This window comes from Balaenoptera musculus, chromosome 7, assembly GCF_009873245.2.
Source record: "Balaenoptera musculus isolate JJ_BM4_2016_0621 chromosome 7, mBalMus1.pri.v3, whole genome shotgun sequence".
NCBI classification, from domain to species: Eukaryota; Metazoa; Chordata; class Mammalia; order Artiodactyla; family Balaenopteridae; genus Balaenoptera; species Balaenoptera musculus.
This window is the reverse complement of record NC_045791.1, coordinates 74,098,420-74,618,354: the sequence shown is the minus strand read 5'-3', so window position 1 is coordinate 74,618,354 and position 519,935 is coordinate 74,098,420. Positions and strand designations below refer to the sequence as shown.

General features: G+C 38.8%; 2 protein-coding genes and 1 long non-coding RNA gene across 6 annotated transcripts; all 3 read left to right on the top strand.

Moving 5' to 3' along the window:
- The first annotated feature begins 42,302 nt into the window (after positions 1-42,302).
- HECW2 (HECT, C2 and WW domain containing E3 ubiquitin protein ligase 2) lies at positions 42,303-457,558 on the top strand. 3 transcript variants are annotated; one of them, XM_036857486.1, is made up of 29 exons: positions 42,303-42,421; positions 210,840-211,166; positions 290,221-290,328; positions 299,241-299,335; positions 304,397-304,472; positions 308,580-308,749; positions 312,715-312,857; positions 317,651-317,751; positions 318,189-319,538; positions 320,842-320,937; positions 329,830-329,980; positions 330,675-330,778; positions 331,662-331,786; positions 343,873-344,058; positions 361,184-361,318; positions 364,663-364,765; positions 366,703-366,799; positions 387,852-387,935; positions 393,989-394,098; positions 403,383-403,503; positions 404,990-405,103; positions 421,288-421,440; positions 423,211-423,309; positions 426,693-426,822; positions 427,859-428,005; positions 428,696-428,810; positions 431,964-432,049; positions 433,072-433,184; positions 451,008-457,558. In XM_036857486.1, exons 2-29 carry the CDS (start codon positions 210,875-210,877, stop codon positions 451,117-451,119), a joined length of 4,716 nt encoding a protein of 1,571 aa, XP_036713381.1. In that variant the 5' UTR covers positions 42,303-42,421; positions 210,840-210,874; the 3' UTR covers positions 451,120-457,558. The 3 variants fall into 3 exon arrangements, with proteins under 3 accessions (XP_036713381.1, XP_036713379.1, XP_036713380.1); XM_036857484.1 differs by lacking the exon at positions 451,008-457,558 and adding an exon at positions 440,379-440,784; XM_036857485.1 differs by lacking the exons at positions 320,842-320,937; positions 451,008-457,558 and adding an exon at positions 440,379-440,784.
- Positions 264,115-267,283, top strand: LOC118897908. Its single transcript, XR_005020570.1, has 3 exons — positions 264,115-264,249; positions 266,959-266,962; positions 267,272-267,283. It is a non-coding gene; the product is annotated as an uncharacterized LOC118897908 (long non-coding RNA).
- Positions 457,559-483,039: 25,481 nt separating the features above from the next.
- On the top strand, positions 483,040-515,307 carry STK17B (serine/threonine kinase 17b). 2 transcript variants are annotated; one of them, XR_005020631.1, is made up of 10 exons: positions 483,040-483,320; positions 483,415-484,007; positions 493,360-493,525; positions 498,752-498,964; positions 506,010-506,154; positions 507,287-507,413; positions 508,881-508,929; positions 510,124-510,303; positions 511,893-512,583; positions 514,478-515,307. XR_005020631.1 is itself a non-coding variant. In XM_036858191.1 (9 exons), the coding sequence occupies exons 3-9, from the start codon at positions 493,404-493,406 to the stop codon at positions 512,173-512,175; spliced, it is 1,119 nt and encodes a 372-aa protein (XP_036714086.1). In that variant the 5' UTR covers positions 483,040-483,320; positions 483,415-484,007; positions 493,360-493,403; the 3' UTR covers positions 512,176-515,307. The 2 variants fall into 2 exon arrangements, 1 of the variants encoding a protein (XP_036714086.1); XM_036858191.1 differs by having other exon boundaries at positions 511,893-515,307.
- Positions 515,308-519,935: the final 4,628 nt, after the last annotated feature.

Below are 519,935 nucleotides of genomic sequence, written 5' to 3'. Positions count from 1 at the left end.
TTGAGGAAAAGGGAACTAATGCAAACATGCTGATCCTTATGCTGTTTGCTGTGTCCTGAGTAACAAAGTCCTTTGTCTCTTACCCAGGAGTCTCGTGTCTCTGTCAGCATCCATGGAACTGTGACAGGATAACTTGTTAGCTTGAAAGTAGGGTAAAATCTGAGACCCTTTACAGTTTTTGGCACATATGACAGTCTTGGAGTCTGGAATGTAGAAAATGTTCAACAAATATTAATATTTATCACCATCAGCATTATTTAGCATCAAAAATACTAAGATTTGACCTAGCAATTATACTTCTGGGAATTTGTCAGGCTGAAAGTTGTGAGGTATGTGTAAAGTGCTAGATATTAATTGTAAATTTTTAATAAAAATTGGAATAAACATAAATGACCATCCTATAAAAATGCTATCACCACAGTAATACCATCAAACACAGCCATTCTAAAACTCAGTGTCATAAAGCCAAGCATTTATTTTCACACTCGTGATGTCTACAAGTTGGCTGGGAAAACTCTGCTCCATGTGTCCCCTTCTGGGGCCCAGGCAAAAGGGGGCAGTGACTAGCTGGGGCATACTCTTCTTGGGAATGATGGAAGAACAAGAGGGCAAGCCCAATTGCACAAGCACATTTCAAGCCTCTGCTTGTGTCACATCTGATAATATCCTAATGGTCAAAGCAAGTAACACAGCCAGGCCCGAAGTCAAGACATGGGAAATTATACCAAGACCACCAGAAAGCCATGGTAAGGATGTTCAATGTACTATAGAAGAGTGAAGAATTGGAATCCACAATTTACTCTACCATAATCAATAGGAAAGTGGTTAACTAAATACAGTGTATTCATACTAAACAGCCATCAGAAAGAATGAGTGAATTTGAATGTTCTAAAATGGAAAATGTACACAATACATTACTGAATGAAAAGGACAAATTGTGAGATATGCATACGATCCTATTTTCATTTAAAAGAAAAACCTTTGAATACATGTATTTATTTTATATGGACAATAAAGAGCTTGAATAGATACACAAACCGTTAGTATTTTTTTTTAATTAATTAATTAATTTATTTACTTTTGGCTGTGTTGGGTCTTCGTTTCTGTGCGAGGGCTTTCTCTAGTTGTGGGGAGCGGGGGCCACTCTTCATCGCGGTGCGCGGGCTTCTCACTATCGCGGCCTCTCTTGTTGCGGAGCACAGGCTCCAGACGGCGCAGGCTCAGTAGTTGTGGCTCACGGGCCTAGTTGCTCCGCGGCATGTGGGATCTTCCCAGACCGGGGCTCGAACCCGTGTCCCCTGCATTAGCAGGCAGATTCTCAACCACTACGCCACCAGGGAAGCCCAAACCGTTAGTATTTATCTTCAGGATTGGAATTGGGAGATGAGCGATAAATTCCTTCCACTTTATGCTTTATGTACTTTTGTATTATTACAAAAAATTATTTATAAATATGTATTTCTTTTGTAATAAAAAACCTGATAAAGATAAGACAAAAAATACTAAAAGAAAATGACAAAAATGTTTCTATCTTCCAGGTATTTTTTAGTTGATGACTCATTTTCCATTCCCTTTCCCCAGTATACATAAGAATAAAATAATTCTAATACCTAGAAGATTTAGGTCTTAGATCCTGCCCCTACAAAACTTCATTCTGCTTCAGAAATATGATTTCTTTCATTCCACATAATCACCCTTAGAATTACGTGATACATTTTGATCCTGTAGGGTCTCTCGGTAGAGCAGAGAATTCCTTATTTAAGGATTTTCTGAGTTTCTTGACATTTATTTCAGATATGTAGCTTTTATGTTTTAAAATTCCCATTTGGTTCTTTTTTATTATTACTATAGTTTCTATTTCTTAGTTGAGAAGATCTCTATCTTTTCATCCATTTCAAGTGTTTACCTTTACCTCATGGCGTATTGTTAAAATTACTTTAGAATCTTTGATGTTTCCACCATCTGTATCAAGAGCCAGCAAGCTAAAGCCTGTAAACCAAATCCAACCTACTGTCTGGTATTGTTTGGTTCATGAGCAAAGAATTGTTTTCACACTACAGTTTTAACCAAAGCTAAACTTTTAAATGGTTGGGGAAAAAATCAAAAAAAGGCTAATATTTTGTGATGTGAAAATTACATGAAATTAAAATTTCACTTTCCATTAATACAAATTTATTGGAACACAGCCATGCTTATTCATCTACATATTGTATGTGACTGCTTTTGTACTACAATGACAGAGCTGAGTTGTTGTGACACAGACCATATGGCCCAAATAACCGAAAATATTCCTTCCATTTGGCTGTTTACATAAAAAGTTTGCACCTGATCTGGGTTATCTCAGGCTTTGCATCTGTTGAGTGTCTTTTCCGTTAAGAATTGGCCACATGTTCCTAGGTTTTTGTATGTTGAGCAATTTTGGATTGTATTCTGGACATTTTGAATAATATATAGTGAGACTCTGGGACCTGTTAAAGTCCTCTGGACTTTAGAATGTTGATTACTTTTTGATTTAACAGAAATCAACCTAGTTAGGTTCACACTTTAAGCTCTGTCTCAACTTCTGTGGGAGTGGCTCCAATAGCATTTCAATTTTCAAAGGCTTTTCTATGCTACTTTACATCTATTCTGTGTGTGTACAGCTCGGTGGTGAGCTCGTGACTTATGTTGGTTCATACACAGAACCAAAGGATCTCCTTTAGCTCTCTCCTCTCTGATATTTCCATCATTTTCTCCAACTTTTTAGGGCCCCTTTTCCCAGTCTTCTGGCTAGAAAGATGGTATTTCTCTCAGAGTTATATAGTTGCCCATGGTACTGCACAGTTACACACAACTGGAGTTTTCCTTAGGTTAACACCAGCAGATAAAAGAGAAAAAGAAAAAAAGAAAAAAAAAGAGAAATTAACCCCTGCACAGGCCATTCTTCAAGTTTTGAGTCCTCTCCATGGTCCACCTGTTATTTTTCTCCCTGAAGTCCCCAGGTAGTTGCCATTCATGTACTGTCCATGGTTTATATTTGTATAAGGTTTTAGCTCCTGCATGGAATTAAGGGGTTGAGATTTCCAGGGCATAAACACATCCTAAGCAATATCTTAATAATCCATATAGCACTATTTGGTAATAATTTTGCTCTAAAATTTTGGACTTCTTGGGATTCAGAATATGCAAAAGGCAATATCATGTTTGATTTACCCAAGACCATCAATCCTCATGAATCCTGAGAATTTATACTAGAATGTAACAGGTGAATGAATTCCTATGATGAATCCTCATTGACCTGGGTGAAGAGGTTTACAGACCATGATAAATCCAAGTGGACTCAAACTATTTATTCTGTAAGATTTAATATGAGGAGTTTGTGGTCAGTCAGTGAGGTCAGGACTCTTATTTGCAAGTTACAAGAGGAAGAGAAGAAGAAAATAATTTTTTACAAGTCCAGGGGGGATTTAGTGTGGTAGAAAGACCAATGGCCCCCCAAAGATGTCCACATCCTAATCCCCAGCACCTGTGGGTGTTACCTTGCATGGCAAAATGGACTTCACAGATGAAGATCTTGTCATGGAGAGATTCTCCTGGATTTTCTGCGTCCAAGTAATCACAAGGGACTTTATAAGGGAAGGAGGAAGGCAGGAATGTCAGAATTATAGAAGAAGATGACCTAATGGAAGCAGGGGTCAGAGAGAGCGAGAGAGCTTTGAAGATGGAGGAAAGAGCCATGAGCCAAAGCATTCAGGTAGCCTCTAAAATCTGGAAAAAACAAGGAACCAGATTCTCCTCTAGAGTCTCCAGAAGGAATAAGTCCTGTCAATAACTTGACTTTAGCCCAGTGAGACTGATTTTGGATTTCTGCCCTCCAGAACTGTAAGGTAATAAATTATATTGTTTTAAGCCACTAAATTTGTAGCAATTTGTTATGGCAGCAATAGGAAACTAATACAGTTAGCTCAGCCAGAAAATGGATCCATTGACTTAAATTATTATTAGCAAGGCTAGGGCCCAACTCCTCCCTCTCTCTCCCTCCCTCCCCCCCAACTTCCACCAACTTACTCTTCCTTCTGTTTATCTCTACTTGACCTTATTTCTATTGCAGATACAGGCTTTTCCCACATGGTAAGGAACATGGCTGTAAGCAGCACCAATTTCACCTCTTCCTAGCCCTGTGTCTTCGGAGTCAAATGGGACTTTATGCCCTAGAGCCATTTAGAACGATCTCAGAGGAGGACTTTAATTGGCTTGGCTAGGGTCAGGCACCCAACCATTGAAACAATTATCCCAATAAATAGAAGAGGGAATAATGATAAGCCAGAACTGCCTGAGTCACCTGCAGACCCCTCCCCCGCAACTATGTGGAAGGTAATGAAATGGCAGTCCCACTAGAAGCACGTGGAAAAAGTAACAAATTCTCTGAAGGAGAAAGGGGTGTATTCAGGCAAAGTGAACAAATGTCCACGACAACTAGTCATTTTACTAGCTAGACCCAGCACAGCCACAGCAAGGATAATGTCAATACATAAACCTGAATTTCCATTGAGATTACCAACTAAGACCACAATCCATCTCCTTTTCTATCAACGTGGCTGCACTCACTTGCTCACATCCCCAGATGCTCAGTTAATATTAGATTTTGCATTAAGTGACAGTAAACTGAAAATAACAGTGGCGGGCTTCCCTGGTGGCGCAGTGGTTGAGAATCTGCCTGCCAATGCAGGGGACACGGGTTCGAGCCCTGGTCTGGGAAGATCCCACATGCCACGGAGCAACTGGGCCCGTGAGCCACAATTACTGAGCCTGCGCGTCTGGAGCCTGTGCTCCGCAACAAGAGAGGCCGCGATGGTGAGAGGCCCGCGCACCGCGATGAAGAGTGGTCCCCACTTGCCGCAACTAGAGAAAGCCCTCACACAGAAACGAAGACTCAACACAGTCATAAATAAATAAATAAAAGAACGTGAATTTCTTTAAAAAAAAAAAAAAAATAACAGTGGCTTAAATAAGATGGTGTTGGGGGAGGGATTGTTTCTCTGTCATGTAAATGAAATCAGGAGGTGGACAGTTCAGGGCTGGCAGATGCTCCTTGGTGCCAGGGTTCTAGACATTTCTTGTCTACCATCCTTAAAAGGGACTTCCACTTTATGGTTCCAGATGGCTCCTCAGGCTCTAGCCATCATTTTTGTACCGCAGAAGGCAGAAAAGAATAAATAAAGAGGAGCACCTCTCCTTCCTAAAGATATTCCCTGGAAGTTAAACACATCCAGTTGATCAAAATATAGTCACATAGCCTGGTTCTCAAGACACAGGCTTATTTCCTGAAAGCTACTGGAAAATATTTTTTTTAACATCGTTATTGGAGTATAATTGCTTTACAATATTGTGTTAGTTTCTGCTGTATAACAAAGTGAATCAGTTACATGCATACATATATCCCCATATCCCCTCCCTCTGCGTCTCCCTCCCACCCTCCCTATCCCACCCATCTAGGTGGTCAAAAAGCAAGGAGCTGATCTCCCTGTGCTATGCAGCTGCTTCCCACTAACTATTTTACATTTGGTAGTGTATATACATCAATGCTAATCTTTCACTTCGTCCCAGCTTACCCTTCCTCCTCCCCGTGTCCTCAAGTCCATTCTCTATGTCTGTCTTTATTCCTGTCCTGCCCCTAGGTTCATCAGAACCTTTTTTTTTTTTTTTTTTTCCATATATATGTGTTAGCACACGGTATCTGTTTTTTTTTTTTAAACGACTTTATTGGAGTACAATTGCCCCAAAATGGTGCATTAGTTTCTGCTTTATAACAAAGTGAATCATCTATACCTATACATGTATCCCCATATCTCCTCCCTCTTGCATCTCCCTCCCATTGTTTTTCTGTTTCTGACTTACTTTACTCTGTATGACAGACTCTAGGTCCATCCACCTCACTACAAATAACTCAATTTCGTTTCTTTTTATGGCTGAGTAGTATTCCATTGTATATATGTGCCACATCTTCTTTATGCATTCATCTGTTGTTGGACATTTAGGTTGATTCCATGTCCTGGCTATTGTAAATAGTGCTGCAATGAACATTGTGGTACATGTCTCTCTTTTTTTTTAAAAAAACATCTTTATTGGAGTATAATTGCTTACCATGTTGTGTTAGTTTCTGCTGTACAACAAAGTGAATCAGCTATATGCATACATATATCCCCATATCCCCTCCCTCTTGTGTCTCCCTCCCACCCTCCTCATCCCACCCCTCTAGGTGGTCGCAAAGCACCGAGCTGATCTCCCTGTTCTATGCAGCTGCTTCCCACTACCTATCTATTTTACAGTTGGTAGTGTATATATGTCAATGCCACTCTCTCACTTCGGGTCAGCTTACCCTTCCCCCTCCCTGTATCCTCAAGTCCATTCTCTAGTAGGTCTGTGTGTTTATTCCCGTCTTGCCCCTAGGTTCTTCATGACCTTTTTTTTTTTTTTTAGATTCCATATGTATGTGTTAGCATACGGTATTTGATTTTCTCTTTCTGACTTACTTCACTCTGTATGACAGACTCTAACTCCATCCACCTCACTACAAATAACTCCATTTCATTTCTTTTTATGGCAGAGTAATATTCCATTGTATATATGTGCCACATCTTCTTTATCCATTCATCTGTTGATGGACACTTAGGTTGCTTCCATGTCCTGGCTATTGTAAATAGAGCTGCAATGAACATTGTAGTACATGACTCTTTTTGAATTATGGTTTTCTCAGGGTATTTGCCCAGTAGTGGGATTGCTGGGTCATATGGTAATTCTATTTTTAGTTTTTTAAGGAACCTCCATACTGTTCTCCATAGTGGCTGTATCAATTTACATTCCCACCAACAGTGCAAGAGGGTTCCCTTTTCTCCACACCCTCTCCAGCATTTATTGTTTGTAGATTTTTTGATGATGGCCATTCTGACTGTTGTGAGGTGATACCTCATTGTAGTTTTGATTTGCATTTCTCTAATGATTAGTGATGTTGAGCATCTTTTCATGTGTTTATTGTCCATCTGTATATCTTCTTTGGAGAAATGTCTCTTTAGGTCTTCTGCCCATTTTTGGATTGGGTTGTTTGTTTTTTTGATATTGAGCTGCATGAGCTGCTTGTATATTTTATTTTGGTTAATCCTTTGTCAGTTGCTTCGTTTGCAAATATTTTCTCCTATTCTGAGGGTGGTCTTTTCATCGTGTTTAAGGTTTCCTTTGCTGTGCAAAAGCTTTTAAGTTTCATTAGGTCCCATTTGTTTATTTTTGTTTTTATTTCCATTTCTCTAAGAGGTGGGTCAAAAAGGATCTTGCTCTGATTTATGTCATAGAGTGTTCTGCCTATGTTTTTCTCTAAGAGTTTGATAGTGTCTGGCCTTACATTTAGGTCTTTAATCCATTTTGAGTTTATTTTTGTGTATGGTGTTAGGGAGTGTTCTAATTTCATTCTTTTACATGTAGCTGTCCAGTTTTCCCAGCACCACTTATTGAAGAGGCTGTCTTTTATCCATTGTATATTCTTGCCTCTTTTATCAAAAATAAGGTGACCATATGTGCGTGGGTTTATTTCTGGGCTTTCTATCCTGTTCCATTGATCTATATTTCTGTTTTTGTGCCAGTACCATAGTGTCTTGATTACTGTAGCTTTGTAGTATAGTCTGAAATCCAGGAGCCTGATTCCTCCAACTCCATTTTTCTTTCTCAAGATTGCTTGGCTGTTCGAGTCTTTGTGTTTCCATATAAATTGTGAAATTTTTTGTTCTAGTTCTGTGAAAAATGCCATTGGTAGTTTGATAGGGATTGCATTGAATGTGTAGATTGCTTTGGGTGGTATAGTCATTTTCACAATGTTGATTCTTCCAATCCAAGAACATGGTATATCTCTCCATCTGTTTGTATCATCCTTAATTTCTTTCATCAGTATCTTATAGTTTTCTGCATACAGGTCTTTTGTCCCCTTAGGTAGGTTCATTCCTAGATATTTTATTCTTTTTGTTGCAGTGATAAATGGGAGTGTTTCCTTAATTTCTCTTCCATATTTTTCGTTGTTAGTGTTTAGGAATGCTAGAGATTTCTGTGCATTAATTTTGTATCCTGCTACTTTACCAAGTTCATTGATTAGCTCTAGTAGTTTTCTGGTAGCATCTTTAGGATTCTCTATATGTAGTATCATGTCATCTGCAAACAGTGACAGTTTTACTTCTTCTTTTCTGATTTGGATTACTTTTATTTCTTTTTCTTCTCTGATTGCTGTGGCTAAAACTTCCAAAGCTATGTTGAATAATAGTGGTAAGCGTGGGCAACCTTGTCTTGTTCCTGATCTTAGTGGAAATGGTTTCAGTTTTTCACCATTGAGGACGATGTTGGCTGTGGGTTTGTCATATATGGCCTTTATTATGTTGAGGCAAGTTCCCTCTATGCCCATTTTCTGGAGGGTTTTTATCATAAATGGGTGTTGAATTTTGTCAAAAGCTTTTTCTGCATCTATTGAGATGATCATATGGTTTTTCTCCTTCAGTTTGTTAATATGTTTTATACATTGCTTGATTTGTGTATATTGAAGAATCCTTTCATTCCTGAGATAAAGCCCACTTGACCATGGTGTATGATCCTTTTAATGTGCTGTTGGATTCTGTTTGCTAGTATTTTGTTGAGGATTTTTCATCTATGTTCATCAGTGATTTTGGCCTGTAGTTTTCTTTTTTTGTGACATCTTTGTCTGGTTTTGGTATCAGGGTGATGGTGGCCTCATAGAATGAGTTTGGGAGTGTTCCTCCCTCTGCTGTATTTTGGAAGAGTTTGAGAAAGATAGGTGTTAGCTCTTCTCTTGCCTTGCCGGAGCACCAAGACCCTGACAGCCACATGGCTCAGAAGAAAAGGAGGGGGCTTCTTAGTGTGTAGAAACTTTTCCCTCTTCACAGCTCCCTCCCAGAGGTATGGGTCCCATCCCTATTCTTTTGTCTCTGATTTTCTTTTTTCTTTTGCCCTACCCAAGTACATGGGGATTTTCTTGCCTTTTGGGAAGTCTGAGGTCTTCTGCCAGCGTTCAGTAGGTGTTCTATAGGAGTTGTTCCAAAAGGAGATGTATTTTTGATGTATTTACGAAGAGGAAGGTGATCTCCATGACTTACTCCTCCGCCATCTTGAAGGTCTCCAGCTGGAAAATAATTGAACTTGAGGGAGAAAAACTTTCTAGATTTGTAACTTTGGGAAGTCATAATCTAAGACTCAGTTTGAATTTGAGGGTGTGACAGTTAAAATCATTTTTAACTAAAAAAACACATTATTTCTCTTAGTTTGTAATGGAAAGAATGTTCTGAACTGATTGTTTTCCGTTTCTCTTATCTCTCTTTAGATATTGTAATTGGGTGACTAGCTTCAATACTTTCCTGTAATGGCCATTTGAAATGGCACTGTTGACCTCCATTTTGCAGAATCCCAATGGCTTTTATTTGCCTCCATTCCTCCTGACCTCTCTGCAGATATGACCCCATTATCACCCTTATCCTTTTGGACATACTCTCTTCACTTGAATTTTAGAATACAGCACTCCAAATCAAGCACAAACTTAAATCCTCAAAGCTGAGCTTGAAGCTAGACTGTATGCTGTAAAAAAAACTTGACTGAAGTCTCAGAGGATATGGAAGGGAAACCCAGTACAGACTACTGGCTACCTGGTGTGGCTGTTTTTGTAACCCTGGTTCATCCATACAGCTTCTCTTCTGCCTAGTTACCACATTGCTTCTGTGGCAGAGGCTGGTTTCCTTCACCTCTTATGAATAGCTTCATGTACTTGGAACCCATGCCTGGAGAAGGGGGGAAAATTCCCTTCTCACCCTATTTAAGGTCTTTATCTTCCTAAGATGATTGACAGTGACAATAATCACACCCTTCATAATAGCTCGAATACCTTCCCTGACATGACAGCACAGTATCTGGTATCAGTACGGGAGATGCACTCCCAGCAGCAGAGAAATTGCAACCTTAAATTCCCCACTTCCAAATAGCAGAGAGACAGATTTTTAAAAACATTTCTCAACCCTGTGTTATTATATTTTAAATAATATATGTGGGACAGCAGTAATTCAGTCTGAGATGAGCTTTGTCAAACCCAGTCTAGTTCCTTTTATGACCTCTTCTCCAGATGAGATGAAAATGTATGTACATGCTTCCTGCCATTCTTAGGATTACGGGGTCTTATCTGTGATAACCACTCAAGTGAGAACACAACCATCTCATCAGAACCCAGCAACATTCTACAGGCACAGTGCAGTTTAAATCTACTCACAGTAAACTTTTCTCCAAAGAGGACACAGATTGCAGAGATTCAGTTCTGGCTCAAGCAAAGAGACAAATCCATGATCACAAATTCAGTTCAGCTTCTTAGAACACACAGAGCAGACACTTGGGTGCCCCATGTCATATCCCGTTAGCTCATGTGATTCCAGCACAGAGGTGGTGGACAATTCCAAGCACAGTGCCAGTGTCTAGTCTCAATGTGGGCAGTGAAATCTCTCCACCTTTCTAGCTCAAGGTTTTCTCTGAAGCCACAGAAGGCCACTCAGAACAAGCAGGCTCAGCTGGAAATTTGGGCGACGGGATAGTTAACAGCCCTGCGGGCAACCATCAACCAATGGTGGAGGGAGGTCAGAGAATAACCAGCCCCCCTCCAGTTCTTTACTAAAATGATTCTGGAGCACATTCTACATGGTTCTTCAGAGGGTTCCCAGGGGGAATCAAACCCCAATTTCCCACAGGTCAATGAGGCACTCTTTGTTGGCTCTTCTCCTTTCTCTATTTCATTCTTTCCACCCTTTTATTTCAGCTTCCTGGGATCACCTCCTAAATAAACAACGTGCACCCAAGTCCTGATTCTGTTTCAGGTATTGGGAAAACCCAAACTAAAAATCACAGAACTCCAATTCTACACCGTTTTATGTGGGCTCCAGTTTTCTTTTGTCTATTTAAATGTTCTATTTGGGTGGCTTTTTTTTCAAATTAAAAATAATTCGTATCAAAGCTGCATTCTATTCTCTATATCGTCCAATACCCAAAGACTGATTGTAGCTCTGAGATGATATTTTGCCCTATCCCCAGATTTCTACTATTTCCATCAGTGCCTCAAAGATCTTAGAAGTGTGTTGAGCCAAGACTGAAGCTTAAAGAACCATGTTCAATCCCCCACCAGCTCTCTCTGCAAAGATGAAGTGCCTGTGAAACACATGCCTTAGAAATGGGAACTTAGCCTTGAGCTGAGGGCAGAGGAAAGGCTACTTTTCTCTTTCACATCTTGCTCCAAGAGTCAATACCTTCTCACTGTGTAGTTAACTACATTCTCTGCCAACTTCCATGTATCTTAAAGTGCAAGCTTATTGATTCATTAATTAAACAACCATTTATGGCTTGGGTCAGACACAATGCTAACTACAGGGGGAACAGAAATTAATAAGACAAGAATCCAGAAGACAAGGGGATCACTATCTCATAAAAGAGACTGAAATGCAAACAACCCATCTGCTGTGATCAAGCCTAATAAGGCCCAGAGAGCACATAGGAAAGGCATCTCAGAAGGACATCTCACATGGATCCAGGTAGTGAGGTCTGAGAAAATTTTCTGGAGGAAATAATGCCAAGATTAAGTAAAAAGAGATGAGTAGGAGTTGTCCTGTTGACTTAAGGACAGAAAGGGAACTCCAGGATGGAAGAACAGTCTGTGCAAGTGTGTTTGTGGTGAAAAGTAAGATGTATATGGGAACTGAAAGTGCAGTGTGAGTAGAGCAGAAATGGTGAGAAATGAAACTAGACAAGGGTAGTTGGATCAAAGTTATGCTAAGGAATTTTGTCAGTAAATATGAACTTATTTGCCTAGGGAGTGAAATGGTTAGATTTACACTTTAGAAAGATAGATTTGTAGTTCTATGAGAACAGATTGGAAACAGGAAAAGATAGATATAGAGAAACTGATTAAAAGGCTATAGCAATATCCAGGCAAATGATTCTGAAGATCTGAATTTATGTATGTCATACTTGATATACCACTGATAAATTTTTGTGTATGCAGTATCTACTTACAGTCCGTGGAACAGAGTTTTGGAATTGTTAAATTAAGAAGCTATTCAGGAGGCAGAAATGGTGGCCCACAGAGACTGGTTGAATGTAGAGGTGAAGAGGGAAGAATTCAGGATGGCTTGGTCAACAGTGTAGAATATATAGCCATAAGGAGACAGAGAAAAGTGGAAATGGGTGAGATTCTGGGGTATATTAGTTATCGCTGCTGTGTAACAAATTTCCACAAACTTAGTAGCTTAAAACAATACATTATCTCACAGTTTCTGTGAGCCAGAAATCTGGGCATGACTTAGTTGGGCACTCTGCTTAATGTCTCACAATGCTGTAGTCAAGGTATTGGCCAAGTTTGCATTCTCATCTGGAGGCTCAACTGGGAAAGTATATGCTTCTAAGCTCACTCAGATTGTTGGCAAAATTCATGTCCTGTGATTGTAGGACTGAGGGCCCCAGCTTATTGATGATGACAGCTGGAGGCTGCCCTCAGCTCCTTGAGGCCACTTGCAGTTTCTAGAGACTGGCCACAGATCCTCACCACTTGGACTGTCCCAACATGACTACTATGTTTAGCCAACAAGGAGTCCCTAGAGGAAGTCTGCTAGCAAGACAGAGTCTAGTATAACTTAACGCCACAGGAGTGCCATCCCGCCAACTTTGCCGTATTCTACTGGTTAGAAGCAAGTCTCAGGCCCCACCCACTGTCAGGGGGAAAGGGTTACACAAACGTGTGAACACTATGAGGCTGGAATCAAGGGCCACAGAGGGGAAAGATGAGTTCAGTTTGGGCATGTTGAGTTTCATGTAACATCTAAGAAAAGATGACCAGTGGGATATGTGAGTCTAGAACCAAAAGAGAAGCTTAGGGCTGGAACTCTAAACCCACAATCCATGTTGAATATAAATGGCAGGTGAAATGATGGAAGTAGATGATGTCCAGGAAGAGTGTATATGTAAGGGTCTGTGGAGATGGAGATGAACTAATATCCTCTCTGTAAACTTGAGGACAGCCAAGTTGTTCCTCAGCCTTCTTCTTTTCAGAGTGAAACAATGCCAAACACCCATTTCTAATTTCTCCATACCTACTCATTTTTATAATCCTTTATTTCCTTTGTTCCCCTCTGGACATTCACTTGTTTTTGTACGTTATGCTTAAATGAAGGAACTAAAATAAGAGGCGGTGCATTAATAAAGGTTATGATTAATCCCCAACAAAGCAGAACTACCTCCAGGGAATTTCAAGATCTTTTTTGTTTGTCCCCGTTAATATAATTCAAAGCTTTTAAATAATTTATCGTATCCTAAAAGGTATTTCACTTACCAAAGACAATGCTGAAAGAAGCAAAAAATAATTGAAGTCTCCTCAAAGTAATTAAAAACCTCAGAGCATATCTAATAGTAATTTAAAGAGTGAGAAGGAACATATAGTTATTGACAGGTTTGATGAATTAATTTGGGCATCTGTGTTGAAGGGTAATAAATAAGGGAAGAATGTTAACAATGTTTCCAGTACATTCAATAGGTTACTATAATATATCTGGTCTAGTTCTTTAGATTTCTGGAGTCAGAATTTACAGGAAAATTGTAGATTGTGTAAGTTAGGGAGTTGCATAAATTAGATAACAATATTACTTTTTGCAGTGTTATAGCAAGTGACCAAAGAGTTGAAAAAGAGAAAGTATTGGGGTGATGGCTAAGGGGTGTGGACTTTCTATTTGGGATAATGAAAATGTTCTAAAACTGGTTGTGATGATGGATACACAACTCTATGAATATACAAAAATAATTGAATTGCACAATTTTAATGGGTGAATTGTATAGTATTTGTATTATATCTCAAAGTTTTTTGTTTGTTTGTTTGTTTTGTTTTGTTTTGAAGATGGGGCAGTGGTGCTTATTTGCTAACAGCATTTTTTTCAGATGCTATGTCTCTATTCTCCACTAGGGCAAGGTGAAGGGTGGAACCCGTAGTGATTCTGAAGATACTCAGTTGACAGGAAATAAGAAATTTCTGTGCTCTTGCTGCTTCTCTAAGCCATCATAGAGGAAAAATAAATCTACCCCTTTCTTCAACAAACTCTGGAATCAACCAACCTCTCTGTGTCCCACCCCCCCCACCCCCCCTCATCCTCCCTCTCTTCCTCCCCTCCACCTCAACCTCTTTTTCTCTTCTTTCTTTTTTTTGATTATCAAATGCATATTGATGAATAACTGTAGTGCTCAGAGATAAAACTTGTAGTTTAATAACTTGGTTTTTTAACTTATGGTTGAAGGAAGCAGTTTGTATATCATTTTAAAATTAGATTTATGTACTTTATGATAGTCTTTATGTTAACTTTTAAAATACAGAACCATTGTGTTATCTGTTTGACTTTCCAGATCCCATTTTCACCCTTCTATTCCCTGTTCTGTGCCACAGGAAACTGACCTTTATGGAGAGCACCAGACAAGCTATCTTGGCTTTTAGTTGGTTGTGGCCAATGGAAGGCACAGGCAAGCGATCAGAGGAGGGAAGAAAGAGAGACTGGTATTGATTTTCTCTAGAAGGCCTTGGTTTAGGCAACAACTGAGATCCTCTAATTCCTCTACTGCAGGTCAAAGCCCCATCAGACCCCTGTCCCAAACTGCAGCTCACACCAGGTTCTGGAAACATGACTCCCTTCCCTGGCCCTTTCAAATGCACAGGTGGTCGGGACTTCCCACCGTTGCTACTTCCTGGCTGCTTCACCACGTCTTGCTTTTCTTTAAAACTGCCCATCCCTCCGTGAACAGTCCCTTTTTACCCTCTGTAACCTCTCTCTGATTACTCCTTTGAGTGTGCCATCACCTTCTTGCTGGGATCCTAACTGATTTAACCAGGGCATATCTTATTTCTGGACATATACACAGGGAGAAAAATGTTGCCAACCCCCCCAAAACAAAACAGAATGGGAATGATGTACATCAGCTTCAGGGTAGTGGTTATTTTTGAGGAAGAGAGGAAAGGAGGAAAGTGAGAGTTAGGGGTTTTATTTGTTTGTTTTTGTTTGTTTTTAAGCTATTTCTAAACTGTCTTAGTTCTGAAACTAATACTTAATAACAACAAAAAAGTAAAATAAATATGGCAATTAATTAATGCTTGTTTAATCTCAGTCATGGACACATGGATGTCTTTTTTCTGTATTTTTGAAAAGTAAGAAATGAAATAAAATTTACCTTATTTTAAATTTAACCTGTTTGTAAAAGAATCTACTCTGTATGACAGGTTGGATGTACATACGAATGCAGATTTGTGTACATGGACTAAGGAAAGGGAAAACCATGCCTGAACATTTAAGGTCCTAGACTGGTTGCATTGCACACAAAAAATTAGCTGAATCTATACACATAGTAACAAAGATAAGTTCCTATTTTTCCCAGGAGAAGTGATGACATTACCCATCTTAGAGTTCTCATGGAAACAGTATCTCAGGGCCACATAATCTCTTGAAAAATGTATATACAGATAAACTTGGAGCAGATTTAACTTTGAGACTACTGCAAAGAGAAATCTTTACTGGCCCTGGCAGCTTCTGGTTTGGGGAGGAAAAGAGTCCATGAACAATTGTATAAGCAGAATGGAAGACTGTGAGGATGGCCGGGGACTAGGAATTAAAGGTGTTTGCTTTAAATCCTCACTTTCTAACCTAGAAACATTTTTTGCTAATTATTATATGGCTCAAATTCTTCTTCTAGGGCCTTGGAGAAGTCTCTGATGAAATTGGTGGGCTGACACACTAAGTCTTCTAGACTGCCTCTGAATACTCATTGTCTCTATAACATACACCCTCCCTTGTTCTCAGCCATATTGTATGTGGGGGATGGACCCCACTCCCAGCCATAAGGGCAGGTCCTGATTGGTGTAAACCAATTCAATCAGATTATCCCAACCCTCAGTCCCCACAGCGACTGGCTCAGGAATATGCACATAATCTAAACAGAAGTAATGAGGCCTAATAAGACCTTGAAGGGACTTCAAGAACAGAGAGGCTTTCACTCTTCCTCTGGGTTTAGGGAATTAAGGATATGAGGAAGATGGGATTGCTGCAGCCATTGTGCCATCAGGAGAGGAACCAGAATGATGATGAAGCCCTGAGGAGGCAAAGCCAACATGGGTCCTAGGGTTCTAGTTTGGCCTGAAGTCAGGCTGTGCCTGGTGCCAGCCCTAACTGAAGTTATGGGGGCTGACACATTTTTCTTTCCTTCCCTTCCCTGCCCTTTCTTCCCTCCCTCCCTCCCTCCCTTCTTTCCTTCCTTCCCCCTCTTTCTTTCCTTCTTTCTTTCTTTCTTTCTTTCTGTTTCTTCCTTTCTTTCTCTTTCTTTCTTTCTGTTTCTTCCTTTCTTTCTCTTTCTTTCTTTCTGTTTCTTTCTTCCTTCCTTTCCTTCCTTCTTTCTTTCTCTTTCTTTCTTTCTGTTTTCTTTCTTTCTTTCTCTTTCTTTCTTTCTTTCTTGTTTTCTTTCTTTTCTTTTCTTTCTTTCTCTTTCTTTCTTTTTTCTTTCTTTCTTTTCTTTTCTTTCTTTCTTTCTCTTTCTTTCTTTCTCTTTTTCTTTCTTTCCTTTCTTTTCTTTCTTTCTTTCTCTTTCTTTCTTTTTTCTTTCTTTCTTTTCTTTTCTTTCTTTCTTTCTTTCTTTCTTTCTTTCTCTTTCTTTCTTTCTTTTTTTCTTTCTTTCTTTTCTTTTCTTTCTTTCTTTCTTCTACATTTAGTTTGAAAGCCCTACTAATGTAGAGGCACATAGTGCAGTGTGACTCTTAACAAATACCCTCTGATCAACTGAAAAGGTAGATTTGCTGAATTATACAGGGAGTCAAGTCAGGCAAGAATTGTATTTGGATGATAGTAACAGACACAAATAGTGACTTGTGTACCCAAGAGTTTATTATCTCATGGACAGTAAGTCCAGAGTTTGGCATTTCAGGATGGTACAGTGACCCTGCAAAGGCTCAGGCTTATTCTACCTTTTTTGCTTCACTGCCCTAGTCATGGATTCCACTTCCAGTGTTAACCTTGGAGTCCATAGAAGCTGCTGAACTCCAGCCAACATATCTGTATTTGAGGCAGAAGATAGGAAGAAAAGAGGAAGAACAAAAGGAAGGGTACACCTTCCAGTTAAATCAACTTCCTTTAACCGTTCTTTCTGGAAGGCCCACTTATTACATTTCATTGGCCAAATTTTAATCTTATAATTGTATCTGGAAAAGAAGCTGGTAAGTATAATATTTTATCTGGAGCTATAGCTTCCCATGGTAGACTGAATCATGGCCCCCTTAATCCCTCAAATCTGTGAACATGTTACCTTACAAGGCAAAAGTTACTCTGCTGATATGACTAAGTTAAGGATCTTGAGACAGGAGATTATCCTGAATTTTCCAGGTGGGTCTAATGTATTCACAAGGATCCTTATAAGAGGGAGGCAAGAGGGTTCAGGGTAGAAGAAGGAGATGGGACAATGGAAGGAGAGGTTGGAGTGATGAGCCTTGAAGATGGACGAGGGAGTCACAAAACAGGGAGTACAGGCAGCCTCTAGAAGCTGGAAAAGGCAAGGACATAGATTTTTCCCGAGAGCCTCCAGAAGGTAGGCCTGATGATACCTTGACTTTTTGTCCAGTGAGACTGATTCCAGACTTCTGACCTCCAGAACTGCAAAATAATACATTTGTATTTTTTAAGGCACTAAATTTGTGGTGATTTGTCATAGCAATGATAAGAAACTAATACACTACTCCAGATGAAGTCAGTGTTCTGTTACCAAGGAAATGTGCTCTATCAGTTTCTGCCGGAGTGGGAGGTAATATACGTGTGGAGGGTTGTGCATCCCCAAACATGTCGCTGCTTGGGTACAGCCAGTTTACAAGACAATTACCATTACATTCTTCTAATCGTAAAAGCAGGCTCATCTAAAGAGAGTGTCTTAGTCGATGTACTTTAATTTGGAACCATAGTTAGCTGAAAAGAAGTCCCCACATTGTCATTTCATCAGGTCTTTAGTTCGTAAAAGGTAAGGGTTTTTTTTGTTTGGTTTTGGTTTTGCTTTTTGTGGTGGGACGGGGGGTGGGGGATTAATAGCACCTATATTTGCCACAGCTTTAGTTAGCCAAAGGAAAAAGAGCATATTTGCAACTGGATTTTTTTTTTTTTTTTTTTTTTTTGGAAATAGATTTCTGTTTACTACATGGGGCATTCCTATTTTTTTTTAAATTTTATTTATTTATTTATTTATTCATGGCTGTGTTGGGTCTTCGTTTCTGTGCGAGGGCTTTCTCTAGTTGCGGCAAGCGGGGGCCACTCTTCATCGCGGTGCGTGGGCCTCTCACTATCGCGGCCTCTCCTGTTGCGGAGCACAGGCTCCAGACGCGCAGGCTCAGCAATTGTGGCTCACAGGCCCAGCCGCTCCGCGGCATGTGGGATCTTCCCAGACCAGGGCTCGAACCCGTGTCTCCTGCATTGGCAGGCAGATTCTCAACCACTGCGCCACCAGGGAAGCCCGAACCAGGGGCTTCTTACGAAGGCCATGAAGGTATCCTGTTTCTTTTGACAGCTAGGTGGGTGAGATAAATCTTGTTATAAACAAACTAAACCAAAATAATAATCAAATGCCTAAAGTAATAAACTATTATTATTAGAAACTATTATATGACAGTGCTCAAAGAAAAATGATATTTTCTTTAGAGGAGTCAAGGCAAAATGGAATGAAATTCTTTATTGCGGGGTTTCTTTAATGCTCATGAGTGACATTTCTGAATGCTGTTTAAACAAAGTCCCTCTGGCATGGCAACTGTTGCCAGGTAGGGCTTAGCTTCCTGAGGAGTTCAATGAGATAAGAGGCTGCTTTTAATCAACAAGCCAGAGGAACCATAGGTAGTCTGTAGTACATAATGCTTGCTCCCACTGGTCAACATCCAGATCAAATAAGCAAGAACAAAAATGGCACTGTACAAATCTCTATCTACATGCAAGGCTGTGGGTCACTCTGGCCTTCAAGTAGGGGGCTGCTGGTGCCATTAGATGGCCCTTGAGTTTGATTTTATTATCTTCCTCCAATAGTGTGGACCCTTAGTTTGTTTTGGCATAAAATAAGTTAAATAAGCCTCCAGGAGAGTGTTTTTATTTGTGTGGTAAAATATATGTAACATAAAATTTACCATATTAACCATTTTTGAGTGTACAGTTTAGTGGCATTCAATGCATTCACAGTGTTGTGCAACCATCACCACCATTCATCTCCAGAACTTTTTCATCTTCCCAGACAAACTCTGTACCCATTAAACACTAACTGTCCATCCACTTCTCCCTAGTTCCTGGAAATCACCATTCCACTTTCTGTTTCTATGAATTTGACTACTCTAAGTACCTCATATAAGTGGAATGATACAAAATTTGTCCTTTGGTGTCTGACTTAGCATAATGTCTTCAAGATTCATCCATGTTGTAACATGTGTCAGAATTTCATTCTTTTTTAAGTCTGAATAATATTTCATGGCATGTATATACCAGATTTTGTTTATCCAATCACCTGGTCACAGAAATTTGTTGTTTCTGCCTTTTGGCTATTGTGAATAATGTAGCTATGAATAATGATGTAGCCAATATCTGTTCAAATAAGAGAGTGGTTTTTAAATAGAGAAGTGCATCTGATTCATCCAGGACACATTTTCAAAATACATATGACAAGAAAGTGGGAGACTATAGAGGCTTTGATTCAACAGGTGTGGGATGAGATTCCAAGGCATACATCTGATTACAAATCACTGCTCTGGTGTATCAAGAAGGCACATAAAAATTGAGATTAAAGTTTTAAAAGAGGTCGATGGAACTCTCTCCAGAAATAGCCTAGTCTAAGATATTATTTCCAAGAATTTTTTGTGACTAGAACCAAAGAGTTATCATTATGTTTCACCTGGAAGACATCCAGAAAGTATGAGGTGCTAATGTAAAATAGTTGTGATGTTAGACATTATTATTTGAGATAATGTCATGATAGAAGCTTTAGTACTGACAATGACTACCCCATCAGAAAAGCAAAATTGGTGGTAGTTGGTCAGTGGATCTACAGTACTGTCCAATAGAGGGCAAGCTCCGTTTCTAGGAGTGGTACTGATAATTTTGAAAAACTTTATTGAAGTATAATATAAATACAAAAAGGTGCACCCCTATTATAAATGTATAACTTGATAAATTTTCACAAACTGATCCCCTTGTGTCACTAGCACCCAGATTAAAAAAGAGAACATCGGGCTTCCCTGGTGGCACAGTGGTTGAGAATCTGCCTGCCAATGCAGGGGAAACGGGTTCGAGCCCTGGTCTGGGAAGATCCCACATGCCGTGGAGCAACTGGGCCCGTGAGCCACAACTACTGAGCCTGCGCGTCTGGAGCATGTGCTCCGCAACAGGAGAGGCCGCGAAAGTGAGAGGCCCGCGCACCGCGATGAAGAGTGGCCCCCACTCGCCGCAACTAGAGAAAACCCTCGCACAGAAACGAAGACCCAACACAGCCAAAATAAATAAATAAATAAATAGCGTTCCCTTAAAAAAAAAAAAATCTCCTGTATTTAAAAAAAAAAAAAAGAGAACATCACCAGCTTCCCAGAATCCCCCTCGAGGCTCTCTTCCTGTCATAACCTCCCACCCCACCCCAAGGTAACCACTGTCCTGACTTCTAAATGGCATTAATTAATGTATTATACAATCTATGCTCTTTTGTGTCTGCCTTCTTTCACTCAACTTCATGTTTGTGAGAGTCACCCATATCGTTATTTGGTTGTAACTTGTTCATTCTCATTACTTTATAGTATTCCATGTGAATGCTGTTTGTTTTTTGTTGTGTTCGTGTAGGCAAATGCCTGAAATGTATAAGAGCAATTCACTGTGTTGATGTAAATACATGGGAAAAGACCTTAAAAATATCTAATGCCTCTAATTCTAACTCTGTGCTCACCATGATGCAAACCTCTGATTCGTAATTTGAGACTCTACATGATATTATCCACCTAAAAGGGGAACCCTGAGCTGATGGTCTAACAGTTCTGGTGCCAGAGATTCTCTTCAGAAGTCTAGAAATAGAACTCTGTGTCCTATGAGTTTATTTGGCATGAACAGATTCCCTATGGTTCTGTCATCTCTAGGTGAGTTGATAAAATTGAAGTTTTTGAACCTTCAAAACTGAGATATAAACTCTCAATGAATATAGGTCTGAAATAACCTGATGGCAGGACTTCTCTGGTGGCGCAGTGGTTAAGAATCTGCCTGCCAATTCAGGGGACACCTGTTCGATCCCTGGTCCAGGAAGATCCTACATGCTGCGGAGCAACTAAACCCGTGAGCCACAACTACTGAGCCCGCGTGCCACAACTACTGAAGCCCGTGTGCCTAGAGCCCGTGCTCCGCGACAAGAGAAGCCACCGCAATGAGAAGCACGTGAACCGCAATGAAGAGTAGCCCCCGCTCGCTGCAACTAGAGAAAGCGTACACCCAGCAACAAAGACACAACACAACCAAAAATAAATAAATAAAATAATTTTTTTTTAAAATTGAAAAAAAAAGTTCCTTATGAAATTACCTGATGGCAGTTTATCTGAGCTCTATTGACCTGAACCCTATTGATCTGAACTGTAAAGACCATCTACTTTAAATGTACTTCTAACCATGTCTAAATCTATCATTTCTCAAAGTATAAATATCCTGGAAAAGGATGCCAGTTGAGAGCCTGGCAGAAAATAGAATGCATGCTGAGTTGGACTGTAGTACAGAATGTCACAAAAACTCTGTTCACAGAGGCTTTGGCAGAGTTAAGAAACCTAGCAGGAATGTTGAGGCAGCTAGGGACCAGCAACAGTGGGAAGCTGCTCTTATCCATAGGCAGAAAGGGCAACGATGTCCGGTAGTCCAGTGAGGGCTGGAGGAGTAGAAAGGGGACTACCTAATGGGGGACTCTGGAACTGCATCACCAAGTCCAGGAGGGAGCTGGGGAGAAAACACTCCAATCCCTCTGCTGTCCTACCATCCAATCTCCTCCAATGCCAGGGAGCAAGGGAGCCTGTTGTGCAGTCCGTATGGGTCAGTCTTCCAGGACACAAAGCGGGGTGGAGAAGGGTGGAACATGGGTCTCCAGAGGAAGTGGCTTGGCATACAAAGAAAACCAGTATAAATGGATAAGCTGTATGTGGTATATCACTGACTCCAGGACATGGGGAAAGAATAACACTAAAAAAAGACACTATAATCAAACTTTTTATAAAATTTATATTATTTTTCTAGGACCTCACCCTTGATTTTAATTTCACAATGTATTTTCTATGCTTCTGTTTCACTTTAAGTCTTCTTTGATTAATTGCTGCATCACCTGCTACCTCTGCATGACCTTGAACTAAATCACATAAACTCCTTGGCACAAGTTTCAATAATGTTACAGCTTCTGGGAAAGATATATTTTCTTTGGCCAAAAGCTACAGCATCACTCATAGTCTTCTATCCCAAAAGAATCATGTTTTGGGTTGGAATTTTGAGCCAAGTGGAAATGCTGGGTTTATCCGAGATAAATATTTGTTCATCAACAAGAGAAATATGCCAACTATAGTATACATTTTGGATTTTTAAAGCATTCATCACATTTCTTACATAATCAAAATATTATCCTTCTGGGGGATAGATCTCTTTCTGTATCTTTAAGTTCATTTTGGCCTCTCATCTCAAGAAATTGTGAAGATATATTCATTCAGAAAGCAAACTGGGGCTCTTCCTATATGAATATTATTAAAAATGCTATAAGGAGTGGTGGTATTAAGGAAGATGCTGAAAAGATGAAAACAATAAGAAAGTAAGAAACAAGGAAGGAGAAGTAAAAGAAAAATGTCTCTTCCAGTGCCAGCAGGTCATAGGAAAAGAAGGCAGACAGAGATAGGAGCAACCCAGATGTGTCTCTCAAAATATATGCCCTCTTCAGTCTCTGGCCTCAAGGGGGTGAATATGTTAGGGCAGGGACTCTTGCTTTGATTTATTTTATTTATTCATTTATTTGTATATTTATTTTATTGGGGTAAAAGACACATAGCATAAAATTTACCATCTTAACCATTTTATGTATTAAATACATTCACATTGTTGTACAACCATCACCAACACCCATGCCTATAATTCTTTTCACCCTGTAAACTGAAATTCTATAATCATTAAACAATAACTCCTCATTCTCCTCTCCCTTCAGCCCCTGGCAACCACCATTCTCCTTTCTGTCTTTATGATTTTGACTACTCTAAGTACCTCAAGTAAGTGAAATCATATAATATTTGCCTTTTTGTGACTAGCTTATTTCACTTAGCATAATGTCCTCTAGGTTCATCCATGTTGTAGCATATTGTAGAATTTCCTTCCCTTTTAAGGCTGAATAATATTTCATTGTATGTATATAGCACATGCTTTGAGACACAACTTTTAATTCTTTTGGGTATATATTCAGAAGTGGAATTACTGGATCATATGGGAATTCTATTTTTAACTTTTTGAGGAACCACCATACTGTTCCACAGTGGCTGTATCATTTTAGATTCCCACCAACAGAGCACAGGGGTTCCAATATCTCCACCTCCTCATCAATAGTTGTTGTTTTCTGTTTTTTTAAATAGTCGCCATCCTAATGGGTGTGAGGTATCTCATTATAGTTTTTATTTGCATCTCCCTAATGTTTAGTGATGCTGAGCATCTTTTCATGTGCTGATTGGCCATTCAAATATCTTCTTTGGAGAAATGTCTCTCCAAGTCCTTTGCCCATTTGTGAATTAGGTTGTTTGTTTTTTCTGTTGTTGTTGTTGTTGAGTTTTAGGAGTTCTGTCTATATTCTGGGTATTGATCCCTTATCATAGATATGACTTGCAAATATTTCCTCCCATTCTGTGTGTTGCCTTTTTACTCTCTTCATAGGGTATTTTGATGCACAAAAATTTAAAACTTTAATAACATAACAAAAACTCTGCTCCTTTACAGTTCTATTCCCACCACATTAGGTTGTTGATGTCATAGAATTACATCTTTATACACTGTGTGCTCCAAAACATAAACTGATAGTTCTTTTAAATGCATTAGTCTCTTAAATTATATAGAAAACAAAGTTACAGTAACACTAGCTGTTACATTAATTTTTTTCTTTAAATGTGTTAGTCTCTTAAATCAAGTAGAAAACAAAAAGTGCAGTGTCAAACAATTGTTACAATAATACTAGCTTTTATAATTACTCATGTATTTACCTTTATTGAGATCTTATTTCTCCGTATGGCTTCAAGTTACTATTGAGTGTCCTTTCATTTCACTTGCAGGACAGGTCTAGTGGTCACAGACTCCCTCAACTTTTGTTTATCTGAGAATGTCTTAATTTCTCCCTCACTTTTGAAGGACAGTTTTGCTAGATATAGAATTCTTAGCTGGCAGGTTTTTTTTTTTTTCTTTTAGCATCTTGAATATATTAGTCCACTCTCTACTGGTCTCCAAAATTTCTGGTGAGGAATCTGCTGATAATCTTAGGATTAATCTGAGAATACCTGGTATGTGATGATTTGCTTCTCTCTTGCTGCTTTCAAGATTTTCTCTTTGATTTTTGATAGTTTGATTATAATGTATCTTGGTGTAGGTCTCTGAGTTGATCTTGCTTGGACTTTGGTGGGCTTCTTGGATGTTTATATTCATGTATTTCATCTTACTTGGGAGTTTTCAGCCATTATTTCTTCAGATATTTTCTCTGCCCCCTTTTCTCCCTCTTCTTCTTCTGGGACTCCCACGATGCATATGTTGGTTTGTTTGATGGTATCCTACTGATTCCTTAGGCTCTGTTCATGTTTCTTCAATCTTTTTTCTTTCTATTCCTCAGACTCAATAATTTCCATTGTCATATTTTCAAGTTTGCTAATTCTTTCTTCTGCCTGCTCCGATCTCCTTTGAATCCCTCTAGCCAATTTTTCATTTTAGCTATTGTACTTTTCAGCTCCAGGATTTCTTTTTTTCCCCAGGTTTTCTATCTCTTTATTGATATTGATATTTCCATTTTGTTCACAAATCATTTTCTTGACTTTCTCTACATCTTCCTTTAGTTCTTTGAGCATCTTTAAGACAGTTGTTTTGAAAACTTTGTTTAGTATATTTGCCATTAGATCTTTTAAAGGAACAGTTTCTGTTGATTTATTTTTTCTTTTGAGTGGGCTATACATTCCTGTTTCTTTGTATGCCTCGTGATTTTTAGTTTAACCTTGAACATTTGAATCTAATAATGCAGTAATTCTAGAAATCAGATTCTCTCCCTTTCCAGGGTTTGTTGTATTTACATTTATATTTATATTTATATTTATATTGTTGCAGGCTGTCTCTGTGCCAAGGATCAGACCGAGATGCAACTTAAGGTCTTTGCAGGTCTTTTCTGGGCCTTTCCCTGGGAATGCACAGTCAGCTTCTAATTTTCTCCATAAAGGCAGTAATTTTTGAATGCCCTAGTTTTTAATGTCTGCCTCCTAAAAGGGAAAAAAATGAAAAATGAAGGGGGAAAATGGTACCAGCTCTTTAAATCCCCTGGAAATCACTTCAGCTGGATAGGGAGGGGCTTGCATCAAGGAGAGGGTAGGTACAGCAACAATGGCTCCCCACCTCTTTGTCTGCACCTCTGTGATCAGAAGCAGCAATCAGTGATCAGAGTACAGATCCCTGATATTTGGAGGACATAGTCTTTTTTGACCACCCTGTTTCCTGTAAGCTGTGTGCAAGCTGCTCTAAGAACATGTATATAGCTGCCAGACACATGGCTGGGTGTGGGAGTTGGGTAGCTGCTACTGTGCTAAGAGCTAAAATTGGCCAAAATTAACCACAATTTGCCATCCAAGTCTCCCCTGGAGGTTTCAAGCCTTCAACAGACTCCAGTGCTCTAAAATAGTTACATCAGACAGATTCTGATAGTGCAACCATTGTCTAGGTGGGGAGACAGATTCCTGGTGCTTCCTACTCCACTATCTTCCCAGAATCTTCTTCAATTTATATTTAAGCTTTAGTAAGGAGATTGCCTCACAGGTTGCTCTGGCACCAACCTGAGGGCAGCTGCATCAAAGTAAGTTCAGGGGTACAGTGTAGTTAGACAGAGGGAAACCCTGAGTTTAACCTTACTGAGTCTACCTCAGTTTCCTTGTTGTGTATAGGCCTCAGAACTAACCACATGCTGATGAGGAACATGAAAGCAGCTGCACTGAGAATAGAGTGACTGTCATAGGGCCAGCAGTGATGAAAGATGAGGTGATTCCATGGTAGAGCCCAAGGGAGGCATAGCCTAGGCCATGGAGTAGATAGCACATATGACAGACATTTAGAAGTGTCTATAGCAGCAGCAGCAACTGGGAGGAGGCCCAATCAGCCAGGGAGCAATGCTGGGCCTACCAGAACCTGAGAGGTCAGATGATGAGTCACAGTAGCCACAGGCTTCAGCAGACTCCATCAGCTGAATACCCAGAGGTGGGACCAGTTGGCTTTCCACAACCCAGGCAGTCCAGATGGCCACTCCCCATGAGAGGCCAGCATAGATCCAGAGGATGCCATGGATCCAGCTCCCCAGCTGCTGCCACATGATCACATAAGCCTCCACTGCCACCTCTTTTCACGGGCACTATCCTGGGTGTGGGGGGAAGAATCTGGGAAACTGAGCTTTTTTAAGTTAAAAAGACAGAATTAATCTAAAGAGACTCTTTAAACTTATCAGACTAATTTTACCAGGTAGGCTTTCTTTCTTAAATCCAAAACAAGATTTTTGTTACCAAGAAGAAAAGATCAAATCAAGGACAAAATAAAGAAATATAGAAGTATTAATGACAATAATATCTTTGCAATGGAATCACAAATTTACTCACATTTTACACTCACATTTTATATTAGTCCCTGAAACACTTAATTCTTTTTGAATGAATAAATGAATGAAGCTCATAAAAATAATATATTAAACAAAATAATTTTGGGATGGGGAAACACTACTGTAAAATATCTTAAAAACAAGGTGATTATCAACATAGCCTCTGATACAGTAAGATACTATTTATCCATCTCCTATTTCAGCACCTCTATACTTACTGTTCCTTCTTCCTGGAATGTTCTTCTCCCAAATGCCTGAGTGGCTGAGCCTTTACTCTATCAGATCCTTATTTAAGTCATTTTCTCAGGGAGGCTGTCTTCCTCCCCTATATAATATGCCACCCCCTTCAATCCTTCCATACAAATAACTCCCAAATATGAGTGCCTTAACATGAGAAGTGTTTATTTCTTACTCCTGTCCTGGTCTGGGCATAGGTGCTATTCTCCTGGGTGGCTTGTCTCCAAGCACTGCTCAGAAAGCCAGACTTCTTTTATGTTGTAATGCTGCCATCTTTCAACATGTAGCCTTCATGGTCTAGGGAAGGGAGAAGAGGAGATAAGGAAGGTACATTGTATAATTAATCATCTCAGTCTAGAAATGACCAACATTAGTTCTGCTCACATTTCATTGGATAGAACTAGTCACATGGCCACTTAATCATGAGGCAGCCTGGAAAATATAGAAGCACATAGTGATTGGTAAAAACCAATATATTTGCCTTCTGGTCACCAAATATCTATTTGTTCCCCTTTTCCCTGTGGCAGACAATGAGCTAAGTCCCCTTGTAAAATATCTTTCCTTGAGTGTGGATGAGATCCGTGACTTGCTTCTAACCAATAGAATATAGCAAAGATGATAGAATGTTACTCCATTGATTAAGGTATACTGTATAAGACTCTGTCTTAGAAGACTGGAAAGGTAGATTCTCCCGCTAGCTTTGAAGAAACAAGATGCCATTAGTTCTAGAGCCATAAGGAAATGAATTTTGCCACACATTGAGTGAGTAGACTTTTGCACAGTCAAGCCTTCAGATGAGAATGTAACCCAGCAGACACCTTGTGAGACCATGAGCAGACATCCCAATTAAGCTTTGCCCAGATTTTCAACCCACAGAAACTGTCAGGTAATAACCGTGTGCTGTGTTAAGCCACTAAGTTTGTGGTAATTTGTTATACAACAATAAAAAACCAATACATTCCTATATTTAAAAATAACATTCATTTTTTCACTAAGGAAGAAAATACAGTCATTTTCCCTAGATCTTTGGGTGATGTGCAGTTCTCTCCATCAAGTCCAGATGTGGTGACTCCTGGTATAGCAACTTAGGGTATATAGCAACCCATGGTCAAAAGGACAAGAGATCTGCCTCCTCTGAAATCCAATAGATAATGGACACCCACAATAGATACTCACATTTGGGAAAAAAAAGAATGGAAGACACACAGCAGTCTCTTGTCCAGAGTAATTCTGAAACCCCATGAGTAGGCACTGTGATATATCCCCACCTGCCCTGGCAGTTTGGGAAGTTTCATGAATAAATTCTGGTTCTGCCCTCAGGGAGGACCTCCCTTGTACATTGTTCCCTCTACCTCCATCCTTTCCTTTTTCTCCTCTGTGAGGTTCTTTCTTTCCCATTACTCTCCCTGGCCACATATAAAATGAGGGATCTCCTTGGTGGGGTGTGTATAGCATTCAAAACCTGCTTCCTCACATGGAAAATTGCTCTGAAACTTAAACTGATAAATAACTTTTTAGTCTGGGTGGGCTAATAGTTTCTCTGGTAATATAATTTCTTCTAAAATAAATAGGTTTCTGTCTCGACCTTCAAGATGGCAGAGGAGTAAGACATGGAGATCACCTTCGTCCCCACAAATACATCAGAAATTCATCTACATGTGGAACAACTCCTACAGAACACCTACTGAACGCTGGCAAAAGACCTCAGACTTCCCAAAAGGCAAGAAACTCCCCCACGTACCTGGGTAGGGCAAAAGAAAGAAGAAAAAACAGAGACAAAAGAATAGGGACGGGACCTGCACTTCTGGGAGGGAACTGTGGAGGAGGAAAAGTTTCCACACACTAGGAAACCCCTTCACTGGCAGTGACGGGGGGTGGGCGGCGGGGGGAAGCTTTGGAGCCACGGAGGAGAGTGCAGCAACAGGGGTGCAGAGGGCAAGGCAGAGAGATTCCCGCACAGAGGATCCGAGCTGACCAGCACTCACCAGCCCAAGAGGCTTGTCTGCTCACCTGCCATGGCGGGTGGGGGCTGGGAGCTAAGGCTCTGGCTTCAAAGGTCAGATCACAGGGAGAGGACTGGGGCTGGCTGCGTGAACACAGACTGAAGGGGGCTAGTGCACCACAGCTAGCCAGGAGGGAGTCCAGGAAAAAGTCTGGACATGCCTAAGAGGCAAGAGACCATTGTTTCGGGGTGTGCTAGGAGAGGGGATTCAGAGGACCGCCTAAATGAGCTCCAGAGATGGGCACGGGCCACGGCTATCAGCACGGACACCAGAGACACGCACGAAATGCTAAGGCTGCTGCTGCAGCCACCAAGAAGCCTGTGTGCAAGCACAGGTCACTATCCACACTTCCCCTCCTGGGAGATTGTGCAGCCCGCCACTGCCAGGGTCCCATGATCCAGGGACAACTTCCCCGGGAGAACACACGGCGTGCCTCAGGCTGTTGCAATGTCATGCCGGCCTCTGCTGCCACGGGCTCCCCCCGCACCCCATACCCTTCCCTCCCCGTGGCCTGAGTGAGCCAGAGCCCCCTAATCAGCTGCTACTTTAACTCCATCCTGTCTGAGCGAAGAACAGATGCCCTCAGGCGACCTACATGCAGAGGCGGGGCCAAATCCAAAGCTGAACCCCAGGAGCTGTGTGAACAAAGAAGAGAAAGGGAAATATCTCCCAGCAGCCTCCGGAACAGCGGATTAAATCTCCAGAATCAACTTGATGTACCCTGCAACTGTGGAATACCTGACTAGACAACACATCATCCCAAAATTGAGGCGGTGGACTTTGGGAGCAACTGTAGACTTGGGGTTTGCTTTCTGCATCTAATTTGTTTCTGGTTTTATGTTTATCTTAGTTTAGTATTTAGAGTTTATTATCACTGGTAGATATGTTTATTGATTTGGTTGCTCTCTTCCTTTTTTTAAAAAAATATATTTTATTTCCTTTTTTCTTTTTGTGAGTGTGTATGTGTATACTTCTTTGTGTGATTTTGTCTGTATAGCTTTGCTTTTACCATTTGTCCTAGGGTTATGTATGTCCGTTTTTGGTTTTTTTTTTAGTATAGTTTTTATCGTTTATTATCATTGGTGGATTTGTTTTTTGGTTTGGTTACCTCTTCTTTCTTTCTTTTTTTCTTCTTTTTTTATTACTTTTTAATTTTTAAATTTTTAATAATTTAAAAATTTTTTTATTTTAATAACTTTCTTCTTTCTTTCTTCCTTCCTTCATTACTTCCTTCCTCCCTCCCTTTTCGTCTGTGCTGTGTGGCTGACAGGGTCTTCGTGCTCCGGCCGGGTGTCAGGCCTCTACCTCTGAGGTGGGAGAGCCAAGGTCAGGACACTGCTCCACCAGAGACCTCCTGGCTCCACGTAATATCAAACAGCGAAAGCTCTCCCAGAGATCTCCATCTCAAAGATAAGACCCAGCACCACTCAACGACCAGCAAGCTACAGTGCTGGACACCCTATGCCAAACAACTAGCAAGACAGGAACACAACCCCACCCATTAACAGAGAGGCTGCCAAAAATCATAATAAGGTCACAGACACCCCCAAAACACACCACGGGACATGCTCCTGCCCACCAGAAAGACAAAATCCAGCCTCATCTACCAGAACACAGGCACTAGTCTCCTCCACCAGCCTACACAACACACTGAAGCAACCTAAGCCACTGGGGGCAGACACCAAAAACAATGGGAACTATGAACATGCAGCACTGGAAAAGAAGACCTAAACACAGTAAGTGAAGCAAAATGAGAAGACAGAGAAACACACAGCAGATGAAGGAGCAAGGTAAAAACCCACCAGACCAAACAAATGAAGAAGTAATAGGCAGTCTACCTGAAAAAGAATTCAGAATAATGATAGTAAAGATGACCCAAAATCTTGGAAATAGAATGAAGAAAATACAAGAAACATTTAAGAAGGACCTAGAAGAACTAAAGAGAAAACAAACAGTGATGAACAACACAATAAATGAAATTAAACATTCTCTAGAAGGAATCAATAGCAGAATAACTGAGGCAGAAGAATGGTTAAGTGACCTGGAAGATAAAATAGTGGAAATAACTACTGCAGAGCAGAATAAAGAAAAAAGAATGAAAAGAATTGAGGACAGTCTCAGAGATCTCTGGGACAGCATTAAACGCACCAACATTTGAATTATAGGGGTTCCAGAAGAAAAAGAGAAAAAGAAAGGGACTGAGAAAATATTTGAAGAGATTATAGTTGAAAACTTCCCTAATATGGGAAAGGAAATAGTCAATCAACTCCAAGAAACGCAGAGAATCCCATACAGGATAAATCCAAGGAGAAACACATGAAGACACATATTAATCAAACTATCAAAAATTAAATACAAAGAAAAAATATTAAAAGCAGCAAGGGAAAAACAACAAATAAAGTACAAGGGAAATCCCCATAAGGTTAACAGCTGATCTTTCAGTAGAAACTCTGCAAGCCAGAAGGGAGTGGCAGGACATATTTAAACATATGAAAGGGAAAAACCTACAACCAAGATTACCCTAACCAGCAAAGATCTCATTCAGATTCGACAGAGAAATTAAAACCTTTACAGACAAGCAAAAGCTAAGAGAATTCAGCACCACCAAACCAGCTTTGCAACAAATGCTAAAGGAATTTCTCTAGGCAGAAAACACAAGAGAAGGAAAAGACCTACAATAACAAACCCCAAACAATTAAGAAAATGGTAATAGGAACGTACATATCGATAATTACCTTAAGTGTAAATGGATTAAATGCTCCAACCAAAAGACATAGACTGGCTGAATGAATACAAAAACAAGACCCATATATATGCTGTCTACAAGAGACCCACTTCAGACCTAGGGACACATACAGACTGAAAGGGAGGGGATGGAAAAAGATATTCCATGCAAATGGAAATCAAAAGAAAGCTGGAATAGCAATTCTCATATCAGACAACATAGACTTTAAAATGAAGACTATTACAAGAGACAAAGAAGGACACTACATAATGATCAAGAGATCAATCCAAGAGAAGATATAACGACTGTAAATATTTATGCACCCAACATAGGAGCACCTCAATGCATAAGGCAAATGCTAACAGCCATAAAAGGGGAAATCGACAGCAACACAATCACAGTAGGGGACTTTAACACCCCACTTTCACCAATGGACAGATCATCCAAAATGAAAATAAATAAGGAAACACAAGCTTCAAATGATACATTAAACAAGATGGACTTAACTGATATTTACAGGACATTCCATCCAGAAACAACAGAATAGACTTTCTTCTCAAGTGCTCATGGAACATTCTCAGAATAGATCATATCATGGGTATGAAAAGATATCAAGTATCTTTTCTGACCACAACGCTAAAAGACTAGATATCAATTACAGGAAAAATTCTGTAAGAAATACAAATACATGGAGGCTAAACAATACACAACTAAATAACCAAGAGATCATTGAAGAAATCAAAGAGGAAATCAAAAAATACCTAGAAATAAATGACAAAAAACGACGACCCAAAATCTATGGAATGCAGCAAAAGCAGTTCTAAGAGTGAAGTTTATAGCAATACAATCCTACCTCAAGAAACAAGAAACATCTCAAATAAACAACCTAACTTCACACCTAAAGCAATTAAGAAGGAAGAACAAAATAACCCCAAAGTTAGCAGAAGGAAAGAAATCATAAAGATCAGATCAGAAATAAATGAAAAAGAAATGAAGGAAACAATAGCAAAGATCAGTAAAACTAAAAGCTGGTTTTTTGAGAAGATCAACAAAATTGATAAACCATTAGCCAGACTCATCAAGAAAAAAAGGGAGAAGACTCAAATCAATAGAATTAGAAGTGAAAAAGGAGAAGTAACAACTGACACGGCAGAAATACAAAGGATCATGAGAGATTACTACAAGCAACTCTATGCCAATAAAATGGACAACCTGGAAGAAATGGACAAATTCTTAGAAAACCACAACCTTCTGAGACTGAACCAGGAAGAAATAGAAAATATAAACAGACTAATCACAAGCACTGAAATTGAGACTGTGATTAAAAATCTTCCAACAAACAAAAGCCCAGGACCAGATGGCTTCACAGGCGAATTCTGTCAAACATTTAGAGAAGAGCTAACACCTATCCTTCTCAAACTCTTCCAAAACACAGCAGAGGGAGGAACACTCCCAAACTCATTCTACGAGGCCACCATCACCCTGATCCCAAAACCAGACAAAGATGTCACAAAGAAAGAAAACTACAGGTCAATATCACTGATGAACATAGATGCAAAAATCCTCAACAAAATACTAACAAACAGAATCCAACACCACATTAAAAGGATCATACACCATGAACAAGTGGGATTTATCCCTGGAATGCAAGGATTCTTCAATATATGCAAATCAATCAATGTGATACACCATATTAACAAATTGAAGGAGTAAAACCATATGACCATCTCAATAGATGCAGAGAAAGCTTTCGACAAAATTCAACACCCATTTATGATAAAAACCCTCCAGAAACTAGGCATAGAGGGACCTTTCCTCAACATAATAAATGCCATATATGACAAACCCACAGCCAACATCGTTCTCAATGGTGAAAAACTGAAACCATTTCCACTAAGATCAGGAACAAGACAAGGTTGTCCACTCTCACCACTATTATTCAACATAGTTTTGGAAGTTTTAGCCACAGCAATCAGAGAAGAGAAAGAAATAAAAGGAATCCAAATAGGAAATGAAGAAGTTGTCACTGTTTGCAGATGACATTGATACTACATATAGAGAATCCTAAAGATGCTTCCAGTAAACTACTAGAGCTAATCAACAAATTGGTAAAGTAGCAGGATACAAAATTAATGCACAGAAATCTCTTGCATTCGTATACACTAATGACGAAAAATTTGAAAGAAAAATTAAGGAAACACTCCCGTTTACCACTGCAACAAAAAGAATAAAATACCTAGGAAGAAACCTACCTAAGGAGACGAAAGAATTGTATGCAGAAAACTATAAGACACTGATGAAAGAAATTAAAGGGTATACAAACAGATGGAGAGCTATACCATGTTGTTGGATTGGAAGGATCAACATTGTGAAAATGACTATGCTACCCAAAGCAATCTACAGATTCGATGCAATCCCTATCAAACCACCAATGGCATTTTTCACAGAACCAAAGCAAAAAATTTCACAGTTTGTATGGAAACACAAAAGACCCCGAATAACCAAAGCAATGTTGAGAAAGATAAACGGAGCTGGAGGAATCAGGCTCCCGGATTTCAGACTGTACTATAAAGCTACAGTAATGAAGACACTATGGTACTGGCACAAAAACAGAAATATAGATCATGGAACAGGATAGAAACCCCAGAGATAAACCCACACACATACGGTCACCTTATTTTTGATAAGGGAGGCAAGAATATACAATGGAGAAAAGATAGCCTCTTCAATAAGTGGTGCTGGGAAAATTGGACAGCTACATGTAAAAAAATGAAATTAGCATACTCCCTAACACCATACACAAAAATAAACTCAAAATGGGTTAAAGACCTAAATGTAAGGCCAGACACTATCAAACTCTTAGAGGAAAACACAGGCAGAACACTCTATGATATAAATCAGAGCAAGATCCTTTTGACCCACCTCCTAGAGGAATGGAAATAAAAACAAAAATAAACAAATGGGACCTAATGAAACTTAAAAGCTTTTGTATAGCAAAGAAAACCATAAACAAGATGAAAAGACAACCCTCAGAATGGGAGAAAATATTTGCAAACGAAGCAACTGACAAAGGATTAACCTCCAAAATTTACAAGCAACTCATGCAACTCAATATCAAATAAACAAACAACCCAATCCAAAAATGGGCAGAAGGCCTAAATAGACATTTCTCCAAAGAAGATATACAGATTGCCAACAAACATATGAAAGAATGCTCAACATCACTAATCATTAGAGAGATGCAAATCAAAACTACAATGAGGTTTCACCTCACACCAATCAGAATGGCCATCATCAAAAAAATCTACCAACAATAAATGCTGGAGAGGGTGTGGAGAAAAGGGAACCCTCTTGCACTGTTGGTGGGAATGTAAATTGATACAGCCACTATGGAGAACAGTATGGAGGTTCCTTAAAAAACTATAAATAGGACTTCCCTAGTGGCGCAGTGGTTGAGAATCTGCCTGCCAATGCAGGGGACACGGGTTCGAGCCCTGGTCTGGGAAGATCCCGCATGCTGTGGAGCGACTAGGCCCGTGAGCCAGAATTGCTGAGCCTGCGCGTCTGGAGCTTGTGCTCCACAACAAGAGAGGCCGCGATAGTGAGAGGCCCGCGCACCGCGATGGAGAGTGGCTCCCACTTGCTGCAACTAGAGGAAGCCCTCGCACAGAAGCTAAGACCCAACACAGCCATAAATAAATAAATAAATAAGTTAAAAAAAAAAAAAAGACTTGCAGGTAAATTAAAAAAAAAAAAAACAACTATAAATAGAACTACCGTACGACCCAGCAATCCCACAACTGGGCATATACCCTGAGAAAACCATAATTCAAAAAGAGTCATGTACCACAATGTTCATTGCAGCTCTATTTACAATAGCCAGGACATGGAAGCAACCTAAGTGTCCATCGACAGATGAATGGATAAAGAAGATGTGGCACATATATACAATGGAATATTACTCAGCCATAAAAAGAAACGAAATTGAGTTATTTGTAGTGAGGTGTATGGACCTAGAGTCTGTCATACAGAGTTAAGTAAGTCAGAAAGAGAAAAACAAATACCATATGCTAACACATATATATGGAATCTAAAAAAAATGGTTCTGAAAAACCTAGGGGCAGGACAGGAATAAAGACGCAGACTTAGAGAATGGACTTGAAGATACGGGGAGGGGGAAGGGTAAACTGGGACGAAGTGAGAGAGTGGCATGGACGTATATACACTACCAAATGTAAAATAGATAGCTAGTGGGAAGCAGCCGCATAGCACAGGGAGATCAGTTCTGTGCTTTGTGACCACCTAGAGGGGTGGGATAGGAGAGTGGGAGGGAGATGCGAGAGGGAGGAGATATGGGGATATATGTACATGTATAGCTGATTCAGTTTGTTATAAAGCAGAAACGAACGCAGCATTGGAAAGCAATTATACTCCAATAAAGGTGTTAAAAAATAAATAAATAAAATCATAATAACATTAAAAAATAAAAAAACTAATAAAATAAATAGGTTTCTGATCTTTTTCTTCCAGTCAGTTACGTGTGCCAGTAACTATACCCAGTGTTTTTGTAAATATTAGATTAAACCTTCCTCAACTTAATGGTAACCTTGAACCTATCTAACCACACCCTTAAATATTATCTTTTCCCTGGCTGAATTTTACTGGGGCTTTGTCAAAGCTTTTATAAATCCCATCTTTTACTGTTTGGAATATAAAAGCAGTCAGGTTTTCCACCTCTGTGAAGACTGAAATTTCTAGACTTTCTGTAATCTCTCATTTATTTTTGAAAACTGGTTACTTCTTTCCTCAACTCGTATCTTTTTTGTGATAGTTTGCCATATGCAACCAGTAGTCTCTATCACTTACTAATTGATTCTTTCCAATCACTTATCTTACTGCTGCTGACTCAGTGGCTCAAGATGTTATGTGGTAACGGTAACATTTTACTAATTGTTTTGCCACTGCATACTATTATCACCATCTTTCTAGCTTCCAGTGTTAGTTTTTTGCTACTTGCTACTGAACTCCTAAGTAAATGCCACATATTTTAGGTTTTAATTATAGCAATACCCTATTTCAAGGTATTAATTTCCATTATAGTCAGGATCATCTATTTATTTATTTATTTATTTTTGGCTGCGTCGGGTCTTAGTTGTGGCACGCGGGATCTTCGTTGAGGTGTGCAGGATCTTTCCCTGCGGTGCATGGGCTTCTCTCTAGTTGTGGTGTGCGGGTTTTCTCTTTAGCTGAGGAGCGCGAGCTCAGTAGCTGTGGAGTGTGGGCTTAGCTGCCCCACGACATGTGGGAACCTAGCTCCCTGACCAGGGATCGAACCCACGTCCCCTGCATTGGAAGGCAGATTCTTTTCCACTGGACCACCAGGGAAGTCCCTAGTCAGGATCATTAATACTGGCTGCTGTAACAAATAAGCAGCTTAACACTTTATTTCTTGCTCTCATCACAGTCTTATATCAGTTAGCTTTCCTCCAAGTGATGGCTCAGGGATGCAGGCTCCTTCCATCTTGGGATGACACCATTTCAACAGGTGGCCTCTGTGGTATCCAGTGAAGGTGAAGAGAAGGAAAGAAGTCACACTGGATTTTTAACTCCACTGCTAGAAGTGATACCCATCATTGCTGCTTAGATTCTATTTGCCAGAAGTAGTCACACAGCTATCCTAAATGCAAAGGAGACTGGAAAACATATAGGAACATATGGATATTGTAAACACTAACATTTTCTGCCACAACTTATTATTTGACCTCTCCTTCCCTATTCCATCAGAATATAAGCTTCACAAGGGCAGGGATTTTTTTTCTGTTCCCTTTACTTCTGTATCCTTAACACTTAGAAGAATGCCTGGCTCATAGTAAATGGTTATTAAATATTTACTTAGAGAATATGTGAAAAGGAGAATCCAGGGCTTCTTACCATTACTAGTGAGTGAGAAATTGGAAGAAAATAAGAAAGGATTCCAAGCAACCACAACAGATACCATGAAATGTATGCACTAAAGCTCAGGCATATTATTCACTGAACCTCTTCCCTCCCACAAGGCATTTTAAACAGAGTTCTAATGAGAATGTTTACATAGTTTATCAATTCCATACCAGACCATAAACAAGAACTTAAAGTGAGACAAGAAAGATTATGAAGAAAAGAAAAGGTTATAGGAAAAATATGGGGCTCAAAGGAAAAAGTTACTTTTAAAGTACAACAGCAACAATGAAAACTATAGGAGCCTGAGGCCATTTAGTGTAGAGGCAAAAACATTTATGCCTAGATAGGTCCTAAGGGTATCACTGAATCATAGCATAGTAAATAAATTACAGCCACTATGAAAATGATGAATCAATTAGGTTTGGTATACTTTCTTTCAAAAGACAGAAAAGTTGTAATACATTTAAGAAATTTTCTTTTTTTGTGTGTTCAAATGGACATTCTTCAGTCGTGCCCTAAATTCCCTAGTTGTAACTAGTCATTCATTGCTCTATGATGGTTGATAGATGAACCAGGACAGTAATGGATGTCTCAACTATTATTGTGCTTAGTTATTTCTTCCATTGGAAGCTCCTACTCCCTGAATGCTACACTGATTAGACTACATTCAGAGTATCAGTTTCAATAGGGGATAGATCCACATTTTGTGGAGTCTGAAGATTACACAATACAGAGGCTTCTTTAAGAAAAAAACCCACAAGTATAAAAGAAGGTACAAAAAGTATTTATTTAGAATAAAAATCACAACCAATTACAAATTAAAAAATTCACAAGAACCAGACATCACCAAATTCAGAAAAATATCTTGATGTTTTAAATTAATTAACTGCCTAGTATACCTTTAACAATACTTTTTCCTACATCTTTTGACTGCATACTCTTTGATTTCTTCTTCATATGAAAATGATTTTTTTTACATTTTGTTCTATAGAGTTAATAGATAGTTCAGTCTTTCCACTAGCGGAGTTGATTGAAATTTATTTTTATTATTGGTAGTTTAGAAGAGTTTCTTTCCAGTCTACAACTCATTATTGGGAAAGTTACATACATTTTTTAAGATAGTGGTCAAATTTGGGAAAATCTGTACCAAATTTCTTTTACATATACAGAATAAGACGTGGGAGGATTTTCCAATTCTAGTTCTGGATCCATACATTTCAAACATTACCCCGTTGCCTACAGGCTTCTGTGCTGGGTCCCAAAGCATTCATTTGCTGATTGGTCTCTGGCCATCCACCTTCGTGTCACAATACCAAGTGACCCAGGTGACGGTAGGCCTTCAAGCAGTCAGAATAGATGCTACTGTTCCAATGGGCTGATGCCCATGAACCACATGAATTTTTTCCATTTAACTAACTCAGCTTCCCCTTAGCCAGATCCCCAAAATGCCAGCAATCACTTCAGTGCTTCTGGACACAAGGAAAATTATGACTGAAGGGAAGTTAGAGTACACAGAGACAGCAATCTTTTAAGATGAAAATATTTTACTTCCAAAACTTTTACAGAAACGTAATACCACATGAATATACTTCTAGGACCCTTCTTGTGGTGCTGGAAGAGGCTTGAATTTTAAGTTTCCTGGAATCTGCCTTTGGGTTTAGCTTTGAATGCTGTGCTTCAGGAGGAGTGCTCAAAGGTGGACACGTTCACAGAAAGGAGGTAATGGAGGATGATGAAGGGTCAGGACTCTCTGCCTTATGATAAACAGCTAAGGGCCATGCAGAGATCTTGGAAGAGAAAATTCAAGGGGTTCCCAAGTCTGTCTTTAGTCCTTGTAGTCCTGTGAGGTGAAAGAAGTATTTCAACTCAATATAAGGAATCACTATCTAATGTTAGGCCAGTTTCAATGTAGAATTGACCAGCTTATGAAATACTGAGTTTTCTTCACAGCAACAGCTCAGGAAGAGGCTAAATGAGGACCAGTCAGGGATCCTGTGAAGGGGAGGCCCCAGTTTGGGGAGTGGTAGTGACAGGGATGGGGAGTGTGGTATGAAAGAACCTAACCTTTACACACTTTTGCAAGTCTGAGATTTTAAGATGACTTTGCTAATTAACCTTATTTGAAGCCTCAGCCTCATGTTTAATGCCTGCACATAGAGAGTTTTAAAGATAGATGGGACTGCTTTTAAGGTGAGGGAAAAAGGTTTTGTTTTTGTTTTTTTAAACCTAAGGGCAGCAAGAATGATCCATTTTAGCTCTATTTATTTTTATGCTTTTTTGTTTAAAGCCAGATTGTAAGACAGCGCTTAATCAACACAGGAGGTTAAGGGTTGCAGTTGTGGGGCTGCTGAGCCTACAGCAAGTTGTAGAAAGAGAACATCATGTGGGATCTTTCGGGATCCCTACTCTTCCAGCAAGTACAAGAATAGGACCATTTTTTTTCTTTTGTGTGTGTGTGGTGGTGGGGGGGGGGCGTGGGGGGTTGTTCATCAATTCATTGGAGTAGCCTAGCAATGATGCCTGGGATGGAAAGATCCAGAGGAATAATGAGTCAGGGCTTTTTGTGACATGTGACAGAACACAACTGAAACTGCCTTGAGGAAAGGAGGGGGATTTTTGCCTTCGGGGGTAGAGTTCACTTCAGATATGTTTGCCTCCTAAGTCTCAAAAGATATCATCCCCTCTCCCACAGTTTTCCTTCTCTTTAAGTTGACTTGACTTCATTTACAGGCATTGGTGGTACTTATCACTGGCTTATATCCTTCTAAATAAGTTATTCTAGTTTGAAGGGCTTCTTTTTCTGAACTGATTCAGCAAAAGCCCCAGATTGAGTTCCTGAACCAATATGCCCATCCCAGAACCAATCACTGTGGTCTGCAATATGAAGACTGGCCAGTTCTGGGGAGTGAGGGCGGGAGGTGTCAGTATCCCGGAACCGCAAAGACTCGTGGGCAAGGGGGAAGGGGTAGTTCCCAAAGGAAAAATGAATAGCTGTTATCAGAGAAATGGATAATACTTAAAGTACATACTCAAAAAACCGTAAATAAGGATATCCATTATTTGTGGAAAAAATGTTTTGGGACTTTCTTCCTATGGTTGTAGTTAAACTGTAAAATCAAGTAAATCTTTCCCTTATCCAGATAGATACCACGCATAGGGGGTAATCGTCTTATATGTCAGCGTTTTTACTCTTTCCCCTAAGTGGGACTGAGTCAATGAAGATGCTACAAAAGAAGTAAACAGAAAGCTGAAAGTATTAATACGGTAATTTTTAATTTGAGTGCCCTCTTTAGGCAAAGTAGCTGGGAGGGCTTTCAATAATCCATTTTTAATCGTGACCACACCCCGTGTAGGTGACCTGAGTATTACCGTCTTGCCCTTGCAGTTGGGGAAACCGAGGCATGACACTCCTCCATTCAGCCTTCCGGGGGGATTTAGGAAGACTCCAGCCTGCCTGACCTCAGAGGGTCTTCTTCCTCCGCGGCGCCTCTCGGAACCCTCATGTCCTTCGGCGTCGCAGAAGGAGAGCAGCTCGGGCTCCGCCGCAGCCTCGGCATTCGTCCTTCGCCCAGCTGCATCCGCCCCGCTCTTCCACACCTTCCCCGGGAAGGTCCAGCTGGCCAAGGTCTGGCAGTCCCTCCCGTCCTCTCCCCTCACCCCTCCCGCCTCCCCCACTCTGGTCCCTGACGTGCAGGAAGCCCCCAGCCCAGCGCCCCGCAGGGAGGTGCGGGCAGATGCCGCCCGGGCGTCCAGCGGGAGGGGCGCCGACGCCGCGGGAGGTGAGCGGCCCGCACCCTTCGCCCCCCGAGGGCCAGGGCGGGCACCGGGCACGCTGGGCCCGAGGAAGGTGGCAGCGCGAGGGAGGCCGGGCGAGCCCGCGGGGAGCGGCGAGAGAGGGCGACGCAGGCGGGCCGGCGCGCGGCTCGCGGGCGACGCCTGGAGAGCGAGCGGCGGGGAGCCAGGCGCTGCGGGGCCGCTCGGGGACGCGCCGCGCCCGGGCCGCCGAGCTCGCCCGTAAACCCACTCCGGACGCCCAGACCCCTGGCGCCCTCCCGAGCGCGGGCGGGAGATATGGCTTCGCGCGTCCCCGCCGCTGCCGCCGCCGCCGCCGCTGCTGCTGACTCGACAGAATCGGCGGGCCGCGCGGGGGGCGCGGCGTAACCCGGGGGTGGGCGGCGGCGGCGCGGAGCCGCCCGGGGAGCTCCGGGCGTCGTTGGGAGCGAAGGAGGATGCCAGCACAAAGGCGAGCCGAGACCCAGCCCGCTGCGGAAGGCGGCGGGAAGAGCCGCTGAGGGGCGCGCCGGGCGCGCTCGGCTCCGCGCTGCGTCTCTCGTCGCTGCCTCGGAGTCGCCGGGTCGGAGACGGCCGCGCAGGGTCCCTTGGTCCCGTGGCAGCGGCCGCCGCAGCCGGGAGCTGCATGCTACGCGCGGCGGCGCCCCCGGTCGCCTGCTTTCCCCGCGGCGCGCGCGGGCCGGCCGGAGGGCGCCGGGGCCGCGGGTTCGGGCGACTGCGGGGGCGCCCTGCCGCCCGGCGGCCCCGTCCCCACCCGCAGTCGGCAGCAGCGGGCGCCGAGCCCCAGGTGAGTACGCGGCCCTGGCCCGGCCCTCGCGCCGCAGGTACCGGACAGCGGGAGGCGGCTTTGTTTTCCTCCCTCTCGGCCCGGCGCGGTCATTCATTTGACATTTCGGCTTCCGCTGCCCAGAGACGCGGGTGAGAGGCACTGGGACGTGTTTCAAGGTTTGGTTCTCCCGGGGAGCTGAGACTCTTGGGTCCATCTGAGCGTCACTTGAGGGAGCGGAGGCTTCATTTCCTTTTTGGTTTGGAACGTGTTGTGAACATCCTCTGCGGGGGCTTGGGGCCTGGAGGAAACTGGGGCCGCAGATTTAGACGTAGACGTTTCCGAGGACGTGCAACTGCAGAGGTCTGGCTCTTCCATGCCTCGTGCTTTCCGCTGTTAGCAGAGCTCAGGTGTTTTTCCTTGATTATTATTATTAATTTAGGAACATCTTTACAGGTACATTTATTTCTTTTAGAGTTGGAAGTCTTTGGAGACAATACAGAGAGCTCACAGAGTTACAGGGGATCAATCGATATTAAACTTGGAGAAGGCAAGCATCAGCAATCCTCGTAGGTAGAGGTGAACGGTAGGCAAACTTCCCCGGGGGCCTTTAGCCTTCCCAGTACGGTTTCTGCTTTCACTGTCCTAGAGTCAAGCAAACTCTGAATTCTTATTGTACGTATGCCTTTGTCAAAGTGTGAAACTTGTCTTTTTTTGAATAGTTTTCTAGTTTGTCATTTGGAAGAAAAAGATTTTAATGTAATTATTAGAGTCCTCTATTAGACCTGGTGAAATTTCATGTTTTCATTTGTCTCATAAGTATGATTTTCATTTTACTATTTCTCCTGTTCCCTCAAGGGCTCATTTCTTCTGTTGCCTAGAGAGAGCTCCACCCGCCCCCCCCCCCCCCCAACAGATGGCTGTGTGTTCTGAGAGGTTATCTTTAAAATGACACTCACATTACCTGTAAACAAAAAGGGTCAGTTATTAGGCTTATCTTTGGAGTTACTAAAGCAAGAAGCCTAATCTGGATGGGGATATTATTAATGGTGTGAAAATCTGGAGTTTGCTAATCTGTTTGGGCATCAGAAGATTCCTGCAGGGATTGTTTATATAGTGTGGGAGACAGATGGCATCCCTAGCAGACAAGAGAAGCCTAGCATAAAGGGTCATTGTATTCTTCCGAAATTATCCACTTCACTGTTGGGAGATGGGGTCAGGTGGGGAAGACATATAATTTTCATCTCCCACAGGAGGCTTTATAACCTTATCATCCAGCAGCCTAACCAGTTAGTTTCTTCTTTCTTTGAACATTTAAAAAGTCATTATTGAGCTGTTTGTTTTGATTATTCCTTCGGCCCATTTTGGCCTCAATTGTGGTTATGTGAAGCAGTTTAAACAGTTATATTAAGAAAAATGTCTTTGAATTTAAGATTATCGTACCACTGGGAAAACAGCAGTTCTTGTATACATATGGCCCCTTGGCCTCATAGTGTCTCCTAGCTGGAAGGACTTTAGTCCCATCTGCATGAATTCAAAAGGAGTTTCTTCTACCATCTCCATGACAGGTGGTTCCCTGGCTCCCAGCATTTGTCATGAGACTCTCAGCTATGGGTAGTACTCTACTTTTATAAGGCTTAACAGCCTAAGACATTTGCTTTATCAGTGCCTCCATCACAGCATTGAACAGCCTTGGGCAGTGAATCTTTTTGAATGACTGTGGAGTCCGTGAAGAAATCAGTCATTCTGAACATTTGAGATAAGCCAGCTGGAGCTTTTCTGCTCCTACCACCATTATAGATTCTTTATGTGCTGTAGATTCCAACTAGATTGCAAAATTGGTCTCCCCTCTGGATGCATGTGAGGGAAAATATTCCAGTAAATTAATAGTCACTAACCACAGGACTAAATTTAATGAAGAACATGAGCAATGTTTGGCCCCCCTGAACAGGAAGTAGGGGGTAAAAGTAAGCATTGGCTCTGTTTAACGTGGGAACTGTGATCTTGAGGGGAAAAAAAACATATTTTCTTACTTTTTTCACATCCTTCTGCACCACTGATCTCAGCAAAAGGCAAAGAAACCAAGGTTGTTACCTGTAGCTGAGGACAGGTGCCATAGCCATTTCTTCTGGATGAATGTGTGCTGCTGGAGAGGTGGCTTTCGGGCTCTGCCCAGTTTCAGCGTGTGCCTTGGCATCAACAAAAGGGTCTAACATTCAAATTCAGATTGTTAAATCTGCGGTTGGTATCTGTGTACCTTCTCACCAGGTTGCTTCCTTTCTTGTGAAGTATTCCTTTATGAGAAACCCGAGGCACCAGGCCTGGGCTTACTGGGCACCTGGCCTGCATCCACATTCTAGTGTGTTGCTGCTTGCTTTCTTGAGTAAAAATGGAACCAGTTTTGCACGAATAGGGAATGGCAGGGTGGAGTGAAAACATTTCCAGCTCCATTGTGGAAAGCCAGGCCTGGCCTGAAAGAGAGAGGACTATATTTGAAGTTCGGTTGATGTAGCAGAGGCAGAATTGCTTCTTTACACACAGGATGCCTTTTGTGTGGGAAAATGTATGAGGGATTAGAAGGGTGACTACCTACTCTGGTTAGCCTGCCGTAGTCCTGGTTTTTTCCTGTTGACCTATCTGAATTATCAAATGCATCCCCTTTCACATTTAAAAGTGCCCTGGTTTGGATGATAAATTATGTGGTCACCCTAGATATTAAGGAATCTTCATTATTTTCTTCACCACCCTCTCCTGACTTCAAATTTTGAGTCTGGCTTTGTTTCAGTCTTTAATTTGTTAAATGCAAAGGTAAGAAAGGTAAAAAAAAAAACCCAAAAAATGCATAAGGAAAAAAGAAATAGCAAGGAAGACAAAAGACTGACGTAATTGGTTGTTGTCATCTAATTATACATATAAGAAATAAAATAGTTTTTTCCTTGACGTATTAAGTGTCTTCTCTGGCTCTGAGCCCAGGTTATTATTGTCTTCGAGCACAATAAGAATGAATACCTGTTTACCTAGGGCTGGCATGAATTGGGACAACTCCTATGATCTGGGAGAGCAGCTTCAACAAAATTCTGTTTGCAGACTTGATGGGTGCATGGCTTTTGCAGATATGAATGAAAGTTTCAAGATCTAGTGTTTGGTCAAGTTCTTGGAATTTACTGAGAGACCAAAACACATGTGTCGTTGTGAAGACTTGACTCCACATTCTCCTAGTTTCCAAGCCCTCTGGGCCACGAGGATAATAGAAGAGCCTTTGTTTTCTGCCCTCTCTTTTGACTAGAGTCTTGGGTTTGGGTCTCAGTTTTTCAGACAAAGGGCTTGCAGAGAAGAATGTGCTGTGCCCACTCATCACGTGAACATTCTCATAGGGGCTGGAGATTGTGCAGGTGACCTGGTGGGGATTTGAGTTCTAAAGCTAGATATATGAAGCTTGTGGCATGTACTTCAACAATGGCTGTGCTCCTTGGCTAAAGAATTGCCTGTTTGAAAGAGTTCATTTGCAGTGCTGGCCAGTAGGTGTTACAATTAATTATGGCTGTCACTTTTTCCACACCCACTCCACTAAAATCCTCAAAAGCTTGGTCGGCATGCTTGAATAAGAAGAAATGTATGTATCTTCTTTATGAGTAGGATAACCATGTAGTTATTTTTGCTCAGATAAGGACACTTTTGAGAGTAAAAGGGGATACTAACTGCAAGGGGCACCAGATCAAACAGTATAAACTGGGCTATCCCAGGAAAATTACGATGGATGGTTGTCTTAACTATTACCTAAGTCATTAGCTTTTATATGAGGAGTACCCATATGATGGAAAAATGTCCTTAGCTGCTTCTAGATTTGTTCAACATATGTCTAATGTGTGCATGCATATATGTGTATGTGTATATATACAAATCATATATCTATAGATATGTGTATTGCGGGGTTGAAATTAACTACTTACGAAGACCTAGTCATTTGGAAAATTGTGACTTTCATCATTTTTTTCATGGGTTGACTTTTAAACTAAAAAAAAAGCCCAGCCTTTCCAAACTTTAAATCATCTTCTGACCTTGTGTAGTTCTCTTGCTTAAATCATTTGATAGTTCTCCATTTTCTGTTTAATTCTCAAAGTAAGATCCACAGACAGATTGGTGGTTAAAAAGGAAAAGCAGTGAAAAAATTTCACTTATTCATTCATTCATTCAACTACTATTTATTAAGCACCTTCCATGAATCTAGGTGCTGAATGAATAAAACTGCCCTTGTGAAGTTTTCATTCAGTTGGGAGTGGAGGGGTAGGAGTGGGAGATGCACAATAAACCAAATGAATAAGTAAATTATATAGCATGGTAGAAGGGGATAAGTGCTTTGGAAGAAAGAAAGTAGAACAGGATAAATGTAGTTGAGTAGCCCTCATGAAGAAAGAGACCTTAAGCAAAGACTTAAAGGAAGTGACAGAAGTTACTCATACAGATACCTGAGGGGGAGCGGTCCAGGCAGAGGGAACAGCCGGTGCGAAGGCCTGAAGGTGAGAATGTGTTTGGATGTGTTCAAAGTTTAGCAAGAAGACCAACACAAGGGGGTGGGGTGATGGGGGGGACTTCGAAATGTGAATCAGAAAGATGGTGTAGGAGTGGCAGAGCATGTAGGACCCTGAGATGTGAGAGTAATTATAATTTCAGCAGAGATCCCATTATGTTCTTAAAAGTTATTATCGTATGAAAAATTGTGTTCATGCTATGAAGACTGCACTGGTCAATATAGCTTACATTTCATAAGCACTTCATCATGGTGCACTTCATTTTGGTTAATATACTTTTTATGTCATTTGCTTATTGTTTATTTGTTAAAGTAGCATAGTTTGTTGTTGCTGGTCTTAAATTGTATCTCCATTTCACAAAAATAGATCAGTGGCTCAAAAGTGGTTCATTGCAGTGTGAAAATAGTGATGAAAATAGTAATGTAAATACTGCAGTTCAGAATGTCATAAACATACTTACAGAACCGAATCCCATTCCAAATATAAAATGTGTATCTGTATGTGTAAAAACAAGGACGTTTGTGAGAGTGATGTTTTCAAAACAGTAGCTGAAATGGAAAAGTGCATATGGAAGTATGATGATGACTATCTCAAAACTGCTTTTTATTGGGCTTGCCATCCATTCGCTCCTAGTCCCCAGTCATTGCCTGTTATGAAACTTTGTCTGTGAAGCCATGGATGTCTTGGTGTCATTTTCAAACAAAGCACAGTGGCTTCCTTGTTATACTATGGAAGTTTCACAGGGCAAGTACCCAATAATGTTTTCTGTTACAAAATTAATGTATTATACTGCTAACGGTAGGTAAGAGATTAAAACTCTAGTAGCTTCATTAAAGGATCCTTATAACAAAAGTAAGTATAAGTCATTTTATTGAAGAGACACCTGGAAAATCAGCTGGAAAATTAAAGACAAACATTATCCTTAGAGAGAATCCAGAAGTTATTGACAGAATTCCTTTGTCAAATGACACGGTTGGCTGTTGCATAGTATCAGTGGAATAGGGAAGAGCGATTACTATCAAGTGCGCGCTGGCAGATATTTCACTTTATGGTTGGATGAAACCACCGATGTCATGCAGAGAATGAATCAGCTTTTGGCATTTGTTCAGGGAGGAGCACTTGGTGATGCTTTGTTCATTTATCACTGAAAACTCGTGCTATAGGGGAAGAGATTTTTCTTTTGGTTAACCATTATATATGAGACTGGAAAAGTCCTCAGGAGGCAGGACTGACAGAGCATAAGTTTCATGTACAGATAAGAAGGTGATGGGTTCATGAAGAAAAGAAGTTGTACCTCGAAGCCAATCCACGTGCTCTTCCATTCACCGCGAAGATGTAGCACCTTCTGATCTTGAGGAAGTAACTAAAAGAAAGTGAAAACTGGGTACAGCCAAATTGCGGCCCCTGAGTATCTGCATGTGCTGTGCAAAGTGATGGGCCGGGAGTATAAGGCTGCTTCTCTGTGCTGATGTACCCTGGCTGTTGAGGGGAAAGGTGCTCATATGGTATTTTATCTGTGGTGTAAGATATCTGTGGAGCAAGAAAAATATTTCTTCATGACACGGATTAGAAATGATTTCTCTTGTATCAAGTGGCATGCCTCAGTACTATACTCTGCCCACAGGGAACCATGTCAAGGACAGGGAGGGAAGGAAGAATTGTTAACAAATAAAACAATCTGCCACAGTCATAGGACTGAGACATTTTTTTCATTAGAGAGAGTCGGAGGTCCACATTGACCATAAAGAGTAGAGGAGGCTAAAAAAAAAAAGAGTTGAGGAGGTAATATTTTCAGTAATGGACAGTCCTTTAAATCAGAAGCATAATACCTCTCAGTGACCTATTGGAAGAATAAGAGCACAAAGGAATAGAACTTAGATCCAATAAAGTTGATGCAGAGAGAGTACAAGTGTATACTTAATATTTGAGAGCATGTAGAGAACCACAGTGGGAGGAACCCAGACTTTTAGGATTTTGTGTTAAGATACTGGCTGGCCAGGAGTATAGGTAAAAGGAGGTGGAGAAGTCTGACAATTGGACATGACTTTTCTTATACTTTTTCCTTAGGCTTGGCTTCATTTCAGACAAATGGACTTGATACTCGAGGGTTTTCAGAACATGATCTGTATTGCCTCCAACCTAACCTAGAAAAAATATAAATGTTCTCTAGTGGTCTAGGATTCTTTGCATAGGACTCCTCTCCTTCCTTCCCTCCTCTCTCCCTCTCTCTTCCCTTCCCTCCCTTCTTCTCTCCTTCTTTTCTCCCCTCCCTGCCTCCCTCTCTTCTTTTGTTCTTTCCCTCTTTAAGCTATTGAGTCGGCATCTTTAAACTAGAAGATACTTTGAGAGCTCATCTCCTCTCTGTCCATGTCTTTTAGCAGATATATGTGCTCTCCAGGGCAAGAGGGATAAGGACCTCTAGGGAAGTTCTGTTCCTTGTTCAGCTAACCCACTCTAATGTGGAATATCCAGTTATAGCACACATTTAAATTTTAACCCTCATCCTTCAATAAAGGTCCATTTCTTGGGGAGTTCCCTGGTGGCCTAGTGGTTAGGATTCTGGGCTTTCACTGCTGTGGCCCGGGTTCAATCCCTGGTTGGGGAACTGAGATCCCACAAGCGTCAGGTGAGGCCAAAAAAAAAAAAAAAAAGAAAAAAAAAAGATCCATTTCTCTCTTTTTTTTTGGACTTTAATAAAGATGGAGTCATTGTCTTTTGTCTAATAACTCTTCTGTAGTGATGGCCATTATTTCATACTAGGACAGAAGTCATTCATTCATTATTCATTGAACAAACATTGAGAGTCTTATATGTGCCAGGCTCTGTGCTGAGTGATAGGTATAAAAGAGGTCAGTATTCAGACATGGGCCTAACCAGATAAAACAGAAAATTGAATTAGGATATAGGCAATGGCAATAAAAATATGAATAAACAGGTAAATATGTAATTGCAAAGCAAATGTGGCAGAAATGTAAATGTAAACATTTTTACATTAGGGTGGTGGTATTTTGGCTACTTTTATATTAACTTCTGAACTGTATGATCTTCTGAATGTAATTTTGAAATATTTTGTGAGTAAAAAGTGAAGAAAACATAGTTGGAAGTGTGATAAGTGCTTTGTAGAGGAGGACCTTGATAGAGAAGGAAGTATAACTGAGACTTCCTTTACATGGGGTGGTCAGGGAAGACCTGGAGTGTAAGTCATCACTTGCCTATGTGAGAGGGATGAGGATAATTTGGACAGGGCTCAGAGAAGAGTCGCAAAGATGATTGACGACAGAGTTGAAAATAAGACCTTCGAGAGCCGTCTCAAAGAACCGGGGGTGTAGAGCAGCCATGGAATTTAACCCGATGCAATGACTTAGGCTCTCTTTTTCTTCCGTTTATACACATCCACTTCTACATGTTCACATTCTCTTCACTCATTTCTCATGGTCAACATCAGGCAAGGCACGAGATTCAGGTTAGAATTCCGTGTTAGAGGAAAATTGAAATTTTGTTCTGCAGTTGAGGAAAAATTGGAAAGGACCTGAGAGGCAAACTAGTTCAGCCTTTGTATGAAGAAATATCTTTTTTTTTTTTTTTTTTTTTTATAGAAAGATTTGTAATTTTTTTTTTTTTTTAATTTTATAGCTACTTTTTATTTTTATTTATTTATTTATTTTTGGCTATGCTGGGTCTTCGGTTCGTGCGAGGGCTTTCTCTAGTTGCGGCAAGTGGGGGCCACTCTTCATCGCGGTGCGGGGACCGCTCTTCATCGCGGTGCGCGGGCCTTTCACTATCGCGGCCCCTCCCGTTGCGGGGCACAGGCTCCAGACGCGCAGGCTCAGTAGTTGTGGCTCACGGGCCTAGTTGCTCCGCGGCATGTGGGATCTTCCCAGACCAGGGCTCGAACCCGTGTCCCCTGCATTGGCAGGCAGATTCTCAACCACTGCGCCACCAGGGAAGCCCAAGAAATATCTTTTTAAGGTTGTTAACGGTGGTCATCCAGTTCTTGGGAGATCGTTTCCGTGCTTCCTCCACCTAGAACGGGGCGGTGGTAAGTGGAGCTCTCTGGTTTACTTCCAGTAGGCAGGTCCTCTTTCCATTCATTCCATAAATACCCCAGACTCATCTCCACCTCAGCACTTTTACCACAGGAACACTTCCCACCTGGAATGCCCAACCATTCTACCTGCTTTTCTGTGTGTCATTTAAAAGTGGTGCTTTTCATCATTTTCCCCCCATCTTACTCTTATGAAGAATATGGCATTTCTAGAACTAAATGTAGCTTCCTTTGTCATGATTGGCAATAAGATTGGGGGTAGAGTGAGTATCCTAATCTGGGAGGGGATTGAGAGCAGTGTGTTTAGTTTGATACCTTCCCCCCACATGCTAATATGCCCCACTGTTGGGAATCCCTATCTTATAGCAATTAAGATCTTAATCATCTGCTGCTTTAGGTGGTGCACTACTTATTTTGTTTGCTATTAGTCTTTTTGCCAACTAGACTTTAAGTACTCTGAAGATATGGAAACTTGGCTGATACCTCTGTATAATGCCCAGTATTGATCATGAAGTGAATACATATACAATGATCAATGCCTCATGGCTGAAGGAACCACGTGTTTCTTTTTCATGGACCATTATGAAAGGCTATTATTTTTATAAATCAGATATTAAGTTGGCACAGATGCTAAAAGATTAATATTTTTGAAGTTTTAAAATGGCAGAAAGTCAAGTCTTGGAGGTCTGGTTCATTGAGATAATTCCCATATCAGAAACCTCCTTCTTCCTTTGTAAGCCTGTTAACTCCTTGCTATTCAAAGTGTAGTCTACAGACCAGTGGCATCAGCATCACCCGGAAGCCAGACCTACTGAGTCAGAATCTGCATTTTAACAAGATCCTCAGGTATGTTCTATACACAGTAAAGTTTGAGAAGCATTTTATTTTTAACACGAAATTCAGAAATTTAGGAGGAGCATTTATCTTCAAAGAGAAGTGAGTCTGGAAATGAAGATTTCATTGGTCTGTGGATGAGATCCTCAGTGCTTTCTGTCGTGTTGGCCTGGAATTAACACTGCTTCTTGCCAGACCAGAATTATGTAGGAGTGCCCCAGGGTAATTTAAGTAAGTGAGTGGTACAGATGTTAGACGTGATGGTGATTACAGGAAGTTGAAGCAGTTTGGAGTGAGAAACTAGGAGAGCTTGGCAAAGGTAGAGGAACGTGGCCATGCAACCTGAAACCAAATATAAGGGAAAAGGTCTTCCCTTTATGATTAGAAACAACTTCTCACTCTCTGGATTTGGACTCGGTTCTCATACTCCAACCCCTCCACAGCCAGCGGGACACAAGTGAAACTGGCTTAAAGTGCTGTGCATGCAAACCTTGTGGAGTGGTGAGGATCGTGGAGAGGCATTCTTCATCAGAGGGGAAGGAGGTGTCACCACTCAGGTCACCCAGTTGTTGCCACATGGGAATTTGGGTTCAGCATGGCCAAATCGTCAGATTTTTCAAATGAAGCTAAAAATATAAGTTTGTACATAAAACATCTCTTGGGTATAGTATGTTGGTAATTACAATGTTTTTAGAATGGCTCAGGCCAAACAAAATTCATATGCTGCCTGCATCTGTTTTGTAACCCCTGTTCTGGAACAACAAAACATATGTGGTGGTGTGAATACCTGGCTTTTTTAGTGCAGGGCACCAAACACAGGGAGAGGCCTTTTGGTCCTGGTAAGGACCATTTTGGATCTTTACTAAGTAAAAGAAATAAAAAGACATAAAAGAAGGGAGCTGCACTTGCTTTGATGACCTGATTTAAAATATGTCTGAAGAACCTCAGTAACTAATGGTGTTTGAAGGAAAGAGTTAGATGCCTAAAGGCATAAAATTTTGGCCCTGTAAAATCTGAAGGGGAAGTAAGCATGGAGTTGGGTCCAGGGTGAGGAAATGAGGTCATGGAAATTTCTTGGCACTCCCAAGCTAGGATCACACAGTGCAACAGAGCTGGGAGGCTGGACCACAGCTTGGAACTTACTGTGCTTGGAGAGAAGTGTGACGGGAGATAGAATTCGAGTTAATTTACCTTTAGCATCTGGTTGTTGAATTTAGGTGGTGGCTAATATTTATTTATTTAAAAAAATTTTAAACATACTTTAAAAAAAATTATTTATTTATTTATGGCTGCGTTGGGTCTTCGTTGCTGCGTGCGGGCTTTCCCTAGTTGCGGCGAGTGAGGGCTACTCTTCCTTGCAGTGCGCGGGCTTCTCATTGCGGTGGCTTCTTTTGTTGCAGAGCACGGGCTCTAGGCGCGCGGGCTTCAGTAGTTGTGGCACGTGGCCTCAGTAGTTGTGGCTCACAGGCTCTAGAGTGCAGCCTCAGTTGTTGTGGTGCATGGGCTTAGTTGCTCTGCAGCATGTGGAATCTTCCCGGACCAGGGATCAAACCCATGTCCCCTGCATTGGCAGGTGGATTCTTAACCACTGCACCACCAGGGAAGTCCTGGCTAATATTTAAAGTTTGCTGGAATTGAGTTTTCTATTAAAGTTTGTCATGGTAAAATTAGCATTTTATATATTTTGAGAGTGAAAACTAGGTGAAGGAATCAAAATTCTTTCCAAAGATTTATTATTGATTATACTTCTTGTTAAAAATTAAATTCCTTAAAGATTAGCGCTGTTTATTATTTATCTTTACATTATTATCATCTTTACATCCACCACAGTCTGGGTCAGTGATCTGTACTGATTATAAGACAGAATATAGTTTATTTTCTATCTTGGTGAGTCATTCTGTAGGTATTCATTTTCCTCACTGATTTAAAAAAATAATGGCTTTGTTGAGATATAATTCACATACCATAAAATCCATCATCTTAAAGTGCACAATGTAGTGGGTTTTAGTATATTTACAAAGTTGTGCAACCATCACCACCCTGTAATTTCAGAACCTTTTTATCACCCTCAAAAGAAGTCCAGTGCCCTTAGCAGTCACTCATCTCCCCTGCCTACAGCCCCTGGCAACCATCACTCTAGTTTCTGTCGCTATAGATTTGCCTCTTGTAGACATTTCATAAAAGTGGAATTATATAATATGTAGCCTTTTGTGACTAGCATCTTTCACTTAGCATAATGTTTGCAAAGTTTATCCATATTGTAGCATGCATTAGCATGCCATTCTTTTGTATAGCCAAATAAAATTTTATTGTAAATATACCACATTTTGTTTATCCATTCATCAGTTGATGGACATTTGAGATGTTCTCAGTTTTTGGCTATTATGAATAATTCTGCAATGAGCATTTGTGTAAAAGTTTTTGTGTAGATATATGTTTTCAGTCCTCTTGAGTATACACCTAGGAGTGGAATTGCTGGGTCATATGGTAACTCTATGTTTATCATTTTGAGGCTCTGCCAAACAGTTTTCCAAAGTGAGTGCACCATTTTACATTTTACTCAGCAATGTCTGAGGGTTCCAATTTCTCCATATCCTTACCTACACTTGTTATTGCTTTTCTTTTTGATTTAACCATTCTGGTGGGTATGAATTGGTATTTCATTGTGGTCTTGATTTGCTTCTCTGTAATGATTCATGATGTTGAGCATCTTTTTGTGTGGTTATTGGCCATTTGTGTATATTTTTTGGAGGCGTGTCTCTTCAAATCCTTTGCTAATTTTAAAATAAGTTTATTTATTTAAAAATTTTTGTGTTGTACAGTTTTTTTTTTGTAACTTTCTGGATTCTAGACACTTATGAGACATATGACTTGAAAATATTTCTTCTGTTTTTTGGATTGTCTTTTCACTCTCTTGACGGTGTCATTTGAAGCACAAAAGTTTGTAATTTTGATAAAGCCCAAGTATCTTTTTTTCTCTTTCTTGTGCTTTTGGTGCATATCTATCCTTATTGATCTCCTAATTGTTCAATCCAATATGGAAAATGGAGCATTGACATCTTTGACTATTGTTGTTAAATTGTCTTTTTCTCCCTTCAACTCTGTCAGTTTCTACTCATGTATTTTGCAGCCCCTTGTAACGTATATGTTTGTAATCATTATGTCTTCCTTTTGAATTGACCCATTTATCTTTATAAAATATTCTTTCTCCCAAGTTACCATTTTTGCCTTAAAGTCTATTTTGTCTGTTGTTGGCATTGTCACTCCATTTCTTTTTTTAGAGGTGTTCCCATGATGTATCTTTTTCCATCCTTTTACTTTTATCCATTTGTGTCTCTGAATCTAAATTGTCTCTTTTAGACAGCATGTAGTTGAATCACTTAAAAATATATTCTGCCAATCTCTGCCTTTTGGTGAGTGTTTAACTAGAATGTTTGACTGGAGTGTTTAATTTATTTACATTTAATGTAATTACTGTTTATCAGATGGATATATATCTGCCTTGTTTGCTATTGGTTTTCTGTGTGTCTTATGCTTTTTTTGTTCCTCAGTTCCTCCATTACTTGTCTTGCATTAAATATATATGTTTCCTAGTGTGCCATTTAAATTTTCTTGTTGTTGCTTTTCTGGAAAAGATAATTTTCATAGGCCTTTATTCTGTCATTCCTGATAATATTGTTATGATTATTTTTGAGTTATTTTCTTAGTTGTTGCCTGGTTATTGACAGTGAAATTCTTAATTTAAAACAATCTAGTTCAGATCAATTTCAACATCATTTCAAAAGTATACAAAAACTTTACTTCAATATGGCTTAATTCCTTGCTTTATACATTGTAAGCCCATCATTAACACTTTTATAGTTATTGTCTTACGTAGTTGTTTTTAAATAGAAAAGGGTTGTAAACAAAAATACATTTATACTGTACTTTGCATTTAACTATGTTGTTAGCTTTTCCAATTCTCTTTATTTCTTCATGTGGATTTGAGTTAATATTTAGTGATTTTCATTTCAGCCTCAAGAACGCCCGTTAGTATTTCTTGTAGGACAGATTTGATAGTGACGGATTCTCTCAGGTTTTGCTTGGCTGGGAATGTCTTAATTTCTTCTTCATTTTTTTTTTTTTAAATTATTTATTTATTTATTTATTTATTTATTTTTGCTGTGTTGGGTCTTCGTTGCTGTGCGAGGGCTTTCTCTAGTTGCGGCAAGTGGGGGCCACTCTTCATCGCGGTGCGCGGGCCTCTCACTATCGCGGCCTCTCTGGCTGCGGAGCACAGGCTCCAGATGCGCAGGCTCAGTAGTTGTGGCTCACGGGCCTAGCCGCTCCGCGGCATGTGGGATCTTCCCAGACCAGGGCTCGAACCCATGTCCCCTGCACTGGCAGGCAGATTCTCAACCACTGCGCCACCTGGGAAGCCCCCTCTTCTTCATTTTTGAAGGATAATTTTGCTGGCTATAGAAGTCTTGGTTAACTTTTTAAAATTTCACTGATTTGAATGTGTTATTCCAATGCCCTCTGGCCTTCATATTGTCTGATGAGAAATCAACTGTTAATCTTATTGAGAATCCTTTGCTTGTGATGAGACTTTTTCTTGCTGTGTTCAGGTTTCTGTCTTTTGACATTTTGACTATGATGTGTCTTGGTGTGGATTCTTTTTAGTTATCCTACTTTGAGTTTATTGAACTCCTTGGATGTATAGATTAATGTTTTCATCAAATTTGGGAAGTTTTTGGCCATTATTTCTTCAAATAATGTTTCTTTCCTTTCCTTCTGGAATTCCCAGCGTGCATGGCATGATACAATATCTGTAGTTTCACAGGTCTCTGAGGCTCTGTTAATTTTTCTTCATTCTTTTTCTGTTCCTAAGCCTGAATAATCTTAATCCACATATCTTCAAGTTCACTGATTCTTTCTTCTGCCTATTAAAATCTGCTGTTGAACCCCTCTAGTGAATTTTCCATTTCAGGTATTGTACTTTTCAACACCAGAATTTTAATCTGGTTCTTTTTAAAAATAATTTTTATCTCTATATTGATATTCTTTTTTTTAAAATCTTTATTGAATTTATTACAACCTTGCTTCTGTTTTATGTTTTGGTTTTTTGGCCATGAGGCATGTGGGATCTTAGCTCCCTGACCAGGGATCGAACCTGCACCCCCTGCATTGGAAAGTGAAGTCTTAACCACTGGACCGCCAGGGAAATCCCTATATTGATATTCTTTGTTTGGTGAAATAATGTTTTTAAATTCTCCTTTAATTCTTTAGACATGGTTTCCTTTAGTTATTTGAACATAGTTTTAGTATTTTTAAATCTTTGTCTAGTATGCCCCAAATCTGGGCTTCTCAGGGACATATTTTGTTTAACTACTTTATTTCATGTGTGTGGGCCATACTTTCCTGTTTATTTGTGTATGTTTTAAGTTTTTATTGAAAAATGGGCATTTCAAATAATATCATATGGCAACTCTGAAAATCAAATTTTCCTACCTCCCCAAGGTTTGGTGTGTTTGCTCTTTGTTGCTGTTTTTTGTTTATTTACTGACTTTACTGAATAAATTCTGGAAAGTCTACATTCTTGTCACATGTGGCTACTGAATTTTTGCTTGGTTCCCTTAGTGGTCAGTTAATGATTAGACAGAGATTTCCTTAAATGTCTGAAATCAATAAGTATCTCAGTCTTTGCTGAGAGACTGTATGTGCATGTTGGGGCATGCCTTCAACAAGTAGCCAGGCAGTTGACAACTGCGCTGTAGCCGTCATTTCCTGCATGCACAGAGCCTCAAGATCAGCCAGAGCTGAAAGAATGGGGTCTCCTGAGAGATTTCTTAGGTATGTGCATAGTGCTGCACGTGAATGTGGTCTTTTCAATCATAAGGAATATGTCAGAGCCTTTCAAATCCTTCTATGGACATTTCGTTCTCCAGATCTCTCTTTTAAGTTTTTAAGCCAGCCTCTTCTTTGCTCCAGTTGGTATTGCTGCCGTAGACATCTGTATTGTTAAACAATTGCAGCTGAGTGTTTTCAACAAATGCTTTGGGGCTAGAACTTTTTCCATTGAGTGATCTCTGAGTTAGGTCCAATAAACACAAGCCCTGGGAGTAGGGCTTTTCCAAGTAACTGCCAGGTCAAATAGTGACAATTCACTGGGATAGAGCCATTTTGTGGAACTCTAAACCCATTTTGCTCTCTCCATTGCCTGCTAGAGTACGGGTTTTTTCAGTCACTGTGTCTGTAATGATGCTGATTTTTAAGGGTATTGTGATGCTGGGGAGAGAGTGATTGGAAATAGGGAAAATGAAAATGCCACTAAGCTCACTGTTCTTATTGTGACACAACCATTTTTTGTGCCTTAATCATTCTCATAATGTAGTAAGCCTTCGTTCATTTTCAAAATTGTGAAAAAGTTGATTTTGACAATTTTTGCCAGTGTTCTCATTGCTTTTATGGAGGATCAGATTTTTTGGGGTCCTTACTTGGCCATTCTGGAAGTGCTTCTCCCTCCTACTGAATTTTACAACTGCCTACTACTCTTGTGATGTTACATTTGATTAGCTTCTTGCTTGCTTGCTTGCTTTCAAGATTTTGAAACGTAATTTTTATTATCTTTTTTCATCTTTGTTATCTCTGTTTTGTTCACCCCTCCCATAGGTACATGCTTTTTTAAAAAAATCCATGCATAGATTGAAGAAGTTAATTGAGGTAAAATACACATAACATAAAAATTTTCCACCTTAAATAACCATTCTTAAATGTAAAACTGAGTAATGTTAAGTACATTGACATTGTTATGCAAACAATCTCCAGAACTCTTTTCATTTTGGAAAACTGAAAGTCTATACCCATTAAACAAAGCTTCCCATTTCTCCCTCCCCCACCCACCATCCCCTGACAAACACCATTCTATTTTCTGTCTATATGAATTTGACTATTCCAGGTATCTCATATAAGTGGAGTCATATAGTATTTGTCTTTTTGTGACTGGCTTATTTCATCTAGCATAATGTCTTCAAGGTTCATCCATGTTGTAGCATGTGTCAGAATTTCCTTACTTTCTAAGGCTGAATAATATTCTGTTGCATGGATATATCATATTTTGTTTGTACATTCATCCATCAATAAACACTTGGGTTGTTTCCACCTTTTTGCTATTGAATTGCTATTGAATTCATTGCTGTGAATGTAGGTGTACAAGTATCTCTTTGAGACCTGGCTTCAATTCTTTTGAGTATATAATTATTTTTTTTCTTTTGAATGGAAGTATCTATAGAAATATCCAACTTGATAGTTTCTTTTAACTGACTGTCTCAAATTTTGCTATATAATACATTTTCATTAGGCACAACTAAGTATTCTTTCCTGATTCTGCTCAGACATAGACATTATCTCACTTGTTCTCCCGTTTTTAAGCTGCTTAAGTTTAAAAATTTTTAAATGACTTGAAGCCATGTCAGGGGTTAGGAAATGAGTAAATTACAAACTTAAATGGAATCCAACTTCTCATTCTAGTTGAAACCTAAAATTTCTGTGTTTTATTATTTGTTATGTGCCTAAAGAAAAAGGAGAATGTAGGGATAAGAATCATTATAGTTCTTCTGAATAAGCAACCAACACAGCATCATGGTCTAAATTTCACTGATAAATAAGTAGGCTATTGGGAAAATATATTTAGGGATAGAAAGTAGCAGGCATTTCTTGGATAAATTTTGGTGTTTATCAAGAAGATGACATTTGAGACAAAGTTTTATTTCTATAATTTTTCTTAGTTTTTTGACTAGTGCTTTTTTAGGCTCTTTCTTTTACTTAATTTTATTCATACATCTGGTCTCCATTTTGTAGTAGGTGGGGGTGGGTGAAGGTACTGTGAGTCTTTAAATTGATAGCACTTTTAGGAACCAAAGTTTCATATAATAACTAACATAACACTGAATTTTTATTTACATATATATTTGAGGATTATGACTTCCCAGTTTTTTAAAGAAACATACAACTTGACCTTGAATGAAATTCTAACCAATCCTTAGCTAAATTTGGAAATGAAAAGATAATAAGAGAGAGAGAGAGAGAGAACAAGTGAAGCAAAATATACAAAATCTCCAATTAAAATAATTAAACATTTCTAAAGGAAGTGTGTTTGAAATAATATATCTTACTAATTGTTGTATTTTTAGATGTGTGTAATATTAAAGTGAAACAAAAGATTTACTGGATAACTGTTGTATATAAGATTAAAAATTTGTTTCCCTCTAAGAAATTTTTGGGGAAATAAAATATTCCATTTCTCAGTTTCCAAAATGTGAGAAGGTTTTATTTAGTGCTTTCTGTTCAATTCTCATTGAGGGAAGGATGAAACTAATTTAGAAATAGACTTACTAAGGCATCTTAACACTGATATTTTCATTGTATAAGGTAAGAAAGTCTTAGACTTTTGCTAAAGAATGTATGCAATTAGTTCCAGGAGTTCTTTGTGGCAATAGCCCCATCAATGTTACACAGTTAATTCTGGTTGAATACCTGGAAATTACAGAAATATCCCATTCCTGCACTTTCCATCTACTTTTCTTAGAGCAGTAGGTTCTATAGGCATGTTGTTCAGCTGCCTTACAGGTTGTCTCAGGTGACAGATTCACCAACTACTTTACGGTGACAAACAAGGGTCACTAGTTTATAACCTTTTCCAGTTAGCAATAACTTCTTTCTTGTTACCTAGCACCCAATTGCTAAGCCAGTGTCTCCTATTTTATATTTATATAATATCAGCACCCCATTTCTGTTACCAATTTCTAAGATTCTCTGAGTATGAGCTAAGCTGGTATAATCGACACTTCCCCAAAACAGTGGCTCTAAAGATAGAAGCTCATTGCTTGTTAACGTTTTCTCTAATATTTCTCTTGTTTTTACCTGAAAGAGTGTTTTGGAAAAGCTTCATTCCTTCCCCCCTGTGTGTCTCCTTTTCTTTCACACAGAACACTTCTGATGCCTCTAGTTGCCAAATGCTTGGAGGTTTTCCCCCAACAAGCAATCCTCTGGGACACCACCTGGGTGTCCTACAGTTTGAGTCAGTTCTAGTACTATCTACCTGGAGATAGCATCAGATCCCACAGGTTAAGGGCTCAGTTCCATGACTCTGCCCCCCCAGTTCACATGCCAAGGGCAAGAAGTAGGTCCCCAGGTTACCTACAACTTCTGTCCAACTTGGCTACAAATCAGAGGTTCTTATGACCTCCTCCCACCTTGGATCAGATTAATTTGCTAGGGCAGCTCACAGAACTCAGGGAAACATTTACTTTTGTTTACCAGCTCATTAAAAGATATGATAAAAGATACAGATGAACAGTCAGATGAAGAGAAATATGAAGGACCCTCTCAGGTCTGGGAGGGTCCTGAGTGCAGGAGCTTCTTTCCGTGTGGGTTGGGGTGCATCATGCTCCCAGTACGTGGATGTGTGCACCCACCTGGAAGCTCTCTGAACCCCATATAATTGGGATTTTTATGGAGGCTTTATCATATAGGCATGACAGATCATTAACTCCATTTTCAGCCCTTCTCCGTTCTCAAGAGAATGGGAGGCGGGGCTGAAAAGTCCAAGCTTCTAATCATGGCTTGTTCTTTCTGGTGACCAGCCCTTATCCAGGAGCTCACCCAGAGTCACCTCATTAGACCAGGAGATGCTCCTTTCACCTGGAAATTATAAGGGTTTCAGGAGCTCTGTGTCAGGAACCAGGACCAGAGACTACGGTGTGTATATTTTCCATTATTTCACAGGTGGACGGTAGTCCAGCATGGATAGGCACTTTGAGCACTGCTTATTTCTTTTATTTTGGTTCTCTGCCATTCCTTAGGGCGCTGTCATCATCTGCATGGTTGAAGTTGCCTCAGTTCTACATTTGTGTTCCACTGTGAGAAGGGAGAGAAGCACATGACATGGAAGGTGCATATATCACCTCCACTCACGAGGGAACTTAGTTCACCAGTGAGAACCATTGGTGAGAACTTGGTGCATGACCACAACGAACTGAATGGGGGCTGGATGGCCGTGTGCCCAGCTATACCTCTGTTACTAGGAAAGGAGAGATTAGATTTTGGGCAGCGCTTAGTGATCTGCCACAGTTACTTCTCTGAATTTTACTTTTCTCATCTCTAAAATGATGATAGTAATCGTATCTACCTTAGAGGGTTGTCTTAAGGGTTAGGTAAGGTAATACATATAAATTATGTATTCAGTTTCTGGCATATGAAACATGCTCAGTAAATGTTAACTATGAAGATATTTTTCAAATAACAAGAGTAAATATCGCTTTCTTGTTTTTCAGTGCCTACAGAACTCTTAAGCAATGCTTATTTTACTTCAGGAAATTATACTGTTTTATTTGAAATAATAAAAGATACTGGGCTAAATAGATGAAGACCACAGGTATTATAGAAATATAACGTCTAGGCTTTTTGTTTTAGCTTATTTTTAAAAAAATATTATTTGTGGAACAGTATTTCATGGTATTTCTCATAATGGCTTTAATGTAGATAACACATAAGTAGGTTTTGAGGTAAGTAGTCCATTAGAGTCCATTTAATTTCAGTTGCACAAATTTTAGTTAGATTTTTCTTTTGAAATAGGTCATCGCTAGAAGCAGTTCATTTATTTGGCAAGATATTCTTAGTGTATGGATTTGCTGCAGAAGTGAGAATTCTAAAATGCATCTGTAATTTTAAAACTTGTTTTCCTGATATTTGCTGGGGGGAATAAACTATAAAACCTCTTACTAATTTAAAGAAAAACAAAACTTCTTTATTGTTGATATTTTGAAACACATACAAAAATAGTTTTTAAACTGTCTGATTTTGGAAGTAGGGAATGTAATCCCTATATTTCATAGTATAATAGTGTTGTGACTGTTGGAATGTACTATATATTATTTGCCCTTTGTAGCTCAAAAGAAACATTCAAATCTATAACAAATTATTATCTTTAATTGTTCACAGCCAATTGTTATTATTTTGGAATATAGAAAGTTAACTTTATTTTGGATTTTGGTTTCCTTACTTATTTACTTTATCCTGTCAATTGTTAAGGATCATTCATTAACGTGTTTGAAGCAGTTCTTAGCGAAAACCAGCTTTTGGTCAGAAAATGAAAATGAAATGTGACAAGCCTATTATTCAGGGATTTTCATTAGTTTTGTGAAATCATATGTTAATTTGGTTAAAGCATCATCTCTGTCCATTGGAAATGTGTTTCAAAGTTGAGAAAGCTGACTTTTAAATCGATTTGCTCATTAATCCCCTACTTTCTTTGATGATAAGGACATAAGAAATAAAAAAGCAAAGAACATGTTAAGTTTTGTTTCGTTTTGTTTTTGAGTTAGTACCTCTAAAATATGTTCATTTGTTGCATAAGAATTCCTTCTTGGTTTGCTATTTCTTGGGCAGAGTGCCGGAAGAGAAATATGTGTGCCATCTGCTTTGTCATCATCAATTTTGGATTCAATTCCCCCAATTTAGGTTGAGTTCTCACTGATTTAACCTGCAGCTTTTGGTACTTTTTTTTTCTTGATCTTTGGACTCGCTGGTTTGTCTTGTGGGTGAGCTTAAGATGATCTTTACACGTAGTAAGACGTGTGGGGTTACGCAGCTATCAGTCTTGTAAGGTTGAACTTTGTTGTTAACTTGGTGGGACGTATTGGGCTAAAGGCAGCTTTGAATTTTACCACAGGGTTTCTCTAACTTTCTGTGAAGAAATAGTCGAAGTGCTTGCCTTGAAAAAAAATTGAAAGCACAGAAACAGAAATTAGCACTCAGCTTTTAACGTATTATCTACTGGACGACGCTGTTCGTTGAACTTTTGATGCTTTATTTTATTTTTAAATATACCTTTTTTTTTTTTAAAACATCTTTATTGGAGTACAATTGCTTTACAATGGTGTGTTAGATTCTGCTTTATAACAAAGTGAATCAGTTATACATATACATATGTTCCCATATCTCCACCCTCTTGCATCTGCCTCCCACCCTCCCTATCCCACCCCTCTAGGTGGTCACAAAGCACCGAGCCTATCTCCCTGTGCTATGTGGCTGCTTCCCACTAGCTATCTATTTTACATTTGGTAGTGTATATATGTCCATGCCACTCTCTCACCCTGTCACATCTTACCCCTCCCCCTCCCCATATCCTCAAGTCCATTCTCTAGTAGGTCTGTGTCTTTATTCCCATCTTGCCACTAGGTTCTTCATGACCTTTTTTCCCCCTTAGATTCCATATATATGTGTTAGCATACTGTATTTGTTTTTCTCTTTCTGACTTACTTCACTCTGTATGACAGACTCTAACTCCATCCACCTCACTACAAATACCTCCATTTATTTTTAAATATACCTTTTATTATGATCTGTATACATTTGGAATACTGACTGCATAGTTCAGAGATAACTGTAATTACTACCAGTCTCCAAAGAGACGTTTGTACTGGAAATTTCTGCAGTAAGGGGCATGAAGAGGTTGAGGAACATAAGCTTTTATGGAGAAAATAAGACTTAGGGGGAATAAAAAAAATTAATGAATGTTTAAATTAAAAAAAATTTGTCTTTTTCCCTCAACCTTTAACTTTTCAAAAATTACTAACTGTAAAAAGTTGAAATAAAAAGCAAGACACTCGTATACTCTTTGTTTTCCATTATCTTTTTAAAAAACTTTTTATTTTATATTGGAGTAGAGTTGATTAACAATGTTGTGTTAGGTTCAGGTGTACAGCAAAGTGATTCAGTTATACGTATACATGTATCTATTCTTTTTCAAATTCTTTTCCCATTTAGGTTGTTGCATAATTTTGAGCAGAGACACTCATATACTCTTTATCATAAATTGTTAACATCCTATCACATTCTATTCTCTCTCTACATTTGTATATATTTTTCTGAAATTAAAAAACAGAAGTTGCAGGTAACATTACACAGCACCCCGAATACTTTCATGTTTCCTAAGAATACATACATTGTCCTACCACCTCTAATATTATTATTATTATCATTGTTTTACCTAAGAAAATTAACCATAATCCAGTAATATCATTTTATATACATTTAATGTTGAAGTTACCCCACAACTTTAAAAAAATCCAGGATACAGTAAAGTTTCATGCATTACATTTGATTGTCATGTCCCTTTCTTTCTTCTTTTTTTTTTTTTTAACATCTTTATTGGAGTATAATTGCTTTACAATGTTGTGTTAGTTTCTGCTGTATAACAAAGTGAATCAGCTATATGTATACATATGTCCCCATATCCCCTGCCTCTTGCCTCTCCCTCCCACCCTCCCTATCCCACCCCTCTAGGTGGTCACAAAGCACAGAGCTGATCTCCCTGGGCTATGCGGCTGCTTCCCACTAGCTATCTATTTTACATTTGGTAGTGTATATATGTCAGTGCTACTCTCTCCCTTCGTCCCAGCTTACCCTTCCCCCTCCCCGTGTCCTCAAGTCCATTCTCTACGTCTGCATCTTTATTCCTGTCCTGCGCCTAGGTTCATTAGAACCATTTTAAAAAAAATGTTTTTTTAGATTCCAAATATATGTGTTAGCATACGGTATTGATTTTTCTCTTTCTGACTTACCTCACTCTGTATGACAGACTCTAGGTCCATCCACCTCACTACAAATATCTCAATTTCGTTTCTTTTTATGGCTGAGTAATATTCCATTGTATATATGTGCCACATCTTCTTTATCCATTCATCTGTTGATGGACACTTAGGTTGCTTCCATGTCCTGGCTATTCTAAATAGTGCTGCATTGAACACTGTGGTACATGACTCGTTTTGAACTATGGTTTTCTCAGGGTATATGCCCAGTAGTGGGATTGCTGGGTCATATGGTAGTTTTCTTTTTAGTTTTTTAAAGAACTTCCATACTGTTCTCCATAGTGGCTGTATCAATTTACATTCCCACCAACAGTGCAGGAGGGTTCCCTTTTCTCCATACCCTCTCCAGCATTGATTGTTTGTAGATTTTTTGATGATGGCCATTCTGACTGGTGTGAGGTGATACCTGGTGTGAGGTGTGTGTGGGTTTATCTCTGGGCTTTCTATCCTGCTCCATTGATCTATATTTCTGTTTATGTGCTAGTACCATACTGTCTTGATTATTGTAGCTTTGTGGTATAGTCTGAAGTCCAGGCACTTGATTCCTCCAGCTCCGTTTTTCTCACTGTAGTTTTGATTTGCATTTCTCTAATGATTAGTGATGTTGAGCATCTTTTCATGTGTCTGTTGGCCGTCTGTATATCTTCCTTGGAGAAATGTCTATTTAGGTCTTCTGTACAGTTTTGGATTGGATTTTTTGGATATTGAGCTGCATGAGCTGCTTGTAAATTTTGGAGATTAATCCTTTGTCAGCTGCTTCATTTGCAGATATTTTCTCCCATTCTGAGGGTTGTCTTTTCGTCTTGTTTATGGTTTCCTTTGCTATGCAAAAGCTTTTAAGTTTCATTAGGTCCCATTTGTTTATTTTTGTTTTTATTTCCATTTCTGTAGGAGGTGGGTCAAAAAGGATCTTGCTGTGATTTATGTCATAGAATGTTCTGCCTATGTTTTCCTCTAAGAGTTTGATAGTGTCTGGCCTTACATTTAGGTCTTTAATCCATTTTGAGTTTATTTTTGTGTATGGTGTTAGGGAGTGTTCTAATTTCATACTTTTACATGTAGCTGTCCAGTTTACCCAGCACCAGTTATTGAAGAGGCTATCATTTCTCCATTGATTATTCTTGCCTCCTTTATCGAAGATAAGGTGACCATATGTGTGTGGGTTTATCTCTGGGCTTTCTATCCTGCTCCATTGATCTATATTTCTGTTTATGTGCTAGTACCATACTGTCTTGATTATTGTAGCTTTGTGGTATAGTCTGAAGTCCAGGCACTTGATTCCTCCAGCTCCGTTTTTCTTTCTCAAGATTGCTTTGGCTATTGGGGGTCTTTTGTATTTCTATACAAATTGTGAAATTTTTTGTTCTAGTTCTGTGAAAAATGCCATTGGTAGTTTGATAGGGATTGCATTGAATCTGTAGATTGCTTTGGGTAGTATAGTCATTTTCACAATGTTGATTCTTCCAATCCAAAAACATGGTATATCTCTCCATCTGTTTGTATCATCTTTAATTTCTTTCATCAGTGTCTTATAGTTTTCTGCATACAGGTATTTTGTCTCCTTAGGTAGGTTTCTTCCTAGATATTTTATTCTTTTTGTTGCAATGGTAAATGGGAGTGTTTCCTTAATTTCTCTTTCAGACTTTTCATCATTAGTGTATAAGAATGCAAGAGATTTCTGTGCATTAACTTTGTATCCTGCTACTTTACCAAATTCATTGATTAGCTCTAGGAGTTTTCTGGTGGCATCTTTAGGATTCTCTATGTATAGTATCATGTCATCTGCAAACAGTGACAGCTTTACTTCTTTATTTCCGATTTGGATTCCTTTTATTTCTTTTTCTTCTCTGATTGCTGTGGCTAAAACTTCCAAAACTATGTTGAATAATAGTGGTGAGAGTGGACAACCTAGTCTTGTTCCTGATCTTAGTGGCAATGGTTTCAGTTTTTCACCATTGAGGACGATGTTGGCTGTGGGTTTGTCATATATGGCATTTATTATGTTGAGGTAAGTTCCCTCTCTGCCTACTTTCTGGATGGTTTTTATCATAAATGGGTGTTGAATTTTGTCGAAAGCTTTTTCTGCATCTATTGAGATGATCATATGCTTTTTCTTCTTCAGTTTGTTAATATGTTTTATCACATTGATTGATTTGCGTAAATTGAAGAATCCTTGCATTCCTGGTATAAACCCCACTTGATCATGGTGTATGATCCTTTTAATGTGTTGTTGGACTCTGTTGGCTAGTAATTTGTTGAGGGTTTTTGCATCTATGTTCATCAGTGATATTGGCCTGTAATTTTCTTTCTTTGTGACATCTTTGTCTGGTTTTGGTATCAGGGTGATGGTGGCCTCGCAGAATGAGTTTGGGAGTGTTCCTCCCTCTGCTAGATTTTGGAAGAGTTTCTGAAGGATAGGTGTTAGCTCTTCTCTCAATGTTTGATAGAATTCGCCTGTGAAGCCATCTTGTCCTGTGCTTTTGTTTGTTGGAAGATTCTTAATCACAGTCTGAATTTCAGTGCTTGTGATTGGTCTATTTACATTTTCTATTTCTTCCTGGTTCAGTCTTGGAAGGTTGTGCATTTCCAAGAATTTGTCCATTTCTTCCAGGTTGTCCATTTTAGTGGCATATAGTTGCTTGTAGTAATCTCTCATGATCCTTTGTATTTCTGCCGTGTCAGTTGTTACTTCTCTTTTTTCATTTCTAATTCTATTGATTTGAGTCTTCTCCCTTTTTTTCTTGATGAGTCTGGCTAATGGTTTACCAATTTTGTTTATCTTCTCAAAGAACTAGCTTTTGGTTTTATTGATCTTTGCTATCATTTCCTTCATTTCTTTTTCATTTATTTCTGATCTGATCTTTATGATTTCTTTCCTTCTGCTAACTTTGGGGTTATTTTGTTCTTCCTTCTCTAATTGCTTTAGGTGTAAGGTCAGGTTGTTTATTTGAGATGTTTCTTGTTTCTTGAGGTAGGATTGTATTGCTATAAATTTCAGTCTTAGAACTGCTTTTGTTGCATCCCATAGATTTTGGGTCGTCGTTTTTTGTCATTTGTTTCTAGGTATTTTTTGATTTCCTCTTTGATTTCTTTAGTGAACTCTTGGTTATTTAGTTTTGTATTGTTTAGCCTCCATGTATTTGTATTTCTTACTGATTTTTTCCTGTAATTGATATCTAGTCTTATAGCGTTGTGGTCAGAAAAGATACTTGATATGATTTCAGTTTTCTTAAGTTTACCAGTGCTTGATTTGTGAGCCAAGATATGGTCTATTCTGAGAATGTTCCATGAGCATTTGAGAAGAAAGTGTATTCTGTTGTTTTTGGATGGAATGTCCTGTAATATCACTTAAGTCCATCTTGTTTAATGTATCATTTGAAGCTTGTGTTTCCTTATTTATTTTCATTTTGGATGATCTGTCCATTGGTGAAAGTAGGGTGTTAAAGTCCCCTACTGTGATTGTGTTGCTGTCGATTTCCCCTTTTATGGCTGTTAGCATTTGCCTTATGTATTGAGGTGCTCCTATGTTGGGTGCATAAATATTTACAATTGTTATATCTTCTTCTTAGATTGATCCCTTGATCATTATGTAGTGTCCTTCTTTGTCTCTTGTAACATTCTTTATTTTAAAGTCTATTTTATCTGATATGAGAATTGCTACTCCAGCTTTCTTCTGATTTCCATTTGCATGGAATATCTTTTTCCATCCCCTCCCTTTCAGTCTGTATGTGTCCCTAGGTCTGAAGTGGGTCTCTTGTAGACAGCATATATATGGGTCTTGTTTTTGTATTCATTCAGGCAGTCTATGTCTTTTGGTTGGAGCATTTAACCCATTTACACTTAAGGTAATTATCGATATGTATGTTCCTATTACCATTTTCTTAATTGTTTTGAGTTTGTTATTGTTGGTCTTTTCCTTCTCTTGTGTTTCCTGCCTAGAGAAATTCCTTTAGCATTTGTTGCAAAGCTGGTTTGGTGGTGCTGAATTCTCTTAGCTTTTGATTCTCTGTAAAGGTTTTAATTTCTCTGTCAAATCTGCATGAGATCCTTGCTGGGTAGGGTAATCTTGGTTGTAGGTTTTTCCCTTTCAACAGTTTAAATATGTCCTGCCACTCCCTTCTGGCTTGCATAGTTTCTGCTGGAAGATCAGCTGTTAACCTTATTGGCATTCCCTTGTGTGTTATTTGTTATTTTTCCCTTGCTGCTTTTAATATTTTTTCTTTGTATTTAATCTTTGATAGTTTGATTAATATGTGTCTTGGCGTGTGTCTCCTTGGATTTTTCCTGTACGGGACTCTCTGTGTTTCCTGGGCTTGATTAACTATTTCCTTTTCCATATTAGGGAAATTTTCAACTATAATCTCTTCAAATATTTTCTCAGTCCCTTTCTTTTTCTCTTCCTCTTCTGGGACCCCTATAATTCGAATGTTGGTGTGTTTAATGTTGTCCCAGAAGTCTCTGAGACTATCCTCATTTCTTTTCATTCTTTTTTCTTTATTCTGCTCTGCAGTAGTTATTTCCACTATTTTATCTTCCAGGGCACTTATCCGTTTTTCTGCCTCAGTTATTCTGCTATTGATCCCTTCTAGAGAATTTTTAATTTCATTTATTGTGTTGTTCATCATTGGTTGTTTGCTCTGTAGTTCTTCTAGGTCCCTGGTAAACGTTTCTTGTATTTTCTCCATTCTATTTTCAAGATTTTGGATCATCTTTACTATCATTAATCTGAATTCTTTTTCAGGTAGATTGCGTATTTCCTCTTCATTTGTTTGGTCTGGTGGATTTTTACCTTGCTCCTTCATCTGCTGTGTGTTTCTCTGTCTTCTCTTTTTGCTTAACTTACCGTGTTTGGGGTCTCCTTTTCGCAGGCTGCAGGTCCGTAGTTCCTGTTGTTTTCGGTGTCTGCCCCCCATGGCTAAGGTTGGTTCAGTGGGTTGTGTAGGCTTCCTGGTGGAGGGGACTGGTGCCTGTGTTCTGGTGGATGAGGCTGGATGTTGTCTTTCTGGTGGGCAGGACCATGTCCTGTGGTGTGTTTTGGGGTGTCTGTGACCTAATTATGATTTTAGGCAGCCTCTCTGCTAATGGGTGGGGTTGTGTTCCTGTCTTGCTAGTTGTTTGGCATAGGGTGTCCAGCACTGTAGCTTGCTGGTCGTTGAGTGGTGCTGGGTCTTAGCGTTGAGATGGAGATCTCTGGGATAGCTTTCGCCGTTTGATATTATGTGCAGCCGGGAGGTCTCTGGTGGACCAGTGTCCTGAACTTGGCTCTCCCACCTCAGAGGCACAGGCCTCACACCTGGCCAGAGCACCAAGACCCTGTCAGCCACACGGCTCAGAAGAAAAGGGAGAAAAAAAGAAAGAAAAAAATAAAAATAAAATAAAATAGTTATTAAAAAATTATTAAAAGTAAAAAAATTAAAAGTAAGAAATAAAGAAAAAAAAAGAAAGAAAGAAGAGAGCAACCAAACCAAAAAACAAATCCACCAATGATAACGAGTGCTAAAAACTATACTAATAAAAAACCAAAAAGAGACAGACTGAACCCTAGGACAAATGGTAAAAGCAAAGCTGTAGAGATAAAATCACACAAAGCAGCATACACATACACACTCACAAAAAGAGAAAAAGGAAAATAATATATATATATATATATATATATAAAAAAAGGAAGAGATCAACCAAATCAATAATAAATCTACCTATGTTAATAAACTCTAAATACTAAACTAAGATAAACATAAAATCAGAGACAAATTAGATGCAGAAACAAACCCCACGTCTACAGTTGCTCCCAAAGTCCACTGTCTCAATTTTGGGATGATTTGTTGTCTCTTCAGGTATTCCACAGATGCAGGTACATCAAGTTGATTGTGAAGATTTAATCCGCTGCTCCTGAGGCTCTCGGAGAGATTTCCCTTTCTCTTCTTTGTTCACACAGCTCCTGGGGTTCAGCTTTGGATTTGCCCCCGCCTCTGCGTGTAGGTCGCCTGAGGGCATCTGTTCCCCGCTCAGAGAGGGCGGGGTTAAAGGAGCAGCTGATTCGGGGGCTCTGGCTAACTCAGGCCGGGGGGAGGGAGGGGTACGGATGCGGGGCAAGCCTGCGTTGGCAGAGGCCGGCGTGACGTTGCAACAGCCTGAGGCATGCCATGTGTTCTCCCGGGGACATTGTCCCTGGATCACGGGACCCAGGCAGTGGCGGGCTGCACAGGCTCCCTGGAGGGGAGTTGTGGAGAGTGACCTGTGCTTGCACACAGGCTTCTTGGTGGCGGCAGCAGCAGCCTTAGCTTCCCATGCCCGTCTCTGGGGTCCGCGCTGATAGCCGCGGCTCGCGCCCATCTCTGGAGCTCTGAATCCCCTCTTCTCGCGCACACCCTGAAACAGTGGTCTCTTGCCTATTAGGCAGGTCCAGACTTTTCCCAGACTCCCTCCCGGCTAGCTGTGGCACACTAGCCCCCTTCAGGCTGTGTTCACGCGTCCAACCCCAGTCCTTTCCCTGGGATCTGACCTCCGAAGCCCAAGCCTCAGCTCCCAGCCCCGCCCGTGCTGGCGGTTGCGCAGACAAGCCTCTCGGGCTGGTGAGTGCTGGTCGGCACTGACCCTCTGTGTGTGAATCTCTCCGCTTTGCCCTCCGCACCCCCGTTGCTGCGCTCTCCTCCGTGGCTCCAAAGCTCCCCCTCCGCCACCCGCAGTCTCCGCCCGCGAAGGGGCTTCCTAGTGTGTGGAAACCTTTCCTCCTTCACAGCTCCCTCCCAGAGGTGCAGGTCCTGTCCCTATTCTTTTGTCTCTGTTTTTTCTTTTTTCTTTTGCCTTACCCAGGTACGTGGGGAGTTTCTTGCCTTTTGGGAGGTCTGAGGTCTTCTACCAATGTTCAGTAGATGTTCTGTAGGTGTTGTTCCACATGTAGATGTATTTCTGATGTATTTGTGGAGAGGAAGGTGATCTCCACGTCTTACTCGTCTGCCATTTTGAAGGTCTGTCCCCTAGACATTTTAAACAGTTAATTTCCTTCTATCATAAGTTGGTTGATGGAAGGTTCTCCTTTCTTGTAGTTTAGTGGTGTGTGCATAGCTTTGATTTACTCAAGATTATAAGGATAGCAAGAAGGAAGTTTTTGGTGTGCTTCGCAAAGCTGGTCCTTTTCTGATTGATGATTCAGAATAAAAACTCCTGAGTGCTACCTCCTGAGACCCTTTGTTGTCCTGTAGATGCAAAATCATGTGGATACTTAAGGTGGGACAGCAGATATCTGCTCTTTCACACTCCCCCCCTCCCCTGTACACTTTGGAAATACAGTATTTGCTGTTGCCCATTTTCCATTATCTTTCCCAAGTTTTAATTGGAAAAATCTCTACTGCTTCTGTGGCATCCCCTTTACCTCCTTTTTCTATTTCCAACCTCTGTTTACTCGTGACCACTGAAATTGCCATTGCAAACAGTTGACATAAATAACTCATACAGGGAAAATGCCATTAAATTTTAAGTACTGGGGCTTTATCAAGGGTGGTTACTTCAAAGTATAGCGAAATTGAATCCTTCTTTTGTAAAGTTCTGATACTAGTGACTTTACTTCTGTCTACATTTAAAGTACATGTAAGAATTTCAGTTTCAGTACATGTCACTTGTGATATTGTTTCTAATTTGGTTGGAAGTTGGGAGGGATTGGAGGGGAGAAGGGAAGGAGCTGTGAAGGGATCACTTACTGGGCTGCCATTATGCCATCAATCCATTGTCTGCATGTTCTGTTTAAGCACCTGTGAATCTATGCAGCGCATTATTATTTAGGCTGCATTTCCTCTTCTTGGCCACAAACTGTTTTAAGAGACTGAAATACCTTGCTGAAATCCAGGTAGTCTGTCTAAAGCATTGTCATAGCCCCCATTCTTAGAAAGCCTGTCAAAAAGGAAAGTGTTTGGTGTAACTTATTCTTAGCAAAACCATCCTGTTTTCTAGTGAATGCCTCGTTTTATTGCCCTTAATTTCTCACAGATCACTTATTCAGTAATCCACTTCAGAGGTTTGCAGGGAGGGAAGTCAATCTCTGACTTTCAGAATTACCCTTCCTCCCAACCTTTGTCTGTTCCCAGATGGCAGTCCTTTTTCTGCAGCTGGATTCTGGCTGTGCTGCTGAGTAGGGTAAAGCTCTGATGAAGAAGACATTGCATGGACCTCTTTTATGGAAAATTATTCTTGAGGACCCACCAAGAAGATGTCTCTATACTCCGTGTTGAGAAAAACTGACTTAAGAAAACTAATTTTCTCGAAATACCTGTTAATTATTTCCTCAAAAGAGAAGGCTTGGCATTGGATGAGTAAAATATATTTTTTTTAGGTTATACAGAATATGAACCCACAATAAAGAATTTCTGTAAAGCTCAGTTCCCTGGGGCAGTGGTGGGAAGCACAGGCATATGGGGATCTCAGTGAAGAAACTGTGGCTGAGGCGTGTGCTACTACACAGTGGTCCTACACATCAGCACTACCTGGATGCTTGGTAGAATTGCAGAACTTTAGGCTCTGTTCTGGTCCTGTTGACTCAGAATCTGCATTCGGACACTATCTTCAAGTGGTTCGTAAATAAATTAGCTTTGGGAAGCACTGGAAATCATTTTTTTTTCTTAAAGATTTATTTATTGATTGATTGATTGATTGATTGCTATGTTGGGTCTTCTTTTCTGTGCTAGGGCTTTCTCTAGTTGCGGCAAGCGGGGGCCACTCTTCGTTGCGGTGCGCGGGCCTCTCACTATCGTGGCCTCTCTTGTTGCGGAGCACAGGCTCCAGACGCGCAGGCTCAGTAGTTGTGGCTCACGGGCCCAGTTGCTCCGCGGCATGTGGGATCTTCCCAAAACAGGACTCAAACCCGTGTCCCCTGCATTAGCAGGCAGATTCTCAACCACTGCACCACCAGGGAAACCCCTGGAAATCATTTTTGTTAGACTGTCCTCTGCATGTTAACTGGTTGGGTGATAAAGACTCATCAGGTTGTGAAGTACTTGCAGATACTAAATAGCATATTTAGGCAAATCCTCTTAGAGTGAAAGCATTTCGGATATTTATTGTAAACTCTTGGGTCAATACAGTTGTTAGATATTAACCTTCCCCACACTGTTCCTTCCGGGAAGACTGAAAGAGATGTTTCCCGAAGACCAAGAAAATTATTATTATTATTTTTTAAAAAATTATTATATATTTATTTATTTATTTTTGGCTGTGTTGGGTCTTTGTTTCTGTGCGAGGGCTTCCTCTAGCTGCGGCAAGTGGGGGCCACTCTTCATCGTGGTGCGCAGGCCTCACTATCGTGGCCTTTCGTTGCAGAGCACAGGCTCAGTAGTTGTGGCTCACGGGCCTAGTTGCTCTGCGGCATGTGGGATATTCCCAGACGAGGGCTCGAACCCGTGTCCCCTGCATTGGCAGGCAGATTCTCAACCACTGCGCCACCAGGGAAGGCCAAGAAAATTATTTTTAAAAAGTGATTGTTTTTTGTCATTTTCTTAGTCATAGGCTGGAGTGCTCAAATACTTTCCACCCTTTTCCTGCTTCGTATATTCTTTGTACTGTGATACTAGGTGGTTACGTTTTTGAAGTCAAGCTTCAACGTGAAGGGAATGCTCTACGAAGAAAAGCTTTAGGATGCTTCAACGTGAAGGGAAAGCTCTACGAAGAAAAGCTTTAGGATGCCTCGGTTGTTTGCATCCTAACTCTGCCGGGGCTCCCTAAGCACAGTAGCATGGCCTGTTTGTTCCATGACGCTGGAGGCTTGGGGCAGAGGGGCCCACTTACTGCATAACCCCGTGAGAAGTAATCAGCTGAACTCTAGGTGTGGATAATTCACTTTAGCCCAGCGTTAGCTTTAGTGATGTTCACGACAGCTTGATATAAATATTTCCATATACATTTCTTAGCTTTCCAGATGTTTACTATATCTGGGATGACAGTGAAGGAATTGACCCTCTTCCACTCATATGAGACTCCCACACATCCCTAGATATTTCTGAGGGATGGACGAGTCAGATGTGACTTTGATAGACTAATATATGTGCTGTTGAAGCAAATACCTTAAGCCAATGGCAGACTGCAGGTACATCTTACTGGCTCCCTCTGGTGGGAGATCCACTGAGAACTGCTAGATGGAGGGTGGCAATATGGTGCAGTGAAAAGAGCATTGGATTTGGAATTAGGTGGATGTGGATTTGAATCCCAGCTCTCCTGCTTATTAGTTTTGTGACCAGTTATTTAATCTCTGATTTTTGAGTTCCATAATTGTAAAAGTAGGGTTGATTCATACCTCCCAAGGTTGTTGTGAGGCCCTAATGAGATAATATATTAAGAGCCTAATACTGTGCCTGGTGTAGAGTAGGTGCCCATCGAATGGTAAGTATGCATTACTGTATACATTTGGTATAGTAAATAATTGCGTACCAGTTTTTTTCATGCGTGCCTCAGCTAAGCTGAGTAGCTTCTGGTATTTTTGTCCATCATATATATTTCCAAGTGATTCTTTGCTGGGGGAGCGTCATCTTTTGTTATTACCACCATGGCAGATGTTGGCCTTCAAAGGCACAGTGTCTTCAACCTGGCAGGTTTATCAGCTGCATCATAGCTTGCAGTGACTAAACGTCCAGAAAGCTGAGAATCTTCCATCTTACACAGAGGATATGCCAGCATGTAGTCAGAGTCAGGAAAAAGAGAGGATATGTGTAACGTTGACTTGTGGTGAAAAGGGCTTTGGTGAATTAATCATGTTCGAGTGGTTGCAGTATATGGAGTTCTTTTTCATGAGGAACGCTATGAAATGAGACACTGGTTTCTAAAATATGCTCATGTAATCCCCTGGAAAGGAAGATTTTCTTTACAGTTCAGAAAGGGTATAGGGTTCAGTATAAAGTTCTATAGCTGAATTCAGAACTCTGCTTACGTTGGGAAACTAGCAAGTGTGGCACAAAATCCCTAATTTATCTGTGTTCTCACTGCGGCTGATTATAGCCTCTTTCTTCTCTCCCTTCTCTCTCCCTGAATCTGAGCCCATGGCCAAGTCTCAGCTTGGAGTCTCTGATTTTAATATAGATATAGTGCCTTTATTGTTTTCAAGTGGTTGCTGTTTGGAAAATGTTAGTTTTCTTAATCAGATGTAAGACAATTAGCAAATGAAGAATTGTCTCGTTTAAATTACATTTATTCTTCTGTAAAATGGGGATAAGAATGGTGTCTACTTCATAAGATTACTACCTTCCGCATAGGATAAATGAGGTAATATATATAAAGTGCTTAGAATAGTAGTTGGCACATGGTAAGCATATTTTCTAGTAGTGTTAGTTATTATTAATTTTTGTTATTAGGTTTTCTCTGATTACAGAGCAGAAATGTTCACTGTGGAAAATGTAAAATAAAACAAAATGAAAGTCACCGTAATTCTCCACCTAACGATAACTGATGTTGACATTTTAGTATATCTTCCCAATCTTCTTTCTTTTTCCCTATATACATGTTTTACATAAGGAAACCAAAATTACATTGGTTTTAAACCCACCTTTTTAAAACAAAATTATTTTACTGAAGTATAGTTGATTTACAATGTTGTGTTAATTTCTACTGGACAGCAAAGTGATTCAGTTATACATATATATACATTCTTTTCACATTCTTTTCCATAATGGTTTTCACAGGATATTGAATATAATTCCCTGTGCTATATAGTAGGACTTTGTTTAAAACCCACCTTTTTTACTTATTACATTAGTAATATTTTCGAATGTTATTGAATATTCTTCTATTACATGATTTCATTGGCATTTTATGTCCTAAAATTTGTTTCTTCTATTGTTTTCAGTTTTTCATTTTTTAAGACAATTATTTTAGAGCAGTTTTTAGCTACAATAGAATTGAGAGGAAAGTACAGAGATTTCTCATATAGCCCCTGCTCTCACATGTACTCAGCCTTCTCCATTATCAACATCACTCTTGGTGTTGTACTTGCAGTGTGTTTGGACAAATGTATAATGACGTATATCCATCATTATAATATCACTACCCTAAAAATCCTCTGTGCCCCACCTGTTCATCTGCCCCCTTCCCCAACCATTGATCTTTTTGTCTCCATAGTTGTGCCTTTTCCAGCATGTCATACAGTTGGAATCATTCAGCACATGGTTTTCTTAGACTGGTTTCTTTCATGTAGTAATATGCATTTAAGGTTCCTCCATGACTTTTCATGGCTTGCTAGCTCATTTCTTTTTAGCACTAAATAATATTCCATTGTCTGGATGTGTCACAATTTATCCATTCACCTATTGAAGGACATCTTGGTTGCTTCCAAGTTTGGGCAATCATGAATAAAGCTGCCATAAACATCTGTGTGCAGGTTTTTGTGTAGACACAAGTTCCCAGCTCCTTTGAATAAATACCAAGGAACATGATTGCGCAGTCATATGTTAAGAGCTGTTTAGTTTTGTAAGAAACCACCAAACTGTTTCTAAAGTGACTGTACCATTTTACATTTCCACCAGCAGTGAATGAGAGTTTTTGTTGCCCCACATCCTCACAGCATTCAGTATTGTCAGTGTTCTGGATTTTGGCCATTCTAATAGATGTGTAGTGGTATCTCATTATTGTAGTCTTTCATTATTTATAAATAATTCTCTAGTGATTTTTTTTTCCCCTTGGGCTAAGTCCTTGGAAGAGGAATTGCTACATCAAAGGCTATATTCACTTTTGTACCTATTACAAAACTGACCTCCAGGGAAGTTCTACAAATCTTATATTCCCACTTAGAATATATGAAATTTGGTTTTCATGTCTTCTAACAGTGAAAATTGTAATTTTAAAAAATTGTCAATTTGGTAGATAAAAAATCATTTTTGCATAAAATTAAAAAAATTTTTCTTTTGGTACTGAATTTCTTTATGTTTAGAAACTATTATTCTGAGACTGCTTCTCTGTGTCCTTTGCACATTTTGGGGGGGGTTATTGATTTGTAAAAAGCTTTTTGTTTCTTAAGGCTATCAACTTTTAATCAGTGGTACTGCAAATATTTTCTCCAGTTTTAAATTTGACTGTTAAGTTTGTTCAAAATGTTTTTGATAGAGATTTTCTTTTTTTTTTGTTAGTCAAATTGATCAGTTTTTTTCTTTATGGTTTCTGCCTCTGTGTTATGCTCAGGATGTCTGTCTCCACCTCAAGACTATATGATCTTCCATGTTTTAGTTCAAGTCTTCATTCACATTAATTTCACAGATCTTTACTGAGTGCCTCTTACATGGTGGTGCTAAGTCAATTGTGTGAAAAAAAGGAATAATCCTTACCATTTTGGAGTTTCAGTCTAGTGGAAAGTAGACCTTAATTTATGAAGGAGAGGTAAGTGGTAATATAGAAATGCAGGTAACTGACCTGCTCAGGGAGACCCAGGATAGCTTTTCTCGGGAAGTGACCTTGAGATATACTCTGAAGTAAGATCATCGTTAAATCACAGCAAAGAGGTAGTGGACGAGGGCATTTCAGGCCCTGGCAGAGACCATTGTTGCTGAAGCACAGACATCAAGATGAAGTGTGATTGTGTCAAGTTTGTGGCTGGAGAGGAATTTTGAAGCCAGACCATGTATGGACTTCTAGGTCCTGTTGTAGATTTTGGTCTTTTATAGGAAGAGCAATGGAAAGCCACTAATGCAATTTAAACAGACTGTTTAAAGCAGATGACATGATGATTTCTTTTTAAAAAAAAATTAACTCTTGGATCCTTTTGCAGTTTACAGGCATACCTTGGAGATACTGCATATTAGCTTACAGAACACCAGAGTAAATCCAAAAATGCAATAAAGCAAGTCACATGAATTTTTTGGTTTCCCAGTGCATATGAAAGTTATGTTTGCGCCATACTGTAGTCTACTAAGTGTGCAATAGCATTATGTCTAAAAGAATAATGTACATACCTTAATAAAAAACTCTTTATTGCTAAAGATGCTAACCATCATCTGAGCCTTCAGCAGGCCGTAATCCTTTTGCTGGTGGAGGGTCTTGCCTCGATGTTGATGGCTGCTGACTGATCACGGTGGTGGTCGCTGAAGGCTGGGGGTGGCTGTGGCGATTTCTTAAAATAAGACAGTAATGAAGTCTGCCACATTGACTGACTTTTCCTTTCACAAACAATTTCTCGGTAGCATGCAATGCTGTCTGACAGCGTTTTACCCACAGTAGAACTTCTTTCAGAATTGGAGTCAATCCTCTCAAACCCTGCTGCTGCTTTATCAACTAAGTTTTTGTAATGTTCTAAATCTTTTGTTGCCATTTCAACAATCTTCATAGCATCTTCACCAGGAGTAGAACCCATCTCAAGAAACTACTCTCTTTCCTCATCCATAAGAAACAACTCCTCATTCATTCAAGTTGTTTCATGAGATTGTAGCAATTCAATCACATCTTGGAGCTCCACTTCTAATTCTAGTTCTCTTGCTGTTTCCACTGTATCTGTAGTTACTTCCTCCCCTGAAGTCTTGAACCCCTCAAAGTCATCCATAAGGGTTGAAATCAACTTCCAAACTCCTGTTAATGTTTATATTTTGTCCTCTTCCCATGAATCACACATGTTTTTAATGGCACCTGGAATGGTGAATCCATTCTAGAGGTTTTACATTTACTTTGCCTTGACTTAGAGTAATAGCACTATCTGTGGCAGCTATAGCCTTATGAAATGTATTTCTTAAGCAGAAATAAGACTTGAAAGTCAAAATTACTCCTTGATCCATCAGCTGCAGAATGGATGTTGCATTAGCAGGCATGAAAACAACATTTAATTTCACAGTACATATCCATCAGAGCTCTTGGGTGACCAGGTTCATTGTCAATAAGCAGTAATATTTTGAAAGGAATCTTTTTTTTTCTTCTGAGTAGTAGGTCTCAACAGTGGGTTTAAAATATTCAGTAAACCATGTTGTGAAGAGATATACTGTCATCTAGACTGTTTTGTTTCATTTTTAGAGCACAGGCAGAGTAGATTTAGCATAATTCTTAAGGACCCTAGGATTTTCAGAATGGTAAATGAGCATTGGCTTCAACTTAAAGTCACCAGCTGCGTTAGCCCCTAACAAGAGTCAGCCTGTCCACTGAAGCTTTGAAGCCAGTCATTGACTTCTCCTCTCTAGCTATGAAAGTCCTAGATGGCGTCTTCTTCCAATGTAAGGCTGTTTTGTCTACATTGAAAATCTGTTGTTTATTGTAGCCACTTTCATTCATAATCTTAGCTAGATCTTCTGGATAACTTGCTGCAACTACTACACTTGCTGCTTCACCTTGCACTTTTATGTTATGGAGAGAGCTTCATGCCTTAAACCTCATGAACCAAACTCTGCTAGCTTCAACTCTTCTAATGCACGTTCCTCACCTCTGTTAGCCTTCATAGTATTGAAGAGAGCTAGGCCCTTGCTCTGGATTAGGCTTTGGCTTAAGGGAATGTTGTGGCTGGTTTGATCTTCTATCTAGACCACTAAAACTTTCTCTATATCAGCAATAAGGTTGTTTCACTTTCTTATCGTTTGTGTGTTCAGTGGAGTAGCACTTGTAATCTCCTTCAAGAACTTTTCCTTTACATTCATTCACAGCATGGCTGACTGTTTGGCACAAGAAGCCTAGCTTTTGGCCTGTCTCAGCTTTCGACACACCTTCCTCACTAAGTTTAATCATTTCTAGTTTTTGATTTAAAATTAGAGACACCCAGCTCTTACGCTCACTTGAACACTTAGAGACCATTGAAGGGTTGTTAACTGGTCTAATTTCAATATTATTGTGTCTCAGGGAAGAGGGAGGCCTGAGGAGAGGGAGTGAGACAGAGGAATGGCTGGTCAGTGGAGCAGTCAGAACACACACACATTTATTGATTAAGTTCACCGTCTTATATGGGTGCATTTTGTGGCTCCCCCAAACAATTTTAATAGTAATATCAAAGATCACTGATCACAGATCACTGTAACAAATATAATAATAATGAAAAAGTTTGAAAAATTGTGAGAATTACTAAAATGTTGCCACTAACCTTCATTGTGTTAAAAACGCAGTATCTGCTAAGTGCCATAAAGCGAGGTATGCCTGTATTTTTATGGGGCCTATGAATTTTCTTTCCAAGTAGTTAGGCATAGTCTCTGTGCTTTTTATTATTATTATTGCTGTTGTTATTTTATTATCCAATTCTTCCTTTTCCCATAGATCTGAAGTGCATTCTGTCCTCTAATAAAATTTTGTATATAACTTGTGCCTTTTATGAAGTGAGATGTTTTGATAGGACCTATATTGATTTTTCTTCCTTACTTAGTCTTACATGAGGAGAAATCTGTTCATTCTTGACGTAGGCCATATTTATCGTTATTCTTGGTGTCCTTATTCTGGGTTTACCTTTTAGGTTTTATAATCTCCTTTTGGCCTTTAAGCTAGAGGGCTGAGTGCTGTGTACTGTGTTACTGTGGTCTTTATTATTTGTGGATCTGTTGTCTAAAGCAGGGATTTTCTGATATCTTTTCTTTGTTATCTTTTTATAAGGGTGAGAATTTATTCTTGGATGATCTGAAAACACTGCAAGTAATTTCCAAGCCAGCAGTGTTGTACACCACAGAGCCTACCGCTTATTGTTCTTCTAGGCTGAACTTATCCAATGACTGACTTCATTTTTGTGGATCAGAGTACCTCTCAGCCCCACTGCCTGCTGGGAAGTGTGGTTTGTGGGCATTAAAGTAGAATTAGTACAAGAAAAGTATTGGCGCAGGAGAGTAGCTCCCAGCTGCTTTAGAAAGCAGTATGAGGGAGTAGTTTGCTTCCCTTTGTGTGCAAAGCCCAGACTGGGGTTGGGGGGCACACATATTTTGGGATGAAATTCTGATTACCTCTCTCCTTCTTCGATTTAGATCTCAGATGAAATGGGGTTAGTTAGGAGATGTTTCTCCAGTTTTTTGATAAGCCATTGAGCCATTTATGGAGCTTCCAGGACCATGAAAATGTCACTGAGAAGACAATGAGCCAAGGAGGGTAAAGCAGGAGTTGCTTATTTTCTGCCATTGTAATTAAGAAATCTTTTAAATAAAGAAGCTTCCCACCTCCCTCTGAGATGTCTGTGAGGTACCTTTCCTGGTGAACAGCTCCGTGGCTTCTGTCCACTTGGGTTGGGTCATTTGAGTGAGATGCTGAGGTTACTGACTGAAGAGACTTTATTGGTTATGTGAAAATGACAACTGTCATGTAAATGTGTTCTGAGACTTGTGTGGGTTGGATATTGTTGATGGCTCAAGTTAATGGTGCCTTTGGTTAAACACTCATGTAGTATGTGGGGCATCAATTTGAATATTAAGCTGTGTAAGAGTCCCCTTTGGTCCAGTGAGTCATCAGCCTGTAGACCTCTCCAGACTGTTGTTTTACAAATCAGAGTTAAATGCAGATGTCTTCTAGACCAACAGTTTGGAGCAATTTTCTACTGTGTTTTCTTGATCATTGCTTCATCCTGCTAAGGAGCCTGATGGCAACTGGGTAGTGCCTGGGAGTATAATATTGTTGCAGCCTGTAATGCAAACATCTGTTACCATTTGTAATGCTCTACTTACTTGTTTACTTGTTTTTTAATCCATCTCCTCAATAGTCTTTAAGCAGTGGACGTATCTGTTTTATTCTCCATTGTGTGCCCAGAGCCTAGTGTAGTTATCAGACATGAGACAGAGGCTTCATACATATTTGCTGAACGATTGAAGAACTTGAAAGAGTCCCAGTACTTTCAGCTTATAGGGGAGTTATAAACTTAACGTTTCTGATTTTCGTTGGCTAACCCACAACTTTAATTAACTGGGTTTCAAAACTCTTTCAGGTATAGTAGGATTACCGCGTGTAATCCATACTGTTGAGCAGGATTTGAACAAAAGGGTGTTTCTGGAGAAGAACCATTATTGGCATGTGAAATACATTTTTTAATGTCTTGCAAAAACAGTTGTTAGCTTCTAGCTTATCTAAATTTGGTTCCTAGAAAGCAACTGTAGTAAAACCTAAGAGCCCATGAGAAAGGACGGGATTTTCCTCCCGTTGGACCCCACTACTCTCAGCCTTCCTGGGGCTTGGTGCACAGCCGTCTCCCTTCTGGGGACTTGACCAAGCTAGGTTAACGGGAACAGTTTTGGTAAGGTGGGATGGAAATCTGGAGGTGTTTCAGGGTCTAGGGTTATGTTGAGAGGGTCCCAGAGACTTAGACTTCAGTCTCAGGCTGGATCTGGAAATTCCTTTTTCTTGATTCTCTGAAGTGGAAAGATCCTCCCCTTCACTGCCTTCTGGCCTCCAGCCCTCTTCCACTGAAGGAGAATCCAGTGGAATCGAATGGTGGAGACTCTGGGCCGGCGGCAGAGGAAGGTGAGAGGGAGCCTAGGGCTCTGGCCAGGGAGCGAAGACACTTAAGGAACCACAGGGAAGCAGAAGACAGGAAGGACTTCTCTGTGCCTCTCAAAGGGGTCATGTGTGGAAATGGTGATTTAGGAAACAATAAAATAACTCCCGGTACCATTCTCTGTACTCGGTGCTTCTTCTTTTAACAGTAAGATTATTCTGCTAATGGGCTGTATTTCTGTTTTCTCTGAAGTTGAAGGTTAGATTGTCTTCTGTGAGTGAGACAGATAGAGGCTGTCTGGAAATTTTGAGGAGAGTGAAGAAAATAAGAAATAGTTGTCATGGAAGTGGACCAGAGAGCTGCGTAGGGAAAACTTAAAAGGATTTCCAGGCAGCTGAGGGCCTGAGGTATTCCAATAATAATATTTGAATTAACTGAGATAAGGAAGAGAAGTGTACGAAGTGATTCAGGATGGTGTTTGGTTATGAAAGCTGGAGAGAAATGCCAAATGACAAAAATAATACAGTTTAGTAATGAGCTTGATGTCCTTTATTCAAGAGAAATAATCCATGGATTGGGGGAGTTCAGTGCCCCACAGGCAGTGGAGCGCTCTTCCTGAGGGATTTGGGGCAAGAGGGAGTTTCATAGAGAGTTAGAAGAGGCAGCAGGGAAGGAAGGCGTGATTGGCTAGGAGGTTGGGGACCTCCTGGCTAGCAGATCCTATTTTCTAAGGTAAGGGAGGCTGGTTAAAGCTAAGTTGGAGGACTGTGATTGATGTATGTTAGGATTCCTTGACAGATGTTTCCCATAAGTGCAGGCTGTTTTAGGTTTAGATTTGTGAGGTGGTCTGGACCACTGGGGTGGTCCCTATTTTGTGGGTCCCATTATACGAATTAATTTTATTAGTAGAGAATGTCAAGAAAGAGTGATAGTCAACAGTTAGAAATGCTAGGAAAAGAAATTCAAGAATGAGAAGTATTGCTGATAAAATGAAAGAGGTCACCGATGACCATGGAGAGGAGAGTTTCAGGCAAGATTTGAATCCTGAAGTCAGATTGCAGAAGTTTATGAAAGGAATGCATGGCTATATTAAATTATATTTCCTCAGAATTTAGTGTAATTTTCAATTCATATTTATTCTCTTCCAAATCAGGGAGTAATTATTACACATCTAAGTTTAAAAGAAATTTATAATCGTGTTTACCATTTAAACAAAATTACTGGATATTATATTTAGATGACTTGAAGCCATATAGTACTGCAGAGATGTAAATCTTTATGTAGTGTGGGGAAAATTTGCACATATATAAAGAAGCATATTGAATTCAAGCATTTGTATATTCTGATTCATCATCTGGAATTGAGTTTGAGCAACAAATAGAAGCCAACTTCTGTTATGTGGTGTCTACAAATATTAGTCTTTCCACTTCCTAGAGTGGAATGATTCAAAATAGTTGTGTTTTCTATAGTCTCTCACTTTTTTTTTTTTTTTTAAAGATTTATTTATTGATTGATTGATTGCTATGTTGGGTCTTCGTTTCTGTGCTAGGGCTTTCTCCAGTTGTGGCAAGCGGGGGCCACTCCTCATCGCGGTGCGCGGGCCTCTCACTATCGTGGCCTCTCCTGTTGCGGAGCACAGGCTCCAGACGCGCAGGCTCAGTAGTTGTGGCTCACGGGCCCAGTCGCTCCGCGGCACGTGGGATCCTCCCAGACCAGGGCGCGAACCCGTGTCCCCTACATTAGCAGGCAGACTCTCAACCACTGCGCCACCGGGGAAGCCCTATAGTCTGTCACTTTTTAACAATAGCTTGAAATTTTTTGATCTTTTAAGATCTCATATAAATGTTTGTGAAAAATAGCATCTACTTACTGTTTCTTTTCACTTAAATCCCTGCCCCTGTCTTTGTCTATAAGAGTTATATTGTGTTTCTTCCTAATAAAATGAAGTGGGTGTATCTCTTGGTTGTTTTCACTGTGAGATTTAGTTTTTTGGTCCCTATGGTATTGCATTTCTTTGGCTCTTTCTTAACTTATTCAGCAGATAGAGCTGTTTACCTGGCTTGCTGTGATGGAGATGAGAAGAGCATTTGGATTTTATTGAATTTCCTAGTTGCCCTTGCAGACTATGGACTTTTTACTGGGCAAAACGACAAATACTTAGATTTTATCCTAATTGGAAGTTTGAATGTTTAGCAGTGTCTTGCTTACGTGCAAGAAATAAGGCATGAAAGATTTAAAATCTTTATTGATTTCATTAGAAATTCTTTCTAGTCGTTAATCTTCTTGGGTGTAAATAAGGTTCCTTTAGCATCGTTATATTGACTGTATTTGTAATAAAACTGATGGGGCTTCCCTGGTGGCGCAGTGGTTGAGAATCTGCCTGCCAATGCAGGGGACACGGGTTCGAGCCCTGGTCTGGGAGGATCCCACATGCTGCGGAGCGACTGGGCCCGTGAGCCACAACTACTGAGCCTGCGCGTCTGGAGCCTGTGCTCCGCAACGAGAGAGGCCGCGATGGTGAGAGGCCCGTGCACCGCGATGAGGAGTGGCCCCCACTTGCCACAACTGGAGAAAGCCCTCGCACAGAAACGAAGACCCAACACAGCCATCCATACATACATCCATACATCCATACATACATACATACATACATAAATAAATAAATAAAATTATTAAAAATAAATAAATAAATAAATAAATAAATAAAATTATTAAAAATAAATAAATAAATAAATAAATAAATTAAAACAAACAAACAAAAAAACTGATGATCAGGACCAGGAAATGAAGTGTGGATGGAGACTACTAAGCAAGAATTAGGATCTAAGCCGGTCTGTCTACCTCTGCATGGCCAGGGCACTCACTAACCAGTAGATGAGTTAATCAGACTAGTGTCAGATTCCAGCCTGAGATTACAGACGGAGATACAGTTCAGAAGGGTAAGCAGGGAGCCAGGGTCAGAGTACTGCATGTCTCAAATAGAACTGACAAAGAAACAAATCTTCTCTGACCGTTGAAAACCCAAGAATTGGGCAAGCCTCAGAGGTCAGTGTAGCCCAGCAGGTTACATTGTCGTCTTTCCTTTAAGGTCCTTTGCTCATCAGTGAAGCCTGTCAACTAGACCCTGACAAATGACTGTCCCCTCGAACCGCTGAATCATGCCCTCTCTTGCCTTTACCTGGTGGTTCACACACCTCGTTCAACTGGGCCAGTTCAACCTAGAATATTATAGCATTGCCTGAAACAAGGTAGGTCGTTTGGTAAATATACTTAGCTTACCATTTCTTGTAGGTTTTTCTGGGAAAATGTCTGTAGAAGCAACACTTAGGAAAATTGCTTGTGTTATAATCTGCCTGCATAGATAGAAACCTTAACCAAAAAGTGTTTTTTGTTTTTTTTTTTGGTAGGAACTGTGGTTTTTATCTACCGGGGCAAAGGGCCGGAGAGACCTAGACTCAAAACCAGGGTTCTGCACGCTGCCGTGGGCAAGTCAGGTTCGAACACTTGCAAAATAAAGAGCCCGCCTGAAAGCTGATCTGGCCCTCAATTCCCTTGCCTGTGAAATGGGTACAGTGTTGTGGAGAGAACAAGGTTGCCCCGGGCCTAGATGAGGCAGGGTGCATGGAACGCACTGCTGAGTAAGAAGCAGGACAAAGACCTGGCGGGACGCAGCGACCCTGGGAAGCAGGCACCCTGTTCCATCTGCCCATAAAACTGACCATAGAGCACATGTTGAGCAGAGCAGCGCCCCTGTCCTCGGCTGACTTCAGGGACCAGTCGTAGAGAGTGGGCACGTGGCGGGCCTGCACCCTCTGGGTGCGAACCACTTGACTTTTGTTGTCTTACTAGATCTTTCCAACAGCAGTGAGGGGTCAGTGTCATAGATGGGGAGACTGCTGAGGGCACACAGCCTGGAGTGAAGGAGCCAGGGTTGGACCCAGGTGTCAACCTGCTCAACCTGCAGGCCCTCCCCCAGGTGGCTCCTGCACCCTGAGGGGGCCTGTGCAGCACCTCCAGAAGGGACTCTGCCCTCCTCTGTGAGACCCACCTGTCACTCGTGTCCCCTCTATTTCCATCATCAGCACCAGTGTCTGGAAGACCTTAACAGGCCCATGGTCTTCTGGGAGCATAATTAGGTTGCTGGAACCACCGGCGCAGAGTTGCGTTTCTCAGTACCCGGAGGGGCCTGCCCCTGAGCTCACTAGGCATGGCCACGTCAGGATCCTTTTCCCCGAGAACCAGAGCCACTCACTCACTGCCCCGTTAGGATGTCTGGTCCTCAAGAGGAGGGGCTCTCTGACACATGAGGTCATCACAACAGCTCCTGCCTCACTTTATTTTTTAATAGACGTAAAAAAAAAAAGTTTCAGATTCACTGAAAAGTTATGAGTACGGAGTGCCCTTATTACACTCCCCCCCGCCCCACATACACACATACGCACACGATTTCCTTTATTATTATTATTATTTTTTTTTCATTTTTATTTTTTAACATCTTTCTTGGAGTATAATTGCTTTACAATGGTGTGTTAGTTTCTGCTTTATAACAAAGTGAATCAGTTATACATATGCATATGTTCCCATATCTCTTCCCTCTTGCGTCTCCCTCCCTCCAACCCTCCCTATCCCACCCCTCTAGGTGGTCACAAAGCACCGAGCTGATCTCCCTGTGCTATGCGGCTGCTTCCCACTAGCTATCTGTTTTACGTTTGGTAGTGTATATATGTCCATGCCACTCTCTCACTTTGTCACAGCTTACCCTTCCCCCTCCCCATATCCTCAAGTCCATTCTCTAATAGGTCTGTGTCTTTATTCCCATCTTGCCCCTAGGTTCTTCATGACCTTTTTTATTTTTTCTTATATTCCATATATATGTGTTAGCATACGGTATTTGTTTTTCTCTTTCTGACTTACTTCACTCTTTATGAGAGATTCTAGGTCCATCCACCTCACTACAAATAACTCCATTTCATTTCTTTTTATGGCTGAGTAATATTCCATTGTATATATGTGCCACATCTTCTTTATCCATTCATCTGTCAGTGGACACTTAGGTTGCTTCCATGTCCTGGCTGTTGTAAATAGAGCTGCAATGAACATTTTGGTACATGACTCTTTTTGAATTATGGTTTTCTCAGGGTATATGCCCAGTAGTGGGATTGCTGGGTCGTATGGTAGTTCTATTTTTAGTTTTTTAAGGAACCTCCATACTGTTCTCCATAGTGGCTGTATCAATTTACATTCCCACCAACAGTGCAAGAGGGTTCCCTTTTCTCCACACCCTCTCCAGCATTTATTGTTTGTAGATTTTTTGATGATGGCCATTCTGACCAGCGTGAGATGATACGTCATTGTAGTTTTGATTTGCATCTCTCTAATGATTAATGATGTTGAGCATACTTTCATGTGTTTGTTGGCAATCTGTGTATCTTCTTTGGAGAAATGTCTATTTAGGTCTTCTGCCCATTTTTGGATTGGGTTGTTTGTTTTTTTGATACTGAGCTGCATGAGCTGCTTGTAAATTTTGGAGATTAATCCTTTGTCAGTTGCTTCATTTGCAAATATTTTCTCCCATTCTGAGGGTTGTCTTTTCATCTTGTTTATGGTTTCCTTTGCTGTGCAAAAGCTTTTAAGTTTCATTAGGTCCCATTTGTTTATTTTTGTTTTTATTTCCATTTCTGTAGGAGGTGGGTCAAAAAGGATCTTGCTGTGATTTATGTCATAGAGTGTTCTGCCTATGTTTTTCTCTAAGAGTTTGATAGTGTCTGGCCTTACATTTAGGTCTTTAATCCATTTTGAGTTTATTTTTGTGTATGGTGTTAGGGAGTGTTCTAATTTCATACTTTTACCTGTGCCTGTCCACTTTTCACAGCACCACTTATTGAAGAGGCTGTCTTTTCTCCACTGTATATTCTTGCCTCCTTTATCAAAGATAAGGTGACCATTTGTGCGTGGGTTTATCTCTGGGCTTTCTATCCTGTTCCGTTGATCTATATTTCTGTTTTTGTGCCAGTACCATAGTGTCTTGATTACTGTAGCTTTGTAGTATAGTCTGAAGTCCAGGAGCCTGTTTCCTCCAGCTCTGTTTTTCTTTCTCAAGATTGCTTTGGCTATTCGGGGTCTTTTGTGTTTCCATACAAATTGTGAAATTTTTTGTTCTAGTTCTGTGAAAATGCCAGTGGTAGTTTGATAGGGATTGCATTGAATCTATAGATTGCTTTGGGTAGGAGAGTCATTTTCACAGTGTTGATTCTTCCAATCCAAGAACATGGTCTATCTCTCCATCTATTTGTATCATCTTTAATTTCTTTCATCAGTGTCTTATAATTTTCTGCATACAGGTTTTTTGTCTCCTTAGGTAGGTTTATTCCTAGATATTTTATTCTTCTTGTTGCATTGGTAAATGGGAGTGTTTCCTTAAGTTCACTTTCAGATTTTTCATCATTAGTGTATAGGAATGCTAGAGATTTCTGTGCATTAATTTTGTATCCTGCTACTTTACCAAATTCATTGATTAGCTCTAGTAGTTTTCTGGTAGCATCTTTAGGATTCTCTATGTATAGTATCATGTCATCTGCAAACAGTGATAGCTTTACTTCTTCTTTTCCGATTTGCATTCCTTTTATTTCTTTTTCTTCTCTGATCGCTGTGGCTAAAACTTCCAAAACTATGTTGAATAATAGTGGTGAGAGTGGACAACCTTGTCTTGTTCCTGATCTTAGTGGCAATGGTTTCAGTTTTTCACCTTTGAGGACGATGTTGGCTGTGGGTTTGTCATATATGGCCTTTATTATGTTGAGGAAAGTTCCCTCTATGCCTACTTTCTGGAGGGTTTTTATCATAAATGGGTGTTGAATTTTGTCGAAAGCTTTCTCTGCATCTATTGAGATGATCATATGGTTTTTCTCCTTCAATTTGTTAATATGGTGTATCACATTGATTGATTTGCGTATATTGAAGAATCCTTGCATTCCTGGAATAAATCCCACTTGTTCCTGGTGTATGATATTTTTAATGTTCTGTTGGATCCTGTTTGCTAGTATTTTGTTGAGGATTTTTGCATCTATGTTCATCAGCGATATTGGCCTGTAGTTTTCTTTCTTTGTGACATCTTTGTCTGGTTTTGGTATCAGGGTGATGGTGGCCTCGTAGAATGAGTTTGGGAGTGTTCCTCCCTCTGCTATATTTTGGAAGAGTTTCTGAAGGATAGGTGTTAGCTCTTCTCTCAATGTTTGATAGAATTCACCTGTGAATCCATCAGGTCCTGGGCTTTTGTTTGTTGGAAGATTTTTAATCACAGTTTCAATTTCAGTGCTTGTGATTGGACTTTTCATATTTTCTATTTCTTCCTAGTTCAGTCTCGGAAGGTTGTGCTTTTCCAAGAGTTTGTCATTTCTTCCGGGTTGTCCATTTTAGTGGCATAGAGTTGCTTGTAGTAATCTCTCATGATCCTTTGTATTTCTGCAGTGTCAGTTGTTACTTCTCCTTTTTCATTTCTAATTCTATTGATTTGCGTCTTCTCCCTTTTTTTCTTGATGAGTCTGGCTAATGGTTTATCAATTTTGTTTATCTTCTCAAAGAACCAACTTTTAGTTGTAGTGATCTTTGCTATCATTTCCTTCATTTCTTTTTCATTTATTTCTGATCTGATCTTTATTATTTCTTTCCTTCTGCTATCTTTGGGTTTTTTTTGTTCTTCCTTCTCTAATTGCTTTAAGTATAAGGTTAGGTTGTTTATTTGAGATGTTTCTTGTTTTTTAAGGTAAGATTGTATTGCTATAAACTTCCCTCTTAGAACTGCTTTTGCTGCATCCAATACGTTTTGGGTCATCGTGTTTTCATTGTCAGTTGTTTCTAGGTATTTTTTGATTTCCTCTTTGATTCCTTCAGTGTTCTCCTGGTTATTAAGTAGTGTGTTTTTTAGCCTCCTTGTGTTTGTATTTTTTACAATTTTTTTCCTGTAATTGATATCTAATCTCATAGCATTGTGGTCGGAAAAGATACTTGATGTGATTTCAATTTTCTAAAATTTACCAAGGCTTAATTCCTGACCCAAGATATGATCTATCCTGGAGAATGTTCCATGAGCACTTGAGAAGAATGTGTATTCTGTTGTTTTTGGATGGAATGTCCTATAAATATCACTTAAGTCCATCTTGTTTAATGTATCATTTAAAGCTTGTGTTTCCTTATTTATTTTCATTTTGGATGATCTGCCCATTGGTGAAAGTGGGGTGTTAAAGTCCCCTACTATTATTGTGTTACTGTCGATTTCCCCTTTTATGGCTGTTAGTATTTGCCTTATGTATTGAGGTGCTCCTATGTTGGGTGCATAAATATTTACAATTGTTATATCTTCTTCTTGGATTGATCCCTTGATCATTATGTAGTGTCCTTCTTTGTCTCCTGTAGTAGTCTTTATTTTAAAGTCTATTTTGTCTGATATGAGAATTGCTATTCCAGCTTTGTTTTGGTTTCCATTTGCATGGAATATCTTTTTCCATCCCCTCATTTTCAGTCTGTATGTGTCCCTAGGTCTGAAGTGGGGTCTCTTGTAGACAGCACATATACGGGTCTTGTTTTTGTATCCATTCAGCCAGTCTGTGTCTTTTGGTTGGAGCATTTAATCCATTTACATTTAAGGTAATTATCGATATGTATGTTCCTATTACCATTTTTTAAATTGTTCTGAGTTTGTTATTGTTGGTCTTTTCCTTCTCTTGTGTTTCCTGCCTAGAGAAGTTCCTTTCGCATTTGTTGTAAAGCTGGTTTGGTGGTGCTGAGTTCTCTTAGCTTTTGCTTGTCTGTAAAGGTTTTAATTTCTCTGTCAAATCTGAATGAGATCATTGCGGGATAGAGTAACCTTGGTTGTAGGTTTTTCTTCTTCATCACTTTAAATATGTCCTGCCACTCCCTTCTGGCTTTTAGAGTTTCTGCTGGAAGATCAGCTGTTAACCTTATGGGCATTTCCTTGTGTGTTATTTGTTGTTTTTCCCTTGCTGCTTTTAATATTTTTTCTTTGTATTTAATTTTTGATAGTTTGATTAATATGTGTCTTCGCATGTTTCTCCTTGGATTTTTCCTGTATGGGACTCTCTGTGCTTCCTGGACTTGATTAACTATTTCCTTTCCCATATTAGGGAAATTTTCAACTATAATCTCTTCAAATATTTTCTTAGTCCCTTTCTTTTTCTCTTCTTCTTCTGGGACCCCTATAATTCGAATGTTGGTGTGTTTAATGTTGTCCCCGAGGTCTCTGAGACTGTTCTCAGTTCTTTTCTTTCTTTTTTCTTTATTCTGCTCTGCAGTAGTTATTTCCACTATTTTATCTTCCAGGGCACTTATCCGTTTTTCTGCCTCAGTTATTCTGCTATTGATCCCTTCTACAGAATTTGTAATTTCTTTTATTGTGTTGTTCATCTCTGTTTGTTTGCTCTTTAGTTCTTCTAGGTGCTTGTTAAACGTTTCTTGTATTTTCTCCATTCTATTTCCAAGATTTTGGATCATCTTTACTGTCATTATTCTGAACTCTTTTTCTGGTAGGCTGCCTATTTCTTCTTCATTTGTTAGGTCTGTAGGGTTTTTGCCTTGCTTCTTCATCTGGTATGTGTTTCTCTGTCTTCTCATTTTGCTTAACTTACTGTGTTTGGGCTCTCCTTTTCGCAGGCTGCAGGTTCGTAGTTTCCATTGTTTTTGTTGTCTGTCCCCAGTGGCTAAGGTTGGTTCAGTGGGTTGTGTAGGCTTCCTGGTGGAGGGGACTAGTGCCTGTGTTCTGGTGGATGAGGCTGGATCTTCTCTTTCTGGTGGGCAGGTCCACATCTGGTGGTGTGTTTTGGGGTGTCTGTGGCCTTATTATGATTTTAGGCAGCCTCTCTGCTAATGGATGGGGTTTTGTTCCTATCTTGCTAGTTGTTTGGTATAGGGTGTCCAGCACTGTAGCTTGCTGGTCGTTGAGTGAAGCTGGGTCTTGGCGTTGAGATGGAGACCTCTGGGAGATTTTCGCCGTTTGATATTACGTGGAGCTGGGAGGTCTCCTGTGGACCAGTGTCCTGAAGTTGGTTCTCCCACCTCAGAGGCACAGTCCTGACACCTGGCTGGAGCACCAAGAGCCTTTCATCCACATGGCTCAGAATAAAAGGCAGAAAAAGAAAGAAAGAAAGAAGATTAAAAAAAATAAAGTAAAATAAATAAAGTTATTAAAATAAAAAATAAAAAATAATTATTACGAAAAAATTTTAAAAAAGTAATTAAAACACCCCCCAAAAATGGACAGACAGAACCCTAGGACAAATGGTAAAAGCAAAGCTATAAAGACACAATCACACACAGAAGCATACACATACATACTCACAAAAACAGAAAAATGGGAAAAAATATATATATCGTTGCTCCCAAAGTCCACCTCCTCAATTTGGGATGATTCTTTGTCTATTCAGGTATTCCACAGATGCAGGTTTATCAAGTTGTTTGTGGAGCTTTAATCCGCTGCTTCTGAGGCTGCTGGGAGAGATTTCCCTTTCTGTTCTTTGTTTGCACAGCTCCTGGGGTTCAGCTTTGGATTTGGCCCCACCTCTGCGTGTAGGTCCCCTAAGGGCATCTATTCTTCACTCGGGGAGGGAGGGGTACGGAGTGCGGGGCGAGCCTGCGGCGGCAGAGGCCGGCGTGACGTTGCAGTAGCCTGAGGCGCGCCGTGCGTTCTCCCCGGGGAAGTTATCCTTGGATCACGGGACCCTGGCAGTGGTGGGCTGCACAGGCTCCTGGGTGGGGCGGTGTGGATAGTGGCCTGTGCTCGCACACAGGCTTCTTGGTGGCGGCAGCAGCAGCCTTAGCGTCCCATGCCCGTCTCTGGGGTCCGCGCTGATAGCCGCAGCTTGCGCCCGTCTCTGGAGCTCCTTTAAGTGGTGCTCTTAATCCCCTCTCCTCGTGCACCAGGAAACAAAGAGGTAAGAAAAAGTCTCTTGCCTCTTCGGCAGTTCCACACTTTTTCCCGGACTCCCTCCCAGCTAGCCGTGGTGCACTAGCCCCCTTCAGGCTGTGTTCAAGCAGCCAACCCCAGTCCTCTCCCTGCAATCCGACCGAAGCCCGAGCCTCAGCTCCCAGCCCCCACCCGCCCCGTCGGGTGAGCAGACAAGCCTCTCGGGCTGGTGAGTGCTGCTCGGCACTGATCCTCTGTGCGGGAATCTCTCCGCTTTGCCCTCCGCACCCCTGTTGCTGCGCTCTCCTCCGTGGCTCCGAAGCTCCCCCCCTCCGCCCCCCCGCAGTCTCCTTCGCGAAGGGGCTTCCTAGTGTGTGGAAACCTTTCCTCCTTCACAGCTCCCTCCCACTGGTGCAGGTCCCGTCCCTATTGTTTGTCTCTGTTTTTTCTTTTTTTTTGCCCTACCCATGTACGTGGGGAGTTCCTTGCCTTTTGGGATGTCCGAGGTCTCCTGCCAGCTTTCAGTAGGTGTTCTGTAGAGTTGTTCCACGTGTAGATGTATTTCTGATGTATTTGTGGAGAGGAAGGTGATGTCCGCGTCTTACTCTTCCGCCATCTTGAAGCTCCTTTATTATTAACATCTTACATTAGTGGTACATTTGCAACAATTGATAATACGGTATTGATACATTATTGTTAACTAGAGTCCATAGTTTGTTCAGATTTTCTTAGTTTTTCCCCAGTGTGTTTCTTCTGTTTCAGTATCCCATCAAGGATACTACATAACATGTAATTGTCTACCTCACTTTTTTTCATTCTGAAGGTACGGTATTGAGAGGGGAGGTTAAAGAAGCACATAATTGCTTAACTTGTCCTTGGCTTTAAGTCTGAGCAAAAGGGAGGGGGCTGCTTCCGGGGGCTGCGTTTTGGTGTTGTGTCTGATGGGTGACAGCCGAGTGGGGTGCTGGGTCCTGGGGAAAGGCAGGGCCCTGAGGAGGGGCTTCCCTCCAGAGCAAGCCTTTTCAGAGCGGCCTGTTGGGTTAGGGTGATGGGAAATTATTGTGTAGAGGATAGAAAATTTCTGTCTGGGGTGATGAAAACATTCTTGTCATGGATAGTGGTGATGGTTGCACAGATTTACTTAATGCCACTGATTGTACACATAAAAATGGTTAAAATGTTTAAGATGTATGTATATTTTACCACAATGCTTTTTAAAGCTGAAGAAATAAAGATGTGATTTAATTAATTTATTTTTGGCTGCGTTGGGTCTTCGTTGCTGCACGTGGGCTTTCTCTAGTTGTGGCGAGCGTGGGCTACTCTTCCTTGCGGTGTGTGGGCATCTCCTCGCGGTGGCTTCTCTTGCTGTGGAGCACGGGCTCTAGGCGCACAAACTTCAGTAGTTGTGGCATGCGGGCTCAGTAGTTGTGGCACATGAGCTCTAGAGCGCAGGCTCAGTCGTTGTGGCACACGGGCTTCATTAGTTGCTCCGCGGCATGTGGGATCTTCCCGGACCAGGGATTGAACCGGAGTCCCCTGCATTGGCAGGCAGATTCTTAACCACTCTGCCATCAGGGAAGTCCCCTATAGATATGATTTTGATGTAGACATTGAAGGATATGCAGATGTTAAAAGTGAGTGAGAATGGTAAAAATCGGAGAAAATATAGTTTTGACTGGCAAAATTGGATTTAGGTTAATGAAGTATTCTTTGGAACCATTAAAATGTAAATATATGGGTAAATCTTACAAACATGTTAAGGGATAGAAGATTCCAAATAATAGGTTACAACATAATTCCACTCAGATGCAGTTCAAAAACGGGTAAAACGAAACTATACTCATTTGGTATGTATTCAGAAGTGTAAAACTATGAAGGAAAGAGGAAGTCATTTTCCTAAAAGTAACGATAGTGATACCTCCTAGAGGAAGGAAGGATTTGTGATCGAGAAGGGGCTCCTGGCTACTGACAGTGTTCTGTTTTTGACCCAAATGGAAATTACGCAGGTGCTTGCTTTATAATTATTTGTTACACTGCATATTTACGTCTTATGCATTTTCTTTATCTGTTATATTTTCCAATAAAAAACCTTTAAAAAGGATATAATGACTACTGTAGTAAAGTATGGTTTCAGATTTAAAGGGCTTCTAAGTTTGTGTTATGGGTTGAATCATGTCCCCCCCCTTAAATGCGTATATTGAAGTCCTAATCCCCCAGTACCTCGGAATGTGACCTTATTTGCAAATAGTGTCTTCACAGAGGTAATCAAGTTAAAATGAGATGATTAAGGTGGACCGTAATCCAGTTTGGATGGTGTCCTTGTAAGAATAGGAAATTTCAACACAGAGACACACTTGGAGGGAAGATGTTGTGAAGAGACATAAGAGGAACATGGCCGACTACAGTACAGGCCAAGGAGAGAGGCCGGGAACAGATTCTCCCTCACGGCCCTCAGAAGGCACTGTTCCGGCCAACCCCTTACCTTGACTGTGGATTTTTGGCCTCCGGCACTGTGAGACATTATATTTCTGTGGCTTAAGACACCCAGTTTGTGGTATGTATTACAGCAGTCCTAACAAATACAAATACAGTTTGGAAAACTAATAAGGGCTTTATGTTTTAATCGGAGGCTTTACTTATCGCAACGTCCTGTTTTGGGGCCTTTCAAAGTAGAGCAGGGACAGCTACTTTTCCCAAGTGACTCAGAATCTCTAATTAAAGTGATTGAAGAAGGCTGGGGACAGACGTGTTTTAGTCTTAGGTCATCCAGCTTTTGTTTAATATAACAGTTATCTAATTATCTGTCAGAGCATTGACCATTTTTTTGCCTTTTCTCTTTTTGTAAACATCTGTCTGTTTTCTGCAATGACTTCATAGTGGATTTGTTATTGGTGTTATTTAAGCAATGAGTTGAATTCCTGTGTTAAAGTCATCCCTGCCATGAAGAACAGACCTCACTCAAGTTCCGTCAGGTGATGGGAGATGCACAGGGAAGGAGACCCCCAAATGATGTACAACATGATGTACGGCAGTATAATTCCACTCGGTTGCCCCTCAGTTGCTGGTGTAGAGATGAGTTTCTTTGCTGCCCTTGAAGCTAGGCATGCTCATGTGACAGAGTCTGGCCGATGGGGTAAGGATGTGCCCTCCATTTCTTTTTCTCCTCCTTGCTGACTGGGATATGCTGAGACTTGAACTCGCCATCTGGAATTAGAAGTGGACGCTATTCCTGCCTGGCCTGGTTACCTCTGGGCTGTTAAATGTGAAGACACGAATATGTCTCTTGTTGAAGCCGCTTTTCTTTTCAGTTTCGGTATAATAGCACCTGACTCTATACCCCCAACTAATATACTCCAGTAGTTAGAGGTAGGTGAGGGCTATAGGTCTCCCACCGGTGGCCCCGCTCCCAGATATGAAAGCAAATGTTAATTTGTGAGAAGGCATAAAAATACATCTACAGCCTATTTTGTAGCTTTAATAAGGTCTATGTCTCTGCCTTTTTTGGTGTCCCTCCCTTTGCTTAAGAGGTTCACTTGAGGAAAACATGATAATATTGTAGAGGCAGGATTCAGTTAAACTTAGAGTTAGCATTGGGCAACCACAGTCTTCCAAGTAAACGTGCCTCAGTGCAGAATCCAGCCGGGGCCAGGTTTCTGAGTCCAGCCTTGTCAATGTTCTAGGTTATACCCCTTCATGGAATTGTGGGGGTGCCCCTGAAGTATTTCTAGCCAGTTCACAAGTCTTGAACATCTTAAATTTCAACAACAAAAACCGATTTCTAATGTCTATTTTGATAGCAGACAACCTCAGCTCTTGAGTGGAGGTAAAGATGGTTGGAAAACTTACAGTAGCTGTCTTTTAATGTGGCCTTTTGATTAATTGGGTCTTCCAACTATATTGTAAAGGAAATTTCAGACCACAAAATAGTAGCGGTAGTACTTTCCTGATACTTAGCTTCTTGCTGTGTTGTCTTCTTCTCTCTTTCTCTTCAGTCCTAGGTACTTCCTTCTCCCTAGAGTCCTCAGAGCTTTTGATTATTCCTGGCTTTTCCTGTTTTAGAGTTTGTTTTTATTTTCTCTAGATTTTTTTTTTTTTTTGGTGTGTGTGTACGTGTGTGCCTTTCTATTATATGACAACTTTCTCTGTACAAGTTGCATTCAAATACCCTGAGAAAGGATCTTATTGAGTTGCTCGATCACTGTTCAGTACATGTTATCCCTCCTGGGGTTGAGCTTTCATGGCTGGCCACCTTGTAGGCCAGTGGCCTTTCTCATGTCTGGTCTGGAGCTGACATCTTTAGGTCAGGCACCAAACCGTGGTCCAGATAGTTGTAGCCAGGGTTGCAGGATAAATTTTACAAAGGTTGAATGCTTGTGCACAAGAAACTGTATCTGGACCCTGTTCTTGAAGGGAGGGCAGACACCAAGCTTCTAAGACTCCTCTCCAATACTTGCCTTGATGCTTGAAACTGAATAGTGACATAAAGGTCACAAACCAGATATTCTGGTAAAAATCTGACAAGTGTAAAGTCCACTCAACTAATGTTTATAGAGCATCTGCTAGACACAGTGCTAGACTGGTCGTGAAGTCATCCAAAGAGCTGAGTTTAGTGGGGGAGACATGTAAACAAACGATGACAACAGCTTGAGGAGAAAACAACTGTTTGCTTCTCTCTAAGGCATTGGTTAATTAGGACAAGGAACTGGGAAGTGGCACTAAGGGGAGGCCCTCAAAGAATCTAACCACAGACAGGATTTGTGTCTGAGTGGAGGAAGTAATACACTGCAGCCTTTATTTGCATAAAAATAGCTATAATAGGAGCTAAACTTACAAAGATACACACTTCTGTCTTGTCCTGTGAACTTCTTATAGAATTAAGCATAAACAACTCCTTGTAATTAAAACAATGTGGATTTAAAGAACCCACCTTAATCAAAGTGTAAGACTATGTGTTCACCTTAATTGAAAATATCACTGATGTATCCTGATAGTTGGAAACCGTTGACTATGTAATTTTGCTACAGTAAATGGTATTTTGATGCTAGAATTCACTGGAAGGAATCCATACCACTTAACCTGGAGGATTTATGAGTTCTCTTGGGTGCCATAGAAGTTAACAATCTATTAAGTGGTTTTCTGTTACTCTTAGTTCTTGGGATCCAGTGATGCGTCACCTTAAGGACTTGGGAACTAGGGATATATGATTGCCCTCTGAGAGTTAAATGGAGCAGAGACAGAATGACTGCAGACCTGCCAGGTGGATTAGCCATATGAGCATGGTTTAAAAGAGAATGTGTCAGTGCAAGTGAGGTTAGTCAGGTGTCAAAGGACAGACGGATGACCAGGATGAGGCCTGGCCTGCCCTGGTGTAGACACAGATGCATTAAACTACTTTAAATGAATGCTGATTGAATATTCAAGTCATATTATAAACTCTCCTTAGTCCAATTCCATTTTCTCTGTCAAAACTCTTATGTATTAATCAGGACTTCTTGCTGTTTGTGAGAGATAGAAATCCACCTCAAAGTGGCTCAAGCAAAGGAGGGAATTCACTGTTTCCAATAAATGAAAAGTTCAAGGAGGATCCTGGTTGACTCTGATGTTTAACGATACTGTCAGGCAATGTCTCTTTCCATCTCTTTGTTTGGCTCACCTGTTGGGTTCATCTTCAGTCAGTGCTCTCTCCTTGAGGTCGCTCTCTGCATCTCCCAGCTCATATCCTCATGGTTTAGCAAACCTAACAATTGCTGGGGCAGTTTCAGCCCCATGACTGGCCAGACCTGGGACACGTGCCCACCCAGCCATCTAAACCATAGATTTAATGGAGGGTGAGTCATTCTCAGAAGTAAAATTTTCAGAGTAAAGAGTAATGGATTTGGATAGGCAGAGATGGCAGTTTTCCTCTGTTGTTCTACTATTTGATTTCCATGTGATTTGCCTGTAGGAAGAAAACGCACTTGCCTCCATGTTAATTGTTTCCGGACACCTTGACAGAGTTTTCCCTGTAAATTAATACACTGGCATTCTCTGTGGGTATGTGTTTACACACATACACCCACGCACACACACATGTGGATCTTATGAGTTACAATAAGGTGAATTTGCCCCTGAGAGAAGGGTCTGCTCTGAATGTGGCAACCAAGAAATCAGCCTCCAAAGCCTTCCAGACTGAGATGCAAAGTCTGGACTTGGGCAAAGACTGTGAGACCAGTGTGAGACCCCGTGGAGGTCTCCTTTCCCTTGCTGTTTTCCCTTGCTTTTTCCTTTTGAATCCTCACACCATTTACCACATTGTGTGTGTGGCATGCCAATTTTAAAAAAGGGCACGGCAACAGGAAGACTGGAATTGCCACACCAGATCAGACCTGTCATCCAGCCAGCTTTGCATGTAATATAAATACTCTCTAGAGACCTCTGCTTTGACTTGCTCTTTGAGAAGTAGCACTATTATTTTTCCTGCTCCTACTGCATGCTCTGCAAATATGACTCTGGATGGAAATCATTTCCAGAAATGGTACCTGTGGAATCGTGAGGTAATTTTGCAATGGTGGGCTGAGACTTTCTGGGGGTTTGTTAGCTGGAGTTGTCGAGGCTGAGGGGGAGTTGGTGTGTAAGCCGGGAGAGAAGGGGGCAGTGGCTGTTCAGGCCTAGCATCTCCCTGTTTCTCCCCTTCCTGTCCCTGTAACAGCGAAGAACTCCTGTTCCTCAGCTCGGGGACAAATGGAACTTCACTAACCACTCTTGCCGGCCCCAGATGGTAAACATTTTCATCTGGTTTTTCAAGGTCCCATGAGGCTCCGGAGGGTGGCCAACTCTGGTTGGGTAATTCGTCCTTCTGGGGACGGGGCTGGAGGCCTCGCCTATGTTAGGGCTTGGGTAAGGAGCAAGGCTGTTCTTTTGGTCTTGCTTTGATGGAGCTGTGCCAGTTCTTTTGGGGAAAATCAGTCTCTTTCCTTTCAGGCTGGCTGCAGTGTCTCTGGTGCCTGCTTTGAGAGCTGTTGGAGGTGGTTGCTTTGCCCCCTTCATCTTTGGCTCTCCTTCGCCTAGCAGAGTCCTGAAATCTGGGGGCACGGGGCTGCCTGGGTGGTAGATGGATCGAATGCCATGGTAAGGTCTGCCTAAGGCTTTCCAGATATTTTGTTACCAATTCACCTGTCTTTCTGAAGAAGCATTACTAACAGTGTCTTAGAGTATGAAGGGCAGCGCACAAAGGTGAATTAAATACTGAGGAAGAGAGCAACATAAAAGTTCAATTTCTGTCGTCACCTGTGCTGTCAACAATAATATGAATAGTTCACCTTTGTGCAGAGCATTTTATGTTGGGTATATAACTTCCTTTTATGCACATTTATACATACATGAAAAATATATTACACCATTTCTAGACTTATCTTTTTGTGTTGATTATTAAAATGTACCTTAAATTTAAATTCTGGGAAGTTATGTGCATCTTAATTTGTAACACTCTTCACTTGTAAATTTGTATCTAACTATTAATGTCTAAAATAGTTTCTGACTATAGCAATATTTGATTACTAGAATTTGGAAAATATGGAAAGGTACAAAGAAAAAATAAAAATCACTGAAATGCCACCTTCCAGTATATTGCAGTTCCTCACAGGCTTTCTTGGATAAGCTGCGCCCACAGTGATTCCTCCATGCTTTCCTGTTCCAGTTTCTTCACTGGAGAAAGTACTTAGAGACTCTTGTGAAGCAGTCTGAGTGAGGAATTCTAGAATTTTAAGATTTCCCCCAATCCTCTGCTCATTCTTAATTTGACAGAAATATTTTTAGTTACTTGCCTTTACCAAATCTTTCTAAAGCATTTAACTTGGTTTCCATAGATACAATCAGTCTTTCTTTTTGGTCTTGAATTTCTGTGGTTTATGTAATATTTAATTAAATTATATAGTTATAATGACAAGTAGAACTGGCATAAACGGGTAGGGAACAAACACACTTGGCTTTTGGGGGCGCACAACTCAACTGGTCAGAACAGAGGCGCACAGGCCCCCCCGGAGGGCAGCCCCCCAGGAGGTCCAAGGGCATCCATCACTCAGTATGTTTTACGGAGGAAATGAGGAGCATTGGCTGTTTGAGGTGCTTGGTTAAGTGAAGGCTGGGTTAGAGGAGGTTGCTAAGAGAGTTTTAATATAAAGATACTGAGGGATGGAAGGGCACAGATGAGCTGAAGATAATTTTATATAGTTTCTTGCTACAATGCTAAATTTCCAAGTTTTTTTTTTTTTTTCTTTCTGGTTCCTGATACCCTCTGTCACGTGACTAGGGTGACCAGTCGTTTCTTTGTGTGATCATTCCATGGAGAAAGTGTAATGATTAAAAACATTGTACTTCCTCATATTTATTTTTATTCTTTGTTTCAGGAAAATGTATGATAGAAGAAGATGGTATTTGAGATTAGGTACCTTAGGCACAAATCTTCCTCCTCTCCTATACTTGATTACTATGTACTGAGCAATTTCATTGACGCTTACACATTAGCATTGTAACTTAAAGATTAATGAGTAGAGCAAATAGTTAATGGATAAAGCAAATAGTTGCTTTTTCGATTTTTAAAAGTCTTGAATAACCATCATGGTGATAAAAATATGTTAAAAATATTTGTTTGTTGACTAACACTTTACAGACAGCTCTTGTGTGTTTTCTGTCATTCAAGCCACACCACTTCCTATGTGGAGGGATGGCAGGGAATGTTACCCTCACTTCACATGTTTGTAGAATGACCCTCAGAGGTTAAGTGATTCACCCAAGGTCCTACAGTGGTTGAGCTCCTCAGACAAGAACTTAGGAGTGTTCAGAGTTTTTCTAACAATCCATTTAGTCTCAGCTTGAGACTCTAGGGTACTTCTTGGACTTCTGCCAGTATTCATGCCATTTGGGCAATAGTTCCTCGCTTTCAGGGCTAATAAAATTGAATAGGGTCTTCCTTTTCAGACTACTACTTCTCACTGTGGGAAGGACTTGGTTTCTTTGTTCAGAGATATTTTTCTCACTTTCAAAGAGTATTTCAGCTCCAAGGAAACTGCCGTGGCAGTGGGCTGACTTGGTATAGAGGCAACAGCTGGTACCCAGGCAAGTTACTAAGCTTTTCCTTCTGGTAAGCTTTGATGAGAGGCTTGGCAAGCTGGCCTCTGTTCTCTCTCATATTACCAGGGTTGTTCTTCATCTAAAAACGAAGGGACCTGGGAGTAAAACTCACACAGGTTACAACAAAAGTGTCAGAACATGTTAGCTCATGATACCTTTTTATAGTTTTACAAACTCAAAGTTTTCAGAAACTTTTTTTTTTTTTAATTGCTCAAGGTTGAGGGTGGAGGGGCACTGACTAATTCTGTGATTAACTGAGCTATGAGGTGATTGCCTAATAGAGGACTGATCCAAGTTGGAGCCATAGCTCTCCCCTAAAGGTAAGGTGGGCCGTTTTGTAGAGCTTTGCAGTAATCTTTCCAAGGATTGTTGAGTGTGTGGGTACCTTTTACGTTGCCGGAATGAATGTGAGGCTGCTCTGCTGTTTTTTTATTGCCTGTAACTAGAACTGCTTAGAAGTGCCTGTATCAGAGTCTCTTGGGGGTGGGGCCTGGGATTCTTAATTTTTAACAAGCTCCCCCAGTATTCATAGATATTCTAAAATTTGACAGCCACTCTCTCCTTTCTCATCTCCCTTGTTTGTCGTTCTCATGAGCAGTTGAGATACACTCAGACAGGTCACTTTGTGGAAGGGGGTGGGAAGGATGCCAGGAAAGGATCTCTATAAGGCAGAGGAATAACTGGAGCTCTTGACCGTCTCTGTCAGTCTTGTCAGTCTTTCTACTGAGTGCTGTTCAGCCACATCTCAGCCTGGTTCTCCGCCCTGGTTCAGGCTGTCCCTGGTTTTATGAGAAGCTTTTTCATAATTACAGTCATCTGTGTCCTGCCTGGTCTGCTTGGTAGGCCAAGAACTCTGCCACCTCCTGATCCCAGCTTCAGTCGAATTTTAAATCTTTGGGTTGAGCTAGCTGTCTCTAGGTTGGATGTTTGAATTTCTCTTGAATCTATTGCCTTCCACCCACAGCCTTTCAATATTCCCACCTCTAAACCTGTCCCCATAAATACACAGCACATTCTTACATTCCCAACAGCTTTTCCCAGTATCCTTCTTTGTTTTTTGTTTTTGTTTATGTCTAGGAGCACATTTTCCTGGAAATTCTATTATAGTGTTAAGGTGTTCAGGTTGTTCCACTGAAGCGGATTCATGTTATATGGTAACTGAATTGTCATTTCCTAGGAGCAGGAGGCCTATGCTATTGAGGGAGGAATAGTTTTCTTGCTTCTTTCTTGATTGGAATGACTTTAGGCAAAATTAAATAGGAGTTGGTTTTTGTCCTCTCCTTTCTTTTCACTAGTTCTACCTTTCTTGGCTTCTGTGTTTGGAGTTGGGTGATGGAGCTATGAGATGGGTGATGTCCGTCCCACACGCATGAGATGGGTGATGTGTGGGGAGCTCTGGGCCTGTTCATTTACGGCTGCTGCTGTCTTCCGCCCACACCAGCACTGATGCAGCCGTCAAAGACCCAGTGAGTTGCAGTGGCTTCTGACTTGATTGGATCAATGCTCAGTTTATTCATGTAGCACAGTGGCCACTCGGCAGACTGGAGGTGACTGGTTTGTCGCTCTCAGCTGCTAGTCCAGAAATTGGATTTTGTGCCTCCTGAAAATCATTTGCCATTTAACTTTTCAAGGTGTATAATCTCCTTTTCCCCTTCAAGCTGGAGATAGATGAGTCCTGGGTGGGAGTGTAGGCATCAAATGGCAAACTCTAATGGTTATCAAGAAATTATTTTTTCTCATTGCTCCTCTTCTTGCTTATCAAGAGAAGAATTCTGGAAATCGATGGGGGGCATAGATGCATAGGTAGTAGGGGTTTTGTGAGGCTGAGCACGCCAGCTTTTAAAATTCATGAGTTTAGACACATTCTCCGGAAAGCAAGTGGCCAGTGACGTTTCTGATCTTTCTAGTCTAGCTCTCTCATGTGGTCCTGTGACCCCAACAGTAGCCCCTTATTCAGAAAGCTGCCACGGCTGTCACAGTTCAGAGTGGCAAACCATGCAGCTAGGTGAACCAAGAAAACTAATGAGTTCAGAATTGGACAAAGCCAGAGACTTCGCATACATTTTATAGGAGCATCAAAGTGGTCTCAGATCAGGTTACTCTTCCACGAGATCTGTTAATCGCTGACTTATTTAATGTGTCCTCTGTATCCAACCTTGGCCACTTAGAAAAATAGAGCTTGAGCTTTTAGGATGTCATATAATTCCTAAGGGCTCACTTTACCTTTCCAAATTGTCCTAAAGTGCTTCCAAATTATGAAGCCTCATTCATCCATTTTTTTCCCTCTGAAACTGTTCTCTGATAGGTGTTAGAGTGGAAAGCAATCTGATTAAATTCTTCATAGTTTAGTGATTCCCCTGAAGGTAGTTGGATTTTTGTTTTTAACAAGCAGTGCTTGTTAACTCAAATCTCTCACTGATGACATCTGAGGCAGTGTATCATAATAAAATGAGCAATTTCAGACATTCTGGACAAACGTGAAACGACAACATAAAATAATTTATGGCAGTTTGTCCTTAAGATCTATTCTTCCAAGCTGTTTCTGCTTTCTTGAATTTTTCTTCTGCTACTTTTGAACTTATGCCATCTCTGCATTTCCAAAGTGACTACTAATTAAGGATAGGTGAGGTTGGGGAGGGGAAGAATAGCCACATTTAGGGTTGACTTTGCCACAGACATTCGACCTGGAAAGGTATGTGGTAAGGGGATGTGCAGTGTTCTCACATATAAGCTGTAAGTGCTGTGTGCTTGAGACTTTAATGAAATTGCCCTATAATTTGCCTTTAGCCAGTTTCTTTATCTGGCATTACATGGCATTACACCATGTCACACATGGCATTACACCAAACTCAGCTAACCTCTCCGAGAGGCAGGTAAATTTCATGTCAAACAGTATAAAATTTGTAAACATTGGTATGTTTGAAATCTCGTCCTTTCCTATGCATCATGTTGGAAGCAGCACTTAGAAAGTAACAAAACCAGCGTGGTAAACAGTCTGTTTCTCACAGTGGTGGTAAGGACCAACCCGCATTTATTTTAGTACTGATCCTGATTTCGTGTTTCTTCAATTGGAGTCCTTACCAGCATTCTGAAAGCCGCCCTGATTTTTACAAACTGGGACGTCTATTTTCCCCGTTATGGGAGTGCTGCAAAAAATGAAGCCTAAAATGTGGCTTTTTAGAGGCTACCTCGTTTAGCAGTTGAATAAGAGTGTTTTTTAGTTATATTGACAATTCATTTTCTGTTAGTCATTTCGTTGTACAAATCCCTACAGACTGAAGGAGACTACATTCCTCGGGGAGTTAGCGGCTTTGTTAATTCAGGGTTTGCCATTTCAGAAGTTTCCCTGTTTAAATGTGAGGAACTTTGTGGCAGTTGAAATAGAATTTGATTTTGGTATCTCAGGTTTGTAGCAAGATGGTTTTCCCCTAACATGATTTGAGGCAAGAAATGCACAAGAAGTGACCTGTTCATCCTAGTTAAACCTACCCAGCCAGGTGGAGCCACTGGAGGAAGCTAAATGAGTACCATCTTGTTTCAAAGTAGAGACTGACGATGGAAGTGCTGTCTGAGGCTGAGGCAGGGGTTTGTGTTAGCAGGCTCTTGGGAGCTACTTTTAGCTCTTTGAAAAATTTATGTCTCTGAGCCCCTAATCTCCCTCCCGCGTCACAGCAGCTGGCCTACATTCCCCAGAATATGCAGCCTCTCTTCTGATGTGTATGGGAGGTGGAGTGAGGCATAAGAGAATAGAAGAGAATTTAGCCATCATTTCAACACTGCTTCTTACTTCTAAGGCTGAAAAGATTCTTCCATGGTCCTTAAGTGTACTCTTTAAAGAGGAGAAAAGTAACAAATTCCCTCTTGATGTTTCACACTCACTGAATTGAGATCTCAGAACTTGTTGCCACTAATCATTTATTCCTGTTTATTAATGCTGACATATGAGCGGTTTAGTGTGTGTGGCAGGGAAGAACTGAATAATTTAAGAACAAAGCAGAGTAAAGATTTTTTACGGCACAAGGACAGGGGGCCCTGACACATACTGAAGACGCATTTATAGCCAGACTGAACCTTTCCTGTGGTCCGGAAATACATCTGGGAAGTAGGACAATAAATAGCTGGATATTAAAATTTATACATATTACTTTCCGATTGATCTTATTTTGTGTAGGACACAGAGTTGGGACTTTTTTAGCAGATGCATGTTATCAGTGAAAGCAAATGAAATCAGAATTCTGGGAATAGTGTGCAACAGTAAATCAACAGTAAAAAAAAAATCCCCAGCCCAGCTGATAGCTCATGAATAATATCAAAATAACAGATGCACTGGGTTAGATAGTTCACGGGAATGAGGATATAAATTATGTACAATAATCATTTTCCACAAGGCTAGTATTATATTTTAGCCTCAGAGCAAAATTTGATTTCTTGTTCTTGACGCAAAGCAAGAATAGAAGAGATTGTAAAGCTTTCATCGTAGGCATTTCATTAAATTCTGGAATCTAGTATTGGTCTCATACTGTTTTATAGTAAGGTAAGTTGAGCCAGAAACAAGGCAGCCTAGTTTAAGGTGACAGTAACAGAGCTATGTGCCTAATTAAACACATTACTAATGGAAAATCAAGAAGGAAATTACATCTATATATTCCTTTTCCGGTGTCATGGCAAGGATACATATGATTTTGCTGAGAGTAGGGAATAAGAGCCTTTCTGTCTCATAACCTGCAAATTGAAGGGGAGGCCAAGAGGGTGGAAAGGGAAGTGAGATACAAGGTAAGCCAAAAAAAAAAGAGACATATTGTCTCTTGGCTGCTGTGATTCGAAGTAATTTAAAAGCTAAGGTTCACCTGTGGTGATTGAGGCTGCTTCATATTATGGAAGGGCTGTGTCAATGATAGACATTAGTGTGCTAGAAACATAGCATTTTGGAAGTAAATAGAGGTCATTGATTGCTAATTCCCAACCAGTGTAGGGATCTTTCTCGGTTTCTCTGCGTGGGATAAGGTGACCTCAGGTGACATTTCCATAACATTATAGTTATTTGTTTACCAAAAGATTGATAAGCCTCCCGATTCCTGGTTTCCAGGAAGAATTAAAACATACTAGGAAAGCATCATGTCTTAGTCTTCAAACTAACGTGGGTAAGACGCAACTGAAGTTCTATCCAAGGTAAAAAGATAGTAAGAGGGCACCCAGTTGGTTTCCACACAGGATAAATTAAATGCTATGGGCCTGAAAAAAATCATAGCTAAAGAAAATACAAGTTATCTAACTTTTTTCAACCTCCACGTATTTTGAATGTATTTTTTAAACAAGTTGTTTTGGGGACTAGCCTAGTCAGGAGGGTTCACAAAGCCATGCCAAATTTGCCAAACTATTCTCTCCTTCTTCCTCCCTCTCCTCCTTTGTTCTTCCCTTTTTTCCTCCTCCTCCCCTTTCTTCTCTTTGTTAGTGTTACTGTAAGTAAAATAAAGTATGGAGATATGTCTAGATTATAGCAAGATAATTGACAAGATCTCTCCAGATGGCATTGTGGTCAAGATGGAGCGATGTGCCCTGGATCATGATGTTAGGTGCCAGACACAGTACTAGGTGCTGCCAGTGCAGCGGTGAACACATCAGAAGTGGGCCCTCCACAAGGAGCATATAGCGCATCTAAGGAAACAGACTATTACAAAACGAAGGGCAGTAAATAAGAAGTAATGATAAGAGGGCTGCAGGGTCTTCTGTTGGATCTAATGGACCCATAGGTTAGGGAGTATTTCTCCAGAAAAGATGATCTTTAAGCTGCTATCTGGAGACTAATAGTTAGCTTGGTTAACATTAGGAGTTGGTAGAGTATTCCAGGTATAAGGAGTAGCATGTGTAAAGACTCAGAAGTGAGAGAGAACGTGTTCCTTTCATAGACCTGAAAAACATTAAATATGGTAAGTGCATTTTTAAGGTACAAGCTAAGCTGCTGTAACAAAGCCACCCCAAATTATGGTAGCTCAAACAAGGCAGAAACTTAATTTCTCCCATGAAATTGTCTGGAATTGGTCAACAAGCCAGGGTGAATAAGCAGCTCTGCTCTGAAAGGTCATTCTGGAACTCAGGTTCTTTTTTCTTGATCACTCACTTCATCAATGAAAAACTGTTTCTAGTGTCCCTTCTACTAATTAGTGAACCACTGTGCATAAAGTTTCTGAAAGTGAGAAAGAAGTCTGCTTTTGGAATACATGTCAAGGGGAATGGAAGCTGGTCTTAAGGTTAGGGATATTCTGAAAGGAAGTGAGAACTGAGGTAGAAGTTGGCCAGATGAAGGTTAGAAGGTGGGAAAGTTCCAGGCAGAGGGAAGAACATGTGCAAAGAACTCATGGGAAGAGGGAATGTGGTATACTTAAGGAACTGAAAAACACTGGTTATAGTGTTAGTTAGCGTTATAATTTCAGGTGCTGAAATAAAGAGGCCACAAATTATAATAACTCAAGCAAGGTTGAAGTTTATATCCCTCCCATAGAACAGTCAGGATTTGGTACAGCAGCTTCTGGAGGAGGGTGGAAACCTGAATAGGGTCTTGGCAATGCTAAGAGGAGTGAATTCTTGATTTAGAGAACTTGAGCCATTAACTGTATATTTCACCATCTCACTATATTTTAAAGTAAATTACAGGACAGCTCCACAAACTATGTTAATAAGCAGTTTAGGATTTAACCAAAAGTAATTGTGAAACCACTGGAAAGAAAGGAATTAAGTTTGCAATTTAAAAAGGTGGTTCTGGTTTTAATGCTCTGAATGAATGCGTGGGCAAGATGGAAGGCTGGGAGGCCAGTAGGCTATTGCTATAATCCAAGTGAGAAAGGATGTGGTGATATGGACTCTGTAGGGATGGATATCTATTAGACATAATATAGTTAATAGGCAGGACACCATGGAGCAGAGTTTGGCAGGAATTAACTGTTTTAATCTGTTGCTATCCAGGCCTGAAATTCATAATATTATATGAATCCCAAGAATTTTAAATGTCCACAAGTTTATTTAATGAGGGGTTGCAAAGTCAAATATTTATTAGGGCTTGAGAATAGGAAAACTAACTAAATGAAGCAGCCCTGTTATAATGGCGGGAGGTAATGGGGAATTGGATAGCACATGCCCTCTCTGAAGGGGACAGGTCTATTCAGTTCCAAGTGTTGCCATTTGTAAATAAAAATTCATTGTTGCCAGATCTTCTGATTTTTTTCCCTTTTTCTTTATAAAGACTTTTGGATTGTTATATGAAATCGTCTGATTTTTAAATGTTGATTTCTAAGTAAAAATCAAACAAACATACAAACAAAGTACAGTATAGACGAACATTGTAAGGGCCAAGCAAAACAGGTCTGTAAGCAGGATTTGGTTTGCACAGATTCATTTTTGTGCTTAGGTCTTAATAATTGTATTAGTTAGGGTAGGCTGCTGTAACAAAGAAATCCAATAATATAGTGGCCAAAAGAGCAGAGATGTTTGTTTCTCATTTGCCAGTTCCAGTGTGAAAGGACAGGTGGCCGGACATCATTGCTCTTCATGGTCATTCAGGTTCTTCCCAAATTGTTGTTCCAGCATCCCCAAGTGTAGTGTTGTTCATCTGCATGGTTAAAGTTAGGTCATCACGTCTGGATTCCAGTCCTCATAAAGAGAGAAAGAGAGCATGGATGAGGCATGCTCATTGTCTTAAGGCTCTGGCTATGTATTCGTAACAACGCTTAGTATTTACATGTTTTTTCCCAGCATACTTCCCTATTAATTGTTTAAATCCTTTTAGCCTTTTGAGCCTGGCATGATGGGTTATTATTTTTATTTGACAGATATAAAAATGAGGTTCAAGTAGGTTATGACTTGCCCAATATCATAAAGAGAATTAGTGGCAGGACTAGAGTGTATCTTGGCTCAGTTTTAGTAATAATAAAATGCCTTTAAATGTATTTATAATAAATATTTAAAATAAAACTCAACTTATTTGAGTTCCTGTTACCAAACAAAATTTAGTCGCTTATCAAAGTGTGATGAGAGGTAGCAACATGTATTTTTCCTCCTGGATGTGTTATCCTATTTCCTTTCCGAATTATCATTCTTGATCACTCCTGGCATCAGATGAGGGGAATCCACAAAAGCCAACAGCCCTTTGAGTGCTTAGTAGGATGGTTTTGCTTTGGCAGTATCAGAAAATTCTTTTGTCTTAAATGTTGGAGTTTAATTATGTGCGGGAACATTGATTCCTTGTGGTGTGGTTTCTGCCTGTGGTTATAACCTTCACCCTCATTCAATATCTATTTCTGATAGCTATCATCAAAAAATCTACAAACAATAAATGCTGGAGAGGGTGTGGAGAAAAGGGAACCCTCTTGCACTGTTGGTGGGAATGTAAATTGATACAGCCACTATGGAGAACAGTATGGAGGTTCCTTAAAAAACTAAAAATAGAACTACCATACGACCCAGCAATCCCACTACTGGGCATATACCCTGAGAAAACCGTAATTCAAAAGGAGTCAGGTACCACAATGTTCACTGCAGCACTATTTACAATAGCCAGAACATGGAAGCAACCTAAGTGTCCATCGACAGATGAATGGATAAAGAAGATGTGGCTCATATATACAATGGAATATTAGTCAGCCATAAAAAGAAAGAAATTGAGTTATTTGTAGTGAGTGGATGGACCTAGAGTCTGTCATACAGAGTGAAGTAAGTCAGAAAGAGAAAAACAAATACCGTATGCTAACACATATATATGGAATCTAAAAAAAAAGGTTCTGAAGAACCTAGGGGCAGGACAGGAATAAAGACACAGACGTAGAGAATGGACTTGAGGACATGGGGAGGGGGAAGGGTAAGCTGGGACGAAGTGAGAGAGTGGCATTGACATATATACACTATCAAATGTAAAATCGATAGCTAGTGGGAAGCAGCCGCATAGCACAGGGAGATCAGCTCGGTGCTTTGTGTCCACCTTGAGGGGTGGGATAGGGAGGGTGGGAGGGAGATGCAAGAGGGAGGAGATATGGGGATATATGTATATGTATAGCTGATTCACTTTGTTATAAAGCAGAAACTAACACACCATTGTAAAGCAATTATACTCCAATAAAGATGTTAAAAAAAAATTTCTATTTCTGAGAAAACCCTTAGAGAGTGTCTTGGCTAGAATTGCTCTCGTTAGTCAAATCAGTCTTCTAGTTCTGGGTAACCATAACTCCCTGCACAGATAAGTGAAATCTCATTTCACAGTATTTGGGGCATTTCACTAATACAGATCAGAGAAAACAACAGAGTTTCCAGATACTTGACTGCCGTCTTTCATTTTTACTCAAGTCATTGAATGAAACATTTAAATAGTGAATTTGGAGTTCTAGAGAATGAAAAATTGTAGGGATGTGGAATTCTCTCTCCTCTGGCTTTTATTAGAGTTAGGAAAAGAACCAGGCCTGACCACATAATTGTGACTGCTCTGATGAAGAATGGGCAGAACAATGAAGCAGTGATGTGTTGACAATGCCTTGGATGTGCACAATAGAACAGGCTTCTTTTTTGTTTTGTTTTGTTTTGCTTTTTTAAGAGCATCATGTTCTGGTTGGTGGAGCCCGGGATTATAATGCCAGGATACCAGGGTTCTAGTCCTGGTGTTTCTGCCTCTGACTCTCAGCATTGACTTTGGAAATCTGTTAGCTTTTGGTTGCTTCAGGCAACAAATTTTTTTTTTTAATATAAATTTATTTATTTATTCATTTATTTAATTTTTGGCTGCGTTGGGTCTTCGCTGCTGCACGCGGGCTTTCTCTAGTTGCAGTGAGCGGGGACTACTCTTTGTTGCGGGGCGCAGGCTTCTCATTGTGGTGGCTTCTCTTGTTGCAGAGCACAGGCTCTAGGCGCACGGGCTTCAGTAGTTGTGGCACATGGGCTTCAGTAGTTGTGGCTCGTGGGCTCTAGAGCACAGGCTCAGTAGTTGTGGCACACGGGCTTAGTTGCTCCGCGGCATGTGGGATCTTCCCGGACCAGGGCTCGAACCCATGTCCCCTGCATTGGCAGGCGGATTCTTAAACACTGTGCCACCAGGGAAGCCCAACAAATTGTTTTTAAATGGGGGAGGCTGAGTGTGTTCTACCTCCCATATAGAGGATAGGATGGTGGTAATGTTGCTTTTAATGTAATTTAAAAAATTATGTTTGACTTTGTTTTCTATTAATTAGTCAATTTCCGGTCTTGTAGGCACCGATGTTACCTTAATATTTAATTAATTGCTTGGTAATGCATTGGATAATTTAAAGATATTTAAAAGTCTATGTCATATTTATTGAGGGAAGAATTTGGCATATTAAGTAACGGCTTAAATGATCTCCTGGAGATGCAGGTGAACATTAATCAAAGCTACCATCATCAATACAATCACCATCACTTTCATCATCAACATCTATTGAGCCCTTGCTTGTGGGACTCATTTTCTAGAAGAGGAAAATGAAGCTTTGAGAGGAAAGTAACTCACTCAACCTTTATGATCTCTGTAAACAAAAATTTAAGGAATCTTTATCATTATATTTTTTAAATGTTGAAATACTGAAAAATGGAAGCCTGAGAGTCTTCATGTCCATGAGCTTTCTTTAAGCATTAATTTACATGACTGCTTGTGAAATTTTAACCAGGACGTAAAAATCATTTAATGTTTCTTAAAAATTTTCACTTAAATACTTCTAGGAGAACTGTAAACCCCCAGGGGCTTGATGTACAGTTCAAAGTGTTGTGCTGCAAGTTTGAAGTTTCTCTGAAATGCAATGTTTTTAATATCCATGCAGATGTAGCATTCTATTTTATACATACCTCTTGTTTTAACATAAAAATACTGTTTTAAATTATTCCACATTAGGTAAACTTTGATACTCCGAGAAGGTTTTCCTGGCATTTGCAGTGCTTTTAGCATTGCCTCAGACCCTAACTGTGAGCTTCCAAGTTTGGCAGGTACAGCTTCATGTTGTGGATGGTGCCTGGGTTAAAATGATTTACTAATATTCATATATAAGTTTCTGAAACATTATTGTGAAGAGAATATTTTATAATTATGTTAGACGTTTTCTATATAAAAGCAGTTGTCAGTTGGCCGCTAATGGTAGGTTTTTTTTTGGTGCTCACTTTTCACAGTAGTGGTCACATAAAAGGGAGACTGCAGGACTGGAGAAATTGCTTAGAAGTGACAGGCTTGGGTCTCATTCTGGGCCCACAACTTGGGCCAGTTAATACTTTACCTACAAGAGGAGGTCGAGTCTTCACATGTAAAATGGAATGTAGTATCTACTTACATTAGATTGTTGGGAATGTGAAATGAAATCATGCTTTTCTCCTTGTCCTTACCCTTTCCGGTGTGTTCATATGCTCCACAGCCATTGGGTTTTGGCAGGGATACGAGCGATGTTAAGGAATGGATGGGAAACTTGCTTTGTTTGCATACTCGCTTCTGTAGATCCTAAAGCCACACTGTTCTATGTTTTAGCTAGCTTTCTGCTGTTCACAGTGTATTTTTTTCTGACCTTATAAATAATTTTTTCTTATTTCTGGTGAATTACTCATGTATCTCCTCCTATGAGAGCTGATTGAATTCCCTCAGACCTGCCTTGTCTCCTTGTCTCTATTTTGCTTACTCATGGGACATTCATCCACATCCACCATTAAAAGCTACAGTTGAAAAACTGTTTTGAGTATTGTATTACAAACCAATCTAAGCCATTCTGGTTATGTACAACTATTAGGCTTATTTGTTTTGGTAAACATCACTAACCTCCAGTACTTAGGAGTAGCTTTCTTACTGGGTAATAATGAAAGCAAGTTTCGGACTTCATTTCATTGCACATAAAAATGTTTATTAGCAAGAAAGTACAAAAGACTCATACAACCTGTTCTGTAAGCTCTATGAATTCCCAGCAATCTGTCCTTTTTGGTGCTTTTTAGTTGTACATTGCATGATAGGTTTTCCTGGGGCAATTGCAATAGTGTTATAGCAGGAATACTTTGTTAGCTACCTAGTGTTGGGTGGACAGGAGTGCATTGGAACGGAGACTATCCAGAGGGCTTTGAAGAATCAGACCTAAGATGCTAGTCTTTTTTTTTAATAAATTTATTTATTTTATTTATTTATTTTTGGTTGCTTTGGGCCTTCGTTGCTGTGCGTGGGCTTTCTCTAGTTGCGGCAAGCAAGGGTTACTCTTCGTTGAGGTGTGCGAGTTTCTCATTTCAGTGGCTTCTCTTGTTGCGGAGCACGGTCTCTAGGCATGCGGGCTTCAGCAGTTGTGGCTCGCGGGCTGCAGTACTTGTGGCACGCGGGCTGCAGTACTTGTGGCTCGCGGGCTCTAGAGTGCAGGCTCAGTAGTTGTGGCACACTGGCTTAGTCACTCCACGGCATGTGGGATCTTCCCGGACCAGGGATCGAACCCGTGTCCCCTGCATTGGCAGGTGGATTCTTAACCACTGTGCCACCAGGGAAGTCCCTAAGGTGCTATTCTTAATGTCATGGTCTGCACGCTTATAGATTTTTATTTTTTGATAATAATTTGACATTTACAGGAAAATTGCAAAGGTAATACAGAGTTTCCATATTCCTCTTATCCAATTTCCCCTTTTGTTAACCTTCCACATTACCATGGTCTGTCTATCAAAACTGAGAAATAAACACTGGCACATTAATGTTAACTAAACTCCAGACTTTTTCCCACTGATATTCTTTTTCAATTCTAAAATCCAGTCCAGAATACCACATTGCATTTAATCATTAGATTTTTGTACCAGGTTAATGAAAGAGATCAGTTCCCACATCTTCAATGCCACTGAAATTTGACCAGTGAAAACTTGTCTCTAACATCTACAAGACCTATGATCAAAACCACCAGTGTTGATTGGAGAGAAAGGTAGAGTGGTTCTTTTGAGTCAGTGTCAGTTGACTGCCTTTGGAGTGTACAGTCCCAATTAGGATGGAGATTAAAACTAATACGTGCATATATTTCATATTGCTCTGCTGTAGTATTTTAAGGTAGATTCCAGGTAATATAACACTTAGCTTATGTTCAAGTTCAGTTTAGGTTAATATGTGCTATAGATTATTGGTGAGAGGAAATCTTTAGTTCTTTTTAAAAATTATAACATTTTCCACCCTAATTGTAAAAAGTAGTACTTTTGTTCACTTGTAAGACATATAGAAAACATAGATAAGCATAAAAAAGTAAATATGCCTAATTCACATAGTTCTCATCATTCTGATTTTCTTGGCTTAAACTTTAAATTTTCCCTTAAATCTAATTACCCCTGTGACCCCTAGAAACAAGGAAAATGTCAGAAATACGTGCAGTCTGAATCTGCATCCATCTTTCGCTAAGTGTTTCAGGGAAGCTTTTGCCTTTTTGCCATCAGGAATGGACTGGACTGATCTCAAAAACTGAGAGGCAATGAGACAAAATGCTTCTTAGCATACAGTATTACTTTTGTTTAAGCAAAGTTTATTATGGGACTTTGCACTTACGTGTTTTCAAGAAATAAGAAAGTGTGCAAATGTTCCTCAGAACACATACTGATTAAGGTGCTGATGTCACAGCTCAGGCAAGCTGCCAATGCTCTTCTCTGTTTATTTTCTGTTTATTTTGATCTTTTTCGGGGGTACAGTTGTTGAGTTACTGATGTGTTGCTGTGGGAGAGATTGTTGACAGTGGTTCTGCTGTACTGGTGAACCTGTGAAAGTGAAACTGGGTGGCAGAGGAAAGCCAGTTTCACATGAGGCGGGAGTTTCAATCCTGACTCCACCACCTTCTAAGGGTTTGAGATTGGACAGGGCTGTGCTACGTAGCCTCTCCCCACCTTGTTTCCTCACCTGTAGCACAGGGATAATGATAAGTACCTCAGAGGGCTGAAGGCTACGTTAACTGAGATGATGTATGGAAAGCACCTATGTAAGTGGTAGCTATTATTAATATTAAATATGTTTTCTGTTTCTTTTTCTTGGTTGTAAATTGAATCAGTTCCAGTCCCAAGGCAGACATCTGTTGGGCTCCCTCTGTGTGCCTAAGATCTGGATATGGCGCTAGGGACACAGAGAAATGACATGTCCTGGTTCTCAAGGCGCTGCATGGGGTAGTGGAGACATATGCCAACACCATGGGACACTGTGGGACAGGCATGGTGGGAAGACTGGTAAGGAGCCAGAGAGGCCTGCCTGGGAGAGGCAGAGATACAGAGAGGACATCCACGTGGACAAGAAGGCAGCAGACACCAAGCTAAGGCTGGGTTTGACATTATTGGCATTACTGGCCTGCCAGAGTACTGGCATTCAGAGTATGATTCTATTGTACCTACTTGCTAATAAACATTTTTATGTGCAGTGGAGTGCCCAGTAAATGTCATTACTGTGAATGCATGGCACAGAGGAGTTAAGGATCCTACCGAGCCTCCGAATGGGAACTCTCTAAGGGAGTTCTCTGAGGTGATGTGCAGAAGCCTTTTGTAAAGTGAACTGTCACCATGTAGGTCTTATAAATTTGGTTTTGTGTCCCATTTCCCATCACATTAGGCTCAGATGCCTCTGCATATTTTTTTCATTATATTTTACTTTTTCTTAACACATTCTTGGTTTATAAGAGACCTATAACAACATTATAGAAAACTTGGAAAAATATATAAAGACAGGAGAAGGAGAAGAAAACAAACAAACAAACAAAAAACGGTCCACAGTTCCATAGCTATGTTACTGCAGTGCATTTCTGTCTTTCTTCATCTTATCCCAGTTGTGTACAAAAATTCTCTTCCCCCCCTTCCTATTTTATACTGCTAAAATTTGATTAACACAAACATTAGAGAAGCCGAATTGTAAGCCATACGTTCTCTGTGGGGTGTTGAAGGAAAAAGGGTTGCAATAAGGATGGATTATCCCATGGGATTTGCCTGAGTGATGCTTGATGTAGAATTATGGGAAATTAATGAGCTCCAGACCTTTTTAACAATAGTTTCCCTCCCCAGTCACTGGTGAGCTGCTGTGTCCTAAAAGTGTGGGGAAGTGGGATTGTGGGTGGTTGGGCGTGTCCATAACTTAGGACGGAACAGTTTTCACAGATTTTCACCTGATGTGTCTCTACTATTGATTACCTAGTATTTTCTATTTACTCACTTTTAACTTAAGGAAATTTATTTTAAAAGGTAGCTCATATATCATTATTACATGATCAAGAGAAGGTAACTGTAGTAATTACAATAAAAACAAAACAATGTAATTAACTTTTAGTCTGATACTGATACTTGCCAAAGGCTCTAAGCCAAATTTCTGCTCTGTTAAAATGGGAGGTTAGCAAGTGTTGAAGATTTATTCACAGCACCCTATCATCAAAGAGAGACTTTATTTCAGTAGAATTACTGGAATAAAATCCATGTATTGTATGCGTGTCAATTTAGTCCAAAAGTGCCTCAGAATAAATGCCGTGATCCCTGCCTAATTTTCTTCTTAGAGGCTATTATTTCAGGTACCCTCATAAGGAATGAACACCTCAGTGCTGGATATTTAGAACTTCAAGTATTGTTATAGAAATCTATACCAGAGGATTTCATTACCTTAAGGAATGTTAGGAATAATTTTTCATCCATGAACTCGATGCCATTGGTATGAATGAGCTGTGGGAAGTCCGGGAGTCACTACTGGGGCAGGGTCCCGGGACAGTGGCTTGTCCTGCCGTCAAGACACCCTTGTGTTTTTCTCAGAGTGTCTTTTGTCTAAGTCCCAGAGGAAGTACCAGAGGAAGAAAGTGGGACGTCCTTGAGTTACAAAACAGGTTTGATGCCTGCTTAACAGTAAGTGTACCTTTGGCTGAATTTAGTCTGTGACTTAACATACTCCCCAGCAGCAAGCTCGTGAGGAGTGGGATATATAGCTTGTACCTACCTTAACCGATTAAAAGACCCAGACCTTTTCCGAAAAGGTCAGCTTGCAGAAACTTTCTTACTCTCTAATTCAATGTGATTTAATGCCTAGCCTATTACCAAGCAGCACATCCTGAATTTTGGAAAAGATAGCCCTTGGGAAAGCTGTGTTTGCATAACTCTGGCTTGTTTTCTAGCAGTCTGGGGCTAGATCAGTATTTCTCAAATTATCTTTGGAGAAGGGCCAGATTTTCTTTTTTAAGATTTTAATTTTCAATACGTTATGGGCTGATACTGTGAGTTACTAGAAAAATAAGACAGAAACCATACATATAAAATACAAGCCCAAACTTTTTATTATTAGATTCAACCAACAAAATGACATTCCAGTAAACAATAGCAAACATAACATAGGAAAAAAAGAAGAAATTGCAGAACTTATAGGGCTGATGACCTGCTACTCACAAGGCATAATGTCTACCTAAAATGTTTCAGGTTTTAATTTGATAACACTCATAGTAGACAAATCATTCTTGCAGAGTATGTTGACAGGAAGGGAAGAATAGATTTTTAAAGCAATCTCAGCAAACTCAGGATATTCATTTAAAACTTTTATACAAAGTGAAGCAGGAACTTCCCTGGTGGTCCAGTGGTTAAGACTCTGCGCTTCCACTGTAGGGCATGAGGGTTCGATCCCTGGTCAGGGAACTAAGATCCTGCATGCCACGCAGTGTGGCCAAAAACAAACAAATAAATAAATAAAATGAAAATAAAATATAAAAACATGGAGAAGTTTTTTTTAAAACATCTTTATTGGAGTATAAATGCTTTACAATGGTGTGTTAGTTTCTGCTTTATAACAAAGTGAATCAGCTATACATATACATATATCCCCATATCTCCTCCCTCTTGCATCTCCCTCCCACCCTCCCTATCCCACCCCTCTAGGTGGTCACAAAGCACTGAGCTGATCTCCCTGTGCTATGTGACTACTGCCCACTAGCTATCTATTTCACGTTTGGTAGTGTATATATGTCAATGCTACTCTCTCACTTCATCCCAGCTTACCCTTCCCCCTCCCCGTGTCCTCAAGTCCATTCTCTACGTCTGCATCTTTATTCCTGTGCTGCCCCTAGGTTCTTCAGAACCTTTTTTTTTTTTTAGATTCCATATATATGTGTTAGCATATGGTATTTGTTTTTCTCTTTCTGACTTCATTCTGTATGACAGACTCTAGGTCCATCCACCTCACTACAGATAACTCAATTTCATTTCTTTTTATGGCTGAGTAATATTCCATTGCATATATGTGCCACATCTTCTTTATCCATTCATCTGTCGATGGACACTTAGGTTGCTTCCATGTCCTGGCTATTGTAAATAGAGCTGCAGTGAACATTGTGGTACATGACTCCTTTTGAATTACGGTTTTCTCAGGGTATATGCCCAGTAGTGGGATTGCTGGGTCGTATGGTAGTTCTATTTTTAGTTTTTTAAGGAACCTCCATACTGTTCTCCATAGTGGCTGTATCAATTTACATTCCCACCAACAGTGCAGGAGGGTTCCCTTTTCTCCACACCCTCTCCAGCATTTATTGTTTGTAGATTTTTTGATGATGGCCATTCTGACTGGTGTGAGATGATACCTCATTGTAGTTTTGATTTGCATTTCTCAAATGATTAGTGATGGTGAGCATTCTTTCATGTGTTTGTTGGCAATCTATATATCTTCTTTGGAGAAATGTCTGTTTAGGTCTTTTGCCCATTTTTGGATTGGGTTGTTTGTTTTTTGGATATTCAGCTGAATGAGCTGCTTGTAAATTTTGGAGATTAATCCTTTGTCAGTCGCTTCATTTGCAAATATTTTCTCCCATTCTGAGGGTTGTCTTTTCACCTTGTTTATGGTTTCCTTTGCTGTGCAAAAGCTTTTAAGTTTCATTAGGTCCCATTTGTTTATTTTTGTTTTTATTTCCATTTCTCTAGGAGGTGGGTCAAAAAGGATCTTGCTGTGATGTATGTCATAGAGTGTTCTGCCTATGTTTTCCTCTAAGAGTTTGATAGTGTCTGGCCTTACATTTAGGTCTTTAATCCATTTTGAGTTTATTTTTGTGTATGGTGTTAGGTAGTGTTCTAATTTCATTTTTTTACATGTAGCTCTCCAGTTTTGCCAGCACCACTTATTGAAGAGGCTGTCTTTTCTCCATTGTATATTCCTGCCTCCTTTATCACAAATAAGGTGACCATATGTGCATGGGTTTATCTCTGGGCTTTCTATCCTGTTCCATTGATCTGTATTTCTGTTTTTGTGCTAGTACCATACTGTCTTGATTACTGTAGCTTTGTAGTATAGTCTGAAGTCTGGGAGCCTGATTCCTCCAGCTCTGTTTATCTTTCTCAAGATTGCTTTGGTTATTCGGGGTCTTTTTTGTTTCCATACAAATTGTGAAATTTTTTGTTCTAGTTCTGTGAAAAATGCCATTGGTAGTTTGATAGGGATTGCATTGAATGTGTAGATTGCTTTGGGTAGTATAGTCATTTTCACAATATTGATTCTTCCAATCCAAGCACATGGTATATCTCTCCATCTGTTTGTATCCTCTTTAATTTCTTTCATCAGTGTCTTATAGTTTTCTGCATACAGGTCTTTTGTCTCCTTAGGTAGGTTTATTTGTAGGTACTTTATTCTTTTTGTTGCAGTGGTAAATGGGAGTGTTTCCTTAATTTCTGTTTCAGATTTTTCATAATTAGTGTATAGAAATGCTAGAGATTTCTGTGCATTAATTTTGTATCCTGCTACTTTACCAAATTCATTGATTAGAGAAGTTTTAAAATAAAAAAAACTCAAAATGAAACAAGTAATGCTATTATTTTCAAATTAATCTTCCATCCTTTATCAGTAACCAGTTTCAACAGTTTTATGGTAAATAACTTGCCTGTTGAAGAAAGAAATGATTTCTGGCTTTTATACACTGTTGGGTTATAGTTGACAACGTATGTGAAAGTGTTATATGTTGTGACATGGACCTAATGTACATTCCTGGCGTGCAGCTTGCGCCACACGTGTCCCACCCCATGAGTTTGATAGTACCCTAACTGGCCTATGACTTGTTCAATGAGCAAAGTCCACTGACTACAAGCTTGGATGTCAGAGCAGTGTCAAAATGCTAGAAAAGTTTCTAGCTGCTTAACTTTCCATTTCTGTACTTATTTCATGGACCAGTACCAAACCATGGGCCAATGGGCACAGGTCTGCAGACCATTCTTTGAGTAGCACCAGTGCAGATGATCCTTTTTACTTACTCTATCTCTCTACGTATGATTTATTTTTTTCTCTTCTTCTATGCCTATCCAAATCTTCCTCGGTTAAACTAGCTTCTCAGAATCTCTTTTTGTGACTTCTTACTATGTTCATTTGTTCTGTACATTTAGATTTAATTATATACTGATTTTTCATTGTTTTCTAATTGTTTTTGTGACTGTTTTCTCACCAACAATATTACAAGCTCTCTGAGGATGAGGATTTAGCATGGTGCTGAAAGTGCTTATTGAATACTCTTTAGGTGGATTGTATAACAGGTAAAACAACAACCACCATTGTGGTAGATTTACATTTAAAGACAGCAAAGTTTACATATAAAGTATAGAATATTATGGAATGTGCTGTTATATCTTCAATGTTATCTATGCTTAAACTATGTATGGATTGTTTAGGTTTAAAGAATAAAGGTAAAATGGGTGAAAGGGAACAAAAGGTTACAGTTGTAAAATAAGTCCTGGGGATATAATGTACAGCATGGTGACTCTAGTTAATAATACTGTAGTGTGTGTTTGGAAGTTGCTAAGAGAGTAGACCTGAAAAGTTCTCATTACAAGAAAAAAAGTGTAACTGTGTATGGTGATGGATGTTAACTCGACTTACTGTGATCATTTTGCAGTATACACAAATCTTGAATCATTATGTTGTACACCTGAAACTAATATAATGTTATATGTCAATTATACCTCAATGAAAAAAAAATAAAGGACAATAATAGAGGAATGGATTGTCTTATAGATTTTGGTTCTTTTTTCTTGGTCAGAGATATTGTGTTAGTGGTAGATTCAAAAGTAAAACTAGTTGAAGATTTAGGAAAAGTCTTTTGTATCCAAAGTAAGTGATGTAAAATGTTGCAGGAAGGTTGCAAAATGGTGGCCCTCAAACTTGCTTTATTTGGCCCATATTGCTTTTTTAAAAAATTGGAATATGTCACATGAAAAAAATCCCGATTTCTAGCATCTCTTTAAAAAACTCTAATGTTTGGCTCCATGGATAAAAGTGGCAATTGCTCCCTGCCTGTTTTCCAGGTCCCCACCTGTGTCCCCATAGTCCCCATCTTTCACACGGGGTGTGTTTATAGCTGGCTTTGTTAATTTTCCTTACCTGCCTGGCCCCCAGGGGCATTGGAGTTTGTGACCCTTGGTACGGAGTAATGCGTCAAAATCCCTCTTGGATCACAGAATGTCCAGTGAGCAGGCTGTGGTGAGGGACACCCACTGAAAGAGAATCTGTCAGATTGCCCTGCTAGTGATGTCATAACTCCTGTTACCCTGATTCTCAGGGCCTGCTCAGAATAGTTGCTGTTCTCTTTACCCCACCTTCCACCCTCCTCTGTCCCTACTCTCCTACTGGCCTTTCTAGAAACCTTCATGCATCATCCTCTGCTCGCCTCTTACAGCTTTCTCCTTTGAATTACACAGTTTTCTCATGCAGTGCTAACCTTACAATGCTAACCTTACAATACTTTGTCTTCCTCGTTCTGGCCTGTTTGTTTCTTTAATCACACCTATCATACTTTGTAATCATATACTTATTTATGTGCCTACTTATTTAATACCAAGTTGTAAGCTCTATGACGGGCCCTCTCTGCTTGTTCATCACTGAACTCTCAACCCCTGCTATTGTGTGTGGCATACATCAGGCACTCACATATTTGTTGGATGAATGAAACGATGGTATTGGCACAGTAGGCTTGAAGGTGGGTTGTGGAATTAATTTGCACCTCTGCAGTGTGGCAGTCAGTCCTGATTTAAAGCCCATTTCTATTTGAATTATCTCAGAAAATGAATGGAAATATTGATTGATGTTTTGATAAGTTTATTAATTATAATTCTGGTGCTTGTGGTTTCACATTTGGGAATGTAGTACTTTAAAATTCTAAAAATAATTTATTTATTGTACCTGTATTATCACAGATTGCAAAGTCTAATTTTTAGAGATTTACCAGAGGGTAGGGGAGAAGTCCTTACTACTAATTGCTTGTGATTACAATTCTGAGGGGAAAAATAAGTCACCATTAAATTAGTTTCATACTAATTAAAACTTCAGTGCTACATAATAACTAGAACCGCTTGTCCATAAGCTCTTTGGGGTTTTTGATCATAGCATTAAAAAAATAGATGCCTAAGCAAAAAAAAAAAAAAAAAAAAAATCCCCATATTTGTGGAAAATACTACTAAAATCCCACTTAAAAAAATCTTTGAAAGTCTTTAGTGTTGATGGCTGGAAGGTTTGTTGTTTGTTTGTTTTAAATATTATGAAGTATCACAAAGGGAATCTTTTTAAATAAAATATTACGATTCTATTAGACCCTTTAAATTTTTCTACATTCGAGCCAGAAGCTTACTTAAACATTTAATAATTTACTTTTGTCCTGCTTTTGGTAGAAATATTTTTTTTTTACAGAGTAATAATTTTGGTTATTTGAAACCTTAAGATGAAAATATTCATAAAAAGAAATCCTGTAGGAAATCACGGGGTTCTCTTCAGGGATGGAGAAAATGGAGGAGAAATGAAAGAAACAAGAGTGCTCAGTCCGTGATAAGATGTCTTTGGGGGATGAGGGGGATGGAGGGCAAAGAGGAAGAAGGAGGAAAGCTGGAGAAGTGCATTCTGGGGTAATTTGCATATCCTCAGCAATACCAGTGGGAGGCTGGGGTGAAGGAATTAAATCTGCTAAAGAACCAAAATACTGTTCTTTCTTATTATACCCCCACCTACTCAACCTACACATAACCCTGCACACATATTGATGCTTTTTATAATCCATGAATTTTGAAAGTCAAGACTTCAAGCTCATCAGCTGCAGTGAGAATCCAGTAGCTTTCTTTTGCAGGCCATTCAATTGTGATCTTGCAGAAAATCTTTACTGGTTTAGTTTTATAATTTGTATTTTAGCTGCACCACAGGGAAGGGTGGAAATATTTAGCTTGTGTGTCTTGAACATCCCGAGAGACTGGTGGATGCAAGCTTCTATATTTGACACAGGTGGCTTCTTAACTGTTCTTTTCTCCCCTCTGCCCTTGTAGTAAAAGAATTGAAAGCAGGTTAGAAAAAGCAGGTCAGGAGATTTAACAGAAGAAGAGTAAAGTAATATGTTTATGTCTCCTTCCATTTTTCAGAAAGCAGTACTCTTTCAGAGACAGTTGCAGAGGGATAAAAATACCTTCTTGTTTAAAGTAGTCCATTTTTTTCTCTGTAATACATAAATTGTATAAATGGTATAAGCAAACAGTATTTAAACAACACTAGCCTATTATAAAATCTCCCAGGACAGTTTAAAATGATGGACCCAGGTTTGCAGAGCATGTTGGAGTCAAAGAGGAATGTTAATGTCACAGGAGAAAAGTAGCTGGACAAACATTTTGGTTGACTGCTCTTAAACCATCTGACCCTGCCCTGGTGGTGGAAAGAATGCGTTAACTTTTCTCACTTGTAGTTCCACCGGGGGAAGAAGACTCCGCGTGGAGTGAGCTGTCCTTTCTCTTAATTGTGACTCTTCAGTTATGTATCATGTTTAGGTAAGTTTTAGAGTTGGTTATTTGGAATTCAAAATGTATTTTTCCATAGAAATAATGTTTTAATTCAGTGATAGAAATGCAGTGGAAAGAGTCCTGGACCTGCAGTCAGATTTTGGAGTTAGATGAAGTCAGGGTTTCTCAACCTCACCACTGTTGACATTTATGGCTGGTTAATTATTTTTGTCCTGGGGATTGTCCTGTGTGTTCATTGTTGAAGGTTTAACAGCATCCCTGGCCTCACCCACTGGATGTCAGTATCAGCTCCCCCAGTCACGACAATCAAAAATGTTCCCAGACATCGCCAAATGTTCTCCGGAGGGAAAAATCATCCCTGGTTGAAAACCACTGCTCTAAATATATGAGCTAGAGCTTGGTCAGATTATATAACACCCCTTAGCCTGTTTTTCTCTCAAAGTTGGGTATGACTTATTTCAAGAGAGATAGGGAGTGGTTTTGAATGTGCTTTGTAGTCTACCCACACGTGTCTCTCTATGTGTGTATATACGTACATATATTAAATTTAGTGTATGCACACCTAAATAGATTTCCCAGTGTTGAGCCATTCTTTTATTTCTGGAATAAAACTTATTGATCATGATTGTTCTTTAAAAGCATTTCTGTATTAGATTTTCTAATATTATATTTAAAATGTTTTATACCAAGAGTCATAAGAGAGTTTGGCCTGTAGCAGTGTTTCTCAAAATATGGTCCATGTGCCAGCACCAAGTACTGACAGAATGTGACCTACTCTTCAGTAGTGTGTGGATGAATATTTTAAAAATTGTAATAGGCATACAATTGTTTTAATTAGTTTTGACAGATGCTACTGATTTTCTATTTATGATAGATATTTCTATTATGATAGTGGTAGAAATTTATCTTTTAGAGTAGCCAATCAGTTTAAATGAACATGAAATAATATTTAAATGTACTATAGGTGATATCTGGATCTGTTAAAAATTGTGAAGATGTACCGGAGTGATTGAGGTTTGGGAAACATTGGCCTATAAAGTAGTGTGTGTGTATGTACGTGTATGTATGCGTGTGTGTGCGTGTGTGTGGGTGGGGAGGAAAGCTCTATATGTATCCTTGTCGGCTCTGTTTTGCAGGTTCTGTGAGCCTCTTAAATGTTCAGAAGCTTTCCATATAGGGGTTATCAGTTCTTCAAAGGCTTGATGGAGTTCACTTATAAAGCCATCTGGGTGCCCCTTATTTTAGAAGTAGTGTTTTTTTTAAATGACTTTTCTTATGCCTCCCAGAGTTATCGGTCTGTGCAGTATTTTCACCTCTTCTGGGTCCTTTTTGACCTAGAATGCTTCTTTTAAAGTGACATCAGATCATGTTACCTCTTTGTTCTCCTCACAGAACTGGAATAAGTCAAGTAGTTCCAGTTTTTTTCGCTTTTGGCTCTGTCCTTCCTTGACCACTTCATTAAAAGATGAACCCCTTTCCTTGTATCTCCCCACTAACCATCTTTATTTTTCTTTGTGGTACTTATCACCACATGACATGCTACATATTTATTTCTCTCTATCCCTCAACACCCCCGCTCCCTCTGCCCCAGGGAAGCTCTACAGTGGGAGGGACTTCGTCTGTTTTGTTGACTGTGATAGACCTCATGCTTGGCATATAGAAGGTCCTCCGTAAATGTTTGTTGAATGATTAGTATATTTATATTTTCTTAGAAAATTACCCACTTGGTTAGAGTTTCAAATTTATTGGTGTAAATCTGAAGTATTCTCTAAATACTGAATTAGCAGTTGTGTCCTCTTTCTCATTTTTAGTGTTGCTTATTTCTGTTTTTCTTCTTTTTAAAAATCAGGCTAACCTGTGATTTGTGTGCTCTATCGGTCTTTTCAAAGTATCATCTTTTGCTTTATTAATCAAGTTAGTTTCTTTGTTTTTTTCTTTCACTAATTGCTGTTTTGTCCTTATTCTTTCTTTCTGCTCTCTTGGTGTTTAAAAATTATTTTTAAAGTTCTTTTTAAACTATAAAATCTTGTTAATATAATATTTTATTCTTGTTATTGTGGCTCAGCCTTTAACAGGCTATTTAAGGCACAGTGTAGCCCAACACCCATACGTAAGACTCTAAAGTCTGCAGCCACGCATCACGCAGGAAACTAACACAGTGGAAGCAGAGTAACTGGACTTTCACAGGTACAGGTAGAACTCTGCTGTGTTCACACTTATTCTAGCTTTGTCGTCTTGAGCAACTTGCTTAATCTCTCTGACTTCAGTGGATAAAACTGTGGATAGTAATAATGGTTGTGAAATTTTGTGAAGAGTAAGTGAGAAAATATATGTAAGAAGCATGGTTCCTAAATGTAGAAGGCATGTTCAAAACCTCCTTCTCCAGTATTTGAGTGCATGATACATAGGGTTTGATCATATGCTCCATCCCGAAGAACTCACAAATAAACAAATACGTCAAGTAGAAGAGATATGTCAGGGAAAAAGGGAGTGAACTTGAATTCTCATGAGGGTGAGGGCTGGTGTGGAGGAAGAAGGGGAGAATTGTGCTCTAGATGGAAGGGTAAGATAATACAGAAAGTAACATGATGTAGAGGTTTGTGGACCCGTGGGCTGGCATGGATCTCTAAGCATCCCCCTGAAGCCCATGCCATTTGCCTGGTGGGTAGACAGAGGAAGAGGAAGGAGAGTTAACTGCTGTGGTGATCATATGAGACAGCCTTGCTACCAGGTGTCTCTGGCTTGGAGGGGCTGAGTGGAGAATTAGTCAGTAGAAGCATTCAGCAGGTGAGCCCAGGAGAGTATGGACTGCATCTCTGTGATTGGGGGTTGGCTGTACCAGAGTCCAGGCACCAATTCTTAGCCAGGCATTGCATGGCCTCTGCCCTTTTTGAATCAAGCAAGCATGGGCTACTCCCAGATTAGAAGCACCTGGGGTTGATTTGACAGCGGGAGTCATTGGGTTGGCTCTGCTGTGGAAGACTCATGAAGAGCAGAGCAAAGCCTGTGGTGGGTAAGGTAGTTTAATTAAGTTTTTGGGTATAATTTAATAAACAACATATTAGACACTGCTTACGGTGTAAATTTTTGTGTTTGTGTTTCTGTCCCTGTGAGAGGGCAGAACTGGCCTTGAGCAGAGGCTTGGTAAATATCAGTTCCCTTTCACCTACCTTCTTGTTTCCTTTTTCTCCACCCAATTCTTCTGGGCTGTGCCCTCAACTCTGCTGTGACAGGGAGGCACCCTTCTGCAGTAGCAGAGTACTGGCCCTCTCCTTTCCCCTTCCCCTTCCTTCTACTGCTCTTGGCCGTCTGGGTGGAGGAGCGCGATGGTGGGGGGTGGTGGGATCACTTGGTGGCATCAGGATAGTAGGTTTCTTCCTTGGCCCCTGACTCCTCTGCTCCCCTTTCTCTCTTGCTGCTCTTAAATGGTACTGAAGACTGACACTGAACAATCTAATCTCCTGCCTCTGTACTTCAAGAGTACGCTTGTGCCCTTAGAACTGGACAAGAGGCCCTTCCTCCCCACGGGGCTAGGCGTCCACAGGGCCAAGCGATGTATCCACCTGGAGCCTGTGCCTAGATTCGCCCTGCCTTCTGGAACACCCTCCAGGCCCTCTGTGTACTGGATTTCCCTGCCCCAAAGCCCCAAGCCTGCTTCTAGGGCCTTCTTGGCCTCTTCATGGGAGTTCCTATTAAGGATAGACAGGGAAGCCAGTGTGCACACTCTCAGGCCCAAGGGGTGTCTAGAAGGCAGTTGTGTGTAGAAGGTGTGAATAGGGCTTGAGGAGCTGGCTCAGTGTCCACAAGTATGCACGCAGGAGGCCCTTTGTCTTGGACAGAGCTGTGAGTAGAAAGAGAAGGGTACCTGGCCCCTTTGGCAAGTCACATTCCAGTTAGAATTCTCAATTCAGACCTGGACTTTCAAGCCATTATGAGGGTCAAGGTAGGAGAATAGAACATATTTGTTAGGTTAATTTATAGCCTTTCGGTATTTAGACATATGGGAGGCGGTGAGCCTCCAATTGTACTTTTGCCCTGAACCTTCTGTTGGTAGCAGTGGACCTGCATAAGAGCATAGCTCCAGCTCCTGTTGGTCTTGGAAGGATCAAGGCTGGGTAAAGACCACGCTCCCTCCACCCAGTGTAAGCTCCATCGGGCAGGGACCATCGCCGCTCCAGCTCTCCATTGTTTCTTAGAACAAAGCCTGGCACATACTTGTTAAATGAAAGAAGGAATAGTCATGAGATCTGAGCAGCAGTGGAAGGGAGGGAATTATTCACCAGTGGAGGGGAAGAGAAGGGAAGTTCCCTTCATCACTGGGGTGAGATTATGTGTAACAGTCGAAGAGTCAGCTGTTCCAGGATGCTCTCCAGTATCCATCTTCCTCTTGGATCATGCACAGTTTGAAAAGTTATGTAACATTTAGGGACAGTTATGTGAATTTGTTAATGTATTGTTGTTTGACTTTGTACCTGTAGCATGTTTTCTCTCTGAGGGAAGGAAACTTCACAATAATGTCCTGATTCACATTTTCACCAGAAATATCCATTACAGGATGGTATGTAGTTCAACTAAGTTGAAAGGAAGGAAGGAAGGAAGGAAAGAAGAAGCAAAACAAACATAAACAACCCCCCCCCCAGACTACCAGAGTTGGTTAAATGAAGACAAATAAATAGGAGATATGTTATAAAACTGCTGTGTTTGTTTTTGATCATTGAGACTAAATTTTAAAGCAAAATGGGAATGTTATATTTGATGACTGTCTTTTCATGTAAGTCCTAGCACTAGTTTGAAAGCATTTTCAAAATAAATAAAACTATCTATGGGAGTTAGATTCAAGGAAAGTCAAGGTTTTCATAGTGAAGAATGCTTAGCTCAAGGTGACTTGAGTGATTAAGTTCACTTGTAATCTAAATCATTTGTGGGGACCGGGGGTGGGGGAGTGCAGAAGAGAACGTGAAGTGGGATTCCTCCTGTGTAATGGTCCTTTTTTGAGGAACGTACAGGAACTGAAACTTAGTAAAATAGAGTATACTGATCTGTTTCTGGCTTCAGAAAATTATGCAACAACTCTTTCTGTCTAACGCTCAAGAGAAGTGTAAGCATTCATATTTCCAAACCAGAAGATATCATTTTCCTTTTATATTTAATTAGAAGTAAGCCTAAGTCACTTAATGTTTTGATCTATGATCATACTTATGGGTTTAGATATTGAGAATCTTTTACATTTTAAAGGAACATTTAAAAAATCTAAAGCAGGAGAAACTCTGCTCTCATGAATGTAAATGCAAAACACATGGAGGACTTAGACTACTAGTGCTAATTTGAGAATTGGTAGTTAGTTCCTAAAAAACTTATTATTTTTTCTGTAATTGTGGCATCCCTTCCAACTATCTCTTTAACACCACGCAAAAATTGAGAGTTTCACAGTAAAGAAAACATAAAAAAAATTTGTCACCTTTTATAACATAATTTTAAAAAGTTATTCTGATATGTTAGGGTTTTCTTAAAAGAGATAAAGAAAATGTTTCTGCTGCTGCTAGATTATTTTTTATCACATGAAAATTCTGTGTATTATTACTTTAATTACCACTTTCTGAACAAGGATCTCAAAATAAGTAGGTGGTTTCATTATGTTGTTATTTGCACTCACTTTATCTTTCCTCCTTATCCTTATCTACATTTATATTTCAAAGAGAAAAATCTTTACTTTTGGAAATGGTTTAACCCAGCCAATTAGGGCAGGAAAATTAAGGATGTCCTTGCTATTGGAAATTTGTCCTCCGTCTGTGGGCATTGTGTCCCTCAAGCCAAGTCTGCCTTGACCTTGGTTTCTGAAGTGTTGAGTCCGGGATAGGTGACTGCCTTGTTGACAGAGAAAGGGTGGAGGACAAAAAGAAATAGCGGCAGGGAATGTGGGTAAGAAATGGAGATGTGGAGGGGGCAGTGGTTGTCCTTCAGTTAAGTACAGTCTAGGTAAGTGATTCCCAATGCTGTTCTGAGACAACATTTTTGTGGGTTTAAAAAAACATGGACAATGTACTGAGCTTTTTATTAAAACTGAGGTTATTTAACTTGAGGAATTAAATGGTAAAGTGGTAAAATGGTGTTAGTTGTGCTAGTTTTTTTTTCTCTTAAATATCTTTGTTTGACAAAATATAAAGCTACTGTATGTCAGTCTGCAGAATGTTTTTGGAATTTTATTGTTCTGTGAAACCCAAAGTCTACCGTTCATTCTTTTAGTGGCAGCAACAATTACTTTGTTAGCATTTGGTCTTTTTTCCTAGCAGTGGGAATTGTTTCTATGAAAATTATTTGAAATGCTCACATCTTTTAATTAATTTTAGAATATCATGTGTGTATATATGTTTGTATGTATGTGTTTTATGTATCTGTGTATTAAGGAGATCAACCTACTGCTAATGCCTATGTTGTCTTTAGGTCAGGGGATGGGGAATTGGGCTTTCAGTTTGCTTTATCTTGAGTTATATCAAGTTATATGCTGTGCTTTCTTTTTTCTAAAAGTTGATAATTTAAAGTGCTGGGTCTTAGTGAAAAAGCTTGAGGAAGGGAAGTTTTATAGTTCTTTAGCGTGTTTTCACATGTACTATCTCATTTAATTCTCACTGCTTGGAGTCATAGAGATAGCATTATTCATTGGAGAATTTCAATTATGAGCAAGGAGTTTATTGTATCTTTTTTTGTTTTGTTTTTGAGGAGGGACATTTTTAAGGATGCTCAAGGTTAGAACAAAATATGTACTAGAACTCGAAATGAAATGGAATCTCAGACTCATTATCCCATCTCTTGTCATATGCTTATAGAAAAGAGTAGAAATGTAATACACAGGTGAACTTTGTTGTAACAACATCAGGTCTGTCTAAAAGGGCATGCAATTTAATCCTTAACTCAGAATAATTAAGAATAATGTAGTTAAAAGAAATGAAACCTTTGAGGAAAAGAACTTTCTGGAATTCTTTGAGTTCTTTAGAGAGGTGTTGGGCATTTTGTTAACATTGATGTTTAGTGTATATTAAGTACTTTTTAAAATTTAATTTTTGTCCGTTTAAAAGAATGCATGGGGAATTCCCTGGTGGTCCAGTGGTTTGGACTATGAGCTTACACTGCACAGGGCACAGGTTTGATCCCTGGCCGGGGAACTAAGATCCCGCATGCCACATGACAAGGCCAAAAAAAAAAAAGTCAAAACAATAATAATAACAAAATAAAGTAAAATAAAAGAATGCATGCATTTTAATATGTTGTTGAGTCCAAGAGTGAGAAGCAAGGCCTAGGATTCAATGTAATATGAAAAGTTGCAGAGTGAAGGACTCTAAATTTGACTTTGAGAAGGTTACCAGTAAAGATAAAAGATGTCTGAAACTGTTTGTGGATTCTAATAATAAATCCAGCATCATTTTCCAAGTTAAGCCCCTATCTAAATAGCTTATTTTCTTCTGCATTCCCAAGTCTTTTCAGGGTCTCTTGCTTTGAAACTGTTAAATGCAAATAGCATTATTTTCATTTATTTGTGTAATGTGTTTAAGTTAGCAAACTAGCATTGATTTAAAAAATTAAGAATGCTTAATGCTGGCAAAGGTCCAGTGAAATTAGTACTTCTATATCCTGCAGTCAGAATGAATTTAAGCTTTTTTTGAAAGCAGTTTGTCAGTACAGCATAAGAACTTTAAATGTGACCTTTTAATTCTACTTCTGGGTTCCTATTCTAAAAAATAATCAGAAATACATACAAGCTTTATGCACAAAGATGTTCACCGTAATATTATTCATAAAAATGAACAAAAAAAGGACCTTTGGGCTATTTCCAATAAGTGGGAATAGTTAGAAAAATTATATAGTCAAGCAATAATGTATTTATATAGCTTCTAAACTGATACATGCTGAAAAGTTTGAATTAAATGAGAAAAGAAAACACTTATGCTAGAATGTTAAGAGGAGAAAAAAACAGGATGTAAGATTTATACAACTTCCAGTTATTAGGGAGTGACAGCAGCTCTTGACGTTCCAGTGTGCCTTTACCTTCCTGACGAATTGATGTACTATCATTGCTGAATAGTGGCTTTGTGATTCACTCAGTCAAGTCAGCAACCACTCATTTCCCATTCACTCTGCCACATATTAAGCTGGGCCCTGAGGTACAAACATGAAGAGCCTAAAGTCTCTAGTATCTGAATGCAAACCTGATGTTCACTCATAAGTGTTTACTAGTATGGAGTTCTAGTTAAATCTCACCGCCTGGATTTCTTTCCCGGGTGGAAGGCTTTGTTTGCTTTAGGAATCAAGGTGGGACAAACGAAAGCACAGCCTAAAAGTGGCCAGGAAATCCAACTTACCTTAGGAAATCTTAAGGGGGCCATTTGGTCTGAACAATTTCAGAATGCATATTTTGGGGGGAATCTATAGATCCTAGAATTAAGATTTGGGAGTAAGATTCGATATGCTTTTTAATGTCGTGTCCACATTCCTCCCTCCTTTGGGCTCCTGAAGACCTTCATCCAGTCTGGTTTGCACTAATCTGTGCTGTCAAGCTGGGATGGGTCTGTCTTCCCCACTTAACGGAGAATCCCTGAAGGGCAGGTACCAAGACTTACCTTTTAGTCTACTTCCCTTCAGCCTTTCATAATGTCTGGCAAATGGTAGGTACTGAATAAATGCTTGGAAAAAAATGAATTACTGATTTCCGTACAGTTAGTAACCAGTGTGATACAGAATAGATGGATGAAGAAAAACCAGGTTAACATTTGAGTGACATACAAAACACATGGCCTCCTCAGTGCCATCACTCTTCAGGGGTGAACTTGTTGGAAGAAAATCTAGTCTGTTTTACAGGCCAGTGAGGTTATATAGTGTTTCATACCTACTATTGATATCTCATCAGAACTTAATAAATTTGAAACTATTTATAAAGCAACATAAGCTCCTTGGAAGAAAAGTGCTATGCATATCTGAATTGGAAATTTGATTATTTTTAACTCCAGTGGGAGTTCAGTGGCAAATGAAGAGTGAAAAAGGGCTTAAGATTTGGAGGAAAACATGCCGTAAAAAGAATATGAGTGTGCTAATTATAAAAAACACTTGAGATTAGTCATACTGATAGAATATAAACATATGAGAATTACTATATAGGTACATTTATAAATATATGTATGTATATATGTATGTATATATATATATGTATGTATATATGGAAAAAGTTCATCATTGTTTCTCATATCAACACCAGTATATTGCAGTTGTGATTGATAAAAACAAAAATTGTTGAAAACATCAATAAATATTCTCTGAGTCTTACGTTTCAAAACTGTACTAGTAATGCAAGAGATTTCTGTGTGTTAATTTGGTATCCTGCTACTTTACCAAATTCATTGATTAGCTCTAGTAGTTTTCTGGTAGCATCTTTAGGATTCTCTATGTATAGTATCATGTCATCTGCAAACAGTGACAGTTTTACTTCTTTTCCGATTTGGATTACTTTTATTTCTTTTTCTTCTCTGATTGCAACCTTGTCTTGTTCCTGATATTAGAGGAAATGGTTTCAGTTTTTCACCACTGAGAACAATGTTGGCTGTGGGTTTGTCATATATGGCCTTTATTATGTTGAGGTAGGTTCCGTTTCTGCCCACTTTTTGGAGAGTTTTTATCATTAATGGATGTTGAATTTTGTCAAAAGCTTTTTCTGCATCTATTGAGATGATCATATGGTTTTTATCCTTCAGTTTGTTAATATGGTGTTATCACGTTGATTGATTTGTGAATATTGAAGAATCCTTACATTCCTGGGATAAACCCCACTTGATCATGGTGTATGATCCTTTTAATATGCTGTTAGATTCTGTTTGCTAGTATTTTGTTGAGGATTTTTACATCTATGTTCATCAGTGGCATTAGCCTGTAGTTTTCTTTCTTTGTGACATCTTTGTCTGGTTTTGGTATCAGGGTGATGGTGGCCTCGTAGAATGAGTTTGGGAGTGTTCTTCCCTCTGCTATATTTTGGAAGAGTTTGAGAAGGATAGGTGTTAGCTCTTCTCTAAATGTTTGATAGAATTTGCCTGTGAAGCCATCTGGTCCTGGGCTTTTGTTTGTTGGAAGATTTTTAATCACAGTTTCCATTTCAGTACTTGTGATTGGTCTGTTTATATTTTCTGTTTCTTCCAGGTTCAGTCTCAGAAGGTTGTGCTTTTCTAAGAATTTGTCCATTTCTTCCGGGTTGTCCATTTAATTGGCATATAGTTGCTTGCAGTAGTCTCTCATGATCCTTTGTATTTCTTCAGTGTCAGTTGTTACTTCTCCTTTTTCATTTCCAATTCTGTTGATTTGAGTCTTCTCCCTTTTTTTCTTGATGAGTCTGGCTAATGGTTTATCAATTTTGTTTATCTTCTCAAAGAACCAGCTTTTAGTTTTATTGATCTTTGCTATTGTTTCCTTCATTTCTTTTTCATTTATTTCTGATCTGATCTTTATGATTTCTTTCCTTCTTCTAACTTGGTTTTTTTTTTTTTTTGTTCTTCTTTTCTCTAATTGCTTTACGTGTACGGTTAGGTTGTTTATTTGAGATTTTTGTTTCTTGAGGTAGGATTGTATTGCTATAAACTTCTCTCTTAGAACTGCTTTTGGGTTTTGGGTCATAGGTTTCGGGTCATCATGTTTTCATTGTCATGTGTTTCCTCTTTGATTTCTTCAGTGATCTCTTGGTTATAATAGTAGCGTATCGTGTAGCCTCCATGTGTTTGTATTTTTTACAGATTTTTTTCCCTGTAATTGACATCTAGTCTCATAGTGTTGTGGCTGGAAAAGATACTTGATATGATTTCAATTTCCTTAAATTTACCGAGGCTTGATTCATGACCCAAGATATGATCTATCCTGGAGAATGTTCCAAGAGCACTCGAGAACAAAGTGTATTCTGTTGTTTCTGGATGGAATGTCCTATAAATATCAATTAAGTCTATCTGGTCTAATGTGTCTTTTAAAGCTTGTGTTTCCTTATTTATTTTCATTTTGGATGATCTGTCCATTGGTGAAAGTGGGGTGTTAAAGTCCCCTACTATTATTGTGTTACTGTCGATTTCCCCTTTTATGGCTGTTAGCATTTGCCTTATGTATTGAGGTGCTCCTATGTTGGGTGTGTAAATATTTACAATTGTTTTATCTTCTTCTTGGATTGATCCCTTGATCATTAGGTTGTGTCCTTCTTTGTCTCTTGTAATAGTCTTTATTTTAAAGTCTATATTATCTGATATGAGAATTGCTACTCCAGCTTTCTTTTGATTTCCATTTGCATGGAGTATCTTTTTCCATCCCCTCACTTTCAGTCTGTATGTGTCCCTAGGTCTGAAGTGGGTCTCTTGTAGACAGCATATATATGGGTCTTGTTTTTCTATCCATTCAGCCAGTCTGTGTCTTTTGGTGGGAGCATTTAATCCATTTACATTTAAGGTAATTATCGATATGTATGTTCCTATTACCATTTTCTTAATTGTTTTGAGTTTGTTATTGTAGGTCTTTTCCTTCTCTTGTGTTTCCTGCCTAGAGAAGTTCCTTTCGCATTTGTTGTAAAGCTGGTTTGGTGGTGCTGAGTTCTCTTAGCTTTTGCTTGTCTGTAAAGGTTTTAATTTCTCTGTCAAATCTGAACGAGATCGTTGCTGGGTAGAGTAATCTTGGTTGTAGATTTTCCCCTTTCATCCCTTTAAATATGTCCTGCCACTTCCTTCTGGCTTGCAGAGTTTCTGCTAAAAGATCAGCTGTTAACCTTATGGGGTTTCCCATGTATGTTATTTGTTGCTGTTCCCTTGCTGCTTTTACTACTTTTTCTTTGAATTTAATTTTTGATAGTTTGATTAATATGTGTCTTGGCATTTTTCTCCTTAGATTTATCCTGTATGGGACTCTCTGTGCTTCCTGGACTTGATTGACTATTTCCTTTCCCATGTTAGGGAAGTTTTCAACTTTAATCTCTTCAAATATTTTCTCAGACCTTTTCTTTTTCTCTTCTTCTTCTGGGACCCCTATAATTCGAATGTTGGTGCGTTTAATGTCCCAGAGGTCTCTGAGACTGTCCTCAACTCTTTTCATTCTTTTTTCTTTATTCTGCTCTGCAGCAGTTATTTCCACTATTTTATCTTCCAGGTCACTTATCCATTCTTCTGCCTGAGTTATTCTGCTATTGATTCCTTCTAGGGTATTTTTAACTTCATTTATTGTGTTGTTCATCACTGTTTGTTTGCCCTTTAGTTCTTCTAGGTGCTTTTTAAATGTTTCTTGTATTTTTCTCCATTCTATGTCCAAGATTTTGGATCATGTTTACTATCATTACTCTGAATTGTTTTTCAGGTAGACTGCCTATTTCCTCTTCATTTGTTTGGTCTGGTGGGTTTTTACCTTGCTCCTTCACCTGCATATTTCTCTTTTTTCTTGTTTTGTTTAACTTTCTGTGTTTGGGGTCTCCTTGTCACAGGCTGCAGGTTCGTAGTTCCTGTTATTTTTAGTGTCTGTTCCCCGTGGGTGAGGTTGGTTCAGTGGCTTGTGTAGGCTTCCTGGTGGATGGGAGTGGTGCCTGTTTTCTGGTGGGTGGGGCTGTATCTTGTCCTTCTGGTGGGCAGGGCCACGTCTGGTGGTGTGTTTTGGAGTGTCTGTAAACTTGGTATGACTTTAGGCAGTCTCTCTGTTAGTGGGTGGGGTTGTGTTCCTGTCTTGCTAGTTGTTTGGCATGGGGCATCCAGCACCGGAGCTTGCTGGCTGTTGGGTGGAGCTGGGTCTTAGTGTTGAGATGACGATCTCTGGGAGAGCTCTCGCTGATTGATATTACGTGGGACCTGGGGGTTTCTGGTGGTCCAGTGTCCTGGACTTGGCCCTCCCACCTCGGAGGCTCAGGACCAACACCCGGCTGGAGCACCAAGACCCTGTCAGCCACACGGCTCAGGAGAAAAGGAAGAGAGAAACCCGCCCCCCACAAAAACAAAAAAACAAAGACAAACAAACGAACAGACAGAACCCTAGGACAAATGGTAAAAGCAAACCTATACAGGCAAAAATCACACAAATTATCGTACATATACAGACTCACAAAAAGAGAAAAAGGAAAAAAAAATATATAAAAAGGAAGAGAGCAACCAAACCAATAAGCAAGTCCACCAATGATAATAAGCACTAAATACTATACTAAGATAAACATAAAACCAAAACAAATTAGATGCAGAAGGCAAACCTCAAGCCTACAGTTGCTCCCAACGTCTGCTGCCTCAATTTCGGGAACATTTGTTGTCTATTCAGGTATTCTTCAGGTGCAGGGTTTATCAAGTTGATTGTGGGGATCTAATCTGCTACTCCTGAGGCTGCACTGAGAAATTCCCCTTTCTCTTCTTCGTTCGCACAACTCCTGGGGTTCAGTTTTGGTTTTGGCCCCGCCTCTGCATGTAGGTCAACCTCAGACGTCTGTTCCCTGCCCAGACAGGAGGGGGTTAAAGCAGCAGCTGATTAGGGCTCTCTTGCTCATTCAGGCCAGGAGGAGGGAGGGATACAGTAGTCATAATTGGAATGTGGGGCGAGCCTGCAGCGGCAGAGGCCAGCGTGATGTTGCAACAGGGTGAGGTGCACTGTGTGTTCTCCTGGGGAAATTGTCCCTGGATCTCAGGACCCTGGCAGTGGCATGCTGCAGAGGCTCCTGGGGGGGTGTGGACAGTGACCTGTGCTTGCACACAGGATTTTTGGTGCCAGCGGCCACAGCATTAGCATTTCATGCCCGTCCCTGGGGGTGCGAGCTGATAGCCATGGCTCATGCCTGTCTCTGGAGCTCACTTAGGCGGTGCTCTGCCTTCTGTGGGCATGTGGGGAAGGAATCCCCTCTCCTTGCGCACCCTGAAACAAAGGTCTCTTGCCTCTCTGGCAGGTCCAGACTTTTTCCTGGACTCTGTCCCAGCTAACTGTGGCGCACTAGCCCCCTTCAGGCTGTGTTCACGCAGCCAACCCCAGTCCTCTCCCTGGGATCTGACCTCCGAAGCCCGAGCCTCAGCTCCCAGCCCCCACCTGCCCTGGCGGGTGAGCAGACAAGCCTCTCAGGCTGGTGAGTGTTGGTTGGCACCGATCCTATGTGTGGGAATCTCTCCGCTTTGCCCTCTGCACCCCTGTTGCTGCGCTCTCCTCTGTAGCCCCAAAGCTTCCCCCCAGCCCATCCTCCGTCTCCGCCAGTGAAGGTGCTTCCTAGTGTGTGGAAACTTTTCCTCCTTCACAGCTCCCTCCCACTGGTGCAGGTTCCATCCCTATTCTTTTGTCTCTGTTTTTTTTCTTTTTCTTTTGCCCTACCCAGGAAAGTGGGGATTTTCTTGCCTTTTGGGAGGCCTGAGGTCTTCTGCCAGCGTTCAGTAGGTGTTCTGTAGTAGTTCCACATGTAGATGTATTTTTTTTTTTGATGTATTTTTGATGTATTTATGGGAAGCAAGGTGATCTCCACGTCTTACTTCTCCGCCATCTTGAAGGTCCAACCACACTGTATTATTATGATACACATCTCATCTTCCCACCAGCTCGCAAGCTTTCAGAGTATAAAGAATGATATATGTTATGTTCTACCAACTTTTATTGATCATCTAGTGTTCCTGGTATCATGCTGTGCCTTTCCATGTGCTAACCTTATTTAAATCATCTGCATTTTACAGAAGATCAAAGTGAGCAAGTACTGGAGATTGCAGAACAGGTGCAAAGCGAATATTTGAAATCTGTCTTGATTTTGAATCTAGAGCTATTTCTTTCATGAGCAGAAGCCTCATGGAATCCTCAGTGGAGGGCCTTGCATCTAGGAAACACGCAATAGAGTCTATGGAATGAATAAACATGAATCACCTTAACTGTCACCTAAGGAGAGTTTTTGCATGTAAAAAATATACTGGGAAGTTGTAGTAGTCTTAAACTTTTGGATTTCATATATTCAGTTCTGTACTGGACAATCTTGAGTGTCCAAGACTATCTTGGATTCACTCCTACCCACTTCTCAACTGGCATGCTCTTCCCTCGTGCACTGCTTTTGTAAATGGCAGCACCATCTACCCAGTTGGCCCAAGACATCTGGGAATGTTCCTAAACTGTCCCTTCTGTAACTGCCCTCCTTCTCTTCCCCATCTAATGGAATATTGAATTCTAGAAATTCTACCTTTTAATTATCTCTTGAATCTGTACCATCCTCCCTGTCATTTGGCGTCATTATGATTGCCTTCAGGTTTTCGTCTCTCAATGCCATCCTCCACAGTTCTACTAGAACTTGATTTCTAACATGGAAATCTGATCATCTCACCAGTGGAAAATTCCTTTTAGGTAGCCCCCTGCTGCCGACTTGTCAACATGGCATATGTGTCTTTTTATGATCTGAATTCCAATTCTCTGTCCAGTGTCGGCTTCCACCTCCACCCTCTTGGCAACACAGGTCATTTTCCAGGACAAGTCCTGTTCACAGATGTTTGTGACTTTGGGCTTGGAATGCCTCTCCCTACCTGGTGAGTTCCTAAACATCCTTAAGGACTGAACTCAAAAGCCATGACTTCTGTGAGACGTCGCTGAAGCCCTGGGGCGGGGAGGGGGTGACAGAGCAGGGGTGGTGGTGGTTAGTCACACCCTCCTCTGTTTGCAGCTCAGTTCTTACTTAGAGTTGAATTGTAATATATTTGCTTATGCGTCTCTTTCCTCTCTTAGATTATGAGCAAACTTGTCTTTGTAGTCTAGGGCCAGGCGTGTAACCACTGAACTGTCATAAATGCTTATAGAGTGAAACCAATTCTGAATAATAAATAAATAGGCTTTTCCTCTGCCCTTCCCGCATGTAGGAGCTAATGTTGACTATTGTATAAATCTGCTTGTAATCTCACTAACTTGTAACCCCAAATTTGCTCTTTGAAAAGCATTCAGAACACCTGGGAAATACTCTTCCTCCAATCTTTAGTCTGAATTATGGCCAGTTAGACCTTTGACAGACAAAAGAAACATAACATTTTTAAAAAAGGGATGGACAATACCTAATACGCTGACTTCCCTAATTTACTCTTTGAAAGATAATTGGATTGAGAATTCAGATACTCAGAGACTCAATGTTAAGAAAAAGAAAAGTATTTGCATTAGTAGCAAAGACATAACTGAATTTGTTTATTATCCTGTCTAATTCTGATCTTATTAGAAACATTCAGGCAGATTTTTCTGAAATATCCTGAATGTGCTTATTTTAATCAGCGGTCTCTATTCTGTTTCCCCCTCTACTTTACAGCAGAGTTTGTCTTTTTTTTGAAGAGTCAAGATCTTTAAGGTTACACCTCTGTTTTCTATCATTACAAATTTGAAAAGCCTTTGTTGTTTTTGTCAATAAAATATATCTGCTGAGTTTTTTTTTTTTTTTTTTTAGAAATTCACGTTCTTTTATTTATTTATTTATGACTGTGTTGAGTCTTCGTTTCTGTGCGAGGGCTTTCTCTAGTTGCGGCAAGTGGGGACCACTCTTCATCGCGGTGCGCGGGCCTCTCACCATCGTGGCCTCTCTTGTTGCGGAGCACAGGCTCCAGACGCGCAGGCTCAGTAATTGTGGCTCACGGGCCCAGTTGCTCCGTGGCATGTGGGATCTTCCCAGACCAGGGCTTGAACCCGTGTCCCCTGCGTTGGCAGGCAGATTCTCAACCACTGCGCCACCAGGGAAGCCCATCTGCTGAGTTTTTTAACTGAAATTTTTCTTCAGGAAGGGCAGTTTCTTTGGCAGCTTCAAAAGTAAGCAATGCAAGATGAAAGATAATGCGGACATAAAAGGTATGGCAGCACTTAATTGCTGCTACTGATGTTAATCACTTTTGAATGCATTTTTCCACCCAAATTTTCTTTCAAATTTCAGGAAAGAGAATACTTTGGTGATAATAGTGGTGCCCTTGAATTAGCACCTCAGCAAGAAAAATGTATTTTATCTGAGTTCCCCCCGCGCCCTCACCCCCAACCCTTTACCCTCAATCCTTTGTCTTCTGACTGAGCATGAATTTGCTGGAGAGTTTAATAATTTCAGTTTGATAATCTAGTCTTTAACAGGCTTGACACCTTATGGACTATGTAATTTTATTTTCTATTCTGTCTTCTGTAAACTGCTTGCAGGTTTGGCTATGGCACTGGACATCGTTCCCACTGGTTTGTGGGAGTAACTTACTTACACTGGAGGTTTTTAGTGAGAGGTAGGAAAGTTGCCATAATTCTGTCTAGTGGCCTGGCATCATGCAAACAGGTAGTCTGGGAAGATGCCAGCCTATATGATGCCTGTCAGGTAACAAAGGGACACTGGCTTTCTGACCAGTGTGTACCTGTTGTTTCTGGAACATTCTGTGCTAATCTGCACATTTTATACTGAGTGTTACTCTCAAGCATAAGCATTTGTTTTTCTCTATTTACTTTGCAACCTTTTTGACTATGTTAGTTTTCCTTAAGAGATTGTATGTTTTTATTTTAAGCATTAAATGGTAGTGTATATTATTTTAAAATCAGGATTTTATTTTAGGCTTGAAAGTTAAAATTTCTACCCAGATTCAGAGATTTAACCCACCTATTTGAAAAAAATTCATGAAATTGTCTCTCAGTTCTGTTAGTATTATATTAACTTTAAGTGAAATCTTAGAAGAGCTAATCTGGAATCATAGTGCATTTATTCCTTGTAATTATTATCTTTACCTTAGAAGCCAGTTGTACACTTGGGATAAGTTTGTTTTAATTATTATACCAATATATGGACAGTTCAAATACTGAAGAGTTTGGTATTGAGACCATTTGCAAATGATATTTAGATGATTTACTATTTTAAGTTACATCAACTATCTGATAACATCTTGAAAACTAGTTTTGATTGATTGTGGTTGGTTTTCTTGCATCATAGACACAGAGTTCGTGGTTAATAAACAAATCAGTCAGAAGGCTGAAGCTTCTCTTTTTTTTTTTTGGCCGTGTGGCGCGGCTTGTGGTATATCAGCTCCTCAGCCAGAGATAGAACCCAGGCCCACAGCAGTGAAAGCGCCGAATCTTAACCACTGGACCCCCAGGAAATTCCCTAAAGCTTCTCTGTTTTTTATTTTAAATGTTAACATTACATTGTATTTTAAATTCATTAAGTATAGGGGCTATGTCACAGCACTTAGCTAGACTCGGAGTGCAGTAGAAGCGGAATAATCCTTGTTTTTTTGGTAGTCTATGCACTGTGCACTTCTTTTCTTACAACTTTTTTGAGGTATAGTTTATCATAAAACTCAGTCATTTTATCTGTATAATTCAACAGCTTTGAGTTAATTTACAGAGTTTTACAGGCATCACCACATCCAGTTTTAGAGTATTTCCATCACCATAAAATTCCTCATGCCCGTTTATAGTTAATCCTTTTCCCGACCTTCAGCCCCAGGCAATGACTAATCTACTTTCTGTATTTCTAGATTTGCTTTTTCTATTTCATTTAAATGGAATCATACAATATGTGTTGCTTTGGTTTTGGCTTTTTTCCCTTAGCATATTTTTGAGGTTCATTCATGTTGCAGCATGAATCCATACTTTATTTCCTTATATTGCTGGATTGTAATCAGCAATATCTTATATTGTTTAGTCATTCACCAGTTGATGGACATTTGAGTTGTTTTCCACTTTTTGGCTATTATGAATAATGCTGCTATGAACATTCATGTACAAGCTTTTATGTGGACATATATTTTAATTTCTGTTGGGTAGACAGCTAGGTGTACGATTGCTGGGTTGTATGGTAAATGTATGTTTTATTTTTAAGAAAATGTCTGTTTGTCAAAGTAGGTGCACCATTTCTCATTCCCGCCAGCAGCATCTGAACGTTCTTGTTGGAATAAATCTTTTTCAAGTGCTATGAAGGCATTCTCTGTGTTGAATGAGAGCAGATTTGTGAATGAATTTAGTTTGTGGGCAAGTATATCACCTGTCATTGCCGGGCAACAGATGGGGGAGTGTGAAATAGGAAAGGAAGAGCAAATAAGGGGAAAGAGGGGTGTCCCCATCCTCCAGTCTTTGAACAACCACTGTTTAATTTTTTTGTTTGTTTTATTTGGTTTTGGCTGTAGTTTTTTTAGTGCTTATCAAGAGTAGTTAAATCAAATGCTTTCCAAGGAGTGCTTAGCCCAGAGAGTGAATGGGATGTCCCAGGCAATTGGACACCTCTGTCTTTTGTGTGTGTATGCTTGTCTTTTTTTCTTCCAGTTTTATTGAGATATAATAGATATACAGCACTGTATAAGTTTAAGATGTGTAGCATAATAATTTGACTTACATCCATCATGAAATGATTATCACAGTAAGTTCAGTAAGTTTAGTGAATATCCATCATCTCATATAGATACAAAATAAAAGAAAAAGAAAAAAAATTTTTTTCCTTGTGATGAGAACTCTTAGGATTTATTCTCTTAACAACTTTCATGTATAACATACAGTAGTGTTAATTACATTAATCATGTTGGACATTACATCCCTGCTACTTATTTATCTTATAGCTGGAAGTTTATACCTTTCGACCACCTTCATCCACCTGTTTTTCTTTTTTGTTTGTTTTTTTCCCGGCATCTCCCTCAGTGGGCTGAGTGTGGGAAAGTAGGGCTGCCAGTAACTCCTCTTGCTCTGCCGTGGTTGTAGTGGAGAGTGGAGTGGACGGTATGGGAGAAAGAGGTCCCCTGTAGAGTCAGCCTTGGCTGTGAAATGTGTCCTTGCCCTTACCACGTAAGTCCTTTGGCTCTCCTGATTTTCAGCTACCTCATTCCCTTGGACTGCCTAGCTCTCCCCTCTTTGTAGTCTTCTCTGCAGATGAGCCTCAGTTATAATAATGGGGGTTAAAGTATCATCCAATGAATAGAAGAAAGTAAGGGACAGTGCATCTCTATTCTTTACCTTTTGCTGTGCCATCTCGCCAGTGTTTCTTTGGGTTATTTCCTAGTTAACAAGACCCACTTCCCAAGGCTGGGGGCCAAGTGGATGGGCCCTCCTGGATTGCTAAAATGGCAGTGGCAAACTTGAGTGTGTGAGGAGTTAGCCTTTGACGCCGTCCTTGTGGTCTCCTCCTTCACATCCCAAGGCTGTTTCCTTTTGGAATTTTTTAGTTTAATGGTTTGAAAGAAAGGATATGGATTGAGGATGCTGATTCTATGGCTTTTATTACCTTGTGATTCCATGAAGTGTATTCTTTTGACCTCTCTCCTGGTCACTCATTAGTCCCTATTGAATTTAGCTGTATCCCTCCAACACCACTGAATTATAACAGTGTCTTTGAGAATAAATAGCTTTGAGGACCATAGAAGAAAAGCAGTGTTTTGTTATGGAAAATGATAGCTTTGTGTATGATAGGGTGGTTCTATTTCCCTCTTTGAGCCCTTGAAAAACCTTCTCACAGCCTATAGCAAAGCATAAAAACAAAGCACCATTTTGAAAAGTATGTTCAGTATACCCTTCTATGAGCCTACTAATTTATGATATTATACTGTCTTCTGATTAACAAAGCAAAACAATACCAGGGACTCACTGTCTCTGTAAATTTCATGTTTCTTGAAAACATCTCACTGTATAAGTACACTTTAAGGAAAAGGAACTTAAATAAGATTACAAGAATAGAAGATATGAACTTTATTTGTATTACTCAAAAATTTCTTAAATTTATTTTAGTCAATATATAGTTTTAAATACAATGTAATCTGTGTAGGTAATATCTTACCCTTTGCTTTTTAATAAACTTTTGTATGAATGCATTTTTATGCAGTGAATTTTTAAAATAATATTTATTGAATGCTTAACTATGTGTAGTCACTGAGTTTTGTGCTATACTCAAGAATAGTCTCATTTAATTTCCACAACATCCAGAAGAGGTTAGATGCTATTTTTATAAATGTCATGGTCATTGTAGAAAAATAGGAAAATCCTGAAAAGTAAAGAGAAAAAAATTCATTAGCAGCCGAATCGTTTAGGGATAACATTTTGGAGAAGTTAACTTTACTCCTTTCCCCGCCTGGGTTTATATGGTTGCAGGTGTGTTTTATGTGGTGTGTGTATGTGTGTGTATTCTTTGTGATAAACTTAGGATCTTAATGTATAATATGTATTGTTTTGAAATGTGCTTTTTATTATTTTAACAATGTATAGTGGGATGAACATTTCCCCATGCCATTACATATTCTTCTATAATATCATTTTAATAATTTCCTCTGCTTACTGTAAAAGGAATAAAGCTCATTGTCATTCAGTCCATCAATTCAGAATTATAAAGAAGAAATACAATCACTGTTTTGTGTCTATGCTTTGAGACTTTTTTTCTATTCTTGATCTTCTTTAAAAGAGCTATTTCCATGTTGGTGGAAATACTTGTCAGGATTATGATCTGACATGCCTTAACTCTTCCTGGTGTTTATGCTAAGAGTGAAATTGGGTATTTTGTTGTTTTGAATGTAAGAAAGCATTTGATCCTGTTCCTTATAATACGCCCTTCAGAAATGGGATAGTAGGAGATTCCTTGGAGAATATGAGCAAACTTACTTTCGTGCATGTACCTCTGTTGCTCAACGTGGTAACAGTAGTCTTATTGAATATTTCCCAATCATAGAATGTGTATGTGCACTTTCCCAGTTTAAAAGCAAAAGTATAGTAAATGGGGTTTCACAAACATCATGGTGTTTGAAACGATCCCATTTGTTAGTTTGTAGTTCTAGAACTATACCTTTTTTAAAAAAAACAAAAACAAAAACTAAGGCTTGTTCACATTTTTCTAGGCAGCTAGTATAACAATATGAGTGTCCTGAAAGACCCAAGGACTTCTGTTAAAGCTGGTGCATTTTGGATAGATGTCATTGATACTGTACCCTTGGAATACCACCTAGTAAATGCACTGATCTAATAGATTTGTAGTAGTATGTGAAAATTTTACCTTATATAACAATATCAAAATATTTAAGCCATACATTTATGGTTATAGTACAGTTTTGAGATGATTAAATTCATCCAGTATTTGGCCCCTGCCTTAGAAGAAGACATCTATGTCAGAGTCAAATTCTGTGACATTTGACTTGGCGTGGGATTGTAATTTAAGGCAGTTACCTGGAGACCCCTTTTGCAGGTGCTGTGATGGAACAGGCCAAGTTTTTTCCCTGGAGAGTGGCATGCAGTTCTACTTCAGAGCTAAGGTCTCAACCTCAGCATATAGGAACATTAATAAGCAAAATCTGGATAGCGTTACAATTTTCCAGGAATAAACAGGGGGCCTTTCTTCATGAGCTAGCCTGAGCGTTATTACCAGAGATCGGTGATGTAATGGTACTTACCCATCTTTCATGGCACCCCTTTGGCAATAATAGCAGTTTCTTTAAATCCTCTGTTTGAGGATTTAATATTAGCCCTGCTTTTCTAGTGAGGAAATGAGTAGAGGTGAAGCTGCTTAATTTCTCTGAACTTATATTTGAAATCACATAGATAAGGGGTGGACACTAGCATTTCTATTCTTGTTTAATAGTTACCTTGGATGCTGGGTCCCAGTCTTTGTTACCAGGTTAAAATATCATTCCATTCATTAAGCCTTGCTAAAAAATCGGGCAGAGTGTACCCTAATAATTAAGGGTGCTTCATCCTATGTGTCTTCTTCCCACTTCTGTCCCTTCTGGGGGAAGGCTGCCACCCACACCCTGGGCCCTGAGAGGATGCTCAGTGTTGCTGCTGATTTTATTTTTCTGTTAGGAACACTCATGTGTGTAATGCTGGCAGAGTGCATGGGCTTGTGGCTTTTCCAAAATCATAGTTTTTCTCTGAGCCCAGGGGGATTGCATCTGCAGCATATGACGGTGTGAAGCTTGGCCACCCTCCCTGTACTGTGACATAATGAGAAGCTGTGTCTGACTGCTTGGTCCCACTGGCTAGCATTAAAGTGGGGAAACAGGCAAGCAGCTCAGCTGGAGGCTCTGGAGAGCTATGAAAATACCATTTAGTTTGCATACAGAAATGTGTGACCTCATGTGAGGTCTCTGGTAGAGCTTCGAGAGCATTTTCTCACTTTCTGAATTTCTCTTTGCCCTTCTTTTGTTTCTTTCTCTTTCTTTCTTTCTCTCCTTCTTTCTCTCTTTCCTTCCTCCCTCCCTCCCTCCTCTTTCTTTTTTCCTTCTCTTTTTCTCTTTCTCCCTTCCTTCCTTCCTTTCTCTCTCTCTTTCTTTCTTCCTTCCCTTTCTTTCCTTCCTTTCCTTTCTTCCCTGTTTCTCTCCCCCCCGTGCCCCTGGCCCTTACAGAATAACAAAAGGCTGCAGTAACTGAGGTCTGGCTTGGATTCTGCCCCCCAAAGAAGTCAACCATCACAAGGACTGTGGTGCCAGAATCTGGATCTGGGATACCATCACACCTTCTATAAAATTTTCAAGAATTGCCATGTGATATAGGTGGGGAAATTATAGATGCTGTGTTTGGTATTGGTACGCGATAGGACGGAGTGGTATGATAGAAGACAGCTAGTTCTGACGTGATTCAGGGATTTGTCTTCCTATGTTTTGAGAGTTTCTACTTTGTACTCCTTTTACTAGCCTTTTACTTTCTCCTTTATTTTTCGAAATATCTTCCTCTGTCACATTTTTGATCACTTTTTTCTTCTTAAAACTCCTTTTTTCATTTTTTAGTTGGTTTTTATAAACCTCGGCTCTTATTGTGGTAAGCCGTCTCCTTCCTTTCCTTATTATCATCTCTCTGGCCACTTCGCTTCCCAGTCTCTTTCCCCGACGCATCATCCTCATTCTCCCATTTTGTGCTCACGTTCTCTGCTCTCTGTCCTTGGCCTCATCTCTTTTCTCTAAGCCACCCTTTCTGGAGCCCTCCCCTTCGATGCTTCACAGGCACCGCTCACTCCACATGTCCCCAGTGGAACTCAACATTTTTTCTTTTTCAATTGCTTTTACTTTTGTGATCCTGCTTTTCAGAAAACTGGAATTTGTCTGGACTCTTCCTCCTCCAGGTAACCACACCCAGTTACTCACCACACCCTAATGGCTCTTCCTCCTTAATAACTGATAACTGACCTCCGTCCTCTTCTACCCTCTCCACACCCCGTGCTGGCTTGAGTTAGACCCGCGTCACTTTTGACTTAGAATCCTGCAGTAGAACCCCTTACAGCTTCCAGTCTTGTCGCCCACCCAAAGAATAGCCAGAGGACTGTGTACCACATTGAATATATAACTTTCGTGCTTGAATCCCTCAGTCACTCCCATCGTTTTCACGATGAAGTTGAAACTCTTGAGGGTACGTTCAAAGCCCTCTATGTTTTGCCTTCCTTATGCCTTATCAGCTTCCTGAGTTGCTGTTCCGCTATACACTTCTCCAGTCTGCGGAACACGTTCACACGTGCACACACATATGTGCACACACGGAGATGCACAAATACACACTCTCACTGTACCTTCCCTTGCAGATGAACTCTGCCATTCCCTGAACATGCCATTGTCTTCTTCCTTTCTTTTTGTTTGTTGATTTGGTTTTGGCGACACATTGCTCCTCCTGATTGCTCTTGCTTTGCTTCTTCACCTGCCCGTCTTCTTGTGGTCCTCCTTTAAGGCTCACAGTAGGCACCATCTCCTTTGGAGGAAGTGACCTAACATTTTGAGTGTTATTCTGTGCTTTGGTGCTCCCATCACAGCTCTGTTGTAACATTTATCATTCTGTCCTGTAGTGATTTTTGTACTTGTTTGCTTCTTAACTGGACTAACTCTAAATTAATTGAGGTCACACATCTCTTCATTCGTTCATTCATTCAACAAGTATTTGAGTGCCTTCTATGTGTGAGGCATGGGTCTAGATGCTGCTTTATTTGTAGTTCTAGGCCAGGTAACCAAAGTGTAGTGAATGGAAAATAGTAGGATATCAGTAAATATCAGATTACAATCTGGAAAAAGATTTTCATTTTCAGAAAAGAAAATGTTCTGGATAAATGCACCAAACTGTTAGCAATGCTTACCTTTGTGGGATTACTGGTTATTTACACTTTTTTTCTTTACCTTTCTCATTTGCATTGAGCATGTGTTACTTTCACAGTCAGGGCAAAAGCCTTTAAAATGATAAAAAAAGAATTAAAATTACAAGGGAAAGTCATCATCAGTTATCTATTTTAAATGACAGAAGCAGATTACAAAATAATATATACAGGAAGAACACAGTTTTGCTTTATGTATGTTGAAAAAGAGGGCCTTAGTAATAAACCCTCGAGTGTATAGTCAAGTGATCTTCAACAAGGGTGCCAAGGCTACACAGTAGGGAAAGGACAGTCCTTATTTTTACAAATCGTGTTGGGAAAACTAGATATCCACATGCAAAAGAATAAGGTTGGACCCTCACCTTACACCATATATCAAAATTAACTCAAAATGGATTAACAACTTAAATGTAAAGTCCTAAAACTATAAACCTCCTAGAAGAAAACATAGAGGAAGAGCTTCATGACATTGGATTTGGCAATGGTTTTTTGGATATGACCCCAAAAGCACAGATGACAAAAACAAAAATAGACAAGTGGGACTACACCAAACTTGGAAAGCGCTGTACAGCAAAGAAAACAACAGAGTGAAAAGGCAGTCTATAGAATGGGATAAAATGGCCTGATCTTTTTTCCAGAATTTTCTTGTCTGCTTCTCTTGTTTCTCCTTACACATGTGGTTCTCAGTCTTCACTGTGTATTGGAACCATCTGGGAAACTTTAAAACAAAACAAAACATTACAGATGCGCAGACCCCATCCCAGAGGCTCAGTTTTAATTGGCCTGAGGAAAGCCTGGGATCATCTGTTCCTAAATCACCCCAGCTGATTTTTATTTGCAGCCAGGATGAGAACCACTGCCTTACATCCTGTGCTTTGTACAAGAAGGAATGTCTCATACTTCTTTGGACTCATTGATCCTAGCACAGAACCTAACAAATGTCAAATAATTACCACTTCAAAATTTGGAGATTAGTGACTAAAACTGTTAGGGAAACGCAAAGGCTCCAAATGCCATTTCAGAGTTGTAATGTGATTGGCCTTCTTGCTGGAATCCCTGTGATATTTTAATCCAGAAGGAGTGTGGGTTTGTTACTAAGAAATAGCTTAACAGTGATATCCATAATTCTTCATAATCATTACCCAGTTCAGGATCTGTGCTTTCCACAACTGCATAGACTACCAGATGCAAACAGTTGGTCTCCGCTGTTCAATTTATAAGGAGAGATTTACAAAATTAATGAATAATAGCTACATCCAGCAAGTGCTTCCTGTGTATTGTTTAAAACCATTACATGAAGCACCTTACACTCACTATCTCATTTAATCCCCACAAAACCCTATGAGTTAGATGCTATTACCTCATTTTACAGATGCGAGGCTGAGTGCCAAGCCCTCACAAACAGGTGTCTGCAATCTAATGTAGGATGATGGTGATAGGACACTGTAGAGTCAAAAAATGGAATGGTAGGGTTTTTGAAAGTTAGAATTTGCATACATTCTTTGGAAAACTAGGTTATCAAGAACAATAGGCCTAATATCTCATTTTTGCTTCAAAGAAAAAGTTATCTTTTGAGGCTAAAATTAGCTTAAAAAAAAATCTTCTAGTTAAGTACTTAACTGATTTTAGAAGAGTAATTAGTAGCATTCTGCCATTTTGTCCCCTAACAGGTAATGAAGGGGTTTGTAACTGAAGGGCTTTTTGTAATGAACTCTTGATTTGCATACAAGGCCTGTTTTGTGAAGAAGAGCATCTGGCTGACTGCTGAACTGGCATGAAACTTTAAAAATGTCAAGAACATCTAGGGACTTCCCTGGTGGTCCAGTGGTTAAGACTCTGTGCTTCCAATTCAGGGGGCATGGGTTCTGACTGCTGTGCAGCCAAGGAAGAAAAAAAGGAAAGAACATCTATTTAGCATTTACTAACTGGCATGTACTGTGCTTAAGTACTTCACATGTGTTGTTTTATTTCATCCTTACAAAGACCCAATGGTTGTGGGTACGGTTACCACTATCTGGCCAGTGAAAAAGCTGAGGTCCAGAGAGGTTGAGGGCTTTGCCTAGAGCCACATAGCTCATAAATTGCAGAGCTGGGACTCAAACCAGGGCTGCCAGTCTTCAAAACACATGTTTTAAACCACTATATTAGATTGTAATTCAACATATATTCATATGTTAAGAAGGCCTTGAGTTTGGGAATGGAGAACAAATTTGTAAACTCATTGGGTCTCTTCCTTTGTGAAGGCAGTGGTTAATTTTTATACTGTGAAAGGTGGAAATAATCTATTATTAAAAGAAGGCTTTGACCCTTTGACTAAGATAGCTTTGAAGATCTTTTTAATAGCTAGGATTTTATGAAAATTGAGACCTAGTGAATATACAAGATTATTATTTGCACAATGATAAGAGAATTTGGGCAGATTATTTTCTTTAAAAGTACCTCACTTACCCTGAGGCCAAGTATCTGACAACATACCTGTGACAAGCAGCATGCCTGGGTTTATACCCTGGAAGTATAATACCTCCACTAGCTGTAAAATGGGGGTTCTTTTACTTACCCCCTAGGGCTGTTGTGAGGATTTAGGGGTTAGTACTTGCAGAACACTAGGGCAGTGCTGGGCACACAGTTCACCCTCAGCACACTTAGCTTTTAGAGAATGTGGAGGACAAAGAAGGCCTTTGTGAAGCCAAAGTATATGTCCCAGAGTTCATGCGTTAAAATAAAAGCACATAAGAGTGTGAGGGCCATAGATGTGACATTAGACTCGATCGATTGGCACCTCTAAGTTTGGAACAGTGAGGACATATGTAATTATCTAGTTTCTCACTGAAAAGCAAAATCAGCACACTAGAAAAGGAAGTGGCTGGTTGGCTGTCTGAAAATAGGCTCAGAGGCAGCAGACACAGAAAAATAAAAAGTGCAGGAATTCCAGAAGCAAAATAGTTTGAGGTTATCTAATGTACGGACAAGCAATTCTGAGTAGGCCTCTTAGAAGAGACAGGTGTTTACACATGCTGCAGTTGAAGGACCACATTTTAGGTAGAGTGGTTCTGGACCATTAACTTGGGAAATGCTAGGTAAAAGAGGAATTGGTTTGTCTAATTTCCTTGTAATGTTGTCAGGTGTACAGGAAAGGAAAAGAAAAAAAGCCTTGTCTTCTATCTTATTAAAATAGTAATATTTCCTTCTGATTGCAGATTAATTATTAGTTATAGAAAAGCACAAGAGGATAATAAATTAACCTACCATTCTACCACTTGTCTGGTATGTATCCAGACAGTCCTTTTTTAAGGAATACACACATACATATACGTACACACACACACGTATAATATATGTGTATGTATATAAAATATACATTTAAAAGGATATATGTATATTATACGTATATAGATATATATTATGCATATTAAAATATATTTAATATATAAAATATATTTTAGGAATATATAAACATAATATATTTATGTATATAAAATATACATTAAATATATATACACATACATATGTAAACATATGTATATAAAATATATATTATATAATATGTATTTGGGAATATATATGTACATTTTATATGTACGTATATAAAAAACACATTTTCAGAAATATATACATATATACATATATTATGTTTAAAATATATATTATATGATATATAAAATATATATTTAAGGAACATATATGTACATTTTACATGTATGTATATAAAATATACATTTTAAAAGAAATATATATACATATGTGTGTACATATAGTAGTTACTGGAGGTTATGTCAAAGCACCCATAAAAAATCCTTTCAATCAATCATAAAAGGGAGTGTCGAAGATTTTTTGTGTGTTACATGGGAAGAACTTTTTATGCACATTAAAGTTGGAGAATACTGAGCTAGATGAAAGAAGATATGTATCTGCCATGGCATTTGGTTCCTCTTGGGTTTAAGGTAACTCCAGATCAAGGTGGAGAATTCTAAAATGTTCTAGTTGACCTCCAGGATTTACTCATTTTTGTTTTAATATCAAGCTTCTATTACTTTTGTATATTTCAATAGATTTATTGTGTGTAATTTCATCTTAAGAAAGGTTGAATTCTAAAATCAGGACATAAATAACAGGCATACCCAAAATAAATGCGGTATAGTTGAAAACTGTGGGGTCATGGTGTAATACTGTTTTGGACACTTTAAAAATTTTAAATTTAATTATAGTTTAAACATTTCCCATATCTATAAATATTTTTAGTAGGAACTTAGTATTCTGTCTTTTAAATGTGCCATAATTTCTTTAACCTTTGAGTGTTAAGGTTGTTTCCAGATTTTGATGTTATGTATCATGTTAATGAGTATAAGCGCACTCACCTTTTTATGCATATCTTTGGGGAAAATTCTTAGTCATGGAATTATAGGTCAAAAATATGTAATTTTTAAGGTGAATAATTTGACATATATTACTAAATTCTTCTTCAGAAATGGTGTACTGTTTTCCTTCCCTTCATTCCTGCTGTTACTGATATTTTAAAAGTAATTAAATCATTGTTCTCATGGAGTTAATTTAAGTTCTGGCTTGAAATAATTAGTTTTTTCCCTTCTGACCCTACAATTAATACAATTCATGGTCCAAAATGGAGGAATCAAAGGAATGAAGAAAATCAAGACTATGGATTGCAGGTCTGGGAGGGTGATCGTTAGCTCTCTAACATGATTTTTATGATCTGGGCAGCTTGGTAATGTGGTGATTACTGAAATGACTGTCCCTGGATCCTGGAAATCTATACTTGGTAAAAGATAGTTGCAGGACCAAGTGGTTAGGAGAGGGAAATAACACAATCTTACAGTAGATTTAAAGTATGGAAAGCCTGCCTGGATTGATTTAAATTGTACTTGTTCAGTGCTGTTCAACGGCATTATTGTTGAAGGCAGGTGAGCTTCTGGGTGGGCACCTGGGAACCTGTGGGCTTTGTGACTGGAATGAAGGCTGCCCATTCTGTGTGCTGTACGGAAGCTCTAGGATCTAGTCATGGAAAGTAGCTCATTCCTTCCCCTTTACCTCTCCTTTCATTCCTGTTTCCTCTTTCTTTCAATATGGTTGCATGATTTATCAGTTATAGTCCGTGGTTCATTAGATTTGATGCTTATTAATTTTCTGTCCTTAAATGACTACATATGTGTAACTAACACATGAAAGATACTGATGAAAAATTAAGTGCTGTCAAGATGGATGAAGCATCGATGTTGTTCAGGTCTGGTTTGTATAACCCCTAGCCTAGAGCCTGGCACAGAGTAGGTATGTGTTATGGGCTGAATTGTGCCCCCTTCAAAATTCACATGTTGAAGTCCTAACCCCCATTACCTTAGAGTGGACTGTATTTGGAGATAGGGTTTTTAAAGAGATAATTTTGTTAAAATGAGGTCATTAAGGCGGGCCTTGACCCATATGACTACTATCCTTATAATAAGAGGAGATTAGGACACAGTCACACACAAAGGAAAGACCAAGTGAAGACGAAGGAGAAGGTGGCCATCTACAAGCCAAGGAAATTGGCCTGGAAAGAGTGAACGCTGCTGCACCTTGATCTCAGATTTCTATCCTCCAAAATTGTGAGAAAATAAATTTCTGTTGTTTAAGCCACCTAGTCTGTGGTACTTTGTTGTGGCAGCCTAGCAAACTAATACAGTATGTCACAAACATTTGTTGAATTAATGATTGTCTTTTGAATTCCTCTGCTGACTTTTAAAAATTATAATGGTTGCTGAATGACTTTAACTGGGTTGTGACATTTTCTTGATAAAACTTTTCGATATGGTGAGACAGTGACCTTGCTTATTCTAGAAAAGTATAAATATACCTTCCAAGTGGGGATCTAATTAGGAAGCGGTAGATAAACAGATGCTGTCTCACTGAAGGCCCTTAACATAGGCTTTAGGTTGCTGAACTTTGTGTTTCAAAGACCCTCCCCTGTGTTCAAGTTTAATACACATTTCATTGATATGTTTGTACTTTTTTTCCTCCCTGAATTTTTTCTGGCTACTAGCCTGCTTTTATTTAAGAATCGTTTTTCCTAAGGTCAGTGGCTTCAACTTGGAAACCTTAAATTGAAGTGTAATGAGAATTAATTTTATTCCTAAAGGCATTGCCTTACGTCTTAGGTCATTTAAAATACACATTAATGCAACTGTGAAATAGGTACCTAGACAAAGGAAATGACAGGCATTTAAAATAATATGTGAAAGCACTGATTTCTTTTCCTGACTTTGCTTATGAATTTGTTATATCTCTTAATTTCTTGAAAAATGAGAGTGATGTGAGGGTGATGTCCTCAGGTTTCCGGTGTGTTCTGAATGTCTTTCCAGTTGGTGTTGGCCCCTGAGACTGTGCTGTCCTCCTCTGCTCCAGGGAGCATCTCCATGTTAGGTACTTACCTATTGTGCTCATGCAGCTGATACACTGGCCTGTGGGCTCCTTGATGGTGAGGATATTGTCCTATTGGAATTGCAGATCTCCCTTGACTCTAGCAAGTGCCTTCCATGGAGTAGGTGCTTGCTGTGCACTTGAATGAGTGAATGAGGCACTTGGCAGATGTGAAAATACTGTTGGGTCACCTAAGTGAGTCACTTCGTAAATTGCTTCTTAAAGATTCTATACAGTAGCCAAGTTGCCTGACAGAGTTTAGAAGTGTTATACAATTACAGATGCTCTGAATAATTTTAGGTTAAGATAAAAATGAGATTCTTTAAACTTGGAAGGTGAGGCAACCAACCTAAAGACACCTTGCAGACTTAACCTGGATTGAGATTTGTGAAGAACATGCAAGGTAATGCTATACTTACAATGAAATATTTTAAAAATGAAACAAATGTAGCTCAGTGCTCATAGGATGATCTTTCATACTCTCTAATAGCAGCCATACTTGCTGTCAAAATAATATGAAAACAGAGTGTGAGTCAAAAATGATGCCATTGTTGTAATATATAAATTGCTTATTTACTGATACATTTTGCTCTGGCCAAGTCTTAAAAGACAATAATAAACAAACAAAAAAAAGACAATAATAAAACCTCCTTTTTTTTTTTTTTTTTTAAAGGAATTCCTTTATTTTTATTTATTTATTTATTTATTTATTTATTTATTTATGGCTGTGTTGGGTCTTCGTTTCTGTGCTAGGGCTTTCTCTAGTTGCGGCAAGCGGGGGCCACTCTTCATCGCGGTGCGCGGGCCTCTCATTATCGCGGCCTCTCTTGTTGCGGAGCACAGGCTCCAGATGCGCAGGCTCAGTAATTGTGGCTCACGGGCCTAGTTGCTCCGCGGCATGTGGAATCTTCCCAGACCAGGGCTCGAACCCGTGTCCCCTGCATTGGCAGGCAGATTCTCAACCACCGCGCCACCAGGGAAGCCCTAAAACCTTCTTCTTTAATCAGCTGATATAACTGATAATCAGATATCCCTCGTGTTCTCATTATATCCTCAACTTACGTATCGGGGATCTAATATATATACCATATAAGGTATTGCTAGGGGGTAAGACACCACAATTTTGTAAAAATATTGCCATACTTATGGGACATCATTCATAAATATTAAATTTACAACTCTAGAATGAAGGCAGAGTGAATATTATCTTTAGAGATGGGGAAATTGATGCCCACTGAGATGATGATATGCTTGAATACATTGGCTAGTACCTGACAAAACTGGAATCTGAACTCCCATTTCCATTTTTAGTTCCATGGTCTTTCCACTAGTTCCACCTTTCTAAAATAAATGGCATATTTATAAGGAAAATGGTTCCTAGGTTTAATCTGAGTGGAGTTATAAATACATGTAATCTCTGCATTAATATTAGTGTTTGGCGCTATAACTAACACCAATAGTTCCTACATTTTCAAGATAGGATTTAACTTAGAGAAAATAAGAACTTGTATAATAATGAGATTTTAATTTATTTTATATTAAAATAAATGTACTTTAAAATGTCTTGTGCAAGAGGATCTACCAACCTATGAAAACCTGTGCACTTCTTAAATACTGCCATGTAACCTGGATGCTTAATAACAAAAAAGCTTAGTTCACACAGTTCTCCTTTATTAGACCTGAAAACTGAACTAATGAAAGCCACCAGGGACTTCCCTGGTGGTCCAGTGGTTAAAGACTTCGCCTTCCAATGCATGGAGTGTGGGTTCGATCCCTGGTTGGGGAGCTAAGATCCCACATGCCTTGTGGCCAAAAAACCAAAACATAAAACAGAAGCAATATTGTAACAAATTCAATAAAGACTTTAAAAATGGTCCACATTAAAAAAAATAATTAAAAAAATTAAAAGAAAAAGAAAAGCCACCAAAAAAAGTTTTCTGTCTTGGCACAACTTTCCAGAATCCTCTCCCAGTGGAGTCACGAAAGTTGCACTTAATTCCTCTAGCAGCATGTGGCAACACATGTGAAATGTTGTCTACCAGGAAAGCCCATTAGGGACTCATTGCCCAGGGTTTTTATCAGGGCTGGTCATGTCAGCATCCTCTGCTTAGCACGCACTGAAATACCAGACTCCCAGGAGGAAGGCAGGTTGTCAGCATAAACAGTATTGTTTGCATAAATAATTTTGACAAAGTGAGCCACTGTAATCAGGAAATGATGGGAACCTCCTGAAATCCAAGTTTCAATGTACCAGCCAAGGGCCAACCTTGTAAACTCACCTTTCAAAGGACAGCACTCTCAGGACTGGGAGGCTGACTCTTTCTTCACCCAAGATATATTTCAGCACAGGGAAGAAAAATAGCTTTCATTTCCATTAGACATATAGCTGGAGGAATGTGAGCCTGGAACTGTAGGCAACCCATATTGCCTTCACTAAAAAGTGTATCATCTTGGGATTGACACAACAGAAGAAAAAAAAGAGAGATGGAAAAAGAGAAACCACATTCTGCTGAGCCCCTAGATACAGCCATACCTGCAGCTCAAAGCTTCCCTGGATGCTTGTTTTGTGAGTAAATAAATTCCTTTGTTTTATCTAGAAAAAAAAGTTTTTTGTTCTAAAGTTTGTGGAAATGCCAGATGGAAGATGTTTGTTATTATTATTATTTTTATTTATTTATTTATGTTTTTAATTTTTGGCTGTGTTGGGTCTTTGTTGCTGCGCGTGGGCTTTCTCTAGTTGCGGTGAACAAGGGCTAGTCTTTGGTGCGGTGCGCAGGCTTCTCATTGCGGTGGCTTCTCTTGTTGCAGAGCACAGGCTCTAGGCGTGCGGACTTCAGTAGTTGTAGCATACAGGCTCAGTTGTTGCGGCTCGCAGGCTCTAGAGTGCAGGCTCAGTAGTTGTGGCGCATGGGCTTAGCTGCTCCGTGGCATGTGGGATCTTCCGGGACCAGGGCTTGAACCCATGTCCCCTGCATTGGCAGGCGGATTCTTAACCACTGTGCCAACAGGGAAGTCCCTGTTTGTCATTATTTAAACATTTGAGCTTATAACTCCTTAGAAGTGGTCTTTACCTTGAAGGAGCTTGTGGCATAAAAGGGAAGATAAAAAAAGCACATGAATGCCTTTTACTATAATGACATTTAGTATAAATGAATGATATGGTGGGTAAAGGGGAGATATGGAATGAAATGTTCGTTATCATTTTAAAGTCTTTGTGGAGGATGTATGTCTTGGGCTGAGTTGTAGAAAAACCTTATGGTAAAAGTGAGATGGTTTAGGGTAGTGGTTAAGGGTAGGTGCTCTGGAGTCTGATATCTTGGATTTAAATCCTGGCTCTACCCCTTACTAGCTATGTGACCTTAGATGAGTTACTTAAATCCTTTGGGCCTCAGTTTTGCCATCTATAAAATGGGACAATCAGTGGTACCACTCATGGGGCTGCAAAGATTTAAGGCATCAATACATACAAAAAATGTAGAATAGTGATTGGTGCATAGTAGGTGCTCAGAGAGTGGTCGTTACATGCGACCACTGGGGATAGAATTGTGGTGTGGAAGAGAAATTTGGGAAGCCAACAGCAGCTCCATGTTATCAGGTGGTGGTGACAATAACTCAGTTCCCAGGAAGACTGCTGACTTGTTGCAAGTCTTATAGAATATTGGAGAGAGTCAGACCAACCTGGGTTCATACCTTGTCCTGCCATTTACCTGACCTTCAGTTTCCTTGTGGGTTATTGTGAGACCTCAAATAAGATAACCTGTATTCAGCTCAGCAGATATATATTGAGTGTCTGCTGTGTACAGCCAGTTTTTTAGGAGCTGAGGTTATAAAGAGAATCTCACTTTCTGTCCTGGAGGAGTGTACAGTCTAGTGGTATCAAGTCAGTATCACTGCTTAGGCAAAAAGTAGGTAAAAAGCTAGTGTGGTACCCAGCATGTAGGAGACCCTCAGTGAATGTTATCCTTCCTTCAGTACTCCCTTTATCCAAAGGATCTTTGGAAGAACAGATTAGTGCTAGGCTTGCCATGCATCCATTTAGGGCAGGGGTCAGCAGACTTCTGTAAAGGGCTAGATAGTAAATATTTTAGGCTTTGTTGGCCATATTGTGTCTTTTGCAATTAATTAACTCTGCTGTTGTAGTGAGAAAGCGGCCGTAAACGGTATGTATACGAATGCATGCAGCTGTGTATCAGTGAAGCTTCATTTACAAAAGCAGGTGGCTAGGAGATAACTGAGGTAACCTGACTCTCTCAAGACTGGATTGAAAGTGGACAGGCCTGTGGGGAATCTGGATATTGACTATTGTCCTTGACACGCTTTATTTATAGTGTGTCAGCTCATGAAAACATGCCTGAAGAAGGAAGGAGTTCTGGTTTTGAAAGAAGTCAGATGTGTTAACATGCCTGAAACAGGATAAAACTGGGATATTTGGGAAGTGAGAGTGGGGCATGGTTGGGCCCCACAGAGGGGTGGTGTAGAGTCTACTGTAAACGTGTTGGCATTTCAACCGCATTATAGAGGTTGAAGTGAAGGTAAAAGAGGAAGGTTTTTTTTCTATGTATGATGGGTGAAATGGGTTGAAATGACAACCCAGATATTTGAATAAATGTCATTGATTCATAGATGTTGAATTCCAAATGGACCTTAGAGATTGGGTGGTCCAGTCTTGTTTCAGTGATGAAGAAATTGAGGCCCAGAGAGGGGCAGTGACTTGATCAACTTTGATCCTCCTTTTAGTGCTTGGCTGGCTCTTGAACCCAAGTGTCTAGATCTCCTTTCCTCTGTGTGTTCAGCAGCACAATGCTTAGAACTTTAGGAAAGACTGAAACGATGATTTGATCCCCATCACTAAAATGCTACTTCTCTAAGTTACAGCTGTCTCCTTCTTTCTAATATAGTGTTTCCATAGCCAGTGAAGTGGGCTGATGTCATGATTAGGTTGATTTTCTTTTGAGACCACCCTTTTGCCTGTAATACAGTTGGGGCAGCTTTTTGCTAGGGCACCTAACAAACACTTGTCTTTATGTACCGTGGCCATTAGATTCATTGTAATGGAGTTTCCAGGACAGGTAAAAATGTAGGCCCCAAACAGGTTCCAGCTTGCAGGGTGCTGAGCTGAAGTCCTACTTTCGTGCAAGCTGTGAGTCTGTGATTTTATTTACAAACATTTATGTCAGTCTTTTTCAGTTTCCTGGAAACATTTCTGTCTCTAGATGTATTTTTATAGCCTTGGCTGCATTCCAAGATGGTCGTTTAAGGTGGGTCAGCCTTGAACAAAAGTGGTTGATAACTCAATTTTATACCTAAATTCCAGAGAACAAAGGGGAGCAAGGAAAAGGAACTGAAGAATTATTCTAGCTCAGCCAGGGCAATCTCACTTTAGCATGATGCAGTCTCTAAAGCCTGAACAAAGCATCATCTAGGGCAGAATTCCTAATTAAATGAATGAACTCAGTAGATATTGGACTGGTTACCATGTAGCATTTGAAAATATGCTGGACTCTGTGCCAATAAGTTATTAATATTAACATTATGTCTTATTTCACAAGATGTTAGACTAATACCGTATGACTTGTACATGCAATTTAAGGCAACTGATACATATTATACTATTATTAAATTTATAATGGTATTAGCAGTCATTTTAGTATTCAGTTTAGTAGTCATGAGGCATTTTTGGTTAATGGTTATTGTGAAAATAGTGTCAGTGACTATGGGTTCACCTGCTTTAGACACAGGATGGATATCTGCATCTGGGAGTTTTATTTCTAATGTTTAAAATCATACCTTTAGAGCTGGAGGAGTTTTCAGAGATCCTATAATCCAGCATCCTCATGTTACAGATGAAGAAGCTGGGGACCTAGAGAGGTTAAATCATCTACCTGGAATCCTGTACATCTAATTAGTAGCAGAACTATGACAGACAGCCCAGGTCTATTCTTAAGAAGGCAGGAATAATTAGAATTTTTTTTTTTTCATTTTGGGATGGGAGAAGATTTTAAGAATGCTATCACTTTCTCTACACTAGTTTCCCGAAGTCAGTCTTTGTATACTGTTTTCTCCAGATTCTGACATGTAAACCAGCTTTACTCCTTGCTTCTAAGTATTATAAAAAAATCAGGAGGGATTTTTGTGGTACCTACATGTGCAAAGCACCAAGTAAGTAGCCTTGGAGGAATCAGTAAGGCAGCCCTGATCTTAAGGATTTACAAGGAACCTTGCCCTTCTCTACCCTGAAGTGGAGAAAAGGTCAAGATGGCAGCAGACGGTGAAAAATTTCAGACTCGGAACGTGGTTCTGTAGCCTGAAGGCAGTGAGAAGCAGCAAACAGTGAAATTGTTTGTTGGATCCCAGGACATACAACACAAGCCTGGAGAGGAAGAAGAAGCATGGGTTTGCCATGGCCAGGATTGGGAGGGCAGGGCCTGGATCCTGCTGGGGCGAATTAGGGCGTGAATGTATGAATTGAAAAAGGTTTACTCAAAGAGATTCAGCCGACGAGATGAACCAGCACCCTTTTTAGGAGGATCCTTGATTCTTGAGACTATACTTTTCAAGTCCATGGGGCAGTAAAGGAAAGGAATCGGGATCTGTGAATTTGGCAGCTGGGAGCAGAGGAACAGAATAGGGAGGATGGTGGATGTGAATGGTGAGCTCCCATCAGGTGATGTCCTGCAGGCATCTGGTTGGGCAAAAGGAGTAATCTAGTCCAGAGGAACTGAGCTGAGTGCCGTCAATAGCAAGGTGTTAAAAAGGTTCCTCATCACCTCAGTAGTAATAAAAATGGAACAGATGATTACTGTGAACCAGGCAGTGTATTAAATGCTTCTTCATGGTATTGTTACATCTCATAATCCTCCAACAACTTAATGAAACAACTGCCATTATTATTTCCCGTGTTAGAGATGAGGACATGCAGCCATTGGATGTTACTCAAAGGTTTGTTGCCCAGTCTCAGAAAAGATGTCTGAAACCAGGAAATACGATCCCAACGCTTGGACCCTTAACCATTATGCTTTTATGCCTCTTTAAATGTAACTACAATGCTATGATCACACCTAGAAAATGAACAGATCCTTAATTTCATTAAATATCTTGGTCTCATAAATGTTATAATATCTTTCCCTCATAAGGATTCAAAAACTTCCACACAAGGCCCACGTATTGCAGTTGGTGGATATGTTCCTTTAAGTCCCTTTTAATCTAATGAGTGCTCTTCCACCTATTTTTTTAAAAAATAAATAAGTTTATTTATTTATTTATTTATAGCTGCATTGGGTCTTTGCTGCTGTGCGCGGTGTTTCTCTAGTTGGGGCGAGCGGGGGCCACTTTTCGTTGCGGTACATGGGCTTCTCACTGCGGTGGCTTCTCTTGTTGCGGAGCACAGCCTCTAGGCGCGTGAGCTTCAGTAGTTGTGGCACGCGGGCTCAGTAGTTGTGGCGCACGGGCTTAGTTGCTCCGCGGCATGCAGGATCTTCCCGGACCAGGACTCGAACCTGTGTCCTCTGTGTTAGCAAGTGGATTCTCAGCCACTGCACCACCAGGGAAGCCCTCTTCCACCTATTTTTTTCTTGTAGTTTAATTTTGGAAGGAATCGAGATATTTGTCCTATTAGAGTTTCTCACAGTCTGGATTTTGCTGACTGCATTCCTCATGGTTAGTTTAATATGGCCCTCTGTCCCCCGTATCTCTTGTAAATTGGTAGTTGGTTCTGGAGGCTTGAATAGATCTAGGTTGATTTTTTTTTTTTTTGCAAGACTACTTGGTACTTCAGAGGAGGTGGTATGTTCTCATATGATAGATTCTGAAAGTCTGTAGGAAAAGGAACGTGTAACTCCAAGGTGCTGTCAGTTTTCTTGGGGAAAATGTTCCCACTGCTTGATGGAAAAGGTCTGGAAAACCTTTACCCCACCCCACTAGGCTGGGTTGAATGCTCTTCCTTTGTGCTTCCATGGCAAATGGTTCCATAGCACTTATCAAACTAAATTTTCCATTTCTGTGTCTGTCTTCCCCGTTTCAGTGCACACTCTTCAGGGGACTGTGTAATTCTTAAATTTTGTAACATAGAGCATAACGCCTGGCATGTAGGCAGATAAGATTTGTTAAATCCGTTGAATAAATAAATGAATGGAGATAAATGCGTCCTTGAGGCAGGTTTCAGCCTGTGGTTATTGCTATGCTTGGTCAACTGTCGATGTTGTCAGTGTTTGGGTAGTAGGGCTTGGAAATGAGGAAAATAGGAATGCTTCTTTTAGTTTGATTATGAAATCAATACACATTGTGGAAGTTGCTTAGCCTTTAGAATCCCAGTCTAAAAATAATTGGTTAATTAAAGAGGAACCTTTATTTTCTTGAGGTAAGTTATCAAGTTATAGCTATAGGCAAAACGGGACTGTTGCTTGTTGAAGCTGTGGCATACCCAGTGACATTTAGAAGAAAACAAAAAGCAAGAGAAGCAGGCTGGCTTTATGGGTGTACGGCTAGTTCAGTCACACAAGGGGGGTCCCACGAGAAGGGCTCCATCCTTGGGGTGAAGTGCTCTGTAGTTGCTCTCTTGAAATTCTTGATAATTTTACCTTTGAATTTGTAGTTTATGAAGGTGAAGTCCGATGGGACAGTGGAGCATGTCCAGGAGCATGGAGCCCAGCCTCCCTGGGACAGATACTTGGCAGTCTGCTCCCTCACCTCCTGTACCCTTGTCCGGCCTGGCCTGCTCCTGTCTCGACCATCAGACAACCACTATCCGGCCTGGGAGTCTGGGTGCAGGGAGCGTCAGGGTCCAATAAATACACCCTGTGGTGTCTTGGTACGAGGCACGGTGGTGGTCATTCCCACCCTGGGCTGACAGCACCACAGTGCTTTCAGCAGATCACTCAGTGGGGTGAGCCCCTCGCCCACTCCTAATTCAGGTACTGAGTGTGCCCCGACTTGGGGGTTGCAGATCTTTGGGATGCCCTGTCCACTGTGGGTTGGGCACATGCCACATTGCAAGGGGAGATGCCTGCTTGACTTCACTGCCCCTGCCCCAGACCCTGTCAGTCCAGCCAGGGAGGGAGCTGGTGGCAGAGGGAACCTGCTAGCTGGTGGGTTGCACACTTATGCCAAGTTACGGGACAGGGCCCTTGGGTGCCTGTGAGGGTCTGTTCTGGCCCAGTGAGTATCTCTGTACTCAAGGGAGTGGATATTAAGTGCCAAATTAAAAAACACCACGACAGGTCGGGGGGGATGCGGGGGGAGAGAGAGAGAAGAAAGAGAAAGGGTGGAAGAAAGGAAAAATTTTATATTTTAGAATCTTAATGGCACTTTTATCCCACTTTTTGAACAAGGAGCTTCACATTTTTATTTTGGATTGAGCCCTGCAAATTATGGAGCTGGCCCTGAAGAAGAGGTAGTTAGAAGGCATATGGAATGAGGGGGAGCTCGGTCATGGTGCAGCTAGCTCTCTCCATGGGGAGGGAGTGTGGCCAATTGACTTGGATTCTTATAGGAATGATGTTTCCTTAGCTGTTTTGTCTGAGGTACATTTTGTAAGGACATCTAAGTCCCCTTTTCTTTGATTTCAGTACTCACCAAAGCAATCTTAGGATTATGATTTGTCTCCCATGAACTTAGCTATGGGAGAGAATAGAGTGATCAGGTGAACTTTAGATTTTTTAATACCTAATACTCATAGTTTTCTAATACCTAATAAAGATAGTTACCTTTTATTGTAAACCAAACTAATTGGCTCGTGATTTTCTATATTGGTCCATAAGCTTGTTTTCTGAAAGTCCACCTTTGAAGATGGATCCAGGTTGGTGGAGTGCCACATGTAGGTTTTTGAGTTTGCAAGCCTGAGGGCTGAAACTTGAAACTGAGGGTCAGTTAGTTAATAATCCTGGAGAGGAGCAAGACCCTGGGATGTCTGTTAGGAGATGGTCTCCTGATTTCCACTGCAGGTAAGTCCACAACATCCCAATGTGGCTGGGCACACATGTGCTTATTTTTCCAAAGCATTTATGTTTGGGCACAAATAAAAACAACCGTGAAGCTTACTTAGGCCTTGAAGAGAACCAGCACAACTGCACCTCTTTTGGCAGCACCTGATAAGCTTGTGGCTTCTCAATAGGATGAAATTAATATATTATTGAAAGTGTCAGGGAAGCCAAGCTAAAATTGTAGTATTCTACGTAATTTTAGAGTGAGAAACCAGTTTGTGGTCTTGAAAAGACCTTTTAAAAAACATTTGCTGCCAAACACCTGCTTTACCATATGCCACTAGTGCTTAAGTAATCCTGAAAGCAGGGATGGGTTTCTACAGAAGAGTTTGATTATGAATGCAAAACCTTCCTGAAACTTGTTAATGAAAGCTTTTCAGCGTCTACTGACTACAGGTGGTAAGGTGATGAATGGAGAGACTGCAAAGAGCTAAAATTAAATCCTTATTTCCTTCTAATTAAAGTATTTACTTTCAAATCCATATAGAAAACACTTCTTGAGTAAAAGTATTGAATTAGTACAATGCACGTTTGTCGTTGTACAAATGTGTAATATACAGGGACCTGGATGAGCTAAGCATGGAGGGGAAATGTGACTAAGGGTCAGACATTTTGCTTACATAGCCAACAGACAGTAGAAAGGATATTTTAGGTAGAATTTATGGTTGTGAGGGACCTCAAGAAAAGAATATTTTTTACTTATGTAACTGAAAACTTCAGGGATAGGACTAGGCATTGCGTGGTGTGGTGCAGGTGTCAGATAATGTCTCTCACCTTTCAGTTCTGTCCCATCCAGCTTTCCATCCTCCCTCTTCAGTGCTTTCCCCCTTTCCCGAAGAAAAGCCGGGGGCCGGATTCTGACTGAGCACTGTTGCCTAGACTTGTATAATGTGCACAGCCCGGAACCCCTCACTGTGGCTGGCAGATGGGATGTGCTGACGGCCCGAGCCTGGAATCCTCTGCTCCACCCTTGGGACCTTGGAGGAGGCCTCATCCAGTTCTAATGGATTGAGACAGTGGGTCCCCAAACGGAAATCAGGCTTTTATCACCTGTGCAATAATCCAAATACAACATTTTTTTTTTCTCACTACAGTGGTTGAGTACAAGAATAAGTATATTAGGATAGTAAAATACAAAGTATTGTGTGGGGGAGGGAGGATGGAAGGAGAAGGAAATCTTATGTTGGGGTAGTTGGAAACGCTTTGTGAGCAGGACCTCCAAACTGATTTGGCTAGAAATGTGGAAAGACATTTCAGGCAGAGCCATCTCTTTCATTGGGAGAAACAGGGAAAGCATATGGCTGAGGTGGGAAGTGAGTTGGGAAGGAATACACAGATTGGAGAATAGGTATTTTGGGGGGAGTAATGGTTGGTATGTCAGGAAAAACCTTTGGGGTCATGTTATGAATGGTCTCAATGCTGGGTCAAGGTATTTAGTTTAGTAGGCAGTAGGGAGTCCTTGAAATATTTCTAAGCATGAGTGATGTACAAATAGAGCTGGGATTAAGACAGACTAGGAGGAGATCGGGTTGCACTGGAGCAGGGAGATGAGTTGAGTGAATACATTAGTCCTTCAGGAAAGAGGATGATCGCCGGGACGGAAAGGCAGGGCAAGATCGAGAAGAAAATATGGACTGGGAGGAAGAGTCAAAGGTAACTCAGAGCTCTGGAGGCAGTTTCTGTTTACAGAAATAAGGTCATCTGGAGAGGGAGCTGGTGGAGGAAGAGGAGAGAGATCCTGAGTTTGCTCTTGGAAATATTGAGTGCTGCGTTAATACAGTGTAACGTACTTGGTTAAGCATTGGATGGAGGCTCAGGCAATGGAACAGTGTGAGTAGCTGTGGCTCAGTAACCAAGTGACTCTTTTTTTTTTTTTTTTTTTTTTTTAAGAATGACCACGGTTAAAGATTTGATGAAAGTTCATAATAATGCAGTTGACAAGAAAATTAGTTATTTCTGAGATATACATTTTAAAGTAATAACTAGGATTATTACTTATAACATTATACCAGAACATATAAGATTTTTAGAAATTTCATGTAATGTCTGAAACATGTATATTAACATATTTCCATACATATTTCCATACACCAAGTGACTCTTAATCAGAGGTAGTGTGGGAAGTGTGTTGGGGCAATTTTGATTTTGGTTGTGCTACTGACACTCGAGACATCCTGCACAAGGAAGAGCTGTTCCACCCAGATGTCAGTTGCATTTCCTGTTCAGAAGATTGAGAACTTACTGACAGTTGCAGTCAAAGAGCATGCAGTCCTGTTGGCAAGCATCAGTTCTTTCTCCTTATGTTTTTCTGTCTGTAATGGAGTGGTGAATAGTATGCCAAGGGCTTCGGTTACTTTGGGGATTTTACTCCCAATTTCCCTTTTTTTTTTTTTTTTTTTTAAATGGGTACGAAACACATGGATACAAAGGGCTGACTGTATCCGTTGTATTGTATAATTTTTTAAAAATTTATTTTTATATTTATTTTTGGCTGTGTTGGGTCTTCGTTTCTGTGCGAGGGCTTTCTCTAGTTACGGCAAGCGGGGGCCCCTCTTCATCGCGGTGCGCAGGCCTCTCACTATCGCGGCCTCTCTTGTTGCGGAGCACAGGCTCCAGATGCGCAGGCTCAGTAGTTGTGACTCACGGGCCCAGTTGCTCCGCGGCATGTGGGATCCTCCCAGACCAGGGCTCGAACCTGTGTCCCCTGCATTGGCAGGCAGATTCTCAACCACTGCGCCACCAGGGAAGCCCCCAATTTCCTTTTGAGAGAGACGAGGAAGACATATGGCTGAGATGGAGCTGGAAGTGATATGAAAGGCCCTGGGTTCACTTCCTTATTCTACCACCAATTTGTATGTGCTCACAGTGGTCAATTTTCTGCACTGTTGCTTCTTTATTCATTACATAAGAAAAGGAGAGGGTGGCTTTGCACTTGAGTAATAATATTCTAGTGGAATACGTTTATGCTGTACTATATTGTGGCCAATTCTCAATTATTTGAGGCTGAATTTTGTACCCTTCTTTTTGGCCCAGACATTGTGTTGCTTCTTACCAAATGGGGTTCCAACAGGTGCTCTAAGGTGGGGTGTTGCCTGACCCCACCTTTCTCTTGGAATGAAATCCAGTAACCATCAAGTTTGTTATAAGATGGCCCCTCTTCTATATACTACAGTTGAGAGGTCATCTTTGCCCTAGCTTTGGCTGCTACCTATTCTTACGGGATCCTGTAAATGAGTTTCTATTTGACAATACAAATCAGTACAGAATTTCCCAAGAACTGAGAATGTGGCAGTGAAGGCAACTTTCTAGTATCTTAGACTGCCCTGTTCTCATCGCAGGGCTGGGTTGCTTCTTTTGGTATGAATTGGGATCTCCTCTGGTACTTCTGGCATAATTTTTTTCTGATACAATTCTTTATGAAGATGTTTATGGGGATTAGGTAAAAAGCAACTGTTGAGAGTAAAGTTAAAATGAATAGTGATAATAACAACAACAATAATTATTTCCCCTCGATATACCTTTTTTACCCATTCTGGTTATTGGGTATAAGCAACAGAATGTTCAGTCTTACTTTAAAGAACTTTACAGTCATACCACAGTGACTGCAAAGCTACTGGGCCATATGTGATCTTTGTACATTACTGAACAGTCGGAAACATGATGACATTATATACCGCCAGCCAGGAGACGTGTCTTTGGAAATGTGTCCATTTTCACAGGAGCCATTGTGAGTTGCACAGGGATTGTAGTGGGATGTTTTATCCTCCCCATTCAGCCTGTCTAAATCTAACTACTCTTCAGAGCCTAGGTCATGTCTCCCCTTTGTCTGGAACCACTTCCGTCACCAAGGAAACTCTGACGTCTCTCTTTAAATTTCTTTATGTTTCTCACAGACCAGTGTCTGAATCACTGGAGACTTGTTTCATGAGTGGAACTTGTGTACTCTGTGAAGTGCTCAGCTCCTGCAAGAGAGGGGTGGTCCCAGCCCTCCCTCCCTTCCAAACTACCAGGCTTGCGGTGGGAGCTTAGCATCTTCCTGTCAGTTTTATTCAGATTTCACTTTACAGGAATATGAAACATTCATTCAGATTTTTTGGCAACAAGCATTTGAAAAGAATTAAAGGAAAATCAATTAATAACATACATAGACTTTGTTTTCAATTATGGCACTGTTGAAAATGAAATCCCCTAGGATATTTGCGGGGATTTTTGAGGATAAATATATTCTTCATCCCATTTAGAATTTTCCTCCTGAAACACTTGAAAGCTGAGAAAGCAGAGAAGGGTTCTCTTTGTTTTAAAAGGCATACAAGATTTCCTATAAATGGTCTATTAATTTTTAACTTGAATAAGGAAATTTGGATTCAGTTTGATTTTTTTCAATGGTAGGAATTTGATGAGTTGAATAGACTAAAATGCTATTAGAGAACTGCTGGAAAAATATTCATTACAACTTTCTTCCACACATTAAAAATGGACTATTTTCTCCTTTTCATATATCCATTTAGCTTTTGCTTTTAATGAGCTGAGGACATGATATTATTTCTAACGAGATTTTTTATATTTCCTTCAGGGGGAAAAAACTCAGTCTTTTTCAATTCAGAATTCCAGTTTCCTAAGCACTCAAATTTTAAGCATGCTTCCTTCTTTTCTGAGTTTATCAGTAACCAAATTAGATAATATGAAACCAGTGAGAGCTTTGGATAAAATGTAAACTAATTATTGTATTTTTAGATTTTTAGGTGTTTATAGTGTCTTGTGGATTAAAAACAGATCTACTTGATAGTTGTTAACTGAATTTTTTCATAAAGGCTCTGCAAGAAGGATTAGAAAATAATACCCAGTTTGGTATGAGGATGCAGTGAAACACACCCATTCATACATTGATGGTGAGAAGAAAATTTAGGAAATATGATCTTAGAAAGCACTCTTCAGATATGCCCCCTGCTTATCTTATATGTGTCCTTAAGTGATATCTTTTTATAAACTGCATTTATAAGATGTCTCAAATATAAGCAGAAATGAGGCAATGTTAGTGAAATGTTAACCAATCATTGAATATTAACACCTAACATTTTTTGAGAGATAACTTTATGCCAGGAGCTGTTTTGCCTGTATCATCTTACTTATTTTTCCCAAACAAATAAATGATAGATGTGCTATTGTCTCCTGCCTTTTTTCTGATGAGGAAACTGAGGCACAGAGAGATTGTGCAACTTGCTAAAGTGATAGAGCCAGAATTGGAAGCCAGGTTGCTTGACTGTAGAGTCACTATACCACACGGGTTTTCCTGTGTCAGGAAAACGTGTTGAGAGGTCCTATGCTAGACAGACATGGTGAAGGACAAAGGTTCCTAGGTTGGGAAAATGTGAGACAGGATATGAAGCCAAGGGCAGAATGACGAGGGTCCTGAGATCAGCCGTGGGTTTACCTAAATGCTCTTCTTCTGTAGCAGCACCTGGGTTTGCTTTCTGAAACTGCCCTTCCTCCAGGATGCTGGGGTGGGCGTATGACCCAGGCTGGGCCAATCACGGAAGTCCTTGCACCTCTCAGACCACAGTGACTGGCTCAGAGATGGGCAGATAACCTACCTGAGGCCAATTAGAACTGATGAGTGTTCATTCTGGAAATTTTATCGGCACTGTTTAGAAAGAGTAAGGCTTGAAAGATGTAAGCCTGGAGCCGGCAGACATTAAGGTAAGACCCTACTAGAAAATGAGGATCATTGAAAAGCAGAGGTGAGAAATGGAGAAAAAGAGATCAAGCTCTGATGCTGTCTTCTGGATCCAGCTGTGTCTGAAGATATGCCATAAGAACCATCCACCCCTAGAGTTTTCAGTTATGTGAGCCTCCTTTTTTCCCCTTCCCTCTCATCTCCCCTCTCCTTTCCTCTTCCTTCTCTTCTCCTCCCCTACCCTCCCATTATTTACTGCTGAGAGAGTTCCAGCACAAAAGGTAAATAGATTTAAGCACTCCCAAACCTGGACAGCCCCTCATTTTTGCCACTGGTTTGAAGGAGGAACTGTTCAACTGCATCAACGGTACCAAACTAGGTGGATAGAGGCTGTGTTGCCTGGGGTCTTCTGAGCCTCTCAGAGAAAACCATTGAGAAGAGACTTTGGTCTTTGAGGCTCTCTGGGAGGCAGAGCCACGGGACCATGGACCCACGGTGGACTGCTGTGCATCAGAGAACTTTGTTAAGCCATGGAGACCCATCAATGATAAGTCTGCTCTCCCTAGGCCTAGGGGATTGAGGCTAGGGGGTGGGAGCATGATACAGACCATGTTTTCTATATTGAACGTACTCTAATAAAAGGGCCTCTGCTTTGAAAGCCTGGATATTAGAGTGAATGCTTTGCTTTGTCTCATGGACTTGAGGGAAGAAATTAGAAATCCTGGCAAATGCTTTCATCAAAGACTTACCTATCCTGGGGTGACCTATTTCATTCTGTAATGTACCTTGTAGGAATCAATTCTAAACAAGTAGTCAGCAGTGGAGACAGGGTGGCAATTGTTTGATAAATCCTTCCATTCTCAGATATGAAATGAGAGATAGCTTCTTATACAAGCTTTGTACCTTTTAAAGAGATGTGTAGCTCCTTTACAAGTCACAAAATAGATGTCTGTGTAGGTTGGTACTACTAAAGGCCTCTCACCTTTAGTGAGATTTTCCAAGTTCGTATCCAAATAAATGATTTTGAAGGATATTTTGAGACAGCTTTCTTTGGCTTAGTATGAGAACAGTATTATTAGAGTAAAATGCACACTAATCCTAGTAAATATATTAATTTCCCTCAATTTATGTCTTAATGATATTTTTAGTATCCATCCACCTCTATTTCTCCTTTTGCCCAAAGGCAAGCCTTTTTTTTTTTTTTTTTAAATTTTATTTATTTATTTATTTATTTATTTATGGCTGTGTTGGGTCTTCGTTTCTGTGCGAGGGCTTTCTCTAGTTGCGGCAAGTGGGGGCCACTCTTCATCGCGGTGCGCGGGCCTCTCACTATCGCGGCCTCTCTTGTTGCGGAGCACAGGCTCCAGACGCGCAGGCTCAGTAGTTGTGGCTCACGGGCCCAGTTGCTCCGCGGCATGTGGGATCTTCCCAGACCAGGGCTCGAACCCGTGTCCCCTGCATTGGCAGGCAGATTCTCAACCACTGCACCACCAGGGAAGCCCCAAAGGCAAGCCTTTATGGTAGCTGGCTGATGTGCCCGTTCTCACATTTGTCTGCTCATTGTTAAATTGATAAATGATACATATAAATAAATAGTCATCTCATTTTCATTAAGAGGTATATGTAGATTATTATACATTGAGTGAAACTATATCCTTTTAATTATGAATTCAGTCGGCAATAACCAAGATCAGTAGCTTAAAGGCCAAGAAGTTTATTTTAAAATGCATCTTCTTTGAATGGCTATTTATAGTAAGATGATACGACTCAATTTTTTTTTTATTAGTTTATTTTATATTTGGCTGCATCGGGTCTTCGTTGCTGTGCGTGGGCTTTCTCTAGTTGCGGTGATTGGGGGCTACTCTACACTGTGGTGCACAAGCTTCTTGTTACAGTGGCTTCTCTTGTTGTGCAGCACGGCCTCTAGGTGTGCAGGCTTCGGTAGCTGTGGCGCACGGGCTTAGCTGCTCTGCGGCATGTGGGATCCTCCCGGACCAGGGCTCGAACCCATGTCCCCTGAATTGGCAGGCGGATTCTTAACCACTGTGCCACCAGGGAAGTCCTGATACTACTCAATTTTATATAGTTTATTTTGTAGGAGGATTACACTCCAATATAAAGGGTTTATGCAACAAATTTTCTTCTCTGGCTCCTGAAGTTGGTTCTGGAAAGATTCTGGCTGCATTGTAGTAGGCAAAATTGCACACCCTCACCCACACTTTCTGGTGATGTGCCATTTTCTAAATATGTCCTGCCTGTTCCACAATGAATATCAAGAGCTGGAAGCAGTTGGAGAATGTTAATTTAGCTCTTGTGTTAACAAGGGGCACTCAGTTTCCTAGGTTGTGTCCTATTCCTGTGTGGGTTTTCCAAATGATTTCTATTCTTTCTTTTTCTTTTCCCTTCTTTTTTTTTAACACAGTATTCAACACTAATGTATCCAGACCCGATGCTGCACTGGTTGGCATTGATATCAACCTTTATCTTGAAGCCTGATATAAAATTTGATGTGTAGAAAGTTGGCAGACGTGGTCAGTTCTCAGGCTGCAGTTTTAATCATCTGGTTCAAGATATTTTTCACTAATAAATTCTTTGTTAAAAATCTAGTCCTCTTCCAAAATTTCTATGTTTAACCTTCAGGGTTTGGGTATAGATTACTTGGGTGGGTCGTTTTTAAAGTCAATTGTCAAAAAGACACATGCACCCCAATGTTCATTGCAGCACTATTTACAGAAGCCAGGACATGGAAGCAACCTAAATGTTCATCAACAGAGGAATGGATAAAGAAGATGTGGTATATATATACAATGGAATATTACTCAGCCATAAAAAGGAACGAAATTGGGTCATTTGTAGGGATGTGGTTGGAACTAGAGACTGTCATACAGAGTGAAGTAAGTCAGAAAGAGAAAAACAAATATCGTATATTAACGCATATTTGTGGAGTCTAGAAAAGTGTTACAGATGATCTTATTTGCAAAGCAGAAATAGAGACACAGATGTAGAGAACAAATGTATGGACACCAAGGGGGGAAAGGGGGGCGTGGGATGAATTGGGAGATTGGGATTGACATATATACACTATTGATATTATGTATAAAGTAGATAACTAATGAGCAACTACTGCATAGCATAGGGAACTCTACTCAGTGCTCTGTGGTGACCTAAATGGGAAGGAAATCCAAAAAAGAGGGGATATATGTATACGTATAGGTGATTCACTTTGCTGTACAGTAGAAACTAATACAACATTGTAAAGCAACTATACTCCAATAAAAATTAATTAAAAAAAAAACAACCAAATAAAGTCAATGGTCATCTTAAACAGTGGTTTCTGAACTGTTTTGATTTTACACCCTGATCAGTAAAAATTTTATAAATGGCATACACTTACCACTGTGCAAGCACATATTATATAAATTAATTTATGCTTGTTTCTATTTTGTATATTATGTAACAGACAAAAGCTAGAATTCAGAAGGATTTTTTTAAAGAAATATAAGTTCTATTATTTTCTTCTTGAGCCCAATGTACCCCCCACTTTGGAGACCACTGATTTAGAAAGCAGAAGATTATTCAGTGCACCCACATGGCTCCTTTTGAGCCATAGTACTAATCTCAGTATGATATTTTTGAAGGATGTGATTTTTAGTAAACTTCAGAATGAGTGTAACTTGAATACAACTTCTGGTTACAGTCGATTGCTATCAATTCTCTTTTAAGGGAATATGGTTACCAGTTTATGAAGACAAGATCTTAAAATTTTATTATAGAATATGTAAGACATACAAAAAGTATAACATATAATATGACCAAGGCCCATATTTTTATCGAGTACCTTGAAAAATAAAACATTACCTTCTTCCTGCAGAGGGATCCACTGTTTTGAATTTATTGTTTCTTATTCCCATGCAACTGTAGACCTATGTTTGGGTTCCAAACAATGAGTTATTGTTTTGCATGTTTTAAATTTTATGCAGTACATACTTATAATATGTAACATGTATTTCTCTACAACTCCCCCCATACATGTTGATTGTGGGTAACCAGTTCATTCATTCCCACAGCTGTATAATATTTTAAAGTTTGAAAATGCCACAGTTTATCTATTCTTCTATAAATGACATTTAGTTTGTTTCCTTTTTTTTTCCCTATTACAAGTAATCCTGGTAGGGATTTTTTAAATGAAAATCTATTAGGATTTTCCTAGGATGTACCTAGGCGTGGAATTGCTATGTTGCAGGATATGCACCTCTTCATATTTATGATACTCCCCACCAGAGTATATGGGAATTCCCTTTGTTCCTCATCCTTATTAACACTTAGTATTATTAGACTATTTAATTTGCCAGTTTGATGGATGTGAAATAATATTTATCTTTTCACAATATGTTTATTGGCTATTTAGGTTTTATTTTTGTAAATTGTTTTACTTCATACATTTTGTCCAGTTTTCTATTTTTTTTCTTACCGAGTTTTCTCTGCTGGTCTCACATTTATACACACACACACACACACACACACACACACACACACAGAGTCATTCAGTGACCTTCAGTAGAAAATAAAAGTTCTTTGTTTTTCCTCTCACATCTGGCCCTGGTTTGGTATCAAATCAGACCCCTCCCCTTTAAAAGAGTCATTGCTTCTTCTATATGGTAACATTACAGTGCAAGTAAGCTGTCATTAGCTTGCTAAAAGACATTTTATTTTATTTATTAAAAAAATTTTTATTGGAGTATAGTTGATTTACAATGTTGTGTTAGTTTCAGGTGTACAGCAAAGTGAATCAGTTATACATATATATATATATATATATATATATATATATATATATACACACATATATATATATATATATATACACACACTCTTTTGTAGATTCTTTTCCCATATAGGCCATTACAGAGTATTGAGTAGAGTTCCCTGTGCTATACAGTAGGTCCTTATTAATTATCTATTTTATATATAGTAGTGTGTATATGTCAATCCCAATCTCCCAATTTATCCCTCCCCCCCTTACCCCCTGGAAACCGTAAGTTTGTTTTCTACATCTGTGACTCTATTTCTGTTTTGCAGATAAGTTCACTTGTACCCTTTTTTTAGATTCCACATATAAGCGATATCATATATTTGTAAAAGACATTTTAGACAACCTAAAGACTGTCTAGGGAGACGAGGCAGATAAATTTAGGAAAACTCAACAATCCAGGCTTTCTGTGATTCTCTTTTGAACACCTGCAGGCTTGGTTTAGACATGTGTGTATTGATTTGTGCATATCATCCTGCCCCTTGTTTCTTTCCTCCCCAAGTCCAGTTCCCAGTGTTACAGATCTTGCCTTCCTGAGAGTTATTTTGAAAAAAGACCTTACATCTTCATACATTTTGCAAGTCTGTAGCCGTAGAAGTGGAGGCCTTCAGAACAAGCAGTGAAGAAGTGGAATAGCTTCAAGCAGTACTACGCTAAGTGTGGTCTGCAGCTGGGCAGCTTCTCCATCACTTGGTGGTTTATTAGAAATGCAGGTTCTGGCTCCACTCAGGTCCTATTGAATCAGACGCTGCGTTTTGACAAGTGAAGTTTGAGAAGTTTTGCTTGCAAAAACAGAGTCCTGGTCAAGGTTGACCTGCCTGAGAAGGGACCCCTCCTCCCCCAGTCTTTCTTCAAAGTAACTGAAGCCTGGGGGTGGATAGGTGTTGACAAAGCCGTACATACGCTGTACAACTTGAGGCCCTGCCAGTGAGGTTCATTTTAGTTCATTTACTTAATCCAAACATACTTCTTTAAAGAAACAACTAGGAGAATGAAGGGGTTACTAGTCATTTGAATGTTGATAATTATTAGACTTTGTTGCTATCTGCTACTTTATAAGGAAATGGAAGTTTTTTAGCAAGAGAAGAGAAGGGGATAGGCTAGGCCTGGATTGGAGGGGACTGTGAGGGGAAGTCTAGGGAAGCATGAAATGTATTTAGTAAGAAGAGGAAATAGGAGGTGGGATAAAGGGAGCATCAAGGATTTTGCTCAGAAGTGGGAATGACCTTACCCTTTCTTGCTTCTATGTTGCAATAATTTGTATTGCCAAGACCCAGCATTATTATTTTTAATTTTTCAGGTTTAACCCAGAAGGTTAATTACCATTTCTGACATTGTTTCTACTCATCAATTTTCTATTGAGAAGCCTTATTGGCATACAGCAGACTGGAGTTATACACACACAGCAGCCATTCCTGCACTTAGAGCCCATAGCACCTAGGAAGAGAGTCAGATTTTGAAAACAAAATTATAACAAGCATAGGAAGTGCAGTAATACAAGTATTGAACTGAGCCTCAGTATCTTCCTATCTCACAGGATTACTGTGAGTATTTAATGGGATCTGCAAAAAGGCACAGAGGAAGGTCTCAATAAATAGTAGCTCCTCCCCTTCTCTCCCCGCCACATCCCACATCCCTCCTTCCCTTTCATCTCATCCCAGGCAGTTTGAGTCCAGAGTCTATAGAGGTTAGTACTAAGGATAGTAGTTGTGGTAGGAGTATAACAGGGTGCAGAAATAAGGAAGAGGTGATTTTTGACGGGAAGAGACATTTGGGGCTCCAAGTGAATGGCTTAAAGAATACTTATGCATAGTTTTTCTAAATGTTGAAGATGAGAATCACCTTCATTTAAATTCCAATAATTTGCAACTAGCTGAAGACAAAGGCTAAGGTGAAATTTATCCTAAACCATTTCCTTGGGAACCCCTGATGTGAGCTTTATGAGGCCAAGCGGGCTTTATGAGGGCAAGCTGGCATCAGCTGTTATTTGTTGTGTCCCAGCAGGAGGCTCAGGGTTACCAGCTGACACACTAGCGTGCTATGCTCAGTACCAGTATGAGTGCTAGTCTAACCAGTCTGAAAACCAAGAGATTTGGGGTTATCAGAGATCAGAAAGAAGTTAAAGGTCAGAAAAACAAGAAGTTCAGCAAAATTGGAAAGAATATTCCTAAAATACATCTTTATCACTCTCTTCGCAGAACTTCACTTAGCTCCCCCTGCCTCTAGCTTTCCAGGTCTCCGTATGCAGCCCCACAGTCCATTTCTAGCTCACCTTACTCTTTTACCTCTCTTCCTCTGTCCATTCAGTAATCCCACCAGGGATGACTGTTTCCACTCCCTCCAGCTAACCAAAATCATAACCATCAATTACGTTCTGCTTCAAATCCCACTTTCCTTTCCTCTCTGAGCTCTTCCTGACCGTTTCAAATGATTTGGATACCTGTTCATCCCTCTTGCCAGCTTCAGAAGTATTTTGTGCACCTGCTTCTCCCTGCATTGCCTGTGGCTTGTCCTTCTGAATCCTCAGGTTCCCTGAGGGCTGAGAATCTTATAACTTTCTGTTTTTACCAGTTCTTTGTTTCTTACAAGTGATGGTTTCTTAATGTAAAAGGTAATAACCCTTGCTAGCTAAACTCCTACCATCTGAACCCAGGAGCAAAATAGTTTTGGGTAACTTTTTGGAGAGGGGAATATTTGGAGGAAAATCACAGGGGTGTAAATATTTTCCTCTCAGTTATCCCAGGCTGCCAACTTGAGGTCTCTGGAGGTTGGGAAGAGATGCACGCAGTCAGCTCCCGAGCCAGCGAGAACCAGCTCCATCCAGCACACGACTTAAATCCCCGACTTCCCAACTCATTATCCAAATATTAGCAGATTTGAATAACATGCTTTCTCTCACGGTTCAACTTATGGATGGGGTGGGGGAGTCATTTGTTCTTGTTCACTGGATTCTTCTAGTATGTAGGTGTGGTGAAGAGAATTCTTAGCCTTTAGACTAATTTTCTAGTTTCTAAAAAATATTTTTACAGGCTTCTATGTTAGAGAGCCAATTGAGAGGTTATGGGATTGGATCTGAGCAAAATTTATAGCTGTTTATTTGGACAGCCTGTGAAAGCAATTCTTTGAAGAACTATGTGCATAGCAGATGTTCAATAAATATTGGCCAGATGATTGATCTAAGGAAGGAGCCAAAGAAAGAGGAATAATTCCTTTGTCTATCCAGTGGGATTGCACAAGGCTAAAATAATATAAAGCAAGAAATTGCAAAGCTTCATTTTTATTTAATGTCCTCTTGGACCAGTGGTCAACCAAGGATTGCCTGACACAGGAAACATGAGTTTGTTTGAGCTTAATGTAAGTATAGGTATTTGTAGAGAAAGTGTTCTAATCTTTACCATGGACAAAGTAAAAGATAAGGCAGGTTCTCTAAAGTAAAATTAGGTTTAAAAGCAGAAGAAGAAATAGTGAATTTAAGAGCACCTTAAAAATCATGGTATAGATTGGACCCATGTTGTCCTGGGCACATGGTTGTTTTTTAATCTCTCCTTATTTTGGAAGAATAAAGGCACCAAATCCAGCATTATTTTGATTGTGTGAATTTGAATTTGAATTCCTAATTAAAGCGAATTACTGCTTCACAGATAACCTAGATAAGAAAGTTAAAGCTTGTTGCCTTTAATAAATACTGCTGAATTTGGAAGAAGACTAGATTAGCCAAAATCTTATTTTATAACTTGAGATTCTAAAAGGCAATAGAAAATCAGCCCCTTAGCATTTCCCAAAATATTCCAATCCATCTGCTTAAAAAAAATTACTGCCAAATACTTTAATTTGTTAGTAAGAAATAAAACATGTTCACCCTTAAAGCTGTGAACTCTTTCACTCTCCACTGAGGTGTATATAGAACCACCTCTGCAGGAGGGTGTTAGGATTACAGGCAAATACGTGCATTACCATTCCCTCCTTTAAGCAAAGTTTTAGAAATGTGTAATCTTATTTGGAGGTTTCTCATCCTCTTGCCTATCTTGCACATAAACAATTGTCATGGCACTAATCTTTTGCCCTCCTAGAATTGTTATGGGTTTGAACATGGCCAATGAGATTATTACAGACTGTTTGTCTCTTGTTTGTAAAATCTTGGGAATAATACTTCAGGTTTTCCTTTGACTTTTCCTCTTTCTTTATTGTTTGGTAGTCTTGTAATGGGAAGAGGATTGCATATCTGAGCGTAGTCGTCAATAAGCTGTCATTTGATATCTCGAAAGGAAATAGGGTCTGCTTTAGTTTTGGCGGAGCCTTCATGGTTAGTTAAACCAAACACAACACACCAAAAACACTGATGATACTTAGTTAGTAATTCTAACTCCCAACAATACTATTTTGCCCTGGATCTACACTAAAATTTTTTTCCCTCCTACATAACGTATGCAGCTTTTCAGTTGGGAGTTCTGAAGTATGTTTAAAAGCCTTAAAATGAGAGTTAAAAATGAGGCAATAACAGCTGGTGATAACGTGGCAGCATATGCTTTCTTGGGTGCCATTTTCTTAATGTTTCATGTTGAAAGATCCAAAATGAAATTGGAAGCAACAGAGATGATAAGGGCCCCTAAAGTGGGTGACAATTTTAATGTATCCCTCTCCTGAAGTAGTGGTAAAAGAGCTTCTGAAAAGAAAAGAAAAGAAAAAAAGAAAAAGGAAGCCAGGGAGGAAGGAAGGGAGGAAGGGGGAAGGAAGGAAGGGAGGGAGGGAGGAAGGAAGAGGGGGAAGGAGGGAGGAAGGAAGGAAGGAAGGGAAGGAAGGAGATTTCAAGATAAAATAAAAGGACCTGACTTCTCATAGGTAGAGGAGGGAGGTTGGGGAAGTAGCTTAAAATAGTACTTACTCTCAGTTCCTTTACATGAAACTTCCAGCACAGTTTGATTTTATTTCTTGGGTCAAAATGAAGTGCAGGTAATGAATGTTGCTAGTTGGTTCAATTGCCTCTGTGGATTTTCAGGGGAGGAGGGTCACTGGACAAGTACTACTTCCTGGTTGTAGTAGTGAAAAATGTACCTCTCATGGTGAGGAGGACTGTTGCAAAGAACCGTTTTGTCTAATAGAATTCAAAGAACAAAGAGATCAGGTAGTTCAGTTAAGTCACCTTGGAAATGGTTTCACTTTATAATATAAAATAGAACCTTATATAAGCAGGTTTAAAACAATGGTAAACAACATTAGCTATTTCTCTACAATTATTACTGTTATAGTCATAATGTAGGCTGATGCCAGTCTATATTAGTATTCTGGAGAAGCCCAGCCTCATAGTTTTGAACTTTCATTTCTATTAAAATTCCTACTTTGCAGTTGCAATTTCTTTTTTTTTGGCAGGCTGGTGGTGGGGGAGGGGTGTACTGCCTGACTTGCATGACGAATCTACTTTGGATTCATTTCAGTCTATTCCCAAACATTCCAGGCACTAACATCGCTCTTATTTTTCAGAGAACTCATCTCTCACTCAGTAAGCCATGCTAACAATTACAGTTGATAGAACACATACCTTTTACAATAATCACTGCTGCTTTTCTTATGTTCCAATCTCACAAAAGAGGTGAGACACCCCTTCTGCACCCACAGGGCTATTGGTGCTATCGCTGGTGATCACCAGGGAAGACAGAATTGGGTTATTACACACCCCCATGACTAATTGCTACTTTGTGACTATAGAACTTCCAAGTTAAACTTCTACCAGGACTCAGAAGCCTTGGCATTAGTACAACTGGGGAATGGGAGAATTTGCAGTTTCTTCCCTGCTGGTGTGAATGGGGGACCTCTCTCTTTTGTTTGGAAGTCTCCCTGGAACAGGGGATAGAGAGCAGGTGAGGGCTGCTTTCCCTGATCTGCCGCTCAAACCCGTTTGTTTCATCTGCTTGGGTCACTCCCTTAAGGCTTTCCCTTACATTTTATTTCCTGGTCTTTCCATTCGTTCACCCATGGGTCTTCTTAGATTGTACATTTCTAATGCTGTTGAGATAAAGAGTATAGTAGTTTGACCTGACTTATTTTCAGTAATGCTCAGGATTGTTAAGCATGATGAAAGACCATTTCATTTTGTTCAGTGCCTTTTTTTGTGTGTGTGTGGTGGTGGTGGAGATGTATAAGTTTATCACTTAATAAAAAATTTAGTACCATTTATTTTATAAATAAATAGCCTTAAAGGAAGACCTATTTATAAAAAAGAAACCTGTTTTGGGTGTATTTCTGGGACGTAGTGATTATCTTAAGTTTTAAGATTCTATTCAGCTAAGACCTGATGAAAGCATAACCAGGAATTGGCCATCTGGAAAGCACTATTAATGGATCCAGAAATGTTACTGTCATTTTGAATCATATAATAGAAATTGCACTGAAGAAAAATATGGTGGGTTGAGTAGAATGCAAAGTTCATGAAAAAGTCTGGTCTTCCTAATTCTGTTCTTTCTTTGGGCCAATTTATTTTTCATGTCATTTCTAATTATCAGTTCCTCTGTCACTTATGTGCAGAATTTATCATTTAATTTCTGTAGTCCTGTGCTGTTTATTGTTTATTTAATGTTGTCTCCCCAGCTGGATTATAAGCTTCTAGAGAATATGAACCAAGTCTTTTTTTTTTTTTTTTTTTCTGTATATTCTATAGTGCCTAACATGGTATTCTGGACATAAAATAAACGCTCAGTGAACACCTAGTACTTAGTCATCTGGATATGTGTTTGTTAGGTCAACGTGTTTACATTCTTGTCCTCTTCATCATCTGGTTTCATAATTTTCACTCTGGAGCTTTAAAAGTCTTCTATTATTTATTTCAGTACCTAGCAATATAAGTCACAGATTTTCATCCATTGGTAGTGGGGTGAAGTATAACGGATATTCCTAGCATTAAAAGACCTTTTTTACTGCAGAGGTTGGGTAACTCAGGTATATAATATAAGAGAACTGATAGAGGGCATAAAAAAGGGAAACAGTTCCTAGTATGCCAAGGCTTTAAATAATTGTGGGTACTATCCCTTTTGATTCTTTGGGTCAAATACCATATGCTTTATTGATAAACACTTTGGCATATTCTGGCATGTTTCTTAAGTATAGACTGCTTCTATACTTGGCCTTTGCAGGTTTTTTGGTAGTAGTGCTTATTAAAAGTTTGTTGTGAGGGAAAGGAAAACAGAAGTGGGAGACATGGTTATTCTGATTTATAAATGAGTCACGGACATAAATTTATAGAGTTAGGAGATGTCTTGGAAATTATATAGTCCCCTTCTTTCATTTTTATAGGTGAATAAAATCAAGGACCAGTGTGATTAAGTGACTTAGATAAGGTTACGGTTAGTAGAAGTCAGCATAAGACAGAGTAGGTTGAGATAATCAATTTATATTATTTCTGATTCTCCAACCCTGTTGATAGAGTATTATTCTGGAGATAGATATCTGAGAAACTCACATATTCTTAAAAAGTATAATTTTTTTAAAAAAAGAAAGTTTCAAAAGATCTTTTCATATGCTAATATATTGAACTGCTCTGCAAGGGACCTCAAAATAGAACATAGTTGAGAGGTGGAAATACCATGCATTGGGGCATGTAGTTGAGAAATCTGGGTCCTAATCCAGGTCTATTAATTACAAGCTGTATGACCTTAGAACAAAAATCATACAGCACTCAGAGAATCTGTTGGTGTTATTTAAAAATGAAAGAATTAGGTGAGGTTCTGAGAGCCCTTTTAGTTCTAAAATTCTGTGTAAAAATGAAGCAATGGTAAACACTTGGAACTTGACGTGATCAAAGCTTTATGAAATGAGAGTAGAGACTGACATATCTAGTGTCTGACCAAACGTGTCAGCAGCAGAAAGTCCAAACGTGGACTTTATTTCCTTTTTTTAAAAAATAGATCTTTATTTGGGTATAATTGCTTCACAATACCGTGTTAGTTTCTGTTGCACAGCAAAGCGAATCAGCCATAGGCATACACATGTCCCCATATCCCCTCCCTCTTGAGCCTCCCTCCCACCCACCCTATCCCACCCCTCTAGGTCATCGCAAAGCACTGAGCCGATCTTCCTGTGCTATGCGGCTGCTTCCCATCAGCCAACTATTTTACATTTGGTAGTGTATATATGTTGATGCTACTCTCACTTCGCCCCAGCTTCCCCCTCCCACCCCAAGTCCTCAAGTCCATTCTCTATGTCAACCTCTTTATTCCTGCCCTGCAACTAGGTTCATCAGTACGATTGAAGCTTTTCAGATGATTCCTATTTCTTAGGCTTAATTTGGATCTCTCTTCTTGCTTGGAGCTTGTTACAGGAATAGGAATACTGCGAATAGATACAAATGAACCAATAAACTTATTATTTAGAAATCTTTTGGCTCTTCCAAATGAATAGTCCATATACGTGGTAGGTGTGTTGTTGTGTTAAAGAATAAAGAAAACTTAGGTTGTTTAAATTTGAAGCATCTTTTATTGAAAAGCACTGTAACTGATCCATGGGCTTAGTTTTGTTGAATTAGTGTATTTTGCCTGATAAACTTTCCTTATTTTACGTTCTGTGGAAAAGTAAATCCAGTGTTTCTTAGCTATGCTCACTCTTATTCAAGGATAGTGTCCCAGGAGGGTAAATAGGAAGGTCGTCTGGTCATACTTAAGTGTCATTTTACCTTGTCCTGTACCCTGGGATATGATTACTCTTACTTGCTGATTGTCGTGATCTCGAGTAATCAATCTTTCACCAGTCCAGGCTCCAAGTATGTCTGCAGTGCCTGCGGCCCTGATATTTCCTCATCTTTCCTCACAGGACAGCTGGTCAGTCATGACTCCCAAAGAACCATTTGCAATCTGGTTACAGGGTGCTTTGGAAAGACTCTGTGCCAAAGGCAATGTGAAGCCAGTGGGGTGGCAGTATTTTCCTTGTTGGGTAAAGGAGATAATGACTATAGTATAAGCTCATAGCATAGGGTCTGGCACATTTTAAGTGCTCAGTAAATATGTTTTTATTCTGTTTCATAATCGTGCTTCTAGGTTTGTAGCTCTCAGGCAATCAGCAGGCAGGCCTGTATATTTTGTTAAGACCTGGGGAAAATCCTCCAGAGTATTTGATTTAGTAGAATTTTAGTACAGTGGCTCTTCTATTGCTTAACTTAAGAAAAGGAAGCTAACATGTTCTGTAACTTTAGTATCCCTAAACTGGGGATTAGCAATTAGAGGCTTAATTTGTACTGAAGACTTTGATATCTAGAAATAATTCAGGCTCCTTCTCAAAATGTGGGAGTATGTGTGAATTGCGAGAAATGGAGTCTTTCTTTTGAAAGTTATATTCTGTTTTAGGATGAAAAAACAGTAGGAGTCAAAAATACTAGGTCCAAATGCAGCTGTTTAAAATTAAAGGGCTCAAGATTTTTGGTTACAAATGGTGGTTTAAAATTTTTTCTGTTATTTATATAATATATTTCTTTAACAAAAAAATAATGGATGTGGGGTCATTGGGCAAACTACATTATTGTCTTTTGAATTTCCTTTGCTTCTATAATTTGAGTAATATAACAGTTTTTTATTTTATACTTCATATTTCTAGTGTTAAATGTTACTATGGTCTTTGTTAAAGGTGTATTCAAATTTAGTTAATAAAGATATTTTTAAATATCAAAGAAGATTTTTTCCCCCCAAAAATGCCACAATTAAATGCCACAATTTAGAAACAATGCAGAATTTATATTTAAAGGATATTTTATAAGCTCCTGTATTTAAAAAGTTGTCTGTATCATCACTTTTTTATAATTTTGAATTTTGGAATACTTTAAAAATGCTTTTGTTACCATAAAGTCATGAATGATATAAGGTTTTATACACACACACACACACACACACACACACACACATATAACCACAACTCTTATTTAACTTTGCTTTAGAACTTCTAACCAAAGCAATTATTCCAGAAAAATAAAACAGGAAGATAACAGAAATCACCTTACTTGTAAATGATGTGATTGACTACTTAAGAAAAAGAGGCCAAGAAAGTGAAAATAGTTTATTTAAGTTAGATAAAAGGGTCTATGTTTAATCCCAGCAAGAATCAAATAAATGCAAATTAAACAAAAATGAGCTTTGTTTTTATTTTCAGATGGGCACTACTAATAGAATGAGTGAATATTGAGTCCTTATTGTGTGTCAGGTGTTGTAGTAACTCATTTAATCCTTAAAAATAACGCTTTATGTAGGTATAATGATACAATCTCTGTTTCACAGAAATCTGCGGAAACGTTGAGTAACTTTCCAGAGGTCATAGAGCTAGTCCATGGCAAAGCTAGGATTTGAACCCAGCTATAGAATTCTACTTCTGGAACCCATTCCCTTACTCACTGAACTGCCTGCAAAGGTTAACAACATTCAGTGTTGGTGCAGGTATTGGGAAGAAAATAGCCATCTCACCTGCATTGCAGGTGTGAGGAACGTTTATTGCGCATTCTTTTGAAAAGGCATTCTGGTAGCACTCTTCAACACCTTAGGATCCAAAAATTCTACTTTTAAGAATATATCCTAAGGGAATAATCAGTTGAGTGTGCATTAATGAATGTGAGAGGGTGTGCTTAAAACATGGTTTATAGCAATAATGGAAACGACCATCTCTAGGGAGTTGTTTTGGAACATCATATGATAGAATGTTATATTGCTATTAAAAAGGATGATATAGTGCTATGTTTATTAATATGAATGTCCACATTGCAGTTTACATGAAAAGAGCAGGTTACAAAACAGCTTGTACTCTGTTGTATGATCTCATCTATACGTTTAAATAGCTGTGCATGTATTTATAGACCAAAATGCAGTGGGCTGGCATCTCTGGGTGCTGGCATTTTGGATGATATTTATCTTCTTCTTTATCTTTTGTCATCTTTTTTGAAATTTTATAGTGGGCATGTGTTATTTTTATAACTGGAAAAAAGTCCTAAAAAGTATTTCTTTTCCTTATTCCCTCAACTCTTATTTTTTTGTGATAAAATTAGGTTGGCAGGTTTTTCTTTGGTGTCATGCTTTCTGAATGTGAGGCAGTATTTTATGTGAGCTTTTCACGAAGCTCCATGTCAGTTTTTTAAAATTTTTTATTTTTTTAAACATCTTTATTGGAGTATAACTGCTTTACAGTGTTGTGTTAGTTTCTGCTGTAAAGAGGGAGGGGATATGGAGATATATGTATACATATAGCTGATTCACTTTGTTATACAATTTTGTTTTTGAAGTTTCAACTTCCACGGTTGTTTATTCCTTAGCCTAAAGCTGCTCCAGAGGTCTAGATGTGCTGTCATTAGGTGGGGCTAATGAGCTCTGGATGTGCTCTAAACTGAAGAGCCCACCTAGTTGGCTTGAGCTTCCAGATTTAAACATGACTTTTCCATAACATAATTTATACAAAGATAGAACTCTGTTAAAATAACTAGATACAAGCTATCACTGAACATTAAAGCAGATGATATCTTAAAGCTGCATTTAAAGTCAACAAATGTCATTAATAATCAGGAATCTTTTTTCAAACAGTCAAAATTTTTCTTTAATGATCATGTATGCAGAGCCTGATTAGAATGTTCTTTTCTTCTTAAATCTTACTTTGATGTAAAAACATCCCAAAGATTGTGTTCCACTGCATACCCCACACTGGGTTTGGACTCGGCTAGTAGTGCTCTGCTTTGGGGCAGTTTATTTTTTACTTAGACTTTGGGTATATGTGCTTAAAACTAATTTAGTTGGCTGTCCTCTTTCAAAGTCTTCTTTCGAAGTAATTCATTGGCCAAGAGATTTTAGCATCACCCCAGCTGTATACCCTACAATTTTATGATGTAATAGAAAAAAGAATTCATAACTAGTTTCTTGCAGGGGGTCCCAAACCCTTGGTGATTAGGGGTTTTCAATCATGAGAGTCTCTTTTCTTAAAGAGGAACAGAGTCCACCCTCTCCTCTCTTGTGTGAGTGGATTCATTTGTTTACATGGTTTCTGTAGGCAGAGGGAATACGTATAAAGGTCTTGCTGACTTCCCTAAGCGTGCTGCTTAGAGTAAAACTAATTACTGTTAAAAGCAAATTTAGCAGAAAATAAGCTCGTTTTCATTGGACGACACAATTTCATCATGGATTCTCACTGGTCTTTGTGGATGGGGCTTAGTTTTGTTTTTATATTTCCCGTCCTGGAATTGATTTACTGAAATCATAGGATTACATCATTGGATTGTGGCCCACTGGTTAGCCCTGTTCTGAAAATATACCAGGACGTGTTTATTGGCCCATGTTTTTTCCTTAGAGCTTTGGGGTCATCATTCATTTGGTCATACATAGACGAGAATTATTTTCTGAGGAAGATCTTGCCCAGAAGTGATCTCTCCACCAATCTCCATGCAGGAGAGGACTTCCCTGGTGATGCAGTGGTTAAGAATCCACCTGCCAATGCAGGGGACACGAATTCGAGCCCTGGTCCAGGAAGATCCCACATGCTGCAAAGCAACTAAGCCCATGCACCACAACTACTGAGCCTGCGCTCTAGAGCCCGCGAGCCACGACTACTGAGCCTGCGTGCCGCAACTACTGAAGCCTGTGTCCCTAGAGCCCAAGCTCCGCAACAAGAGAAGCCACCGCAATGAGAAGCCTGTGCACCGCAACGAAGAGTAACCCCCGCTTGTCGCAACTAGAGAAAGCCCTTGCACAGCAACAAAGACCCAATGCAGCCAAAAACAAACAAACAAACAAATAAATTAATTAATTTTAAAAAACTCCATGCAGGAGGGGAGTGGCCTTTTATGCAGGTACACGTACTGGTCAGCTTCCTTCATGTTCACAGAAGGATGAGATCCTTCCCAGTGGTTTTGCCCTTAGTCACTTGTGTCAAATATTCAAGGTCAGATTTCTGTTAGTGGACTTTATCTTGAACTTCCTGTTGCCAAATTCTTAAGAGAAACTTATTTATGAGAAGTTATATTCACAAAGAATTGCTTAAAAAATAAGAAGTCCAGCCATTGCTTTAAGATCTAAGATTTAAGTCTAAATTTGACCCTTGAGTTAAGCAGGAGTGTAGCTGCTAGACCAGCACTGTTCCAGTAGAAATATAATGTGTGCCACACATTCATTTTTTAGTAGCCACATTGAAAAAGGTAAAAAGAACAGGTGAGGTTAATTTTAATAATCTATGTTATTTAACCCAATGTATCTAAAACTTTATCATTTTAATGTGTAATCAATATAAAACTTGAGATATTTCCCTTTTTTGGTACTAAGTCTTTAAAATCTGGTGTATTTTATGCTTAGAGCGTATCTCAATTTGGACCAGCCACATTTCAGATGCCCAGTAGCCACATGTGGCTTATAGCTTGTAGCGGACAGCGCATTGCAGACCACTATAGAGCTATGTACAAATGTGCCCGAATTGGCACTATTTGTATTAAGCCAATAAGATGTCAAAAAAAAGGTAATACAATTACAAATGTCATACTTGATGTAGATATAAGAATACAGATTAATAGTTCCTATATCATAAAGACTAATAAACAGAAATTTCTTATTTTACTTAAAGTCATATAATTTTACTTAAAGGCAGGGCTTATCACCAGGAAACCATTTGTGTTTATCTTATAGACATGTGGATTAGGCCTGTGATCCCTGTGAGTCTTTGGTTGGGATGCTAGGAAGTTCAGAGACAAATCAATGGCCTATTTCTAGTATCTGAGCAGTGCTGAATGGCGAGAATTCTGGGCATAAACTTGACCCCTGGCTTGCTTCCCCTGGCTTTTCTTCACTGACTTCTTTCAGCTTGTTGAGTGTCATACTGCAATATAACATGAAAAATTTTTTGGAATAAGAATGGGGATGAATAAATAAGATTTTGTGTTATTTAAGTTTTTATTGTTTAAGTAATTGTTGCTATAAATTTTATGGGAAATAGAATTAAATTTTAGAAAGACCAAAGTCAGTTGACTTTTGGTTCTTTTAAAATTAATAAAATAAATATTAAAATATTTAATATTTAAATATTTAATAATAAAATAAAATTTAATAAACTTGGATATACTTGGGGAGAGAGCATCTAAGTTATTATTTGGTCTAACTTGGGACTCTGTAGGGATTAGTTGGTTATTTCTTACATCAGTAAGCTTTCAAATTTCAGCATTCTTCAACATAAACTGGGGAACACGTTTACAATCTGATGCCTGGGCCGTGTCCCATGGGAGGGTTAAGATCAGTAGATTTGGGTTGGGGTCTAGAATATGGTAGTTTAACACATCCTGTGGTTGTCATATTCCTGGTAGCTACTTCTCCCATCTTCCTTCTTCGTCACTAATCCCCCAGAAAAAAATGCTCCCCATACTTAATCCCCACAGTCTTTTCCTTTTGGTTCCCCCCTCACCAGCCCCAGCTTTATTGAGACATAATTGACATACAACATTGTATAAGTTCAAGGTGTACAACATGTTGATTTGGTACATTTATATATTGAAAAATGATTACTGTCATAGTTAGCTAACACTTCCATCATGTGATATAATTACCATTTCTTTTTTGTGGTGATAACATTTAAGATCTACTCTCTTACCAAGTTTCAAGTATGTAATACAGTGTTATTAACCATAATCACTATGCTGTACATTAGATTTCCAGAAATCCTTGTTTATGTTATAGCTGGAAATTTGTATATACATCTCCCCTCCCACCACCACATCATTTTCTTGTCTTTCTTTCCCTGCCCCTCTCTGGCAAAGCACAGTGTTTTATAGGTCAACTCAGATTCTTTGGATTTTTCCGTTTTTCCCTCCCTGCTTCCCCCATTACCTAGGTTTTGTAACTAAACAGTTACAAAACTGTTTAATGTATTATCTAGGATTCTTTAAGTCTGTGACAGAAGCCCATCCCAACTTGCCTAACCAAAAAGAGAAAAGTGTCAGTAGAGACTAGGGATGGGCCTTGTGTCAGACACGCTGGATTGAGGCGAGAGCCATACACAGCTGTCTCTCTGGTTCTCAGCCCGGCTGACCAGCAAGGTCTCCTTACTTCCAGAAGGCAGGCAGGAGAACACTTTCCTCTTCGAGGAGGAGAGGGAGAGAGGAGAAGTGCCAATACTTGTGATTCAAAATCTCTTCTTTATCCCAGTTACTCATGCGTCATGACAGAAGGACTGACCATGGCAGAGAGTGGGTTTTTGGTTTACACTGGGATCTTTCTTTTAAAAAAAGAGTTGGATTAATAAGGTAATGGATAAATGCATAGTGTTTTGAGATTTTTCGCTCAATTACAACCAGTTATAATTGATATACGTTTTAACAAGATTTTAATTTGTTTGAAACTATTAAGGCCATGGTATTTTTCTAAATTTAATGGTGTAGCATTCTAAGCAAAAGTAAATATTTATAAACTGAGTAGATTTCCTTCTTTGAATAGATTTTTATCTATTAATTAAAATGCAGCTTCTTGTAGTATATTGAATTTGAAGAAGAAATCCAATTTCTTTTTTTAATTAATTGATTAATTAATTATTTTTTGGCTGCTTTGGGTCTTTGCTGCTGCGTACGGGCTACCTCTAGTTGCAGCGAGCAGGGGCTACTCTTTGTTGCAGTGCGTGGGCTTCTCATTGCAGTGGCTTCTCTTGCTGCGGAGCACAGGCTCTAGGCGTGTGGGCTTCAGTAGTTGTGGCACACGGGCTCAGTAGTTGTGGCTCGCGGGCTCTAGAGCAAGGGCTCAGTAGTTGTGGCGCACGGGCTTAGCTGCTCTGCAGCATGTGGGATCTTCCTGGACCAGGGCTCGAACCTGTGTGCCCTGCATTGGCAGGCGGATTCTTAACCACTGCGCCACCAGGGAAGTCCCTCCAATTTCTATAAATTTAATGTTAGAATAATTTGACTCATTGAAACTAAAGAATTTTTTCAGCATCTTTAGAAAGAAATTGGTAATTTTACCTAAAGTTATAGAACTTTATCTGATATATAACCCAATTAAAATGGTTCTATCATTATTTTGTAAGAATTGTCTGTTCTGCAGAAATCATTCCACCAACTTCAATCTTGTTTCATTCCATATTTTTTCCACTTTCAGTGAATCGTTTCCATGTCACTGTTACTGCACTAGACATCTTGGTGAAACTAGTGGGAAGGGAAGAAGGTGGAGAAGACCAAGTTGCTTTGTCAGGGACTTATGACATGTCATTCTGAAGTCGGCTGGAGAGCTGTTAGCGTCCCTGAGAATTAGTTGTAGGCATCAGTGCATTTGGGCAGGAGGAAGCTGGTAGTTTAGACAGGCAAGCTTCCCAGAGTTGACATCATAAATTTCCTCCCTCCTCCCAGTATCTTTAGGTTAAGAGGCCAACACTGTCTTCCTTTAAACACATACTCAAATGTCATGAAATCCAGCCCCAGTATTGATGTGGGAGGCAGAACTTTACTTCTCTGCTTACTGCAGCAGTTCTGTGTACAAACTTTCATGTGCTTGCTCAAGGAACCCTCCTACTACATATTCATCATCCTTTTCAAAAATGGGTGGGTGAGAGGAGACGGGCGAAAAGGATGTGATTGTTATGAGTCCTATTCTGGAATGGCCCCCATCGGCAAAGCCGCTCCTCGGGGCCTCTTTATTGTGCCTTCACATTACAAAGTTGTCAGCGTCCGTTTTGAGAGACTGTTTTGAGAGAGGGAACTTGCTGCTTCTCAACAATACTGTGGGCTTATAAAGTTGACTTATAATAGATCTGTGGCTCATAACAAATAAAGAAATAATGACTTTCTATGTCTGCAAAGCTTACAGTAGGTGGACCAAAAATGAGAGTGAGAAGGCAGGGAGGACGCATGGCAGGTCAGCTCAGGAGCTTGGCTTTGGCAGCAGGAGGCTGCTTGGCACCTGCATGGAAGGCACTGATTTTAAATCCTGTGAACAGATGATTTCACCCGCCCCCCCACCACGCAATTTTGTGGGTAACTGTAGGTACCCCATGATGTGGGCTTGGTATAGTTGCCACAAGGAACGGTGACAAATGGGAAGAGAAGTAGGCTTTAGAGACCTAAGTGGGGGTCTCAGCTGTGCCGCCCACTAGTGTGGTGCTCTCACCTGGAAATGGCAATCTAGAATTTACAGCTCCATCATAAGGTGTTTGTGAGATACCATGGGGTGAGTGTGAGGGCAGGGCATAGACAAGAGATGCCAGAAAAGCAGCCTTCTTAAAGCGCATCCATTTACACTGGGAAGCCGGATTTCATAGTGATTAGAGGAAAAAAGAGTTGGATCTCGACAAACAAAAGTCCAAATTATGGAAATCAGTTTAATCTTATTTATAATCACAAATACGGCCTAATTATTAGAGTGAAAAAAGAACAAATGAAGAGTTGACATTTTTAGAGGATTGGGGGAGTTAATCTTTTCAAAACATTGTATAATAGCATAATATGATATTTGTCTTTCTACCCCAGTCTTGAAAGTCATATGACAAAAGCTGTGCCAGGCCACTGTCAGCCTTCCCATGTGACATTCTTTTTAATCCTGTGACATTCAAATTGCACTTAATATTTTTCCTCCTTCAGTTGTCAACTATTCTAACTTTGCCGGACCCTTATTAATCAGTGGTTTAGCATGTGGGTCAAGTAGTTCTTCAAAATCACTTTCATTGACTTTTATGAAATCCTGAGTCTTTTATTAGTTCATGCATTTTCTCTTTGCATCAGTTTATTGTTGGAACATCTGAAATTTAGTGAGTGACTGACTAAAAGACAGAGATGTGAGTGGTAGGGATCAGCTCTGTCATTGCATGGGAAGAATGGTTGAATGAAGACTCATGTAAAAAGTCTTCAGTTCATTGTTTTGTGTATTTTTTGCTTTCCTCAGTTCCTTAATAGAGTGCAGCTGGATAAAGAATAACTAGGTTAGAAGGATTTTTTCCTTTGTCAGAAAATTTTGAAAACTATGTGTGCTATGAAAATGTAGGCAGTCCATTTGGGAAAGGTTTCAAAACATTTTTTATCCTAATACTTGAATCAAGATTAAACTTGGTATCAATAAGCAGGGTCATGATACTGAACAGAGCTGTTTGCTTATCCACATGCTGCATATTGATATTCATTTAACTTTTTGGTTCTTCCAGATCATTCTATATACCATGGAAATCCTGGGTATTGGTGATTTATTAATTATTATTTTATTTTTTAATTGAAGTATAGATGACTTACAATATTATATTAGTTGCAGGTGTGTAACATAGTGCTTCAATATTTTTATAGATTATACTCCATTTAGAGTTATTACAATATAATGGCTATATTTCCCTGTGCTGTACAGTATATCCTTGTAGCTTATTTATTTTATACATAGTAGTTTGTATCTCTGAATCCCCTACCCCTGTCTTGCCCCTTACCCCTCCCTCACTCCACTGATAACAACTAGTTTGTTCTCTGTATCTGTGAGTCTGTTTCTGTTTTGTTAAAATCATCATTTGTTTCATTTTTTAGATTCCACCTATAAGTGATATCATACAGTATTTGTCTTTTTCTGTCTGACTTATTTCACTAACCATAATACCATCAAGGTTCATCCATGTTGTTGCAAATGGCAAAATTTCATTCTTTTTTATGGCTGAGTAATATTCCATATATATATATACACAGACACACACACATACATATATATATATATACACACACACACACACATATTTATGTATATATATCACATTTCCTTTATCCATTCATCTGTTGATGGACACTTAGATTGCTTCCATATCTTGGCTATTCTAAATAATGTTGGTGTGAACATTGGGGTGCATGTATCTTTTTGAATTAGTGTTTTCTTTTTCTTTGGATATATACTCAGCAGTGGAATTGCTGGATCGTATGGTAGTTCTGTTTTTAGTTTTCTGAGGAACCTCCATACTATTTTCCATAGTGGGGGCACCGATTTGCATTCCCACCCACAGTGTACAAGGGTTCCGTTTTCTTCACATCCTTGCCAACATTTGTTTTTTGTGGTGTTTTTGGTGATAGACGTTCTGACAGGTGTGAGGTGATATCTCATTGTGGTTTTGATTTGTGTTTCCCTGATGATGAGCAGTATTGAGCATCTTTTCATGTGCCTCTGTATGTCTTATTTGGAAAATGTCTATTCAGGTCTTCTGCCTGAAGAGCTTCTTTGGCAGAGGAAACAGCAGATGCAAAGGCTCCTGTGGTAGTGTGGCTGGTGCCTTTGAGGAGCAGCAGTGGGACTAGGGTCATGTGAGCATGGGTCGCCGTAGTGATAGATGAGGTCAGGGAGCACCAGACACCAGATTATGTGGGGCCTTACAGACTATCGAAAGGGTTTTGACTTTCACTCTGACTGAAATGGGGGCCACTGTAGGGTTTTGGGCAGAGAGCAACATGTTCTGACTTACATTTGAAGAGAATCACTCTGGTTGCTATGTTGAGAATAGACAGTAAGAAATGAAGGATGGAAGCAGGGATGGAGGTGATTATTTATTCAGATGACATATGACAGTGGCTTGGACCAGAGTGAAGGTAGTGGAAGCTAATTCCTATCTTTCCTTACTTTTTTTTTTCTCTCTATTTTCCTTACTTTTTAATCACATTCTTTCTTTGGCCTAAAATTCATGCTGTATTTCAAAGGCCTCCTCATATCTTTCAAGGTCCAGCTCAGTTTTTCTCATTAGGCTTTTCTTAAACACTCCAGCCCCTGCTGATCATTCCCGGCAGTGAGCTCTTTGCACTTAAGGTGTAAGTGACTTTTGCACTTACACCTTATAGTATAGAAGGCAATTGTTCTCTATTTCTTTCTTGCAGGTTGATTTATATTTCTTTCTATACTATAACAAGGGACTTGTGCTTTTCAGCACAAAGTAAGTACTTTACTCAGTAAATCTTTTTGGATGGCTAATGTGGCTAATTCTAAAGAAAATGCAACATGTATTCATACTGTAGATTTAGTCCTTTTACATTCTTATTTTCTGATTAGTAGGAGTCAACCCCATCCATTCATTTATTTGAAAAATATTTACCAAAAACTTACTATTTTATGGAGAATATAACATATAAGAGAAACAGTAATTTTCTCAAAGAGTTTATAGTCTGGCAAGAGAAGACACGAATCTTTATAATTAGACTGTATAAAGCATTGTGAATTACACATGATATGAATGATATCAAAAAGGTCACTGGAATTCAGTCATGGGAATGTTGCCTCTGGCTGGCTGTTCTTCAAGAAGAGAGTGGTCGTTAGACCTTGAAGGTGGAGTAGGTGCAGGAAGCAGAGAGGATGGCATGAGCAATGCTGGGCGTGCTAAGCATTTTCATGGGGAGCAGATAGATAACCTTCTACTGAGAAAGTTTGTATAGAACTTTGGGTTTGTTTAAGGAAGTGTAAAGAAATACACTAAAAAACCACCCTGACCCCCAGAGCCACCATGCAAATCCATGCCATCTTCACCTTTCACCTGGACTATGCAACTGCCTGCTAACTTCAGGTCTCAGCTTAATCAATTTATATGTCACTACCTGTGAGTGGCCTGCCTGCTCACCCTGCCTAAACCAGGTCCCACCCCTGCCCCTTTGTTCACTACCATCGTGGCCCTTTAATTATGTATTTTACTTGATTGGGAGTGTTGTCATTGAAAAAGTGCTATAGGGAGAGGGTAGATGGGTTGTCTGGGGGAAAACAGAAGGATCAGAGAGGACTTTTAAGAAGTGATGGCCTGGGGCTTCCTTGGTGGCGCAGTGGTTGAGAGTCTGCCTGCTAATGCGGGGGACGCGGGTTCGGGCCCTGGTCTGGGAAGATCCCACATGCCACGGAGCAGCTGGGCCCGTGAGCCACAACTGCTGAGCCTGCGCGTCTGGAGCCTGTGCCCCGCAACGGGGCCGCGATAGTGAAAGGCCCGCGCACCGCGATGAAGAGCGGTCCCCGCACCGCGATGAAGAGTGGCCCCCGCTTGCCGCAACTAGAGAAAGCCCTCGCACGAACCGAAGACCCAACACAGCCAAAAATAAATAATTAATAAATAAATAAAGTAGCTATAAAATTAAAAAAAAAAAAAAAAAAAAAGAAGTGATGGCCTGGGACTTCCCTGGTGGTCCAGTGGTTAAGACTCCATGCTCCCAGTGCACAGGGTCCGGGTTCGATCCCTGGTCAGGGAACTAGATCCCGCATGCTGCAACTAAAAGATCCTGTATGCTGCAACTTAAAAAAAGATCCTGCACGCTGCAACTAAAGATCCCTCAGGCCGCAACAAAGATGCTATGTGCCACAGCTAAGACCCGGTGCAGCCAAATAAATAAATAAATGAATAAATAAATAAAAATAATAAAGAAGTGATGGCCTAGATACGATATGACGTGGATTTGACTTAGCGCCGTTGTGGCAACGGGAATGGAAAAGAGGGGAGTGTTCTGTGGGGTGTAGAGTACATGCCACTATTAGTAGTGTTTGTAGTTACAACCTCTGGTGTTTTATGGAATAAGCAATTGTATATAAATACAGTTAGTCATCTTTTCTAGCAGCTTTTGACAATCCACAGCTAGAAGCTTATGCGGTTTGCTTTGCAAGAAAGACTTTTCCAGCCACCTCAAAGTAATGCAGAGTTCTTAAATATCCGAATTCCATTTACCAACAATTGGTAATTATCTGCAGCTTTAGCGGAAATTAATGTCTTGAGATGTGTTCCACACAAGAGAAAAAAGACATCTTTTCCCCTAAGGCTGAATAGGGAGTAAAAGTTGAATATCTTTCAAAAGAGATGACTCTAGAATGAATCGATTCTACTTCTCCCGCACAAACCATCACTATTTGTTGCTAGGCAAGGAAACCACCAAGGGTGCTCGATATAAAAAGAGTTATAAAAGAGTTTTTCGTTTCTTTTTATCAATCCTTGGACAGATCATGGAACTTCATGTGTATTTACTGAAAAATATGTTGGAATTTTAAACAGGTATTGAAAATATACGAAGTTTTGATTTCCATATCTGGCATAATGTTTAAAAATGATTCTTGAAATGGTTTTGCTGTTCTTAATTTAATAGCATTTTAAAAGTGTAGATCAATTTTTAAAAAAATTGGTATCTATGCCAATGAATATCATTCCAGTGAGGGCCCATTACAATCTCTCCTTGACTGTTGAGATAAAGATGTTGTCTTGATTCTTCCCACACTCTCTATCCTAAATTCTTCTCTAATTACATATATAAGGGTCTGCCATTTTTTCTTTTCCCTTTATTTTTGTCCAGCATTCATTTCCTCTTCTTCTAGTAACAACTCACTTGTTTTGAGGACTCACTTGTCCCCCACTGCCTTCAGTTTTGGTCTAGATGCCTTTTCTTCTCCAAGGGCATGCCCAGCGAGCTTTGCAAAACCATCCTGTCAGCAGCATGAGTTTCTGTCTCACTGCACCTTCACTTCTGAGTACTGTTATTTTTCAAAGTTGATATTTTAGTGCATAAAAAATTATATCTAATTTTTGTTTGAATTTTTAACATATAATTATTAGTGATTTAAATTATTCCTTTTGTGAATTATCTATTCACATCTGCAAAAGAAAAGTTTAATTAAGTAATTGAATTAAAAGCCTTATCACGTTTAAAGAATTCAGAAGAGTTAAACCAAATCTTAATTATTTTCTCATATTTGTCTGGCTGCATATTCAGTCAAATATGATTCAAGCTAATCAACAGCTTGAAAGCTTTGTTGGACTCTCTTTAAAATTAACTACTTTTGGAACTTAAAATTCTTTCTATTTGTGTCCATCCCTTTTCCAAATTTACAGGTGGGCTATTATTATGTTGTGGATCATAACATATCATTTGAGAAAATTGTGGGGAGAAGAGCCTTTTCCTAAAGGGCAGCAGGCTGGAGGGAAAATTGCATTTTCTGATACTTTTCCACCTGGAAAGAGGAAGTGAGGGGCAGCTTCAGTCACTGCAGGCTCTCTGTTGAATGCCCTGAAATCATTTATTGGTAGGTCGAATAGGAGGGATTTTTCTGATCTTAATCATTTTACTAGCACACTCTTGCCGAGTAAGCTAAGCATTGGGTTATGATTATGTATGACAAACAGTGACTAATGAGTATGCTTTCTCTTAGCAAGAAGGCACAGTGAAAAGCCACTGGGAAGGGGTCTTAGTTGAGAATTTGGTGATAACTTTATTCATCTCAGGTGACAGCTGGCTTGCGGGGTCTGATGGCTCGCTGCTTTCTCTTCCCAGAGGTCTCACATCTCTGCTTATTGCAGACATATTATGTTTTCTTTAGTGTCTCTAGACAGAAATATAATCCTGCCTTTGTTTTCCTCATTTATATAGTAAAACACAAATGGAGTTTGAAGTACAGTGTAGTTGAACAGGTGTGAGCATGTGTGTGTATGCATGTGGTGTGTTTTTGGGAATTTGAAGGGTTAAACAAGGATGTTAGTTATTATTATTGGTTTTATTTTTCAATGTCCAGTCTAGGAAATTAAAATATGAGGGTGCATTTCCAGTCTGTAAAAATCTTTTCATAATGAATGTTTTCAGTACTTGCCCTTCAGGTGAGGTTTCACCTCCAGATTCTTTAGCAAAAATATTTTAAATAAAAACACTTGTTTAATGTATTTGTCATCTGCTTCTGTCTGTATCTTCTAAACAAAATCTGCTGCTTTTGGAAATGAAATTGTATACTAAAGCATTTTGCAATTTGCTTAGTAATTATATCTCTCTTGACCTCTGGAGGAAAAGTGATTTTGTTTTTGGTTGTCATTTAAGCAGATGTCTGTTACCTGAGAGAGCAGGTTAGTACCGACCTAATCATAATTAGAAGTGGGAGGGTTTTTTTTTTTTTTAAAGGAGTGCTACATCGTGATAAATTGTGTCCTTTGGGGATGGGACATATAGCCTCAGCAGAGGCTCACCGTGGGTGGATTGTCTAAGGAGCTTTAAAGGACTAGCTTTCTTTTTAATAAATTTGATGAGTATTAATCAGTTTCCCTTACCATCAGCTTTGTCTACTAAAGCTTTTCAGAAGAACATAGATACTACTCTGAAGAAAAGTTGCCTTTCTTATTGCAGAAGGCATAGATATGAAACCAGGACACCAGGGAAGAATTCTTAGATATCAGTAGAAAATGTGAAGCAGTCGTTTCCTGTTGTTGGAGTAGCCCTCATTTTCCCATGTGAGAACATTGCATTGAATAAGGTAGTTATAAACTCAAACTTTAGCTGAAGATAGAGTGGCTTGATTGCTAACGTTTTTATGCAACTTTGCAAATTCATTTTTGCATGGGGTTTGATCTTATTTATTACAGAAACATGAGCTCTTAAAAAATACATTACTTATATTGTAAGGGAAAAATGAAGTTTTCCAAAGCAGGTTTGGAAATAGTCTCTCATTGTAATCTCAGCATAATAGTCTCTCATTGTAATCTCAGCATTCTGATTTTACTTCTTTTCCACTGATCTAAGTTATGTAAAGTAAAACATCTGAGTGAGGTTTTTCAACACTGAGTTGAGCCTTTTAGAGTTACATTGGCATAGTCAATTTTAACTAATAAATTCTAAGCCCATTAGTAAGCAGAAACTTGCATTTGAGTATTTGTTTTATCCCTGGCCTCATAATAACCAGCAATTGGGGCCCACCTTCACGAGAGTCTTTGGGATATAGTTACTTGGATACATTGCATTTATTTTAAACTCACCCAAAGTAGTATTGATTTTCTCAGCCTTATTAATGTTTCTGGGATTCTGTTGTCACTTAGATTGAAAATCCAGAATTGAGTCTTAATTTCTTCCTCACTTTTATCCCCTGTATTCAATATGCCACCAAGTCTTCGGGTTCTTTCTTTGAAATATTCCTGATTGATATACTTCCTTCCTGTGTTACTGAATCCGCTCTTCAGCACTCAGTGCCGGATGTCTTAACTAATCAGTTAGCTTCTAACTGGTTCCCCCACCTCTGTTTTCTCGTCTTACAATCAGCCCCACATGAGCTTTCAGATTAAGTTTCCCATGCTTAAATTTCATATTTTGACTCTTCTGCTCAAGAGCCTGGAATGGCTCCCTGCTCATTGGTGAGGTTCCAAGTGAATTACTTCACATTCTGTGCCCAAGTTTCTTCTGTAATCTGCTCTTCTCTCTCTAGTCTCACATCTCACTACATGCAGTGACCGGCTTGTGAGTGGTAGGCTCTAAAAGTTCCTTTAAAGTGGGTGGTTTGGAAGTTGGAATTAATTTTTTTTTATGTGGAAACAATTCTTTAAGAGCTGTGGATGAGTTCCTAAGCTATAACTCGAAGGCCTGTGTATCCTAATGTAGCTGATTTCTGGGCTCTGGGAGCCAGGAGCCATGTTGAATAGGAAGGTAGGGGAGCATGAACTGTTTTCCCTTTCTTTCCTAAGTATGGGGTCACCCAACACTAGGCAGAGTTCACAGTGAGTTTTCATGTGTAAAGATGATCTTTAGCAGTTGATTTCTGTTAACTGTCTTCTAAGTCTTAGTTTCTCTCCCCAGACTCTTAGGCCTGGAGAGCTACCCCAGGCATTAATTGCATTAATTAATTCAGAACTATATTATTTGTTTATTAAAATAACAGTAGTTACTTTAAAAAATAACAAAATAACTTTCACTTATGATTTTCCTAATCCTTGCAAATGGTCTTGCGTGGTACATTAAAGTTACCTCCATTTAATAGCTGAATATATTGAGACAGGGTGAAGTTTAAGTATATGCAGTTATTTAGGTAAACACAGAAGACTTACAAGTAACCTGTATATATTTGTAAATCACTTAGAAAGAGTAAGTGCCATGTGAGTGTTTGCTAAAGAAATATACAGATAACCTGATCACTTCCCCACTTCATCTCTTCCCCTGTTATACGTAAGCTCCACTGGAGCACTGTTCCCGCTTTTGAAGACTGTAGAGTTTCAAGGTTGAAGAAAAGAAGCTAAAAGATACCAAAAGACTTTCTGGGACTTGTTACCCTCCCCATCCTCAAGTCTATCCCCAGAAAATTCTCTACCCTAGACTGGGTGTCTTCATATAACAAGTAGAGATTTGGCTCAAAAAGCATCTTCATGAAAAAGACAAATATTATATGATATCACTTATATGTGGAATCTAAAAAATAGTACAAATGGACTTATTTACAAAACAGAAACAGACTTACAGGCATAGAAAACAAATTTATGGTTACCTAAGGGGAAGGAAGTGGAGGGATAAATTGGGAGTATGGGATTAACAGATGAATACTACCATATATAAAATAAACAACAATGATTTACTGTATAGCACAGGGAACTATATTCAATATCTTGTAACAAACTATAATGGAAAAAAAGCATCTTCATGCTAAAATGCATGGAAAGAACCCTTGGGAAGGATTAAGGAATTCTTGGTTATTCACACATTATTGTCAGCTAGTTAATGATGTTTTCCTCTTAGCTACATTGAGGGCCTTTCTGGTGGGATAAAGCTGAAAAGGAAGCAGATTGTCTTGGAAGCTGGGAGCACTCCCGTGGTTTAGATCTGTACTGTCCAGACCAGGAGCCACCTGCCACATGAAGCTCTCAAGCTCTTGAGATGTGGTTAGTTTGAACTGAAATGTGCTTTAAGTATAAAATATGTGTTGGCTTTAAACACCTTAGTACCAAAAAAAAAAAAAAAAGAATGCAAAATATCTCATTAATAATTATTTATATTAACGTTGAAATAATAGTTTGGATATATTGAGTTAAATGAAATATGTTATGATTAAAATGTTCACATTTTAAAATGTTTTTTAATGTGGCTCCTAGAAAGTTTAAAATTACATAAGTGGGTTGCATCATATTCCTATTGGGCAGTGCTGGTTTAGACTAATCCTCTTCCTGTCCTGTGTATTCCAGCTTTTGTTCCTCCTCAGTCATCTTGCTCCATCATGTATCTCCTCTCTTTCCTACATCTTCAGCCTCTCCTCTTCCCTGGCTCTTTCTATCAATTTTCATTTATTCATTCATTCAACAGATATTTCCTGAGCTTTTAGTGACTGTGCTAGTATTATAAACATGCAACAGTCTCTCTCAGGCTGAAAAACAAAAAGCAAACACACCCAACCCTGTCTCAGTACACATCACCCTCTACCACGTACTCTCCTTCCCTTTACAGTCCAGCCTTTTGAAGAAGAGTCTGTACTCTTTACCTCCATTTACCTTTCCAGCCTCCTTCCTCAAACCTCAACAGTCTGGCTTTTACCACTTTTACCACTCCATGTAAAAGGTTTTCCTAAGGCCAAGGATGTCCTCCTAGTTTTCAGATGCTATGGTAACTTTTCAGTCGTTAGTTGCAACATTTGAAGCTCTCCTTCAGAATCTCTCTTTGACTTTCAAGACATGTTTCTCTCCCTCTCCCTCCCTTTCTCCCCTCCCCACCTTCTCCCCCCTTCCCTTCCCTCTTCCCCCTTCCTGTCTCTCGCTCTCTCTCTCTCTCTCTCTCTCTCTCTCTCGTGTGTCTGTGTGTTTCTCTCTCTCCTATTTTACCTTGATTTTTACCCTTGTCACTTAACAGCTCTGCGACCTTGGGTGGGTTTAACCTCATGGGGCATCAGTATGTTTTGAGTCAGGTCCAGGCTCACCATATGTCATCAGTGGCAGTATTAAGACCCGCCTCTCTCCCTGGGTTTCTGCTTGGTTCCTTTGGAGGATTCCCATCATTTTCCCAGGGTTCTGCAGAGCCTCTGTTTTCTATTTTGTTTCTTCCCTCTCATATTCTCATCCTTGGTTGCTTCTCCATATCCATCCTTCCAATTAGAATGCATTCATTTCTTCATATATTTCTTCTTTTCCTCTAATCCTTTTAAGACTTACCTCAAATATATAACCACTTCCAAAGTGTTTTTATCTCCTTCAGCTAACCTTTTGCCTCACAGATCCTCAGTTTTCTCACCTGAAAACAGAGATGATGGCATCTCTCAAATTTACTTCATAATATTCTGGGTCTCACTTGAGATGATAGAAGTGAAAATGCTTTGAAAAATGTAAAACACTTTATAAATCTTATATTACTATCACTTCCTGATGCCTCATGAGCATTTATTATCTCCATCACATACTTGTGGGGACAAATTGTACACATACATGAAGTGTCATTAGTACAGGATTGAATTCTTTCATATGTGTATTTGTCTTTTCCCCCCAGAGTCAAAGTTCCTATAGAGTAAATTACATGCCTTAGGGAAAGAAAAGAAAGAATTTGAAAGAAAACCTTACTCTCTTTTCTGTTTAGTATACTTTGTAGCTTTATGCCAGACGTGTACTAATAGATGCTCCATATGTTTTTTTTTGCAGGGTTCAGTTAAACTAGCAAATTCGCACATTTCTGTCTTATTTTTTGACCTGTCTGTTGCGTGTCTCCCTTTCACCAGGGAGGTACTCGATAAAATTTTGTTGAATGCATGTGTGAATGAATGAACCCAATAATGGTGAGAAAGTCAAATTCCAACCCTTACCTCTGGCTAGAGGACCAGAGAATGGCCCTTGTCAGGCCACTGTTATGGCGTTAAGGCTTGGGCTTCAGGATAGCTCTTCCTCAGTGCCTACCAGGCTCTTTCTTTCTTTTTTTTTTTTTCTGTTTTTGGGATTGTGCTTTGAATAATGGCAGATACTGATAGCCTACTATCCCAATAAGTGGGGGGATCAAGGGGATTAAAACCAGTTCTACTTTATATAATTAAAGTAGAATGTAGTCACATAATAATATTAATAGCTAAACATGATTGAGCACTTATTATATGCCAAGCACTGTTCTAAATGCTGTACCTATACTGATTCATTTAGTTCTCTCCAAAATTCTACGAACCAGGTGTTATTATTCTCTACTTTACAAATGGGAAGATGAAGGCACACAGAGTTAAAATAAATTGTCCAAGATCACAGAGCAACTTAATAGTAGAAATATGACTGAAACCCAGAAATCAGACTTTGGAGCTTATTCCCTTATCCACTGTGTTTACCTATCTCTCTGATTAAATAGAGGTCATTAAAAAATAAAACAGTTTTGGTGTGCATCCCTGTTTTTCCCCTTTTTTCTAGAGCAGAGTAATTTTCAGTTGTTCTTTTGTTGTGGCTTAAAGCTATAAAGATTCTGGCCTATTTCTTTCTTTCAGGGAAGTAGCTTAGTTATGTCCAGCCTGCGTTTTCTATTTGACTACAACATGTTAGGAGTTAATTATTTACAGTGCTTGCTGAAGCTGATGTGGTGCTGGGCTCACTCTGGGTTTATAGACAAAGAACGGCCTGTAGAAATCCACTAAAATGAAAATTTCATGAAACCCTGAGATAAGAGGTTGACCTGAATTTTAGGCTTCATGGATTTGAGGTTGTTTAACAGTTATGGGTTATATGATGTCAGAGTTACCATATACCACATAAGGAAGCAAGTGCTAAATTTAGGAAGAGTATTAGTTTCTCTGTTCATTTTATTTCTGTCCTTTTTACACAGGACATCTTGCCCACCAATCCCAGTCATTTTTTAATTCAAGGGATAGTGCTAAAAATATGAGATCAACTTTATGACAGAAATTAATTGGATACATTTGCAAGTACTATGACCTTAGCAATGGTAGAATGTCCCCTTCACCCAAGTGTTTGTGAAATGGATGAGGGGATGGGAGAAATTAGGGAACCCTCCTCTTTTCTTGCCTCCGACTTGGTATCCAAGATTATTAGTTATAACGTAAATATTAAGCCCAAGATTAGTTTTGGGTTTTTTTTCATGAAAGTTCATGCTGACATTCTAGGACACCTTGCAGGAGTGGCCTTTTGAAAAGATGTAGTATATTAAAGAGGCCAGCACATACTAGGGATGCAGAGTAAATGTTAAATCCATAAATCTATTAGTGAATGATGTAGTCCTGAAAGGGGTAGTGAGAGGAGAGCCAGATTCATTCTGTGTAGAGCCTGTGGGGTCTGGGTGAGGGAGTGTGAATCCATGGACAGACAGGAAAGGCACTGGCGATGGAACCTCAAATGTGCTAGAGTAAAGTACAGAGGTCTTAGAAAGAATCTCTGTCAGAGTCTGGCAATGGAGAAGGAAATGGATATCTTAGGACTAGACTCATAGTGAACCAACAGGGGACTGGATCTAAGTTCGAACAGGAAAAGCTTTGTTCCTTTAGATGGAGGCCAAGTGGGAGCCAAAGGAAATAGCTTACTATGGGTCTAGATGGTAGAAATAGGTTTGGCAAAGGGCGGGCCCAGCAAAGGGACTCAAGGTGTGAGTCATGAGTATCTAGGAGATAGTAAGGAGTATCTCCTAGGAGCTTAAGGAGTATCTAGCAGAAGGATGCTCACTGTTCACTGATCTTTTCATTCAACATTTATCGACACCTACTGTGTACCAGCCACTGTTGGAAACACTGGGGATAAAATAGTGAACAAAACAGATGCATTTGTGAAGCTTACATTCTTTTTTTTTTTTTAGTTTCAGCTTTATTGAGGTATAATTGATACTATTGTAAGATATTTAAAATTTATATTGTGGTGATTTGGTGTACATATACGTTGTGCAAGGATTCCCACCATCTAGTTAATGAACACATCTATCACCTCACTTTTTTTTTGATGAGAACATTTAAATTCTACTCTTTTAGCAAATTTCAATTATATAATATGGTGTTATCAACTGTAGTCATTTATGTTTTACATTAGTTCCTCAGACCTTATTCATCTGAAAATTTAGAGTTTGTAGCCTTTCACCAACCTACCCATTACCCCCCATCCCACAGCCCCTGGCAACCACTCTTCTACTCTCTGTTTCTAAGAATTTGACTTTTTTCTTAGATTCCACATGTGAGATAACACAGTATGTGTCTTTCTCTGACTTATTTCACTTAGCATGATGCTTCAGTGTTCATCTATGTTGTTGCAAAGAGCAGGATTTCCTTCATTCTCATGGCTGGAAAATACTCCATCGTATGTATATATATTGCATCTTCTTTATCCATTTATTCATTGATGGACACTTAGGTTGTTTACATATTTTGGCTATTGTGAAAAATGCGGCAATGAACATGGGAGTGTAGATACCTCTTTGATATCCTGTTCTCATTTCTTTTGGATATATACCCAGAAGCGGAATTGCTGTATCATATGGTGGTTGGTTCTATTTTTAGTTTTTTAAGGAACCTCCATACTGTTTTCCATAGTGGCTGTACCGATTTACATTCCCACCAACAGTGCAGGAGGGTTTCCTTTTCTCCACATCCTTGCCAGCATTTGATACCTGTTTTCTTTTTGATAAAAGCCATTCTGACAGGTGTGAGGCAATATCTCATTGTGGTTTTGATTTGCATTTCCCCAATGATTAGTGATGTTGAGCATTTTTTCATGTGCCTGTTGGTCATCTGTATGTTTTGTTTGGAAAAATGTCTGTATTAGGTCTTCTGCCCATATTTTAATTGGGTTGTTTGGTTTTTCTTGATACTGAGTTGTATGAGCTGTTTATATATTTTGGATATTAACCCCTTATCAGTCATATCACTTACAAATATTTTCTTCCATTCAGTAGGTTGTCTTTTTGTTTCATCAGTGATTTCCTTTGCTGTGCAAAAGCTTTTAAGTTTAGTTAGATCCCATTTGTTTATTTTTGCTTTTGTTTCCTTTGCCTTAGGAGACAGAACCAAAAAAATATTGCTACGATTTATGTCAAAGAATTTTTGGTTTGTGTTTTCTTCTCGGAGCTTTATTTCAAGTTTTTAAGCCATTTTCAGTTGATTTTTGTGTATGGTGTAAGACAGTGGTCCAGTTTCATTCTTTTGCACATGGTTGCCCAATTTTTCCAATCACCTTTTATTGAAGAGTGTTCTTTCCCCAAGCTTACATTCTTGTGGGGGAATGTACACAGTAACCAAATAAATAAGAGCATGGTACTATGTGGTGGTACATCAGATCAGAGTAATTGCTTTTGAGAAAAGTAAAGCCAGGAAGGAGGGATGAGAAATGCTTGGCTGTTGCAGTTTTAAATAGGATGGCCAACTCTATTTAAGTGAGGAGGTAACATTTGAGCAAGCTCCTGAAAAAGGGTTTAGTGAGTTTCATTCCTATGGGAAGGAAATAGAACTTGTCCTCAGTAGTATATTTCAACTCTGTGGAACATGTCTCAAAATTTTCTGTCTTGCTATTTTAAAATTTAATTGCATCAGCTAATGAATATGTGAGTGTGGTGAAGGAGAGGAGGATGCCATTTCTGAAGGAGAAAGAATAGCCGTACAAGGGATGGTAGGGAAGTCCCCTTCTTAATTGCTCTGAGGAAGCTGTGCCCAGTGAAACTGAGGGCCACAGGTGTTTGATGACCTTTGCCGTCTTGTGACCTCAGTCTATAGAAGTTGTTTCTGACAATCATCAGTTGACAGTAGAATAATAGGTTTTATTTTGACAGCAGAAGATTATTGCATGGTTAGGCTTTAACAAACACTCATAAAGTGTTTTTATCTGGGAAGCTTAAACTTCATTCCTTGCATTGTAGCACTCATGCTTTGTGCTTGTTTGTCTCCCCCAGCTTTGTAGAAAGCCAACCTCAGAGAGGCAGACGGGATGGCTAGCTCAGCCCGGGAGCACCTGCTTTTTGTGAGGCGTCGAAATCCCCAGATGCGGTACACACTGAGTCCAGAGAACCTCCAGAGCCTGGCCGCCCAGAGCTCCATGCCCGAGAATATGACTCTACAGCGGGCCAACAGCGACACCGATCTGGTGACTTCTGAGAGCCGCTCCAGCCTGACTGCCAGCATGTATGAGTACACGCTGGGGCAAGCCCAGAACCTCATTATCTTCTGGGACATTAAAGAGGAGGTGGACCCCAGTGACTGGATTGGACTTTATCACATAGGTGAGTCAGATGAACTGGACTTGCTTGTGACTTGAGCGTACATTTCACTCTGACCTTATACTATTCTGTGTTTTCTCCTGGGAAGAAATTCACACACATAATTTAAAGCAGCCAGATTCTAGGAACTTTTTCTTCTTCTTTGGGGCGGTGGGGGGGGGGGGGCAGTCAACAATGATAAATACCTTTGCTGATATGAATACTGTGGTTCTATCTCTACCTTAATTGAATGTCAGAACCTGCAGTATTTTCTTTTTAAAACTTCACTTTGCCCTTGATCAATAACCGCATTTTGGAAACAGGTGGCTGTTAACATTTACTAGTATTTTTAAACCGATGAAAAGGATGTTTAGATTTAGATAACTGTTATGAAAAAATGTGCTGTTTCAGAAGGTTGAATTACATTAAGAACAACTTGTAGTCTAAAGTATCTTTTTATTTCAAAATTCCTTGATGTGTCCTAGATCAATTAGGTAAAGAAAGTGTCATATTCTCCTAACAAATGACTTAGAAATAGGTTGCTATTTGTTTTAATAAAAGTGTCCTAGCTCTGTTTAGCTGATTTGCATCTGTTATTCATAGGTGAGTGCATGATGAATAGCACATCTCAGAAAATATAAGTATCTACTTTAATTGAAAGCAAAAATCAAAACCTACTAACCAATCATAAAGAAAATCTAAATCAACTCTGATAATAAAATCTAACATTCCCCAAAGCTGGAGAACATTTTCACTGAATGAAGGGAATTCTTTTAAAAATTTAACAACAACAGATATTTTATCAGAAAGACATTGTTGCTTTCAATGTATACTATAAGTCAGGCAACTTTCTTTCTTTCTTTCTTTCTTTTTTTTTTTTTAGTGACTAGATTGGTTGCCGGGGGAAGACTGGTTTATGCAGTGCTTCTCCGCCAGGGGAGATTTTGCCCACTTCCTCTAGAGCAGCGGTCCCCAACCTTTTTGGCACCAGGGACCGGTTTCGTGGAAGACAAGTTTTCCATGGATGGGGGTGAGGGGGGTGGTGTGTGCGGGGGGTTGGGGGAGTGGATCCAGCAGTAATACGAGCTATGGGGGGGATGGTTCAGGCTGTAATGCAAACGATGAGGAGCGGCAGATGAAGCTTTGCTCGCTTGCCCACTGGTCACCTTCTGCTCTGTGGCCTGGTTCCTAACAGGCCGTGGACCAGCACCGGTCCATGGCACGGGGGTTGGGGACCCCTGCTCTATGGGACATTTGGCAATGTCTGGTGACATTTTTGGTTGGCACAAGTGGGTAGGGGAATGGGAGATCAGTGATGCAGCTATATATACTGCAATGCACAGGACAGCCTCTCCCAACAAAGAATTATCTATCCCCACATGTCAGCAGTGCCACCGTTGAGAAACCCTGGTTGAGGCAAAGTAATATCCTGGCTGAAATTTTATTAAAATGTTAAACCCGTTGCACTTTATGTTTCTCTGGACAGAGAATTTTATATTGACTAAAATAAAATTGATTTGTATTTACTTACATAATTTTTAATGTTTAATCATGCTAGGTAGAGAGAAATGGAAACACAAAAATTCAATGAATTTTTATCTTTCTATTTCCTCTTATCACAAAAGGAGGAAAAGTCTTCACAGTTCATCATTTTCCTCAGGTGTGTTTAAATGTACATTCAAAGTGAGGAAGACTCATGATTTTAAAATTACATTTTTATATCTGATCTCTATTATGTTCACAAAAGAATCTTACAGTTTTGATGTGACTTTAGAAGTAACTCTTGGTTTTGATGTAATTTCACCCTTTTGGATTTCATAAAACTTTTTTCTTTTCTCATAATTTTTTGCCTTTTTTCTCATTTGAGATTTTGTACTGCTTAATACAAGGCTACAAATAGAATATTGTGTTTTCTTAAATGATTCTTATGTGATATTTCTTTAGGACATAATCAATTTTATTTTCTCACATAAGATGGTTTCTTTTTTGTGTGTGAATAACTTAATCTGTAAGATGCTAGAATCACTTAAGACAATGACTCCTATTACTTCATACTTTTTTACCTAATTTTCTGTCTGTTTCTTTATCTCACTTGTTTTATTTCCCTGTCTGTATTTAATTGTGAAGGAACTAAGTGATCCAAAACCAAGTTTATCTTATTCTCAAGTGACCAAATTCACAAAATCTTGGTGTTCTTATATTTCACTTTCTAGAGAATAGGCCAGAGTTCTAAATCTGGAATTAGTCCAAAGATATAGCTAGGAAAATAGAATTAGGAAATAAATCTCTTTTGAAAAGTGCTATTCTTCTTTAGTTTATTTCAAGCTGTTTCTGTACCTTTCTTAGGTATTCTCATTGTATTTTTGCTTCCCTATATGAAATGTGTTTCTTTTTTTCCCTTTTGGCTACTTTCAACATTTTTTTCTTTATCTTGGTTTTCAGCAGTTTGTCTATTGTGTACCTAGGTGTGATTTTCTTTTTATTTATCCTGGTTGGGATTCTTTGAGTTTTTTAAGTAAATGTTTTTAATGAAAACTGTGAAAATTTTGGCCATTATATTTTCAGATATTTTTTTCTATTTTCACTTTCTTCTTGTTTTTCTGAGACTTCAGTTACACATTCATTATATCATTTCATATTGTTCTACAAGATCCTGAGGCTCTGGTTAATTGTTCTTTAATCTCTTTGGTATTCAAATTCAACCATTTCTACTTACCTATCTTAAAGTTCACTAACTTTTTCTTTTTTTATCTTCATTCTCCATGTCAGGCCCATCCAATGGATTTTAAATTTTCAGTTATTTGACTTTTCATTGATAGAATATGGATTTCTCTTTTTATAGTTTTAATTACTCTTATGAGAGTCCCTATATCTTAAGTCTGTCAGACCATATCTTTGTTCAGGTCTTTGAATTGATCTGAATACAGCTGCTTTAAATTCTCTGCTAAATCCAGTATCTGTGGGGGTCATCTAAGGGTCCGTTTTTATTGTCTGTTTTTCTCTTGACCATGAGTCCCATTTTCCTGTTTCTTTGTATATCTAGCAATTTTTTACTTTACACTGGACATTGAGGATTCTGTATTGTAGAAATCCTGAGTTCTGTGGCATACTTTTTATTTTAATGTTATTTTTTATTCTAGTTGGCAGATTTATTTCCTTGAGCTTACTACGTATGATTTAACACGTGGTTAGAATGGATCTATGGAAAGCCCAGTGTAGTTATGCAGCACTTCTAGCTTGATGGCGTTCAGCCTTCAAGTTTGGTCTCCTCTATGGACTTTGTTAGGGCTTGGTTTGGGGCTTTGTTAGAGTAGGTCTACTAGGCTTTACTCTAGGACTTTGTGCTTATTCCTAAGTAGTGGCATTTCTGATGTCTTAGCTGCATGCCTGGAATGTTAACCATTCTCTCTGGCTCAGCTGTAACTCCAGTGTTCTCCAGCACTGCTTGACTTCTTTAACTCCACTACACTCTCAGCCCTGTAGCAGCTGCTCTCTGGAAAGAAGCCTTGGTAGTCTTGCCCTGCACATGTGCAGCCCAGACCTTAGCCAAAGGCTTATGGGGGATCCCCATGTGGACTTCTGGCCTTCATCCCCCCCATAGCTCTTTCCTTTCTAGTGCCTTGCCTGGAGACTCTAGCCACTTCAGTTGACCCAAACTCTGATTGCTGCCTCCTTAGCTCATCAGAGCTTCCAGGAAATTGTCCCCCAGCTGAGATCTGGGTGGTCATGGAGTCAACTTATAAGTTTCCCTTCTCTTTGGGATTTTAATCTATTGTGCAATGTCAGAAAACCACTGCCTTCTAGTTTTACGGTTGCTTCATTAGGAAGGCAAGTCTGGAACTAATTACTGCAATATGGTCTGAAGCAGAGATTTCTCCCCTGCTTTTGATTTAGGGTAGACAGTAAGAGGTTCCACTTAATTTCCGCATCCAGCCATTTCCAGAGAACTCTGAATAAATAATAAATGATAGTTTGAGTCCCATATGTTTGTCTCCTTCTTAGTGTATTTTCTAATAGTTTTAGATCCCTAGCATGGAAAAGGTGTGAGGAATTGGCACCCTCAGACCTCTTAAGGGGATGGGATGAACACAGAGACTAGAATTCAGGAATAAAAGTATCATGTAGGTGGAATGAGGTATGTGGTATTTTCAGGCATGCTGTTGGTTTTAACAGGTCTTCCACAGTTAATGGCTTTAAAAGGCACAGGTCCTAACATCTAGAACATTAAAGATAGCTCATTTAGGTAGTTGCAGAACCACAGCTGTGTTTAAAAGAAAGATTGGCTTATCTGGGACCTCAAAGTGAGTGGCAGAGACCTTGGTTTAAGCAAAGATATCCATTTCTTCCCTGGGGCTAGCATGGACTGTTCTGACCTCTGGACTGGAGACAGCCTCACTTCTGTGGGGACTTTGCCGTCCCACGTAGTGAGGGACTGGTGACAGCACTGTGGTCTTTAGCTGGCAGCCATCTCCTGATCCCATCTTCCTTATGGGGTCAGGGGCTGGGCAGCAAGCCCTTGATCTCAGGGCAGGCAGGCCCTCTCCAGACTCAGGAAGGGTCTAAACTGATGTGGTTGTCCAACTAGTGAGTAGTCAAGGAGTACACATGTGACCCAGTTCTGGCCAGTGATATGTAAGGGAAAGACTTTGGGGAAACTTCCTTTTCTAGTGAAAAACCAGAGCCTCATGAAGAGAGTCTTTAAACCTCCCTTTCTCTCGTACTTGGGACTCTGGTGAAAGGATGTGATATCTTGCGTTGTGGCATCCATGTAGCAACCATAAGTTATCAATCAAGAAAATTAAGAGCCAAGAATTACAGAGAGGAAAGAAAGAGCTTGGACTGGAACTCCAAAGTTCTTGCTATATATGAAAAAAAAAATCTTCACCTCTGTTTAAGTCATCATTAGTGAGGCTTTCTTGTACCAGCAGTTATTCCTAACTGAGTCACTGGGGTGGCTGTTATGATGAGAAAGGGGAAAGGAGGAACACAACTGCTTTTAAAGGCAGGATGAAGAGTGAGTGGGCTACTTCCATAGTTACTGCTTCAGGGTGAGGGCTTGGGCTGCTTTAATATAGGTAAAAACCACTCAGTTGTTTTTAAAAGAAGTAACAAAAAATTGACATAAAAATTTTGAAAACTGTAACTCCATGCCATGCAGAAATTTTCAAGAGCTTAATAGAATCAATGACATGATGGGAAGAATCTTTCAAATGAGTACTTTGTAATTTGAAAACATACAAAACAATTTTCTTGGGCCCTATGAAGGGAAGATAGGTGAGATGATGCATTTGGAGAAGATCTGAAAGAAAAGAGGAAATGCAGGGCTAAGGTGGGGAAAAGAATGTTGGGGTCCAAGTTTTGTCCTAAATTTAAGGCTGTTATGACTGAAGAGGAATATGCATAATAAGTTCTCTCAGGCTCTGTGAAATAGGTTTCATAAAAGCACATATAGTGGGAATAGCTTCAGGTTTCTATACCTCTTAGTAGGAAGCAGCCACTCCTCTTCAGCTGTGTCCTGAGAAGCTGGACTGTTTCCTAGCCATGTCTAGTTTTATTTGTGGAACTGAGAGATGGTCTCTATAGAAATAAGTCCCAAAGGGGAAGGATTTGGGTGGAACATAGGCCTGGCGAGGTGTGGCTTATTGGCACACCCTGCATTTTGATCATATTTCTCTTGGCTTACATTTTCTTCCTACCTAGAAGTGTGATTTGTTTTTGTTTAGCTAATTGCTAATAACATTTTGCACTGTACAGCTTGTTCCAGATGACTTTTAGCTCTACTAATCTGGAGGGAAAACATATCCTTCTGGATCAGAAACATAAATCTTTCTTTAGGCAGTTTAGGCAATGTAGAGATCCTATTGGGAATATAAAGCAAAAAAGTTGAAAATATCAAAACACCATTTGGGGGAACTTTGAGTGTGAACATGGTTCTTAAAGCAGAAGCTAATTATATTTTCTCCTTCCAGAAAGTCTCATATACACCCTGAGATTTCCAGAGATGATCACAATGTACCTGTAGTGCCAAATCTCCAAATTACAACAATTAATGCCTTGCAGATGGTTTCCAGAAATCACTAGGTTTATGATTTAGTGTTGGTATCCAAAATTAGAATCGACCCCTCACAAATTTAATAGTGCTACCCATTGCTTCCTCCTAAGCTCTCTAAATAAAAAGAACCAAATGCTTATCTTGTGCAAGAACACTTAGGGTACTCAACACAAACAGCTTTCCATGAAAAATCAAATGGACACTTTTTAAAGTGGAGGCAGAAAATATTAAATTTGTTTCAGGCTCACTATCTAATTCCCCTTAACCTTTAATCTTGTGCTTATTTTTCTGGCTGTTCAAAAGAGAAACACTTCAAGAAGCTTAATTTGCCGTTTCTTATGTGCAGGCAGCTTCAGGTACCTGAACAGAACTGGGAAAATGCACATTATGAAAATTAGAAGTTTACACTGTGCTGTACACCTGTGCTTCTCACAGTGTTGGTCTCTGAACTGTTCGTTACTGATCTGTAACTCGATAAGAAACATTCTCCAGAATGTAAATCAGTGTAGCAGCTTCCTTCACTGAGAAAATCTTGCTATTAAAAAAATCATCTAAACTAATTAAAGTGCTTATTGATGTAGGTATTTCATATTCTGGATCAAGGTTCTTATCTTGTCATCGACCAGTAACAGATAAATAATTTACCAGCATTGTGTGGACCATCCTTTGAGTATACCTCTCAGTTCTGTGCGTTGATTGTATCTTCAAAGATAGATGGCAGAACAATTTGACCCTGTCTTTAAAAAATCCTGGCTTATGTATTATGACATTTTTCATATTTCTTTGCATTTGGATGGTAAAATAAAGTTGCAGTAGTTATCCAAGGCATTGGGATCATGTATTTTTGAGCTCCAAATTTAAGCTGATGTTTTATAGATAAAAAACTAAGGTCCAGAGTGGTGATACCATACAGCTACTTGGAGGCAGTCAAGGCTGGGACTTAAGAGCCCTGTGTCCCAGTCTTCATGTTTTCCCCTCTGTGTTGAAAAATATAGTCCAGTGTTTTTCAACCTTTAGTTATTTTCTCAGCACTTTCTTGGTTTTTGCAATATTGGGATTATCACTTGTGCTATTAATCTTTTTCTTTAAACCATCTGATTAAAAGAAAGCAAACTGGTTATGTACCCTGACCTTGTTCTAAGCAGTAAGGTCTGGGAAAGGCTTGCTGTGTTAGCTATGTTTCTTCCTAACATACATTAACAGTCAGTAATAACTGTGTCTGTGGGCCACCCAGGATTGTCACACGCAGCACACTTTGAGAAATTCTGAGGTTATCAGTGATTAAGAGCACAGGCTCTAGAGTCAGGCAGAGTAGTAAATTCAGATCTACTTACTAGCTTGGGAGAATTATGTAATCTTTTTAAACCTCAGGTTTCTCATCTTAAAAAAAAAAAAAAAGACTAAGGAAAGTGCCAGTATCATGAGAATTAAATGAGATAATACATGCAGTGCTCTTAGCAAGGTACCTGGGCTCATCATAAGGGCCTGCTGATTGTAAACTATTATCGTTATGTTGGCTACTATTAATAATGAAATCATCTCCTTGGTAGTCTAAAGCAGCAGCATGAATTTACCCACTGAGTGAGTCCATAAGAAGGATTTCCAGATTAAAGTGACATACTGGCTTACTTCTGCCTACAGAAAACAAAATCCATTCTTTTGAAATTGAGCTCTAGGAATTATACAAAGCACTTAAAATATGAATGCTAAATAATGCAGTGTTTTAAGTTGAGTACTATGTAGGTTCTAAACCAGCGTGCTTTCCAAGGTGATAGGAAAGCTGCAGTTTAATCTGAAATTCAGTCAAATGGAACAAATAATTTATGTATTAGGTATTTAGTTCTAGAACAGTTGTCAAAAACAGTTAAGAGTATTTGTTCTTAAACTCTTTTTTGGGGTATTTTTACATGATTACTGCCAAAGAAGTGTTGTTTTAGGTCATGTCTTTAAATTAAAAAAAAAAAATTCTCTTAGAAAATAATGGTTTTGGAAATGAAATTATTTTTTGGAACAACTTAACTCTAAATTACTTTTTGTTACCTTGTTGTATTATGATAGGTCAGATTATGCTGCAGTAATTAACTACTCCTGAATCCTTAGTGGCTTAACAGACAAAAGGTGATTTATTACTAATGCTATGTATCCAACATGGGGGCTTGCTTTGTACTGTCTTTTAGGGACTCAGGCTTACCACCTCTTGATTTTTGCCATTCTGGATTATTAAAGTCTCAACCATCTTGTCATTACACCATCTGGAACATAGGGCCTCTTTGGGCAGGTGTCAAGGGAAGAGAGAGCTGGAGACTTTTATACCAGCTCTTAAATACTTTGTCCCCAAAGTGACACATTTCATTTCTGCTCAGAGTTCGTCGTTAGCACTAGTCTCATGATCTGCCTAACTGCATGGAGACTGGGAAATGGGGAGAAGCCCTTGGCTATTTGGTGAGCAGTCAGTATCTCTGCCATAGTAGATGTGTCTGGTCTTCCATAGTCACTGCAAGAATGGATGCTGGAGGTTAGAAAGTGTCATACTTTGGGATATACTTTGCAAGGTGTTCAGAAGACTGAATGAGAGGACACATCTAGGGCAGGACCAAGGATAATACCCAACATTATGGATGCACAATAGCAGTTACTGGAATCTGAACTCACAGCATTGCATTGGTGTCTCAGATGATCGTGGATCTTCCTTTATTATGCATGTTGAAGATTTGGTTCACAGAGAAGTCCGTGAGTTCAAAATGGTAATGTAACACTTCCCTGGACATGACGTAGGTTTCAAAAAATTGTATTGCTCTGTGTACTGAAGACACTTTAGTATATTTAATCCCCTAACATACTGGTTGAAAGCAGTACTTGAAATAGGTATTCTTCTCTCCATATAGTGACATGGTTTTTATTTTCTATCCAGTTATTCTCTAAATACTACTTGATTTTTTCCCCCATGCTGATTTGTGTCACTTTTCCCTAAAGGAGGCTTATGTAGGTGCCATAATTATTAAATGTTAAATAATTGTAAATATTTTGTGAAAATACCATTGGCCTGAGGTTTACAAATGTTTCATTCTGATATAACCCACTACTAAATACAAAATAATCCTTACCACACATGCTCATTTTGTAATGTTTGTTTTAATTGGCTTTTCATACTTTCCTAAGGACTAAATAGTGGGCACATCAATAAAGAAAGAACATTTATAATGCCATCTTTTTATCCTCATATCTCTCTTAAAATCAGTTTGTCCGTTATCAGTTGCCCTATCAGCTTCCTTTTGGTTAGTTTTTGCTTGATGTATGTTTTCCCACCAATTTACTTTCAGCCATTCTTTGACTGCTTCAGCTATATCTGCTGTAAATCATCTATAGCTTTATGATTTTTATCCAATCTGTGTGACCATCTTTTAAAATTGGTGCATTTAGTGTTTTTACATTTGGTGTTATTTCTTCATATATTTGGATTTATTTCCACATCTTGTTTTCTATATATTGCCTGCTTTTTCATAGGTATTTTTTTCCTTCTACTTTTATGCCTTCAGTTGAAATGATGAGTTTTCTTAACTCATCCCTACCTCCCACTTTCTTCTTCAATCTGTTTGCTTGGCAGTTGAACATTCTAGTTCTAGTCTGTTAGTGGTCATCCTTAAAATATAGTCATGTATAATTAACAAAGGTTTTAATGAATCAATGTGTTTAAGCACCTCTCAAACTGTACAAGTATCTTAGGAGAGATTCACTACAATCACTTCCCTCCCCATCTTCTTTTTTATTGTTGACATTTAATTCCATCCTGTTTTAAACCCTTTCTTCCATATTGTCATTATTATTATTGTGTTTTTTTCATAGACAGGAATTGTTCTGGTTATATATTTTGCATAACAAACCACCACAAAACTTAGTGGCTTAAAGCAACAATTTATTGAGTGAGTAAATAATTTAAGGATGAAAAGAAAAGACATCTGAATCAGCAACACTAGAGTACATGGGGTTTGACTTTCCTGCAAAACACACACACACACACATACACATACACACACACACCACCCCCCGAAGTTGCATTCTAAAATAAATGGAAGCAAGTAGGGGGAGTTTAAATTTTAACTTCAAACCCTTGTTGATTTACCAAATCAAATAATTCTTTTTTCTGGTTAATGTAGGTAATGATAAAAGATGTCAGGTATGTCTGAAATCTTCTCTTCATTTTCTCCAGTGAGTTTTCCCCTTTATGGGCTCTCACACGATCTCTATTTCATTTTGTACCATTTGTTTGTATCTTTAGTTTAAACCAGCCTTATGCTGGCAGTCTTTGAGGTATAGTAAGCTGTGATAACTATCAGAGTCATTATATTAATTTTCGTCAGTTGTTTCCTACAATCTGAATGACATTGTTGGATTTTTGAATAACTACAGAATCACTTCACTTCATATGGACTTCAGAGAAACTGTATAGAACAACTCAGGTCTTCAGTCTGTTTTAAGTTGTGAGTGCCAGAGTGTTGTAACACAGTTCTAATGGTGACATTAAGGAATTCTTCCTCTAAGTTCTTGTAGTTCTACCTTCTGTGTGTATTTTTTATTTCAATTGTGAATTGCAAACTCTCAATGTATGCATGCTCATTGAGAAAAACTGATTTGTATTTTTTATTTCAGTTATGACTTGCAAACTCCTAGTGTATATCTACTCATTGAGAAAACCTGATTTTTTCTTTTCTTACATCAAAATTTATAAAACAACAAGTAAATACGATAGATGGTCATATTTGCTCAATTTACTGTAGTTCATAAAATCATTATGAGAACCACACTAATGCCTTAATTACAAACAAACTTGAACTGGGTCAGGTCTCGTGGATCCATCAACTCAGCATCAGGAATAGTGTGGATAAGAGGATGGTTTTGGAATTGGTGTGTGAGACAGACATGGATTTAGATTCTGACTCTGTCACTTAGTTGGTGCTTGGGAGTTTTTTAACCATTCTGAGACTCCGTTTCTTCATATATGAAGTGGGAACAATACCAACTTTACACAATTGCAAGGAAGATGAAACAAGATAACACTTGTGATATGTATACAAGGGTAATTGTTTCGTGGGAGGTAGCTGCCACACCAACTTCAAACATTTGTTGAGAGCCTCCTATTTGTCTGCCACTGGGCAATAGGATACAAACATGGATCAGCTCGGAGTTTAGTGGGGTGCGTGATGCAGCGTGTTCAGAACAACGTTACAGAGGCCATGAGAGCATGGAGGGGGAACAGTTTAATGCTTGAGATGGATTCGGGGATGGGAAGGGTATAGAACGGGCTTCACCAAGAAGGTAAAAGTCGTTCTAGGAGGCGGGAATTGCACATGCAGATGCAGTCTTTCCCATGAAGGGCTTCATGTGCTATGTTAGAAGGTTGCGCCTCTGTCCCCATCCCCTTTCTTCCTGGCTGACTTCTGTGTATCCTTTTAGACAGGATTCAGAAGCCACCCACTCTGTCGTGCACCCCCCCATCTCTTTCAAGCAATCAGTCCGTTTTCCTGCTCCCTCAGAAACTTTTTCGCATCACTGTTTCAGTGCTGATTGCACTGTGTTGTAATTTATCTTCTTCCACGTTTGTCTCTTCAGTTGCACTCTTAACTCTTTAACTGTGTCCTGTTCATGTTGTGTCCTGAGCAGCTTTCAGTGCCTCATTATTCATGCAGATCAATTAATTTCATTAAAGAATAGGCTTTAGGCTAGAGCACTTATGACACAAAAGTAAATACTTTTTTATTGAAGATTATTTCATGTTATGTTTTTTCTTTTTTTATTGAAGTGTAGTTGATGTTAATATTATATGTTACAGTTGTACAATATAGTGATTCACAATTTTTAAAGCTTATACTCCATTTATAGTTATTATAAAATATTGGCTATAATTCCTGAGCTGTACAATATATCCTTGTAGCTTACTTTATGCATAATAGTTTGTACCTCTTAATTCTCTATCCCTATGTTGCCCCTCCCCCCTTCCCTCTCCCCACTGGTAACCACTAATTTGTTCTCTATATGTGTGAGTCTGCTTCTTTTTTGTTATATTCACTAGTTTGTTGTATTTTTTGGACTCTACATATAAGTGCTATCATACAGTATTTTTCTTTCTCTGTCTGACTTATTTCACTTAGCATAATATCCTCCAAGTCCATTGATTTTGTTGCAAATGGCAAAATTTCATTCTTTTTTATGGCTGAGTAGTATTCCATTGTGTGTGTGTGTGTGCACGCACACACACAAACACACATCTTCTTTATCCATTCATCTGTTGATGGACACTTAGGTTGCTTCCATATCTTGGCAATTGTAAATAATGCTGCTATGAACATTAGGGTGCATGTATCTTTTCGAATTAGTGTTTATATACCCAGGAGTGGGACTGCTGGATCATAGGTTAGTTCTATTTTTAGTTTTTTGAGGACCCTCCATACTGTTTTCCATGGTGGCTGCACCAGTTTACATTCCTACCAACAGTGTAGGAGGGTTCCCTTTTCTCTACATCCTCACCAGCATTTGTTATTGTGTTTTTTTTTTTATGTCCATATTTTTTTTTAATTGGGGTATAGTTGTTTTACAATGTTGCGTTAGTTTCTACTGTACAGCGAAGTGAAGTAGAGTTCCCTGTGCTATACAGCAGGTTCTTATTAGTTATCTATTTTATACGTATTAGTGTATATATGTCAATCCCAATCTCCCAATTCATCCCATTCCCCCACCCCACATTGTGTTCTTTTTGATGATAGCCATTCTAACAAATGTGAGGTGTGTGAAGTGATATCTCATTATGGTTTTGATTTGCATTTCTCTGATGACAGTGATGTTGAGCATCTTTTCATGTGCCTGTTGGCCATCTATGTAGTTTTCTCTTAATGATTTTATTCAAAAGATGATTTTTGGTATTCATTCATTCATTTGTTCATTCAACAATATTAGGAGTTTACCCTGTACCAGGCATCTGAAAGAATTTTAAAAATATCTATATTTAATAAAGTGTTGTCACTCTAGGGTTTTTCCCAATTATTATACAATATGTTGGCCTTTAGATTCCTGTTTCCTTAAGCCATGGATTCTATCTTTAATATAGAAAGCATTAGACTTCCTTGGTGGCGCAGTGGTTAAGAATCCACCTGCCAATGCAGGGGACACAGGTTCGAGCCCTGGTCCAGGAAGATCCCACATGCCATAGAGCAACTAAGCCCGTGCGCCACAACTACTGAGCCTGTGTTCTAGAGCCTAAGTGCCGCAGCTACTGAGCTCATGAGCCACAACTACTGAACCCGTGTGCCACAACTACTGAAGCCCACGCACCTAGAGCCTGTGCTCCGCAACAAGAGAAGCCACTGCAATGAGAAGCCCGCACACCGCAACCAAGAGTAGCTCCCGCTCGCCGCGCGCAGCAACGAAGACCCAACACAGCCAAATTAAAAAAAAGAAAAAAATATATAGAAAGCACTGTATGTTTAAATAGAAATAAATTTACTCCCTGAACTCACTGTTACTGCTTTAAATGCTCACTTTTTTGGCCTTTCTTGGTCTCTTGTTTTCAAAAGTATGCATCTGCTACTCTAAGCACTCTTGGATGTCTTCCTGAAGGCTGTGAGTTTGACATGGAGAATATCTGTCATGTTTTTGTCATTCAGAAATATATAACTATTATACTTCTAGTATGAACAAGTGCTATTATGTGATTATTGATGGATCAAGGAGTGATCATCCTTTTACTCTACAAAAATAAGAACAGTTTTTTAGACTATAGTTATAGCATTAAGGTGTAATATAGAAGCAAATATGTTACTGAAAGACTAACCTAAAAAAATCTTGAAATTTCCAACTGCGAATTTACATTACTAATAGGATTCTAAATATTTAGTGCGTATCTTTTTAAAGCATCCAAATAGATTTTTTTCTTTAAGTGTAAGTCTGTGGCATATTTTTGACATGATAAAACATTTCATGTGAAAAGGGGAGCCTTAAGAATTCGGTGAACATCTGGAGGAGGTTAAATTCTTAGTTTGGGGCTGTGTAACAGCCATTTTTTTCTCTGTTCACCTTAACTGCCAAAACCTGTCATTCCTGAGCCATTTCAAAGGGATAAACAAGGTGAACTGTGCTTTGCACATGACCCACTGTAACTGCTGATTTAAGCAAGGTTATATAGGTCAGCATATGTCAGCTAACTTAGAGTTGTGTGGCCCATCATGTGATTCATTTGCCTGAATGGAGTGCTACGAAACTAACAAAATTTCTTTTAGAAATTATTATTATTACTTGTTAGTCTTTCTAACTACGGCAATATTGCTAAGTTAAGCAGCCACGGTTATCATCTTCACATTGTGTGGATGCTAATGACAGAACCCCAGAATTCCTCATTCTAAATAAGTTTCACTCAAATGTAAGGAAACCTTGTTACTTATTTAAGGAAATTGAATGCTTGTAGTGAAGTACTGTGGTTTTTTTTTTTTTTTTTGTCGTTTGGAATCATTAAAATATATTATTCATCTATTGAAGTTTATTTTGAAAGATAGTGTCATAGGGTTTTAGATTTAGAAAAGAAATTAGTGATCATTTACTTCACTGACCTCATTTTACAAACGAGAGGCTGAGGGCCCAGATGGATTAAGTAATGTACCCATGGTTACTCAGTGCAATAGTCAGAAAAAATAGTGTCTACAGGAATTTCCTCCACAGTGGAGTTGCTTTTTAAAGGAAGTTAGGTGCTAAAGTCAATTCCTGCTGGTGATTTTTGAGTGTAGTCGAAATTACCCTTGAAAAACCCCGTAGGAAGGCAATGCAACCTAACAATGAGTTGAGTGCAGCTAGCTTTTCTTCCAGTATTGGAACAGACTCCTGTCTTAGCTTGAGTGCCAGAGAAGAAGTTGGCTTGTGTTTAGGGGCTGTTTTTATATTAAAAAACCTATCATTTTAAACTAAAATTCCACTCAGCCTGGTGGGATGCTTGGAAGAGCTGCACATTTCATGCTCCCCCAGGGGCGTGCGCTCAGGGTCTGGAATGGTTCCCACTATTCTTAGATTGTTCTCTTTCTCAGTCTTTCTGCTTGTCCCGAGTGAGCCTTTCGGTTCCACTGGAATTTGTTAAATGGGTATTTGCTGTGCCTCCTTTGAACATCAATTCATCTTTGAAGATTCTGTAGTGTATGCTGAATTAGTTCCTTTAAAGTAAGCTCATAGAGATTTATTTTATAAATAATTTTTTACTAGTTTTTATAGCACTGTCTAAAATACCCCCCCAACCCAATACTTACTGTCACTTTGAGCAATACTTCAGTGAAAGAGTGCCATTTATTTATTTATTTATTTGCATTTCCCCCAATATTTTTATTAGAAAAATAGCAAAAATACAGAAAATTTTGAAAGAATTGTACAGTGAACACACACATATACACATTACCTATATTATACAATGAACATCTTGTTCTATTTATTTTATCACATATCTATCCATTGATCAATCTATCTTATTTTTGGTTGCATTTCAAAGTAAATTGCAAACATCAGTATACTTCACCCCTAAACACTACAGTATGCATTTTTACCTAGAGTTTAACATTTGTTTATGGCTCTTGTGATGGTTCCATTTAAACCATCACATTTTTTCTGGTGACTTCTCTTATCAGATACACAGAGATATATATTGTTCTGTTACTTCTCGTGCTTCCTTTGCAGTGGAGCACCCCATTCCTTGGGATTTTAAATCCACAGGGCCGAGTGTGCCTACAAGCTCTGGGCATAAGAAAGGCTGAGAGGATCTAATATGATTGCTTGGATCCTATTAAATGCCTTTGCCATAAAATATCAAACCTACTCATCTATCTCTAAACCGTAACTGACGTAATTTATTGTTTTCTAAAGGCAGGTGTGACCAGCACCCAAAAGTGTCCATGAGCTGAAATATTTCAACAAAATTTCTTTAATATCTCTATTAAGAAAAGGATAGGAAGAAAAAATGACATACATAGAGAATTATTTATAAGAGGTTACAATAGAGTCTCTCTCCCCCTACAATTTACCAAAACTGTGCACTTCAAGTCAACAATACTCTTAAAAGACCTTTTTTGGGTCTGCACCCTCTGCCTTACGTGCTGTCTACTGCCCCCAGTTTTTGAGGCTGTTTCTTCATTGGATGTGACACTGTCCCAACTTCCCCAGTTTTCTGGCCATTCATTCTTTTCCTCTTTGCTGAAACTCCCCCCTTTTCACCCGTATCCTCTAAGTATTCTTCAGGCTTTATTATGAATTCTCTTCTTTTTAACCTCTCGCCTTGAACAATTTCATTCACTGCCAGTGTAAGCAGAAAGCTTCATTTTCATCAAGGGTGACTGGAGCCATCTCTTCCTGGCTCATGAGAGCCAATTCTGCACGTCTCTTCCCAATTCCTCATGTAAGTAGCATGAAGGCAGCTGTGTGATGAGAGCATTTATACCACAAAAAGGGGCAAACATTACAAATCAGGGCTTCCTCCCACTCACCCAGAGCTAGTTTACCAGCACACCACTAACTAGTCCCAACCTCTGCTGAAAGCTCCCGAGATCATGTCTCTCTGAATATCCTACTCATTCCTCAAACTCAGCCTGTTCAAAACAAATTGACTGACATGCCACACCAGTTCTTCTTCATTTCCCTGTTTTCGTTAATGGAAATGCTTTTTTTATTTTTAGTTTCTCAGACTTGACAACCTTGCCCAAGGTGTTGACTTCTACCCCCTCCCTCAACCTGCACATCTAATCTGCTACTCAGCGATGTAAGTTTTAAGTTAGCAATGATTCCTGGCACTGTCACCTCTTGATTCTCATTTTGTTTAGGTCTTTTTTATTAGCTACAGAAGTAATCTCCTCAGTCTAACATGCTCTAGTCCGGTCCATGTTCCACATTATTGCCAAACATTTAATAAATGTAAGTTTATTTTTGCCAGGCATTAAACTAAGTGCTTTACACATCTTACCTCATTTAATTCTTAAGACAACCTTATGGAGTAGGGTATCAGTTAGGATTTGTCAGTGACTAAAAAGAACCAAACAAACCTAACCTTTCCCTGGACCAGTAACTGTGGCCCGGAGAATGGCATATGCAAATTATCCTCCAAACCAACCAGGTTCTGCCTGGAGGTAGGGGTGGGGTGGTGCTGTACAAGCTACACTGTTGAGAATGAGGAGAGAGATGGATGCTGTGTAGTGCAACAAATGTCTAATTTAGGCAGTTATTAGTATCCTCATTTTATAGCCAAAGTAATAGACCAAGAATTTAATTCAAGGTGTTTTCAATTAGCATAAGGAGGAGTTGAAATTTTCCTGACTTTGTAGCTTATGCTCTGTCTATTATCCTTTGTCATAAACCTCCCAACTCACGTAACAGAGGCTAGAGATCAAGTGTTTAGGCTACGAAGTTGGGTAGACATGTATTTAAATCTCTGCTTTGCCACTTGCTTCCTGTGTGATGTTGAGCAGGTTACTTACCCTCTCTGATAACAGTAGCAATCTCATAGGAAATAATAAAATCCCCAGTAGGATTTTTCTGCATACATGTAAAGTGCTGGGCACAGGACTTGGTTTAATAAGCGTATAGGAGGTATCGACTATGATGATGATGATGATGATGATTAAACTGCATATCTGAGCCAGGCAAAGAGCATTTTCTGTTTCCATTTGCTGTACTGCCGAGTACAGCCCATTACTTTTGGATAAAGTATTTGTTGAGCTAAAAGATAAAACTAAACACTGTATGTAGGAAATATGATGATGGCAATTGTACTTCAGTTGATGAATAGCATCATTAGTGTTCAAGGATGTTAATATGGAAATCGTTCTGGATCAGTGTCAGCTGAGGCCCCCAGGTGAAAGATGACAACCACGTCTACATTTCAAAGTGAGATGCTTGATCACCCAAGCAGCACTTGGGAAGGAGGTGGTCCAGAATCACTCTCATGACCCTTTCCTGGCCACCCAGGTGCCCAGAGTTGTTGATTTGATGGAGGGTTTCTTTGGGGGCATCGTCCATGTGCTGGGAAGCCTGTTCTTTCTGTCACACACATACTTGTCAGAGAGATGTAAGGTGCTTCCCTTCACCTCAAATCAAGTGAGAGGGATGTCAGGGGAACTGCTCTGAGAGGCTCACAAGTGTCCTCTGCAGTGTGAGGGACACGGTAGCCTGGTCACAGTCTGACCCTCTCCTGGGGGCTCTAGAGGTAATAAGCTTTGGCTGGACCTCCGAGTGAGGAGGGCTTACTGGCAGTGGCCTGCACGGCCTGAGTTGTTGGCACAAGAATGCATGTTTCTTGTGGACCAGGGGTGGGGTCTGCCCACGACAGAGCTGGTGTGGGGTCATTGTCACACCTGCTCAAGGGACTACCTGGAGAGGCTGCTGTCTCCCAGGGGCCACCCAAAGGGGCGGGACAGAAGACCTTGGCAGAAAGAGGCCGAGTGCGCTCCCAGAGTCCCAGCATCTCTGGTGGGTAGAGGGCTGTAAGTGACCACGTCAAGGAAATTGCAGGTGAGAATCCCCAGAATGGGGTATGTCTCCAGAACCCAGGAAGGTCCCCTGGAGAGAGAGATACTCCAAGCTTGCAGAGTACAGGCGCCAGATTGTGGCCATGCCAGCTCAGTCAGACCTTCTCTCCCTCCTGATCTCTCTTCCTTCCACCCTACTGTTACCCTGAGAGAGTCAGAAACTGGTGGGAAATAATCCATGTGGTGGAATCCAGCCACGTCTCCTTTCCTCTCGGAAGGCTTTCTGCAGACCTACACGAAGACAGAAGAGAAGATGTCATTGTAACCGAAGCTTGAAGTTTTGTCTCTGACACAGAACCAGACATTTTATTTGCAGAAGTGAACTTTTTTGTGACTTGATGTGACCAAAGGACTTTTCATTATCTCAGAATGACCAGAAAACTGAAGGGCCCTGCTCTCATTCCATCCAATGGTGGGCGAAGAACTAGTCCCCCAGAGCAGATTAGGACAAGCAGCAGGGTTGTAGGATAGGGTTAAGTCGTACTCAATGAGTCCTGCTTGCTCAATGTAATAGTTCACTGAATACCCAGTTATTAAATTTATATTGAAAAATATGGGCTTAAACAGGGTCTTTGGAATTTGAGGTGGAGGAGACAGTTGAGATTTGTTTTGCTTGATTTTCAAGTTGCAAATTGTGATGTTACAAGACTGGAGGTTACAGGGATGTTACAGGGATGGTTTTAGTCTTAGAGGTGAAATTGAGCTGACTGGGACCAGGCAAAGTGGGATGGAAAACTGTACTGTTGGGGAAAATGCCTTTCTCTGATCTCTTGCTTCTAAGTCAGGCTGACTGACAGCTGTGCTCCAGTCCCCCGGAGAGAACCACTTTTGAAGAAATACGCATGTGGCATCAGGCTCTGAACTATTTGTGGAAAAGCAAAGCATTTCACTCAAGAGCAGCGAAAGAAGAGAAAATCAGGGGACCGTGTTCTCTGTGCTTTTGATGACATTGGTGGGATACAGCTGGATGCGGAGGTGAAGTGCAGAGCAATGATCATCGCCAACGACAACAAACAAAAAGCTGAGGCGGGTCTGCCTCAGTCCTTGAGGCATAAAGTGCAGGGTGACTGAAATGAGGCCACCTGTCTCTCCGAACAGCCTCTGTGTTCCTATAGGGACCAGCACGAACTGACAGGCCAAGAGAAGCGAGAGATGGTGTGGGCGGTCAGTGTAGCGATGGTAAACCTCAAAGGATACCATCTCCCTCAAAGGGAGAGCTCCAAATCAGAGAGTGAAAAAGAAGGCAAGATTAAGGTTGTAAGGTTTCAGTCTTCCCTCCAATTTATCCATGATACTGTGTTTACAGTACTTTTATATTTAGAGAGTTCTTTCAGGAACATTTCATGTAATTGTTATAGCAACCAACCACCTTATTAACTATGCCACCTGTTGGTGGAAACTAGATGAGGAAACTCGACAGGTTAAGTTGCTTACCCAAGGTTAGATAGACGGTAACAAAATTTGATCAAAGTTGTCTTGCAATTTCCTAATTCGGAGGGCTCTCTCCCATGTACCAGCCTTTACTGCTGTGTTAACAACTGCGGTGAGAGGATTTCAGATGATTTTTGGACAGTTTTAAAAAATTTAATAGTGATGTGTTTATTTTTAAGTTTGCCTTCTATTTTTGGCAAAGATACTGGTTTTCCATTAATGGACTAGGATAAACTTGTTTAAGTGAAAGAGTAGAAATTAAAAAGCACCAAGTAAATAGTGCTACCGAGATGTGGCAGTAATTGTGATGGGGGCCAGTGCACATGTATGTTTAGGAACTACCAGCCTAAAGACTTTTGCCCAAAACACAGAGCTTATAATTCAATTACATCCTCTGAATGTTATTCTGGAATTGTCTCATGTGGCTCAGTCCCAACTTCACAATTAGATTATAATCTCTTTTTGGACAAGGACTGTGTCTTTTACTGTGTCTTTTATAATATAGATGTTATGGGTTGAATTATGTCCCCCTACAATTTGTATGCGGAGGTCCTAACCGTAGTACTTTAGAATGTGACCTTATTTAGAGAGAGGGTCTTTATAGAGATAATCAAGTTAAAAATGAGGTCATTAGGATAGACCTTAATCCAATATAACTGTTGTCCTTATGAAAAGGAGAAATTTGGATAAAGACGTGCCATTCAGGGAGAATGCCATATAAATATGAAGACAGCCATCTACAAGCCAAGGAGAGAGGCCCGGAGCAGATCCTTCCCTCACAGTGCTCAGAAGGAAATAGTTCTGTCAACACCTTGATTTCGGACTTCTAGCCTCCAAACTCTGAGACAATAAACTTCAGTTTAAAATACCCAATTTGTGGTACTTTGTTATGGCAACCCTAGGAAACGAATACAGTAGGTATTTGCTTAAATACTGAGAATGTAACTAAATAAGAATTCTTAAACTGAAAAACATGATCTTCTTCCAGTGCAATTCTGATCAAACTCATGAGTTTTGAATTAAAAATGCCTGTTCGGGAGCCTTAAGGCCTTCTCAGGCTGCCCCTTCTCTCTCTTTCCACTTCAACAGTGTCCCCCCGACCCCAGTCCTGCCACAGCACCGCCATATCCTGAGCTTGGGCACCCTCTGGTGTGTCTCCTTTTATGTGAGGTCCCCTAGATGTCTGGACTCTGCCACCCTGCGTCAGGTAAAGGGCTGTCCTCCTTTCCACAAACCTTAGTACTGAACCTGGATTGCTTTTTTTAAACTTCCAGTGCTTTGTAGTTTTTTTTTTTTTACTTCCTCTGGCCAGAAAAAAAATTGTTATCCTTAGAAGTGGTAGCACCCACTAAAAAGAGCACTATTTGAATTCACCACAGAGCCTGGCCCTTAATTCAAAGATGCTGCTGCCTCCAGCTGAGCTGTTGCCTTGTATGGCATTTGAAGCTCCAGAGTCTGTACTAATCTGGATGGGCTGCTGTTACCATAGCTCTCAGCATCCTGTATCTTTACCATTTGTGGGTGTGTGTCTTCTGCTGTAGTCTGTGACTTTGCAGACTGGCCATGTCTTAATCATGTTTGGATCCCCAGTTCCTAGTACCAAATTCAAATTCAGTATGAGTTTGTTGAATCAATGAGCATTTTAAAAGGAAAACTGAGGTTCAGTGTCCTATAGGTTGTATTTTAATTTGCCATACAATTGAATTCAATGATACGTTGCACCTGAAATGTTCTTCTAGTCTTTATTTTATTTTATTTTTTTTAATAAGTTTATTTTATTCATTTTATTTTTGGCTGCGTTGTGTCTTCGTTGCTGCATGCAGGCTTTCTCTAGTTGCAGCGAGCAGGGGCTACTCTTCATTGCAGTGCGAGGGCTTCTCATTGCGGTGGCTTCTCTTGTTGCGGAGCACAGGCTCTAGGCACGTGGGCTTCAGTAGTTGTGGCACGTGGGCTCAGTAGTTGTGGCTCGCGGGCTCTAGAGCGCAGGCTCAGTTGTTGTGGCGCAGGCTCTAGGGCGCGCGGGCTTCAGTAGTTGTGGCTTGCAGGCTCTAGAGTGGCGGCTCAGTAGTTGTGGCACACAGATTTAGTTGCTCCGTGGCATGTAGGATCTTCCCGGGCCAGGGCTCGAACCCATGTCCCCTGAATTGGCAGGCGGATTCTTAACCACTGCGCCACCAGGGAGGCCCTCTTCTAGTCTTTAGATTCAGAATATTGTTGATTTAGAGAATGTTTTTAGTTCTGGACTGGATTCCCAAGATATTTTGGCTCCTGTATTTCTAGGGAGCTTTAGGAAATGTTTTCAATGGTTTAGGTAGCTATCTGGACCTAAACACAGCAGATGGACTTAAATAATTCCTTGCCTTCTTCCATAATCTCTTAAAAATCTATTTCTATGATTTAGATTGGATATATATGATCATTTTCTAGAATCTGTTCTAAGCTTAAACCACTCTATTTTTAAGTTCTGTTCTCTGTGACTGAATGTTAAAAAAAATATATGGCTGTCAGCACACTGACAAATTGGTCCTCTTGGATGATATTATATTTCTCATCACTTTTAGGATTATGTCCAGATTGTACTGTTGCTATTTACCAATTAAATATTTCCCCCCAAATGTGATATATGCATTTTTATTTTGAAGAGCAAGGCAATGGAATGATGATGATATTTACAAATCCTTGCATCCAGAAATGAGAACACTTGGAAGCACAACAAGGGTATTTATATCTTTTCATGATCAAATCATGCATGATGACACTGCCATCCTATATTGTGGGATAAATCTGTGCTGACTTGTCAGAGGGAGCAGCTGTTTTGAGGAGTCCTTTGCTGCTCTGGGAGAAACATTTAACTAAATGTTATTTGTTGCCCATACACCAGCCTCAGGCTGATGAACCTCAAATTCTACCAAACAAGGGAATTCACTGTAGCAGATCTTCCATGGTTCTTGTGCAAACCCATGGTTTCGTGGGTAATACACAGTCTCTGCCTTTAAGGGACTTACTGTATGTTGAGCTTGGGATGGTGGCTCAGGTTTGAGGAAGAAGGTCTGGTATTAGGACATGTGCTTCTTCTACATCTTATTCTGGCAGCATGGCACTTTCATTTCTGCCCTCATGCCAGAGGGCTCCTTATGGAACTTCACCACAGCGACAGGATATAGAAGGAGCACATGCTTGGAAAAATGGCCAGGAATCCTCTCTGAGCCTTTAGCCTAAGTCTGAAGGAAACCCTTGAATCAGCTGGAGGCTTTCTGGAACTTTTTTTTGGATGCAGCTCAATAATTAAGAGATCCTGGGAACTTCAGAACTCTGGCCAGGTTTGAACATGGTTGATTGGCCAAATGCATCAGACTGAAGTAGTGCTCTCACAACAAAGGGAAGATTGATCAACGTCCTGGTGCTACCCAGGTTTTGTTTCATGTAGCATTTCCTGTAAGAAGACCTCAGGAGTCGGGGTAAGTATGACCCAGACAGAAAACCACAAAATCCTAAATTTTAGGTTCTAAACGGACCTTTGTTTCACTTCTCTTACATTTTAGTCAGCAAACCATAGGTTCATAGACTTGCTACAGTTTTCATGGCCAGTGAGTGGGTATATAGGGCTAGAATTCAGATCTTCTCTCTGTTCTCTGTTGGTCTTGCATCGTCTGTTTTTCCCAGTGTTTCTAGCCAAGCACCGTGTTCAATAGTGTGTTGATTAACTGGCTCTCTTTTTTTTTTTTTTTTTTTTTTTGAGGTTTTGAAAATATTTATTTGAAAAATGATTTTATTTCCTCATGTAAATAACTTCTCAGTTCTGATGATACTCATCACTGTTAATACTCTGATTTGGTTCATATATTTTACAGTCTGGTTTTCTTTTTTTTTTTCTTTAAACATCTTTATTGAAGTATAATTGCCTTACAATAGTGTGTTAGCTTCTGCTTTATAACAAAGTGAATCAGTTATACATATACAATAGGTTCCCATTTCTCTTCCCTCTTGCATCTCCCTCCCTCCCACCCTCCCCATCCCACCCCTCTAGGTGGTCACAAAGCACCGAACTGATCTCCCTGTGCTATGCGGCTGCTTCCCACTAGCTATCTATTTTACATTTGGTAGTGTATATATGTAACTGGCTCTCTTTTAAAAGTACCCCCTGATTTGTAGTGTTCATAGATTTCCATCGTATAAAGACTTCCACCATGGCCAATTTCAAGCGTCCTAACAATCAGCTTTTCAAGTTTCAGAAACTGTTAACAACCAGCTCCAGCACACCACCAGTTGTATTCTTCTGCCTGTTCTTTTTGGCATTGTTGATGGCATATCAGTGACCGTTGTCTTGTGAGATATGTAGGCCCCTTGAGCTGATGGGAGATAAAACAGTGTGACTAAGACAAGGGCCTATTTTATTGATCAGGTCAGTTAAAATGAGTCCAGAATTCCCTGGATTTTAATCTCTTCATAAGACTTTGTTGTCTTTTTGAGTTAAAGTATGATAATAAATACTGGGTGTGAAGAGGGGATGTTTCTTTTGGTTCTACAGCATTTTGAGATAGTCATGTTGTGGGACTTAGACTTTGCTATTCATAAAGATTCTGCATCTCAAGAGAAAGTCCAGTTGAGGGGTGCAGAACATCTCTCATTCACCTAGTCAGTTATTTATTTATTTATTTATATTTGACTATTACCGCTGCATCCAAATCTAATTATGGCACTCCTCCATCTAGATATTTTGAGTTTAGAGACTGGGGTGAGGGATAAGATACTGGGGGCAATGTCATGATAATCAGGACTGCTTACAGAATAACAGATTCTAGAACCAGAAGGACCCTAAAGATAATCGAAAATTCTTAAACTATAGATGAGAAAACTGAGAGACTGATGGAAACCTGCACGTAAATAGCCACATAGCTATTGAGAGTCATTGTTTGGGATCATAATCTGTGATTCTTTTTTTTTTTTTTTTTTTTTATTTTTATTTATTAATTTATTTTTGGCTGTGTTGGGTCTTCGTTTCTGTGCGAGGGCTTTCTCCAGTTGCGGCAAGTGGGGGCCACTCTTCATCACGGTGCGCGGGCCTCTCACTATCGCGGCCTCTCTTGTTGCGGAGCATGGGCTCCAGACGCGCAGGTTCAGCAATTGTGGCTCATGGGCCTAGCTGCTCCGCAGCATGTGGGATCTTCCCAGACCAGGGCTCGAACCCGTGTCCCCTGCATTGGCAGGCAGATTCTCAACCACTGCGCCACCAGGGAAGCCCCATAATCTGTGATTCTTGATACCCCATTCAGTGTTTCTCCTATTACACCATTTTGACTATTTGTTTTTTTCTCACATTCAGAGCATGGACAAACATATAGCCTATGTCATTAGCCTCTGACTTCAGATCGAATAAATCTTAGGTTTTCTAACATGCCCTTTGTTCCCATTAAGAAGTGGAAAGTGAATTGGAGTACTGATTTGGAGGAATGCCTAGGACTCATTTAACCTCCTACAACTTGTGGCACATGAGTTGTCAGTGAAAGAACTCAGAAGGTGCTGGATGACTTGAAACGTGAGGCTTTTCAAAAGAATCATTAAAAGGTTTTTATGTATTCAGAGTGAAATCTTCAGTATTGAGATAGAGAATAACCCATCTGTTTTGCACTGAGAGCAACGCTTGGCTCTGATGCGAGTATTCAGCTAAATTCAACAAACATTTAAATGCCTACCATGTGCCAGGCAGTGTGCTAGGCACTGGGAATACAGATGATGAATAAAACATGAGCTTTGTTTTGTAGGAGCCTATAGCCAGTGGGAGAAGAGACATGTGAACAAATAACTTAAGTATAATCTTTAAGTGCAACATATGCACAGAGCACATGATGGCAGAAAGGTCCAGTTCAGTACATGCTTTCATTTGTTAACTTAGGCTTAGTAGGAAGAGCACTGAGCAAGGAGTCCAGCAATTAGGGTTTAGTCCCAGCACTGCACTGCCTGACTGTGTGACCTGGTATAAATCAGTTAGCCTCTTCTCTCTGTGTTAGGGAAAGGAAGAATCATGGTGAACTTCTAAAAGGTTATTGGGAAGATTAAACAAATGACTATGAAAGTGTTTTGAAGCTACTGTCTGCCACATAAATGCAAGTATAAACATTTTGGAAGCATAACTTTTTTTGAACCATAAAGCTCATATTCTTTGACCAAGCTCTCCATATAAGTATTCATTATCAAGTATTTATTGTACACCTACTTGGTGCTAGACATCCTTCTCCATCTTGGGATACAGCAGTGAATAAAACAGAGTGGATCTCTTTTTGTGGAGCTTATATTTTAGAGGGGAAAGACAGAAAATAAACAAATAAGCAATAAAATATCAGGATTGTCAAGTAAGTACAATGCAGATAATAAAAACAGGGTAATCTGATAGGAATGATTGGGTAGACTTTATACTGGGGGTCAGGAAAGGCCTCTCTGAAAAGTGACATTTCAGCTGAATGACGAGAAGGAAAAAGCCATTCCAATGATAGGAGTTTTCTGGGCAGAGGGAATAGTTCTAGCATAATTCCTAGGCAGGAATGAGCTTATTAGTAGGTTTCAAGAACGGAAAGAGGGCCAGTGTGGCTAGAGCAGAGTGGATAAGGGGGAAATGAGACATGATGGGGGTCAGAGAAACAGACAGAGGTTGGATCACAGAGCACTTTGTAAGCCAGCATAAGGAGTTTGGGTTTTATTCTAAGTATAAGGGAGACCAGTGAAGGGTTTTAAGAAGCAGAGTAACAGGTTTGAGTTTTTAGGAGATCACTTTGGCAGCTGGTGGAGAATGAATCATAGGCCGCAGTCTTGTGGCAGTGAAGGTGAGAGAGAATATGGGCTTATAGCAGAGAAGTTGATAGAAGTTGAATATATGTAGGGCATTATTGAAGATGATATCCACAGAATCCTCATGGCTCAGATAAGGGGTGCTGTGGGAAAGAGAAGAATCACGGATGGCACCTTGAATTTTGACCAGAGTAGTTCAATTGACTGAGGGAGGTATTAACTGGGGGGAACGGGGAGGAGGGGAAGAGGCAGTTAAGAATTGCTTCGGCCATGTCAATTTTGACGTGCCTATTAGACATCCAGGTAGAGATGACAAGAAGAAGGTGGGGTCCATGAATCCGGAGTCTAGGAATCATTGACAGATGGAGCTGGAGGGAGTTGCCTTGAGAGAGTGTGTACATAGAGAAGAGAAGGAGACCTAGGGTGGAGGCTGAGCAGAGCAGGGGAGGCACAGAAGCCTGAGAAAGAGTGGTCAGGAAAGAAAGCCAAGAGAGTGATGTGTCCTGGAAGCTATAAGAAGAAAGCAGCATATGATCAAGTAGAGGGAGTAATCAACAGTTAGAGCTGAGAAGTCAAGTACTATTAAGAGTCAAGAATTGACCCCTGGGCTTGGCAACGTGGTAAGGGAGATCACTGCTGTCTTGACAAGATCAATGGGGATAGAAGTTGGAATGAAGTGAGCTGGGGAGAGAATGTAAGGCGAGGAAGTGGCTATTTTGGCTGCAGAGCATTCCCTCGAGGAACTTGCTGTGAAGAAGGCTAACGCGATGGGGTAGTGCCTGGTGGGGCATTCAAAATAAAGTGAAGGCATTTTAGCATTTTGTGTTAAAAATGGATATGATCCAGTAGACATTGTCCAGATGACATTGATGTTTCAGGAGAGAGGATAAGTGCAGGAGATAAATATTTGAGAAGGTGAGAGCACAGGTCAGGAGCTCAGACTTCAACAGGAGCAGAAGCACTTCATCCAGAAGGGTAGAAGGCAATGGAGAGAAGATGTGTCTAGAAGCAGGCCAGCAGTAGATCTGCCAATGAAGATATGAGTCTGTTCATGTCTATTTTTTATGCATTTGAATGTTTTTTATGCATGTGGTAGGGAGGTGGAGGAGAGAGGTAAACATGTGACATAGTCACCTAGGGAAATAACAGAATACATGTGTTTGAGCAGTGTAGCAAGGTTGCATGGCAGTGTTGAGTCCCATGCAAGATTTGTGGTCAAAAGACTGGTGAGCATCCTTGTGTTTGGTTTTGTTTTATTTTTCTAGCAGCTGAGCTGCAGGTGAGGTCTAAGTAGGTTGCTAGGTTTAACTACTGTTGAGCTTTGCCATGGGGCACAGCAGAAGGGGAAAAGGAAGATGGATTCAGAGGGTGATTAAAAGAATAGATCAAGGAATCTAGCAGGATGAGGAGCATATTGATTTCTTGGGGGTGATTGACAGAGAAAATGAATTGAAAGGCTTGAGACAGAGGATTTCTGGAGTGGGAGCATTGAAGCTGGTGAGCTAGAAGATCAGAGGTCCTTGGGTACAGAAATATGCCCAAAAGACAGGAAACCGTTTCCAAGATAATAAAATGTCTCAGGAGTGAAAATCCCTTTGGGATTTAATGCCAGTTTTTTGAGGGTTTCTCCACAATTAAAAGAAAAGTGTCATTACATTCTCAAGTTATGAACTTTTGACTAGGAGAGGCATTAGAAGACCCTCCAAACCTTCCTGACTGGTTGGACCAGGTTTACTGGGTGTTGGGAAGTGAGAACATCATTTTCTTCTACTGAAAGATGTAGGGAGAGACTTTGAAGACTCTCTATTCCTACATTATCCTAGCAGATATGGCAGAAAACAGCATGACTAATGCTTTGGGCAACTAAATAAACATTCATGAGGCGAGTCATAAGGAGAATTATGCTTTTTGACTCTTAAAGTTCGTAGAATGGGCCTCATAGCCAGTCTCCAACTCCAGTACCATGTACCTCCTCAACTATCAACAGTGATTTAAAAAATGAAGTTTATCCAATGTGGATACTGCAAGTTGCTACAGACCCTCCAATTGTAAGAAAGCTGTTTATTGTATGGATGCAAACAGAAAACTTTCCCTTAGAACTTAATTGAATAGAGTAAAAACCTAATATAACATGGCTAGCCAGCCACAGCCAATGAGTGGTTCCATTGTATATTATCAAAGTCACATGGCACCTAAAACTTTGATCTTAGGTGAATATGAGGCCTAAACCATATTCATGTAACATAATTTTAAAAGAAAGACTGGGTGCTATAGAAAATATTGACAGTGTGGTGCTGAAGTAGGACAATGTGCTTGATATACAACCTGTGAAAACATGAAAAAGCGTCTGGCTTACTATCTGGCTACATATATTAAGATGGGAGATGGACCCGTTCCTGCTTTTTTAATTTCCTTCAGAAGATCTGAGGTCCTATCACATTTTGTCATTCTTCTTCCCTGTTAACTTCCTTACACCTCCTGGTCTTATAGCTGTTGTTATCTTCTCTGCAAAGAAAGAATTTTCCAGAATGTTTTGGTTCATTTTCTTGAGAGCTTTTAAGCGTTAGGATTTTTTCACTGACAAGAGATAGCTGTAAAACTTTAGGGAAATGACTCAGTCTCCTAAAATAAATCACGTAAGTTGCTGAGGACTTGGTAATCAAGTCACATTTTGCAGAAATGAGCTGCACAGTATAAATGTCTTTTGGAAAGGACGTTTAGAAAATTATGGCATCTTGAAGATCTGAGGGTTTGCACTTACAGAATCTCTTTCATTTGATGAGATGAATTTTTAATGACAGAGTCTACCTTTCCTTAGACGTCTTTTTAATAGTTTATATGTAATCTCAAGTGTGTGTGTAAAACAGAAACATTTAGTGATCTGTTGCTTCATTAGTATGATAATGTTCCACAAAGCATATCTATTTAACACTTTCTTACACATTACATTAACCATCAAAGAAAGAATCAAAATGCATTTAGTTAAGTGTCATTTTGGTAGCCTATGGCTATTTTGTACTTACTAGCTGTCTCTTTGCCTGTGGTTCTACCCTATCTGGCACAGTTAAAGCTGGTTATTAGTTGGGGAGAGCCGCAAAAGAATAAAAAACCCCAAGGCAAAGAGATTTATTTGTTGGTTAATTCTTACTTTATTTGCTTTACAAATGTTTAAGTTTCCTTCATAAATACTCATTTGGTCTCCCAAATTAAATTGTCAGGCATAGAAATTGTGTTTGCTCTCCTACGGTTTGCTCTTTTTAGAGGGGTTCCAGGAGACTGTCAAAGGTCTGCTGCGGTAATTTGTATTAGGTACCATGAAAAACATATCATTCAATATGCTACATTATTCACTCTGAAAAAAGCCATTAAATGAATGACAGAGGAACATTATGGAGCATAATATCTCTCAGGGGGACTGAACAATGAAAGCAGAAGTAGCCGAAGTAACCTATGCTGTGCAGGTGCTCTGTGCACAGCATTTATGGCTAAAAGTCTCTCACTTGTATTCTCATGTCAGACAACAGTTCCAAAGTTTCCTTTTGACTAAGAATAAAAAATATACTGCTTGCAAACCATCCCCCCCCAAACCAAATCCAAGGTCTGTTAAATTGTAAAGTACTATATAATGGCTTAATTATTGAATTTCTGACACAAGCTTGCTCTTTCTTTCTTGCTTGCTTGCTTGCTTTCTATCTTTTTTTTTTTTTTTGTAACTTAAGGTTTCTGTGGCAAGTTTCTCTCCTTGGGATGCCTAATTGTAGCTAGCTAGTACTCTCTCCATTTGATGATCCTATAAATGGTCACCATCCTTTGATTCAATGTTTTAACTTATCTGGGGAATTTTGTTTTCCATTGGAAATCATATTGATGAATAAAGTATTGCCATTAACAAAGCTTTTTTTTGGTAAGATTGTGAATGAAGCTCTCTAAACGTTCATTTCATTGAAAAGTATCTGTGAATGTAGATTCACATCTGTGTATATAAAACGTCTTTGAAAGGTATATTGTTATCTGATATGATACTTTGAAATATTTGGGAAGAGGAGGGGATGATTCATGTTTTTAAAGAAAAATTTTATTTAAAAATTGCTACAAGAATATTGTATTCTTTTGTAAAAATTTCAAATAATACAAATTGTTTCCCTTTCTCCACCAAAGGTAAGGAGTATTAATGATGGATTATGTAATAATACACGTGAACACATATACATGTAAAAATAAACTTTTAAACAAAAAAATGTATCATGCTAGACATATCCTTTTGTAAATTGCTTTTGTTTTCACTTCGCAATGCATCTTGGACATCCACCAATCTTGATATTCATTGTTTTTAACTTCCTTGTAATATTCCCTAATGTGCTTCTACCGTAATTCATTTAATCATTACCCTGTTGAGGGCTATTTAGGTTGGTGCCAAAATTTGGTAGTATAAATAGTGCTGCAAGAAAAGTTCTTACACTTACATTTTTGAGCATTTGTGTCATTATTTCTAAAAAATTAATTTCTAGGCATGGAATTGCTGAGGCAAAGAATGTGCACATTTAATTTGAGGGATAGTGCAAAATATCCCTCCAGAAACATCATATCAATTTACTAAAGCCTGTTATTAACTGTGAAATTAAATTAGAAATTGCTCAAATGATGGCGGGTACAAGTCTGCTGAATGATTAAGGCATACATCACAGATGAAGTTGTATACCTTTTTAGGTTTCATGGAAATTTTAAAATTGTATTTTAAGTAGACACAAGTTGAATATAAAAATAGGAAATTATTTTAAACTTTGTATTTTGCATTTCCTGAGAATGCAGGTTAGTGGCTTAGAGAGAGGGCAAAAGAGTCACCATTCAGTCTTGGAAAAAGAGGTGAGGAAGGGGCATCTGCCAGGAAGATGTTATCTGGAACAAGGTGGCATTTAGTCAGATTTTCATGATTTTTAAGTAAACCAACTGTGGCTGGGATTGAGTCCAAGAAGGTCTTTGTGCTAGGACAATACAGATCTTTAAGCTATGGAATAGAATAACAGAATTTCCTGTGCATATTTGGTTTATAAAAATAGCCTCTTTGAAAGTCCATTTTCAAGTTTCAAATATCCCGTGCTTCTGAACTATTTCTAGGCTATCCTGTTTCAGTCAAAGGGCTTGATTTTAATACAATGCATAAGCTTATCTTTTCACTCAACAGCAAAAATGCTATATCTTTTCCAGAGGTATGCAGGCATTAGTCATATACCCTACCCTCCTTCCCCCCAACACGAAAATCCTTCCTCTGTCTGTCCCATTTCCTTGCTGATGTATGTAACAGGAGTGATGCAGTTTCTCTGCAATGTTGGCAGTTAAAATTAGGCTGTCCCTTTTGGAAAGGCCTCAAGAATCCCACAGTGAAGGTTACAAAGACACCAAACACTATTTACTATGATTAGAAAGACTGTTGATAATTTGAGATTTGGTTCTTACATTTATGAAAAAGTTCCTGAGAAATTGGCCTGAGGGAGAGAGCCAATTAATTTCTTATAAGACAAATTCTCCATACTTCTAGATTCTAGCATTTTTTTATTATTCTAAGAGGTTCTTGTAATTCAATTATTGATAATGTAATATTGAGTACCTACTGTATTAGGACCTTCTCCAGGAGTTTATTTAAATCCAGAGAAGCTTTTGTTGTACTGAAAACTTGGCAGCATCTAGTGAGACTATTCTCTTGCCTTGAAAATGTCAGTAGATACGGCAATGAAAGGCTACTGAACCATTTGTTCAAAGATGTGTTAACATTTGCTTATAATTTGAAGTAGCCTTTTGAGAAGAGTTAGGCCTGCAAGTCCAAGCATCTTTCAGTCCTACGTAGGAGACTCTGTGGTTAGAACATCAGCATTGATGTTCAGTAGGCCTAGGTTTGAATCCCATCTTTGTCACTAATAGCGGCTTGGACTTAGGCAAATTATGTGAATTACAGTTTTCATCGTCTGTCAGGTGGGCACCATAACTCTTATGGGACTGGAGAAAGAAATTAATAAATGTTCGTAAAGTGCATAGCACCATACTTGACTTGGAGGAAGAGCTCGATCATGAGTTGCTATTCTTTTTTTTAATTTAATTTAATTTTTTACTGAAGTATAGTTGATTTACAATGTTGTGCCTATCTCTGCTGTACAGCAAAGTGACTCAGTTATATGCATATAGACATTCTTTTTATTTATATTCTTTTCCATTACGGTTTATCCCAGGATATTGAATACAGTTCCCTGTGCTATACAGTAGGACCTTGTTGTTTATCCATACTATATGTAATAGTTTACACCTGCTAATCCCAAACTCCCAGTCCTTCCCTCCCCCAGCCCCTCCCCCTTGACAACCACAAGTCTGTTCTCTATGTCCATGAGTCAGTTTCTGTTTTGTAGATAGGTTCATTTGTGCCATATTTTAGATTCCACATATAAGTGATATCATACGGTATTTGTCTTTCTCTTTCTGACTTACTTCACTTAGTATGGTAATCTCTAGTTGCATCCATGTTGCTGCAAATGGCATTATTTCATTCTTTTTTTGTGACTGAGTAGTATTCCACTGTATATGTGTACCACATCTTCTTTATCCATTCATCTCTTGATGGACATTTAGATTATTTCCATGTTTTGGCCATTGTGAATAGTACTGCTATGAACATAGGGGTGCATGTTATCTTTTTGAATTATAGTTTTGTCCAGGTATATGCCCAGGAATAGGATTGTTGGATCATATGGTAATTCTATTTTTAGTTTTCTGAGGAACCTCCACGCTGTTTTCCATAGTGGCTGCACCAGTGAGTTGCTATTCTTACAGTTGGCACTTCATTCTCTGTTTTGTGGAAACTTAAAATAGTGCTTCCCAGAGTTTTTCACCAGAGAATTCTTATTGCAGATAGCAGAGGTTAAGTAACATTGGCCTCTGAAAGTATAGCTCGAAGTGGTCTGCTACTGGGATGGAATTATTTGAAGTCTTGTTTTCATATAGAAATGTATGTTTTCATATAGAATTGCTTTTTAAAAATTACTAATTAGATTACTTTATGTTACTTAGCCCTCCCCGTTCTTCTTCAAATCTTTGAATAAAATTATGCTCCACATTTGTAATAGGACTGGGGGGGTCCCCGGCATACCCGTGCATTCTTCTGGAGCATGCATGCTCAAGTTAAGAACCATCGCCTGAGAGGAACTCTAGAACTATTGAGGCCTGAATGCAGTTGTCATTTTGAGATTAAGAATGGATTTTTGGGCCAATATGTCATTACTGATTGAAACAAAATAATAACATTGGATTGTAAGCATATGTTGGTTTGCTAGCCATACTTCTATCTCCATTTTTAAAATTTACTTCTTCTTGGAGTTATTGGGCACCTGAATCTATAGAATACCATAAACCCTTTACTCTCACTGGGGAGACAAGATATGGAGTACAAGCTATCAAAAGATTCATATCTGCATACAGGGGCGTATGATTAGATGAGAAATGAGTGGTGTGGATAGTAAATTACACGTTTAAGAGAGGTTCTACTTTGGACTGGAAGCCAGAGGTGGTTTCATAGAGGTTCATAGAGGATTTGAGTAGAGTTTGAAGAATAGGTGGGATTTGATTCGTTGGAAAAAGGACACCTTAGGGGTATTTCTTCTTTTCCCTTCTCATATCCAAGCTGTTTCTAAACCTTAACTGCTATGTCTTTTACCTTATCCAGAAACACCCAATTTATTAAATTATAGTAATTATATATCTCTTTTACAACTACCTATGTTAATTATATAACATATTCCCCTCCTTGAAGTTGTTAAACATGTTTATTTAACTGGCTACATTTTGCTAGATGTCTGTTTCTCTGCACGCATAATCAAAATGGTGTTTTCCCCAAGGACTTGGCCATATTGTTATGTCTTCAAAACCCTTAACTTCACCATTAGTCTTCGTGGTCAAATTCAAAGTCCTCATCTAGCCAGGGTTCCTTCCAGGACAGTGTGTCCTCCCTCATTACTCACAGGGGTACATACTGACTTCCCAGGCCATTTTATCCTCTTCTCTCCCTGCTGCTCACTCCCACCATCTCCACTTTTTCCCCCTTTTATGTCTCCTTCTCCCCTTTGATTGCCTGAAAACACCTACACCTTCTTAAGAAAACCCCACTTCCCGCTGATGTACCTTAGGAAGGGCATGCTTTCTGCAGGATTGTCAGAGCTTTGTGGAAACGAAGACTTGTTCTTATTCTTACAGCCCTTCCGTGAACATCTTTGGGTGCAGGTGAGGAAGATGAGGCAAGTGAGGCAGTGGTGTGGAGGCATTCTGTTGAGTTTTAAAGGACTCTACATTGGAAGCATTTGAAAAATTTGGTGTGTATGGAAGGAAATGGTAGCTAAGCAAGTCAGTGGAGACGCATAACCTAAAGAATTTAACTACTTCCAAGGGAAAACAGATTTTGGCAGCTGAACACCTTAATAAAATGGGAAAGGGGCCTTGAGTGTTCACAACTAATGATGCTCTCTGCTATTTGGTGGGAGATGAAGGGGGTTCTGTCATTATTATTACCTGTGAAGTTGTGCAGAGAGCTAGCAAACCTGTTAAGCATAAACAGAATATGTTTTTAAAAAAAAAATAATAGAAAGAAGCCACAAAACCCAAACGCACTCCTGTCCTCGCAGTTCACTGCTTTCCCCATTAAAAGAATTTAAGAATTGACAAATCCAGGTCCTTATTTGTGTGTGTAGATGCAGGTCATCGAGTTGGTATGAAGTGGGGTAGGTACACAATGGTTCCAGGAAGTGAATGTCAGTAAGCTCTTGGGGAAGGGAGTGGAAGGCCTACTTTCAGAAGTGAGATTTCTCTGGTACCTGAGTCATATTAAGCACTGCCTTACTTTCATTTGTTCTTCTGGAGTAGAAGGCACAATATAATGTCTTTCCTCTGTCACGTCAAACTGTAAATAGCTCTCATTCTTCCATATGTAGAAGGCTCCACAAAGGCAGTTTTTGCTTTTTGAATTGGAATATGTGAAAACCTAACCCTATATATTATCTACAAGACAGTAATTTGCTGGAACCTTCAGGGACATTGCCACAGTCCTAACCAGGCCACTTTTACTCATGCTTGTTTCCTTCTTACCTCTGTAAACATTCAGCTTGGTTACCACTAAAAAATTGCCTGTAGGCAAGAATCTAAGTATCTAAGGGTATTAATTTGGGGTATATTTCTCAAAAAGGAGAAAGCAATAGGGATACTTTTATAGCTTATGTTGAACACTTAAGAATTATTCCTTAGAAGATCGAAACAGTCTTATACATTGCAACAAGAAATGTATAAGAATGCCTGTTTTTACATGTTTATTTTTATTTCCTTTACTAGATATTCAGTAAATCTTTAAAAATGGCATTTCAGAACTCTTCTCCATGTGATAATTTACTACCTATTTTTAGTCCTGGGTAGTTTTTCTTTAATCACTATGTAAAGAGACCCTGAGAATTGACCCATATGTGTTTATCTAAAAACGATTTCTGTAGTTTGAATTATAAACTTCTCAATTACTTCTACCTATTGATTATCTTTGTATATTTTTTGTTTTATTTAGACATGCAAACTGCCCACCCCCCAGTCCCTGGGAACCACCATTCTACTTTCTGTCTCTATAAAGTTGACCACTCTAGGTACCTCATATAAGTGGAATCTACAAAATGTGTCCTTTTGCTACTGGCTTATTTCACTTAGCGTAATGTCTTCAAGATCAAACCATGTTGTAGCATGTGTCAGAATTTCTTTCCTTTTTAAGGCTGAATAATATCCCATTATGTGTGCCAGATTCTGTTTATCCATTCATCCGTTGATGGACACTGGGCTACTTCTACCTTTTGGCTATTGTGAATAATGTTGTTATGAACATGGATGCATAAATAGCTGTTCGGGTCTCTTTTCAGTCCCTTTGGGTACATACCCAGAAGTGGAATTGCTGGATCATGTGGTAATTCTCTGTTTGATTTTTTGAGGAATTGCCATATTGTTTTCCACAGTGGCTGTATCAATTTTCATTTACACTAGCAATGCATATGAGTTCTTCTTTCTGTTTTGTTTTGTTTTGATGCTAGATATCCTAATGCGTGTGAAGTGGTATCTCATTGTGGTTTTGATTTGCGTTTCTCTAATGATTAGTGATGTTGAGCACCTTTTTTCGTGCTTATTGCATTTATGTATCTTTGTTAGAGAAATGTATATTCAAGTCCTTTGCACATTTTTTAAAACCAGTTTGTTTGTTTTTTTGTTGTTGAGTTGTAAGAGTTCTTTAAATATCCTGGATATCAAACCCTTAACATTGCAAATATTTTTTCCCATTCTGTGGGTTGCCTTTTCACTCTGTTGATAGCGTCCTTTGATACACGAAAGTTTTTAGTTTTGATGAAATCCAACTTATCTATTTTTTCTTTTGTTGCCTGTGTTTTTGACATCATAGTCAAGAAATTGTTGCCAAATCCAATGTCATGAAGCTTTCCCCCTTTGTTTTCTTCTAAGAGTTGTACAGTTTTAGCTCTTATGCTTATGTCTTTGATCCATTTTGAGTTAATTTTTGTATATGATGTAAGGTAATAGTCCAACTTCATTCTTCCATATGGGGATATCCAGTTTTCCCAGCACCATTTGTTCAAAAGACTGTTTTTTCCCCTTTGAGTGGCAAACATTTTAAAAAAGAGTATTTGCAAATTCATTTTTTTTTTTCTCTCAGAGAGGCATTGTGGTATACAGTATTGGGTTTTGGAATCATACAAACCTGAGTTTAGATATAGCTCTGTTGCTAACTAACTATATGATCTGGGGCGAGTTAATTGGCCTTTCTGGGCCAGGATATTGGATGAATCATCCATCTGTCTGGCTCCTGTATCTACTTCTAGATGGTCTGAACTTTGTCATGAACTAGTGGGGTAGTGCTTATTGACTCACTGAAGTTGCAAAACCAGCCCCAGGTTTAGGCAAATGATGGAGGAAAGTATATTATTCTCAGCCAAGGTACAGCAGAATTTAGTTTCCCTTTAATTAATTTGTCTTATACCTTAGGTAATGAGAGAAATAGAAAACAAATTCTTATTTGTTACTCTTATTATCTGTAATATTTTTTTTCTGGGATAGTTTTCTAGGTGTATAAAAGTTTTGCATGCAAAGAGTGATATTTTCATGTCTTCCTTTTCTCTATTTATTTATTGCTGTTTCAGTGTTGATTTCTATTGTTTTTGTATTTCTTTCATGTTTTCCAGCAATATTTCTGAAACATTTGGGTGGCATTTGGCATTTTTGTATTTTATTTCTTAAGGGGAATGAGTCATACTTTTCCGTTAACTGTGCCTACTTCCTAGATTTATAAACCATTATTCTGACGTTTTAGAAGATGGAATATGTTGTGTTCCCTTTCTGACTAAAAAGTAACAAACAAATCTTCTCTCCTAAGTTCTTGACTTGAACATTTACTATTAAAAGAATAAATTTCTTTTATATAACACAGTTCCTTAAGCTTTTGTACATAGCATTTTAATTAATGAGTTTAAAGCTTAAAATCAAAGAACCAGAAGGATTCTTAAAGACCACATAGCGCTGACACAGAAAATAGGTTTTATCTTACATGCCTACCTAAATTGCATAGTAGAAGCTACACAGAGTACTATGTTTAGTAAGATTGACGCTTCATTCTGGAAAGAGTTGTGTAAGTAATTAGCATGACTAGGAGATGGAGAACAATATTATTCCATTTTTTTCTATTCTATTACCAATCTTAATATGATCTATTTTACAGATTAGAAAACTGAATCTAAAAAGAAAAACTATTTGGACAAATTTATTGTACATAGCATATCTGTAGTGGATTGAATAGCGTCCTCCCAAAATTTGTGTCTACCTGAAACCTCAGACTATGACCTTATTAGATCTTAGCAAATATAATTAAGATAAAGTTGTATTGGATTAAGGTGGGTCTTAAACCCAATGACTGTTGTCCTTGAAAGGAGAGGACAAAACAAAGACACAGAGAAGTCCAGGTGAAAACAGAGGAAGAAATTAGAATGGTGCACCAAGGATTTCCAGGAACCATCATAAGCTAGGAAGAGGCAAGGGAGCATGATCTTGTCAACAAATTGATTTTAGACTTTTTGCCTATAGAACACTGAGAGAACAAATTTCTGTTGTCTTAAGCCACTTAGTTTATGATACCTTGTTATGGCAGTCCTAGGAAACTGATATAATATCTGGGGCTAGAAAACGTACTTCCTTATTCTGGTCCCAAGGAGTTAAGTGCAGTGTGAGAGAGAAAGCATAGAAGACCTAAACTTCAAAAAATGGAAGCTCTATAGGATTACACTTGATAAACCTTTGGGTTCTAATTGTGAGATCCTACAATCTAAAACATACATGAAATATTATAATAAGAACAATATTAATTCAGTACAAAAATGGCACAAGAATGTTCTTGTTTGAGTGCTGTATCAGTCAGGGTCCATGCAGAATGCAGATGGCCATCTCAGTTTAGGTAATTTGAGGAGCCTTTAATACAGGGACTATTTACAAGGGTATGAGCAGGGCAAAGGGAAATCACAAGGGGTGACACATGGCTAGTATCAGCAGAGTGGATACCATTACCACTCCTAGGCCTGAAGATGCAAGAAGAGGGGACTGTTATTAGAACCTGGATGACAGAGAGAGCCAGGTGGAGAGGGTCACCTGGCAGGAGCTATATAACCTGCAAGAGAGCTATATGTTTAGGACTGGGGGTTTAATATCCCAACTTTCCTCTTCTCCCTCCTTTCTGTCTTGCTGGTACTACCTGTTGGCTAAATCCAGTTGCAATCTTGAAAGAAAAGGAGCTCAATGATGCAGTCAATACAAGTCAGTGTCCCAGGGCAGAGAGCAGAGTGGAAAGAGGCGCAGAGGGGGTAGGGGTAGGGGTGGGGCAAATGGAAGATAATCCAGCACCAATGCCAATGTGTATAAGGATATCACCCTGTAGAATTTCCTAGACAACATACAAAATTCAAATCAGAAAATTCCTTGTCTAAATACTTGGCCCATTCATCACAAATAAAAACAACGTTCTTGCCTGTTGTGAAGTCTTAATCTACTTATCTCGGAGTATCTTGTTTCTTACTGTAACTGGTTTTATAGCAATGTGTATTTGTTTCCAGGACAGTGAATGCATTGGCCCCAACGGGCATTAAGTAGGAGAGTGTTGTATTAATAAAAAACAACAAGGTTTTAGATGGCATTATTTCCCCCAGGAGGCTGAAAATGCATTTGCAGGAAAATGCATTCCCTGCCAGGTTATGAACTAATGGAAGTGTAATTTCTGTTTTATAGATGAGAAAATCAAGGCACAGAAGAGACTAGTACCCTTCTCATGGTCACTTCTAGTGTGTTTAGTATTCCATGCAGTGACTTCTCTTGCTCAGTTTGAGAGGTGATCAGTGGCTGCTGGGAAGTCATGATATGGGATAGTTTGGGGGAGTACAAGGAGTTCTGGCAAGAGTGTAAAAATAATTCCCTCTGAGAATTAAACTATCAAGTTGACATATTGATCATGCCAAGTCATCTTAAAGAACTCGCAAAGTTCTCAAGTCTTTAAATCATTGAAGTAGCTAGTGAAGAGCATAGATTCCAAAAACTGGTGGCCTGGATTTAAATTTAGGCTTGGTCACTTTTTCTCTGTGATGTTGGGTAAGCTACATAACTTCTTTGAGTCTCAGGTACCTCATGAAAAAATGTGTGCCATGGTAGGGTCTACCTCACGGAGTTGTAAGGAAAATGATAAGAGCTAATGAATAAAATGTACTTCATAAAACATCTGACATCAAGGAAGTACTGAGTATATAAGTATTATTATCCCAAGCCCTGGCTATAACATACCCAAGGTTTGGAAAAATCCCAAAGAGATTATGAAAAATCAGAAGGAGTCTCAGAAGCTTAGAGCGAGCAGTGTAGTCCTTGGCAGTGTCCATCCAATCACTGCCCAGGGAGAGGATGTGCTGGCCCAAGGATGAAGTCTGTGTGGTCCCAAGGGCCAGAGATGCATGTGTCCGATGACATTAGCCAGAGACCTTTAAACATCTGAAGTTGTTCCCCTACTTCTGATTCCTTGATACCCAGCAAACTTGTAATTTGGCTTTCTGTGGAGTTTTCCTAGAAGGCCAGAGGATGCAAGAATTAGACCCCCATCAAGTGACCTTTCTTTGTCAACTTAATCTGCATTTCTGATTCTGAGTAACTCCTAGGAGCCTGACAAGATCAAACCTCTTGCAGAACCAGGAGAAAGATCCGGAATAGTGGGGATTTCACCAAGTCACAGTCTCTCAAACTACAGTCCCCAGCTGTTTGTAGGTATATGTGATAAAGGGTCCCCTGATCAAGTCAGTTTAAGCCACCATGGATGTCAGAAGGCTTCTGGGAACCTTTGTACTTGCTAATTCATGTTGTGAACCTCTAAGGGACGGTGTAGAGCCCATCACACTCTACTCTTATTTGACCAGCGGCCGCCTTTCCTAGTAACTTCTTAAAGCACTGAGGTTTCTCAAAATGCACTTTACAAAATGCTGCACTAAGGAAATATCTCTCCGTAAGGCTTCTTGGTAGAACATCCATTTTCCAGCAATAGACAGTTTCGCAATACGGTAGTTAATTTCATGCATGGAATATTCTTCAGTTAATGGCATGAAGTCACTGTGCCGTATGGAGAGAGAACCAGTCACAGGTGAAAAATTTGTCCCAAATGGTCCATAAAGTGACTAATTCATAACAGATTGCACTTCAATCACAATTTATTATGTACCAATCTGTGCTTCAAATTCTAGGAACTGTTGCTTTCCTGTTGCCTGTAAAGGTTATCCCGTAGAGAGGTTTATACTTCTGCTGAACTTTTCACAGAGGCGCTGTTCATTGTGGCAGTAGCCACGTCCCCAGTGCTAGTCTAGCTTGCCAACAAAAGCAAACGTACATAATAATCAAAAGGCAGCTCTGTAGATAGTGACTCGAGTCTGAGAAGTAAACACATCCAGTAACCCTAATGGTTTCACTTCTGCAAAACTGCCACAATATTTTGCTTTTGATACCCAGAAAAATTCAATCCTCATTACCTTTTTCTAGGTTTCTTATATATTGAACATCATACATATGATTAGATGCTATAAATACATTAAGGAAAAAGAAAATAGGTGTATGTTTAAGGCCCACAAGTAAATATAAGATAGCATAGCATGGTAGTGAAACTCATGTACTCTGAAGCCAGGCATCTGGATTGAATCATGGCCCTGTTGCTAATCAGTTTTGTGCCTATGGACATGTTATATAGTCCCTCTGTGCCTCCGTTTTCACCCTCATAATATGGGAATAATAATAGCATCTAAGTCATAGGTTTGCTGTTAGGATTAAATTAATTTATATTTATAAAATATCCTGAACAATGGATGACAGGTAGTACACATTATATAAAGCGTTAAATCCATATACCTAAAGAAAGTCATGAAAAAGCAAAAAATCAGTCTTTAGAAAATGACCTTTTTGTACAATAAGAATAATAAAATTGTATTTTAAGGAATGGTTCTTAATCACTCAGTGTTCATAAACCCTGTTTAAGAGGAACGAGGGCTTCAAATTGGATACAAATTATCTACCGCTGCTACTCTTCAGTGAAATAAGGAAGTTGCCAAATGATATCCCCCAAGTCACAGCAAAGAAGGCAAATGCTCTAATCTGGCCTGTTATTCTCTTTCCTGTGTCGCACACCACACACACCTCAGTGGTCTCTTCTCTACTATTGGCTGAAATACGGCCACAAGATCCCGATCCCTGGACACATGTAAGCGTATTCTCAGGGGTGTATTTTTTACAAGGAATTTTAAGTTTTGTGTTTTTGTTCCAGGGATCATCCCTCCAAAGTATTTAAACATATTCTGACTCATTGAGATCATCAGTTTATAACATTTGTGCTTAAATGTTGCTGTCACCATGAGAAAGATAAAAGGTAAGTTTAATATGTCGATGATGTACTTGTGCCAAGAAAGGGCCCAAAACAAAGATTTCACAGTAGCTTTAATAAAGAAAAATGAGAACTGAGTCATCACCCAGCATCGTGCATTATTTTCATGATGAACTCAAACTAACTTCCGCTATTAGTAGTCAGTGTTAGGGGCTCATTATAGTTCCAGCAAACACCATCATCAGTAACAGTAAATGAGAATTTTATTTGTTTTCTAGTTTTGCTTGTATTTAATGCCTGTTTTTTGTTTTATAAATTTGTTTGGCACTATTGGCATTTAGTTATACATTTGTATATATTTAATATTATAACAAAAATAACGTATCTATGCTAGGAAACATGCCAGAATTTTTTTTCTTTTTATATAAGGAATCTGTTCATTAGTCATATTTGAAAAACACTGCCTAGGAAGGAGATTGTCTTGGCCCTGAGGTCTTCATTTTGCTTGAAAAGAGATTCAGAACACAGAGGGTAAAGGAGATTTTTCCTGCCTTTTTCCCAACTTGCAATGCTGGGGTGCCCAGCTTACCACCTGAGAGAAATCAACACCATACACAATGACTATAGGAAAAGCCAATTCAGACAGTTGGTCTCTTTCTTTACATTGCTCTTAATTTCTCTGTTCCTTTTCTTCTTTTTTTTAAATTGAAGTATAGTTGGTTTACAATGTTGTGTTAGTTTCAGGTATACAGCAAAGTGATTCAGTTATATATATATTCAGTTATAATATATACATATATACACACATATATATATTCTTTTTCAGATTCTTTTCCTTTATAGGTTATTGCAAAATATTCAATATAGTTCCCTGTACTATACAGTAGGTCCTTGTTGGTTATCTATTTTGTATATAGTAGTGTGTATGTGTTAATCCCAAACTCCTAACTTATCCCTTCCCTCCCTTTCCCCTTTGGTAACCGTAAGTTTGTTTTCTATGTCCGTGGGTCTATTTCTGTTTTGTGTATCTCTGTTCCTTTTAAATCTTCAAAATTTTCCTTTTATCTGCTTGCTGCTCCTCAAGCATTTTCTGGCAAGCTTCTGCATTAGGGCCTTTGCACATTCATTCTCTGTGCTCATAACACAGAGACCAACTCAACAACCTTACCCAATTCTTTGCTCCAATGTCACCTTCTGAATGGAGTCTACCCTGCTTTCCTCCTCTGCAGCCTCTAACCTGTTCTGTTTCCCCAAAACACTTACACCTTCCAATACCCTCTCTAACTTGCCTTATGTTTTTTCTTTATTGTCTATCTCTCCCTTCCATCTCCTGCTAGAATGTAAATTCCATGAGGACAAGAGTTTTTTTATTTGTTTAGTTCACTCATGTATCCCAAGGGCTTAGAATTGTTCCTGGCACAAAGTAGGCACTCAGTAAATAATTGTTGAATGAATTTTGTCATTCTACTTTCTCCTTAGTCCAATTCTTCATAAGGGTATAACCTGTGTTTCTTCTTTCCAAAAAGTTTTGAGGATGGGGGTGGAGGTGGCACATTTGTATATATTAGTGGGAAGAAGTTCAGGATACACAGCTCTACATTGTCCTGACATTTTCCACATTAAGTGAGGTATTTTATATTAAATGAAGCATATTTAATAGATATTTAGAGATAGGCTTCCAATCAGGTTAGTTTCCTTTGGACTAATTTGAAATAAGTAATTAAGAAAACAAAACTCATCTACTAAAGCTGGTATTTTAATGCAGGTGAGTTACATTTCAGTAAAATACTTCACATTAGTATTGCACTTGACAATTTGAAAAGCACTTGGGTAAAAACTTTCTTGTATTTTTTTTGACAACCTTGACTAACTGAACAGGTGTTTTCAGTCCTCCTTCACTGAAGTTCCAGAGAAATTAAAGAACTAGCCCCAGATCACAAAAATGATCTTCTAAGACCTGCAGCCTAAGTCTTTGGAGTCCTACCCAGGTGAATACAGTACTCTTTTGCTAGCAGGTTATAGTATCAGCTTATAGGCTATTAGGGGAGAGGGGTGACTAACGATACAGGATCTCAGGAAGGTGTTTTACGGGATGAAACATTCATTTCTCTCTACTGAGATCATATTAAAAGATTTGCTTTAATCCCATTTTCAGTGGTTTATTGAATACTCTTCATTAAGTAACTATAGCTTTTATATTCTGATTAAGTAAATGAGCTGTTATTTCTAAGGCAGAGAAGGCTTTTACATCTTAATGAGATTACATGTGATTTATTGCATATGGGGTACAGAAAAGAAACCAGCCAACAGGTGACTCAGGAGACTTATTGTTAACGTCAGGAAGTTATTAAGAAATACAGAGAAGAATAAAACAGATTAAACACAGGTATTTAGAACAACTGATTAATATTTTATAAAGCATGAAAAAGAAATTAATCAACTGGCAGTTTAGCATTGTGGTTTTTTTTAATCTTAGCTCAGGACATTGTAATGAAGGACTGTAAGAAGTACTAAAGCAGGGTATTTCAAGTGTTGTTTTCACCATTTCACTGTGTAAATACTTATAAATTTGTATTCTCTTGTTGCTTCTTCACAACCCTTAAAAGTAACCCTTATAATAACTCTTCTGTAATTTTACTTGCCAACTTGTGATTTTTTTTTAACACAAAGAAATATATATTAATGATTTTTTTTCAATGTAGCCATTGCCTCCTCTGGCCTGTGAGAGTTGGGACCAAACCTTAATCATTTTTGTCCTGGGATCCAGCACGTATTTGGCCCATGGAAGAGGCTCAACGAATGTTCATCGTCCAGTGAATGAGAAAGCTTCATGAGTAGTCCTGAATGAGATTGTTATTTTTAAATAATCAGAACTTCAGTTGGGGAGATCCAGATTTAATTTCTTTTTGGTTTTGTACAGATAGAAGAGTTAGGAAATATAACATCTGAATCTTGAGTGAGCAGACGCTAAGCCAGTTACTTTGCGTGAGTTACCTCATCTGATCCTCAACAATGTCTTGAAATTGTACAGTTCCCATCCCCATTTTACCAATGAGGATTTTGGAGCACAAAGGTGTAAAATTGTTTGTCCAAAGTCACACAAGCAGTAAGTGATAGAAACAGGACTTGAACACAGGGAATATATTTAACCATTGTACTAAACTGTTTAACCTTTGGCCATCAGATAAAAAGAGAATATAGTTTCCAGTCTCACTTATTAAAGATTTTAAATGAATGGCGTATATACAGTGTGAATGATTAGGTTTGAATGGTTGGAATACTCACCTTCCATTTCACTCCACAACCCACACCAGTCTAGCTCCCAAGTCCAACACAACTGTTTCTGCTCCCACTAAACTCACTGGGGACCTTGTTATTGCCAAATGCAATGACATTTTTCAGGCTTTATCCTTTAATCTTTGCAGGATTTGATGATGTTGATCTTACATTTTCTTTCTTGAAAATAAGTTCATTCTTTCCTAGTTACCTGCCTACATTTATTTCTACTTTTTCCTTTACTGTTTCTTTCACCTTAGATCCTGGTGTTCTCCTAGCCTTTATCCTGTCCCATTTTCTTCTAATTTTGCTCTTGGAACTCTGAGCAATTTCATCCATTCTTATGGCTTCAACTAACGTCCATGCACCTAATTCGCCAATCCTCCTCCTGGTTCTGAGTGCCTTTGCTGTATTTCCAGTGTTGACTTGACATCTTTGCCGGAATGGGTCCAGACTCCTCAAACTCACTAATCTCAAACTGAACTTGCCTCCATCCTTGGTCCTGCAAGCAGCCCACCTCTTCTTTTCTCTAATACTGCTGGTGGCCGTTACTCAACTCGGAAATTTAAGACTTATTCTTAAATTTTTCTTCATTACTTTATCCAGTTAACCTGGTCCTTTCACCTCTTCATCTTACCTATCTCTACCCCGACTGCCTCTCCTTTTATATAGATCCTTGTCATCTTTCCCCGTACTTTCCAGCACTCTGACTGAGGTTCCTGCTGCCAATCTCTTCCTGCTACAGTTCCTCCTCCATACTGCCTCTAGAGTTATCTGTCTTATAAAAATATATAGTTTTATCCCTGATCGTTAAGGTTAAGCTCAGTGAAAAACGTGGAAAATACAGGAAATATAAAGAATAAAGTAAAAATTACTTATAGGCCCGCTACCATCTACAATATAATTCTTTAATATTGAAGCCAGTTACATATTTAAAATACAGCAGGATCATGTCAACTACCCTGGTTTAGGACTGTGGTTGTGAAGCAAGGTGGAAGCGCAGTTTCCCTATGAGTCCACGGTTATAGGTCTCTTTTTAAAGCCAGATTATTTATAAATGAAGGCAAAGCATCTCTTGCTACCAGGCGGAGAACACAGTGCCCCATCACGTGGACAGACTCTCGTTCCATCCTTTAGGGCTTCATCAACTCTCTCTTGACTACAGTGATTTGTAAAATTTGAAAATATCTCTAGTTTCTAATTTTATTTAAAATAGTTGTGTTAAAATATCTTATCATAGAGTCTTTGGCCATATTTGAATAACCATGTAGCAGACACCTTTTTTGAACTAAGTGATTTAGTCACATGGCTCAAAAGTTTCTTTAAATGCAAAGGAAAAAGTCTCCCTTTAACCTCTTCTGCATTTCCAGATTTCTCCTTTCCTCCCAACAGGTAACAATGCTTATTAGTTTCAGGTTTATCCTTTCAGAGTTTCCATATACTGTATATGGGTGGCTATATATTCTAGTGCATGTGTGTATACATATGTATACACATATACATACATACATATATACAGCCAAATGCAAACACATATTTAAAAAACTTTCCCCCTCTTGTGCTATAAAAAGTAGCAAAATAACACCCTTCTACACCTAGATTGTTTTCACTTAATGTATTTTTCTGATTTTCCATGTCAATACATAGAGTCCCATTCTTACATATTTACATACTATTATTGTTGTTGAGATGTAACAATTTATTAACAGGTACACCTGATGGAGATTAAATTTTCTCCAGTTTTCTCCTATTACAAATAAATAATGCTGTGTTGAATACATATATAATGTATAAAATTATATATATGTATATAATTAATGCAATTACTCATTTTTTTCAATTAAGGGAAAATTCACATAGCATAAATTAACCAAAGTGTATAGTAGTTCAGTGGCATTTAGTTATTTATAATTTTATGCAACCACCACATATATCAAGCTCCAAAACATTTTCATCACCCTAAGAGAAAACTCCGCAGCCACTAAGCTGTCATTTCCCAATACCCCTACTCCCAGCTCAGCAACTACCAGTTTGCTTTCTGTCTCTATGGATTAATCTATTCTGGATATTTTATATAAATGGAATCATACAATATATGGCCTTTTAAAAGTGGCTTCATTCACTTAGGATAATGTTTTTGAGTTTCCTTCATGTGGTAGCATCTATCAGTACTTCATTTCTTTTCATGAATGAATAATATTCCATTATATTTTCTGTATATACCACATTATTCATTCACTTGTTGATGGATATTTGGGTTCTTTCAACCTTTTGGCTTCTGTGAGTAATGCTACTATGAACATACATGTACAATTATTTGTTTGAATACCTACTTTCAATTCTTACACACCTGTAAGTGAAATTGCTAGCTCATATGGTATTTCTTTAACTTTCTGAGGAACCTCCAGACTTTTCTACAGCAGGAGTACCATTTTGCATTCTCAGTAATGTATGAGGGCTCCAATTTCTCCATATCCTTGCCAATACTTATTATTATTATAGCCTTCCAAGTAGGTATGAAGTATCTCATTGTGGTTTTGATTTGCGTTTTCCTAATGAATAATGATGTTGAACATCCTTTCATATGCTTCTTGGCCAGTTGTATATCTTCTCTGGAGAAATGTCTATTCAAATCCTTTGCCCATTTTAAAATTAGATTATCTTTTTTGTAGTTGAGTTGTAAGAGTTCTTTATATATTCTGGATACTAGAGTCTTAACAGATACATGATTTGCAGATAAAGTTTTTAATTTTGATGAAGTTCAAATTATCTATTTTTAATTTTATTGCTTGTGCTTTTGTTGCCATTACTAAGATTCCCTTGCCAAATCCAAGGTCACGAAATCATACCCCTGTGTTTTCTTCTAAGAGAAAGGGAGTCCAACTTCGTTCCTTGCAACCTCTGGGAGATAGGAGTCCAACTTCATTTTTTTGCATGTGGAAATCCATTTATCTCAGAACCATTTGTTGAAGAGAATGTTCTTTTCCCATTAGACAGTCTTGGCACCCTTATTGAAAATCAATTGAGCATAAATATATGGGTTTATTTCTATTCTGTTGGTCTGTATGTCTATCCCTGTGCCAGTACCATGCTATTTTGATTACTGTAGCCGTTGTAGTAAATTTCCAATTAAGAAGTATAAGGCCTCCAACTGTGTTCTCTTTCAAGATTGTTTTGGCTGTTTAGGGGCCCTTGCAATTCCAAATGAATTTTAAATCAGTCTTTTCATTTCTTTAAGAAAAGGCAATTGGAATTTTGATAGTGGGTGCATTGAATCTGTAGGTCTTCTTTAATTTTTTTCAGTAATGTTGTATAGATTTCAGTGTACAAGTCTTTCTCCTGCTTGGTTAACTTAATTCTTAGGTATTTTATTCTTTTGGATGCTATTGTAAATGGAATAGCTTTCTCAATTTCCTTTTTGCATGTTTATTGCTAGTGTGTAGAAATACAACTAATTTTTGCATTCTTTAAACTTTGCTGAATTCATTTATTAACTCTCATAGTTTTTTGTGGATTCTTTAGGATTTTCTATATAAGATCATGTCATCTGTGAATAGAGATAGTTTTATTACTTTTTCAATTTGAATGCCTTTTATTTCTCTTTCTTGCCTAATTGCTCTGGCTAGATCTTCCAGTACAGTGTTGAATAGAAGTGGCAAAACCAGACATCCCTGTCTTATTCCTAATCTTAAGGAGAAGGCTTTCAGTCTTTCACCAGTGCATATGATGTTAGCTGTGAGTTTTTCATAAATGCCCTTCTATTCCTAGTTTGTTAAGTATTTTTGTCATAAGGGTTAGACTGTTTCAGATTTTTTTTACTGCATCAATTGAAATGTCTTTCCCCTTTTCATTCTATTAATGTGGTATATTGCATTGATTGAGTTTTGTGTGTTAAACCACTCTTGTATCCCTGAGATAAATCCCATTTGGCCATGGTGTACAATCCTTTTAATATGCTGCTGGGTACAATTTGTGATGCATTTACTGTTATGGGACTTATAATTAATCCTTTGAGAGTGTGATGAATGCTATGGGCTCTCTTTACAGGAAAAATAAAATGTATACATACATATAAAGTTTGCTTACTATTTTATGGATTTTAGCATCTTCAAAAATCTACCTTTAAGGATCCAAGGATTTGAGGTTAAGAAAAGCTTATTTAAGGTATGCTCCTAACCATAAAGGGGATTATTGTGGTTCATTCACTTACCTCTTTTAATCTTAACTCTTAAGGAACTTTATTGTTTTGTCTTGTATAATATTATGTTTAGTTTTATTTCAGCCTAAACTAGTTAAAGAACTAATGTTGGCCATGCCCTGCATTAGGTGGTGCACTCCTGGCAGTTTAGGAAAGCTCACTTCTTTATTTCACTCTAAGCTTCCAAATCATGGTTTACAGAGAGCCTTAGCATAATGACCCTTCCAACCCCAGCTGGGTCTGGTTTCTGGGAAACTTTTGCCCTCCTGGTAGGAGGTAAGTATCTGCTTCCTGACTTCCCAGAATTTCTCTGCTTTTACTTATTTTGACATAAGAAACATTTTCTGCCTATTAATAGACTGGCACCTGTCCCTTTACAATCCCTTACACTATGAGAAACTAGTGACCACCTTGAAAATTCCATTGTTGATTCATTTTTAGTGAGAATTTTGTATGGACATTTAGTTTATTTTTCTTTACTGATTTACAACTTGTTAACAACTAAGGTGCAAAAGCATTGTGAATGAAAATAAAACTTTAATAGAAACTACTGTAATAGCCCACATGGTCAGAAGGGCATGTTATACTTAATTGTTTTTCCAGTAGGAGGGGTGACTTTTGCTGAACCGATTTTTAGAATCAGTGACATGATAACCATGTTATCAGTGAAGTTTGTGGTCACAGAACAGTGTCTGTAAGGGACTCTTGACTTTCCTGAGTATCATGCTCTAAGCATAAATGCTTATTGAAAATGGCAGCTAGTTGAACTGGGAAGTCCAATAGGAAAACCCCTAATTTTCAAAATTAACTTTTTCAGCATTCTGGAAATCATCAGAATGCTTTTAAGTACAGGAGGAGCATTTATTCAAGAAACAGTTGAGTCTCAATTAGAATAGCAGGTTTTGGCTTTATGGTATTTTAACTTACCTTATTTCTATCTCCCTCTCCCCAGCTCCACGGTAGTTTTGAAAACCAAGAGCCTTGTGACCATGGTAGCTTAGAAAATCAACAACTTAATAGCCATGAACACAGGCAAAATGTGTCCCCAGATCCCCCAAAAGCCTCATGCTTAGAGAATTGTCACTACTTGACATGTCTGGCAGCCCCTGGAAAAGCCCCAATCATGGGATTTCTCTTTATTTGACGTGGCTCAGAGCTTGCTCTGTGCAAATAGCCCTATCTCCAAGACATTTGTCAAAAATAATCACTGGCAACTGTTTTGCATCATAGCTGCCTGAGGTGGCAGTACTGCTTGGGGCACACAAAGGGCTGGCCAAAAAAATGTAAAAGGATAATATGCAGGACTTTGAAAAACTTTGATATATTCTAGGGACTCTAGAAGGCCACACACATATGTAGGGCTGTGTTATGCCCAGCAAAGACCTGAGAAGGCTCTCATTTCTCTCATCTCACTGATCTTGAGACTTTGTGCAAGCAGGAAGTGTAAGCTGCAGTGCTCTAAGCTGCTAGAGTGTTGAAGGTGCGATCCATCATACACGTAGAGCCCATTAGCAAAGGCTGGGAGACTTACTGGCCAAAGGCATTTAAACAAATCTGTCCAATTGTTATCTGACCACTAAGCTAACTTAGCATAGACTTCAGTGGCCACCCATGAGAACTGCTTCATCCCTATAAACTTCTAATAAATAGAGACATTTTCTTATACAACTACAATGTCTTTATTCTAATACACAAGTATTATCCAATATTAAAATTGCACTTTCTTAAAAATCAGTTGGTTTGCTTAAAACAAAATTCAGTAAACAATTTATTTATTATGGCACTTTTAATATAGAGCAGTACCTCCTCTTCACTTTTTTAAAAATTGGAGTATAGCATACATACTGAAAAGAAAAGTAATAAGTTTACAGCTTAATTATCTCAAAGTGAACACATTTATGGCAACAGCACTCAGATCAAGAAACCAAGTATTTCCATCACTCTGGAGGTCCCTCTCCTGCCTTTTCCAATCACATCCCTTTTTAAAAATTTTTTTTTATATGGACCATTTTTAAAGTCTTTATTGAATTTTTTACAGTATTGCTGCTGTTTTATGTTACGGTTTTTTGGCTGTGAGGCATGTGGGATCTTGGCTGCCCAACCAGGGATCAAACCTGCACCCCCTGCACTGGAAGGAGAAGTCTTAACCACTGGACCGCCAGGGAAGTCTCCCCAGTCACATCCCTTTTTAAAGGCAACTTAAAGTCTTGACTTCTAACACCATACATTAGTCATGCCTTTTATATTGTTCTTTTTGGGAATTCGCACATATTTAGGAAGGTCCTTATGGTGCCTTAATTCTAAATGTACAGAATAATCAATTTTTACATATGTACACACTCTTATAACTACCACTTAGATCAAGATATAGAACATTCTCAGCACCCCAGAAGTCATCCTCATGTTCCCTTCCAGTTATAATTCCCCTTGGGTTTGACTTGTAAAACTATAGGTTGGTTTTGCCTGCTTTCATACTGTACAAACCAATTATATAGAGTATTTCATTTTTGTCTGGTTTCTTTTTTTAATTTTTGGCTGCATTGGGTCTTCACTGCTGCACGCAGGCTTTCTCTAGTTGCGGCGAGCGGGGGCTGCTCTACGTTGTGGTGCGCATGCTTCTCACTGTGGTGGCTTCTCTTGTTGCGGAGCACAGGCTCTAGGAGCGCGGGCTTCAGTAGTTGTGCCACGCGGGCTCAGTAGTTGTGGCTCGCGGGCTCAGTAGTTGTGGCTCGTGGGCTGTAGAGCGCAGGCTCAGTAGTTGTGGCACACGCACTTAGTTGCTCTGCAGCGTGTGGGATCTTCCTGGACCAGGGCTTGAACCCGTGTCCCCTGCATTGGCAGGCAGATTCTTAACCACTGCACCACAAAAGGGAAGTCCCTTTTGTGTGGTTTCTTTCACTATATTCTCTCCTTGCTCCTCAGGAACAATCTGACTCCTGACCTTGGGCTCTTAACTGCTCTGCTATACTTATGGCAGTCTCACTGACCCACAACCCAAAAAAGGAGGAATGTGTGACTTGCTACTCTCAGAGTAATGAGTGGTAAAGTCATCTGAACACAGAATTAGCAATGGAAACTGTTTTTTAAAGAATTGTAAAAATGCTATGTGAGAATGCATCCAAGTAGACTTGTGCCAACAAAAAATATCCTTCTTCTTCATTTTCTTTCCTTTTTTCTCTTTTGTATTTTATTTGGTTGGTCCACATTTTCTACTTTTGATTTAGTCTTATTGACTTGATCTACTGGCAAGAAATGGGGAGAAAAGCTTATTCTAAGCCCTTTCAGATGTTACAGTTGTTACTGCATGATCAATTTGTAAAATGGAAGCTTTGCCTCATTTGTGAATTAACTATTCCGATGCCATTTAGAAGAATCTACACCAAGATAATTTTTACCAGCTTAGATAGGGAATGCAGTTGTTCCAAGTATATAAACTTAAGCACATAAAGAATTAAAAGTGGCCACAATGTAAGTTTCCTCTTAGGTTATATTTGAGACTCTCTTTCTCTCTCTTCAAGGTTCTAAGAATTTATTCATTGTTTTATCAGGAATGTCCAAGCTACTTCTCCTTGGCACAAACTAAGTGTGTAGCTTCAACCAAGTTGGTTTCCATTTGACTTAGAGGGTAATGTTATTAAAACTTCCTTGGCCTGCTTATGAAATTTGAACATCTTCAAAGAGTAGTTTTTATAGAGTTTGTAACTTTTATGTTTTTTTCCCCTAAAGAATGAAAACTATTTGGATTTATGTTTTGTTGTCAGACTGTTCATATTTACTTGTCAGTATAAGGGGATTATTTAGATGTGGCTTTGTGTCTGTTCCAGTATTAGTATCTCTTCAAATTTTAATTTTAACGGTTGCTCCTAAATACATACATTTGGAGACCAGTAAGTTATAAAGTGCTTCACACTTACGATGTTTGAAGTAAAGTCTGAGGGAAATAAAAACTAGGATAGAGATTCTGTTCTTACTCATTTAATCAAAAACATGTATTGGATGTTTCCCAGAACTGGATAATTTTTGGAATATGAAGATTAATAAAGTATCTTCTATGTCCTTATCTCAGATAACATAGACTGATAGAGGGGATTGGATATGACTGTATCTGCGTGGACCAGATTTTCTAACAGTGGTATAAGAGGACAAGATGAAAAAAAGAGCTTATGTGAAAATATTTTGCATAGTAGCTGATACATAATGGATATATAAGTATTAAAAAATGTCATCTTGATGAAAAATGTAAAACTTGTTTTTCTGGTAGAATTTATTCAGGTTTCTTTAAAGAGAAACTGGAAATGATATTTATGGTCATGAATGTTTACAATGGTTGATTGTACTGTGATTTTTCTGTGTGTGGGGCGTGTGTGCATGTGCTCATGCACACGGGCCTGTGTTTACAGTGGAAGTTGGAGACCCTGAAATAGCCTGGGAATCTGAATTCTTTGGGTATTTATGTTTGATTTAAATTGATGTCATAATTCCATTTGGAGCAGATCTCTTTGAGTTGATGACTATTCAGTACTTGGAGTTTTGAATACAATTTTAAACTCAGATTCAAACTAGTTTTTGTGTGACATCTTTCGCTTCAATTTTTGTTTTTTACAATTCCTTTACCAGATGTATCTTGAGTTTGTATCTTGAGTTTTGTCCCCTGGAGGTGTCCTTATGATGGATGATACTTGTGTTTTTTAGTATCTTGAGACATATGGGTTATTGATAATGTGTGGTTAGCTACAAGGTCACTTTTTTGGCCAACTCCACTTGATAAATAACAACTCCTTTTAAGTGAGTACTTAATAAATCCACACTGTAAGTAATATTTTCAAGTGTCAGGATAGATAGGTTTGCAAGGGAAACTTTATTTTTTTATTTATTACTGTTTCTGTATTTCTCTGTCACACTAAGCCAGATTGAAGCCTCTCTTTTCTGATTATTAAAGTAATGCAAGTTCATTACAAAAAAGGTAGAAAATATGGAAGAATATTAGGAACACTTAAGTCTTCCTGCCAAGCAATAATTACTCTGAACATTTTGGCATATTCCTTTTACAATTTTATTTTTATAAATCTCATACGTATGTTTAAGGTCAATTAAGCTCATGTTATACATATAACTCTGCAGTGCATTTTTCCACTTATTATATCATGACCATTTCCCACGTCATTCAAAATTATCTGGGAACATAGTGTAATGACTACATAATATTCTATAATATGGTTGTGTCATAATTTACCTATTTATCTTTTTTGGACACTTAATCTAGTTTCTAATTATTACAGATCATGACACAATGACCACTGAATTTATATAATCTTTGGTGGCACGTATTTCTTGAACATGCATATTATTTTGCTTATTAAACCATTTTTTCATGTGTAAAATAATCCTTACTTTTCTGGTGTTGCCCCCCCCCACCCCCAACCTTGTACTATTATTCTTTACTGAAGGAAGTTTTTAAATTTAAAGAACAATAGCTTTTTTTTAAGATTGATTGAGTTGTTTAAACATAAACTCTAAAACAGATTAGAAGGTAAAATTACAAATCCTGATGATAACAGTTTATAAGGGAAATGCTTACAGATCCTTAAATATAGCTTTGTAGGGAAGGGCGGCAGTGAATCAAGTTGTAACAATTTGTTCCAGGAAAGGCATTTTGGATGAATGCCATCTATTTTTACAATGATGTCTTATGATTTTAGTTTTATCTACTCCACTTAACCTTCCCCAAAGTGATTGCTGAAGCAAATGTATGTAATACAATAAAAAGAATTAACATAATTATAATTTCTTTAGTTAAAGGCAATTCTTTTTCTCCAACAATGTTACTTGAATTTTAATAAAAGTACTGAATATAAGCCTGGTTGAATCATGTTAGATAACCTAGATCCAAGTGACTTCTGAGGTCAGTTCATCTAGCCAGTTGCCTTCTTGGTGGACTGTCATTAATCTACTTAGTATTCATATTTGTCACAGAAGTAGAATTCTGAAAACTTCTCCAAATAGTCCAATGATTTAGATCTTCTCTATTGAGAATAAAGACAACACTAGAATCTGAGAGCTACTGATAGTGAGTAAATACTCTGTGCCAGGCACACTGTCTCCTTGCTTTATGTAGCTTTACAGTCCTCTCAAAATTATGCTTGTTATACATTGTTATTATCCCCATTTTATTTATTTAAAAAATTTTAAAAAATATTTATTTATTTATTTGGTTGCACCGGTTCTTAGTTACGGCAGGCAGGCTCCTTAGTTGCGGCTTGCCGGCTCCTTTACTTGCGGCACATGCAGGTGCTCCTCAGTTGCAGTTGGTGGGCTCCGTAGTTGTGGCATGCAAACTCTTAGTTGCGGCTCGCATGTGGGATCTAGTTCCCTGACCAGGGATTGAACCTGGGCCCCCTGCATTGGGAGCGCGGAGTCCTAACCACTGTGCCACCAGAGAAGTCCCTATCCCCATTTTATAAATGAGTGAGTTAAAGTTTGTAGAAGTTTACTCATTTGGCCAATGTCACACAGCTAATAGGTGTCCATTTTGGCTGCAGAACCAGTGCTATTCTGTGCTGCCTTCAAGCTGTCAGAGCGTTCTTAGTCATATGAACTGACTAAACTGACTACATGAGAAAATGTCTTAAATTGGATTAAAAAATGTTAAGAAAACATAACGAACAAACTTAGTGTGTGACATAACTTTTAAGCATCACAGAACAAACTTGGATATTTAAAGCTTGGCTTTATTCTCTTTTAAAAAGGAGGCATAATTATTTAGTGGGAAAAAACCCTCATTTTTCATTCTTCCTGGCTAGAAATCTTGGCAGCTAGGAGTGCTGTTGCTATTATTGTGAGTTTGTTTGTTGTGTGTACAGATTCATGCTCCCAGATTCTCCATCCCCACCTTTTATAAACACCATGTTTAACTTGGAAGAGGAAAAAGTTATTTTTGGCAACACTGGTAGAGCAAAAGTAGCAACTGCAGGGGGGCATGAAGGGAAATACTGACCTGAGCCAGGAATTGTAGAAATATGTCTAGCATTTAACTTCAATTCTGTTTAGAATGCAGGTCTCTAACAAGAGAAAGAATTATTATTCAAGGTTTACTAGGAGGCAGGAAAACTGCAAAATGAGATCTGTGTCTGTGTACTTATGACTGAAATAATGTACTGATACTTTGTGCTTCCTATTACTGTTTTCATTGCCAAAAATCATGAAAATCATTAGCTGATAGGGCCCAATGCTAAGATGGCTAGGCTGCTATTTGAGAATAGCCTGAAGCAATAGTTTCGTGTCAACAAAGATTCACAGACAGAGTATAGATATTGTATAGATATAATATCTACACCCTAAAGTGATAAAGTTCATCACTGAATTCTCAAATATTAAAACTCAAGGAGTTCTTTGCAAGTTGAAAGATACACATTTATAATAAGTGAAACAAGGGCTGCTTTTTGCTGTTGAAAGTAAACTTTTAGGAAATTTTACCAAAATGTTATTCTAAGAGGTGGTACGAGCTAAAAAAATGGTTGGTCAGTTCACGTAACACATAGTTTGGTGTATTGCTGACAGATTCAGAGTGAGTTATTACGAGAAGATGAAGACGTTTGTTCAGACAGTCATTCAGTAGATCATTTCTGGCCCCTAACCTTTGGAAATGATATTACAGAAAGCCACTTTTATATCAAACCCTGGGCTAAGAGGCTCCCTGGTCTGACCAAGCATGGCTCATTCTTCCATCTAGAGTATGCCAGAGTTTCTCAGATTACCTATGGTCGTTCAGATACATCACAGACACTGATCTTTCGTTAGTCAGAATAAAAATAAACTATTAGAAGAATGAAATCGAATAAAAAACAAGATCCACAGAATATAAGCCCACATTTTTATTATTAGATTGAACAGACTTAAAATTACTCTGACAAATTTCTGTAAAAGTTTCTAAAGGGCTCAATTTCTGTACTTTTCTCAGGTGATTAACAGCTAGCTTATGGCCCAGTGCTGGCCCATGGCCCATATTTTGAGGAGCACTGTTCTAGATTTAAATACAGACAAAAACTTTTTTTCTCATGTTAGCGTCCCTTCCTGGCTCTTCATTTTTCCTGTACTTTCTTGTCTTTTTCTTACATAGTTTTCCTCTTTTCTTAAGATGGATTGAAAATAATCAACATGAGAATTGTTAGGGTAGGTAACACTGCAAAGGTACAAAGATGCATGTCTCTTTTTGAGTTTTCTACTAAAACGAATTTACAAAATCAAATATGACATTCACATACACACATACCTTAATAAATGGTCTGTTGGATTTTGACACCGGGTCAGTGTCTCTTAAAGTGTGGTTTAAGGACCAACTATATGAGAATTAGCTTGGGTAATTGTTTAAAAATGAAGACTACTAAGACCCATCTTATACCTACTGAATCAGAATTTCTCTGGTTTGCTCTATGAAATTTTGTCTGAATTTTAAACATGAGTCTCACCAGTTGATTCTAATACACAATAGAATTTGAGTTATACTCTTTCAGAGTGTGGGAATCTGTGTGGTTATTCGATTCTGTATCATACACTATGGTGGTATATTATAAATGCCAATTCTGAAATGTCCACTAATGTGAATATTTTGGAATCTCTATATATGTGCTTTCAGCAGAGAATCTCCAGGATATTATTGGGTTCATTGCTATCTCAGACATATACAAAGCCTTATTGGAAAAAGGTATGTTCTCATTTTACAGACAGAAGCAAAGAACACACATACACAAATAAAATAATTGTACATCCTTCTTTATTGTAATGATTTTACAGCCTTCTCATTTTATTTTCAAAGTTCTACATACCTAAAATCTATTCTTAAAATCACCTTGCTTTATATAATATAATTTTATTTGGAATAAAAAGTAGCATAGCTACAGAATCCATTAACCATGTAATTGAACAGTTGTTATGAATTGAATGAGGCATGTGGGATTGTATATAAACCACGTTAATATTTCATTTAAAAACACTTGTCTTTACATTAATCTGGGGTTAATACAAAATTTATTGATAAGGAAAAATATTATATTCTTAGGTGTTAATACCAAATTCACCCATAAGGAAAAATAATATATCCTTAGATATATTATTCAAGATACACGTCAGTCAAATAAAGGAGCCTCTGCTATAGCTGGATCTTTAGTTCAGTAGTGGAAATTACTTAAAAAAAAAAAACACCACCACATTTATTCTTATTTGTGTATTCCTTTCCGAGTTTTTGGCACATTATATCACGTGTGTGTATTTGTCTTTTATTTATTTATTTATTTTTTTATTGGAGTATAATTGCTTTACAATGGTGTGTTAGTTTCTGCTTTATAACAAAGTGAATCAGTTATACATATACATATGTTCCCATATCTCTTCCCTCTTGCATCTCCCTCCCTCCCACCCTCCCTATGTATTTGTCTTTTAGAAATAGAAAAGTGAGGGTCATTTATTCTTGTTTAGGAAAGCAGTAGATCATAATCCTGATATTTTGTCTTGAATGGACAGTGATAAAGGGATTTCCTTATTCACTTAAGGTAAGAAAATCAGTTCTTTGGGGACTTCACTCTCTTCCCAAGCATAATGATAATTTCCCAGGTAAAACTGCAAAACCCTAAGAAAGTAACAGGTCCATACTTGTATTTACTGAACTCAGAGTACCACAAGAATGTTGCTGATGTGAAATTATGCAGGCTGCTGGAAAATTTTCCTCTGGACCTTTCAACCTTGCCATTGTGTGCCCTTGATCAAGTTACTAGACCTCTCCAAACTGTTTCCTCATAATAAGGATAACAAGACCTCTTAGAATTGCTGGGAGAACTCTATCAGTTAATGATTCTGAAATACCGAGCACAGTTCTTGGCATTGGTGAGTGGTAGTAACTGTTGGGGAATTTGTATAGCAGTGGGAAATGTGTGGGTAATCTCTGATGTCATGCAAACTCTGGATTTGAAATTCAGCTGGTTTCCTGCTATGTAATCTTGTGTTAGCAAGTAATTCAATCCATCTATCCCCCATTTTTCTTAATCTGTGAAATGGGGATTGTAGTGACGATTCCGGAAGGTTATTATGAGGATTAAATGAGGGAGTGTGTGCCTGGCACATAGAAGTTTCTTAATAGATGATAGCCATTATTATTTTTATTGAATTTGATTGCATACCACTTTCTAAGCTAAATTTAAAACAAACATATTTCATGTACATGTGTCTACTTGAGTTTAGTTTTGAGCGTCCTCCCCTTGATCTTTTAGCAGCTGTCTCATTTTAAAATTTATTTTCCAAAGCTTTCTGATTTATACACAAACCGATGTGTATTTCCACTGGAAGATTTTGGGAATCCGAAAGCAGAGCGATGATGAAATGAGTATTCATCTGGCTGCTTTACGAACACAATTTCAGAAGAAAAAGCAGGCAATACAAATTGCAGCAGTTAGGCAGACCCTTGCTGCAAGACTTGAGTAATGCATGTGAGTGATGTCAGACTCACAGGCATGCTAAATGCATAAACACAAAGGAAATTCATAATGGGCTTTTCAGGAAGAGGGTTGTTGCTTCCTGATGTGCTAACCTTGATTCTGCTTCGTGTTTTTGGTGCCAGCATAAAGATAGCTGGAGGAGACACTGTTGGAGTTTTCCATTGTCAGTCTGTATTGTAATCTAAGAATTGTGTTTTGCTCTTCTCTACCTTATTCTTAATAAATATTCTGTGAGCTTTGGGGAATAAACTACTTCAGTTAAGTGATGTCTTCAATTTATATGATTAATTCACTCAGCAGCCCCAAATCACAGTTCTACCCACAAGCATCCTTGTTGATCAGTAGATCAGAATGTTGAGAACTGTGATAATCAGTTGGGCTTTCAGAAGGAGAGCTTAAGGAGATGGGGAAAGGGACATTTCCTCTCCCTTATTCTTAAGCTTCCTTTTCTCTCCCTGTACACTGATGCTTAAATTTTCTAGTCTCTTCTGCTTCCATGGCCTCATCCTTCCCTCATCCTCTGTGCTCTAGTCACACTGGTCTTCCTTCAGTCTCTGAAAGGGCCATGCTGCTTCCTACCACAGGGCCTCTGGCCAGCTCTTCTATCTGGAAGGAACTCTCTCTCCTCTTCCCTCCTCCCCTCCCCAATTCCTAGTCGTCCATTTAGTCCACACACCGATTCCTTGAGGGAACTTTCTCTTATTCTCTGGCCTGGGTCATGTCCCCAGCTCATCCATTGCCTTACCACCTTCTCTTTTTCCTTTGTAGCATGTATCATAATAGTAACTAAAGAATTCACTTCATATTTGTTATTTAGTGTTTCTCTCTCTAAAATAGAAGCTCTGCAAGAAGGAAGAGGGGCTGTGTTTGTCTTGTTCGCGTATGTCTCCCAGTGCCTAGCACCTATATGATAGCATAGTAAGTGAAAATGCTAAGGTGTTATATGGATGCAAAATTGGTATTAATGTGCTTCACCGTTTTATTTGTTGCTATGGATGTTTTTTTGTTTTTTCGGTGTTTTCTTCAAGGGTGTGGTTTGGAGGAAGGAATGGCATATGTAAATTTCGAGGCCTGACACTATCATCCTCTGGCTGTACCTTCTCAGTACAGTAGTTTGTTGTGAGTGAAGAGGTACTGACTGAACTGCTTGTGTTTAGGAAACAGCATCCCCATGAAAGGGTACATGTATGTGATGGCCTTAAGGCTAAGCTCTGACGTTCGTCTAACCTCCCTTGCTCCACTCTATAAGTTTCTTTCATGATCAACTTGGGAAAGTCTATGTTCTATTATGACGAAGGCTTGTGCTGTGGAGAAGCAGATTTCCTTTACATAGGAAAGTAGCCTGTTTGTCACAAGTGAGTGTCAGTGACACGTGGATGGACCAGAACCTAGAGTTCAGCTGAAGTGGTGTATCTGACAAATGTTACAATATTTGGAAGGCAAGGAAACGTGGCTTGGAGGGCCAGAGTGGTGGGAGCATCAAGTGGGTCCAGGGCCCTGGGAGTTGAGTGGAGGTAAGGGTTAAACACTTTCCTAGACTGGGGTTGAAAACAGAGATGCTGACATTGTTGAGAAGTCTGTTGTTCATAGGCTCTCGTCATCTTTCATGCCAATAATAGGAAATAAATTCATCCTTTCTGGCTTATTTTTTCTAATCTCCTAATGGTGACTGAGGCTGCTGTGGGCCCATTGGCCACCTATTAATTAATGAGGTCATGGCATTTTCACAGTGTTATTTGGGGGAGGCAGTGTATTATAACAGGGTTTGGGCTTGGGTGTATTCAGATCTGACTTTAATCCTGGTTGTTATCACTTTCTCTCTGTGAGTCTCAGTTTCCTCATCTGTAAAATGGACCTAATAACACTATTGACCTCAGTTTTAGAGTACGGTGGCATTCATTAGAGACTATTTCTAAAGCATTTACTATGTGTTCCTGGTACATAGTAGGCATTCCGTACATGCTTGCTATAATTGTTGTTTGCTAGGACATACCTAGAAATCCACAATGATTTGTCCTAAGACCTGGCTGGGTTTGCATGTCCAGAAGAGGCCTGGACAGGGTTGGGGTGGTTCTGGAGTGACAAGCTTGCTGTGTTCACTCAGTCTATTCCAGAATCAGCCCAAAGTTCTGTGGACCTTTGAAGTTTCATGGCAAACTATGTCTGGGTTAAGGGAACAGTGGAGAGGAAATTGCAGCCACCAAATGTACCATGGAGCTTAAATCTAGTCTGCCCCACTTCACAGCAAAAGCACGTGACAACGGAGGACATCTCATCTTGCTTTCTTGGAAGTTTTGCTGGAAAGAGATGGTCTTGTAGCCTTTGATTGTACTCATACATTCAACCAGCACTTAAAAATTGCAATGATGGCACTGGGTGGGTGAAGAGCTTTACGAGGCCCCTCTCCCCATTGAAGAACAACACATCTGAACTGGAGATTCTCACACCACGACCGCTTCCTAGAATAAGACAGGAGTACCAGCTAAATTGGCGATTGTGTCTATTTTTGCATTAAAAGTAGGGTCTGAAGATAACTACTGATAACCACATTTGGCGATTTTCATGAAAGCTATATGCTATATGAAAAAGTTTTAGTCCTTTTTTACAGTTTGAAACCACAAGTCCACAAACTGTATTCTGGATTGGCTAGGATACTATTTCAGTCACTTAAATTAAGGCTGTATCTGATGAATGGTAACAATAAATTAGAGTTTCCCAGATAGTGGCCACTCCATTCTGAGCAAATCAAACAGAAAAACTCCCTCTCTGTGATAACAGTCAGCTTGTTGACATCAGCCCACTGTGTGTGTGAGAGTGTGTGTGTACACGCATAACTTTTTCTTTGGAATTCTCCCATGGAAAAGCAAAGGAAGGAAGCTGAGGGGAGGATGGGGCGATTGTGCATCCTGTGCTTTACAGGGGCGTGGCCACAACTGCCTCAGCCTCGGGGACACTGATACGTGATTTTTTTTTTCACTTCGGATGCCTGAACAGTGATAAGTCTTGATGCAAGGCAGGGGCGGCTCTCAGTGTTGTTTACAGCTGGACAGGAGTCTCCTGGTAGCAGCCTGCCCGAGTCCCACTCAGTATTTCACTGCTAGAACTTTGGGGAAGGGGGAGAGCAACGGAAGCATCTGAAGCGGACCTGCAGAGCTCCCCCCGCCGCATTAGGATCTCAGACCCTCTTTGACTTCAGTTCGGGCCACTCTTATGAATGAAATTGCCAAGTGGGTAGGCCAGGTGCATGGTTTGAAGGAGAATGAAATGTTTCTTCATGCTGCTTCCTAAATCTGGTTTGAAATGATGGATTCTGCCCTGGCAAAGGCAGAGAGGAACTCTTTGGGATTTTATGAGGTAAGGTATTAGAAAGTTCTGTGAAATGAATTCCACTCTCATATGATTTCTGTGTCCAACTGTTTGGGATTTACAGTTGTCTCTGCCTTTCTTTTTGAAAAATTCTTAATGCTGTCCCCTCCCAGCTTGGTTAGGGACCATTATTAACAAATTCTGTAGTGCATTCATCACATTTAGTCATTTGACATCTCAACATAGGAGATCAGTTCTGGGATTAAAGCTTTTGTAAAACGTTTACAAATAAATATGCAGTCCCCTCACTGAATTTCTAGAGTCCCACTGGTTTTAGAGGAATTATTTTACTGTGAAGTTAAGTACAGGTTCTACCTACAAGAATGCTTTTGAAAATGGCATTAGACTGAGTCCAAAGAGATTTCATGACAGGTCATCTGCCTTTGGAATAATAATGTTTTTGATGGATTTTAAAACTCTTCTCTCAGGGAATGAGGTGTTAAAACAGATTTATTTATAATGTAACATTTTTTGTGGACAGTATTCATTCATAGGGATTCACATTCTAGAGACTAATGATTTAACAACAATCTTACAACAAAACTTTAACTCAAGATTAAAACCATGTTTTTAAAAATTATTTTCTTGTGGAAACTGTGGCAAACTGGCCCAGTCTTCTGTAGACCTTATAAATCTGCTTCAATTAATTGTTTAAAAACTGGGATGAATGCAGGGCAAAATTTCAGTTCTATTTTAATTTTTTCAAATTAGTGTTTTTGAATGAAAAAAAAATTTTTTTTTTTGGGCTGTAGGCCAAAAATCGTTCTCAAGGGGGATGGGGATGTTATTTTTTATTGTCATAAAGCATATAATTGGCATTTAGTGCCTGGGAGCTGGGGATGCCTAACCATTCCTATAATGTACTGGACAGACTCTTACAAAGAATTATCTGCTAGAATGCCAGGAGCATTCTTATTGAGAAACATTGATACATGCTCAGTTTAATGAAAAGGAAGTTGATGATTTAGTAGAGATTCAGGTGAGCAGTCTAATCTCTGGGAAGGTTATCCATCTTCTGATCAAGACATTTTGGGGAAGGACCCAAGGGAGTAGCCACTTGGCAAAATTATTCTTTAGAATCAGTAGCAATAACTGTTCCAGAAAGAGATTGCTCCCACATATTTCTAATTAATATTTTCATAACTAGTTTGGATTAGCTCCAACAAGTATCTGGTTCATTTCTGGTTCATTTCAATAAGGGCAACCTCCTTTTATTTTTTTTTTTTAAACTTTGGGATTTATTTATTTATGGCTGTGTTGGGTCTTCGTTTCTGCGCGAGGGCTCTCTCCAGTTGCGGCAAGTGGGGGCCACTCTTCATCGCGGCGCGCGGGCCTCTCATTATCGCGGCCTCTCTTGTTGCGGAGCACAGGCTCCAGACACGCAGGCTCAGTAGTTGTGGCTCACGGGCCTAGTTGCTCCGCGGCATGTGGGATCTTCCCAGACCAGGGCTCGAACCCGTGTCCCCTGCATTGGCAGGCAGATTCTCAACCACTGCGCCACCAGGGAAGCCTGGCAACCTCCTTCTTTAAATAAAGTTATCTATTACAGTTTCCAGTCCTTATTATATGAGCTCATTAAGATCAAAGGAGTAATTTACCCTGAACCAAAGGATGATTTGGTACTAAACTTATATTTTATAATGGTACATTTCTCAGAATCTTCAGTTATCATGTGCAATGTAAAAGTAACATCCTGGAAGATATAGAGGTTGCTTTTAAACTTCACTTAGTATTAGAAGGAATTACCTATGAGTGAGAGCTTAGTGTATGCATGGTATTTAAAAAAATAGAGGAAAGAAAGGAGGATATATAGTCAAAACATTATAATTCGTGATAACTTTTTATACACAGTGCTGTGTCAGAGATTCCCAAGTTGAAACTGTATTCAAAGTCTTGGATTTATTGTGTAGGGAGATGAGGGCACCTCTGCCTGACTCTTTATTAAGCCAGGCTTAAAGCTCATTGACAGAACTTTCAGCTTTGAGTGACCCTCCGTCCAAGAACTGGGCAGTATACAGATACTCTGTGTGGGAGACTGTGCTACATGGCATAGTACATGGCATAATGTACAATTACTGTGCATACGGCCTGCACTTTTGCTGCCTGGTCGTTTGGCATCCATTGCTTAAGAAAGCAGTCTCCAAAAAGATAAAAATAACTATGCTTTTGTTTTAATTTATTTATGAAAAATCAGAATAAGACAATGTCTTTAAAGGAAATAAATTAAAAAATTTAAAAGGAAAGAAGTTGAGGAATTGTGCTTTTGAGTTTTAAAAACATAGCACTCTTTAAAAAGGATGAAATAAACACCTACACATGTATAATAGCTCCTAATATGAACCAGGTTCACATCCTGTACACATGTCCTCCTCACAGCTTTCTGAGCTAGGAGTGCCATTATCATTTTATAGAATAAAGAAATGGAGTCTTTGCAGTTTTAAGACTTGCCCAAGGTCATAAATTCTGTAAATGGGAAAAATGGAATTTAAACTCAGGCCTGCTGTTTCTTGAAGTTCTGGGATCTTAGCATCACACAGCAGCCACAGCCTGGTAACACCATTATCAAGCAGTATACTACTTCCATTGCACCTGTAATAAATGATGTGTACCTAAAAACAAAAGCCATACTACACCATCTACAAGCTGGCCCTGCCTGTCTCTCTGATCTCATCTTCTCCCACTCTTGGCCTCATCCTTCACTCTGCATCACTTTGTTGTTCCTAGGAACACAGTGGGCTTGTCTTGTTTCAGGGTCCTTGCATTTTCACAAATCTCCCAGTGGAAAGCAGTCTCACTTCATTCAAGGCCCTGTTCAAATGTTTCCCTCATCAACCGACATAAAATAGTACTCTCCCACCACCCTCTCTCCCCCTCCTGCTCCCTGGCTGTCTTTCTTCAACCCATGTCACCACCACCTGACATTACGTTGTCTCTACTACACTACCTGACACATACATTATTTTGTGTCTGATTATTCATCGCTTTTCCCATTGGACCAAAATCTCCATAAGGAGAGGGACTTTCCCTCTCTTATTCCCCCTAGGATCCCTGTCACTTAGAATATGGCCTGGCAGAGAGGGGATGCTCAGTAAATATTTGTTGAATTAATTTTAAGTGATTTTCATTTCCATCATCACTTCTGTAATTGTTTTCTTTCTGTTTTTAGGCCTTAAAGTCTTCCTTCTAACTCTTGTTAGCCTGTCATCACCTTGCCCCACATGATGGACCTTTAGAAAAAGATCTTTTACCTACTCTCTCTCATGAAATTTCTTTAGCAATATGAAGTCTTGTTCTGATCTGTCAGCTTTGGTACCAGGAAGGGGATTGAGGCATTTTAGTGTCATTGTTATAGAATATTCATAAAGGGCCTAATAGAGAATCATGTGCCAAGGTGTTTACCAAGCTACCATGTGCTGACCATACTTGACCCTTTGAAAGAGCTGAGGCTTACATTCTCATTGTTAAAGTGTAATCGCTGGAGGAAATATAGCCATGCAAACTGTGATGGGGAAAATTATGTTCTGACAGCAACGTGTACTTCATGAAGACATTGGAAATTTTTAAGCCTCAAATTTTATAAAGATCACCGAATTCCTGCTGATATTTCTAACATGAAATTGGCTAAAACTATTACCAGTTGCATATTCTGTTTTCACAATGATATTTATTATAAATTTTTAGAGTAGCCAAATTAAATAGATTGTTTGATATAAGTAAACTTTTAATAAATTTTTCATTTGAGGTTTTATCAAAGAATTTGAGTTTCCTGTGTTCTATATAGGACAGTATTCAGTTGGGGAAAAAGTAAATGTTAATTTAGAAATGCTCTGAAAGTCTTCATCAGGAAAAAACTTGTTTAAGATGTTTCAAAGGCCTTTACCAGAAACTGGTTATGCGATCTTAAGGAAGCTAGTTCATCTTTTTGTGCATTGGTGTGATGTACTATAAGCTATAAACAAAGTTGAATGTCAGCTCAGCATAGCAATGTGATTGAATTAATTAGAAATTCTTGTTATAAAGATTGAGAGTTTAAATAAATTGATCTTGTTAAGTTAGTCTAATAAAGCTTAGTGTGGAATTTGCAATATTGTCCTTGTTTTTCTCTATTTTGAACAGGACAGAGATCTCTTTAAAAAGGCTTTATGCGTTCCTTGGTGAGAATTTTATTTTCCTCCTTTGTATATTTTAACAATATAATACTGGTATTCAGTTAATGCCATATCATCATAATTAAAAGAAGATATGACAACATCTTTTGTTCAACCAAATATGAGCACCTACTATGTGCCAGGTATTGTTCTAGTTACTTGAGATACATCAGTGAACAGAATAGACAAAAGTCCTTGACCTCTTGGAGTTTACATTCTGGAGAGAAAGACAATATACAAGAAGTATAAGTAGATTATATAGTATGTTAGATGGTGATAGGGTTATAGAAAAGAAATTGAGCGGAGTAAGATAGTCCAGGAATGCTGGAGACAGTCAGGGTAGTTTTAAACCAGGCAGTCAGGGTAGATTTCATTGAGACAGTGATATGAAAACAAAAAAGAAAAATAATTTAAGGAGAGGATTGATGCATAAGGATATATTGGGGGAAAGTTTCAGACAGTTGAACCCTGAGGCAGAATCCTGACCAGAACTTTGAGGATATTGTAAAGGAGGAAAAAAACTTTATTCTCTTAGGTTTGGCTACTGGCCCTGCAAATCAGACTGACAAAAGACAGATTAACAGGAAAAAGGGGATACAAATTTTAATAGATGTTAAAAATTTTATTTCTACTTGCATGAAGCCTTCTTGTATATAAAATGAAGACCCAAAGAAGTGGTTAAACTCAGGGGCTTATATGCTACTTTAACAAAGGACAATAAATTGTGGAGAAGTAACTAGACAAAGGAAGGGGGGTTGGCTTCTGTGGGTGGCAAATTGTGGGAAGGTAAATATATGGGGGAAACTAATGGAAGATAGGGGTTGTTCAGGAAGGTTTGTTACGCAGACTGAAGTTGGTTCCTTCTCCATTGATGAATAGTGATTAAGAGTCATCTTACTCTTCCTGGTATGGGAGAGGGAGACACCTTTACAGATGGAAATTTATGTCTTGCTTTTAGACATAAAGGGGGAGAGCAGGGGGCTGGTTGCTTTCAGCTCAAAGTGGCATATTTTGGCCTGGCATACTCTTAACTCCCTTCATTACCAAGGAGTCCAGTGCAGCTGGAGTGGAGCAAGCGGGGAGGCGGAGAGGGTAGGGAAAGATGAGGTCAGAGCTCTAATTTTTTGGGGGGTGGGGAAGGGGGCTGCCAGATCCTGTAGGGCACTATTAACCTCCAAAAAGACTTTGAATTTTACTCTGAAAGAAACAGGGATCCAATGAACAAGAGGTAAGACATTTTCAATATGTAAACATTACCTATGTTTAAAGTGAATTCTTATGTAAACCCTCTCTGACTGAAACCCTTGAGAGGTATTTGCTAAAATGAAGCCAAGTGTTTCTTCTCACTGGTCTGTTGGTGGTTCCCCCCTTGTCAAATGAGTGTTTAATTGACTAGTTTAGGATCAGGTATTTTATACAGGAAGTTGCTTAGCAGGGCCTCCTGCCTCTGCCTAGCACGTCTGGAGGTCTGAATGTTGAGGAGACCCCTCAGGGGTGTGGTTAGGACTTGGCTATAAGTTATGTCACCCAGCCTGGATCTACTGAAGCATATAACATTCTTCAGATTGGGCTGCACCACCCCTGGTGAGGCCTCCCATAGAGGAGACAACAATAGCACACCTCTCTCATACAGCGGTGTGAGTGACACTGAATCAGTATATGCGCCTCACTCCCCCCAGCCCCCCTCGCCAGCTCCCTTCTTAGCAGGGCACACGCCCTTCAGTGCAAATATCCCCAAGGCCAGACTTTACCGACTTGCCAGAGGGTCTTCTCAGCCTCTGTTGCTTTTTCTGTCCTGTAATGTGCCAGTGTCTTTTTCTCTCATCTCCGGCACATTATAATCAGCAAACCTTTCTGGTATCTATCAATATAAGAAAATATTCTAGTGGCAGTGGGCGCATTCTCATTTGATAGCATGGTGTCATCACTGCAATCCCTAAATATGTCGGATACTCACACTCCTTTTTTTTCCATCCAGGGAGGGTGTCAGTGTACAGAATTGGGCATCTAGGGACATTGGGTTAAAAACAAATGCCAAGTGTGCCAATTCATGAAGTTTGTGCGTGAATGCTCATAGCACTTAATAAGATTGGTGCTCTGTTTGGTACAATCAGTGGTAAAGGGTCACCCCCTCACCCACCTGCAATGTAGTTCAGATCTCAGCCATTGTCAGAGTTTTGCTCTCCCATAACTTGCCTAGTGGGATTCCATAACTTGCCTAGCACATGCAGGTGAATTTGCAAAGTTTTAACAGTCAGGCAGCCCCTGTGAAGATGTGTTTTTGCCCAGGTCTAGAATGATCATTTTGATTCAAATTGTAGCTTAGGATTGCTCTAAATCCCAAATCCTAGACAAGGCATCTAATTTCTGAGTGTAGCTGGAAGAAAGCCAGGCCTCTTTATGATCCAACCTCAGGACATGGGTATATTCAATTTTTATCCAAAAAGTAATTTAAAATCAAGTTAGATGTTTATGCCATTTTTCAAGAAAATGTAGGGAGGAATTACTTTAAAGCAAAAGAACATTTGTAAACATCATTTTTCATCTGTCACGGTCTGTCACATGGCATCTTTCTTACAAAATTTCTTATCTTTTTTCAACTCCCCTAGGTTGACTGATAGAATAGTGAGGACTTTGAATACCTTTTTTGTTTCTATTTTATCTCCAGTACTGTATGGAGGTTTTGGAAATATTAATATAGACATAGAAACATTTCCAAATCCCAATTATTTTGGATATGTTTAATATGTCTGGCCATGTCTCCTGTATATGCCTATTCACAGGACATTTCTGCAATCCAAAAGTCATGTACAGAAAAAAAATTAATCTTTAAAAGATTATTTTCACACTGATCTCTGTGTGTGAAATATTACAAGGAAGGAAGAGTTTGATGCATAAAAGACGTTATGCTTACGTTATTTTAGGTTTTTGTGGCATTTTAAAAAGAATTCATTTATTTTTAAAAATTACTCCTTACAATCATATTGTAAGTTAATATAATTAATCCTATTTTTCCAAGTAAGAAAATGATAATGTCATGGCACCTAGAGAACAACAGTAACTTTTACCACTGAATTCAGCTCTAAATATGTCACTTGTTTGTTGCTTCTGATGACCATTTATGGAACCAAAAAATGAACCTTGGGAGACAAAACAATATGTCTAGAGAATAGCGAAGCAAAGGAATGGATGGGATACCTTAATGACTGGCTTAAATGTGTAGACCTCTGAAAGGATATCTCCATATGCATCTCCCAAAGACACTCAAACTTGAGAGATCCAGAGCCATAGTCATTATACATGGTCACAGGGAATGCTAATCATTCCCCTTCGGTTCTCCTTTAACACTTTATAAAGTATGCACACCTCTATCATAGCACTTTTAACATTGCATTGTACCTTATATGCCAGTCTTCTCCTACTGTACTGCCAACTCCTTATGGCAGGAAATGGATGTTCCTGACCTTCATAAGACAGTCAATAAATGCCATTCAAATGAAAGAAGGAAGGGAGGGAAGGAGGGAGGAAGGAAGGAAAGGAACAAGCTAGCAAATGAGAGGGACAGTGGTCAATGAGATGTGCATGGTCCACAGCATTGCTATGATTGCTCAGTTTCCCTGGAAATTACCATGGAACAGATTTTTTCCATGTGAGGTGTTTGTAGTACCTGTATCAGAATCACCTGGTTGGGGTGCTTCCTAAAATTCAAATTCCTGCATCCCGACTCAAACCTACCGAATCAAAATCAGCATTTTTGAAGGAGCCCCCAGGATATTCATTGTGAGCAATGGAGTTGGGCAATCGTTGCCCCAGAGGATCAGTTAGCTAAAGGGGAAGGGAGCCAATGATGATTTGTGACCCTACTGAATGTGCAGGAGATGTTGGTAAATCTGCTTATATAGAGATTTTGTTTAAGACCCCAAGGTAAAATCATGTGGTTCTCATTAAGGGAAGAGGACTATTTCTCACCTAATTAACCAAATTTCTGAGAAAGTTCTCTGAGCTACTATACTCTGCAGTTAACAGAAGAGAGTTAGTTCTGTGTGGTGTAATCTTATATCCCTACTCCTTTACTTCTGGGTCCGAACACTTTGTTTCTCCCTTGGAGAAGCAGACTTAACATAAGTAATTCCAGTATTAAAAAACACTTAATTGGAATAGCCCTAGAAGAGTACAGTTGATGCTTGAAGAACATGGGTTTGAACTGCTCAGGTCCACTTGTACACGGATTTTTTTCAATAGTAAATACTACGGTACCATGTGATCCATGGTTGGTTGAATCGCAGATGCGGAAACTGCCCGCGGGTAAGGAGGAACCCCATCCATATGCAGAGGGCTGACTATAAGTTGTATGTCGAGTTTTTACTTCAGAGAGGGGCGGTGTGCCTAACCCCTGCCTTTGTTCAAGGGTCAACTGTAATTTTAAAAAACACTAAATGAAATCATTTTCGGAAAGTATCATGGATTGCTAAAATAAGGCAAGAGTAAAGATTTTTTAAAGTTTTCTTGATCATGTTCCCACAATATTCACAAACAGGAATGAAAATTATATTAGAAGGATTTTAGGGCTTTTTGGGTGTGTGCTTTGCCTTTTTATTTACAGAACATGTACTGCCAACTAGATTTACAAGAGAACAAAGAATATGTAAGAGACATGAGTGGACAAGCTTCATATAAACCCTGCCAAACAAAATTAGATTTAGAAAAGGTATTTAGGTACATGAATTAAACATCTTCAATGTTTCTTTTTGTAATTATATTCCAGCTAGAAAGTTACCTACGTATCTAGAACATACACTCCTAGAATACAGACTCCATTGTAACTATAACAGATATTTTAATCTTAGTAAGAAGGGAAATAAAAATGTGGATGGGAAAGGGGGCAAGGAAGGCAATGGTCAAAGAGCAAAAGCAGACAAATATGTCTCATGGAAGCTGACATGTTTCTCGGTTGAGAGGAAGAAGCTAAAGGTCAAGGTGAGAGAAGGTGACTGATGGAAGGGTTTGAGTCAAGGGCACCACCATAATGGAGGGTAAAACCCTGGACAAGAAAGCAAGAAATACATGTGGGTTCAGAAAAGATGGCAGTAGGGAGAGGGAGAAACCAGGGAAATGGGGCTTGATGTCCTCCATGTTCTAGATGCCATAGTGTGTGTGGTACCCTGCTGTAAGTCAGAGGGTGGAAATTAGAGGATGTGAGGACAGTGAGACAGATTTGAATAGCTCTTAAGAGAAATGGGGAAGGGAAGTGGCCAAGTGTAAATGGAAAAATTGATAATTGGCTTTAAAGACCAATGACATTTCTTTGATCTATCAGAATCTTTATTCAGTTAAAGGAAGAAATAGATGTATAATTATGTCTATACGATACATGTAGGGAATTTAGAAGCCTTTCTTTGGTGTACTGTTTTTATACTCAGTTATTTTTCTTATTTGGAGTGGGGGCATTTTAAAAAGATTGAGTCATCTAATACAGATGTTAAATGAGGGTGAAGAAAAACAACTTACACAATCTGGGAAAAAATATTCTGTCCTCCAATATCCATAAAAAATAGACCTGAGCAGAGAAATGCTGTCACTGAAAAGTTGTTCTTGGGCTAGCCTAGAATGGATTGCAACCTAAATGAAGGTGTTAACCTACTTAAGGAAAAAAGGTTTAGTCTGAAGGACAAGTTAAAATTGGTCTTCTTGAAACAAAGACAAGGGATGAGTCATTCTAGGTATTTTTTAGAATGGTGCCACCGAGGCTGGTCAGAGCTCTGCTGGCTCGCGTCAGTAGGAGCTGGAGCTGTGGGGGAGACTGTGAGAGCCGCCACAAAATAATTTGAACTCTATGCCACCACACTGGTTTATTTCTAAGGATTTTACATTTTCAGTTAAGAATAGCTGCCACTCAGTAGCAGGAGTGCTAGTATCTGTCAGGGATGATGAATTTTCAGAAACATAATCTCATTGGAGAAAGATTTCCATCTAGAATAACCAGAATATTAACCAACTTGGGTAACTTCTAAATGACAGACACTATGCTTGGTGGGGAATAAGACCTTCCCCATGAAGGTTTACAGATTTGTTTCTTGCTATGGCATCTGGGCTTAAAAAAAAAATCAGAACAGACCCATCAAGCTTCTGCTCTGGGCCTGTTCATCCTAATTCTGACCCATTTCTCATCATATATGCGACATTTGAGTTCCCTATGGGCCTGAATACTCATGGTACATTTTCGACATTTTGCTTCAAGGGGCTAGCCTTTATTTCTTTAAATATCATATATTTAATCAAATGGAGTTGTCCACATAGCCTATGAACCAATGATAGGAGTAAAAGTCAGAGATACATGTTTTATCCCAACCCACACGAGCTGGTGGGTGAACCGAACCTGTAACTCTAGGTCTCTTTCTTGGTGAGGGGTCTGGGGAGGAAGCACCCATAGCTCATCCTCCCTTATTTCCAACTTCTGAGACCAAGGATAGATATTCGTGCAGTGCAGTATTTCTACCTCAAAGTGAATATAACTGGCAAAGGAAAGGTTATTAGTGGCCTTTCTTGGGACAGGAGATGCTGGCACTGGTTCTCTGTCAAAATTCTCCTCCAGGGAACATGTAAGGGGTTGTGTCAAGCCTCAGGCATCACTTCTGTGTGGAGCTCAGTCCTCTCACGATATCTCCTCATCCCATTACCCCCACCCCCTCCTATTTCTGCTCCTTAGTGCCCCATCTTCTCAGGGTCATTATGTCAGAAGTGTGTACTTGGTTTGACTTAACTGATGGCTTGGGGAGAAAAAGTTTAGTAATAGCAGAAGTGCAAACCCTCTTACAGAGAGGTCACACTTTAACAAATACAAATTTATTAATGTTGCTTGTTATCATTGTGATCCTAATGCATGCTCCTTAAAATGAGATTTGATGTTGCCTCATCTTTCCTGAGGCCTCAAGAGGAAAGTGACACAACAGTATTTTCAGAAAATGTCCCATGTGCATAGCCGTGTTTTTTAAAAAAAGCATTTTGAACAGCTGGACACCTTCTACTCCCTGTGTCTGTGTTCTGTTCCCTGCAGGGTCCAGCACCTTGCATGTGAGCAACAGCTAATACAATACATTTGTTTGTGAAAACATGAGAGTCCCTGTCCCTATGCCAGCAGCTCTGCCCAGTATGTTTTAGAAAGGAAGAAACTACCTTTGTTGTCTAACCTGGAGAAGTGATGCCATCTCAGCGATTCTGGGTCAAGTCAGGCATGATGCATCTAAATCACTGAGTGTTTTTTTTTTTTTTAAGTCATGTTCCTTGCTTTTTTTTAAATTTTATTTATTTATTTATTTTTATTTATGGCCGCTTTGGGTCTTCGTTTCCGCGCGAGGGCTCTCTCCAGCTGCGGCAAGCGGGGGCCACTCCTCATGGCGGTGCGCGGGCCTCTCACTATCGCGGCCTCCCCTGTTGCGGAGCACAGGCTCCAGACGCGCAGGCTCAGTAGTTGTGGCTCACGGGCCCAGCCGCTCCGCGGCATGTGGGATCCTCCCAGACCAGGGTTCGAACCCGTGTCCCCTGCATCGGCAGGCAGATTCTCAACCACTGCGCCACCAGGGAAGCCCCTCACTGAGTGATTTTTAGGATGGTAGTTGTGTCTATTAGGAATTGTGTTCAGCTGCAAGTAACAGAAACCCAACCACAGGAGCTTAAGTAAATAGGAATTTATTTTTGCCTCGGTAGCAAAAAGCCTGAAGGCCATTCAGGGCTCAAAGGATCATCATGGATGCTTCCAGCTTCTTTCTCTGCCATTCTTAGTATGTGGCGCTCATCTAAGGAGAGGGGAGGGGGGAGAACAAAAAGATTATTGAGTCTGTCCTTTTATCAATCAGAAAAATAACAGCTTTCCCAGAAGTCCCAACCACTAGAATTCTACTACGTCTCACTGGCCACATGCCACCCTTAGCTGCAAGGGATTCTGGAGAGGCATCTATTTTTAACTGAGCACATTGTTACCTTGGACAGAATTGGGGTTCAGTTGACAAGGAAGAGGATCAAGGGATAGGCAGTGAGCAGGATCTGCCCTGAGGAGCCACATGACATCTTTCAAATCCAGTTTTAGGTGATTGTCTGAGTGCCTTCTAAATATCAGTGTTGTGGTTCTATTTTTGTGATGGAATGGAGCGGATCGCCTTGCGTTGTTTATCTACGAGGGGAGGTGATGCCCTGAGTCAGTTATGCCTTTCCATTCTTACAAGAACAGTGGCTGCTTCTTGGCCTTTTCACAATAAAGAATCTTTGACTTATACTGTGCTGATTACAGATAGCAGGAAAGGACCATTCCTCCCAAACTTCTTTGACTTCTCAATGTGATGAAACCAGTGGGCCCCAAGGACAACCACTGGATTGAAATCCAGTGGAACTGGATTATCCGACCCCCTCACCTGGCCCACTTTCTGTTTCTTTTATGCTCATAAGAAGTGTGGTTTTTCTTCTCAGGACTATTCCCTTGGGCTTGGGACCTTTTCTCTCCTCTCTCTTATTTTAGTGGATCTCTTACTTCACCCTGTTGGCTTAACTCCAGCTCTCAGTTAAAGTGTATCCCTAATCTTCCCTCCTGGGAAAGGGATTTGGGGAAGCAAATAAGGTACATCTGATTTTAAGAGCCAGTATCTCTGCACACATTTTTGTGTACCTATAAAACTCTGAATGGTCTCTTTTTCATGTTTTTAGTTTCATTTCCTATTCCAGGGCCCTAGGACAGAACTTCAAACTAGTGTGATGTGAGCAAGTTAAAGAATGTGAATCCCTTCCGCCTTCAGGGTGGGGCAGAGCCTGGGGCAGCCAGAGCACCCCTACTATAATCTTCAGTTGTAAGTGTCTCTTTCATGTGCTCCAGTGTGTCCTACAAATATTACCATCTTCTTAGTGCCATGAGGTCAGAGAGCCTGGAGAATGCTACTTTCAGGCTGTTCTTTGGATCTGTTCTTTCTGTCCTTCTTCCTCTTTCCTTTTCTTGTATTGACTCAAGGTCTACTGCTACCGACCTTTTGTAAACGATTGTCCTAGCCAACCTGATAACTTAGTTGGTGTCTCCTGAACACTGTCCATGGCCAACCTGTGCTGTGTCTTGACTCAGTTTCATAGCTCAATGTCCCTTTGTTTCATCCCATCTTGATTCTGTTATATTCTACCAGCTTTGCTCTTCCTTTTCTTTTTTTTTTTTTTTTTAATTTAACATCTTTATTGGAGTATAATTGTTCTACAGTGGTGTGTTAGTTTCTGCTTTATAACAAAGTGAATCAGCCATACATATACATATGTCCCCATAACTCCTCCCTCTTGCATCTCCCTCCCACCCTCCCTACCCAACCCCTCTAGGTGGTCACAAAGCACCGAGCTGATCTCCCTGTGCTATGCGGCTGCTTCCCACTAGCTATCTATTTTACATTTGGTAGTGTATATATGTCCATGCCACTCTCTCACTTCGTCCCAGCTTACCCTTCCCCCTCCCCATGTCCTCAAGTCCATTCTCTACGTCTGCATCTTTATTTCTGTCCTGCCCCTAGGTTCTTTAGAACCTTTTTTTTTTTTCCAGATTCCATATATATGTGTTAGCATACGGTATTTGTTTTTCTCTTTCTGACTTACTTCACTCTGTATGACAGACTCTAGGTCCATCTACCTCATTACAAATAACTCAATTTCGTTTCTTTTTATGGCTGAGTAATATTCCATTGTATATATGTGCCACATCTTCTTTATCCATTCATCTGTTGATGGACACTTAGGTTGCTTCCATGTCCTGGCTATTCTAAATAGAGCTGCAATTAACATTGTGGTACATGACTCTTTTTGAATTATGATTTTCTTAGGGTATATGCCCAGTAGTGGGATTGCTGGGTCATATGGTAGTTCTATTTTTAGTTTTTTAAGGAACCTCCATACTGTTCTCCATAGTGGCTGTATCAATTTACATTCCCACCAACAGTGCAAGAGGGTTCCCTTTTCTCCACACCCTCTCCAGCATTTATTGTTTGTAGATTTTTTGATGATGGCCCTTCTGACTGGTGTGAGGTGATACCTCATTGTAGTTTTGATTTGCATTTCTCTAATGATTAGTGACATTGAGCGTCCTTTCATGTGTTTGTTGGCGATCTGTATATCTTCTTTGGAGAAATGTCTGTTTAGGTCTTCTGCCCATTTTTGGATTGGGATGTTTGTTTTTTTGATATTGAGCTGCGTGAGCTGTTTGTAAATTTTGGAGATTAATCCTTTGTCAGTTGCTTCGTTTGCAAATATTTTCTCCCATTCTGAGGGTTGTCTTTTCGTCTTGTTTATGGTTTCCTTTGCTGTGCAAAAGCTTTGAAGTTTCATTAGGTCCCATTTGTTTATTTTTGTTTTTATTTCCGGTTCTCTAGGAGGTGGGTCAAATAGGATCTTGCTGTGATTTATGTCATAGAGTGTTCTGCCTATGTTTTCCTCTAAGAGTTTTATAGTGTCTGGCCTTACTCTTCCTTTTCTTTTGATAAAGGATTTTATAGATGGGAGCTCACCCAGCCCCTTTCTTATATATCATCTTATTGCTGGTTGACGAGCAGTCGTACCCTTTGTTCTTTGCAGTTTTGTCTTTTGGCAACAGTGACCAACCTGGCCAAGCCTGGACGTGCCATCTCCTTTCCACCTTCCCACCCTCCTCCCCAATTCTCCTGTATAAATGCAAGTGTAGAAATTCAGGGTAATCTGCTGGGAAGAAGTAAGTCATTAACAATAGTGTTCATTAATATTTCCCCTATATTTTTTTTCCATTTATTTTAGAATTTGTATTAGTCTTTGAGCTAAGGAAAGACAAAGAGGTTATAATTAAGATTAAAAAGTGTTTCTTTGGTTTTTTCAGATGAGAATTCTCCAGCCAACTTCTGGGATTCTAAAAACAGGGGTGTAACTGGAACACAAAAAGGACAAATTGTATGGAGAATTGAGCCTGGGCCCTATTTCATGGAGCGTAAGTAACTAAGTGTGAAATATAAGTTTGTGATTGAACATTGCAGAAGTATGCAGAAATCTATGGAGTCTTTCCTGAATTTTATTGTAAAGGTTTTGGGCTCTGGTTTATTCATGTATGCCATGTTGCCCCAAACTGGAAAATATATTGTTTTGGAAAATACTCATTAGAGAATGTTCATATAATTTGGAAAACTTGTGTGTGTAAAATGTACCTGATGAATGTATGGTATATAAATTATGTATGGTTATTTTAATACTTTACACATTTTTATATACCCTTATATCTTATTTATAATTAATATTATATTAATTACAAGGAGCAGAAAGAATAATTCAAGATTTCAGTTAATCTAAGAATTTTATTTGCCCATAGAATACTTCACTATTATTTTTCCCAGCAGCAGAATAAGTTTTGCATTTGGGTCTTGGTCTTTCCAAGTGTAGATGAGATAGTGTGGGGCACACTGCCATAGAGGTCATTTACTAGGAATCAGAAATTGACTGCAAATAACCATTACCCAGTTGATCTGATTTATATTGATACTTACTTATAAATACAAATGCTTATGTATAGTACTTATATATAGTATTATTTATATAAATGATTTACTAGTTGGTCCAGGTTAACTTCTACATTTACAGAATTTATTTTTCCTTAATGTAGAAAAAAATGAGCTCTTTAAAATTCTTCTGAGCGCTTTAGCTCTGTGTAAGAATTAAATTTTCTATAGGCAAGGGATTTAATATAAGAAAGAGAGTGTGTGGATACTGGTACTTAAGAATGGTAGTTATTAAACCATAAAATATAAAGTAAGTTTGATTAAATGGAAATCTGATGTAAGCATGTCTTTTTTGAAGCATGTAAAACTTCTATAATATAAAAAGTCATTTTAAAAGATTAACATCTATTATTTTGAATTGCCATGAAAGACACCAGATAATTTCTTTGACCATCCTTACTTGTAGGTCAGCATTTCATAGTTTTCTTGAATCCCACTTCTGTCCTCTAAAGACTGTCTTTTTTTTTCATAGTTCAATTTCTGGCTAGATTTTCTCCTTACATGGAATGTAGTTTTTAAGGGAAAATGCTCATGATATAACAATAAGCGGGAAGCAGATACATACAGCATAATCCCAGCTAATACAGCATGTAGGAAAAAGTCTGGAAGGAGATTTGCCAAAATGTGAACAAGGGTTGTATCTGGGAGGTGAGATTATGGGTGATTTGTTTTTATTGCCTATTTCTACTTCTCTTTACTTTCCAACATTGGTCCAGCTGCCATTACTAAGTAATGAGAAAAATAAGTGATAAAAGAATCTGGTGAAAATGGAATGGGAAATAGCTGGGTTTACTTTCAGTGTAATTCCTCCTTTGAAAAGATCCCAGGGCTTAAGAGGATGATCTAGCTGAGAAGTATTGCCAACTGAACTTCAGGGAAAAAGGCAAAACAACCTTCCTGTTTGCTTTAAAATGCTGAAGACGGCTAGGAATGGTTGCCTGTTGATGGAGTGCACAGATTCACATTATGGGGCTCATGTGAACACCTGGGAAGAAGTCAGTACCACACACTGCTATAATTTGTAACATTATGTATAAAAAACCCATTTACAGAGTATCCCACTTGACATGATTGATTTTCTTTCTCCGTGAAGTATGAATTAGAGATTCATAATGTCCTGGCTGATTAGGGTATAGTAAATATCTCTGGCATGACACAATTTTTTCTTTACATCTCAGTCTTAGTATTTAACAGAAATGGGCTTGATATTGAAGCTAGGAATTGGGAATGCTTTTGCTTTTCTCCTCTAATTTAGCATTTCCACCTTAATTCTTCACACACAAAATTGGGGGTATTGTGTAGCACGGTTGTAAAACTGGAAATATTTAGTAATGCATTTTTAAGGACTGAGAAAAGTTGTATAAGTTAAAGTGCAAGACAGTGAATAGGAATTACAGAAAGATTTGGCTTTAGAATAAGTTTATCTTCATTCATCAGAATGGGATCTCCCCCAACACACATCCCTATCCTTTCAAAATCCATTCATTGTAAAAACGTCAGGTGGTGTTTATATCAGTGCTTAGAAGTGTAGTCTGTGTCTCTAAGATCTCTTAGACATCAATTTTTTTACCCCATGTCTGGCTAGAGCAGACCTAAGGGGACTTCCCAGCATAATGAAGTTTTGCTTGAATCTCTGGAGATGATGGTGTGAAACAAAAAAATCGGGATTGGGGGGATGGGTTAAAAACTTCTATGTTTTCAGCCTCTGATCTTGAAAACTTATGACATTTAAAAATTTTTGCTTTCATCTTCAGAGAGAAAATTTATCTTTAGCTAATCAGAAGTCCAAGCAAAGTAAATTCTCTGAAAATTGACCTGAGTTCATGGGCAAACCTGGATTTGAGCACTATTTAACCTGTTTCTGAAAGTAAAGATGGCTTTGGTTTATCTGAATAAACTCCAGAGGAGGCAGGAGGCCCAGACTTATATTACTATGGGACCTACTGGAATGAATTTGAAGGACAAAGACAGGTTTAATTCTGAGTAAATGACCTTCCTAGACATTGGAGAGGAGGATCAGCTTCATCTGCACTTACTTGTCATAGGACTGTCACAGTTCCTCAAATGAGCTTATGCTTGCAGAAAATGAATGGGTCACCTGGGCAATATGTATTCTTGAGTTTTGAAATGTAAGAGGTTTCAGAAATTGTCTTGGCATGCTAGGATATCTATTTTATTCTACATAGTCTTTCATAGACTATGGTCATTCATTCATTCATTCAGACCTGCTTTTTGTCCTTCCTTCATTTCTTCTACTCATCTGTCCATCTATGTCCCCAACCATCGTGAAGTATTTAGCTAAGTGTCAACTTTGTGCCAGGCAGTATTTGAGAACTCACTGATTCCTGGATCAGTGAATAAGCTTAGAAATAGTCAGCTTCATTGCTGTTTACTGAACTGCTTTGTGATCATTAATGATAATAACAGGACATTGCCATTTGTATGAATTATATAGTGCTTTCACATACCTTACCTGTCTCAGCCCTAGGAAGTGGACAGGATTAGGAAACTGCATAGCAGAGGTGCATGTGGCTTGTGTAAGTGAGAGCCTCATCTCTGATTGGCGCTCAGGTTAGCGTGCTTTCTAAGATACGGTGCCGTGCCCAAACAGAACCTTTGTGGGTGACTTTTTATTGGGTGGGGGGAAAGGGGTGGCCTCAGCCTCTTATTTGTACTGTCAGAGCCCCTGCTCTAACCTCCATTCATAAGCCCCTTCCCACCAACATCAGAAGGGCCTTTTTGCCCCTTAGATGGAGGTTTGGTGCTTTTCATTCTCTGCCAGCATACTTTACGTTTTATTGCCTATTTCTACTTCTCTTTACTTTCCAACATTGGTCCAGCTGCCATTACTAAGTAATGAGAAAAACAAGGTCCAGTTACTTCTCTAATCCTATTAGGTTCTTCCACATTATACTGATATTGTCTGTCTTTGATTTTCAAGATTGTTTTTCTGAGTTTTAGCAGGGGAGGGCCTGGCCCTTTCAGGTTGCATTGGCCCTTGTTAAAGAGAAGACAACCTGCGGTACTGTATAAACAGGTGAGCACGTCCCTAGAAATGTGGGTAAATTTCCTCAAAAGCATGAGAATTAGAATGTGTTTACTCTTTCCCAACTTGTGGCCTCTGAATAAAAGAGCTTATCAGTAGGAATCATAATATTAAGAATATAATAAAGGCATAAAGGCAGTGGTTAAAATCATGTTTTCGAATAAATTCCTATTAGCTTGATTTTTTTTTAGATTATTCTATTTTAATGAAACAGAAATGATTAAAGGAAGAAGAACATTTCCATTCCGTCCATCTTTACGGTTCAAAATAGTCAACTTCTAAAACTTGAGGAAAATCCAGATTTTCTAAATAGGAGCAAGCTATTAACTACTACCTAAGTGAATCTTGTAGCTATTTAAGGTGATGGATGGTGTTTCAAAGATCCCAGTCTTTGAAACAAAACGATTTCTTGCAGGGAGTGGCCTGTAGAACCTTTTTCCGAGAGGGCTTGGAATCTTATACCAGTGCCTAGAATTAATGTAGCTGAGTTGAGATTGCTTTTTCAAAATAAATTTTGAACAGATAATAGATGAAAAGAGTATAATGTTAAAAAGACACAAAAATGAAAGTAAGTTATCTCCCCAACTTCATGCCCCAGTCACCAGTTTCCCCTCTCTGAAGGCAATCAGTTTTACCAGTTTCATGTGATCGTTCTAGAAGTATTTTATTCATATACAAACACGGAAATATTTTCTTCCTTTAGGCAGATGGTAGAATGATTGCTTTAAAATGCAATGTCAGAATGACACAATTACAGAAACCCCTTTACTTGGGAACAAGTTTAAGTTCTTTCTACCTTCCCGGTCACCCCCAACAAGTACAAAGTGCCGTCTTTGGACAGTGGTCACCCCCCCATCTGTGGTGGACGTGGAGCTGGCACGCTCTTGCTCTGGGGGACCTCTTCATTTGTGTTTAATGGAAGCTGGTAAGTTAAAATTTTAAAAATAAAAGCCTTTCTATGTCTTATCAGCATTTAAATAGAGGCAGCTAAATCTTTTAGTAACTCTATAAACGAAAGTGTCCAGAAGATTATTGAAAGGGGCCAAAATATATTTCTGTGATTCATGACTGGCTTCAGCTGTTCAGAAGGGACCTGAGAGAGAGAAGATGCCACTCGGCAATGCTTTCTTCCTTCCGGGAGCTGGCCCAGACTGTAGGTCCTTCTAGGTTAAGGTGGGAGGCCTCACCCTTCTCCTGGTTCACTGCCTCTAAGGCAACATTTTTTTTATTGAGGTATAATGGATTTACAATGTTGTACCAATCTCAACTCTACAGCAAAGTGACTCAGTTATACACATATAGACATTCTTTTTTTATATTCTTTTCCATTATGGTTTATCCCAGGATATTGAATAGAGTTCCCTGTGCTATACAGTAGGACCTTGTTGTTTTTCCATTCTAAATGTAATAGTGTGCATCTACCAACCCCAAACTCCCAGCCCATCCCTCTGCCTTCCCCCCTCCCTCTTGGCAACCACAAGTCTGTTCTCTATGAGTCCGTTTCTGTTTTGTAGATAGGTTCATTTGTGCCATATTTTAGATTCCACATATAAGTGATATCGTATGGTATTTGTCTTTCTCTTTCTGGCTTCACTTAGTATGATAAGCTCTAGTTGCATCCATGTTGCTGCAAATGGCATTATTGCATTCTTTTTTACAGTTGAGTAGTATTCCATTGTATATATGTACCACATCTTCTTTATCCATTCACCTGTCGATGGACATTTAGGTTGTTTCCATGTTTTGGCTATTGTGAACAGTGCTGCTGTGAACATAGGGGTGCATGTATCTTTTTGAATTATAGTTTTGTCTGGGTATATTCCCAGTAAGGCAACATGTTTTTATAAGCGGTTGCTTTGGAGAAAATGCTCTTCTTTTTTTATAATCCAAAGGAATAGTTATATGTATTCCCCCTCCATAATTTGAGGCCTAATTAGCTGCCACATCAGGCTGTGGAGAAACCGTTGTCAGGTAGAATGCTCCTTAGTCCGTATCCTTCATCTTTCCTGCCTGTGAGCAGGGCTGGCCCTATGGCCAGTGCCTCCTCCCTTATCTGATGCTCCATCATCATGCCCACATTTGCTTTCACCTGTTCTCGTATCTGTTTCTCAGCAATAGCTTTCTGGTCTCCTCTTACAGTTAGAGTTTAAAATTGTAGCTAAAATAGAAGCATGAATACCAACTTCTCTTTTCCGCCCTTTTGAGTAGTCTTCCCAGTTACCTCTTCTCATAACTAAAATGTTCAGGGACATTAATCAAAATTCTGCTCTCTCTTCTCTCTCTTCCTCAGAGGGGATGTTGCTTAGTTACACCATTCTTTAAAATCTTGAGTGACCTTCTAAAACACTAAATGATATGTGAAGATGAAACCTCCCACTCAGCATGAAACATTCCTCTATTTTAGGGGCAGAAGTCTCCACTGGTGTCCTCCTGAGCAGTCGAGGTGCAAGCAACTAGTTCTGTCTGGTACTGGGTTTTTCTCTCTGGTGACCAGGACCAGCCTATGCATTTGGTTTTGTAACTGGTGATCTGTGTAAGTCCCCTTGGCTTTACACTGAATCTTAAAGCATTGTGAAACTGTCAGCTCTGCGGGCTTTTTTTGTTTTGTTTTCTTAAAATTAATTAATTTATTAATTAATTAATTTATTTATTTTTGGCTGTGTTGGGTCTTCGTTTCTGTGCGAGGTCTTTCTCTAGTTGCGGCGAGTGGGGGCCACTCTTCATCGCGGTGCGCGGACCTCTCACTATTGCGGCCTCTCTTGTTGCGGAGCACAGGCTCCAGACACACAGGCTCAGTAGTTGTGGCTCACGGGCCTAGTCGCTCCGCGGCATGTGGGCTCGACCAGGGCTCGAACCCGTGTCCCCTGCATTAGCAGGCAGATTCTCAACCACTGTGCCACCAGGGAAGCCCCAGCTCTGCGGTTTTTGGTGATCATGTCCACAAAATCTGCTGTCCACAATGAGAATGAGTTTATCTTATAGTTTCAGGGATTCTAATTTATCACGGGGGTTGGAGATTTTTGTTTTAGCAAGAAGTAAAGTAACAGTCAGAACGGGTCAGCTAGCAAAGCTGGTCTGGCTAGCAGCATCTACAGATAAAAATAAGCAGACACTTTTTGGGGTCTGTTTGTTTCCTAGTCTTTTACCTCGCTGACTATTAAAACATTAGAAAAGAGGAGGTGGCATCCTAACTTGAGAGGGAGTTCGGGGAAGATGTCTTGTAAAAATGCACTTCTCTTTATTGAAAAACAAGCTGCTCACTGACTGGCCATTGGCTGGGTCTGTGAGGCACTGCTGCAGGCAGATTCACAGACTGCTGGTTCCCGGCATGTAGAACGTGATACTAATGAGCTCATGCCCGCAGAATTCAGTCCTCCCACCTGTCACTGAGCTTGTTCTGCTTTGACAGGCCTTGTGCATGTTACTTAGCTTTGTCCTTGCAGAATACATGCTATTGGTCTTGAAGGAAAGCAAGTGGGACAGTGGTTTACTCAGATCTATAGTTATTACATTTCCATAATCACCAAAAACCTGTGTTAGTGCTCACTCAAGTCACTTATGTCGGGCTCCAGGGGATTCATAGTAAAGCTAGAATTGCTGCCAAGGTCGTCTTGCTGGTCCTCAAGCCAGCATGCTCATTCCTGCTTCCCTGTTTTTGCCACTACTCACTCCTAACTCTCTCCAACCCCGTTTTTCTCAGCTGAACGTTTGAGTTCTGTTTGTTCCATGAGACCTTTCTGACTCCACTGTGCCCTCACGTGGAATATTTTCCACGATCTCCACGTTTCTACCTGGCACTCTGCCTCTTCAGTGCTTCTCTTCTGGATTTTGTCATCTTAACAGCTGTACTGTAAAACACCTGCTAGACCAGAAACCTCTCTCTGATTCCCTTGCGCTGTCTAGCATAGTGCTGGGCGTGGTAAAAATCTTTCACTTCATGAGGCCAACTATGTTGTGAATCACTGCATCGTGATTAACGTACGTAATGGAAAGACTCGATATTTTACCCATGGTAGATCTTTTTTTTGAGATTTAGTATTTTTTCATTGATGGGAAATAATATTATGTTTTTATATGTAATATTCCTAAATATTCCTATATAAGTTCCTAAAGTAGGATTTCTCTTTAATCATTGTATCTTTTTCTTAAAATAAGCAAACCAGTTACTCTGTAGGAGACCATTTGGTGCTGTCAGGAAAGTCAGTGCAAGATTAGTTTCCTTGGGGAATCACATCGAGTGGTCCCACTTTAATAATCCAGGTGACTCAGTTGAGAGGGTAACTCCACTCCTATAGGCTAGGACTCTCCTCTGCAGCCTGCCCATCAGCGTCATTGCCTATATTAAATGACACCTTGGGAAAAAAGACATCTCACAGTGAAACTTCAGTGACTCAGATGCTCTGTATACAGAGAAATTTCAGTGACTCTGGGTTTTATCTTTGACACTTGTTGGCTTCATGGTAATTGTAGTTACTTTCCAAAAACAAGAATTGACATTTGTATTGCTTTTTATCAAGTTCAAATTATATAGTGTATAGATATATATACATACACACGCACCTATAGTTATATCCAATATATATACATACACCCGTACACACCTGTGGAGATGTAGATATATATTTACTGGTGGTTCCAAAATATGATCCCTACTAGTGGCTACATTTAAGTCACTTGGGAAATTAAAATAATACAGGTCCCCAGACCCTCTCACCACAGAGTCTCCTACAGCATTCTTTTATACTCTGTTAGTCTGCTCTTTTTTTATTCCCATTGACAGCTGCAGTCTGTCTATATTGTAGAGGATAGGAGTGAAGGCTTTGGAATGGGGCAAAGCCCCATTTGATGGGGGTTGAGTCCTGACTCTGTCGTTTCTTGCTTGTTTGACCTTCGGCAAACCTCGATACTTCAGCTGTTCTGTGGGGACAAGAGTTTCTGCCTCCCGAGGTAGATATGAGGGGTCAGTAACAATGGGGGCAGAGACACAGCCCTGTGGTCCATCAGCAGCTCCTCAGTGGGTGGTGGCTAGTCTTATTCTTATCTCTACACTACTTATATTTTGGCGTGTTGTTTTTGTGCACTGTTTTTCTAATATATTTGGGGTGTTCTTAGAAATTTTCAGAGAAGCCTATAAAATCAAACAGGAATTGGTATAATCTGTTGCCTCTGACTGGAAAAGAAGGGATCGCTCAAAGAGTCCTGAGTGGGATTTTCTGAGAGGTGGCAGAGGTGGATTTCCTCAGGTGATGCCTAAGGGACTTGTTTCAGTGTTTAAATTACTGTTTTTCTCCAATCAATTTACAGCGGAGATAAAAATCTGTTTCAAATACTACCACGGCATTAGTGGAGCCCTGCGAGCTACGACCCCCTGCATCACGGTGAAGAACCCCGCTGTGATGGTGAGTGCCCCTCAGGCTGCTTCCTTGAGCCTCAGTCCCGGAGGCCTTGGTTTCTATTTTTGCCCGTGCAGCTCTGGCAGGGTTATGGGAAACAATGCAAAGGAAACACATAGCAGTGTGGGCGCCGTTTTGGGAAAGGAAATAACTTACAGGATGGCTTAACTAAATCCATAATGTAAACCAGTGGGAAAATATGGCTTGAGTTATAATGATTCTGTATATAGTCAACTCTCCAGGGAACCTATTCCTGAAGGAAATTGGTGAGTGCCCATCCATCATGGAAGGTTCTTTTTAAACTTTGTCAGGGTGGCCAGTTGGTAGGAAATGGTGGCGTTTTGCCTCTTATGTGAATTTAATTTACATGAACTCAGTGAGTAAAAGAGAGAGAAAAAAAACAATTTAAGTAGTGGGTGATTCTCCCTGCCAGTCAGTTTAACAGACTTTTACCCCGAAGAGAGTGTGAGATGGGGATTACGAATGCGCCGTTCCTGCAGGACAGAGTGTGGGATCCCTCTTGATGCTGAATTGAACTATAGTGCTTAAAGGTACCACACATAAGTTTGGTATCACGTGGCCACTCAACAGAAGCCAACCTTTTCACCAGGTCCTCAATTAAAGAAAGAGATGTCTAACTTAGCTTCGGAGGAAACTGATTGTGCTGGACTTTTGAAGGAAAGTATGTCCATTTCCAACATGGTACTTTCTTAAGAATTACTTTTCACTATTTCATGATTTTTCACTTCACCAACTAACTTTAGAATCTAACAGCTTCACAGGATGCACTCCATTGTACATGGGTGGTTGAACTCAGATGATTCTTGGAGTCCAAGATATATAAATCATTGCAGTGTTTATAAGTCATTAATAACAATCAGGTCGTGAAAGTATAGAAGAAAATTATTGACTCTCGTAATACAGAATCTTCGTAATATTGTGTGTGTGGGTACACATTTATAGATGCATGCATTTTTGGAAATAAGCAAGTGAACAGGTTGACTCCCTGAAATTCAGAATGTAATCTCTGCAGGTGGCATTTTGAAATTGTCTGGCCCACCAATACGATATCAAACAGTCTTCTCCTTTCATTTATTCATTCAAACAAATATTCACTGGGTGCCTACTAAGTGCCAGACATTATACCCACCACTGGGAATGAAATGACAAGCAAAAACACAGCCCTTGCTCTCACTGGTCTGGTGGGGGAGAGAGACATCAATTAAACTGAATTGTATTTATTTGAGTGATAATTACTATGAGGGGCAGTGAAATGGGGCTATGAGAGCATATACTAGCAGGATTCATCCTGCTCAGGAAGGTCTTGGAAAGCTTCCCTGAAGAAGGCGTGTTTTCAGGACAATCTGAAGGATGAGTAGAAGTTACTTAGGTGAAGAGGAGGAGGGAAGAGCATTTTAGGTAAAGGGAACAGTATGTGCAAAATTTTCGATATCTAAGTACTCTGTTCCCATTTGAATTATATTTGAGTTCCTATTATAGTGAACAAAGTATAGAATATTTTTAAAAAGCCCATATTTACTATATAAGACTTCGAAGGTTCACAAGGAGAATAACAATTGTTGACTACAAAGCCTGCCATGTCACAGTAAGCCCTGGAACACACTATAATTAATATTCTAAAAAGAAAAATTATAAAACTAGAAAAGTGGGGCTGTTTATAATAAAACGTTTGAAAAATTAACTATGTGTGAAATTAGATAATAGCTTCCAAACATGACTTTCTGGAGTCAGATTTTCTTGGATTTGAGCAGTTTCCATGATCGGATATCACTGACGGCCGGGAGCTTACAGCCTGGTGAGCATTGATCTTGTTCCATTGATTTTGCATTGAGATTATTCTGTCAAAGCCTGTGGATAGTTGGAGATAATTAATTTGCTTCAGACAGGTTTTAGAGCACCTTAAAAGCTTCGTAGATGCAGCACTGGCAATCATAATAGAATATTTTGGTTCAAAGGCTGACTAATGGAATTGGTGGTCAGTAGATTTCTGACCAAGCTTGAGACAGTTGGGTCTATATCTGCTATTGAGAGGCTGTGCCAATGGGCATTTCACTGTGGGCTGTGCACTGTGTTTCTATGACAGCATGATGTTCACCTAGGAATATGACCTGTGTGTAGATATGGTACTGACTGACAACATCGATATTCACAAAGCTCATTTAGTAGGATCATTCCATGATGCAAAGAATAGTTGGGCAGTAGCAACCACACTTTAATGCTTGATGACACTGGGTTGGTTGGCTCTCACCAAGTGCATATGGTTTATTATATTGTGCTGTACCCCTCTGACTCATCATCCCTAGGTTAAATAGAGCAGAGACAGCACCCAACTGGCCAGATAGCATCGCTGTCTCTGCCTCATCCTGCTTTCACCACACACACACCCCTGGACTATAAAGTGGCAAACAGAGAGGTAGTACAGACTGCATCTGGGACAAACACTCAGCAACAGCTGCCCTTCCTGTGCCAGGCATCTCACAAACCGTGGCCTCTCCTCAAATGGACCACACTGCCCGGAGATGTGCCCCCTCCGAAAACATGATGTCTCTTCATGCCAAGTGAGAACAGTGAGACTTTGCTAAGATTCATAGTCTGTCATCATTCAAAGCCTACTTATAATGTTCTAAGAAATTATAGAAACGAAAGAAAATGCCCTCGAATTCTCCTTTTAAAAATGTAATTCACTGTCTGGCAAAAGGCTAATATGAAACAATTCTCACATAATTCACAGATAAACAGTGTCCTTTACAACAGCGTGGTAAAATGCTCATGTGAACTAATATTCAGAGAATTCAGCTTTATATCATTCATGACCATAAAGCCAGGAAAGACCAACCTGACCACCAGATATAGGAACATCAGTGATAATAAACACATCTGTACTCAGTGTTTAGAGAGAGGTTTTTAAATAAGCTCCCGTCATAGATTTAAGCCAGGAAAGCTCAGAAGTAATACTGTCAACCCGTATTGAAACAATACGTGGTAGTGAGTGATGGTCGCCTTTATCTGTCCCTGAAGCGAAGGATTTCCTGTTCCAAGTGACACATATCACTGTGTACTCTGATGAATGGCAATGACGTCAAAGTATGCATGACAGAGAAGACATAACTTTTTTTTATTCTTGATTCATTGCAAAAGGATATGTGAGAAAGGAGACTATATGATTAGGATGGTTGCTCTTTCCTTCCCTGTGGAGTTTCTCAGTTACTTCTTGCAGGACAATTTGCATCTGGATAGAACAAAGTAGACATGCCTGGATGGTACCCTAGGCATATTGCAAATGATATGTGAAACAATCAGGAAGCAGTTAAATGTCACACAAAATAGTTTTGACTAAGGTACAAGAAGTAGAGAAGGAAATGGAAAATTTTTTTTCACGTTTTATTTATTTTATTTTATTTATTTATTTTTGGCTGCGTTGGGTCTTCGTTGCTGCTCACAGGCTTTCTTCTAGTTACAGCGAGCCGGGGCTACTCTTTGTTGTGGTGCGCAGGCTTCTCATTGCGGTGGCTTCTCTTGTTGTGGAGCATGGGCTCTAGGCGCACAGGCTTCAGTAGTTGTGGCACGTGGGCTCAGCAGTTGTGGCACACGGGCTCTAGAGTGCAGGCTCAGTAGTTGTGGCGCACAGACTTAGTTGCTCCGCAGCAGGTGGTATCTTCCCAGACCAGGGCTCGAACCCGTGTCCCCTGCATTGGCAGGTGGATTCTTAACCACTGTGCCACCAGGGAAGCCCGGAAATGGGCATTTGTATTTCAAAATTTGAATGGAATTTATTTTGAAGCTCCTCAACTTGACTCGGATTAGTGAAAGTTTTGTCTCTTGGTGGTGTATGATTTTTAAGGGAGGTGGGGAGTGCCACAAAGATAAGATGGAAGGGTGTAATATAAACTTTGGAATTAAAATGTGGTTTCTATTTCTTGACTATTCAAAATACATTCTGCCTTCAAATCTGTCTCTTACAGTGTTCTGGACTTCTTTTTTAGAGGACCACAAAACCCTTTTTTCCTAGTGTACCATAAATTGAGCACTAATTGTACATAAATTGAGAGACTTAATCTGCTATGGTCTGTAAATGACTCGGTTCAAGTAAGATATAATTTACTCAGAAGCTTTTAGAAAAAGCTTTACAATACAATAATCAGTACAATAGGATTGCAAATTCTTATTATTGCTAATTATAATAGCATGTGCCATGTACCAGTAGCACAATAAAATAGGAGTCTACAAGGGCAGTGGGACATCCACATGGTCACTCAGAAATATTTAACAAGAGACGATAATTCTACATATATATGGATGAGTCTGATGTAAATCACCTGTTTAGTTTATTCTAGGTTTTCCTAGTAAATCTGAAGGAATTTGATGTTTGATTTTTAAGTTAAGGGAATGTTTTAATACCCTAATAGCAATATAAGTATGCTTACTACATGTCAACTATATTCTTTTTAAAAAATATTTATTTATTTTATTTTTGGCTGCGTTGGGCCTTCACTGCTGTGCGCGGGCAGTCTCTAGTTGCGGCGAGTGGGGGCTACTCTTCGTTGCGGTGCGCAGGCTTCTCATTGTGGTGGCTTCTCTTGTTGTGGAGCATAGGCTGTAGGCACGCGGGCTTCAGTAGTTGTGGCTCGCAGGCTTAGTTGTGGCGCATGGGCTTAGTTGCTTCGCGGCATGTGGGATCTTCCCGGACCAGGGCTCAAACCCATGTACCCTGCATTGGCAGGCGGATTCTTAACCAGTGTGCCACCAGGGAAGCCCCAATATTCTTACCAAAGAAATAAAAGGACATAAAGTAGGTTGATTCATATCCCAGGGAACTTGGAAGCTCATATTGGTTACATTTTGGGTAAAGATTAAATTTAGGTATGACCCTTTCTCTAGTCTCTGAGAATCTGCATTTATGTCTCACTTCCAAGATTTGTAGCATATGAAAAGGCATATGCAATACATTGATACAAAAATCATATTTGCAAATATATGTGTTTCCCTAAGAAATTTGAGAGGTACCATATTCCTGTGAAACTTCACATATGTGTTTCTTCTCTGCAGATGGGGGCAGAAGGCATGGAAGGAGGTGCTTCAGGAAGTCAGCATTCTCGAAAACTTGTTAGCTTTACGTTGTCTGGTAAGGATGTCTTTAAACATGATGTCCAGGTGAAAAGTGTGTAATTTCAAAGGCATGAATAGTCACTTCTGTCTACACTCTCATATATGATATGTGAGCAAGTTTTTTTTTTTTTTTTTGGTAATACTTCTGGAAATTCAAGTATATCTCTTACCATGAAAAATTAGATTATTAATATAAACTCAGAAAGCTTCTAGCAAGTTGTCTTGTGATGAAAAGACCATAACTGTGTATACTTACTTAAAAAAAACTGTAATGTAACATGTGCTAAACCCACTGTAGAGCTTAGATTACTGAAAACAATTTGTGCTTGCCTCATCTAGAGAAAGGAAAAATTTGGAGACTAGTGAAAAAAAGCCAAGGGATACTCCTATTTCTGTGAAGGAATACATATAAAGAATTGAAAAGTGGATGAGACAATTTTTTGTTGTTTATTTTCTGGTTAGTAAAATATTCTGATTTTTTGTATATTTATCATACAACTGGAAGCACTGCTTTTCAGGTTGTGAGTTGGAACTCATTGGTGATTTATAAGATTAATTTAGTTGAAACTAGCAATTAAAAAAAGAATAGAAAAAAGTCAGAGTTTAACCACCAAAGGGAAATGTTTTTCATAGAACACCAGTTTATACAAACTGAAAATTTCACACACAAAAATATACACACCTATGTATGTGTATAATGGGTTTCAAGATAAATGTATTTCATACATAGATCACTGTCAAAAAAAGTTTCAAAGCCACTGATTTAAAAAAATTAATCGGCAGTCATAAAGTCAAGAATACTCTAAGAAAATCAGTATTTGAAATGGACTTTTAAAACAGACGACCATACTACAATACATGTAAAATCAAGTCTAACAGATGTCTATCACTGTAAGATGTTTTGTTTTCATTTTTCCATTGTTGTAGTGCTTCTGAAATTTAAATTAGATTCACTTTTTCTTGGCTGCAAAAAAAATGTTACGAATGAAAATAGAAAATTAAAATAGAAATTTTCAAGAGTGAGAGTTAGAAGGCTGATCTTGAAAACACAAGTCCATGATGCATGAATATCACGTATAATGGAAGTGTGCACATTAGTTCATTGCTGGCCCACAGCCTATCTGTGTCTGTTCTAGCATGTTCCTTCTCCTCCCCTTCCCCCGCCATACAGGTTACTTACCATGAAAACCATTTTGCTTTGGTTCTCTGGCAAATCTCAGAGGCTGTAAACTGGTTCAAATTTGGCCAATAAATATATTTTGGTTGGAACCCTCAGGGTTTTAAAAATATCTAGATTTTTAGAAAAGCACTTACTACCACTGCCTGTGATACTACTCCCCACCCCCCTTATCTGTCTCTCTTCTGAAAACACTTCAGTTGGCTACTTGTGCTTTAGACCTTCACAGTTCTGGGGTGGTTGCAGGAAGAGAAATCATTTATAGATTTATTCGTTTATAGATATGGAACAATTGGCCAACCTCCATGGCTCAGAAAACTTAGTTTGACCATACCACGGTCTTCTTAGTTTAGAAGCATTGCCCTAAGCTTTCAAATGATCAATATCACTCTAAATATGACACACACATATTGATTTTGACTCCAGAGGGGCTGTTAATTAACCCACCATGGGAGAATGACCACGTAGAAGTTGAAAATCCCAGGACATTTTCCTAAAACGTAGGAAATAAGCTTTGGGGCACAGCCAAATGCTTTTTTTTATACAGCTTTTTCCAACATCCACCTCAATACACATGGAGGCTCGCTACCTAAAATCTGTTTTATTTCTTACTATGTGATCAGCTATTTGCAGATGATGTATAGAAATGGCTAAAAATTATAGAAGATGAAAGCAATTTTATAACGGTAATTCTAAAAAATTCATCTGGTTGTAGCATATTGACAGTGGATGATAATATTTATGGAGTGCATTTAAGCACTGTAGAATGTCTGTCTGCAAATGTTCTGCTCTTGATTATCTATGGATAAGTAGGGACACAAATAATTGAACTCTACAGCTAAAACAAAAAACTGTTTTTTGATGACTATCTTAAACCTTTTCTCCAAGTAAGAAGGATATGTAACCTGTCATAACTTTGTGACTTTGAGTCCTTCTTTAGTCTATTAGGTGATATGGATATTTATGAGCAATAAAATATATAAAAGATAGAAGAGAGAGGCAAGAGATGGATAAAGTGAACTGAATAATCAGAGTACAAATAATTGGTAGTATATTGTGTTTATTTGTACGATGTCCCTTGTGGAAAAGGGTTAATAGTGACATCTTTCATCGCTGTGGCTTAATCTTCTGGTGGATGCTTTTTCTTCAAAGGAATGTTTTGCATGAATAATTTAGCTCTGTCAGACGTCATGGCAGCCATTTCTGTACATGTTACTCCTTGTTTACTGCAAAGAAATCCCTTCTTGAGAAGTAGATTTAATATCTAAAGAATGTCATTCTCTTGTCTGAGTCTGAGGCGAGCACAATCAAGAAAGGTAAGAAAATAAATATGTAAATTGCATTTTCTCTCAAAGCTATTTTATGCTAAATAAAGCCAAGTGAAAACATGCAGCATTATTAAATTGACAGTAAAATGCAAATGCTGTATTAATAATGACTCCATAGTTTAGGAAGTGCCAGGGATGGGAACTATGAAGCTAATGAGATTACAGCAGCTTCTCTGAAGTACTTGTCTAGTTCTTTACTCATCTTTCCCTTCTGCCACTGGCTTTTAGATCAAAGATCTTACTATATTTGATGCAGTGTTCTTAACATAAGGTCCTCTTGTTTGAATTTTTAAATCTTTTCTGACATATTAGACTGTCTCCCGCTACTGCCAGTTATGAGTCATTAGACAGTCCTGGTCTGTTTTCATCACATGTTATCTAGGCCACAAGTTCTTGCTGGTCATTGGTGAACCTCCACCAGGGAGTATGGTTCTATGGGCAACCCCAGGCCAATTCTGTCCTTCTAAGAAAGACTTTGTGTTTCAGAAATGGGCTTGAGTAGGATGACCCTGGTGACCTCCTAAAATGTGGGGTTACTCTATAGGGTCTCTTCCCCAGCTGATTTGGGTAATCCAAAGGTCTTTGAGGATTCAGAGGCCGTCCACAGAATTTTTTTCTGAACCAGTGGTCAGGACTTCCCTACACTGATTATAACTGCATAAAGTTACCTAGAAGCTGTCTATTCTCCCGGAAGCTTTCAAGATCACTTAGCTCTCAGGGCAACCTTATTCAAACTGATATTCTCAGAAAGGCATTGCAGATCCAGTGAAGCCAGCTTTATTTCCTGACATTTTTGTATCCCTCAGCTTGACCATTTTTAAAAGTTTTAGTCTCTTCACTAACCAGACTTTAGCCAGAACTTTTAGCAGCTCGCATAGTATGAAATAACAAGTGGTGACTCTAAGATGAGTTATGGGACATTCATCAAATATTTAATTTACTTAACAGCCTATTGAAAAAATAACCTTACAATTATTTAATGTAGCAGATAGCATTCAAATTTTAGAAATATTTCTGGTCTCCTTTTATTTCCCCTAACTTTCATTTCATTTGTAGAATATGTATGACGTTTGAAATATGGCACAACTGAATGTGTGCTCTTAAGTTTCATTCCCAGTTAAACTTAAGTCAGTGCATCTCATATGTGTGTATAGAAGATTCACTTTTCTCTCATGAAGGAACATATTGGTTTTCTTTTTTAATACACTATTTACTAAGGGTTTCTCTCAAGACATTGTGTGAAATGCTAGCTGCCAAGCCACATAGAAAAAGGTGGTGAAGGTGCACATGTTAGGATCAAAACATTTCCCAGGAAAAGTCATTTTAGGTGTATAAGGTGGTAGTAAAAGTTTGGCTTCATTCTGCAGCCTGTTAGGAGACCTTCTGCTGGAACTAGTCATAATCCACTTGTCCTCACTTACCTAAGCAATCATAGTGTGAATAACTTTTTTGTTTTACCAAATAGTTTCTGTTTAGAGCTTCCTGTGTGATTATTGAAGAACAAATTGTCGTTGAGCTGCTTGTTCTTATCAAGATATATGAATCTTTTCCCCTTCTGTCCCTCTCTTCTCCCTCTCTCTTTCCCTCCCTGCTTCCTCCTCTCTTTCTTTCTTTAAAGATCTTCGGGCAGTTGGGCTAAAGAAAGGGATGTTCTTCAATCCTGACCCTTATCTTAAGATGTCGATTCAGCCAGGGAAGAAGAGCAGTTTCCCCACCTGTGCCCACCATGGGCAGGAGAGGAGGTCTACTATCATCAGTAACACCACAAATCCAATTTGGCACCGAGAGGTAAGATGATCGTAAGTGGCCTTCTACTTGACAGTTAGGAAGTTGGCCAACTCCATCTCTTTCCACTGGACTCTGTATCATTGAGCTGCTTATGGGTGTGGGCAAGATGGTTGAGTTGTCTAGAGGTTCTGTTAGAAAAAGGTACAATGAAAATGAGATATTCCCTTCTAACCAGGGCTGGGTCTAGGGTAAATCAAGTGAGGCACTTCCTTCAGGTGCATGATTTATAGGGTCCAAAAGACTCGATGATCAAAATTAATATTTCAATGCAATATTTAAAAAAAAATCAAAATCAAGGCAAAAATTCATGATGAACAAAATATCAAAATTCTGTAAGGGCAGCATCAGTAACAGTGCCTTGCCAAGCCATATGGGAGCCTGAGGCAGAAGGAAAAGTCAATAATACTGATCCCATTTTTATTTAAAATTTTGATATTTTGTTCTAGCATATACTCAGTACAGATTAAAGGAATTTCTCTCCTTACTGTCTGGCAAATGGTTTTTGGATCTCCATTACAGATTTTAGTTACTTACATGAGCCATTCAAGGAGTCGTCATCCTGAGGCAAGGCAGATTGTGTTGATGGTATTTCAGACTCTCTCACAGTTACAATATGTTACCAGTCATCATAGTGCATCATATCAGTGAAATCAAGCCCAGGGTTTTCCCACTGGAACTATTTAAAGTCAAAGAATGAACAGAGACATTGCTTCTTTTCTAGGGAGCAAAGTGTGAGTTCTCCCGCCATTTCTCAGGGAACCAAGACACATTTCATATACTAGCATTAATGAGTGCTTCTAGACAAACCTGTATTGGCATGGGAGTTGCACAATTAATTAAATCACTCCCTAAATGTTTAATGACAATAATATGTTCTAACAATGTTGAACAAGTATTTCATTGGAGAGGGAGATACTTCAGGGGATCTAAAACCAATTGGAGAAAAGATGTGGCTATTTGAGACTTGCCAGTGCAACAGGATGTTTCTCCTGGGCAGTTTTTATGGTTATTTAAATGGATAAATACTACATGTTTTCTTATTCCTGGTTTGAAAAACTACTTACTATCCCCAAATAGTGAATAACTCTTAAAGGCATACCACTTAATTTAACACATTAGAAGCCTAGAAGACATAAAACGTTATCTCAAGATGAGCACTTAGAAGGCACATAGTGGATATAGTAATGATACTAGCAATAACTTTATTTCCCTAACATTCTTTTTTTTAATTTTTTAATTTAATTTTATTTATTTTTTTATACAGCAGGTTCTTATTAGTCATCAATTTTATACACATCAGTGTATACATGTCAATCTCAATTGCCCAATTCAGCACACCACCATCCCCACCCCCCGCGGCTTTCCCCCCTTGGTGTCCATACGTTTGTTCTCTACATCTGTGTCTCAACGTCTGCCCTGTAAACCGGTTCATCTGTACCATTTTTCTAGGTTCCACATACATGCGTTAATATACAATATTTGGTTTTCTCTTTCTGACTTACTTCACTCTATATGACAGTCTTTAGATCCATCCACGTCTCAACAAATGACTCAATTTCGTTCCTTTTTATGGCTGAGTAATATTCCATTGTATATATGTACCACAACTTCTTTATCCATTCGTCTGTCGATGGGCATTTAGGTCGCTTCCATGACCTGGCTATTGTAAATAGTGCTGCAATGAACATTGGGGTGCATGTGTCTTTTTGAATTACGGTTTTCTCTGGGTATATGCCCAGTAGTGGGATTGCTGGGTCATATGGTAATTCTATTTTTAGTTTTTTAAGGAACCTCCATACTGTTCTCCATAGTGGCTGTATCAATTTACATGCCCACCAACAGTGCAAGAGGGTTCCCTTTTCTCCACACCCTCTCCAGCATTTGTTGTTTGTAGATTTTCTGATGATGCCCATTCTAACTGGTGTGAGGTGATACCTCATTGTACTTTTGATTTGCATTTCTCTGATAATTAGTGATGTTGAGCATCTTTTCATGTGCTTCTTGGCCATCTGTATGTCTTCTTTGGAGAAACGTCTATTAAGGTCTTCTGCCCATTTTTGGATTGGGTTGTTTGTTTCTTTAATATTGAGCTGAATGAGCTGTTTATATATTTTGGAGATTAATCCTTTGTCTGTTGATTCGTTTGCAAATATTTTCTCCCATTCTGAGGGTTGTCTTTTCGTCTTGTTTATGGTTTCCTTTGCTTTGCAAAAGCTTTTAAGTTTCATTAGGTCCCATTCGTTTATTTTTGTTTTTATTTCCGTTACTCTAGGAGGTGGATCAAAAAAGATCTTGCTGTGATTTATGTCAAAGAGTGTTCTTCCTATGTTTTCCTCTAAGAGTTTTAAAGTGTCCGGTCTTACATTTAGGTCTCTAATCCATTTTGAGTTTATTTTTGTGTATGGTGTTAGGGAGTGTACTAATTTCATTCTTTTACATGTAGCTGTCCAGTTTTCCCAGCGCCACTTATTGAAGAGACTGTCTTTTCTCCATTGTATATCCTTGCCTCCTTTGTCATAGATTAGTTGACCATAGGTGCATGGGTGTATCTCTGGGCTTTCTATCTTGTTCCATTGATCTATGTTTCTGTTTTTGTGCCAGTACCATATTGTCTTGATGACTGTAGCTTTGTAGTATAGTCTGAAGTCAGGGAGTCTGATTCCTCCAGCTCCGTCTTTTTCCCTCAAGACTGCTTTGGCTATTCGGGGTCTTTTGTGTCTCCATACAAATTTTAAGATTTTTGTTCTAGTTCTATAAAAAATGCCATTGGTAATTTGATAAGGATTGCATTGAATCTGTAGATTGCTTTGGGTAGTAACTTTATTTCCCTAACATTTAATATTTACAAAGTTTTTAACCATGTTACCAGTACAAGCCTGATAAGGGGGGTGTAAGGGATGAGATTATCATCTCTCCATTTGTGTGATTAAGAAACAGAAGCTTAAAATGTTTATGTAACTAGCTATTCAGAGGCTAGTAGTGCTTAAACTCTGCTCTCTTATTCTAAGCAAGTGCTTTTTCCATTAAGAAGATGACTAAACTTTACGGCCCTTTGGTGAAATTAAATTGTTATGACTAAATAAATTTCGTGACCCCTAAGTGTAAAGCTGGCTGGCACTATTCACATCACTGTGGTTGCCTGGATACTGCCAGGGGAGGAGAGAAATGGTTCAGGTTAGATTCCTGGCTCCATCACTTACTTTTCCTGAAAGTCTCATCATTAAAAAGAAAATTTTATCTTTGTAATATATGTGAAAGTCTTTGTAAATGAGTAAAGCTCTTTATTTTTATTTTATATCCTTATTAATATCCAATCCAGTTTTCTCCAATGGCATTCTTAAAACAACACATCTTATCTTAACCTCATACTTTTATTTTTCTGTCCCAGAAGAAATGTCCCTGTGTGCCTTTTAAATTAAGTAACTTGCATTTAAGCATTGTTTTATTTTAATATAAACCAGGGAAACCATAATATCCTTTAGATGTTCCTACTTTAACCACTAAGTGAAGGAGTATTTTAACCTGTGGTGTGCAACTTCAAAAATACCATGGGATCAGGAATTAAAATTGCTGTTAATCAAATGTATCAGTTAAGTCTAAGCCACTCTATAACAAGGTATTAAGTATTAAAGAATTAAAATGCGTTAAATATAGTGAGCACTAAAATTGTATTATGCATAGTTTAATATTTGATAGCGTCTCCTAAAACTGTTGAACCAGGAAGGGTTGGATGATTGAAGGGGCTTCCTTTGTCATACAGGTCCCAGCTGTTGCTTTTTAGTCTTTGTGAGCGTTAGTGATTCTGAGTGAATAAAGGATTGACAATAGCTGCAGATTTTTCTAGCAATGTGGACTCTGTGTGTCGTTAGGATTTAAGAGATACTATTTTCTATACTAATAAACTGATATACATAATTTCATATTTATCTCTTTTTTTGACTCAACATGTTATGTTTTGTTTTCAGAAATATTCCTTTTTTGCACTCCTTACTGATGTCTTAGAAATTGAAATTAAAGACAAATTTGCCAAGAGCCGTCCTATCATCAAGCGTTTTCTGGGGAAACTAACCATTCCAGTCCAGAGGCTTTTGGAGCGGCAAGCCATCGGGTAATCAGCCCTCACACGTAGGGGTCTTGTTGGGATTAGTTCCTACTGAAGCAACTGAAATGATACTTTGAAGTCCGAGGACTTCTCTTACTGATAAGAAGTGGTAACATAATTCTTTTAAAAATGAAAGTGCTCATATACTCATTGAAATGTGCAGGGCAGAAAGCACTTTATTTTAATTATATACCTTTTTTGGGTTATCTATCTTTTCCAAGATGTACCTACCATTATTACCATTTCAGTGTCAAATATCATAGTGCTCAGTTGTTTTTGAGCATATTGAAATCTTGCTATAAAAAGCTCTCCCTAGAGCAAGATCTGAGTGTCAGGTTGACACCTCCTGATCCTGATTAACCCCATCCAGAGAATATGTTATTCCTGAGACACCAAAACCACCTTATTTTAGGGCCCTTTAAAACAAAGCCTAGACTCTGAGAAGGTGTTATAGTGGAACTCTAAGACGTATACGTTCATTCAGACAACTAGAAATTACTTGTTGAGAGAATTTTAAAATGTGATTTGACGTCTGTTTTCTTTCTGTGAACTTTTTGTAAGCTGTGAATCAAGTAGTTAAGAAATCGTAACGTGCCTCCATCCCTTATTATAAATGGTGTATATATTTTCACATGGTAAGTGCCAGCAAACCCAGTAACACTGGTGCTCTCAGGTGGCACTGGGGGGCATCTTTTTCATTTTAGGAGGACATTATGAACATGTGATAATAGTAGTGGTAGTAGCAGCAGTATCAGTGATAACAGTAATTGTAGTAGTGGTAGCAGCTGTAGTAAACCAAAGTAAACAAAAAACATGATGAGACCCTATTCTATGTCAGGAGCTAAGTAAATTACACTCATTAGCTCATGTCATCTTCTTAACAACTCTGAGAGGTGAATAATGTGATTATACCCATGTTGGAGATGAGAAATCTGAGGCTGGCAAGCCAGGGGTGGAGCTGGGATTTGAGCAGATCGGTCAGCTCCAGAAACCCAGCTTCTCTGCAACACTTTAAGGATTAGCAGTGATGTAGTACTAGTCTAGCTAACTGAGGAAGGTTGCTCATTCCTATTCACCTTGCAGCTAATTAACTGTTCGATTCTGGCAAGTCACAATTTCTTCAGGCATTAGTTTTCTCATCTGAAAAATAAAGTCTTTAGACTGATGATCTCTAAGACCCCTTCAAAACCTGAAATTAAGAGATTCTAATGGATTCTCATTCTCTGGCCATCAGAGGCAATGGTTGAGCCAGACCACGTGAAGTAGAAATATTATGCTGAAATTCTAGCAGCCTGGTTTAATTTGATAAAACTGGGAAATCACAGTTATTTTTAAGGATAGCAATTATTGCTTCTAGTAGAGATAATATTATTTGGGAAGTTTTAAAAAATTATTTTTAGGATAGAAAATGAAAAATTATGAAGAGTGAGAATTAACTCTCATTGGAAATATACCTAGAATTTAGTTTATATAAGTATAATCATATAATTTATATAATATCTGTGACCCTTGGCAGAGTGTCAATTTATGTATACCAGTGAGAATGATCAAGGAAAAATAAAACCTTATCAGTGCTTGAAACTCCTGTTAACCTGCTGGCTTTTCATTCAGTCTTTTAAAGAACTGGCCACATAGAGTACTGCCTGTCATAGATTCCATATGTACTGGAAGGAAGTCCAGCATGAATTCGTAAAATATCAGAATTATGAAATGTTTCTACATAAGTATATTAAAAGCATTGCCTGGTACGTAGGAATTTGCTTTATTAAATAAATATGATACTACATATTAGTGTATTGGCTATTAGCATCTAAATGTATTTTTGATCTGATTATTACTTTCTATCAAGTAATTGATACGTCTTGAAAAATGCTGAGTTTTCTTATGTGTTTTGTAGACTGCAACTCTCTGAAGTAGCTGAGGTTTTTACATGGTGAGGTTTTATAGGATGAGCTAGAAGTTCTTACTCATTACCTATTTTAAGAGCATTGGTTTGAATGTGACATTTTTCAGAGAGTGGCTTGCATTCTGTCCAAAAGGCACATCACTTTCCCATGCTTTGTCATTTGCTGTGATTACACTAGTGAGAGAATGTCTCAGTCAGACAGTGAGAGTTCTTTGGCACTTATTCTTTATAATTATATATCATAATAATATATAATATAGGGTACACAATTATCTATCATGGCAAGAGGCAGGATGAATCAGATGAGACTGAGTAAGAACAAGAAAGAGGTGAATCCCTTGACAGGCACTCAACAAAGATGAAACCCCCTTGACTTGGAATCTCCAAATAGGGAGGCTTCCCTGTACAGATAGATTGAATAGTTGAGTTGAGTATCTTGTCAGTTTGGGTAAAAAATAGCACTAACACCGGTTAAAATTCTTTTTTCCAAGTAAAGAGCCTCATTTGTTAAATTTGTTCAACAAATGTGTTGGTGTGTATACATATAGTGTCTACTAAATGTTAAGCACTGTGTTGGGTATTTGGGATATGATAGTGAGCAAAAGGATGGATGCCATTCTTAGAATCCCTACTAAACATTTACTTCCTAGCTAAAATGCATCACTTTTATAAGTTTTTATCATCAACACCAGCACTTTACTTTTACTGGCCAAAGAGGAGGAGAGGAGAGTCAATTTAATTTTAACAAAGAAATGAAGATTTTTATTATTCCAGGACTGAATGTCCAAAGACGTGGGTGAGGAACCGTAATGTTGAGAGTAGGTCCCAGTAGTTCGCTGCTGGGTTCATGCGTTAGTGGACAAAGGTGAAGCATCTCTGCGTGTCAGGCACTGTCTAAATGCTGGAAGACAGTGGTAAGAGAAAAAGACATCCCTGCTGTCATTCTGGTCATTATAGAATTATTTAAACACTCTAATGTAAAAGCATTTAACGTACCTGTAAGGTCTAATAGTTAAAAATGCCAATATATCCCTTTACAGAAAAATTTTTTTTTAAATACCAGATTAAGTAGACAAAACATTATGATAATGATTGCATTGAGAAGAGCCATGAGTAAACATCATTAAAATGCATGCTACTGAAAGCAGCCAAGAATCACTGAAAGTGTGCATAAAATGAGATCTGATCTGGGGACTGCAGAGCAGGGGCTTCTGTGTCAGATGCATCTGTGTTCTAATCCTGGTTCTGTCACTTAATTGTTGCCTGGCCTTGGGCAAGTTACTTACCCTCCCTATGCCTTAGAAAACAGGGCCACCACCTGCTTCACAGGGAAGATTGAAGGAGATGATGCATGCAAAGCCCTTATCAGAGTGTAAGCACTCAATTGGGGGAAACAAAGCTTTTTAAAAGCATCAATCAAAAAATTATTACAACATTTCTAGGGAAGAAAAAGAAAGAAGTAAAGGAAATGATCTTATTGTTTTAAGAAAATCTTGCTATGAACTCAAAGAAATTCATAAGAGCTGAACTGGGATTTTACATTAGCATGTAAATGTGTACAAGCTAATGTAAAATCCCAGATAACATCTATTTATAATTGTACTGATGAGGTAGAGAAGAACAAGCAAAATAGTTATGGAGATTAATAATCAGTAGCTGACCAGAGGCTCTGAAGTGTACAGTGGTGCAAGTATTAGGTAGAGGCCTTGTGTTTTCCTCCTGAAGTTGCCATTAGAGGGCAGTGTGAGAGCAGAGATAGTGTGATTTGGTACTATCCCTCTGATTATTTTCCTTAATTAAGAATAAATCAGATTCTGAACAAAAAGTTGCTTGCATACAGAGAAATGATGTGATTGTATTTGACTTTGATAAATAAACACGGAATTGAAAAAGATCAACCACTCCATCCTCGAGGAGGCTGGTAGCCTGAGCCTGGGGCCAAGGTGGGGCAGGAGCTGGGCCCAGTTGTGGTCCCCTCCAGCGCACCTCCAAGTGTGGCAGCGAGACTCCCGACAGTTAGTGCAGTTCTCCAACTGTCCCATCAGTATGGCTCTCACAAGCTGCCTGGAGTATCAGTGATAGGCCCCCCAATAGTGAGGGCCAACAGTGGGCCCCTTACTTTACAGGTGGAGAAGGGGAGGTGCAGCAGCCCCGGCCTCTCACACAGCTGGAGCAGCTGTCAGAGCCCGGCCTGTTCTCACGCTGCTCTCTCCTAACTCCCTGCTCCTGTTCTTCAGGATACAACAGCACTGTGCCCTCCATGTGATAACCCTTACCTGTGCGCCTCTCTCTCTCTCTTTTGTTTTTTTTCTTTTGCTTGGCCGGCCGTGCAGCATGCAGGATGCAGGATCTTAGTTCCCCAACCAGGGGTGGAACCTGTGTACCCTGCAGTGGAAGCACGGATTCCTAACCACTGGACCACCAGGGAATTCCCTGTGCCTGTCTTTTTAGAACCTAACTCCTATCATGCTAAATGCTAAGGAACCAGACCTTCTATACATTTACACTTGAGTCAGAAAACACCCAAAATTTTTGGCCTTTCTCAGCTCCTTGATGGGTTTTAAAATGCCCTTTCTCTGGTCACTCTTAACAGTGAGAGAGCAAATCAGTGCCCTTTAAAAAAATCATAACAATATTGTACAGTATTGCATTTTCAGCCTTTACTGATACTTTTCCTTGTGACAAGATTCCCTTTTATCCCTGGGTTTATAAGTATTCATTTGTACAAATGAACAAAATTACACTGACTCTTAACATGCCTTTGACCTTTTATTTTCTTGTGAGTGTGAAAGTTTTAAGAGAAATATGTGGGGTTTAGGGGGTGGCCTATGGGAAGAAGATGAAGGCTGACACCAGAGTAGTAAGGATGAAAGAACCATTTCTCCTCTTGCAGTGATCAGATGCTCAGCTACAACCTCGGTAGAAGGCTCCCAGCTGACCATGTGAGTGGGTACCTCCAGTTCAGAGTGGAGGTCACATCTTCTGTGCATGAAGGTGAGATACCTGTATAAATATATTGCTCTAGGAAAAACTTGTTAAATCTTACTCTGTTGTCAGTTTACATTTGAACAGAATTGTTTGTATCCTGTTCTGAACATAAAATAGCTATCAAATGATTACCTGCTGAAGTTTTCCAAGCAGATTTAAAAGCCTGTTTATCAAAAAATCTCTCTTAGGTTTTACCTGCATTTGGAAACTGGGATGTGGAATTTCCGGCAGTAGTGAACATGTAAACCTCACGTGTCAAACTGACCAGCAATATATGTACTCGTTTAGTAGTGAATAGTAACTCTTAGCAAGTTGGTGATACTGTAAAGAGACCTCAGTGGGATGGCTGAATTCTTTGAACTGATTGGTGGCAAAGGAATAGGACATTAAATGTTCATTCGTTATTACTACTTTGGTTTTATAAATGCTGTTTTCTCCTTCAGATGCTTCTCCAGAAGCTGTTGGCACAATACTTGGAGTCAATACCGTGAATGGAGACCTAGGAAGCCCTTCTGATGAGGAGGACATGCCAGGGGGCCATCATGACAGCCCGGTTTGTTCCAATGGACCAGTTTCTGAGGAAAGTGCTAATGGGACCCCCAAGCATTCTTTCAGGACTAGCTCTACTCTGGAAATAGACTCAGAAGAATTAACCTCTACTTCTTCAAGGACCTCACCTCCCAGAGGACGTCAGGATTCACTCAATGATTATTTAGATGCTATTGAACACAATGGCCATTCCAGGTCGGGTGCAACTACTTGTTCGGAAAGGTCCATGGGAGCCTCTCCGAAACTAAGGAGTAGTTTTCCCACCGACACAAGACTCAATGCAATGCTTCATATCGACTCAGATGAAGAAGACCACGAGTTCCAGCAAGACCTGGGTTATCCATCCTCCTTGGAGGAGGAAGGAGGGTTGATAATGTTTAGCAGGGCATCAAGAACTGATGATGGGAGCCTGACATCTCAGACAAAGGCAGAAGACAACGCGGTGGAGAACGAGGAAGGCTCCGTCAATGAAGCCGCCTCCTTCGAGGATAAGCCAGAAAATCTTCCCGAGCTTGCGGAGAGCTCCTTACCCTCAGGCCCGGTCCCCGACGAAAGTGACAATGCCCCAGAGCCTCAACCAAGCGCTGACCAGGGGAGCACTGAACCGTGTGGCTCTCAGGAGGTAGATCAGCCCACGAGTGGGGCAGACACGGGCACTTCCGACGCGTCAGGGGGAAGCCGGAGAGCCATCAGTGAGACGGAGTCCCTTGATCAGGGGTCTGAGCCTTCCCAGGTGTCCTCGGAAACAGAACCCAGTGACCCTGCCAGGACAGAGAGCGTGAGCGAGGCCAGCACCAGGCCCGAGGGCGAGAGTGACCTGGAAGGGGCCGACAGCTCCTGCAATGAGAGCGTTACCACGCAGCTGTCCTCGGTGGAGACGCGGTGCTCGTCGCTCGAGAGCGCGCGGTTCCCCGAAACCCCAGCCTTTTCTTCTCAGGAGGAGGAAGATGGAGCCTGTGCAGCAGAGCCCACCAGCAGTGGCCCCGCTGAAGCGTCACAGGGTCCCGTATGCACTCCTGGTTCTCTACCTGTAGTGCAGGTGCCCAGTGGAGAGGAGGAAGGGCCAGGGGCAGGATCGGCCACTTCACCTGACCAGGAGGAGGCGGGCGAGGTCTGGCAGCGGAGGGGGAGCCTGGAGGGAGCTGCCGCTGCTGCTGAGAGCCCGCCCCAAGAAGAGCGTGACGCGGGGCATGCCCAAGGCGCTTGTGAGGGGGCCGCTGCCCAGGAGGAGGGCGCCACCGGAGGTAGGATGTACAAGACAACGTGGCTCGTGGCTCAGGCGTACCCGCTCAGAGAGGAGTCTTGTGCTTTTGTCCCTCAGTGGAAATTGTACTGCGGGGCAAATATTAGCTGAATTCTTCTCCTTGGGGTTCAACAGCTTTTTTTTTTCTTTTAACATCTTTATTGGGGTATAATTGCTTTACAACGCTGTGTTAGTTTCTGCTGTATAACAAAGTGAACCAGCTATACGTATACGTATATCCCCATATCCCCTCCCTCTTGCGTCTCCCTCCCGCCCTCCCTATGGATCTTCTTTTGGTGGAATAAGAGGCCTGTCAAATAACAGTCTTCAAACTTAGATAATGAACCTCAAGGCTCTGCATCAGTGCGGGCACCTGCTCTGCCTAGAAAGGTGGCCCGGTGGGTGGGGGCACCCCTGGTCCACACAGGCCTGGAGGCCTGGGATGCGTGCCGCGCACTGGCACATTCCGTGCGCCTGGGGCTCAGTCCTCTTGTCTGGACAGCGTGAAAAAACATAATGAATCTCTGGCGGGACCTGGGTTTGTAGATACAAAACCAAACAGGCCGAAAGCATCTACGTTAGTGTTATCTGCGAGGTTTTCAGGAACATCTTAACTCGCTCCTTATTGCATGAAGCTTCAAAACAGAAGGTTAATATGTGCTTTGCATCAAATGTCATATTTTTATACTGCCTTCTGCAGTATAAGAAATGTCAACTAAGTTAGGTGATGCATTCTGACACTTGAAAACAAGCTGTTTGAGTGTCTGAGGATGCAAATTTACACATAAAATTTGTTTTATGTCTCAATGAATGTGGTTCAGTAGAATGATCCCTTTAAACTGTTCTATTATAGCTGCATCAAAAAGTCTGAGCATAATTTCACATGCCTAAGTAGCATAGACTCAGAAATAGAAATGATTTTCTTATTCTGTAACTTATTTTTCTACCTATCCCCTTCTTTTCTTCCTCCACCGTTTTTTGCTTTTTGGTTTTTTTTTCATTTTCTTGCGGTCATTGTGTGACCCTACAGCATTGGTGCATGACTAGGACAGATGCCAGGGTGGGAAAAGGTGGGGGAGGGGGAGGAATGGGCACGGACCGACATCTCCTTGGAAGACCCACTTCTGACTAAGCATCCACCTCCCATTCTCTTCTGTTGTTTCTGGGTCCTCATATGGGAAATGAGACGAAAGAGAGACAAGAGACTGGCCCCAGGATTTTTGTTAGGTGTTTTTTTTTCCAAAGGCTGTTTTGACACTGAAGGGGAAAACAATACCCAGGTAACTGTTTACCTTTAATCCTAGGTTCTCAAGCCAACGGCCACCAGCCATTGCGATCACTGCCTTCAGTGCGCCAGGATGTTAGCCGGTACCAGAGGGTGGACGAGGCTCTCCCACCAAGTGAGGACCTGCTAACTAAAGGGCTCACCTTGATCAAAGGGTTCAAGGGTGACAGGACCCACGGGACCTAAAGGATGGATGCCCCGTCCCCCAGAAGTAGGGTTCTGGGAGCTGCCACGTGACTTAGCAGATACAGTCTGGAAAGTGCTTGGCAGAAGACTCCCCTGTGGCACAGTTCCACCAAATGAAAGGGTAGCTGGGGGAAAGTGAATACTCTAAAGGAAAAGAGATCCAGATGTTATGGACAATAGGACGTATAATAGAAAAAATTTTAAGTTTGCATAAGGCAGTATGAATTTTCAATTATTAGACAAATAGGTACAATCTCTTAGAAGAACCTAGCTCTAGGTAATATTACTGCTTTTTATTCATTTACAACATTTTAAATCATTAACTACAGGGTCCTGTTTTTTTTCTTAGGGATATCCAGAGAAGTGTTATTAATTTCAGAAATTAGTCTGCCATTTTCTGGACCATGATGATTATCTGGAGATTTGAAAGATATTTCTTTTTTTTTTTTTTTTTTTTTTTTTTTCAAGAAACACATAGCACTTAAAGGAGAGATGGGTGAGGACTAGGAATGCTGGGAAAGTTATGCGACCTGAACTCCAAGAGCTGAGTGATACCCATGGCCAATCATAGTCTGAATGTAATTTAAACTCTAAGTTTCTAGAATCCCTTAAAGCAATATTACTCTGTGAGAGCAAAGCATTTTGAAGAACAGTGATCAAGCTCAGTAAATACTGTTTTTAAGAACACATTGGAAAATAGATCTTTCTGCCTTACTGCTTTTCCTTCTTATTCACCTTCTCTATTCACCCATCTTATATGTGATCATGGCAAGAAGTGGATGCTTTTGGCCCTCTGTGTTTTGAAAATGGTGGGACATAGAGCGGGGGCAGTATGCATTTAAAGGGCTAAAATGCTGAGTGGTTAGTTTTGGTGAGTGCTGACAAAAGAGCTGAATGGTGCTCTGTACAATTTGGCAAAATATTGACTTAATCATTTGTAAATACTGTTGTGCACAGATCCTCCCCTTGTTCATATATTTGGATAACTGAGGGTGGTTACTCATAGGAAACATATATTTTAAGCAGTTTTTAAAAATCATCCAAGAGATTAATTAACCATTGTGTCATCTTAAGCAGGTGGAGGGGAAAACTTCCTTACTGTTTACCCTTGGAGAAAATATTAGAGGCAGAAAAGAAAAGTATTCCTGGGTGATATTTAGACATAATTGGAGAGAAATGAATTAGGAACACCAGGAGAGAATTCTGGGAGAGCTTTGTTTACATGAGTATGTGGATTAATAGTAAGTAATCAGAGTTTCAGGCACCTGGACAGGAGGCATAGCATTGCATCAGTGTATGGATAAATGGCATCCTCCTGGCCACATCCAATTGCTCTGAATTTTGTTGGATTCACAGTTTTGGTCTCTAGATTGTATTTAATAAGACAGGTACTTTCCTGCTGAAATTATGACCACTATTTGTGCTGTTTCCATGCATTTGTTTAAACACTGGTATTTACATTACACAGCTATAATACTAAATTTTAGGATTTAAAAAAATAAAAAATGGGCGGTTCATTTTAATAAGTTAATATATCCAAAAGGAAAAAAAAGCACCGTAGTAGTATATCCAATTTAATGAGTAACTGATGAACGGCGAGGGGGAGGAATTCTTAAGATTTGTTCCCTCTTGTGCAACTTGCAACTTGCAGATTTGGGGATTTCCATTATCATGGACCAATTACAGATTATGGTCTGAGCATAGCTGATTACTGTTCTGTCCTCACACTGCTTTGCCCTCTTCTATTCTCAGTCGGTCTCATCTTTTGACAGTCTATTTAATCACTTGGCTGCCTGTGCTAGTTGTGCGTCCTGCCCGAACCAGTTCTCTGCCTTCCTTGCCTCACTGGGCAGCTCTGCTACTGTCTCTGGCCATGCCTCTTAACTCAGAGCTGTGGCATTCTGCGTTCACATATTGTCTCTCAGGAGGCTCAGCTAAGGGGCGTCTACTTGGAGTATGTAGATTGGCCTGTCTCTTAAATGACCTGGCTGAATTATTTTAAGGTTAGGGATTATACTTTTAACATTGTTTTCTATAATACCTCAGACTTGTATAGTGCTTCACAGTTTACAAAGAATTTTTAGCTTTTTAAAAAAAATTCTTTGTAACAATTTTGTGAAGTAGGTCAAGCAGGTCTTATCCGTAATTTATAGATTGATGGGTAGAAATCAAATAATCTGATTCTTTCACTTTATAGATGGAGCAATTGAAGCCCAGATAAATTAAGTAACTTGTTTAAGATTCCATGCTAGTAAAAGTTGAGACAGAGTCTCAAACATTTTTTTCTACTCTATGATCTAAGATTAGAATGGTAGGGATTGTTGTGTAGGTAGATGAATGTAAGTTTTGAAAGCTTGGTTAGTGGCAGAGTGGTGATATATTTTGGTATGTTATCTATTAGGCACAAGCATCACCTGAAATTAGAGGGTTTGGGGGCTTCTCTGAAACTGCATTATATTGTGTTTTAAGGGCAGTGCCTTAAATTGAGTGCCTTAAGAACCTGCTGTATCTTATTCTGAGGTGATTGATAGGCTGGCAGCTGGAGGTTGTTCAGGGCTGAAGCCCATTAAAATGTCATCAGCATAATGAATCTTGGTCTTTTTAGCATTAGGATAAGTGGAAAAAAATGGCCAGCTCAGCCCCCTTCTGAAAAACTATTTTATTTTTTTCTTTTTTGGCTCCAGTGTAATTGTGACTTAACCCATTGCTGCACTGGAGACAACAGGAAACTGTTGAAAGGTGTTTTTCTCCCAAAAGGGTAGGAATAGGAATAGATTCCGGATGAACAGTCCGTAGTGGACTCTTATAGGATCCCAGGCTTATTGCCGTATTTTTAGGACTAGTGTATTACTTATGTAGTGGGTTCAAATGAGTAACTCTGGAAAAACACAGGGGGATGTTTATCATTTTTTGTGGTTGTGCACTTTGGTTATTAAAGCATCCTTTGAAATGAAGGTTTAAAAGAAGGTAATGAATCTGAAAAGTACAATTAATCTTATAGAATTTCTACTCTGTTTAAAGCTAGGGGCTCTTATTCTCTAGAACCTAAAAGTTAGTTTGGAGAAAAAAATTCACACTTTTAATCTAAAAAGCTACTTCCTTAGGGCTTCCCTGGTGGCGCAGTGGTTGAGAATCTGCCTGCCAATGCAGGGGACATGGGTTCGAGCCCTGGTCTGGGAAGATCCCACATGCCACGGAGCAACTAGGCCCGTGAGCCACAACTGCTGAGCCTGCGCGTCTGGAGCCTGTGCTCCGCAACAAGACAGGCCGCGATAGTGCGAGGCCCGCGCACTGCGATGAAGAGTGGCCCCCGCTTGCCGCAGCTAGAGAAAGCCCTTGCACAGAAACGAAGACTCAACACAGCCAAAACTAAATAAATAAATAAATTTTAAAAAATGGAAAAAAAAAGCTATTTCCTTAAAAATCGAATATTATGGTCCAAAATATGCAGCTATTTGAGATTTTTAAAACTTTTTATTCAAATATAATGGACATGCAGAAAAGAGCACATTTAGCCTGCTGAATTCTCCCAAACTGTGCCCACCTGGGCAATCAGCACCACATCTGTGGTCCCTGGGAGGCCCCTTGTGCCTCGCTACCAGTCTCCAACCCCCACTCCTGAAGGGCAAGGGGACCCACTGTCCTGACTCCCCAGAGCATAGACAAGTTTAACTTACTTTCGTACTTTATACAAATGGTATCATACTTCTTTGAGTGTTTAAATAAGGAAAAAATAATCCATTAAACACTGATTTCTGGCATCTCTTACAAAGCTTTTTTCCGTAAAAGTACCTTTAGTTTATTGTAACTTCATCATCTCACCATTTTGGTGAGGATACCACGGTTATTATAATTTTTACAGTGGGTTTATAAACTTACTTCACAATATTCAGGTACTTCATTTTCCTCAGTCCAGTTCCAACCAGGTCAGCTCCCTACTCACAGTCCTCTCACCGCTTTGAGTTACGTAGTAGACAGTTCAGTGCTGGCTTCCCCTGATATGTGATTCATCCTGTCTAGACACTGACCTTCTTCCCGGTCTCAGCACTCGCTGAGATGTGTTCACGTCTTCATCTAATCACCTGGGTGGTCCAGTGGAGACCAAGGTCTAGTTTGAGAGGAGCGAGAAAGAAGAGTGATGAGATGAAGAGGGGCCATAGGGATGACCCCTGCCCACATATATGGATTGTAAAAGTTGAAAATATCTAAGACCTGCCCGGCTCTGCCTCCCTGCATCTGGGATTAATGCTGTGACAGTGGCTTGGCGTAGATTTTCATGCTAACTCTCTGACTTACCCTTAATGTCCAGCTATTTAAAGGGGGCTATTATATTTGTTTTTTTTTTTTTAATAAAAATTATTATAATTTATTTTTTCTTCTTATAAAATCAATACATGTTTATTTTAGAGCCATTATAAAGTACAGATAAACCAAAAGAAAATATTAATTACTCAATAATCAAACTCAAGGGAAACCACTTAAAACTGCTGTAAAACCTTCCATATCTTTTCCCTGCTTATTTATATACCTATTTCTTGCTTAATGTCCTTAACTGTTTTTTAAAAAATGACTCTCTGAAATGACCCACATGATCCGCTGATCTTGGCATCATATATATTTGTGCTATATCTACACTTTACCCCAGAACAGAAGACAATAATACCATCTCAATAGTACAGTTGCACGAAACCCCACACTCAGAATGTCATCATCTTGAAATTCTTAATAACTTTATTTTTAAATTTGGTAAACGAAGGCTGGCGAAACAATGGAGCACATAGTGGGGCCTTAGATACTTATCTCCCAGCATGCACTGCCTCCTCACCTTCCCAGGAACGATTCTCAACCACCTGCCCCAGACCTAGCAACTGTTGCTGCCCTCTGGCCCCAGCTGGGCCTGAGCAGGGAAGGGTGAAGTTTGGCACACAAGCACCAAGTTGCAGGGTGGAGTGCCAGATGACTGGGAAGGTCAGCCCTCACCCTGCAAATAACCCTGTGCTCAAGGAAGCACGTTAAAGGGCTATTATATTTGAATCTCAGGGTGTCTTTTAAGTGTCCACTTGCTCCTGGATTTCAGTTTGGGGTATTGAGGCTGAAATTTAGTTTCTTGCGAGCCCGCACTTCGTGACCTCTAAGAAATCCAGCATTCTCTCCATGGGTTTGTCCCGTAAGTTAGCTGCTGTTTTAAGTTCTTGTTAATTTACGTCGGTGTTCCTTAAATTTTAGTGTGTCTAGGAATCACCTGGGAAGTTTGTTCAAAGTGTAGATAACTGAGTCCTGGCTTCAGATAGTCTGATTTTGAAGAGCTGGGGCGTGTCCTTGGCATCTGCATTTTGATTGATCCTCGCAGTGATTCTGACACATAATGTCAGAATCCCACACCTTGAGAAACATTCTCTAGATAACAGTTTTCAAACTTTATCATTGCTGTGAAGCTCTTTATGGAAGTGAAATCTTATGTGGAAGACTAATATGCACAACAGATAATGTTGGAGCTGCAGTGTTTAAAGTGGGGTTGGCAGGTGGTTCAGCAGCCCTACTCCTCAGGACCCCAGAGCCCCTGGCCCCAAAGGCTTAATTAACTTAGAATCTATTTTGGAAATTCTGGCCTAGACATAAGATGTTGCTAGGTCCTTCCTGAACGTAATGTGATAAAATGGGTGTCATTGCAGATTCATGTTATTTTAGAACTGAAAGCGACCTTAGCAATGTTTACCTCTGTCTTCTCATTTTTTAGGTAAAGAAACTGTGGGCCATAGAGGTGTAGTAATTTGTTGAAGGTCATGTAGCAAAGGTATGACAAAGCCATGGCCAGATACAGGCCTTCTACTTGCTAATCTAGTGCATTACATACACACACACACACACACACACACACACACACAACACATTGCTCTCAGTCTCACTGCACACTGATTATGTACCCCAGTTTACAGTATGGCAAGACAGGGAAGTAAATGCCAAGATCCTAGTCTTCTAACCCTGCCTGTGTGATTTTAGCATTGTCTGTGAAAGAAACTGATACCAGGCCATGTGTTCTCATATGCTTTCTTAACCAAGAACAAACCAGGCCTCACGCAAATACTTATAAGATATTAAAGCAGCCATACCCCCACCCCCGCGAATAGATAATGATAGAGGACTGACCTTCCTACAGGCACCTCTGCTGTCTTGCCTGGATGGAAGGGTATTGACCGCTTGGGTAAGAGTAGATATGTAGTTCACGAATAAGCCGATAGCATAACAGTCTTTCCCAGTTTAATGCCAACTGTCCACTTGAAACCAGCAGTATAGCATTTCTCTTTATGGGGACTTAAGTAACAACCTCAATTTAAAGATACGATATTTGATAGGGAGAGTCAAAGTGCATCCAACATCCCATATTCTTAGAAAGCAAATTTTTGGACCTTGTTTTCTTGTTTTTCCCATTGCATAGAAATGTCTTTATTGAAATACAAATTAAGGTTATTCCTGGCCTTTGTGGGAAGTGAATACAAGATCATTTTTTAAAATTTTTATTGGAGTATAGTTGATTTACAATGTTGGGTTAGTTTTAAGTGTACAGCAAAGTGAATCAGTTATGCATATACATATATCCACTCTTTTTAGATTCTTTTCCCATTACAGAGTATTGAGTAGAGTTCCCTGTGCTATACAGAAGGTCCTTATTAGTTATCTATTTTATATATAGTAGTGTGTTGATGTCAATCCCAATCTTCCAGTTTATCCCTCCCCCCCGACCCCCCGGTAACCATAACAAGAATCATTTTTTAATAGCTTTACGTTATTTAAATTATTTGTTCATTCATTACATGCTATGTGCAAGGCACAGTGGCGAATATATTTGGAGATACCCCCTCCTCCATTTTCCTACCCATGTGGCCCACATACAGGTCACATTTCTTGGGGTAAATTCTTGTATAGTTTATTCAAGGAAAAAGTTCCATCTTTGAAGATACTTTTTTAATATTCTTTTGTCAGAGAATGGAAAGTATGCAACAGTGTGTTTTCTTTTCTGCTGTAACTGCCAGAAAACTTAGAGCCAAGTTGTAGTGACAACCTTATCTTGGGAGCTTGGCAGAATCTCTCTCTCTCTGCTTCCTTTAGTTGGTTTCTGTTCTGTTTTTATCCCTAATTGACCTATCCTACATTTTTTTTAAAAATTGGAAGCTACTGTAAACATTCTTGGGGGGAAGGAATGGTCATTTGTTTCCATGTGCATTTGATTTGACATATAGTATGTGCTTGAATCATCCTGGCTGTAATGAGAGAGGAATGCAGTGGGAATACTTGTTCTCAGAATCCTTGAGATGGGAAAGTATGCGAGGAGCAGAGCAAAACAATGGAATGGATCAGAGGTTTTAGAAGATGGTTCCTGAAAATGCCTTTATGTACTTACTATTTGTCAGCGTAGGCAGGCTGAGCAGGAGGTCTTTTGGAAACGTCCTACTGATGGGATTGTAGCTGTGCCCAAATAATTCATTCTTGGCAGCCTGCTTTATTGTGAGTCCGTGTTACCTTGGAGCATGAGTGACACGGAGTTATTTGTTGTCTGTGTGGTGCTTTTCCTCACGGAAAATTTTTCTTTCCCTTGCCATGTGTCATAAATTATGATTGGCTGAAATCAACAAAAAGAAATCTTTCCACTCCCAGCTAAGGCAGTCTTCAGTGGTCTTCTGGTGCTGGCTGGGATCTACCGTGCAGGTTTTTGCAATCCTAAGGACTTTGTTGGAATACTTGTTCCGTTCACCTCCAGAGTAAATGCCGTAGCTGGTCAGGAGCAAACATGCTTTCATCCTGGTCTCTAGGATTAGACCCATGGTGTCTGCTGATAAGCTGTGTGATCACATGGAGAGTTTTGAAATTAACAGAGCTGCTCAAGAGAAAGGTGCTTATTAATTTCAAAACATATTTGTCATAGAAATAGCAATGTATAAAGAACTTTCCTGGTTGAAGAATAGATCTCTGCTGTTTTCATATGTTCCTATATAAATTACCCTTCCCAATTGCAATCAATTTAAAAATTGTTGCCTTTTGTAAAGATCAGCTCACGCTCTGCTTATTTTTATAGGGGAATGGCCTTTTAGAGGATTCACAGAGGTGGGCTGGCTGGCCCCGAAGACTACTCTGCTTGCTGTTTTTACTGAACATGCTCTTACATATTTGTTGACAAAGACTAACACATTTCATGAGATTGCTTAAACATAAAATTAAATAATCTTTTAAAACATTGTATTTATTTGAGGTTGGAGACAGTCATTAACCTTGCTCTGAAAATGTATTCCTCTTTGGGAAAGTGTAAATGGAAGTTTGTAGATAATGATACTGTTTGATGACTAAGCTAGCACTCCTTTCTTCCGAAGACTACATCTACTAAAATTGTGTGTAAATATACACGTGGAAATTTCCAGCTGTGAGTCTTTCATCTAAGTTGGAAAAAAAAACAGAAAAATCAAGTTTTGGTGAAAATGAACATCAGTACCAATTTTGATGTGAATACCTAAAGTATTATGATACCAACTAGTAATTTTTAAACACTGGCGCTCATACGTGAAGGATGAGCATTGTGGGCGGATCTGGGAGGATCCCCTACATTCAGGGATTCTTTAAGGGGTTGGTTATGCACACAGGAGCTGTTTTACTAACTGGTCAAACAGATTCTGGAGTGGACTTGGGGGGAGGGGCTGGATTATGCAGCCAGGTGTATGTTATTAGCCCCAAAGTATAGCACGTCAGGGAGAAAACATGTGCTGCTTGATGAGCCACATTAATGGCTTCAGCCGCCCCTCCTAATCCCTCTCCGTGCACTGCTGCTGTTTAGACTGGGAGGCACGCATTGACAGCCACGGCAGGATCTTCTACGTGGATCACGTAAACAGAACCACGACTTGGCAGCGGCCCACAGCTCCCCCTGCCCCGCAGGTGCTGCAGAGGTCCAACTCCATACAGCAGATGGAACAGCTGAACCGGCGGTGAGCGTGGGCGGTTCTGTGGTTGGGCTGATGTTTACACAGTGCAAAACGGAAAACACGGTGGCCTCTTTCATCTCTGGGTGTCCTGTCATGAAGGTGGAGCTGTCGCTTCTCTCGATTCGTAGACTTCATTGAATGTCTCTTGGTTAAAAATGAATAAGCGCACACACAGCCACAGCTTGCTTAGAAACTAGAGAGGAAATAAGTAATGATGACCCCTTTAGTCAACCCAAGGCATTGATTTTTAGTAAAACAGAGCATATACACTTGTCATTTGAAGCCAGATAGCTTTTTAAATATCTAGAATCTTCGTTCGTAATGCATCTTTATTAGTTACCTAAGCTTTTAAAAATCTGTCCTTCTTTTCCAAAAACTAATTGCTATGGAACACAAGTTCTTTTCTTTAACAATATAGGAATTTAGTTTTCTTTGGTTAAAGGCCATAATGTTTTTTAAAGTTTTATTAATTTGTTAAGAAAATGTTCCACAGAACAGAAGAAATTAAATCCAATGGATAGAAGAAATTAAATCCAATGGATTTACTTAACAGATGGCCCAGAAGGTCAGGGGATGGGGGTTTGGGGAGGAAATGGTCAAGGCTGGGAAGATGGTGAAAACTTCTGGGCTCTGGGGGAGCAGTTGAGCCCCGTGTTTTAGAGGCTGCTGTGTTGTAACTCTAGGCTCCTGATTTTAGATACCAGAGTATCCGCAGAACCATGACTAACGAGAGGCCTGAGGAAAATAGCAATGCGATTGATGGGGCAGGGGAGGAAGCCGACTTTCACCAAGCCAGTGCAGGTAAGAGCCTTTGGGTTGGTTTGTTTTGTAATCTCACAAAAATAGAAAACAAGTAAGTAAGGATTTCCAAGAAATGAAGCTTTCTTTAAAAGGACTTTTGATCTTCATTAAGACCAGGTAATTCAACTCAAAAAGTCGAACTCACCAGACACCTCTTCTAATCCTCAGCTTTTTATTAGTACTAAGAAAAGAATCACAAAACCAAACAGGATATAAATTACTTTAATCTCTGGATCTGTGGGATAGTAGAAAAAGATGGAATCTGATTACTTGTAAAATCTAAGGATGCATTAAAATGTTAATAGTGGGGACTTGCCTGTTGGCGCAGTGGTTAAGAATCCGCCAGCCAATGCAGGGGACACAGGTTCGAGCCCTGGTCTGGGAAGATCTCACATGCCACGGAGCAACTAAGCCTGTGTGCCATACCTACTGAGCCTGCACTCTAGAGCCCGCGAGCCGCAGCTACTGAGCCCGTGTGCCGCAACTACTGAAGCCCGTGTGCCTAGAGTCAGTGCTCCACAACAAGAGAAGCCACCGCAATGAGAAGCCTGTGCACCGCAACAAAGAGTAGCCCCCGCTCGCCACAACTTGAGAAAGCCCGCAGCAACAAAAACCCAATGCAGCCAAAAATAAATAAATAAAAAATAAATAAATTTATTTAAAATAATGTTAATATGACTAGAAATATTATTGAATTCCATTTTAATGTGATGGAGAGCAATTAGGTTTTATGCATGAATTTACAGAAAAGAAAAAAGTGTTTGGGGGATTAAAATAATAACAAACGATATAGGTGTTGTTTTAAAATATAGACAGAAGTGAGTAGATGTTTCTAGCACGTGCAGAGACCTCCCTGAAAGCCTCTGTGGTCTGCTCCGTCTAGATTTCCGACGGGAGAACGTCCCGCCCCACTCTACCTCCAGATCCAGGCTCACGTTGCTGTTACAGTCTCCCCCTGTGAAGTTCCTCATCAGCCCAGAGTTCTTCACCGTGCTGCATTCTAACCCTGTGAGTATCAAATCCGAGAGGATGTGAGGGAAAGAGCACCAAGCCGAAGGAAATTATCCTCGTTTACGTCGTAAGAGTAAGAATGAAAATAGCTAAGTTTACCGAGCACCACATGTGTTCCATGCTCAGTGTTAAGCACTACCCCTGGCTTAACCCATTTAGCCCAAACAAACCTATGAGTTAGATAAAACTTCCATTTTTCCAGATGAAGAAACTGAGGCACAGAGAGTTTAAATAACATGCTCAAGTTTTACAGCTACTAAGTGGGATTGCTGGGGTTAAAATCCCAGAGATGCTGACTCCAGAGTCTGTGCTCTTAATGACCACCTCGTTTTGCGTGCACAAGTATAACCAAATATCTGAGAACTGACAAGAGGCGTTGGTCGGATTGAGCTTTGAGATATTGGTACGGGCTCTCCAAAAGAAAGAATGAATATAAAATGTATACATTGCTGTAATCTGAAAAAATTAAATCCATAAATAGAGGAATATTTTAAAGATACATGAGGTTTGTATGGGAGATCAGGATTTTTGGGGGGGGAGTAGTGGGAGGAGGGGGAATGGTGATGTGTTTAGGATGAAGTAGATTTAAATTTCCCTCCTTTTACTAATATGTCTATTCTTTAGAAGCCCTCCCTCTGTAATTTTGCGAGAGGCCTAAAAATGTTAGCATCAACTAAAAGAATCAACCTTTTGTTAACCAGAAGGTTATAAAAAAGTCAGCCTTTTAATCATTGTTTAAATAGAGAGAAATCATTTTGACTGTCTCCTTCACTTGTTTTCTTTCATTTCCCCCAGTCTTGACTTTTAACATAAATTCTACCCCTTTCCTGATCTTGGTTCCTTAACCAAGAAACCCCTCGCTAGCTCCCAATCCGCACCCCATTAAGTCCTCATGACAATCAGTTTCTCCAGCTCTATTCATGTGCCCCTTTCCCACATTTATTTTGGAATTACCGTCTGGAATGGGAGGTTTTAATTTTACTCAGGAAGCATGAACCTCTTGGAGGCACTAGGGTATATGAAGTCCATGGGGTGACAGTGGGAAATGTTACATACCTGTTCTCTGGTCCTGAGCATGATATTTATCTCAAACATTTCTAGAAGAAAAGAGAAGTGTTTGAAAATATTATATAGTTTAAGCCAAAACTTGTGTTTTGGCGCGTGCACGTGTGTGTGTGTGAAGAAAAAAATTAGAGTGTGATAGGAAAGTTGGTTAGAAAGCATTTCTTTGTGGTGTAAATCTTAAATTGTCTCACAGAATAAATAACGGACACTGGTTGGTTAAAAAAGAAAGGAGTAGAAGGGCCTTCTAGGTGGAGGGTATGCATGAGCAAAGACAGAAGTGGAAAACATGTCCTATATGCATAGTGAGTTATTTTAATCATCCAATAAATATTACTTAAAACACGGTTTATGCTAGAAATTATGGTAGGTGCTGCAGACACAGTGGGCAATAAGATCAAGTTCTTATCCTAGAATGGACAGAGAATGAAGGCTACCTTAGAAAGATGGTTCTAGAATACCTCTCTGAAGAAATAGTTTTTGAGTTGGAAGTTGAAAGATGAGAAATCATCAACCATGGGAAAAGCCAGGGGAAGCTCATTTCAAGCAGTTGAAATAGGAAGTGCAGGAGCCCCAGGGCTCAGAAGAGGGCAGAGGGGCTGCTGTGTAGTGATAGAAAGAGGGGGTGGTGTGATACTACGTTGGAAAGTCAGCAAGATCCAGATCATTGATCTGCCTGTGGGACATGGCAGAGGATTTAGACTCTATTCTGAGCAGCGGGAAGCCATCATGCACTTAGAGTGTGACGTGCTTGGATTTGGAGAGCATAGAAAGGCAAGGGTGGAAGCAGGGTGATGAGAACGGAGGATCTTCATGGTCCAGGGGAAAGGCAGTGATGGCTGGAATACTGGTGTTGGCGTGGAGATGGAGAGAAGTGCACGGCCTCAAGAGCTATTTTGAAGGTGGAGTCGACATGACTTGGTGAAAAACTGTCTGTTAGGGATGGGAAAAAGAAGAAACAAGAAACACCTGTAGGGCTTTGGTCTGACACAGGAGTTCATCTTGCTGGGTCAGCTAACGCGCAAGTAAACAGCTCAAATCTGGACTAGGTGTGGAGGCATCGAGAAGGAGCTTTGTGTTTCTGCAAGGTGTTGGGGGTAACAGGGCGGCAAGGCGGGCACTGTCCCGCAAGTCTCTGAGGGCTGAGGGAGCGGCTTCCTGGAGGTTTTAATTAGGGGAAGGTTGTCTTAGCTGCACCTGGAGCGCTTTAGAACGGGGGCGGCGGTGGGGGGGGGGAGACCCTGGCCACAGACATCCAGCTGTATTTAACCCATTTGTCGTGGCTGGAGCTGATAAGAGCCTAGGAGGTGAGGAAATAACGAGGAAGCTGATAAGAGCCTAGGAGGTGAGGAAATAACGAGGAAGGATCCAGCGTGAGAGAATCACAGGCAGAGAGTTGGCAGGCTTTGGTGGGTAAATAGAATAGAAACTGAAGAAGAGGACTCTTGAGAGGCTTGTTAAGGGAATGTAAGAACATTTTGAATTTAACCAGACGGATTATATGCCTTAGGAAAAATAGAGTAGACTGTTGGGAAAAGTAGAAGTCAGCATAGTCCAATCACCAGGAGCTGTTGGCGAGGCCATTAGTATGCACGTATTTATTGATCAGTTAACATACTGATCATTATCTCATGGTTTATAGGTTTATCTTGGAAGAGAGAGGACTTGGGAGAAGGCTGTTCTCAGATTTCATGCAAGAGGCATTCAATGTAGCAACAGTTGTTTATTCCCTACTGTATACCAGGCACTAAGTCCTAGAGATACAAAATTGACAGCAACTGTGGGCTCTGGAACCCCAGACTTGAAAACACATTCCAATGCAATGAGCAGAGTTGTAAGTGCTGTAATGGAAGGCTGTAGAAGATATCCTGCTGGGGTGCGTGATTAACTCTGGGGAGAAGGCCTACGGGAGGAGTCATAGCTGGGTTTGCATTTGGGATAGGATTTAAAGACTGATAGCTTTTAAAGATTGAATAGGAACTTGCCCTAGAAATAAGATGGGCCAGAGCTCTCTAGGTAGAAGGAGCAGCATTTATAAAACAAGAGATCCATGAAGTTGCAGGGCTGTCTTTGTAATTACTATAGAAGTACTGAAACCGAATTACTAGTACAGCAGTTTGGTGTTGCTGGTGTGCAGAGAGCATAGAACACTAGTGAAAGTTAGATTTGAGCCTGGAAAGGTAAGCAGAAGCCAGGTTACAGGAACCTAAACTCGTGTATGCAACAATTCTAGGAGATCGTAGGCTTTCATACAAGGAAGAATGGGATAACATTCAGAGTTGTCAGTCTAAAACAGAAAGTGTCATGCTGTGGTGGGAAGAGCTTTGGACTTGGGGTCAGGTAACACGAGTTTTCCTTTGTTCATTTGTTCATGCATTCATTCAACCAGTAATTATTAAATGCCTACGATTTGCCTAGTACATTCGAGACTCTCAGGATACAGTGGAATAAAGATCAACTAGTGAACAAGAAAAGATAATGCAGACAGTGAAATGTGTCATGAGGCAACTGAGACAGTACAGGTGACTGGGCTAGGGTGACTTGGGGCCAAGGTACTGCAGATGCTGGTTTAGATCAGGTGGACGGCAAGGCCTCTCCAAGGAGCCATATTCAAGCTGTTGTACAACGTCAAGAAGCCAGAAAGGCAAAGGTCTTGGAGAAGAACTTTCCTTGCCAAGGAAGAGCAAAGGCTTGAGGACAGGAATGAGTTTGATGTGGTACATAGTACGGTCAGAGAGGTGAGCAGGGCTTCAAAATGTAGGGCTTGTGTGATCTGGCAATGAGTTTGGGCTTCATTCTAAATGGGCTTTATTCTAAAGGGGGTTCCTGTGGGGGTGTAGTTTTGATTTCTTAAAGTTTCTTCTACCTACTGTGTTGAGAATGGGTTTTAGAAGGCAAGATTGGCATCAGGGAAACAAGTGAAAAGGCGCTGTGGTGAGACATGGAAGGGACTTGGACTAGTGCAGCAGCAGTGGAGATGGTGACAGGCGGATGAATATGGCACATATCCTGGAGGGAGAGCTGGCATTCTTCACACTCTTTTGTCAATGAGGCCAGCACCTTCTTTGTTTAGCTAGATAATAGTGTTTGAATATTGGACTTATTTTTCTTCATTGTCTGTCTGTGCGCACGTGCATGCGCTATTTGCAATGTAACAGCACAATTTGAACTTTAATCTGTATTATTAGCATTTTATTTTCTTTACCAATTTCTTAAGTCTAGAACTTATTATTTAGAAAAAGTCAGTAGACTTTTTCTGGAAAGGGCCAGAGTGTAAATATTTTCAGCTTTTGGGCCAAGGACAACATGTAAATGAATGGATGTGGTTGTATTCCAATAAAACTTGGTTAGCAAGTCAGCCCATGAGTCTATAGTTTACTCACTCTTAGTCTAGACAGCCCATAAAACAATATCAAGGCCTGATTTGCATTTACCGATTTCTTTAGTGTTAACATTCCCACTGTGGCCAATTTCAAGCTACCATCTTTTTACGGTGTGCGATTTGTGATTTCTTTTTGTTGAAGTATAGTTGGTTTACAATATTACATTAGATTCAGGGGTACAGCATAGTGATTCAATATTTTTATAGATTATACTCCATTTCAAGTTATTACAAAATAATGGCTCTTTCTCTGTGCTGTGTAATATATCCTTGTTGGTTATCTATTTTATACATAGTGGTTTGTATCTCTTAATACCCTACTCCTATCTTGCCCCTCCCCCTCCCCCTCCCTTCTCCCCCCTGGTAACCACTAGTTTGTTTTCTATATCTGTGAGTCTGTTTCTGTTTTGTTATATATATTTGTTTGTTTTATTTTTTGATTTCACATATAAGTGATAACATACAGTATTTGTCTTTCTCTGTCTGACTTATTTCAGTAAGCATAATACTCCCTAGTTCCATCCACATTGTTGCAAATGGCAGAATTTCATTATTTATTATGGCTGAGTAATATTCCATTGTGTCTTCTTTAACTATTCATCTGTTGATGGACACTTGGGTCGCTTCCATATCTTGGCTATTGTAAACAATGCTGCTATGAACATTGGGGTGCATGTATCTTTTCAAAATAATGTTTTTGTTTTTTTCGGATATATACCCAGGAGTGGAACTGCTGGATCATATGATAGTTCTATTTTTAGTTTTTTCAGGAACCAGCATACTGTTTTCCATAGTGGGTGCACCAATTTACATTCCCACCAACAGAGTACAACAGTTCCCTTCTCTCCACATCCTCACCAACATTTGTTATTTGTAGACTTTTTGATGATAGCCACTCTGACAGGTGTGAGGTAATATCTCATTGTGCTTTTGACTTGCATTTCTCTGATGATTAGTGATGTTGAGTATCCTTTCTTGTGCCTGTTAGCTATCTGTATATATTCTTTGGAAAAATGTCTATTTGAATCTTCTTCCCAATTTTTAATTGGGTTGTTTTTTTGATATTGAGTTATATAAGCTGTTTATATATTTTGGATATTAACCCCTTGTTAGTCATATTATTTGTAAATATTTTCTCCCATTTAGTAGGTTGTCTTTTGTTTTGTTGATGGTTTCCTTTGCTGTGCAAAAGTTTTTAAGTTTAATTAGGTCCCATTTGTTCATTTTTGCTTTTATTTCTTTTGCCTTAGGAGACAGAGCCAAAAAAAATATATTACCGTGATTTATGTGAAAGTGTGTTTTGCCTATGTTCTCTTCTAGGAGTTTTATGGTTTCAAGTCTTACATTTAAGTCTTTAATCCATTTTGAGTTTATTTTTGTATATGGTATGAGGAAAAGTTCTAATCTCATTCTTTTACATGTAGCTGTCAAGTTTTCCCGGCACCACTTATTAAAGAGACTGTCTTCTCTCCATTGCATATTCTTGCCTCTTTTGTCATAGATTAATTGACCCAAGGTGTGTGGGTTTATTTCTGGGCTCTCTATTCTCTTCCATTGCTCTGTGTGTCTGTTTTTGTGCCAGTACCAGTCTGTTTTGATTACTGTAGCTTTGTGTATAGTCTGAAGTCAGGGAGCATGATACCTCCAGCGTTGTTCTTTTTTCTCAAGATTGCTTTGGCAATTTGTGGTCTTTTGTGGTTCCATATAAATTTTAGGGTTTTTTGTTCTAGTTCTATGAAAAATGTCATGGGTATTTCATAGGGATTGCATTAAATCTGTAGATTGCTTTGGGTAGCATGGACATTTTAACAATATTAATTCTTCCAATCCAAGGATACAGAAGATCTTTCCATTTCTATGTATTTTCAGTTTCCTTCATCAATCTTTTATAGTTTTCAGAGTATAAGTCTTTCACCTTCTTGGTTAAGTTTATTCTTAGGTATTTTACTCTTTTGAATGTGATTTTAAACAGATTTTTCTTTTGCTTTCTTTTTCTGTTAGTTCATTATTAGTGTATAGAAGAGCAACAGATTTCTGTATTTTAATCTTGTATCATACAGCTTTGCTGAATTCATTTATTAGTTCTAATAGTTTTTTGGTGATACCTAATCATCTTTATTGAAAAGAACAAAATTAAGTAGATATATAGGTGTCGTAACTCTAAAGGAAAACTTGAGGAACAAAATATTGGGATTTTTTTTTTCTGTTTTTGCGTGGTTGTTGCTTTAAGATATATTCTACTGCCCTCTTCTGGTTGTGATCAGATTGCTTCCAAAATTGTCTTGATAAACCTTTTCTCCTGATAATTCAAGGTTTAATTGTTAGTGTCATGTCTTTTATAGTTGGTATGACTGTGTTTGTCTAATAATTGTCATACATAAATACATTTCATTATATGCAACTGAATAATGTTTCCAACATACATGCCAAATAATTATTACTTCGGCTTTTAATAAACTCTCTAGAAATACATTAATTCCATCTTATACACTCCTTACTACTTAATGAAGAAAAATATTTCTCCAAAATACTTAAATATATTCTTATACGACAGAAATTCCCGCTATTGCAAGGTAGATGAGTTGATAGTTTAGTTAGTTTTGTCAATAAGTTCAGTTTTCCCTCCATTTTACTCTTTAGCTAGATGAGAAAAATGTAAAATCCCTTATGATTAAAAATATTGTGAAACACCTGCGTAAGACAAGACTGTTTCCATATCCCAGCATATATCTTATGGAAACAATGTTATTTGATGTTGTTTATGATAAATTTTGTTTAGTGAATAATATATACAGATGCTCACATCTGCTCCCTTGTGAGCCTTTGTATACATTTGCTATGGAGGCAGTGATGATATTTTCCAGGCATGAAATCAGAATACCTATTCTTGATGAAGGATTTCTGGAATATGAAAGATAGATTTTCTTTAGCAGTAGTGTATCAATACTTACCTGTGTTATTGAAAAGAACAGATATAGAGTAAATCAAGACTGGCCCAGGTAATCCTGGGCATATGATCACCATAACACTTAAAAAAAAAAAAACTGCCAGAAAAAGAAAAGAGGTTTGGTTATTACTTGCATTGATTGCAATTAATTGATCGATAAGTTGGTTGATTGATAAGAACTGAGTGTTCACATACCATTTTCTTATTCTGTTGCCAAATGGCAATAACGTTCCCCTCGGCTCTTCTCAATATTTTTCACTTCTAACACCTCAAGCACTTAACCAAACAAAACATGTCAAGCTCTAAGGAGTGATATTTTAACAAAATTCCACAAAGAAATTCAGTTCATAATCAGTTGATCATTCATCCAACCATGGAGTGTTTATTTCTTTACTAGGAAGATAAGACAAGAAACAACCAAGAGGATTGGGAAAGGGAGTTTTGGATTAGAGAAGGGATGATCAAAATGGACATTTTAAATCACATCCAAGGACAAGAAAACTTTACACCCTTTAGGGTTCATTTAAAGGGGCTCTGTCTACTGTTAACAGTTGCCAACTTGCCTCACTGCTTGTGAGTCCACATGCAGCAGCTTCCCAGGTGAGATCGTTCTGTGCATTATCATGAGACTGCTGTGAAATAGGTCCATTTGCCCTTTCCTACTCTACTTTTGTTTCAGGTAGAAGATCAGATCCCTTTACTGCATATTTTTCCTATAAGACCAAAACAAAACAACAACTCAAACACAGAAAAGGATCCCTTTCCAGTTAGACCCACTGAACCCCAGAGGGAGAATAAAGATGCCTGAAGACGAAGCTCTTTCAACCTAATCCCACCTGTTTAGTATTTCTCAACTCTTTGGACTGCTGTCATTCTTAGCTCTGCTAGTTCTATCAGTGTGTTTCAGTATTTTCACTGCTACTGTGGCCTCTGTTTCCCAAGCTCTACTTTCTGCCTCCAGTGAACCCCTTCCTCGCACCTCCCCCTATAATTTTCCTTCTCCATCCCTTTGAGTGATCAGGCTGTGCTCATCTCTGTATCCTCAGGGTTTAGCACAGGGCTTAGCACATAATTAGTGAGAGGTTATGAGACCCTTCTTCCCTTAACAGAAAGTGGGATGCTCACCCAAGATCTTCAATGACTGAAAGTAGAAAACAGTTTTAGTACTATCATTCATCTGTTAGAATGTAGTTATGATAGGTATAATCCCTTATGTATTCTTGTACTTACTTCCACTCTATATTTTTACAGTGATTTTTACCTCTTCAAAGCACTTTTACATCCTTTGTTCCACTGGATTTAAATCCCACATGCCTATGAAGAAATCAGGGCAGTTGCTATTATCCTGTCTTATAATAGTTGAGCAAATTGAGGCAGAGAGTAAATTACCTTCTTTGTCTCTGTCCATGAGCTGTGACTAGAATCCTCACCATAGTTCTGTATGAACTGGAGTATAAATATCTTTTCTGAACAAAATTACTCAGAAAGGATATTTATATTTCAGATCATATATATATGTATATACATATATAAAATATATATTTTAAAACAATACTATAGGACTTCCCTGGTGGCACAGTGGTTGAGAGTCTGCCTGCCGATGCAGGGGACACGGGTTCGAGTCCTGGTCTGGGAGGATCCCACATGCCGCGGAGCAACTAGGCCCGTGAGCCACAGCTGCTGAGCCTGCGCGTCTGGAGCCTGTGCTCCGCAGCGGGAGAGGCCGTGACAGTGGGAGGCCCGGGCATCGCGATGAAGAGTGGGCCCCGCTTGCCGCAGCTGGGGAGAGCCCTCGCACAGAAATGAAGGCCCAACACAGTCAAAAATGAATAAATAATAATAAAATTAAAATATATATATTTAAAACAATACTATATATATTAAATAAACATATAAAATATATATTCAAAAATAGAATAAACATGTGTATATAAGCATAGACCTGTATAAATGTTACAAATACATACATATATACATGTATAAGTAAACATATATATGTAAATAAGTATGTATGTAGTTTCTTATAGACATGTAGCAGTCTAGAGGGGTGTTCCTGTTTGCCTTATGTGTTTTAAATAGACCCTAATAGTCATGTGCATATTATTCAGACTTGAAAAAGCCATGGTTCTAAAGGTTGTTTGCTGGTTACTGATGAGAGAAATCTTCCTTACACTTAATTTACTTTGGTAGATGCTTTTTGCAAAGATCCGTTGAACTTGGCACTCTATTACACGTCTCACTGAGTGGAGAGGAGGAAGATGAAAGGACATAATTAATTATAAGACCAGCCTTAAGACTCCTGTGCTTAAAGAGCTGTCCAACCCTAGGGAGTTGCTTCGTGCCTGAGGCTGGAGTGGGTTCCTTCACCTCATTACCACTGCTTGCCCTAATGAAGTTCTGCTGCTTTTCTTTAGCACAGTGAGGAGCATTTCTGGTGCTCTAGATAAAGAATCAGGATGTGGCCTCTTATTTTAATGGGTGGAAGGAGAAGGAAGGGTGACAGGACATACACCTATTTAGAAGACAGTTAATGACATGATTTATCTGACAGAATTATCCTGCAATAATTTGTCCCCAGAGAGACTTATTAGGGAGTATGACTTGAAAGTTCATTACCATCGCCATCACAGAAGCTAGTGTGGTCTCTGGCCTCTGTGCTTGTAATGGCTTCTGTGAAAATATATCAGCAACATGGAGCCAAATGCAGAAAACAGATGCCTTGCTGATTGTACGTAAGAATCCAAGGAAGGGTCAGCCACAGGCTAAACTGTGAGTTAGCTAACGTTTGTCTCTGACACCCTCCAACTTCTTTTATTAGTCTCCTTCTCTGCTTTCATGGTATCATTTTCTTATTCTCTCGTGCTCTCTAATTGCCCAGAGCCCCCTGCACGGGCCTGCCTGCTTTGGCAGTGCTCTGTGCTCTGAACCTCATAATTTCTCACAGCCATCAAACCTCCTCTCATTTAGACTGTCAGGTTGAAATGTGACCTCAAAATATTTTCTACTCAGGTGTACTAAGGAACTAGCACACTGCTATTTGAGGACAGTTTAATGTGGCTGGCCTTCCCTCCCTCCCTCCCTTCCTTCCTCCCTTCCTTCCATTTTGATAGAGGAAAAATATTTTCATGCAAAGCAAAAACTATACAATGACAGCGAATCAATCAGAATAATGGTAGAAAAGTTACTTTATGTAGTTTAGGTTATACATCAATAACGGTGACCAAAAAATCTCAGTGGCTTAAGCCAGCAAAGTTTTGTTTCTCATTCCAAATTGGGTTGTCAGGGTTCTCTGATCACTGTAGCCTTCAGAGACCTGGGAACCCAGACTGGGAAGCAGCCACTATTTCAAACATGGCTGGTTGCTGTGCTCACTGTACCAAAGAAAAGAAAGCTCTAGAGGGATTCCCATCGGCAATAAATGCTTTGACCTGGACATGGCACATCCTGAGGGACCCTGGAAAGACAGGAGCACTGTTGACTGTCCTCATACTCATTTATCTTTTATCCTCAATAACCAGCACAGTAAATGTTTATTAACGTGAAACGATTTCCAGGGATTCTGGTTTCTTTTGGGTTTGCCTTGGTCTGTCTAAAAGGAAATAAATAACAGAACCCATGAAGTAAAGCCTGAAGGCCTCCAGACTTAGTCTGGTGTCCCTGGGACACTAAAGATAAGAGGAATCCAAAGCCCTTTGAATCTACGTGAGAAGAATAGCATTCCAGGAGAGGTCATTCACGGTTGGTCAATTTCATGAATATCACATTCCCTCTGATGACTTAAGGAAATAGCTCTATACAGTTACTCCTTTTCTACTGCTTGGCACATGGTATTGTGCATTGAATATTTGTTGCCTGACTCATATGCAGACAGCCCATGGCCCTTTTTTGGACTCTTCTTTAAGTATCATGAGATACTTTTACAAAACAATCACTTCTTTGTATGTGCTGGTATAATGGAGTTTTATTAAATGTGTATTTCAATCATGTAAATTTAGCGATATATATGTATATATGTCTGTGTGTGTGTGTACACACAGGAAAAAGAGAGGGAGAAAGAAAAAAAAATACTGAGTTATACAGTCCAGGTAGTTCTGCCTGCCATTCCATTTACTGAGATTATGCCTCCAAGCAGGAGTGAGATGAAAAACTCCAGTCTACTCTGGTCTCAGCTGAATATGACTCTCAGTGAGAACAACTCAGCCCATTGCATGTACTTCTAATATTCAAATACATGGCCAAGCATTTTTTCATACAACTTGGCTCCTAAATGTTAACGCCAGCTGCTTCTTTGGCACTCACCCAAAGAGCCAATGATCTGTTCCTGTGCTGGAGGAAACACTGGCTGTATTGAGGCTCACTGTGAGGTGGTATGTTTGTCTCCAGCATGGTGTGATTTCGACTGTGTGGGTTTTGCCTAAAACCAACTTTAGGATCTTACATCACCTGTAAAATGAGACTCGACAGCATTCTTATTCCTTAGAAAACTAGAATCATTAGTGAAGACTCCCTGATTTTCTGTAGTCTGTTTTATTTTGAGCAAAATTATTTTGCTTTGTCTGCTATTTCCATGTGTGGGTCTAGAGTTACATTGAAGCCTGTATACCATCCAAAGATTAAATATGCCCATGGGAGTATATATGTTGCTTTTGCATGTCCCAAAGCAGATTAACATTGTTTTTCCATCCTCTCCAGAGTGCCTACCGCATGTTTACAAACAACACGTGTTTGAAGCACATGATCACCAAAGTCCGGCGGGACACCCACCACTTTGAACGCTACCAGCATAACCGGGACCTTGTGGGATTCCTCAACATGTTTGCAAACAAACAACTGGAGCTGCCGAGGGGCTGGGAAATGAAACACGATCATCAGGGCAAGGTAACTTGCGGGAGTTGCCATGGGGAAGCCTCCGTGTGACTGTGGGCTGCTTGTGGCTTTGGCACTGGGCCCTACCCTTCAAGTGAGGGCCGAAAGCCCTGTGTGACCTGGTTCAAGGGAAACCTGGACAAGCAGGTTGTTTGATACCATGAACCATTGCTACACTCTTCTGAAGTAGTGTATGCGGTGGATGGCTGTGAGGGCACTTGTTGGGCAAAACACTCACTTCCCCTGGATTTTCTTTGAATTGTAATCTCTCACCATTTTCTACTGATTAGAGAAAAGGTTTCTTGGGCAACAACACTTCCTTCTCCTAGCTATACAGCTTGTGTTGTGGGTAGTTGAATACAAGTTGCGGCAGTGTTTGGAGAAGGTGGCTAGGAGGTTGCTAAGCGACAGCGCAAGGTGTGTCTGTGACACCGTCAGGGTTTGGGCCTCAGTCTTGTTTATTCAGAACCCTGGTTTTGTTAGCACATTAAACAAGATTCACAGATTGATGAATTTATGATGAGAAATACGTAACTCTCACACAGGCCGGGTAACCACATCCGTACTTCCTTCTTCGACGGATGAACCAGAAAGCTGGCTTGTAATCAGGAGGTTGTTATATAAGTAAGAAATCAGAATGAGAAAGTTAGTAATTCTTATAAGGTGTTTCTCAGCTACGATTTTATTTATTAACTCTCGTTCAGCACCTACTATGAGCCATGAACTGTTTAAGCCCTTTATATGTTTAAGCTCTTCTCAACAACTCCGTAAGGCAATACTGTTATTATTATTGCTACTTACATATAAAGGGTTCCAGGTCCAGAATGGTTCAGTGACTTGCCCAGTGTCACAGAGGTGAGCAGTGTCTGAGCTGGGCTGTAACCCAGGCAGTCTGGTTCAAGGGTCCATGCTCTTAACCACCACATTATGCTCTCCAAGTATTGAGTAACCAACCTCAGTTTCCCTATCTATAAAAAGGCTTGAAATATGTGACTTGTAGGGTGGGGAGGATTAAATTGACAAGATATTTACAATAACTGTGCTTGACTTTTTCATTCAACAAATATTTATTGAGCACCTGTGCAAAACAGATAAACCAACGACTCCATGGAACTGCCATTCTGATGGAAAGAGATGGGCAATGGGCAGATAAGTAAATACATAGCATGCCAAGAGCTGATTAAAGCTATGATTTAAAAGAAAGCAGGAGACGGGGTCTAGAGAAAGGCAGGAGTGGAGGGTTATTTTATACAGGGTGGCTGCGGAAGGCCTCACAGATAAGGCTCTACCTGCACACAGACTTGAACGAGGTGAGAGGTAAACCATATCAGGGAAGAGCATTCAAGGCGAATGGAATGTGGAAAGTACTCAATAAATGCCGTTCTCCCCCAAAGTACCCTCTGGCAATAATACCACAGTAGCATCTTACTCATCCTGAACTCAGCTTCCAACAATCTTATTTAAGAACTTATAAGCAGTCAAATTAGATACTACAAAGTACATGTATGTATTTTAATGCATGGGAGGAACCCATCAGACTTTCATTGAAACTATTGACTTGATTTCTGTAAACTTTTTTTTAGTAAACCTCTAATTCCCAGCCTAGAGAAGATTAGAAGTGGCAAGCATGAAGTAGAATAGATGAAAGAGAATGGATTTGTGATTAGGTCCCTGGACCACAGATAGAATGGCGTTGTATCAGAGTCAGGTGGGCATGGCAGGGAAGCCTTTCCAGGACACTAGGAACTGCAGGCAGGGACACGGCACTTCCTGTGCTCTCTCCTTCCAGAGGAGGATGTCGCTTTCCTGGTGCTGAGTATTGGTCAACAGCCTGAGAGCCCAGTGTTTGTAAACATTCTACTAAATGGAAGGGCACAGGTGGTCCAAGAAAGGACTTTGGGAAATACTGATGGTATTATACCTACATATAAAAGAGCATTTGCAGACGAAGAATTCAGCTCTGTTCTCAACTCTGACAATATTTTACCTGGTGTCATGAGGAGCTATACTCATTAGAGAACCATAGGTCCAGGGAAACCCAAGTTGAGATAACACTGCATGTATTTCTGCTCTATATAGAGACTTAACTTGCTAAGTCATTTTGTATCCTTAGCTAAAGGGAATCGGGAACTTATCATGCAGACACGGAAGGGGAGGTTCCTTTCTTGCCAGTCACAACTTGCCAGACACGCTTCAGGAGAGAGCTTCTTATTAATAACACCTGAACCTTGAGAAAAGTTAAACTTAGGATACTATTTAAGATGAGTTACGATGTATTCTTAAGAACAAATTCTGTCTCATAGCTTTTATAAAGTTTCGATAGTTAAACAGAGGTAAACATTATCTCGGCTGTGTGGGTAACATAACCATCCATCTTTTCCTGAGGGTTTGGATTCATTTGGGGTTTCAGCCTGAAGTTGTAGGCATTGTAAAGAGCCCTGGATGTGGGCTGGTAGATAGCTGACCTCACAGTCTGTTGGTGGCTTTGCATTTGAATGCTGTGTGGCATGAAAGATGTGGAAGGACCCCTGGCCTTGTGGACAAAATGGATTATCAGACAGGCCTGAAAGATTATCACTTTAGCCTGATTCCTCTACTTTGTGCATTTGGACTTTAATAAGGTTTTTAGCTAAGCTGGGTACCTTAGTGAAAGCAGGTATATCTCCCTGTGCTTCTCCCCTATCCTTCCTGTACAAATGATTGGCTTCCAATGAACTAAAATAGCTTAAAAGAACATTTGGGAAAGGCTCTTGCCATGTCTGTATTTGGCTGTGCTGCTTTTGACTGTACTTTAAAAGTCATGGCTCCCATCCTCCAGGCAGTTAATAGGTTTCTTCCAGCCTGAAATTTTAGCTCCCCTTTTTAATGAATAGCTTTACCTCTAGAACATTTAAAGGGAGTAAACTTTTTGCCCCATTTAATATAACATCGAAAGCTATTAAATACTATGAGTTTTTTTTTTTTCCCCACAGTGATGACTGATTTCTAGAATTGACATGGAATAGGATGGCCAAATCCTCACCTGCATGAAAAGAAATGGTTCTTAAGAGGAACGTTGTCAAACTTAGCTGCTCAGGTTTATGAAATTTGGCTCCATGTTTTCTCAAGTGCAACATCTTCCTTTTGTGTTTTCATTTGTTTTGCCATTCAACACACTTCTGAATGCCTACTATGTACATGCCACTGTGATAACAATGATACAAGCTAACAGTGTAGCATTATGTAGTATGTAGCACTGGCTGTGTGCTACACATGTTATAAGCACTTAGATTAATTCCTTCCATACTCACAGCAGCCTTGTACATAACTGCTATTTTTATCCATATTTTCTAGAAGAGTAAACTGAAGCATAGCATGGCAAATTGACCAAGGTCCTATAATTAGTATGTGATAGAATTGGATTTGACTCAAGACGTCCAGCTCCAAAGTCTGTGCTTTTACCCTGCCTCTCACCAGTGAGGAGGGTGAATGCATATCTTCTAGCAATTACAGTGAAGGTAGTAAAAGGTGCTCTGGGAGCCTGTGGTAGGGTCTCCTACCATAGTTGAGGGGGTGGGGGCTTTTAGACACATCATCGAAGGGCAGCATATTGGGTGGATTGCTCTTGGCTCTCCAGGCATAAGCGACTCCCCATAGAGTCTCCCTTGCACTGTTTCATGACAGCTATCCCCATCTGTCTCATGGTATAGTTGTTAACTTATTTTATCTTCCCAAGCAGATGATCCCCTTCTTGAGAGTTCTCCTGTTTATTGTTTAATTACCCCCTCTTCAACCCCAGTGCCATTCATATAGAAGATTCTCAAAACAAGTTTGATGAATGAATGAAACTTGTCACCTGTAGATTCCTGGTTATTCAGTGATGTCTGCTTTGGACAAATGAGGAAGCTTCCAGGCTCTTTCCTCATTGCCACTCCCTCCTCCTCCTGTGCTCTCACCAGAAGTAGCTCCTAAGATTCGCCTGATTTGACCTCTCTTAATGCATATGTTGTCTTGGATTTTTCGTATTACATGTTTGAACAAGGTAGTGATTATGCTTGTAACACACTTTAGCTGTCTTCAGTTTTGGAAGAGACTTTTGTTTTCTAATTACTTAAGGCCAAAGGTTTAAATTGGGTGAGATTTCACAGGAGTCTAGATTTGAATTGCTTTTTTTTTTTTTTGAGAGTTCTAGAGTGAAAAATGTCCTTGACTTACATAAAAGAAGTAAAATATATTTTTTTAATTGACTGTTAGTTAAAGAGTAAGAACAGAATATCAGGCCTTACTAGGTAAGATGAGGATAATGATGAAAATGACAGTGACAAGGGTGATAATGATGATACCTGCATTTATGAAGCTTATACCATGTGCCAGGCACTGTACTAGGTACTTTTTCATGAATTATCTTATTTAGACCTCATGGAAGTTTATGAGGTGGGTGTTATTATTATTATCTACATTTTATTGAAATTTAGAGATGTTAAATAATGTGTGTATTAGCAAGCAAGTGAGGAATTCAGGATTCTAACTTTAGGAGTATGACTCTTAACTGCTACACTCTATTGGGAGAGATTGTCTTTGGAAATGAGAGATATTTTATCATTCCAAGGAAGAAGAGTTCCAATCCAGGTACTGGGATTACTGGTATCCTTCAAGGCTGAGTCATACATATAGGTTTTGATTAGCTCATAGGTAGTTTACTAGAGGACACCTCACCAGAAACACATACATGACTTCACGCTTAAATACCATCGAGTCCTTATGCTAGGGACGCATAGAATAATGGAAAGGAATGAAATTCACATAACATTGATGACTTATTAGATGCCAGGTTCTATGATAGGATATTATATTAGCTCATTTAACTTTCACAATAATCCTATGGAATAGGTTTTGCTATAGATGAAGAAACCAATGCTCAAAGAGGTTAAGTGTGCAAGTAAACTCTTGTATACAGATCCATGTCTTTCTGTATCCAAATCCTGTAATAATTTTCCTGTGTAAGGTTAGTCTAGACCTCACTGGCCACTAGCCATCTAACTGGCTTGGGATACATCATTTACATTTCCTAGGTCTGACTTTCTTTATCTCTACAAATGAATAGGTTGATCGTCATTTGATGTGTTTATTGGTCATTGGTATATCTTCTTCGGAAAAATGTTTATACAAAGAGTTGCCCCATGATCCAACAATTCCACAGTTAGGTATATACCCAAGAGAAATGAAAATGTGCTTCCAAACAAAAACTTGTACACAAATGTTCACAGTAGCATTGTTCAAAATAGCCAGAGGGTAGAAACAACCCGAATGTCCGTCAACTGAGAAATGAATAAATGAATGTGGTAGATCCGTACAGTGGAATACTGTTTAACAATACAAAGGAATGAAATACTGATACAGTATGGTAAACCTTGAAAATATTTGCTAAGTAAAAGAAATTGGTCACAAAATATCACACATTATACTATTCCATTTATATGAAATGTCCAGAATATGCAAATCTATAGAGATAGAAAGTAGATTGGTGGTTTCCTTGGGTTGGAGATGGGATGGGGAGTGAATGCTAATAGGTATGTGGTTTCTTTTGGAGGAGAGAATGTTCTAAAATTATATTATGGTGATAGTTGCACAATCCTGTGTATATACTAAAAACAGTGGATTATATACTTTAAATGGGTGAATTGTACAGTATCTGAGTTATATCTCAGTAAAGCTGTTTAAAAAATTAATAGGTTGAATTAGAGGAAGACTAAGTTTCCCTTTTTACGTCCTAGATTGTATAGATCTTTGATTCTTCAGTCTTAAAGATTAGATGATACAGTTCCAAACTGGGTTTGACATCAAATATGTAATGCTTTTCTTTCTACTTTTAATTACATTTGGAAAGGTATCTTGTTCAGAATTCCACACTACGTTTTAATCAGTATTTTGTTCCATTACTTGATTTCCTTAATCATTTTGATTCTGGGAATTAACCCACATTTTATTTTATGCAGGATAGTCCTCATGAGACTGTGATCAACATCTACGTGTACATATTTGTTGTACCTAAGGTCTAGGATTTTCAACTAACATACAGGACACATTTTGACTTGCCTTATTTGAAACAAAACATATAAGCAAAGACAGTAGGCCAGTAGAGAAAGAAAATCTCTTCTTACTTCTTATTGCAGTAATTCTTAAACCTTTGTACACTCTCAGGACTGTGAAAATCAAGGGTAATTTGAGATCTGAGTTACATTGTTGATATAAACTTTTTATATTTATGCAAGAAATATGTATCAGTAGTATTAAAATGTGACTTAGTTAAAATGCTTCTGGTTCTTGGCTAGGTTTGATCATTAGTGTGTGCTCATGGGGATAATATATCTGGTAGACAAATATGAGTTTTAATAAGGAAAACCAAATGTTACTTAACCTAGGAGTGTTTTTTCTTTCTTCATTTTAAAAAATTCTTTCCTCCTTTGCTCCTTTCTTTCTTCTTTCTTTCCTCCCTCCCTCCCTCCCTTCCTTCCTTCTCATTTTTAATTTGGAGGATTTGAGGAAATTATGCTGCTGTGGATGAGGATTCCTGGATCCATCGCTGTCTTTCTGATCTAACTTCTACAAACCCCAGTTTTCTCTAAAATGAGGGCTAGTAACCTGTCCTGTCCAGCTCCTGGGGCTGTGGTTGGCATCCACTTAGATAGTCACGGGATTACAAATGGAAGAAAAACAATTAGGATTATAATTAAACAATTTATTCAGTAATTGACTTATTATTACCTATAGTGTAGAAGATAAAAGCAGTACAATTACAAGCCTCTAGAGGTTTATGACTTAGTTTGGGGAAAGCAAAATATGGATTATTCAAACACCTACAAAATAAAATGGACCATACAGCACACTAAGCCAGGAATGCTACTCACTTGGTTATTCCTACCCAGCTCTCCAAAATCTTGATGTGAATGGTTAGGTAGAAGCAAGAATCTACAGTAAGTAGAACAATAACTAAAGAGCTTCATCAGTTTAGACTTTTATAAAAATGATAAAGATTTGTTATTGATGGTTAAATCCTTACTCTAATGGGAAATACACAATGACATATAAAAGATACACTGAAGAATTAGTGTCAGTGTCCCATTCCTCCTCTCAACAAACAGCTGATCTCCCTTAACTGAGGTGGTCCAACAGAATAGTTTTGTCACAACAGGGTTCCTTTTGTTGTTCTTGTTCTTTTTGTCCATGTTGTTCTTGACCACTGCACGGTAGTCTGCCCTCGAGTGTTTCCTTCTGCCTGAAACCTGTATAACAACCCAGAGCATTTTCTGTGTCTCTGCTATGAGTGCTCTGTTTATTGTGGTCTCTCTGGTAGATTTGTTCTCTTGCTAGATTAGTGGTCTTCTACTCTGGTGGTTACAATCTCCATAAGCTATGGTCATGAACATAGTGTTTTAAAAACATCCTTAGCCAAATAAGTAACTTTCTTTTTAGAACTGGAACTGAAATCAGATCCACACATTTGCACAGAATCATGTACTTCCTCTGTAAAGCCACTAAGCACCCCTTGCCCAGACCACTTTACCCCTAATGCCTCTTATTTGGATTATAAAAGAACAGAACGTGCATCATGCATTAGTATAGGTACAGAAAGACTTATTTCTGGCCTGGGATACCTGGAGAGTTTTCATAGTAAAGTTTGGATTTGAGCTGAACCCTGAATGACGAGTAGGATTTTGATAAAATTAGATTGTGGAGAAGAGAAAATTTGGAATGGGAAAGGAAGGAAAACACCCAAAGTAAAGACATGGAAAAAGGAACACACTGGGTGGGTATGTTTGGTTCCTTTGGAGAAGTAATGGGTCTCCCTTGCTGTGCAAAAGCTTTTAAGTTTCATTAGGTCCCATTTGTTTATTTTTGTTTTTATTTCCATTTCTCTAGGAGGTGGGTCAAAAAGGATCTTGCTGTGATTTATGTCATAGAGTGTTCTGCCTGTGTTTTCCTCTAAGAGTTTTATAATGTCTGGCCTTACATTTAGGTCTTTAATCCATTTTGAGTTTATTTTTGTGTATGGTGAAACTTAAAAGCTTTTGCACAGCAAAGGAAACCATAAACAAGACAAAAAGACAACCCTCAGAATGGGAGAAAATATTTGCAAATGAAGCAACTGACAAAGGAGTAATCTCCAAAATTTACAAGCAGCTCATGCAGCTCAATATCAAAAAAACAAACAACCCAATCCAAAAATGGGCAGAAAACCTAAATAGACATTTCTCCAAAGAATATATACAGATTGCCAACAAACATATGAAAGGATGCTCAACATTACTAATCATTAGAGAAATGCAAATCAAAACTACAATGAGGTATCACCTCACAGCAGTCAGAATGGCCATCATCAAAAAATCTGCAAACAATAAATGTTGGAGAGGGTGTGGAGAAAAGGGAACCCTCTTGTACTGTTGGTGGGAATGTAAATTGATACAGCCACTATGGAGAACAGTATGGAGGTTCCTTAAAAAACTAAAAATAGAACTACCATATGACCCAGCAATCCCACTACTGGGCATATACCCTGAGAAAACCATAATTCAAAAAGAGTCATGTACCACAGTATTCATTGCAGCTCTGTTTACAATAGCCAGGACATGGAAGCAACCTAAGTGTCCATTGACAGATGAATGGATAAAGAAGATATGGCACATATATACAATGGAATATTACTCAGCCATAAAAAGAAATGAAATTGAGTTATTTGTAGTGAGGTGGATGGACCTAGAGTCTGTCATACAGAGTGAAGTAAGTCCGAAAGAGAAAAACAAATACCGTATGCTGACACATATATATGGAATCTAAAAAAAAAAAAAAAAGGTTCTGAAGAACCTAGGGGCAGGACAGGTATAAAGATGCAGACGTAGAGAATGGACTTGAGGATACGGGGAGGGGGAAGGGGGAAGGGGGAAGGGTAAGCTGGGACGAAGTGAGAGAGTGGCATGGACATATATACACTACCAAATGTAAAATAGATAGCTAGTGGGAAGAAGCCGCATAGCACAGGGAGATCAGCTCAGTGCTTTGTGACCACCTAGAGGGGTGGGATAGGGAGGGTGGGAGGGAGACGCAAGAGGGAGGAGATATGGGGATATATGTATATGTATAGCTGATTCACTTTGTTATACAGAAGAAACTAACACACCATTGTAAAGCAATTATACTCCAATAAAGATGTATAAAAAAACAAAACAAAACAAAAAAGGACTTCCCTGGTGGTGCAGTGGTTAAGAATCTGCCTGCCAATGCAGGGGACACGGGTTCAAGCCCTGGTCCGGGAAGATCCCACATGCCGTGGAGCAACTAAGCCTGTGTGCCACAACTACTGAGCCTGCACTCTAGAGCCCACGAGTCACAACTACTGAGCCCGCGTGCCACAACTACTGAAGCCCGCATGCCTAGAGTCTGTGCTCCACAACAAGAGAAGCCACCGCAATGAGAAGCCCGCACACCGCAACTAAGAGTAGCACCCGCTCCCCACAACTAGAGAAAGCCCGCGCACAACAACGAAGACCGAATGCAGCCAAAAAAGAAAGAAAGAAAGAAAATTAAGAAAAAAAAAAAAGGAAGTAATGGGAACATTTTGAGAGACCCTGCATTAGATACACACACACACACACACACACACACACACACACACACAGGAGAGCTGGTGGTGTAAGAGCCGATCCAAAACCCAGCAGGCTTGGGACCCAAGTAAACGCCAATGTCCCAACTCAGTCAGGCCAAGGCAATTCCCTCTTACTCAGCCTTTTGACCTTCAATTGATTGGATGCGGCCCACCCATATTAGGGAGGGTGATCTGCTTAACTCAATCTACTGATTGAAAGGTGAATCTCATCCAGAAACACTCACAGACACATCAGAATAATGTTTGGCCAAATGTCTGGGCACCCAGTGGCCCAGTTAAGTTGACACATAAAATTAACAATCACTGACCGATATCAATGGAGTAAAATCAGTGGAAGCACCATTACAGAGGGTTAAGGATAACAGAGAGAATGATACAAAATGACATGGACAATTAGAAAAATATTGCAAAGCTTGATATTTCTTATTAATAAGTTTATATAATGGACTTACCATTTGGTTTAATTTTTAAGAAAAGTGTTTATTTTTGACTCCCCTTTCAGATGTTAAATATGGAATAACTTTTTTCCTGCCTCTTTGTTTCATACTCTCAAACAGTATTAACACTGGGTGCTTTCCCCAGATCATTCTACTTGAGCCTAAACTGAAACTTTGAACTTTAAAAGTGATATAAACGTCATGGGCTCTTTAAATGAAAATGTAAAATGGTAGCCATCTCCTTATTTAAAGTGAAATGTCTTTTCCCATAGTTTCTTGTGTTTTCCCCTACAAAAAACACTAGCTATAATATCACCCAGCTAAATTGACATCCATCTCTAAAGCCAAGCTTGTAACTCTAGGGGTTTGTGACTTTGGATGTCAGACTGGGGATTTGAGTATCAGTATGGTCCAAATATTCAACTTCGATGACCATGGCAAGTAGGAGTTATGGTTATGAGGACAGATTTTTCTAGAAGAGAACAAATATTTGTACAGTGAAAGTTACCACAGTCAGAGCCTACTTGAGGAGTCTCATTTTACCAGATGCTAATAGCTTATGTGGCTGTAGAAGTTGCCCCAGTGATGACACAGACTTTGGTTTCAATCCCACATGAAGCTGATGGCCACAGTTTATTGGGTCAGGTTCATCTTAATGAGTAAAATGCAACTTAATATTTGGAGGTTTCAAGTGAATCCCAAAAGTCTCTTAGCAGGATAAGTTCTACACTTTGAAAGATATATTTTTCATTCATTAGAGCACTATATTTGTTATTTTTGTGGCACGTCTCTTTAATTGCTTTGAAACAACTAGTACCTCTTTGTGGTGGTTGTCTGGTTTAATCACCTCCAGTTACACAGCAATCCAGGTAGAGATGAAATTAAACTCTAAATTTATAAATAACACATAGTTTTTAGAGTATCTCTTGCTTATTTCTCAGGGGGTACAGTCTTGTTAGACCAAAAATTAACCCACACATAGAGGCAGAGGTGAAGAATCCTTCTAGGTCAGTATACCTTTCAGAATGAGAGACTAAAGCAGAGGTTGGTTTTGTGAATGTATTTTTGAGTAAAATGCTAAACTCATGGAATATTGAAGGAATTGCCCAAGTTATGAAGATGGCCTGTGCCTTTTATCTTTAAACAGTTGTCCTCTGACCAGCACTGAATCTTTTAAAAAAAATGTAGAGTACTATTTTAAAATTTCATGGCAATGCCCTTCTGTTCTCCCTAAAATGTGCTGATTTGGATAACTCCATCCTTGGTCTTCTGCAGTGACGTGCTGATAAGTGCTTAGCAACCAGATCCCCAGGGGCGGTGGGGAGGAGGGCTGATCTGTAACATTTGCCACTTTCCATGGTGTAAATTCTCCCACCATAGCCAATTTCCGGCTGCCAGCATCATCGTCAACCAGCCTGAGAATTCCTTGAGATTCCACCATCAGCTCCTGTAAGCTGGTCCAAGCCATCCCCAGCATGTCACTGGCTCCCCTATATTATACTTCTAACACCTAAATACCACTACTCCCAATACATAAAATACCACCCCCCCCCCTTAGCTAACATTTTACATCTGAAGTTTTGGGGATGTTTTACTTATCCATGGTGCCACGTGTCCCTGTTTTCTCTCCTAGCAACTGTAGATCTCTGATCACAGCAGTTTAACAAAATAACCTTCTTTAACTTTTTTGTTACTGATAGATGTCATGAGATATTTGGGACCACTCACTCCTTCAGATGAACCAAATGTTAGAAAATGTTAGCATGACTATTTTTTTAGTTATAATAAACTCTACTGTTCAGTGCTTTTCATCTCCAGTATTGGTAACGGAGTTCTGTCTGGGATATAATGTAGAGAAAATAATAGCATGTTTATTCCTTACAATTGGGGAAATACTAGAGAGGGGACCAGGAGCTGAGATTTATATTTCGGAAGGGAGAAAATGCGTGAGTAAATTACAATCTTAATAAAAATTAAAGTAGATTACAGTGAACTTTTTGAGCATTTTAAGACTTTATAGAGTTGAGAAACTAGAAGTTAGAACAGATTCAATATGCAGTGCTGCTATCTTTTAAATTATTGTTCTTTCATTGTTTCCATAGCTCTTTAGAGAAAGAAAGAAGATCTGATGATGTCTTTCTGTAGCATAGATACAAGTGCTTTTTGTTTTATTTTGTTTACACGGTCTTTTAATACGGATTCCTGGTTTGGCAAAATGTTAAGTGGAAACAATTTCAAACTTCTGTAACTTAGATTTGTTGAGCCTGAGGTTGGTATTTCTTCACAAATACTGATGGCTTTTTCTTTTCTTAAAATAATAGAAGCTTAAAAAAAAGAATTGTGTAAAGAGAGAGGTGTATTTTGTTTGGCCTCACTAAAATACCACTTGGCTCCATCCAGCCCATATTTTCTGACTCTGATCATGCCCTGAAGCAGCGAGAGGGTAGAAGTTTTTAAAACGAGATTTGAATTTGGGTATTTGCATTCCTTTCAGTTTTTGATTATATTGTTAGCCCTAGTTGGTCCAGCACTGGGAAGCTTGAGTGAATTTCCTTAATGAAACTTAACAGTAGGGAATCTGTGTTGTTCAAAATTTGCTTTGCTAGTGGCTAATCTGAAAAAGACTCCTTTTCTGATACAATTGCTTTTTTTAATGTGGTCTGCCTTCTCAACATACTGTTTATTCAGACAGTATTTATTGATACACAGTAGACAATTTCAGAAATAAAGGCAGGCTATTCAAGAATGGTGACATAAAAAGTGACCCAAATTAAATTTTTTTTTAAAAGGAATAGGTCAGCTTCATTACTGGCTTGAACTAGTTAGGACATCCTATGGGAAAGTGATCCACTTTTGTGACATAATCGATTTGTGCATCACAAATAGAAATGGCAAGCCTAAAATTTGCACTGTATTTTTTCTATGCTTCGATCCTTGTTTTAAAGTAGAATACATCTTCCACAACTCAGTTGTGACCTCAGTCATCTCCTTTACGTGGATGTAGCAAAGCACCAAGGAAGCCTGCCCAGGGTCACACAGGGAGCGGAGCAGAGCCAAAGCACATGCCAAGGAATTGCCTCTTCGTGCTGCCCTTGGCCAGCGCTAAGTGTGCTAGCTGCGTGGTTTCGATAGTGGTCTTAATTGAGACTTTTCCCCCAAGTGCTTGGCAGACTTAAAAAGCACATGTAAACAGTATACACATTCCATTTACTCTGAAACTGAGCTCCTTGTGGAATACAAATGAGCACCTATGTTCCACCCACAGCCCAACCTCCAGCAGGGGAGCCGCGCAGATTGTGCAGAGGACGTACAGTTGGCTGTCCAGCGTCAGTAGCAACCTTTTCAGCACTGAAACAGTGGTGAGGCCCAGCGCTCTGAGTGACAGTTATTGTCGGCCTAATTCAATAAATACTTCAATACTTTTCTAAAATCAAGTACTATGTGAGGGGAGTGGGAAGAACATCAAAAGGAAAAATAGGAGGCAGAAAGAATGGAAGAAAAAGAGGAGAACTATGAAAAGGAGAGGGAGGGGAAAGAGGCACTGTTCACTGGGCTTTGAAGTCAGAAAGATGGATTCAAATCTCAGCTTTATACTTTCCCAACTCCACATTTCACTTAAATCTCGGACTGTTACCCAACTGTATTAAAGGTGAACAATAATGAGAAATCATTATTTATGAAATAATGAAAATCCTTATTTATAATGGTGGTGGCCGGCTTATGCGTTCTTCTTTGCTGACTTCAGTGCATCAATTAGGATTTGGTTTGGCTGCATTGTGACAGAGACCTATACAAAGTTTACTATACAAGGTTTTATTCTGTCACATAAAGAAGTTCAGAGATAGGCAGTCTAGGGCTCTTGAGGTGGCTTCTTAAGTTGTAAGAGCCTTGGCTCCTTACCGCTTTTTACTCAGCCGTCCCTCATCTTCAGGGTTCGTTATGGCTGCTGGGGTTCGGCAATTACATCTTTGTTTCAGGGAGCAGAATGGATGAAGTACAGAAGGAGGGCTTTACCTTGTAAAAATCTCCTTGGAAAGGAGTTTTCCAGAAGCATCATGTGACCCTCTGTTTACATCTCATTGACCAGAACTTAATCTAGGCCATACGTACCTACACGGAGCCTGGGAAATGTGGGTTCACTGGTTCTCCTCTTTTTTTTTTTTTTTGAGCTTTGTTTTTGGGCTGCAGGGAGAAACACTGTAATCCTTAGAAAAATGTCTCGGAAGTTAATACTGTTATTATTAGTAATAATAATATTAACTCACATTTAAGTGGTCTCAGGTACTATGTTCAAAAATTTATATGAACCATCTCATTTTATCTTCCTTTGATGTAGGCGTTATTATACCTATTTAACAGAAAGGAAATTGTAGTTTGAAAAAGTTAAGTAGTTTGCCCAATGTTATGTCAGTAGTAAGTGGTAGAGCTAGAGCTCAGACCCAGGCTTGTCTTTCTCTAGATCCCAAGCATTTAATCACTACTTTGTCTCGGACTTCTCAAGTTTTAACTTGATAGTTTATCCATGTCCACATGAGGTGTTTTAAAACCTTTTATCCTATTTGTGGTATTATAGTCTTCGGCTCTCCACACTTTTCACCCAACACACACACACACACACACACACACACACACACACACACACACACACTTCTCTCATGTATTTTGCTCAAATCTTTCAGTATTTCTATGCTTACATAAAAGAATGTGACTTTTAATACTTGGTTAGTTCATTGTCAGTTGTCTCCCTGTATTTTGGTCAGGAGTCTGCTATTCGAGCTTTGGGCAGTTTATTTACTGAGCACTGTCTTTCTCCCAGATGCAGCCCTAAAAGCTATTGGGGAGAGCAGGGTGAGTAAGAAAGAGTCCCTACCCTGAAGGTATTTACAGTATAATTTTTTATAGAATGGATTTTAGAGAAGCCTCTTAAGTCAGATTATACTATGACACTCCATGTAAATCACAACTGACCTAGATGTGCACACCCATTAGTCCTTATAATTACAAGTGATTCATCATTACCTCTAAATGACCACCTGTTCCTTCAAAACATTCCTAAGAAATTAGGTAGAGTAAATAGGCAATTCTATTTTCATACTCTCTGTATTTTCCCCTTAAACAACATGGCTCATATTATTGTTGTAGTAATAAGAGCTTAATCTTAATATACATAAAGAGAATATTAAATTGACTGTAATACCTATTATGTTGAAATGTGTATTTAAAAAAATGAATTTCTATTTTATGACATTTTAAATAGTGGCAGAAATAATATACGTACAAGTGTATTAGAAGCTCAAATCAAACGGGGACTAGTGTCACATTTGAAACCAGAGCCTGCCAATACAAGCCTGTGTAGGGTTTATTGTTGGTGTACGTTTTTACAAGATCAGAGAAGAAAGATATTCCACCTGATAGGTTATGGAAAAGGGAGCATTACCCAGGGATGTGAGGTTGATGACTCTGTCCTACAAGACTTCCATTTAATCCAGTCTTTGTACCTGGAAATCGGATATTGAGAGAAGGGACAGACAAGGATTCTTGTTCTGGCCATTTCCCTGTTTTGTTTCTAGTGCACTTTCTGCTTAAAGTTATTTTGTTTTAAAGAAGTCATTTTCCCCCTATTTGGGAGCTACTTACAAATTATTTTGCCCTATTTCCTGATTATCTACAGAAACATTTTGTTTCATAATGGAAAGGTGAATTTTTAATCAGCATAAATATACCATCTGCCCCTGGGATTTGCCTAGATGCATTCATTCCTAGTCTTTAAGGTACTTTGTTAACAGAGCTCCATCAGTTCTTTTTTGCTTAGGTTATTTGGCATATATCATGTGTCCTGACATTTATCAGTAATGAGTCTCCAGGCTCTCCTAAGAGTCCTTTTTATCTTGACCTAATTAACTTTATCTGATCATGGAAAACTTACATTTTCTAATTATCCTTGAGATAATGGGCTTCATTATTGCCTTGAATGAATTTTACATTGCAAACTTAACACCATTTTGTTCCTAATGATAATGAAAAATAACACTTGCATCGAGTTTTAGAATTAAACAAACAAACAGAATTTTTAAAGGCCTTTCTACATTACATGCAATCCTTACTGCAAAACTTAGGGAAATGGTTTATGCTCATTCGTGGTTTCATGTCACAAGGGATTCTGCAGTAAACATGACAGACATAGTTTCTTCCTTCCTATCACTTTATGGAGGAGAAATGTTTATTATGAATGAAGGAGGCATGTTTTTATAAGAAATCTATAGCCCAGAGAACTTAAGTGTCTTGCCCTGAGTCATTGTATGTGATAGAATTTGTCTGGGTGTATGATCAATGACCAAACTGGAAAGGAAGTAAGAAGGAGATTGTAAAGAGTCTTGGAAAACTGACCAAAGGGTTGGAATATTTTTTCTATAGATAACAGGTAGCCATTAGAGGCTTTGGATTGGAGTGGAAATGCAGTCAAAGCTTTTAGAAAAAAAAATTCTGATAGTGAGGTGCTATTCAGGGAATAAGGTTATAGAGATGTGGAACAACTGAGAAACTACTAATAATTGTATGTTTAAGAGAAAGCCCTGAAATAATGGAATGAATGATAGTCAGGCTGGGATGGGACAAATAGAGGAGACACTATAATGAGAAAATGAAGGAGGACTTGGTAGCTGATTACATAGAAGGAAAAGAGAAGTCAATGATATCTGAAAGAAAAACTTGGTAATAACCGATAGCAGTTAGAGCAAAGAGCGTCAGTTAAGAGAAGCCCAAATGTCCATTCAGGGGGCTTCTTTCTAAGATCCTATCTTTGATGACTGTATTTCCTAAAGCCAGGAACAATGTTCCTTCCTGCTGTCTTCATTCTGCATCCAATCTAAGCGTTGCTTCCTCTCTTCTGGTCTATCCTGAGGGAAGAAGGAGAAATTCTCCTGAAGATTTGAAATTACGAGAAAACGAAGCGAAGGTTATTGCTCCAAAGTGGGTCTTTCCCTGCATGTGTGAAACGATAGGACCGCTAAATCAAGTGTGTGCCATGTATGGAGTGTTGACTGAGTGGGTTGCTTCCTAGGCATTTTTTGTCGACCACAACTCCCGTACCACCACTTTCATCGATCCCCGGCTCCCGCTTCAGAGCAGCAGACCCACGAGTGCGCTGGTGCATCGACAGCACCTGACCAGGCAGCGCAGCCACAGCGCGGGCGAGGTGAGTCCCGAGCCTTAGCGACCGACCTTTTGGCTGATAGAAGCACGGGATGTGGGGTTTATGGAATCGTGCTGGCTCTTTCTTATTGTTTTGTTTTTCTAGTTTGATTTAGAGACTATCATTTGGAGGCTGAAAGTGTTGGAATGTTAATGGGGCTTCTCTGGAAACTCATAGAGCCTAAATTACAGGTTTAAAAAGTAGGACATGTGAGGAAAGGTTGAAGAAATTAGAGATTTAGAGAAAAAAAATTCAGTGGATGGTGAGAGGGAATTCATAATGCAATACAGTGTTCAAGAGAGGATGATGATGAGCCCTTTTGCATACCTAAGAGCAGCTTCGTAGGAAGCAATGAATGTAACTTTTTTAGGGGATTAAAATTAGGTTAAAGATAGGGAAGTTTCTTAAGTGAGGATTGCTGGATTAGATTAAAATCTTCGGCCAATGCTATGGGGTTGTGGTATCCTCATTAATATTCTTTAAAGTTAGGATATATATGAGGGTTGATTTATACACTCTAAGTGCTCAGAGAAAATGGGTGACATTAAGAATTACTAAAAGCTCTACCGTACTCTATTGTACTTTGCTAGTTTGCAGTGTCCCATGGTAACCACATGAGGGCTCTCTAATAATCTAACCAGAAAAAAAAAAAAGAAAGAAAAAGACAAGAAAAGAGAAAAGAAATAATCTCTTCCTGTTTCCCTTTTTCTGTAGCAGGTTAAATAAATAAAAGAGGAATGTTTTAGGTCACATATTTTCTCCTTAGTACAGACTTATGCTTTGAATGTCATATATTATCACTTGATATACATTGTTTCTAAAAATTCCCTTAGACAAGAAGAATTAAGATTCTTTTCCTGCATGCCTTTTCCACGTTCCATCTATGTGCGTATCATATTTTCAGTATTATATTGTATGTCAAATATTTTTGTAGCTTCTATTATAAGAAAAGATTATGAATGTAATAAATAACTGGATTTGATTCATCAAAATTCCACTCTTGGAATTTCCCCTCATGATTTACATACTGGCTCTAATGATTATGTGTGTTTGCTGGTTGTAAGTGCAGACATAGAAGAGTACACACGAGAAGCTCACATAAAAATGATATATAAATCTATTGCAAGATGAGGTATGCACAAAAATATGCATGTTTTATGAGTAGCTAATAAATCTCTACCTGGCTGTCATATAAAACATTAGTGGTGAACTGGATGATGCTAATAGCATGCATCTAAAAAGCAGAACAGACCTCTCTCACCTTTGGACCTTGTGCGTGATATGTAGCGTATTAGGGCCCTGCCTGGTTTTATCACGCAACCAGTGCACTTTAGATGCTTGCCTTATCTTGACTTCACAATATGACGCTGGCTGTTCAGTCTGATCAGGGCTACATGCATGAGATTAGTAGCTATACATACATTTTCGTGCATGAGATTAGTAGCTATACTTACATTTTCTTTCAACTCCTCTGCCTCAGAACTTGAATTATTTTCATGGTCTAGCAGTAGGGATACTAAGGTACACATTAAAATTTGAATGAGAACTTCTCTTCTTATTGACGGAAAATGAGCAGTGGAACAGAGACGACCCCTTAAAGACTCAGCATTCAGTCTCAGCGTTGTTAAACCCTTGAGGGGAATGTGCTTTCTGGCCCAGCTGTCGGAAGCACGCACATCCTGCAGTGTAATACACACGTTTATCACGGCTTGCCCACTGTCTGATGGTCTGGTCTGAAGAAGCAGGGTGTCAAAGAGAAGACCTTTGGCTGTTCTGGGAAATGATGACACAAGGCAACTTACTGACAGGAGGGAAAGTATATGTTGGCAGATTGAAATGATAAGTTTGGTGACTGACAAGGTGTAGTTAATGATTGAATCTCCCGCGACAGGGGCTGACTTCATTTCTCAGAGCCAATAACTCAAGAGAAGCAGAGTGGGAAATTTCTAGTTACGTGCACAAGTCTTCCCAGCTGTTCTCTTAGACTCATTTAGCAAATATTCCAGGTAGTAGAAATTTTGCTATCTCTTCCATCCAACAAATGAATACTTACTAAACACCTGTAGTGTAGAAACGTGGTTGGTGTGAGGGATACAAGTAAATAATGTATGTTCCTGTGTTCTTGTTAAGGAGAGAATATATAAAACTAACCATAATCCAGATGAATAACAATACAAGCAAAAAATTGTTTATAGACTGTTAATAATGGCAGCTGCTTTAGAAATGTACCCCAAGTGCTGTGGGTGCTCAGAGAAGGTGACATTTAACGTCGGCTTGAAGGGAAGGGAAGGCTACATCGAGGAGGGGCTGTTTGAACTACACGTTGAAGAATGAGTGAGAACATTCTTGAAGGGTAAACAAGCAGTCGAGGGTGGGGATGATATTTCCAGCTTTAGGGCCTTTAGAAAAACCCTCACTGAACACCTAACGGATGCAGTATGATAAAATGGTTGTGAGGGTTTGAATGGGTGGGAGTAGAAACTGTATTTTAAAAGTACCAATTTATAAATCCAGGAGGTTGTTTTGCCTTTTGTTCTCTTACTCTCTTATTCGACTGTTCTACTGTTGTCTTAAAAGACTTCGGTAGTATGGGGGAAAAATGCTAAAACAGAAGCTAGAGCAGTGTTAGAGTTTTCTGGTAAGACTGTTAATGGGCGTTTTTGTTTATCTCCTTGTACGTATGAGTTTCTAAGTCTATAATCGGTATGGTAACTAATTCAGGTTGGGGCAACCCTATTTTGCTCCTCCACACCTGCTGTGATTAGCTTGCTGGTGTGGGAGGTTCAAACCAGAAAGAGCTGTTGTACTGGGTGCTCTAATAAGCATGTAAAATTGCTTCTGAGAAGATAATACCCAACTCGGAAACCCACGTGAAGACTGCTGCTCTCCAACCCCTCCTCTGCTGAGGCAGGGAATCCCTGACCTGCCTTGGCCAAAAGAAGGTATATCCTGGCACTGCCCGATGAATTTTGTACCACCCAAGTGTTCTCTCTGATTGTATTTTTGCAGGTTTGTGTTCTGTCAGGTAGAAGTTATTCCCGAGGAACAGGAATTCAGCATCTACATCCCCAAGAGGTGTAGGCGTTTTGAGCTACTCCTGTACCGCTTGGTCCACAGTTACTGCCCTGGCCCCTCTCAGGGACATTATACCCCAACCCATCCCCTCAATTCAGCAACTGAAGCAGAGCTTTTGAGAGTCCTGTGTCAGCTCTTCAGCTAGCCTCTGTTCTGATCAGTTGATACTTAACAATGCTCATTGTCAAGTGTTCTGAACAACTTGGCTTGGGGTACTGATGTAAAGTATTCTAGGATTTGGTGCAGAACAAAAACACTGCTTGTATTTGCAGGTAGGAGAAGATTCTCGACATGCAGGACCACCAGTTCTTCCCAGGCCATCGAGTACGTTCAATACAGTCAGTAGGCCACAGTACCAGGACATGGTTCCAGTGGGTATGTCATCCCTTTCCCGAAATCTTTATCTTTGCTTTTCATGTCAGTGTGTACCATGCATTCTCTGCTGATACACTTCCCTATTGTCAGCCTGCTACATTTGCCCTGTACTGAAAGACTGCTGCATTATCCCTGAGAAATCGATTTGAGTGTCAAAACACTTATGTCTTATAAAATCCTATAGGATGAGAATTTTTTCTACTACTCTACCTTACCTGAGTAGAACTATTATATTAGATTGTTGAAGTTAAAGAAAAATAAGTTCTTAAGGCAGCTGTATTGTGTGGTCATTTTAAATTAGGCATTTGGACAAGCATTTATTTAGTATACATCTAATGCTTGAGATAGAATTTAAAAGGTGTGTGAGCCTCACAAAATAAGAAAGCAATGATGGCACATTCTTAAGGGGTTTTGTAGCAAATGCAAGACAGCAAAAGTCACCAAAATTGTAAAATAAAAATGAATGAATGTAGGCAAATTGGCCTAAAGAACAACTTGAGTTGTTAGTAAAATGATGAGGTTGAAGTAGATCAGTTTTCAAACCTGGAGCCCCTAAGGCAGGTGGAGTGGACAGACTGACAGGAGGCCAGATGGGCTCCCTGTTCCAACTTAAATTTGAGCAGCTCCCCATTTGTCTGGTTTTGCTTTAAAATTTTTCCTTTTTTAAGAAGGACTTTACCATGAAATATAATGCAGTGCCCATGTCCTAAAAAGTTCGACAATCACTGAGTAAGAAGAAACCTTGGGTAGAAATTGAACAGTCTATGTTTTATTATGCCGTTACTCATATGATACTAAATGCTGCACGTAGAATTTTAAAGTACTATAAAATTGTGGTTTAAAAAGTTATCTAGTCTCTGATCGTAGATAGAATGTAAAAACTGCTGACAAAACCTCAATTATAAAAATGTTTTTATTATTTATATGTGGTGAAATGTGCAGTTAGGGACACTTTGAGTTTGACAATGGGATTCCATGTTAGCAGATAGTATTTTTTTTATTATTTTATTCACATTTAACTAAAATTAGCATGATGCAGCTAAAATTTGAAGTGGCAAATGTCTAGAGAATTATATTTCTTTTGAGTGATATTTTGTTAAAGTAAGGCATGTTTCTTGATCATATTTATGAGCACAAGAGTATTGACTGAACTAGGATCTCTGATGTTTGAGAATTCAGACACTCAGTTCTGTAATTTAATATATCTGTATTTCTAATTATAAATAAATGTAATCAAGATGAATTATCTTAAGTAAGCAAATTAGTTTCTTTACAAAAGAGTATTAACAGAGCCTTTAGTAAACGTTAATTAAATTTAAAATTTCTGTAAACATTAGCCAGCCTTGACTAAGATATAGATTTTCCTTTTAAAATATTATGTACATAATTGATGATGCTGGTTGTATTGTAGCTGTTGGTGTAGTTGGTTTGGTAAAGAGCTACCCTGTGGCTTAATGGCATTTATTTCCACATAGAATTTGGGAATGGTTTGCCTCTGCATATTGGTAGTTGCTGCTGGCAACTACGGTATTTTAGCAACTCTTGCTCTACCTCTTTACCTCTGTAGGTGGCTGACATTTAATCAGAAGATGGTTTTCCATTTTTAACAATTGCTTATAAAGTCGATTTTGGTAAGCAGTAGCATAAAACAATCAGTATCTAGGATCTTGTTGGTGATCTCATCTTGCAATTTGATAATAAATATGGCTCATCAGATGAGTTTAATGAGTGCTTAAGTCAGTCATACCTAACAGATCTAAGTCCAATACTCATATAACAGGATAGACACAAATTGGAATTTAAGCATCTATAGTGGCTCTAAACTATCACTTTGAATACAAGGAATATTAACCAGAAAAACAAAACTTAAAAAGTCTGGATTTATGTGCATAAAATAACAGATTTTAAAATATTGTTACATATGTATGTTTTTTCAGCTTACAATGACAAGATTGTTGCATTTCTGCGCCAGCCCAACATCTTTGAAATTCTACAGGAGCGTCAACCTGATCTTACCAGGAATCACTCACTCAGGTAACCATAATATTGGTATTTAATTCAGGTTGCATAAGCCCCAACCATTAAATCTTCAGTAACACTGATAATTGTCTTGGAAATTCACTCTTGCTTTCTGGCATTCTGAACAAAGGCATCTTGTACACAAGTACTTTGTTATTAATATCAGGTCAGTGTAGTCCTGGCTTTTCTCTGTTATGTATGAGGACTGAATGAAACTGACTAAAGAACCTGGAACCAAATTTAAAGAAGAAATATGAAAATTTCACAGCCAAGAATGCATCCTAGGTGTGCAGATTATAACAAAAATAATAAGACACTACCTATTAGAATGTAACTTGAGTAAACAAAAGTAACATAGAGTTTATTGAATTGAGATTTATAAAATCCTAGACTTGGTATTCACAATTTTCCATAATAAAAACACAGTGGAACCCAAGGAAGAAATCTGATCCTCTCCAGAGTCTAGCATTCCCCTGCAGGAACCCTTTCTTCTAAACAACTCTTCAGTGCATCACACTTTAAGCCCAGTTTTCCTTTCCTGAATACATGCTGTTCCTTTTCCTTGGCAACTCTTCTCTTCTCCTATGTTTGGCAAGATTTTTCTTTTTAAATTCAATGTAAGATGCCCCTCCTTGAAGCCTTTTGGCTCCACTGTTGACTCTCAGGCTCATGATCTAGTGTAGTATTTCTCAACTTTGGTGTGCTAGGCATCAGAGAGGTGGAGATGGAAAGACGTGGGAGTTTCTGCTGAATATCCTGCATAACTCAAAGCCCATTTGGTCTACATGTCACCTTAACTGACAGGAACACGTTTGCCCAATGGTGCCATCCTGCCCCATGGCAGTGATTCTCAAATATTGCTCCACTAAGTTGTGTCAAACTGTTTTTATCAGCATTACTGGGGAGTTTTATAAGGTACAGAATGCCAGGTCTTGCTTCCCCCAACTCCCCTCCCTTCTCTGAATTTACACCCTCTGTCCTCGTATGCCCTGCCCAGAAATTTAGTTCAGGAGGTCTGGGGTAGAGCTCAAGCATTTAATTTCTTAAAACCTCACTGTAGCTGGCTCGGGGTCTCTTCCCTCCGCCGTCACTGAACTGCCCCAGAGCCCGAGGGGAGGGCGGCCTCACTGAGGCTGCCAGCTCTGGAGGGGCCCCACCAGCCGAAGCCGCGACAGTCCTTGGGACTGCGGGCCAGTTGTTTCAACAAGTAACTTAAAGACAAAATGGGAAAACGAGGTTTGTGCCTGAGATCATGTTGATGTGAAACCAGGGATGGCCACCTTGTGCCAATGAGTACAACTTGGAGGAGCTTCAAGATGGCGGAAGAGTAAGATGCAGAGATCACCTTCCTCCCCACAAACACATCAGAAATACATCTACATGTGGAACAACTCCTACAGAACACCTACTGAACACTGGCAGAAGACCTCAGACCTCCCAAAAGGCAAGAAACTCCCCACGTACCTGGGTAGGGCAAAAGAAAAAAGAAAAAACAGAGACAAAGAATAGGGACGGGACCTGCACCAGTGGGAGGGAGCTGTGAAGGAGGAAAGGTTTCCACGCACTAGGAAGCCCCTTCGTGGGCAGAGACTGCGGGTGGCGGAGGGGGGAAGCTTCGGAGCCACGGAGGAGAGCGCAGCAACAGGGGTGTGGAGGGCAAAGCGGAGAGATTCCCGCACGGAGGAGCGGTGCCGAGCAGCACTCACCAACCCAAGAGGCTTGTCTGCTCACCCGCCCGGGCGGGCGGGGCTGGGAGCTGAGGCTCGGGCTTCGGAGGTCGGATCCCAGGGAGAGGACTGGGGTTGGCGGCGTGAACACAGCCTGAAGGGGGCTAGTGCGCCACAGCTAGGCGGGAGGGAGTCCAGGAAAAGGTTTGGAGCTGCCGAAGAGACAAGAGACTTTTTCTTGCCTCTTTGTTTCCTGGTGCGTGAGGAGAGGGATTAAGAGCACCGCTTAAAGGAGCTCCAGAGACGGGCACGAGCCGCGGTTATCAGCGCGGACACCAGAGACGGACATGGGACGCTAAGGCTGCTCCTGCCGCCACCAAGAAGCCTGTGAGCAAGCACAGGTCACTATCCACACCTCCCCTCCCGGGAGCCTGTGCAGCCCGCCACTGCCAGGGTCCCGTGATCCAGGGACAACTTCCTCGGGAGAACGCATGGCGGGCCTCAGGCTGCTGCAACGTCACGCCGGCCTCTGCCGCAGCAGGCTCGCCCCGCCTCCTCTGTACCCCTCCCTCCCCCCGGCCTGAGTGAGCCAGAGCACCCGAATCAGCTGCTCCTTTAACCCCGTGCTGTCTGAGCAAAGAACAGATGCCCTCAGGTGACCTACACACAGAGGCGGGGCCAAATCCAAAGCTGAACCCCGGGAGCTGTGCGAACAAAGAAGAGAAAGGGAAATCTCTCCCAGCAGCCTCAGGAGAAGCGGATTAAATCTCCACAATCAACTTGATGTACCTGCATCTGTGGAATACCTGAATAGACAATGAATCATCCCAAATTGAGGAGGTGGACTTTGGGAGCAACATTATATATTTTTTTTTCCCCTTTTTTCTCTTTTTGTGAGTGTGTATGTGTATGCTTCTGTGTGTGATTTTGTCTGTATAGCTTTGCTTTTACCATTTGTCCTAGGGTTCTGTCTGTCGGTTTTGGGTTTTTTTTATTACTTAAAAAAATATTTTTTCTTCATAATTATTTTTTATTTTAATTATCTTATTTTATTTTACTTTATTTTATTTTACTTTATTTTATTTTATTTTATTTTATCTTCTTCTTTCTTTCTTTTTTTTTCTCCCTTTTATTCTGAGCCATGTGGAGGACAGGCTCTTGGTGCTCCAGCCAGGCATCAGGGCTGTGCCTCTGAGGTGGGAGAGCCAAGTTCAGGACACTGGTCCACAAGAGACCTCCCAGCTCCATGTAATATCAAACGGCGAAAATCTCCCAGAGATCTCCATCTCAACGCCAAGACCCAGCTCCACTCAATGAGCAGCAAGCTACAGTGCTGGACACCCTATGCCAAACAACTAGCAAGACAGGAACACAACCCCACCCATTAGCAGAGAGGCTGCCTAAAATCATAATAAGGCCACAGACACCCCAAAACACACCACCAGACGTGGACCTGCCCACCAGAAAGACGAGATCCAGCCTCATCCACCACAACACAGGCACTAGTCCCTTCCACCAGGAAGCCTACACAACCCACTGAACCAACCTTAACCACTGGGGACAGACACCAAAAACAACGGAAACTACAAACCTGCAGCCTGCAAAAAGGAGACCCCAAACACAGTAAGTTAAGCAAAATGAGAAGACAGAGAAACACATAGCAGATGAAGGAGCAAGGCAAAAACCCATAAGACCTAACAAATGAAGAGGAAATAGGCAGCCTACCTGAAAAAGAATTCAGAATAATAATAGTAAAGATGATCCAAAATCTTGGAAATAGAATGGAGAAAATACAAGAAATGTTTAACAAGGACCTAGAAGAACTAAAGAGCAAACAAACAATGGTAAACAACACAATAAATGAAATGAAAAATTCTCTAGAAGGAATCAATAGCACAATAACTGAGGCAGAAGAACGGATAAGTGACCTGAAAGATAAAATAGTGGAAATAACTACTGCAGAGCTGAATAAAGAAAAAAGAATGAAAATAATTGAAGACAGTCTCAGAGACCTCTGGGACAACATTAAACGCACCAACATTCGAGATATAAGGTTCCCAGAAGAAGAGAAAAAGAAAGGGACTGAGAAAATATTTGAAGAGATTATAGTTGAAAACTTCCATAACATGGGAAAGGAAATAGTCAAGTCCAGGAAGTGCGGAGAGTCCCATACAGGATAAATCCAAGGAGAAACATGTCAAGACACATATTAATGAAAGTATCAAAAATTAAATACAAAGAAAATATTTTTAAGGCAGCAAGGGAAAAGCAACAAATAACATACAAGGGAATCCCCATAAGGTTAACAGCTGATCTTTCAGCAGAAACTCTGCAAGCCAGAAGGGTGTGGCAGGACATACTTAAAGTGATGAAAGGGAAAAACCTACAACCAAGGTTACTCTACCCAGCAAGGATCTCATTCAGATTTACAGACAAGCAAAAGCTAAGAGAATTCAACACCACCAAACCAGCTTTACAACAAATGGTAAAGGAACTTCTCTAGGCAGGAAACACAAGAGAAGGAAAAGACCTACAATAATAAACCCAAAACAATTAAGAAAATGGTAATAGAAACATACATATCGATAATTACCTTAAATGTAAATGGATTAAATGCTCCCACCAAAAGACATAGACTGGCTGAATGGATACAAAAACAAGACCCGTATATATGCTGTCTACAAGAGACCCACTTCAGACCTAGGGACACATACAGACTGAAAGTGAGGGGATGGAGAAAGATATTCCATGCAAATGGAAATCAAAAGAAAGCTGGAGTAGGAATTCTCATATCAGACAAAATAGACTTTAAAACAAAGACTATTACAATACACAAAGAAGGACACTATATAATGATCAAGGGATCAATCCAAGAAGAAGATATAACAATTGTAAATATTTATGCACCCAACATAGGAACACCTCAATACATAAGGCAAATACTAACAGCCATAAAAGGGGAAATCGACAGTAACACAGTAATAGTAGGGGACTTTAACACCCCACTTTCACCAATGGACAGATCATCCAAAATGAAAATAAATAAGGAAACACAAGCTTCAAATGATACATTAAACAAGGTGGACTTAGGTGATATTTATAGAACATTCTATCCAAAAAACACAGAATACACATTCTTCTCAAGTGCTCATGAACATTCTCCAGGATAGATCATATCTTGGGTCAGAATCAAGCCTTGGTAAATTTAAGAAATTGAAATCGTATCAAGTATCTTTTCCAGCCACAACGCTATGAGACTAGATATCAATTACAGGAAAAAATCTGTAATGAAATACAAACACATGGAGGCTAAACAACACACTACTTAATAACCAAGAGATCATGAGGAATCAAAAAATTACCTAGAAACAAATGACAATGAAAACACAACAACCCAAAACCTATGGGATGCAGCAAAAGCAGTTCTAAGAGGGAAGTCTATAGCTATACAAGCCTACCTTAAGAAACAAGAAACATCTCAGATAAACAACCTAACCTTACACCTAAAGCAATTAGAGAAAGAAGAACAAAAAAAACCCCAAAGTTAGCAGAAGGAAAGGAATCATAAAGATCAGATCTGAAATAAATGAAAAAGAAATGAAGGAAATGGTAGCAAAGATCAATAAAACTAAAAGCTGGTTCTTTGTAAAGATAAAACTGATAAACCATTAGCCAGACTTATCAAGAAAAAAAGGGAGAAGACAAATCAATAGAATTAGAAATGAAAAAGGAGAAGTAACAACTGACACTGCAGAAATACAAAGGATCATGAGAGATTACTACAGGCAACTATATGCCAATAAAATGGGCAACCCGGAAGAAATGGACAAATTCTTAGATATGCAGAACCTTCCGAGACTGAACCAGGAAGAAATAGAAAATATGAACAGACCAATCACAAGCACTGAAATTGAAGCTGTGATTAAAAATCTTCCAACAAACAAAAGCCCAGGACCAGATGGCTTCACAGGCAAATTCTATCAAACATGTAGAGAAGAGCTAACACCTATCCTTCTCAAACTCTTGCAAAATATAGCAGAAGGAGGAACACTCTCAAACTCATTCTACGAGGCCACCATTGCTCTGATACCAAAACAAGACAAAGATGTCACAAAGAAAGAACTACAGGCCAATATCACTGATGAATTTGGTGCAAAAATCCTCAACAAAATACTAGCAAACAGAATCCAACAGCACATTAAAAGGATCATACATTATGATCAAGTGGGGTTTATCCCAGGAATGCAAGGATTCTTCAATATATGCAAATCAATCAACATGATACACCATATTAACATATTGAAGGAGAAAAACCATATGATCATCTCAATAGATGCAGAAAAAGCTTTTGACAAAATTCAACACCAATTTATGATAAAAACCCTTCAGAAAGTAGGCATAGAGGGAACTTTCCTCAACATAGTAAAGGCCATATATGACAAACCCACAACCAACACCATCCTCAATGGTGAAAAACTGAAACCATTTCCACTAAGATCAGGAACAAGACAAGGTTGCCCACTCTCACCACTATTATTCAACATAGTTTTGGAAGTTTTAGCCACAGCAATCAGAGAAGAAAAAGAAATAAAAGGAATCCAAATTGGAAAAGAAGAAGTAAAGCTGTCACTGTTTTACAGATGACATGATACTATACATAGAGAATCAAAGATGCTACTAGAAACTACTAGAGCTATCAATGAATTTGGTAAAGTTTCAGGATACAAATTAATGCACAGAATCTCTTGCATTCCTATACACTAATGGTGAAAAATCTGAAGTGAAATTAAGAAACACTTCCATTTACCATTGCAACAAAAGAATAAAATATCTAGGAATAAACCTACCTAAGGAGACAAAAGACCTGTATGCAGAAATTATAAGATACTGATGAAAGAAATTAAAGATGATACAAATAGATGGAGAGCTATACCATGTTCTTGGATTGGAAGAATCAACATTGTGAAAATAACTCTACTACCCAAAGCAATCTACACATTCAATGCAATCCCTATCAAACTACCAATGGCATTTTCACAGCACTAGAAAAAAATTTCACAATTTGTATGGAAACACAAAAGACCCTGAAGAGCCAAAGCAATCTTGAGAAAGAAAAATGGAGCTGGAGGAACCAGGCTCCCTGGCTATACTACAGACTCTACTACAAAGCTACAGTAATCAAGACAGTATGGTACTGACACAAAAACAGAAATATAGATCAATGGAACGGGATAGAAAGCCCAGAGATAAACCCACACACATATGGTCACCTTATTTTTGTTAAAGGAGGCAAGACTATACAATGGAGAAAAGACAGCCTCTTCAATAAGTGGTGCTGGGAGAATTGGACAGCTACATGTAAAAGAATGAAATTAGAACACTCCCTAACACCATACACAAAAATAAACTCAAAATGGATTAAAGATCTAAATGTAAGGCCAGACACCATCGAACTCTTAGAGGGAAACATAGGCAGAACACTCTATGACATAAATCACAGCAAGATCCTTTTGACCACCTCCTACAGAAATGGAAATAAAAACAAAATAAACAAATGGGACCTAATGAAGCTTAAAAGCTTTTGCACAGCAAAGGAAACCATAAACAAGACGAAAAGACAACCCTCAGAATGGGAGAAAATATTTGCCAATGAAGCAACTGACAAAGGATTAATCTCCAAAACCTACAAGCAACTCATGCAGCTTAATATCAAAAAAACAAACAACCCAATCCAAAAATGGGCAGAGAACCTAAATAGACATTCTCCAAAGAATATATATAGATTGCCAACAAACACATGAAAGGATGCTCAACATCATTAATCATTAGAGAAATGCAAATCGAAAGTACAATGAGATATCATCTCACACCGGTCAGAATGGCCATCATCAAAAAATCTGCAAACAATAAATGCTGGAGAGGGTGTGGAGAAAAGGGAACCTTCTTGCACTGTTGGTGGGAATGTAAATTGATACAGCCACTATGGAGAACAGTATGGAGTTCCTTAAAAAACTAAAATAGAACTACCATACGACCCAGCAATCCCACTACTGGGCATATACCTGAAGAAAACCGTAATTCAAAAAGAGTCATGTTAAAAAAAAAAAAAAAAAGAGTCATGTACCAAAATGTTCATTGCAGCTCTGTTTACAATAGCCAGGACATGGAGGCAACCTAAGTGTCCATCAACAGATGAATGGATAAAGAAGATGTGGCACATATATACAATGGAATATTACTCAGCCATAAAAAAAGAAGGAAACTGAGTTATTCGTAGTGAGGTGGATGGACCTAGAGAGTGTCATACAGAGTGAAGTAAGTCAGAAGGAGAAAAACAAATACCATATGCTAACACATATATATGGAATCTAAAAAGAACCTAGGGGCAAGACGGGAATAAAGACACAGACCTACTAGAGAATGGACTTGAGGATATGGGGAGGGGGTGGGGTGAGGTGTGACAGGGTAAGAGAGTGGCATGGACATATATACACTACCAAATGTAAAATAGATAGCTAGTGGGAAGCAGCCGCATAGCACAGGGAGATCAGCTCGGTGCTTTGTGACCACCTAGAGGGGAGGGATAGGGAGGGTGGGAGGGAGGGAGATGCAAGAAGGAAGAGATTTGGGGACATATGTATATGTATAGCTGATTCACTTTGTTATAAAGCAGAAACTGACACACCATTGTAAAGCAATTATACTCTAATAAAGATGTTAAAAAAAAAAAAAAACCTCACCGTATAATTCCAGTGGCCCATCCAGGTGTCATTACCTCCGGTCTAGACACTAGTTTGATCATTAATTATGTAATGTATCAAGTTGTCCCTCCTATTATTTTGGTTATGTGACTTTTGTGATTTAATTTGAGTTTTCAAGTCCTTATGCTTAATTTTCCAATTAGGTTATAAGCTCCTTGCAAGTAGGGATATCATCCAACTCATCATTATTTCTCCTTCCTTACTGCTGAAATATCTAGAATAGCACTTTGCATATATAGTAAGTGTAGGTATATGTCGATATGAAATATGAAATGTAGGTATATGTTTATATGAAATATAAATTACCAGATATCCTTCTTATGATGTTCTTAGTCTCTCATATCTTTAAAGTCATCATTACTTTCTAAAGTTTCTAAAGGCTAAAACTACACATAATTTCAAGTATGATAGTACAAACATTGCTTATACAGAACTCCTGGTTTCACATAGTTAACATCTAACTCAGGTTTCAATGTTTTCCCTAACTTGATAAGCATGCTGTTCTCAGTCAGAAAAAATTATAAAAATTATATAAGCTGTAATTTTTTATATTTGTATATTATAGCATCTACTCAGCAACTCATGGTCCTCTAGAGAGTCTTCTGTAAAAATAACATTGCAGAAATGAGCCCCTCAGTTCTCTAATGAGAAATCTTAGAGGTTCTGGGCTGAAAAGCAAAACAAACAAACATACAAACAAAATCCCGCCTCTTTAGCAAAGCACAAAATAAGGAGAACTCTATTTTCTCTCTTTGTTACCAACTTCAGCCCCAACCCCTCCTCCCCCCACGTCTAGTCAATATCTGTTCCTCTGAAAGAACTGTGCTGCAGCAAAAAAGAGCAAGAAAAAGGGAACTCAAGAAGTTTTCTACTTTTGCTCTGCACCTCCACATTATTATTAATTTAACATATCTTCAGATCTCTCTCATCAGAGAAATAAGATGGTATAATCTACCTGAACAAGGCATCTAACATCATTATTCTTTAATGACTTAAGAGATCCTTAACCGATCCTAAAGAGGAAAAAGCTGCAGGCCCCTTTGGTAGCTTCCAGTTTTGTTTCTGTTTTCCTTTCTGCTTTTTAGTCTTAAAAGGCTCTAATCTCCTAAAGATTGTTGAAGATTTTTATTTTTTAATGACATTCGGGGTCCTCAGTTAAGTACAGTCTCACATGGCAGTCTATTGCTAAGATGTTATTTGATAGGTTTTAAAATAAGTTTCCATCTTATTTCAAAACTTATTTATAAATTTCCTTTTACTCTTTCTATAACTATAGAATTTGACCATAGAAAGCCTGAGCGGTCATGACAAGTAGAAAGAAGCAGGAACTTACATCAATGAGATAATACTGTTCCTCTTACATAGAGTGTGTGTCACAGTGCGCTTTTAGTCTGAAAAGCTGTTGATAGTTAAGCATTTTGCTTATCATAACAACATAATGGGGAAGTTCGTACATCTAAAGGAACACCCTGTTTCATATAGTTAAAAACTGCATTGTAAGGAGCATTCCCACAAATGAAGGGGTGGGGAACTCGCTGGGGTTCTTCAATCTCATATTTCAGTGATACATTTGATAAAGAGATTTATGCATGGAATGGAGCCACTGATTGTGTGTCAAAGCTAACTGTGGACCTATATTCATATCCCGAGCTCTGTGTACACTGTTCCTCAGTGTTACAGTGGCTGTTCTGTGGTACAGCCACTTAAAGGAAATATCCCTTCTTATTTTCTCCATAACATAATGAGGAAATAAGCATCAGCCCTTGGGAGATTCAAGTAGGTACACCTCTGTGCTTTGTGATTTTCTTGTTTTGCTTGCGATTCCTTGCTATCCAGAGGACAGCAAACAGTTTGTTTAGTTTGTATCCATATACAGCTTTCTCCTCCTTGAGACCCGCCTTGTGTATCTTTTCCTGTAGAATGGCTATGGTTTTTCATGCATTGGGATGTGGCTTTTGCTTTCAACTGCTGTTTTCAAATCACCACTTCCTCTGACTTCATCTATCAAGCAAATGTGCATGCTACCAAGTTGTCCTCTTTTTTTTTTTTTTTAATCTCAGAAGAGGTTTGCTCAGAAAACTCAACATCCAGAAGTCAGTACCACCTCCATCAAATGGATCGAGTCCCATTGGATTACTATATCCTACTCTTGGTTCTCAGTGAAAGACAGTAATCCTACTAAAAAGCTTTATAACATTAAAATAAAATGCTCTAATATTTTATCCAAAGACAAATGTATTCATTTAAAAAACTGTATTCATTTAAAAAACAACCTTTTAAGCATATTTTATAGATGAATGTAATGCATACAAATTGAATAAACTTTTTGGTGTACAACATTGTATTATGAACAAGGAGCTAAGTACCATGAAACTGAATTGAGTTGAGAATTCCCCTTTTGTGTGACTATTGGATTCAACCAGTAAATCTACTCCCTACTAGTCCAGCTTTCCTCAGACATCAGTGATAATTATTTTGGTCTCTAGGTCAATTCCTCCTTGAGTGCTTCCTAAAAAAATTTCCTTCCCATGAGGATGTGATCTATGATACTTTTTTTTTCTCTTCTGGATAAATTGGGCTATTTCCTATTTTATGTCACTGGTAAATCAATAACTTGGAAGTCAAGACATTCTGAGCTACAAAAGGCAAATGAATACGTCTCCCAGGGTTCACCAGAATAGAAGCAAACGCAGACTCTGACCTTTTATTTCTTCCCATAATCCTATTTTTTTTTTAATTTTTATTTATTTATTTATATTTATTTTTGACTGTGTTGGGTCTTTGTTTCTGTGCGAGGGCCCTCTCTAGTTATGGCAAGCGGGGGCCACTCTTCATCGCAGTGCGCGGGCCTCTCACTATCGCGGCCTCTCTTGTTGCGGAGCACAGGCTCCAGACGCGCAGGCTCAGTAATTGTGGCTCACGGGCCTAGTTGCTCCGCAGCATGTGGGATCTTCCCAGACCAGGGCTCGAACCCATGTCCCCTGCATTGGCAGGCAGATTCTCAACCACTGCGCCACCAGGGAAGCCCCATAATCCTATTTTAAGAGCCCTAGAATTTTGTTATTGCTCAAATTATACTCTTAATTTTGTTTTCATTTTAAAAATAGTGCATGCCATTGTGAAATTATCAAGCATTTATTTTATGAAATAAAAAGTTAAAGTTCCCAAAAGCTGGCTTTCATAAAACAAATCCCAGTGTTCAAAATTTCTAACCTATTTCTTGTCCAGTTTTCTAACAGATGAGTTTTTCTGCATTTACTATTGGGCTAGAAGTATTAATCTCAGTTAACATCTGATCTACTTGGTCAAAATAGCATAAATTTCCCTTTGCCAATCCTTATGCATTTTCCTGTTATGGCCTGCCTAGCTCTGTCTCATCGTCTTCTCCTAATTTGTTTACTGTTCTCTCAGATGTCTGGAACCGACATGACAAACTTTCCTGTTTATGTAACAGGAAAACTGCATTGAAACTATTATTTTCCTATGAAAAATTTGCATAAGCGTAATTACTGAATTTTTTTAAACACCTGATTAAAATAATTTATTGACACCACATAGTGTTATTTGGAGAGTTCTGGTCTGTCTCCCAACTGGGAGACCAGCATTAATAATGACACTTAGAAAGTAGTAGAATATAGATCTTAAGAGTTCAGGTTTGGGGTCAAACAGACCTGGTTTGAATTCTGGCTCTGCAGTTTACTCACCAGACTTTGAATGAGGCATTTAACCCCTCCAAGTCTTAGTTTCCTCATCTGTAAAGTGGGTATAGGAATTTCTAACTTGCAGTGTCCTTTTGAAGATTAAATGTGATCATGTATTTACAGCCCCTCGTACGACGTAAGCAATAGAAAGCATACAACAAATTTAAAGTAATATTGTATTAGTAATCTGTCCTTCACTTCTTTATTGTATCACAAGGACTCAGTTTAAAGTAATTTACCCCTAAATTTACTGATTCTCAATACCATTATCCCTAAGACTGATCATATGCATAGATGGCATCATGTGATTCTATGGACATAGTTAAAATACAGGAAGGGTATTTTGAGTTCCATGATTAACTTCTGTGTAGGAAGGTTTTCTAGTGTTGTGCTTACACTATGTCCTATGGGAAGCTTTGTTCTAAAATTTTTTACATGTATGTGATGAAACCAGCCTTGACTGCTCCCTGCCTGCACAGAGGACTGAGCCTTCTGGCTCAAGGTTCAGTACAAATTACTGAGGGCCAAACATCATGGCAAAGTCACTGACATAACATTTTAGAAGCCATCCAAAGTTGAGTTAAAACATCTTCTCAGGCAGTAATCTTCTCGTAGATCTAATGAGAGGTTTGAGATATTGCTACCTAGGACAGTAAGGAACACAGATTCTTGGTCCCTGATATCTATTCTACGGCTTCTGCAGAAGAAATAATTGCTGCTTATGTTTTATGTGAATGTATATGCCAAGATGTAGCAGTGTATAGACTTTTGACATGTACATCCTGTAAATGTCTAGTTTTCACATTTTCCATGTGTGGAATCTTGTAACTATTAATTTTTAAATAACTATACAGTCAATCACTTAAGATAAAATAGGCCCAAAAGAAAAACCCTCATAGCTAAGATAAGTTTAGATTCTCTTAAAGTATTACACCCAGGTATTTGTTAAACCACTTTCCCATAAATAAAGTTCCTTGATATAACTTTTCAAGATTTCCCAAATTACGAATATGTTCATCCACTGGATATTCATCCGAAGCCTTGTATTTTCTGGCTAACAAATGATTCAATCAGGGTTTTCAAACCATTTTCTTACATGAAGAATAACCATGTTTTAGGTATGTCTGTTCCACTATTGATTTTTGCTATATTCTGTTGCATTTATCAAGAAAAGAGTTCAGCAAAATGTCATCCTTCTTCAGTAGCTCAAGATATGTGGACTCTGTGTGGACCAAAGAAAAATATCAGTATGGATTCCAGCCTCAATGCTTTTCCCAAACTCAAGAGAATAATAAGCCATTTCTAAAATCATGGAGAACAATGCATTACCATTTGTGATAGCACAAAATGGTTTTCAATGAAATATGATTTTTACATATATATTTAAATTTCTAAGTTATTAGTAAATCAGAAGCATTTCTTACAAAGCAAACAAAATACACATCCCCTCTATGTTAATAATGTTTTTTTTTTTTTCTTTTTGGTCTTTCGCAGTGGGTTTAAATAGTTATGGAAACTGTCTTCAGAAAAATTTACTTGGCTAAAGTTAAAATCTCCTTATTTCATGCACATTGTCCTACATACAAATGGGTACGTCCCATTGAATAAGTCATTACTCTCTGTTCCTTGAGGGTACATTTTACAGAAAACATTCTTGCAGACCCATCAGGGTGCCATTATACCAAAAATCAGGTATCTTATGTGTCTGAATTTTATAGCTTACAGTAGAAATGGCATAATATTACCATCTGTGCTTAAAATGTTTAAAAAATCTCGTATTTTTCTACCATATGTTTTCTTACACACTTTATTCCAAGTCAAGTACAAGCTACATGAAGTCAAGGTATGTAACTTACTCATCTTTTTTAATCCTCATGGGACCTCACATCTTACATTGAATAAAGTGGGTGTTTGAGAAATATTTGGTAAATAAATCAATTTCATAGCAATATATTTGGGACTTAATGATAGCACCTAAAACTATTTATCCCAAAGGGCAAGTAACTACATTTCCAGTACACAAAATCACATATATAAAGAATCCGTCTTTTTAATACAACAATTTATATATCTTTGTATATCCCAGTATGTTATTTTAGATCTCAGGAAATGATAGCATAACAATTATTTATTTTGAAAACTTGGCTAAAATTCTCTAGCACATAGCATTATTTTGAGTATTGAGATGAAATTTTAAATACTGTTCTCAACTTTTTAAATTACATTGGGATTTTGATGGGGATTTTTTTTTAAGTTACTTTGGGTACGATTAGAATATTTAGTTTTCCATTTTTTATTCTACAACTACAGTTTTTTTCATGTGTTCAACCCCTTCATTTCCTACAATAAAATTTTCTTATTTATTTATTTAGGAACTGAATGTTTCTTGTCTAGGTTTTCCCAAAGTATTTTATGTTTTTGTTTCTGTTGTGGGTGGACTTTTTGTTTTTAGTTTTCTAAATAATAACTGCCAAATCTAGAAAACTACTAGTTTTTGTAGTACTATTTTCCAAAAATTGGTGCCTGAAGTTCTTTTTTCCCTTACCTTGACATTTTATATCACTGTTGAAAAAATACTGCCTTATCCTTGTCTATCCCTTTACACGCTGTTTAACTGACTTGTCCGTTCTAATGTCTTATATTATAACCAATTGGGGTTTTTTGTTTTTTATATATATATTGATTTTAAAATAAAATATATTCATATATAACATAGTTTCAATTCCTGAATATATTTTCAGTTAAAACACTTGTTATCAAATACATAATAAATTATTATAGTTCATAAGAAAATATAAACCACCAGTTATGCATTCTAGTATACCCTAGATACTAATTCTTCAGAATAATGATGGGCTTACAGTGCAAGCTGTTAGAATGCCTTAGGTAAGGTGTCTTATAACCACATGTTTTTTTGTATAATAACTAAATTCCTTTTTTAGAGTCCAAAATGGTTTTGCTTTACATAGAATTTTGCTTTACTGAGAATAATGTTTCCCATTATCCACTGAATTATGAGAACTGTAAACCCTTCATATGTATTATCTCTTTGGTACTCACAGCATTATTTCAGTTTTATGGAGAGGTCAGGGTCTTATCTACTACATGTCATAGAAGTACTCAATAGATATTTGTGGAATTAACCAAGGTAAATAGCATGGTTAAAATAACTTGCCAACAACAGAAACAAAAAAAGGAGTATATGACTAGACATCTTATTTTGCTCTATTTTCAATAGATGATTCTGTCTACTGAAAAAGTAATAAATAATTATGAGGCATATCTTATAATATACTCAATATCTTAAAATGGTTGAGTGCTACTATATAATAGTTCTGTGCTAAACATTTTATTTGCATTTGTTCATTAAATCCTGTCCACCAACCTATGAGGCAGATAGTATAACTATACTTACTTCAAGATGAGGAAACGAGCAGAGAGAGAGTTAAGTAACTCTCTGAATTCTTAGTGCAGAGTTGATTTATATCCATTTACAACAAATATTGCCTCTACATATATGGCTAATTGATGTCACTTCTATGCGTCCATAAGAATCACGAGATAATAATGGACCTGTATCTCCAAACCTAACCTGTGTAATGAGAAGTAGAAAGAAACGTTGACCTTTCTACTGCCTGGCTCTTACCCTTCAAGTCAGACCATGCCCTGTGACTGTAGTCAGAAATATGAATGATCATTACTAATTTTCCTTTCTTGGCGTTACACCATCAGAGAAGTCATGGGGATTTCTCTAAAATTGCCCTAAGGCAGTTTTTAACAACATATATATTTTTGAAGGTTTACTAAACTGTATCTACAGGAACCATGTGTGTGCAGAGTCTACAATCCAGTGAGTGTTGTGGTTTAGAGGCATTGCTGCTTCTGATTGTTTTTGATCACGTGCCCTACTTTAATTTCACCAAAATGTTGGTTGGTTTCAATGAGGGTATTTTCTGTGGGAATTCCGGTCTTGAGACTATGTTCCTTATCCTCAGATGATCTTCTGCTTGAGTTGATCTTCTGGGGTGATTCTATGCATTGGAGGAAGTGGTTACCAAGGTCTGAAGGCCACGGGCATCTGAGAGACAGCAATAGCCAGCAACGTTTTCCTGAGGTTGTCACTATGTGTACAGTCTAGCATCTGTATAAATCTCTTAGTTATAACAGCTGTGTTTTCTTATTAAGAGGTTGCCTTTACCTGTCTTTGCGCTTCCTACAGTGGGTTCTGTTTTAGTAAATAATCTAATGTTAGCTTTCTGATTCTCTTTACTCCACCACAACAAAAAATGCTGTAAATATAAGTTTATTCCAAATACTGAGTTGGACACAGGGAAATTTGTTAGGAGCCAAATCTGTTTTGGTGTTAACTGATCATGTGCCTGGTTTGATTTTACTGAGCACTTCTTGTGTGCACAGCATAGAGCTAGGTACTTGGAGGCACAAAGATAAAGGGGGAAGGGCTTTTGCCCTCCAGAATCTCACAATTCAAAAGGAACTGAAGTTATAACTGAGTGACCGTGTGAGAAAGTGCGGTGGAGGAAATGCTGGAATGTGCTGTAAAGGGCACAGTGAGAAACATGCCCATGCAGAGACGGTCAAATGATAAAATGTTGTTTGAATATAATCTTAATTCTCATTATAAACCACTAAAATTGAATAGAATTTCTTCATTACGGTGATGGCAGTAAAGAAAAATTAGAGGACTGCCACGGATTCCTTCTAACTCTATAAATTTATAAAATAAACTTGAATAAATATATTAATGTAACTTTCAAATGTCCCTCTAATCAGAGTCATATGAATCATCAACAACATTTCTCAAACTTGTTATGTTTATTTCAGACACTGGGTGGACTCATGGAAATTTTTTAGGAGCCAAATCTGTTATTTTCCATCCTAAAAGGAAAAGAAGCATTGCAGATCTACAATGGTGATTTTAACCACTTTTATTTTAATGAAACTTAAATGTGTACAAATATAAAATATGCATAAACTTCTTATCCTTACAGCTTTTATAAGCTATAAAACCAGAAGAAATATAAATTAAGTAAAAACTAAAAAAATAACATTTGAATTAATGATATCGTGAGAAGGTTTTGTTTCTCAGAAGCCAGATCACCAATGTTGAGACCAGTGTCAGTGGAAAGATACATTTGTGCTTTTGGTTTCACTTGTGTTATGACTTGATTCTTTTGATTTTGCATCTAAGGGTATATCATGCATCTGTGGCATTATTGTGGTCATCAATTTTCTTTCTTAACAAATAGCTTATTTTTATCTATGTGAAGAGCCAGTTCATTTAATGGTGCACCCCCAAGTACAATACTGAAGAAAAATATATCATTAAACGTACCCTGTGATGATTCTACCGCCACTTTTCTACTTCTAAACTATATTAAAACTTTTGTTCTTAGAATAAACCATAACATCTTTTTTGCTTTATTTAGCGTAAATGCATAATTCACTTCTTAAGTCCATTTATTTTGTTTTCTCTTTAACCTATGGCAATTTATACATACATTACCTTGTCTCACTTCATCATGATCATTTAATTTGCAAATTAATACTTCCAAAGAAAAGTTTTGTCTTTTTAAATGGTGAAAGAATTGCATGTGAGTAGCAGACAGGGACTGTTACCATATTTAATATCAAGGCCCTGCTCATCAACACCCTGAACGTTCGCCTCTGATCACTTGGCAACAAGTGTTTTGTAAATGCAAACATGGGAGGTGAAGTCACTTAGTAATGTTGAGTCATGAATGTCGTCTAGATTGTCCAAAATAGCTTACCTCATGTTAGCAGTTTTGATCATCAAAGTAAAAACACAGCATTTTAAAATTCTCCCAGAACTCAAGATTATGTCTGTAGATTTCTAGTAGGCAATGATGCCAGTTTAAGAAATACCGGCCTGTAGAATATTGGGCAAGGACCTGATAACCGAGGAGTGGTTCCCGTTTTTTCCCCTTCAGGAAAGATTGGTGACATTTCTGAGGATAGCTACTGACTTATTTTTCTTCCTCAGCCTTGATCTGCCTTCTTGACAGTCAATAAACCAATGCCTTCTTTGTTTCTACGTGAAATAACTTTATGAAGGACTTATTAGAAGAAGAGTGGGTATAAGGCCTAAACAGAGCTCAGTTAAGTGAATGGAATAATTTAAATATTTTCGTGTCATACTGGAATTGCCCATGGACTGTCTCTCTTCCACTGCACCATGAACTCTTTGAGAAAGGGGCTGTGTCTTACACCCAGTTGGATTCCCAGTATGTGGTACCATGCCCAGCACACAGTAGGCACTCAGAAAATGTTTGCTGAATGAAGGCATATTAATATAATAGTCCTTAGTGGTGTGATGTACATCAGATAATATGCTCCAGTGTCTTGTTCCAGAAGCACGTGACCCATTACTTGCCATTGTGATAAATTAGCTGGGCCCATAGAGAACTAGTCTCAGCCTGCCTCTGGTATGTTCTGGCCCAAAGAATCAGACCAGTTGCCTTCACTGCCTCATTAGGTAATATCTGGAAAATGATGAAAAGTTTCCCAATTGGCATGTTTACTCTGGTGTCTTTCCCTTTCCTTCCCTCACCCTGTCATCCTTCTGACTCAGGAAGCTATGATCTGTTCCTTATTCACAGGCTATCACAGGATACATACAAGCCATAGTCTGGAGCATGCTATCTCTTTGATCGCTCAACCCCTTCTGTGTGGTTCCAGTTAAAGGAGTGGAGGACAGTGCTCAGCCCGTTTCTTTTCTCGTTGTGTTCGGTTTGCCTCGTTCGTTGTGGTGATAGACTAAGGAGATAAACTGTGTATTTATTGGAGACAGCTTTTGATTCTTCAAGATCAAAGCATATTGTTTTTTGGTTTTCTTTTTAAGGAATTCCTTTATTTTTATTGTTTATTTATTTATTTATGGCTGTGTTGGGTCTTCGTTTCTGTGCGAGGGCTTTCTCTAGTTGCGGCAAGCGGGGGCCACTCTTCATCGCGGTGCGCGGGCCTCTCACTATCGCGGTCTCTCTTGTTGCGGAGCACAAGCTCCAGACGCGCAGGCTCAGTAGTTGTGGCTCACGGGCCTAGTTGCTCCGCGGCATGTGGGATCCTCCCAGACCAGGGCTCGAACCCGTGTCCCCTGCATTGGCAGGCAGATTCTCAACCACTGCGCCACCAGGGAAGCCCCCAAAGCATATTGTTACTGACCCTTATAAGAGTACTTCTTTGGTCAAGTTCATTTTTTTCTCCAAGATAACTTTTCTCTAATTTAGCTTTCTTTAAACTAACTTTTACGTCTCTTATCAAAAAAACCATTTACCAGATAATGGGCCTTGGTTTCCGTCATGTGCTTCAGACATATGATTGTAACACTCGAGGAAAAATGTTCTGCTTGATTTGAGACTTCAGACTGAAATAACCTTAAGCAGAGAGGAGAGGCTGGACTTTCTCTTCTGAATAGTTTCTTTATATATATGTCTGCCATTCATCTATATGTATAGCTATATCTGTATCTGTATCTATATTGCCAGTAGCTAGCTACTATATAATATATTATATAGCTATAATATAAAATTTCATATTATAAAATTAGATCATATAAAAATTATATAAAACATATAATATTGCTACTGGCAATAAAGGACCAAAAAGAAAAGTTGATAATATCAAATATTAGGTGCATCGTATGCTAACAGGTTATGTAAAATGGATCTAGGCAGAAGAAGCCTAGGACTAAACTCTGTTTATCATTTCCAGTAAGCTTTGTGGCTAAGAGCATATCAGTTGACTTTTCTGTACATTAGGGAATTTTTCATCTCAACAATTAAACCTTGCCTTTCACCTCATTACTTTCAAGCCTGCATGCAATTGAATTAGAATTTGAAATTTGGGAATATAAAATTCATTACAGCTTTGTGTAAATATCAAATAGGAAAACAAGATGCTCTATGGAAAAGAACTAAATCTAAATACTTACATCAGAGATTGATATTTTGTTTCATAGTATACAGGAATCAGAATATATTGTCATTAGCACTTAGAGTAAAATTGTATACTTGTGTTGGCCCCTATGTTCCTATCAAATGTAATGCTTTCAGTACCATAGTTTATGTTCTTATTTTTTGTCCTCATCTTATCAAAATTGATATGGTGTGCTTTGAAATGGCATGATGTAAATGAGGGGAAGCAACCAGGAAAAATTTTTACTGAATTTATATTCATACAAAGAATTGAAACTAGCAAAACAATGACTTATCAAACAAACAAAAACTGGTGTTATCACATATAACTATAATAAAATAATGGTCCAGATAACTCACATCGTTGTGTTTGGTGTGTGTATGTATATGTACATTTGCACAAGTATACGCACAATCTATTTCACCAACTGTAGTAACTGAAAATGGTTTAGGTTTCAGTTATTTGAGAGGGCCATATGCTTTTATATTGAATATATAATTTATAGATACTACCTGCTTCCAAGTAGGAATATACTCATTACACATAATGTAGAGGTATATCCTGAGGAAAATAAATGAATATCCCTACACACTCCCTTTTTGGAATAAGAGAGAATCAGCCTGAATGGTCCAGACTGTTGCTTAGATTCAAGCCCACAACAAGGCTTTAACTCAAAGCAGAAACTGAGTTTTATTGGTTGGATGGTGCTGCTACCCACAGTAGTATTTAGGCAGCAAAAGGTGAAAGCAATAAAATAATTTTTTTGGCATTGTTAGAACTGGGTGATGTTCATGCTTGCGAGGTCCTCCTTGAAGGCAAGGACCACGTTTTTCTTGGATGTGTATTCCTAGGGCACAGTAGCTGCCATATAATAGTCCCCCCAAAAATGTTGTGACCATTGTTTAAAAAAAAATGGTGCCTAAAGTACTGAGTTATGTCCCAAAAGTCTACTACACATATTTGAGCTGTTTCTTTGCTTGAATAGGGAGAAGATCCAATTTATCCGAACTGAAGGGACCCCAGGATTGGTGCGTCTTTCAAGTGATGCCGACCTTGTTATGTTGCTGAGGTACGTAACCGCTTCTTGAAGTGGGAAGTCTCCTATCGTCAGACATCGTGGAGCATTTTAGAAAATAACGTGCCAATATTGGCAACCTATATTCTTAAAGACTCGTGGAATACTCATGTTGAAGGTATAAGATGCTGATTTAGTGATAATTCATTTCAGATTTCATTTCTTATCACTGGAATCAGTTTGATTTTGTTCTCACCCTGCTGGCAAAGGAGGTGGTATTGGAGAACGGAAAGTCTGTAGAGGCCGAAGAGTAGAATGTCCCATCACAGAATGGAGCAGGAGGTTATACCTGGCTTGCCTCATCAGAGTAGAAGAGAGGTTGTACTTATATTTTCATCCCCAATTTTTTTCTCAAAAGCTGTTTTGTCCCTGTTTGCTGATTTGACGTTATCTATTTACTTTATGGTTTTGAGAATTTAAGATGGGAAATCAGATAAGAAAGTTGAAATTTGGTCACTGGTACTCACGGCCAACTTTATAGACCTTCCTAATACTGACCAATTATATTTTCTTTTCTGATGGTTAGGTGAGCTTTAGTTTTAAACTTTAGAGTAGCTTAGAATGGCAAGTTTTCAAGAGACTTTTTCATTTTTGATATTATCTCTCCAATGTAGGAGATCAGAGTAAAATAATGCTTTGCTGTACCTAGTGACTGGGGCACCTACTACTATAACCTCCATAGGCTTAAAGGGAAGTCATGCTTGGCCATATCAGCAATGTTTTATTTATCTCAAAGTGTTAATAGTCTCATTCATATCATTCATGATAATCTTAACTCTAACCATTTCTACTGCGTGCTCGATAGTTGCCATATTTGTAAAACTAAAGCCAAAAAGTTATTTTCTTTTACTCTGTGGTTGGAGCATAATTCAAAGGGATATAATCACTTTCCATAGATATTTCACTTCATTTTATCCTGAACAAGTTGTATTGGTGGTTGGGCGTCACTTCTCAGCCCAGGTGGTGACCCTCAACTTGTGGTGTTCTGGCAGTTCTGAAAGCAGGATGTAGCATGCTAGATACTCATGAAGACTCTTGGGCAATTAATATGGAGTATGATGTTTCTACCATAGTTTGGTTGTTGATAAAGTAGTAACATTTATTACAGAATTCTGGCTGGGATAGGACTCTTTTGGTTCATTCTAGAAGTCTGTGTTTTTTTATTTAAAGAATTCTACTTTTGGAGTTAGTAAAAACGAAAATGATTGCAAAACAGAAATCATGATTATTGTTCACCTGTCCTTAGTTAAATAATATTTAGATGGTATAGTCCTAAATATTTTGAGTTAAAATATAGTTTATAATATTTGTACAGTGTTAAACACCACAGTTGGCATGAATTTCTACATGTTATGTGGTTGAATTATAAAATATTTGAAAACTGATTTATATATAAAGAGCAAGGCTACATTTTTGCCCTTTTGGGAAAATAAGCATGTTTTCTGAAGTTGAGCCTTTGGAGAAGTGTGAGAAAAATACTTACATATAGTAGCTTTATAATTATTACATACAAATGACAAATGATGTTATTTAATTCTAGACTTTTACTTCATTTGGATGAGCAAATAGTTGTACGCTGTGACACAATATATTACATGTGCATGCTTAATAAATAATATTTAATGATTATTGAAACATTTTGGGATATTCTCAGCTCTTTATTTTTTATTTTACTTTGGAGTTTGAGTCATTTGAATCAGTAACTATAAACTCAGGCAGTGGACTTGCTGGATATGTAGATGGAGTCTCTGTTTCTGTTTTTATACTTCTCTTTCTTTCTTTTTTCTATTTAAAAATATTTATTTTCTTGGGTGAATTTTGTAGTATGTGAATTACATTTTAATAAAAATATTTTTATTAAAGTATAATTGATTTACAATGCTATATTTATTTTAGGTGTACAACATAATGATTCAATGTTTTTATAGATTATAGTCCACTTAAAGTTATTATAAAAATATTGACTATATTTCCTGTGCTGTACATTATATCCTTGTATCTTATTTAATTTTTACTTATATACATTGTCTATTTCTTAAAAAGGAAAGTCACTCCTGGTACAAATGGACTTGAATATCAGCAAGCTGCAATGTAGAAATGATATAGCTCTAGGAAATTATTCATTTTAAAATAAACCCATGTAAGGTTATTTTCCAATACAGCTATTACAAAACTCAAGAATTTTAAAATAACTTTGTTGTATTTGTTATTGGTTATTCTATTTCATGTATTCTGTCACTAACTCAACTAATGTAAGAAGTGTGCCTTTAACAGAGCTTATATAGGAAATGATTGATAAATTTGGCTACATTAGGATTCTTAATTTTATGTAATGAAAGACACCACATATAAAGGCATAAAAAAGGCAACAAACTAGAAGAATATATTCACAACACATAAAACAAAGATATCATGAATACATAAAGCATGCCTTTAAATCAATTTGAAAGAAAATAACCCAAAAGAAAAATGGATAAAGAATATAAAAAGGCATTTCAAAGGAATTGAAACATGAATAGCCAATAAACTCATGGACAGATGCTAGTAATCATAAAATGCAATTTCAAATATTGAGATACTATTTCATACTATTAAATTTGAAAAAATCAAAAAAGCTGGTAATACCAAGTGAGAAGTAGGAACTCCATATTTTCTGGACTCGGTGGATTGCAATTTCTACAACCTCTTTGGAGGACAATTTGACAATATCTTGTACAGTTAAAAAGACATATACACTATGAGTGAGCAACGCTGCTTTTAGCTATCATGGAGCTCAATATCAGAAAAACAAACAATTCAATTAAAAATTGGGCAGAAGATCTAAATAGACATTTCACCAAAGAAGACATACAGATGGCCAAGAGGCATATGAAAAGATGCTCAACATCACTAATTGTTAGAGAAATACAAATCAGAACTACAATGAGCTATCACCTCACACCAGTCAGAATGCCCATTATAAAAAAATCTAGAAACAGTAAATGCTGGAGAGGGTGTGGTGAAAAAGGAACCCTCCTGCACTGTTGGTGGGAATGTAAATTGATACAGCCACTATGGAGAACAGTATGGAGGTTCCTTAAAAAACTAAAAATAGAGCTAACATATGACCCAGCAATCCCACTACTGGCATATACCCTGAGAACACCATAATTCAAAAAGAGACATGTACCACAGTGTTCATTGCAACACTGTTTACAATAGCCAGGACATGGAAGCAACCTAAGTGTCCATTGACAGATGAATGGATAAAGAAGGTATGGCACATATATACAATGGAATATTACTCAGCCATAAAAGGAAACGAAACTGAGTTATTTGCAGTGAGGTGGATGGACATAGAGTCTGTCATACAGAGTGAAATAAGTCAGAAGGAGAAAAACAAATACCGTATGCTAACATATATATATGGAATCTAAAAAAAAAAAAAAGGTACTGATGAACCTAGTGGCAGGGCAGGAATAAAGATGTAGACATAGAGAATGGACTTGAGGACACGGTAAGGGAGGGGGAAGCTGGGGCGAAGTGAGAATAGCATCAACATCTACCGAATGTAAAATAGTTAACTACTGGGAAGCAGCAGCATAGCACAGGGAGATCAGCTCAGTGCTTTGCGATGACATAGAGACGTGGGATTAGGAGGGTGGGAGGGAGGCTCAAGAGGGAGGGGATATGGGGATATATGTATGCATATGACTGATTCACTTTGTTGTACAAAAGAAACTAACAGTATTGTGAAACAATTATACTCCAATAAAGATCTATTAAAAAAAAAAGATATATACACTATGACTGAGCAACTCTGCTTTTAGATATATACCATATTTACACTAAGAAACTGTATTACATACAGTGTGTGTGTGTGTGAATAAAAAAAAAAAAAAAAGAAACTGTATTACATGTATACAAGGTGATACATACAGGATATTCATTGCACCATTATTGATAAAAAGCACAGAGTTGGGAAAAAAGTCAATATTTGTCAAGAAAGGTATGGATAAATAAACTAGTACATTAATAGAATGGAATGCTACATAGCAGGTAAAAGTAGTAAACTAGACCCTTATATATCAACACAGACAGATACCAGAAATATATTGTTGAATAAAAAAAGTTCAAGAATTCAATATACTTATAAAGTATTTAAAAAAATTTTTAGCGCATAAGGCAAAACTGTATGTTGTTCGTCTGTACGTATGTTGCAAAATATCAGACTATGGAAGGATATGTTAAAGTCATGATAGAGGCACTCAAAAGGGACTTCATATACATAACATGCATACACACAGATATATAGATACATCTATGTATAGATATATACACATCCCTAAGTATGCATGTGTGTTTGAAGCAAAAGTAATAGGGTTAACATGTACTAATCCTGGATGATATGTATTGAGTGTTTTTATGTTATTCGCTATCTCTCCTATATTAAATATTTCAAGTAAAAAAATTTCTCTCTTGGTAAGAACGATTTCTGCATATTGGTTGTATTTAAAGGAAGTAAGTGTCATAGAGCAAAGGACACATGTATAGATGTTTGAGGAGAGGGTGCTAATTCCTACTTTTCAATTAATTTAGCTATGAATTTCTAGACCTTTATGGTATCAACTGTTTATATGGCATTTTTCCTTAGCAATCAACTTAAAATTCACATTATTCCAATGGTTATTGATTTATTGAGAAAGAGAATTGACTGTTTCAGGGCTTAATTTGGTATTACAAATACAATTACTTATTGCTTCTGTTTCTAAATCTTTTGACTTTTATAGTTTAAGAGTGGGAAGATGGCTTAAAAAACTATGGTGTCTAAAAATGTTTTTGTGATAGTGGTTTATAGTGGTTTAGCAGACGTGTGCAGGTGAATGAAGAACCAGAGAAAGAATTATCAAGTTGTTATTGCATTGCTGTAACCCAGGGTCCCTCAGCCTTAAAAGTATTCACATTTTGGGCTGGCTGTGTCTTTGTTGCAGGGAGCTATTCTGTGCCTTGTAAGATGTTTATCAGCATCCTGGCCTCTACCCATTAGATGCCAAAAGCACCCCTTCTCCCAGTTACGACAACCAAAAACGTCCTCAGACATTGTGTGATGTCCCCACAGAGTGTGAGGAAGGGCAAAATAGCCTCAGTGGAAAGCCAGTGCTATAACTCTTAGGAGTTCTTTCCTTAAATCTCCGCAAGACTAAACTGTTGCCACTTTTTCTCAATGTTTTTTGAAAACAAGTAGCAGGTTTCTAGATGTGACCAAGTTTGAGGGAAAGCTACTTCTACTCTTAATTTAAAAACACAAGTACTCTTACTTATGTTGTTGATTCTATTTTGTCAAGTGTTTGTATATTTGATAATCAGTAGTACATTTCTTTATCATAACAGTTAATGAAAAGTCTAGGATTCCAAGATCTCAGATCCCTGGTTACTATCTTTTAGGAGAGTATTAGAAACAGAAATTTCAGTATGGAGGAGAAAGAAGACAGTAGGTTGAATAACATCAAAATCCTCACATTTGAAAAACATTATAAAGCCAGACTAAATGAGGAAGCTTATTATTTAGCAGTTGTAATTATTTAAGAGGTGTTTTGTTTTATTTTGCTTTTAATTCTCCAATGAAATCCCGAGCTCTTTGAAGGCTGAGACCATGTTGTATGTGTCTTGGAATGAAGGTATGAACATACTTTGTGTATTTACTATGGGTCTTCAATAAACATTGTCTCTTGTGTTTGGCTCTTATTCCTAGACATAAAAACCCAGGCTATTTTCAGATGAAACGTGCAAACTCAAACTCATTTAAAGTAACAAAATAGAAATCATGCTGTCCAAAGTTGGTAGGAAAACAGGCAAATAACTACAGGTTTCACAAAAGATGCAAGAGCCAACTGTTTTTGTCCCACGAATTACCTGCAGGAGAAAGGGGACAGGTGCTTTCTTTGGGACGTGCACTGGACCTCAGATGGAATTGGTCGGAGCAAGAGATTGACTTACTCATTGCGGAAACAAGGCATTTACCCACCTCTTTGGCTGAAGTATGCATTTTATTTCTTGTCTTTCCCCAGTTTATTTGAAGAAGAGATAATGTCATATGTGCCTCCACATGCCTTACTCCATCCCAGCTACTGTCAGTCCCCACGTGGCTCTCCTGTGTCCTCTCCCCAGAACTCGCCAGGTGAGTCCACCAGCTGCCTGCCATTTCTCTGAGGAGTGAGCCCTGAAGTCACATGTTCTGTCCTCATAAAGGACAGTAAGGGAACACTTTGGGTACATCTGTACTGTTAGCACAGGTACATATTCTGTGGTACTTCCTGTCTCTTAAAACTGGCTTGTTTCCATGGGGATTTATTTTGACAGGAAAATAATGACATTCCAAAATAGGATATAAATGTTAGCAGTATGAAATACTCAGATGTAGAATTTACTTTTCATTATGTTATGTAGTGCTTAATATATCTTGGAAAATATTAGGGCACAAAATACTATGTTAGCTTTTTGGATTTAAAAAGTTCTAGTTAGGAGATTGATTCAAAGAATAATAAAGAGAAATCTCTATTTTCAAGAAATATTATAGAATTAGAATTAATCAGTTTAATGGTCTTGGATAATTTTTTTCCCTTCAGTAGTTACTAATTGCATTAGATAGGAAGACCAGAGGTACGTGAGCAGGTAGAACATGCTGATAGATGAAATTAACTAAAAATTTTAAGTTTAAATTCTTTTTGAAAGGTGTATGGTGTGAATGGAGGAATGAATGGATGAATGAATAAATAGTAGATAATGCAGCTTAGCAAATGAGTTTCTTTTTAAGGAAGGTAGTCATGATGTTGACAGAACATCAGCTCTATTTATCCTTATTATAAGCCATATATTGTTCACACTGTAGCAGTTATCAGAATTTAAAACTATTTTAATAGAAATCCAAACTCCGTATGTGTCACTAAAAGCTGCTCTATGTTCTCTGATATATAACACCTGTTTTCATATATTGGTATCATAGTGAAGCTACAGCCTAACTGAATACCGCAAACAGAAAAAGGTCTATTAATTTGTTCATTTAACAGAGATTTATTGAGCATCCAGCTATGATCCAAGCCCTGAATTAGACCCTGGTTCTATAAAGATGAATAATACAGTCTCTGCCTTTGAAAATTCACGGTGGGGCAGTAAGTCAACAAGTGACTCCAAAAGCTCTGTGTTTAGTCCTATAATGAAGAAATGTATGGGAACACAGATGTGGGAACAATTCTTCATTCAAGATGGGGGTGGGGTGTTTGGGGAAAGGTGAAGACAACAGGTATAAAGGGAAGCCTTGAAGAATGATGAATAGGATTTTACCAGGTGGACCAAAGGAACGAGGACATTCTAAGGAGTAGCATGAGCTAAGCCACAGAAGCATGAAAGTAGTTTAGGACAAATTAATAGATACAAGTAAAGGCAAGTTCTCAAAGCTCAGGTTGGAAAGATAGGCTAGAGTTGGTTGGCCACTGAAGCATTACTTTGTACTCCATGTGGAGCCACTGAAAATTTATAAACAGGAATATCCTGTTTTATAAAGTTCAGTTTGGTGGCCATGTGGAGGATGTATTAGAAAACGAGAGACTAAAGTTAGAGAAACCATCTGGGAGGCTGTTGCATTAACCCAGGTGACATGATAAGGGCTGGACTAACGGTGATAGAGAAAAGGGCGTTAATTCAAAGGCTATGTTGGATGTAGAGATTCTAGAACTTTAAGTCCAAGTAGGGAAGAGTCAAGGCAAATTCTAAGGTTCTCAACTCATAGACTGCTAAGACAGATGGTAACACCATTTACCAAGAAAGGAAAAAGGTTAGACTGGAGAGGAGAGGTGAAAGGAGGCTGGTTTGAGACATGTTTTGTTGAAGAATCTTTGGGCCATCCAACTGGAGATGGAAACCCAGAGACAACTGGAAACAGAGTCTTGGAGCTCAGGGGAGGTTAGCAGCTAGGAATACAGGTGTGCTGGCGGCAGTTGAAGCCCATTGGGTAGATAGAGGAAGTAGGGAGGACAGGTCAGTGAAAAGAAGAGAAAATAGGGGATGGTGACCTGAGTAGCCCCAATATTTAAGGGAGGGGCTGAGGGTGCAAGTGAAAGTGAGAGAGCCAGTGGATTTTGGAAGAGAACTAGGAAAGTCTTTTCGGGGAAGCCATGTTTCAAGAAGGAAGGAGTGGCCAACAGGGCCAGGTGTTCAAAGGAGTCAAGAAGGATGAGGCCTGAGAAGAGGCCATTAGATTTGAAAATCATGAAGTTATATGTGGCCTTTGCCAAAGCAGTTTCTATGAATTAATAGGTCATGAACTGGAATGTTACCAGTTACAGGATGCTAGAAAATGTAAAGTAGAAAACAGGCATGAAAAATATTCTCTCCATGAAATATGGAAGAGAAGCAAAATAAGGCAGTACTTAGAAGAGGAATTAAGGAAGGGGTTTTAGGATGGGGAAGTTGAGCATGTGTGTGCGGAGGTCAGATAGTGTGGGTGGAAGGAAAGTGGTTTGTTGAATGGGGCGAAGAAGCAGTGGTCAGCACAGCACAGGCCCGTGGGAAGGCAGGACACTGGAGGCAAAAGCACAGGTCAGCTCTGGAACAAAGTAGGGACACTTATTTTGATGATACAGGATGAAAAGAAAATAAGTATATGGCTCTACGGGTAAGTGTAAAGGTGCAGGGGAAAAATTAATGGAATTCACAGCTGGCCTCGGTCATTTACCAACTGTGTGTGACTTTGGGCAGTTTACTTCCTTTCCTGAATTTGAATTTCTTTCTCCTTAAAATGGGAATGATAGTAATCACCTCCCATGGTTATTTGGAGGAGAATGCCTCACCTGGTACCTAAAACATGTCAAGCATCCAATAAATGTTAGTTTATCCCTTTTTCTCTCGTTCTGGAAATCTGAGAAGTCTAATTTGTCAGTATTTGAACCACTAATAACTGATACATATGAAGCTATTTCATATTTGCAGAACTGGCTGCCTAGATATTTAATCATTCTGACTGGCCTTAATCTTAGCTAGAACCTACGAGGGGGTTTAAATGGGTTGTCCCTTCACCTCAGGCTTTGTGGCTAAAGGAATGAAGCTCTGTGGAGTATTGCTCAGCCCAGTCAAAGCTCTCTTTTCCAGACCTTTTCTGTGGCCCCTCCTCCTAGAGAAAAAGGTAGATCACCAGATTCTGTCCCTTCTGAGCCCTGCAAAGGCATGTACTCTCGGTGATGGGCTGGACCCTTTTGAGGCTCTGTGAACATTCTAAATGGTGACTAAGTTTCTTCTTTTCAAGTAGCATCACAAATGTACATAAGTAACCCATGGTGGTAATAAATGCATTCTGGAAGCAGATTGAGAGTTAAACTTTTTCCAAAGACATGTCTAACCCAAATATATCCAAATTGCTAGCAGTGTTTGTGGTGGTTTTAATTTTCAGGAAGAATCATCTCCATATTTTTGGCCTACTCTATTTCAGTGGACTTTATTTGATCTTGAAATTGGGATGTACTGCCTAATATCAATGGAAGTAACTATAACTAATTCCACATGAAACAAGGGCAGGACTAGCCTCATTTACCCTGTGGAGGAATCTTCTGTTTCTTTGAGTAAAATAGCCTCTTCTACCAGTACTCCTAAAGTTCTTACGAAAACATTTCTAAGAGATTTTTTCAAGTTATCTGATCCTCCTTCTTGTGACTAGAATTTCATCCCTTTTAGTGGCATGAGGATAATATTGCAAAAATTACGACAATCGTAAATTTTAATGATCTTCTTTCAGAACACCCAGGAACCTGCTAAACTTTCCACATTTTTCCTCATTCCAAGCCCATTTACATGTCTTTTCAAGTGCAGGAGAGAGAGGGGCTTTGGAAACTTGGACTCGCTGCTTTTTGCAGCTGTTAGAGTGCTCACCTAAAATTTGTCAAAATTTTGGAATGTGAAGGTTTGTTTTTCTAGGACCATTATAATGCCAGTCCCAACCTTAGCGATGCCAGAAGGAAAAGATCTTTCCAATTACCATATGGTTTATTATGCCAAATATAGGACCCAGAATTTTATTTAAGGACTTTTTTGTAGCTGCACATTTCTAGGAATTGAAATGCAAGAACACCTAATTTATCTAATATTGTTGGAGATGTGCTTACTTATGTGAATTTTCCACGTGACCATAGCTGTGACATTAGACATCTGAGAATTTGTTTAACCCACCATTTGCTGAGACTCTTTCATAAATACATTATACTTCTCCCTGCTTCCCTATACACAGTGCCTTGAGGATATTTCATGGTTCGGGGGGGATCAGCATACAGAGCTGTTATAACTTGACAAGAACTGGACACTCTGGAAGCCAGTAGAACACCAGATCACACTCAAGAGAAGTAAAACAGACCAGAGAGCACTGGAGAGCTATGTGGGTCTTTACTGAAGCCTGCCTTAAGGGCAGTTATTTCTCTCAACACACAGTGCACCTCCTTAAGGACATTCTTTTCCCCTCTTTTCCTCCGAAGTCTTAGTATCCCAGCTGCTGCTTATCTCTTCTGCTCTTTTCACAAATATTCTCTCTTCCTTCCCCTCCCCTCCCCCTTCCTTTCCTCCTCACTTTCTCTCCCCCTCCATCTCTCCCTCCCTTTCTCTTTCTCAGTGTCTCTCTCTCCCTCTTCTCCCTTCCTCCTTCTTTGACTTCTTCCCACCCTCCCTTCTCCCTCTTCCATCCCTCCCCTTACCCGCAGTCTCTGAAGCAGCTTTATACTTGTTTTTAGAAAAAGTGTTCTATTCCTTCTCTTTGCTAAGCCCCACAGAGATGATCTAGGAACCAAACAGTACAAATGAAGGATGCTCTCTGGGTAAGTGGGGATGGGGGAGTTATGATTCCAGAGACTTAAGGAAAACCAAATACTATCTCTGTCACAATATACAGGTATTTTTATTTGTGTGTTTTTTGTTGCTGTTACTCTCCCTTGCTTCCCACCCCTAACACTCTCAGAAGATGCCTGTCACTGGCATGCCCTCCAGCTTTCCCCTTTTAATAAATTGCTTTTAATTTGCCAACATTTGAAAAATCAGATTATCAAATAAATAAATGGTATGTAAATGGAAGCATCAACAAGGTCAAAACAATGACCTGAGGGCCTTTTATTACTCTTAGAGAATAAAGCAAAAATGCCAGGACTTCCTTACTTGTGCTTTGTGCCAGCTATTTTTGAGGTTTTGTTTGTTTGTTTGTTTGTTTGTTTGTTTTTCTTAATTTCCATTGTTGATCTATGTTCCAGAAGATAGAGTTTTCCAGAAATTATTATAATGCTTGATAATTTGTTCTCATTCACTAACAGGGAATTATTGTTTTAAAAATGTCATGGAGTTGATTTGTTTTAGAAAGTGAACAGAAAAGAAATTCTCTTCTGAGCTGTCCCAGTACATAGGCCTGGAACCATGCTGAATTAGGCTGAACTTCATCCGCCTCCATTGCAGACCAAGAGCAAGTCATCAGAGCATTCTGGGTTCTGGGTGGCACACCCAGCATCAAAAAAGACCCAGACTTCTTAGCTGTTTGATGCCAAGATTTTTCTAGTATCACCTAGAAAAGAAATCCTTTGCCTGGTAGAATTCTTTAGTTTGTATGTGATTGTGCAGTTTTTTAACAGTATGTGGAAATAGTGTAACACTATATGGAAGTCCTTTATGCCTGCCTAGCAATGATTTTTAAAAAGTCTAATATCTGTTACTGAAATTTTTTCCTATAAATAATTAACATAATACTGGCTATCCATAAAACCAGCCTTTCATTTGATCACTTCCTATATGTAACATTGACCTTTTCGTATCTGACTTCCTTCTTTAAGACCATAAAGACTATGACATTTACTCTCTCTATAAGAGAATTATATTCTAGAACTTCACTTACAGTTACGGTTCTTAGTTCTGTGAGCTCTGTCTCCAAGATAATTTTTTATTTCCAAAGTGGAAGTAATATTGTTTCTGCCCTGGATTTTCTGGCAGTTGCACCTGACTTGCATTAAGAATTTGACAAGGGCCAACAGCATAATTTATTGTAATTTTTAAATCATGATGTAATGTGTGAATGATTTTTTCATAATAGAACTATTGGCAAAATAATTTTTGCATTTAACAGTTTCTGTCTCCAGAGTCCCCATAATTGAATTCCTTTACCTAGAGCTTAAAAGGAGTCAGAGCTAATTTTTATTAAGTGTCTGTATTGATATTGATGGAATGTGTTATGGCATTTGACACATCCTTTTAAGCATCTCAAATTATATAGCAATAGTATATGTGCTGTTTTTTAAAAGTAATCAACTCTTAAAGAATCGGGTTTCTTTTCAGTCCTGAAAGATTTTCAGTCTTTCGTTCCTGTTTTTCCTCTTCCCTATCAATGATCGCGCTCTTGAAAGCTGATTCATTATGGCTGCTTTCTGAGCTGTCTGGGTTTAGGAGTCTGCAGTTACTCAGACTGCAGCAGCAAAAGCTTTATTCTGCCACTCTAACTGGACTTGTGCTGCACGGCTCTGTCCCTCAGCCATCCAAGAGAGGAGCCTGGAGTCCTCGCAGATCATGCTCCTTCATGTTGCAAACGATACCTTTCAAATACATGGGAAGTATTCCCCCTGTGTTGGTCCCTGGATGATGCCCAGGTGTTTCATTGGTTACCTTTGACCTTCTTGTGGGAGATAATGGTTCTCAGACTTGGCTGCACGTTGGAATCATCTGGAGAGCTGCATGGCACACTAATGTCTGGGTCTCACCCCCACCGATTCTGATGTAATATGTCCTGGCTGTGGCCTGAACATTGGGATTTTTAAAAGCTCCCTAAGTGATTCTAATGTGCAGTCAAGATTGAGAACCACTGCCTAGGAGTCTTCTGCATCCCAGACCTTTTAAGGTCAAGTTTATTTGTTTTCCTTTATGGCATAGCTCTTAGCTCTTTGGGTAAAAGATTCATCACTATGCCAACAGAACTCTGGACGTATTATTCATCAATAGCCCATTTTATTAAATTCCATTCCCCAACCTCAGTACATTTCCCCATGTGTTCAGTATTCACAACTATGCAGATAATAGCAATAACAGCTAACATTTACGTGGGGCTGCTTATGCAGCCGGCACTGCGCGAAGTGCTATACCACACACACGCTAACTCATTTAATCCACAAGTGTGGCCCGGATCTCGCACTGGAACTCCAGTACTATATTTTCAAGTGTCTGCAAGGTATGTCCACCTGAACAGCTGTCCTCTCCAGCTTAGTATGTAGAAAGCCTCATATGCTCCTGTCCACCAACATCATTTCCCATGCTGCTTTAGCATCAGACGGACCTGGCTCAGATCCTAAATCTACTATTCACTGTCATATGACTTCAGTTTCCTTAGTTACAAAGTGATGGTGATGACAGTAATAATACTAATGCCTACTTCTTAGACTTGTGAGGATTTCCCAAGATCCTCTCTATAAAGTGAATGGTCCTTAATGCATAGCAGACACAACAAATGACAGCTATTGTTATTGTTTAAAAAGCTTTATATTACCATGAGAGCTTCCTATTCCTCTTCCTTACTTATCTACTCTTACCAATTCTTACTTCACATTGTAAAATTTCCTCTGAGTCACCATAGTCCAGGCTAGTCCTCATCCCCTCAGGCCTCCATTGCTTCAACTACTCCTAACTAGGTCTTTCCTCCTTCCCGCCCTAATCCACTCTGAAAATCATTTCTGAAATAAAACACCACTTGTTTGTTATTCCCTTGCTTAAGAACCTATAAAGGCTTCCCACTGCTTGCTGCATCATGCTCACACTTCTCAGCTAGGTTTTTAAAACTTCTTCTCATAATTTCATACCAAACTTCTGACCAATTTAATTTCCTACTTAACGCCCTAGCACTCCCCCTCTGCTCTAGGTTAGTGGGGTCTCCTCCGTGTCTTCTGAACATGCAGGCAATGCTTCTTCCAGCTCTTGCTGCCCTGCCCCAGTATAGACTATAGTTCTCCCATGTTTATAAGGCCTGGTTCCAATAACATCTCCTCCCTAAAGTCTTTTCCATTTTGATCTCTGCTTATCCTCATTTACTATTACTTTTCTATAACACTGATCTCAAATGCATCCTCACTGAGTGGCGGTGGCACAGTGGAGAGCACGTGCTTCACCTCATGGGGCAGCTGCCCTCTGTAGCCCCAGGGAGATGCAAGCCAGTTGTTGCAAGAGTTCCCAACTGATTTTCACGAGAAATCAGGATTTTTTTTTTTCTACTTGAAATCTCCTAATTTTTAAATGTTGGCAGTTAATTTAAAATCTTTAGAACATTGTGTGGCAAACAAAATAGATCTATAAGGCTGGGTATAGCCCCAGGGCTATCATTTTGTTCCTTCTGCTTTAGAGTTTGTATACCATCTAGTTTAAGACTTAAATATTCTCTAGTTGTTTGATATGTTCTATTTCTGTCTTCCCAACCAAGATATCCACTCCAGCAACCCGACCTTATCCATTCTGAGCGTCTGTTGCTGAACCTAACACAGTATTAGCAAAAAATAATCATCACTTAGTTGATTCATGCATAAAGATGTGTTTAAGGAGCTTACATGGTGTGTAATGCACGAGACATCACAATTTTTGTTTTCTGGTTTCTTTTATTGTGTTGTGAAATATTTCTTGGAAATATCCAGTGTTTTTGTCATGGCGCTGATTCCCATATTCATCCTCAGTTTTGTATCCTGGCTTGTTGGTTAGTCACAGTGTGACACAAAACCAGATTTTTCTGTGGAAAGAAGAACAAACTATGTTGCTTTTATATTTTATTAATGATGCTTGCCGTGGAATGACATGTAATGACATGACATCTTTAGATAATCTGTAGATAATTACAGTACTTGGCATATATTAAGAGTGCAACAAATCACAGTATTTTTACTTTGCATAACCAGGAGACATGTGCCTTCTGCAATTATGGCTGAATTCTGTTTTCAAATCAAGATTATTCTACCCTGTGGTATGAAATGTAATGTTGTAGGTTTTTCATCAAGTATGGAAACTCACTATTCTTGCTTTCTGTACCACATACTTTCACACTGTAACTTCCTGTCTGATTGCTGTGATATCATCTCAGCCGCAAGCAAAGATATTCCACCCTGAACAGTTACCATTAGACATGAGTACCTGTTTGACTCATATTGATTTGGACTGAAAAGAGGAACATATTTGACTAACACATGGGCACCACTGTAACTCTTCAAACAGGATTTGAAGGCCACAAAGAAGACATCTTGAGATCCTGGTTAAGCTCTGTGGTAGCCTTTGACTTGGAGAGGTGAAAAGTGCAGGGACCTAAAAGTATTGCCTCCTTTTACCTGTTAACTGTGGTCTCAGCCCCATGGTAATATTTTTCATGGTGATGTGATGAATATAAGGACATCGCACAAATCCACACCCTTGTCTCTTTGTGGTTTGTTGTAGGTACTCAGCGTGCCAATGCCCGTGCTCCAGCTCCTTACAAGCGAGACTTTGAAGCCAAACTAAGAAACTTTTACAGGAAGTTAGAGACTAAAGGATATGGACAAGGCCCAGGGAAATTAAAGTAAGTCAAAATAATACAAACCCCAGGATTAGTAGATGGTGAAAAGATGGGATGCAATTTGGAATGTAGGAAATGGATTGATTTGGGATGACCAGCCTTCATTTTAGTCAGCATAATTATTTTGCCATGTGTAAATTACAGGATCATCTAAAACAGTTCTTGAATTAAGCACAATTAAACTTAAGGTTTTAAAACAGACAGGAAGGAGACGACCATGTTTCACATAAAAATAAGGCAAAATTAAAAGCTGATTTATTTTGTTCTCCTGAAAAGTACCTCTTTGTTGACTTATCGCATATTCATTAGATATAAGGCTGTCACGGTGTCTTGTATTGCACGTCACTGTCTCCTGGGCTGACCTGAGTGTAGGACTACTGCTCAGCTCTGTTTCCTTCTGTGAAGTAAGCTTAACTTGTCCAACGGAATATGTCATGAACGTTGTTTCTGCCTGTCTTTATCCACCTCCCTTTAAATGGGGAATTGAAACATCATCATGTTGTTTGGCCTAGAATTATCTGAATTTCCTACTTACCCATACTCCCTTCAGCCCCACCTCCACCCCTGTCCCATGTCGCCACTAGAGATCACTATGCCACTTGAGAGAGGACAGAGGAGAGTGGGTCTGACTGCAGAAGTGCCAGGACCCAGGTGTGTGAGAGAATTGCCCAGCCCAACAGGCACACGGCTCACTGCCCCCATACAGGGCTTGCTCATCTGAACTCACAGGTTCCCCTTTCATCATCCTCGAAAACATCAACCTGCCCCAAACACCGTACCTCTCTGAGCTTCACTTATTAAGGTCTTGCTGATCAAGCTTTCATACCTTCAGCCTCCCTATCATCTCCCTTTCCATTACTATTTGCATTAAGGGCAAATTGACACCTGTTTAAGGGTGACTTAAATTGTCATTGTCACAAGTAGATTAATCAACCACCAGTATCATTCATTTGTATCTGTCACTTAGGGAATCTCAAGATTCACTTAATTTTAAAGTTAAACTAAGCACAACAGTAAACTCCACTGCTTTGGAGGACACTGAGAATTTTTTTGTCCTTGTTCTCACTGTTATCTTTCTAGGTACTTAAGAATTGAATTCCTAGGTGCATTCAGGCTTAAAACATTACCTCCTAGGGTTGCTCCCTAAACAAATGTTTTGTGTGTGTGTGTGTGTGTGTGTGTGTTGTTTTTTAATCATTTTCCTTCTGGGTTAAATTGATGTGACCATTCAGAAAGGACTCTTGCATTGGTTTTACAGGTCTTAGGTGGGGTGCTCTATTTACCAATGATTCTCTGGTGTAACTTTTGTTAATGCCATTAAGAGTTACAGACAGATGTGTGCTTTATTGCAGACAGCGATGATAGTAAGTCACTCCACTTTTCCCCTAGTTAATTGTGGTAAGTGGAAATTAAGTGGCAAGTGCCCAGTTCTGGAAAGATAAGGATTAGGAAATAATCTGTATTTTTCAAATTGTCTTTTTCTGGACAGGTTAATTATCAGAAGAGATCACTTGCTTGAAGATGCTTTTAATCAGATTATGGGCTACTCCAGAAAAGACCTGCAGAGAAATAAGCTGTACGTCACATTTGTTGGGGAGGAAGGGTGAGTAGCACAGAGAAGTGGCCTGTGAAGCACAGGCTGTGGCTGCCGGAGGATGTTTCCCCACACTGTCCCCTGCGGTTGCCTGAAACAGGAAATCCTTCTGACAGGAAATGCTGTTCTCATACACTTAAACCTTTCAGTTTTTTTTTTTAAAAAAGCTTCCTTTGATTTTTAAATCATTTGACATAGAAATTCTTTAGTTAAAAACTCATAACTATAGATCATTTTTGAGAGCAGAAACTTAGTTTCGTTTCTTCTCTCTGTAACTCTTTCTCTCAAAGGGAAAACATGTTTGTTTGTTTGTTTTATTGAAGTATAGTTGATTTACAATGTTGCGTTAATTTCTGCTGAACAGCACAGTGATTCAGTTATACATATATGTACATTCTTTTTAAAATTCTTTTCCATTATGGTTTATCACAGGATATTGAATATAGTTCCCTATGCTATACAGTAGGATCTTGTTGTTTATTCATCCTCTATATAATAGTTTGCATCTGCTAACCCCAAGCTCCTCCCACTCTATCCCTCCCTCCCCCCCCCCCACCGCCCCGGCAACCACAAGTCTGTTCTCTATGTCTGTGAGTCTGTTTCTGTTTTGTAGATAAGTTCATTTCTGTCATCTTTTAGATTCCACATACAAGTGATATCATATGGTATTTGTCTTTCTCTTTCTGACTTACTTCACTTAGTATGATAATCTTTAGGTCCATCCATGTTGCTACAAATGACATCATTTCATTCTTTTTTATGGCTGAGTAGTATTCCATTGTATATATGTACCACATCTTCTCTATCCATTCATCTGTCTAAGGACATTTAGGTTGTTTCCATGTCTTGGCTATTGTGAATAGTGCTGCTATGAACATAGGGGTGCATGTATCTTTTTTGAATTAGAGTTTTGTTTGGGTGTATGCCCAGGAGTGGGATTGCTGGATCATATGGCAACACTATTTTTAGATTTTGAGGAACCTTCATACTGTTTTCCATAGTGGCTGTACCAATATACATTCCCACCAACAGTGTAAGAGGGTTCAAAACATGGGCTTTGAGATAAAAAAAAGCAAGGAATTGCATTTTAACATCTATGATCTTGTTATGTGCACAGGAATACTAAGTAAATCATACTTCACCTGTTAAATAAGCTCAGTTTCAGAATCACGAATTAGAAACTAGTGTTTGCTAGAGAGTAGGGGGCGTGGGAAGGATGCAGGATGGGCGAAATAGGAGAAGGGGATTAAGAGGCACAAACTTCCATTTGTAAAATAAGTAAGTCACAGGATGTAATGTACAGCAAAGGGAATATAGTCAATAACATTGTAATAACTTTGTATGCTGACAAGATGGTAACTAGACTCACAGTGGTGGCCATCTCACAATGTATCAAATTATGGAATCACTACATTGTATACCTGCAACTAACATGATATTGTATGTCAACTGTACTTCAATTTAAAAAAGATAGAAAAAGAGGAAAAAAGAAGAATCCTTCTGTTCTACCTGGAAATCTCCCCAGCAGTATCTCTTGGGCCTTGGTTCTTATTTCTGTGTCCCCACTTTTTCTCTTTCTTTGGCACACCTACCAAAATAACTACCTGCCATAAACAGAGTCCAGCCTTCTATGACTCTTCCATGAGTGTGCTCATAGAGATAAGGGTTAGGAAATGAAGGAGTAAAGACTCCTACACGGTGTTTATTGCATTCAAATAGGCATAATGGTGGTTTTATGACTCTTCAGAAGATGACAGCTCTCATCTCTCCTAGACCCCTTACTCTTTCCTCATTTCAGGTTTAGGTTTGGAGTCTCAGCACCTTCTTTGTAGACATCACTAGAGTGAATTTTAAAAATACCACATGATTGTCTGAACTCTGGTTGTCTTCTCTTTAACTCCTTAACTGCTGTTAATTTGGATCATTTTAAGGCTACCCCTCTCAGTCTTGCCCAGGAATAAAGTATATTAGATTATGGAATCATAGCAATCATATTCAACAGATTCAGCCATTTGGTTTATGGTTGATGAAATGGAGCTGCCAAAGTATAAAATAATTTACATGTGCTAGTAGAACTAGATAATAGTAAAATTGAGATTTAAAATTAGGCCTCTTGTCTTCCATCCAGGATTCTTAGACCAGCACTGGGATTTAGGCAAAACTCCTGAACTCTGATCTATCTGAATTTTTTCCTTCCCATGGATCTTTTCACTATTCCAGCTAGTGACTGATAACTTCTCTTGTCACATATAGTGTTGTATAGTCTCCCAGCTGTGACTAGATTAAAGTAAAATATTACATGGGAAAACAATATAATGTGACAAAGTTTGAGAAGCTTGCCTGAGACTTGAGCCTTTTGTTGCTGACAAGCCTTAATGGACTTCTAGCTTTTGTTAGTTGCCTTAAAGATGCAGCTGTGCAATTGAAAATGAAGGCAAATGTTTTTAGCCTAATCACAGGTATGCATGGGATTCCAGGTATTTCCTTACATAACCAGTCTGGTTTAGATGAGAATACTTTTCCTCCCCCAGAACTCCAGCTGCCTTCCTTCTTTGCTGGACCACAGTTTGTTGAGATCTCAGAGATGTAGGCAAGAGTCTTTGGAAACCATGGTACTTAGGTTTGAATAGAACAGATGCTATCATGCTTGGTCATCCTAAAGCTGTCTCCCCATGATCTGGACTGACATCCATTCCTAGGAGGAGGCCCAGGCAGAGTGGGGCCTGAAACCTTATTTAATTGCGACTAATGTCCAAATGTTTCCTGCCTCCATTTCTTGTCTTCTTCCTGTAACCCCAGAAGGAAAATAAGAGGGAGGATATGTTGAGGTGTGACCTCAGTCCTCAGGGACAATCTCTTAATCAGGCCCCTCTGCATATGGTTTATTGAAACGGGAATGGGGCCAGATAACTTCTGGTCTCATGGCTTTATCATGTCAGTATCATACATATAGATTATTAGATATAGACTTCATTTTCCTATTAAGGCATTGGGAATACATAATACTATTTTGAAAGATTAACACAGAGCAGAAGCAAGAAAAACTACAATCCTGCAGCCTGTGGGGAAAAAACCACATTCACAGAAAGATACACAACGTGAAAAGGTAGAGGGCTATATATCAGATGAAGGAACAAGATAAAACCCCAGAAAAACAACTCAATGAAATAGAGATAGGCAACCTTCCAGAAAAAGAATTCAGAATAATGATAGTGAAGATGATCCAGGACCTCAGAATAAGAATGGAGGCAAAGATCGAGAAGATGCAAGAAATGTTTAACAAGGACCTAGAAGAATTAAAGAACAAACAAACAGAGATGAACAATACAATAACTGAAATGAAAACTACACTAGAAGGAATCAGTAGCAGAATAACTGAGGCAGAAGAACGGATAAGTGACCTGGAAGACAGAATGGTGGAATTCACTGCTGCGGAACAGACTAAAGAAAAAAGAATGAAAAGAAATGAAGACAGCGTAAGAGACCTCTGGGACAACATTAAATGCAACAATATTCGCATTATAGGGGTCCCAGAAGGAGAAAAGAGAGAGAAAGGACCAGAGAAAATATTTGAAGAGGTTATAGTCGAAAACTTCCCTAACATGGGAAAGGAAATAGCCACCCAAGTCCAGGGAGCGCAGCGAGTCCCATACAGGATAAACCCAAGGAGAAAAACGCCGAGACACATAGTAATAAATTGGCAAAAATTAAAGACAAAGAAAAATTATTGAAAGCAGCAAGGGAAAAACGACAAATAACATACAAGGGAACTCCCATAAGGTTAACAGCTGATTTCTCAGCAGAAACTCTACAAGCCAGAAGGGAGTGGTATGATATACTTAAAGTGATGAAAGGGAAGAACCTACAACCAAGATTACTCTACCTGGCAAGGATCTCATTTAGATTTGATGGAGAAATCAAAAGCTTTACAGACAAGCAAAAGCTAAGAGAATTCAGCACCACCAAACCAGCTCTACAGCAAATGCTAAAGGAACTTCTCTAAGTGGGAAACACAAGAGAAGAAAAGAACCTACAAAAACAAACCCAAAACAATTAAGAAAATGGTCATAGGAACATACCTATCGATAATTACCTTAAACGTGAATGGATTAAATGCTCCAACCAAAAGACACAGGCTTGCTGAATGGATACAAAAAGAAGACCCATATATATGATGTCTACAAGAGACCCACTTCAGACCTAGAGACACATACAGACTGAAAGGGAGGGGATGGAAAAAGATATTCCATGCAAATGGAAATCAAAAGAAAGCTGGAGTAGCTATACTCATCTCAGATAAAATAGACCTTAAAATAAAGAATGTTACAAGAGACAAGGAAGAACACTACATAATGATCAAGGGATCCATCCAAGAAGAAGATATAACAATTATAAATATATATGCACCCAACATAGGAGCACCTCAATACATAAGGCAACTGCTAACAGCTATAAATGAGGAAATCGACAGTAACACAATAATAGTGGGGGAATTTAACACCTCACCTACACCAATGGACAGATCATCCAAAATGAAAATAAATAAGGAAACAGAAGCTTTAAATGACACAATAGACCAGATAGATTTAATTGATATTTATAGGACATTCCATCCAAAAAGAGCAGATTACACTTTCTTCTCAAGTGCACACGGAACATTCTCTAGGATAGATCACATCTTGGGTCACAAATCAAGCCTCAGTAAATTGAAGAAAATTGAAATCATATCAAGCATCTTTTCTGACCACAACGCTATGAGATTAGAAATGAATTACAGGGAAAAAAACATAAAAAACACAAACAAATGGAGGCTAAACAATACGGTACTAAATAACCAAGAGATCACTGAAGAAATCAAAGAGGAAATCAAAAAATACCTAGAGACAAATGACAATGAAAACACGATGATCCAAAACCTATGGGATGCAGCAAAAGCAGTTCTAAGAGGGAAGTTTATAGCTATACACGCCTACCTCAAGAAACAAGAAAAATCTCAAGTAAACAATCTAACCTTACACCTAAAGGAACTAGAGAAAGAAGAACAAACAAAACCCAAAGTTAGCAGAAGGAAAGAAATCATAAAGATCAGAGCAGAAATAAATGAAAGAAACAAAGAAAACAATAGCAAATATCAATAAAACTAAAAGCTGGTTTTTTGAGAAGATAAACAAAATTGATAAGCCATTAGCCAGACTCATCAAGAAAAAGAGGGAGAGGACTCAAATCAATAAAATCAGAAATGAAAAAGGAGAAGTTACAACAGACACCGCAGAAATACAAAGCATCCTAAGGGACTACTACAAGCAACTCTATGCCAATAAAATGGACAACCTGGAAGAAATGGACAAATTCTTAGAAAGGTATATAACCTTCCAAGACTGAACCAGGAAGAAACAGAAAATATGAACAGACCAATCACAAGTAATGAAATTGAAACTGTGATTAAAAATCTTCCAACAAACAAAAGTCCAGGACCAGATGGCTTCACAGGTGAATTCTATCAAACATTTAGAGAAGAGCTAACACCCATCCTTCTCTAACTCTTCCAAAAAATTGCAGAGGAAGGAACACTCCCAAACTCATTCTATGAGGCCACCATCACCCTGATACCAAAACCAGACAAAGATACTACAAAAAAAGAAAATTACAGACCAATATCTCTGATGAATATAGATGCAAAAATCCTCAACAAAATACTAGCAAACAGATCCAACAACACATTAAAAGGATCATACACCACGATCAAGTGGGATTTATCCCAGGGATGCAAGGATTCTTCAATATACGCAAATCAATCAATGTGATACACCATATTAACAAATTGAAGAATAAAAACCATATGATCATCTCAATAGATGCAGAAAAAGCTTTTGACAAAATTCAACACCCATTTATGATAAAAACTCTCCAGAAAGTGGGCCTAGAGGGAACCTATCTCAACATAATAAAGGCCATATATGACAAACCCACAGCAAACATCATTCTCAATGGTGAAAAACTGAAAGCATTTCCTATAAGATCAGGAACGAGACAAGGATGTCCACTCTCATCACTATTATTCAACATAGTTTTGGAAGTCCTAGCCACGGCAATCAGAGAAGAAAAAGAAATAAAAGGAATACAAATTGGAAAAGAAGAAGTAAAACTGTCACTGTTTGCAGATGACATGATCCTATACATAGAGAATCCTAAACATGCCACCAGAAAACTACTAGAGCTAATCAATGAATTTGGTAAAGTTGCAGGATACAAAATTAATGCACAGAAATCTCTTGCATTCCTATACACTAATGAAGAAAAATCTAAAAGAGAAATTATGGAAACGCTCCCATTTACCATTGCAACAAAAAGAATAAAATACCTAGCAATAAACCTACCTAGGGAGACAAAAGACCTGTATGCAGGAAACTATAAGACACTGATGAAAGAAATTAAAGATGATACCAACAGATGGAGAGATATACCATGTTCTTGGATTGGAAGAATCAATATTGTGAAAATGACTATACTACCCAAAGCAATCTACAGATTCAATGCAATCCCTATCAAATTACCAATGGCATTTTTTACAAAACTAGAACAAATCATCTTAAAATTTGTATGGAGACACAAAAGACCTCGAATAGCCAAAGCAGTCTTGAGGGAAAAAAACAGAGCTGGAGGAATCAGACTCCCTGACTTCAGACTATACTACAAAGCTAGAGTAATCAAGACAATATGGTACTGGCACAAAAACAGAAACAAAGATCAGTGGAACCAGATAGAAAGCCCGGAGATAAACCCACGCACCTATGGTCAACTAATCTATGACAAAGGAGGCAAAGATATACAATGGAGAAAAGACAGTCACTTCAATAAGTGATGCTGGGAAAACTAGACAGCTACATGTAAAAGAATGAAATTAGAACACTCCCTAACACCATACACAAAAACAAACTCAAAATGGATTCGAGACCTAAATGTAAGACCGGACACTTTAAAACTCTTAGAGAAATATATAGGAAGAACACTCTTTGACATAAATCACAGCAAGATCTTTTTTGATCCACCTCCTAGAGTAATGGAAATAAAAACAAAAATAAACAAATGGGACCTAATGAAACTTAAAAGCTTTTGCACAGCAAAGGAAACCATAAACAAGACGAAAAGACAACCCTCAGAATGGGAGAAAATATTTGCAAACGAGTCAACGGACAAAGGATTAATCTCCAAAATATATAAACAGCTCATTCAGCTCAATATTAAAGAAACAAACAACCCAATCCAAAAATGGGCAGAAGTCCTAAATAGACATTTCTCCAAAGAAGACATACAGATGACCAAGAAGCACATGAAAAGCTGCTCAACATCACTAATTATTAGAGAAATGCAAATCAAAATTACAATGAGGTATCACCTCACACCAGTTAGAATGGGCATCATCAGAAAATTTACAAACAACAAATGCTGGAGAGGGTGTGGAGAAAAGGGAACCCTCTTGCACTGTTGGTGGGAATATAAATTGATACAACCACTATGGAGAACAATATGGAGGTTCCTTAGAAAACTAAAAATAGAATTACCATATGATCCAGCAATCCCACTACTGGGCATATACCCCGAGAAAACCGTAATTCAAAACGACACATGCACCCCAATGTTCATTGCAGCACTATTTACAATAGCCAGGTCATGGAAGCAACCTAAATGCTCATCGACAGATGAATGGATAAAGAAGATGTGGTATATATATACAATGGAATATTACTCAGCTATAAAAAGGAACGAAATTGAGTCATTTGTTGAGACGTGGATGGATCTAGAGACTGTCATACAGAGTGAAGTAAGTCAGAAAGAGAAAAACAAATATCGTATATTAACGCATGTATGTGGAACCTAGAAAAATGGTACAGATGAACTGGTTTGCAGGTCAGAGGTTGAGACACAGATGTAGAGAAGAAACGTATGGACACCAAGGGGGGAAAACTGCGGTGGGATGGGGATGGTGGTGTGCTGAATTGGGCGATTGGGATTGACATGTATACACTGATGTGTATAAAATTGACAACTGATAAGAACCTGCAGTACAAAGAAACAAACAAAAAAAAAGATTAACGCAGTATGCTTGCTAAAAAATTGAAACCTCAAAACAACATAAATTTAAGAAGTTATTTTAGCCTTTGTCATCTTACTACATTAAAATTAAAGATCATAACATTTCTTTCTGAATTATAATAAATACCCAAAGAGAAAAGCTACCTAGGTTTTTCTATGGAATTCTGAAATGGAGCTGAAAGTTTTCTGGTCAGTTTTCCTTCATTAATTTTAATGCCCTCAAAATGTGTCATTTTGTAAGTTCTTCATGTCTAGCTCTAGTAATAGGTATTAAAAAATGTATATGCCTAGTGCCCAGATGTTGGCTTGCAATATCATTCTTCAATAAAAGGGACTAGGGCTCCTTGGAGAAATGCGTGATTCTAGGACTGGGGCAGGAAATGTACGAGATGGCCCCTGAAGCATCTTGTGCCAGAAAGTATAGAGGAGCTCAGACAGCTCACAGTGATGTCAAAGGGACACAAGAACCAACTGAAAGAGCTGCCAGTGGTCAAAGCTGGAATAATTTGAGCAACAAAATAAAGTAGTATTGGATTAGAACCCCAAATTATAAAATAAATATCTATATAGTGATATAAATAAAATAAATATCTATATACTGATATAAATACACAATTGAATAAATAAATGAATAACAATAGACATATCTGTGCAGAAGATTTCCAAATAATTCTGCATAATTCCCTGCTCCTTAATTATGAGTTGCACATAGTGACTTTCTTCCAAATAGTACAGTATGAAAGGGGGAAAAAGAAGTTAAGTCTACAGTGGAGAAGCCTGACAAACACACAGCCAGGTGATCAAGGCTAAAATCTAAAATCAACAGTGATATATCCTGTTGATAGTATGTACCCTTGGTATGATGTGATGAGAATGACACTTTACTGCCTTCCTCCCCAAAACATGTAACACCAGTCTAATCAGGAGAAAACATCAGATAAATCCAAATTGAGGGACATTCTACAAGATTACCTTATCAGTGCCCCTTAAAACTGTCAAGGTCATCAAAAACCAAAAGCATCTAAGAAACTGTTACAGCCAAGATGAACCTAAGGAAACATGGCAATTAAATGTAATGTGGTATCCTGAATGGGATCCTGGATCAGAAAAGGGACATTAAGCAAAAACGAAAGAAATCTGACTAAAGTATGGGTTTTAGTTAATAATGTATCAATATCAGTTCATTAATTGTAACAAATGTACTGTACTTATGTAAGATGTTGATAAGAAGGAAACTTGAGTGTGAGGTATGTAAGAATTCTCCCTACTATCTTTGCAACTTTTCTATAAATCAAAAACTATTCTAAAATAGAACATTTATTAAAAGAAAGCATAGGGGCTTCCCTGGTGGCACAGTGGTTGAGAAATCTGCCTGCCAATGCAGGGGACAGGGGTTCGAGCCCTGGTCTGGGAAGATCCTACATGCCGCGGAGCAAATGGGCCCGTGAGCCACAACTACTGAGCCTGCGTGTCTGGAGCCTGTGCTCCGCAACAAGGGGCCGCGACAGTGAGAGGCCCACGCACCGCGATGAGGAGTGGCCCCCGCTTGCCGCAACTAGAGAAAGCCCTCGCACAGAAACGAAGACCCAACACACCCCAAAAATTAATTAATTAATTAATTAAAAAAAAAAAAAAAAGAAAGCATAGAGTCAGGATTTGGGGAGATTTAGAGAATGTTTCCCTGAACAACTTTTCTTATTTCTTTGCTGTCTGATGAGTGATTGCCACCAGGGTAATTTTTGGTATGTGTATACTTCCTTTTGCACTTGAGGTCAGGAGAGTAATAAGTATATAGATACAGTTAATTCTGTGGAAGAAATTAGTAGAGGTATTGATAGGTATAGAGTATTATTTTGTGTTGCTAAAGTCAACTTTGTTATCTGTGAGGGAATAATACTTTGCAATTCTTATTGATACCATCTCGCTGATTGTATTTTCTACCTGCCATAATCAGGGTCTTTATTTATAATAGATTAGTGAGGGCATAAAGAGAAAGGGATTTATTTTTAAGAATAATGCGTCTGCCTGCCCTCCACAAAGGTGTGAATTAGCAGATTCACTCAGAGACTTCAGCTCTGCTTTAAGATGTTTCTTTGTGTAGGTCTTGACACATGATATATAGGTTGTTCCTGAAATGGAAGAGCTGAGTCAAGAGAAATGATGGGAAATGTTATAGTCATAAATTTACAGGACGACTACAAATTCCATATGAGGTAGAATTAACCCCAGGATAGTAGAGATGCCTGTATTCAATTAAAAATACAAAAATAAATCTAGAACCTGTTAATGTAAATATACTAGTTGACAGCTAATTATTATATCTTGCTAAAATAATGCTTCATGTTATGCTTGGCTTTTTTATGAAAAGCAGACGGTTTCTAAGCAAACCACTGTGATATAATTTGGTCAGCGCTGAAAGTTTTGTTCTAGTCATTAAAATTTCCACCCAACTTAATTTGGTTATCTGCTCTTGCAAAGTGGGGAAGAGGAGAAGACAGCAGTGGTGGAAGAGCTTGGAAACTGAGGCATCTTGACTGAATGTGGTGGGAAATTGCACACTCTAGTTGCCTCTTTCTGTTGTGCTTCTGTCCACCTAGAAGTTGCTTCTTTAGGAAGGGAGCCAGTAGAATACCGCGTATTCTCCAGTGTATTATTTTCTTCTAAATGTGTGGTGTCAAAACTTAGCTAGGCAGACTATCGTGTTCTGATGGGACATTTGGGGCCATTCACTTCTTTTTATTTATTTTTTATTGAAGTACAGTTGATTTACAATATTGTTTTAGTTTCAGGTGTACATTCACTTCTTAGTACCCAAAACAAGTAAGGAAATAATGGCCTGGATAAAGAGAGGATGTTTACACTGTGATTGCCTCACCTCTTTTTTTCTCCATGGCCAGCTCCATAAAAGGCACCTTTCTTTAGGAAAGAATGAGTTCATTATATGTAAGGTGCCATTGATGTGACATTAGTCATCTGTCTTGCAAAGCCACACTTGGACCAGGGAGGGGATGCGTGCAAACAGTTTTAGTTTGGGGGTTTAAGAACAGGTGCGCTCTTCCTGTGATATTTCTACTTAGAAAAATGAAAGCAACTAGGGAGGATGAGATCTGAAAGGTTTTCTTGGGTCCCTGCTTATAAAATAACCAGCAGCTCTTAACATCTGACTGATTTAGAAGTTGTTTGGGGTCCTGGGCTTGATCATTTATTCCTCAAAAATTTGTAAAGCTTCAAGTGAAACTTTACGGTGCTGCTTGTTTTCCTCTAAAAAGAGACACTTGCAGGATAACCTAACTGATTCATACCGTGCTGGAGAAGGGTGCTTCTGTATCTAGGCTTTGGCTTGGTATTACCAGGAAAAACTTTGTCATACTAATTGCTCACAAAATTCCTTACTCACCCATCAGGCCTTCTTAAGTGGCTCAAGAACCAAAGCCTTGCTGCTATAAATATCTGAGGCTGAATCAGATGTGTAGGCCATTTGTGCCTGAACCAACTTGTAAGAAAGCAGAGTCTTCCGGAAAACTTGTAGGAAATGATAGTGAGACTTCCCAATGGCACCATCCTCTTTCATTTTATAGTCTACTTCCTTTGGAATACTTTGGTTTTGGTCAATTTTAGTTGAAAATAAAGAACAGGAGAATAAAACTATTTATTTTAACAAATATTGGCTGCTACTAACAACTCGGGTGGCGTCAGCCCAGCAACGGGATGGTGTTTAAAATGCCTTATCAGCACTTCATGGGGCTCAAAACGACATTGCCACCCTAAGGACATCTGTGCTTATTCCGAAATGGCCTCAGATGCAGCTGTTGTGTGGCTATACACCCGTTGTCCGGAGTTTCATTATTTCCATGCCAAGTCTTTAGCTGTGGAACCAACCTAACTGGCAGAACAGGAATGTAACAAATGAGCCCTGTGATATGAGTCATATTAACTATTTATATGGAAGAGGTTGCTAAGACAGGAAGCGCATGCATAAGGTATCCTGCTGGGACACGTCTTATTGAATTAGGTAGACATATGTAATGTGTAGTCAACAACCTGCCCTCAGATATGCGGTTCTAAATTTCAGATTATAATCAAATCAAACTTTAAAAACTGTCTTGGCTTTAGAGTGACTGTATCAGGGCTGCTAGAGTTAAAAAACAGCAGATAAAAGCCAGCAGTTGAGGAAGATACATTTCCCTCCTAGAGGAGCTGCTAGCTTTGTTCTCTCTTGGGAAAAAAGGAGTTTTACTTTTCAACTTAACTCCTCAGGGAACATTCATTGTATCTTTAACCAGATTTAGTTATCATCATGAAAAAGGAACCAATCAGTGAGGCCCATCTTTGTTGTTTTAACAAACTTTACCATATTAGAAGATATTAGACTTGGAAAAGACAAGATGCAAGCTTTCTAAGCATAATTCACTTGAGCGATTTCTGACAGTGTTTGCTAATTGGGTTGTCTGTTAAGGACTGGCATGACCTATTACTGCATTGAATATAAGGCAGACTTGTGCAAAACTGTTCACTCCACTAGATGTGAAATAACAATGTAAATTATATTGATTTCCTTTAGAGAGCATCAGACAGCTCCACTCAGTGATTCAACAATATAAACTGATCCCCTCCTATGTATCAGGCTAAGTACTCAGGATCCAAAAATGAGAAAGACATAGTCCCTGCCCTCAGAAGGGTTTACAGTTTAGATGTGTGTCTGGTGGGAGGCAGACACATAGGCAGACAATTATAAGACACTCTGCTAAGTGCGGTATTATTAAAACACTGAGAGCTGAAGCTCAGTGAAAACCTGCTGTTTCTAACTGAATGCCACTGTTTAATTTTAAGCAGCTAAAAACCCATTTTACTTATACCAGTTGTCTCTTTGTAAGAAAACTGACTCACAGAGTGTTTGGCTCATGTTTCAGCTGTCTCTGACCCTTATTCTCATGTGCCTTGATTGTGTCTGAAGGCTTCTGCAGAGCAGGGACCCTGCAGGCCAGGGCTCACTCACGGTCTCACCCTAGGGTGTGTGCAACTCTCCTGGAGGTTGCATACACCCTAGGGTATCCTCGTCATTTTATCTTTCCTTGAAGTGATCCTCATTAAAGAAGAGGGTTTAGGGTAAGTCAGGTTTTTTAATAAAGCAGCATTTTCCTCCTACTTTCTTCTGTAGCAGGGGTTGACAAACTTTCTCTGTAAAGGGCCAGATAGTAAATATTTCAGGCTTTGCAGACCATACATTCCCTGTTGCACCTACTCAACTCTACCATCATAACAGGAAAGCAGCCCCAGACAACACATAAACAAATGGGCATGGCTGTGTTCCAATAAAACTTTATTTACAAAGCCAGGGAGTGGGCCAGATTTGGCCCTCAGGCCATAGTTTGCCGGCCTCTGCTCTATAAGCAACGTTGTTTTGCTTATGAGCGTTTAAAATTTATTGAAGGGTGAGCTGTAAGGAGTACTGAACATTACACTTGGGATCAGGAAACCGGTGTCAAGACCTGGATCCTCCACTGCAGCTTTCATTTGATACAAGTCAGTCATTTTAATATTTATGTGTTTCTTTTAATGTGTATTAGAAAAGATATAAAGCTAGCACATCACAGCCCCGGTCTTCTCAGTGAAATGAGGGGATGGACGAAATGACTGCTCAGATGCCATTGATGGCATTCTCTGTTTCTGAAAAGACACAGGGGTCTGAAATTCACCATCGATAGGAAATTTAGAGATGTTTTGCATCCACAGGGATCCAGGTAGACTGGAATCATGAACTCAGTCTCACAAAGTGAAATTTAGTAGGAAAAGTATAACGTCTAGTACTTAGGTTTTAAAAAGATACAGTGACGTGCAGACAGGATGGGAGAGTCCTAGGTTAAAGAAGCATAGGTGAAAGGTTTGAGCTGATGACTAGTTCATGATGAGTCAACAAAGTCAAGTGACTGCCCCACAAGGCAGAGTGACATTAAGCTGCATTAGTGGGGAAAAGTGTCCAGGAAGAGAGGTCAAGAGCCCTTTCTAAGTTTTTGCTAACGAGACCACACCTTGAGTGTTGTGATCAGCATAGACACCGCCCCTTAGGTCAGACTTTGACACCTGGAGAGTGTCCAGAGCAGAGGACCAGTGTGGTGAGGGAATTCCCTACCCTGCGTTGAGAGGAGGTTGAAAGAAGTGTCTGTGTTCATGAGTGAGGAGGGGGCAGGGACCAAGGATATGGAAACTGCTGAACTTAGAGTTCTTGTAGAAAGTGACTTTTGAAAAAAAATTTACATCTTTAGCATCTAGATTAATACCCAAAACATAATAGGCACTCAAATATTTGTTGAAAGAAAACCTCTAAGTATGTGAAGAACGTTCAAGTGGAAGAAGTATTCTACTTGTTCTTGGTGGCGTCAGAGACCACAACTAGGACAGTGGAAGGAAGCCACAAGACGCTGCCTTGGTCTCGGCACCAAGAGGGGTAGCCTGCGTCACTGTACCTGGCAGGCAGCCGCAGGGCTGCTTTGGGAGCCCTCCCCAGGGTGATCTGAGCATAGTCCCACGGTTCCTGGTAGCCACAGTATATTCAGCTGCCCCAGAAGGCAGTTCTGTCATGTCACCTTAAGGCCTCTCTGGCCCTGAGAGTCTGCTATGTTTGCATTTTTCTGTACACATAGGTTTCTTGTCAGTCTACACTCATATCTCCCAAAGTGCAGTGTGGACTGGTGAGGTGTGAGATGATTGTAGCTATTACATAGACTGACATTTTTTATTTTAATATTTATGTGTTTCTTTTAATGTGTATTAGAAAAGATATAAAGCTAGCGCATCATAATTCCATCAATATTGTGTAAGACAAGGCTACATTGGTAAGGCAAGTAAAGCTAGAAATATTAAGGAAATGGCAGTGCGTATATCGCAAAAATTGAGAAAGTAGTTAGGTGGATAGCTGAGGTCTGTTCTAAGTAAATTCTATTAAACTCTTGTCTAAGACATATAAAAGCTATGTCATTTTTCTTACTAGTATTCCAACTCCCTCCTCTACCTATAATAGGATGCTTTTCTCTATCACACAATCCCATCACCACACAAGACTCAGATGATTTCTTTGTCATTAAAAAAAAAAAAAAAAACAGTAATGCCCATTGGAGAAAATTCCATTAAGAGGAAAAAAAACAGAGTGAACAAAGGAAGTCTTATAAAATCCCACCACCCCAACTTATCCGTAGCTTTCATTCCCCCTTCAGAATTCCTTCCTGTCTTTGAACCCTTGTGTAAACTTTTTATCATAGGGTAGATATACTTTACATTTTTCATTTTAAATTGAGCATATCAGATTGCTTTATTGCAAACTCCTCTTTGCTGTGTTTTTTGCTCTCAGCATTGTTGGCCACTTGTCATTCCTCAAACCTCACACAATCATTTCTCAAACTTTACTTTGACCCTGATGTCTTCGTAAGTAAAATGGAATTTACACTGTAGTTCAGGCGCTGGAGTTTCAGCCTCTTCTCCAAATACCTTCCCGAGGAAGCTTTAGACACCCTCACTTTTCTTGTTTATAATTTTCCCTGGCGTTTTATAATTTAAAGTTTTCACGTGAACCCTGTCATTCCATCTTTTGCCTCTGATCTCCCTAGGAGGCCTTGTATCTGTAATATCCTCTCACCACTTCACTAAAGTCTCTTTCCTTCCCCATTTAAAAGTGTTTCAGAAATCCATGAGGACTCCATGTCCCATGGATGTATGTAGCTGATGCCCTCTGGTTTAACCTGCTGAAATAAAGCATTCCCACTGTACTCTCTCTCCCCATAACCTGGCTCTGGGCATTTCAATTTACCTTTTTCTGCATATTTATACAATCAAATTATTAGCATACTGCCTATCTCATCCATTATCTGATATGTAGCTTTAGCTTTAGATATGCTCCATATAAATGTCCATTATGTTATTTTGGGTCAAAACATGTTTGAGATCAGGAATCATGACCATTCAATGTCCAATGTTTTGAACAATCCTGGTATGTGGATAATTAGACTTCTAAGGAATGTTCTGTAGAAAGTTGAGCACTGTAGAAAATGTGCCTAATAAATAGAAAAAAATAATAACTGGTTGTTCTTTTTGTGAATTTTTTAAAGGCTGGATTACAGTGGACCTTCCAGAGAGTTTTTCTTCCTGGTATCCAGAGAACTCTTTAACCCATATTATGGCTTATTTGAATATTCAGCCAATGACACATACACAGTACAAATAAGTCCCATGTCTGCTTTTGTAGACAATCACCATGAATGGTAAGTATTTTTTTCTCCAACACTTTTCTTCAGCTGATTTTCTGTGATATTAGTTTTTATAGGAACCCACGCTTTTTTTAAAAACATTTTTTCCCTTGGAGAAAATCATATTTTCAGTTAACTATCTCATTTGACTCTTGTTTGTGTTGTCAAATTTAATATACAGGCAGTCTCCAAGCTAGGAATAGATTATGTTCCATAAGACCAATTTTAAGTGAGTTGGGTAGAATTCAAAAGGTTTTTTCCACTGAAAGAAAGTTGCAGGTGATGTTAGGTTCCCAGCAAGACCCTAAATCCCTCTCTGCAGCTTTGGGCCACTCTGAGATCTGACGGGGGCAGGTGGGGGGTGAGTAGGGGAATGTCCTGACCCAGAGGTTAGGCAGCTTCTGGAGCAGCCCTTGGGGAAGTGGCTAACACTGGGGGCGGGGCAGAGCAGCTGGGCTCTTGGTGTTCTAGGGGGAGGGAGGGCGGGAGGGTGGGGTGCCCTGGAGGAACGGAAGGTGGAAGAGGATGCTGGCAGGCAGGCAGGCAGGAGTGCGGAGTCACAGCAGTGGCCCCTTTACCCTAGTGACTGTTTCAAGTTTGTAGCCAGGAATTGCCCCTTTCCTAATTTCTCACACAAAACCAAGGAAAACTGGGCTAGGATTCCCATCTGGGAATTATATATTCTGAAAATCCCAAATTGCACTCTTTTCATGACATTTTTTTTTTACATGCCTGCATTTATAGACTTGAAGTATCTTTATAACCCCTGTTTGCTTGTTCCTCTTCATTTTCACTATAGTAACAAAAAAAAGAACATGAGTACGACTCATGGAAACAATGTCTTTGAGTCATGAGGTTAACATTGGTGGGTGGAAGGCATTAAGTTTTAGGACTTATTCTTCAAATTAACTTCCGTTTAACTACAATTTGGAGTCCTCCTAAGAGTAGCTATGGCAGTTATGCTAACATAAGTGGATAAAGAAAACCAAAGCTGCTGGACATTCATCTTAAAATGGTTGCCTAAGACTAAAATTACAAATGAATAGTATGAACCTCAGTGTGGATTTACACTTTCGGAAGGCACCAGGCTTTCAAAGAGCTAGAAACTTGAATACTTCCGAAAAAGAAAATACATGTACATCTCAGCAAACCCAGTCGTGACAGATATATTTAATAAATTTTCCGAAGTGATTCAGAATAGAATTGAGCACTGAAATTTTAAAGAACAGAATGTCCCATGAGGAAACTCCCTCAAAATGTACACATGCATAATTCTTGGATGGTGAGTTATCATCAAGAGAGGGGTTTGAGAGAGAACAGAAATAGGAACTTTCTCACTCTGAGACTGGGCTTTTCCTCAAAAGGGAATTGCTACTAGGTTTGCATTAGAGAAATCCTGCTAATATTCATGCAAGCAAACTACAAGGGGACAACAGTTTTCCCACCACCACTGGTCTCATTCTGTCAACATTTCTTAGAAGTGATTTAGGGAAATTTCACTGCCATGCTAACAGGAAATTCATGTTGGCCATGTAGGGTGCTGCATGGTGGACATTACTGACATGGGGTGAAAGTGGAGCAGTATCTCCCTGAACATCAGAGTGAAACAGATTTCTTCTACAAGTAGATGTGAATATCAGCCTAAGGAAGAACCAGCCTGCAGTGCACACAAACTCTCATGGACAAACTTAGATGATTAGAGCTGGAAAGCATTCTTGAGAGCAAATAGAACCGTTCAGAAATTGCTCCATGACGTGTACGCCATCTCCTGCTTTTCCTTCACAGGTTCCGGTTCAGTGGTAGGATCCTTGGTCTTGCACTAATTCACCAGTATTTGTTGGATGCCTTCTTCACACGGCCCTTTTATAAGGCTCTTCTCAGAATGTAAGAGTGTTTTTATTGCTTATGTAATTAGCATGTAAAGAATGTAATATTTCCTTTATCAAAAAGGGTCTTTTGACAATGTCATTTATCGGCTCACTATCTCAAATCTATTATTACTTACTTAATAGTGATTTAGATTTCTGAAACTAATCAACTAATATAATTTCAAATGTGGTTACTGGATTTTTCCAGCTTCTGTTCCTTTATTCCTGTCTTGCTCCCAAAGGCTTAGTTTTGCTCCACTCTGAATAATTCATTCTCATTTGTTGCTACACATGTTTCTTCAAAACAATTGTACTTCAAATACAGTGCTGGAATTCCTGTGGTATTAATGCCGATTATTAATAGAATAGTTGCGGCTTAGTCTTGGTGACTCACAGCCCCCCATCTTTCACAAGATGCATTTTACATTTTGCTTTATGCAAACTTTCAACTGTTTATTCTTGGTTCATATTTTCATTCTCCTTTTCTTTTTTTTTTAAATTTGTTTGTTTGTTAGAGGTGGGCAATATTTTTAAAGTCCCATATTTATCTTGAGATCTCTGTATATGCAAGACAGTAATTTACGATGGCAGATGAAAATTTAGCATTCACAGAACTTTTTCTTCATTGTTAGCACAATGAAAGATTACAATTATTGTGAAATGTAGAGCAAACAGTTTCTGTCCTATAATCAGTAGTCATTTACAAGGCTGAACAGAAGAAGGCAACTATCTGTGAGGGCAGTAGCTCAAACTTGCAATGAGAAAACACAGAATGATTACATGGCTCTGACCAGCTCATTCCTTAACCAAGGCCATGTATCTGCTTTCTGTAAAAATGGAAGCCTAGAGCTCAATTGAAAGCAAAGTATTTCTAATGGTTCTTAAAGCGGGTCAGTAGGAAGACTTTTGCCATCCTCCCTTTTGGTATATGGACCGATGAAGTCCTGGGCACCTGGGCACTGGCCTTCTGCCTGTCTGGTTCTTCTGGCCCATTTGCATCTTCCCATTTCATTGCCTTATCTCTCATTTTCCATTTAAGCTTCCTGAAAGAGTAGTCTATACTGACTGTTGACACACCCTCAACACATTTTAGCCTGGCTTTTTTTCCCACCAATAACCTATGGAAGCTTTTAAAGAATGTTTTTTAGTCTTTATCTTAATGGACTGTTCTGCTGCTTTTGATACTGTTGACCCCTCCCAACCCCACCCATTTCTCTTGAGTTCTTCCTTCACTGGCCTATGTGACACTGTGCTCTCCTGGTTCTCCTTTTACTTTTATGCCTCCTTTGTGGATGTCCTGATTTGCCCTTAAACCTCGATGTTCCTGAGGCTTCCATTCTTGTCCCCTTGCTTTTCTCTCTCCGTGTGCTCTCATGGGATATCTCTTTACCTGTCTCATCTACTCTCCAATCTGCACCCACAGACATGATCTCCCTTGAGTCGTAGGCTCAAGCGGTCAACATTCCACTGAATATCTCCTCTTGTATGTCTCACAGGCACCTCAGAATCAACATGGTTAAAACTGGACTCATCAATTTCTCCTGATCTAAAAATGTACCTTCTCCCTTACGCCCAGTCACAGTTCAAGGTGCCAACATTCTCAAGTCACTCTGGTCAGAAATTGGGCGTCAACCTTAAACAGGGATGGTAAATACACAGCACAGTTTCTTCTCTTCCCCACCTCCCACCCCGTTCCCATGGTACAGGTCACAAATCATTTAGGTACTTTTTCCTGCTGAACTTGTTGTGGCCTCAGGAGTTTTTCAACTTTTGGCCCTCAAGACTGGCAATGAATCAGAGTTGTCTTGTAACTTGAGTTCATTTGCCATCCCGTTTTAGATATACTTCTTTATACTACCCAGTAAAACCATTTATGAATTTCCACATTTACCTCCTAAATAATTCTTAAATTCATCTTCTCTACCCTAATAGCTGTGCCCTAATTAAAATCCTTATCTTATTTATCTTATTTTGACCAGATTACTGTAGTGATCTATTAATTGGTTTCCACCCAATGATTACCACTGCCCCCCAATTTTAAGTAATCCTCTACACTGCCACTTCCAGAAGAACAATTTAAAGTCACACCTCATGTCTCACCATGTCATTCCCTGTTTTAAAACCTTTCAGTAGTTCTGAATCACTAAGCTCCTTAGAATGACGTTCAGACCTGCTCCCAGCTACCTTTCCAGCCTCATTCTCTAGACATTCTGTCTTGTGGTTAAGTCTCTGGTGCTGCCAGTATGCTTGGAAAATCTGTATACTCCATCCCTTTGTGCTTTGTTCAGGTTGTCTTCTTCTCCTGTCTCTCTCTTTTTCCCCTTCTTCTCCTTTTCATCCATTCCCCTTTACCTCTCTAGCTTGAAACATCCTGCAAACTTTAATATAGGTATCATCTGCTCCAAAAGGCTTCTTCTAATTCTCCAGGTCAAAGTAAATGCTTTGCATGTTTTCTTTGGGAGGTCCCTATATCTACCTTATCTTTTTTTTTTTTTTTTAACTGAAGTGTAACGTACGTATAAAAAAGTGCACTAATAATAAGTGTTACCCACCCTAGGCTATCACTTATCACCTTATGTTAACTTATCTGTGTCCCTGTCTCTCCAGCTAGACCATTAGCTCCTTGAGGGCAGTAACTGTTTATCAAGTAGCTATTAAGATATTTGGCACATACTTGATGCCTAATACATGTGTAGACTGAACTAAACAAAATGGTCTTTGAAATTGGACTGATGGGAGGAAGTTTCAAGACAACTAAAGCAAATCAATTGCTACCATCTTACAACAGGGTCATATAATAGTAACTCCACCTCATGTAGATCTTCTCTTAGAAAACCATTATAATTGTAGAGCAATTCTGTAGCTTTCAGTTTTCAGAATCACAGAAAGAATAAGAACCATGAAGAAAAAAGGGACACATGTGAATGTGGATCACAGAATCTAGTCTTTAAAAAAAGAAAAAAAAAGTTAAAGTACAGTATAGAAACATACGAAGAATTTCTAATTAGGAGAATGATAATTTAAGATTGTATAACATAGCCAAAGAATACTGAACCCAAGTTTGTCAACTCGAGTTCCATTTCCAGCTCTGGCATTAATCGTGGGTCACTGTGCAAATGGCAACCACTCTTTGCACCTCCAGTTCTGTGTCTTAAAAGACAAAACAAACTGAGTGATTCCTAAGGCATTTTGTATATCAGAATTTTTCAATTTTATGTCAAATTTCTGAATTATTTCACTGGTTTGGTTACTGACTTTGATGAAGAACATTCCAGAAATCACTGCCTATTTTAGTTGATCTTGTTCTTGTCATTATTTCTTAGTTTCTTTCCTCACAACTCTGGGTTTTTGCTAATAGCCATGACTACATATTTTTTTTCTATCTGTTTATCATCTTAGTCTCTGTGACCTGAGTGATCTAGAATACCTTGATGAAGAATTTCACCAGAGCCTGCAGTGGATGAAAGACAATGACATCCATGACATCCTGGACCTCACGTTCACTGTGAACGAAGAAGTTTTTGGGCAGGTCTGTGTGTGTGAATAACTGGTGGCTAAGTGTGGTAATTGAAGGCTATTGGTTGGTGAAGAATTAATTCAGTGGCCTAAGATCAGATGCTTATTTATTTGTGGTTGGTTGGGTGGTTTAAACCCAGGTTTATGTACAGTTACAATAATCTTGGTTACAAAGGTTATTCTAGTGCCGACTTCAGATTAAGATTTTCTAATTTATAGACTGCACTATTTGTATGTTGTAAACAATCTTTTTATTTCCAGCTTCAATATCCTCATAAGATATTAGAATGTGCCTTATACTAAATACAGTTTTTAAATATCCATGCTACCCCAGAGTTGAATATTAAATTATTTAATTGGCCCTTGTACTTAACTCTCACTCATGTTTAACAACAGAAATGGATTGTTTTGAAGCTGAGGGAAAGTAAACAATATTTTGGTGAAGGTTTGGAAACATATTGTTTTTTTTTAAAGTTGGTAGAAGAGTTGGTTAAAAGATTTTCAGAAATTATATACCAGTTCATAATTAATATTCTTAGTTAAACATTAATACTTGGCTGGCCTCCTGAATTTCGTATTTTGGAAAAGAAGTTCTCAATTTAACATTCGCTTGAATGTAATTCTGCTTCCTTAAGGTAAACCTTTACCTAAATATTGGCTTTCTATATGTAGTTGATTGTGAATCCTAAAGGAATTTGTGAAAATGTCTTTTTGTCAAACATTCAAATAGCAGTGGGACAGCATCTGGAGCCCCTTTGTTTCCATTAAAAAGACTTATTTGTTTAATCAGGACTTAAAGCTTAACCTTCAGCACTTGCAACACATATATTTTTAACCGCTGAGGCTCTCAGACGTCTGCTCATTGCTTAGTTTTCCCTGAGCATTGGTGGGTGCCTGGGCTCTGTGCTGGTGCCACACACCCTGCTTGTGGGATGTACCCGGGCCAGAGCAGAGACAGGTGGCTGGCTGATTCCAGCTCATTGGCAGCAGTGGTCTTACAACATCAAGAGTATTGCTTTATGGTCAGTGCTTTCGTTTTTTAATCGCAGATTACCGAACGAGAATTAAAACCAGGGGGTGCTAACATCCCAGTCACCGAGAAGAATAAGAAGGAGTACATCGAGAGGATGGTGAAATGGAGGATTGAGAGGGGTGTTGTGCAGCAAACAGAGAGCTTAGTGCGTGGCTTTTATGAGGTAAAGACCATCAGCAGGAGTGGGGTTCTCAGTCTGATGTCAGCAATACCTTGGTCCACCTCACTGTACTTCATATGTGTGCAATATTTCCATTTCTCTTTGGTGTATTTACTGTTGCTATTTCAATTCAAACACTTCAACATTTTTTCCTATATGTTTTAAGAACACAAAAAAAGCTTATTGCCCTGTTACAAGAAATCACTGAAATAAAATGACCTGCATTCAAATAGCATTTGACGATTTAATGACCACTAATAACCTTTTAAGTCACGCATTTTACTCATGCTTAGATACGTGTAATCAGATCTCATGCCTGATATGTGAAATGATTGTATCTGAGGGTCAGAATGAGTTGTAACAAGTATTCTGTATGACTTCTTCTGTGAAAAAGCCATAGCTGAAATTAAAATAAACTGTGAAAGTGACTGGAGCACTAGATCGTCTCCAAAAGAGAAAAAAAAACTGGGTTAATCAGTGACCAATTATAAAACAAAAATTCTGTTGAAAACCTCATCAACCTTGTACTAAAAATATATTTGTAGAGAGCTCTACATGTTTTAAAGTGCCTCCACAGAATACATCCATAGTGTTCCCAACACTCCCTGTGCCCTCCTTTTCTGATGAGGCTTAATTATAGCTGAGGCTTCTCCAGGTTCTTAAGCCATGTCCTGTATTCTTTTTATTCCACAGGTGGTGGATGCCAGGCTGGTATCTGTTTTTGATGCAAGAGAACTAGAACTGGTCATCGCAGGCACAGCTGAAATAGACCTAAGTGACTGGAGGAACAACACAGAATATAGAGGAGGTGAAATTTGACTTATAGATGGCTGGATTTAAAGTTTCAGGTTAGAGGGAAGCAAGCGGTTTGGCACATTGGCCTGGATCCAGGACAGGCAGAGGCACTTGCACTCTAATCATAGGTCTGATGCAGTCTCCTTTGAGACCTTGGGCAAGGTACATGCCCTTCTTTCCCTAGCTACCTCATCTGTCAAGTGGAAGGAGAACTGTTTACACACCGTCTAAGGATGCCATAACTCTTAATTGTTAGTGAAGAAATGCGACCATAGGAACACTAATTAATTGTTTTATGGTGTTGTTAGTGAAGCACCAGGGAGCTCGTATCCAGCTGGTCAAACTCCACCTATTCTGCCTTCATTCTCAAACCTGAAGAGGCATACCCTCTGAGCTTCTTAATGAACAAACACAGTTTTTCTACATTTCACTTGAACTGCTTACCAGTTGTAATTCACAGCTGAAACACATGAATGGAGTAAGAGACGGTTCTCAGATGTCAAGTTTCTTGAACAAGCCCTTCTAAAATTCAAGCATTCAGTTCAACTGAAAAGGAAACTGCTGTAAGATTAGTTAAAAACTACACACATCACCAAATGGGAAGCTTTAGGACTGGCATTTCTGTAGATCAATACAAATTTTCAATTAGTAGTTGGCATCGAAGCCTTTGAAATTTGACTGCTGAATCAAGACGCTTGGAAAGGGACCTGATGCTAACCCAGAGTTAAAGTTTGTTTTTTTCTTTTTTTAAATTTTATTTATTTATTTATTTATTTCTGGCTGTGTTGGGTCTCGTTTCTGTGCGAGGGCTTTCTCTAGTTGCGGCAAGTGGGGGCCACTCTTCATCGCGGTGCGCGGGCCTCTCACTATCGCGGCCTCTCTTGTTGCGGAGCACAGGCTCCAGACGCGCAGGCTCAGCAGTTGTGGCTCACGGGCCTAGTTGCTCCGCGGCATGTGGGATCTTCCCGGACCAGGGCTCGAACCCATGTCCCCTGCATTGGCAGGCAGATTCTCAACCACTGCGCCACCAGGGAAGCCACAGAGTTAAAGTTTTATCCAATACTTTTAATCAAAGAAAGAGTACATTTTCTGAAATTTATTGTAGTGTTATAAAGTGTTCAGAAAGTCGTGACAAATGACGGTTGGTTTTTGTTTTTGTTCTTGAACTCAGAATGTAAGAGGTTAGCCAGCAGTGGTTCTGAACTTGGAGAGTGAAGAATACAACCTTTAAGTCACTGAATTAATCACTTAGCAGACTAAAATGAGAGCTGAGCAGTTCTCCAGTTATCTGTAAATTGAAACAGAGATTAAAAAAAAAAAACAACAATTAAAAAGTTTGGAGTACAAAAAAATACCTTAACGTTGGCTCAGTTGATTTGTTTTGGCCTCTGCTTGGCCCTTCCAGCCCATCACTGTTGCCCTGGGCTGGCCTTGCCCGTCCATTTTCTCTGAAAGATGATATTAAACTGCAGTGTCCATTGCTGCTATTTCTGAAGTCCAGTTGCTGTAATAACTCTTTTCCAATTGGCCCCGTGTATAATCCAAATACGACCTTGGCTATTATAACTTTGTTAACTATTTTCGCTAACTAGAACACAGTTTCTCCAACATGCTACATAACTTATATCTTACCATAAATACTATTAGCTCATTCCTTCTGCCCGTCCCCAACCCCCAGGAGATTCTAATAGCAATGCCATTCATCAAGTCAGCCGGTTTTGTATTTACACAGTATAGACTTTTATTCACTGTATATGACTAATCGAGTACCTATTTCTATGGTTATTGTCAATCTTATCAAATGAAATCCTTGGGAGGAGAGGGCTGGGGGGAGGGAGCAGGAAAATGGCGAGATGCCCAGCTGCCGTGTTTGCTAACCCAGCTAGTTGGCACTGAATGAAGGGGCGGCTTTGCTGCCATTTGCCATATGTTCACAGGGCAGCTGTTTATAAAGAATAGGATGAGACATTTTCACTCCTCCTCCTTCTCCAAATGGTTTGGCACAGACAGCAAAGGAGAGGCATAAAAGGGCTGATTCAAAGGGTCAGAAAACTTTAAAGCTATAAAGAGCCAATGCACTTATTTTATAGATTAGAAAACTATTTGCTCAGCACCAAACAGCTAGTCTTTGCCAAAGGCAGGACAAGGAGCCTGTGCATCTCCGTGTCCAATCTAGTTGTATTTACCCTTCATTTGGATCCCCTTTCGCCAAGGGCATCGCTGATCAAATGGTAAACAGTAAGGCAAGATTCTCCCCAAATCCTACAACCACTGAAACATGTGAGGAAAAATTTGAATGAAAATGGTTTCTACCCACCTTCGATTTAGGACTTACTGCTGCTGACTCAGAATTAGAGTAGCTCTCTGCACACTGAATATGTCAGCTAATTGGTTTGAATCACCAACTGTGCCTTAATCCTTGTCAGCCTTCTCTCTGAACTTAACTTTTCTCCACAGAAGGTTTTAGAATCCACAGCTACTGCCTTAATCCACCTGTGGGATGATACTTTTGACATTTTATTAAATTCTAGTAAAGTATGGAATAAAAGTAACATTTAGGTTGATGATTATTTGAGATTTATTAGTTGAAGGAGTTAAAGTAATAAACTTATTTTTCCTTTTTATTAATAAAAAGTAATTTGCTTTTAAAATATGAACGTAATATATAGTTTTAAAATGGTTTGCAATTATATATTGATTTGAATAATTATTTGATTTATGTCTCTCCTTTACCAGAAGCCCTGTGAGGGTCTATTTCCTTTGATGTTGTCCCCCAAACTTAGGACACTGCTTGGCATAGCAGTGCTAGAAAATTATTTCTTAAATAAATGACCAAAAGGGTTAAGCATTTCCAGTAACAGAAGTTATATTTTTCAGAAATGATATGGTTAAAATAACTCATTTGTTGTTCTTCTCTCCACTAGTTTCATTTAGTGACCACTAAATGGAAACAGAGGTTTCTTGGTTTCATTTAGTGTTTTGTTTGACTTCTGACACTCATGTGATCACATTTACAGTGTTATTCCTTGGTCTTAAATTATAAATAACCTTTAACGAATCCAAGACGATGATTTATGTCTGGGGGTCTTTTGTCGACTTGCCAGTGTCGTGGTGACTTAAGATAGAAAACTCAAAGTAACACGGGCTTTCATGATTGGTTTGATAGGATATCATGACAATCATATTGTAATTCGGTGGTTCTGGGCTGCAGTGGAAAGATTCAACAATGAACAACGACTAAGGTTGTTACAGGTAAGATGCCATTAGTTCATCTTTTTACTGCATTAATACAGTTATTGTTGGAATTGCATTTTTTAATAACTGCTAAGTATACTCAATAAATGTATTTAGGTTTATCTGCGTATTCGGGATATACTGTTTTCAGACTCTTCTGACTGCGAGGTTCTGTGGTTCCATCACTATGCAGAACATCCCCAGCCTAGTCCAAGCATGTCATTAGAGTTGTGAGGAAGTACCAACTCCCATCCAAGAATCCCAGCAACAATGTCTGCCTTTAGGGCACTTTGATCCCTTCCACAAGAGGTCCCTGGGTACCCTGCAGGCCAGCATCCCTGGCAACTGAAAGAGATAATCTTCCAGTCCCTTAAGAAGTGACCCAGTTCCTTGATAAAGAGTCCTTTCTTTTCTTCCATCTAACGTTCCACAAATTTGAGATAATATTGAAGTTTAAGAATACTGGGAAAGCTAACTCATTTTCTTGTGGTGTTTACAGTTATACAGGGCAATTGCTGGTTGGTTGCAGCTAAAGAAATATCAGACATGAGGAAGCCTTTTGGTCACTCAGGCAAAGCCTTACAAGTAGGCTGGATCTTGGCTCCTTTGGATGACAGATCTGGGTCTCAAATTTGCAGGGCTGAAGTTCTTTTTGTTTTTCATTCACCTCAGTTCGATCGGGGACTAATGCTAAGTTGACTTAGGTTCACTGATACGCCCACTTTATTAATCTCTAATGGGAAGTATACATGGTTTGAGCTTCTAAGCTGGTCAGCTGTACAGGATGCTGTATCTTCTGCAAATCCTCCACATCCCCTTTCTCTTTATAATGCTCTGTCCTTCCTTGGTATTCTCCAGCTCGTTGTCAGAATTCTCGTGTTATAGCTCTTCTATGTCTATGAAGTTTTATCTTTTGAGCTTTTCCACCAGTGAGCGGCAGGCCGCTCTTCCCCAGCACCTCTGCACGTGAATGATGCCAACCTTTCCTGGAGCCTGGTCTCTTGGCTTCACCTTCTCCTTCTGTTTTCTTGGGTTGGTAGTTTGTTACAGGCACATCCAGCATTCCCTATGAAGGATTTGCTTCTCTCCGAGGGAGTAACGGCCCAAGAAGATTCTGTGTGGAGAAATGGGGGAAAATCACCGCTCTTCCCAGGTAAAGTAGAAAATATTTCTTTACTGTCACTACAGTGTTCTAGGGAGGACCTTTAGCTTATATATATATATATATATATATATTGATTTATTACCATTTTTATGCTGAAAGTTTGGGAGAGTGGAAAAAACTTTTAGAATGAATTTATCTCAGATTACCTTTTTAAATGAAGGAAAAAAGGTCTTCCTGGTCATACTTGGAATACATACATACATACCTTTTTTTTTTTTTAATTGGAGTATAGTTGCTTTACAATATTGTGTTACTTTCTACTGTACAGCAAAGTGAATCAGCTATACATATACATATATCCCCTCTTTTCTGGATTTCCTTCCCATTTAGGCCACCACAGAGCATTGAGTAGAGTTCCCTGTGCTATACAGTAGATTCTCATTAGTTATCTATTTTATGCATAGTATCAATAGTGTATATTCATACATACATATCTTAAAATACAAAACGCCACAGAACCAAAGCATTTGTTAGCAATAGGAAAAGCAACGTTGGTCATCACACTTGTGGCTTCTTATGATTGTGGCTCTAATTTACATTTCCAGAAGCTCTAGTTTTAAGTTTATCATTGGTAACTATTTAGAATCCCTTCACTAAAAATGACCATTGTGGTTTCTAAGGAATATTAAATCATGTAATTGTGCTCTGTGCCTCTTCAGTCTCTATCATACATGCCTTACCTCCCTGGGAATGCTCTCTGCATTGTACTGTCATTCGTAATAAGATGATACATTTCCTTGGAGTGGAAATATTTGTTTTCTGCTGCTACTAATAAATGTAAGAGACTAGTAAGGCAGTATTTGTGAGTAAAAAAAAAAAAAAGTGTTTTGGGGGGAATGGAGCAAACTGGAGCTGAAGCAAAAGAAAAGGAGGGAGCAAATGAGCAAAAGAGGAGTGGAGAACAGTTGGTTTCAGAACTCCTTTATCTAGTCAGCAGTAATATATTGAATTTTTGAGGTAAAAAGGATTGCCTCTCATTTTACTAATAATGAAATTGCAGTCTGGGGAGGTTAAATCTTCCCAAGTGATATTAGGTTCCCCAAGATGTTATCCTGAGTTTCTTTAAGTACAGTCAGCCCTCTGTATCCGCGGATTCAACCGACCACAGGTTCAACCAATTACAGGTCAAAAATATTTTTTAAAAAAATGTCCAGAAAGTTCCAAAAAGCAAAACTTGAATTTTGCTATGTGACGGCAACTATTTACATACATTTACATTGTATTAGGTATTTCAAGCAATCTAGAGATGATTTAAAGTATACAGGAGGATGTGCATAAATTATATGCAAATAACATGCCGTTTTATATTTGAGCATCCGAGATTTTGGTATTCCCTGAGGGAGCCCTGGAACCAATGCCCTGGGGATACCAAGGGGCAACTTTACAAGTGACTTTGAGAAACCTGTTAACAAGACTGTCTTCTTAGCAATTGCACGACACTGGTTCTTAAGAATAACGTTCTAAGCATCAACATGCGAAAAAAAGCAGTGCTGAAAATATAGATGCAGAGAGCAATGAATAGAGCAAGCTCAGGGCTGGCCTGAGCCTCCTCAGTCGCTCTGGGTGCATCTCAGTCTGTGAACAGAGGCACTGCATCCAAACACCTAAGTAATTAGCTGGCTTACCTGCTGTTCCAACTGTAAGAGACTTTCATTTCATTATTTAAAGAAGTATTTTATTTTGTTTATGTCTGAATCACGCTTTTTTCCCCTCAGACCAAATGTACAACTCAAAAGCAGATTTACAGTATCTGAGTAGGGCCTTTCACTTTTCTGAGAAACTCAAGGATTAGCATTAAAGAGGCAGGAAAGGACAGATGACTTGTGTTCTTTCTCTTGAAATCTGTTTTTGTAAAGACTTGCTTATGTAAAGTAGATGGAATAAACTGTAACAATAGGCAGATATATCAGCTGTTCATATTTAATCACTGTAATTTTCACCAAACCTCTGGTGAGCAGAGAAAGGCAATTTGGTATAAACAACAAACTTTAGCTTCAGAGAGACTGGACTCTATCCCAGTTCTGTTACTTGCCCACAGTGGGGTCTTGGAGACGTTGCTTAATTGTTCTGAGCCTCTGTTTCCTCATCTACCTTGTAGGTTAGTAATTCTGAAGATTAAATGAAATCGTTTATATAAAACATTTACTGCTGACCCTTGCCCTGAGTAAGCGTCCAGTCGATGATGGCTGCCATTATGATTTCTGTCACCATTGTCTGTAATATATGTCAGACTGTAGCATATTGGAAAGAGCGCAGGGTTGGGAGTTAGACCACCTGGGTTCTCGCCCACCTCTGCCACCAGCTAACTCTGGGACCTAGAAGATCACTTGATCTCTGGTCCTCCGTTTCTCCATCTTTAAATGGCCAGGGAAGGGGTGGTATATTAGGTTTAGTGGAGCAATAAGTAGCACCAACAGGTTGCTGAAGAATCTTGGGTGTCGGGCCCTATTCACTTGTCTGCTTCCCCCTGGAGCTCCAGGAAGTTCATGTGCTGAGTCATCATAAATGGTGGGGTTCTTCACATTGTTGCATACATACGGTTGAGCAACAGGCGTTGTTGTTTCTTCCTTTCTGCATTATGACCTAAGGCTCTAGGTTCTAGATTCCTAGCTCTACCTAGATTATAAAATAGCCATACATAAGGATGATATGAGGCACATCAGGCAAGCAGACCATTTTCATACCTTGTCTCTAACAAGCCCTGACTTTTTAGGTCCAGCAGGAAGAAAGAGATACTTAGCTATTCTACTTCACAGTTCATCAATTTATAGAGCCTTGTTAGGAGGCATGAATGCAGACCTAAGCCCTGTGATACACTAGCAATGTGATCCTAAGAGCCTAGATCCACCTCTGAAGAGTAGGAATAATGATGCCACGCTCAAAGAGTATTTGCGACAAGTGAGTGAGATAATGTGTATGAAAGTTCTTAGGGACGGTATGTTTTCTTTGTTCTTTTAAACCTTTTATTGTGAATCTTCTGTGAGCCACCATACTGCTGAAACTATTAAAATGTGCTCCACAAAAAAAGTACATTTGGAGGAAAAACACAAAAGGAGAACTTCAATGCATGACCATATAGTTTTATCAGAAGTGATTTCTTTACTGATAACGTTGTCATCACCCTTTATGAAATGTGGGGTGTTACTTAAGTGTGAAAAAGATCTGTAAGATTGGCTGTGGTCTCAAGAGATGGTTTTATATGACTGAGTCCATTTTTTTCCCACCATCAGAATAGATACACTGAAGCCATCTTTCCGGCTAGGTTTGAGTTGCAGAACTAAAGGACTGGTCTGTCTCAAGCTGGTCAACCCCAATGTATTTCTTTTTTCTTATTAGCGAGATGATGTTTAACATTTAAAATGTGACGTTGTACACACTGGAGACAAATGGTTGAATGTTGTTCTTACTTCAAAAGTGTATTGCCTAAGAGGTCTGGCATCATCTCGTGTCAGGCATGGGAGGCTGTACCCTGGAGGCTTGGAAGTGGCTATGAAGGATGAGGGCAGGTAGTACCCGCAGAAGGGAGGGCATCTTAGTCTTTCTAGAAATGGATGATTGAAGGCCTTTCAACCTTTCAAGAAAGCAAATGTGTCTCATTCTTTTCTCAGATTTCCTAGTCCCACACTGCGGTAGCAGTGAATAGCACTACTCACAATGTGGGCCAAGAAGTGTATTAAAGTATATAGGGTTGTCTCTGAAGCCAGTACAAGTTGAATCCATGGCTCTTTTTTCTCTGTCTTGTGGTAATAAAGTAACTGGAGACCAGATGATAAATAATGATGGAGGCAGACGGATGTCTCTGTGGAGGTTTCTAGCCTGAACACATAACTGTACTTCCTCTGCTTCATGGTTGGTAGTTAGCTCTATATTTTGCATTTCTGTAGATTTCCTGTCCCTTGTGCTCTGATGGACTTAGGAGACTGTAAATTCACTTTACTGCAGTTGCTCTTAAACATTCCGAAAAACAGGCTGCTAACATGCCAGCAGGAAAATGCAGGTCAAATCCTCTCTCCAAGGGTGGTATAGACTTTATATATTCATCTCAGAGGTTCTTGCCAAGTAGGATGATGGGACAGAGGAGTTGGAGAGCCGCAGTCGTGATGGGGGAGTGTTGGTTTTGCCAAAGGGAGGAAACATTCATTTTTGAAAATGGCTGCATCTGGAGATTATTACAAATGAAATGCTGACCCAAATTAAAAAATAAGAAGCAAGAGTTAATTATGAAATATTTCAGGGAGACAGCTTTTCCAGTGGAATAGAATTTAAAATGATAAAGCTATTTTTTAAAGATGAGGCTATGCAAATAAGGACATTTCCTCCCCACCTGAGACCAAGGTAGCAAGCTTAGAGGATCTGAAGCTATTTTTTCCAGAACAGAAAGAGCTGGTCAAGGATGGGACACTTGAGAAAGAAGGGCATAGGGTGGATATAGAGATTTTTCCCTGATGCTTTAATCTTCACAGATGTTATGATGCTGTGGTCTAAGTACTAAGCAAAAATCATCAGAGGAGTGTTTAGTTCGAGAGACTTGTTCTGGGCCACACTGGGGAAGGTGAGGCTGCTCTACTGAAGAATGCAATGGCGATTTAGCCTCTGAGCAGTCGTTGAAAAGGAATCACCCTTCCTAGCTGTGCCACAAGACATGCGGGATCTCAGTTCCCCCGACCAGGGATCGAACCTGTGCCCCCTGCAGTGGAAGCGCGGAGTCCTGACCACTGGACCACCAGGGAATTCCCATTTTTGGTATTTTTTAAAGACGTCACAGTGTCGATCTTTGTGGTGAAGAGCTTCAGAGGACTCCTGAACCTGCCCTTGACCAGAAGCAGTCAGTGGAGCGCAAGAACAGCCAGCAGCAGAAAGGATGGAAAGATTGTATCTCCTTCACTGCTATCATTCCCATGGGATTCTTTGCTTGCTCCTTCTGGCAGCAGGACCCCTGGGGAAGCACCAACCTCCCCTCAAAGTGTGATTCAATGAGAGTGTGGAACTTGGAGACAGATGCCCCCTCATAGTCCCAGATCTGCTACCTGTTATTGATGTAACTTGGGCAAGTAGCCTAACCTTTGTGTCCCAGTTTACTCATCTGTAAAATGGGGCGATAGCACCTACATTACCCTTGCTTAGATCAAATAGGAGAAGAGATGTTGCAATTTCTAGTCGTGGATAAGATATTATCATGTCCCCCTTACACACGCACGCGCACACACACACACACACACACCCCCTAATGCCAAGGCTCAAGGACAGACAAAGGCTGGGGAAATTTTTCACACCTACATTATTCATCGGGGCCAGCACCCCTGTTTGGAACCCTTGTTTTGCCAGTTGTGGCTTCCTGCTTCCTCATTTCCGTGATCTGGAAATGCTAGAGGCTCCAGGCTTGGTCTCCAGGCCTCTCTTCTTCTTTATCTACATTTAATTCCTAAGTGATCTCATCCAGTCTCAGAGCTTTAACTGCCCTCTATGCTCTGACTCCCTAATATACATTTCTGACTGGGGCCTTGCTCCTGAACTCCAGATATGTATGTACAGCTGACTATTCAACATCTTCTCATGTCCAAAAATAAACTTCTGATAACCTCCCCACCTCTTCCTCACATAGTTTTCCCCTTCTCAGTAAATGGCCACTATTAAGTTAGAATATATGAAATAACCTTTTTTTTTTTTAAGGTCAAGAACAGTCAAATATCAGCAACATCATTCGGTTCAACCAAATATATCCTTCCAGCTGCTCAGGCCAAAGGCCTTAGACTTTACAATCCTTGACCCCTCTCTCTAATTCTGTACCTTGAATCTGTCAGGAAATCCTGTTGGCTCTACTATCAAATATATCCACAGTCTTTTCCCCACCACCCCTACTAAGCCATTATCATTACTATATACAATCACTTTCCAATAGGCCTCCTCTCTTTAATCCCTGAATTCACTCAGATAGAAACCAGTGATCCTTTTAAACCATAAATCAGATCCCCACTATTCAAAACCCTCCAAGGACTTCCCATTTCACTCTATGTTAAAGCCAAAACCATTGCGGGCTTCCCAGGCCCTATAGGAGCTGCCCCTACCCTCTTGCCTGACTCACAGCTTTCTAGCCACACTGGCCTTCTAGCTGTTCCTCAGATATACCAAGTATGCTCCTGCCCCAGGGCCTTTGCACTTGCCACTCTCAGTCTGAAACATTCTTCACTTAGATTAAAAACATGGCTTTCTCCCTTCTCTCCTTTAGGTCTTTGCAGAGATGTCACCTTCTCTGTAGAGCCTTCTCTGGGCACCCAATTTAAAATTGAAATCCCAGGGACTTCCCTGGTGGTCCAGTGGGTAGGACTCCGCACTCCCAATGCAGGGGGCCCGGGTTCGATCCCTGGTCGGGGAGCTAGATCCCACATGCATGCCACAACTAAGAGTCCACATGCCGCGACTAAAAGATCCCACATGCCGCGACTAAAAGATCCCGCATGCTGCGACTAAAAGATCCCGCATGCCCTAACTAAGACCCGGCACAGCCAAAATAAATTAAATAAATAATAAATAAATAAATATTTTTTTTAATTGCAAAATAAATAAGTAAATAAAGATGAGACGTTTTTCATTAAAAATTGTTTTAATTAAAGTACAGTAGATATACAATATTATATAAGTTACAGGTGTACAATATAGTATTCACAATTTTTAGAAGTTATACTCCATTTATAGTTGTTATAAAATACTGGCTATTTCCCAGTGTTGTACCATATATCCTTGTAGCTTCTTTTATACATAATAGTTTGTACCTCTCACTCCCCTACCCCTATATTGCTAGACATTATTTTCATTTTTAAAACTCTGCTTTTTATTCTTATGTAAAGAAAATATTTCACAAAAAATGCCAAGAAGTTAAAAATTTTAAATATTTGTGTATATAATACATATGATACAATAATATATGTGTGTATATAATAAAAATATACATGTATACATATATATATAAAGTCCACTACTGAGATAATCTCTAAATATGCTTCCACTCATTTCTACAAACATAACACACACACAACACACATTTAAAAACAAAATACAATCATAGCGCCTGTACTGATTATGACCTGCTTTTTGTTTATCACATATCACTAATCATGAATAACTTTCCATGTCATTAAATACTGCTTTACAATGTTATCAATAATTCAGCTTTTCCTCCTCTAGTACAGAGAGCATTGTCTACTGGAGCTATCAGCTTGGAAATTGGAAAGTAACTGAGGAGCTGGTGTCACTTTCTTTAATTAAAAAAAAATCCAGAACAGGCGATGGACACTGGGAGGATCCCTTGGTGACACCACCACTTTTCCGTATTGCACCTGCCTTGGGACGTCCCCCCTTGGTCTCCCAGTTCCCCACCACCTGCTGGTCAGCCGAAGTGCCTTGGCTGAGAGGGAGTTGGCAGAAGACTGTCCCACGGCAGTCTGCTCCATCATTTAATCTCTGATACAAGGCCCTCTTCCACCCTTTCCCTTTCTTCCGACCTACTCAATTTATACTATCTTATAATAATATTTTAAGGTTTTACTGTATTCTGCCATTGGATCAGCACGTGCTAATGAAAATACACCAGTGATGACTAGGAATATTACCTTATTAAAAATCCTTAAATACGCTACACCTTTTGGATTGGTCTTTACTTTGGGAAGTGGGTAAGATGATCGTAAAACGCACTTTGCCTGAAAAAGGACTCCAGTAATGAATGTAAAATACTACTGAAATAATTTGTAATTACTGAACGGAATGAAATTAGCTTGCATTGCTGCTGCCAACAGAATAGAGTCGTCCAAGTCACAACAACTATAAATCATAAAGTGTGTGTTTGTGAGTGACAGATGTTACAGCTGTTAAGGAATGGTTATCCCCTCCTCTTTGGCTTCAAGACCAAAAACTAGTTTGGGCTCATCTCCTTCCACCACCCTAGTCCACTACACCAGCCCCTCTCCGCTGGGGCTGCTGCCGCAGCCTGCTGGCTACACACCTGCTTCTGTTGGTACATCCTGTAGTTCATCCTGTGCTCAGCGACCAGAGTGAGCTTCTGAAATCTCCAGATCACCTCCCTCTCCTGCTCATCCCCTCCAGTGCCTCAGAGTAAAATCCATACTCCTTGCCAAGGACTACCAGGTGGGTGGCCTGCTCTGGTCCACTCTTCTAACCTCAACACATACACTCTCCCACCGCCAGCTACGGCCACCAGCCTCCTTCTTGAGGAAATGTGCCAAACTTAACTCTGCCTCAAGACTCTGGAAATTGCTGCCCAAACTCTTTTCTGCTGGTTCTGCACGTGGCTGCCTTTCTCATCCCTAAGGACTCAGCTCAGTGCTCAGAAAGGCCCTCCGGGCTTCTGCCCCCAGTGTACCTGCCACTCTGTCATACCTTAATTCCTTTATAGGACTTACTTCAGTTCAGTCATTGTGTTTAGTTATTGGTTTACTTGTTGACTGTCTATCTCCCCTCCTCTAGAATCTAACCCCATGAGAACAAGGACCTTGTTTGAATTGAATGTGGTTTTGCCCCTCGTGCTGAGTCGTAGTGCATAATTGGTACTCAGTATTTTTAGTGACTTCTTAAACTTCAGGTCTGACTCTGGACCACTCCAGACAAGATATGCCAATATCGCTTCTGTATCTTTATGCCCTCAAGTGAACAATAGGGATTGGTACTAATAATTACATTTCAAAGTTGTTTTGAAGATTAAGTGAGATAACGTGTACAAAGTGCCGAAAATGATGCCTGACACATTATTCAATAAATTCAGCTATTTTGACTATTGGCCCTAATCCCTAGCCTTCAGAGCTGGCATGGCACTTTACAATCTTTAGGTGTTCAAAAATGTGCTGCAGCCACCCAGGATATTTATATTTTGTTTGGGCTTCTAAGAGTTCTCATTCTGGAACTGTTCCTTACTGGGTTTTCTTCTATTGGGTTTAAATTCTTACATTTGAAAAGTATGTACTTTTCATCTATTCCCAGGGGGCACCCACAGGTGAGAAGTGACCTGATTACCAGGCATAGTTTGAAGAGTTTCTTCTGTTAATTATCCCCCATGCAGGAATTCCCACTGTGGGAACATTCCACATTGTATTTATAGATCCAGATGCATTTTAACCAAGACAACCTAATGAGACTTTAGAATAAGATATTAATTAGTTAGTAAATCTAATTCCTCCAACAAGCCTTTAGATAACTCATTATGCATTTATTATATGCAAAACTTTATGGGAGACATAAATTGACCTCTGTCCATGTGGACTTTAAAACACAGAGAAGGAAGTAATAGATATTTAAATGAATAGATAACCAACATCACTGCCACCAACTGGTATATGACACACGAGTAGTGGGCATAGTAAGTGCCGTAGAATTCCTTTCCATTGATTCACATTTATTGAACACCTGGTGAGGGTCGGGGTTGTGCTGTGCCACCATGGGTTACCCAGATATTTGTGAACTAGTCTTAGTGAGAATTCCTGCTCTAAATCTCATGGTCTAAGAAAGTATTAATTGGGATACTAAAGAAATTATGAATATTTTAAAAAATCATAACTTTATTTGTGTTAATTTATTTGTGTTAATAAATCTATCTAGGCTAACAAAACAATCACTGAATTACTTCCGTTGAATTTATCACTCTGTGTGATTGGTAACTTTGTATTTCTCATGTTGATTACAAGCTCCGAATTCATCATCTGCCACGCCCATTTCCTCTATTCCCTGGTGTGTTTAATGGCACCTGTGCCATATCAAGCTCCACACCCAGTCACTAGCTCCCTTTAATGCATGGAATAAATGGGAAAGGTCTCTGCATGAGCACACCTCACTTCCTGATGTGACCCTACCTCCCTCTCTGTCTTCACGTCCAACCTTGGCTCCTATCACTCAAGCACTTGTAGTTCCTGATGATGCAATGCTTCCTCACACTTCCGGGCGGTCTGCTGGGAACGTCCTTCTTGTTGTTGATCCAGAAAAACCCTACACACCTATAAATCCTTCAAGGCTTGGCACAGATAGTGTTGTCTATAAAGCCTTTCCTGACTCTGCAGAGCAGACTTGTAACTCATTGTGTGCAGGGCCACTGAGAGCCCGTATGAATCTTTTGGATTAGAGAAAGGTTTCTTACAGTTTTCTGGAGAAATGCAGCCCTGAGCTAGGGATTATGGGTTGGTGAGCAGAGCCAAAGGTAGGCTGGATTACAGTGCCTACTGGCCCCAGCCAGATCCCCTAGTACAGAGCACAGACTGCATAACCTTTAGCGGGTCCCATTTGCCTGCATATTTTGCTGTCAGAGTGCAGACTTCTTGTGGGCAGAGAGCAGACTATTCTTCCTCATCTACCAGGGGACAGCTCAGTGTCTGGCATGCAGTATGACCTCAGTAAGTATTTGTTCAATGAATGAAGGAATAAATGAAATGTAAGTTGAAAAATTAATTTTTGTTCATCAGGGTACTTTGTATAGGAATGACAAGCTTTCAAAATATGGGGTCTTCAATGGGGGACATAATAAAAGAGGGTCTGCAGGTGAAAGTGCTTGGGTGCTACCTGAACACTCAGTGGGCCCTGAATTAGGGGGCCCTGGAGAGCCCAAAGGGAGTCCCTCTTTGCCTACCTCATAGCCCAGCTCCAGGCCAACTCTGCTCCTCCCTCCAGCCTTCCCTGCCAACAGAACTGCGGCAGCACCTGATTCCCCTGTGGGGAAGCCTATAGGCGCTATCTCAGATGAGGAAAATTTGGACTTGACACGTAAACTCGGTCAGGAATGCTCACAGTTCCAAAGAAATCATGACATTAAAAAGAGATAAGCTCTAGTATCCCTTAGGAATTTTCCAGAATGCTTTTAAGTATTTTTTTTTAACATCTTTATTGGAGTATAATTGCTTTACAATGGTGTGTTAGTTTCTGCTTTATAACAAAGTGAATCAGCTATACATATACCTATATAAGTATTTGTTTTTGATTGATTAATTACTTAATGAAAAGGTGGGAATAGGAGTAAGGAAACAAATTAGGATTAGGCACCACTGCCAATCAAAAAGAAAGAGAGTACTGATAAAACACATTCTAAATGATAATGCAAATAAAAAAAATTTATTCGATTTATATACATTTTATTTCTCGGGCTATATCTACTAGATAAAATGAGGCCCATGCTTTTCACCTCTCACTCTCTCTCTCTCTCTTTAAAATTCTGATTGTAATTTCTTCTTTGCCTCATATTTTGAGTCCTTATAAGCTACCAAAAATCACTTCTGGGGAAATGGAGAATAAATTAATAAATACATACACACATACAGAAATACATTAATCAGTTAATTGATTGATGAAACTTTAGATGTAATTGTGATTCTTTGGGCTCATTGGATTTGGATAATTGACTTGTCTATCTATAGGAAAGAAAAGAGGGTTGAGCATGCGACCTTCTGGTTACCATTTAAAGAATCCAGAAAGCACCAAGAGATCTATTAAGTCAGACCAGATGTCTGGAGGGCTTTTAAATCTTCTTTATATTGATGCCAGCATGATTTCCCAAAGACCAGTTCAGACCTGCCCTCCTTGAGTGTTTCTGGCTGCATAGATGAAAATGAGGTAAACTCATTACAGCCTTAGTGTGGCTGGCTTTGAAAGATTTGAAAAATGTTCTTTTATTGAGACTGAATAACTGGATGTGCTTTTGCTGCCAATATCAACATAGTCCAAGGGCCCTTCTGTTATTTTCTGCTAGAGTTTTCTTAGGACATGGAATGGGGCGGGAGAGGGGGTGTGAAAAGCCTCAGAGGATTGTGTTTTGTTTTGCTTTTTTTTTTTTCCCCCTGTTCTTGGCTCATACAGGAAGTTGATGGTAAATATTGGGCAATTTATTTAACCACACTATTCCTCAATTTCCTTATTAGCAATGCTGTCTTGTTTATAAGGAGTTTTGAAATTTTTGCAAGCACACGAAACACTGGTACAAACAGCCAATGTAGTGTGATGAATTGGGAGATTGGGATTGACATATATACACTAATATGTATAAAATAGATAACTAATAAGAACCTGCTGTATAAAAAAAATAAATAAAATAAAATTCAAAAATTCAAAAAAAAGAAACAAATAGCCAATGTAGATACCTTATTTCTAATCCAATTGACGTCTCTCCGCTAGTGGAGCCTACCTGCATCAGACTCATTTGGGGTGATAGTTAAAATGCAGATCCCTAGGCCCACCCCAAACCTTCTAAAGTAGAATCTCAGGGGGTACACCCCAAAATCTCCATTGTAAACAAGCTTCTTGGGTGATTCTGATGAATTTCACCATATCTCTCTGAGTATCTCTGCTTTCTGGTGAGCGTGAGATAGAACTAGATGATTTGAGCACCTGAAAATCCCCTGGTATCTCTCAGAGTTTTCTGGACTGACCCAATCTGGACCATTTTCCCTGGAGTGCCCGTATATTTTGATTGAGTCATTCAGTTAAAAAATATCTGAAGCTTTATTTTGCTAATTCCTATCGTCAAAATGTATGTAATCTGGTAGGAGGCTGAGGACTAGCAGTTAAAAGTCAGGGGTGGGATGAAGTTAACAGTCAGGCTTCCAAAAGTGAAAGAGCATTAGTCTCCCTGCTTTCGGTTTAATGTTCGACTTCCCCTAGGAACCCAAGGTTGCAGTCCTATTCCTGATTTGACCTTGGGAAAACCACTTACTCTTTCTGCACAGTTTCCCCTTCAACAATATATACTTTCTCCATCTTCATGATACATCTTCCAGGGGAGCCGTTCAGTTTATTCAGAAGTAAAGTTCTGTTACGGTAACCATCTATTATGCACCCAGATGTAATTTAGGAAGCATTGATAGCCTTAGGTTATGGATCAGTGATGGCGATTATGTCTTATGACCGAAGAGGATCAAAAAAGTTGTCCAGTCCTTCTTTTCGTGTTGAGAACTGAAACTGTCGAAGAAAGAGTACCCAGGCTTATGGATTTCATGGATGAGTTACTGAACAGCAGAGACATGCAGAGTTCCTCTTTCTTTACTCAGAAACCTGGGAGAATGAAAGGACGGCTGTTGACTCCCAGCTTGGCCCCACTGCCTGCCCTTGATAGGGATGATGCTACTATATCACACTTAACTACCTTTTCTTAGACTGTTGTACTACATTGAGACCTGTAGTGATTTTCCAGTGCTGCATAACAAATTACCACAAGTCTAGCCGCTTAAAACAACACACAGTTACTATGTCACTGTTTCTGTGAATCAGGAGTCCAGGCACAACTTAGCCAGGGCTTCTGCTCAGCATCTCATAAGGCTGAAATCAAGATGTCAGCTGGACTGCATTCTCATCTGGAGGCTCAACTAGGGAAGGACCTGTGTCCAAACTCCCTTAGGTTGTTGGTAGAATTCATTGCCTGCAGCTATAGAATTCATGGCAGCCTACTTCTTCAAATCTAGCAACAGTGAGAGTCTCTGATCTCTAGATGCTCTTTGAAAAGTCTCACCTAATTAGGTCAGGTCCGTTCAGGATCATCACCCTTTTGATTAACTTAAAATCAACTGATTAGAGACTTTAATTACATCTGCAACATACCTTCACCTTTGCCATATTCCATTGGTTACAAATTACAGGTCCCCAGTCACACTCAAATGATGGGGATTATACAAAGGTATATAGGTCATGGCAGATCATCTTAGAACTCTGCCTACCATAAGACCACAGTGAATTAAAATTCATCATTCAGTTCAAGTATGCGTAAGAAGTTAATTGGGGAATTCAAACATTACTATTTATGAGTTCTCATTCTCATGTATGTGGCCATTTTGTTAATTCTTGACTAGGTAAAATTAACCTTCAGTTAAGGGAAGGTATTTGGTTATCAAGAGGGAAGGAACAGGCTTAACTACCATGTGATAGATATACTACACCTACAGTCCTGTCCTGTCCTAAGCAAGTAAAACATTAATTATGGATTATTGCTTACCTAGATAAAGGGTTTGCTTGAATTATTTTATTTCCTAGTTTACCCACTATGATTCAGTTCACAAAAATGAATTCACACATATCTATTCAAGATTACAACTGTATAAAATGAGTTACTCTTTTAAGAGTTGTCCCGAATGTTGATCTGTCATACTCTTTCATATACCAGCACTACCAAAAGAAAAAAATAGACAATGAAAACCTTCTATTAGGTGTAAACGTTAGAGATCATCTTTTCAACGTTTCTTATCACAGCAACATGCTGAAGAAAGACAGTGTATCAAAAATGGGTAACAAGTAACCAGATTAATATTGCTCTGTAAATAAAATGCATAACTAAATAAAAAGGTGAAGAGGCTGGAAAAGATTAGCTAGAGATAAACAAGAATTAATCTCTTTATTTTGTAGTGTTTCTTACAAATCAATAAGAAGTCCTGAAGTTTTAAATAATAAGTTGACTTCACACTCATTAGGATGGCTATTATCAAAAAAAAAAAAAAAAACCCCAAAAAATAACAAGTGTCAGTGAGGATGTAGGAAAATTGGAACCCATGTTCATAACAGCACTTTTTTACAATAGTCAAAAGATGGAAACAACCCAAGTGTCCATCAGTGGATGAATGGATTAACAAAATGTAGTATATACAAACAATAGAATATTATTCAGCTTTAAAAAGAAGGGAAATTCTGACCCATGCTACAAAGTGGGCCCGGAAAATGCTAAGTGAAATAAGCCAGTCACAAAGGACGAATACTGTATGATGCCACTCACATGAGGTTCTTAGAGTAGTCAAATTCATAGAGATGGGGAAAAAGAATGGTGGTTGCAAGGGCAGGAGAGAATAGGAGTTAGTGTTCAGTGGGTACAAAGTTTCAGTTTGGAAAGAGGAAAAAGTTCTAGAGATGGATGGTGGTGATGGTTGCAGAACAACGTGAATGTACTTAATGCCACAGAGCTGTGTACTTGATGATGGTGAAGATGATACATTCTATGTGATGTGTATCTTATCACAATAAAAACAATTTTTAAAGAAAATGTAAATAGGCAAAGGAGATGAACATGTAGATCACAAAGGAGATGAACGTGTAGATCACAAAATGGGAAATGTTACAAACAAGCTGACTTGGGGAGAGATTCTCAGCCTTGTTGGTAACCAAAGAAATGAAAATGTTTAAATTTCACCCAAAAGAAGTACCATCTTTAGTCTAATGGGATAATGAATGTTACGTGTCATCTGGCACACAAAGTCTGGATGATAATTACATTCAAAACATACTTCTCTTCTTCCTCCCCTTTCCCTATAACAGATTTAAGTCTTCAGTTAATATTTTTACACCAATGTTTTACACAAGATAGATATTTAAACCATTCCTAAGACTTTCAGTATGCTAGTTCAGTTCTTTTTTTTTTTTTAAAGAATTTATTTATTTTATTTATTTATTTCTTTACGGCTGTGTTGGGTCTTCGTTTCTGTGCGAGGGCTTTCTCTAGTTGTGGCAAGCGGGGGCCGCCCTTCATCGCGGTGCGCAGGCCTCTCACTATCGCGGCCTCTCTTGTTGCGGAGCACAGGCTCCAGATGCGCAGGCTCAGTAATTGCGGCTCACGGGCCCAGTTGCTCAGCGGCATGTGGGATCTTCCCAGACCAGGGCTCGAACCCGTGTCCCCTGCATTGGCAGGCAGACTCTCAACCACTGCGCCACCAGGGAAGCCCCTAGTTTTTTAAAAAGTAAAACATTGTTCTTGAGACCTAAGTTGAGGCTCTGGTGTAAGGAAGGTGTAATATAGATTATGTTAAATGCAATTCTGAAGTGGTTTATTATATCAAAGAAAGCGTTTGCTTGCAAAGATTGATTCGGTGATTTTCCCCCAATATATTCTAGAGTTTGTAATAACAAGAGTTGTAAACTCTGAGGCAGTTCTATCTCTGTGTCCTAAAACTGGTACAGACAGTCTCAGACTTATGAGGGTTTGACTTACAATTTTTCGACTTTACAGTGGTGTGAAAGTGATACACTTTCAGTAGAAATCATATTTCCAATTCTGAATCCTGATCTTTTCCCAGGGTAGCAGTATTCAGTGCCACACTCTCTCCTGATGCTGGACAGTGTCAGTGAGCCTCAGCTCCCAGTCAGCCACGTGATCACGAGGGTAAAAAAACTATACACATACAACCATTCTGTACCCATACAAACATTCTGTTTTTCACTTTCAGTGCAATAGTCAATAAATTACATGAGATATTCAACTCTTTATTATAAAAGAGACTTTGTGTTAGATGGTGTTGCCCAACTGTAGGCTAATGTAAGTGTTCTGAGAATGTGCAAGGTAGTCTAGGCTAAGCTATGATATTTGGTAGGGTAGGTGTATTAAATGCATTTCTGACTTATATTTTCAGTTTACGAGGGGTTTATCAAGATGTAACCCCATTGTAAGTTGAGAAAGATCTTTATTTTTCTAATATAACAGAGCCCCTTCGAGTTACTGTTTCTAATAAGCCATGTGGCCACACACCTGCTTTATCATCTCTTTGTTATCTCATAGTTTCCACGAGTCATGATTATCTTTTGGCAGTTTAATGAAGGCAATTGGAGTAAATCTTTTTGATGGTAATGAAATGTAGCTAACAATATATATCTTATTAATTGGTCAAACACTGTGAGCCAGGCATTGTATTAAGCATGTTTCTGTGATTTCATTTAATCCTCATATCCTTCTGAAACAAATGATATGATTCTGATTTTATAGGTGAGAAAACTGAGTGGCAGATTTTTAATAACTCACTGCAAATTACACAACTCGTTGGCAGAGCTGAAATTCAAACCCAAGTCTATCCAACTATAGATCTCTGATCTTCCCATGACACTATGCTGCATCTAGGAGTATAACTATATTTCATTAGTATTAAAGTGATTTACAAGAATACAAACTTAAACATGTGACTTTGCAAAAACAACCTGTTAAAAATCACAGCTCCCAAAATTCCATATTAATTCAGGAGCATTTTTTTAAAGTCAGAGTTGTTTAGCTCCCACAAACAAACTGTTGTACATTCCAAATAAAATGCTTCCTATTTCATGTCAAAAGTGCAGATTTACTTCCTGATAAGATGTACTATTTGGAGACTGTCTAATTTTTATTGTGATTCAGGTGCAAATAACAGGAAAGCATATTTTTTTCCTATCTTGGCAAAAGGGGAGGTATTTCTAAAAAGAATGTAATGTAATGATTTAAATGGCCATTATTTTGCATTGTGAATTAGGAGAAAACAGATTATAGCACTGGAGTCAAAGAAGTAACAATGGTCTACTGACTTCGACAGGAAAGTCCAGCCAGGGAATTTCCCAAAACTCTAAGCCATGAGGCGTGTCTACGGGTCTTCAGAGACACTCAGTGCTCTTCCCTGACCAACAAAATGAAAAAATGGAAAACCGTAGATTTTTTGAGAGACTTTCAGGCAAATGCCAACTCTGAAAATGAATTACTTTGCAAGAGTTTATAGTCATGTCTTTTAGGAAAAAAAAAATCTAACATCAAAAGAGAAACAAAAATTCAAACTTGTCTTTGTAATTCTTAGACAACTAAACAAATAGTAATATGTATGTAATATGGATTTTAAACGGTTGTGAAAATGTAAGGAAAATATTTTTTAAAGATCCTATTTCCCTTAAAGAAATTCAATTCTGAATTTTTCAAGTCGAATCGTTTTCAAAGTGTTTCCAAAAGGAATGTGAAAATTGGCAACAAACCCATTTGAATATGAAAGACAAGCACAGGCAGACACACAGAGAAACAATATCGTTTCACTCAAAGCGTTCTGAACTCTGTACTGCTTCTTCTGTTTGCAGAGCTCACACTTGTTTTAACCGTCTGGATCTCCCTCCGTACCCATCCTTCTCCATGCTTTATGAAAAACTCTTGACAGCAGTTGAAGAGACCAGTACCTTTGGACTTGAGTGACCTGGAGGCACAATGCCCCGCTCCGTGTAGACAGGCAATTCCGGAAGCTGCCTCTAGAAGAATGGCTGAACGTTGGAAGTTTCAGGAGTACACTTCCATTAGAGTAAAGCTGAGTGCTGTTATTTTCCAGGAACACGTGTTCTGTCACATTTGGGGACTGGATAGTGGTGATGAGTCCTCTTGGAAGGATTTGGGTGAGCTTGATGCCCAGGGAACCACCCAACAATCTTTCAATCAACAGTTCTTGACTGCCAAACTTTTTTCCGTTTGTTATGTTCCAAGACAAAGATGAACCTGTACACGATCAGCTCCATGATGACTTTTAGAGACTCAGGAGAATCTTGAAACTTACCTTTGAACATGATTCAAGCCAAACTGGCAGCACTTGGCCCAGTCTCCAAATTAGTGCAAGTTAAATAATATAATAAAAACAAATATATCTCCTGAAAATACATTCATTTAAGCCCTAAGTTATAACAGAATATTCATTTTCTTGCTTATGAGTGCCTGCATGGTGTGCACCATAGGTTTCAGTTTTCATGGGACACAGTGAAAATGAAACCAAGTCAATATGAGGTAACCTTAAAGATTTGCAATAAGGTGGTCTGTGACAATGTATATGCAAAGTGGTATGTGTGTATATGGCCGAAGACAAACTGTTATTCAGTGAATTACTAATGACAGATTTTATGCTTTATAATGCATGAAAACAGTTTTAAAATAACTAGCAATTAATCACAGCATATCAGGAAAAAGTACACAGTGAGTTCCGTTTATTTTTTATAAGTTCATTATATTTATGTTCTCTAAGATGTATATAAGAACCTACCTATCATACTGTACGTATCATCTGTTCCATTTTCATGTTCCATGCTTACTAGGGCATCATGCTAATATGTATCCTTTTAAGCACTCTCAAAGGGAACAAAAGGGCCTTTTATATTTATAAAGGTACAAAAAAATTCCCCAAAATATTTTGCACTGAATGTACCAAAGTTGAAGGGACATTACAGTATGACTAACAGCAACTCCATCACTTGACAAGTATAATAGAAAATAGCTTCTAAATCAAACTTTCTTCACAGTGCCATGTTTACCACTACAAGGACTGTGCATCTAAGTAATAATTTTTTAAGATTCACTCTATGTGATAGTATGATATGCATTTATTTAAAATGCATTAGACTCTCTTCCATCCATCAAATACTTTGCAGGATGGCATTTAATACAGATATTTCGTATTTCCCCCACTGCTTTTTATTTGTACAGCATCATTAAACACTAAGCTCAGTTAGGGAGCCATCAGCAACACCCAAGAGATCAGCCCTCTTTAGTAATAAGAATTCCATTTTCCCTCATCAGTGAAGACATCACAAATTGAAACTCTCAGTACTATATTTCTAAGCCTACATTTTCACTGATGCATAATTTTCTTATCAATATTAAGAAACAATTTTTCTATGATATCTCAGAAACTGCATGACATCACTAATGTTATTTCTGCTTAGTTTATCAGCGGGTGTTCTTCATTTTTATTGCTTTGGGGTTATTCCATATTCTTGTTTATTTCTTGACTTATGGTCGTAACTAATCAGGTGTCCAATAGAGTGAAGTTAAATTGAGGGTAATAAAATCATTGGATTAAACATTTGGCTTGCCAGCCTATGGTATTACAGGCATTGCCCAAATACTTCTTCGAGAACTATATTTATAAGCAACCATGGAATTCCTATTATGAGGTGTTGGCAATCCTACATTTTAGGGAGGTCAAATGCATGGTTTTCATAGGTGGTTTGTAAGAACTGATTTCACTGTTGGTTAAGCTACATTTACTATTGGGACCCTCAGGAGGAATACCACTCATGTTGCATTCCTGGTCTAAAGGCAAGTACTGCGGTGTGGAGAAACGTTCCGGGGAAAAGGTTACAGAAATCTGGAAATAAGAAGGAAAGATTTATCTGTGTACTATAACTGTATCAGAAAGAAAGAGAAAAAAATTTGAACTGGAAATGTTAGTTTGTACTTACTTATCATGAATATAAGTATATATTTAATCTTACAAACTATTTTTACTTGTATTTTTTTCATTATAAGGAAAAATAGTATAACGTGCTTTTTTTAAAAAAAAAAACACCACATTTTTGACGGTATATAAGATGTTTCAGAGCTGGCATTCTCTAAGCAGCTGATATAGAAGGTTGCATTTCTTTCCAAAATATTTTCATAGACCATGTCAGCTTGCATTTTGGTTTGTGACACTTTGTTACCATATTACACATTATTAGGTAAAAGAGATTTGAAATAAAATATCTCTCTTTAATTATTTTTAGCAAATATACTTCTTTGTTAAGGCATCCAGCTTCTTTCCAAATACCAATATAATCGTCTAGCTGCTACCATTCTCAGAATTGGGAATTATCCAAGATGGACCTCTCACAGCAGAACACCATAATAACTGATCTATTATTATTCATTAGTAAAACAAAAGAGTCCAATAATAACTATTTAAAATATTAAATAACATTTCCACAGAATAAATTAGACTTTAATATACTCTACAAATAGAAATATCTGTAAATATTTTCTTCTGGACTATGAACCTAGATAATTTGGCTGTCTGATCTTGTTTTCTTTAAGAAACTTATAAGTGATACTTATACTATACCATCTTATACTATAAAAGACAGTCACGATACATCAAATGTGTATGCAGAACTTCTGTTAGGTGAGAGAAGAGGCCCACTATTGGCATTCACTCTGTGCCAGCCACTGTGTTTGATGATGGAGCTACAAGATTCAAAAATCTGCCCTCAAGAAGCTCACAGTCTAGTGGAGTAGATACCAAGGTTCAAAAAAGGTATTTTAAATAAAATTTGGTATGTTCTACAGTCAAGGAATGAGGAGAGAATGGCTTGCTCCATCTGGGGGTTCCAGTGAAGGGTTCATACATGGGAGATACTGTGGCTAAAAAAAAATCATATAAATGTTCTTTCTGTTGGTGACTAATGGCATGTAACAGTGTGATGATACTGGTCAAGTGTGGAAGCCCAGAGTGTGTTTACACACAGAGTTTAAAGTGTGCAGGTGGGTAGCTGAACTGTGAAGGACCAACTCAAGGATCTTCAGATTACCCAAAAAATGCCAAAATTAAGTTCAGTAGTTTCCCTCTGTTTCCTTTCATCTGCACTACAATGTACCTTTGGTTTTCAGTGTGAAAAATCCCAATCCTTGAGCCCATCCACCACTGGGGTCAAAACTTTTTTCTTGTGCACAAAATGAATGGATCTTGGTCAAAGAAGTGTGGTCACAATTTTCTGCTATATATTGTGTTTATAATTAAGTAGAAATTCTGTAATAAATGAAGGAAAATTTGTTGTACTTGCTTAACAGTCAGAAGTTTAAAGAAAACCTGCATTCAAATGATTAACAGTAATGGTAGAATATGTTTGAACAGCGCTTTAGAGTTTCTAAGCACTTTTAAGTGCTTAGTCTCTCTTGATCCTCACACACTCTGTGGGGTAGAAGGCATCAGGTCCCATCTGGGTTGAGGCTGATTTTCACAGGTGGCTTGTGAGATCAGTTTTAGTACTTTACAGCTAGAGTTCTAGGTTTCATCTCGAGAAATGTGGAGACTAATGTTTCTACCAGCCTATTCCAATTTCAGTGAAGTTTACAAGCTGCTTTGTCTACCCAAACTCTCATTTTTTCAAACACTCTTAAAATGTGACACCTTCTGAAAAGTCCATGAAGAAATTAGCATATTCATGGAAAAACCCCCCATATTCTTAGTTTCCATTTTACTAGTTGTTATGAGAAATTAAAAACAAACTGCAAAATTTGATTGCTTTTGGTGGATTTATATAGTATAGTAAGTTTAGTTTTCTCAAATATTATTTGGAAGCAAGGTAATGAAAAAACACTTTAATTAGAAGCCTGATTTTATTTTTTAATTTTGGACAAGGATGGATCTAGAAAACCCTGATAGCTGAGTTCCAGTGATGTGGATGAAGGAACTACTGCAGGTTCTCTTTCCCTCTCCGTCCTCCTCACACTCCTCCAACTTTTTTTTTTTTCTATCTGCACAAATTGTATTTATGACTTGACTACTTCTAAGGCAAACATCTGATAACGAATAGCCTTAAAGTCTTTTTTCCAATCCAACCCAATTCTGAAAATTCCCGTTGAGGATGAAATGATGCTATACCATCATTACAAGATACCTATCACCCTGTGTAGAAAAAACGCAAATAAAGAACATGCCTCATCCTCAAACTGAATCTGACTTTCAGGCCCTTTTGTGCTTTCTTAACTTCTTTCTGATTTAATTGATGAATGAAAACACTCTAAATCTTAGACACCTTCTCTAAAATTTGAGTTTAAATTAATGAGAATGTCACTTTCAGTTAGATCCTAATTTTGCAAAAACTATTACCTTTCTAGTTCGATTGTGTTTTCTAGATAGATTTGCTTTTCTAATATGGAAGCAAAGAAATGTCAGAGACATCAAGCTTTCTAAATTGTGGCTTAAGGCCAACAACTTGCTGCCCACTAGAAGGATGATAGAAACAAAAATCAGAAAAGAGGAGCCCAGCAGTGGTGCCTCCCTCCCTCCCCCACCCCTGCCAAGAATGTAGTGCTAATTATTGACCAACCTTCAAGATTCAAGGAGCTGGCACAAAGGATATACTTAATGTGTGTGCACTACCCGTATCAGAGCAGTCCACAGGACTGTAGCAGAGGGAAAGTGAAAACAAAGATGAAAACAAAGAAGATCATCTTAGGGCTTGTTGGTGGGTGTAGGAACATATACTTTGGTTTCTGACTTAGAGAAAAAGAATGCTGTGCTGCCTATTGAGAGCACTGCTTGGTAATCTGCCTAGTGGGAAATACCCTTATTTTATAACTTAAGTAGGTTGATAACATTTTCTGTATTGCAAGACAGAACTTAGCCCCAAAGTATTAAAGCTAACCGTAGCTCAATCAGGAGATTCAACAATTTAGCATTAAATTACGTTGTGGACTATTTTTAATTTAAGAATTAGCGTTACTATTACTGAACTTTGTATGGGAAAAATGAGAGAGGGTGTTGTTGCTTGACACATTTATTTTGCCTAATTTGTTTTTTAGCAGACATTCTTTGATGTTACAATCGTTTTTGAGACATTTTTCTTGGTTTCTAATGGTAACTTAAATGTTCACTGTTCATCTAAAAAGCAAAAACCTAAGAATTAGGTTACTGAATTGCAAATGGAGACCTAATAAGTGTTTCCAGTTTTTCGAGAAATTCATCAAGACTGAAATACATTTGCTTAGATTTAATCTGTTAGGTAGTTTATTGGGCTTTCATGATCGAACAATTCAGCAGAATTGGAAGGGCCTACTTGTATGGTTTCTGGGGAACACAGGAAAATTAAATTTAAATATATGATTTTTACATCTAGTGGCCTTGGGCAGGTGATATCTTTCTATCCAATTTTCTTTTAAGATATTACAGCCCTCAGGAGTGTTGATAGGTATAGTGTATGATTCAAACTGAATCAGCTATTACTGATGCAGGTAAGAAACCATTAGTAAACTCTTGGTTACTATCACCTTCTATAAAAAAAAAGGATGGATAATGTTCAAGAAATACCTTGGAAGGACTAACCAAGAAACACACAAAATGAATGTTCTTTTAGGACCCTAATGCTCTAAAAGATGTTATTACAACCTATTTTTCTTTATATAATATCATAAGTAAAATGGAGGCTGTTATATGTTGGAAAGTGCATAAGATTACATGTTTTTATAATAGGGATGCAGGCATTCCAAAATAAATAAATAAAAATACATGCATCTCTCTTGCCTCTTACTGAAAGTATTAATCTAATTTTATAATAATGCTTACTTTTTAATATTAAGGCTCTGTAAAAGAAAAACACATTTATTTCTAAGACGTAGAGCATGGGTCATGTATTTTTTTAAGCCTTCCAATTTCTTTTCACCAACTCCACCCATTGTGTCTATTACACCATGTCACAATCAATAGTTATGTTTCTATTTTTGTTGAGTTGATTTAAGCTTTATATTTATTCAATGTGACTTTTAATAGAGAATAATAATGAGAAGTATTTGCTATTGACACTGAAATTATACGGCTCTCATTTCACCTTATATTTCAATTTCACCTTTATTTTTTTTTCCCAAGCAAATAATACAGACTGTTGACATCCTAGAAATGAATCGTGGGTGGTATTAAATGGAGCCTGGGACTCTGAAATGTAGACTTGTTGTTTGTTTTCTGTATTCTTATCCTAACCTGAACCCCTGACTTTTGTGTTGTATTTTTTTATGACTCTGAAATGCTTTGAGGGAAAGATATTTTAATGTGTACAATTTGTTTTATTTTCATACTGATCTCTATTTTTGTTTAAAACCATGTTGCATCATGAAATCACTTAATCCAAAATAAATCTTCTTTAAAAAAAAATAGATTATGATTTTTCTGTGATATATTTGGGGAAGAAAAAACTCAAGAGAGAAGAGAACAAAGTAGGGATAAAGGTCTCATGGGATTAGTATGCAGCTTTGTGGATACAGGAAGTTCTCTTTTCATGATATTTATAAGTAGGAATCTATTTTGTTTATCCCTAAAAGATTATTTTACTATTTGATAGGCCATAAATTAATGTTAAAGAAATGAATTAACACAAACCATAATCTCTGAAGTCACATGGGTTGAGACTATTTGTTAAACCATCTTGGTTGTATGCTTATTTCATAACCACATATGCACACCACCACCACCACTACCACCCACATCAATCTAATCGAGGGGTCACATAGTCACAAGCCTGCAGGGGCCAAGTAGGTATTTAATGAATGAAACTGTCTGGGTGTAAGCAACAGAGTGTGGTGGGGTTTACCTAAAGGAGGCATTCTAATATTTTGGTCCAGCAGATTCTAGTCACATGAGATTCAGGTCAGTGTTGAAAGACTCAGGCCAGTGTTGGTTTATCAAGAGAAATCCAGAAATCTAAATTTTTATATGGCGTTTCTAGATCTCTTTAATACTGGGTGGATCAAAGCAAATAATGTCTGTAGGTTGAATTTGCTTGCAGGTCCCCCAGTTTGGAACCCTTGATTTACTCAGTAATGTTACTTTATACTTGATTGGTAATATAAATGAACTGACCAAATAAATAAAACATTACTGTGATATGGCAGTTAATACAAAGAGATGGGGAAAGGAAAAAGGCAAATATATGCTGTAACGGCAGATAATCACTAAATGATGTACTTGAAAATGATCTGTGTTTACCGGTATCTTTCTTTCTTTTTTTTTTTTTATAAATTTATTTTATTTATTTCTTTTTGGCTGCATTGGGTTTTCGTTGCTGCGCACGAGCTTTCTCTAGTTGCAGCGAGCAGGGGCTACTCGTTGCTGCGGTGCATGGGCTTCTCATTGCGGTGGCTTCTCTTGTTGTGGAGCATGGGCTCTAGGCACGCGGGCTTCAGTAGTTGTGGCACACGGGCTCAGTAGTTGTGACTTGCAGGCTCTAGAGTGCAAGCAGACTCAGTCGTTGTGGCACACAGGCTTAGTTGCTCTGCAGCATGTGGGATCTTCCCGGACCAGGGCTTGAATCCTTGTCCCCTGCATTGGCAGGCAGATTCTTAACCACTGTGCCACCAGGGAAACCCACGAGTATCATTCTGAATATCAATTCATCGTATTAATTCATATAAGTTGAGGATCCATGTCAAGATTTTTTGAAACAGATGTGCCATTAAGCTCTATTCTGTATTTGAAACTAGAAATGAATTTCCTGTATCACATGAGAACAGTTAAGCAAAGACATCCTTTATAACTGACTAAAGATTGACATTATTATTGAAAGAGAAGAGCAAGAGATTAATCTATGACACTGACTTCCTGGTTATTGTGTCATAATGTTCCCTGTGTAAACTTTGACCTCAATGTGCTTTCGTTATGATAAATTTATCTACTGTCATTATATTGTTTTAATAAAACCTGAAACCTACTTAGTGAATGTTTTAACAATGCATAATTCCCACCATCCTGCTAATTGCCCCCAGGAAGTCTTTCTTGATGTTTTTTTATTTCACCCTTTAACCAGAAAGAATTTAACCCCTTTATCAAGGAATGGAAAAGCGTTTTTCTTCATACTTTCCACTTTTTCTTGATCAAAAAACTTTATTAATGACTTTTTTTCCCTCTAAACAGATACTTTCTTCTAAATAGACACTAGATTGACTAGTATTCCATTTGTCAACCAAAGTAAACTTTGGAGTAACAATAATAAATTGAAATGAGAATATCTGATAAAAATATAATGTATATATTGATAGAAATGAATTTCACATATTTTATTTGCCCCATCATTATAGGTCATCTCAAAAGATATTTAGATGATGTCTAGTTTAATGAACTGATTGTTCATTTAGAAAGGAAAAGCCAGCAATTTCCAAGCCATAAATCATTGTCAAATATATATTTCTTTGACAATTTATAATATTGTTATAAAATACTACCTCTTGCAACACAAAACACTTGGATAGTGTAATAATTCACGTCTAGTTGGTTATTTAGTTGGCATTGGAAAATGGAACCCAAATCCAAATTTTTGAACCTTCTCATGACATTGCCAACATATCCCTCTCCCTGCCTCTCCCAGAACAAAACAACAAAACCATTTTTAACTGTTGGTTAAAGAACTGTTCACCAGTTGGTGAAGATTTACTGTCGTTCCAGTTTCAATCAGGAAACCATGTCAACATTTCTTTTTTTTTTTTATACAGCAGATTCTTATTAGTCATCAATTTTATACACATCAGTGGGTACATGTCAATCCCAAATGCCCAATTCATCACACCCCCACCTCCACCCCCTGCTGCTTTCCCCCCTTGGTGTCCATACGTTTGTTCTCTACATCTGTGTCTCAATTTCTGCACTGCAAACTGGTTCATCTGTACCATTTTTCTAGGTTCCACATATATGCGTTAATATACGATATTTGTTCTTTTTCTGACTTACTTCACTCTGTATGACAGTCTCTAGATCCATCCACATCTCTACAAATGACCCAATTTCGTTCCTTTTATGGCTGAGTAATATTCCATTGTATATATGTACCACATCTTCTCTATCCATTCGTCTGTCAATGGGCATTTAGGTTGCTTCCATGACCTGGCTATTGTAAATAGTGCTGCAATGAACATTGGGGTGCATGTGTCTTTTTGAATTACGGTTTTCTCAGGGTATATGCCGAGTAGTGGGATTGCTGGATCATTTGGTAATTCTATTTTTAGTTTTTTAAGGAACCTCCATACTGTTCTCCATAGTGGTTGTATCAATTTACATTCCCACCAACAGTGCAAGAGAGTTCCCTTTTCTCCACACCCTCTCCAGCATTTATTGTTTGTAGAATTTCTGATGATGCCCATTCTAACTGGTGTGAGGTGATACCTCACTGAAGTTTTGATTTGCATTTCTCTAATAATTAGTGATGTTAAGCAGCTTTTCATGTGCCTCTTGGCCATCTGTATGTCTTCTTTGGAGAAGTGTCTATTTAGGACTTCTGCCCATTTTTGGATTGGGTTGTTTGTTTCTTTAATATTGAGCTGTATGAGCTGTTTATATATTTTGGAGATTAATCCTATGTCCGTTGATTTGTTTGCAAATAGTTTCTCCCATTCTGAGGGTTGTCTTTTCGTCTTGTTTATGGTTTCCTTTGCTGTGCAAAAGCTTTTAAGCTTCATTAGGTCCCATTTGTTTATTTTTGTTTTTATTTCCATTACTCTAGGAGGTGGATCAAAAAAGATTTTGCTGTGATTTATGTCAAAGAGTGTTCTTCCTATGTTTTCCTCTAAGAGTTTTATAGTGTCCGGTCTTACATTTAGGTCTCTAATCCATTTTGAGTTTATGTTTGTGTATGGTGTTAAGGAGTGTTCTAATTTCATTCTTTTACATGTAGCTGTCCAGTTTTCCCAGCACCACTTATTGAAGAGACTGTCTTTTCTCCATTGTATATCCTTGCCTCCTTTGTCATAGATTAGTTGACCATAGGTGTGTGGGTGTATCCCTGGGCTTTCTATCCTGTTCCATTGATCTATATTTCTGTTTTTGTGCCAATACCATATTGTCTTGATTACTGTAGCTTTGTAGTATAGTCTGAAGTCAGGGAGTCTGATTCCTCCAGCTCCGTTTTTTTCCCTCAAGGCTGCTTTGGCTATTCAGGGTCTTTTGTGTCTCCATACAAATTTTAAGATTTTTTTGTACTAGTTCTGTAAAAAATGCCATTGGTAACTTGATAAGGATTGCATTGAATCTGTAGATTGCTTTGGGTAGTATAGTCATTTTCACAATATTGATACTTCCAATCCAAGAACATGATATATCTCTCCATCTGTTGGTATCATCTTTAATTTCTTTCATCAGTGTCTTATAGTTTTCTGCATACAGGTCTTTTGTCTCTCTAGGTAGGTTTATTCCTAGGTATTTTATTCTTTTTGTTGCAATGGTAAATGGGAGTGTTTCCTTAATTTCTCTTTCAGATTTTTCATCATTAGTATATAGGAATACAAGAGATTTCTGTGTATTAATTTTGTATCCTGCAACTTTACCAAACTCATTGATTAGCTCTAGTAGTTTTCTGGTGGCATCTTTAGGGTTCTCTGTGTATAGTATCATGTCATCTGCAAACAGTGACAGTTTTACTTCTTCTTTTCCAATTTGTATTCCTTTTATTTCTTTTTCTTCTCTGATTGCTGTGGCTAGAACTTCCAAAACTATGTTGAATAATAGTGATGAGAGTGGACATCCTTGTCTTGTTCCTGATCTTAGAGGAAATGCTTTCAGTTTTTCACCATTGAGAATGATGTTTGCTGTGGGTTTGTCATATATGGCCTTTATTATTTTGAGGTAGGTTCCCTCTATGCCCAGTTTCTGGAGAGTTTTTATCATAAATGGGTGTTGAATTTTGTCAAAAGCTTTTTCTGCATCTATTGAGATGATCATATGGTTTTTATTCTTCAATTTGTTAATATGGTGTATCACATTGATTGATTTGCGTATATTGAAGAATGCTTGCATCCCTGGGATAAATCCCACTTGATCATGGTGTATGATCCTTTTAATGTGTTGTTGGATTCTGTTTGCTAGTATTTTGTTGAGGATTTTTGCATCTATATTCATCAGAGATATTGGTCTGTAATTTTCTTTTTTTGTAGTATCTTTGTCTGGTTTTGGTATCAGGGTGATGGTGGCCTCATAGAATGAGTTTGGGAGTGTTCCTTCCTCTGCAATTTTTTGGAAGAGTTAGAGAAGGATGAGTGTTAACTCTTCTCTAAATGTTTGATAGAATTCACCTGTGAAGCCATCTGGTCCTGGACTTTTGTTTGTTGGAAGATTTTTAATCACAGTTTCAATTTCATTTCTTGTGATTGGTCTGTTCATATTTTCTATTTCTTCCTGGTTCAGTCTTGGAAGGTTATAGCTTTCTAAGAATTTGTCCATTTCTTCCAGGTTGTCCATTTTATTGGCATAGTGTTGCTTGTAGTAGTCTCTTAGGATGCTTTGTATTTCTGCAGTGTCTGTTGTAACTTCTCCTTTTTCATTTCTAATTTTATTGATTTGAGTCCTCCCCCTCTTTTTCTTGATGAGTCTGGCTAATGGTTTATCAATTTTGTTTATCTTCTCAAAAAACCAGCTTTTAGTTTTATTAATGTTTGCTATTGTTTTCTTTGTTTCTCTTTCATTTATTTCTGCTCTGATCTTTATGATTTCTTTCCTTCTGCTAACTTTGGGTTTTGTTTGTTCTTCTTTCTCTAGTTCTTTTAGGTGTAAGGTTAGATTGTTTATTTGAGATTTTTCTTGTTTCTTGAGGTAGGCTTGTATAGCTATAAACTTCCCTCTTAGAACTGCTTTGGCTGCATCCCATAGGTTTTGGATCGTCGTGTTTTCATTGTCATTTGTCTCTAGGTATTTTTTGATTTCCTCTCTGATTTCTTCAGTGATCTTTTGGTTATTTAGTAACGTATTGCTTAGCCTCCATGTGTTTGTGTTTTTTACTTTTTTTTCCCTGTAATTCATTTCTAATCTCATAGCATTGTGGTCAGAAAAGATGCTTGATATGATTTCAATTTTCTTAAATTTACTGAGGCTTGATTTGTGACCCAAGATGTGATGTATCCTGGAGAATATTCCATGCACACTTGAGAAGAAAGTGTGATCTTCTGTTTTTGGATGGAATGTCCTATAAATATCAATTAAATCTATCTGGTCTACTGTGTCATTTAAACCTTCTGTTTCCTTATTTATTTTCATTTTGGATGGTCTGTCCATTGGTGTAAGTGAGGTGTTAAAGTCCCCCACTATTATTGTGTTACTGTCGATTTCCTCTTTTATAGCTGTTAGCAGTTGCCTTATGTATTGAGGTGCTCCTATGTTGGGTGCATATATATTTATAATTGTTATATCTTCTTCTTGGATTGATCCCTGGATCATTATGTAGTGTCCTTCCTTGTCTCTTGTAACATTCTTTATTTTAAAGTCTATTTTATCTGATATGAGTATTGCTACTCCAAGTTTCTTTTGATTTCCATTTGCATGCAATATCTTTTTCCATCCCCTCACTTTCCGTCTGTATGTGTCCCCAGGTCTGAAGTCAGTCTCTTGTAGACATCATATATATGGGTCTTGTTTTTGTATCCATTCAGCAAGCCTGTGTCTTTTGGTTGGAGCATTTAATATATTCACGTTTAAGGTAATTATCGATATGTATGTTCCTGTTACCATTTTCTTAATTGTTTTGGGTTTGCTTTTGTAGGTCCTTTTCTTCTCTTGTTTTTCCCACTTAGAAAAGTTCCTTTAGCATTTGTTGTAGAGCTGGTTTGGTGGTGCTGAATTCTCTTAGCTTTTGCTTGTCTGTAAAGTTTTTGATTTCTCTGTTGAATCTGAATGAGATCCTTGCTGGGTAGAGTAAACTTGGTTGTAGGTTCTTCCCTTTCATCATTTTATGTATATCTTGCCACTCCCTTCTGGCTTGTAGAGCTTCTGCTGACAAATCAGCTGTTAACCTTATGGGAGTTCCCTTGTATGTTATTTGTCATTTCTTAAATGTTGCATCAAATCACCAATAGTGATAGAGGACCCTCCAAATACAGAAACATAGCTTTAAGTCAGCCCTACCAATACAAAATCATATGTATGCTTCATTTACTTTCCAGTAAACTTTCATATATCATCAAACTTGGTTTTAATTTGAAAATATAAATTTTTTCCCATTAGCTTTAATAACAACTGCTTGCCCACTGCCCCAGATATAAAAGAAAAGTGATGTTCCAGTAAGATACCACTTTGATTTTGTCTGATCCCTGGCCAGACACTGGGTATCTTGGGGTGTGCACTCATTGGTTTGAATAGCAATGTCTATGTCATCAAAATCTCTTCCTCATACAATACTACTGATGATTAGGAGCTAAAATGTTTGGGTTTGTTTTCTCTCATCTTCAATTAACCTGTCTGTTATAACATTCGTAACAATGTTTAAGGAGGAATGAAGATAACAGGCTGTCTGAATCTTGGAACCAAGCAGGAATGCCAATAGTTTTGTGGTGGGAGGGTATGTATAGATCTTTTCTAACAAGGGACACTGTTTTGGTGTGGTTATGGTTGTACACGTACATACTAGTAAACTAATGTTTTCTAGCTGACTTTGACCTGCCCTGAGCTAAGGTCCTTAGTTAAGATATAAATCATATATATTAAATCATATTTCAAAAATTAGCCCTAGGACTTCCCTGGTGGCGCAGTGGTTAAGAATCTGCCCGCCAATGCAGGGGAAATGGGTTCCATACCTGGTCCGGGAAGATCCCACATGCCTCGGAGCAACTAAGCCCGTGTTCCACATCAAGAGAAGCCACCGCAATGAGAAGCCCGCGAACTGCAACGAAGAGTAACCCCGCTCGCTGCAACTAGAGAAAGCCCGCGCACAGCAACAAAGACCCAACTCAGCCAAAAATAAATAAATATATTTTTTTTAAAAAGTTACAGAAGAGAGAATAACATTTGTCTTAAAAAAAAAAAAAATTAGCCCTACTCCTTGGAGAAATGACTGATTCTGGAAACGTGCAAGATGAGCCTGGAGCATCTTGTAGTGCTGCAAAGTAAGGAAATACTTTAAAAAAAGCGCCAACAATGGGAGTATATCAAAGGGGTAAAGGAGCCAACTGAAATGGCTCCAAATGACCAAATCTAGAACAACGTGAGCAAAAAAAAAATTACTGAATTCTATTACAACATATAAAATAAATATCCATAAGTCCATATTGATAAATAAATGCTTGAATAATTAATAAATAAAGAAGAGAAATATTCCATGCAGAAGAATTCCAAGTAATTTGTGTAGATACTCCACCCTTAAATGTCAGATGTGCATAATGACTCCGTTCCATAGAGCATAGCATAGAATGAGGAAAGGGAAAAGAGAAACTTCACAGTGAAGACACTTGACAAACACCACCTCAGCCAGGTGATCAAGACCAATATCAACAGTCATAAATCACATGGATCGTATGTTCCCTTTATATGATATGATAAAAATGACACTTTACCTCTATGGTCTCCCCAAAACCCATCACCCTAGTTCAACCAAGAGAAAAACATCAGACAAATTCCAATATGGGAGCATTCTAAAAATAGCTGACCTGTACTCCTCAAAACTATCAAGGTTATCAAAACCAAGAAAACCCTGAGAAACAGAGAAATAGTCACAGCCAAGAAGAGCTTAATCAGACACGATGGTATCCTGGATAGGATCCTGGAATGGAAAAAGGGCATTATGTTAATGCTAAGGAAATCTGAATAAAGCATGGACTTTAGTAAATAATAACGTATCACTATCATATAAACTCACCTAACACTCTTGCTACATTAATAAATAGGATATTGATGAGAACCTTAGGGTTATTCTTGGATAAAAGAATGAAAATGCCCAGGTTTTAGAGAATGGTGTGAAGCAGTAGCTTTCCCACCTGGGTGTCGTGGCAATAAAATTCAGCCCCATATACAACCCAAAAGAAAAAGACTTGGTTGGTGGGGGCAGGGGAATGGTTTAGTGTTATGAGCTTTACATATGGTTGAAAGGAACATTTACTAATAACAATTAGCAATTATCATCCACTCTTATCATTATTATACGAAATGTAATAAATTTTAACACCTACATGAAGAGAAAGGCAATCTCAGAATGAAGAACTATTATTTAAATGAATTAATCTTTGTTAATAATCAGGTTGGATTTTTTTATTTACAACTCAACAGTCCTAACTACTGCATTCTATAAAGTATGAAGTACTATGACTGGCATATAAAAAGTGCTCAAAATTTGATAACCGTGGTGGTAATTGTCTGGTGTTTGACCTGCTACATGAGGTGGGCACTTCCTTACATGAAAGAGTCCTGCTCTGGTATTCAAAACATGGACCTGCTTTGATGAGACATTAGTAGCCCCTTTGCTGGAGGTGTCTGTGGCTCTGGCCAAAGGGGAAATGTTTTTCCCTTTGCCGTGACCCACTTCTCTCTCAATGGGTCCATTTGCCTCAATCACATTCATGAGCCAGTTGTTAGAGTCTGTTCTATCCTTTGCAGAGAGTCTACTTCACCCACTGTGTGTCCAGACATGAGAACCCCATCTTCCTGAGATACTAGAGAGTTAGGAATAGAATCGTGTCAGCTTCATCCAAGAAGCAGAAGCATTTGTAATAACTAGGAGCAGCAATTTCACTTCTGAGTGGATATCCAACAGAAATGAGTATGTATGTCCCGCCAAAACATGCAATCAAGAATGTTCATAGTACTTTATTAATAACAATGGAAATAATGCAACTGTCCATCAATAGTAGAATAAGTTGTGTTTATATCAATTCACTGGAATATAACTCAGTGATGAAAAGTAATCAATTATTGCTGCAAGCAACAACATGGATGAGTCCTGTAGACAGAAGCCTGACATATAAGAGGACATATTGTAAGACTCCATCAGTATAAAGTTTAAAAACAGGCAACAAGAGCCTGTTGTGACCAAAGTCAAAATAGTGGTAGCATTGGAGAATCCCTATCAAACTACCACTGGCATTTTTCACAGAACTAGAACAAAAAATTTCACAATTTGTATGGAAACACAAAAGACCCTGAATAGCCAAAGCAATCTTGAGAAAGAAAAACAGAGCTGGAGGAATCAGGCTCCTGGACTTCAGACTATACTACAAAGCTACAGTAATCAAGACAGTATGGTACTGGCACAAAACCAGAAATATAGATCAATGGAACAGGATAGAAAGCCCAGAGATAAACCCACACACATATGGGCACCTTATCTTTGATAAAGGAGACAAGAATATACAGTGGAGAAAAGACAGCCTCTTCAATAAGTGGTGCTGGGAAAACTGGACAGCTACATGTAAAAGAATGAAATTAGAACACTCCCTAACACCATACGCAAAAATAAACTTAAAATGGATTAAAGACCTAAATGTAAAGCCAGACACTATAAAACTCTTAGAGGAAAACATAGACACAGCGCTCCATGACATAAATCACAGCAAGATCCTTTTTGACCCACCTCCTAGAGAAATGGAAATAAAAACAAAAATAAACAAATGGGACCTAATGAAACTTAAAAGCTTTTGCACAGCAAAGGAAACCATAAACAAGATGAAAAGACAACTCTCAGAATGGGAGAAAATATTTGCAAATGAAGCAACTGACAAAGGATTAATCTCTAAAACATACAAGCAGCTCATGCACCTCAATATCAAAAAAACAAAAAAACCCAATCCAAAAATGGGCAGAAGACCTAAATAGACATTTCTCCAAAGAAGATATACAGATTGCCAACAAACACATGAAAGAATACTCAACATCATTAATCATTAGAGAAATGCAAATCAAAACTACCATGCAATATCATCTCACACCAGTCAGAATGGCCATCATTAATAAATCTACAAACAATAAATGCTGGAGAGGGTGTGGAGAAAAGGGAACCCTCATACACTGTTGGTGGGAATGTAAATTGATACAGCCACTATGGAGAACAGTATGGAGGTTCCTTAAAAAACTAAAAATAGAACTACCATACAACCCAGCAATCCCACTACTGGGCATATACCCTGAGAAAACCATAATTCAAAAGAGTCATGTACCACAATGTTAATTGCAGCTCTATTTACAATAGCCAGGACATGGAAGCAACCTAAGTGTCCATTGACAGACGAATGGATAAAGAAGATGTGGCACATATATACAATGGAATATTACTCAGCCATAAAAAAGAATGAAACTGAGTTATTTGTAGTGAGGTGGATGGACCTAGAGTCTGTCATACAGAGTGAAGTAAGTCAGAAGGAGAAAAACAAATACCGTATGCTAACACATATATATGGAATCTAAAAAAAAAAAAAAGGTCATGAAGAACCTAGGGGCAAGATGGCAATAAAGATGCAGACCTACTAGAGAATGGACTTGAGGATACAGGGAGGGGGAAGGGTAAGCTGGGACAAAGTGAGAGAGTGGCATGGACATATATACACTACCAAATGTAAAATAGATAGCTAGTGGGAAGCAGTCGCATAGCACAGGGAGATCAGCTCAGTGCTTTGTGACCAGCTAGAAGGATGGAATAGGGAGGGAGGGAGGGAGGGAAGAGATATGGGGATATATGTATATGTATAACTGATTCACTTTGTTATAAAGCAGAAACTAACATAGCATTGTAAAGCAATTATACTCCAATAAAAACGTTAAATATATATATATGTATATATTTTGGCAAAAAAAAAATGGTGGTAGCATTGGGAATATTGACAGAGACGAAGTGCAAAGAACCACTGGTGGGCTAATAATGTCCTGTTTCTTTATCTGGATGGTGGTTTCAGGATGTATACATATTTAGATTTTATCAAGCTGTACACTTAAAATAGGATCGATTCTTGTATGTAAGTTATAGGCCAATAAAAAAAGAAACTTTGTTTTTGAATTTTTGAATGTTATTTTATTTATTTTTTATACAGCAGGTTCTTATTAGTTATCTATTTTATACATATTAGTGTATACATGTCAATCCCAATCTCCCAATTCATCACACCACCACCAACCCCCCTGCCACTTTCCCCCCTTGGTGTCCATACATTTGTTCTCTACATCTGTATCTCTAAGAAACGTTTTAAAGAAAGTGAATTTGCTTAAAAAAAAAGTATCATCTTTGACGTATGCCAATCTAGCTCCATATTCTGTCTCTGCCACTTGTTTGTTGCATGACCTTGGGCAACCTCACCAGTCTGAGTCTCACCTTTTTCATTTGTAAAATAGAAATAATTCTTTTTTCATACAGTGCTTTTATGTTAAATGAGATAATGTGTTTCTAGTGCATTGCTTTGCACTTGGTAATGCTTAGTATATTGATTTCCCTTTCCCCTCTGTCCTGGTGACTGGCCTCACAGTTCCTGTATATTGTCCTTGGGAAGACGCCAGCTCTCAGGCCTATTTATAGGGAAAGGATGACCGACCCACCCTAGCCCCCAAAGTTATCCAGCCTTCCCTGGATCCGATTACCAACTCACCTATTCCTCAGATCTTTGGAAACTCTTCTGGGAATGATTCACTTGTCTGTCCATCCATCCATCCATCATCCATCCATCCATTCATCCAATCAACATTTACTGAATTGCTACTATGTGTCAGGCATCACGATAGGTGCTGGAGGAACCCTGCTGAATAAAGCAGGCATGATTCCTGTCTGTGGAGGGTTTACAATCTAATGGGGAAGACAGGTAGTAAGAAATAAATCCATAATTATTAATTATGATAAAAAGTGCTAAAAGAACAGGGCGCAGCGATGGACAGGTGAGAACTGGAGGTGGAAAAGCAGCCAGTCACGGAAAGATCAGAGGGAAAGCTCCTGCAGTATCCTATCATTGAAGTCTTAGAACATCCCAAATAATTACAGAGCATACGTAAAAGACATAATCACCACCAAAGACAGCCTTCTCACATATGAACGCTTGTTGTAACATCTATTCTGCTTCTCAGAAGAGTTTTTTGCATACTTCCTGTTCCTTAGAAGTTGGACTGCGAGGTAAGTAGCTTTTCGCTACAGTAATACAAACTCATTATTTTGTAAGCTGTTATACAACAGAATTATTTATTCTGACTTTTCCTAATGAACTCTGTTGTACCTCCAGGCAACCAAAGAATGGATGATTGTAAATGTCTCTTTATAAAAGTTATTTCAGCTAATAAACAAAGAAGGAAAAATGAAATTAAAATATTAAAAAACTCGTTTGTATAATGAGTTACGGAGATGGGACACAAAGGGAAATAAAAAAATGAGAACAAGTAACCTACTACTTAGGATGTAGTGCAGAGAAAGACATGGGATTTGTCGTCTGAGTTCAAATTTCGTCTCCACTTCTAGCTGTATGACTTCAAGCAGGTCACTCCACTTCTCTGAGCCTGAGTTTCCTCATGTGAGAAACAAGAATAATAATGTCTACCTCAAGGCAGGTTGTAAGAGTTAAATGAAATGACATATGCAGAGCATCTTGCACGAAAACATACTGCCATGCTTTATTTAGAACATTTTTGTCATTTCGCTACAAAACTTAAATCCTTTGTATTTATGTAGTCTCACTACAGAAATGTCAACTTCTAAAAGCAGGTGCATTCCTTTCTCTTAAATTTCTTTGTCAAACCTTGGCTATTGATTTGGAATTCTTAGTTCTGTGCTAAATCTTATCACTTCAGGTGATAAATCATTCCTGATTTTCCTAATTCTCACCCAAAATGGCCTCAAGCAATCCAGGGAATGAGCATGGCCCGGCTGGTTGGGGAGAAGTGAATGCTAAGTTTTGGGGTGATAACAGGGCTCCTGGTGCTGTACGTGGCCGCAGGTAAGCCACCCAGGGGGCTCAGCCTGCCTTGCTATCCGGCCTTTGGGTCCTCCTTTCTTCCCCAGTGTCCATGGTTGCTCAATCGTAGGGCTCCCTATAATGTTTCAGAAAAGGGTGGGTGTGGGAGAGGAGCGAAAAACGGTCAGATGATTTTGCTCTCTGGATAGTCCTCTCTCTTAGCGGTGGCCCAGATGGTCTACAGTCTGCAGTTCTAGACTGAGCCCTCACCTCAGTTGGGAAAGTCACTCTCAGAGTCTAGTTTCTCATTTGTAACATGGGACAATTTTAGCCTTGCTTACAGTAAATGCAGGACTGTTGAGGCTCAGACAGAATGTTGCATGTGAAAGCTCTATATTCACTCTAAAATGCTGTCTGGCTTTCAGGTGCTATTAATATTAGCCTATCCTGTGCCACATTCACATGCATGGCTGGCCAAGAAGCTTCTTACACCTGCTCAGGACGGAGCTGCTAGAAGGGGATTTTCCTAGGTCACTGAGTAATGGAAATTGTCTCAAAGGTACCGCCTACTTTTACCTTGAAACAGCAACCTTCTCGAGATAGGCTTTTAATAGTGAGAAGAACTCAAGGCTTGGAAGATTAAAAGAGAGTTAAAAACTATACAAAACTAGTCTATTCTGATACATTGTGTAATTTATTCGGGCAAATATAAAGGTGCTGTTGGCCTAAGTTAAACTGAGCAAGTCTCATTGAGGTAATGGGAACTGATCAAATCTTTATTTTCTGCCATTTCCTGTTCTTAGCAAGTGGAGAAAAAGATGCCCTGGGTGAGAGACATGAAAAAATGAAGACAAATGAATTCATGTCTATGCAGCTTCTCTCAAATACACTAAGATAATCATCTGCAAAGTGCTCAAAAACCTCATATTTTAAAAGATGCACCCCTAAATTAGGCTTGCAAGAATAGGTTATTATCGGTTATAATGTGTGCCTGTTTTTCAATTCCTTAACCTGTTCTCAAGGTGGGGTGTGCTGTTGTATGCTTTTTGTATGTTGACTTCTCCTGTAAACAGACCTTTCCTCTGAGAAGTTAAATGTGGAAATATCCAGATCCAAGAACCCCTACACTCAAACCTGGACAATCAAAAGCATTAAGAGGGGAAAAAGCAATGGGTTACTTCCCTCGTATGTTTTCCCTAAATTATTTTGAGACACTACTTCAAAGGATCCTTAAACTGAGGTGGTATTTCAATTATAGAAGAAGATGCTTTTTCTAGTCAAAATTAATTTAAGCCCCTCATAATCTGAGTTAGCATAAAACTGGGAAGATGTGTAGGGCCTAACTTGTCCTCATACTTTTCACTTTTGAAATCTAGCAAGAAAGTGAGCAGAATAAAAATATTTTAAGATTTGCTTGCAAAATTATAAAAGGCAGAACCATTCCAGGCCCTAGGAGCTCAAACAGAAAAGCATTATATTTTATATATCACATTAAATAATAATGAAAGTTAACCTAATAGGAACCAGTTCCAAAATCCTTCCTGGATAATTTGGTACATTTGAAATCTAGTGTGCTTTTCTTGCCCGTCTTAAGCACTCTATAAAACAAGATACTCTCAAATGTGTTAGAACATTTCTGTTTTGATTGGCTTAGAATGGCTGGAGGGCCTTGAAATGACTTATAATGAGCTAAGCACATGGCATGGCATCATAAGTCATTCTCTTCAGATCCATTTGACTGCTTTATAGAAATTGCATATCTGGGAAGTAACACATGAAAATCTTACACTCTGCTGGTTGAAAGTTGGATCACAATTCCAAAGTGTAGGTAAAAGTTTAGAGCTAGAGAAGGCCAACATTTTTTTCACCTTTCAAAATGTTAAACATTTAAATTTATTTATGTAGTTGCTTGTTTTCTATAGTAGATGAAGCAAAGGGTAAGTTTATTTTGCTTTTTCTTTCCTTTAATTAACCTTGGTTGATTTGTGGGATTTCAGAAAGACTGATGTTAAAAGAGGTGAAGATATATAACTACAGAAGTTAACTAAGAAATCAATTTTTGGTAGGAGAGTCAGAGTTATTAATTGCAAGCAATTAAGCATCTCTGGATGATTAAAGCTGAAAAGAGACGTTATTTAAAGGATATTGTGCAGCTCAAAGAACAGAGATCCGGGCTGGAAATCCAGGGTCAGGACAAGATAACCGTGAATAATATCCAGATTCACATATGTGGATTGTTCAGCTGAAGATACCACTGCTGCCCAAATACAGGATTGTACACTGCAATTTGTGCTGTCGACACAACTAACAGTGGACAAACAAGGTGCCATTAGAACTACTGCTTATAGGACCTGATCTCCTTGCCACTTCTGCTTCTATCATAAACCTGTTCCTGGCCCAATCTCACTTTCTCCAGGTTCTAAGGCTCAAGTGCGTTCAGTTGGTTGGTAGGACCTAAGGTAACTGCTCCTGCCCTAGCTGCAAGGGAGGCTGGGAACATGAGTATTTGGCATATTCACTCCCATAGACTCCAAAGGTGAGGAAACACTGGCGGGGTTAAGATACAAGGTGACCATAGCATGGCAATTGTCTCAAAGCTGAAAGAGCAAACTGGTCACTATGATTAGTACAGTAGTTCTCAATCTTTCCAGTTCTCAAACTTTCTACACTCAAAAATTACTAAGGACCTCAAAGAATTTTTGCTTGTGTAGGTTGTATCTATCAATATTTACCATATTAGAAATTAAAAGAGGAATTAAAAAAATATTTATTAGTTTATTTTAAATAATAATTCCACCTTAACAATAACAACAGTTACATGTTAACATAAATGACATGTGTTATGAAAAATAGCTATACTATCCAAAACAAAAGAAAATAATAAGGGTGGTATTGTTTTACATGTTTGCAATCTGTTTAATTTCTGGCTTAATAGAAAGCAGTTGGATTCTCATATCTGCTTCTACATTAATCTTTTGTAATATCACACATTCTGTAATCTCTGGAAAACTGAATCATACACTTGTGAGAGAGTAAGAGTGAAAAGGGTAAATATCATCTTAGTGTTATCATGAAAATAGTTTCAACTTTGGAGAATCCCTAAAAAGGTATTGGGGTCTCCCTACCACAGCTTGAGAATTGCTAGATGAAAGATTTACTTTGTGATTGTAATTAGATGATATATATTATACTGAAACACACAATTCTCTGGATCTTCTTCTACATCCTGTCACATATATTTTTATCCAAGACTTTGACATTTTGCTCAGACGGTGACAGGATTGAGCCTATATCAAATTACTATTATGATGATATTTTGAATAGACTGCAAAACTAATAGCAGGACCGTATTTTGGTTATTTTTTGGAGTTTTGTCCTCTCCTTTGATCTCAAAGCTTATTACCAACTCTAATATCTGATTCTATAGTTCCCTAAATTTGGATATTGTAAGCAATGATAGACTCATTTACTTTTTTTAAACAACCTTGTTATTTTTCAACAGTTTGAGATTTACAGAATCATTGCAATGATAATCCATAGAGTACCCCACAACCAGTTTCCCCGATTAGTGTCTTACACTAGTAGGGTACATTTGTCATAAACAGTGATTGATATTAATTCATTATTGTTAACTAAAGTTCATAGTGTATTTAGATTTCCTTAGCTTTTGTTTAATGTCATTTCTCTGTTCCAGGATCCCATCTAGGACACCACATTACGTTTAGTCATCATGCCACCTCATGCTCGACTTGGTTGTGACAGTTTCTCAGACTTCCCTCGTTTTTGATGACCTTGACAGTTTTGAGAAGTACAGGTCAGGTATTTTGTAGGAGGTCTCTCAACTGCGATTTGTCTGATGTTTTTCTCATGGTTGAAATGGGGTTATGGGTTTGGGGGAGGAAGACCACAGAGGCCAAGTGTCATTCTCATTACAAGTGTCATTCTCATGACATCATATTATGGGTACCTATTATCAAAATGACTTATGGCTAATGTTAACTTTGATCACCTGACTGACGTACTATATGTCAAGGTCTTCACCGTAAAGTTACTCTTTTTTTCCTTCATTTCCATACTGTGCTCTTTGGAGGAAAGTCACTATGCACAGCCCACACTTAGGAAGTGGGGAGTTAGGCTTCACCAACTTGAGGGTGGAGTGGCTGCATAAATTATTCATATTATTCTTCTGCGTGGGAGAATTGTCTATTCTTTCCCATTTATTTATTAAATCATTTACATTTATCTGTACGCACTCATGGATATTTATTTTATACTTTGGGATATAAGCCAATAGTACTTTATTTATTATGTAGCTCAAGTTGTCCCAGCTTTGGCCATTGGGGTCTGGTTCAGGTGGCTCCTGAGTCCCTTTGACATACCCCCATCATCGTGTGGCCATTTTGTTTGTTTCTTTGCACTCCCTTCTTTCTGATACTACACAATGTTCCAGGCTCACCTGTCTGTTTCCTGCCCCAGTCCTAGAAGCATCAATTTCTCCAAGGAGCTTTGTTTCCTTTTATTGGAGGAAGATAGTAAAAACCAAGACCTGAGTGATAGGTGTGCTTATTGGGGTGTCATTGCTTTTCCGTGCTCTCAGCTGACAGAGCAAGGAGATGTGTATGTATATTAACCCATGCATGCACAGATATCTATAAATAAATCTATATGTAAACATCGGCATCTATATTAAACTAAGCATTAGTTCATACCAACGTCTCTAACTCTAGTCCATTGCCACACGGATCATCCTACCCCCCGACTTCCTCTTGCATTTGTTATATATTTGTAAAGTTATTTTAACAGTGGAGAAATTTTGTAATGGTAGGTATGAGAGGAAACAAAAGGATGAAAAGAGCAGGAACTCCAGCGACTAAGAAGAATTAAACATCCAAGAGCCTGTTCTCTCTTGTTCATAGCTACAGTTATTAAATAGCCACAGTAAAAGGCCTTATAGAGAGTAAGCTTAACTCTTGTTAGTACTCTACTAGTAACTCAGGTTACAGTGGGAAAGTATATAACTTCCCTGTCTCTTAATTTTCTTATCTTCAAAGCAGGCACTTGACTCACAGGAGCGTGAGGTTTAAATGTTAGCACAAACAGCAAATTTAGAACAGGGCCAGGATCAGTATTCACGACCTATTGTTACTCTGTACCCTATGGGGTAAGTATATTATTATTTCTCTTTTACAGATGAAAAAACAGAGGCATAGAGATATTATAACCTGCTCAAAGTCTCACAGCTAGTAAATTACAGACCCACTCTCTCATAAACTATGCCCTTTAAAGGGTTTCTGAACAGCTCTATACTTATATCTCTTTCTTCTTTAAATGACGTTATAAAGTGCTACTCTGTAAATCTAAAGGGAGGGCTAACTACTGAAAAGACGCAAGGATGCTTTAAATATTCTTGACGTCTCTAACTCAAATCCATTGCCACACGGATCATTCTAGCCCCTTCCTCCTGCATTTGTTATATACTTGTTGTATACGCGGTGATCATCGTTATCATTTCCTACATTACCACCACTTTCATGCCATGAAAGAACTCAGCTAGTGGAGTAGATTGGCCTTCTCAATGCTCATGCTGTCAACTTAAGCCACTTGAGACAAAGGTCACCCAAGAAGGGAGTTAAAAGTTAGCTCTGCCTTATCTATACCTATGACTGCTTGTTGTAAGAAGACTCACATAGTGAAGGGTTCCTGGAAGCTTTACTACTTCTTACCTGCCATGTGCTCTGGGGAATGTGACACCAGGTCATGATTCATGGAATTTGCAGTTGGTAAAGGAAGTGTCTTAGAGGTGAAGAGGGAGGAGATTTGACGGGGAGAACTAGCAGACATTTATCTACTCAAATAAGTGACAGTTTTACACCCTATATTTATTTATTTGCTCCACTCCATATCTACTCCCCTTTAAACACTATGACTCTAATTCTTTTATCATACATAGCCCTGGACGTCACTATTTGTTGACCTTACAGTTTCATTCTGAGCCTGGGTGCCACTGCCAGGTAGATTCTGAAGGGGGAAGCAGCTACCTCCCTCTCCCCTTTCCTTATCACCATTTTCCCCCCAGTTATCTCTCTTAGCATACATTATAAGATTTGAGGGAAATCATAAGCGTCTTATAAATTCCTTTGACAAATATTCATTTAGGACCTACTGTGTCTCAGGGGTTTTGCTAGTCACGAGGTGCGGTACTGAGCCCGAGAGATATACGTAGTCCTCCTCCTCAGGGAGCCCGCAGACCACTGGAAAATAACATGAGCTTGTACGGACGGAGGACTTACTCTTGTCAGGCACTGGGCTCTGTGTGCACTATCACACTGAAATCTCACAGAGGAAGCTATTACTATTATCCTCATTCCACAAAGGAGGAAACTGAGGATTTGCCCAAAGTCACACAACTAGGAATGGGTGGAACTGGGACTGGAGTACAGGTCTGTCTTATGTCACACACTTAACCACACATCCATCCTTTCTCTCTCTCTCTCTCTCACACACACACACACACCTCTCAGGAAGCAGGGCCTCAGAGCTTGGTGTGTTTGTGGCTGGAGAATAGTAGCTCTTCTCCAACTTTGCTGAAGTTTCTACTGAATACTTTGATTTGCAAATATAAAGGATTCTCTGAAGCACAACCTTAAACAAATTGTGGTAGACAGCTGGGAGAGGACAGCTGCAGACAGAAAAATGTGGCCGGATGCCCTGTGGGCGGGGGAGGGGGGGGATAGATGTGCAGTGAGGCAGCTCCAGGGAGAGGAAGCAGTGACGGGTGGAGGTAAGAGGGACTGACAGATTAGACCACCTGGACCCCAGACCACAGTGGAAGGGGGCTTAAATATTCCAGAACGCACTGTCTTTATCAGGTTATGCAAATACAACTAGGATATAAGCATGTTTTTCTTTGCCTGTATCATTCAAGTGATTATTCGAATAAATTTAAAAATCTTTTTTTTTCCTGAAGTATGTCTGATATAATGAGGTGGAAAGACCTCAGGATTAAAAATCAGGAGACCTAAATTCTTGTCCAGATATGCACCAGTAGTTCAGTTGTGTGATCTTCTGCAAGTCCCTTAACTTCTCCCATTGCAGGTTTTCCTCCTAATATAAGAGAATTAATCTACTGAACCTTAAGGATTTTTGAAGTTCCAAACTGTTCTGATGCCATGATTTACCGAGAACCTACACTGTGTCTAGTACTGCATTAAACAATTCAAGGTTTAGAGGCAATTAGAAGGCATATTTCTAGCCCTCTGGACCTATGCTGTCCAATACAGTAGCAACCAGCCACATGTGGCTGTGGAGCACTTGAAATGTAGTGTGACTGAACTATAATTTTATGTCATTTTAATTAAATTTGAATTCAGAAGCTAATACTGTATTCAGTTATTGAAAACCTTTATGTTTGAAACAATGTAGGGATATGAATCTTTTTTCAACAAATTTTGTACAATCTAAATACAGATCAATTGTTTCTGATGAAAATTTAGCATCCGAATTGGGATGTGTTGTACATATAAAATACACCAGATTTAAGACAATATTAAAAAAGGATGTAAAATATCTCATTAATAATTTCTTATTGATTGCATGTTGAAATGACAATATTTTGGATATATGGGGTTAAGTAAAATATACTATTAAAATTAATTTAATCTGTTTTTACTTTTTTTTTTTTAATTTATTTATTTATTTATTTTTGGCTGTGTTGGGTCTTCGTTTCTGTGCGAGGGCTTTCTCTAGTTGCGGCAAGTGGGGGCCACTCTTCATCGCGGTGCGCGGGCCTCTCACTATCGCGGCCTCTCCCGTTGCGGAGCACAGGCTCCAGATGCGCAGGCTCAGTAGTTGTGGCTCACGGGCCTAGTTGCTCTGCGGCATGTGGGATCTTCCCAGACCAGGGCTCGAACCCGTGTCCCCTGCATTAGCAGGCAGATTCTCAACCCCTGCGCCACCAGGAAAGCCCCTGTTTTTACTTTTTTAATGTGATTATGAGAACATATAAAATGACATACATGGTAGACTTCCCTGGTGGTCCAGTGGTTGACTCCGTGCTTCCACTGCAGGGGGCGAGGGTTAGATCCCTGGTTGGGGACCTAAGATCCTGCATGCTGCGCGGCATGGCCAATATGAAAAAGTAAAATGACATATGTGGTTGCATGATATTTCTTTTTTTTTTTTCTGGCACTGCTGCATGCTTTGGTGCTTTGGAGAAAATAACAGTGTCACCTTTTGAGGAAGACATTTGTACCAGTCTGAGTCATTATTCTTGTCGGGAAAGACTTGCCCTAACTACCTTTGCTAATAGGGCGTGTTTGAAGAGAGCCAGGGGATGCGAGGTCTCTGTGGTCCCCAATGCTTCCAAACTTGGGATGCTGTAGGCACCATGGATAAATGTACCATGACTTACATCTGAGTGCACTCGGCACTCCTACCATCTGAGTGCACTCGGCACTCCTACCTCCAGAGAGGGGATCTTTTTGGACTAGCCTGTCTCCATTCAACATGAGTACCCCTGCTGGGGGGAGGTTTGAGTCAAGTGCCTTCAGAGGCTGTTCCTGCCACCACCCTAGCCCACACCCCGGCCAACCCGAGTCTGGCTGCCATTAGTCTGGCCTCAGATTTCTGGTTTATTCAATTGGAGATAGTGCTACCTGGAGATAGTAGTACTTGTTTTGCTCTTTCCACATGGATTGAATTGTAGGATCTTGACCCAGAAATAACAGGTAAGGCTTTCTTCAGAAGGAGCATGTGTCAAGGGCAGGAGTTTTGAATTTGGGGTCTTTTCCTCTGTTTAAAATTCTGCCCTCCTCTCTGCATCTGTAGAGAGTAAATGTATGATCAAGGAGGACCAACTTCTCTGGTCAGTGTGTGGTCAGCATGTGGTGACTGACCTGGTGTGATTGGGAACGGTCATTTTCTCTGGAGAGAATGTGGTGAGTATGGTGGCATGATCAGAAAGGACCAGCATCCCTGGTCACTGATGGGGATTCACTTGGGTTGACTGAGGAGCACCACTGTATTAGTTTGCTAGGGCTGCCATAACAAATACCATAGACTGGGTGGCTTAAGCAATAGACATTTATTTTCTCACAGTTCTGGAGGCTAGCAGTCCAAGATCAAGGTGTCAGCAGTTTTAGTTTCTTCTTAGGCCTCTCCCCTTGTCTTGCAGATGACCACTTTCTCACTGTGTCCTCACATGGTCATCCTTTAGTCTATGTTGTCTGTGTCATAATCCCTTTTTTAAAAATTATTTTTTAAATTGAGGTATAATTGACATATAACATTAGTTTCAGGTGTACAACATAAGATTTGATATTTGTATATATTGCAAAATGATCACCACAATAAGTGTAGTTAACATCTGCCACCTTACATAGTTACAAAAAAATATTTTTTCTAGTGATGGGAACTTTTAAGATCTACTCTCTTGGCAACTTTCAAATATGCAATACAGTGTTATTAACTATAGTCACCGTGCTGTACATTACATCCCCATGACTTATTTATTTTGTAACCAGAAGTTTGTACCTTTTGACCCCCTTCACCCATTTCTCCCATTCTCCATCCCCTGCCTCTGGCAACGATCAGTCTGTTTTCTGTATCTATAAGCTGGGTGTGTGAGTGTGAGTGTGTGTTGTTTTGTATTTAATTCTATGTATGAGTGAGATGATACAGTATTTTTCGTTGTCTTTCTGACTTATTTCACTTAGCATGATGCCCTCGAGGTCCACCTACATTGGATAAATGGCAAGATTTCATCCTTTTTATGTCTGAATCATATTCCATTGCATATACATACAACATTATCTATTCATCCATCTATGGGCATTTAGGTTGTTTCCATATTTTGGCTATTGTAAATAATGCTGCAATGAACATGGAGGCACATATATCTTTTCCAGTTAATGTTTTCATTTTCTTCAGATAAATACCCAGAAGTGGAATTTCTGGATCATAAGGCATTTCTATCTTTAATTTTTTGGGGAAACTCCATATTGTTTTCCATAGTGGCTTCACCAATTTACATTCCCACCAACAGTGCAAAAGTGTTCCTTTTTCTCCCCATTCTCGCCAACACTTGTAATTTCTTATCTTTTTGATAATAAGCATTCTGACAAGTGAGAGGTGATATCTCATTATCGTTTTGATTTGCATTTCCCTGATGATTAGTGATGTTGAGTGTTTTTTTCAAGTACATGTTGGCTATCTGTATATCTTCTTTGGAAAAATGTCTATTCAGATCTTCTGCCCATTTTTTAATCGGATTGGTTTTTTTGCTATTGAGTTGTATGAGTTCTTTATGTATTTTGGATATTAACCCCTTATCAGATATATGATTTGAAAACATTTTCTCCCATTCAGTAGGCTGCCTTTTCATTTTCCTGATGGTGTAATCTTTTTGTCTCGGATTAGGGCCCACCTACACAATTTTATTTTACCTTAATTGTCTCTTTAAAGGCCCTGTCCCCAAATACAGTCATATTCTGAGGTACTGGGAATTAGGACCTCAGTGTATCAATTTGGTGGAAACATATTCAGCCCATAACAACCACCATTTCTGGTCAGTATGTGGTGTTCAAGGATCAATTTAATGAACTGTGCAGTCAGAGGCAATGACTACAGAATGACCATTAGGTCACATGGGGATTTCCCACTCAAGGGAAGGAGAGCAAGAACATGCACCTTTGACATGGCTATGAATGACTTTAGGTAAATGAGGTAGGATGAAGGGATGTGCTGACTCCTGAATTTTGGTGCAAGGTACAGTAAAATGGTGTACATTTTACTGATGGTACAGTAAAGATGCTACAGTCTGCTCCTCAGCACCAGGAGTTCCTCGTTACTTGAACCACAGTGCCTGAGACCAAGTAAGTGTAGCTGAATGTCCCTGATATAGTGAGCTAAATCCTAGCTGGCAAATCTGACATCAGGCACAAGGGTTAACAATCTATTTAGGGGCAGAAGAGAAACACAGGGAACAAGTATAAGCCCTGCACCGAGGGACAGAGGGAAAAGAGGTGATCGGGCTGGGAGTGGAAAGTAGAAATCAGCAAAGATTTGTGATTTCTGGAGGGGGTAACTTCTTCAAGTTGGAAATTGATGAACAGGTGCTGATGAGGAGGATGGTGAAAAGTTGGAGCCTAGGCAGAGGCAGGAGAAAACAAGACATGAAAAGACCTATCAGCCTAGCAGGATGATTGGTTAGAGCAGAGGACTTGTGACCACAAGGAGGGTTGGTTTAAAGCAGTGACAGGGAGAGAGAAAGGTCTGCATCTAGGTGTGAAGTGATGTGGTTAGATGGGATTAGTGACAGAAGGGAAGATAGACTGAGTGTGAGGAGATTGCTAAGAGCTGGCTATTGATCAAATGTTGATACTGAGGAGGTCCAGAGTTAAACACACACACGCGTGTGCACGGGAAAAAAGGAAATCACCGCCATGCTGCAGTCGTGAGATTTCTGGAGGTTACTGGTTCCAGTGCTGGTGCTGAGACTTCTAGGAACCACCCCTGTGTTCATAAAAGAAAAGATGGGGACAGTCTCACTGTTTGTGGATTCTTAGATAATAATAGCTGAAAAGTCCATTTCAGCATGCAGGGTTTTTTTCCCCTCCATCTTAACTTGTCAGTCCAATTGTTAGCAACAAGAAATTAGACGGATGGAAGCAATACTCTCCAAGTGACAAGGTTTAAGGACTAGACACATTAAACTGGGATGAGTTAGTTAAGTAACAGCAAGGAGACGAGTAGATGACTGTGAGGCATTTTATGCACTTATCTTGGGAAACATACAGTACGGAAGAGCAAATGGACGGCTTGATGGGAATTTGCTCGGCTTACTGGGATAGAACAAGAAAATCTCCTCTTTAAATGTTGACTGAGTGTTGAAGTCTTTTGAAAGAGAACGATTCCCCTCCCAATATATTTTCTCAATAGTCTTCTACAATTACTGTAAATATACTTTGCAACCAACCCTAGATTATATAAAACAAACAAAAAACCCGCAATTGTGTCTTGCACAGGACTTTCAAATTTTTCATTCTCTTGAAGAGATAACAGATCCTGAGTAGCTTGCTGAGGAGCTTTCATCTTTTGCCTTAGTACCCTATATGCAAAAACAGCAATTCATCTTATTTGGACTCTCCCTTCACTGCCTTCAACCATGCCTCAGAAGGACTCAGTTCGCTGGAGCGGACTTTAGCGGTGGGGCCCAAGTTCCATAAATCCCCCAGCGATGTTGATGCTTGCCAAGTTAGAGCGAACTGGACTCTCCACTGGCCGAGTGTGTTCAGGTGATAAGACGACCGGGAAGAGTCAGAAAACAGGCACAGAAGTTTGGGAATGAGTCAGAAGCAGCGACTAACTTTCCTTCTTCCCTCTCCCCAGTCTCAGATATTCACACCGCGTGGACTGCCACTCGGAAGGCCGGGATGCACTAGCTCGGAGTCACAGCCCCATGCACAGTCAGGCTGGCGCCCTCCTCACTCCTTTCTCGCAGCAATTACGAGAGCGCGCCCCACCTGCTCTGCAGCTCCGCCCAGCTTCCGACCGCCGGGCGGCGGCCGCACCCCCTCACCACTGAGCCCCGCCTCGCAGCACGCGCCGCTGGCCGGCGCCCCGCCCTCTCCTCACGTGACAGCCCAGCCCTCCATGCACGCTCGGATTGGCTCTCGCGACCGGGGGGGTGGGTTCTAGCCTACAGCTCTGCCCCGCAACGCGGCTGCAGTTTTCAAACCTCAACTGTAACCTCCCGTCACCGTCTTTGCTGCCGTAGCCGGGAGCCACCTCACGGGGAGGTCAGGTCACAACTGTTGGCCGTTGTCCAGAAGAGTAAAAGTGGGTCCTGCCACGCTCGGAGCTACCCGGCAACTCACGGAGCTAGAGCTGGAGAACGCGTCTTGTCGTGCCCACCTGCGTGGGGCGGGACTGGAGCCCCCTTGGAGGGGGCAGCCTCGGGAGAACCTGCTGCTGCCTGAGCGGTCAGTGTCTTCCGCCTCGCGCGTCCGCGGTCCTGCCGGGATTGGCGGGTGGGCTCGGGGCTGCGACTCCAAACCCCTGAACCAGCCCCCTTTACCCGTGGAAAGGAGACCCAGAACGTGGGAGGGGTCCCGAGGAGGGATCCAGGCGGTGTGGGCGGATCCGGGGTCCCCTCTGACCCCCGGCCTGGGGAAGATGGGCTCAGACACCGCCGCCCCCAGGTGGCCCGACTGCTCCGAATCCCTCGCCGCATTCCGGCTGGAGTCCTGCTTCACTGGTTCCCTCGGGTTCGGCGCTGGGAGCGGCGGCTGGTCCTCCCAATACCCTTCTCAGCCCGGTGAGCGCGCGCGGGCGCGCGCGCGCGTGTGTGTATGTGTCTGTTTGTCTGACTCTGTGTGTGCGCGCCGTCGCCTGGCCGGCACGGACTCTCCCTGGGTCGCGTCCCGCGGGGGCCCTCTTCGCGACCGGCTCGATCGCGACCCTTCCACGTCTCGTCAACGTGGTCCCTTCAGGACCCTGCCGAGTTCACAGCTGTGGTGTAGGCACAGGACGTGTTCACATCTGGACTCGTGGACACGTCCTGCTCACAGCTGTCTTTCGTCTGGAGAGAAGTTTGTGCTCATCTTGTGGGGGATTTTCAGTTACTACTTGTGAACAGTTTTTTAAAGTCAGTGAATAGAGAAGTCGAGTTGCAGTTGTTTCTGTGATTTCCAGCGATCTGGTTTTATTTTGACGCCATGTAAACCGCAAAGGGTACACGACCCATCCTCAAACTATACAACTACGTGACGGCTACGATTTTGACATTTACCCAGCTCTTTGTTTTAGTGTAGGGAAAAGCTCTTCATTTGAATTCCCTTCGAGGGGCAAGTAGAGACGAAGTTGAAAGAGACTTTATGGGCAGCTGGTAGCTGATGTTCGTTCTTCCTCTGTCTGTGATGGGACTAGAGGCCCTCCAACATCAATTTGCAAATTGAAATTAAGGAAAAGAAAACATTTTAAAGCCACATGCTGATCAGAATTCAATTATATTAGGTCTGTGTGTCACATTCACTGATTGTTTTGCCAACGTAATGTTTACATCCCTGGTACTGATGATAAGCAGTGATGTTTGATATGGTGTCACCCCTTTAGGTTCTCAAGCCTTTGAGAATGTGCCCTGAGACAGCATAGTCTACTGAGATGATTGGGCAATTGGCAGCAAATGTACCCTGGCATTTTGAGCCCGGGAGCACAATTTTATTAAAGGAAAAGATGATAAACCTACTTTGTCATTGATTCACCATTTTATAGTTTTATAGTAAACTGTCCAGAAGTAGTTTTCAACAACTTCCAGAATGTTTGTTTTATAAATGTTAAACTACATACCCGTAAAATGGTGTGTTTTTGAAAAAGCTAGTCCATAGAAGCAGTGTCCTAGTTTAAGACCTCTCTTCTTCCCCCTTCATCCTCCTCTGAGCAGATGTTCAGTTTTTTAAAGTTTTTCTTATATTTTAATAACTGAAGTTGTTAATAGCTGCTTTATTTTTGAGGTACATATCATACATTTTACATCATTTTTCTAAATTATGGATCTGAAATTGAAGTGAAATGTATTTACATGACAATATATTCAAGTTTTAAAAGTAAAAGTTGTGTTATTGAAGGCCTTTCATTTTTGTGTGTGGACAGAATGGTTGTAGTTTCTCTTGGGCTCATTGAATACTGAATTACAATTTGGTTAAGATAGAATCAGTTTTTAGGAACGTTGGGACTTGACTAATTGATCACTGTGTCAGCATATTAATAGCAAAGCTGAAGAAGGTACAGGCATTTTATGGCATGTTTCCAATTTTATCTTTAGACTTGCACTGACAGTGTTTTACTGGTGTTAAGTAAACATTTAAATATGTTTTAAAAGCTTTGTTTTTGAAGCTGTTTGATAATTATAAGAGAGAATTTACTTATCAAAATTTCCCTGTTTTTCTCTTAGAGACCTAATTTAAAACCCAGGAATCAAGGAAATCGATTGCTGACACTTTCACTTAATCCTAAAATTGTCTTACAGTTGCACGTATATTATATTGCGGTGCATATTTCCTGTAAAAAAATTGGCAGCTAAGTAGGACAGTGCTTCTAGAGGTACTGCTTTTAAAGGATTTTGATTAATTTTTTTTTTTAAAGAATTCTTTGTGTTCTGTGGGTATTGATTGTGTCAAAAACATTAAGTCATTTATGTACTTACTTTCCACTTGTGAAAACTTTAAATGTTTTAGTTATTTTAATTTTCCACAATATTGATGACAAAATTCAATGATTTTTTTTAAAGATTTTTTTTTTTTTTTAATGTGGACCATTTTTAAAGTGTTTATTGAATTTGTTACAATATTGCTTCTGTTTTACGTTTTTTGGGTTTTTGTTTTTTGGGCCACGAGGCATGTGGGATCTTAGCTCCCAGACCAGGGATCGAACCCACACCCCCTGCATATTGGAAGGCGAAGTCTTAACCACTGGACCAACAGGGACATCTCTCAATGATTTTGTTTTTAAGTATTTTATATTCTATGATAGACTATTATCAAAGGGTATTTCTTTGATAATAGACAAATATTTATTATCATAATAGACATTAATAGATGATAGACAAATAATTAACAAAGGTACTTAGGAATTAAGTCACATATTTTTATATAAATATGTTGTGACAAATGTAAGTTTCAAGACATACTTTGTTCATTTTTTATTTCTTTAATTTATCCTTTTTCCCCCAAATATATTTAACCTTGAACTTCAGTGCCACTTTAAACATCTAAAGTAGTCAGTTTCTTTTAACATTTATATGCAACACGTCGTTGCACCCTGGACCCTTTGCAACTTCTTCAAAAGAGGGAATAGTTATACTTGAAGCATTTAAAAATCTTAATATTAACAGTGAGATGATAGTTTCATCTGTAATCCGAGGATCATATTCCATTTTGCATTGTAATACTTACTGAATAAACAGTACTTCAGAGATGCTGTAAGTAAACAGTGCTTTATTTTACAACAGAAACTTAATTTTCCATCTGATGAATGACAAGCACTGTATGTTTGTTGGCCCACTATATTTCCGTTTTCAACATCTTTCCATCCTGGTCCATAATTATAGGGTTTAATTCTCCTTCTGAAGGTAGAAGAGACAGCACCTGGCCTTACCTATCATGGCACAGAATCAGGCCTGGGGTCATTACCTGGGACTTTAGCCCTTGGATAGTATATACTAGACTGGTTAGACTAGAGTCAGTTAGCTGGCTTCCTGTTGTGATTTTCAAAGGATTAAATTCTTGAATTATGCTTTCTATTCAATCTTAAAAGGGCAAACAAACCTGTTAGTAGAATACATATAAGGAACGGTCTCTTCCTTGAAATTGAAAATCATCATCATCCCTTTCCCTACACAAATACCTTTGCTTCTGATCACTGACTAATTAAAAATGGATCCTAATGCCACACTAGCAGAAAGTTCTTCCTTTATTTTGATGGATTCTAGATAAATAAATCTCCAGTTCCTCTGTTTCCTAGGGAAAACTTGGTAGCTATAAATGCTAATGTAGAAAGAAAAAGTTATTTCCCTGTCGTCTTGTGCCTTACTTTGCTTTCCATTGCCTTTCAAATTTACTTCATGAAGATCTTGATTTATCAGTCCTTGGCAGGACAAGTATCTGGATTTCCTGATTGAGGCAGCTCTTAAAATATTGATATTCTTAGCTGAAGTAGGTATAGTAACATGTGGCCACCTAGTTTGCAAAGATAGGTAAACACAAAATAAATGGCCCGTTGGTATTGTATTAAAATATATGATATTATAATTTTATCCATGTTTCCAGACTATGACTATCCTGTTTAGAACTGAAGTTCTCTGATAGCAATTTAAAATATTTCTTATTTTATTTAGCCAAATACTGAATTAAGCAGAGATTAGCTGCATTTGAAGCTCCAATATGATAATTTCAAGATGGATCTCAAGTTCTGCTAAACCCTTGAAGATATGAGATGTACCTAAAAATTCTTCTTGCTATATTTCATAATTCTTAACAATTCAGTTCATCAGACATTTAAAAAAAATTCCTACCAGGTGCCAGACACCATGCTGGGAGTTTAGGCATGAAAGCAAATGGTTGCAACCCTTCAGACACTAAATATAATTGCAGTCTAACATGTTACATGTTGAGGTAAGGAGGTATGTCAAGGTTCCTCCTATTTGGAGCATAAAGGACAGGCATTAAAGGCAACCTGTGGGTTTTAGGCAAAGCTTCCTGGGGGAGATGACATTCTTTGTTGAGGTAAGAAGGATGCATACGAAGAGTTTTTGCATTTAAAGAAAAGTAGAAAGGATGTTCAGACAGAAGAGTATAAGAGAGGTGTGGAGGCAAAAGATGAGCTACAAGTGTGGCAGGAAATGAAGCTGGTGCGTACCTGGCCTCAAAGGCTTTTGTGTGCATGCTATAAGGACTTGAACTTGTAGGTACTGGGAAGCTAATGCAAGGATCAGAGCAGATAATTTAATTCTCTAGATGTTCTTATTTAGTGTTATATGATGTATTCTATTTTATAAAACACTTTTATGTGATAACTTTGAAATGAATATCGTGATGAATATTTTTAAATAGAGCTATTTAGAGGTTTATAGGGACTGTTTGTCTTACTTTTGATCACGTCACGTCACATTTGCTTTCTCCCTTCGAGTAAATTAAGGCCCAGATCAAGCCTAACATTTCCTTTTTTCCTTCCTTCACTGATCCATATCTGAATTCTTATTGTGATTATTGTAATGGGAGTTAATGAAAAAAAAACTTTGCAAATAAACTTGAGGCGCCATTTTTCCTAGTATTGATAGTATTGTGTAATTGGAAGCTTAATTGTATCTTGCCTTCTTCTATTATCCTCTTACTGTTTTTAGTGCCTGATTGTGTCTATAATTGTGTACCTACTCATGTGTGCGCACACACACACACAAATTTACGTACTAAGTCCCTTGAGATTTTTTATTAGTATAGCCTAATAGTGTTATGAGATGAATTTCAAATGGAGTGAGACCTATTGGTAATTTAGAATCAGTTATAGGTCTGTGAATTATGGTAGAAAACAAGAAAAGGTCTGTGATTGTTGGAGTTAAAGAGAATTCAGTGGGAAGTTTAGGAAGATGCAAGGAAAGACAGCTGATTGACAACCTTCTTGTGCCCAAGGATTAAATCTTATATGAAGGGCAGCAAGCTGTTTGTGGAGGGATTGGTGGACAAAGGTGACATTCTTGCTCCGCTATATGCAAAATTGGCCAAAGGAGAGGAAATAGAAAAAATATCTAGGCTGTGGCAACTGGTGCAAGTGCAGTAAATAGAAGGAAGCTACACTTAAGGGATGCTATATGGATCCCTAAGGCAGTTTGTAATATAGGTACGTTTGCAATAAGTAGATAAGCTTAAAGTTCAACCTTCAGAAATGTGCTTTTCCTTTTTTCTGAGACATGGCTTGTGTTTCCAGCGTATTCAGAGACAGAGTAAAATATATCACAATTCAGAAAATGATTTTTGTACTAACATGTATTTTAAAAACTGCTGATTACCCAGTGCTGTTTTCAGCTGCATTTATAATCATACAAATACACAAATACCATGGTACATTCTACCATTATGATGACCAACAGTACATGTGAGGGGAGGAAAATTTGTTAGGTAAAAAAATTAAACACAAGCCAATGTCTAGTATTAGGAAATGCTATTAAGTAGCTTGATTAATAGGCCCTGTTTGTATTAACACTATTTATTTCAATCCTTTTTTTAAAAAAGGTAAGTTTTTTTTTTCCTTCTAATATAACTGAATAGGTATTACAAAACTTAATACCTATTAGTATTATATTTTGGATATCACATTTTGGATTTTTTTTTTGGAGGGATCCCGGGATGAATCTGGATTTTCACCAAGTGATATCATAATAAAGGCATATGCCTTAAGGTTACAAATTATTATTCATTATATAGAATTATAACTATAACATTAATTCAGAATTTATGAAATTGTTCTTTCTATGCAGTATTAAACAAGGTATTAATTCTTGCTTAGTATTTACCCTAAATGCTTATATGGTCTTTGCATAAGAACAGACCTGTTATTTGGATAATGAACACTATATGCTCTAAATAAATGCAGAGAAAACGTTGAGGCCTTAAGAAACCTGAGCAATAATGGCTCATGAACTTCCAGCCAAGTAACACTTAATGTGTAAAGAGATATGTTTTGCTGTTAAAAATGGATAAGTTTCTGCGTTTAGAGTCTAGTCATATATATTCAAAGCCATCTTTTTTACCCAAAGGCATTTATTAGTTTTTGTCTGTACCTGCTTGGTGTAGATAACTTAAACACAGGAAAGTATAAATACTGCCATAATCTCACCACCCAAAGATAACCACTGTTAATATGTTGCCATAGTTTTCCAGTATTTTCCTCTATTTGCTTTTATATTTAACAAAATTATGTAACATATATCAAAAATTATATATAACAAATACATATACTTTATATGACAAAATTATCATACTGTAGGTAAAGTTTTGTCTTCCTTTTTTCATTTAGTATTATATGAGTCAAAAATATTCTTTGAAAGCACAATTTTTATTAGGTATATAATATCCTATTATTTAGGTATATTTAGCCATTTCTCTATTGTTGGACTTTGGGATTCATTCATTCTACAAGCTTTTTATTTTTTTAACTATTATAAATCATGCTTCATTAAACATAAGTCTTTGACTATATCTAAGATCCATATTGATTCTTTTGAAACTTGAGAGCAGAAAATAATTATTTATAAAATATATCTCCATTCTACTAGATTGTTATGAATAGATCACTTTTTAGCTGATATATTACAGCATGAGATAAACATCTTAGATTCTAGAATCTAGATGAGGTGAACATCTTAGAATCAAGAGCCTGTACTCTCTCTATATGAGTGAATTTGACATGTTCTTGTGCTCATGTTTCCTAAGGCCTGATTTGGAACCATGTTGGGAATGTAGCCCAATTTGTATCTATAATACAGGTATATCCCTTCTTTCTATATATATGCTAATAACATAAATGAGGTCATAAGCATGCAAATTCATAGACTTAAATTTAGGGAAAAAAATCTTAAAAGTCCAAAGATGACCTGAAGAAAAAAAGGTTGAGCACAGAAATTGATTTTTCAGAGAAGAATACGTGACCAATGAAACTGAGTGCCATCAGAACTAAAAGTATACAAATAGTTCATCAAAACAGAATAAAAAGACAGAATTTAAGAGTTGAGTTTAAGCTAACTTGGGGTGAGAGTTTTGTATATGGAAATATAGGGTACAGCTATTCAAAAATGGCAGAGGACTATGTGGAGAGTATCTTTCATTAGAATATTAACAGTATTTATTTACTGAACAATCATGATATGCTTTCATGGCTAGCACTGGACCAGTGTGATTCTACATGAGTTCATCATATTTTAATTTTTAATATTTAGAGCACTGCAAGATACATTCTATAATTCATCCATACTTTAGGGGCAGCAGAATTGAAGCTGTCCTCACTAGTAATCACAGAAATGCAAACTAAACCACAAAACTGTCTGAATGGGGCAAATGTTGGCAAGGAGATGATAAGCTCTCCTACCCAGTGCTAGTGGGATGGAAAGAAGGGACCGACTCTGTGTCTATGTTGCCTTATTTATTTTTAATTTAAACAAAATGTGGCAAAGTAATAAGATTGAAAACCCCAAGTGTTTGTTATGTTTGTATCCCTTCCTACACATTTGAAATATTTCTTTCTTTTTTAAAGTAGCTGTATTACTTTGCTAGGCTGTCATAACAAAGTACTGTACATCGGGTGACTTAAGCAATAGTAATTTATTTTCTTACAATTCTGGAGAGTAGAATTTTGGGATCAAGGTGTCAGCAGGGCTGGTTTCTTCTGAGGCCTTTCTCTTTGGCTTGCGGATGGGCTTCTCCCTATGTTTTCACATGATCTTCCCTCTACGTGTTTCTGTATCCTAATCTCATTTTTTTCATAAGGCCACCTGTCCTCTTGGATTAGGGCACACCCTAATGACCTCATTTTAATTTAATTACCCTTTCTCCAAATACAGTCACTTTCTGAGGTACTAGGGGGTTAGGACTTCAACATATGAATTTTGAGGGAAGGGACATAATTCACACCATAACATTAGCAAAGTTAAATGTCTCATAGCTGGTATGATGGATAAATGGGATTCAGACCCAGATGTGATTCAGTCCAAATGTTATTTTCAGAATTCTACACTGCTACTTTTGGAATACTAGAGATGTACCTCAAAACTAGTTAGGGCTTTGTTTTTTCAAAGGACACAGAAACTGAAAACACTCCCCTCTAATCATACTGCGTACTTGCTAAGTTGAATATAGGTGACATTTGAATTTAGGAAGATAAAGAAAAGAACATGTCAAGTAGGAAATAAGGGGAGGAAAAATGTGTCAGAGAAGGAACAGAAGCTTAGGGGGTTCTTATAAGAGGGTGCTAGAAGAATAATACTGGATTTCTTATTAGATAGGCATAGCAGAAAAGTCAGGCATATCTTAAAATATATAGTCTGCTGTTATTATATGAATTCAATTAATATGAAATAGTAGTTTTAATGTTAAAACTGAATACTCATAAATATCATAAAGTTCCAGATAAATATGAGCTTCAGTTACAGATTAGAACTCTAGAATAAGGCTTTATATGTGGTCACTCACTCATCCAACAAAATTATAGAGCTCTTCATGCATAGCAGGCTCTGTGCTATGTTCTGCCTCTAAGGCCTATGAAACAAGTCCATTTCTTGTAGTCATTCACATGTCAGTAACATAACTCACAACATGTGATTTTACCGTCAGATTTGTTTGGCCATGTGAAATTAAATATAAAATGAATAATCATTACTGTGCTGTGTTAAATTATCTTGTTATGTGAAGATATAACTTTAAAGAATGAGAGTTTAAAAATGAAATTGAATGATTGTTTGTATTACAATTTTATTTTAACTGTTTTTTTAAGAATTTGGGAGGTCTTACAGGATTTTTCAATAGTTTTATTCTGAAATGAAGTCAGTAACTTAGTTCAGGTACCATAGAGGTGATACCAGTTTATGTGTATGCTTTTTGTTTTTCTTCCTTCTGGGTAGAATATGCTCTTAAATCGTCTTTCTTTCTTTTTTCTTCTTTTTTTTTTGGTTGTATCTTATAGCTATATTTGGAGCTGTACAATATAACGCACATCCTATCTGAGATAACATCTTTTTTTTTTCTTAATTGCATTTAAGTTATATCCTGCATCTTCTCTTTTTTTAAATAGGTGAAAATAAGTGACTGAAGAAGCCTACCTGAGAGTCATCTAACATGTCGAGGAGAAGATTTGAGTGTCGAAGTATTTCAGGCTTGCTAACTACAACTCCTCAAACTCCAATTAAAATGGAAAACTTTAATAATTTTTATACACTTACATCCAAAGAGCTAGGAAGGTAAGGAAACTTTTGATGTGTATGTGTTTAAATTCACATTTAGGATTTCTGTGTCTATACTTTCATAAAACTCACTTGATTATTATTTCGCAATGATTAGAAAGAAAAGTCCTCATCTCTGCTGATGTTATACAGAGTTTAGTCTTAACTGACTTGGAACTCAAATCCGTGGAGGGTTAGTGAGCATATGTGATACATCCCACCTCGCTTCAGAGCCCATGGTAGGAAGTCAGGGTTCTTACTTGAGGCTGTGCATGGGAAGAGGCAGCTTAGCACAGTGGACTGCCACATCCAAGTTTGGGCTCCGCCATTTACTATTTAACCTCAATTAAATTACTGTACCTCTTGGTTCTGTAGTTTCCTCATCTGAGAACCAGGGATGAAGATAATTGTTATCTATTTTATATGGTTGTTGTAAGGATTAAACTAGTTAATATTTGTAAAGTATTTAGTAGAATGCCATAGAAGTTTTTGTTGAATAAAAAAATTTTTAATTCTTAGGATATTGTGCTGGGCTAAAAAAAATAAACATGGAGATTCTCCTTCTCTTTTCTAAACAAAATGAATTGACTCATATTTGATAGTATAATTCTGTATGACAAACAATGCATGTACTGTAAGTAAAACCTGTATTTATACTGATACTAATCTGTTTGGTTTAACGAAGGTGTAAATTCCTTATGACCAAGGAGTGAACTGAGATTATGAGACCATTTAGCGCTACCATTTTAATATATATGAAAGTTACAAAAGATATACCAAATAATTTGTTATATATTCAGCATTTTGAGCTTTAAATTAAAAACACTTAACAAAGGGTGGGAGGATGGTGATCATTTTCTGTCTTCCGTTTGATCTTTACATTAAAATGGTAAAAGTCCGTGTTTGTATTGATAGATGCACAGTAAAATAGCGTGAATGATTTTTTATCTTTGAAAATCTCAGTGTGAAAACAAAAATTGACTGAACCATGGCAAGTAATTCTATTCTTGGTGGTCTTTTATGTCAAGGATAAAGGCTAGTCCTGGCTTTTTCACTTGTCAGATATTGGATGCAGTCTTTCTTTTGCAGAATAAGGGTGATAATATCTACCTCATCAGACTAAGAACTAAATGTGAAAGCATATTTCAGTATTCATGTCATATTTATTTAATTTTGTGTGCAAAATATTTGGGTCTTCTAATGGTTTATTTTTTTTATAAAATATAGTTTCAAAACCCTTTCAGAATGTTTTCAAGAAATAGTTTAGTTCTAAATCTATATTATTTCTCTTTGCATTATGCAGGAAAGAGTAAGTGTTCTTTTAGTTGTATCTCACTATTCATTAAATAGTCATAGAATCTTTACATTAGAAGGACTTCGGTGGTCAGTGGCCTTCTAATATAATTTTTTTATACAGTGCAGCAGTCTTTTCTAAAATTTTCCTGACAAGTTTTTACCCAGCCTCAATTTGAATGCTTCAGTGATACGGAACTCACTACCTCAGAATGGTCTGTTCCATTTTGTGGGCACCTCTTGGGCACAGAGTTCTGTTTTCTATTCTGCTAACCTCTACCCACTATACATAGTTCTCCTTTTGTAGCTGCATATAATGTCCGTGTAAAAACCCTTCAGAGATTTGAATATAGCAAAATGTTGCCAGTTTCCTTAAATGGTCATCTTATGACCTGATTTTCAGACAGCCTTCCTTGATCCAGTTATCCTCTTCTGGACCACTTTGTATTTTTTCCATCATCAGTTTTAAAATGAGAAAGTCTAGAATGGACACAATATTGTCAATATCTCATCATCTAGAATACAACAAAACTTTATTGAGATAGCCTGTCGGAGCTAGAAAGACTAATTTTTTTTCTTTGAGGGTTTTGGAGAACTTAAACTTCGAGAACAATATTAATAATTCTAAGTTGTTTTGTAAATGGGGTGCCATCATAAATCACAGTCATAAACTTGACTCAGTATACAACATGTTAGAGAAAAAATTCATGGTAGAATCTGGTGAAAACAAATTCAGATGGCTAGTATTTCATCTTCTAATACCTTCATGAAAGAGACCTAACTTTTTTCTTTTAATTGATATGGGCTAATGAGTTACATGGTAAATATTGATGTGTCTAATTAGTAAACCTTGATAAATTGGAAATCGTGCCCTTTCATCTGCCATGAACTTGCTTTAAATTCTTTCAGTATTTTACCAATTTTGATATTATCCCATACTTTTGCAAAGTGAAAATTAGGATCATAATCTTGTTTCTTCTGAGGCTCGTACATTTTGAAGCATACAAACATATAATTCTAGCATGTGGTGATTACAAAATTACCTTTATAAATCAGTTTTTTAATTAATTTTAAGATGTTAGTGTTTCAGAATTTATTTTTCTTCAGAAAATTAGAAGAAAATATGTAAAAGTTAACAGTTCATTTTTGATTGTTCTCAAAAAACTTTGCATTGTTCCTGTTTTTTAACATGTTGGTTAAGTTTTTTCCACCCCTCCCCCAACTGAATCAAGGTTTCATAGGACTTCTTGTGGTTAGAAGGGTGAGGCAGATGCAAAAATAAACGTCAGCTTCCTTTGTGGCTTACCCTCCCCCATCCTTTCACATTTTATTGTCTATTCTAGAATGTAGAAGGGTAACTAACAAGGCCTTTTAGCTGCTGGGAAATCTAGACAGCCTTGCCTTTTTAGGTTATGAATTAAGTACTATTGTTAAGGGTTCTAAATTTTCTTAAATGTTTCTGTTAAATTTGATATAGGAACATTATGTATTAAATATTATTTTTGATACTTCTAAATGACAATTAGCATTTTAGAATGGAAAACGAATACTTGCTTTTTTTCCCTAAGTCATCTGATAATTATGGTAAAAAGGTTTACCTTATTTAATAGTACATAAATGAATATGTATGTAAAATTTTATTTGAGTCTCAAATAAGCTTTAAAAATGTAAATGCTTTAAGTACAGTATACAAAATAGCACAATGTATGGTACTATAGTAGGTTCATAACTCTTGCATTCATTCAACAGATATTCAGTTCCTATTATGTGTTAGTTAGCGAAGTGTAGATTTTATAATTACTGTAGTAATTAGGACAGATAGGGTTTCTGCCCTCATGGAGCTTTTACTTAGTGGTGAACATTGGCAAATTATTACCAGTATCATTTGGCCATCTTTGCTTTGCATTAATGAGTACTATACTTGTAAGCCTCATGAGAATACCTGAAACAATTAGGTAAAAGTGTTATTATTTAATTTTGCTCTTTGTTCCTGAGAAAATTCTGGCTTATAGATATAATTGTAAAATTACAGCAGAACTTAATTGTCACAATTGGTACTATAAAGTTTTTCAGGTGGACAGATTTCTTGGCTAACTAGTTTGTTTCCTAAGATTTACAAGGTGAATTTCTTCATAAAACTCAAAGTTTCCTTTTTGCTTTAGACAAATTTTCACTTCTAAATCTAAGTAAGAGTTGGCAAAAGTGAATTTACCTCTTTAAAAAAAACTATCTTAAAGGGAGGAATTGTTTTGTAATGGTAAGAACAGAAAGCTAGGATTTCACATTCCACAATTTAAGTCGTGGTACTCCATTTCCATATATGACCTTTCATGAGTCATTTACTCTTAGTTTGACTCAGTTTATCCAGTATAAAATCTATAAAACATGGGCAGTTTGAGTATAAAACAAAGGGACTGATTAACTTTTTTTGTGTGCTCATTAAAATGCGTTGATTTGTATTCCTTTTGTATATAGTAAGAAAATATAATTTAAATTAAGCATTCTCAAATCTTAAATGAAAAGTTCTATCAAAAAATCAAGTTTGTGCATACAAATTTTTTGAGTTGATATTTATTTTGATAAATGTAAAAGAATCAAATTATAGCTTGGCCACTTTTTTTAAAAAATAGTTTTTTGCATTAGTAACTATACCTTCTCAGGTTGGCTTCCAGTGCTTTTCATTGGCACCAATTTTGAGGAAATTTGGGATATAAAGAGTAGGGATCTTTGTCATCCTGCCGCTTGAGAATAGCAAGTAAAAATACAGTCAAGCTATTTATTGTCCCCGACTCCCACCCCAAATCCCAAGTGTATTAAAGATAGGTTTTTATTTATACCTGATTTGTTAGTATCCAGTGAGTCATTTGAGCCTTAGGATAGAAGGTGTTAATTTTGGATCCCCTGGACCAGGCTTAGGAAGTTTATGGATGGTCTTCGAAATCTGAAAACCTTCTGTAATTATATGTAAAACTTTCTATATAAGGGCATGTGTGCATTTTTCTGGGTAGGTAGTCAATAGCTTTTATTAGTTTCTTAAAATAATCTGACTCAAAGTAGCTTAGGTCTTTGAGAAACTAAATTTTGGGTGACTATAGTCTTAGAATACATCATTTGCCAGTCTTTTAAAATTTTGGCTGAAATGTTGAGCACTGTTATTGGAAAGAGCTAAAACGTGTTTATTCCTAAAATGATAAACATGACCTTAATGGTGTGTTTGTACGTAGCTACTGATAACCATGAATGTTCTTACTTGATCATGAAGTGTCTTTGGATACTCTCCGTAAGATGTATATACCTTTGGTATCTGTTACAAGCTTCATGGTACTGAGCAATACTAAGAGATACTCTGGTAGAACAATTGACAAATTGTGATAGAAAGCTTCAAAGCTTGTTAAAAGTGATGTTGAAAGGCAAAATGATTACACTAATAAAAGTAAATAAGTCAAATACCCATTTTTGCATTTAATTTTTTTCATTTGAAGGAAAGCTAAAACTTTTCGTAGAGGGTTAATGTGAAACTCTTGGTCTTTGAAAATAGACCAAGATACGTATATTCTCTGGAGTCTGCCAAACAGAATAATATTTATTATGTAGGATTGTTGTGATACTTAAACACAATAATTTATATCAAGAGTATGGCATGGAGTTGGTAGGCAAATGAGATCTCCCCCTACAATGGTAATGTATCATATTAATGATATAATAGTAAAGAACAAATATAATTGTCCTACCTTGTTATTACATTTGCCATTTATATTTTCATGTGATAGTACTATAAATTTTATAAAAATACATGCAGTAGTTGATTAGGTTAAGAGAACAAAGATAAATTCCTGATGACACGAATATTTGAAAGGATTGACAAAGTTGGAGATATAACAGTATCTGTGTTATACTAATATTGTTCTCTATGGAAAAGTTAAAATTGATTGTCCTCACTTTTGCCCCCAGAGGAAAATTTGCTGTGGTTAGACAATGTATATCAAAATCTACTGGTCAAGAATATGCTGCAAAATTTCTGAAAAAGAGAAGAAGAGGGCAGGATTGTCGAGCAGAGATTCTACATGAGATTGCAGTACTTGAATTGGCAAAGTCCTGTCCCCATGTAATTAATCTTCATGAAGTCTATGAAAATACAAGTGAAATCATTTTGATATTGGAACAGTAAGTATACATTTTTAAAAACTGAAGTAAATTTATAGTACCTATTTTAATTGTTGGATAATAAGGTTGCTTGAAATGTCAAGAACAAGAATGATAAAAGTAAGACAAGAACTTGTAAAGATTCCTGTTGATAAAATATTAGAGGAACATAGTGTATATTTATATGTTTTCACAAAACTTAATGTGCAGCCTCACACACATACTCAAAAACTAATTAAACAGCATTCAATAAACAAATGACAATACCATGTTTGCAGAATATGGTGAAATGAGTATACTTTCATTGCTAATGGCACAGAAAATTGATGAGGTTTTCTGCAAAACAATCTGGTGGGCAAATAGGATTGAAATAATTTGTATATTCAGTTATTTGAAAAGCACATCCAAGGAAGTGACCCAAGGAGAATAAAAAGGTAAACTTGCATGAATGAAAGGTAAACCACATAGTTTGTTAAAAAAAAACACATGTGTTTAGTATGTGTGATGTGCAAAACACTATGTTAGGAATTATAGCAATAAGAAAAAAAATATATCTCGTCCCACAAGTCAGTGAAAAGTTGAAAACACCTAGATTTCAATAATTTGTCAAGTCGGGATAGAATATGGTTAAACTAACTGGCTTGTTAACCAATATGTTGACATGTTACTCTAAAACAGTGTTTTTATTGATGTGTTACTCTAAAATGTGACGGTCTGACACATTTATTATAATTATGTAAAATGTGTATCTGAACATCTGCAACAATTAGAAGAGACCAGCTAAGTTTATGTTTAGTGTACTTTAGATTCTGATAGTTTATTACAAAATAGTTTTTATAAAAAAAACTAGAGATGTGTTTTAGCAAAAAAAAATTATAAATATAGTAATTCTTTTTAGTAGCTAACCTGCATTATTGCCTTTTTGAATTTAAAAGTGTATTAGTCAAATTTTAGGGTTCAGTTATTTTAAGGGATGAATAGTTTTGCTTATATATTTATTTAAAATCTAAATATTTTTGTACCAGGAAAGATGATTGCCTAGAGTGAACTTGTAAATGAAAATGCTTATTTTGCAAAATGCTAAACCTACAAATAGTTTGTTTAAGAATGAATACTATGTATATCTCCCAGAACAGCAACATACCAATTACGGTATATTATAGTACCTTCAAAATAAATTAGAATTGCAGAGAAGACTGGGATTCTATCAACAGGATTTCATTTTCATACATTTTTGGATTATTTTTGTCAAATTCTTAAGCTGACCTTTAAAAAGTTATCTACTTGCATGACATCTTCATGTTTGAAGTATGTGAAAAGTAGCTAATATTTTTCAAAAACAGTAATTAATGGAATACTAGGTTTGGAGAGTGAGTATACAATAGGAGCATTGACCACTTTCATGAAATTCTCTCTTGGGGGTGCTCATCCGAATAGCAACAACAAAATACATCAAAAAGTTTTAACACATCTTATGGATGGACCTTGTTCATACTCTGAAAATTAATTCAGATACCCTACCCAGTAAACTGAGTTCTGTAAGGGCTGAACTGTATCTCGTGGCTGAAATGTAGCAAGCAATCAGTAATTGTGAGAGGATAAATATATTTAATTTCTTACCAAAGCAACTAGGACCTATTAAAATTTATTACTATGCGTATTACTTTTGAGGTGGCATTGTCACATCACACAATCTCAACCAAAGGTAAAAATGTTTTGGGCAGGTTTAGCTATGGAAAATAAGGTGGCATAATTTTTTATGTGGTAAAAATAAAACTGGAATCCTTTACTCTAATTACCGTTGCCAATTTGATCTTCTCTTCAAACTAACCTGCATACTCATTTTTCTTCCCTGACTTTTTTATTTGAGAAAAATTTAAATCTACAGAGATGTTGAAAGACTAGTACAATTAACACTCTTATACTCTTTAGCTTGATTCATCGAATGTTGGCCTTTTGCCATATTTGCCAAACTATTTGAAAGTTGTAGGTATCATGATATTTCTTCTTCACTTGCCAGAGTATTTATTCTGAAGAGTAATGGCATTCTTCTACATAACCAATACCAGTATCAAAACTAAGAAAGCTAATATTAATCTGGTACTATCATCAAATATATAGCTCATATTTAAATTTTTTTGGATTATCCCTGAAATGTCTTATGGACCTGTTTTTTTAAAATTCCAGTACAAGAGCCAATCAAGATTCACACATTATATTTGATTGCTAAACTTCTTTAGTCACTTTATTTTTCCTGACATTGTCTTTTTTGGGGGAAATCTGTATCTGTTTTCACATGAAGTATTCTACATCCTGGATTCGTGTGATTGTTTTCTCATGACTAGATTTAAGTTAAATATTTTTGGCAAGGGGACATTGTGGATGATGATGTGTATTTCTTACTGTAACACGTGAGGTAGCAGTTACATTCGGATTGTTCCATTATTGGTTCTTCTAATTAGAATATGGCTAAAGTGGAGTCTGCCAGCCTTCCACACTGTAAGGAACATGTTCCCCTTTAAAATTAATAAGTAACCTATGTGGTAATATTTTAAGACTGTGAATATTCTGTTCTTTAACAGCTTTTTATCTAGTGATTTTGGTAACCATTGATGCTATTCGTTTGAATTATTATAAAAGTATACTACAAAGTCTTATTGTCACCCCTATCCCTTCCACTCTCTTCCCACTCAACCTTATAGGTAACCATATTTATTAGTTTCTGGCTCATTCTTTATGTGTTTCTTCTTGCAAATATAGGCAAATTTGTATATATGTATATTTCCCTTTCTTTCTTACAGAAAAAATAGGATATTATGTATGCCTTTTTGTGCCTTGCTTTTTTTTTCAAATAACATTATGTCCTGGAAATCATTTCATATTCATAGTTCATAGGCACCTTTCTTAATATTATTATTATTATTGCTATTTTTTAAATGCCTGTATAGTTCTCCACTGTATGGTGTACCACTTGTTCTGTCTTCTTTGGATGGCCATCATTTGTGGAGGTATAGTTTTAGTGTAAATTCCTATAAATGTGATTGCAAGGTCAGGGAGTAAATGCCTATGTGCTTGTATTAGATGTTGTCAAATTTCTCTTTATATGGATGGTACATAATTACTTTAAAAAGGTACTCTTTGCTAATTATATGACTCTAACTTAAACCTTCTTTGGGAACTATTAAACTATGTGTTCTGATAGCTCTGTTTTATTTTTGCTTTTGTGTTTTGTTTTGCCTTCACTTAACCTAAACCAATTGTTTGAACCAAATTAACTTGTTTACTTTTGTGAATTAAACTTAACTTCTTGCAGTCAACAGTTTTTAACAATTACTAAGTCTTTCATTTTTATCTTAATACTTAGTCCACAGGAAAGTATTTCATTACCGTTTATAAAGTCTAAATTATTTTTTAGCCCTTTCTTTAACTATTTGAAAAGTCATATAAATACTATTCTGGAGTTAGTATTAGATCTCTTTATAAATTGGGGGAAATTTTTGAGGATAGTTGAGTCAACCCATCCCCACTCTCCGTGAGGCAACAACTTTTCTATAACAAGTGTTTTAAAAGCATTTTTTGATAATTAAATAAAATATATACAAGGTGGTTTTTTTTAAAACTTCTGGAAAGAAGGTGTTATCTAATTGGGCACATTAAGTTTTTAATGCTGAGTTTTGAGCTAACTAAAATTGATTATAAAGAATATGTATAATCTTTAGAAAACATGGGACAAGAACTTTGTCCTAGATATAGCAAAGTTCGATAGGGGAAATTGGATAGGGTAAATATAAGTTTATCAATGAATAGGATAAATATAAGTTTATCAAGTCAATTCTATGAAATTATATGGAAGAGAAATAATAATTTCTTTCTGTCAAGAAATTACCAGCTTATGTTTCCTATTAAATATCTTTAAGTAAATATTATGGACCCAGTAGAAAATTATGAGGACCATAGAAAAACACTTCAACAATAATATATGTTGGGCATTTACTATATGGCAGGCACCATGCTAAGCACTTTATCTATATTTTCATTTGATTTTTAAAATAATCCTCCAAAAAGGGAGATTGGTATTTACTTCACATATTCTAATTTAGAGACAGAAAATACTCTGGCTGGTTTCTTTCCATTCTGAAATTCCATGGGTTTTGTTTCTCCGCATTAGCATTGGAATATAATTTTGAAAGATACTCAATATAAAAAATTTAAAACTACTTCATTTTGATCACTAAAAATAAATACTTAATTTAAAAATCTTTACTATGATTTCCAAAGCTATATGAATAGATTTGTAGTTTATGGATGAGGGAGATATTGCTTTGTTTTACTGAAAATCTTGGCTCTCTAGTACCCAGGGAAATTTATTATTTTGGATAGGAAAATATTCTGATTTTAATCTTTTACATGTTAACTTTATTGTGTTATGGGAGTTCTTCTAAAGGATAATTCTCTACTTCCCTACTAATATCTAAACTGTGCGTTAGAAAGCTGTAAAAGGCAAATGTAGATTTAAGTAGTATATAACACATAGATTTACGTGACAGTGTACACAACACATATACAAATACATAAGCAAAAGAACGTGAATACTCCAAATTTCTAAATTTGTTGGTTGAGTTCCTTCAGGCGGCAAACTCTTCTCAACAGAGAGAGAAAGAGTAGAAATACCTGAATTTACCTTCCAGGGCAATGATAATGATGTAGGTGGCTTCTCTGATTACAGAGATATCTTTTCTTCTCTGTAGTCACCGCTCTGGGTGCCTTGTTTTAACAAAGGGTCTGTTAGTCTGCTACTCCTCACTGCTTCCATTTATGCTTCCAGTTTCCACTAACTTCTGCAGTCTGCTTCTTATGTTATCTGTTCTTCCCCTCCTCTTAACTCCTCATTTTCTATTTACCATAGCTTCTCCTATGGAGAGCTATGGTAAAGAGCTTTCCCTCTTTTGTGGGAAAAATGGCATTCCTACAAAAGACATTGGTCAGCTTGCCAAACTAAAAGGTAGGGACAGTGTGATTGACTGATAATCATAGTGTTTGTTTGATCTTGTTACTGAAATAAACAAACAAGAAACCCTTAGGATACTTTTCCTGGTGTAAAAGTAACACCTATTTATTGTGTTAAATTTAGAAGGTATAGAAAATAGAAGTCATTTGTAAACTGTGGTTACTTTTATGGCATATTCCTGTATTTTAAAATTATTCTTCTTTTTCTGTCTATATATGTATACCTTTAGAAACAAAATTGTGATCTACTAGGTATACTCTATTATAACCCTTTTTTTCACTTAAGAATATGTTATGTGCATTTTTATATGTATAAGTATTTCTAAAAATGAATTTCAATTTAGCAAAGACTTTTAAAATTGCCTTCATAATCAGAGTTTAACAAGAAGCCCCCAAATTCAGAAAGGCTGGATGTTGGCTAGATTTGGAATTAATATTTGTTGGCTCATTATAATAATAGCTAATATTTATTGAATATTTACTATGTGTCAGACACTGTATTAAATACTTACAGATGATCTGCTTTGATGCTTATAACATTTGTTGTACTCAGTACTTTACATGGTTTATCTATTATAATTCTTACAGCAAGCCATTGAAGTAGGAGCTATCATTTTTTGTTATGTATCATTATGTTACAATAGAAGAAACAGAAACACATTTTGTCCCAGTTCAGGTAGCTCATTAGTGGCAGAGTCAAGAGTGGAAGCCAGGCAGTCTTGATTTCAGTAGGCACTTCTATAAGCAACCTGCTGTCCTCTTAGGTCTAGGCACTGGGAAGTGCTTTACATATGTTTTCTTAGATTCTATTTTGAATTTTAGAATTAATGGAGGGTTCTGTCTATTGAATTAACTTTAGTGAGTGTAATGTAAATGTTGGTATATACATATAAAGTGTTGAAGAATGAATGTATGCTGCCATATACTGTCAGATACTGAAGAATTCAGATCTTTCTGGTATTTTCCATATTTTTTTGGTATGTTCCATATCTTAATAGTGGATATAAGTCATTATTTTATACAGTTTTCTCATACTTTCCAATTATTTGGTCTGACTTCTTACCAGATGGATCTTACAAAGGGCCTAGCAAAGAACTCATCCTAAGAGAATGAGTGCCTTCTACATGTCAGACACTGTTCTTCATGCTGTGGATACAGCAGTGAACCAAAGGGGGGAAAATAGTGTTTTGTGAAATAAATGAGTTTCTATTTTATTACATAGAATAGGCTTTACTTGAGATATTCCCGAACATACCTTATAAATTTGATTAATAACCATCTAGATTTTTTTGCATGATGTTCTGACTGACAAATTTTATCTCATTTATTTAGATTTAGTCCTCAAAAAGAAATCTGTTGAGTTCAGTAATATCTCTATTTTACAGATGCGGAAGCTCAAATAAGCGATTGACCCTAAATTATATTGCTGATAAATAGCAGGTTTAGGATTTAAATTTAAATCATTTTATTCCAAACCTAGGAATTTTTCATAATGCTTTTTTTGTCAACATTCTTAGATTTTCAGTTCTTAAAAAAAACAATTAAGATTTGGGTTCTGGCCCCAAGTATTCTTTGTGAAGCTGCAGTACAGGATATTGGTAAAGAATGCAGATTCTCATCCATATTATTCAGATTCTGTCCCCCCAACCCCCATTTACTATATGACCTTGTACAAGTAGCTTAACCTCTTTGTACTTATTTCTTTATCTGTAAAATGGGAATGATAACCACCTACCTCACTTGATTGTCATGAGGATCAAAATATCTATATCTATACATAGCTGCTAACTAAATTTATATATAATGAATAAATGAGTAAAATAGAGCAGAGCTGAGCTCATAAATAAGTACTAGCACCCAGAATTCAAAATATTCTTGTCATTTATTTTATTCCTTAAAGATTCCCCCCACCCAGGACCACCCCACCCATTAAATGTGTGTATAGAGAGAGAATAAAGTTTCGATGGCCGTGTCTTTTACTTAAAGGTATACAGTATTTAAAAGTTGTCATTTTTAGGTCAATGATTTTTCAAGTTTCTATTATTCGAATTTTATTCAGTGCTGCAGGTGGAGAAATTTTCAATCTGTGTTTACCTGAGTTGGCTGAAATGGTCTCTGAAAATGACATTATCAGACTCATTAAACAAATACTTGAAGGAGTTTATTATCTACATCAGAATAACATTGTACACCTTGATTTAAAGGTAATGTAATGTGATTTTAAGTAACACTACGTCTCTGTTCCTTCTCTGCTCTTGCTTTGCACAATTAATTGCAAGCTGGTATTGAGAGGAAACAACAGTCAGATCATGCTTGTCTAGACTGCACATATGCTACATGGACTAATTCTGTATTGGCAGAGAGAAGACTGCATGTGTGAGCAGCTCAGATTAATCACTGGGCTCTTAAAAACCATCATTACTATATGTTCTAAACCTACCATCATGTCACTCCATCCCACTCTTACTGCCACATCCTGGACCTTTCTATCTTATAAAACTGTCTATCTCTAAAATACTTAATTTTGATCTCCATCTTGAAGGTAACCTACTAGTCCTCATTCCTTTGCTCCCATTATACTCATTCATCTTTCCCTTGAGGCTTTCAGTCTTTTGGCTTCTCCTTTCCCCCCACCCCCAGACCATTCAGGCCCCTTCCCAATCCCTGAGATCCCACTTCAGCCTTTCATGTTACTATCCTTTCTCCTTATCCTTCCTCTGCAGCCATACAAGGACCTTAAAATCTGGATCAAACTGTCTCTTATTGTTTGAACATTGGACTCTTCTCTTCCTGGACAATCTCCCTTTCATATACCCCACCACTCCTCTTTCTATCTCAGGTAGAAACCTGGGAATGGTCAGACCCAGAACCATCACAGTGTATTGAACCATTATGTTCCTGGAAATATATGCATTTTTATTCCTTCATGCCTTCTGTCATGCTATTCCCCAGAACACTTTTCTAACTGGCATTCTTCTATTTATCCTTTAAGGTTCAGCTTAAGCATCATCTCTACTGCAAAGCCTTCTTGGACTTTCTAATGGGCAGAATTAAGTAGTCTTTACTGCTGAGTATTCTATATCTCATAATCAATTAATCTATCTATGTACCCACCTTTTTTATTCAAACCAAGAAGCCTCTTGAAGTATATTTTTACTTTATTTATCATTGAATATATAGCTTTTCCTAAATAGTAGTTCAGTAAATGTTCGATGGATGACTCAATAAAATGTTTAATAGCTAAACTATAAGTTCCACTTAATTTACCTGTGATCTGAGATTAGTATTCTTTTATTGTTTTGTATTACTTATCATTGTTTTGTTGTGCTTTATTAGCCACAGAATATATTACTGAGCAGCATATACCCTCTTGGGGACATAAAAATTGTAGATTTTGGAATGTCTCGAAAAATAGGGAATGCATGTGAACTTCGGGAAATCATGGGAACACCAGAATACTTGGGTAAGAATTTCCTTTTACTTTCTATACCATTTTGAAATTTATTAACTAAATGATATCTGTATAGAACTATATTTTAGGGCATATAATTCCAGGATATATTTGGTTCAAATATTTTAGTGCATTGAAATTTGCTTATGGCACATTTAAATGAACTGTAGTGAATTGAGACATTCACAACAATTTACAGGACATTGGACATGTAAGTTAAAAGTTTAATGTTTGTGTGTAAAAGCTTTGTAATAGAGAAAAATAGGTAAAAGGGAAGTTAGGGAGCAGGAAAAAATGGAAAAAGAGGAAAACAGAATCAAATGTCACTGCGTTTGAAGCCTGTTTGATAGGGGTGTCAAAAAGAACCTATAATTAGATAATCTAGGGATATTGTACTAAATCAACAAATAAGATCATGCAGATGAAAGATTTTTTAACTCATATGAAGCAATACATAAAGTATTTTAATTAATAGTAACAAGTTTTTTACACTTTTTTGTTGTTGCTCATATTGATAGTCCCATGCAGGCATTGAAAAGATACAAGTAAACAGAACAAGTGCCACTCAGCTAGGCAGCTGACTTTCCCAAAATGAAAAGCAAAGCAAATTACTAACTTTTGAATGCTAATAGAGGCTACAGTGTCCTAGAATAATGATTGTAATTGTAGATAAAACAGCTCACAGAAGTATGTGAAAAGGTGGTAGGTGGTGCAATGGAGGGTGGCAACATATGTGACTCAAAGGCTTTAACAAAATTGTTAGGCTTTAAGAAACAGCCTCTCTTTGGAAAAATTATGAAACCATACTGTGAAACAAAAAAGTTATTATTCAATCATAGATCCTAGTTTGGACTCTACTAATTTGAAATTTATGGTAATATTTAGAAAGTATAGAGAATGTATGTTGCACCTTTTAGAAAATTTTTTTGGCGGGGGAGGAGACAATGGAAAATTAATTGCTTAGGAAACTAGGTTTTCTGTAGTTTAAGGGGATATTTAATCTACTTGAAAATCTAAAGCACTTCCATGAAGCTTAATTTGCTCATAGTGTCATTGTAAATGCATACGATTCTATTTACCCTGAGAAGCAAAACTTAAATCAGTCTAATAAAATAACTCAAACTAATTCCTAACAGAGTGATAAAACTAAAACTGTAAAAAGATTCTAGCTTCTAACATTTTACTTCTTCATAATTGTTTTTTCTGAGATTAATCTCAATGGTTAAAAAAAAATACTACATAGCTACTGGTTACTTCAAGAATATAATTGGTGCTTTTGAACCATCTGGTTCTATAATTTTCTCAACATTAGATATGTTTAAATGTCTAATCACAGGATAATTAATACTATGCTAAATTTCTACTGATCATATTAGTAGTTCTTTAAAATTAAATCCAGTTTAATGTAAAGTAATTTTCACATTTTTAAATTTGTCAGTATTGAATTTGAATTTTATTTTTTATTTTTTTTTCTTTCAGCTCCAGAAATCCTGAACTATGATCCTATTACCACAGCAACAGACATGTGGTAAGATTTTGTTAATAACTTGAATGCCTTTATTAAAAGCTGGTTAGTATATATTCCAGGGTTCTTTGGTTCCAGAAGTAAATAATAAAGCTTTCTTTAAAAGATGTTATTCAAGTATCATTATTATGCCACAGGAAAACATTTACCTGTTCCTTCTTTTTAATAACACTCTGGCTGTGAGCCAAAGGTACAGGAATAAATAGGAAAATCCCTTTCCTGGAGGAAGACTCCTTCTGGTAAAAGAACAAAATAGTCACAGTACTGTGTTAACGTGTTCTATAAAAAAGATAAAATGCTATTTAATAAGCATGGAGGAATTAGCAGACAAGCACCAGATGGGAGACATCTGGTCTAGGTCTAGGAGAACTAGGGAAGGTATTTTGCTCAGCAGAAAAATGAGGTCAGAGCCATGCAAAAGTTTAGTTGTATGAGAGCATATTTCTCAGGTATTGTGAGTGTGTGTGGCTGACACAGAGAGAATGTCATAGAGTAGAACTGGCATTGATACTGGAACTTTAGTTGGGACCACAATGGAAGACTGACTCCGTAAGGCCAAGTAGAAGAGTTTAGACTTATTCCCTGTGTTCCATGTTTGGGACTGTAATGGATTTGCCAAGAAAAAAGGGTCCTGTGGCTAAATAATCGGGTGAAATAGGTGCCATATGTATTGCCTTTTTCTGGTTCCTGAACACAGGAATTGTCATTAACATATTTACGGTTCTAAGCATTTTGCAATTAAAAAAAAATATGCCTGCCCAATATTGTGCTTTACCAAACCTGCAGACTCTGTTTGCATGGTCTCCTGTTTATGTCTCACAGACCATTACTGTGTCATTGGACACCATTTGGGAAATGCTGCTCAGGGCAGCTTTGTGTACTTGATAACAGGTATATCTGTGTGAAGGGCAGACTGTAGATATAATGATATATATTTAATACATCATATTTATAATTATATGACACACATGTGCATTCCCTCATATTATTTTTCTGTGAGGCAAACTTTGAGATAACATAATTATTTCAGTTTTAGTAGTATACTATAGGAACTTTGAAAAGCAATTTAAAATCTGTAGTTTAACTGTACAAGTTTTGAGGACAGGAATATGTTGAGAATCAATTTGACTTTATATAGATGTTTTAAGATTAGCACACATTTTAAGTTCCCATCTTCTCCCTTATTTGTTTTTTCAGGAACGTTGGTATAATAACATATATGTTGTTAACTCATACATCCCCATTTGTGGGAGAAGATAATCAAGAAACATACCTCAATATTTCCCAAGTTAATGTAGATTATTCAGAAGAAACTTTTTCATCAGTTTCACAGCTGGCCACAGACTTCATCCAGAGCCTTTTAGTAAAAAATCCAGAGTAAGTAATAACATTAATTTGTTTAAATACTATTATAAAATGAAATATATATGACTATTAAGAAAGATATACTCTAAAACAGTATAAAATAGATGTATGCTCTCAAGTTTCAGGTAAAATGGGGAGAGAGGTGGTATGAGAGATCATTAAATAACAATCCATAAGTTCAAACATAGACAATACAAAATATGTAACAGGAAGTCTTGAACTGAAGAGAAGATTTGGGTTGTTTCTCTCTCAACCTGCTACTAATCCCTGAAATTCCCTAAAATAATTAGAAGTATAAGGTTTACAATACATATGGCTGCTTAAGATAAGACTTTGTTATGAATGATATATAGTTAAATAACTACAGTTGTATAACAAGTCCAAATTACTGATTGTCAAATTTTTAAGGAGCAGGTGCTCTTTGACCGCCTACTAAAGAAGGGACATGAAACTATGTCTTAAGACTCTTACCTCATTCGTTGGCAACTTCAAAGCAGGAAAAGAAAAAGCTGGCCTCCCTTTTCTTTACCTGGATCAGCCCTATTTACTTTATTTATTTATTTATTTGAATTTCATTGTATTTATTTTTTTATACAGCAGGTTCTTATTAGTTATCCATTTTATGCATATTAGTGTATACACATCAATCCCAGTCTCCTATTTACTTTAGAACGGCCTGGCTGTACATAACGCAGGAGCTGAGCTATCGTGCCCTGGGCTGGGATCCTGCTTGTGTCGCTTGTCAGGTCTTTTATCTCTGACAATTACTTACTCTCCTGGAGGACTCAGTTTCCTTTTCTGTTTAAGAAAAAAACCCTCAGAGGTTTGTTCATTATTTTATTGGCTTAACGCAAGTCTGAACAAACTCTCACTGGCTCTGTTTTGAACATGAATGGTTATTTATTAGAAATAGTAATAATACTATTTGTTTCTGGTTATAAACAGTTTTTATTTTCCTAAATATTTTTTCATCTAGATTCTAAAATTTCTATAATGAGCCCCTTAATTTTTATTATCAGAAAAAAATGAACAATAAAATCAAAGACTAAGGAAACCTACGTTCTGATAGTAATTGTGGGTGTGTTAAGGTTGGAGTTGAGTATAAACAGGTGTTTTCTTTCCTTTTGAAATATTGTGATATTTGACTATATTGCTTTCACAAGCAAAAACAAAATTTAAAAACTAAAGATGTTGGATAAACACCATTGAAGAATAGCCTTGGTTTTCAAGATTTAACAGTTAACTGCTTTTTAAGGACACAAAATAATAATAGAGATTATAAATTACATATATTTTCCTTCAAAGGGTTTGTAAACCCAGGAGTCTGTATAATTTTACTGATTTTTATTTGTGAGCCTAAAATATGTTCCCAGTTTTTTGACTAGATAGTATCATCCGTAAGCTCCATGATAAATTGAATTTTCAGCACATGTCAGAATTAAACTCTAGGTACTCCACTTTTCCTATTATTATTCCCTTCTGTACTATGAGTATGTGTTATTTTCATAATAAATAAAAAATAAGTCTATAATATATTGAACTGCAGACATTTCCAACCTGATTTTTGGTTCTCAATTTTCCCTTGGTGCTTTCATTCAAAGGAAAAGACCAACAGCCGAAATCTGCCTTTCTCATTCTTGGCTACAGCAGTGGGACTTTGGAAACTTGTTTCACCCTGAAGAAACTTCCAGTTCGTCTCAAAGTCAGGATCATACAGTAAGGTCCTCTGAAGACAAGACTTCTAAACCCTCTTGTAATGGAACCTGCAGTGACCGAGAAGACAAAGAGAATATCCCGGAGGATAGCAGCACGGTGTCCAAAAGGTTCCGCTTTGATGACTCATTGCCCAATCCCCATGAACTTGTTTCAGATTTGCTCTGTTAGCACTTTTCTCTTTGACTCATTTGAACTGAATGTCGAATTTGAAATCCACTTCAGTGTGAGATTGTGGTTTATAGCTTCATATATGGCATGTTTATAGCTTCATATATGGCATGTTTATATTGTAAATGCACTTTAGCATAGAGGAATTTAGGGAAGTGTTTTAATGCGAAATTACTAGTTTCTAGCATAATTTCATTTCCTGTACTGAGATATCAACTCTCAAAGAAAATATTTAAATATGTGATAAAAAATAAAATTGTACATGTGAGTTTACATGTTAATGAAAGAATTCAAGTTCACATGGATTTTTTAAAATGTTTTTCATATCAGGAAAAGTAACTTGGGTTATATTATGGTTGATGTAAACTGAACAAAATGAAGACATTTGAATTTAATAGATTCTCCAAGGTAAGTTCTATCCCATGCCTCTATTGACAAAATTTTGTTTAGGATAACAGTGTCAAGTTTAAATAAGAATATACACTATTTTATAGATGCTCAAGAGATATTTTACACTTGAAAATGTTTTTCAATCATGGATATTTTGAAACTGCGTACGATTTCCATTACATATGGTCTGCGATATGAGACAGGTCCTTTAACCAGAGCAGAGAGGGGGTTAGAAACTGGATTAGGGATATTCTATACAAGTTGAAGCAGAGAAAAGAGCAGCATGGCATCATTTTTAACTCAAATGTCTTTTGCCCATTCTCAACATACGTCAGATTTAACAAGGTGTAAAAGATGGAGAATACAGGGTACAGAGGTGTAGAGGATTTTCATCCTCCAGAATCTCTAGGGTAGAAGATGCTTAGGTAAAACTGAGTATGCTCTGTTTTCAGTCAACCAAACATATTTATTAATTGAATGTAGAAGGAAGTGCTGACAGACTTATGCAACTTACAGAATTTTAGGTATCTTCTGAGTGTTAGAATAGAAGCCAATCATTCAGAGTTCTAAAAGTATGCATAAAAAATATCATGGCACCGGTAGGACTATTAACACAGTGCCAGAGTCAGCAGTAGCAAGGTGAATATGCTCATAAAGCAGGATGAAATCAAGCTCTTCTAAAGTTCTTGTGTAAAATTCCTAGTGAGTGAGGAGGCTTAGCAGGAGATCTGCAGAGTGGCATTTAATGGTCTTTTGCTGGGGCCAGTGCAAGTAATAGTCCAGGGACAGCAGAATATTTGATGGGTGGCAGGTGACTATGTTTGGTCCTAATTGGTGGGGGGCGGGGAAGATTGACTCCTTTTCGGGTAATCTTTGATGACTTTCCACCTGGAGACTATTAAAAACTCTGTTATGTTACCATGTTAAGATAACTGTAACTTCATGACCATGTTACTGTATCAAAAGAAATTAGGTTTTGTCAAAAGAAATCCTTGAGTTTTTTCCATTTGAGTTATATATTACTCTAAAACCTTTGACTTCTTGAAACTTGGTAAGACTCCAAATTACTTAAAACTGTTTTTAATAACCGTCAGATCACTTTATTTGGGTAAATGAATTCCTTTTACATCCTCAGCATTTCTTAAAGGAAAAGTTATTTCTGCTCGTGTGTGTGTGTGCACATGTGTTTATGTATTTGTATAGGTGTATGTATATATGTATAGATAGATGAAATATAGTCCATAGACAACTTTCTCTTAGAGATTCTTCCCTCTGGTATATTGTACTCAACTCAGGTGCCAAAGGAGCTCATCTTAAGACATGTAAATATACATTTAACTTCTTTAAGAAGTAGTTTATCGGTTCAATAAACTAGTCATTGCGGAAGCTAAATTGGGCTTTCATGTATCTAAAACTGATGAGTTTTTTCTAAATTGTTGTTGCCCGTTTATTTGCCTTCAGTATTAAGCTAATGCAGGTAAAGCTTAGTAAGTAAGTCATTGGAGAAAGAGGAAATTGTTATTTTGACAAAAGACCATATTATATTTTTAACTTTCCAGAGGAATTATGCCATACTAAAAAGCAAAAATCAAGAAATGTTCGAATTTCGAATTATAAACTGTTTCTTAAAAAAATATTTTATACGAGTTTTCTTTTATTCTGAGAAATCTTTAAATAGTTTAGCTCCTTCCCCGTAGTTAATAGAATACACAGGGTTGTAAATTTCCATACCTTTTTTCCTACCAATTTTTATTGTAAAAAAGCAACTAGTAGGTTATGCAAACAGTATAAAAATTCTGTTTTTTCATAAAGGTGAATTTAAATATTTTCTCTGATTGAAATATGAAAATAAACCAATTTTTAGAGAGAACTTATTAACAAGTAACTCAATTCTTATTTTTTTCCTCCCAAGATTGAAAACAAGAGGTGAATAGATGTCAGTAACACATTTGAAGATTAATGTTAAATTGTGGTGAGTTTATAAAGTTTAATTTGCTTTTCGGATAGGAGCCCTGGATAGATGGGATTAAAAAGATGAGGTATAGGTGACAATCATAAGTGTCATTTTAACTTTTTTTCCCCCACAGTAAAGTTAACCTAACTCTAAGCAGTAAAATTATAATGACACTTTAAAGAAGTAAGCAGTACCTGTTCTCCAGTCTGTAATGAGATGAGGCACCTGTGCCAGAATATAAATCAACACATTGCTTCCTTTATCAAGAAAGTCTTGTTATAAAAAAAAAGTCGGCCAATTAGTAACATAATAGATTTTCATTCTGGCACAAGTTCTTTCTTTCATTTTGGATGAGTCACGAATCGTTCATAGACCATATTTTGAATAGCCTTGCTTTAAGCAACATTTATAACTGTTGGCATTTTATAACTGTTTACATTTCCTCTGTTTATTTTTGAATTTTCAGTTTGATATCTGACTTGGAAACTTGTCCTTATTCATTGTTGTGTAAACAAGTGTACTTTAATTTCATACTGTATCAAAGTTAAGTTATCTGACTTCCAATTTGGGGAATTATTATCAGTTTATAATTTTATAAAAGTTTAAAGAACTTTAAACTCAAGTATAAATTTCACACAAATTACAACGGCTGTCCGTCTTAACTTCTATTCAATAATCATGTTGCTTAAGGCATATTGACCTACATTGTTATGAATACTCTAGTAAAAAAAAAAATTACATCTACTTAATGATCCTTTTGGTTAAGGATTAAAAAGCACTTTTTTACATTTGTGGTTGTCTTTTGTTTTAAAGTATTTCTAAATTTGTTACCTCCTTGCCTGGAGGCTCTCTAGCCTTTGACACACTTCATCTTCGAACTCCCTTTCCAGTACAGGTATGTTTATTAGATCCTTTCTGCTGGATAAAACACAAATTTGGAAACAGGAAGCTCTGCTCACTTCTTGTAAGTAATGATAGCTACTTTTAGAAAATGTCAATGCATCGCAGTGCACTGTGTGTTGCATAAAGATGAATAAAATCACCATGTAAGAAGCATGAAGTGTGATGAGAGAGAAATGGTGTGCAGACTTAACAGTTGAATTTGTAGGAAGGAGACACTGATAAAAAGTTGGAACTTTTTCTCAATTGTGAGCACTTTTCTTTCAGGTTCCATATCTTATTTTTCTGGCACATAGGCACTCCCCAATTTTTTTTTTTCTTCTCTGTTTTTTTTGAATTTTATTTATTTTTTTATACAGCAGGTCTTTATTAGTCATCAGTTTTATACACATCAGTGTATCCCAATCGCCCAATTCATCACACCACCACCACCCCACCCCCCACATTCCACCCTTGGTGTCCATACGTTTGTTCTCTACATCTGTGTCTCAATTTCTGCCCTGCAAACTGGTTCATCTGTACAATTTTTCTAGGTTCCACATATATGCGTTAATATACGATATTTGTTTTTCTCTTTCTGACTTACTTCACTCTGTAGAACAGTCTCTAGATCCATCCACGTCTCTACCAATGACACAATTTCGTTCCTTTTTATGGCTGAGTAATATTCCATTGTATATCTATATATCACATCTTCTTTAACCATTCATCTGTCGATGGGCATTTAGGTTGCTTCCATGACCGGGCTATTGTAAATAGTGCTGCAGTGAACATTAGGGTGCATGTGTCTTTTTGAATTATGGTTTTCTCTGGGTATATGCCCAGTAGTGGAATTGCTGGTAATTCTATTTTTAGCTTTTTAAGGAACCTCCATACTGTTCTCCATAGTGGCTGTATCAATTTACATTCCCACCAACAGTGCAGGAGGGTTCCCTTTTCTCCACACCCTCTCCAGCATTTATTGTTTGTAGAGTTTTTTGATGATGGCCGTTCTGGCTGGTGTGAGGTGATACCTCATTGTAGTTTTGATTTGTATTTCTCTAATGATTAGTGATGTTGAGCATCCTTTCATGTGTTTATTGGCAATCTGTATATCTTCTTGGGAGAAATGTCTATTTAGGTCTTCTGCCCATTTTTGGATTGGGTTGTTTGTTTTTTTGATATTGAGCTGCATGAGCTGTTTGTATATTTTGGAGATTAATCCTTTCTCCGCTGATTCGTTTGCAAATATTTTCTCCCATTCTGAGGGTTGTCTTTTCGTCTTGTTTATGGTTTCCTTTGCTGTGCAAAAGCTTTGAAGTTTCATTAGGTCCCATTTGTTTATTTTTGGTTTTTTTTCCATTACTCTAAGAAGTGTATCAAAAAAGATCTTGCTGTGATTTATGTCAAAGAGTGTTCTTCCTATGTTTTCCTCTAAGAGTTTTATAGTGTCCGGTCTTACATTTAGGTCTCTAATCCATTTTGAGTTTATTTTTGTGTATGGTGTTAGGGAGTGTTCTAATTTCATTCTTTTACATGTAGCTGTCCAGTTTTCCCAGCACCACTTATTGAAGAGACTGTCTTTTCTCCATTGTATATTCTTGCCTCCATTGTCAAAGACAAGTTGCCCATATGTGCGTGGGTTTATCTCTGGGCTTTCTATCTTGTTCCATTGATCTATATTTCTGTTTTTTGTGCCAATACCATATTGTCTTGATTACTGTAGCTTTGTAGTATAGTCTGAAGTCAGGGAGTCTGATTCCTCCAGCTCCGTTTTTTTTCCTCAAGACTGCTTTGGCTATTCAGGGTCTTTTGTGTCTCCATACAAATTTTAAGATTTTTTTTGTTCTAGTTCCGTAAAAAATGCCATTGGTAATTTGATAGGGATTGCATTGAATCTGTAGATTGCTTTGGGTAATATAGTCATTTTCACAATATTGATTCTTCCAATCCAAGTACATGGTATATCTCTCCATCTGTTGGTATCATCTTTAATTTCTTTCATCAGTGTCTTATAGTTTCCTGCATACAGGTCTTTTGTCTCCCTAGGTAGGTTTATTCCTAGGTATTTTATTCTTTTTGTTGCAATGGTAAATGGGAGTGTTTCCTTAATTTCTCTTTCAGATTTTTCATCATTAGTATATAGGAATGCAAGAGATTTCTGTGCATTAATTTTGTATCCTGCAGCTTTACCAAACTCACTGATTAGCTCTAGTAGTTTTCTGGTGGCATTTTTAGGATTCTCTATGTATAGTATCATGTCATCTGCAAACAGTGACAGCTTTACTTCTTCTTTTCCAATTTGTATTCCTTTTATTTCTTTTTCTTCTCTGATTGCCGTGGCTAGGACTTCCAAAACTAGGTTGAATAATAGTGGTGAGAGTGGACATCCTTGTCTCGTTCCTGATCTTAGAAGAAGTGCTTTCAGTTTTTCACCATTGAGAATGATGTTTGCTGTGGGTTTGTCATATATGGCCTTTATTATGTTGAGGTGGGTTCCCTCTATGCCCACTTTCTGGAGAGTTTTCATCATAAATGGGTGTTGAATTTTGTGAAAAGCTTTTTCTGCATCTATTGAGATGATCATATGGTTTTTATTCTTCAATTTGTGAATATGGTTTATCATATGGATTGATTTACGTATATTGAAGAATCCTTGCATCCCTGGGATAAATCCCACTTGATCATGGTGTATGATCCTTTTAATGTGTTGTTGGATTCTGTTTGCTAGTATTTTGTTGAGGATTTTTGCATCTATATTCATGAGTGATATTGGTCTGTAATTTTCTTTTTTTGTAGTGTCTTTGTCTGGTTTTGGTATCAGAGTGATGGTGTCCTCATAGAATGAGTTTGGGAGTGTTCCTTCCTCTGCAGTTTTTTGGAAGAGTTTGAGAAAAGTGGGTATTAGCTCTTCTCTAAATGTTTGATAGAATTCACCTGTGAAGCCATCTGGTCCTGGACTTTTGTTTGTTGGAAGATTTTTAATCACAGTTTCAATTTCATTACTTGTGATTGGTCTGTTCATATTTTCTGTTTCGTCATGGTTCAGTCTTGGAAGGTTATATACCTTTCTAAGAATTTGTCCATTTCTTCGAGGTTGTCCATTTTATTGGCATAGAGTTGCTTGTAGTAGTCTCTTAGGATGCTTTGTATTTCTGCGGTTTCTGTTGTAACTTCTCCTTTTTCATTTCTAATTTTATTGATTTGAGTCCTCTCCCTCTGTTTCTTGATGAGTCTGGCTAATGGTTTATCAATTTTGTTTATCTTCTCAAAAAACCAGCTTTTAGTTTTATTGATTTTTGCTATTGTTTTCTTTGTCTCTATTTCATTTATTTCTGCTCTGATCTTTATGATTTATTTCCTTCTGCTAACTTTGGGTTTTGTTTGTTCTTCTTTCTCTAGTTCCTTTAGGTGTAAGGTTAGATTGTTTATTTGAGATTTTTCTTGTTTCTTGAGGTAAGCTTGTTGTATAGCTATAAACTTCCCTCTTAGAACTGCTTTTGCTGCATCCCATAGGTTTTGGATCATCGTGTTTTCATTGTCATTTGTCTCTAGGTATTTTTTGATTTCCTCTTTGATTTTTTCAGTGATCTCTTGGTTATTTAGTAACGTATTGTTTAGTCTCCATTTGTTTGTGTTTTTTTACTGTTTTTTCCCTGTAATTCATTTCTAATCTCATAGCGTTGTGGTCAGAAAAGATGCTTGATATGATTTCAATTTTCTTTAATTTAATGAGGCTTGATTTGTGACCCAAGATGTGATGTATCCTGGAGAATGTTCCATGTGCACTTGAGAAGAAAGTGTAATCTGCTGTTTTTGGATGGAATGTCCTATAAATATCAATTAAGTCTATCTGGTCTATTGTGTCATTTAAAGCTTCTGTTTCCTTATTTATTTTCATTTTGGATGCTCTGTCCATTGGTGTAGGTGAGGTGTTAAAGTCCCCCACTATTATTGTGTTACTGTCGATTTCCTCTTTTATAGCTGTTAGCAGTTGCCTTATGTATTGAGGTGCTCCTATGTTGGGTGCATATATATTTATAATTATTAAAGTCTATTTTATCTAATATGAGTATTGCTACTCCAGCTTTCTTTTGATTTCCATTTGCATGCAATATCTTTTTCCATCCCCTCACTTTCAGTCTGTATGTGTCCCTAGGTCTGAAGTGGGTCTCTTGTAGACAGCATATAGATGGGTCTTGTTTTTTTATCCATACAGCAAGCCTGTGTCTTTTGGTTGGAACATTTAATCCATTCACGTTTAAGGTAATTATTGATATGTATGTTCCTATGACCATTTTCTTAATTGTTCTGGGTTTCTTTTTGTAGGTCCTTTTCTTCTCTTGTGTTTCCCACTTAGAGAAGTTCCTTTAGCATTTGTTGTAGGGTTGGTTTGGTGGTGCTGAATTCTCTTAGCTTTTGCTTGTCTGTAAAGCTTTTGATTTCTCCATCGAATCTGAATGAGATCCTTGCCGGGTAGAGTAATCTTGGCTGTAGGTTCTTCCCTTTCATCACTTTAAGTATATCATGCCACTCC

What these genes read in the sequence shown, in the direction of transcription:
- HECW2 (XM_036857484.1), top strand. Translation starts at nt 210,875, where the DNA reads ATGGCTAGCTCAGCCCGGGAGCACCTGCTTTTTGTGAGGCGTCGAAAT. An exon ending in TGTTAGCTTTACGTTGTCTG is followed by an intron (nt 304,473 to 308,579) that starts GTAAGGATGTCT and finishes CTTTCTTTAAAG; the next exon opens with ATCTTCGGGCAGTTGGGCTA. An exon ending in ACATTTGTTGGGGAGGAAGG is followed by an intron (nt 405,104 to 421,287) that starts GTGAGTAGCACA and finishes AATTTTTTAAAG; the next exon opens with GCTGGATTACAGTGGACCTT.
- STK17B (XM_036858191.1), top strand. Translation starts at nt 493,404, where the DNA reads ATGTCGAGGAGAAGATTTGAGTGTCGAAGTATTTCAGGCTTGCTAACT. An exon ending in TTGTACACCTTGATTTAAAG is followed by an intron (nt 506,155 to 507,286) that starts GTAATGTAATGT and finishes GTGCTTTATTAG; the next exon opens with CCACAGAATATATTACTGAG. An exon ending in GGGAACACCAGAATACTTGG is followed by an intron (nt 507,414 to 508,880) that starts GTAAGAATTTCC and finishes TTTTTCTTTCAG; the next exon opens with CTCCAGAAATCCTGAACTAT.